Here is a 487,587-nt window from a genome sequence, read left to right as displayed (position 1 = left end):
AAATGAGCTTATGTGTTCTTGTGTATGCTTGTGCATGGGCGTGTTTATACTTGGTTTGTTGGAAACAGGATGCAAACAATCCATATATTACATTGATTGATTTATCTCGAAATCAATCTGTAGATTTTTAAATTTACAGATGCCCTTTCCTTTTTAAAAAAATTTTATGTGATCATTAAGAAAAAAAATGTAATCAAATTGATCCATTCTTGCCTTACAGCTTCTGGATTCTCTGTCATGGTTAGTGAAGATTTCCCCATTCTCAGATTAGATACATTCACACGTTTTCTTCTGCATGTTTTCATATTTAATATTTAAACCTCTGATCCATTTGAAATTTATTCTAGCATAAGTTGTGAAGTGTGGATCTAATTTTGTATGTTTCCAAATGACTATCCAAATTTCTCAGCACCATTTATAAAATGTCCATCCCCATACTTCTCTTTTAAATTTTCTCACCTGGTCAAGGGAGGATAGCAGTGTAAGAGAGATGAACAAATATTATTCAGACATTATAACAAATCAAGCAATACATGTATACTGATGCAGAAAAACATCTTTCATATGTTCAGTTCAGTCACTCAGTGTGACTCTTTGTGACCCTATGGACTGCAGCATGCCAGGTCTCCCTGTCTATCACCAACTCCTGGAGCTTACTCAAACCCATGTCCATTGAGTCGGTGATGCCACCCAACCATCTCATCCTCTGTCTTCCCCTTCTCCTCCTGCCTTCAATCTTTCCCAACATCAGAGTCTCTTCAAATGAGTCAGTTCTTCCCATCAGGTGGCCAAAGTATTGGAGTTTCAGCTTCAGCATCAGTCCTTCCAATTAATATTCAGGACTGATTTCCTTTAGGATGGACTGGTTGGATGTCCTTGCTGTCCAAGGGACTCTCAAGAGTCTTCTCCAACACCACAGTTCAGAAGCATCAATTCTTTGGTGCTCAGCTTTCTTTATAGTCCAACTCTCACATCCATAAATGATTACTGGAAAAACCATAGCTTTGATTAGATGGACCTTTGTTGGTAAAGCAATGTCTCTGCTTTTTAATAAGCTGTCTAGGTTGCTCATAACTTTTCTTCCAAGGAGCAAACATCTTTTAATTTCATGGCTGCAGCCACCATCTGCAGTGATTTTGAAGCCTCCTTTTTTTAGTTATTAAACTAAAAAAGATGTAAAGGTGAATACAGTATGAGTCAACTTTTGTTTTAAAATTATATATATACATACATACATATAATATACAAGAAAGAATATATATATACAGGGAAAAAATATGGAAAATACCTGGAAAATTTTTCTTCAAACTGTAAATAATGGTTAACAGTGGTTACCTCTAGAGGTGGGAAAAAAGGGGTTGAGTTTTAATTTTTTTCTTTGTATATTTTTGTTATTTTTTTTATAATAAGCACATACTATATTGGCTCAAAAGTGAAATCTGAAAAAAAAGATCATCAGCATACCCTGAACTGCATTCAGCAAATGTTCACTGAGCTCCACCGCGTGCTAGGTTTGCTTGTGTGCTCTGTGTCTGCGTTGCCCCACAATGCATTTTCAAATCATCCACTTTCTCTGTTTCTTGGTTTTCTACTCTGAAAAAAGGAAGTTTTGGAATGCACTCAGAATGGACAATTAGGAGACCTAGATTCTGGTCCCCACCCCTCTGGACTAGCTTGTCAGTTAGTGTATGGCTTCTCTGATCCTGTGCTTCTACACCTGTTAAAGGGGGCTTGGATCAGGTCCTCTCTGCATTGTGCTGTCCCTCTCTGGGATTCTGTGATCTGACAATATTTCCATGTACTCTGCATGCATCATGTGACCAGTCCCATTCTAGCCAGGCTGGCCAATTCCAGTCCCTGACCATCCAGCATTAGCTGGAAAGTAGAATTCAGAGAATATTTACTGTCTGATTATGCCCATTCTGCAGACCAGGATAGATTATTTAGGATAAATTATTTAATTTATATTTAAATTAAATATAGATTATTTAGGATAGATTAATTTATATTTAATTAGTATCACAGGTGGCAAATGTCAGGGAAATTTTGGGGAGGGGAATTAAAAAGGGATTACGTAAGTCTCTTAAGTAGCAAGTTTTCTTTTTGTTGGATAGTGAAGTTATTCTATTTCCTTTAATACCTTTTATTGAGTAATAAGTGTTTAATATAGCTTTTAAAAAATGAGTACAGTGTGATTATGTTATAAAAGCATTCAACTTATGCAAAATCAGCTATATATATGTGATTCTAGTGTTTTGCATACAGCATGGACTTTATATGCAAGTTGACTTTCTTACCTGGTGCTTAGCTGAAGAAACAGCTATCTGTTCCAATGCCACAGGAATTACTGGTTAGATTGATCAACCAATAACTGACCACCAGCAATTGATCAGTCTGAGCACTGTATTTAGTGTACAATTAAGAGAGTTCAATTTTAACTATATATAATTTTTCACATTGGAAGCTGCCATTGGAAGCTAATATTGACAAAAAATATATTTCTACTGTAATATCAATATAAGCTCAATGTAAAAAGTTGAAAAAATATAGCAGCAGAAGAAACTAAAAGTCATCTCTAATCTCTCTACATGGAGATAATGACTGTAATGGTTGTTCAGGTTTATGGCTCTCCAATATTTACTCTAAGCACACATGAATGTGTTAGGATACACATTTGAGATATTATTCTAGGTATTTTGCATTCCTTTGTACTTTGTATTTTATCCTGATGTCATCCCTCACTGCCCTCCACTCTATCAGTGCTTAAAAGTTCAACATTACCTTTTGAAACTTTTGTCAGAATTAAAAAGCCTTGAATATCTAGCTCTGGTATGTCAATATTTTGAAGGTCTATGTCCTGGAGAATTCAGTGCATAACATTGCAAGAGTGGGCTTCCCTGGTGGTCCAGCAGTTAAGAATTTGCTTGCCAATGCAGGGCACACAGGTTTGATCCCTGGTGCTGGAAGATTCCATATGCCTCAGCACAACTAAGCCTGTGTTCAATAACTATGTGCCACAATTACTGAAGCACTGAAGCCCTTGCACTGCAGAGTCCCTGCTCTACAGGGACACAGAGCACTTGCGAGGACAGGAGTGGATGGAGTTGAGAAAAACTATGTGGGCCTTGAGAGGACCCAGCACCGAGCTGCTGCCCAATCTTTGCTCAAGAGAGCACCATCTATGCTGGCAACTGGGAAATGTGTCAAGTCCCAAAGACTACTGTGCCCCTCCTGGAGTAAGCTTTTGTATTACCAGGGCCAAGAAACAAAGTAGGTGTTCCCTCCCTACCATCACACTAGTATCACCCACAGAGATCCGTCAGTGTGTTTCCGGCATGTTGATCACCTGGAGTGAGTGCTGTCCATCTATTCCCCGAGACACTGCTAGTCTCAATTGAATCACCTCCTGGGTCCAGTGCCCACTTTGCTGGTCAACAACACTTGTGAGCCCAGCTGGAGCCCGGGCCCTGGACACCTGGAGGGGCCGTGGTGAGGTCACACAGAAAGACCCAGCTGTGGTTCTTTGGTGAAATCAGCTCTCTGAAACACCAACCCATCCCTTAGACATTCAAAACTGGCACATACTCCATGGCCGATTCAGATAGCCTTCTTTTCCACTTTATAATCTAATCATACATTTCCTCCTGTGATTAATATTTTCCAGGAGAATGATTTTCATGGTTTCAGGGCATGTGCAGGTAGCATAATTTGTTTTTAAAAATCCCCTTTTGTTGGACATGCAGATGATTTCCAGTGTTTTGCTGCTGCAAATAGTGTTACAATGACCTGCCTTGTGAAATCTTTGTGAATGTCTCTGAATTGAAAACAGACTCATAAAAAATGTCAAGCAATCACAAAACAAGGACTATGAACATGATTGTCTGGGTTTTGCTCTTGCTTTCCAAGATTATTAGCAGCCCATAAAGCAGCTGAAGCCTCAGCTGCCTTGCAGATGGGCACAGCCCACAGGGGCTTCATGTGGACTTAACACACACTGGAGAGGGGAAGAAAGGCGGACATAGGAGTTTAAGATTGCCATGGAAACACGCTTCTTGGCTAAATATACATCTTGCTATCTAACGCGTGTCTCAGAGTCTACAATGACCCGTATATGTGGAGTGAGGTGCCACTTTGGGGTCAGCAGTTTCTGAGGAGACTCTGCAGTCCCTAGCAGCCTTTGCCCTCTCCCTTATGACTCAGAAGTCCAGCTAGAGTTGTCTTCACACATGAACAGAAAAGCCGTGAAATATTAATGCTCTGTTACTGACTCTGCTGCAAACACTTGGAGAGTATCAGCCCCTTCCAAATCAATAAGCTTTTCATTATGCATGAGTGCCCCAAACTCCTTTTGGTTACAGGGTGGGAGGACTAGGAGCACAGGCCAGAGGAAGATGCCAAACTGGGAGGGTCATAGTCCCTTTATTCAATGTTTTTACTGCAGAACCAGTTCAGTCAGTGCAGAGAATGAGAGTGTGTTACCCATCAAACAACCCATGACTTGGAGAAGCCCAGTGGGTCACTTTGAATTTTCTACTCTTTCATATTAGAAAAAGGGAAATCATGTTGTGCAGCAGAAACTAACACGACATTGTAATGCAATTATACTCTAAAAAATAAATAATTAAAAAAAAAGAGAAGTGGTAGGATTTTAACATATTTTATCTCTGTTTACACACTCATTACAGTAAATTTGGAGAGTACAGAAAGATATTAAAATTTTTAAAAATTTGCCATTTCCACTCCCTGCTGCTGCTGCTGCTAAGTCACTTCAGTCGTTGTCCGACTCTGTGCGACCCCATAGACGGCAGCCCACCAGGCTCCCCGTCCCTGGGATTCTCCAGGCAAGAACACTGGAGTGGGCTGCCATTTCCTTCTCCAATGCATGAAAGTGAAAAGTGAAAGTGAAGTTGCTCAGTCGCTAGTGGGATGGAAAGTTCGCAGTATTTGCATATTGTGGCTGCCCCTGCAATAGGCATAATTATCAACATTCTCCTTTAGAGTGGTACATTTGTTACAGTCAATAACTTATACTGACACATCACTATCACCCAAGTCTGTAGGGTTCACTGTTGGTGGTGTATAGTCTATGGATTTGGATAAATGTATGAAGACATGCATTTACCATATGACTGTCATAAAGATTAGTTTCACTGCCTTAAAAATCCTCTGTGCATTTTAGGACTTTTAGGGCAATGAATACATTGTATCAATACATGTACACTGAATATCATTGTATATGATACTATGATGAAGCATACATGTTACTGTACATTTGTGCAAACCTACAGAATGTACAACAAGAGTGAACCCTTATGTAAACTATACACTTTGGGTGACTCTGATGTGTCAATGTACTTTTATTAATCATAACACAAGTACTACTCCGGTGGGGGTTGTTGATAATGGAAGAGGACTTGATGGACATGTGTCTGAGCAAGCTCCGGGAGTTGGTGATGGACAGGGAAGCCTGGTGTGCTGCAGTCCATGGGGCAGCAAAGAGTCAGATACGACTGAGTGACTGAACTGAACTGACTGATGCATGTATGGGAGCAGAAGATATATAAGAAGCCTCTGTACCTTCTTCCTTACTTTGGCTGTGAACCTAAAACTTCCCTAAAAAAATAAAGCCTATTATTAAAAAAAAAACAGTTCATGCTTTGCCTACTTATCCCTTAATTTTAATTTATACGTGTCTTTATACTTAAAATGGGATTCTTGTAGACAACATAGAGTGGAGTCTTGCTTTCTGATCCACTCTGTCAGTCTTTTAATTGGGGTGTTTATACTCTTGACATTTAAAATGTTTGTCGATACAGTTGGATTACTATCTACACTATTTGTTTCTGTTTTCTGTTCATTGCCCTTGTTCTTTATTCCTATTTTTGTCATCCACTCTTTTTCCGTTATTTGTAGTTTTACTTGAGCAATTTATATGATTCAACTTTCTCTCCTTTCTTAGCATATCAGTTTTACTTCTTTTTCAGCTTTATTTAAGGGGTTGCCCTTGATAGAAATTGAGCTTCCTAGGTGGCACAGTGGTAAAGAATCTGCTTGCCAATGCAGGAGACTCAGGAGATACAGGTTTGATCCCGGGTCAGGAAGATCCCCTGGAGGAGGAAATGGCAATCTACTCCAGTATTCTTGCCTGGAATATTCCATGGACAGAGGAACCTGGCAGGCTACAGTCCATGGGGTCACAAAAAGTTGGACACGACCACACAACTGATTATGCACGCAGGCAGCCCTAGATAGAATTTGCAATTCATGTATTTACAGATGAATCCAAGTCCACTTTCTTTCTTTTTAATTAATTAATTAATTTGGGTGCACCCAACCAGCTTGTCCTAGTTCCCTGACCAGGGATCGAACCCACACCCACAGCAATGAAATCCAGGAGTCTTAACTATTGGATCGCTAGGGAATTCTGAAGTCCACCTTTAAATAACGCTATACTGCTTCACAAGTAGTGCAAGTACCTATGAAAACAAAATATTCCTATTTCTTCCTCCCAACCTATCACTTCATGGGAAATAGATGGGGAAACAGTGGAAACAGTGTCAGACTTTATTTTCGGGGGCTCCAAAATCACTGCAGATGGTGACTTCAGCCATGAAATTAAAAGACGCTTACTCCTTGGAAGAAAAGTTATGACCAACCTAGATAGCATATTGAAAAGCAGACACATTACTTTGCCAGCAAAGGTCTGTCTAGTCAAGGCTATGGTTTTTCCAGTGGTCATGTTATGGATGTGAGAGTTGGACTATGAAGAAAGCTGAGCGCCGAAGAATTGATGCTTTTGAACTGTGGTGTTGGAGAAGACTCTTGAGAGTCCCTTGGACTGCAAGGAGATCCAACCAGTCCATTCTGAAGGAGATCAGCCCTGGGATTTCTTTGGAAGGAATGATGCTGAAGCTGAAACTCCAGTACTTTGGCCACCTCATGCTAAGAGTTGACTCATTGGAAAAGACTCTGATGCTGGGAGGGATTGGGGGCAGGAGGAGAAGGGGACAACAGAGGATGAGATGGCTGGATGGCATCACTGACTCGATGGACGTGAGTCTGAGTGAACTCTGGGAGTTGGTGATGGACAGGAAGGCCTGGCGTGCTTCGATTTATGGGGTCATAAAGAGTCGGACACGACTGAGCGACTTAACTGAACTGAACTGAACCCTTGCTTCTACCTTGTATCACTGCAGTCATTTATTTCATTCACACAGAAGCATATGGAAGTGTGTATGCTTATATATACAATGGCATATGCTTATATTGTATATATTGGGAAAGGAACTGACAACCCACTCTGGTATTCTTGCCTGGGAGATCCCATGGTCACAGGAGCCTGGTGGGCTACAGTTCATGGGGTCACAAGGAGTCGGACATGACTAAGTGACTAAATGATGGTGATTATGTTGTATATATATAATAAACATGCAGAATCAAGTACATTGTTGCTACCGTTATCTGTAACAAACTATTATCTGTGAAATCCATTAAGAATAAGAAACATAAAAGCTTTTATTTACCTTCATAGATTTCTTCTCTCGCACTCTTCCTTTCTTTATGTGGATGTGAGCTTCTGACCCGTATCAATTTCCTTCCCTTGGAGGAGTTCATCCAGAGGATGTGACCACTTGATGACCCATGAGCTGGACCCAGGAGGTGGGAGGCTCCTCCACCCTCTGCTGTCCCTGAAGCCTGCACTCTGCCCACTGTTCCCACAGTGCGAGCCATTTTCAAAGATGCAGCTTTAAAGCCATCTGTTGTTCAGGCCATCTGGATGGTACGTGTGACTGAACTTTGTTCAGTCCTCTACATAAAGTTTAAGATTCTGGTGGGCAGGTCTGGAGATTGACTTATCTTGTGGTGCCTAAGATAAGCCTCAACCTAATTATTACTGAATTAGGTCACGTGGATGCCTACAGGAGCCCCAGCTGGCCTGGGTGGGGAAGGTTTTTCCCTATTCAACTGGGACAAAAACCGAAGCTGAGGTGGAAGCAATGTAAGCTTTATTCAATGGCCGGAGGCTGGAGAAGCAGGAACTTGGTTACAAATCAACTTCTCGCCTGGGTGAATGATTCAGGCAAGATTTTAAGGGTAAGGTTCATGATGGGGAGGCAACTGCATCGGTTTTCTAAGAGGCAGGAGTCTTCCTGGAACTGAGTTGCTACCTCTTTTCTGCCCATGCATGGTTCTTTAGCATCTGGGTTGGAAGCTGGTGGAACCATCCTGGTGCGGATGGCAGAGAGGTTAGAATTATAATGAGATGGTAACAAGCTGCAGGGTGGTCTTTGCCCCACTTGTGACGCTGAACCAGCTTGCCAGGGTGTTCTTGTGGATGGACTCTTGTTCCTGTGCCATGAACAGGACATGGTTTATTGCTGTTCGGTCGCTAAGTCGTGTCCAGCTCTTTGTGACCCCAGGGACAGCAGCACGCCAGGTTCCCCTGTCCTTCATTATCTCCCGGAGTTTGCTCAAATTCATGTCCATTGAGTTGTTGATGTTATCTAACCATCTCATCCCCTGTCACCCCCTCCTCCTTTTGCTTTCAATCTTTTTCAGCGTTAGGGTCTTTTCCAATGAGCCAGCTCTTATCATTGGGCTTGCCAGGTGGCGCTAGTGGTAAAAAAACCTGCCTGCCAGTGCAGGAGACAGGAGATGCAGGTTTGAACCCTGGGTTGGGAAGATGCCCTGGAGAAGGAAGCGGCAACCCACTCCAGTATTCTCACCTGGCAGATCCCATGGACAGAGGAACCTGGTGGGTTGTAGTTTATGGAGTCACAGAGTTAGACATGACTGAAGCAACTTAGTACGCATGCATGGTTTGGTCTCCTCACAGTCCAAGAAACTCTCAAGAGTTTTCTCCAGTACCACGACTTGAAAAGTTAGTTGTGGTTTTCTGCATTTTACCTGGAGGGAGGGGCAGGGGTATGGTCCTGGGGTCACAGCCTTGGTACCAAGTTCCCTTGTTTGTTAGACCTGCCACCTACCAGGCTGGAGTGTCTGCCTCTTCTTTGTCCTCTGTGTCTGGGAATCTCTTTCAGATTTTCCATGGGAAGCTCTAGGTAGTTTTTTTTTTTTTTTAATATTAAAAAATATATATTTATTTTAAAACATTTTTAACTTATTTTGGCAGTGCTGGGTCTTAGTTGTAGCTTACAGGATTTAATTCTCTGGCTTAGGATCAAACCAGTACCCCCTGCATTGGGAGCATAGAGTCTTAGCCACTGGACCACCAGGTTGTTGGTTTTGAACCAACACCTTCTCTCTGAAGAAACTTCTTTTAACATTTCAAGGCAAGACTATACATTCTCTCAATTTTTGTTTGCCTTAGAATGTATTTATGGTTCGCTTTTGAAGAGGACCTCAGAATACAGAATCCTGGGTTGGAGTTCATTTTTTTCCTCTCAACACTTCAAATATTTCACTCCTCGCTCTTCTTGCTTGCATGGTTTCTGAGGGACTAGGTGGATGTCATTTTTCCTTTGGTCCTTTTAGAGGGAAGGCATGTTTTCCCTCTGGCTCTTTTTAAGATTTTTATCTTTGATTTTCCTCAGCTGGAATATTATATACTTAATATTTCCCCCCATTATCCTATCTGTTCTCTGAGCTTCCTGAATCTGTGGTTTGGTGGCTGATGTTAATTTGGTGAAATTCTTAGTCATTATGATACTGAGTCCAAGCTCATTTTGCTCGCTGCTTGACAGACTAGTATACAGGGACAGGCGTTCCTAGGGCAAGGAATGACGATATTTGGAAAGGCACCAGGCTGAGGAGACGGCGGACAAACGTCTCAGAGAACCATCTTTCCCGAGTCAGAATTCGGGCTCCTTTATATAGCCAGAGTGGGGGGCGGTGGGGGGGCGGGGGGGGGCGGGGGTGGGGTGGGGGGGCGGGGAGGCGGGAGGGGAGGGGCACACTGCGAGGCGACCGGTGATGGGGATGGGAAGCTAACAGCCAATCAGGAAGGCCCACTCCAACGGCTGGGTGTCCATGCCGCGCCTATTATAATTATTGCTTTGAATATTTCTTCTGTTCCTTCTTTCCCCCTTGGTATTCCTTTTACTTGGATGTTGTACCTTCTGTAGTTGTCCTACAGTTCTTGGCTCTTCTGTTCCATTTTTAATCTTTTTCCTCGTTGCCTCTCAGTTTTAGAAGTCTCTAGTGGCGTATCAGGCTTCCCAGGGGGTGCTGCTGCTAAGTCACTTCAGTCGTGTCCGACTCTGTGTGACCCCGTAGACGGCAGCCCACCAGGCTCCCCTGTCCCTGGGATTCTCCAGGCAAGAATACTGGAGTGGGTTGCCATTTTCTTCTCCAATGCATGAAAGTGAAAAGTGACAGTGAAGTCGTTCAGTCGTGTCCGACCCTCAGCAACCCCATGGACTACAGCCTTCCAGACTCCTCCGTCCATGGGATTTTCCAGGCAAGAGTACTGGAGTGGGGTGCCATTGCCTTCTCCCCAGGGTGTGCTAGTGGTAAAGAATCCCTCTGCCAAAGAAGGAGACCCAAGAGGGAGGGTTTGATCCCTGGGGCAGGGTAGACCCCCCTGAGAAAGAAATGGGAACCTGCTCCAGTGTTCTTGCCTGGAGAAGCCCATGGACAGAGGGAGCCTAGAGGGCTACAGCCCATGGTCCCAGAGGAGTCATGTGTATACATGGACTTGTGTATACATGGTGTCTAGATGGAGAAGATATTTGGGGAGGAAAGGACAAGCACTTCACCCAGCTTGGGTGGCTTTCTTAAGTGGGAATACATGAGCTGAGTTTTTAATGGTGACAAGAATTCAGCCAGATGAAGACCAAGCTGACAAAGGGAGCTTAAATAGAGGAAACAGCTCATGCAAAGCTGGAGGCGTGGAAAATGGACAGTGTCCTGGGTGGAAGGTGAAGACTGACGGGGCACTAAGAGAGGCAAGATTAAGAACTGGGTTAGCAGGAGTTATTTTCATTTTGGTCTCCAAGAACTGTGTTTTTCCTGGAAAGAGATCAGAAACTCATAGTTACAGTTGTCTAGTGGCGTATCAGGCGTAAGCATGTCTGTAACACATGCTTGTGCTCAGTTGTGTCCCACCGTTTGTGACTCCAAGGACTGTAGCCGTGCAGGCTCCGCTGACCATGGGATTTTCCAGGCAAGAATACTGGAGAGGGTTGCATTTCCCTCTCCAGGGGATCTTCCCAACTCAGGGATCCGACACATGTCTCCTGCACTGGCAGGTGGATTCTTTACCACTGAGCCACTGCATGTCAGTGAGGCCAAGCTTTACCAAGCAGAATATGGTCCAGAAATCTTTTATTATTATTACTTTTTCCCTAAGGAATCCTCTTTTATTATTATTATTTTTTCCCCTCAGGATCCTCTTTAAGAAGATGTGGGACAAAAGTCAGGTTTGTTTGTTTGTTTTTTTTTTAATGTGGACCATTTTTTAAAAAGTATATTGAATGTGTTACAATATTGCTTCTGTTTCACATTTTGGTTTTTTGGCCTTGAGGCACGGGGAATCTTAGCTCCCCCATCAGGGATGGAACCCTTACCCCCTGCATTGGAAGGTGAAGTCTTAACCACTGGACCACCAAGAAGTCCCAAGGGTCAGTTTTTAAAGGATTTTCATCAAACATAGAATTTAAAATGAAAATTTTGTACCTAAGATAAATTTCACTTATCTAAAAAATTCACTTAACTGGCTTCCTTAGAAACAGTGCTTTTAGGCTTTTTAATTAGAAAAATGTGTAAAAGTAAATATTGAACATAACTCCAAGTATAGAAAAAGCAGGCATTTCAGCTTGAAACAAGGGTGTGTGTGTATGTGTGTGTGTGCGTGTGTCTGTACCAAAGCATCCAGAACTCAAGTGATATAAGCGTGCCCTTCACCTGGAAGACTAGAACTGTAGAACACAATTTACAAAATATTAGAGAATATGAGAGATGAAGGAACTTACAGATGATTTAATGAATTGTTAGAGTTCTAAACCCTTCATGTTAGAAATAGGAATTCTAAGAGTTGGCACGGCATTGTAACTGTTTTTTTTCCAGGAAATGAGACCAAATGATGTCTCAGGCACTCTAAAAATTCTGATGACTTAATTTCTCCACATGCTTTCTTTTCCCCAGAAAGGTAGTTGACATACTGGGACCATCTTGGGCCTCAATTCAGGAAGTTTAATAAAAATAACAAGTATAAATTTTGTTATTTTGGGAGCACTTTCTGTATTTCCTACACTGTGAAAGCATTTTCTATTTGTTATCTTAAATTTAAAAAAAATTGCAATAAAATACATAGAACAAATTTTGTCATCTTAGCCACTTTTAAGTGTACAGTGTAGCTGCTAAGTCACTTCAGTCGTGTCCGACTCTGTGCGACCCCGTAGACGGCAGCCCACCAGGCTCCCCCGTCCCTGGGATTCTCCAAGCAAGAACACTGGAGTGGGTTGCCATTTCCTTTTCCAATGGGTGAAAGTGAAAAGTGAAAGTGAAGTCGCTCAGTCGTGTCCGACTCTTATCAACCCCATGGACTGCAGCCTACCAGGCTCCTCCATCAATGGGATTTTCCAGGCAAGAGTACTGGAGTGGGGTGCCATTGCCTTCTCCGATACAGTTAAGCAGTATTAGGTAATTCACATTTTTATGCAACCATCACCACCATCCATCCCCAGAACTCTTTTTATCGTGCAAAACTGAAACTTGATACCAATTATGGAACAACTTCTACTACCCTCCTGGCAACTACCATTCCACTTTCTGTCTCTTTGAACTTGACTACTCTTGTACTTTATATAACTGGAATTATACAGTATTTGTCCTTTAGTGACTGGCTTATTTCACTTAACATAGTCCTCCATGTTCGCCCATGTTGCAACATGTATCAAAATTTCCCTCTTTTAGGACTGAATTCCATTATATCTATATACCACCATTTGCTTATCCAAACGGTTGCTTCCTTCTCTTGGCTATTGTCAATAATATTACTATAAATGTGTTTTAAAATTATCTCTTTAAATCCTTGCTTCCAATTTTTTAGGCATCCTCATCCATGGATTCTGGGTCAAATGGTAATTCTATTTTTAATTTTTTAAAGAAGAACCTTACTGTTTTTCATGACAACAGCACCATTTTACATTTTTACTAACAGTGCACAACAGTTCCAACTTCTCTATATCATTGCCAACCCTTGCTATTTTGTTTTCTTTAAATACCGATAGCCATCCTAATGGGTGTGAGGTGGTAATTCAGTGTGGTTTTGATTTGCATTTCTCTAATGATTAGTGATGTTGAGCATCTTTTTATGTGTTTACTGACATTTGTATATTTTCTTTGGAGACACACCAGTTCAAATCCTTTGTCCATTTTTTAATTGGGCTTGGTTTTTGTTTTGTTGAGTTGTAAGGGTTCTTTATGTCTGCTTGCTATTAACCCTTGATGAAATAGATCACTTGCAAATATTTTCTCCCATCCTGTGAGTTGCCTTTTCACTCTGTTGATTGTCTCCTTTGATGCACAGAAGCTTTTAATTTCATATATAGATCAATTTATCTTTTTCTTTTTTTTGCTTTTGTTGCCTGTTCTTTTGGTGACATACCCAAGAAAACAATGCCAAATCTAATATCATAAGACTTCTGTAGGGTTCACGCTTATATTTAGGTCTTTCCTCCATTTTGAGTTGATTTTTGTATAGGTTGTAAAGCAAGGATTGCATTTCATTCTTTTACATGTGGATATCTGGTTTTCCCAACATTATTTGTTGAAGCCACATGACTTTCTTAAAGCCACCCAGCTAAATGGTAGCACAGATGGGAAAAAACCTTAGTTTTCTGTTTTTAAGTTTTTAAGTCTTCCCCTCTGGAGAAGGCAATGGCACCCCACTCCAGTACTCTTGCCTGGAAAATCCCATGGACAGAGGAGCCTGGTAGGCTGCAGTCCATGGGGTCGCTAAGAGTCGGACACAACTGAGCGACTTCACTTTCACCTTTCACTTTCATGCATTGGAGAAGGAAATGGCAACCCACTCCAGTGTTCTTGCCTGGAGAATCCCAGGGATGGTGGAGCCTGGCGGGCTGCCGTCTATGGGGTCGCACAGAGTCGGTCACGACTGAAGCGACTTAGCCGCAGCAGCAGGAAGCCTTCCCCTCTATTCTTTGTTAGTGCCTCCTGGCCCACTCTTTTAGGTAACTGAGGCATTACTGTCATCACACACAGGTGTGATGGAGCTTACACTCTTGAGTACACTTGCATTTTTAAGGAAGAATTTCTTGCTCCTAATATTTTTGAATAAGTAAAGAAATCACCGCCTGCTCAAATGGTCATCCAGTGTCCCCCTCTACTCACCATTCTTCTGAGTTTGGAACAAAGGCAAAGCAAATCACAAAAATAGTCACTTGTCATTTGTACTTTATTTCATATAGTTACCCTTACTAAATCCCAGGGCCCCTTAAGTACCAAGCATCTTTCCACAGGGAAAGCAAACAGGCTTGCTCAATGAGCTGTAAAAATATTAAAATATGAATTATGAAATGATTAATGTGAGAGGTCCAAACTTCGCTAACTAAATTTCTAAACTACATTCTATCTACTGAGACTCTCTTTGATCATAATGCTAGTTTGATTCATCACTAAACTGCCTTGTGTCTAATTTTCTTTGCAGGAACTGGTACTTAATATATCTCAGAGGGAAAGATTTATGAGTAAAAATCCTAAGAGTAAAAATATTTAAAAATCACTTTCAAAATGTGTTAAACAGGACAAATTTCATTCTGTGTAAGCCTGTGTAACTCTATGTATATTGAGTCCCACAGAGTCCAGTCTTTGCCTGGTGTTGTATTTAAAGAAACACAACTCAACAATTAAAAGTAATTAGAATATTCCAGTGTTAGCAATCATATGCCTCTTGATCAACAGCAGAGTAGATTCAATTCATCACCCATGTTTATTTCAGTCTGTGAGTCTTTCACACTCTGCAACCATCCTTCCAGCTGAATCAGATGTCCTCCCTGACACGTATCCATTAGCCTGTTTTATTTTAATCCCTTCTCTCCTTCCTTCTAGAATCCATTTTGTTCCTCAGATATTTCCTTCTTCAAAGATTTTACTGCAATGCACAGTAAAGGGAATAGCCTTATCATCTTCATCCCTACCATTGTTGTCCAGGCCACCATCACTTCTAACCCAAATTGCTACATCAACATCTAAATAGTCTCCTTGCTTCCACCCCAGTCCCATATGATCCTTTAAAAATATACTCCAGTCTCACCTGTCCCCTCGTTTGAGTACTCACTTGTTTACTATCTGTTTCTCTTAGTAGATGATGCTCTTTAACGATGGGGAATCTTGTCTGTTTCTGGGTTGTATCCCCAGGGAGGAGAGCAATGATGATTGGTACATGAAAGGCACTCCCAGTTTTTGAACGAAAAACTGAGCTGTTGAACAACCTTCTTGCTTGCGTCTATGCGTTTATTTATTTATTTTTGGCGGTGCTGGATCTTCATTGCTGCGTGGGCTTTTCTCTAGTTTCAGCTTCCCTCTAGGTGTGGATGGGGGCTTCTCATTGAGGTGGCTTCTCTTGTTGTGGAGCGCAGGCTCCAGGGTGCACAGGCTTCAGTAGTTGTGTAGGCTTGGTAGTTGTGGCTCCCGGGCTCCAGAGCACAGGCTCAGCAGTTGTGGCTCGGGGCTTAGTTGCTCCGCAGCATGTGGGATCATCCCAGATCAGAGATCGAACCTGGGTCTCCTGCATTGGCAGGAAGATTCTTTACCTTTGAGCCACCAGGAAAGCCCCCATCCTTCTTTTGTAAATACTGTTTCTCCTGTAGAGGATGCCCTCTGTAAAAACTGGCAAAATTTCAGCTTCAGGTTACAGAAAAGATAGCATGCTTTATTTCACATAAACAAGTAGCTTACGCACATTTTGAGCATGGCCAGGCAATACCAATAAGGCTTCACAAATAGTGAGGTGAACAAATCCTATATTCAAGGAAAACAAATGCTATGTCTCTGCTACCTTCCTACTGCTACCCGCAATGCCACAATTCATATGAAAGTGAAAGTCGCTCAGTCCTGTCTGACTCTTTGTGACCCCATGGACTATACAGTCCATGGAATTCTCTAGGCCAGAATACTGGAGTGGGTAGCCTTTCCCTTCTCCAGGGGATCTTCCCAACCCAGGTCTCCAGCATTGCAGGTGGGTTGTTTACCAGCTGAACCACAAGGGAAGCCCAAGAATACTCGAATGGGTAGCCTGTCTCTTCTCCAGTGTATCTTCCTGACCAAAGAATCGAACTGGGGTATCCTGCATTGCAGGCAGATTCTTTACCAACTGAGCTATCAGGAAAGGCTATAAATATGCAATTTTTTTTCTTAGTGGTTTCCTCTTAATAAAGGGGAGATTAAGAAGAAAGAACTGACTTAAACAATAAGGAAGTTAATGTGTTTCCGTTATTGGAAATACAGAGGTAGCCAGATTCTAGCAACAGGATGATGTTGTTGAGTTTGAAGGTGCTCTTTATGTCTCTGTCTGACATCTGGTGCTGTGTGTGCACACCTCCTGTGCCCCGTCTCATATCCTCTCCGTCTACCTTCCATCCAGCTTTGAATGCAAGTCAGCTCTACTCAAGTGTTTTGGCACCTTGCCTCAGCTACACAGTGTATTTTTTACTTTCTGCCCCAGGGCTTTTCTGATACTAGATATGGGATTCTTCTGGGAACTTGCTTGTCCAACTTGAGGACCAATGAATGATTCAGTCGCAGAATCATCAGTTCTTTTGTGAAGCCTCTGTGAGGCAGCTAAACCAACTGGAGCACCAGCTGATGCTTCCACATAAACAAATGTGCAAATATGAAATTTACATTCAGCGCTCCAACCTTTGATCAATGAGAGATGAATGTGCCAGATAAACACCTTAGAACATCTAAGTGGCCTGGAATAGTGCTTGGCACATAGTAGGTACTCAATAATATTTGCCTATTATTAATATGGTTGAATACAGTATATATATGCATACACATATATTAATATATTTAACAACACATTTTATCTTTATACATCTATTATTGGGTTTCACTTGTAGTCATCTCTGTGTTTCTAGAGCTTGAAGTGAATAAAGATCTGTTGAATGAATGAATGAACAAATAGTACAGAGAATATATGCTATATAAATATCTGGAAGGGAGAGATTACTATGTGAAGCTAGGGGAGGAAGTAAGGTTGTCTGGGCAGGTTCATTGAAAGAAGTGGAATCTCAGCAGGTACTTGAAAGATAAATTAGGTTTTTATAGGTTTGAGGATTAGAAACAATATTAGTATGAGGAGCTGTGTGCATAATGATACAGAAGAGAAAACAAATACAAAATATTCAAGGGAGCAGACCGATTTGGGTAGAATGGGAGGTGTGGGGACAGGCATGAGGAGGAATAAGACAGGACAGCTAGATTGAAACTAAAATTATTCCTATAGGAGAGTGATTTTATGGAAGAATCCAGGCTTTGGAATTTTACCGTAATTTGACTCTTAACCATTTTGCTTATTAGTTGTGTGGCCTTCAAGGTATTACCTGACCACTCTAAGTTTTTAAAAATTTAGCACATGAAAATAAAGTGCATAACTTGCAGTGTTTGGGGAAAATTAGCAAAAATATATATAGAATGGCTTTCAAATTGTAAGTATGTGATAAAAGCAGCTGTTAAGTTGATTGTTATTCTGGCAGGTAATGTTAAAGGCTTTTTTTTTTTTAATACATGAAGATTGGCATCTTAACATCATTTGATGGTAATATAATTGAACCATCAAAATTTACAAAGTGATAAAACCCAGGAAATGAACCAGCAAGTCTGCCAGACGCGTCCAGTGCATGGAAATCACTGTCTTCTCTGGTTGACTGGGAAGCAGCAGAAGGTAATGGAAATATTTAAAATCTTGTGATGGGATTTTGTGGGTTCCTTTTTTCCTCTTTTAGATTTAGTTTTAAAATTCTGCTTTCAAGCAGACAATTGCTTTCTTTAAAATGGAATTGTTTGGTTTTTCTGCAGTATCAGGTGATACTTTCCTTCCTAAGAGCCAACAATTAAATCTTTCTCAGTAGTTCACATACTGAATTTTGCCATGGTCAAGTCTGGAATTCCTCCCTGCCTATAGAGCAAATGGAAGAGATTCTGATTCTTTGCATCTTAAGTTATTCTACTGATAAAGCTACAGCCAGAAGAGACTTTATCATTATCACATTACTCTTAGGTAAAGGCCCAGAAAGAGTAAACACTGGTTTTGTAAATAAGTTAATTCATATCACTTTTTAAAGATTCTGCATATAAGTGATATCATATGATATTCATTTGTAAGTTTACTTCACTTAGTATGGTCATCTCCAGGTCCGTCCATGTTGCTGCAAATGGCATTATTTCATTCTTTCTAATGGCTGGTTAATATTCCATTCCATTGTATACACCTACCAGAAACAGATTTATAGAAAGAATGTATGTTTAGCAGGGGAAAGGGTTGGGGAGGAAAGACATAGATTGGGAGGTTGCGATTGACATGTACACACTACTATATTTAAAGTAAATAACCAACAAGACCTACTGCATAGCACAGGGAACTCTGCTCGATATTCTGTAATAACCTAAATGGTAAAAAAGACTTGAAAAAGAAAAGGTACATGTGTGTGTGTACGGCAGCCCACTCCGGTATTTTTGCCTGCAGAACCCCATGGACAGAGGACACTGGCAGGCTACAGTCCTTGGGGTCACAAAAAGTTGGACACGACTGAGCGACTGGATGTGTGTATAACTGGATCACTTTGCTGCATACCTGAAATTAACAAAACATTATTAATCAACTGTCTTTTCAGTTTAGTTCAGTCGCTCAGTTGTGTCTGACTCTTTGGGACCCCATGGACTGCAGCACTCCAGGCCTCCCTGTCCATCACCAGCTCCTGGAGCTGCTCAAACTCATGTCCATCGAGTTGGTGATGCCATCCAACCATCTCCTCCTCTGTTGTCCCCTTCTCCTCCCGCCTTCAACCTTTCCCAGTATCAGGTCTTTTCAAATGAGTCGGTTCATCAAGTGGCCAAAGTATTGGAGCTTCAGCTTCAGCATCAGTCCTTCCAATGAACACTCAGGACTGATCTCCTTTAGGATGGACTGGTTGGATCTCCTTGCAGTCCAAGGGACTCTCTATACTCCAACATAAAATAGAAATTTAAAAAATTAAGTGAAAAAAAAGTGACTACACGCGCTTTTCAGAATGTGCTGGTTTCCATATTGTAGCTTCAGTTGTGGCTCACCCCTTGCAGTCACAAACCACTGGCAGCTCTCATTTGGTATGCATTGGCCCTTCCCAAACACAAATCGACTGTGCCCCATTTCTACTCTAATTACCTTAACCTTTGCTGTTCTAAGCAAGCAGTTTAGGAGTCCACTGTACTTACTTTCCCAAAGCGAAAACATAAAATGAAGTGTTCCCTTAGATGCATTTGTATTCCTAAAGTGAACTGTTGTAATTAACAATAGAATTCTGTGGGAGGAGGACACAGAAATCTGACAGTTGTCCCCCTGTTTCCTGAAGAAAATAGGACCCAAAATGCTTTTGATTAAGTGAGGTTTATCTCTTGAGGCTTGAGGGATAAGAAAAGGTAATTTAGTTTCTACAGAAACATTTTGGTGAGAGATGTGCCTTGAATTTAAAGTAAGTTACATATCTGACTCAAAACGAATCTCAAAAGAAAATTTTAAAAATGATCTTCCCTTCAGATTTTCAGTTAGAAGTCAGAATTAGCATTTCTTTACCTATTGAAAAAGGAGATTTCCATTTATTAGAAGCAGTATATCATCGTGGTCATTGTCACTCCTGGTTTTAGGATGAGATAGCATAGGTTCATCTCCTGGCGTCGTTACTTACTATTAAGTGATCTTTGGCAAGTTACATAACTTGTCTGAAAAATGTACCTACCTCATAAAACAGTTGTGAGAGTTAAACAGTTAGCAAATCAATTTCTGCTTTCCAGTAATATTTAATAGGTGGCATGTCATTAATCTTCTGCATCAACTAGAAAAAAAGAATTAATTATAGGAATCATATTTTATTTTTTATTATTATTTAAAAACATTTATTAATTTATTTGGTTTCATTGAGGCACGTAGCATCTCTCACTGAGGCATGCAGGCTTCCTCTATTTGTGATGCACCGGCTCCAGAATGTGTGGGGTCAGTAGTCGCAGCTTTTGGGCTTAGCTGTCCCAAGGAATGTGGGATCTTAGTTCCCAATCCCCTGCACTGGAAGATGAATTTTTAACCACTGGACCACCAAGGAAGTCCCAGAAATCATATTTTAAAAGATATCTGAGAATAGTGGAAACAAAAAGGACTAAATGAACTAACATTCCAAAAAAGAAAGAGCTCTTTCTGTTGGTGTTCAGTTGCTAAGTCTTATCTGAATATTTGTGGCTCCATGGACTGTAGCATGCCAGGCTTCCCTGACCTTCACTGTCTCCTGGAGTTTGCTCAGACTCATATCACTGAGTTGATGCCATCCAACTATCTCATCCTCTGTCACCTGGCTGCCCTCAATCTTTCCTAGCATCAGGGTCTTTTCCAGTGAATCAGCTCTTTGCATCAGGTGGCCAAAGTTTTGGAGCTTCAGCTTCAGTATCAGTCCTTCCAATGATCTCTTGCTAGGTGAGCTGATTTTACTCTTTTCTTCCTTCTGGAGATTTGCTGAGTCCAAGCATAAGCTGAGGATCAGGTGAAGGGGCTCTACTAGGGGAAGACAAACCAGCAGAGCTTTAGAACACCATATGGCTTTATGCCTGTTTAAAATGTACAGAAACCCCAAATGTACAGTTTGCCTGGCGGGATCTTTGCTGAATGCTGAGTGGGGGAGTGGTATAAGAAGCTCCGTGTTGAATTGGAAAGGCAGAGTGAGATATTTTGCAGTCGCATAGTGCTGATGAGTAAAATCCTCCCTGAGGCAATGTCCTGCAATAAACACATGACCGCTGTCATCTTTAAAACATATGAAAACATAGGTGAAATTAGTCTAAGTAGGGCTAATATCCAGTTCCTTGGAAGCTTATTTTTGAATGGATTGAGGTGAGTAACCCCTCATCTTATCTGTATAACAGAGGGCAAGGTAAATGATCTCTAAGAAGCAACAATAATTTCAGTTTTCAATACTTCCTTTACACACAATATCTGACATACAAATTTAAAAAAAGGGATACATGCAAAGAGACAAGAAAAATTGTACTAATAGTCAACAGAAAAGATAATAAACTAGACTAAATTATTCCTATATTGAAGTTAGTAGATTTTATTATAAATGTTAGAACATAGAAAGATGGAGCAAAGTCTATGTCAATTAATCAAATAGCCATTGGGAAAAATGTAATATCTAGGCTTAAAAACTCACTGGATGGGTTTAATAGCAAATTGGTCATCAGTTCAGTTCAGTCGCTCAGTTGTGTCCGACTCTTTGCGACCCCATGAATCACAGCACGCCAGGCCTCCCTGTCCATCACCAACTCCTGGAGTTCACCCAGACTCACGTCCATCGAGTTGGTGATGCCATCCAGCCATCTCATCCTCTGTCGTCCCCTTCTCCTCCTGCCCCCAATCCCTCCCAGCATCAGGATTTTTTCCAATGAGTCAACTCTTCGCATGAGGTGGCCAAAGTATTGGAGTTTCAGCTTCAGCATCAGTCCTTCCAGTGAACACCCAGGACTGATCTCCTTTAGGATGGACTGGTTGGAGCTCCTTGCAGTCCAAGGGACTCTCAAGAGTCTTCTCCAACATCACAGTTCAAAAGCATCAATTCTTCAGCGCTCAGCTTTCTGCATAGCAGAAAGCAAATTTAGTTAACCTAAAGACAGGTCAGTAGAAAACTCTCAAGCTAAAGTACAAAGAAGGTGAAAAGGGAATAGAAAGAATGGAGCATAAGACATGAGGGATAATAGCAAAACCATTTGATTATGTGTAATGTATGTGCTCTCTCAATCTAAGAGTATAGGAGAGAGAAAACAGGGCAGAAACAACATTTGAAAAGATAGTCTGAGAATTTTCTAAAACTAGTAAACAACATTAACCCACAAATTCAAGATGCTCAGTATCAGAAAAAAATAAAGAAAATCATGTTGTTGTTCAGTCACTCAGTTGTGTCCGACTCTGCGAGCCATGGACTGCAGCTTGCCAGGTTTCCCTGTCTTCACCAACTCCCGGAGCTTGCTCAAACTCATGTCCATCCAGTCGGTGATGCCATCCAACCATCTTTTCCTCTGTTGTCCGCTTCTCCTCCTGCCTTCAATCTTTCCCAGCATCAGGGTCTTTTCCAATGAGTCGGTTCTTTGCATCAGGTGACCAAAGTATTGGCCCAAGAAAATCATACGTAGGAACAGAATAAACTTATGAAAGGAAATATTAGAAGAAGCAAAATTTTAAAAGATTACTTTCAGAGAAGTGAAAATTAGACTAATAGAGTTTTAGACTGAACATACAGCACACATCAAGAAGACAATAGAATGACATCTTAAAAAGGATGAAAGAAAAAAAACTTCCATCTACAAATGCTATATATAGTGAAAAGGGACCTTCAAAAATAAAGGTCAAATAAAGACACTTTTAATTGAAAAAAATCTGAAATAATTAGTCTCTAGCAGTCTAGAAAATTAGTCTCTTCCGTAAAAAAAAATACTAAAAAGACCTATTCAGACTGAAGTAAAGGAAATTCCAATAAATACATGGGAAGGAATGAAGAACTGGGTAAATATATGATAATATATAGAAAAACATTGGCTGTAAAATAACAGTAATAACAATGTCTTGTGGGTTGTGGGGTTTGGTGTATATGTATATATATATATATATATATATATATGCATGCTAAGTTGCTTCAGTCGTGTCTGACTGTGTGACCCCATTGACTGGAGCCCACCAGCTGCTCAGTCCATGGGATTCTCCAGGCAAGAATACTAGAGTGGGCTGCCATGCCCTCCCCAGGGGCTCTTCCTAACCCAGAGCCTGAATCTGCGTCTCCTGCACTGTAGGCAGCAGGTGAATTCTTTACCCACTGAGCCATCAGGGAAACATATACATATCTATATATGAAATTTCTTCAGTCACATCTGTCATCTGTCTCCCCATGATGGGGATGGTGTATGCTAAGACCTGTCAACCCCATTTTATAGCAAGGTTTTTTTTTTTTTTTTTTTTGCCATGCCACAGCTTGTGGGATCTTAGTTCCCCAGTCTGCACCCTTGGCAGTGAACCTGCCCATTTGGCAAAGAAAGCATGCAGTGCTAACCACTGGACCATTGGGGAATTCTCTACAGCAGGTATTACAATGCATCAGACTGACATCTAAGGGTCAGGTGATACAATGAAATTCACTCATGTAATCTGAGAGGGGTTATTTGAAATATATATGAAGAGAGAGAGAGAGAGAGAGAGAGACCATTGGATCTGTTTCTGTTTCTGCCTGGGAAATGAATAGCTCAGAAAAATTTCTTGGACAAAGCAGCTGGCCTAACTGAAAAGCAAAAAAAATTTAAGTTTGTTTACTAATCTTTACACTTGAAGTTATGTCATTGTAAATTAAAAAATATTTTAAAAATTTTAAATTAAAATATATATTTTAGCACAAAGTTAAAAAAAAAATAAATGGAGTTGAGCTTGGCGTTTTGCATTTTTTGGGGGGTGATAAGTGATGTGCTTTGTTGTGCTTAGTTGCTCAGTTGTGTCTGACTCTTTGCGACCCCATGGACTGTAGCCCACCAGGCTCCTCTGTCCATGGGAATTCTCCAGGCAAGAATACTGGAATGGGTTGCCATGCCCTCCTCCAGGGGATCTTCCCAACCTAGGGATTGAACCTAGGCCTCCCGCATTGCTGGCAGATTCTTTACCATCTGAGTCACCAGGGAAGTGATGAGGTGACTGCAATTAGAGTTGCACTATAGAAATACAGCATCTAACTAAGATAAAAATACTAAAAGGGAAAACTAAAGTGAATAGAGTATATATAATAATTTAGTTAAAGACATTGATTAATGAAGAAGAAGAAAGTAGGAAGATGATAAACAGACAATGAAAAATGGGACAGAAAGCAAATTTGTCAAAGTTTGAAAATTATACTTCAAATAATCCTATGGATCAAGGAAATCACAGTCTACATTAGATAATAGTTTAAACTGAACAAAAATGTATATGGAACATATTAAAATTGGTTAAATGTAACCAAATCAGTGTTTAGAGGGAAGTTTATAGGGCAAGGAGTAGCACAAAAGAAAGGAAAACCATCAACTCACCAAAATCAGGAATGAAAAATGAGACATCACTGCAGTTAATAATTTTAAAAACTTAAATGAAATGGATAAAGTTCTTGAAAAGTAATAGTTTAACAAAGCTGAAAGAAGAAGAAATAGAAAATCTGAGTAGTCAAATGGCTAATAAAATAATTGAACTTGTAATAAAAAACCTTCTCACAGTAAAAACTTTAGGCTCTAATAGTTTCACTGATGACTTTCCCCCAACGTTTAAGAAAGAATACACAATCTACACAAACTGTTCCAGATAAAAGGAATGAGAAAAACTTTTCAGCTTGTTTATGAGGCCAGCACAACCTTACTATAAAAGCTTTGACAGGGACATTATAAAAGCAGAATTCTAAGTTAATATCCCTCATGAACATAGAATATTTTTATATAAAAATATCAAATCAAATCCATTTATATATAAAATATGATATCATGGAATTTATTTGAGGAATATAAAGGTGGTTTAACATTCAAAAGTCATTGAATGGAATTACCCATATGAGTTGAATAAAAGAGTAAAACTATGGATATCTCAATGGAAGCAAAAAACTTTTGACAAAATTCTACATATTTATTATGAAAATTTCTTTCATCTGATAGAGTTTTTAACAATGGCTAACATCATACTTAAGGGTAAAATATGCTTTTTTAAGAAATTAAGAATAAGATAAGGCTCTTCATTATCACTTTTATAATTAAAATATGTAATAGTATGAAGACTTTTCCCCTGAAAAAGATATCCAGTACCACCACTTTATTTTTTAAAAACCTTTAATTTTATATTGGAGTATAGAGAGCCACGGAGAAGGCAATGGCACCCCACTCCAGTACTCTTGCTTGGAAAATCCCATGGATGGAGGAGCCTGGTAGGCTGTAGTCCATGGGGTCGCTAAGAGTCGGACACGACTGAGCAACTTCCCTTTCACTTTTCACTTTCATGCATTGGAGAAGGAAATGGCAACCCACTCCAGTGTTCTTGCCTGGAGAATCCCTGGGACAGGGGAGCCTGGTGGGCTTCCGTCTATGGGGTCACACAGAGTCGGACACGACTGAAGCGACTTAGCAGCAGCATAGAGATCCAACCAATCCATTCTAAAGGAGATCAGCCCTGGGATTTCTTTGGAACGAATGATGCTAAAGCTGAAACTCCAGTACTTTGGCCACCTCATGTGAAGAGTTGACTCATTGGAAAAGACTTTGATGCTGGGAGGGATTGGGGGCAGGAGGAGAAGGGGACCAGAGGATGAGATGGTTGGATAGCATCACTGACTCAATGGACGTGAGTCTGAGTGAACTCCGGGAGTTGGTGATGGACAGGGAGGCCTGGTGTGCTGCGATTCATGGGGTTGCAAAGAGTTGGACACGACTGAGCTACTGAACTGAACTGAACTGATAGCCAGTTAACAATTTTGTGATAGTTTCAGGTGGACAGCAAAGGGACTCAGCCATACATAAGCATGGATCCATTCTCCTCCAAGCCCCCCTCCTATGGAGGCTGCCACATAGCATTGAGCAGAGTTCCCTGTGCTACACAGTAGGCCCTTGTTGATTATCCATTGTAAATATAGCAGCCTCAGTACCACTTTAATGCAATGTTGTCTGAGAGGTCTTAACCAGAGTCGTCAGGCAAGAAGAAGTTTAGGTACCAGATATAAACACTGACGGACTTCCATGGTGGTCCCATGGTAAAGAATCCGCCTGCCAATGCAGAAGACACAGGTTTGATCCCTGGTCGGGAAGATCCCCTGGAATAGGAAATGGCAACTCATTCCAGTATTCTTGCCTGGAAAATTCCATGCACAGCGAAACCCGGCGAGCTGTACCCATGGGGTCGCAAAGAGTCCACACGACCGAGGAGGCATGCACTATCCGAGGATTCACCTTCCCAGGAATTCAAGTCGTGCCCTCCGAAGTGTCTTAGTTTGGGGCTGGTGAAAGGGAGTGTGGAGTGCATAGCGCCCCCTGGTGCCGGGCGCGGTGGAGAGCGCGAAAGAGATGCCAGTCATCAGTAGGGGATGAAACTCGAAACTCGAGGAATAAGAAGTTTAGCGTGTATTGGTCTGCAAATCCAGAGAGCCTGGGTCCCCAGCTGGGTCCCCTGCCCATCAAGCTATCCTAAACACTCCGTCTTGAATCAGAAGGGGATTTAGAAGCGAGAAGAGGTGGCCGCCGCCAATACCTTTAATGCCCAGGCCGGGAAGAAAGCGGGTTAGGATCTGATCCCGCTGAGTAGAGGACCCAGGAGCCTCCCGCCTTGGGTGCTCGGTGTGGCGGGGGCGCGCTGCGCGCTGCGGCGGCGCGGGCGCCGTGATGCAGGTGTGACACCCGCGGACTCCTGCCTCCGCCGGGATCGCCCCAGCGCCGCGTTCTCCCGAGCAGCCGGCCGGGCCACCCGGACTGACCCCGCTCCGCCTGCACCCGGGGGCGGCCTCGTGCGGATTTCCCACCCAGGTAGGGGACGGCATTGCTCGCTCCGGTGCGTGCAGACCCGGCCGGGGGCGCGGAGCCCGCGCGACCCTGGGGGCTCCCAGGCTTGCCTGCTTGGGCTGAAACGTACACGCTGGTACCTCTGAATGTTGTTTATAGTAAATGGCACAAAAGACAGGGGAGAGTCTTGGAAAGCTGGCGCAGAAAAGCAAGCACTTGCCTGCTGCGCGGGGTTGCGCGCCTCTTTGAAGCGGGCATCCCCCAAGGGCTGTTTTTAAATCCTGTTTGAACTGTTAGCGCCATACATAGTTTTGCAACTTAGGCTATTGACGTTGATAACTCCCTTTCCATAAGCTTCCTAGTCACCCCTTTTAGTTTCGGTTCTTTGCAATTAGATGGATGTGTGTGTGTGTGTGTGTGGTGAATGATGTTGTTGTTGGTTTGTTCTTAAAGGACAGATCGAAACCAGGCTTTCACCTGGTACCTCTGGGTTGGGGTTTGTGAGTGTGTATTTGCGTGTGTGGAGGGCGCCCTCCGCGGGCGTGGGAGCCGTTTCTTAGGGACGCGGAGAGGATTTGTTTATAGATGGATTTTAGCGCAAGGAAAAGAACATGATTTGTTCTGCAGGGATGGGTGAGCGGGTGCGTTTAGCCAGGGAGGAGCGAGGCACTGCCGTTTCCTCCGCAGACGGGTGTTAGATATATCTGCTGTCCAGGTTTCAGCCCGGCTGCTGAAACACGATCCTTAAACCAGAAATCACAGATGCAGACTAGCTCCTTTTAAAGGTAACTTAACCTCGGTGTCTGGGGCTCTGGTAAGAGCAGAACGGTAGGGTGGGGTGGGGTGCGTGCTCATTTTTTAAAAAGCTTGTTCAGAAGCAAATGTGGGTGGTTTTGAGGTTCAGGGAGTGGCAGGTGAAGGATGGGAAATAGATACCTATAGGGGAGAATTAGACTTCCTAGCCAGCTCAGTGATCCTTCTGGTCTACCCTGGTCTCTTCTGTTTCTGCTTCTTGCCCTTTCCAGAAGAGGTCACTTACCCTGCTTGCTCCAGTGGGTGCAGCAAGCACAGCACAGGCTCGCTCTGCATCTTTCTTGAGTCAGCAAATACTGGTCGAGCACCTAGTTATGTGTCAGAGGCTGGATTAACCCTGAGGGGTGCAGAGAGGATGAAAACAAAGTCTATTTCCCCAGAAGCTCACATCTGGTGGAGAAGAAACACCTGTAATAATGAGGTATGATAAGTTCAGCAATGTAGATGTGGAAAGAGTGGTGGGAGCAGGAAGAGAGGAATTAATGTGGCAGTGATTTTTTTTTTTAAACGAAGCTCTCCTAGGTGAGATGTTACATGAATTTCAGTAGAAACGGGGTCCCTCTCTTGGTCCTTTGGTCTGTGAGTAACCCCCATCAGTCTCCCCATCATCAGCATCAAGGTTACTATACGTGCAGAGCTCTGTAAGTTACAGCAGGGTTGGCGTTTGCAGTATGTGACCAGATACTAGTAGACACAGACACAAGATGACAACCAAGAGAAAAGAGTGTCCAGCACAGGAGGTCAGGCTTTTTGTTTCTTTAATGGATTGTTTCCCCAAGTTCTAGAACCAGGAAGATTTGGGAGCAGTACATCACAAAGGCAAGGATTCTGGATAGTTCTGAGGGATTCTCAGAGCAGATGAACTTCTGCCTTCATCTCCTTTGGGTCCCTGACCTGTCTGTGCTTGTCCCAGCTCAGATCAAAAGGAAAGCTCTGAACCTGGATGTCTCTAAATGGATGGAATAAAGGAAATCTAAAGCTATTGCAACCAATGTGCTCTGGGAAATAAAAATCCAATCTGACGGATTTTTTTTCCTGGACAAAATCTATGGTGGGTGATAGAAAAATGGTAGAATGAAGAGCTCTTGTGCTATACATGTTGCCAGAGATGCGTCTTACGTGCGTCTTGTAACCTAAAGCATCACTGAGGTATTTAAAAAGCAGATTGGCACGCGTCAAGGACCGTGGGTTTTGATACTCAAACAGACCTAGGTAAGTGTCTTGTGCAGGTTTCTTAGCCTCGCTTTGAGCTTTGGGTTCCTGAGCTGTAACATGGAGATAACAGTGGAATTCTTATAATATAATTACATCATAAGTGCTTAAAAATATGTTTATTGGGAAATGATCATCATATATAAGTTGCTTGACACAAAGTAGGTGCTTAAGAAATGGCAGTTCATTCATTGAGTACCTACTATGTGTCAAGAATTGCTCTATGTGTAGGGATACGGAATTGAATTAAATGAAGTCCCTCAAGGAGCTTATCTTGTGTGTGTGTGTGTATATGTGTGTGTGTGTGTGTGTATGTAAGATAGCAGACAAATAAATAACAAGATAATGATGCATTATAGTGGAGAGAAATAAAGCAGAGTAAGAGGAATGGGGAGTCTTGCCAGAGGGCGCGGTGAGGATTGTTATTGTTTAATATAGCTTGGTCAGGGAACGCTTTGCTGATGAGTGACATTTGACTGGACCCCTGGGAAAGTGAGGAGCGGGCCAGGCAGATGTCTGAGGAAGAGCATTCTGGGCAGTGTAACAGCACCTGCAAAACCTGAAGCAGGAGGGAGGTGTGTTCATACGAAAACCCAGAAAGAAGTCCAGTGAGGCTGCGGGTGAGTGAGCGAGGGGAGCAGCAGTAGGATTTGAGGCCAGAGGGGTAAGCCGGCAGGGTCACTGGGGTATTGCCTCTCATGATTTCTATTTGTTGCGAAGATTAATATCCTGAGCACTTGTGGAAAGAATTGGCTGACATCTTACACTCGATGTTTAGAAGAAGGCTCGTTGGGAGACATAGGTTCCTAGGTCACTCAGCCTGAGCAAATGCAACCAGCAGAGGCATAAATCTTTCCAAGGTGATGAGAAGCTCAGTGCAAAACAGTGTTTAGCAATCTTTCATCCAGATCAAGGACTGTTTTAGGGCTTCTATTGAACATTTCCTTCGCAATGAAAGAAAGGGCCACCTTTACTGAATAGTCCTGCAGGTATTGTCCCTGCTAGTTTTTAGTCTGTATTCTTGGAGGATGAAAGTAGTTTCTATGGCTATGGAAAGATGTTAGAATCAACTGGAAATACATTGACTGTTGGTGTACCGTGGGATGCATGTACATGATATTATATGGTGCACTTATTTGAGACTTCCATCTTGTAGGCTGAATACGACGAAGATCACAATTTGCTGCTCCACCCCTCTGGGACATCGTTCCTCTACAGCAGGGGTCCCCTACCTCTGGGATCTAATGCCTGATGGTCTGAGATGGAGCTGATGTAATAGTAACAGGAATAAAGTGCGCAATGAATGTAATGCGTTTGAATCATCCTGAAACTATCTCCCCTGTCTGGTCCATACAAAAATTGTCTTCCACGAAACTGGTCCCTGGTGCCAAAAAGATTGGGGACTGCTGCTTTAAAGAGCATGGTTTTGGCAGACTTATTGTTACCAAAGAGAAGAGTGTGAGGGGAGGGAGGACAGATCAATTAGGAGTTTGGGATTAAAATACACACATTGGGCTTCCCAGGTGGCGTTAATGGTAAAGAATCCATCTGTAAGGCAGGAGGTGCAGGAGACGCGAGTTTTATCCCTGAGTTGGGAAGATCCCTTGGAGGAGGGCACAGCACCCCACTCCAGTATTCTTGCCTGGAGAATCCCATGGGCAAAGGAGCCTGGTGTGCTGCAGTCCATGGGGCTGCAAAGAGGCGGACATGACTGAGCAACTGAGCACACACACACACTATTGCATATAAAATAGATAAACAACAAGGACCTACTGCATAGCACAGGGAACTGCATTCAGTATCTTGTAATAACCTATAATGCAAAAGAATATATATACGTATTTATATATTATATGTGTCTGATAGAATCACTTTGCTGTACACTTGAAATCAACTGGACCCAATTAAAAAAAATAAAGAGCATGGTTTTGGGGATTTGAGAGCTTCCCCCTCATGGCTGACCCTAGTGCTGTGGGACTGTTGCAGTGTTTCGTGGATAGAAATGGGGTTGGATGCCTGAGAAGCTGGTCAAAGTTCCTGTGAAACAGGATTTGACAAGGTTGGGTCCTGGCTGGGTGGCTGGCTGGGTGTCCCCCAAGTCACCCCTTTAGAAGGTGACTTTCACCTCTGTGGATTTTTCTCCATCCGAGGTCTTGCTGCCTCAGAAAGCCACTTACATTGCAGTGACCTTGCTCACCCCAGACTGAATTTGCAGTGGCTGGAACCCTGTGTGGCATGGCAGGGTGTCTTCTTCTTGCTGATCCCTTTGGTGACAACCACATCACAAGGAGAAGCTTTCCTGATGAGCACATATTCAGAGCAGAGCAGCTGAGATGCCTCCCCTGGGGGCTGATCACATACATTAGGGCTGACCTTACCAAGGAACTATAGGACAAATCTCCCCGCAACTTAGCGGCTTAAGACAGCAACCATTTCTCATTTTCTCACGTGTTTACGGGCTGGCCAGGCAGTTCTTTAGGTCTGAGTGGGCTTGATTCATCTCAGCTGGGTTTGTTCATGTTTTTTTTGTCTGCTGTTGGAGTGGCTGAGAGCTGGCTGCTTGAGGGTGGCCTTACCCGGGGGAACTTGGCTCTGCTCTGGGTAGTACCACATTTTCCAACAGGCTAGCCCAACATGTTCACATAGTATCCCTGGAATCCAAGGGAGAGTGGAAACTTGCCTGACCTCTTGAGGTCTAAGCTTATACTTGGCACACCGTTGTTTCATCTTTGTCTATTGACAAAAGTAAGTCACAAGGCCAGCCAGAGTGAAGGTGTAAAGAGTCTGCCTGCAATGCAGGAGACCAGGGTTCGATCCCTGAGTCAGGAAGATCCCCTGGAGAAGGGAATGGATACTCACTCCAGTATGCTTGCTTGGAGAGTCCCATGGACAGAGGAGCCTGGTGGACTGCAGTCCATGGGGTTGCAAAGGATTGGACATGACTGAGTGACTGAAACTTTCTCTTCAACTCACAAGGCCAGCCCAGAGTGAAGGTGTAGGGACTAGAATATACTTTAAAAAATTATTTACTCATTTGGCTGTACCAGGTCTTAGATACAGCATGTGGGATCTTTGACCTTCTGTTGTGGCATGTAGGGTCTAGTTGCCTGACCAGGGATGGAACCTGGGCCCCCTGCATTGGGAGCACAGAGTCTTAGCTGCTGAACCACCAGGGAAGTCCCTGGAGTACACTGCTTGATGCGAAGAGCTACGAAGGCACACTGCAAAGAGCATGGATACGGAGGGAGGAGGGGAACTGGAATGTCTTTGCATTCAGTATACCATAGGGACATTAATATTTAAAGTCCCCTTGACTAAGGCTCCTTTTTTCCCAAGTTCTGCTTGAATGGACAATGCCTGAAACTTGCCCTTTTCTTTTTCTCTGTTGTTCTCTGTTTCCATGGCTGATCAGCTTCAGACCTATGAATCTTTAGATAGCCATTCATCCACCAAATATTTACTGAGTGTTCCTTACATGCCAGGCATGGGCTTCCCAGGTGGCACAGTGGTAAAGAATCTGCCTGCCAATGCAGGATGCACAAGAGACGCAGGTTCAATCCCTGGGTTGGGAAGATCCCCTGGAGGAGGAAATGGCAACCCATTCCAGTATTCTGTGCCTAGAAAATCCCATGGATAGAGGAGCCTGGCAGGCTACAGTCTATGGGGTCACAAAGAGACAGACATGACTGAGCGACTGAGCACACACACACAAACACGTGCACCAGTCAAGGTAGCAAGGTCCATCCTCATGATGCATTCGTCCTAGCTGGGGAGATGGCATGTAAATAAGTAAATATGTATTATGTGATGAGAGGACATCACGTAAGGAGAGCAGGATGAGGAGTGCCTGGTTGAGTGGATGAGGAGCAGGGTGAAGGAAGGGGTGGGAGTGGTCGGGGTGACATGAAGGAAGAGAGTCAGCCAGACGGATATTTGGGGAAGGACCCTTCTAGGCAGGGAAAGCGACAAGTGTGAAGGCCCCGAGGGAAGAGTGTCCTGGTGTATCCTGGGAACAGAAAGGGCATTCATGTAGAGAGGGTGAGGATGGAGAAGGTGAGATCAGACAAATGGCTGAGAGCTGGGTAATACAAGGTTATCTAGGGCATTGTGTAGACTGTGGCTTTTACTCTGAGCGTGATGGGAAGCCAGTGGAGAATTTTGAGCACTCGCTGACATTATCTGATTTAAGCTTTACAATGATTACCTGAGCTTTAGACCTTAGAATAGACTTTTGGGGTTAAGGGTGAAAACAGGGAGGTGAAGTCAGGAGGCTACTGCAATGATCCAGGCAAGAGGTGATGGTGGTTTGGACCAGGGTAGTTAGTGGTGATGGTGAACAGTTATCAAATTACGGATATATTGCTCTAGGGATTCAAGGATGACTCTACATATTTTGACCTGAGCAGCTAGAAAGAGTGGCCTTTTACTGAAATGGAGAAGGAAGAGTAGTGGGGTTTAACTGAACACCCAATGGGAGATGTTAATTTGATAGTTACACGTGTGGGTCTAGAGTTGAAGGAAGAGGTCCTACAAGGAGATATAAGCTTGAGTATCGTTAGCATTCTTAATTTGTCCCTTCCTTGAGCCCAGTCCCTGCTGTACCACCAGTGCCTTGCATATTGCTTGACACATGGTCTGTGCTCAGTGAGTATTTACTGAATGAGTGAATGGAGTCATTCAATCACTGGAGGTGACTGCAGATCTTTGTTTCAGTGGGTCTTGAAGTGTAACTCCCTGAAGTTATTCTTTTTCTTTTCAAGGTCTCATGAGAGCCTTATTGTGGATCCCACGGACTAAAAACAGACTTTAAATGTGAAGGCTCCAATTGCTTATGTCTTATAGAAAACAATGTGTGATGACAAGTAAGAAGGAGAAACAAGTGGAAACCAAAAAATAGCTCATACTTTCAAAAAAGGAGACAAAATCCTGCGGGAGAGGAGGTTGAAATTCAGAGGTGTGATGTTCTTGGGTTATTATTGTACTCCTCTTAATTTAAGATTAAGCAGAAGCAGGAAAGAATCTTGAAAAAGGAAGATGTTTATTTAAATCGATTTTGTGCCAAGTGAAAGAGTGTCACCAGCTTGCTTGAAAAATCCCACATCTACAGCATCTTGTGTAATCTGTTCCTGTTTATAAAAGGAGAGAAATCAGCAATAGTCTTATAGGAAAAGGGGAGGAACAGTTATGGGGATTAATTGGCGTGACTTTAATTGGAATGACTTCAATCTCAGACTCCAGGTGCTGACCATTTCCTCCCCGTGGTGTGACTGAATATGTGTGAATGTGAGTTTTGTTTGCAGTGATATTAGAGTGGGTGGGAGTGAGGAAAAAATGTAGTCACTGCAATGGCAAATGGCTTCCTCTGTGTGTGTGCGTGTGTGTGTGTGAGAGAGAGAGAGAGAGAGAAAGAAAGAGAAAGAGACAGAGAGAGAGAGAGCAGGAAAGGGACAACAGCGGGAAAAAAAGAACTAAAGCAGAGAAGGAAATATGAGAAAGGGATATCAAGTTGGCCTCCGTTTGTACGTGTGGATACCAAGCTTGACCATGTTGGAGACTGGATGGAGCGGTGGGATTTGGGATCAAACAAAGCTTGGTTTGGACTCAATCTTCCTTACTTTCTAGCTGTGTAAACCGTAGCAAGTTATTTAATTTCCCTGAGTCCTGGTTCCTTCAGCTGTAAAATGATGATGGTGATGATGGTGGTGGTGGTGATGACAGCGGTGATGGTAGTAGTAATAACACCCAAAGGGTCTGCAGTTTCTTTCATGCTCCTGTTCTTGGCAATAAGTTGGTCTAAATACTAATTAAAGAATTACTGAGTGCGCGCTTAGTCATCAGTTGTGTCCGACTCTTTGTGACCTCATGGACTGCAGCCCTCCAGGCTCATCTGTCCATGGGATTCTCCAGGCAAGAGTACTAGAGCGGGTTGCCATTTCCTCCTCCACAGAATCTTCCTGACCCAGGGATCAAACCCATGTCTTCTGTGGCTCCTGCATTGCAGGTGGATTCCTTACCTGCTGATCCATCGGGGCTTCCCAAAGGATCACTATATCTAATGAAAGAACTGGAAATTCTAAGTGTAGAGAGAGTTTAGAACCTGTCATTTAATGTTGCCAGTGCTGATGAGATTATTTGCATGAGGCCCATGGTGTTCAAAATGAGACAGGTGGACAATAATTAGACTTATGAGCTAGAGATTTCTGAGGTGCCTCAAAGGGAAACCAACCTTCCATCCTCTGCAACAGGCCAACCCCCCAGCTCAGCTCTGGCTTGTCTCATACTTTGTTAGAATTCCTTGATCAAAGTTTTTGAGTCATTTGGATTATGGAGGTGCAGAAACTCTCCATCAGATGCCTCTGGGTTTTGCTCCCATAAAATCTGCCCCATGATGTTTTCTACTGGAAAATCTGCTGTTTTTCCTCCTCCAGGTACATAGTAGGCACACAGTACGAGTCTATTTGATTCATGAATGAGTAAATGCTGTTGTGGTTGCTCTGTTGGCTGAGGCTCCTTGGTTTTTCTCTTTGACCTGGACAAGACGTGACGATGTGAGAGACAGTGCTGAGTTTGCAGCATCTAGTAAGTACTCAGTAGCTAAGGGTTTCCCAGGTGGCGCTCGTGGTAAGGAATCCGTCTGCCAATGTAGGAAACATGAAAGATGTGGGTTCAGCCCCCGAGTTGGGGTCGGGAGGATCCCCTGGAGGAAGACATGGTAACCCACTCCAGTATTCTTGTCTGGAGGATCCCATGGACAGAGGAGCCTGGCGGGCTACAGTCCATGGAGTTGCAAAGAGTCGGACACGACGGAGTGACTAACGTACAACCACAGTAGCAATGGTTTCTCTCTGTTCCACCTCCCTGCTTTTGCTGCCATTCTGGCCTCCTCTGGATCAAGGAGCATCAGGTTTCTCTTGGGGCTCTCAGATGCTTCTGGAGTGAAGACCAAAGCTCCCTTTCTGTCCTGCCCATGGATTACAGTTCACCCACTGTGTCTCCTGGTCCAGTGAAAACCTGCACCGTGGATTCCCTCCTTCAGCCTGTGATCCTATCACATTTCTCTGTTTCTATGGAAGCTCCTGCTCCACGCACTTCCTGTTTCCTTCAGTCTTTAGAGCTTGCTTCTGTCCAGGGCAGCAGTGGGGAGAGTAGCATTAACTTTTTTCTTTTCCCCAAAAGGCAACTGAAAATTCTCCCCTAACCAGAGACTCTGTGTGTGTGTGTATTATCGCTCAGTCGTGTCCGACTCTGCGACCCCATGGACTGTAGCCTGCTAGGCTCCTCAGTCCATGGAATTTTCCAGGCAAGAATATGGAGTGGATTGCCATTCCCTTCTCCAGGGGATCTTCCTGACACAGGGATCGAACCCCAGACTCCCATATTGCAGACAGATTCTTTACCGTCTGAGACACCAGGGAAGCCCAGTGACTCTGTAACCCCTCAGAAATACAATTAAATTGAACTTTTTTAGGAGCTAGAACATATAGGCCATGTCTTCTCTTCCATTCCCACTTTATAGATGGGAAACCTGAGGTCCAGAGCGAGGAAATCACAGATGAAGATACCCTTGGACAAGCGGTGGAACAACCTCATTTCTTTCTCTTCCCGTTCTATGTAGATGCAGGAGAAGGTAATTCGGCCCAACTTCTGGGGCCTTCTTGCATCACAGATGTCCGGGTCTAGCAGTTGGCTGTTCAAGCTAGGAGCTGGGGACCATTAACTGCTTCATACATCAAACCCAGATGATGCATGTGTTGGCAGGAACTCTGGTGCCTAAAAGTCACATAAGCTTAGGGGAGATGTGTGTACTTCACACATGTATTTTCATGGCTCCCCATTACTGAAACCTGCCAATGAACACATGTCTGTCCATCAATACCTCCAAATGTACAAATTTGTTTTAATAAGTATTTCATCGGCAGGTTCCTTTGGCTTCCCTGGTGGCTCGGACAGTAAAGAATCTACCTGCAATGCAGGAGGCCCAGGTTCGATACCTGGGTCTGGAAGATGCCCTGGTAAAGGGAATGGCAACCCACTCCGTTATTCTTGCCTGGAGAAGTCCCTGGACAGAGGAGCCCGAGGGGCTACAGTTCCATCCAGTCAGGAAGAGTCAGACACGACTGAGTGACTTTCACTTTCACGTTTCATAGGCGGTTTCCTTATTGGGCCCAGAACAAGTTCAGGACAATGGAAGGACTTACTTGGACTAGAGGATCTTAGTGTCTCAGAGCTGAAGGGACTGTAGGAATCTAAACTCCCTACTAGGCAAAGACAGGAGCTGAGTCTAGAGAAGGAAACGACTTGCTTAAGGTCCTACAGTCAGGGAACACTAGAGAGAGGACCAGAGCCCAAGTCAGGCCTGCAGAAGCTAAGTTCATCAGACAGTAGAGAGCAGAGAGACCACGATCACAGCAGCGTTATTTACAAGGTATGGAAGCAACCTAAGTGTCCATCAGCGTTGACTGCATAAAGAAGCTGTGGTACATGCATACAATGGAATACCACTCAGCCTCAGGGACAAACGCAATTTTGCCATTTGCAACTACAATGGAATACCACTCAGCCTCAGGGACAAATGCAATTTTGCCATTTGCAACAACATGGGTGGACTTGGAGGGTATTCTGCTTGGAGAAATAAGTCAGCCAGAGAGAGGCAAGTACTGCATGGTGTCATTTGTATGTGGAGTCTAAAAAAGAACCCAGCTAGTGAATGTAACAGAAAAGAACCAGACTCACAGATTCAGAGAACAAACGAGTGGTCACCAGTCGGGAGAGGGAAGTGGGAAGGGGCCAGGGAGGGGTAGGAGATTAAGAGGTACGAACTACGGGGCATAAAATAAACAAGCTAAAGGGTATGTATTGTGCAGCACAAGGAATATAGCCAATACTTTATAATAACTGTCAATGGAGCATAAGCTTTAAAAATTGTGGATCACTGTGTTGTGCTCCTGAAATTTATATAATCTTGTACACTGCCTGTACCTCAATTAGAAAAATTAAGAAAAAAAAAGAGAGCACAGGAAACGAGGCCCGGGTGCCCTTCACACTGAGAAACCCTCTGCAACATGACGGATGGTTCCCCCAGGCAGTTGAGAGCCTGGGCGGCTCCCCTGCAGCTCCCTCTGAGAAATCCTCTGGGGGTTTCCCCTGCCGGTGACCCAAGCACAGGCCCAGTGAGCGGAGCTCCTGGTCTGCCCGCGGCCCCTGCTCTCCTGCCAGGCGCAGGGTCTGACCGTGGCCTCTCGCCTGATCGGGGGCAGCAGATGGTGCGGATCGGAGCCCAGCTGGCACGTGGGCGGCTCTGAGGGAGCAGAAACGGCTTGGCGGGGAGAGGCCTGCACCAGACCAGAGTCCCGGGCGCCCCTAGGACCGGGCTAAAGAGGTCACTGCCATGTCAGGAGCTCCTGACCTTGGCCCTGGAGGGCTGAAGGGACTCAATTCCACTCCTGCGGTCCCCACCCCACCAGGATGAGTGATGAAGGCAGCCCACCCATGGTTGCTTAAATGTCTGTGGGTTACAGGCGGCTGCTTTGAGTATTTTTCAGCAAAGCATAAAAATTAAGCTTGAAGGAAAGGGAAGATCTAGGAAAGCAGAGTAAAGGTGGTAGCTTCAAAACTAAAGTGGTCGCACAGGCAACTCTCGCTCGATGTTACGTGGCAGCCTGGATGGGAGGGGAGTTTGGGGGAGGGTGGATACACGTATACCTATGGCTGGGACCCTGTGCTGTCCACCTGAAACTATTACAACACTGTCCATTGGTTATGCTCCAATATAAAACAAAAAGTTAAAAAATGAAAGCAGTAAGAGGATCAGCCCACGTGGAGTGGTAAAGAGGTCGATTAGAAAGGGTCAGAGCAGAGGCTTCCCTGGTGGTCCAGTGGCTAGGAGTCCGAGCTCCTACTGCCGGGAGCCGGGGATTTGATCCTTCGTCAGAGAACTAGATCCCACAAGCCGCAACTAAAGAAATCCTGTATGTGGCAACTAAGGCCTGGTGCAGCCAAATAAATAAAAATAGATATTAAAAAGACAAAAAAAGAGAAACGGTCAGAGCAGCATGGAAACAGGATGGGATGCTGAGCTGAGCTCTCCTCTCACTCCCCACGATGGGTGACTTTGTCTTCATTTGGGGGTCCCAGCCCATCGCTGTGCCAGGCTCCCTGCCTCACATCACGGGGTTGGGGGCCTCCTGTTTCCACAGTGACCCAGTGTGGGGGACCAGGTAGAGCTCTCACAGGCCAGGTTATTCCCATCAGTTTTCTCAGATTCATCCGTGTCACTGCCAGGTGGATGTCCTGGGACTCTCAGCCCATTTTCTCCAGGCATGTAAGTTCTCTTCTGGCTGGCTTGACCTTCCAATTATTCCTGGATTCTTGAGCTTCTTAGAGAGGGTAGAGAAAACAAAGAGTCCTAGATTCAGTCTCTCCTGGGTTCCCGGCCTGGCCTTGCTTCTTACTCAGTTGAGATCTTAGGTGAGTCATTTAGCAATGCTGGGCCTCAGTTTTCCAATCAGTAAAATGGGAATGATGATGGTTTTACCTACTCTGTAGAGTCACTGATGGCAGATACTATTAGATGCTGCATCCTCAGTCCAATGACTAGTTGAGGTCCATTTACAGCAGCAGCTGCTGCAGACTGAGCCTGTCACCTCCAGATTTCCTATGCATACCCCAAGATTCCCTACAGCCTGCTCAGGGCTCTCATTTGCTCCCTCTGCTCTCACACTGGGGAGACGAGGAAATGCTTAGGACTTGTCCATTTGGGAAATAGAGGGGAAAGTCATGCTGGTGTTATAAGAATCACCTTCAGCATTTGCTCGGCACCTCATATTCCAACAGCAGGTGTCCTCACAATAACCCTCAAATAGGCAGCTTATAAGTCTGTTTTATTTTCTTACAGATAAAGAAATAGAGACAGCAGAGGTTTCATCTTGCAGCAAAGTTAGCTTTGTACTGAGGACCCACATGGATGCATTAGACATGGTTCCTCTAGGAGCTTGTAGTTTGATCATGTGACAGTAATGATGATTATGATGTATATATGATTTCATTTTATTTCATTCTTCCAATCCCTGTGAAGTGAGAGTTTATTGTCTCCATTTTGTCATGGAGTAAACTGAGGTTCAGAGGCGTTAAATAAGTTTCCCAAAGGTTATTGTTGTTGTTCAATCTCTCAGTAGCGTCTAATTCTTTGTGACCCCATGGACTGGAGCACACTAGGCTTCCCTGTCCTTCACCATCTCCTGGAGTTTGCTCAAACTCATGTCCATTGAGTCGGCAATGCCATCCAACCATCTAATCCTTTGCTGTCCCCTTCTCCTCCTGCCTTCAATCTTTCCCAGCATTGAGGTCTTTTCCAATAAGCTGTCTCTTCACATTAGGTGGCCAAAGTATTGGAAGTTCAGTTTCAGCATCAGTCCTCCCAGTGAAAATTCAAGGTTGATTTCCATTAGGATTGATGGGTTTGATCTCCGTGCTGTCCAAGAGATTCTAAAGAGTCTTCTCCAACACCACAGTTCAAAAGCATCAATTCTTTGGCACTCAGCCTTCTTTATGGTCCAATTATCACATCCATACATGATTATTGGAAAAACCATAGCTTTGACTATACAGACCTTTGTTGGCAAAGTAATGTTAGCATTGAAAGGGAGAATGGATTCAAATGCAAGGCTGCTTAACCTCAGAACACGTTCTTTGCTGTGTGCTGTGTTCCCTCCCCACAAAGTCCATGAAGGCTGGTTAGGTGCAGCAGTGAGTCTCAATCCACGACCTTGACTCCAGCCTCTCCTGCTCCTGTTGCTACAACCCACAGGCTTCTAAAGGGAGTTTGCAAATATCTGGTTACTTCCTAATGGGCTTAAACCAGGAACTGGATCCAACTGGATTCCCAGCCTCTGAAGCTATTTTCCTACAAAGTCTTATAAGGGCTGCAGTGCCTAGGCTCTGCTGTTGGGAAGCTCATTAATTATGAGACTACAAGGTGAGATGATGATGGCACAGAGATATAAACTGAGTGAACGTTTGTGGGAGCATGGACTATAAGCAATGATTATTGCTGCATAAGGAGAGAAGACTGAGGCCCAGAAAAACTGCTGGACAGGGTGAAGGGGCATTGCTTAACTGGGCCTTGAAGGATGAGTAGGAGTTTTCCAGGAGGGCGCTGGGGAGGAGAATGGTATTCCTGATAGCAGAGATAGTTTGAGAAGAAGCTAGACCTGAGAGTGTTCAGTTGATCTGGGAACAATAAGCAAACTGGTATGGTGAGGTGGTTTTGGCTGGCAGTTGAGGACGGGCAAAGGGGCTGGTGGAAGGTGGCATGGACACACACTGGAACCTCTTGGGATTTTTCTGTTTTAACTTTTGTTGGAGTATAATTGGTTAACAATGTTTTGTTAGTTCCTCTTGGGAGTTTAAATGTTATTAGGAGTGCAGAGGAAGAAAACCCCCTCAAAATCCACTAACATACTCAGAAAAGCGGACTGTTGTCTGGGCTCCTTGAAATGGTCCTTTGAATGTTGGGATAATTACTGTCCTTTGCTTCATCCACAAGGCCTGGCCGTGTGTGAACTGTGTGGATCATAAGGCTGATATAGTCTCCATCACAGACATCCATCCAATTAGAGAAACAACAGCAGTGGAAACTGTGATTGATGTCTTGGAGATCTTCAGTGTACAGAAAGATCCAAGATAGCGTGGAAAATATTTAAGAACTATAAAGAAGTCCTAGACCATAGTTGCCCAGAACAAACAGAGCAGAAAGTTCTGTTTTCTGGCTTTAGAGTAGAGGAGAGAGCTGCAAGGGGACCAAGAGGACCAGCAATCTCTTTATTAAACCTGCTTCCTACTCTTCCTGGGCACATAGACTCCAGCTCCCAGCCTCTTTTGCAAGTGAGTGTGGCCACGTGACAGGTCTGTTGATGTGATGAGAATGGATGTGATGGGTACTGGGGTTCCCAGGGCAGGCCAGTGAACTTCCATATGCCCACTTCCAAGCTCTTTTCCCATCCACTGGCTGGCCCTGCTTGGCACTGTCTCATGCCAGAAATAAGCTCTGCCTATGTTAAACCACTGACATTTTTGGAGTTTGTTATAGCAGTTAGCCTACTTTCACCAATACAAAGCCTGAAATTTTAATTAGTAATTCCTCATAAGCTTATGGGAACACATCACAGAGGATCAAGAAGAGCATTTCTTGGTAACATAAAGATGAAAAAGCTACCTCTGGGCTGACTGCTGGGGTGCCTGTTTCATGTGAGCTTCTTTTGTTTTAATTTTAAAATTTATTGTATTCCTATTTATTAACATATATTTTAATATTTAAACTTATTGGGCCTTAGAAAGCACCCCTACGAACAAAGCTAGTGGAGATGATGGAATTCCAGTTGAGTTATTTCAAATCCTGGAAGATGATGCTGTGAAAGTGTTGCACTCAATATGCCAGCAAATTTGGAAAACTCAGCAGTGGCCACAGGACTGGAAAAGGTCAGTTTTCATTCCAATCCCAAAGAAAGGCAATGCCAAAGAATGTTCAAACTACTGCACAATTGCACTCATCTCACATGCTAGTAAAGTAATGCTCAAAATTCTCCAAGCCAGGCTTCAGCAATATATGAACCGTGAACTTCCAGATGTTCAAGCTGTTTTAGAAAAGGCAGAGGAACCAGAGATCAAATTGCCAACATCCACTGGATCATGGAAAAAGCAAGAGAGTTCCAGAAAAACATCTATTTCTGCCTTATTGACTATGCCAAAGCCTTTGACTGTGTGGATCACAATAAACTGTGGAAAATTCTGAAAGAGATGGGAATACCAGATCACCTTACCTGCCTCCTGAGAAACCTATATGCAGGTCAGGAAGCAACAGTTAGAACTGGACATGGAACAACAGACTGGTTCCAAATAGGAAAAGGAGTACGTCAAGGCTGTATATTGTCACCCTGCTTATTTAACTTCTATGCAGAATACATCATGAGAAACGCTGGGCTGGAAGAAGCACAGGCTGGAATCAAGATTGCTGGGATATCAATAATCTCAGATATGCAGATGACACCACCCTTATGGCAGAAAGTGAAGAGGAACTAAAAAGCCTCTTGATGAAAGTGAAAGAGGAGAGTGAAAAAGTTAGCTTAAAGCTCAACATTCAGAAAACAAAGATCATGGCATCTGGTCCCATCACTTCATGGGAAATAGATGGAGAAACAGTGGAAACAGTGTCAGACTTTATTTTTTGGGGCTCCAAAATCACTGCAGATGGTGATTGCAGCCATGAAATTAAAAGACACTTACTCCTTGGAAGGAAAGTTATGACCAACCTAGACAGCATATTCAAAAGTAAGAGACATTACTTTGCCAACAAAGGTCCGTCTAGTCAAGGCTATGGTTTTTCCAGTGGTCATGTATGGATGTGAGAGTTGGACTGTGAAGAAAGCTGAGCACTGAAGAATTGATGCTTTTGAACTGTGGTGCTGGAGAAGACTCTTGAGAGTCCCTTGGACTGCAAGATCCAATCAGTCCATTCTAAAGGAGATCAGTCCTGGGTGTTCTTTGGAAAGACTGATGCTGAGGCTGAAACTCCAATACTTTGGCCACCTCATGCGAAGAGTTGATTCATTGGAAAAGACTCTGATGCTGGGAGGGATTGGGAGCAGGAGGAGAAGGGGACAACAGAGGATGAGATGGCTGAATGGCATCACCGACTCAATGGATGTGAGTTTGAGTGAACTCCGGGAGTTGGTGATGGACAGGGAGGCCTGGTGTGCTGCAATTCATGGGGTCGCAAAGAGTCGGACATGACTGAGCGACTGACCTGAACTGAAAATAGTTATACTGCACAGTATTTAAAAAGTCTAATAATTTTATACAGGCAGAATCACTGTATGATTCAGCAATTCCACTCCTGGGCATATATGCAACAAAACTGCAATTCAAAAAAAATATATGCACCCCATGTTCATAGCAACACTATTCATAATAGCCAAGACATAGAAGCAACTGGACAGGGACAATTTAAATGTCCCTGGACAGATGAATGGATAGAGAAGGTGTGGTATGTATCTTATGTGTGTGTGTGTGTACACAATAGAATAGTACTCACCCATTAAAAAGAATGAAATAATGCCATTTGCAGCAACATGGATGTAACTAGAGATTATCATACTAAGTTGTTGTCATGGTTCAGTCACTAAGTTGTATCTGACTCTTTGCCACCCCATGGACTGCAGCACGCCAGGCTTCCCTGTCCTTCAGTATCTCCTGGAGTTTGCTCAAACTCATGTCCATTGAGTCAGTGATGCCATCCAATCATCTTATCCTCTGTTGCCCACCTTCTCTTTTTGCCTTCAATCTTTCCCAGCATCAAGGTCTTTTCCAGTGAGTCAACTCTTTGCATGAGGTGGCCAAAGTATTGGAGCTTCAGCTTTAGGATCAGTCCTTCCAATGAATATTCAGGGTTGAGTTCCTTTAGGATTGACTGGTTTAATCTCCTTGCTGTCCAAGGGACTCTGAAGAGTCTTTGCCAGCACCCAATTTGAAAGCATCAATTCTTTGGCACTCAGCCTTCTTTATGGTCCAGCTCTCACATCCATACATGACTACTGGAAAAACCATAGCTTTGACTATATGGACCTTTGTCGGCAAAGTGATGTCTCTGATTTTAAATACGGTCTAGGTTTGTCATAGCGTTTCTTCCAAAGAACAAGTATCTTTTAATTTCACGGCTGCAGTCACCATGTGTCATGATTTTGGAGCCCAGGAAAATAAAATCTGTCACTGTTTCTACTTTTTCCCCATCTACTTGCCACGAAGTGATGGGACTGGATGCCATGATCTTAGTTTTTTGAATGTTGAGTTTTAAGCCAGCTTTTTCACTCTCCTCTTTCATCCTCATCAAGAGGCTCTTTAGGAAGTCAGAAAAAGAAAGACAGATACCATATGATGTCAGTTATATGTGGAATCTAACTGTGACACACATGAGCCTATCTATGAAACAGAATCATGGACAGAGAACAGACTGAGGGTTCCCAAGGGGAAGGGGGTTGGGGGACAGTGGAATGGGAAATGGGGGTTGGCACATGTAAGCTTTTATATTTAGGATATAAGCAACTAGGAGGTTCTTAAATGCAGGAAAGGGCGCAGGGTTAAATAGCCAGTGTTTCCTCTGATGACTCTTCCGTGAGCCTATGCAGTCTGAAAAGACTAAAGTTCAATATTTTCCCTTTCCTCCCACATTGTTTCTGACTTCTATAAAATGATGAGGATATCTTGTAACATTTGATATCATTAAAAATAATAATTTTTTATACTGAAAACCAGGGAAGTTCTTGCCACATAAATTACATAAATAATTAAGAGTGTTGGATCTCTGTGTATTATGCAATGTGGTTGAACATCTTACTGAGAACAGTGCTGGGTGAGTGAGGAAAGCTTCTAGGAAAAAAGCTCCATCTTTGGTGACATGTGCCTGACGACCACGGAGCATATATGCCTCAGATAAGGCTGACTTCTCCAGGTATGTTGATCATCTGTGTCCTAGATTATAGCTAGGACCATCCACTGAAACTTGAAGTACTTAACCGGTAGATTTGGCCTTTTGGCCCCTGATGCTATAGTGTAGAAATCCAAAGGGCTTGATGAAAGGTGTGACCAGATGCTTACTGGCCAGTGTGTTCTCAAAGGCTGGTGTTCTGAGGTTGTAGAAGGTGGTTGGGGCCCAAATGTAGCACATTAAAAATTTGATTCTTGCTCAAAAGTACACTTCGCAGTTGTATTTCTATTTCGTAGTTTTTATCTTCTAGGATCTCACTGATCTATTATTCTAGTATGAAGTGGTGGGCTTCTAGATTGGCCACAATTCATTCACCACTTTCCCCTGGTGAATGCTATCAGAATATTACAGTGAACACTGGTGGAGCTGGGGAGCTCACATTCTACACAGAGGATTCACCTCGGGAAAAAAGTGATAACCCCATTCACTTTGCTAGTGATTGGCTCAAAAGTGTGACTCAGTTCTGGCTAATGAGAAACGAGAATAAGTTAACAAAGCAGTGTCTGGGAAAGGTTTTTTTGTTCCTAAAGTGGAAAAAAAAACCCACGGAAAACACAGTCCTTTTTCTTTCTCTGGACGTTGTCACATGTACATTTTACACCTGAAACTGTGGCAGCCATCTGGCTACCGCTTGAGGCTGAAACCAGCGTGAGAGATGGCAGAGCAGAGATGTGGAAGGAACCTGGGCTCCGGATGATACGTCATGGTTTTAGTGAATCAGCTCCTTCTGGAATCCTTCCTTCTGGATTTTCTGCTTAAGCCAGTTTCTGTTTCATTGTGACAAAATAATTTTTTATGTGGAAAATACTGTTGGCTGCCTCTTCAGTATTTTTTGTCCTTTTCTTCATTACCATGAGAACCTCACTTTTTTTTTTTTTCTTCTTTTTTCCCCCAGAGAGGAAAGGGCAATATACTCAGCCAAAAATGTTTTCTCTTCAGATTTCTTTTCAGCTAGAGATGACTCTAATTCTAGCTACTGAGATACAGATGAAAAGTTCTGAGTGGGGCCTTGGGGAAACCTTTTTAATAGGAATAGGTTTTTTCTACCTTCTAAACTGTTTATCATATTTAGAATGATAGTTAATATGTGCTGAATTATGGAGTAGTTCATCTAGATATATTATTGAGCAGATGCTCTTTAGAATTTAAATTTTACCATATGTAAAATCAATGGTGGTGGTGGTTGAGTGGACTGTAGCCCGTCAGGCTCCTCTGTCCATGGGATTTTCCAGGCAAGAATACTGGAGTGGGTTGCCATTTCCTTCTCCAGGGGATCTTCCTGACCCATGAATCGAACCCGGGTCTCCCACATTGCAGGCAGATTCTTTACAAAATTGATAAAAATTGATAAAATTGATAGCTGGTGGGAATTCGTTGTATGATGCAGGGAGCTCAAAGCCGGTGCTCTGTGACAACCTAGAGGGGTGGGAGAGGGTGGGAAGAGGGAGGGAGGTTCAAGAAGGCATACATCGTATGCATGCCTGTAGCTGATTCATGTTGGTGTATGACAGAAACCAAAACAATGGTGTAAAGAAATTATCCTCCAATTAAAAATGAGTTTAAAAAAAGTAAAAAAGTAAGAGACATGTATCGTGTACTAACACACACATATGGAACCTAGACAGATAGCGCTGCTGAGCCTGTTTGCAGGGCAGCAGTGGAGGAGACACATGCTTAGAGCAGGCTTGTGGGCAGCAGAGGGAGGAGAGGGTGGGGGGAGTTGAGAGGGCAACCCTGAGACTCATCCCAAGCCACGTGTAAAACAGACAGCCAGTGGGGGTTCGCTGTAGGATGCAGGGAGCAGGAAAAAAAAGGTGACTTCAAGCTTTGCAAAAAAACTCCAACAAATTAAAATATGGCTTTGTCGCCACTGTTTAGTTTCGATATCTGTGCCGTTTATACTCAACTTGAGGTCCTTTTTCTTTTTTGAAAGAGTTTTTAAAAATTTGTTTTTTGTTAACAAATTACCAAACAATGGTAGTCTATTTTCTGGTGTTGCTCAGTAATGCACCATATGTATTTATTTATCTATTTTTCTCTTTACCTTTTGATTCCCTTCACCCATTTCTCCAATTCCTTCTGTCCTTGGAAGGAAGGAGGACTGTTCTCTGTATTTATGAGCATATTTGTTTATTTGTTTAGTAGATTTCACGTATAAGAGAGAGCTTACAGTATTTTTCTTTTTTTGACTTACTTCACTTAGCATAATGCCCTTAAGGTTGTCACAAATGGCATAGTTTAATTCTTTTTTTATGGCGGAATAATATTCTATTCTTTATCCATTCGTCTGTTGATGGACATTAGGTTGCTTTTATATCTTGACTATTGTAAACAATGCTGCAATGAACATGGTGGGTACATATATCTTTTTGAGTTAGTGTTTTCATTTCCTTCAAATAAATCCCTAGAAGTGGAACTGCTGGATCATATGGTAATTCTATTTTTCAGATTTTGAGGAACCTATAGCACGTTTTCCATAGTGGCTGTGCCAATTTACGTTCTCACCAACAGTGTACAAAGGATCTCTTTTCTCCACAATCCTCATCAACACTTGTTCTTTCTTATCTTTTTCATAACAGCCATTCTAACAGGCATGAGGTGACAGCTCATTGTAGTTTTGATTTGCATTTCCCTCGTGATTAGTGATATTGAGCATCTTTTCATGTGACTATTGGTGGTTTTCTTTGGAAAAAAGCATGGTGTAAGGTAGTGGCCAAGTTTCTTTTCTATGTGGCTGTCCAGTTTTCCTGATGTCATTTATTAAGAGACTTTCCTTTCCGTGGTGTATATTCTTGACTCTTTTGTTGTAAATCAATGGACCATTTCTGCATAGGTTTATCTCTGGGCTCTTTATTCTGTTCCATTGATCTATGTGTCTGATGTTTTTGCCAACACCAAAAATATACTGACAATGCTATAGTTTCGTGGTATAGGAAAATGCCTTCATCTTTGTTCTTGTCTCAAGATTACTTTGGCCTTTTGAATTTTTTGGTGTGGTTTCATACAAATTTTAGGATTGTTTGTTCTATTTCTTTGAAAAATTCTGTTGGAATTTTGATAGGGATTGCATTGAAGTTACAGATTGCTTTGGTCAGTACAGACATTGAATACTGATTTTCTAATCTGTGAGCACAGCGTTTCTTTCCATTTATTTGTGTTTTCTTCAGTTTCTTTTGTTAATATCGTGTGGTTTGCAGGATACAGGTATTTCACCTTCTTGGTTAAATATATTCCTAGGTATTTATTCTTTCTGATGCAACTGTCAATGGGATTATTTTCATTTACAAATGATGCTATTATTTTGAAACATATTTCATTTTTTAGAGCAGTTATAAGTTGACAGGAAAATTGAGAGGAAGATACAGAGATTTCTCATCCCTCTTCTCCCAAACATGCACAGTCTCTACTGTTATAGGATCCCCACCAAAGTGGTACATTTGTTACCACTGATAAACCTACACTGACCCATCACGATCTCTCAAAGTCTGTACTTTACCTTAGGGTTCATTCTTGGCATTTCCCATCCTGTGTGCCATAGCAAGTTAAAGCCAAGCAGCTTGGTTTGATACTTATAGGTTATATAACCTTGGACAAATAGTTTAACTTTTCACAGCCTCAGTTTCCTCATCTGTAAAATGATCATAGTAATATCTACTTTCAGCGGTTATTGGGGTGCATTTATTGAGGAGATAGTGCTTTGCAGACCACATGGCACTCCGTAGGTGTTTTCCCTCTGTACCGAAAGCTCCCTGGGAGCCAGCACTGTTTCATCTTAAACCCCTAAAGCTCTGGTGTCTACCAGTCCCTGGCAGATGAAGTGCTCAATGGTTAGTTACTTAGCAAACTTGGAGTACCTTTAAAAAAATAATTAATTAGTTTTTGTCTGGCTGTGTCTTCATTCCTGCACGAGAGCTTGCTCTGGTTGTGGTGAGCGGGGCTCTGCTCTCTAGTTGCAGAGCTTCTCATTTCAGTGGCTTCTCTTGTCGCAGAGCATGGGCTCTAACGCTCAGGGCCTTCAGTAGTTGTGGCTCACAGGCTTCGTTGCTCCCCAGCATGTGGGATCTTCCTAGATCGGGGATTACACCTGTGTGTTCCCTCCATTGTCCGGTGGATTCTTAACCACTGGACCACCAGGGAAGTCCCAAACTTGGAATACCTTAAACCAACCTGTGCATTTCAAAGGAGAAATGCTGTAACCCTGGATTGGAGAATTGAGAAGGGTGATGGAGGAACATGGAGAGGGTCTACCACCTTGGCCTTGGGGTGCTGAAGGGTTAATAATCAGCTCACCAGAGGGCTAGAGAACAGGAATTTGCAAGAGAAGGTGGGGGTGCTTTCTGTTTCTAATGTGTGTGCATGAGATTGCTCTATATTTGGATGATGGCTCTCTCATCTGAGGGTTAATCCTCTTTGTCCGAGTCATCCAGCCTGGGGATTAACTGCTTTAAACTCCAAGCCTCACTGTCCCTGACAATGTGAGTTTTGTGTTGTCAAGAACTGGGGCTTTCAGGGGTCAGTTTTTATTGAGCCAGCACACAAGGCTCCTTTGTGATCACTAAATCCTGACCCCTTAATACTATGGAGAGACTGAGCCCCCTTTAGGGGAGGTAACATTATTTCCTGTGGCAGATTTATGATCAGAGCCCCTGTTTCCAGCCTGGAGTTCTCTCTTCTGCTCTGTGCTAGTGTTTAATGAAGGTTTCAGGAGAAGGGGCTTAGCTGAAAGAGCGAAACAATGGAATAAAGTGCTGGAGTCCTGATGTAAATTCCATGTTGTGTTCTGGGAAATCTCCAGTATGTCTGGGAAAAGTCTAGCTGGCTCCTTTGGTAATAGGTGGTCTGTTTGGAAACACTTCCAAGGGTCTTGAGTCCCCCACCACTTTTGACTTTGAGTGCCCAGCTCCTGATTCCTTTTCTGGGATCAAAAAAATCTGGCTGACCCCACTGGGGTCACATCCCTGTCCTGGAGACCACTCTTTGAGTCCCACATGGTGTGAGGGAAGAGGAGTTCCTCAAAGGCAAATTGAGGATTTGTTACCAAAAGAAGGGGAATTGGTTATTGGTCATGGAAACCCTGGTGTCTGCCACAGATAGTGAGCTGACTTCTCTTGCTTAAATAAAGATTATAAAGTATTAGTTTTGTTGAGGTGTCTCAAAGACATTAAAGTCTGGCTATGTCTTCATCTTTCCTTTTTTTCTAAGGGGTTCTGAGTCTACTCTTTGTAAAAATTATTTATTTATTTGGCTGAATTGGGTCTTAGTTGTGGTTCACAGGGTCTTCCTTGTGTCACGCGGGATCTTTCCTTTGCAGCACCCAAAACTCTAGCTGTGGCATGGGGTCTTTAGCTGTTTCATAGCATGAGGGATATTAGTTCCCTGACCAGGAATTGAACCTCTGTCCCCTGTGTTGCAAGGCAGATTCTTAACTGCTGGACCACCAGGGAAGTCCCATGCTTTCCCTATTCTTGCATTTTAAGAATTAGAATATGAAAAATTCAAAGGTAGCTTCCCCTCCATCCCTGAAATCCCCTTTACATCTATATTCAACAAATATTGATTGACTGCCCACCATGCTAGGCATCGGGGTTAGTGGTGTGCAAGGAAGACTCGATCCTTGTCCTCTGAATTACTGGCTTGTCTGTAACTTGAAGACCTGTAAGCCCCAGTGCTGGCCATCAGGGGTACTAACTTTGGTTAAAAAAGGGAGTGAGTCATTGAATCACACTGATGAGTTATTCTGCCAAAGAATGTGACTTCACATTCTCCCTGCACGCAGAACATCCTGAAAATTGGAAGAGACAAAAAAATCCATCTTGGGACCAAACGTCTTGCTACTCTGTTCCCCTGATATGGGGAGAGTGGGTGGCTTTGACTTGTGCTGCTTCTGTTTGCAGGCTGTGAACAAGAACTGGCACTCCAGCCTGATTTGTTGTTGTGTGGCGGTGTTTGAACACTGGACAGCATATTGCTTTGCTATTGTCAGGTTACTTGTATAAGCCTAGCAGCTGGCAATTGTGTAATTGTTTTTAAAAGAAAAAGCCAGCGATATTTGCTTAGAGAGAATTTCTAAAAAGGTAGAGAATGAGACGTGCAGTGCAATCCCATGCAGAACAATCCCAGCAGTTGGATGACTGCTCTTCACAAAGGCAGGATTGTTCCTTGGTTAGAATTCCCCATGGGACTTCCCCTCCTCAAAGTTCAGGGATGGGTCATGCATTCTGGAAGGGAAGCCTGTCTCATTTTCTCTGCACGCACTGACAGAGCTGGAAAAGTTGCCTTGGCTCTTGGGATCTAGTCAATCTTATTCTGAGAGCCTTGCAGCTCTGAGTCCAAAGTTAGTCCCAGAATACAGACCCTGGAGAGCATAGAGCTGCACTTTTCTCTTCCTGTTTCATGTTCCCACTGTGATCGGATGACTGGATTTGAAGCTTGTCTCCTTCACTTACTAATTGTGCTTAAATGCTCTGTGCCTCAATTTTCTTATCTATAGGATAAAGATAATATTAATAGGGTCTGTCTCATACAGTTGTGAAGAGAAAGAAATTAAATGAGGTACTACAGGGCTCAAGACTTCCCAGGTGGCTCAGTGGTAAAGAATCTGTCTGCGACTGCAGGAGACTCAGGACGGGGGTTTGATCTCTGGGTTGGGAAGATCCCCTGGACTAGGAAATGGCAGTATTCTTGCTGAGGAAATCCCGTAGACAGAGGAGCCTGGTGGTTACAGTCCGTGGGGTTGCAGAGTTGGACACAATGGAGTAGCTGAGCATGGACACACTATAGTGCTCAGCATAATGTTGGGCAGATACTAAGTGTATCAGTCAGCTATTACTGCCTGAGAATAATAATGCTGCATAACAAACATCCCCTGATCTCTCAGTGACTGACACAATGAACTTTATTTATCTCACTCATGAGTTTGTCAGTCAAATAGAAACACTCTCCTTCATGTTGCAGGTCAGGTGCAGATCTGCTCTGTGTGTCTCTCATCCAGCTCCTTGGATGTTACAGGCAGCTGCTAAGGATGTGTCCTTCTCATGGCAAATGGTAAGAGGACATGAGAGATGCCTAACTGTAAAAGTAAATTGAAGGCCCCTGTGCATATCCTGTTGCTGACATTTCACTGGCCAAAGCAAACCACATCGCCAAACCCAACATCAACGAAGTGAGAAAGTACACATCTCTCACAGTGGAAAACACTGCAACATTATTTGGCTAAGAATGTGGATTATAATTGTATTCCACTGGGGAGAAGAATTGGGAATAATAATTTGAGCCATCACAGCAAGTTATTTATATAACAGGAAGTTGAGTGGGAATTTTCTGTTGTTCAGTTGCTAAGTCATGTCTGACCCGTGGACTACAGCATGCCAGGCCTCCTTGCTCCTCACCATCTCCCAGAGGTTGCTCAAACTCCTGTCCATTGAATCAGTGGTGTCATCCAACCCTCTCATCCTTTGCTTCCCTCTTCTCCTTTTGCCTTCAATCTTTCCCAGCATCAGGGTTTTTTTTCCAATGAGTTCATATCAGGTGGCCAAAGTATTAGAGCTTCAGGATCAGTCCTTCCAATGAGTATTCCGGGTTGATTTCCCTTAAGATTGATTGGTTTAATTTCCCAGCTGTCCAAGGGATTCTCAAAAGTCTTCTCCAGCACTACAATTTGAAAGCACCAATTCTTCGGCTCTCAGCCTTCTTTATGGAAATTTTCTATCATCCTAGAATAGGCATTCAGAGGGCAAATCTGAAAATATGAAGTTTTAGGCACTCTGCTTTTTACACTGAGCCACAAATAACCTGGGGGCTTCCTGGATGGCTCAGTGGTCAAGAATCCACCTGCTAATACAGGAGACACAGGAGACACGGGTCCAGTCCCTGGGTTGGGAAGATCCCCTGCAGGAGGAAATGGCAACCTGCTCCAGTATTCTTGCCTGGGAAATCCTGTGGACAGAGGAACCTGGTGGGCTACAGTCCATTGGGTTGCAAAGAATTGGATGTGACTGAACATGCACACACAAATAACTGGGGTCCCTCATGAGTTCCCAAGAGGTATCAAATCTGGCCTTGGTGCCCTCAACTTTAAGCCTCCAGGTCTACATAGGTATAGAGATGGAAAAGAAGGCATCATTTCTGGAATCTTCACCTGTAGAAAGTACTTGCTTGAGGTGAAGGACTGTTTGCTCCCCATGAAGTCAAGTGAAGGGACCTTGAAAGAGTCCCTTATGCAGACTGGAGATGTTTGCAAAGAGGGCCATGGGCATGTTATACCTGCAGACACTCCACCCCTCTGTGGTTCTGCTGGAGTGTATTAGGGCTTGATGTGTCCCCTGGAGTTTAGACCAGTGAGGACGCCGAGTGCCTCCTTTGAGTCTGGAAATTTTGGCAGGTAGGAGGCTTAATAGAGTAGCCCATACCAGCAGGGAAACATGGATGGTGGTGCAGTGCCAAGGGAAGAAAAGGACCTTTTTCTCATCCATTCACTGGGGCTTTGGAAGGTACTGAAGGCTCCTTGGGAGGAAGCATAAAGCTTAGGGGAGGAGCAGGCGCCCCAGGCCTGCCTAAACAGTAGCTAAATCACAGCAGGGGGAAATCTCTTGGGTTGGCCAAAGAGTTCATCCGGGTCTCCCCATAAGATGCTGCAGAAAAACCCGGATGAACTTTTTGGTCAGCCCAATACTTGAAGTAGTGGCTGGATGGATGCTTGGTCAGCTGGAGGGTGTGAGCTGGGACCCAGTTGCCCCTCTCTGAGATGCTCTTCAGTGCTGCAAGAAGCTAGGGTGAGCTGAGCCTTTCCCCAAGAAAGCAGCATACCTGGGAACCGCCGGCATTAGAGGGGCCGATATAGACCAGAGCAATGCCAGAAGGGACATCTCCCTGTTACCATAATTACTGTTGTGCCTCTGAGTCACTCAACGTTCCAGTTTGAATGGACAGAATCGATCTGCTGCCTTCTTCCTCTTCTGGCCCCTCTTTCTAGCTCCTTCCTGCTTCCCTTCAACTCTGCTTGGAGCCTGGCACATTTCATGCACTGGCTAATCAGCTCTCCCCGTGTGGAGGCAGGGCACAGGGGTGTGGGCATGCTGGCTGATCTGCTTGGGGCTCCCAGCGCTTATTCCTAATCCCCAGCCTCTGTCTGGCCGGCAGCAGATGGGATCCTCTGTGGGGAGCTCACCCAGGATGCTCCACTTTTTAGGATAAGGCAGGGTCCAAAGAACAAAAATAAAATGCTGCTACTGAGTATATTTTTGCAAGGAGCAAACGGTTGGCATTTCTAGGGGAATAAGAGTTTCCCAGTGGTGAGCTATATATATATATATATTTTTAAATGATAAATCTTTTCTTAATCTCAGGGAAAGATTCAGTGGTTAAAGTGGATGAGGGAAAAGGATAAAATGTGCCTGAGGTCTAGTCTGAGTACAAAGTTCTAGTGAGCAATCCATTCGTTCTCCTGTTTAGGTCGGGGTCACTTGCTGAGTTGCCTGAATTTAGCAGATGACAAATACCCCCACTCTGGCTCTGGTTGTTGTAAACTATTATATTAATAACACACAGAATGTGACTTATTCCAAGACTCATGTTTGCAAGGGAATTTGAAATTACCAAAATCTACTGGTGAAATTAGGAACTATTCAAGTTTGTCATCCAGGTCACTGGTTTCTTTATGCTTACTAATTTTTTTCTGATCAGCTTGATAGTATTTGCTATTGAATAAGATTTGGGAAATAGTAAAACTTATATATTATAAAGTTACTCATACTGCCAAGTTACTTTTCAGAACATGGTGCTAATTTACCTTATGACCAGCAATGTATGAATGCCCCTCAATGCATCCTTGATGTTTAATTATGAAAAAAAAAAAAACATTGTCAATTTGTTCACTGAGACAAGATGTTACTTTTCTTGTATTTAATTGCTAACATGATTGAGCACTTTGCTTATTGACTAATTGTATTTCCTTTTTTTAAAGCATTGCCTTTCCATGTCCTTTGTCCATTTAAAATTGAGTGTTTCTGTTTTCCATATTTGTTAGTAAAAGCTCTGTGTGTATTGAGGTTACTAAATCAGTGACTCATAATTACTGTAATCATGTTCCCAATCTATTTGCCTTTAATTTTGTACTTACATGGTCTTCTTGCCATGGAGCAATCTAATTTTTATGTATTCATATTGCTAGTGTTTTCAGTTAAAATTCCATTCTTTTCATGCTTAAGTTTTTCCTTACCCTAAAATTTCCTTACCCTGTAAATTTGGACTGTTTTTACCATTTTAATTTTATATGTGAGCTATTAATCATTTTCACTTTATTACGATCTTATGGTGGGAGGTAGGGAATTAATCTCTATTTCGTTGTTGTTCAGTCACTCAGTCGTGTCTGACTCTTTGTGACCCCATGGACTGTAGCTTGCCAGGATCCTCTATCTGTATAATTTCCCAGGCAGGAATACTGGAGTGGGTTGCCAGTTCCTTCTCCAGAGAATCTTCCCAACCCAGGGATCAAACCTGCTGCATTGGCAGGTGGATTATTTACCACTGAGCCACCAGGGAAGCCCAAGTCTATTTTAGTTCGTTTTAATTGCTGTTGATCAGTCTTTCAGTACCACTTAGTGAACACTCCTTTCCCCACTGAGTTGAAAACCCACTTGTATATTTTGCTCTATTTGATCTCTCTGTCTCAAATTCTTGTAATTATTATACTTTTATGTTCTGCTTTAATGTCTAGAAGTACAAATCCCTCTTCAATCTTACTTTGAAAATGTTCCTTTGGTATTTGGCTCAGATGGTAAAGAATCTGCCTGCAGTGCAGGAGATCAGAGTTCGATCCCTGGGTTGGAAAGATCTCCTGGAGAAGGGAATGGCAACCCACTCCAGTATCCTTGCCTGGAGAATTCCATGGACAAAGGAGCCTGGTGAGCTACAGTCCATGGGGTCACAAAGAGCTGGCTGAGTGACTTTCACTTGGGTATTTTCACCCATTTATTTTTCCAGGTGAATTACTGAGTTATGTTGCCAAATGTGTTGAGAAGCCAGAGCTGGTGTATTGAATTAAGAATATGCAAACTCTGACCTGCTGAATGAGGGGGTACAAACCATCTGCATAGGATTGGCAAGTGGCTCCTTCAGCATCTGAGTTTCCACTTTGGGGAAGGGGAACTTCAGGGGTGGTTTTATTAAATTTTTAAAATTTTTACTTTTAATTGAAGGATAATTACAATATTGTGATGGCTCCTGCCGTACATCAACATAAGTCAGCCATAGGTATACATATGTCCCCTTCCCCTTCAACCTCACTCCCACCTCCCTCCCCACCCCACCCCTTTAGGTTGTCCCGGAACACCAGCTTTGGGTTTCAGGGGTGGGTGTTGATTGAAGGTGCAGTTTCAATACGCCTGCACCAAGGAAGCGAGTGGGCACAGTTGTGGTGGGGGAAGGGTAGTCTTCTGTCCCAGGTCATGATCCAGCGGGAGACTGAGGACAGTGTAGTAAGCACCTGTTACTTATAAGGTGGTTGGGCCAGAAGCTGCTGATTTTTCATGGGCTTAACTCTGTGTGGTTATTTTATTTTTATTAATGTTTTAAAAATTGGAGGATAATTGATTTACAGTGTTGTGTTGGCTTCCGCCATATAGGAATGTGAGTCCGTCATAGCTATGTGTATATCTCCTTCCTCTCGAGCCTTCCCTCCCCAACCCACCCCTCTAGGTCATCACAGAGCATCCGGCTGGGTTCCTTATGTTATGGAGCAGCTTCCCACTAGCTGTCTGTTTTATAGATGGTAGTGTATATACATCAGTGCCACTCTCTTCATTGGTCCCACCCTCTCCTTCCCTTGTTATGTCCATGGGTCTATCACTACATCTGCAAATAGGTTAATCAGTATCATTTTTCTAGATTCCATATATATGCGTTAATATATGTTATTTGTTTTTCTCTTTCTGACTTTCTTCACCCTGTACAGCATGCTCTAGTTCCATCCACCTTAGTTCAATTGATTCACACTTCTTCCTTTTTTATGGCCAAGTAATATTCCAGTGTGTGTGTGTGTGTGTGTGTGTGTGTGTGTGTGTGTGTGTATGGATGAAGGTCACTAATTTTCATGTACTTAACTCTAATTAGTTGTCTTAAAAGGGACCTTGGAAAAAGCAAAGCAGGAACTTACAGAGGGAATCCTAAACTCAATCCTTTTCTAATTGTCCAGACTCTGGACAGGGTTATTATATTGTAAGATGCCGGGCAAAAGCTCTGAAAAACAAAAGTTGTTTTTCTCATCATATTGAGTTAAGAAAAAAATTCTGTTGGAATTTGGATAGGAATTACAGTTTAATTCCACTACCAATTAGATTTATATTTATGTAGTTACATTACTAGTTAATTTGGTGACAGTTGGTGTTACAGAACATGGTATATTTCTTTATTTATCCAATGTTTATTTTCAGTCTCTCTATGAAGCTTTGTATTTTAAAATAACAAAGCTATTAAAATAAGAAAATAATAAGAAAAAACCTAACCCTCACTAAGGATTATATGCTAGGCTTTGGTTACTTTAAATATAATATCTCATTTAATCTTCCCAATTTACCCAAGAGGATTCAGGCAGTAAATGGCAGAGAAACCTAGTCAAGACTTTTAGATTCTGGAGCCTGAGCAGTTACACTGTAGCCCCTCCCTTAAGATTCCGGCGAATTATCTCCTGTAGTTTAAAGTGGCAGGGAAATTGTCTATGAAAATACTAAGTTTTGTTCTTATGTTAATAACTTATATTAAAATTTTCTCTTTGAAATTAAGAAAGTGTTAGGATGCGGTGCACTTTGCTTGAAATTTGGTAAACACTATGGGTTTGAAGGGGCTTCGCAGGTGGTGCTAATGGTTAAGAACCTGCCTACCAATGCAGGAGACACAAGAGACGGGGGTTTGATCCCTGGGTCAGGGAAGACCCCCTGGAGGAGGAAATGGGAACCTACTCCAGCGTTCTTGCCTGGAGAATCCCATGGACAGAGGAGCCTGGCAGGCTGCAGTCTGTAGGGTTGCACAGAGTCGGACACGACTGAAGGGACTTAGCAGAGCACATAAATTTGAAGAGTGAAGATTTTCTTTATATTTGGCAAATTTTTATCCAGTCCTTTGGTTCTCAATCCTGGCTGTGTATTAGAATCAGCTGAGGAGTTTATCTAAAAACAAAACAAAACAAGCAATATCCTAACTCTCCTTAAGGATACTTAAGCCAGACTCTAAGGGTGGCACTGGAAAACTGAATTTCTTAAAGAAACTGTCCAGTGATCCTGATGTGCAGCCAAGGTTTTACACCCTGACAGAGTAAACCTTCAGTTGTCGCTTCTGTTTCTGACATTTTTGTTTTCCTCCCAGAGTCACCCAGCGTTCTTGGCTAGAATCTCCTTTCTTTGTCTTTCGCGTCTATTGTATTCTGTGGTCACTTTTACCTTTTTATATTTTTTATTTTCTTTCTGAAGGTGGACTCAACAGCCGGGCAAACCAAACAGATCACCCACTAGCTAGAAGGAAAGAGAGTTGGCTTAAAAAGGAAAACAGATGAGATTAGAACATCAATTCGCTTAAAACTCACAAGTCCTCATACCAGTCAGGGAATTTTTTTCCTCTCTGCCATGCCCTCTCCTTCTCCATCCACCTCAAGAAAGAATCTATTTATAAACTATTTTGAAAAACATTGCTTGTTCAGGAGCCTGACTACAAGAGACTCTATTCCCAATATGTGCTAAATGGCCCCATTTGCAACCCCCCACTATGTCAGGTACACTAAGTCCTCTACCCGTGAACCTTCAAGTTTCACGCTTCAAGGTTCATGCAACGGTGCATCTGGTTCCAGCAAAGAACCAGAACCCGAGCCATCAGAATCAGTCTTGAGTGAAATCACAGCTTGCACTCCGTCTCCTATTGTTGATGACCTTTCAGCTCTGCCCTCTCCCACCTCGTCTCCCTCCTGCATCAGTAACTCTTCTGGCCCGTTCACTCCGTGCCAGCCCCTGCATGCCGGCTGTTGTACTGTACTACTGCACTTTTCAAGGTCCTGCACTATAAGATTAAAAATGTTTCTTTTTTGTGTGTGTTTATTTTTTAATGTATTATTTTTGTGAAAAGTATTATAAACCTCTTTCAGTACAGTACTATACAGCTGATTGCATTAGTTGGGTACCTAGGCTGACTTTGTTGGACTTACAAACCAATTAGACTTGCCAATGCGCTCTTGGAACAGAACTTGTTCATATGTAGGGGACTCACTATAAATATATGTCATGAGTATAAGGCCAGGGGTGTTGTGGACGCATTTAAGATGAGCACAAAGCCTGATTCAGAGTAGATTTCATCAGAGACGCTCCCCGCCACCCATCACGACTTAAGCCATGGTGCTCACAAGTGGGGTCCCCAAACATCCTCTCTGAGGACTCAGCTGGGAAAGCAGGGCTGCCCTGTCTGGAGCCTCTTTAACTGCTCAGCTTTCTTCTGATGGGTAATGATTCTGCTCCTTTTGCCTTGTGAGCCATTTGGACACCAGTTCCCTGCTTGTTCTCTGCTGCAGAGCTGGCACCCCAGGTCTGACTCCTTCTCCATCCTTTCTGCTGCTTCCAGTTGCTTCTTTTGTCTCAATGAGTGACTGAACAACACTGGATTCCCCAGTTAAGATACTGAGCACCTGGGCTTATCTTCCCCAACGTTTCATCTATTCTCAGTCCTGCACTTTCCAAGACACCTGTTTAAATAAATAAAAGCTTGAGGAAGAGACAGTGCCTGTGGGCCATCAAACCTCGAAGCCTGCATTTGTTTATCCAGGAATACCAAGAAAGCCAAGATCCATGCAATAAACACTGTGTACATTGTTCTATTTGTGGGACACAAATGGAGGGGAGTTTGTGTGTGTTCAATGCCTGCCATTTCTAAGGAGTAGACCTCCTTTGCTCTTTACCAAAAATTCCCACAAGGTAGAAAGTATTATTCCCACTTTACAGAGAAGCTGAGTCACTTATCCAGTGTCTCATGGTTGGCACGTGGTAGAGTTGTGATCCACACCTTCAGATTCCTTGTCCAGGACTCTTTACCTCGGGCAGGTCTTCACTGAGAGTCTCTAGAAATGAATAGGGAGAGATTAATTGGGAACAGGCTGGACTCACTAGATAAGCCATCTCCAGGAGAGACCCTCCTGAGCTCTGAGCACACGTGGCCTGTGTCCCCTCACTGTTCCTAGATTACTCTTTTACCTGGAAGTCACCCAGGGCCATGTAGAAGATGGCCTGTGGGGCAGCTAAGCAGACTGGGTCATGGTTCACTGCTGCCCAGAGAGATAGCCTGAAGCGGTGCATGGGGCAAATGGGGGAGCATCGCTCTGGAGGGTACCCCATCATAAGGCACTTAGCTTTGCCAGTTCAAAGCTGTGCTCAGTCACTCAGTCCCGTCTGACTCTCTGAGACGCTATGGGGTGTAGCCTGTCAGGCTCCTCTGTCCGTGGGATTCTCCAGGCAAGAATACTGAAGTGGGTTGCCATTTCCTCCTCCCGGGGATCTTCCTGACCCAGGGATCAAACCCATGTCTCCTGCATTGGCAGGTGGGTTCTTTACCACTGAGCCACCTGGGAAGCCAGTTCAGAGAGCACTCTTTAAATTCCCTGGGAAATGGTTGTCCATGTAGTCCTGTGGTGCTCTCCTCACCCTGTGGCTCCTCTTCCAGCCTCCTCTTCTCCCTGTTCTGGAGGCTGGAAGGCCAAATGGAGGTGCCTGCAGGTTCTCCTGAGGACTCTCTCCTTGACTTGTGGACAGCAGCCCAGCTGATGTCTTCTTACATGGTTTTCCTCTGTGTGGCTATCTCTGGTCAATCTCTGCATGTCCTCCTCACAGAATGGTCCTCCTGGGTAATCCTCAGGGTGGGCTAGACTGTGTCTTGCCTTGCTGATACTGGTTTGCTCTTCTCTTCTCACCACATTCATTACATTATCAGAATGCTATTAAGATTTCCATGAAACCTCCCAGCCTCGGGTCCCATCTGTTCTTGCTATTTATTCCCCCAGGGGAGTCACGAATCTGTCATCTGCGATTTTACAGTTCTCCGTATCCGAGGTGCCAGCGCCGCGTTTCCTCTGTGAGGCCACGATGCACGGCTCTCCTCTTCATGAAGGGCTCTGGGGGGGGATTGTGCAAATAATGACACCTCCTTCTTCAGGAAGTGAGACGCCTTCTCATGAGTGCCAGGCGCGGCCGCCAAGTCCTGCTGGGAAAATATGTGCCCTTGCTTCACACAAAGAGGCCCCCAGGCCCAAACAGGGATCAGAGACCTCTTTTAAGTCAGACTTAAAACAGCTTCCTGCTGTCCAGAGATACAGCCATTGCTGCTGCTGCTGCTGCTAAGTCGCTTCAGTCGTGTCTGTGCGACCCCATAGACGGCAGCCCGCTAAGCTCCTCTGTCCCTGGGATTCTCCAGGCAAGAATGCTGGAGTGGATGCAGCCATTATTTGTTCTTGAAAGGGAGTGGTATTAGTTTGCCAGAGCTGCTACAACAAAATACACAGATGGAGAGGCTTGTTGTTGTTGTTCAGTCGCTCAGCCACGTCTGACTCTTTGCAACCCCATGGACTGCAGCATGCCAGGCCTCCCTATCCATCACTAACTCCTGGAGTTTGCCCAAGTTCATGTCCATCAAATTGGTGATGCCATCTAACCGTCTCATCCTCTGCCACCCTCTTCTCCTTTTGCCTTCAGGCCTTCTCAGCATCAGGGTCTTTCCCAGGGGAGGCTTGAACAGCAGAAAGTCTCCCTGTTCTGGAGGCTGGAAGTCCAGATCGAGGTGCCCGCCGGTTCATTTCTCCTGAGGGCTCTCTCCTTGACTTGGGCACAGTAGCCCGTTGATGTCTTCTTACACGCTTTTCCTCTGTGTGTGTATCTCTGGTAAATCTCTGCATGTCCTAACCTCCTCTTCTTCCTTTAAAACACTTATTTATTTAGCATTTAAAAATGTTAGTTTTGGCTGCGTTGTCTTCGTGGCTGTGTGCAGGCATTCTCTAGCTGCAGAGCGAGGGCTGCTCTCCAGTTGTGGTTCATGGGCTTCTCTTGTTGTGGAGCACAGGCTCTGGACACTCAGGCTAAGCAATTGTGGTACCTGGGCTTAGTTGCCGCACGGTGTGTGCAATCTTCCTGGACACCAGGGATCAAGTCTGTTTCCCCTGCAGTGGCAGGTAGATTTTAAACCGCTGGACCAGCAGGGAGCCCCTCCTCTTATAAGGACACTGGTTAGATTGGGCCAGGGTCCACCCTGAGGGCCTCATTGAACTTCCTGCTCAGTCTCTCAGTTGTGTCTGACTCTTTGCGACCCCATGGACTCCTCTGTCCATGGGATTCTCCAGGCAAGAATACTGAAGTGAGTTGCCACGCCCTCCTCCAGGGCATCTTCCTGACCCAGCGATCCAACCCACGTCTCTTATGTCTCCTGCATTGACAGGCGGGTTCTTTACCATTAGTGCCGCCTGGGTCACCTCTTTAAAGGTCCTGTCTCCAAATACAGTCACATTCTGAGGCAGTGGGTGTTCAATGTATGAATTATGAGGGAACATAAGTCAACCTATAACCGAGAGTTAATAAGTGAGAATGCAGACACTGTTGAGTTTCTCTTCTGTGCCAGGCCCTGTACTTGCAGTTTCACATACATTTTCCCATTTATTGAAAAGGACCTTATAGATCATGCAATGGCGATCCCAGCTGACCTCTGTATAATGACCACTGGCAGTCAGCACAAGAGGTGAAGCTCCCCTTGGGAAGCTGGAAGTTTAACACCAGGGGATAAAGAGCGGAGAGAGAAATTTACGTTTCCTCGAAGAGAGAAAAGAACCCCCAGTCCCAGTGCACTTGAACATAACTGGATTGAATAAATTAACAATGATGATAATAATACTGATAGTAATTGAAATTTGTTTTCTTAAATATACTTATTATTTACTTGAGTGCATCTGGACATGGTTGCAGCACGTGGGATCTTCATCGCGTCATGGGGGATCTTTCGCTGCAGTGCATGGACGCTCTAGTTGTGGCACGCAGGCTCCAGAGCACGTGGGTTCAGTAGTTTAGGCTGGCAGGCTTAGCTGCTCCATGGCGTGTGGGATCTTAGTTCCCCAACCAGGGACTGAACCCATGTCCCTGCATTCCAGGGCAGATTCTTTAACCACCGGACCATCAGGGAAATCCCTGAAATGTGTTGAGTGCTTGCTGTGTTCTGAATGCTTTTAGCACTGGTTGTTGTTGCCCAGTTGCCAAGTCATGTCCGACTCTTTTCGACCTGATGGACTGCAGCACGCCAGGCCTCCCTGTCCCTCACCTTCTCCCAGAGTTTGCCCAAGTTCAGGTCCATTGAGTCGGTGATGCCATCCAACCATCTCATCCTCTGTCACCCTCTTCTCCTTCTGCCTTCCGTCTTTCCCAGCATCAGGGTCTTTTCCAATGAGTCGGTTCTTTGCCTCGGGTGGCCAGAGTATTGGAGCTCCGGCTTCAGCATCAGTCCTTCCAAGCTTCTAGTGTATGACATATTTAATTGTTGCCATTCTAAAGAAAGAACACATTTAACACTCTTACGAGGTGTTGATCAGTCAAGTATGTGCAGAAAAACGAGCTTCTCAGAAGGCGATGCTGGCAGTGCCTTCCAAATACTGCCCAAAAGAGGACATTCTAGCCAGCAGACCCAGGTATTGGCAAGGCTGTGCCTACTGTGGGGGCACAGGTGCCAGGGTCTGAGCTGGGGGCCAGAGAGGGTGACTCATCCACCTCTGCCTCCTCCAGTTCTGTTCTTCTTAGCTTCCTTCCAAATACAGATGGGTCTCCCGTGCTGGTCTGCCTAATAAGATAGGGGGTGCTAGTTATGCCAAGATGAGGATTCTGACTTACTGGTAGATGTCTCCTTGCAAACCAGTCAGGCCTTCTGGTTGCTGTCTGGAATCAATGGGGAATGGGAGAGAGACTTGTGTTGCAGGCCTGATGAAGCCTGATTTGGGGTGACAGCCAGACCTTGGGCAGGGATATTAGGTTTGTCTCTTTTGCTGCTGTAACAAATCGCCGCATAGTGGGTAAAAATGACACACATGTATTATCTTATAAGGGCTTCCTGCGTGGCTCAATGGTAAAGAATCCACCTGCAATGCAGGAGACATGGATTTGAGCCCTGGATTGGGAAGATCCCCTGGAGGAGGAAACGACAACCTACTCCAGTATTCTTGCCTGGGAAATCCCGTGGAGAGAGGAGCCTGGTGGGATACAGTCCATGAGGGCTGTAAAAGAGTAGGACACAACTTATCGGCTAAACAGTGATAAATTATCTTACAGTTCTAGAGGTCGGAGTTCGAAATGGGTCTCCCTGGGCTAAAATCAAGGTGCCTGCAGGGCTGCATTCTTCTGCAGGCTGGAGGAGAGAACCTGATCCCTCGCCTTTTCTGGTTTCTAGAAGCTGACTGCATCCCCAGGCTTGTGCCCTCTTCTCCACCTTCATATCCAGCAGCTTAGTGTTCTCTGATTTCTCTCTGACTTTCCCCCTCCTGTTTTCCTCTTCTCTATGAGGACCCTTGTCATCACAATGGGTCCACTCCCATAGCTCAGCATAGCCTCTGCATCATAAGATCCTTTACTTAATCACACCTGTCAGTCCCTTTTGCTATGTCAAGTAGCATGTCCACAGATTCCAGGGATTAGGATGTGGACAGCTTTAGGAGGTCATTCTTCTGCCTCCCACAGTTATGCTCTTTTAAAAATTTGTGTCTCTTTATTTTTTTGACCGTGCCATGTAGCATGGAAGATGTTTGTTCCCTGACCAGGGATCAAACCTGGATGGGCAGCATGGAGTCTTAACCCCTAGACTGCCAGGGAAATCCTCCCCCCACAATTATCCTTACTGAGTTAAGAGCACCCTTTTGGGAAAACTTGGATGATGGTCAGTTGTTCACTTTAGTGACACCCAGCCTCGACACTGGCTACACCCTCTAATTTTTGAAGTTGGATATCCCAACCTGGTGAGGCAGTGGGGATGTTGTCATAACCCACATGAAAGTCCAGGAAACTGAGGGTCACAGAGGCTGAGTAGTTTTCTGGGATTGGCACCCATTTCCGCCAATAGCGCCATCATTGACATTGCACCGTGTTCCTTTCCAATCCATATAACAGACAGGGACATCAAAACTTATTTCCATTAGCATTTCCATTCATAAGAAGGAATATAATTTCCTAACCAGGGGCAGGAAAGTAGAAATGGAAGCATGTTGTTGTCTAGTTGCTCAGTCCGGTCTGACTCTTTGCAACCCCGTGGACTGTAGCTCGTCAGGCTCCTCTCTGCATGCGATTTCCCAGGCAAGAATACTGGAGGGGGGCTGCCATTCCCTTTTCCAGGGGATTGGCCCAACCCAGAGATCAAACCCGAGTCTCTTGCATTGGCAGGTGGGTTCTTTACCATCCCATCCACCAGGGAACACAAGTCTATTTCTTCATGTGATGTGCCAGGGATTGCCGTGTCTGTTTCAAAAACTAACAATCCTTGCTTTCTGGGGTCTCTCTGCACTTGGCTTTATTGTAAAACTTAATCAAAAATCAGGGTACAGACCACCTTAAGAAGGAAGTAGGCAGATCTCTTATTTTGTTAAACTGTTTACGCACACGTGGATTCTTTCATTACACACAGAGTGGCTTTTCTTTGCTGAGTGTTGTGAGGAATATAGAAATGTTGAAAATGTGAATATTGTTCTCAAGCAGTTCAGTCTGGTCATTTGTACTGTAGACCACAGAGGAAATCTTGTAGACCAGGCTTTGAAGCTGAAAGATGGACTCAACTGCTAAGTTCCATCACTCACCAGCTGAGTGATATTTGGCAAGTGGCTTAACCTCTCTGAGCCTGCCTCAGTTCCTTCTTCCATACAATGGGATAATAACCGTAGCTACCTTGGAGGGTCCTTGTAAGGACCAAATGAATGTTAAACTCCCAACTCTGAGCTGAGTGCATGGCAGATGCTCATTGGATGTTCTCAACCCTTCTTTCCCCTGGCTGCTTAGCCTTATCTTCACAGAAAAGAGAAGAGTGTGCATGAGATGGGGTGGGGAGAGTGGGAGGTAAATTTAAGCATTACTGGGATGTTCTAATAATGGGCAGAGGCCAGGCTGAAAAGAGACCAGCTGCGCCTTTTGCGTGCCTGATGCAGAGCAAACTCGTTCGGCCTCGCCCTCTGTTTGAGGCTGCCAGAGAGGCATTCTGTGCTCCAAGCCCGCATGCTGGCAGCACCGTCCAGCATCATCTTCCAGCAGAAAGGCTCAGTAGGTGTTTAGAAAGCAGACTGTCCACCCTGTTCTGATTTTGGAAAAGAAAAGCTCTTTCTGTGGAACAAATAACCTTTGAATCAGAAAGAGAAGAAATACTCTAGAGGCATAACAGATGAATAGAATAGACCCAGGGACAGCCCAGAAGGGTGTTTGTGTGTCTGGAGCTGAGATGCCAGTGGGGAGGTGGGGTGCTTGAGGGGAAGGAGGAGAGAGACGTTTGGTATAAGAGTTGTGCCAGGCTCTGCGTGATGCCTTTGTAGGCAGAGTTCAGGTTTTAATCCCTGAATACTGGAGTGCAAAAATAGTCCCGGTGGTGACCAGGATTTCTTTTTACTGATTGATTGAGGTATGTTTGATGAACAATGTTGTGTTAATTTCTGCTGTACTGCAAAATGCCTCATGTATGTACATACATACCTTCTTCTTCTTTTTTTTTAAATCTTCTTTTCCATCATGGTTTATCCCAGGATATTGAATATAATTCCCTTGTGAGATATAGTCCGGATTTCTATGTTAACTCTGCCAAGCCAAGCAGATTCAGGAGTAGTTCTTTGAGCTTTTCTTGTCTTTTTCTCATTAGATGCATTAAAGTGACTTGCATTTTGTGGACTGTAAGGAGACTTGAGTGGAGGGAGGGAAGAATGACATTTGGTGCTATTTGCACAGAGAAGCATCCCCCAGGTATTCGAGCATATTCCACAGATAAAAGAAGGTGAGTGCACTTCTGAATGCTCTTATCTTTCTTAGCCTTATCCCCAGGGCTCAAATCAAACCTGAGATGGCGGAGAAAATGCCTCTCCACCCGGCGGGGACACATGCTGTCACCAGCCCCACTCTCTGTCTAGCAGAGATTGTCAGCCCCCTCCTGGGAGCTGTTTTCACCCTCTCCCACCGATGAGTCATCCTCAGAGGCCAGTTCTCAAGAAGGTGGGATGGAAGAGCAGGAGGAGGTGTCAGAATGTGAAAGCTGTTCTGTTCTTTCCTTGAAAATTAATTTGGCAGCTTGTAAGCAGTGAGCTTTCTGCATGGAGCCAGAACAAGTGAGCGGACCAGCTAGTGGGCCAGGGTCTGGAACCCACCCCCATTTTCCACTTAATTGAGTACGAGATCCCGACATTGCCTTATGCAAGCCTCATCATACTGCTTTACAAACAAGGGTGAAATAATCATGGTGACAGTTTCTATGGCAGATCCTTGGGATCAAGTCATTTCAACAAATATTTAATGTGCCCTGGGCCAGTGGTGAAGAACTCTGTCCACCAAGGCAGGAAACTCGGCTTGGATCTCTGGGTTGGGAAGATCTCCTGGAAGAGAACATGGCAACCCACTGCAGTGTTCTTGCCTGGAGAATCCCATGGACAGAGGAGCCTGGAGGGCTACAGTCCATGGGGTCACAAAAGAGTCAGACATCACTTAGCGACTGAACAACAACAATGGGTCAGGTATGTGCCACCTACAGAAATAAGTCCATTGAGGGTATCTGCCCTTGAGGCAATGGGAAAATGAACATGTACATGACCATCATGTAAGGTCAGAGAAAATGAAGGCTGTGGCCAAGGTATAAAGTGCCGGGTGTGCCAATGAAGGAGGAATCCTTGTCTGTAGGAGCTGGCACAGGGGGAGGAGGGAGCAACCAAGTGAGTTGGTGAAGCCAGCAAAGTCTGGGAAAAGCCCAGAACTGGAACATGATCTGAGGGCACAGATGTGGCCACGAGGTGGTCAGAACCCAAAGGGAGCAACACACGGAGCATCAGTGTGACGGCTATGTGTCTGCTGGGGAGCCCTGGGGGCCTCTGGTGCTGGGGAAATTGGTAGGCAGCAGGGAGCCACCCAAGGCTTCTTTTTTTTTTTTTCCCTAGATGTGGACCATTTATTTATTATTTTTTAAAATTGGAGTATAGGGCTTCCCTGATGGCAATGGTAAAGAATCTGCTGGCAATGCAGGAGACTCAGGTTCGAACCTTTGGTCAGGAAGATCCCCTGAAGGAGGGCATGGCAACCCACTCCAGTGTTCGTGCCTGAAAAATCCCATGGACAGAGGAGCCGGGGCAGCCTATGGTCCATGGGTCATGAAGAGTCGGACACAGTCAGACACAGCTGAGTGACTCACAGTAATAGTTGCTTTGCAAGGCTGTTAGTTTCCCCTGTACGGTAATGTGAATCAGCCATGCACATACGAATATCTTCTCTTTTTTAGATTTCCTTCCTGTTTACCAGGTCACCACAGAGCACTGAGTAGAATGCCCTGTGTTATACACTCGGTTCTACCAAGGTTTCTTTGGAGGGAATTGTTTTGGTCTTATTTGGTCTGCCGTTGGAGGCAGTAAGTGGTTTTAGGCTCGTTTGCTGGTTAGACTCTTCACTAATTGTGTGCCCATGAGCATGATTTCCCTTGGGCTCTACTTCATCAGCTGTAGAGTGGAGGCAGAAATGGTGCCCACGTAGGGGTCTTAGGAGAGTGGAATGACGTGGGGAGAATGCTTAGCTCACTGACTGGCACTTTGAAGGCTCTTGGAAGCAAAGGGAGTACATGTCAATAGACATTCAAGGAAGGCTCTACAGTGCGGAGCAGGGCGGGCGGGGATGGTACTTAGGAGATGAGGGGCTGCAGGCCTGAGGCCACGTGGTCGTTGCTGTGTTGGCAGGTGGGGGAGGCCAGTGCCTGAACCTGGGTGGTGGTGGGGAGCGGGAAAGAGGGACTGTGATGATGTGATGCTGAGACTGCAGGGCTAGGAGGTGTGGGGAGTGGGGCTAAGGAAGGAGGGAGCAGTCAGCTGCTGGAGTTCCAGGATTAGGGCAACTGGGAAGAGGATGGGGCACTGCTGGAGGAATCCTGAATTCCATTTGAGCATTTCAGAGGCTGGTGGATGTCTTAGTGGGCAGACTTGTGAGCTGATGGCAAATTCAGGGGGCAAGGTCAGGGCTGAGTTATGTGCTTGGCTAGGGCTGAAATGTGATGTGGGGGAAGAGGTTGTATAGTCTTCCTCGGAGACAGAGTAGAGACAGAAGGGAAAAGTGCTGTGAGAGAGCCTTAGGGAATATTCCCATATAAAAAGGAGGTGTGGTCCAGTGGCTAAGATTCCACACTCCCAAGGCAGGGGACCCAGTTCGATTCCTGGTCAGGGAACTACATCCTGCATGCCACAGCTAGAAGATCCTGCATGCTGCAGCGAAGTCCCAGTGCAGCCAAATAAATGAATATGAAAAATAAAAAGGAGGTGGAGGATAATGAACATGGAATGAGAGAGAGATGGCAGGGGGGTTGAGAGAGAGGGCATTCAGGGAGGAAGGGGAGAGAGCCAGGAGAGGGCTGGTGTCACGGACCCCAGAGTAGGAGAGGTCTGCCCAAGGGGGGATCCAGGAGGATGGGGACCCACGAGAGACCTCTGAACAGTAATTAGGACAGAATCAGTGAGTCTGGAGGAGACGCTGCCAGCGCAGTCCTGAGAACAAGAAGTGCAGCTCCAGGGCTGAAGAAACCAGTACGCAGGCGGGGATACAGGCCAGCGAACCCAGACATTTCTCAGGGTGGTGGAAGAAGGAAGGAGACGATGTAGATTGACTTAGTGAGAAAGAGCACAGGGAGAAGTGTTTTTAGGATGTGCGGGGCTTGAGCATTTTTACAGAATAAAAACTAAGTGAGAATAAGACCTTGAAGATGCAGGGGAGGAGGTGGTGGATGGAGCCAAGTCTGGGACCCCACAGGGGCAGGTGGGGCTGTGCACAGTGGGAGGCTGGTCTTCAGGCCGTGATGGTGTGCAGAGAGCCTGGATGGGAGGAGGGTGGAGACGTTTGGAGACAAGGCTGCGGGACTCAGTGAATGGGGTGAAGTAAGAGGGAAGGTTTTGGAAGTGGGTGGGGTTTATGGAAAAGCTTTGGACCAGCCCTCATGGGGGATAACTAGGCACTAACCGGGGGCTCAGCAAACTGACAAGCAGAACTGGGGCTCAGTTGATTTGAGCATCCAGACTGGAGGCTGAGCTGATGAGCCTGTATGTGTGTGTGTGCGTATATATGTGTGTATTACATATGTAATCCATGTATATATAGGTACATGTATGTATTGTGTATATATACACAAATGTTTTATTTTGATTGTTTTTGTTTTCCCATGAGCATGGTCAAGCTAAGCAATGGGAAGAAAGTGGAATTATGCAGGGCTGGAAATTGTGCCTGTCTGTGGTACCTCATGCGAACTAGCATTGTTTCATTTAAGGTCAGTGCCTGATAAGGAACAGCAGACTAAAGACAGGCTTGTGTTGTGTGCCAGACCTTGAGGAATTAGCTCGTTTAATGCTATGAAAACCCTATGAGGGAGGCCATGTTATTTAAAAAAATAATTATTTATTTATTTGGCTGTATCTTAGTTGCAGTATGTGGGATCTAGTTCCCTGACCAGGGATCGAACCAAGGCCCCCTGCATTCAGAGCTTGGAGTCTTAGCCACTGGACCACCAGGGAAGTCCTGGAGGCCGTGTTTTTCAGATGAAGAAACTGAGGGTCATGGAAGTGACCTGAATATGCCCCACATAAGACAAGTGGCAGGCTTTCCAGATGGCACAGTGGTAAAGAATCTGCCTGCCATTTCAGGAGACACAAGAGATCTGTGTTTGATCCCTGGGTTCGGAAAATCCTCTGAAGAAGGAAATGGCAACCCACTCCAGTATTCTTCCCTGGAGAGTCCCAGGGACAGAGGAGCCTGGTGGGCTATAGTCCATGGGGTCATGAAGAGACAGACACGACTGAGCGCACAGACACACACACACACACACACACACACACACACACAGAGGAAGTGGTGGTGGGGGGGAACAGACCAGTGAGGGCTTTCGTCTCTATCTGGTGGATGCAGCAGTAGACGTGCGTTTAGGGGTAAGGACACACATAAGGGAAGCAGCTCCCGGGGGGCCAGACGCACCAGTGAGCAGCGGGCTGTGACTCTAGGAAAAAGAACAACGCAGAACCCAGCCTCCTGTTCCCCTACTCTAAGGCAACATATGTGGGAACTTTCTCTTCCCTTCTCTCTCTTTTTTGAGGCTGTCTGCACAGGAATTGACAAATTCTAATGATAGTCTATTTTGGAGGGAGTGTTAAATTATTCAGATGCAGGCACAAATAGAACGTCTCCAGCAGCCTTGACACCCTGCTTGAACCCACAGATGTCAATTTCCTGGACACTGTGAGGGTCTGCAGACCATGCCTGGGTGGGAGGTGGGGGCAGGGCTTCTATGAACCATCTAAACACTGCTGTCCGGAGCCAGGACTCCAAACCCTGAAGGTGTCCAGCCACAGGCTGCAGGGACGGTGGGGCAGGGCATGGCTCCATGACGACGGGGTTTCTTCAAGTCCCCCGTCCTCCTCCTCAAGGGTGTCCTAAGCCGGCCAGGTGTGCCATCCCTTGAAAGCAGCCACTGTGACCTCCGCTTCTGCTGGGATTACACCTGCGGTTTTGCATTTCTCAGAGCTCCAAAAGGCTCATGTGTGAATCATGATGGTGTTCAGGAAAGTTCCAGAAGTCAGGCGTGTTTCGATTTCTCAATGTAGGACTCTTCTCATGTCTCTCTGCTACTTTCTTCTCATGGTTCCTTCTCTTCTCGGGAACTCCTTTGTCTTGAGGATGCTCAGGCAAGAGGCCATTGAGGATGGCTCTGATTCTAGGCCCTCCCTGTAGAAATCCCTGGAGGATTGGACAGAGCAACCATGTAGCTGCAACCTAGGGCGGTTATTTAATTTATATCCAAACCCAGACACCAGAGTGAAAAGGGGGGTGCTCTTTAATAGTGACCCCAGGATGTCAGGCATTAACAGGCACTGTCCGGAGCAATTTGCAAGGATGACCACTCTAGAAAAATGAGGACGGGGCGGGGGGTGGGGAGGGCGGGTTGCAGTTAAGTGTTTTATTTATCTTTAAACAACTTCATTTTCCTCATTGGTTGAACTGAAATCTGCTTTTCGTGATCCTGTTGGAGTAATACACATCATATGCCAGGCCCAGTTCCTAGCACAGAAGTGTTCAATATATATTGACTCCTCTTTTTTCTTAAAAAAACAAAAAAAAAACCTCAAACAAACTCAATAAAAACAATAGTGGCAACAAAAAGTGCTCTGCACCAAAAATCACTGTAGGTTCCCAGCAGGTAGCACTGACCGCTGGCCTATTTTCACCACTTCCCCCGCCCTAGCGTTGCTGCTGACCCATAGGTAGAGGATTGCTTTTCACTCAGCCGTTTTCTTTTCTTCTTGGATGCTCTCGTCTCAGGCGCTTGTCTTGCATCAGGTGCTTCTTTCCCCACAACCCCCTTCTTTTTTCACTTTTACCTTTCAGAGAGATTTTCCCTTTGACACACATTCCTCCTATCTGCCACCCTCTTGATCCTCCTCATGAAATTGAAAGCATAAATTCATGTATCTGCCTGCATCGGGTCTTAGCTGTGGTTTGCCTGATCTGTAATTGCGGCATGCGGACTCCAGCTGTGACATACGGGATCTAGCTCCCTGACCAGGGATTGAACCAGGCCCCCCTGCACTGGGAGCATGGAGTCTTCGCCACCGGACCACCAGGGAAGTCTCGTGAAATGTTTTCTAACTTTTATGTTGACGTCTAGTTGATTAACAATGTTGTGATGGTTTCAGATGTACAGCGAAGCGAGTCAGTTAAGTTATAAACATACGTGTATCTGTGCTTTTTCAACTTCTTCTCCCATTTAGGTTGTTACATAATACTGAGCAGAGTTCCCTATACTGCACAGTAGGTCCTTGTTGGTTTTCCATTTTAAATATAAGAGTGTGTACATGTCCATCCCAAACTCCCTAACTATCCCTTCCCCCATCCTTGCTCCTGGCAACCATAAGTTCATTCTCAAAGTCTGTGAGTCTGTTTCTGTCTTGTAAATAGGTTCATTTGTATCATTTCTTTTTATTTTTTTTAGCTTTTTTAAAATAAAAATTTATATATTTTAATTGGAGGCTAATTACTTTACAATATTGTGTTGGTTTTGCCATACATTGAGATGAATCCGCCACGGGTGTACATGTGTTCACCATCCTGAACCTCTTCCCCGCCCCATCCCATCCCATCTGGGTCATCCCAGTGCTCCGGTCCCAAGTATCCTGTATTATGCATCAAAACTGGACTGGTGATCATTTCTTTTTAGAATCCACACTCTGTATCATAGGACATTTCTTTTTCTCTGTCTGTCTTACTTCAATCAGTACGACAATCTCGAGGTCCGTCCATATTGCTGCAAATGTCATGATTCCATGTGCAGAAGGAAGTGCTCTGAATCTCTGCCTTGCGGGAGCATGAGAGAACCCTCATGCATTCTCCCATGGCCAGTTTTTTAGGTATTCAACTCCTCTTTCCCTACGCACAAACTTGATTTTTTTTTCCAGAGTTAGCTATGAATAGAAATACAAACTATCACGTTTTGAAAACTTTGTAAATATCCCTGAGGGGTCTGGGAGTCCCAGGGTAAATCACTGGTCTCTGATACATGAAACAGTGACCTGTGTTCTCTGGAGATAATTCAGTGGAAGGCATTCAGGCAGCTATAGGTGGACGGCGCAGCTTAGGCGTGAACCTCAGTAAGTAGGAAGAGAGTGGGCTGATCTCAGGAGGCTGTTGGGAGTTTTGATTCAGGGTTCATGCACCTGACAATTCCAGAATGCAAGGTTTCAGGTTGAGGGGCTTTACTCTCTAGGGACCTTTGGTATATTTTTGGAGAGAAAACTTTTATTTAATTTTACTTAGTTGTTTTTGGCTGTGCGGGGTCTTCATTGCTGCAAGCAGGCTTTCCCTAGTTGCAGCAAGCGGGGCTACTCTTCCTTGTGGTGCTCGGGCTTCTCATTCTGGTGGCTTCTCTTGTTGCAGAGCATGGGCTCTGAGGCGCGTGGGCCTTAGCAGTTGCGGTACCTGAGCTCTAGAGCACAGACTCAAAGTTGTGGCACCCGGGCTTAGCTGTTCTGTGGTGTGTGGAATCTTCCCGGACCAGGGATTGAACCAGTGTCCCTGCTTTGCAAGGCGGACTCTTAATCACTGGACCACCAGGGAAGCCCCTGGAGAGAAAGCTTTATCTCCATGTGTTGATCCCAGCCAGCAGAGACCAGTGAGAGGGTCCAGCCCTTTGGGGTGCTTGTTCCCAGGCAGAGAACTGTGCAGTGGAATAAGGGACCTGTGGGTAGCTGCCAGCACTCCCCTACGTCTTTCATTTCGTCACTGGCTAGATTCGCTGAGCCCTGATTGGACTGCGAAGTAGGAGCATCCATTCCTTCCACAATCTGTGAGAAGGTGCTCCAAGCTTCGGTAGGCAAATCCTTTCTAGCTGTCATCATGTCTGTCTTTCCAGGAGCAGGGATGGCTTCCTCTTTCCCTGGGGAAGGTGGGAGTGGTGACAGCCGGGGTTGGTTCTTCTCCTGGGCTGAGAGGCATCTGGAAGCTGGTTCACAGGGATCCAGGGCTGGCAGTGATGAAGTGGAGACTGGCATGTTTGGCTGGAAAGGAGAAGAGAGACGACTCTGGCAGGACTAGTCATTCCTCCTGTCCTGGTCGTGGGCCACTTCCCCTGACCAGGAAGAAACGGCTACTCCTTAAGGAAAGGTTGAATCCTATGCAGAAGTTGATCTGTATGGCAAAAACCACTATAATATTGTAAAGTAATTAGCCTCCAATTAAAAAAAAAAAGAAATCAGAAGTGCCTCTCATTTTCAGGGAATGGAAGTCCCAACTGAGATACCAGTTGTTGGGACAACTTGGGAAAATCAGATTGTTGCTGAGCCTTAGTTTCTCCAGGTGAGATGTGAGAGATTTGGGTGGGATAGCTTCTACATGTCATTGAATGTTTTTTTTTTTTCTTTCTGGTTCTGGAAAAATTTTAAATCATTTTATGGAAAACTTGAATATGATGATGGGACACCCCTCCAGGCTAATGACTAATCACCCCAATTATTAATGAGTGTTTAAGCCACTCTTATATCAGAATCCAGCCAGCTCAGTCATTTCGAAAATTGTGTGGTTCTCAATGTGAGATTGAAGAGGCGAGTGGCATTAAAACATTTACCACAAAACTGTTACTTATTTTAAACTTATAGTTGCATTTACTGTGGATAAAAGGTCAGCAAATAACTAGGAGTAGCCACATGTCAGGCATGAGATGGTGGACAGATTACGTGAACATTTATTTTTAGACTCAGAAGTCTTACTTCTAATATTTAATTCCAAAAATATGATGACAAAAATATGAAAACTTATTTATATAAGGCCAATAATTGTAGCTAAGAACATCAATTGATTCAAACATACCAAATATGTTTAGACCCACAGGTTCATAATGATTCTCAGAATAAAATGCGTCATTGGTCACTTTTAGAGGATTTAGGAAGGGACTTGCCTGGTGGTCCCATGGAAGGTAAGAGTTTACCTTCCAATGCTGGGGACACTGGTTTGATCCCTGGTTGGGGAACTAAGATTCCACATGTCGTGTGGCAGCTAAGCCAGCTTGTCTCAACTAGAGAGTCTACGCTGCAGATTACAGATTACACAATTAGAGAGAAGCCTGTGTGCTGCAACAGAAGATCCCGAATGCTGAAACTAAGACTGATATGGCCAATAAATACATAAATAAAATTTTTGAAAAATAAAAAAGGAAATTCTCTTAAAAAAAGATTAGGGAGCCAACTTGTTTTGAGAACTGGGGAAAGGATTAGATAGTTACCTTGCCTTTCCTATGCAAACTAGTTTAGGACAATTAAAGAGTAAATGAGGGGAAGCAGCTTCTTTTTATAGAGTTATTCGGGTAATAAGTAAAAAGAGTGATGGATCTGGAATTTCGTCACCCTGAATTTCTGAGTCTAGGCAGTGATCAACAATGGCTGCTAACATGATGAAAAACAGACAAGATGTTATGTGCTTCTTGGTAGAACTACCATACCATTGCCTGTGAAGACGCTTTGGAAAAAACGAATCTGAGTATGAATAAGAGCAGCAGTGTCCAATAGAACTTCCTGTGATGACAGAGATGTTTTATATCTGCGCCATCCAGTATAGTAGTCCCTGGCCTCACGTGGGCATTGAGAACTTGAAAGGACACTAATGTGATTAAGGAAATGTATTTTTAAAATTTACTGGGTTGTGATTAATTTAAATTAAAAAGTTTAAAAATTAAACTATAGTTAATTTACAAGGTTGTGTTGGTTTCTGGTCTATAGCAAAGTGATTCATACATATAATGGAAAAGAGTATGAAGAGAATATGTATATATATACATGCAAGGTATACATACATATGTATCCATATCTTTTTCATATTCTTTTCCATTTTGGTTTATTTTATGGTATTGAATATAGTTCCCTGTGTTATACAGTAAGATCTTGTTTATTTATTTTATATACTGTAAATTTTACTTTATTTTGCAGTAAATTTATTATAAAATATGGGCTTCCCTTGTGGCTCAGACCGTAAAGAATCTGCCTGCAATGCAGGAGACTTGGGTTCGATCCCTGGGTTGGGAAGTTCCCCTGGAGAAGGGAATGTCAACCCACTCCAGTATTCTTGCCTGGAGAATCCCATGGATAGACCTGGCGAGCTACAGTCCGTGGAGTTGCAAAGAGCCGGACACGACTGAGTGACTAACACTTTCACTCAGTTTATATATTTTTATATATCTGCTCATCTTAAACTCCTAATTTATCCCTCCTCCACCTCCTTCCCCTTTGGTAATCATAAATTTGTTTCCATGTCTGTGAGTCTTTCTCTGTTGTGTAAATAAATTAATTTGTGTCATATTTTGGATTTCACATGTAAGTGACATTGCATGGTATTTGTCTTTCTCTTTCTGTCTTAATTAATTTAAATCTAGGTAGCCATATGTAGCTAAGGGCTATTACATTGGACCGCACAGCTTTAGGCTTACCTGTGAGCTTATGGGAGATACACAGCACAGAAGAACATGTTAAATGACACCATAGGAATGCAAACGGCAAAACATACTGTAAAGAAAAATCTATAGAACAAACTATTTTCACCAGGAAATAAGATACAATGAATAAAAACCAGATATTCTGGGGAACATGTAAATTATTAAAGACAAGTGATAACCACCAATTACAAGATATGGAGCATCTTTGAATCATGATTTGAACAAAGAAACTAACAAAATTATAAGAAAATAGTATTACCAAGTTATTACTATTTTTTAGGTGTGATCACAGAATACTAATTACTTGAAAAAGAGTCCTATTATTTTAGAGACACTACTGATATCTTTATAAATGAAATCATATGATGTATATGATTTGATTCAAAACAATCCAGTGTATGTGTGAGGAGGGGAAGAGGATAGAGAATTGAGTGGGTGTAGATGAAACAAGATTGGAATGAGTTGATCACTGTTCAAGCTGGTTGGTGGGTACATGGGAGTTCATTATATTATCCTCTCTACTTTTGAATGTGTTTGAAAATTTTTGTGATAAAATGTGAAAAACTAAAAGAAGTAAGGGAAATTTCCAAGAAGCCTCTTCCAAGTTTAAATAATAGCAACAGCAAGAAAAGTTTCACCTTTGACTTAAAATCTGAGCTGGGAACTGGGGGCCATAAAGGATGTACGCATGGGGCCCGAAAGGAAAGGCAGGGCCCCCTGAGGGCAGATAGCGCTGTCCACCCTGCAATCAGGAAAACCTGCCGCTGGGGTTAAGACTTCTTTTTAAGCTGCTACCTCAGTTTAAAATGATTCCTGGTCTGTAGTGTCCCTGGTTCTCAGAGAAGGCAAAAACAAATTCTCTCTGGAGGAGAGCATCTTCCAGTTAGGCCTGTGGGATTTTACAGACTAAGGTCAAACAAGTATGTATGAACAAGTATTAGGGTGAATATAAAAATTATCATCCAAACTAGGACACTTTCGGTGATGAAAGAAAGTGATAAAATAATTTTTGTTGTTTAGTTGCTAAGTTGTATCTGACTATTTTGCAACCCCTTGAACTGTAGCTTGCCAGTCTCCTCTGTCCTTGGGATTTCCCCGGCAAGAATACTAGAGTGGGTTGCCATTTCTTTCTCCTCGGGATCTTCCCGACTCAGGGCTGGAACCCATGTCTCCTGAATTGGCAGGTGGGTTCTTTACCACTGAGCCACCAGGGAAGCTCTGCTAAAATAATTAGCAGATATTAGATTACTGCAAAAGAGATAAACAAGAATTTTCCTGGAGAAACCAGTGGTCCCCCTGGCAAACAAGTGTGGAAGGAAGACCCACCTCTTCTGCTTCTGGAGTTTGGTGGGAATGAGAGATTGCATTTCACTCCAGATCATTTGGAAATTGATCTCATGCTCTGGGTCAGTGGTTCTCAAAATCTGGTCCTCAGACCAGCAGCATCCTGGGAATTTGTTAGAATTATAAATTATTGGACTCTCCCCTAGACCTAATAAAGTAGAAACTCAGGGGTGAGGCCTAACAAGCTGTTTTGGAAAAAGTCCTTTTGGAACAGGTCAGTGGTCCCCAATCTTTTTGGCACAAAGACTGGTTTCATGGAAGACAATTTTTCCATGGACCTGGAGGGAGGGATGGTTTGGGGACGATTTGAGCACATAACATTTATTGTGCATTTTATTTCTATTATTATTATTACATCAGCTCCTCCTCAGAGCATCAGGCATTAGACCCTGGCGGTTGGGGACCTCCGATTTAGGTGAGTCTAATGGCCTAAGTTTGAGAACCCCTGGCCTGTGCTTAGGTTCACTCAGTCACTCAGTTGAGTCCATTTCTTTTGCGACCCCATGGACTGTAGCTCACCAAGCTCCTCTGTCCGTGGGATTTTCTGGGCAAGAATACTGGAGTGGGATGCCATTTCCTGTCTGTTCTCCTGGTTGTCTTCCAACAAAAATTGTAGCACATGGCTGACGCTAGTTTCTTTTTCTTTGCTGGGTTTCCTGTACTAACCAGACTGAGTTTGGGGTATGAATTGGATATATCTGTGGCTTAACACACTCTCTTCTCTCTAAGACATGCTTGCGCTTGTCCTGAACAAGTTTCTGGCATGTCTCAGTGGCTGTTTAGCACCTTTGTATCAAGCATAATAGGATGGGCTCTCCCCATTAATTAGAGGCTTCCTGGAAGTTTATAAACACATGGAGAGAGTCTCTCTTCCTCAATACTTTGGCCACCTGATGCAAAGAGCCGACTCATTGGAAAAGACCCTGATGCTGGGAAAGATTGAGGGCAGGAGGAGAAGGGGACGACAGAGGAGATGTTTGGATGGCATCACTGACTCAATGGACATGAGTTTGGGTGAACTCAGGGAGATAGTGCAGGACAGGGAAGCCTGGCATGCTGTGGTCCATGGGGTCGTAAAGAGATGGACCCGACTTAGCAACTGAACAGCAACAGCAGATTTATTTTTGGCTGCGCTGGGCCTTCGTGGCAGCGTGGGCTTCTCTCTAGCTGCAGTGAGTGGGGGCTGCTCTCTAGTTGCCATGCGCAGGCTTCTCGTGGTGGTGGCTTCTCCTGTTACAGAGCATGGGCTCTAGGGCGCAGGGACTTAGGTAGCTGTGGCTTGTGGCCTTAGTAGTTGCGGTTCCCAGCCTCTAGAGCGCAGGCTCAGTGGTTGGGGTGCACGGGCTTGGTTGCTCCGCGGTGTGTGAGAACTTTCCAGACCAGGCATCAAACCCATGTCTTTTGCGTTGGCAGGCAGATTCTTTACCATTGAGCAACCACTGAAGCCCCTCTCTGCTTTCTTATGGCCACAGGCAGCAAACAGAACCCCATCCGGCCTTCAATGGACATACGTTCATGCTACAATTTCCCTCACTTCCTCCAACTTCTCTTAAAAATAGACCTATTCTTGTGATGGAAGCTAGAATTCCTACAACACTAAGAGGGTAGTTCTTATACTTGAGTGGCATATAATCAGTGTTTCTTAAACCCCACTTCTGAAATTGGCTGCATTGTGGGGGGACCTTTAAAATACAGTCTTGGAGGGATTTCCCTGGTAGTCCAGTGGCTCAGACTCCACCCTCCCAGAGCAGGGGGCCCGGGTTTGATCCCTGGTCAGAGAAGTAGACCCTACATCCTGGAAATAAGAGTCTGCATGTCACATCTAAGAACTGGCACAGCCAAATAAATAAAATACAGTGTTTTTTGCACCCCTTCTTCCATAGAGTCTGCTTTAGTAGATATGCACTGAGAAACACCAATTTGGGGAGGCTTCTTAGGGGATTCTAAGGCACAGCTTGAATTTGGAGCAGTCGATGTTGAGTTAGAGCTGTTCTAGCAAAGATGATGTTTTTCCAGATCTTTTGCTGCTATCATTTTAGGGTCTGTTGCAGAGTAGCAATACACTCTTCTTCAAGAAGACCTGAGGTCTTCAGGAGCATCTTTGCAATTTACTCTTGCAACCTAGTCTCCATCCAGTGAGGGATCAGCCTGTGGCCTGGACAGGAGTGCAGGCGGGGTAAGGCTGGCAATGCCACTTGCCACCTGACTCTTTGGGTAAATTACCATTTTCCTGTGAAACTCACGTTGCTTGCCCAAACAACGGTAAGAATAATATATACTTGGGAGGGCTCTTGTGAAGATTAACTGAGAGAATAGGAATAAAATACTGAGTCTGACATCTAGTAGCTACTCACTAAATAGAATATATATAAAACTCATTTATATATAATTTATCATATGTATTTTTATATATTTTTTCTCCTTAGAGGCTCAAGCCTACAAAGTTGCAAATAGTTTTCTTCTCAACAGAGGTCACATGTTAGCAACATTTTTTTTTTTTTTTTTTGCTACAGATTACAGAGGTGAATGCTATACCTGAAAGAGAGTATGCCTATTTTATTTTATTATTATTTTTAATTGATGTATAGTTGATTTATAATGCTATTGTAGTCTGGTATATAGAAAAGCAATCCAGTTATACATATATATAATATTCTTTTTCAGATTTTTTTCCATTATAGTTTATTATATTCAGTTTAGTTCTTTATGCTATACCTTATTGTTTATCTATTAATATTTTATATATCAGTTCAGTTCAGTCGCTCAGTTGTGTCTGACTCTTTGCGACCCCATGAATCGCAGAACGCCAAGCCTCCCTGTCCATCACCAACTCCCAGAGTTCACTCAAACTCACGTCCATCGAGTCAGTGATGCCATCCAGCCATCTCATCCTCTGTCGTCCCCTTCTCCTCCTGCCCCCAATCCCTCCCAGCATCAAAGTCCTTTCCAATGAGTCAACTCTTCGCATGAGGTGGCCAAAGTACTGGAGTTTCAGCTTTAGCATCAGTCCTTCCAATGAACACCCAGGGCTGATCTCCTTTAGGATGGACTGGTTGGATCTCCTTTCAGTTCCAGGGACTCTCAAGAGTCTTCTCCAACACCACAGTTCAAAAGCATCAATTCTTCAGTGCTCAGCTTTCTTCACAGTCCAACTCTCACATCCATACATGACCACTGGAAAAACCATAACCTTGACTAGACAGACTTTTGTTGGCAAAGTAATGTGTCTGCTTTTCAATATGCTATCTAGGTTGGTCATAACTTTTCTTCCAAGGAGTAAGCGTCTTTTAATTTCATGGCTGCAGTCACCATCTGCAGTGATTTTGAAGCCCAAAAAAATAAAGTCTGACACTGTTTCCACTGTTTACCCATCTATTTCCCATGAAGTGATGGGACCAGATGCCATGATCTTCGTTTTCTGAGTGTTGAGCTTTAAGCTAACTTTTTCACTCTCCACTTGCACTTTCATCAAGAGGCCTTTAGTTCTTCTTCACTTTCTGCCATAAAGGTGGTGTCATCTGCCTATCTGAGGTTATTGATATTTCTGTCAGCAACCTTGATTCCAGCTTGTGCTTCTTCCAGCCCAGTGTTTCTCATGATGTACTCTGCATAGAAGTTACATAAGCAGGGTGACAAGATACAGCCTTGACGTACTCCTTTTCCTATTTGGAAGCAGTCTGTTGTTCCATGTCCAGTTCGAACTGTTGCTTCCTGACCTGCATATAGGTTTCTTAAGAGGCAGGTCAGGTGGTCTGGTATTCCCATCTCTTTCAGAATTTTCCACAGTTTATTGTGATCCTCGCAGTCAAAGGCTTTGGCACAGTCAATAAAGCAGAAATAGATGTTTTTCTGGAACTCTCTTGCTTTTTCGATAGTAGTGTGTATATGCCAGATTCCTAATTTATCCCTCTCCCTTCTGCTTTCCCCTTTGATAATCATGAGTTTTTTCCTACATCTGTGAGTCTGTTTCTGTTTTGAAAATAAAGTTATTTATATCATTTTTAAAATCATATGGTATTTGTCTTTCTCTTTCTGACTTAATTCATTTCATCAATCTCTAAATCCACCCATGTTGCAGCAAATGGCGTTATTTCGTTCTTTTTTATGATTGAGTAATATACCATTTGTATGTATACCACATCTTCTTTATCCACTCATCTGTTGATGGACACAGGTAGCTTCCATGTCTTGGCTGTTGTAAATAGTGCTGCTGTGAACGCTGGGGTGCCTGCATATTTTAAAATTACAGTTTTTTTTCCAGAAATATGACCAGGAGTGGGATTGTTGGATCATATGGTAACTCTATTTTTAGTTTTCTTAAGGAACTTCCATGCTTTTTCCATAGTGACTGCACCAACAGTGTAGGAAAATCCCCTTTTCTGCACATTCTCTCCAGCATTTATTATTTTTAGACATTTTGATGATGGCCATTCTGACTGGTGTGAGGTGATAACCTCACTGTAGTTTTGATTTGCTTTTTTCTAATAATTAGTGATATTGCACCTAAAGAGTATATGTTTAAAAGTTGGACACTTTCTGACAGAAATTAGTAAAAAGAATTTCTGTCTAGGGTCTTCCCAATGTCAAAATCAAGGCTCCCTCAATGCTTCTGAGCAGAGGAGTGGCATAAAGGGGGCTGAGATGAAAAGATGCAGGTCTTTTTAAAAAAAATTAGTTAATTTATTTTAATTGGAGGATAATTACTTTACAATACTGTGGTGGTTTTTGCCATACATTGACATGAATCCCCCATGGCTGCACCTGTGTCCCCCCATCCTGAATCGCCCTCAACACCTCCCTCCCCAGCCCATCCCTCCGGGTTGTCCCAGAGCACCAGCTTTGAGTGCCCTGTTTCATGCATCCAACTTGCACTGGTCATCTGTGTTTCCTATGGTAATATACACGTTTCAATGCTATTCTCTCGTATCATCCCACCCTCATCTTCTCCCACGTAGTCCAAAAGTCTGTTCTTTACATCTGTGTCTCTTTTGCAGCCTTGCATACAGGATCATCGTTACATATATAAATCCCATATATATGCATTAATATACTGTATTGGTGTTTTTCTTTCTGATTTACTTCACTCTGTATAATAGGCTCCAGTTCCATCCACCTCATTAGAGCTGACTCAAATACTTTCTCTTTTATAGCTGAGTAACATCCCATTGTGTATACGTACCATAACTTCCTTATCCATTCATCCGATGGACATCTAGGTTGCTTCCATGTCCTAGCTATTGTGAACAGTGCTGCGATGAACATGGCGGTATGTGTCTCTTTCAGTTCTGGTTTCCTCGGTGTGCATGCCTAGCCGTGGGATTGCTGGGTCGTATGGCAGTTGTTTCCAGTTTTTTAAGGAATCTCTACACTGTTCTCCATAGTGGGTGTACCAGTTTGCATTCCCACCAACAGTGTAAGAGGGTTCCCTTTTCTCCACACCCTCTCCAGCATTTATTGTTTGTAGACTTTTTGATGGCAGACATCTTTTAAAAAATATTTAAAAAGCATTTATTTTTTATTTATTTGGCTGCACCAGATCTTAGTTGTGGCACGCTGGGTCTTTGATCTTCATTATGGCATGTGAGCTCTGAGTTGCAGCATGTTGAGATTTAGTTCCCTGACCAGGGATCGAACCCAGGCCTCCTGCACTGAGAGCTCAGAGTCTTAGCCGCTGGACCACCAGGGAAGTCCCAACTTTTGCAGACCTCTTAGTGCAGCCTCAGTGTTAGCTGAGGCTTTCTGACTCTTCACAGCTGGATGTGGTTGGAAACATTCAAGATTTCCTGCTGCTCTTGGGGGCTTTCGTTGCAAGATCAACTTTGATTACTTTACTCTGCTTTACTTTACTCTGATTCTTGTTTTTTCCTCTGTCTTGTGAAGCTCCTTTCCTTGCCACAAAACTTTGCTGTGTAGCAAATTTTACCTAAGTTTGGGGACATGGACGTGAGTTTATATTATAGTCGGGACACAACTTAAACTCGAATCTGAAGCATCTCTAAGACTCCTCTTCCTTGTTTCTTAGTCTCACTGTTCTGTGTCCCCTCCTCACTCTTTTATGCCCAGTTCACTTGAAATGCAGAACAATTTACTACATCTTTTTCTGCCTTTTCTCTTGCTAACCCAAGCTCTCAGGGTTTCTGCTGCCCCAAGTGACCTTGCAAGATTTTTTCCTGAACAAAGAGAATTAGTTCCTGAATAGAATTATGGAACTTTCTTTTAAGATGCGAATTTATTTCTCACCCCCATCCAAACCTAATTATTTAAGCCGTGAGATGCTGAACAAATACGGACACAATAATGTAAGTGGTGGTGGTGGTGTTAGTAATGGAGAGAAAAACAGGATGCAAGGAGTAGAAATAAGAGCTCACAACAAATTGAGCAGAGAAAGAAAACCGAAGGGAAGGAAAGGGAAGGGAAGGGCCCATTTACTGAATGCCAGTGTCTCGTGTGATATGACAACCCTATTGATTTTGTCCCAATTTTCCAAGAAAACCGAAGTTCAGAGGGTTTAAATGGAGCTGTAAATGGAAGATCCAGGATCCAACCCAGGTATGATGGAAAGACCTGTATTCTTTGCACTGTAGTCTTTTTTAAGTTATTAGGGTATAGTTACTTTACAGTGTCGTGTTAGTTTCTACTGTACAGCAAAGTGAATCAGCCATAACTGCACATATATCCCCTCTTTTTTGTATTTCCTTCCCATGTAGGTCACCACAGAGCATCAAGTAGAGTTCCCTGTGCTATACAGCAGATTCTCATTTATCTATTTTATACATAGTATATATGTCAACCCCGATCTCCCAATTCCTCCTACCTCCCACCTTTGGTATCTGTATGTTTGTTCTCTTCATTCGTGTTTCTATTTCTGCTTTGTAAATAAGGTAGTCCATACTGATTTTTTTCAGATTCTGCATATTTGTATTGATACATGATATGACTTACCTCACTGTATGCGACACTCTCTAGGTTCATCCATGTCTCTACAAATGACCAATTTTGTTCCTTTTTATAGCTGAGTAATATTCCAGTGTATATATGCACCACATCTTCTTTATTCGTTCCTATGTTGATGGACATTTAGGTTGCATTGTATTCTTAATCACTTCCTCTTCTACCATAGAGAACTTAAGGTTGGTTCTGAAATGATATTTTGTCTTAAGTGGGCTGCCATGCTCTCCTCCAGGGGATCTTCCCAACCCAGGAATGGAACCTGCACCTCTTAGGTCTCCTGTATTGGCAGGTGGGTTCTCTACTTCTAGTACCCCCTGGGTACCCTTATGCTAAACTAATTCAGTATAAAATTATTTTTGATAATAATAAAGTTTAGGCTAGACCTGATTTTTTAGAAATTTTATTTATTTATTTGTCTTCGGCTGTGCTGGGTCTACATTGCTGTGTGGGTTTTTTTCTGGCTGTGGAGAGCAGGGGCTCCTCTCTAGTTGTGGTATGTGGGCTTCTCATTGTGGTGGCTTCTCTTCTTGCAGAGCACGGGCTCTAGGGTGCACAGGCTTCAGTAGCTGTGGCACGTGTGCTCAGTAATTGTGGCACACAGGCTCAATAGTTGTGGCCCACTCCGCAGCAGGTGGGATCCTCCCGGACTGGGGATCGAACCCATGTCTCCTGCAGTGGCAGGTGGATTGTTTACCACTGAGCCATCAGGGAACACCCACCCTTATTTTTTTGTAACCTGCAGTTTGGATCTTGGTGTAAGTCTTTATATGGTTTCTCACATGAAAGCAACAAAAATCTGCCCCTTCCCAGGTGCAGGTCTCTTTGACTTACATGATAGAGCAGGGCCAGCTCTGGTGCATTCCAGGGAGGCTGGTTTCCCAGTGGTTAGTACCATCCAGGGATAGACTGATTGGCTTACTGTCCTGGGAGGAGGCATTTAAGCAAAGACTGTAGGGCCACTTGGCTGGGATGTTGTTGTGAGGATAATGGTTTGGATGAGAAGTTCCCAAATAGGGCTGCTCATCAGAATCACTTGGAGAAGATATGTTCAAAATCCAGATGCCTGTGTCTTACTACCAATGATTCAGCATGTCTGGAATGGCTCAGTGGCATTTCAAAATATACACCTCCCTTGGGACTTTCCTGGTGGCCCAGTGGTTAAGAATCCACCTTCCAATGCAGGGGGCGTGGGTTCAATCACTGGTTGAGGAACTAAGATCCTATATGCCGTGTGGCCAGAAAAAATAAAATAAATAAATAAGGAAATAAAATAGACTCTCCAGCCAATTCTGATGCATACCAAGGTTTGGAGACTGTTGGAACAGGTTATCATTAAAATCCCCTCCGAGACAGGGTGCTCAGGGCTGGTGCACTGGGATTACCCCGGGGGATGGGATGAGGAGGGAGGTGGGAGGGGGATTCAGGATGGGGAACACATGTACAACCATGGCTAATTCATCTCAATGTATGGCAAAACCACTACAATATTGTAAAGTAATTAGCCTCCAATTAAAATACATTATTTAGTTAAAAAAAAAAAATCCCCTCCAATCAGGAGAATGGATACATGTGCATGTAAAGCTGAGTCCCTTTGCCATGTACTTGAAGCTATCACAGCATTGTTAATTGCCTACACTCCAGTATAAAATAAAAAGTTTAAAATAAAAATTTAAATCCCCTTTATCACAAGGTTCTATAAATTCTACCTTTTCTTGGGGGTAGTTGTCTTCCCTGTCTTGTAGTCTTTAAATCACAGTGTTTTATTCATGTGGGCAGGGGCAACTGGTCAAACATAGTATCTGTTTAATTATTGGAGAACACAGAACACTGAGCTGGCTTTAAAATATCTGGGATGCACCTTCTTTTTGTAATGGAAAGTGTTGTTTATTTTAGGGATACTTGTTCATGTTGCCAGAAGACCACACAGAGTTTCCTTTAAAGAAGCTCGATAATGTTTATACACCTGCAGGAACTAGCTAGAGGGATCAAGATGAGATGCTTAGTTGATATCACATTTATTTTTTAAAAAGTGGAAGGGTAAACACAGGACTGGGGTGATTTGGGGCATGTGGCATGCTTAAGTACACTTTTCCTTGGCATATGTGAAGCAGAAAAAACTTCTCAAGGGATTCAGTGGTAAATATATCGTTTTGGGGCCTTGGAGAATGCATTTCCTAGTATCTCTCCAGTTCTTTTCATTCATTAAAAAAAAAAAAAACTTTGGCTCATTCTTCCCCAAATAGATGGATGCTAGTAATAAATAATGAAAAAAATTGAATGCTGGGAAAATGACATACGATTTTTCCTTGATATAAGCCCTTCTTAATAACTGATGCACCCAGCTTTTCTAGTGACAAAGGCTCTTTCCTTAAAGGAATATGTAATGTGGACAAAGCTGAGAGAGACTTTCTGAGTTCGTGGTTAGCTCCAAGGTGTTAGATGCTAAACTTGTGCTTCTCAACAGGAGCATCTCTTGGGCAGAGACACAGTGTACAGAAGTAATGGCTTTTCCCACTTTTTTTGCGTTGTTCCATGCTACTGAGCCTTCTTTGGCAGCTGGCCTGTTCTTCATTTTTAATGTAGGGAGCCTCTATAATTAACTCAAGCCTATTTCTGCTGTGTTAATTAATGTGTGCATACAGGAGGTTGCTGTTTTCCCTTAAGGTGTGATGAACGGAACTGGTTTTCAAGGAAGTCACCTAGCGCTTTAGCAGATGGAACAGTTGGCTTTGGGAAACATTCACACTGAATAGCAAGACAAGACTAATTCTACTTGATAAAGTCTGTCTGTCAGGGTCAAGGATATAAAGAGTGGTCCCTAGGCTCCTCTAGGCTCCCTGTGGGCATTTGAGGTTGATGAGAAAAGCAGAAGGGACTTGTTCACTGAAATCAGTCAGAGCTGGGTCTGAGTCTTAATGCAACCCCCTAGCGACTATGTGGGCTTTGATAAGTCTTACTTGTTCATCTATAAATGGGGCACGAAACATGCATTTTGTCTGAATTAATTCAGGTAACATTGGGGAGGCTTCTCCGTTCTGTAACTCAGTGCCTGAGCCTACAAGTTGTCTGTGAGTGTTTATCCTGTCAGACAGTAAGCTCCCTGGAAGCAGAGACTTTGTTCTATTACTATTTGATTCATGTCTCTAATGCCTAGTAATAGTAAGAGCTCATGTTCATTGAAAAAATGAAAGATGAACTGGTCTTGTTTGATTATTGGCTTGGGCCTGAGTGCATACAAACGTTACAGCCCTGAGCTCTTAACCTGTCTGTCCCTAAAGGAGTCTGAACCCATCGCTCAGACTTCCTCAGCCTCATTGGCAAAGTATTGGTTTTGCCAGTCCAATTGCGCTGCCCCTTCCTGAACGGTCCTTCTAGTCTGGGAGTCTCCTTCCATAGCTCCCTGAGATGTGAGCCGGATGCAGAATTTTACAGAGATGCTGGCCTGCCCGGATGTGCCATGCAGTCACTCCTTTCCTGGGTCTTGCCACCAGCCAGTGACATTGCGGCAGACAAGCAGAGCATGACAGGTGGCAGGCTATACATCTCCTCCACTCTCTGGAGCCTCTCTCTTTCCCCATCCCCTGGGATTCTTTTTTTAACCAGCATGAAATCAACTCTCCCTTTCTGCTAAGACATCCAGTCCGTGCTTAGAACTCCTCTTTACTGAAGGCCTTCCGTCTTTGGGACACATGACTAAGAACACGTTCGGGCAATTTACTCTCTATTCTGCCATAAGCCTCTCCTGGGTGACCGTGTGCAAAATTCACTACTTGCTTATATGTGGCAAAGGAGAGTTAGTATGTTAAAATGTTATATACGTAGTACTTAGGAAGAAATCATTAGGTTTTATTATTATTAATAATATTAGGTCTTATTAAAGATGGCAAATGTTATAGGACTTCGTTGTCGTTCAGTCGCCCAGTTGTGTCTGACTCTTTGTGACCCAATGGACTGCAGCACACCAGACCTCCCTGTCCCTCACCATCTCCCAGAGTTTGCCCAAATTTATGTTCATTGCATCGGTGAGGCCGTCCAGCCATCTCATCCTCTGACACCCTCTATAGTCCTATGAAGTTATACGACTTTCAGTTCAGTTCAGTTCAGTTCAGTCGCTCAGTCATGTCGACTCTTTGCGACCCCGTGAATCGCAGCACGCCAGCCTCCCTGTCCATCACCAACTCCCAGAGTTCACTCAAACTCACGTCCATCGAGTCAGTGATGCCATCCAGCCATCTCATCCTCTGTCGTCCCCTTCTCCTCCTGCCCCCAATCCCTCCCAGCATCAGAGTCTTTTCCAATGAGTCAGCTCTTTGCACGAGGTGGCCAAAGTACTGGTGTTTCAGCTTTAGCATCATTCCTTCCAAAGAACACCCAGGGCTGATCTCCTTTAGAATGGACTGGTTGGATCTCCTTTAGGGGCTATTAATTCATTGTGGTTGCTGAAATGTTAATGAAACTCCAGATATGATCTCAGTATTTAGGGCAGGAAGAAGAATGGAAGAGACAAAAGTTTTCTTTCCAGATTTCTCCATTTTAATGAGAAATCAAATAGCATTTTATAGTTCTACTTCCCCCCAGTAGATGAACTCATTTGTCTCATTGACCAAGGCTGGGTCACACAGCTGCCTCTAACTGCACAGGAAGCTGGGAAAGCAAAGACTGGATTTCCCGCCTTGATTGGGGGAGACAGCCAGAGCGAAGGGGGTCAGGAATGCTATTGGGTTAGCCTTAGTCTGAGTCCCCTCAGAAGCAGATTCTGGTACAAGGATTTGAACACTAGTAGTGAGTTTGGGACTAAAAACATGACATCCAGTCCCATCACTTTATGGTAAATAGAAGGGGCAACAATGGAAGCAGTGACAGATTTTATTTTTTTGGGCTCCGAGATCACTGTGGACAGTACTGCAGCCTGAAATTAAAAGATGCTTGCTCCTTGGAGGGAAAGCTATGGCAAACCTAGACAGTGTATTAAAAAGCAAAGACATCATTTTGCTGCCAAAGGTCCATCTAGTCAAAGGTGTGGTTTTTCCAGTAGTCATGTATGAATGTGAGAGTTGGACCATAAAGAAGGCTGAGAACTGAAGAATTGATGCTTTTGAACTGTGGTGTTGGAGAAGACTCTTGAGAGTCCCTTGAACTGCAAGGAGATCAAACCAGCCAAACCTAAAGGAAATAAAATTTGAATACTCATTGGGAGGACTGATGCTGAAGCTGAAGCTGTAGCCACTGTGGCCACCTGATGCAAAGAGCTGACTTGTTGGAAAAGACCCTGAAGCTGGGACAAATTGAAGGCCAAAGGAGAGGGGAGCAGCAGAGGATGGGATGGTGAGATAGCATCATCAACTCAATGGACATGAATTTGAGTAAACTCCGGGAGACGGTGAAGGACAGGGAAGCCTGGCATGCTGCAGTCCATGGGGTGGCAAAGAGTCAGACACAACTTAGTGACTGAACATACACACACACGCAGTGTGTCTGGGCGGTGAAGTAAGGCCTGGTAGAAGTGGTAGGGAAGTGAGGCAAAGAGAATAGTATTCTAGCTTATTAGTAAGAGTTCTCCAGAGAAGAACCAATGAGACACAGATACACATCCATATCTACACACACACACACAATACGGAACTGACTCACACAGACGTTGAAAGCTGAGACAATACAAATTCTGCAGTCAGCAAACTGGAGACCCAGGACAGAAAACTGTAAGCTCCAGTCTGAGTCTGAATCCAAAGGCAGGAGAAGACTGTTTGCAACTCAAAGACATCCACGCAGAGAGAAGGAACTCGTTCTTACTCAGCCTTTCATTCTGTTTAGACCTTCAGCATAGTCGACGAAGCCCACTCTCACTTAGGAGGGTCATCTGCTTTACTTAGGCTACCAAGGCAACACTTTGTTTTGTTTTTTTGTTTCTGCTTTTTTTTGGCTGCCCTGGGTCTTTGTTGTGGCATGGGGCTTTCCCTAGTTGCGTTATGTGGGGGCTTCTCTAGTTGTGGTGGGCGGGCTCAGTAGTTGCGACTCATGGGCTTACTTGCCTTGTGGCATGTGGGATCTTAGTTCCCTGACCAGGGATTGAACCCATGTCCCCTGGATTGGAAGGTGGATCCTTAACCACTGGACCACCAGGGGAGACCCTACCTAGGCAATGTTAATATCATCCAGGAATCCCTTCACAGACACACCCAGCAATAATGTTTAACTAAATGTCTGGGTACCTCATGGCCCAGTCAAGCTGACACTTAAAGTTAACCATCACACCATGAAAGAGGGTGTTATCAAGTTGGCTATCACTTTGGACAGCTGGAGCCTCATCCTGCTGCAGCATTTCTGGGAGCCAGAGTAGCAAGTACCCGTGGGAGTTATCACACGTCCAGTAGGCCTTGGTTGAGGGATGCAGGGGGAATTTGAGTCCCAGACACTTCCATCTGCCTGTGAACTGGCAAACAGGCTTGGGCATTGGAAATAGGCGCTGGCATGGGGAGTCCGGCAGGAACTCGAGAGTAGTAAGATGAAGGGATACGGGTGGGCTCAGACAGCATCAGCTACATCAACCTATAGAGTCTGCTACACAGGGTGGGATAAAGCACTTGGATGCTTTCTTATCTTTAAAATATTTTTTAAAACTTTTAATTGGAGGATAATTACTTTACAATGTTGTGGTGATTTTTGTTGTGCTTTGTGCTCAGTTGTGTCCGACTCTTTGCAACTCTGTGGGCTGTAGCCTGCCAGGCTCCTCTGTCCATGGAATTTTTCAGTTCAAGAATACTGGAGTGGGTTGCCATTTCCTTCTCCAGGTTTTTGCTGTATAGAAATGCAGATCAGCCATAAGTATATATATATGCAGCCATGAAATTAAATGATGTTTACTCCTTGGAAAGAAAGTTATGACAAACCTAAACAACATATTAAAAAACAGAGACATCACTTTGCTGATGAAGATCCATCTAATCAAAGCTATAGTTTTTCCAGTAGTTATGTATGGATGTGAGGGTTGGACCATAAAGAAGGCTGAGAACCGAAGAATTGATGCTTTTGAACTGTGGTGCTGGAGAAGACTCTTGAGAGTCCCTTGAACTACAAGGAGATCAAAGCAGTCAGTCCTAAAGGAAACCAAACCTGAATATTCATTGGAAGGTCTGATGCTGAAACTGAAGCTCCAATATTTTGGCTGCCTGATTCAGAGAGCCAACTCACTGGAAAAGACCCCGATGGTGGGAAAGACTGAAGGCAAAAGGAGAAGTGGACAGCAAGGATGAGATGGTTAGATACCATCACTGACTCAAGGGACATGAATCTGAGCAAACTCCAGGAGATAGTGATGGACAGGGAAGCCTGGCATGCTGCAATCCATGGGGTTGCAAAGAGTCAGACACAACTTAGTGACTGAACAACAAAAACAAATATGTATAGATATATATATCCTCTCCTTCTTGAACCTCCCTCACACTTCCACCCCCACTTCTCTGGGTTGTCACAGAGCACCGGACTGGGCTCCCTGTGCTGTATGGCAGCTTCCCACTAGCTGTCTGTTTTACACGTGGTCGTGTATTTATATCAATCCTAATCTCTCGGTTCGTTCCACCCTCCCCTTTCCCCACTGTGTCCCCCATCCTCTATGTCTGCATCTCTATTCCTGCCCTGCAGATAGGTTCATCTGTACCATCCCACGTACCTTTAAAATATTTAAAGCTGGGGATTGATTCTAAGTCCCAGATGCTTTAACCTCTGGGACTCGATCTCAGAAGAAGAACTTGTGCTCTTATGACATTTTCTCTGGGAACAACCTACCAAAGAAAGATTCTTCAAACAGGATCTCCAGGGTCTGAACTGTCGATGTTACAGTCTGGACCACAGTGGGGGTTCCCCCGTCTGGGATGGGTTTGGAGCCCAAAGGGAGGGTGAATCACATTATCTTTTGTAATGTTCAACTTCAACCTTGGGCAAGGTGGTGCTGCGGACTGTCCTCAAGAGAGAAGGACTGAGGCTCAGAGACGGGGAGGAATTTGCCCTAATCAGAAAGCTGGAAAAGTCACACAGAGTGGAATCTGGGGCCACCTGATGATAAATCTGGTGCCCTTTCGGTGGTACCCAGCTGTTCCCCCCCAGGAAAATGACCTTTCAAAGCCACAGTATGAATTAATAATGGTATAATTATTCACTGCGACACTTTTTCTTGTGCTGACTCATGAGCATCCAGGGATATGGTGGAAAGTGGTTTTTCCTGTGGGGGAATGAGTTGCACTGACCCTCTGATCTCTCTCCTCTCATCTCTCCTTTCCTTTTCTCCCTTTTCCTTTTGTTAGTACTTCTCCGCCCCCACCCACACTGTTCCCCCCATTCCTTCCCTTCCTCTGCCCCCTCTGCTAGTAGGATCTGGTGTCATATTTCTGAGCCATTCAAGTCAACTTATACTGGGTAACCCATGCTCTTCACATGTTGCTATAAAGCCCTCAGGTAGCTGCATCCGTGCTAAGTCGCTTCAGTCATGTCCGACTCTTCGACCCCATGGACTGTAGCCCACCAGGCTCCTCTGTCCATGGGATTCTTCAGGCAAGAATACTGGAGTGCGTTGCCATGCCCTTCTCCAGGGGATCTTCCTAACCCAGGGATCACAGGTAGCTGCAATAGCTGAGTTAATACATAAATGTTTCCATAACATCCTTGCCTTTAGAATTACTCTTGACCCGTAGCCTCTGCTGAAGGGAGGACCAGGGCTCTGTGTTTGTGTCTGCTGTGATGAGCATAGGGGTGGAGCACGTCTGAGAGGGAAACAATCTCATCATATTTTCTGTCCTGAGACTCTAGTTCTGAGGCCATGAGAGTCTGCAATAGTCATGGGTGAGTGGCCAAGCATGCTACCAAGCCAAGTCAGTGTCTTAGGTATGGGGAGCAGAGAGCTGGGTATGAGCAGGGAAGCAGACATAGAGAACAGATGGAAGGAATCTGGACCTTGCACCCCCATCCTTCCCTGGGCTAGACTTTCTTCCCTTGCCCAAGACAGCGGAGTGATTCTGCTTAAAGAAACCTCCCTGACACATGCTGCTGGGCGGGGGAGTTGATTTCTTTCCATCCAGATGAGTCTAACAAGTGGTGGCCATGCCCCACGATGGGCATGGATGGAGCTTTGCTTCCGTGCTGACACGGAACACGGACAGCTAAGCAGGCTTATGGAAACTTAAGCCTGTGTGTATATGTGTATGCGTATGTTTGTGTGTGGTGTTTTAATTAATTAAATTATTATTAAAGTATAGTGATAAAGACTTCAGTATAAAAACTTAAAGTCCAGAGACTTCCCTGGTAGTCTAGTGGTTAAGACTTCACCTTCCAGTGCAGGAGGCATGGGTTCAATCCCTGATCAGGGAACGAAGTCCCACATGCCTTGGGGTCAAAAAACCAAAGCATAAAACAGGAGCAGTATAGTAACATATTCAATTTAGATTTGTAAAAATGGTCCATGTTAAAAAACCCCACAAAACTTAATAAAATCAATTTAAACAACTCCAAAGTTACGGCAAGAGACACAAAATAATGTGCAGAATATTCTTTAAAGGTATTTCCTGTAAGTTGCATTAGACCTCTTCTTCTAAAAAGAGCTTTTATGTAAGACAGAAATAGTCTTGAAAGATTAATAAGCTTGACAATTCATGTGCTGAAAAAGTTGCCTTACTTTGCAAAATGTTGAACTAGTACCCCCTCATATCTTAAAGACAGTACCATCTATTTACTACCCTCCTCTTTGAGATACATTTTTGGAATTAGATTAGAACCTAGAAATCTTTGCTGCCCCTGGCTTGGTCCTGCTATACTCACAGGTTAAATGACTTGCCCAGGGTAGCAGAGTTAGTGGCAGCTCAGGACTAGAAGACTAGCATCCAGAGTACTTGTTTAGAGGGACCACCACACCCCACCTCCATTTTAAAAATTAGATTCTTATACAGATAATATGGGCTTCCCTGGTGGCCCAGATGGTAAAGAATCTGCCTGCGGTGCAGGAGACCCAGGTTTGATCTCTGGGTTGGGAAGATCCTCTGGAGAAGGGAATGGCAATTCACTCCAGTATTATTACCTGGAGAATTCCATGGACAGAGAAGCCTGGCAGGCTGCAGTCCATGGGGAAGCAAAGAGTCACACACGACTTAGCAACTAACACACACACACACACAATTGATTTACAATATTGTGTTAGTTTCGGGTGTACAGCAAAATGATTCACTTACATATATATTCCATTTCAGATTCTTTTCCTATATAGGTTATTACAAACTATTGAGTAGAGCTGTCTGTGCTCTACAGTAGGTCCTTGTAGTTTAATATATATATCATAGTGGTAAAGAATCTGTCTGCAATGCAGGAGATGCAGGAGATGCAGGTTGGGAAGATCCCCTGGAGGAGGGTATGGCAACTCACTCCAGTGTTCTTACCTGGAGAATCCCTGAACAGAGGAGCCTGGAGGGCTCCAGTCTATAGGTTCGCAAAGAGTTGGACATAACTGAAGTGACTTAGCATGCCTGTAGTATGTACATGTAAATCCCAAACTCCTAATTTATCCCTCCCCCACTCTCCCCTTGGTAACCATAGGTTTGTTTTCAAAGTTTGTGAACCCGTTTCTGTTTTGTAAATAAGTTCATTTGTATTTTTTTTTAGATTCTATATATAAGTGATATCTCATGATATGTGTCTTTTTCTGACTTAGATCACTTAGTATGGTAATCTCTAGGTCTATCCATGTTGCCACAAATAAGCCTGTGTGTTTATTTGCAACACTGATCAAGGCCAGAACTCCTAACTGAAACAAAACCAAACCACACCCATCAAAGAAGACAACTGTCACAGCAGTGGATGCCCAGAAAGGTGGAGTAGTGTGGCCAGGTGGTGTGTATAGACGAGGTGCAGGTTTTAAATTTTGTTCTGGTATCCCTTAGCGGGTGGATTGTGATTTCTACGTTTATTTGAAAAGGTAAACAATAAGCAGAAAAGCCTGGAATAACAGAAGTTAAGCATCGACCCTCTTACCCCAGTCAGCCCAAGACCACCCTCTGTGGCCTGACAAAGCTCTACCAGTCCACTGCTTTTGAGGAGGCTGCACTTCAGGGGAACCATGAGTCTTCTCAGCAAATGTGGGAAAAGGTAGAATTGAGATAGGATTTTGGAGAAGGGTGAAGTTTAAGTGAAATGGAAATAAAGGTTCAAAGCTGAGCAGAGCTGTGTAAAAAGGTGTCAGGTCTGGACTGTAAATTCGCCCCAGGCTTCTGTTCCCTTGGAAACAATGAGGCTATGATACATATGAATGTTGTCTTCAGAGCCCCCTTCTCTGAAGTTCTGCACCTGGGCTGGAGATTGAGGCTCCATCTTTGTGTCAGAGTGGCTAAGATCGTCCACCAGGGGAGAGTGAAATGTTTTATTCCTACAGATCCTATTTCCAGTAGCAACATTTCTGGTAGTCTCTGCTTTTAGAGATCAAGGTTTTTCTGGATGTAAGAAAGCAGGAGTTACTCAAAGAAGGTTATAATGTCAGAGTGTCCTTGGGAGAAATATTGTTTCCTATTACTTTGCAGCTGGTTTTATCTTTATCTGTTAGCCCAGCCTGATGAATAGCAGGGGTAGATTTTTACTTTCCCAGTCTGAGCTTATTTTTACTTTCTCAAAAGTTTGGGGTTCTGGGAAGGAAAATGTGATGGTTAGGGGATCAGTGTTCTTCAGTTTTTCCAAAGCCTGTGAAAACTTGTATCTAGTCTAAATGAACACAAACCATTAACAATATTTGAGAAGCAGCTAGGTGGGAGCTGCCAGCTTGGCTGATATGGCAGCTGGGGGGCCCCAGTCTTGGGGGTGACATAACACATCCCCAATCTGGGGTCTCCTATACCCCACCTTCCTGGTTTTCCATATTGGGTATACCAGATGTTCTCTTACTGACATATATTTTTTTTTAAGAAGTAGATTCATATCTTTTTCTTAAATAAATGCATCACAAAATGAAGCCTTTAATAACTACCATAAAAGGAGAAACAGTGTCACTTGCATAAATTCAAAGTAACCATAAAAAAAGAAATAAGAGGATGACTAGTATCATTATTTTCTAGGTGATTTCTTGTCAAATTGCTGAGCTCAAGGCTTGCCTTGCCTTTAAAGAACAGGGTGGCGGTGGAGAGGCTAACAACACATGTCAGAAAGATGTTAAATCACATCCCATTCAGCACCAAACCCAGGCCTTCTCTGCGATATCATCAGAAAGATGAAAGACAGTTAATAGAGGAATCTCATTCCAGAATTCAGTATTAAGGCCGTGTTTGGCTACCACTCCTATCATCTGTGGTGTCAACAGGACTCTGTGACTCACACCCTGGGAAACTGGTTTTGTGCTCTGAGACTGCTGGCTACAGAGTCTCGGTCCCAGGATGGAATCAAATCAATGGTTTGATCGGGTGTAGGACCGTGGGGCAGGTGTCTAACCTCTCCAAGGCCATTTCCTCGTCTGTCCCACAGGAAGAGTAGTTGTTATTACCTCTCATGATTGCTCTGAGAATTTAACCAGCTGATCCATGGAAAACCACTGACTCTGTGTCAGGCACATACAGAGTTCTCCACAGATGTGAGCTAGGATGCCAAGACAAGCTTGTGTCATGTATCTGCCAAAGAGTCAGCTCGGGGGTAGGTTCTAGACATCAGATCTAGGACACAAAAGACGTCTATCTAAATTGGCCAAGGGAGAGAGACCAGCTGAGTGCTGAGGGTCAGTTCCTACTGTGTCAAGGTTGTAAGAGCAGGGCTGCTAGAGACAAAGGTCAAAGCAAAATCGGCAGGAACCTCTGGTGGGTTCTTAAAAGAGGACATCTGCCAAGAATATGGTGGAAGCAAGAGAGAGGCCCCCAGAATGTAGACAAGTAGTGCTGAAGCTGTCTTATGTGTGTGTGTGTGCACTCAGTTGTGTCCAACTCTTTGCAGCCCTGTGGACTGGTAACTCACCAGGGTTACTGCTCTGTCTATGGGATTTTTGAGGCAAGAACACTGGAGTGGGTTGCCATTTCCTTCTCAGGGGATCATCCCAACCCAGAGATCAGACCAGTGTCTTTTATGTCTCCTGCATTGGCAGGCGAGTTCTTTCCCCCTGAGCCACCTGGGAGCCCGTTCATGTCATAGGTGCCTCCAGATAACTCCAGGCTGGGCTTGGTGAAAATGTCTCATGGAGACTTTGCTGCAGTGCCCAAGGGAAAGGAGCAGCCTCAGAAAGCTTGCATGGCCTCTGCCAAATTTCAGGGAAGGTTACAAATCACCATCCTTCCCTGGAGTGGAGTGAGAGGCCAGGTATGATTACTGAGGACCTCTCAGAGACGGGTTCTCTTGTGAGATCATGTGATGAGTGTGTGCACCTAGGAATGTCTGATGAGAGACTTGCACACTGAACCTCAGGCATAGCCTTCTGGTTCCCAATGATCCTTCTTAGGGACTAGCTTGGGGTCTGAGGGGATTATAATCCCCAGGGATGTAGCTGTGGTGGAGGACATAGCACCAGACACCAGGAGCTACGTGAGCCCTGGAGTTGTAGGTGGGCAGGAGTGTCTAAACATCAGGAGAATCAAAGCTCAGAAAAAGCAGGGTTTCCACGGTGGCTCAGTGGTGAAGAATCTACCCTTCCCGTGCAGGAGACACAGGTTTGATCCCTGGTCTAGGGCTGCGAGGAACTGAACCCATGCACCACCAGTACTGCAGTGTGCTCCAGAGCCCAGGCACTGCAAGTGCAAAGCCCATGCGCCTAGAGCCCGGGCTCCACAACAGAAGAAACCACTGCAGTGAGAAGCCTGTGCACCATGGCTGGAGAGGAGCCCCCACTTGCCGTAACTACAGAAAAGCCTGCCCAGCAATGAAGACCCAGCACAATCATAAATAAATGAATATATGTGTATAAAAGTCCAGGAAAATCAAGCCGAAACCCTGAACAGGATGGCTGAAGCAGAGTAGGAACCTGTAAGCTGAAGCCAAGGGCAAGGTGATGGGGGAACATGAAGTAGAATTTGAGCCAGGTTATGGATGGGAAGATGTACAGGAGAGATTAATGCTGATGGCTCTACCCTGTCACCCTTGATGGCCATTAGCTTGGCTTAAGCATACTGGAACACATGCTCATTCCTACTTGGAAATCTCTAATCAAAGGCAAAGTCAGATAGACACTCATCATCAAGCCGGAGTGACAACCAAAATCCCCAAGAAGTTTAGCATCACCTGCCAGTAACACTGCCTGGAAAATCTCCAGGTGTAATGTCCTTTCATCCCATCGTTCTCGTATGTAACCCCGGCTCCCTTGCTTCGTGAGCCACATGGAGACACTGCCTCCCTGATGTGGGCTGCTAATGGTGAATTTTGTGTTTACCTGAAGCACCGGGACAGATGCTTTATCTGGAAATGAAAACCCCAAGTAAACAAGTGCAGGTGCAAGCCCATCGCTGGGTGCCTGGGGCTCTCTGTCGCTGAACTTGGCCCCAGCTGTAGGGCTGATCAGGCCATAGTCAGGGCGTGGTTAAGGTTTTGTGTGTATTAGACAGTGATGTCATGAGGGCCTGTTAGGGACTTCCAGGTTGAACTTGGAAATGAGACCAGGATTCAGGGAGAATTTTCTCCTTTCCCCCATTTCCATCTGTATTCTGGGGGAATTGGGTGTACAATCACTGCGTGCACAGAGATATAGGGTTTCTGCATTAGCTCATCTCCATAAAGGATCGAGAGAGGCATGACATCTGAAGAGGTATTCTGCATCGCCCTTGGGAGAGGCAGACCTCCTGCTCCCCTTTTCCTTCTCTTCTCTGCCTCCCCACATCACACATCCCTTATCGCTCCCTGGCTCCAAGATAATTTTGGCTAGAGTAATGATCTGAACACATAGCTTTCTTCAGGACTCTCCCCTGATCAAAGATAATAATAAAGCAACCACTTTTGTTGCTGACAATATGCTGGACAGAGTTCTAAGCATTTTGAACATTCTAGCTCATGTATTCCTTGCAACAACACCATGGTGTACATACTATTTTATTCTTTTTAAAATTTATTTATTTCCAGTTGAAGGATAATTGCCTTACAAGATTGTGTTGGATCCTGCCATATATCAACATGAATCAGCCATAGGTGCATGTATGTCCCTTCCCTCTTGAACTTCCTTCCCACCTCCTACCGCATCAGCCCCGTTTTAGAGAGGAGGAAACAGAGACATGAAGGACTTAATTAACTTGTCCCAGGTTAGAGAGGTGATACGTGGCAGAGCTGGGTTTTGAACCTGGGATCTGAATTGAGAGTCCATGCCCTCGCCCACTCTGCTTGAAGGATGAACAGGTTCACTAGCCTGGGCATCCAGTGTCCTCCACCATCTGGACCTCATCTACCTCCTCCCCTAGGTTTGCATCTCTGAGCACATTCAGTAGATGAGGTGCTTTCTCAACTCCACTAGGATCAATTTCTGACAAAACATCAAGTCAAGTAAGAAGAGAAGAAAACTTCATAAAGAGTACAAAGAAATTTATTAAAAATGAACAGCAAGCTCTATACCAAGTAGCATAAGACATCTTTATTCAAGTTTTGAATAAGGCAGGGATATTTGTTACTGCTATCATTCAAAAAATTTGAGGGTTCTAATTGATAGAATATAGTCATAAAAATAAATGACATATATTGAAAGAGAAGGAGCTAAAAGTTTCTGAAATCATTTTATGCCTATAAAATCTAAGAGCCTAAATGAAAACTATTATAATTAATGAGATAACTTAACTGGAAATTCAATGACTATGCAAAAATAAATTTCCCTTTTCCACCATTAAAAATGATTTTGAAAGTAAAATGGAGTAAAAATTAATGACAAGACTATAAAATATCTAATGATTAAGAATATATATTAGCAATATGAAGAAAACTCTACACTTTTACAGAATAATATAAATTTTATCAAAGGAATAAATGAAGGAATATGCCATATTCTTGGATAGACAAGTGACATCATAGAGATAAAAATGTTTCTGAAACCAGTGTAAACATTTAATGCAATTCTGGTAAGAATCATTGTGTTATCTTTTTTTTGGAGAGGTGGAAGATTGAAAAATGTATTCTAAATTTCACATCACCTACTAAATATGTGAAAATAGCTAATAAGACTTTGAAAAAGAAGAAAAATAACTAGAGGGTACCTACCATACTATATATTATAATGTGACATAAAGCTACTATAATCAAAACCATCAATGGACTGGAAGAGGGAGTGGATTGGAAGAGGGAGTCCAGAAACAGTTACAAGGATCATATGGGATGTTAATGTGTGATAAATGTAGTGATTCAAATTACTGAGGTTAATATTATTCATTAAATATTAGTGGAAGGACCGTTACCTATTTTGGAAAAAAAACAGACCCCTACCTCAAACCTTATAATCAGAATGAGTTTCATATGAAATGATCACCTAGGAGGAGCCCCACACTGGAAACAATCTAAATGGTCACCATCTGGTGAGTGGGGGAACAAAAAGCTGCCTATTCACACGGTGGAATACTATGCAGCAACAAAATGGATTAGCTACCGATACATCCAACAAGCTAGGTTAGCCTCACAAACGTTATGCTAAATGAAAGACGCTAAACACAAAATACTATGTATCGTGTGATTCCATTTATGTGAAATTTTTAGAAAAGGCAGAAGCTATAGAGACCGGTTGTTTCCTGGGGACTGGAATAGGAGCAGGGACGGACTGAACACAGGCACGGAGAGTCCTGGGGGTGAGGGCTGTGTTCTGGGACTGCAGGCGTGTACAGCTTCATACATTCCCTATACAGTTTATCAACTGTAGAACTGGGATGAATGAGTTTTTGGTGTGAAAATAATCAACTGAGAAAGCTATTAACAATATTAAGAGTGAAAAAAGGAAAAGTATAAAATAATTAAATTCTGGAGTAACATATCAGAAAATATTGTTTATAAACTTGTGATGGAGAATATTTTCTTAAACAAGTCATAGGAAAGCCACTAAGAAAAATATACATTTGGTAGCACAAAATCAACAAAATTCATGGTGAAAGACACATTTAAAATGTAAAAATGTAAATAATAGACTTGGGTAAAGTGTTTGCATCATGTGTAGCAGATGAGTGAATTTTTCTTTATAAAAACCTCATAAAAATTAAAATAGACAAACAATTTTGTTTGTAGTCTCATCAGCGAAGGATATTCACAGATGACAATACAAATAGGGATTATTTGTATTATTCCATGGCTTAGGTAGCCATGGAAATGAAACAAAAGTTATCGATTGGCAAAATTTCTAACATTTGATAATACTTAGTATTATCTGTGAGGGTTTAAGGGAATGAAATCTGTCTGGGGAGTGTAAATCAATTCAACATTTTTGGAGATTAACTGGGTAGGCCTTACAAATAGCTGTGAAAAGAAGAGAGGCGAAAAGCAAAGGAGAAAAGGAAAGATATAAGCATCTGAATGCAGAGTTCCAAAGAATAGCAAGAAGAGATAAGAAAGCCTTCTTCAGCGATCAATGCAAAAAAATAGAGGAAAACAACAGAATGGGAAAGACTAGAGATCTCTTCAAGAAAATTAGAGATACCAAGGGAACATTTCATGCAAAGATGGGCTTGATAAAGGACAGAAATGGTATGGACCTAATAGAAGCAGAAGATATTAAGAGATGGCAAGAATACACAGAACAACTGTACAAAAAAGATCTTCACAACCAAGATAATCACAATGGTGTGATCACTGACCTAGAGCCAGACATCCTGGAATGTGAAGTCAAGTGGGCCTTAGAAAACATCACTACGAACAAAGCTAGTGGAGATGATGGAATTCCAGTTGAGCTATTTCAAATTCTGAAAGATGATGCTGTGAAAGTGCTGCACTCAATATGCCAGCAAATTTGGAAAACTCAGCAGTGGCCACAGGACTGGAAAAGGTCAGTTTTCATTCCAATCCCAAAGAAAGGCAATGCCAAAGAATGCTCAAACTACTGCACAATTGCGCTCATCTCACACGCTAGTAAGGTAATGCTTAAAATTCTCCAAGCCAGGCCTCAGCAATATGTGAACCGTGAACTTCCTGATGTTCAAGCTGGTTTTAGAAAAGGCAGAGGAACCAGAGATCAAATTGCCAACATCCGCTGGATCATAGAAAAAGCAAGAGAGTTCCAGAAAAAACATCTATTTCTGCTTTATTGACTATGCCAAAGCCTTTGACTGTGTGGATCACAATAAACTGTGGACAATTCTGAAAGAGATGGGAATACCAGACCACCTGATCTGCCTCTTGAGAAATTTGTATGCAGGTCAGGAAGCAACAGTTAGAACTGGACATGGAACAACAGATTGGTTCCAAATAGGAAAAGGAGTACGTCAAGGCTGTATATTGTCACCCTGCTTATTTAACTTACATGCAGAGTACATCATGAGAAATGCTGGACTGGAAGAAACATAAGCTGGAATTAAGATTGCCGGGAGAAATATCAATAACTTCAGATATGCAGATGACACCACCCTTATGGCAGAAAGTGAAGAGGAACTAAAAAGCCTCTTGATGAAGGTGAAAGTGGAGAGTGAAAAAGTTGGCTTAAAGCTCAACATTCAGAAAACGAAGATCATGGCATCCGGTCCCATCACTTCATGGGAAATAGATGGGGAAACAGTGTCAGACTCTATTTTTCTGGGCTCCAAAATCACTGCAGATGGTGACTGCAGCCATGAAATTAAAAGACGCTTACTCCTTGGAAGGAAAGTTATGACCAACCTAGATAGCATATTCAAAAGCAGAGACATTACTTTGCCAACAAAGGTTCGTCTACTCAAGGCTATGGTTTTTCCTCTGGTCATGTATGGATGTGAGAGTTGGACTGTGAAGAAGGCTGAGCGCTGAAGAATTGATGCTTTTGAACTGTGGTGTTGGAGAAGACTCTTGAGAGTCCCTTGGACTGCAAGGAGATCCAACTAGTCCATTCTGAAGGAGATCAGCCTTGGGATTTCTTTGGAAGGAATGATGCTAAAGCTGAAACTCCAGTACTTTGGCCACCTCATGCGAAGAGCTGACTCATTGGAAAAGACTCTGATGCTGGGAGGGATTGGGGGCAAGAGGAGAAGGGGACGACAGAGGATGAGATGGCTGGATGGCATCACTGACTCGATGGATATGAGTCTGAGTGAACTCCGGTAGTTGGTGATGGACAGGGAGGCCTGGCGTGCTGCGATTCATGGGGTTGCAAAGAGTTGGACACGACTGAGCAACTGAACTGAACTGAGGTATAAAAATTTAAAAAATAGTACATGGTTTTGATAAAATAATCACTCTTCTTGCAATCTGTCTTCCAGAAAAAAAAAAAAAAATAGTACCGATATATCAAGACAAATGCATTTGTATGTTTTTTGGGTTCTTTGAAAATAACAAGAAATAGAAACCTGATGAATTTCTGTAAATAGGGATGTGTTTGAATATGTTTTGCTACATCAATATAATATCCAGGACTGAGGTCCCCTTCTCCTTGCTAGTTGTCACTTAGGGATTGCTCTCAGCTCCTAGAGGTCACTTGCATTTCTTGTCTCATGTCCCCTTCATCTTTAAGTCAAAATAGCATTGTCAAATACTTCTTATGATCTGAATCTCTGACTTTTGCTGTCTCTGAACTTAAGAGCCAGATTTAAAGAGTTCATGTGATTAGGTCAGGTGCACCTGGGAAATCTCTCTGTCCTAAGGTGAACTGATTTGCAAAAGCCCTTCATAGTAATACATGGATTTCTGTTTGAATAACTGGGAGAAGGTGTGTACTCACTAGGGCCAGAGAATACTGGGGGCTATCTTATAACAACGCTATTCTGAAATAAAAGACCGAGCATCGAAATACCATCAGACAATGTATAGTTTTTTGTTTTCAATAGTCATATGTATTTTAAAGAATTTAAGAGGAGAAAAATAGTCTATCATATTTACCTAGATATTTACCATTTCCAATTTCTTTCTGATATTATTAATATTCTTTACCATCTGAGCCACCATTTCCCTTCCACCTAATGTTTCCTTTAGTTTTTTTTTTTTTTTGATCAAATCTGCTAGCAACAAATTCTCTGTTTTTCTTCATCTGAGAATGTCTTAATTTTGCCTTTATCCTTGAAGGATATTTTAGCTGGATATGGAATTGTAGGTGAAGAACTTTTCTGGCACTTTAACAATATTGTTCCACTGTCTCCTGTCTCCATGCTTTCTAATGAGAAATCTTCTGTAACTTGAATTATTGCTCTCTTATACCAGGGTTCTGGAATTCACTGGTGACAGTTTGAGCTGCATGATTCTTTGTTTTGGGGCTGTTCTGTGTATTGTGGAGTGTTAAGCAGCCTCCTTGGCTTACTAGATGCCAAGGCATCCCACTCTCAGTGCAACAAATAAAAATGTCACCAGACATTGACAAATGTCCTTGGGGGGGTGGGGGTGAAAATCACCCCAGCTGAGAACCATTGTTATGTTCTTAATATAATGTATCATAAAAACCCTCTTTCTTCCCTTCCTCTCTCTTTCCCTCCCTCTGGTTCCTTCCTTCCTCCTTCCCTCTCTCTTTTTCCCTCTCTGCTTGGTTTTCAGCAGTTTGATTACAGAGTATCTGGTCCTGGTTTTCTTTGAGCTTAATCCTATTAGAGATCCACCGAATTCCTTGAGTCTGTAAATTTATATCCTATAAATTGGAGAAGCATTCCGGCATTACTTGTTCAAATATTTTTTTTTTTTCCTGCACCAGTTTCCTTCTCTTCTCCTTTTGAGACAAAAATGATGTAGATTTTTAGAACTTTTGGTATTATTACACTGCTCCCTGAAACCTGTTTTTTTCTTTCAATTTTTGTTCCTGTATTGTTCAGATTAGAAAATTTCTATTAATCTATCTTTTAGTTTATTAACTCTTTCTTGAATCATTATTCTTCTGTTGAACCCATCTAGGGAATTTTAAACTTCAGTTTTATTATAGTTTTCAGTTGTAAAATTTGATTTGGTTTGTTTTGGTTGTTTCTATTGTTTTCCTGAAAATGTCTCTTTTTTAATTCACTCAAAGGGTGTTTGCCTTCCCTTCATGGAACGTTGTTGCAGTAGGTATTTTAAAGTCCTTGTCTAATAATCTCCACATCTAATTTACTCAGATTTGGCATCTGTTGTATTTTCTTTGAGAGTTAATGAGATTTTTCTTTTTTGTTGTTGAGTAATTTGAAATGATGCATCCATTTCCTATTGCTGATGTAACAAATTACCACAAATTTATTGGCTTAAGACAGCACACATTTATTTTCTTCTAGTCATGGAGGTCAGAAGTCTAAGGTGTTGGCAGGGCTACACGTTCCTCCTGGAGGCTTTCAGGGAGAATGTATTTTCTTGTCTTTTTCATCTTCTGGAAGTTTCTATATTCCTTGGCCTGTGGCCTCTTTCTCCATCTTCAACCTCTGATTTTATTGTCATTGTCTGACCCTGATCTTCCTGCTCTTCTTATATAAAGACTCTTGTGAGTCCACTGAACACACCCAGAGAATCCAGGATAATCTCCCATCTCAAGATCTTAACTTTATCACATTTCTGGAATCCCTTTTATCATGTAAGGGATTTACTGTCCTTTTACTTCACTAAAAAAGAAGATTTATTTATCTTTGGCTGTGTTGGGTCTTTGTTGTTTTTCCTGGGCTTTCTCTAGTTGCTGTGAGCAGGGGCTGCTCTTCACTGCGGTACATGGGCTTCTCATTCCAGTGGCTTCTCTAGTTGCAAAAGACAGGCTGTAGGTGTGTGGGCTTCAGTAGTTGCAGTGTGGGGGCTCAGTAATTGTGGCTCACGGGCTCTGGAGCACAAGCTCAGTAGTTTTGGTGCACAGGGCTTTGTTACTCCATGGCATGTGGAATCTTCCCGGGCCAGGGATGGAACAGTGACCCCTGCTTTGGCAGGCGGATTCTCAACCACTAGACCATCAGGAAAGCCCCCCTTCTACTACATATTCACAGGTTTTGTGGATTAAGACATGGACATCTTTTGGGGCGCCATTACTGAGCCTGGTGGGCTACAGTCCATGGGGTTGCAAAAGAGTTGGACACAACTGAGTGATTACACACACACACATATATATAATAGATAATCAACAAGGACCTACTGCATAACACACGGAATTATATTCAGGATCTTGTAATAACCTATAATGGACAAGAATCTGAAAAAGACTATATGCACACACTTATCCATCCATATCTATCTGAATTTTGCTATATACCAGAATCTTGTACAACACTGTGAACCAACTATGCATGTTTACTAAGTTGCTTCAGTCATGTTCTACTCTTTGCAGTCCCATGGACTGTAACCAGCCAGGTTCCTCTGTCCATGGGATTCTCCAGGCAAGAATACTGGAGTGGGTTGCCGTTCCCTCCTCTAGGGGGTCTTCCCAACTCAGGGATCGAACCCATTATCTCTTATGTCTCCTGCACTGGCAGGAGGGTTCTTTACCACTGAGCTACCTGGGAAGCCCATAAACCAACTATACTTCAATAAAAAAAAATAATAATCCCATCCTTCTGGCCACAGAGCAGGATTCTCTCTGTTTTGGGCACCTGTGTGGTGACAGTGCTTCACCTTCTGTAGAGGGGCAGGCTCATTGTGGGGCTTGCTGGGGACAGGAGCAGAGAGGAAAAGAGGAAAAGAGACAGGGGTGTCCCCACAACGACTGTCTCCCAGCCCCCTCACCCCACATTTCCAGTCTCCTGGCCAGAAAAAGAAAGTTTCTTTTGGAGATTTTTTTTTTTTTTCCTGTTTGTGGCTGCCATTCAGCTCTGGAATTTGGTCCTCCTAAATCTAAGTCTAACCTGGAGAGTTGGGAGTTAAAAAATTAAACCAGGAAATTTGCTGCTATATTGGTTCTTTGAGTTTTCATTTTCCTCCCCAGCAAGCCCACTGTTATTTACTTTTTAGAATCCTCATATAGTTGCTTTATCTAGTTTGTCCAGAGATTTTATCAGTAATGAGTGGGAGAGATAGAGAGCAGAGTGTACGCATTCCATCTTCCCCAGAACTGGATGTCCCAGGTAGATTATTAATAATATAAATGATGATGTGGCTGCAGCTTTAGATAAGAAAGTGAAATATATCATTATAGTCTTGGCTGTGGTGATTCTTCTTATTTGCAGGAGGAACCTATACTGAGTTCTCCTAGTTAGCCTGGGGGTAGACTATTGCTATTTTTCAAGGATCCCAGTAACTAGTTATTGCTCATCTGATGTTTACAGAAGGTGCCTTTATCTTTCTGCATACAAAGCAGTAATAATCACCATCATTGCCATGGTCATCTTCTTCTTTCTCAACAGTACTTGAGTGCTTACTATTTTCCAGGATCCATGCTAAGGGCTGTACATATGCTCTGTCTCTTTGAAATAAGCCCATCAGTGTAGACTTTGCAGACGTTCCAGGTTTGAGGTTGTTCCATAATGGCTTCCTTAAGAACCTGGACTGTATTTCCCTCTCCTACCCAGCACTTAGCCCTGTGCCTGGTATATAGTAGTTTCTCAGTAAGTATCTGCTCAGTGAATGAATGGATGCAAGACCACCCCCACCCCAGCCCTGCTTTATAGGCTATTTAAGGACAATGCAGGACTTTTTTAAAATTAGTTTTTATTGGCATATAGTTGCTTTACAATGTTGTGTTCGTTTCTACTGTACAGCAAAATGAATCAGCTATACATATATCCCCTCCCTTTTGGACTTCCTTCCCATTCAGGTCCCACAGAGCATTAAGTCCAGTTCCCTGTGCTGTACAGTAGGCTCTTGTTAGTTATCTATTTTATACGTAGCGTCAATAGTGTCTATACATCAATACCAACCTCCCAATTCCTCCCACCCCCAGAATTTACGAATTTGTACATGCTTTTCTTTCCTTACTGCAGCTAAGAGGAGAGACCCTTTCAAAGGAACATGCTCACTTTGCCCTGCATCTATTCTCTGAACAAATCGCCTTCTGTCTGCTGGGGGTGCAGTGAGGGAGGCAGATGGAATCCCAGCGCCACAGAGCTTGCCGTCTAATATATGAAAGGCAGGCAAGAACCGAGGAATAGATAAACAAGTGGGGTCATTTCGGGGGTGATAAGTGATAGGTAGAAACAAAAGGGTTGTGGATAGACCCTGGGGGTGGGGCTGCGTTCGTTTGGATGATCAGGGAAGTTCTCTGTGGAAGAGGTCACGTTTCAGCTGAGTTTTGAGAAAGATGCCATCAGACGTTTATTCATCTGCAGGGTCATTCATCACATCCCAACTTGGAGTTTCCCTGTTGCTTAACCTGCTCATTCTTTTCATTGAAATGATTAAAAGTGTAAATAAAACTTTAATAGGAGAAATGTTTTAAAAAGACTAAGGAGAATAAGCTCCTTTATTCTTTTTTTTTCTTTTCAGTTTTGGAATTTTCTTTATTGTTATTATTTTATTCTTTTGGCTGCACTGTGCTGCACAGTATGTGGGGTCTTAGTTGCCTGGCCAGGGATGGAACCTATACTCTGTGCATTGGAAGCATGGAGTCTAAACCACTGGACTGCCAGAGAAATTCCTCAGTTCCTTTCAGATTATTAAAGGGGACCTAGAAAGACTACCCAGTGATTTGTTTTAGCTCAGCTTTAAAAAAATCATCAAAGATTAAAGAAATTAGTCTCCTAGGTCCATGTTTTCAGAGTTTGACCACCAAAACTAAAAACCCTTGATTAATTCAATAGATATCTCGTGTGATTGAAGTGTCCATAGACATGGTTTGTCTAATACCAGACAGAAGATAAAGATGCTTGACCCTGGTGTTTTTTTTTTAAATTGCTCTTACAGCCTTCTGAGAGGTAAACATGTTGGTTTGTTAGATTTTTTTAAGAATTAAAAAGAACATTCCGTGTGTGCGTACATGCTAAGTCACTTCAGTCGTGTCTGACTCTTTGCGACCCCATGGACTGTAGCCCCCCAGACTCCTCTGTCCATGGAATTCTCCAGGCAAGAATACTGGAGTTGGTTTCCATTTCCTCCTCTAAAAGGAACATTATAGAAACTTAATTGAAATTAAGTTAAAAAACGTAACTGTCCCTGACTGTGAGGTCTCTTATGTAAGAGACCTTGCGCTCATCATTGCATTTTCAGAAACAAGAACAGCACTTGGCTATAAATATTTGACATTTGTCAAATGAATACATGCTTCTGGGGAAGTTTTACTGATCTAATGCAATAATAAGGCTCTAATTAAAACCAGCACAATTCATTAGTGTTCAGGTTTTTTGAGGTAGGTAGTTGACAGTGAAACTTGAATAATATGCATCTTGGAATGTGGTTTGTAAATTCCTGAACTAATACTATCCCATCTAGTCTTCACTGTGGACTCGCTCTGTGTCAGCAGTTTCAGCACATTTAAATCCTCCACAACTCTGCCTTTTTTTTGCAGATGAGAAAACTGTGATGGAGAGAGGTTTAGTTCAAAGTCATGCAGCTAACTAGTAGCAGAACCAGAATTTGTATCTCAGTCCAATGTGGAGACTTGTGCTCTTAAACTGTTATGCTATGCAAAGGCGGGGAAGCTTAGGGATCAGTCTTTGGGTTCTGGAGCTGCGTTTCCTGGGTTTGGGTCCTGGCTTTGCTGTATGACATTGGATACATGGCTTGAACTTTCCGTGCCTCTGTTTAATCCCTTCTAAAATGGAAATAATTATGTGTTAAGTCTCTTCAGTCGTGTCTGACTCTTTTCAACCCTATGGACTGTAGCCCTCCAGGTTCCTCTGCCCATGGGATTCTTTAGGCAAGAATACTGGAGTGGGTTGCCATTTCCTCCTCCAGGGGATCCTCTCAACCCAGGGATCGAACTGGCATCTCTTATCTCTTGCATTGGCAGGAGATCCTCTTTAGCATTAGCGCCATAGTCCTCAGCTAATATGGTTAATTAAGTTTTTATGGAAAGCCCTGTAGTTAACTTTAGTGGTAAAGGACCTTCCTGCCAACACATATAGATATGTGCCTATATCCCTAGGTTGGGAAGATCCCCTTGAGAAGGAAATGGCAACCCCCTCCAGTATTCTTGCCTGGGAAATCCCATGGACAGAGGAGCCTGGGGGGCTACAGTCCATGAAGTCCCAAAGAGTCAGAGTGTCATGACTGAAGTGACTTAGCACGTGTATATAGTCAGCAGTCCATGCGATGAACTTCCCATCTTCAGGTCTGAGCTCAGACAGTTTGGGTGTGTTTGGTCTTTTGAGCTGGTGGGAGTACCAGGCTGGTGTCAGTGTGGTCCTGAACATCCTGGCCAGGCTGCCTTCCTGCCTCTGCAGTCACTCTGAGCGCTAGACTGCAGTTTATGTCAAATACTACCCTCGCCTGGTCTGCCGGTCGTGTGTCAAGTTGGCAGCTAATTTTCTCAGAGCAATTGGTTGGAATGGGACTCTGAGGCTGTGCCCAAAGTCATAAAACACTCAGACTCAGCTTAAATGGCCATCATCTCTCCTCGTGATGCGTACGGAATGCTGCGGCTTTATTGATCGGGCAACAATCTCTTGCTCTCAGGAAAAGCTCTGTGCTTAACCCACACAGACCACTTCTGTCGTTTGGCCCTCTCTTTTCTTTTGGCATTTTAGCAAAATCTGTGAATTAACACTTCCAGGGAGTGTTTTCAAGTAGCTGCCTATCAGTGAATCTATCTTGCTCCAAGGATCAGAAGCTAAAATGACTGGGTTTTAATGATACCATTGCCTCTTTAATCCACCTGCTGTCTGCACCCACTGTAGGATTGTCTTTTTTTTTTTTTTTTAAGTATTTAGTTATTTATTTAACAAATTTATTTGGCTTCATCCTGTCTTAGTGGCAGCATGTGGAATCTAGTTCCCCGATCTGATCAGGGATGGAACCTGGACTCCCTGCAGTGGGAGCGTGGAGTCTCAGCCATTGGACCACCAGGGAAGCCCCAGGATCGTCTTTCTGATACACTAGTCTGATTGTGTTACTCTTTTGCTTAAAAGTCTTCAGTGGTGAGAAAGCTTTGAGGGGTGGTGATAGAAATATCATATTTCTGGTGGTGGTTAAACGTCAAAATGCATCAAGCTACGTTAGTATCACAGCATTAAATTGATGCAATTGTATCATATGTCAATTACACTTCATATGACAGAAGGAGTCAGGAGCGCAAACAGCTGCATGTCCTCTTTTTTTCTTTTAGGAAATCTCTTCTCAACCCTTCCCAGTGAGGGAGTTCCCCTTCTCCGTTCCTTTCCAGATGCCCCGTGTGCCAGGCGTTACGCTGTGCACAAGAGCCACAAGGGTGGAGATGCTGCGGCCAGCCTCCCTTGGTCCCCCTGAGCGAGCCCCTCACAGAGCATTTTCATCCTCAGCGAGTCTTTCCATTTTCTTCTTCTGGCACGTGGGGTCTTCAGAATGGAGGGAAAGGATGGGAAGCATAAGCAGGTAGAAGGGCCTGGATGCTGGCAGGTGATATAAATAAGCTCTCCAGAGCCTCTCTTTCGTGCCTCCCTCCAAGATGTTTCCCATCCTTCCTGTAACACATAGAAGTCAGAGAGCAGAGCACTTAAGAGTTTAGACTCTGGAGACTGTCAGTCAAGATGGCTAACCTGTGTGACTCGGTGCAAGCTGCTCAACCTCTCTGTACCTTGGTTTTCTACCTATAAGATAAAGAGGAAAATAAGAATTTTCACCTCAAAAGATTAAGTGGATTAATATGGGCTTCCTTGGAGGCTCAGACGGTAAAGATTCTACCTGCAACGTGGGAGACCTGGGTTCGCTCCCTGGGTTGGAAAGATCTCCTGGAGAAGGGAAAGGCTACCCACTCCAATATTCTTGTCTGGGAAATCCCAAGAACAGAGGAGCCTGGCAGACTACAGTTGATGGGGTCACAAAGAGTCGGACGTGACTGAGCGACTAACACACACACACACACACACACACACTGATGACAGTATGTAGCTCATAATAAAGGTTATATATATCACTAATGTCTGGCAAATATACTGAGATGATGAGTAAGAGCTTGCCTTTGAAGGGTCATTTTTTTCCTAATGAAGTCAGATAATCAACAAGTGAACAAATCAATACCAAGATGCTGCCACATTGTAATAAGTTCTGTGAAAGGAAAAAGAAGGTAATGTGCTCGGGAGTAATTATTTTCTGGGGAAAGGAGACTTTTTGGTTGGTGTGGTGGGTTGTGGGTCTCTGTGAAGAGGGTACATTTGGACTAAAGACTGAACAATAGAAGAGTCTGTGATTAAGGAAGTTAGACTTGAGAGGTGAGAAACCTGGCTTTGAATCTCAGCTTCACTATCTTTGTGGTTTAGGCAAGTTACTTGCATTCTTCACGTTTCTTTGGGGTTAATAATTGAACTTTGCAAACACCAGTGTTATAGTTACGCAATGATGGTTGTGTTAACTGTCTGATGGCATGTAGTAGATACTCTTTATATTTTATTTCCATTCCCAGTGGGAAATTGAACGTTGAATACTGTGCTATCACTTAATTTTGGGTGAAAATGACTTAATTTTAAGCCAAAGATCACATTCTCTTAATGGCATAAGCCCCCTTCACCACCACATCCTAATTTCCTTTATCTTCTCATTAAATAATGTTGTTCAGTCATTAAGTTGGGTCTGACTCTTTGTGACCCCCATGGACTGCATCACACCAGGCTTTCCTGTCCTTCACTATATTCTGGAGTCTGCTCAACGTCATGTCCATTGAATCGGTGCAACCATCCAACCATCTCATCCTCTGTCTCCCCCTTCTCTTCTTGCCCTCCATTCTTTCCCAGCTTCAGGGTCTTTCCCAACGATTCGGTTCTTTGCATCAGGTGGTCAAAGTGTTAGAACTTCAGTTTCAGCATCAGTCCTTCTGATGAATATTCAGGGTTGATTTCCTTTAGGATTGAGTGGTTTGATCTCCTTGCTTATTAAATAATATTCAACACTAAATGGGATCCAGCATGCCTAAAAGTGCTTCCCTGATAGCTCAGTTAGTAAAGAATCCACCTGCAATGCAGGAGATTCCTGGGCTGGGAAGATCTGCTGGAGAAGGGATAGGCTACCCACCCAGTATTTTTGGGCTTCCCTTGTGGCTCAGCTGGTAAAGAATCCACCTGCAATGCAGGAGACCTGGGTTCAATCCCTGGGTTGGGAAGATCCCCTGGAGAAGGGAAAGGCTACCCACTCCAGTATTCTGGCCTGGAAAATTCCATGGTCTGTATAGTCCATGGGGTCGCAGAGTTGGATATGACTGAGCGACTTTCACTTTCACTATTCATGCCTAAGAGTGCTGGCTAGCTTAGGCAGTTTATACCTTAGGGAGCAGCCCGTGGAGAGTGTTTTCATTCAGGTGGCAAAAGGAAGCTGATTGTAGTGATAGCGGAAGAAAAGCTTCTTCTAAGATAATTCTCCAGATTTGTGACATTTCTATGTAACTCATTAGATGATTCAGGTCACTGGATGGACCAGTCTCTTAGCATTGAAACATCTGAGCCAACTGGCATCCCAAATGTAGGAGTCAGCTTGAGTCAAAGACCCTGAGCAGAGTGAGGGTGATTTCAGACCCAGTCGTCTCCCTCTGGGAGACCTTTTCCATCTGTAATTCATAGAAGAGATGCCAAGGGCAGGTGGATGACTATGGAGTTCTCTGTGTTCATTGCATCAGAGAAGGTGATAATGATGATGGGGAGGGTCTCTGAGACTATGGCTGGATCGCATCCTCTTTATCAGCCCTATATCTCTGTCACCATCTGGGGTCACTTTTCAGACATGAATATATAGTGTGCTGTTCTGGCAAGGATAAAGCAAGTCTGGAAAAAAGTAACTTGCCAAGAAATTATTTGTCCTATCAAATGGAACACAGTCTACTCCATCATATTACCTTGCCCCACTAGTAAAGATAAAAGAGAAATTCCACACCATTGACATGCTACAAGTTGATCCATTGGGTCGTTTTAGTAAAGGAAGGAGTGCACACATTTCCTTATTTCCTAGTAAGTGCTGATGTTTATGTGCCTCATCTAATTTGCTTTCTACCTTCTCCCTGTGATGTTGGAGATGCTTATCTCCACTTGATAGATGAGGAATCTAAGGTTTAAAAAATATAAGTCATTTTTTTCCAGGGCCATGTGGTTAGGAAACAGAGGTCAAGATTCAAAATCACATCTGTCTGACTCTGGAGACCACAGTTTGCCTCCTACTTTGCTTTCCTGCCCAAGGGTTTTAGTGGGCCTCTTGTTAATGGGATTTTGAGACTGCTCTGCTCTGTGTTAAGTACTGGGGCTACAGAGATAAATGAGCCATGATTTGGAGAGGGCAATGGCAACCCACTCCAGTACTCTTGCCTGGAAGGTCCCATGGACAGGGGAGCCTGGTAGGCTGCAGTCCATGGGGTCGCAAAGAGTTGGACACGACTGAGTGACTTCACTTTCACTTTTCACTTTCATGCATTGGAGAAGGAAATGGCAACCCACGCCAGTGTTCTTGCCTGGAGAATCCCAGGGATGGCGGAGCCTGGTGGGCTGCCGTCTATGGGGTCGCACAGAGTCGGACACGACTGAAGCGACTTAGCAGCAGTCTTTAGATTTCTCTTAAGCATTATGAGTTCACAATGTTGTGAATGTCAGGTGTTCTAGACTCTTCACAAAAAATGACAGTAGACACAGTAACTTCTTTACAAGACCAGCAGTTAAATAAGTCCTGATGCAATTGCAGTTTTTTTTTTTTTTGGCCCCAGGCAGTTATTTGGGGTGTGAAGCAAGTTGTGAATGTAAGACACACAGAAATGATGAGCAGATGAAAATGTCAACATTTTCAAAGGCCAGGAGGAAAATTCAATTTGCGTTCCATCCTGTCCTTGGCAAATAGTCAGTTTCCTCCCCCTCTGTTTTCCTGCTAATCACAAGTGAATGTGGATCTGGCTTGTTTACTTCTTGGATCTGTTTGCTCACTGACATCCACACAGCTTTGGGACTGGAGTATTCATTTCCTTTGTCATCTTGATGAATGCCCACGGAATTATATAGCAAACCGGCTATGAAGTACCATGGAACTGATCCAACAGTGGAGCTTAGTCTGCGGGGAAGGCTCATTGACATCCTACTAGGGAGGCAATAACCTATGATGGAATCTACCATGTCGTGCAAAGAGTTTTGAAGAAATTTACCCCCGAGTTTTGACCTAGAACAAGTCATAAATCTTACGCTGGGTCATAAAACTGGATGTAAAGGCACTAACTGAGGTGGAGAACCCAAGAGCTGTTTATGCAGTTGTTATCAGACTGCTTTTATTGAAGAGTCTATATAATTAAGGCAAAAAATGTTTTCTGGCTGATAGTTTGGTCAATTGCTCTGATTTTTCCCACTTGATGTTTCAGTAGTTCACAACAGAAAATAAAATCATGGTGTCTGGGTAATTCAAGTGAAGGCTGACTTTCTCCGACTTATCTAAGTAATCTCGATTTGTATGATCAGGATCACATGGTGATCATAGCTATTTGTTAGTCTTCAGCCTTACCCAAAGCCTACCCAAAGGCCATCTCCTCCAACTCAGTAAAGTCCTCATGTTAGATATTCCAAATGATTTGCTTTGATCTCCTTTTTTTCCTCCTTTTTGATCTCCATTTCCAAATGATTTGTAAATGATCTCCTTTGCCTTTTAAAAAAAGTCTTTATTGAATTTGTTACAATGTTGCTTCTGTTTTATGTTTTGGTTTTCGGCCCTGAGGCATGTGGAACTCCCTGATCAGGGACTGAACCCGCACCCCCTGTATTAGAAGATGAAGTCTCAACCACTGGACCACCAGGAGAAGGAAGTCCCTTCTTGCTGGGGTCCACCGCGGCTGATCCAGGGTATTCGAAGGGGAGACGGTGTTGGCAACCTATTTATTTAAATATTTATCAAAGATATAAAGAGTAATAGAATGAGGATAGCTCAGTAGGAAAATTCAGTGGAGAAAAGAGGCTGAGTAGCTTGGTTTACGTGGAAAATCAATATAACCTGTGACACCAGGTTAGCTCTGACCACGGAGGCCGCAGGCGCCCTCTCGAATAGCAGAAGGTACCCCACCTTAGACACCTTCTCGAGTGGGTCTTAGAAGCCCAGGCAAATAAATGGTCGCAGAGGACCTCCGCGCTCCAGATGGAGACTCAGCTGGAAATTAAGGAGAAAAATGACATGGGGAGACCAAGCTTTGGTGAGCAAGGCCCGGAGCTTTATTTTCAACAGGGGCTTTTATACCCTAAGTTACACATAGAGGATAATAGGGGCTTCAAAGTCAGCAGTCTTTGATCCTTATCAAAAACTAGGGTTTCTTTCCTGCAAATTTATCGTATACAAATGGTTTAGGTGATTTACATCATCTTCTGGCCAGAAGGCCTATTAACATTTTATGACTCTTGACAAAGGTTTATCAACCGTAAGACTTATTTTCTCTAAGAGTAATTATTTTAAGGTTTGGTGCCATCTTCCAAAGGTGTTAGATAAAATTGCATTCCTATAGGGCAGAGGTGTCATGAGTTTACAACAAAGGAAAGAATTATTACCTTAAGGGTCTAAAAGTTGCTAACACCAAGGCCACTACTTATTTTTTCTACATACCAACTATATTAATTAATACACATTCAAGGATACAATTCAGGGGATGTGGAAACTTGGCAGCAAGCATTGGCTCATCAATGAAATCCTTTACTACTTTATTCTGACAGTTTCTAACTCTTTGAGAGGCTCTAAGCTATTTGAATATCTTAAGCTTCCCGTGCCTCTCGAGGCTGGGAGACTGTAAACAATCGTATGCATAGCTGTAGGAGACCGGGTAAGCTTGTCAGGCGAGGTAGAGAGCTATCTGAGGTGTTTGGATTTAAACACTCCTAATTGCCCAGGAACTTTATTAATTGGAGCTGTAAGTTAACTCTTTGACAGAGAGAGCGAGATGGTGCTGGGGGACAGCCCCCAGTAAAGTCAGAGGTGAGAGCACAAAGCAATAAAGTAGGCAGACTCTGGTTTTTTGGGGGTAGATGCTCGAGAATATCCAGGGGGACTCCTGAGGCTCGATCCCGCCTTTGCGTATGCTGAGCCTCCTTCCTCATGACCTTTGTCACGAGTGGAATGCCTCACTGGCTCCCGGCACCTTCTCCTTTGCTTCTATAGGATTATATATTTGCAGTGTCTATCTCTCCCCTAGAATATGTACTTCACGAGGACAGGGTCTGCAGTCTCTTCAGCCTTGTCATCATGCCTGGCACAGAGGTGCTCCATAGAGGCTGTTCAGAGTAACTGTGAATTGATCGGACGACTCTTTGAGCCCATGGACATACATATGAATGATAATTCTCCATAGCAGTTTCCAAACTTGACATTTCTATGTGCTTTTGAGCTTGATTTGTGGTTACTAATATCTGGCAGAGTTGTGGATTTTTTTTTTTTTTTCCTTTATGAATGGGATTTCAAAAGATGGTATGGACAAGAAACTTCAAATGAAATGAGGGACCCAAAGAGGTCCTCATGACCTCTGCCACAAAAACATGCCCTTGGAATTATCTGTCCAGCTCTGACTCCACAGTGACCCATCCTGGATGCCCCTGCGGTCAGTGGCATGCATTGGCAGGATGGCTGGCTGGGCACAGGGCACAGAGTGGTGGCTCAGAATGGCCACAGCCGATTGGCCTCTGGGGCGATCGCGTTCACAACCTGGGGCTGAAGAGTATCATCATCACTGGATTGATACTTACGTTTAGGATCTCATTTCAGACTCTTGAAATCGGAGCTTCTAGTTGTTGAGGTTTTTGAGGCACGTTTTATTTGGTTAATCAGTTGTTTGTGCATTCAACAAATATTAGTTGAGCACTTACTGTGCGCCAGTGCCAAACACCACAAGCAAGCCCTTCATTCACTGCAGGCCCCCATCACAGTGGCAGGTAGAGGGACGGTCACACACCGGGCCTTGCGAGGTTTCTAAAAAGGAAAGCACTCCCTGTTGAATTGATCCTTGCTTTGAATTAATCATAGGAAAAACATTCCTATTCTGTTTCATACAAGGCCTGTTTCTCCCACTTGAATTTATTTTGCAGTGTCAGCAAGTTTTTCATTTGGATACGATTTAAATCAGAAGGCCAGTGATAATGTGGTTCTAGAAAGATAGACACAGATAGATTACCTTACATCTGAGATGTCTAAGTATTTCAAAATCAAAGAAGAAGAAGCACAGATTTCCAAGGGTCCATTTTCTCTCTTTATTTTTAGAATTAAGCTCTTAAAAATACTTACACTGAGGAATTATCTTCCTCTAGAAATTCTTTCTTCTAGTCCTTCCCCTTGTGTTGACAGTCTGTGGTGGCTCCAGTCTGCTGGATAAGTAAAAAGAAATGAAAAAAAATTTTAAAAAGCAATGGTCATGTCCTTCTAGTCTTCCAGCCAATCTCTTCCTTTATTCACCCATATCTTAAATTTCCTGATTACCACTATTTAACTGTATGGTATGTATGTATCTGGGTCTTCCCTGGTGGCTCAGTGGTCAAGAATCTGCCTCTAATGCAGGAGACATAGGAGATGTGGGTTCTGTTCCTGGATTGGGAAGATCCCCTGGAGGAGGGCATGACAACTCACTCCAATATTCTTGCAGGGAAAATCCCATGGACAGAGGAGCCTGGTGGGCTATGGTTCTTGGGGTCACAAAAAATCAGACATGATTGAAATGACTGAGCCCTTGTATGTATGTATTTATATATCTATATATATGTGTCTATCTATCATATCTAGATATAGATTGCAGAGACATACAGTCTAGCTTGAACTAAAGTGTTTCTCCTTCTAAAAGACCAAATGCTGCGAAGTTTTCTACATTAATTTACAGATAATCCACCACAGGTTCAATCATGACTCTCACATGAAAGGAGTGACATCTGACAACTCCTTTACTCAAGGAAGTGACAGCTTCATGATGGTCATCAAACTGAGTATTCCATTTGTTCACTGTTACCTAACTGGTTAATTGGGTAAGTCATTATTTAAAGACAATGAGCTGAAATAAAAAAATTTTAAAAACTTTAGTAAGAAGTAGTATTCTTTTGTATGTATAAAGAGGAACGGGAGAAAACACTACCTAGCTTAAGAAGGTTCCTGATGCTATGAAATTCTCATTTGCAAGGCTCTGAGACTCTCCTGTGATGTCCATTCTAACCAAGGTATGACTTGGTGAGAACTTGGATCAGTCATAATATAATGAGATTTTATTATTGAAGGAAGAGAGGTTGCAGGTGGAATTCTTTCTTTTAAAATTTATTATTATTTAAACATTTTAACTGGAGGATAATTGCTTAACAATGTTGTGTTGGTTTCAGCCATAAGTATACGTCTATCCTCTCCCTCTCAACCCTCTCCCATCACACTCCTGTTCTCCTTCATTTCATTAGGTTGAACTGTATGAATTTTTTAACTTTCAAGAAATGTATTCCATTGTTGATCCAGAAATATAATTTTGAAGTGAAAAGCATGGACTCTTGAGTTTCATTTCCGGGGTCATATCTGGGTACCAATGATTTGCTGCACGTCCTTAGTCAAGTCACTTAATTTCTCAGAGCTTTAGTTTTCTCATCTGAAAAATGGGAATGATATTGGTTCCTACCTCCTAGGATTAGAGAATGCTTGTAAAATGCTTAGCACACAGTACCTTTCCAATAAACGCTACCTATGAATGCCTCATTTGGGCATCACGAGTGGATGTCTGATGTTGTGAGAGTTCACGGACAGATACCAGTTACTTCTTGGCTCTGGTTATGCTCTTTAAATTGTCCCTTTTTCTTAGCATCTTTCCCAAGGTCCTGCTATTGGAAGCTATACTGCCTTCTGATTCATCACCCAGTACTTTCTATTCCACAATTTATTTCTTCTTTACCTTGTTTTTTTCCACTGCTAGTCAGCTGCTTCTTCTTTTGTGAGCTTGAAAGTGCCTACTCACGACTTATCTGTTACTTCAAAGCCATATGCTTCATTTTATCATTGGCATCCAACTTTGTATCTGACCTTCACTACTGTATTCAGAATTCAAACAGTCAGAAGCAACTGCCCTTTGTCTCCTCAAATGTTTGCTTAAGAACTCTAAGTCAAAATGTTACCACAGTGTTTTGAGATTTCTCAGACTCTTTGGCATAAATGTACATGACAGAATCTGCATATATTCTTGGTTGATTAATGTTAGTATAATAAAATTGTTATGCATCTACTTCAGTTAAGATAAGTATTTATAAATCAACTGTATTCCAATAAAAATGCTTAACAGGCAAATATCTCTAAAGGTTTCTTTCATTTTTAAAGAGGCATGATATTGGGAATCATTTTATCCTGTCACTGGAGCTTCCTTCTGAAACATATGTTCTGTCCATTAAGTTGAATATCAACTAAAAGATGTTTGAGAAAAAATTACTTTGATTTCTAATTTATAAAGATGTGCAGCACATTTGTGGATGTGTATCTGTTTGCAATCTTGAATTTTTGCAGGTAGTTCTTTTGCATCCATGATATGGATGATATTTTCCTTTCTTTCACTTAAACAGGGGGGAATGCTTAGCCTTTAAGCTATGCAACTCTCTCTAGTCCATTGACGGTAAGCATCTTGCTCTTGTTGGTCCAAAGCTCATAACTATTTGAGAAAATATTCTGATTTTCTCCAGAAAAACACACGAGAATAAGTAGAATGGAACACGGACATTTCTGCCCTTCATGCCCACAAGTCAGTGTCCTTTGAGGTTTCCTGAGGAAAATTGTACTGAGCACTTTCGAAGGTCAAACTGCTGAACCGGAAAAGAAATATGATGATTAGGGTGATGATAATGGCTAGCATTTGTTCAGCTTACCCTGGACTCAGGGACTCATTGAACTCTCAGAATACGCTGCAACATAGTTCTCATTATCTCTTTTTTTCCAGGTGAAGAAACTTAAAGCTCAGGGGTAAAGTAACTTGCCCGAGGTCACGTGGCTGTGGCCTGTCTCTGAATCACACACTCAGCACTAGTCCATCAAACATGAGGCTGACTGGTGCTTTATTATCAGTGTATCCTGACACCCCAGTGGGGTGGGACTAGACCCCTCTTTTGATGGACTGCTGCCTGTCTGAGGCTGTGTTTGGACTTCTGCTCCTTCTCTCTTTATCATCATAAACAAGAAGATTGTTTATAAGGGATTATTACACTGTGGTATTTTTCCTTCTTTGAACAAAGGTGTGGGTGTTAGTATGGAATTACCCACTTATTTTCTTCTAAAAAAATTAGGCTGTGGCCAGTCTGGCTATTTATTAGTGAGACGGGGAATGACAAAGGCAAGGACTGATTTCTTTTACATCCAAAGCTGGTAACAACAGATCCTTAGGAGACCTATTTGTCAGATCACTGTCATAAATGTGTTTTCTTTTACGTAAATAAGACTAATGATGGAATTTAAATTTATTTCTTTATGTTTGTCTGTAAGTGAGATAAGCCACAGAGCAAATAGTATATGTAAAACTTTTTAGTGGGGCAGCATTATGAACGATAGGAAAAGCATAACTGTAAACATGGAATTGGTCAAAGCTAATTTCAAAGACCAGCTCCACAATTTGCTTGTTGTGTGTCCTTTAAGGCATTTGACCTCTTTGAGGCTTGGTTTTCTGATTTTTAAGAGGAGGTAATCATACCTACCCCTGGAGTTACTGAACAAGCTGTAGAAACGTGAAAAGATTCTAGATGCTTGCTGCTGCTGCTGCTGCTAAGTCGCTTCAGTCGTGTCCGACTCTGTGCGACCCCAGAGACGGCAGCCCACCAGACTCCCCTGTCCCTGGGATTCTCCAGGCAAGAACACTGGAGTGGGTTGCCATTTCCTTCTCCAATGCGTGAAAGTGAAAAGTGAAAGTGAAGTCGCTCAGTCGTGTCTGACTCTTTTCGACCCCATGGACTGCAGCCCACCAGGCCCCTCCGTCCATGGGATTTTCCAGGCAAGAGTACTGGAGTGGGTTGCCATTGCCTTCTCCAATCTAGATGCTTAATAAACCTTAAAAAATGAGAGGAGATTCAAGTCTTTTTTAGGCAATTAACTTGGAAGCATGACATACCAGTCGAATACACAGAAGAGATTTATTTGGAGGAGCTTGTTTATCTTTTAAAACTACACTGTTTTTTTTTTTTTTTTTTTGCACTAGAAAGATGATTGCTTGAACACATTCTGTTCTTCTAATGAGTGCTGGAGAAGGCCTGAGTCATGCACACAACATGCTTTTAAGAAAAACTGACAGGCACTAACATTTCCCAAGCATCCATCCCTGGATGCATGAACACTGCATTGAAAAATCTACCAGCATTACGTTTTGTGGCATATTGTTGGAGGTTAATAATTTATCTGATGTGACTGCTTGAGGAAATATTTCTCCATATTTGCAAGTGGGTTCTTCCTTATCATTTCTCAGTAGATTTATTGCATGGGTAAAATGAATTCTATAATGCTCTTAAATGTTTCTCCATAAGAGATGAATTTCAGAGTCTCACATTTAATCAATAGTTCTTTACCTGACAGCAGAGTAGAGCATGCCCCAGGATCATCGGGAAACCGCAGGTAAAGGTCACTGTCCAAGGTGCTGAAAAAGTGCTTCGGCTTATGAAATCAGTGACCTTGGGTTTGTTTTCTAGAAGGCATCTCATTCTCATATGTAATCCAGTATTTAAAAATACCTCACAGTATTTATTTAAAGTAAATTTTCATGTGGCTTGTAGGGTACCATCTGTTAACAGACATTGGTTTGATACCTAGAAAAATAGTGATAATCCTGAAATCGTTTTTTTTTTTTTCAATTTTTTTTCTGTGGCAACAAATACAAATTTCTTCTTACCGCAAAGATAAGTGGATTTTGTGTAAGTTTTACTGAATGTAAATTATAACTAGTTCAATAATTTTCTGTTTTTATCTTCTAGGAAGTAGCACTTAGGGGCTTCCCTGATAACTCAGTTGGTAAAGAGCCCACCTGCAATGCAGGAGACCCCAGTTCAATTCCTGGGTCAGGAAGACCCACTGGAGAAGGGATAGGTTACCCACTCCAGTATTCTTGGACTTCCCTTGTGACTCAGCTGGTAAAGAATCTGCTTGCAATGTGGGAGACCTGGATTCGATCTCTGATTTGGGAAGATCCCCTGGAGAAGGGAAAGGCTACCCAGTCCAATATTCTGGCCTGGAGAATTCCATGGACTGTATAGTCCAAGGGGTTGCAAAAAGCCGGACACGACTGAGTGACTTTCACTTTCACTTTCAAGTAGCACTTGGAATTTGTGAATTTTCATTTGGCAAAACACTGACTATATTTCTTTTCAGACTGGTGTGTTAGAGCTTTTAAGAAGAACTGAACCACAGTTTTGAAAGTTAAACTCAGTTTGATTTAGTATATTTTGGTTTAATTTTAAAGCTTTAATACCATAATAAACAATAGTAATTAAGTCATTTTATACTCATAAAATATTCAAATACAAATTACTAATACATTTGGGGTTGAAAGGGGCTTCCCAAGTGGCTCAGAGAAAGCTTAACATATTTTATTAAGACTACATATTAGCTTTCATTTAGTTATTTTGTCAGTAAGTTTTCCTATACTTGCCTCATTTTAAAAGGAATAACTATAGAGACCCATCAGAGACAAATTTATTAAAGATTTACAACCTACCTTTTACAGAGGCCAAGAGAGATACCAGGAAGAAGTCTGTCAACTCAGTGTGTGCGTTAACTTCTTGAACCCAGAGAATTTGGAAGCCAAATTCCTTTGAACATGAATGTGTGGCCTGAATAGTGAAAGTTATTTAAAGACTTTTTGAAAAACTAAATTTGTTTTGAAAGCTTTTACTTCTATGAAAGTGAAAGTCACTCAGTCCTGTCTGACTCTTTGTGTCCCCACGGACTGTGGTCCACCAGGCTCTTCTGTCTGTATTCTCCAGGCATGAATATTGGAATGGATTGCCATTTCCTTCTCCAGGGGATCTTCCTGACCCAGGGATGGAACCCAGGTCTCCTGCACTGCAGGCAGGTTCTTTACCACCATCAGATCAGATCAGATCAGTCGCTCAGTCGTGTCTGACTCTTTGCGACCCCATGAATCGCAGCACGCCAGGCCTCCCTGTCCATCACCAACTCCCGGGGTTCACTGAGACTCACGTCCATCGAGTCAGTTTACCACCATAGAAGCACCTTATTTCTCTGACCCATCATATATTCCAGGTTGTCTTGCTTTTTGTTCCTATGATTTGATAGATTCTGATACTAAGCTCTGGTTTATCTGCACTGTTTTCCCTATGTTGCTGCTGCTGCTGCTAAGTCACTTTAGTCATGTCCAACTCTGTGCGACCCCATAGATGGCAGCCCACCAGGCTCCCCCGTCCCTGGGATTCTCCAGGCAAGAACACTGGAGTGGGTTGCCATTTCCTTCTCCAATGCATGAAAATGAAAAGTGAAAGGGAAGTCGCTCAGTCGTGTCCGACTCTTAGCGACCCCATGGACTGCAGCCTACCAGGCTCCTCTGTCCATGGGATTTTCCAGGCAAGAGTTACGTTAGCTTTCCTTTTTATCTGAAAATGCCTTTTTCTCACCTCTCTTCGGTTTTTGGACCATATTTAATTTATGGCACACTGTTGTGATTGGTCCTTGGAAAGGTGCTCTGTGTTTCGTGTTTATTTAGTCATTTACATTTTTTCCTAGCTCCATCCTTATTTACCTCCTCCCAGAGGGATTTACTCCAACGTGTTTAAGTCCATTTATGTATGTTTTTGAAATGTATTGTTTTATATATATATATTTATATGCACCAAACATGGATGACTTTACACCATAGTTTTGTTTTGTTTCTTGCTTTTCAGTTAGTGCTATTTTTAGGAAGTGTTGAAAGTGTTAGTGTCTCGGTTGTGCCTGACTCTTTGTGACCCAATGGAATGTAGCCCGCCAGGCTCTTCTGTCTATGGAATTCTCCAGGCAAGAATACTGGAGTGGGTAGACATTACCTTCTCCAGGGATCCACCCAGGGATCAAAGCTGAGTCTCCTGTATCACAGAGGGTTCCTTACCATCTGAGCCACCAAGGAAACCCTTGTGTGACTGTGTGTGTGTGTAGAATTGGCAGAATCTGCCTGCCAATGCAGGAGACGCAGGTTTGATCACTTGGTTGGAAAGATCCTCTGGAGGAGGAAATGGCAACCTGCTCCAGTATTCTTGCCTGGAAAATTCCATGAGCAGAGGAGCCTGGCAGACTATAGTCCTTGGGGTCGTAGAATCAGACGCAACTGAGCACATGAACACATATATCCATACATGTTTATATGCATTTCAGTGCTTCTGACTTTATAAAGAAGTCAGTTTTCTCCAAATTAACTCACCAACACATTGTGATTCTAATAAAATGCCCCATTTATATATGCTGTTGTAATGGCATTATAGGAGTATGATAAATCTCTCCATATATTCAGGACTTTTAAAATTTTGGGGGTCAAATTTTAGGTTTTCCCACACAGGCCTTATAGACTCATTTTTAGAATAACTCCTTGAGAGTTTTTTAGATTTTTATAGGAGAAGGCAATGGCACCCCACTCCAGTACTCTTGCCTGGAAAATCCCATGGACGGAAGAGCCTGGTAGGCTGCAGTCCATGAGGTCATGAAGAGTCGGACACGACTGAGCGACTTCACTTTGACTTTTCACTTTCATGCATTGGAGAAGGAAATGGCAACCCACTCCAGTGTTCTTGCCTGGAGAATCCCAGGGACGGAGGAGCCTGGTGGGCTGCCCTCTATGGGGTCGCACAGAGTCGGACACGACTGAAGCGACTTAGCTGCGGTAGCAGCAGCAGCAGCTATTGTGTAGATTATCTCATTTCATATTGTATTTTCTGGTTAGTTATTGCTAATAAAGGGAAATGCTACTTATTTTAATATGTTGATCTTTTATCCATAAACCTTGAATTGTTACATCTATATGAATAATCTACACGAACGATCTTATCATTCACGAATAATAATTGTTGTGCCCTTTCATCTCCAATGTTTTCTATTTTTTCTTTACTTCTTTTTCTTTCGTAGTTGAATTGGTGGAGACCTCCAGTACTATGTTGTACAGTTGTGGTAAAATGTGCACTTTTTCCTGTTCTCAAATGACACATGTCGGATGTTCTCAACAAGCGTGATGTTTGTTGTCGGTTTTGGCAATGAATGCTTCCTGTAGTGCTCTCTTTTTAACCAGTTCCAAGTGTCTTCAACTTTCCATTTTTATTTCTTCTTTATTAGTTTTCAGACATACGATGTTGATTTCTAATTTTATTGCTTTATAGCCAGAAACTAAATCTGTATGAAACTTCTGTTGTGGCCTGGTACATTGTAAATTTTTGCTAATATTTCATATATATCAACAAACATATACACACATATAGTTCTTCAACATGACTTTTTCTTTGCTTTATCTTTTTCTGAGAAGGAAGTATTAGAAAATCTCCAGATATAATCATTGATTTATTTACTTCTCCCTGTGGTTTATCTTTTATGCTTCATGTACATTGATACTGTGTTATTTAGAGCATTATGTTCATGATTATTATAGTTTCTTGATCTAGTGTTGCTTCTACCAGTATACATCATAGGTCTTTTTTCCTTATGATTCTTTTTACCTTACATTCTATTTAGTCTGATATTAAGGTTTTGGGGGGTTCTTATTTTTCCATTTCTTTATTTTCATCTGGCAGACTCCCACTTTGACCAAATTTTTGTTCAGATCAGATCAGATCAGTCGCTCAGTCGTGTCCAACTCTTTGCGACCCCATGAATCGCAGCACACCAGGCCTCCCTGTCCATCACCAACTTCCGGAGTTCACTGAGACTCACGTCCATCGAGTCAGTGATGCCATCCAGCCTCCTCCTAATAGTCTAGAGTTTGACCTTGGCCTTCAGAGTCCAGTTTCAGCTAAAAATCTTTATAAGTGAGTTTAGGGAGAACCTCCCCATCCTTCATGTCTGATCAAATTCTTCATCCTGCATCCTTGATATCCAAGTCCTTCACCTGCCTTTAGCAGAATCCTATTAAGCCAGTTTTGCAAAAATTTCGCCACCCTTATCATCTTGCTCGGTTCTTCCTAGTGATTTTCCATCTGTTGACTCCTTCGCTCTTCTTTCTGGCTGTAACGCTTCAGCTGTCTTTGCTGCCTTTGGAGTTGAGCTCAGTTCAGCAGTGGAGTCTCTCTCCTCTATTGCAATAGCTCAGATAAAATTTTTCTTGTCCTTTTTGCCAAGTGGTGCAAAATATTTCTTCTACGTGATTTCTCCATGAACTTTTGTTTTGAATAAATCTGTTATAGGCAACAGATATCTTATCTTTTGCTGGATAGTTTTCAAAATGCAACCTGAGGATATTTCAATCACATTGTCTAACGTCAATTGTAGTTATTATTATATTAGGATTTGTTGCTTTATCTTGTTTTCTGTTTTGGTTTTGCATACCTTTTATCTTTTTTTCCCTCCCATCCTGCTTTCTAATACATATGTTGAATTCTATTTTACAGATTTTTAAAGTTGTAGTTTTAGTTTCCTTGTGGTTACCTCTGATCATTAAAGCTGCATTTATCTTTACAAACAAAGCAATACATTGTCATAGTCTCACTTCACTCTGGTCTGGCCCTCCCTGTCCACCCCTATGATAGCATTGATCTTTAGTTCAAGGTATACACATATACATACATACATAAATATGCATGTATTTGAGTCATCAGTTATTTAGAAAATAAAATTTGTTAGTATATTCACTTTTTCTTCCTTGTATATAGCACTCTTCTAGAATTTATTTTCTCTTTTTGCCGCACTATTCCTCTTAAAAAGTATTTTCAAAGTGAGTCTTTGTGTTAGAAACCTTCTAAGGCCTTGAATGACTCAAAATACCTTTATTTCACTTTTGCATTTAATGGAAAGTTTAACTACCAAAATTCTAGACTGTCTTAATTCATTTTCTTTCTCTAAGTCTTTGTTAATTTGATATCTTGACTTCTTCTGTTGTGAGGGCCGAGGTTCATCACGGAAATGACCTTTGGCCTCTCTGAACTTTGAATACAATGGTCATTGAGTTAGCCCTCCTATGGCTTTAAAATATTTGACAAAATTCTTCCCTTTAAGAAAGGATGAGAAGAAAAGGGGAGAGTAGGTAACATTTCCTTTTGTTTCACAAGGTCACAGAATTAACTGATTTTCTTTTTCTATTTTTAAAAATCACAGAAAGTTTCTTGCTATGGACAGGAGCTGCTTTTTCTGAGATGGGCCTTAGGGACCACTGTGTGACTCCTACCTTCAAACAAAGCTGCACGGTCTTGCAGGCACCTTCTGGCAGGCTCCAGAGGCCGGGTAGGGTGGAGGCTGTTCCTGATGCAGTGAGCTGGCCTGGAATGTTCCAACCTGTCATTTTCAGGCTGTGGCTGCATTTACACAGTATGCTATTCCCCTCCCTCCCCTGCTTTTCTTCTCTAAAGTGGAAAAGCAAATCAGGTCACTGATTTGTTCTCTATCTGGTAAAACATAGTGCTCACTTTTACTCAGTGAGATATCTGTCTCTTAGGCATTTGCGTTTGCTCGGTATCGTGCCCTGTCCAGCTCTTGGAAGTGATGGGGGAGTCAGGAAAGGTGAGCCTGAGAATGCAGCAGGATGGGAAGGAGCCCCTGTAAGGGATACAGGAGGTGAACTTGCAGAGGGGTTATTTGCTGTGCCCGCCTGGCACCCCACCACGGAGCAGTACCTCATCAAACATTATTTGAGAAATGTACCCGTTGATCTTGATGCATATAGTTAACCTCTCATTTCCAAAGAAGCAGGATTGACTTTGCTTTGCCCTGACATTTTCCAAGCTGGAGACTTAAAAATTAATAATAGCAGAGCCAGGGAACCCCCATAGGAAAACCCAGACTGTCTGTACTTCCTTCTCTTTCTTGAGGCAGAGCAGACGGTGGCTTCACTTACCAGGTCAAAGCAAGAGGCAGATCTCAGAGTGGATCCACCCTACACATTCTACAAATTTTAAGACCTTTGAAGACCTCCAAATATGTGAGAAAAGCACAGGGACATTTTGCCAACACAAAATGAAAGCAACTCTCATCTTCTCAAAGCTCCTCATTCTAGGAAGCACTCAACTTTCATATCTGCCCCTTTATGTTAACCTGAGGATTAATTATCAAGTGGGGTGCTTGTAAAATCATCACAAAATAGATCACTGGAGAGGATTTAACTGCTCTGAATGTGCTTATTGCTATCTCAGAGAGAGCAAGCTAAAAAAATTTTTCTTTGTTTTCCTCCATATTCCAGCATGTTTAGGTTTATCAAACCTGAATAATAGCCATGCTGCTGCTGCTGCTGCTAAGTCGCTTCAGTCGTGTCTGACTCTGTGCGACCCCAGAGATGGCAGCCCACCAGGCTCCCCCGTCCCTGGGATTCTCCAGGCAAGAACACTGGAGTGGGTTGCCATTTCCCTCTCCAATGCATGAAAGTGAAAAGTGAAAAGTGAAAGTGAAGTCGTGTCCGACTCCTAGGGACCCCATGGACTGCAGCCTACCAGGCTCCTCCGTCCATGGGATTTGCGAGGCAAGAGTACTGGACTGGGGTGCCATTCCTTCTCCAATAAGGACCCGCAAAATTTCCCCCTACTTCTACAGTGTAAATGTGGGGTTGTAAACCTACGTTTGTGTTTGCAGTTGATCATCAGGGGGCTTGCTTTCTTACAGGACCCTGGCTGAGGCACTGAGATGCTGGAGTGGGTGGCCAGCACAGGAGAGAATCGAACTGAGGCAAAGTCAGCTGGGGTCAGTCAAGGGCAGTTTCAATTAGGGTCTTGTACTAGGGGAGGTGGGGAGAGAAGACATTTCCTGGTGAAGCGGGAACGGTAGGATGGGGAGGCAGGATGGGGAGGCAGGAGGCCCTGGTTCATGACGTGTTGGGCGAGGGACAGAGCAGGGCACGTGTCGCTCTGCCTTAACTCTGCCTCGCAAAGGCACGACCTTGGGCTGGCAACCTGCATCTCTGGGTCTCATGAGCTTCATTTCCTGTTTAGATAAGTAGGAACAACGTCTTTGGGTAGAATATATATATTCCTTGGATATGTAGGGCCCTCTGGAGTGGAGGGTGGTCCAGTGTGTGTGTGTGTGTGTGCACTCGAGCACATATGTGTGCTCAGTCACTCAGTTGTATCTGACTCTTTGTGACCCTATGGACTGCAGTCCACCAGGTTCCTCTGTCCACGGGTTTTCCAAGCAAGAATACTAGAGTGGGTTGCCATGCCCTGTATATATATATATATATATATATTTGCCAGTATTATATATATATAATATATATTTTCCAGTATTCTCAATATTATATACATCTATATATGCTCTCTTTATATGTATGCAAACAGGTGGATGCTATATTGTCTCTACCTCATCTGTATTTATCTATGTGCTGTGGCTTAGTCCGTGTCCAACTCTTTGCACCCCCATGGACTGTAGCCCACCAGGCTCCTCTGTCCATGGGGATTCTCCAGCAAGAATACTGGAGTGGGTTGCCATGCTCTCCTCTGGGTGATCTTCCCAAGCCAGGGATCAAACCCAGGTATCCCACATTGCAGGCAGAATGTTTACCAGCTGAGCCACCAGGGAAGTCCAAAATTACTGGAGTGGGTAATGTATCCCTTCTCCAGGGGATCTTCCCGACCCAGGAATCAAACCGGGGTCTCCTGCATTGCAGGAGGATTCTTTACCAGCTCAGCTATCAGGGAAGCCATATTTATCTATAGCTATCTGTCTATCTATCTATCTGGGCTTCCCAGGTGGTGCTAGTGGTAAAGAACCCACCTGCCAATGCAGGAGACATAAGAGACGTGAGTTCGATCCCTGGGTCAGGAAGATTCCCTGGAGGAGGGCATGGAAACCTGCTCCGATATTCTTGCCTGGAGAATCCTGTTGGGTAGAGGAGCCTGGTGGGTTCCAGTCCAGGGGATCACAAAGAGTCGGACACGACTGAGTGACTAACACATAGACATCTATCTATCTATCTATCTATCTCTCCTATTTATCATGTATCTGCCCATCTTACCTATCTATCTATCAATGGAGAGAGAAGATTTACTATGAGGAACTGGCTCACATAACTGCAGAGGTTGAGAAGTCCTGTGATCTGCCACTGTCTTCAGGCTGGAGACCCAGGAAAGTGGGTGGTGTAATTCCAGCCCGAGTTTGAAGTCCTGTGAACCGGGAGAGCCGATGGCGTAAATCCTAGTCCAAGGTCAGAAGTCTGATGTCCCAGCTCAAGTAGGCAGGCAGGAAATGAATGTCTTCCCTGTTCCTCCATCTTTCGTTCCAGCCAGGCTCTCAGTGGACTGGACTGGATGGTGCCCACCCATTCTGAGGAGGACAGTTCTATTGAGTCCACTGATTCAAATACTCACCTGCTGTGGAAACACCGTCATACACACAGCCGGTTTAATGTGAGCACCCTGTAGTGAGCCATTACGAGCTGTAAGGCAGTGGGCTGGTTAAATGCTGAAGTGCAGATAAAGCACCACTCAGGGCCTGACATGCAAGTCCTTGAAATTTGCTTGCTGTTGTTGCTGTAGTTGTTTTATGGATGCTGGCACTCTTATATAGGTACACCTTCTGTCGGCATCGGGATTGAAGGGCCTGGGGATCAGTGGACCTGGGGGAGGGCTTCGTCTCTGTTGTTGTTGTTCAGTTGCTAAATCGTGTCTGACTCTTTGCAACCCCGTGTACATTAGCCTGCCAGACTCCTCTGTCCTCCAATATCTTCCAGAGTTTGCTCAAATTCATGTCCATTGAACTGGTAATGCTATCTAACCATCTCACTCTCTGCTACCCTCTTCTCCTTTGGCCTTCAATCTTTCCCATCATCAGGGTCTTTCCCAATGAATCGGCTCTTTGCATGAGGCGGCCAAAGTATATTAGGGTTCTGTTCTATTCTGTTACATCTAGAACAAAATGTGTATACCTCTTTAAAAAAGTCTGCAGGCAAGGAAAACATCCATACAAGGGAAACTGTTTAAGTGCTTTAGACTTTATGTTCATAATAATTTATTAAAGATCTGCTGCTGAGAGTCTTTTTTTTTTTTTTTTTCAAAAATAAATCAATAGTTCACACACAGGCCAAGATACTAAAATTCTTCTCTTCCTGCTAGAAATGAATCATGGAAAAAAATCACATTTGATGTGTTTGTGAAACATTTACTCACTCTATGTTCAGGGCCAGGCATGAGTATAAAATGAAGCATAACATAAATTAGGACCCCTGTGATGCGGTGCTCACGGTCTAGAGGAGATGAACGCTGTGTACAAAGCATCTTAAAATAACATGCTGTAACACGGATGGACCTAGAGATAGTCATATTAAGTGAGGTGAGACAGGGGACGACAAGTGTCACATGATATCGCTTCCGTGTGGAATCTAGTAAAATAAAGCAAATGAAGTTATTTACAAAACAGAAATAGACTCACAGACATAGAAAACAAGCTTGTGGTTATCAAAGGGGATAGCAGCCGTTGGGGAGAGGGGGAGTAGATAAATTAGGAGTTTGGGATGAATTAATACACACTATATATATATGCATATGTACATATGCATATATATATATATATAAAATAGATAACCAACAAAGACTTACCGTATAGCACAGGGAACTATATTCAATACCTGTAATAACTTAAAATGGAAAGAATCTGAAAAAGAATACATGCATGGCAGATAGCTTCTTTACCATCTGAGCCACCAGGGAAGCCCATGTGTGTGTGAATATATATATATATATATATATATATAAACTCTCTCTCTATATATATAATCTTACATATATATGTAAAACCTATCTATAAATCACTTTGTATACACCTGAAACTAACACAACATTGTAAATTAACTTCAATTAAAAAATGGTTATAAAAATAGAGTAGGAAAATGAAAAGTACATTTCATGAATTTTAACAAGATACTGGCATGACAAAAAAAAAAAAAAAAAAAGATGTTGTTAAGTGCTATTGCATTACAGAGTTCCATAGGTTCCAAAGATGATGGGAACACAGATGTGGGAGTGATCTGCTATGTCTGGATGGGCTTCCCCAAAGCCTTGGAGAGGAAGTGATGCTTGGATTGGGGTTGCTAGGCTAATTGGACACCCCTTGGGTGTGTAGGCGGAGAAGGCAATGGCACCCCATTCCAGTACTTTTGCTTGGAAAATCCCATGGATGGAGGAGCCTGTTGGGCTGCAATCCATGGGGTCGCTAAGAGTCGGACACGACTGAGCGACTTCACTTTCACTTTTCACTTTCATGCATTGGAGAAGGAAATGGCAATCCACTCCAGTGTTCTTGCCTGGAGAATCCCAGCGACTGGGGAGCCTGGTGGGCTGCCGTCTATGGGATCGCACAGAGTCGGACACGACTGAAGTGACTTAGCATAGCATAGCATGGGTGTGTAGGGCCCTGTTGGCTGGGGGGAGGCACAGACTGAGGGGCAGGATGTGGGATGTGGCTAAAGATGAGATGAGGGGCTGACGTTGACTGCAAGGCCTTTGATGCTATGTTGGAGAATTTGGATTTGATCCTGCAGTCAGAGGGTGGAGAGGACTCTGTAGGGAAATATGCATTTGATGCACATGCCCTGGATAAACATCAGAGATAGGGAGGAAGAACATTCAGCAACAGTGTGAATTGTCCTCTGCTTATATATCCAAGGAAGTTTTCTGCCTGTTGAGCAAGATGGGCCCATGCAACTTGCTGCTGGAATGAAATTGCGCTAAAATGAGCGTTGTGCCATTCAGGACTGGCACTGTGGGGTGACAGCTGGGAGTGTCTAGCTAGGCACACGTCCGGGTAGATGGAAATAACAATGATGACCGATGTTTACACAGCATGTCACCTGCTGGGGGGAAGTTGACACCCAACCCCGGGGCTGTGGGACTTTGCCCCTCTTCTTCTCAGCCTGTCAGCCATGCAACCTTCAGCCCACAGATGCTGGTCTTAGATGAAAGCAAACTGGAAAGGCCATATGCCCTGCCTCTGATCCATGACAGAGCAAGAATGGCCATATCAAAGTATCACACTTCTTCCCAGAGAGTCAGTATCAGTTAATGCAAAGGAATGCTGTGATCATTTTTTTTTTTAAGATTCTTTTTGACGTGGACGATTTTTGAAGTTTTTGTTGAATTCATTACAAAATTTTATGTTTTGGTTTTTTGACCACATAGTATGTGGGCTCCTGGAGAAGGTGATGGTACCCCACTCCAGTACTCTTGCCTGGAAAATCCCATGGACGGAGGAGCCTGGTAGGCTGAAGTCCATGGGGTCACTAAGAGTCGGACATGACTGAGCGACTTCACTTTCACTTTTCACTTTCATGCATTGGAGAAGGGAATGGCAACTCACTCCAGTCCTCTTGCCTGGAGATTCCCAGGGACAGGGGAGCCTGGTGGGCTGCCATCTATGGGGTCACACAGAGTCGGACACGACTGAAGTGACTTAGCAATAGCAATAGCAATATGTGGGGTCCTAGCTTCAAAAGTAGAGACATTACTTTGCCAACAAAGGTCCGTCTAGTCAAGGCTATGTTTTTTTCTGTGGTCATGTATGGATGAGAGAGTTGGACTGTGAAGAAGGCTGAGCGCCGAAGAATTGATGCTTTTGAACTGTGGTGTTGGAGAAGACTCTTGAGAGTCCCTTGGACTGCAAGGAGAACCAACCAGTCCATTCTGAAGGAGATCAGCCCTGGGATTTCTTTGGAAGGAATGATGCTAAAGCTGAAGCTCCAGTACTTTGGCCACCTCATGCGAAGAGTTGACTCATTGGAAAAGACTCTGATGCTGGGAGGGATTGAGGAGAAGGGGATGACAGAGGATGAGATGGCTGGATGGCATCACTGACTCGATGGACATGAGTCTGAGTGAACTCCGGGAGTTGGTGATGGACAGGGAGGCCTGGCATGCTGCGATTCATGGGGTCACAAAGAGTTGGACACGACTGAGTGACTGAACTGATCTGATTTGATCTGATCTGAGCTCCCTGACTACTAGGGATCAAACATGTAACTCCCAACACTGGAAGGCACAGTCTTAACCACTGGACCACCAGGGAAGTTCCATGATCATTGTGTTTTTTGTTTTTTTTTTTTAATAAACTTTTATTTTGTACTGGGGTATAGCGGACTGGAGAAGGAAACAGCAACCCACTCCAGCATTCTTGTCTGGAAAATCCCATGGACAGAGAAGCCTGAAGGGCTACAGTACATGGGGTCTCAAAGAGTCAGACGCGACTTAGCAACTAAACAGCAACATAGCCAATTAACAATGTTGTGATAGTTTCCAGTGGACTGTGAAGGGACTCAGCCATGCAGGCACGTGCATCCATTCTCCCCCAGACTCCCCTCCCATCCAGGCTGCCCATAACACTGAGCAGAGTTCCATGTGCTGTACAGTAGGTCCTTATTGCTTATCCATTTTAAATACAGTAGTGTGTGCCATGATCATTGTTTTTAATAACAAAAAACCTAAATCACCTTAAAGAGATGGATCATTACAGAGAAAGGTATGAAGGAATACTATACCTCAGTTAAATTAATTAGAATTACATATATGTTATGGCTAACTCTCTAAAATATAATGTTGGGCTAAAAAACCAGGATATTTACCATAGGACACCACTTATATAAAGTTTAAAAATCATGCAAAACATATCGAACAGATACATTGTTATGTAGGAAGATACATTGTTACATTGTTATATGAACAGATACATTGTCATTTGTGTCTAAATACTTTGGCCTCCTAATGTGAAGAGTTGACTCTTTGGAAAAGACCCTGATGCTGGTAAAGATTGAGGGCAGGAGGAGAAGGGGGCACAGAGAATGGGGTGGTTGGATGGAATCACCAACTCAATGGATGTGAGTTTGAGCAAACTCAGGGAGATAGTGAAGGACAGGGAAGCCTGGCGTGCTGCAGCCCATGAGGTTGCAAGAGTCTGACTTTTGCAGAGCCATGACTTAGTGACTGAACAATAATAAAAACCTGTGAATCTCTGGGAGGAAGAGAGAGAGATGTTACAGTATGGGAAAGGTCTACATGGGGGAGCTTCAGTTTATCCAAACAACTTTCTTTGTTTTGAAAGCAAGAAGTCCACAAGGTCAAAGTTAAGATTAGATGTGTCTGGGCCATGAATTCATGTTTTTTCATTATGGTATATTATTTTCTCTTTGCATTTCTGTATTTGAAGAGAAATTTCATTAACACAATAAAATCTTAAAAGGCGATGCTTTAATCAAGGCACCCAGGTCTACTCAAAGAAAACATTACTTTTGGCATTAAAATGTTCCTAATTGCTTTGTCTTCCCTATTGACAGATTTTGGTCTTTATCCAGGAGGCATGTGTGTGCGTAGGGGGTGTGTTTGGAGATCTGTTAGGGGAAGCGAACATATTTGTCAAAATGGAGTATGGTGTTTGTATCAGAAACCTAAAAAACGATTTTCTTAAGTGAAATGCAGAACATATGACCTTAATGATTAGAAGGGCTTGTGCTGTCGGTGAGTGGACCTAGACCTCAGGAGCTGAGTACCCCATAAGGGGTGAGTGGGGACGCTGGTGGGGAAGCAGTAACCTGGTTGAGGTGATATTGCCCAAGGAGGGTGGCTGGAGATCTTAGTTATAATTTTTATTTAAAAAAATATTAATTTCTTTGGCCGCATTGGGTCTTAGTTGCCACACGCGGGGTCTTTATCATGTGAGATCTTCCATTGCAGTGTGTGGACTATGAAATTGCGTCTCCTGAGCTGTGGACTCAGGAGTTGTGGCTTGTGGGCTAAGCCACAAGCTTCTTGGCCTGTGGGACCTTAGTTCCCCGAACATGGATCGAAGCTGGGTCCTCTCCACTGCAACTCGGAATCTTAACCAAGGGACCACCAGGGAAGTCCCTTAATTATAAATATTAAAGCTACGTGGCCAACTTTGGTTTGACCCAGGTTAGTCTTGCTGTGTGCTTGGGGCCTGATCTGGTGGAGGGGACATAAGCCATAGTGATTCTAAAGACGTGAAATGGCCCTTTAGGACTGGCTGAACCTCCTGTGCTTTTGCATTTATATTTACAGTTTGAAACAGAATATTTGGTATCAGCAGATATATTTTCTCGACTTCCCTGGTGGTTCAGTGGTTGAGAGTCCACTGCCAAAGCAGGGGACATGGGTTTGATCCCTAGTCAGGGAAGGTCCACATGCCATGGAGCAAATAAGCACATGAGCCACGACTACTGAAGCTGGTGGGCCTAGAGCCCGTGCTCCGCAACAAGGGAAGCCACAGCAATGGGAAGCCTGTTCACTGCAGCTAGAGAGGCGCGCCTGCTCCCCGCGGCTAGAGAAAGCCTGTAGGCAGCAGCAAAGACCCAGCACAGCCCAAAATAAATGAATAAGTAAAATTTAAAAAATAAAACCAAGAAACTTAAAAATTTTTTTTCTATATTGAATATAATACTTTTTTCTTTTTCTCCCCCCACGTATATTACAGAGCTAAACTCAACATATCTCAGGGGAAAATTTTTCAGAAAATAATGTGACTCTTAATGGAGCCATCACACCCACGGGGGAAGAATGAGGGCTAGGAAATGAATGGCTGTGGAATTTGTTGAAGGTGGGGGAAGTGAAAGTGAAAGTGCTCCTAACACACTCAGTCATGTCCGACCCTTTGTGACCCCCTTGGACTGTAGCCTGCCAGGCTCCTCTGTCCGTGGGATTTGCTAGGCAAGAATACTGGAGTGGGTTGCAATGTCCTCCTCCAGGGGATCTTCCTGACCTAGGAATCGAACCCACATCTCCTGTGTCTCCTGCATTGGCAGGCAGATTCTTTATCCATTAAGCCACTGGGGAAGCCTATGAAGGAGGGGGAGCATAGGTAAAAAAAGGTTGATAACAATGCTCTAGGCCAGAATGCTCAGGGGACCAGAATATTGGTGGTGATGATGAGGATACGGGCGATTGATAGCAAAGCATATTCTTCTGTCTCCTAGAGATCTCCCTGCATGGAGTGGGAGCAAGTAGTGCTTCTGAACAGGTGTTAGGTGCTCAGGTTCTGGGAGCAGAGTAAATACTTTGCAGGCTGTGATAGTCCTTGTTTGTTTTCAAGCCTGTTAGTGTTGAATCAGTACCACAAGCAGTAAGAGGTGAGAAGAACCATTGAGGGACCTGCGTTTCAGTGCCCAGGTGGGGCTGTAGATAAGCCAGGTAATGAAGCAGAGGCCCAGTAGAAGTTTCTGGACATTCACCATGGGGATGAGGGCTTGGCATGTTACTCTGGGCTAAAGGCTATTAATTTTAAGCCCGCTTGCTGATGAGGAAGCAAGTGTACAGTTAAATATGGTTAAAATAGTATGTTTTTTATGGGACTTCCCAGGTGGCGCTAGTGGTAAAGAACCCACCAGCCAATGAAGGAGACATAAGAGTTGCAGGTTCGATCCCTGAGTTGGGAAGATCCCCTGGAGGAGGGCATGGCAACCTACTCCAGTATTCTTGCCTGGAGAATCCCATGGACAGAGGAGCCGGGCGGGCTACAGTCCATGGGGTTGCATAACATCAGATATGACTGAAGCGATTTAGCACACATGCATGCAAGACAAATTAACAGGAGAAAAACAAATTTAATTTTGTATGTACATGGAAACCATTAAAAAATAAACAAGGACTCAAAGAAATGACCCAAACAGGCAGCTTTCATGCCTTTTAGACAGAGACACTAAATTTGTGAAGAATTGACAAGACAAAGGGATTTGGGATTGGGTAGTAAATTAGTGAAGAAGTAACAAGGTTTGTTGGCACAGCCTTCTCAGCCTTGAACTCCCCATCTCTGGTGATAAGCATGTCTCTCTTCCTTCTGGTATAAGCAGGGTGCCTTTCATGTGGGAGGTCTATTTCCTGCTTTCAGGGGAACTAAAGAGGGTCAGAGTGTCCTTTTCACAGCAGTTGTTTCTTAAGTACATCAATTCAAAATAATCAGTATGCCAAAGTGGCATCTTTCAGGACAGTCTGCCCCTGAACCCCATCACCAGCATGCCATATTGCCTCCCTGTAATCTCCTGGTCCTGTTCCATCTTCAGTCAAAGCTGCTCCTCCCGGAGATTTTTTCATCTCAGTTCATGGCTACTCTATCCTTCCCACTGCTTGGGTGCCAAGTCTCGGAGTCATCTGACTCCTCTCTTGTGGTCACCCCCAGCATCTAATCCATCTACAAATCCATATGGCTGTACCTCCAACACAGAGCCAGGTCTGACAGTTCCTACCACTTCCGTCATAACCATCTCAGCCTAAACTACTGCTCTTGCTGGTTTGGGTTATGGCAAGACCAGCCTTTCCCTGTGGCTTCCCTGCTCCCTTCCCTCCCTTCCTGCACCCCACACAGTGGGGTGTCTGCCCACCCCCTGTCTACACCCCCAGTCTATTTTCAACACAGCACTGACCAGAGTGATCCTGTTAAAATTTGTCAAATCGCATCACACCTCTGCTCTGTATCTCTCATGGCTCCTGACTTTGCACTTGCCCTCTTTACTTGAACTACTTTCTGCAACTACAGTTGTTCCTCAGTATCTTCAGGGGATTGGTTCCAGGATCCTCCCTGGATACCAAATTCTGAGGATGCTCAAGTCCCTTGTTCTATAAAATGGTGTAGTACAGCCAACCGTCCCATATCTGTGGATTCTGCATCCGTGGGTGTGGACCCTGCAGATAGGAGAGTGCTGACTGTATCTACACGGCTCGTGGCTTTACTTCCTTCAATTCTTTACTCACATGTCAATTTATCATGAGGTCTTCCTTTATTTCTCTGTCTGAAACAGCCCATTCTCACTGCTCCAGGATCCTGTTGCCCTTAATCTGCTTTGTTTCTATACAGGGCACTGTTAAATAACAAAAATTCAACTTGAATAAATTTGAAGACCTAACTGGCTTTATAAAAAGCAATTCAATTTTTTTTTTAAACTGGTTATTTTTTAAATGGTTCTATCAGTGAGCAGCACTTCCTAGTCTTATCCCTACAAAGCTACATTCTTGGCAGCTCCATCAGGTGGGATTGCAAGATGCTTCTTGATTACGTTCTGTGCAGCATGGATGTCAGTTGGGCACACGGATGGTCAGGAAGTCTGCGCCTGTCCAGTGTCTTGAAACAGATATTGCAGATGCTGTACCAGTTAGTTCTGACAGCTTCAATATCACTCAGCAGATCCTGAGCCAGGCACATCCCCCAGATCGGTAGCAATGCAATGCCTATGAAAATAACAGCCATGATGGTTAAGTTGCCCTGCAACCACCTCTCAATTTGGGATACACAGCATTTCGTATAGATTACAGTCTGCTGATTGCCTTTTGGTTTTTTGCCTGGCATCATAGCCACACCTAGCGTCTGTTCATTTATTTGGCTAGGTCTTCATTGCTACGTGCGGCCTGTCCCTGGTTGCGGTGAATGGGGCTGCTCTTTGTTGCAGATGCGTGGGCTTTGCGCTGCCGTGGCTGCTCTTGTTGTGGAGCACAGGCTCAAGGATGTGTGGGCTTCAGTCGTTGCTGCACGTAGGCTTCCGCAGTTGTGGCTTGTGGGCTTACTGCCCTGCGGTGTGTGTGATCTTCCCGGATCAGGGATGGAACCCGTGTTCCCTGTATTGGCAGGTGGATTCTTAACCATTGGACCACCAGGGAAGTCCCTGCACTGAGTGTTAAGGATACCTTCTGAAGGTTCTTTAGTACAGCAGGAGAATGTCACACTGCATTGTTCTTGACTTGCATTGGAGTCTGTGCAACTGCAGTAAATATTAAATATTTAGATTCCAACCATCAGCTCTAAAAGCCACACAGCAGCATCTCATCTAGCAATAGAATGCAGCTCTGCTGAGCTGCAAGAAAGAAAAGGTGTACAAAGGCAGAGGGGCTTCCCTGGTGGCCCAGTGGTAAAGAGTCTGCCTGCCTATGCAGGAAATGTGGTTCAACCCCAGGGTTGGGAAGGTCCCCTAGAGAAGGGCACGGCAACCCACTCCAGTATTCTTGCCTAGCAAATCCCACAGACAGAGGAGCCTGGTGGGCTACAGTCCATAGGACCACAAAGAGTCAGACAAGTCTGAGTGACTGCATGCAAGCACAGTCACCCTAACCACATCTCCTGTTCTCAATAGTCAGAGGTGGCCGGTGGCTACTGTAACAGGCAGCCCAGAAAGTTCTACCGGACAGAAGGTTTTGCCTTTGTGTCTTTTAAATTTCTAACATTTTTTAGTTTTGAGTAGGGATGTTTGTTTAAAGGAAAAGCTAACTCACATTTGTGATGTGTTGAGAGTTACGATAGTAGATCATGTAATATTTATGGAGATTTACACACATCAGCTGTGTTTATCTATCCACTCACCTTTCTTCTGTGCTGTGCTAAGTTGCTTCAGTTGTGTCTGACTCTTGACGACCCCATGGACTGTAGCCCATCAGACAGTCTCCTCTGTCCATGGAGTTTTCTAGGCAAGAATACTGGAGTGGGTTGCCATGCCTTCCTCCAGGGAATCTTCTTGACCCAGGGATTGAACCCATGTCTCTTATGTCTCCTACAGTTTTGTTTTTTTTTTTTTTTACCACTAGTGCCACCTGGGAAGCCCTAAGTTCTTCTTCTCCTCACCATCACCCTGTAAGGTGGGAAACACTGAGGTTGAGAGGAGTTAAATACACTTGCCAAACATCTGCCAACCAAGTTGACCTAAGGCTGAAGTATGGACCCGAATTTTCGTGTTCTGGAGTAATTCACATGCTTCAGAAAGAAGCTCACAGGTTCCCTGTTGCTGCTGCCCCCTTATCTCCTCTTCTTCCAGAAAGCCTTATTGTCTGGATACAGTGCCCATGATCCCCTTTCCCAGAGGTCACTACTGTTAATATTTGGTTAATATTTCCCAAAGGTTCTCCATGCATATAGCCATATTTTGCACCAAGGGGGACCCTTTCCAGGGCTGGAGAGAGGATTCTTGTTTAACACTCAGAAATGAATTGTTTGAGGAGGCACATGTGCTGACAAAGCAAGAGACATTATTGGGAAGAGGCTCCTGGCTGGAGAGCATCAGGGTGAGGGAACCCAGGAGAACTGCTCTGCCACGTGGCTGGCAGTCTCGGGTTTTATGGTGATGAAATTTTTCCAGGTTGTCTCTTGCCAATCATCTCATTTAACCCATATTCGGTCTGACTCAGGGCTCTTCCTGATGGTCAAGCTTGTCTGGGTTCTTCCCAGTCAAGCCAGGGTCCCTGAGCCCTGATGAAGCAATGGCAACATTTCTGAAGTAGTTGAAACTGACTGGTGTCTATGCAGCTGGTTTCAAATTCCCCAGCAGAGACCTCTCCCATTTTGAAAAAATATTCTTATCTACACTTCTATAAATATGGACATGCACGCATGCAAGCATGCTCAGTCAATCAGTTGTGTCCAACTCTCTGTGACCTTGTGGACTGTTGCCTTCCTGGCTCCTCTGTCCATGGGATTTTCCAGGCAAGAATACCGGAGTAGGTTGCCATTTCCTCCTCCCAGGCATCGAACCCACGTCTCCTGTTCCTCCTGAACTGGCAGGCGGGTTCTTTACCGTGGCACCACCTGGGAAGCCTGTACATACGTGCACACCAGCTTGCAGATTACCTTTCTCCCCCTTAGATCTCTAGGGTGAATCATGACTGTGTGGTTTATGATGAAGAGGAAAGTATTTTTTTTTCCCTTCTGAAAAGAAAACAACACTGGGTTAGTTGATTTCAGAGGTGAAAGTTTCCAAAGATCAATGTGCTAAAGACAGTAGCACATTCAGGGAACACAGAAAGACGTGGCATCTTTAGCTTCACGGCTCCCAGTGGTAGCAGCCGGCAGCTCTGGGGGTGGATCCCGGATGATGCTGGAGCAGGAGTTGTCCTTCACACGGCATGTTGCCATGATGTGCCATCTGTTTCTGGGATGATTCTAGTAGCTGTTGAGGAGCCCATGAAAATATCCCTGCCAGGTCTTCTTAAAATTCATCTTTCCCCATAGAGGGTGTATGACAACCCTCTAAATAATAAGGCAGTTTAGGAACAGGAGGACAAGGAAGACGCATCTTTTAAGAAAAAGCACTACCTGCCAGCCAGTATGGCTCCCTCCTCCCTTCCTCCTCCCTTCTGTCTCACTCAGGAGTTCAGGACATAGCCCTCCTAGTTCATTTTGGTGTCCACAGGCAGATGAAAGGATGCTGTGATGAATCATTTATTTGGGTTTTGACCGATGCTCAGGGGCATCAGTGGAAACCCCAGTCTTCTCTTTGTTTTTCTTTTGCAACACAGTATTTATTAAGTGGGGTTTCCCTGGTGGCTCAGACAGTAAAGAATCTGCCTGCAGTGCAGGAGACCCGGGTTTGATCCCTCGGTCGGGAAGATCCCCTGGTGAAGGAAATGGCAAACCACGCCAGTTTCCTTGCCTGGAGAATCCCATGGTCAGAGGAGCCTAGCGGGCTACACTGCCTTGCGTGCAGTGTTCTGCAGCCTGGCACTGGGAGACAAATACAAGGTGGACCCTGCCTTCAAGGTGCTGACAATCCAGGCAGTCAGCTCCAAGGGTGAGTGAGGGCAGGGATGCTGCGTGGGGTGGCTTAAACAGAGTTCTTTAAGGTGTTGACATCATTTGAAATCTCTCCTTACCAAATAGGTCAAATAGGTTGGAGTCATTTCAGCAGGAGAGTCAAACAGCGGAAAGAGCCATGTCAAGGAATTCTATCACCCAAGTAGCCAGGCTTGTCGGGTGTCAGACTGAGATAATCTGTGACATTCTGTAAAAATGTAGAGAAGCCCAAAGACCACAGCCGCGGCTGCCAAGTATAGCCCTGGGTGTGAATCTGACTGTCTCTCTCTGGGTTTGTGACCTTGGGCAATCCTCTTGGCCTCTCTAAACTCTTGTTACCCAGATCCACCCCTTAGGTCCTCAAGAGGATGAAATGAACTTGTGTGTGAGAAAGCTCCTGACATGTATTACAAGCTCATTACAGGGTCCCTTCCTCTCCCCTTTTCTTTCGCTGTTACTCTAGGGTCTGGAGTGGAGCCCAGAACTGCATAAAACTCTAGACTCTAGCACTAAATCTGTTTGCATTCCTGGCAACATCTGAGCCCTTTCTAATTACAAAGTGTATACATTGCCAAAGCTGAATCAGAGGCGAGGACGGAGAGAAGGAGGAGACTAATTACAGAGATGTCATACCCTGGAGTGGGGTGCAGAGGAGGACCATGGGGCCAGTCACACCGAAGACTGAGTCATCCCAGGATAATTAGGAGCCGGAGGCAAGAATTAGAAGGTCCTGGGGTAGGGACTTCCCTGGTGGTCCAGTGGTTGAGAATATGCTTTCCAATGTAGGGGATGTGAGTTCTATCCCTGGTTGGGAAGCTAAGATCCCACATGCTGTGGAGCAGCTAAGTCCACGTGCTGAAGCTAAGCCTGTGTGCCACAACTAGAGAGCTCATGGGCTGTGACTAGAGAGCCCAAGCAACCACTGAGCCCTCATGCTCCAGGGCCCGTGGATCCCGACAAGAGGAGGCTGTGTGCGCTGCAACTGGAGAAAGTCTGTGTGCTGTGGCAAAGACCAGCGGCTAGGCCATGGAAGCTACCTAGATGTCCAGTGACAGACAAATGGATAAGAAAGCTGTGGTACCTATGCACAATGGAATATTACTCAGTTGTTAAAAAGAATGCATTTGAATCAGTTCTAATGAGATGGATGAAACTGAAGCCTATTATACAGAGTTAAGTAAGTCAGAAAGAAAAACAGAATATTAATGCATATATATGGAATTTAGAAAGATGGTAGTAATGACCCCATATGCGAGACAGCCAAAGAGACATAGATGTAAAGAACAGACTTTTGGACTCTGTGGGAGAAGGCGAGGGTGGGATGATTTGAGAGAATAGCATTGAAACATGTATATTACCATATGTGAAATAGATCACCAGTCCAGGTTCGATGCTTGAGACAGGGTGCTCAGGGCCAGTGCACTGGGATGACCCTGAGGGATGGGATGGGGAGGGAAGAGGGGGGAGGGTTCAGGATGGGGGACACATGTACACCCATGGCTGATTCATGTCAATCTATGGCAAAAACCACTACAATATTATAAAGTAATTAACCTTCAATTAAAGTGATTTTAAAAAGTGTAAAAAGAAAAAAAGTGTACTGGGGTAAATTAAAAAATGTATATTATTTTTGGGAAACATAGGGGACTAACAAAAGCAAGATAAGCCAGGAAGTGTTTCTTCAAAGTGAGAAGTGTGGGGGAGGTTTCCAGCAGTGGGGAGAGCAGCAGGATGATGGGACCCAGGGTGCAGCCATAACCGGGCAGCAGACATCAGGGGCCCCTGGTCACGCGGTGTGTGATAAGTCCATTGGCCTGAGCTGCGGAATCAGCTACTTGCAGGCAACCCTGGAGGAGGGGCCGTGTCCATGATTGGGCTTCCCAGGTGGCGCTAGTGGTAAAGAACCTGCCAGTGCTGGAAACAGAAGAGATGTGGGTTCGATCCCTGGGTCAGGAAGATCCCCTGGAGTAGAAAATGGCAACCCTCTCCAGTATTGTCTGGAGACTCCCATGGACAGAGCAGCCTGGTGGGCTACAGTCCGTGGCGTCGCAAAGAGTCGGACACAACTGAAGCAACTTAGCTCAGCATAAGGCTGGAATGTGGTGAAGAGCAGGTTTTTTTTTTAAAATAACTTTTTATTTTAAACTGGAGTATCCGTGGTCGGAGGAGCCTGATAGGTTACAGTCCATGGGTCGCAAAGAGTCAGACATGATTAAGCGGCTTCACTTTCACTTTTCACTTTCATAGTTGATTAGCAATGTGTTAGTTTTAGGCATACAGCAAAGTGATTTAGTTATACATATACATGTATCTATTCTTTTTTCAAATTCTTTTCCCATTTACGTTGTTATATAATAAGGAGCCCATTTCCCTGTGCTATACGGTAGGCCCTTGGTTATCTATTTTATTTTTTGTATTTTTTTTCATTTTAGAAAGTTTTTTTTTTTTAATTTTTGTTAACACTGAAAACATTTTGTGTTGGGGTTAGCTGTATGTGAAACGAATCACCAGTCCAGGTTCGATGCATGATACAGGGTGCTCGGGGCTAGTGCACTGGGATGACCCAGAGGGATGGGATGGGGAGGGAGGTGGAGGGGTTCAGGACAGGGAACACATGTACACTCATGGCGGATTCATGTCAATGTATGGCAAAACCAATACAATGTTGTGAAGTAAAAAAATAAAATATTAAAAAAATAAAATAAAATCAAGAATGTTAAGAAAACAAAACAAAACAATGTTGTGGTAGTTTCAGTTATACAGCAGAGTGACTCAGTTATACATGTGTCTGTGCTGTGCTGTCCTTAGCTGTTCAGTCGTGTCTGACTTTTTGTGACCTGGTGGACTATAGCCCCGTCAGGTTCCTCTGTCCCTGGGATTCTCCAGGCAAGAATACTGGAGTGGGCTGCCATCCCCTCCTCCAAAGGATCCACCCAACCCAGGGATCGAACCCATGTTTCCCACATTGCAGATGGATTCTTGACCTTCTGAGCCACCAGGGAAGCCCATACATGTATCTATTCTTTGTCAAAATCTTTTCCCATTTAGGTTGTTACATGATAAGGAGCAGAGTTCCCTGTGCTATACAGTAGGTCCTTCTTGGTTATCCATTTTAAGGCAATGGCACCCCACTCCAGTACTCTTGCCTGGAAAATCCCATGGACGGAGGAGCCTGGTAGGCTGTAGTCTGTGGGGTTGCTAAGAGTCGGACACAACTGAGTGACTTCACATTCACTTTTCACTTTCATGCATTGGAGAAGGAAATGGCAACCCACTCCAGTGTTCTTGTCTGGAGAGTCCCAGGGACAGGGGAGCCTGTTGGGCTGCCGTCTATGGGGTTGCACAGAGTTGGACACGACTGAAGCGACTTAGCAGCAGCAGCAGCAGCAGCAGCAGTGTGAACCTATCGATCCCAAAGTCCCTAACGATCCCTTCCCCCACCCTTCCCCTCCTGGCAACCACAATTTTATTCTCTAAGTCCATGAGTCTGTTTCTGTTTTGTAAATAAGATCATTTGTATCTTTTTTTAGATTACCATAAAAGCACTATAATATGATATTTGTTTTATTTTGTCTGACTTCCTTTGTTTAGTACAAGAATCTCCAGGTCATCCATGTTGCTGCAAATGGCACTATTTCATTATTTTTTTTGTGACTGAGTAATGTTCCATTTATATATGTACCACATCTTCTTTATCCATTTCTCTGTCAATAGACATATAGGTTGCTTCCATGTCTTGGCTATTGTAAGCAGTGCTGCGATGAACATTTGGGTGCATGTATCCCTTTGGACCACGTTTTTCTCCAGTTATATGTCCAGAAGTGGGATTGTGAGATCATATGGTAGAAGAGCAGGCTAGTTTTTAGGAAAAAAAATGGACAGAGGCTAAGACAAGAGAAGAGGTAAAGCAAGACATGAAGGAAACTCCTTCAGCCCGGCTCGTTTTCCTCTGATTTGCCTTTGGGGCACGTTGGGGCGGTCTTGGTTCCTCCTCGTTATCACCTTTGTTCATTTTTCCCTCTGCCACACTTCATTTTCCTCACCAATCTGTATCCACAAAGTTTTTAGTCTTTTAGGAAGAGATCCAGTTTTTCCACCAATGGCCCTGTACTAGAGTATCAAATCATTTAAGTTTAATGCCTGTTCTATATTTTTACTTTTTGGGATCTACTTCTAAAGACTGTAACTCACCAGAAGATGGAGATGATCTTATGTGTGAAGAAACCTGTCCTTACAGAAATCTGTTGTTCTGGGGTTCAGTAAAATATCTGTGAACTAGACTATAAGGGGTATGAGGGCAGGAGCTTGTTATATTCCTCTCAACATCCCCAGTGGGCTTCCCAGGTGGCACCATGGGTAGAGAACTCTACTGCCAATGTAGAAGACAAGACACGCAGGTTTGATCCCTGGGTTGGGAAGATCCCCTGGAGGAAGGCATAACAACCCACTCCAGTATTCTTGCCTGGAAAATTCCATGGACAGAGGAGTCTGGTGGGCTACAGTCCATGGGGTTGCAAAGAGTCATACACGACTGAAGTGACTAAGCATGCACGCATGCGCGCACACACACACACAGCATCCCCAGCTCTGGGCACAGACCAACCAAGCAGGAGGTACCCCACCCCCACCCCCGCAAGGTGAGCGACTGTGATGATGAGAGTTCAGTGAGACTAATCCCCTTAGGAAGGAGTTATGAGAAAAGAAAATATAGCTGGGGAGGTGGAGTGGGTGTTGCTTAGCACTGGTCCTTCAAGGCCAAATTTGAGGGCAGTGGTTTGAAGGTCTTGAGAAACCACTTAAGAGATGTTACTCAGGCCATAGGGAGGTGAGCCGACTCCGTTGGGGTAACTCAGGTGAGAGATGTTCTGAGGCGGTGTCAGTGGGTTGGAGGCTTGTCTCCAGACCTTATTTCTCTGGCACAGTGTCAAGTTGTAAAAGCTAATGGGCTCAGTGGGCAAAACCCATAAACTACACAAGAAGGACACCCTGGGGGTTTGGCTTTCTTGATGATGGACACAAAAGTCTTCAAGCTGATATTCAATTCTGCTATTGGTCTGACACTCTAAACTATTTGTTCCTTATCTTTAAGCTGTGTTTTCAACCAGCAGAATGATTTTTGAATCAAATCTATTTTGGGGAAGGAAAAAAGGTATATTTGAAATGCCCAGCAGGTTCTAATCTCTCTTCTTGCTCTGGGCAATGGAAGCCCACCGGCAGTGAGACGCACCATTCAGTGCTCCCTAAGATAAAAGCTCGTGCCGCGTTCTGTGAGTGTCCGGGTAGATGTGAGCAGCACAGAGGGTGTCAATTTAATAGCTCTTACTTTCCTTTCCAAAGGAAATATTGCTTCTCAGGAAAAACAAAGCAAACACTTATTTTTCAAAAGGCTAGTTTAAAATGTACCTCAGTGTCAGGTGGCAGCCTGGATGGGAGGGGAGATTGGGGGGGAAATGGACACATGTGTATATGTATGGCTGAGTTGCTCTGCTGTACACCTGAAACTATCATGGCGTTGTTAATTAGTTATACTCCAATATAAAATAAAATGTTTAAAAAAGAAATTGAAATCAGCAACAAAATAATTAAAGAGAGCTGATGGGGGGGATATGCAGATATAGATATTTCACATCATTCTGTGGTGGAATAGTAAAAAATTAAAAAATGTGAAATATTTAAAAAAATAGAAATTAAAGTAAAATGAAATGCACCTGCGCTGCGTCACGCCTCAGCTTTGAGGGGTCAGTGAGTCCAGCACCCTCTGTCGTCACTCAAGGCCCTTCTTGAGCTTGCCTTACGTTCATTTCCACATCTATCTCCAGCCATCCTCCCCAAGGCCTTCCAAGCTCCCTCTGGGCTCACTGGCCCATTATTAAAAAACCTGATGATACCAAAAGGAAGCAGAAAATGCCACTTTGGCATATTGATTATTTTGAATCAATGTTACTTAAGAAACTGCCAGTATAAGAAGAACACTTGATTTTCCTTTGTTCCCCTGAAAGCAGGAAATAAATCTCTTGCATGAAAAGCAACTCCCCTGCACCAGGAGGGTAGTGGGCATCCTTTGCACAAGAAATAGGAAATTTAGCTCCAAGAAGGCTGTCTAAGCAAACCTTCTTACTTCTTAACTAATTTACCTCCCAAAGTCCAAACCCCCTTGTCACGCCGGTTCTTCACGTATTTGTTGTTTCTTTGCCTACAAGGCATAAACACTGCCTGCATTAGTCGTCTCTTTGAGTCTCATATTTTTATGAGGCACCTGTACATATCAAGTTAAATTTATTTTTCTCCTGTTAACTTGTCCTACGGCAATTTAATCATTATGCCCGCCAAAGATCTGAGCCCCTCTGTTACCCAAATTTGCTACGTAGTTTTGTCAGCCTCTGAGTTTACTTAGGGCACGTATGTTCCTAAGTGAACATACACGGACGTTTTCAGTTGTTGCTTAGAGTATACAGTCTTTGTTGAGTGTGTCTGATTATAAAGTAAAATGGGATGGAGACTTCCAAGTGGTCCAGTGATTAAGACTCCACCTTCCAATGCAGGGGGCACAGATTCCATCCCTGATCAGGGAACTGAGGCCCTACATGCTGTGGGGTGTGACCAAAAATAAAACACAGCAGCAGGAAAGTGGAATTGTGAAGGAGTGTTCTGTTACAGAATAGAAGAAGCCTGGATTCCAGGGGCCTGAGACAGGGTGTCTGTGTTACCAGGCAGGCAGGCCCTCCTAGCAGTAGGTAGTCAGTAGACTTCCATATACATTTAATTTTTCATCAAACCAGCATTGGTGTCCAAGAGGTACTCATCTGGCAGCAGAAAAAGCACTAAGGGGTGGGGGAGGAAGCTTGGTCCAGGTGGAAACTTTGAATCTTGACTCTCAAGTTAGCTCTGTGACCTTGGCAAGTGACTTGGACTCTCTGAGTCTGTTTTCTCATCTGTGGAATAGAAAAACAAGCCTAACTATCTCCTAGTGTGGTGAAGTTGAAACAGAGATGATAGACTTGAAGTACTCAGGTAACAAAATGTTGCGTTCATTCTGCTTTGATGGCAGTGTTTTCTGTCTCAGTGGTATTTGCCAATCTTGCATTCTTCATGCATGACCCTCAACATAAGGGCAGCCATGGAGACGCACACAGAGGAACAGACTTGTGAATACTTCTGGGTGAAGGAGAGAGGAGCCTGGGAACGCATACGTTACCATATGTAAAAGAGACACAAGTGAGAATTCGTTGCGTGACACAGGGGGTTCGAGCCAGTGCTCTGTGACAACCTAGAGGGGTGGGATGGGGTGGGAGGTAGAAGGGGGGTTCATGGGGGAGGGGACATACGTATTCCTGTGGCTGATTTGTGTTGACATATGGCAGAAACCAGCACAGTATTGTAGAGCAGTTGTCCTTTGATAACTGTATTTTGTTCTATATTTGTCAATATTGTACAATTAAAACCTTTGATAATTATTACTCAAGGACAGTTATGTTTTATAAGTACTGTTCAGTTGTCCTATCCAATAGAATGATAACTCAGATGCATTCTTTCTATAAAACTTTATAAGTAATAGAAAAACAAAAACAGTGAAGATAATACAATATTAGGTTATTGATGTTTAACCCTTGCTAAAAGCTCTGAATCTAAGGCTTGTTTCACTTTGGTTAAAAAGGCAGTTTAACAAGTTAGCAAGCAGGTGACAGAGGTGTGCTGGGCCCCAAAGGAGACTTTTTCTCTGACAATCAAAAGGGATAGAAAGAACATTAAAAATGCACTTTTTCTTCATGCAATTAATGTTATTTAATGGTATGGTTGAACATCTATCTTTTAAAAATTTTTTTATTTTATATTGGAGCATAGTTGATTAGCAATATTGTGTTAGTTTTATGTATACAGCAAAGCGGTCCAGTTATATGTATACTTGTATCTATTCTTTTTCAAATTATTTTCCCATTTAGGTTGTTATGTAATATCGAACAGAGTTCCCTGTGCTGTACAGTAGGTATATATGTTGGTTATCCATTTTAAATATAGCAGTGTTGTACATGTCCATCCCAAACCCCTATTTATCCTTCTCCTTCCTTACCCTCTGCTGCTGCTGCTGCTAAGTCACTTCAGTCGTGTCCGACTCTGTGCGACCCCATAGATGGCAGCCCACCAGGCTCCCCCGTCCCTGGGATTCTCCAGTCAAGAACACTGGAGTGGGTTGCCATTTCCTTCTCCATCCTTACCCTCTGGTAACCATAAATTCATTCTCTAAGCCTGTGAGTCTGCTTTTGTTTTATAAATGAGTTCATTCATATAATTTTTTAAAAAGTACTCCCCATATAAGCAATATCATGTGAGATTTGTTTTTCTCTGTCTGTCTTACTTCGCTTAGTATAATAATCTCCAGGTCCATCCATGGTGCTGCAAATGGAATTACTTTATTCTTTTTAATGGTTGAGTAATATTCTATTGTATTTATATAGTTGCCACATCTTCTTTATCCATTCATCTGGGATGTTTTGAAATCATATCAGATACCAGCAAAGGTAGCATCACCCGCTCTGGGAGCCTGGCCTTGGGAAACAGTCCTTTGGGAGTATCAGGAAGGGGGAAATTTGCCCTCAATTCCTCTTGAGTTCTTGCGGCTGGACTAGTAATAAAATTGACACAAGACAGATGAAGAGGAGAAAAAGAATCAAGTTTTAATTCAAGCATATAGAGGTCTGGTAGAAATGAGACCTAAGAAGTGGCCCAAAGCAGGCAGCTTTTATACGTTTTAGACAAGGTAACAGTACATCCGGGAAGAATTGGCACAACATAGAGACTTAGGTTTTAGGTGCTTAATCAGTGAAGAATCTAGAATTTAGGCCTGGCGTCGTCAATTAAAGAAGTGACAGGGTTTATTCACGAATTCTCTGCCCGAATTCCCTGTCTCTGGCGATAAGGGTGTTTTTCTAAATTCAGATGTACTTTTCACATGAGAGATTTATTTCTTGCTTTCAACGGGACCGCAGATGATCAAAGTGTCCCTCCTGCACTGGCTGTTTCTTAAGTAACTGCAATTCAAAGTAATCGATACGGTGTATTTTGAGGGAGCCACTCTGAACCACAGCAGGTGCAAAATACCATCTGGTGACTGCAGGGATGGGGGTCGGGGGGGGGGTCCCGGGGGGGAGAGCAAGTGGTACAGAGTGATGGGGGGAGGTGGTCAGGACTCTAGCCAGGGACTCAGGGTGGGGCTGCTGCCGAGTGCGGTGCTAAAAACCGAGAGAATATCACTTCACAGTCTGCGGGTTTGCTGTTTGTGGGATGCGCTGAAGGCTCTCACCGTCCTTCTAGTTCTGTTATGCAGTGCTGCAGAGGTTAGTGGGTATGTAGAAATGCACAGTCTGCGCTGGCTCTCACCGTCCTTCTAGCTCTGTTATGCAGTGCTGCAGAGGTTAGTGGGTATGTAGAAATGCACAGTGGGCGTGCTCAGTCGCGTCCGACTCTGCGACCCCATGGACTGTAGCCGGCCAGGCTCCTCCGTCTGTGGAATTTTCCAGGCAAGAATACTGGAGTGGGTTGCCATTTCCTATTTCAGTAGAAATGCCTATCTCTATGTTATTCATTTATATAATAATAGCTATTTTTATTGAGCTCTTTCTTGGTGGTAGACACTGTACTGAGCTTTTTGAATCTATCAACTCATTTAATTCTCATAAAGGCCCGATGAATAGGAACTTACTTTCTCTTCATTTCACACATGAGGAAACCAAAGCTTAAAGGTTAAATGGCTTGCTCAGATTCTCAGAGCTTGTGAGGAGCAGAACTAGAATCTGCAGGTGTACGGCCAAGAATTTGCTTTACGATATCACAGCAAGGCACGAAATACCTTTAAAACTGTTTTTCTTACTCATATAACAGTAGGGTTGGTAAGATTGCGGTGATCAGTCTTTGTTAGGGCTCCCTTCCCCACGCCATTGAACTATTTAAATCTGTGTGTGTTAGTTGCTCAGTCATGTCCAATTCTTTGCCACCCCATGGACTATATGTAGCCCGCCAGGCTCCTCTGTCCTGAAATTATCGAGGCAAGAATACTGGAGTGGATAGCCATTCCCTTCTCCAGGGCATCTTCTCGACCCAGGGATGGGACCCAGTCTCCTGCACTGCAGGCAGATTCTTTACCATCTGAGTCACCAGGGACTACTTAAGGCCCCTCTCAAATTGTGAGGATGCCTGGTTCTTGGTCCGTGGCTACAGCCACAGAGATTCTCCTGGTCCTTTCTGCTACTCAGTGCTGCCTGTGAGATCAGGTTTTCTGCCATCTGCTGGGCGGTTCTGGTTTGGATGGATACAGTGGCACCATCCAGCAATTCTTGATTTTTTTTTTTTTTTTTACTGCAAGAGACTATTTTTGCTGATCCTGGGGTGCAGGATTAATAGCCTCCTTGGGCACCCACAGCCTATACTTCATTCACAGTGCTGCCTGCTGGACAGACAGGGCTCTGTCTTCTCTTAGGAAACTCACAGGCTCCTTCTGTGAGTGCCCCTCTCTCAGGGCTTGGGTACGTCCCCTACAAGTCAAAGCACCAGCTCCTATTGCCCGCTCCTTCTTCCAGGAGCTTTTAGTTTAGCTCCTGGAAGGAACTAATTGTCTGAAGACTTGGCTGAGGCTGGCTTTGGATTTGCTCTTGAATCTCAAACAAACTGTTAACCACTTCGAGGGGTAAGAAGAGCATCAGCCAGAGGTTCTTGACTTTGAGTGATCACAAGGACTACCTGGAGAGCTTGCTAATGAAATAGATTTCTGTCCCCCTTCTGTGTCGAAAGTTTGAAATAGGATCGAAGAGTGTATTTACTTGGCACCAAGTGATTCTCCTGGAGGTGGTTTGAGGGGTATCCTTTGAAAAACCCTGATTTGGCCTTAGAACACAGAGGAGTCGTTCAGTTCAGTTGCTCAGTTCAGTTCAGTCACTAAGTTGTGTCCGACTCTTTGCGACCCCATGAATTGCAGCATGCCAGGCCTCCCTGTCTATTACCAGCTCCCGGAGTGCACTCAAACTCATGTCCATCGAGTCGGTGATGACATCCAGCCCTCTCGTCCTCCTCCTGCCCTCAATCTCTCCCAGCATCAGAGTCTTTTCCAATGAGTCAACTCTTAGCATCAGGTGGCCAAAGTATTGGAGTTTCAGCTTTAGCATCACTCCTTCCAAAGAACACCCAGGGCTGATCTCCTTTAGGATGGACTGGTTGGATCTCCTTGCAGTCCAAGGGACTCTCAAGAGTCTTCTCCAACACCACAGTTCAAAAACATTAACTCTTCAGTGCTCAGCTTTCTTCACAGTCCAACTCTCACATCCACACATGACCCCTGGAAAAACCATAGCCTTGCTAGACAGACCTTTGTTGGCAAAGTAATGTCTCTGCTTTTCAATATGACATCTAGGTTGGTCATAACTTTCCTTCCAAGGAGTAAGTGTCTTTTAATTTCATGGCTGCGGTCACCATATGCAGTGATTTTGGAGCCCCCCCAAATAACGTCTGACACTGTTTCCACTGTTTCCCCATCTACCTGCCATGAAGTGATGGGACCAGATGCCATGATCTTTGTTTCTTGAATGTTGAGCTTTAAGCCAACTTTTTCACTCCACTTTCACTTTCATCAAGAGGCTTTTTAGTTTCTCTTCACTTTCTGCTATAAGGGTGGTGACATCTGCATATCTGAGGTTATTGATATTTCTCCTGGCAATCTTGATTCCAGCTTGTGCTTCTTCCAGCCCAGCGTTTCTCATGATGTACTCTGCATAGAAGTTAAATAAGCAGGGTGACAATATACAGCCTTGATGTACTCCTTTTCCTCTTTGGAACCAGTCTGTTGTTCCATGTCTAGTTCTAACTGTTGCTTCCTGACCTGCATATAGGTTTCTCAAGAGGCAGGTCAGGTGGTCTGGTATTCCAATCTCTTTCAGAATTTTCCACAATTTATTGTGATCCACACAGTCAAAGGCTTTGACATAGTCAAGAAAGCAAAAATAAATGTTTTCTTGGAACTCTCGATGATCCAGCAGATGTTGGCTATTTGATCTCTGGTTCCTCTGCCTTTTCTAAAACCAGCTTGAACATCTGAAAGTTCACGGTTCACGTATTGCTGAAGCCTGGCTTGGAGAATTTTGAGCATTACTTTACTAGCATGTGCTGCTGCTGCTCCTGCTGCTAAGTCACTTCAGTCGTGTCCAACTCTGTGCGACCCCATAGACGGCAGCCCACCAGGCTCCCCCGTCCCTGGGATTCTCCAGGCAAGAACACTGGAGTGAGTTGCCATTTCCTTCTCCAATGCATGAAAGTGAAAAGTGAAAGTGAAGTCGCTCAGTCGTGTCCGACTCTTCACGATCCCATGGACTGAAGCCTACCAGGCTCCTCCGTCCATGGGATTTTCCAAGCAAGAGTACTGGAGTGGGGTGCCATTGCCTTCTCTGTACTAGCATGTGAGATGAGTGCAATTGTGCGGTAGTTTGAGCATTCTTTGGCATTGCCTTTCTTTGGGATTGGAACGAAAACTAACCTTTTCCTGTCCTGTGGCCACTGCTGAGTTTTCCAAGTGTGCTGGCATATTGAGTACAGCACTTTCACAGCATCATCTTTCAGGATTTGAAATAGCTCAACTGGAATTCCATCACCTCCACTAGCTTTGTTCGTAGTGATGTTTTCTAAGGCCCACTTGACTTTGCATTCCAGGATGTCTGGCTCTAGGTCAGTGATCACACCATCGTGATTATCTGGGTCGTGAAGCTCTTTTTTGTACAGTTCTTCTGTGTATTCTTGCCATCTCTTCTTAATATCTTCTGCTTCTGTTAGGTCCATACCATTTCTGTCCTTTATCGAGCCCATCTTTGCATGAAATGTTCCCTTGGTATCTCTAATTTTCCTGAAGAGATCTCTAGTCTTTCCCATTCTGTTGTTTTCCTCTATTTCTTTGCATTGATCGCTGAGGAAGGCTTTTTTATCTCTTCTCGCTATTCTTTGGAACTCTGCATTCAGATGCTTATATCTTTCCTTTTCTCCTTTGCTTTTCACTTCTCTTCTTTTCACAGCTAATTGTAAGGCCTCCCTAGACAGCCAGTTTGCTTTTTTGCATTTCTTTTCCATGGGGATGGTCTTGATCCCTGTCTCCTGGACAATGTCATGAACCAGGGGCTTCTCTGGTGGCTCAGGGGTTAGAGTCTGCCTGCAATGGGAGAGACCTGGGTTCGATCCCTGGGTTGGGAAGATCCCCTGGAGAAGGAAGTGGCAACCCACTACAGTATTCTTACCTGGAGAATCCCATGGATGGAGGAGCCTGGTGGGCTACAGTCCACAAGGTTTCTAAGAGTTGGACACGACTGAGTGACTCCACTTTCACTTTGCTGAGATAGGTTTTTTTTTTTTGGGGGGGGGGTGGCTGCCTGGGTGCAGGAGGGCCAAGAGGAGCTACTCCATTTGCTCAGTCATGTCCAACTCTTTGAGACCCCATGGACTGCAGCACGCCAGGCTTCCTGGTCCATCACCAACTCCCGGAACTTCCTCAAACTCATGTCCATTGAGTTGGTGATGCCATCCAACCATCTCATTTTCTGCCGACTCTTTTTCCTCCTGCCCTCAATCTTTCCCAACATCAGGGGCTTTTCCAATGAGTCAGTTCTTCGAATCAGGTGGCCAAAGTATTGGAGCTTCAGCTTCAATATTAGTCCTTCCAATGATTATTCAGGACTGATTTTCTTTAGCATGGACTGGTTGGATCCCCTTGCTGTCCAAGGGACTCTCAAGAGTCTTCTCCAACACCACAGTTCAAAAGCATCAATTCTTCAGTGCTCAGCTTTCTTTATAGTCCAACTCTCAACATCCATACATGAATACTGGAAAAACCATAGCTTTGACTAGATGGACCTTTGTTGGCAAAGTAATGTCTCTGTTTTTTAATATGCTATCTAGGTTGATCATAACTTTTCTTCCAATAAGCAGCATCTTTTAATTTCATAGCTGCGGTCACCGTATGCAGTGATTTTGGAGCCTCCAAAAATAAAGTCTGTCATTGTTTCCATTGCTTCCCCATCTATTTGCCATGAAATGATGGGACCAGATGCCATGATCATAGTTTTCTGAATGTTGAGTTTTAAGCCAACTTTTTAACTCTCCTCTTTTACTTTCATTAAGGGGCTCTTTAGTTTTTGTTCACTTTCTACCATAAGTGTGGTGTTATCTGCATATCTGAGGTTATTGATATTTCTCCTGGCAATCTTGATTCCAGCTTGGCTTCATCCAGTCCAGCATTTCACATGATGTACTCTGCATATAAGTTAAATAAAAGGATGACAGTCTTGACATACTCCTTTCCTGATTTGGAGCCAGTCTCCTCTTCCATGTCCAATTCTAAGTGTTGCTTCTTGACCTGCATACAGATTTCTCAGGAGGCAGGTTAGGTGGTCAAGTATTCCCATCTCTTTAAGAATTTTCCACATTTTGTTGTGATCCACACAGTCAAAGGCTTTGGCATAGTCAATAAAGCAGAAGTAGATGTTTTTCTGGAACTTTCTTGCTTTTTTGATGATCCAAGGGATGTTGGCAATTTGATCTCTGGTTCCTCTGCCTTTTCTAAATCCAGCTTGACCATCTGGAAGTTCACGGTTTACGTACTGTTGAAGCCTGGCTTGGAGAATTTTGAGCATTACTTTGCTAGCGTGTGAGATGAGTGCAATTGTGCAGTAGTTTGAACATTCTTTGGCATTGCCTTTCTTTGGGATTGGAACGAAAACTGACCTTATCCAGTCCTGTGGCCACTGCTAAGTTTTCCAAATTTGCTGACATATTGAGTGCAGCACTTTCACAGTATCATCTTTCAGGATTTGAGACAGCTCCACTGGAATTCCATCACCTCCACTAGCTTTGTTCGTAGTGATGCTTTCTAAGGCCCACTTGACTTCACATTCCAGGATGTCTGGCTCTAGGTGAGTAATCACACCATCATGGTTATCTGGGTCATGAAGATCTTTTTTGTATAGTTCTGTGTATTCTTGCCACCTCTTCTTAATATCTTCTGCTTCTGTTAGGTCCATACCATTTCTGTCCTTTATCGAGCCCATCTTTGCATGAAATGTTCCCTTGGTATCTCTAATTTTCTTGAAGAGATCTCTAGTCTTTCCCATTCTGTTGTTTCCCTCTATTTCTTTACACTGATCAATGAGGAAGGCTTTCTTATCTGAGAGAGAGAAAATTAACAGTTCAGGGATCACTAGGTCCACATTGATTGAGCTTCCCAGGTTGCTCAGTGGTAAAGAACTCACCTGCCAATGCAGGAGACACAGGAGACATGGGTTCAATCCCTGGGTGGGAAGATCCCCTGGAGGAGGAAATGGCAACCTACTCTGGTATTATTGCCTGGAAAATCCCATGGACAGAGGAGCCTGGCGGGCTACAGTCCATAAGGTCACTATGACTTGGACACTACCTGGGGATTGAGCACAAGCAGGCAGGTCAACATTAACATCTTAGTGGAGCATCCCACCAGATAGGAACACATTTGTATAATATAAACACATATTTACAACATAGAATGTTATAGGGACTATTGGCATGGTGATTTAAATATATGATTTACCGTATTCAACTACTATTACAGTGTGATCATCTATTAGTATAGGGTGATCATTTTTTCCTAATAAATTCTTCAAAGCCTATAATTTTTATATCACCATAATATTTAACGGTATAAGTATGCCAACATTTATTTTGTTGTTGTTTAATTGCTAAGTCACTTCCAACTCTTTGCAAATCCTTGGATTGTGGCCTGGCAGACTCCTCTGTCCATGGGATTTCCCAGGCAAGAGTACTGGAATTGATTGCCATTTCCTCCTCCAGGAGATCTTCCCAACCCAGGGACAGAACCCATGTCTCCTGCATTCACAGGTGTATTCTTTGCCACTGAACCGTGTAGCCCTTGTTGTTTAATATACAGGGATTGTTTTCCAGGCTTGATGTTCTAAATAATGCTTGGATTAGCACTCTTCTCCATAAATTTTTATTTTGCTTTTGTATTTAAAATGAAGAACCTCTCAATAGTCAAATTAAGGCTGACATTACTCTAAAGGATTTGATAGTACTTTAAAATATTTGTTATTTCCCTCTAACTAAAAAGATCATGTGGTTTGATTCTTAATAATCATTTCTCACACCTTGGAAACTCACTTTCTGTTTTAACACAGTAGAATAGCAGGATGATTCAGCTAAGAGGAGAGAAGTACTTTTAATATCACACTAATGAGCTCATTCTGTTTTAAGTGGGACAGTGATTGTTGGAAACCTCAGAGAAAACATCTTCCAATACCAGCCAGATTAAGTCTTGGTATTTTCTGCTCATAGAAGATATAACCTCCTACAGAAACATCAAGCAGTGTATTTCAGGGAGCATAGCAGGTGGTTAAAACATGTTTTATCTTCTATAGTTCATAACAAATAACTCAAGTTGTCCTTAGAATCATTGCATCCTGGGCCATATCAACTGAGACCTCGGTGTCAATAAAAAGCCAGTAGGGAAGTAAAAGAGTAAATGACTCCTTATAAAAGGTGGCATCTTCAGGATGTCAACTGATCAGACTTTTCTTTGATAAAGGTAAGCCAGCTGGTCTGTTTATAGCAAAGGCAGGGGAATTGTGGCCCGTGGGTCATTTTTGATTTGCTTTCAGGCAGGCACTGAGTTAGGGCTTCCCAGGCGGTGCTAGTGGTAAAGAACCTGCCTGCCAGTGCAGGGGATGTGAGAGATGCAGGTTTGATCCCTGGGTTGGGAAGATCCCCTGGAGTAGGAAATGGCAACAACTCTAGTATTCTTGCCTGGAAGATTCCACAGACAGAGGAGCCTGGTGGGCTACAGTCCATGGAGTCACAAAGAGTCGGATCTGATTGAGCACATGAGCAGGTATATAACTTGTGATCTCTCTAACCCTCTAAGGCACTGAACAACTGTTAACCTCCTTTATTGAGCAAATATTTTCAAGGATCTTCTGCAGACTCTGTAACTGGTGCTGGAGATGAAGAAGTTAGTAAAATCCAGAGTTTATCTATCCTAGAATTGCTCACAATCTCTTGGATGAAATACACAATTACAGTATAATATATATATATATATATATATATTTTATATTTAAGTCACTTCAGTCATGTCCGACTCTGTGCAACCCCATAGACGACAGCCCACCAGGCTCCCCCATCCCTGGGATTCTCCAGGCAAGAACTCTGGAGTGGGTTGCCATTTCCTTCTCCAATGCATGAAAGTGAAAAATGAAAGTGAAGTCGCTCAGTCGTGTCTGACCCTCAGCGACTCCATGGACTGCAGCCTTCCAGGCTCCTCCGTCCATGGGATTTTCCAGGCAAGAGTACTGGAGTTGGATGCCATTGCTTTCTCCAATAATATATGTATATATATATATACATATATATTATGTAGATATGACAAGGCAGCCTGTCATTTAGACACATGGATCCGAATGCCTCACCCAGGTTCCCACCATGACTTGACGGCAGGCATAAGACTATATAGTTCACATCCTGTATCCTGGGGTCCAGTAGTCTTTCTCTTAAACTACTGACAATATTTTGTACGGAATCCCCTGCCTTCTCTTTGGACTCATTATTGGCATGACCTGTACAATTAGGATGGGAAGTGAAGTAAGAGGTGTATGCAAAGCTAATTGACACATTGGCTATCTCATTAGTGCTCATCCGTGTACAACTGAGTGAACTCAACTGAGTTCGCTGACCTTCCTATCCTTGTTCATGTAAGACAGAATTACACCAAGGTTCTAAATAACATTTTTCTCAGGCTTTACCCCTCTTTGCCTCAGTCCCCCATTAATTCCCGCCAAATAGTTTCAGGAGTCCCCAGCCATCTCCTGTGTTGGTGCACTCGTTTTCCTTAGCGTGGGTTATCTGTCATGTTCTTCTGCTCTGCGTCTTTGGGGTGAAGGCCAATATCAGCTGAAGGGCACTGCTACTGACTCCTGCTAAAGAGGCCAAGGAGTGTGCTCAGTTTCCCAGGGGTGGTCTGAGTCTACTGGTATCTTTGCTAAGGGGACATCGTCTATTATTGTTTGCATCCAGGGAGCTACAGTCTGGGCTTTTAATGTACCACATTTGATTTGATTGAAGCTGGTGGAAAATCTTGGAAGGTTGTGGTTGTGGCCCACTGGGCTACAACCAGGCTATTTCTTTTTAGCTAATTCTTACTTCTAATGGGTCCTGCATGCAGATAGATTCTGGGATACCTGCCAAGTGGTCTTTCAATGCATGACAAAATCCTAAGATGAATAAAACTTAGGTTCTAAACACAAAATTAGTGCTTCACTATGTAGAAGAGTCTGCAGGAATGCTCAGTTGCTCCGTTGTGTCCAACTCTTTGAGACCCCATGGACTGTAGTTTGCCAGGCTTCTCTAACTATAGGATTTTCCAGGCAAGAAAACTGGCACAGGTTGCCATTTCCTACTCCAGGGAATCTTCCCAACCCAGGGATTGAATCTGCCTCTTCTGCATTGGCAAGTGGATTCTTTATGACCAAGCCACCTGAGAAGCCCCCTTAGAAGAGCCGATATTCCATAAATGTTAATACAGGTTCCAAGAAAAAAGAGGTCCATAATCATGGGAAACACTGGTTTCAATCAATTAAATCCTGTTAAATAGATTTTGGAAGGAAGTAAAAGGGAGAGAATAGGAGCTTTATTACATAATATATGTTATAAAATTATTTAACATAATAGGGCTTCCCTACTGGCTCAGACGGTAAAGAATTCACCTGTAATGCAGGATACCTGGATTTGATCTCTATGTCAGGAAGATCCCCTGGAGAAGGGAATGGCTACCCACTCAATATTCTTGCCTAGAGAATTTCATGGACAGAGGAGCCTGGCAGGCTACAGTACATGGGGTTGCAAAGAGTCAGACATGACTGAACAATTAATTTATTATATTTAATATATAATTTATTATTAAAATACACATGATGTAAAATCCACTCATTAGAGTAAATGACTTTATTAAATTTATAGTTTTGCAACAACCATCACTATAATCCAGTTTTAGAATATTCCCAACACTCAACTTTCCTCAAATTTACTTACAGTCACTCCCCTCTCCCACCTCTTGCCCCAGGCAACCACTTATCTGCTTTCTGTCTTGATAAATTTGCCAGTATGCTACTGGAGATCAGTGGAAAAATAACTCCAGAAAGAATGAAGAGATGGAGCCAAAGCAAAAACAACACCCAGTTGTGGATATGACTGGTGATGGAAGTCAAGTACAATACTGTAAGGAGCAATATTGCATAGGAACCAGGAATGTTAGGTCCATGAATCAAGACAAATTGAAAGGAGATGGCAAGAGTGAATATCAGTATTTCAGGAATCAGTGAACTAAAATGGACTGGAATGGGTGAATATTACTCAGATGACCATTATATCTACTATTATGGGCAAGAATCCCTTAGAAGACATGGAGTACCCATCATAGTCAACAAGAGTCTGAAATGTAGAACTTGGATGCAATCTCAAAAATGACAGAATGATCTCTGTTCATTTCCAAGGCAAACCATTCAATATCATAGTCTATGCCCTGACCAATAACGCTGAACAAGCTGAAGTTGAATGGTTCTATGAAGACCTACAAGACCTTCTAGAACTAACACCCAAAAAAGATGTCCTTTTCATTATAGGGGACTGGAATGCAAAAGTAGGAAGTCAAGAAACACCTGGAGTAAAAGGCAAATTTGGCCTTGGAGTACGAGACGAAGCAGGACAAAGGCTGACAGAGTTTTGCCAAGAGAACGCACTGGTCATAGCAAACACCCTCTTCCAACAACACAAGAGAAGACTCTACACATGGACATCACCAGATGGTCAATACTGAAATCAGATAATTATATTCTTTGCAGCCAAAGATGGAGAAGCTCTATACAGTCAGCAAAGACAAGATGGGGAGCTGACTGTGGCTCATATCATGAACTCCTTATTTCCAAATTCAGACTTAAATTGAAGAAAGTAGGGAAAACCACTAGACCATTCAGGTGTGACCTAAATTAATCCCTTATGATTATACAGTATAAGTGAGAAATAGATTCAAGGGATTAGATCTGATAGAGTGTCTGAAGAACTATGGATAGAGGTTCATGGCATTGTACAGGGGGCAGTGATCAAGACCATCCTCAAGAAAAAGAAATGCAAAAAGGGTAAATGGTTGTCTGAAGAGGCCTTACAAATAGCTGTGAAAAGAAGAAAAGTGAAAGGCAAAGGAGAAGAGGAAAGATATACCTACCCATTTGAATGCAGAGTTCCAAAGAATAGCAAGGAGAGATAAGAAAGCCCTCCTCAGTGATCAATGCAAAGAAATAGAGGAAAACAATGGAATGGGAAAGTCTAGAGATCTCTTCAAGAAAATTAGAGATACCAAAGGAACATTTCATGCAAAGATGGGCACAATAAAGAACAGAAACAGTATGGACCTAACAGAAGCAGAAGATATTAAGACGAGGTGGCAAGAATACACAGAAGAACTATACAAAAAAGATCTTCATGACCCAGATAACCATGATGGTGTGATCACTCACCTAGAGCCAGACATCCTGGAATGCAAAGTCAAGTGGGCCTTAGGAAGCATCACTACAAACAAAGCAAGTGGAGGTGATGGAATTCCAGTTGAGCTCTTTCAAATCCTAAAAGATGATGCTGTGAAAGTGCTGCACTCAATATGCCAGCAAATTTAGAAAACTCAGCAGTGGCCACAGGACAGGAAAAGGTTTTCTTATCCATTCCAATCCCAAAGAAAGGCAATGTCAAAGAATGCTCAAACTACCGCACAATTGCACTCATCTCACACCTTAGCAAAGAAATGCTCAAAATTTTCCAGGCCAGACTTCAACAGTACACGAACTGTAAACTTCCAGATGTTCAAGCTGGATTTAGAAAAGGCAGAGGAACCAGAGATCAAATTACCAACATCTGTTGGATCATTGAAAAAGCAAGAGAGTTCCAGAAAAACATCTACTTCTGCTTTATTGACTATGCCAAAGCCTTTGACTGTGTGGATCACAATAAAGTGTGGAAAATTCTTAGAGATGGGCATACCAGACCACCTGACCTGCCTCCTGAGAAATCTGTATGCAGGTCAAGAAGCAACAGTTATGGAACAACAGACTGGTTCCAAATCGAGAAAGGAGTACGTCAAGGCTGTATATTGTCACCTTGCTTATTTAACATATATGCAGAGTACATCATGTGAAATGCCAGACTGGATGAAGCACAAGCTGGAATCAAGATTGCCAGGAGAAATATCAATAACCTCAGATGCAAATGACACCACCCTATGGCAGAAAGTGAAGAAGAACTAAAGAGCCTCTTGATGAAAGTGAAAGAGGAGAGTGAAAAATTGGCTTAAAATTCATCATTCAGAAAACTAAGATCATGGAATTCAGTCCCATCACTTCATGGCAAATAGATGGGGAAACAATGGAAACAGTGACAGACTTTATTTTTGGGGGGCTCCAAAATCACTGCATATGGTGACTGCAGCCATGAAATTAAAAGATGCTTGTTCCTTGGAAGAAAAGCTATGACCAACCTAGATAGCATATTAAAAAGCAGAGACTTAGTTTGCCAACAAAGGTCCATCTAGTCAAAGCTATGGTTTTTCCAGTAGTCATGTATGGATGTGGGAGTTGGACTATAAAGAAAGCTGAGCGCTGTAGAATTGATGCTTTTGAACTGTGGTGTTGGAGAAGACTTGAGAGTCCCTTGGACTGCAGGGATATCCAACCAGTCAATCCTGAAGAAAATCAGTGCTAAATATTCATTGGAAGGACTGATGCTGAAGCTGAAACTCCAATACTTTGGCCACCTGATTCGAAGAACTGACTCATTGGAAAAGACCCTGATGCTGGGAAAGATTGAAGGTGGGAGAAGAAGGGGATGACAGAGGATGAATTGGTTGGATGGCATCACCGACTCAATGGACATGAGTTTGATCAAGCTCCGGGAGTTGGTGATGGACAGGGAAGCCTGGCGTGCTGCAGTCCAGGGGGTCTCAAAGAGTTGGACACGACTGAGCAACTGAACTGAACTGAAATTTGCCTATTCTGGAGATTTCATATAACGGAATCTATATCAGATTTGCTCTGATACACACACATGTACACAGTACATGGCCCTCTGTGTTTGCTTTCTTTTAATTGACGTAATGTTTCTGAGGTTCCTCCGTGTTGTAATATGTGCCAGTAGAGTTTTTCTTTTTTTCTTTCTGGTTGTTATTCCCTTGCATCGATAGACTGCCTTTTGTTCATCCCTCATTAGTTGATGGACATTTGTATTGTTCCCAATTTGGGGTTATTGTAAATTATTTTGTTTTTAACATTCAAGTATTAGTCTTTTTGTGGGCATTATGTCTTAACTTCTCTTTGGTAGATTCTTAGGATGGAATCAACAGGTTGTTTGGTAAGCATATGTTGAACGTTTTAAGAAACTGCCAAACTGTTTTCCAAAGTGGGAGAATTATTTTTCATTCCTACCAGCAATGTATGAGGGTTCTAGTTCTAGTTCATCACATACAAGCTAATGCTTGCTGTCGTTTGTCTGTTGATTGGAGCAAATCTGATGTGTGTGTTGTGGTAGCTCACTGTGGTATGAAATGGATCTTTATGCAGGTCTTCTCACAGCTTTTAACATAGCCATGTGAATTACTAGTCTCTGAAAGAAAATGGTGAATAGAGTATACACAACGTTTCCTAAACTCATTTTCTCTTGAAATTCTTTTTTCCCTTAAATGAGCATATTAAAAGGCCTAATGTTCTGCAGAACACATTTTGGGAAGCATTACATCATTTGATTGTAATATTTTTAGCTTTGTTCTCTGTGATATTTAATTACGAACAAGTGTTTACCACACAGTGATTTTGAATCAGGTGGCACAGATGCAGAGGGTAATAGAATGTAAGAGTTAAAGGAGGTGCTTAAGAGATTTGTGCTGGGCCGTTTTTGAGAAGCAGTGGTTTTCCTGAATAACTAAATGTCTGTTTTTCTCTGTACTTGGTTCCCCAGCCCAGTCCAGATGGGCCTCAGATCTCAAGTGGAGTTCAGCAAAGCTCAAGCTGAGATCCTGGCTACATTTTCCTTATCAATGCTCAGATAATAATCATAACAACAACAATGATAATAATTCAAATTTATGTTGGTCACACCTGTGCCAGGCACTGTGCTAAGCAGTCTTCATGTATCATCTTCTCACATCCCCAGTGTGGGCACTCGTATTGCGGCCACTTTACAGATGAGTAAACTGAGGCACAGAGTGACCAGTAGCTTGCACACAGGTAGCAGGAAGTGGCAGAGTCAGGATCTGAACCTGGTGCCTTGACACTCGGGCTGTGTTCTTGAACCACTCTGCTATATACCCTGCATGCATGCCTGCTAAGTTGGTTCAGTTGTGTTTGACTCTGTGAGACCCTAGGGATTGTAGCCCCCCAGGTTCCTCTGTCCATGGGATTTCCCAGGCAAGAATACTGGAGTGGGTTGCCATTTTCTTTTCCAGGGGATCTTCCCAACCCAGGGATCGAACCTGTATCTTTTATGTCTCCTACATTGATAGGTGGGTTCTTTACCAGTAGTGCCGCCTGGGAAGCCTGGTATATATCCTGCCACCTTCCTGGTGGCTCAGCTGGTAAAAACTGCAGTGTGGGAGACCTGAGTTTGATCCCTGGGTTAGGAAGATCCCCTGGAAAAGAAAATGGCTATTCACTCCAGCATTCTGGGCTGCAGAATTCCGTGGACTGTATAGTTCATGGGGTCACAAAGAGTCGGACACGACTGAGTGAATAACTTTCACTTCACCTTCCAAAAAGGCGGATTGGCCTGAAAGAAGATTTTTGCTTGTCTTAACTGCATAGCAGTTGTAGGATTTCCAGTCCAGAATTTGCCTCCCTAGAGTCATCATCATCCCAGTTGTCCTTGCTGTTTCTTCTCACCTGCCAGGAAATACATCACTCATTCTCCTGTGAACCTCTCCTTGTGTTTATCCTTCTCTTCTTGTCTGAAGGCCACCTCCTTTGTCCAGGCCTAACCTGACCTCTGGGCTATTCATACACACACACACACACACACACACACACACAGATGAAAACTTCTACCTGGTTTCATTGTCTCTGGGTTTTCACTTAAAAATCAGGATTTGCATCCCCACTAGCAACATCTTTCCAGATTCCCACTCTACACGACACACCACTCTTACTCACTTCAACAACCATCTTCAGGGCTCCTTTTGCTCAAAGGATAATTCCCAGTCCCTGAGCAGGGCATTCAGACTGATTGCTATTTACCTCCCCAGTCTATCTTCTGTGATTGCCCCCTTTTGGATCCTCTGCTGTGGGCGGATGCTTCACTGCTGCCACAACAAGTGAAGCCATCCCTGACTCTGTGCCTTTGCTTCTCCCTGTCCTCCAGCCCGCAGTGCCCCCTTCTCTGTTGTTTGCTTCTCTGAGTGCTTGCCTGCCCTTGGAAGGCCCCTAACCTCTAGGATGCTATTTCGGCAGAACTCAGCCTATGGTGATCTCTCCCTTCTCTGAATCCTCTGAGAGAACTACAACCCGGGACACTGGCATCTGTCCAACCTCTTCAGCCTCAGTCTTATTTGTTGAAAAACTGAGTGTAATTTTTTAATTTTTTATTTATTTTTTAAACTATGGACTTTATTTTTTTTTTAATTTTTTATTCCTTTATTAAAAAATAAATAAAAATAAATAAATAAATAAATAAAGTCCATAGTTTAAAAAAAAAAAAGAAAAACTGAGTGTAAAAACAGCCCCTGCTTCATAGGGTTCTTGCCTGGTTGGAAGATGCTACAAAACTCAGCACTGTACCTGGGTCAAAGCCACAAAGCATCCAATAAATGAAAGATAATGTTATTGACAATCAAGATTGTCATTTTTATGATGCGTGATGCTTTGTGTTGTTTGACTGTCTCATGAGGGGTAGACCTCTTGAGAGTGGGGATCAAGTCATGTCATACCTAATACACTGCCTTAAGCACCAAGGATCTTGGGGAATGTTTGTTGAGAATGGGCAAACAATCTTGAACCTGGGAATCAGAAGCTCATCCCTAACATGCTTTTTGAGGCTGGCTTCAAATCCAAGCCCTGATATTGATTCTCTGTGTGACATTCTTGAATCCTCTTGGCCCCCAGTGTCTCCATCTGTGAGATGGAGAGAATAGTACTGCTTCTTTATTGGCTGTGAGGGTAATGAGATAATGCTGGTAACATGCTCATCTTAGTAGCTGCTCTTCTGGTTGTTTTATTATTGCTGTTTAGCTGATAAACACTAGACTTGCTAATGTTTTCGAATGTATGTATTTCCTAATGTTGCCATAACGAAGCAATATGAATTGAATGGCTTAAACAAAGAAGTTGATGGTTTCAAAGTGCCACAGTCTAGAAATCCAAAATCAAGGTGTTGGTTTTGATCAGTCCTGATGAGGGGGGTTGGTTCCTTCTGAGGGGGGTTGGCTCCTTCTGAGGGCTGTGAGCCATGTCTTTCTCCTACCTTCTGGTGGCCTCAGGCCTCCCTTGTCTTGTCAGTGGTACCCTTCCACTGACATAGAGAAGGCAGCATCTTCTCTATGCGTGTCTGTCTCCACATCTAGATTTCCCCCTTTTATAAGGTCACCAGTCATCTTGGATTAGCGGCCACCCTAATGACCTGATTTTAACTTGATTACCTCTGTAACAATGTAGTTCCTAAAAAGGTCATATTATGAGGTTCTGGAAGTTAGGGTTTCAGTATACCATTTTTTCCCAACTCAATCTGTAACAGAGAAAATGATTAATTATTGTATTCTCTAGAAAATACTTTGCTGAGAAAATGAGTTGGCATTTCTCAATGAAAGAGGAGAAAACCCACAACGCTTGATAGTCTTCCCGACTCCATGACATCTGACATTCACAGCGGTCCATTTAACTGGGTACGATGAGAGGAATTCGTTTTGACAAAGATCTGCTTCTTTCCACAAAGTGAGTCCCAGGACCTTTGCCCCGAGTGGTATTTCCCACACGTGCTTTTGGAATTGCATATCTATCATTTTTGGTTCATGACATTTTTGCAGAACCCCCAGGATGAAAATAGCACACCAGATCTCAGGCAGTTGGCATCCTCTCTCCATTTTTTATAGCACTCTGCTAAGCTCTCATGCTGTTTACATGTGATTTATATTCCTCCTGTGGTCCTAAACAGATATAATAAAAACAGATTTAGAATATTAATTTGACATGGTTCAGTCTGGCATGGTCTAATACAAATTTATTTATCTGTAAGATAAAGATACAGGCACAGTTTTCTTCTCCTTCTGATCATTGTAGGAATTAGGGATAGAGGATGTGGTACATTTAGCACAGTTTCTGGTGCCCAGGGCACATCGTTAAATGGTGGTTGTAGACCTTGTGAGCACTAGGGTTATAGGGACGTGATTAGGACAGGGTCTGCTGGGCTTCCCCAGTAGCTCAAATGGTAAAGAATCTACCTGCACCGTGGGAGACCTGGTTCTGTCCCCGGGTTGAGAAGATACCCTGGAGAAGGGAATGGTTACCCACTCCAGTATTGTTGTCTTGAGAATTCCATGGATGGAGGAGCCTGGCAGGCTACAGTCCATGGGGTTGCAAAGAGTCAGGCATAACTGAGCAATGGAGCATGCGTACATGCACGCAATAATATTTCACTGCTGGGCATGGAAATCAACAGATGGACCCAGTGATTGGAATTGGGATACAAGGTAAGGTCTTGGGTCTGACAATACTGGGTCCTGGTTCCTAGAATTGGAGCTAGGAAGAAAAAAGAGCAAAAGAACATCAATGTTTAAATAGGGTTGCTCTATTAGAAATGGATAACCAACAAAGTCCTGCTGTATAGCACAGGGAAACCTGCTCAGTGTTATGTGGCAGCCTGGATGGGAGAGGAGTTTGGGGGAGAATGGAGGCACTTGTGTATATGGATGAGTCCCTTTCCTGTCCACCTGAAACTGTCATAATATTGTTAATCAGCTCTACTCCAGTGTAAAATAAAAAGTTTGAAAAAAGCTTAAAAAGTGCTTACCAAGCGAGTCTGACACTATCCTGAGCACTTTATGCACAACCTCACGAGTTAAGTGCTATTGATTATCTCCAGTTTACAGATGAGAGCATCGAGGCTCAGAAACATGCGCATGATCACACTGCCACTGCGTGGCAGGATCGAATTTCAGACACAAGCTCTCTGACTCTAGGTCTTCAGGAACTATTCTCACCTATTTAAGGCAAGTGCAAGGACATCAGAGTAGCCCTGGAACCACAACGCTGAGTATCAAAAGTAAGCTGAGCCTTGGGAAAAATGGTCCTAGATATTTCTTAGCCATACATTTCTAGGTATAAAATTGCACAGACACTTCTTGACAGTTAGAGAAGCTGGTCTTCTCATAACAGAAGCTGAACTGTAATAAACCTGCCCTGTTGCCAAAAGCTTGATTAATTCTAACAGAAAATCCATAACACAAAATCATCTTGCATTGAAAAAGTCTTGCCCACTTTACATTTCATTCTTGTATTAATATAAGACTTGACCCCTTTCATGGGTTAATCAGTGCTTCCAAGGGCTCTCTGACCACTGTTCTTTCTCACTGATTTGAGGCTCATTCATTTGATATAAATCTGATGTCTAATCAAGATGCCCTCCACCTTACACATGAAACCTTGGCACTAATAAATATATTTGTTCAATTCTGAGAGTAATTTGCCAGAATTTCTACATTTCATAACAGTCTTTTCTTTCTTTCACTCCAGAGCATAACCTTCAGTGGCAGAACAAATCAGGCCAGTCAGCAAGCTGCCAAGTCCTGTGGGCTCCTTGTCAAGGAGAACAGCTGGACCCATTTCTAATCAACGTTCAACACAACGCCTTTGGACTGCTGAAGACCAGGCCAGACTTTGCAACTTTTCAAAGACTTCCAATAGCCACTGAATGCAAAAGACAAAGGGTGTCACATTCACCCAAGAAGTCTACATTTAAACGTCTGTACCTGGCATGGATGATGGTTATTGAAACAGCCCAAACCTCTATCATAGTGAAGGGAATATAGCTCAAGAGGCAAGCAGGCAGCCCCAGAGCCGAGGAATGGATGACTACAAATACCAGGACAACTACGAGGGCTACGCCCCCAGCGATGGCTACTATCGTGGCAATGAGTCCAATCCAGAAGAGGATGCGCAGAGTGACGTTACGGAAGGCCACGATGAGGAAGACGAGATCTACGAAGGCGAGTACCAGGGCATCCCTCACCCGGATGACGTCAAGGCCAAGCAGGCCAAGATGGCGTCCTCCAGGGCCGACGGCCTTCGGGGCCAGGCAGACCTGCTGGCCGAGCGGATGGAAGACGAGGAGCAGCTGGCGCACCAGTACGAGACCATCATTGATGAGTGTGGCCACGGACGCTTCCAGTGGACCCTCTTTTTTGTTTTGGGTTTGGCCCTGATGGCTGATGGGGTGGAAGTGTTCGTGGTGAGTTTTGCCCTGCCCAGTGCCGAGAAGGACATGTGTCTCTCTAGTTCCAAGAAAGGAATGCTTGGTAAGTAGAACTTTTCAGAGCTCATTCTCCCTGTGGCGTGAAAATCTGAAGCGGGAAAGAGCGGTATAATTTGTATAGCACCTGTCACTCTTAGGCGTCTTAAATCTACCATGATGTCCTTGCAGCACCATCATTTTATATCCATTTTGTCATGAAGGTGTTTTTATCTCAGAGAATTTAATAGGCACAGGTTTACAAAGCTGATAGATATTGGAGCTTAGGTTCCTACTGAGAACTGACTCTCAAGATTTTAGTTCTTTTTTCCAAGTCTTTTTTTTTAAAAATTGAAGTATGGCTGATGTACAATATTATATAAGTTACAGGCATACAATATAGGGATTCACAGATTTTAAAGGTTATACTTCCTTTTCCTCCGCCCTGAGAGTCTGATTACTCTCTTCTTTATATTAAATCATCTTCCATATCCAAATAACAAATTCGTTTTGTGTGTGTGCATGTCTCTTCCACTCAGTCCTCTCTGTGACTTTCCAGAATCCATTAACATCCGCTCCTGGTTTCTCTTGTATATAAGTGTTAGTGGGCTGAACGCCCGTGTGTCTTGGCGATAAATGCTGGGCTGAGCCACCCGCAGAGCCCCTGCAGGCTGTTGGGAGCCACACTGTGAAGCACAGATGGAGTCCGTGGGATGGAGGACGGGAGCTTGGCAAATCCTTGATGAGACTAGCACCATCAGAGCCAGACTTCAGATATCAGGGCTTGAGGCACAGAGAATTTTGTGAAGTTAGAGAGAGTGTGGGCATAAATAGTGTGGCATAGAAGAGATTCATCAGAATATAGACAAGGGCTTGTCTTGGTCATTAAATGTCCTACAAAACATATTCATTCTCTAAATTCACAGTCCATACAATTGATTGTTTAGCAAAAGTACAGTGTCAGAGAACTTACCGTGAGTCAGGTTCTTACTCAAGACTGAGACATTTTAACCGTTATGACCCTCAAGAACTCAAAATCCACCCAGAAATTTAGTTCATTCATTCAACAGATATTTCTTGTTTGTATACCATGTTTTAGTCTTTCTGCTCCAGCCCTGGAGAAAAAATATTGAACAAGGTAAATGTTGTCCTTGCCTCTCAAAGAACTTATATAAAGTAGGACAAACAGGTATTAACAAACAGAAAATTATTTGATTATGGTAAGGATGCGTGCTTTCAAACATTTTGTGCCATTCTGGCCCCACTGCCTGCTTTAGAGCAGGGATTGACAAACATTTTCTCTACAGGTCTAGATGGTCTCTGTCGCCACTACTCAACTCTGCCTCTAGCAAAAAAGAGGCCATAGACAATATGCAAATGGACACAACTGTGTTCCAATAAAACTTTATTTAGAAACAATGTAGCAAGCTGAATTTAGCCTGTGGGTTATAGTTCATTGGCCCCTGATTTACAGCCACAATAAATAGGACTAGGGTATAAAATGGAGAAAACATCTGCATAAAAAACTGTCCCTGGAGGCTTTTAAAAATGGTTTCATAGACTCACAGATGTAGTAAATAGATTTGTGTTTGCCAAAGGGAAGTGGAGGTAGGGGAGGGAAGGAATGGGAGCCTGGGATTAGCAGAGGCAAACTGTTATATATAGGATGGATACATTGTAAGGTCATACAGGGAACTATATTCAATATTCTGTGATAAGCTGTAATGGAAAATAATATGAAAAGATACCTGTCTGTATATAGAGAGACCTATATATCTGAATCACTTTGCTGAATAGAAATTTACACAACATTGTGAATCAGTTATACTTCAATAAAATTTTTAAAAAAGAAGCATACAGGCCACTATCTCTAATGAATATAAATGTAAAAAAAATAATCAATCTTAAAGAAGTTAATTCTAACACAAGCTACAACATGGATGAAACAAGTTACACTAAGTGTAATAAACCAAACACACCCACGTTTTTTATTTATTCCTGTTTAATTAAAGTTAAAGGGACCTTTAAAATTATGAGATCTCTGTCAGGTATGGCTATCAGGGAACCAAAAGAGACCAAGTATATACAAACAAAAGAAATGACTCAAGAAGCAAGATGTCACCCAGAGTTTTTTTTTATTATTTTAAAATAATAAAAAAATTATTATTATTTTTGTCAGCAAAATTCTGCTGTCTCTTCAAGTTTCAATAGACTTTTTTAAAAGGACAAAATCAAAATGAATCCCAACTCCCTGACAAAACGAAACTGTTGCCTGTTGATCTAAACATTTCCAAGACCATTATTTTGTTTTGTGGTATTCTCAACTGAAACCCTAGATTTGTATTAGTCCAAATTGGCATGTCGGTAATGATTTCATGCCCTCTTGGTCTCTCCACTACCCTGGTACCCAACAACCTCATTAAGAGCTGGCTCCCAGGGCAAATGCTGGGAATTGAGGAAACATGGTCCCAATCTGGAGAACCCACGTTGTAAAGTTTTGCTTTCAGTGTTTACGATGAAGATGCTATGACTCAGCCCAAAAGGGGCAGGCAGACCCCTGACAGAGATGGGCTCCCATATGCACTTGTGGGGCCCCTTAATGGATCCAGGGAGGTGGGTGACTGGAGAGTCTCATCAGGCTGGCTTCTCTATGCATTTTCTCATGTCAGCTTCATAGTCACCATGGTGCTTATAGGAATTTTCATCCCATTTTTACATATCAGGAAGCAGACTCAGTGAGCTGTATTCAACGGCACATAGTAATTGCTGGAGCTGGACTTTCAACCCAGGTCTTTCTGATTTTAGGATCTGTGCTCATTCTGCTACACCATACAGCCTTTCTTTCATGCATGGACTTTAGGAAGGAGGTCATGCCATGGGGAAGACTTCTCTCCAGTTGTCAGGCACCCTATAGGGTACCTGAACACCACAAATTTCTTCCAACAGAGAGGTAGCATGGTGTGGGGAACGTTGCCAGTGTGGACACTGGTGTCTGTCAACAAGGTTTTGGCAAATGGCTTTGTCATTTATCTTTCTTGGCAAGTGGTCTTGGGCAAGTCGTCACTTCTTTAATGATCAATTTTCCTATATATGGAATAGGGTAATGATACATCTGGTGCGAGGATTGTATGAGATAAAGCTGGTAAGCTCCATGGCCACTAAACCACTGTTGGTTCTTGTTACTTTGTATTATTATCGTCTCCCTGCAGCATTTATAGAGAGTTGCAGTTCCCTGGTGGCTCAGTGGTAAAGAACCTGCCTGCCAAACCAGGAGATGCAGGAGACATAGGTTTGATCCCCGGGCTGGAAATATCCCCTGGAGAAGGAAACAGCAACCCACACCAGTACTCTTGACCGGGAAATCCCATGGACAGAGGAGCCTGGTGGACTACAATCCATGGGGTTGAGAAGAGTCAGACATGACTGAAGCAACTTGGCACAGTTGCACTGAGATCACGGAACAGCCTGGACCCTGCAGCCAAGTGGACCCTGCCTCCTCCAGTTCTTAGGAGAGTGACTTTGGGAATTACTTAGCTTCTCTGTGCTCAGTTTCCTTCTCTGCAAAATGGAGCCACTAAGGATATCTTACTTCATAGGATTTTTGAGGACTAAATGAGTTTAATGCATTTAACTTGCCTGAAATGGTGGCTGCCCATCATTGGTGCTCAAGATGTTTTAATTATTATTGCTAAGGTTGTTTCTTTACTTTTTTTTAAAATCAATTTTCCAATTTCTGGAAACCACTGATTTTTTTTTTTTTTTTTACTGTCTTCATAAGGTTTTGCCTTTTCCAGAATTTCATACAATTGGACTCATATAGTATGTAGCTGTTTCAAATTGGCTTCTTTTGCTCAATAATATGCATTTAAGTTTCCTCCCTGTCTTTGCATGGGTTGATAGCACATGCCTTTCTAGGGTTGAATAATATTCCATTATTTGTATGGACCACAGTTTTATTTATCCATTTGCCTACCAAAGGGCATCTTGGTTGCTTCCAAGTTTTGACAGCTGTGAATAAAGCTGCTATAAATGTCCATGTGCAAGTTTTTGTATGGATAGTTAGTTTTCAGCTCCTTTGGGTATCAGGGTGTATGATTGTTGGATTGTATGGGAAGAATAAGTTTGGTTTTGTAAGAGACTGCCAACTTGTCTCCTAAAGGGGCTGTACCATTTTGCATTCCCAGCAGCGTGTATAAGAGTTTCTGTTGCTCCACATCCTCATCAGTATATGATGTCTTCAGTGTTCTGGATTTGGTCATTCTAATAGGTGTGATATGGTATCTTGCTGTTTTAACTTGCATTACTCTGATGACCTATGATGTGGAGCATCATTCCATATACTTATTTGCTATCTGTATACCTTCTGTATAGCTTCCCTGGTGGCTCAGTGGTAAAGAACCCACCTACCAATGAAGGAGACATGGGTTCAGTCCTTGGGTTGAGAAGATCCCCTGGAAGAGGAAATGGCAACCCTCTCCAGTATTCTTGTCTGGGAAATCCCATGGTACAGAGGAGCCTGGTGGGCTACACGGTCCATGGGGTCACAGAAGTGTCAGACATGTCTTAGTGATTAACAAGCATCCTTCTTTGGTGAAGTGTCTATTAACGTCTTCGAAAGTGAAAGTGAAAGTCGCTTAGTCGTGTCTGACTCTGTGTGACCCCATGGACTATAGCCCACCACGCTCCTCTGTCCATGGAATTCTCCAAGCAAGAATACTGGAGTTGTTAAATTAGCTTTTTAACTTTCTTATTGAGTTTTAAGAGTTCTTTGTAGTTTTTGGATAACCGTCTTTTATCAGATGTCTTTTGCAAATATTTTCTATCAGTCTGTAAGCTGTCTTCTCATTCTCTTAACTCTCTTGTTATTAAAAAAGAAAAAAAACTGGAGGAGTTGCTTGTGGTTTAGTGGTTAGGATTGAGTACTTTCAGTGCCCTGGCCCGAGTTCAATTCCTGGTGGGGGAACTGAAATCTCTCAAGCCATGTAGTTCCGCCAAAAAAGAAAAAGGAAAAAAGACACTGAAAGTGATGCCTCTAGACTTGACCCTAGTTAATGTTCCAGGGAAAGAATTCAGAGGGAGAACTCCTCCCACTCCCAAATTCAGACCTCAAATCATGAACTATTTTGTTATTTTTCTTCCTGGAAATGGATGAATCCATTCAGAAGATAAAAGAAGCATCCCCAGGCCAGGTAACAAAAATATCTAGGTGCCGCTGTGCCACTTCGCTGAGCTTTTAGAAAGATGAAAGTTTGCTTCCTTCAAGGGTTGTGTTTTAGTGGGTCACATCTAAAACTGTCTCATTTGGGGAAGAAAAAGCCCCATGAAAAATGTTAGCATTCAAGGCTCAACTCTGTTTCTTTTTCTTTTCTTTTTTATTTTTTTACAGTTTCAGCAGTTATTTCTTTTCTTAAATTTATTTTTAATTGAAGGATAATTACAATATTGTGTTGGTTTCAGCCATACAACAACATGGATCAGCCATAGGTGTACAAGGGTCCCCTCCCTCTTGAACCTCCGTCCCACCCCACGCCACCCTTCTAGGTTGTCGCAGAGCCCCAGTTTGAGTTCCCTGAGTCACACAGCAAATTCGTGCTGGCTGTCTGTTTTACATATGGCAGTGTGTATGTTTCCATGGCAGTCTCCCCGTTCCTCCCACCCTCTCCTTCCTCCCCCTACCCGCCGTGTGAAGTCTCTTCTCTGTGGCTGCGTCTCCATGGCTGCCCTGCAAATCGGTTCATCAGCACCATCTTTCTAGGTTCCATGCTACTGCTGCTAAGTCACTTCAGTCATGTCCGACTCTGTGCGACCCCAGAGACGGCAGCCCACCAGGCTCCCCCGTCCCTGGGATTCTCCAGGCAAGAACACTGGTGTGGGTTGCCATTTCCTTCTCCAATGCATGAAAGTGAAAAGTGAAAGGGAAGTTGCTCAGTCATGTCCGACTCCTAGGGACCCCATAGACTGCAGCCTACCAGGCTCCTCCATCCATGGGATTTTCCAGGCAAGAGTATTGGAGTGGGGTGCCATCGCCTTCTCCGTTCTAGGTTCCATATATTCTAGGTTCCATATATGTGTGTTAATATACTATATTTGTTTTTCTTCAGCCCTTTCTCTTATGAAGCGGGTAGTTCCCTTTAAGACAAGAAGAAGGCACTCATCTGTTAATTAAATTCGTTATTCTTATTTTTAGAAGGATCACTGAACATTTCCGTGTAGTATTCTCTCGTGGCAATGCAAGGCAGGCAGGTCCCAGCCCTCAGTGAGTTTTGCTCTAATGGTGAAAATAAAGTTCACACGAGAAACATAGAATACCAAACTATGCAGTTGTGCAATGCAGTGTTCAGTGTTATCCCTTTTACTCAGATGTGAAGGAAACAGAGACAGCGTAAGGGACAGAACCTGAGGTTGGCAGGTTGTGGAGTTGAGCGGCCTGCTTTTACATCTGCTCTTCTGTGCAGTGGCTGTGTGTCCTTGTGCTGATTTTGGAGTCTTCCTCTTGAAGACTTCCATGATTTTAGGTGGTTGATGAATGAATCTACGCTTCTTTTTAATCCCTTTTAGTTACTATTTATGTATTTTCTGGTTATATACAGGAAAAAATCATTTAATATGACTTGAAGATAGGAAGTTAAGGACTATCTGGCGTGACATTTTCCTTTTCAAATGACATCAAATTGTTGGCATCTCTAATCCTTATTTCCTTATAGCTAGGACAGTACTTCGGAGAAGGCAATGGCACCCCACTCCAGTACTCTTGCCTGGAAAATCCCATGGATGGAGGAGCCTGGTAGGCTGCAGTTTATGGGGTCGCTAAGAGTTGGACACGACTGAGTGACTTCACTTTCACTTTTCACTTTCATGCATTGGAGAAGGAAATGGCAACCCACTTCAGTGTTCTTGCCTGGAGAATCCCAGGGATGGGGGAGCCTGGTGGGCTGCTGTCTCTGGGGTCGCACAGAGTCGTTCACGACTGAAGCAACTTAGCAGCAGCAGGACAGTACTTATTCATGACACACGAAACAAACCAACAGTGTCCTTCTCTGCCTGAATTTGGTAAATTACCACCAAGGTTTTCCTATAATTGTAAAAAATACTCCTTAAGCTGGAACTGTGGGTGATTCCCACCTTCATGCTGATGAGAAGAAAGAGATCTGTTTTTAGGCCACAGTTCCACTTTTGCCTTCAGAATTTGGATTTCCTGAAAGGGTCTAGTTGCTCTGTGGGTATTTTATTGGCTGTTAGTTTTTCTTGCCATCAGCAGTGGGAAGGCTCAGGGAGTCCTACAGCTTCAGACAGTGATTTAGAACCTAATAGGGGACCCCTGGGGCGTGATGTCTGTATGAGCTAAGGGAGGACGTGGAGCAATGTCAGATGGAGTGGATTCATTAGAATAAAGTGTGCACTGAATTTCCATAGGGGCTCAGAGATGGATGTATTACTCTACTGTCATGAAAGATTATCCTTTAATTGTTTTATATGCAAATTCATAGTGAGCATCAGGGCAGAACACTTGATTTATGAGCCGCTTTATCTTTAGCCCTGAATTCAGAGTGTCAGTTCCTAAAACGAGGGGCCGCCTATACCCCAGAGCCTGGCACACAACATGTGCTCAATAAGTACTTACTTAGTATCATGGAAACAAATACTCACTATGGTGAAATCCACCACTAGGAATTTTCATATAATCTCTTTGTGTTTGATTGTATCAGTTGTTTTTATGATTTTTTAGATCATGGGATTCTTTAGAATAGACCCTTAACAGAGTCCACACTGATTGCCATGTTTTGGAGTTAGGGCTTGATTGCACAATCAATGGAAGAGCTTTCAATGGAGAGCTATTAAATGACTTTGAGGAAGAGAGTGAAAAGCTGATTCAAGATGACAACTCTACTCCAGTGATTTTGGTACTGGACGTGGTTCTAAGGGAACAGAATCTGAAGGATATGTTTACTGAGTTGATTCTGGAGCTTCTGGAATTGGTCCTGTGACCCAGTTAGATTTAAAGGCAGCATTGACTCTATTTCCTATGGCAAAGAGAGCACTTCTGTGTTCACAGCATGATGTGGCCACAGGGATATACAACATTTCATTGGATACTCATGTTCAGATACTTAAGAGACAAGGATCTGGGACATCATTTTTGTTAGACTAACATTTTTGTCAAATTAATGAGTATGAGATTGGCTGGTTGCTCCTAATGTCATTGACAAAGTGGCAAAAGAAATGAATGAACTTAGGGCTCAAATTCCCAGCACCAAGCACTACATAAGTGACTCCGAATCTTCTGTGTCTGCCCTGAAGGAGACGTTTATCTCCTGAGACTGCTGACAACCAAACCCAGAATCCCATCCTCTAAGTGACTGAATTACAAGTGCAGAGTTGAATTCCCAGCCTCACAGAATGTCTACTGTTGATAGGCAAGAAATGAGATCCTGGAGGTTGGCATGGGGATGTATGGGAAGACCCTGATGAAGCCGAGGGCACTGAACTTCTAAATTTTGGTGCGTCTTCTTCACCAGTAGATGCAGCCTCTCCACCTGTGTAACCCTGCTTTGATGAGGAAGCTATAATTGCCTCCCTTGTGGCAGTTGCCTTGCAAGACATTGTTGATTCTCCTGAGGACCTCAACCCCCTCTTTTCCTCTGGACTTGTATAACTAGACTCAAGTTACTGCAGGTCCTTAAAAGTGAGGGTCAAAGTGAGACCCATGAAGAAGTCTTTGCATTGCATGCATGCTCAGTTGTGTCCTGACCCTTTGTGACTCCATGGACTGTACCCCGCCACGGTCCTCTGCCCATGGGATTTCCCAGGCAAGAATACTGGAGTGGCTTGCCATTTCCTTCTCCAGGGGACCTTCCTGAGCCAGGGATTGAACCTGTGTCTCCTGCATTGGCAGGCAAATTCTTTACAACTGAGCCACCTGGGAAGCCTGTGAGGAGGTCTGTTACACTGCAAAAGAACTACTTGGTTTTCTAATTTACACAGAAGTTCAGGAAACATGTGTGGGAATGGATATTAAGGGTGTGGGGTAATGGGGAAGGAAAATAAAATTGAATCGGGCTGCATTAATTGATATGGACTTGCTAAACAGAAATCAGCATTTAATATTGAAGATTGAGGAGTTAAAAAGGGCTCTACCAGTTTGGTTAGTTGGGTAGCTAAAACATGGACCAGACGCTGGCTCACAGTGTATAAACTTGAGTGCCAGACCTGTCTAGGCTTTATGTAGAGGAAGAGATTCAGAGGCTTAGGGAGATTGGAATGTTAGAATGGATTTGTCATTTAAAACCTATGCACCCATCTTGGGAGGGTCCACAGCATATATCTTTCACTGTGTCTATGAGAAATAAATTTGTGAGGCCACCTCCTAACATCCTTGAAGAGCTCTATGATCACTCTTGGAGAAGGAAATGGCAACCCACTCCAGTGTTCTTGCCTGGAGAATCCCAGGGACGGGGGAGCCTGGTGGGCTGCCGTCTGTGGGGTCGCATAGAGTCGGACATGACTGAAGCGACTTAGCAGCAGCAGCATATCACTCTTATTTTTTTTACATAAGATAAGCAACCTTTTTTTAAACTTTAGTGTTTAGTTTGTTGGTTGTGCTGGGCCTTTGTTGCTGTGTGTTGGCTTTCTCTGGCTGCGGTGAGTGGGGGCCGCTCTTCCTTGTGGTATGTGGGCTCCTCACTGTGGGGGGTTCCCTTGTTGATGAGCACGGGCTCTGGCAGCGGGGGCTACGGTACTTGCAGCATGCACACTCAGCAGTTGTGGCACATGGACTGAGTTGTTCCCTGGCATGTGGAATCTTTCCCGACCAGGGGTCAAACCTGTGTCCCCTGCATTGCCAGGTGGATTCTTATCCATGGGACCATCAGGGAAGTCCTCTGTGATCACTCTTAAATGCAAGCCAGACCTCACAGTGGGGACTTCCGCCACTGCAGTGAGGAGCCTGAGTGCAGGAGGAGTCATGGGACCCTGGGTGGCAGGGCTCAAGCGGCAGCACCTAACCACCAAAGTCAAGGAGGGTGTGTTGCTGTAATGGACCACAGAGCCAGACAGGGACCGGGACAGCCCGGCTCCTGGAGACTGAGGGATTCCCAGATGAAATACATAGAAGCTTACTAAATTCTTGTTTGAGCTGTATAAACAGAAAGATTCCAGGTCAAGGGAGCAAAAGTCTAACCTGTCTCAAAAAACAGTCACAGTTCCTCAATCATTTCCCAGGTTTGAGCCAGTTGATAAGCCCCAAATCCATGAATGAAGGGGAGGCTGGGTCTCCTTAAGGAAAGGATCACAGTACCCTTGCCCAAAATTTATTCTGGTTAATCTTTCTCCCAGTTTCTCCCAGGGGACTTTTGGCTTTCTACCAGGCATTGGGGAAAAGGAAACAATCAGACCTTTTGAGGATTATGGGATCTGGACTGACACTAATTCCAGGAGATTCAGAACGTCACGGTGGTCTATCAGTCAGACTAGGAACAATGGAAGTCAGGTGGTCAATGCAGTTTTGGCTCAGGTCCATCTCACAGTGGGCCTGGTAGGTCCCTAAATCCACTCTGTGGCTATTTCCCCAGTTCTGGAATGTCTAATGGGAGGTGATATATTTAGCAACTAGCAAAATCCCCACATTGATGAAGAATGAATTGTCAGATGGGAGAGCTGGCTGAAGGTTATTGGAATAGTCCAAGGGGAAATATGCAATTCCTGGACCATTATGTAGAGGAAATAGTAGAGGCTGTTTGAGTGTTTTGAAAAATTGAGATTTTTATGTGGAGCTTTAAAATATTTCTGCTATAAGCATCAGTTTTTCTTATTTAATTTATTCAAGGAAGAAAACAGATGACTTATGCAAAGAAGACAAGCTCTCTTAACTTCAAGAGGTTTACATTTGTACACAGCTGGTTGTGTTTATTATAATAAGATCAGTGAATTCATAGTCAGAGGGTTGACTATTACAAAGCTAGTGAGTAAGTTCAATTTTCTGTAACAAACATACAATGAAGAAAAACAATTTCCTCTAAAACCAACGAACCCGCCAGCTAATCAACCAATCCCCAAATCAGCATCATAATTTCAAGATGAAAAGTAATTTCACAGTTAACCATTGGGGGTTAAGAAATCCTTGCAAAGAGAAGGTCTTGAAACAAAATCATCATCTTTATGATGTCGGCTACATGTTAAATATGGATTTAGCTTTGAGTGAGGCACTTTTTCCACTTGTCTCTGCTATTGTGTGTGTGTGTGTGTGTGTGTGTGTGCCTTTCAACTAAGTCCTACATCAAAGGATAGAGCTTACCTCAGTCTGAAAACACTTGTGTCAACAACTGCTAATTATTAACCACTTGTTCAAATTTACAGATCCTGGATTTCTACTCTGATTTTAATCAAGATTGAATCAAAGCTGTTTGGAGTTCTGTGTGTATGGAGTAAATAGCATTGTGTAAAGAAAGAGGGAGAATAAATAGGAGGAGAGAAAGGGAAAGAGGGAAAGGGGAAGGAGGGGAGGGGACGGAGGGAGACTAGGAGGAATCCTTAGCTCTCAGGGCTGTTGGGAGAATTGACTGAGAGTGGTAAAGAACCTGCCTACTAGTGCAGGGGACGTAAGAGACACAGGTTTGATCCCTGGGTCAGGAAGATCCCCTGGAGGAGGGTGTGACAACTCACTCCAGTATTCTTGCCTGGAGAATCCCATGGGCAGAGGAGCCTGGGGGCTACAGTCCATAAGGTCACAAAGAATTGGACATGACTGAAGCCACTTACCATGCCACTGTGCTAACTGTCCAGCTCAGGGTCTGCACACAGTATGTAATCAGTTAATACTCATTCTGTCCTTGTGATCCATCTCCAACAGATGAGGTTCCACTTCTAACTGGTTTGAACTCTTGTTGTAGCAAAGATGTCTCAGTACATTCTGTCTACACTGCTTGCAGAACATCTTTGGCTATGATTCCTGCAAAGATTTGAAGGACTTTTTTTTCCCTCCACTGTTGTAAGCACACTCCTCAAGATCTAAATAAAAGATGTTTGCTAACTAATGGTTTACCAATTTTTGGAATAAAAATATGATATTTATTAATTTATATGGATTCCTCTATATTTGCCCCTACCATGGAAAACTTTAATGAACTAGAAAAAGTCCACTGAGCTCTAAATCCACATTTGTCATTGTTGTTCAGTCGCTGACTGATGCCAGCTCTTCGTGATCCCACGGACTGCAGAACTCCAGGCTCCCCTGTCCTTCACTGGCTCCTGGAGTTTGCTTAAATTCATGTCCGCTCCGTCAGTGATGCTCCCATACCATCTCATCCTCTGCTGCCCCTTCTCCTTTTGCCTTCAGTCTTTCCCAGCATCAGGATCTTTTCCGATGAGTCCGCTCTTCACATGAGCTGGCCAAAGTATTGGAGCTTCAGCTTAACTCACATACTTGAAAATATAATCTTCAGATCGTGGAAAATACAGCAGGAATGTGTGGGAGAAATCCCTAAGTAGACTGTTATATCTACTAGGAATGGAGGGCAAGTTGCAGGGTCAGGCATGTGCTGGATATATATACATAAATACATACATATACATATACCTAGCGCACTCTCTGTACAAGTGTGTGTATTGTTGTTTAGTTGCTAAGTCGTGTCCATCTCTTTTCGTCCCCCTGGACTGTAGCCCACTAGGCTCCTCTGTCTATGGCATTTCCTGGACAAGAATACTAGATTGGGATGCCATTTCCTTCTCCAGGGGATCTTTCCAACCCAGGGATCAAACCTGCGCCTCCTGTATGGCAAGCAGATTCTCTACCACTGACCCACCAGGGAAGCTCCAAGTATGTGTGTATATATATATATATATATATAAAAAACCAAAAATGACTCCAGATATTGCAAAATGTCCCCTGGGGGCATGAAATCACCTCCAGTTGAGAACCAGTGCTCCAGGTGAGTGGTTCTCTCCTCTGTCCGCCCTTTTGAGTCACCTGAAGAGCTGTTAAAAAAAGGAAAAAGCAACCAAGCCCTGTCCTAGAATAATGGTGTCAGAGTCTCTGCGAGTGAGGTGTGGTGGAGCGTTTTGGGATCACCAGCAGCAATTTGGTGACTGTGTTGTGCAGCCAGCATAGAGAATTAGGCGGCTGACACAGAGACTCGGGGTCAGCAGGAGCTGCTGAGTTGTCAGGCTTTGTGCTTACTGTGCTGTGTAGGACTTCTCCCCAGATGGCTTCCTTCTTGTGTCCGTGGGGATGGATGGGATGTTTGCACACACCTTGACCAGCAGGAAAAAAATGGGGCTGTACCCAAAGACCTTGCTTACATTTGCACAGTGCTTCAGGGGTTATCAGTGATTTTCACAGATACTCACATCTGATCTTTAAATGACGCTGTGAGGCGATCAGAGTGGTAAATCCCCAGTTTACAGGGTGAGGGAAGTGCTGCTTGGAGGCCTTAAGTGACACATGTGGTTGCTAAGGCAGGCCTCTTGTCCTGTGTCATCGCTCACTGCTGCTCGTGTTCACTGTGGGGGACTTTCTAGCAATGAGGTTGGAAGGCTTATTTTCTCACATATGGATTTCTTCATAGAAAACAAAGAACTGATGAAAAAGGGTTCATTATTTCCCAGTGTTGATGCAAACTCTGTTACCTTTCTTTTAAATTAAAAGCAAACTGTAATAATCATGCTACTACCAGCAGCAATGGTTACAATCTGATAAACTCTTGTGTACTGGAATGCGTGGGTGCTCAGTCATGTCCAGCTCTTCACAACCTCATGGACTGCAGCCTGCCAGGCTCCTCTGTCCATGGAATTTCCCAGGCAAGAATACCGGAGTGGTTGCCATTTCCTCCTCCAGGGATCTTCCCTGCCCAGGGATTGAACCCGTGTCTCTCATGTCTCCTACATTGGCAGGTGAGTTCTTTACCACCATCGCCACCTCTTTTATACTAAGTATTTTAAATATGACATTACTGATGCTTGGAACAACCTACAAAGGAAGCATTCTTTGCATCCTTTTAAAGAAAACTTTTTTTTTGGAAAAAACTTAGTCTCTAAGAAGTTAATGTAACTTGTCAAAACTAGTCTGGAGAAGGCAATGGCACCCCACTCCAGTACTCCTGCCTGGAAAATCCATGGACGGAGGAGCCTGGTGGGCTGCAGTCTATGGGGTCGCTAAGAGTCGGACACGACTGAGCAACTTCCCTTTCACTTTTCACTTTCCTGCATTGGAGAAGGAAATGGCAACCCACTCCAGTGTTCTTGCCTGGAGAATCCCAGGGACGGGGGAGCCTGGTGGGCTGCTGTCTATGGGGTCGCACAGAGTTGGACACGACTGAAATGACTTAGCAGCAGCAGCAGCAAAACTAGTTAGTGACGGCTCTAGGAGTTGAAACCAGCTACGTCTGCCTTGAAAGTCCATTGCTTCTCCTCTACCTTGCCGTTCCCTCTGTGGGACATGTTCCTATGTGCCCACTTCGTACGTAACCTTGAGCTACCTTTATGCAAAACACATCACTCTGTTAAGATGCAGTTGCCAGTTAGGCACTGGTCCTCCATCAGCATGCTGGAGTCAGTTACAGCGTATTTCTGTAGGTGGAGGGTGATGTAGTCCACATCCCAGCCAGGATCAGGAAGGCAAGGGGCCTGCAGTGATCTGATACTTAGGCACTTGTGTCAGCCCAGAAGAGGCCGCTGTATTGCTGAAGCACCTCACTGCCATCCTCCTATGAAAGGGGTCCCAAGAAATGCTCCAGAGCAAGGGAGCTCTGGAGGCACCAAGGACCTCTCCACCCTCCCCCTGCCAGGAATCACATCAGATAGCGTGGAACATCAGAACTCGTAGAACATTTTTAAAAGGCACCCATGTTTTGCAAGTGAACAAGGAGAGATATTATATCTTACGAAGCATTTATCATGACACTGCTGGCCAGAAGTGACTGCCATACAATTGTAATTCATCATGTAATTGAAGACAGAAAATGTCAGTCCAGTCATGCTTGATTGAAAATTTCTGTTTCTAGCTCTATATAAGAATTGACTATAATACATAAGTATTTTTATTATAACTCAACCCATACATATACCACATATGCCAAGCATCTGCATGGAACATTTCCTAATCCTTGGTGTTCTGTTTTATTCTAATATTAAGGTTTTATATTTTGAAAAAATCATGCACATCAGAAGTCTTTATACGAAAGAATTTCTTTATTGCCTTTCCTTTGTTTTCTTGTAAGGGCACCTCCTTAGTTACTTCTGCAATGGATTCTCTTCATATAAAATTATTATGTCGATTGTATCAACATGTGGTATATGCTAAAATAAACTTCTTAGAGAGATGTTAATCTTCTCTGTGACTGAATAGCAATAATAAAGAGAAAATTAGAAATTAAAAAAAAACAAAACATTGACATCCAATGTGGAGCTCATGACTGTACAGCTGTAATACCCTTTTGCAGGCCAGTGGCTGTAAAATCGCTCTGTATTTTTAATTCTTCCACAGCACAAGCCCAGATGAGTTGGTTTTTTTCTTTGCAACTAATTGAAATTTAATTTCCAGAGTGTCTCAGATATTAGCAGGGCAAGGGAGAGAGATGGGAGAGTCAGATAGATGGTCTTGGAAATGTAACACCTTTTGACATGTCCTCTGGGGTCCATGAGCAGACTGAATGTAAATGCCTTTCTCTCCATGGGGACTGACTGGCCCAGACTGCTCAAATACGCAGAGTGAGCATCTTTTGTTTCAACACTGGAGATTTTGCTGACTCAGAGGCATACATCAATCTCCATTGGTGATGTGCAGCAATTAGCCCAAAGAAGTCCCATCCTTTCCTTGACCTCTCTTCCTCACCTCTCGTTGGGTCCTAAAAAGGGAAATCTTATAATCTGTAACACAGGGTAAAAGGCAAAAGCCATTACTTACAACCTTATAGTATTTAGAAGGAGAATGGATAAAGGAGAACTCTGGACATGCCCTTTCTTTCTTTTTAAAAGATTTATTATTTATTTATTTGGCTGTGCTGTGTCTTAGCTGAGGCAGGTGGGATATTTTATTGGTATTGTGTGAACTCTTAGTGGCAGCGTGTGAGATCTAGTTCCCTAATCAGGGATGGAACCTGGGTCCCCTGGATCGAGAGCGAAGGGTCTCAGCCCCTGGACCAGCAGGAAAGTCCCCCTGGAGGGTTTTAGTTGCAGCTTTACTGTCGCTCTTTTCATTGTAATTCTTGGTGATTTCCATAAGCATTTTCCAATGTCCACGTTTCTTTATTCCTTAAGGTCTTCTGCAGTGATAGCCCCCTCTCAACCACTTACTGTCCTGGTCTTACCCTAGGTCGTCTTATTATCAATAACCCCAACCCCTCCAAAAATCCCAACGTCGAGTACCCGCTTCTGTCTTTGTAACTCACCTTATCCAGTCTTCCAACTCTCAGAATTGTTCAGCCTCAGGACAGCAACACCCTGTTAGTCTCTCACCACACTCTTGTCCTCACCACATTCTTCCCTGGATTTTAATTCTGCGGACAGAACCATAACCATTCCCTGCACAGACCATCAGTTTCTTGTGCTTCTCTAGTTTGTCGCATTCACCAGCTCTGCTTGCACCTCACTCTTCATGAGTCTGCATCCCGCAGCTGAACGCGGCTGGTGAGCTACACAGCACGTCGTCCACTGGCCTCACTTTAAATTCATTGTCAAGAACCTCAAGGGGGCCATTTGCCACCAGCATCATCCTTCATTTCCCAGAACCACTCACTTGCCCATGCTCCTTGATGCCTGTTTCGTGCCTCACCCTCTGCTCTCCAACTCCCAGCACCTCCTAAGCATAATGACCTCAGTGCCTCTTTCACTGAGAAAGCAGGGGAGCGTCCAGAAAGGGCTCCCACATTGCCCACCGCCACACCAGCTTCCTAGCTGCCTCGGGTCTTCCCCCTTCCTCCTGTGGCTGTGGACGAGCCATGGGGCTCACCTGTCCATTCTCAGGCTTCAGGCCTGTCCCCTTCCACTTCTCCAGGCAACCACTTTCATAATTTTCACCCTCCTCTCCCTCACTGACTTTTCTCTCTGGAGTCATTCCCATCAGTGCGCAAACATGCTACTGTTTCTCTGATTCCGACTTCACACACATCTCTTCTGTTTTTAAACCCACTAAATCCAAGTCCTTCCGTTTTAGTAAAACCCTCTAAATCCAAGTCCTCACTTCCCATTCTCACTTGACTTTGAGCAGAAGTTAGTCCCCAACGCTTCAGAAGACTGTTCTCATCTAGATTACCCCCATGTGGTACAATCTCAGTCCTCCGTGTTCCTGACCTGCCGGCAGCCACTGTAAGAGGTGATCCCTCCTGCCTCCTTGATACACTTTCTTTGTTGGACATTTGGGATATCCCTGCCTCCAGTTTTCCTGCTGTTCCACTGGCCACTCCTTCTCATTCTCCACTGCTGGTTTCTCTTTATCTTCCGGACCCTTTAACACTGGAACATGTCAGTACTCAGCCAGAGAAAGTCCTCTCTCTCCTCACTCTTTTGGAGATCTGAAATGCTGGGCTGGATGAAGCACAAGCTGGAATCAAGATTGCCAGGGGAAATATCAGTAACCTCAGATAAGCAGATGACACCACCCTTATGGCAGAAAGCAAAGAGGAACTGAAGAGCCTCTTGATGAAAGTCAAAGAGGAAAGTGAAAAAGCTGGCTTAAAACTCAACATTCAAAAAATGAAGATCATGGCATCTGGTCCCATCCCTTCATGGCAAATAGATGGGGAAACAATGGAAACAGTGACAGACTTTATTTTCTTGGGCTCTAAAATCACTGCAGATGGTGATTGCAGTCATAAAATTAAAAGACACTTGCTCTTTGGAAGAAAAGCTATGACCAGCCTAGACAGAATATTAAAAAGTAGAGACATTAATTTGCTGACAAAGGTCTGTCTAGTCAAAGCTATGGTTTTTCCAGTAGTCATGTACGGATGTGAGAATTGGACCATAAAGAAGGCTGATTATCGAAGAAATGATGCTTTTGAACTGTGGTGTTGGAGAAGACTCTTGAGAGTTCCTTGGACTGCAAGGAGATCCAACCAGTCAATCCTAAAGGAAATCAATCCTGAATATTCATTGGAAGGACTGATGCTGAAGCTGAAGCTCCAATACTTTGGCCACCTGATGCGAAGAGCTGACTCATTGGAAAAGACCCTGATGCTGGGAAAGATTGAAGGCAGAAGGAGAAGGGGATGACAGAGGACGAGATGGTTGGATGGTATTACCGACTCGATGGACATGAGTTTGAGCAAGCTCCGGGAGTTGGTGATGGACAGACCATGGGGTTGCAAAGAGTCAGACACGACTCAGCGACTGAACTGGACTGAACTGGCCTAATCTCTGCTTCATAAGCCATCCATTCTCTTGACTTTATTTAAAATTTTAAAATATTTATTTATGTATTTAGCTGAGTTGGGGTTTAGCTGCAGTAAGTGGGATCTTTTGTTGCAGTTCGCAGAGTCTCTAGTTGTGGCATGTGGGGTCTTAGTTCCCTGACGAGGGATTGAACTCACATCCCCTGCATTGCAAGGCAAATTCTTACCCATGGGACCAGGGAAGTTACTTGACCCAACCTTTAAAATACATCCAGAATCCAGCTCCACTGATCACCCTGCCCCAAGTGGTCACTGTCACCCACTTAGGTTTATAGTGGCCTTCTAACTGGCCTTTGTGATTCCGTCTATTGGAGGGAGAGACCCCTGTGGATGGGCGGCCAGGGAAGCTTTGGCTTGGACTATGGGAAGGAGCCAGCCATGCAAAGATCTGAACATGCCAGGTGGAGAAACAAGCAGTGTGAAGACTCAGATGGGAAAGAGCATCATTTGTGTGTGTGTGCTAAGTTGCTCAGTCGTGTCTAACTCTTTGCAACCCCATGGACTGTAGCCCTCCAGGCTCCCCTGTCCATGGAATCTCCCAGGTAAGAATACTGGAGTGGGTTGCCATTTCCTCCTCCAGGGGATCTTCTCAACCCAGGGATCGAACCCAGATCTCTTGCATTGCAGGCATTGCAGGCAGATTCTTTACCCTCTGAGCCACCAAAGGTAAAGAGAAAAGAGTAATTGTCATAAGAATAAAAAAATTAAGAGGTCTATCCATGAGATACATTTTATTTCAACAAAAGCATGAATACTCACTTTCCTAACATACTAATATTAAAACCTGCCCAGATCTCTGTCACATAGGATTCTCAAACAGTGGATGAAAATAATTGTTTGGTTAGCTCAGTTCAGTTCACTTTCTCAGTCGTGTCTGACTTTTTGTGACCCCATGCACTGTAGCCCACCAGTCTCCTCTGTCCATGAGATTCCCCAGGCAAGAATCCTGGGAGTGGGTTGCTGTGCCCTCCTCCAGGGCATCTTCCTGACCCAGGGATCAAAGCTGTGTCTCATGTCTCCTGCATCGTCAGGTGGGTTCTTTATCATTAGCGCCACCTGGGAAGCCCATAGTCACACAGGCTCTTATTCAAAGTGAGAAAAAGCGTGTAGGCAAGCACTGGACGTTCAAAAGATATACAGGCATAGTCACTAGGGTCCTATTCTTGTATGAACCTGTCTCCAGGTAAAACCACCAAGATCTGTGCAAGAAGTCTTCCCTTTGGGAAGACTTCAAGGCAGAAGTTCTCAGTGGGATTTGCCCATCCCTCTGGCTTTTGCTCTGCCATTTTGAATAACCAGTTATGCCACTGAAACCATGAGTAAACAAACCAGCTGTAGGGATCACCATGGGAGTTTCAGACTTTACAGCACATCATAAATCTCATTGCCCTTATCTTGGCCATGAGTCAGAGCCAGACCTCTAGGTGTCCCAGACAGAAAGACAGATCTTTTCCAGTCCCGGTTGTAAATCAACTTGAAGACAAGGTGGCCTGTTCAGAGTCATTATATCAAAAAGACATCCACGTTTTGGAAGGTCATGAGTTTGACCTCTGCCAATAACCAGCCTCATCCCCTTCTGATTCTTTGTGTGATGCTCGGCCCGCTGCTCCCCCTCCAACCATCTTCCATCACCCCAACCGTCTGCTTATTCTAGGGCAGCCAAGTTTGCCCCCCACCCTCTTTCTTGCCATCACCTTGCCAGAGTTCTTGCTGTGGCCTTTCTCTGGCCCCTGCCTTATTCTACCACTTAACTTGTGTCCACCTATTTATTTCAGCTATATTTGAGTGTTTTTGAAACAGAGGACTGGGCTGGGCTTATTTAATCTCTATGCCCTCTTCCCATACTCACTGACATGTAGGTAATGAGGTTGAGCAAATTTCTGCATGAAGATTGTGGTTTCTTTTCTTGATTTTATGTCAGCTACTCCCATCTCAGCTTCTAATTCTCAGCCATGTGCTCAGTCACTCAGTTGTGTCCAACTCCTTGAAACCTCATGGACCGTAGCCCGCCAGGCTCCTCTGTCCATGGGATTTCCCAGGCAAGAATACTGGAGTGGGTTGCCATTTCCTCCTCCAGGGAATCTTCCCAGCCTAGGGATTGAACCTGAGTCTCCTGCTTCTCCTGAATTGGTGGATTCTTTACCATGGAGCCAAAATACTCCACAGTTAATAAGCCCTACGGTGATTCTCCTGGACCGGTCCTGGTGTCATCAGGCACATTGTTCCACCCTCCGGACATGAACACAGTGGCCGCCACACTGGGCTGTGGTGGAGTGGAGGAGGGGTGGCGAGTCTCATGGGTAGTGGTCACGGCTGAGATGCTCATGGTCCTCAGGAGAGCTGTCCAAGGTGTCACACCTCTACAGCTTTAGCCCAGGTGACACGTCTTCTCACCTGCACTGAGAGGTACAAAAGGAAATCTCTGCTTTTCTAAGATGGCTCTAGTGTCAGGGGATGTGAACAAGGCAATGTTAGGATTCTCACAGCATCCTCAAGGAGTATTTCTTAAAGCCTCTTGCTATCAGCCTGAGAGGCGATTAAGGGACACGCCAGGTACCCCTTTGCCCCAGGGCTAGTCTGAGCCCTGGGCAGAAACCTCACTGGTATCCTGAATGTTTTCTGTTACCATTGCTTCCACCATGACTGTACACCTGTCTTCTACTCACCAAAGACATGACCAGGGATCTGGGGCCTGGGTATCCTTACCGGCTCAGAATATTGCCTTGTGGCTTGAGCTTGGTTTTGCATCACCACCTGGGATGATGGAGTCTCTGGGCTTCCTTTCAGGGTCTTTAATTTTCCATAAGTATAGCTGGAGAAAGAACCTCTTCCTGGGATTAGACCTTATCTATGTGCTTCCCCGGTGGCTCAGTGGTAAAGAATCCACTTGCCAGTGCGGGAGACCTGGGTTCAATTCCTGATCTGGGAAGATCCCGCATGCCGTGGAGTAACTGAGCTCATGCCCCACAACTATTGAGCCTGTGCTCTAGAGCCTGGAAGCCACAACTACAGAAGCCTGCACGCCCTAGAGCCTGCACTCCACAACCAAAGAAGCCACTGTAATGAGACGTCTGTGCACCACAGCTGGAGAGTAGCCCCCACTCGCCACAGCTAGAGAAAAGCCTGCATAGCAATGAAGACCCAACACAGACCCCCAAAAAGATTGTGAATGACTATTAAAATATCTATTAAAAAGACCTTATCCTTATGCTACGCTACTGTAACAAGTGTCCCTGTCCCTCTAACTCTCCAATCCACCTGCAGACCCTACCTCTGGGTCTGTTGGCCACATCCTGATCCTAGACCTTCCAAGACAGATGATTCTGCTCTTCCATGGGGTTGTGGCTTCTCTATAGCCGAAGGACCGAGCATGAGTGATTGCATCACATCCTTAGGCGGAGCGACACGTGCCTCCAGCCCTGGTGCCCTTGTGTAGTATTGATGCATCTTTTCTCATGGACGGCTCCATCACTGGGTTTCCCTGGTGTCTCAGACAGTAAAGGATCCGCCTGCATGTGCGAGACCTGGGTTCGACCCCTGGTTTAGGAAGATCCCTGGAGGATGGCATGACAACCCACTCCAGTATTCTTGCCTGGGAGAATCCCCATGGACAGAGGAGCCTGGCAGGCTATAGTCCATGGGCTCACAGAGAGTTGGACACGACTGAGCGGCTAAGCACACTCCATCATTTGGGGCACACAATTCATCATTTGATGAATCACCAAACTATAAACCTGGATTTCTTCCATCAGATATTGGAACAGTTTACTTAGATATAAAATTGTGGGACCTCCCTGGTGGTCCAATGGTTAAGGGTCTGCCTGCCAATGCAGGGCACATGGGTTTGATTCCTGGTCTGGTCAGATTCCCATATGCTGTGGGGCAAGTAGGCCTGTGCACAACTATTGAAGCCTGTGCCCCACCCCCCAGGTTGTGCTCTGCAACAAGAGAAGCCATTGCAGTGAGAGGCCCGCCCACTGCACCTAGACAGTGACCCCTAGACCTTCAACTCCTTGCAACTAGAGAAAAACATTGTTTCCAAATGTCTTAGTGACCTTTTGGAGAGTTCCAATTTTCAGCAGACTGTTAACCTACTTCCCTTCAGTAGGGCAAGTTAACCTACTTCCAAAGATTCATTCACTTGAGTTTATCTGACACATAAAGTACTGGGGCTTCCCAGGCGGCACTAGTGGTAAAGAACCCCGCCTGCCAATTCAGGAGACGTAAGAGATGTGGGTTTGATCCCTGGGTGGGGAAGATCCCCTGGAGGAGGAAATGGCAACCCATGCCAGTATTCTTGCCCGGAAAGTTATGTGGACTGAAGGAGCCTGGTGGGGGTTGTAGAGTTCTATGGACTGAAGGAGCTGTAGCCCAGGGGGTTGCAGAGTTGGACAGGACTGAGCACTTGCACACAAAGTAGCGGGAGAGTTCACTACAGTGACTGCCAGGTTGGTTTCCACTAGACCAATCGTTAAAGCCAAACTTTTTCCGTGCTAAGCACTTCGACTCAAGAGAAAGGATTTACTCATCCCAGAAGTTTCCAAGCATTCAGATGTCATATAAACAAAACACTTGGCCAACTTACCCAAGGCATCTGGTTTAATAGGGGTATGCGCATAGATATCTTGATGTTCTTCCATGCCTTAGTAGCAAAGTGAGACTTCTCCTGGGGATTCCCTTATATATTCAATCTTTATCACAGCTACCACTGACTTCCAGACCCTCGTCCAAGAGAACATTACCCTTCAGGCAAGTATATTGGTTGAATAATAAAGTGGAATGGCAATGGTTCCATTTGGAGAGGCTGATTTTTATTCCTTCAAAGCATATGCACGCAGTCAAATAAATATTGGAGTGGTTTCAGAAAAAGGGAACTCAGAATTTTCCTTGGATATTAATGCATTTAATTTCAATGCATTCAAGCAAAAAAAAAAAAAAAAAAAGAGAGAGAGAGAGAGAGAAATGCCTTCGCTGTTCTTGGTTAATTGCTAAATAAAGAAGATTATTCTGCAGGGGGCTCTTCTTTCCCATCACATTTAAGCCAGCTCAATCTGATTGTTTGTTTCCTCAGCCTGCTGCCTCTGGGGCTGAGGGTATATTCTGTCGGTGTGAAGAGCACCTCTAGAGACAAACACTGAACCAATAAATACATCGGAGCAAATGGACATAAGTTCTATAAAGGAATGGTGGTAGGATGTGGAAGGACCGGCAGAGATGACAGAATTTCCTTTGGAACAGGACAGGAGCCAGCAAGCTGTGACTTGTGGGCTACACTCAATCCCCTACACATGACCCTTCAAACTGTGAACTTTCAGAGATGTGAATGTGCTTTCCATCGTCATCAGGCACGAGTGACATGGCAGCTTGCCCTCCGTCTCCTGTTGCTGACCACCCTTCGGCTCTGCCCTCTCCCACCTCCTCTCCCTCCTCCATCACTAACTCTTCGGGCCTGGTCACCTGATGCCAGCCCGCAGGCGCCAGCTGTTGTGCTGCGCTACTTTACTTTTCAAGTACTGTGCTGTAAGAGCGCAAACGTTTTCTTTATCTCTGTGTTTGTTTCTTATGTGTTACTAGTGTGAGAAGCATTATAAACCTATTACAGTACAGATTATATAGCTGACTGTGTTAGTTGATACCTAGGCTAACTTGGTTGAACTTGTGAACAAATTGGATTTATGAACATGCTTGCGAAACAGTACTTTTTTGAATATAGAGGACTTGTATTTTTTGTTTTTACATTTTAAAAGGATTATAAAGAAAGAAAAGAAGAAGCATATGTCACAGAGACCACAAGACATCTGTAAAGTAAATTATTTGCAAGTAAAATATTTATTCTTTGACCCTTTAGAGAGAAAGTTTGATGAGTCCCAGTTTGGAACATCAGGCTTGCCTCTCTTAGGACATAATGTTTAATCTGGGAACTTTAGAAAGAGAATTGGGGCAGAGGAGAAGTCCCCTGCCAAAGTCTTGTTAGAATAAACTTGAAAAAACTTTTGTCCTAAAAAACATTTTATTGGAATCTGGCTTCCTTTCCAGGTGAGGAGACAGGGAGGTACAGTTAAAGGGCATGCTACTATAAATAAGTTTCTTCTGCTTGTCTTGATCCTTTCTGCAAATTCTGATATATGGTTGGTTTGATTTTAAAATATCACCGACCTGTTGTCATTTTTCCAATCCCATGGCTCTCTCAGTTCCCAGCCCCATTCTAAGCTGGACTGCTCATAGCAACAACAGCAATTTTGATCACTTATGCATTTATTTTTTTAAGTTTGTGTTTGAATAGTTTTGGGGAGGGAGTATAATTGCCTTACAATGATGTGTTAGTCTCTGCTGTACAGTAAAGTGAGTTGGCTATAGGTATGTGTCTGTATATATCCCCTTCCTCTTGGACCGCCCTCCCACCACCTGCCTCTCACCCCACCCCTCTAGGTCATCACAGCGCATGGGGCTGAGGCGCCCTGTGCTTTGTAGCAGCTCCCCACTAGTTGGCTATTTGGCACATGGTAGTGTATATATGCAAGGAGATCCAACCAGTCCATTCTGAAGGAGATCAGCCCTGGGATTTCTTTGGAAGGAATGATGCTAAAGCTGAAACTCCAGTACTTTGGCCACCTCATGCGAAGAGTTGACTCATTGGAAAAGACCCTGATGCTGGGAGGGATTGGAGGCAGGAGGAGAAGGGGACGACAGAGGATGAGATGGCTGGATGGCATCACTGACTCGATGGACGTGAGTCTGAGTGAACTCCAGGAGTTGGTGATGGACAGGGAGGCCTGGCATGCTGCGATTCATGGGGTCGCAAAGAGTTGGACACGACTGAGCAACTGATCTGATCTGATCTGAGTGTATATATGTCAATGCTACTCTCCCCTCCCCCCACCCCATGTCATCTGGACAGAAAAGAAATAAAACACAAGCTTTAAATGACACAATAGACCACATATATTTAACTGGTGTTTACAGGTAATGCATCACTTTTGAGTCAGGCATCCTGTTACATATTTGCAACCCACTGTCTTACAAAATCCTCATAACTCTGCGAGATAACTCTGTGTCTGAATTTTACAAAGAAGGCGCAGTGGTCAGAGAAGCTGAGTGCAGTGCCTGTGGTTATGCTGCTGGTCGTCCATGGAGCCAGGACTACGACATGACCAGCTGAAGTGTCATGTGTGAAGACTGGGCTCTTCCTTTTATGGGAACTTACCAGCATGGGCTCCTCCCTCTTCCAAGGAAGCCTAGTCCATTTTATTTGCCAGTTGCAAGCCCTTCTTACTCACCGCACCCCTCTCCTTTCACTTCCATCCCCCCTACTCTGAAAGTAGCAATCTTTTTTGTTTGTTTTAATATTTATTTATTTGGCTGTGGCATGTGGGTTCTTTAGTTGCAGCACATGGGATCTAGTCCCCAGACCAGGGATCAAACCGGGACCCACTGCTGTGGGATCATGGAGTCTTAGCCACTGGACCACCAGGGAAGTCTTTGCAATCATGGTTTTTAATTATCTCAAAAGCTCAGTGTTATTAGGGGTGACATTGCCTTAAAATGCCACTGAGCTTGTTGAAGGAGGGTAGACTTCTTATTAACAGCTTTTTAACTAGTCCCTTATCAGCTTCATGCTAAAGTAATTTTTGATAACTCCAATGCACTCTAATTTTCCAGATTTATTGTCTTAACTTCTTCTGTGGAAGACAGATTTTTAAATGAATTTAACAGCAGAGCCATTTCAGAGGCATTGTGAATTTTCTATTTTTCTTCTCCTTGGATAAGTTCATCTTTTTTCCTTTCTTCCTTTTCATGGCCTCCCAAGACAGCGCAGGGAAGAACTTCTACCTTCCTAGGTTCGGTGACAGGGAGCCCTTGATTTAAAATAACAAAAGACAGATTAGCAAGAGAAATACAAACAGACTTCATTACCATGCACAATGCCTATACTTGTGAGTACCTCTAGGGATGGTTACAATTTAGATAGCGTCTTCACAGAGAACAATACATTGTAGAGAAGGGACAAGACACAGAAAAAGGGTCTTAGGCTTCCAAGAGTGGTAAACTGTGGTAAGGTAAACATATGGAGCAAACCATTAATAATACAGAATTGTTTCAAGTGATATTTTTCCTCTTTGTCGTGTCTTGGGGTTGATAAGAGTCTCCGATGATTTAGAGTCTAAGCCTGCTGCTGCTGCTGCTGCTAAGTCGCTTCAGTCGTGTCTGCCTCTGTGCGACCCCATAGATGGCCTGCCTGCTTTTAGGCAAATGTAGGGGAGGTCAGGGGCTTCTCTAGTGGCTCAGTGGTAGAGAATCTGCATGCAGTTCAGGAGACCCAGATTGGATCCCTGGGCCGGGAAGATCCCCTGGAGGAGGGCATGGCAACCCATTCCAGTATTCTTGCCTGGAGCATCCCATGGATAGAAGAGCCTGGCAGGCTACAGTCCATGCGGTTGCAGAGTTGGACACGACTGAAGAGACTAAGCAACAGTGGAGAAGAGGGAGCTTTTTCTTTTTTTTCGAGTCTGCTCTTTCTCAGCTGTCTTCTGCTTGAAACACTCCTTGTATCAAAATGGCACATTTGGAGGCCACATATCTTGATTCCCTGCGACAGCATTCTGAGAAGCTCTTCTTGTTCTTTCGAGTTCCTTCTTTGGCTTGGACAGTGAGGTTTAGTAGCAAAAGTACCAGGCTCGGGTCCAGGAGACCAGAGTGTATGCAGGGCCAGCAGAGAGCCTCCGTGAGCCCCTAGCTTTCTCTGGCACTCAGCCCCCTCACCCGGTATAGCATAGGCGTTGAACTCAATGTCTAATTTCTAAGATTCATCAATTTGCCTATGTGTCTGAATCTGTCAGGGTATAGTCAGGAGACAGAAAGTATGCCAGTTATTGGAACAGAGAGAATTTAATGTAAAAAAAAACTATTAATTAAGTACATATAAGTGAACTGTTTATAGAACGTATACTGAGGTAGGGATGGCAAGAAGGAGTAAATTGGAATTATGATAACTTAGAAACTGAGAGGCAGGATGTGGCTGGTTCTGCTTTTAATAAATTTAATAATTAATTTTATGACACATTTTAAACTTTATTTTGTCTTGGAGCCTAACCGATTAACAATGCTGTGACAGTCTCCGATGGATAGCAAATGGACTCAGCCTTACATATTGTTTACTTCCTTAGTTTAGTCCCTCAGTCAAGCCCATGGCCTGTAGCCCGCCAGGCTCCTCTGTGCATGGGATTTCCTAGGCAAGGATACTGGAGTGGGGTGCCAGGGTTGCCATGCCCTTCTCAAGGGGATCTTTCCGACCCAGGGGTCGAACCTGCATTTCGGGCTTGACAGGTAGATTCTTTACTGCTGAGCCACCTGGGAAGCCCAGACATTCATATACATGTGTCCATTCTCCCCCAAGAACCATTCTCCAATGGTTCTTCTTATTGGATTCCGCTGCTGTGGAGGCGGAAGGGAACTGCTGCAGCCAGCGTGAAAAAGTGTTGCTCAGGTGAAACTTGCAGGAGCAGAAAGCATAGGTCCTTGCCCCTTCACCAGCCTTTAAGCCTCCCTCTAGTGCCCCCTACTGGCAGGGCTTGCAAAGCACATGTCGTTTGTGGACAATGGAGGGGCTGGAAGGGTGGCTTTGGAGCTAAGAGGGAATAGCTTAATACCTGGCTCAATGTTTATTGCTGAGATTGCAAACTGGTGGCCCAGAAGCGACATAGGGCCACATCTGACCCATCTGTCCTGTGTGACAATCACAAACGTTTAATCATCCATTCATGTTTGTTTTTTTTGTTTGTTTTTTGCTTTTTTCACTATTCCCCCAATATTTATTATGAAAAATTTCAAACATATAGAAAGATAGAAATAATTTTACAATATACACTTATATACCTACTAATTAGATTCTACAATTAATATTTTACTATATTTGCTTCATTTTCTACCTCTCCACAAAACTGCCTTTTTAAAAATTTTTTATTTTTAAAAAGATTTTTGATCACTCTGTTTAGCACAGGGGAATGTTAGTTCCCTGGCCAGGGATGAAACTCACACCCCCTGCATTGGAAGCATGGGGTCTTAACCTCTGGACTTCCAGGGAAGTCCCAGCACAAACCTAGCTTTTAAAAATTCCAGTTATAAGATGCTTACAAAAGACATATCTAACGAGATGCCAGTCCAGGTTCAATGCACGATACTGGATGCTTGGGGCTAGTGCACTGGGACGACCTAAAGGGATGGTATGGGGAGGGAGGAGGGAGGAGGGTTCAGGATGGGGAGCACATGTATACCTGTGATGGATTCATTTTGATATTTGGCAAAACTAATACAATTATGTAAAGTTTAAAAATAAAAAAAAAAATAATAAAAAAAATAAAGCAAACAGCATAGAAAAGTTAAGAGAATTCAAAAGCCATTTGGCTTTACCCAAATAATTTTAAAATGTATGTCCACACAGAAACCCACCCACTGAAGCTTATAGCAACTTTATTCATAATTGCTCATACTTGGAAGCAACAAAGATCTCCTTCAGTAGGTGAATGGACAGACCAACAGTGGTATAGCCATACAGTGGGATATTATTCTTTGCGTTGGGTTTGTTTTTATAATCTGACAATCTTCTTCCTGAGAAATCCACAGAATTTCATATTTCTCTTTTTATATTTTTTACAAACGAATGGGAAGGCAGCTTGGAAGTTGCATGCTCAGTTGACTGTTAGTAATCCTGTGGACTGTAGCCCGCCAGGCTCCTCTGTCCATGGGTTTTCCCAGGCAAGAATACTGGAGTGGGTTGCCATTTACTTTTCCAGGGGATCTTCCTGATCCAGGGATCGAACCTGTGACTCCCGCATCTCCCGCATTTACAGGAGGTTCTTTACCACGGTCTCACCTGGGAAGCCCAGTTTGGAGGTTAGCTACTTCAGTAATCAGTTTGCAGATGTGGTGGTCAAGCCCTTGGAGGGTGAGAGGATGTCTCTCAAATTATGCAACCAGTGAACAAGATCTTTGGGTTCCTGGGACCAGGATTCTCATCACTACCCCTCCCTGTGTTTCCCTGAGGGTGGGTGTACACTAGCCTCTCACTACTCAGAGTGTGGTCCATGGATCAGCAGCACCAGTCTTGCTAGAAAGGCAAAATCTTAAGCCCCAACTCAGACCTATTGAACTGAGAATCAGAATCTGATATTAAGATCCCTCCGTGATTTGTGTGCATAGTGAAACTGGAGAAGTGCTGAAGATAGCTTTACTGAAGTAAGAGAAAAAAAGAACTTCTTTTGGACTCTGGTGTTTTTCTCTGGGGTGGGGCCAGGGTATGGGGTGTATGCATGCATGCTAAGTCACTTCAGTCGTGTCTGACTCTGTGTGACCCTATGGACAGCAGCCCACCAGGCTCCTCTGTTCATGGAATTCTCTAGGCAGGAATACTGGAGTGGGTTGCCAGTTCCTTCTCCAGGGGTGTATAGATGGGTTCTTACCAAATGTCCTGACCATTTGTCTGATTCTTGTCTCCCCTTCTCCTACACTTGTAGGCCCACAGGCATGTAGACAGCACATGTGCATGCAATCATACATGTGTACGCATGTTCTCTCTCGCACACACACACCCTCTGCGCCATTTATGAGCGGGCCTCGGTCTCACCAGCCCCGTTCCCGCCGCGTGTCCCACACATGCTGCACGCTGTTCACACGGAACTCCTCGCAGGTGGTTGCCCTCACACATCAGCTGCTGTTTCTGCTTCCCTGTCTCTGCACCTGCTGTCTGCTCCCGCCTGTGATATATCCCATCACCAAGGTGGAACCCTGACTAACTCTTTTTAAAATCTGAAATTCAATTTTATTTTATTTTTTAAATTGTTATTGCAGTATAGTTACTTTTACAATGTGTGAGTTTCTGCTGTACAGCAATTATATATATATATATATATATATATATATATATATATATATATATACATATACACACACACACACACACACACACACACATACATGTGTGTGTGTGCTTGGTTGCTCAGTCATGTCTGACTTTTCGTGCACCCATGGACTGTAGCCCGCCAGGCTCCTCTGTCCATGGGATTCTCCAGACAAGAATACTGGAGTGGGTTGCTATTCCCTTCTCGAAGGGATCTTCATGACCCAGGGATCAAATCCGGGTCTCCTGTCTAGTGGCCAGTGCTGAGTCCGTGTTTGCTGTTTTGCTGCTGTTATAGGATGCATTAGGCTTTTTAAGTGTGTTGATTACTTCAGATTGGTTCAGTTCAGTCACTCAGTCATGTCCGACTCTTTGCGACCCCATGGACTGTAGCACACCAGGCTTCCCTGTCCATCATCAACTCCCGGAGCTTGCTCAAACTTATGTCCACTGAGTCAGTTATGCCATCCAACCATCTCATCCTCTGTCGTTCCCTTCTCCTCCCGCCTTCAATCTTTCCCAGCAATAGGGTCTTTTCCAGTGAGTTGGTTCTTCGCATCAGGTGGCCAAAGTATTGGAGCTTCAGCTTCAGCATCAGTCCTTCCAATGAATATTCAGGATTGATTTCCTTTAGGATGGACTGGTTAGATCTCCTTGCTGTCCAAGGGACTCTCAAGAGTCTTCTCCAACACCACAGATCAAAAGCATCAATTCTTCGGTGCTTAGCTTTCTTTATAGTCCAACTCTCACATTCATTCATACATGGCTACTGGAAAAACCATAGTTTTGACTAGATGGACCTTTTAATGTCTCTGCTTTTTAATATGCTATCGAGGTTTGTCATAGCTTTTCTTCCAAGGAGCAAGCATTTTTTAATTTCATGGCTGCAGTCACCATCTGCAGTGATTTTGGAGCCCAAAACAATAAAGTTTGTCACTGTTTTCATTGTTTCCCCATCTGTTTGCCATGAAGTGATGGGACCAGATTCCATGATCTTATTTTTCTGAATGTTGAGCTTTAAGCCAACTTTTTCACTCTACTCTTTTACTTTCATCAAGAGGCTCTTTAGATCTTCTGTACTTTACTTTCTGCTATAAGGGTGGTGTCATCTGCATATCTGAGGTTATTGATATTTCTCCTGGCAATCTTGATTCCAGCTTGTGCTTCATCCAGTCTGGCATTTCTCAAGATGTGCTCTGCATATAAGTTAAATAAGCAGGGAGACAATATACAGCCTTGACGTGCTTCTTTCCCGATTTGGAACCAGTCTGTTATTCCATGTCCAGTTCCAGTTCTAACTGTTGCTTCTTGACTTGGTACAGATTTCTCAGGAGGCAGGTTAGGTGGTCCGGTATTCCTGTCTCTTTTAGAATTTTCCACAGTTTGTTGTGATACACACAGTCAAAGGCTTTGCCATAATCAATAAAGCAGATGTACATGTTTTTCTGGAACTCTCTTGCTTTTTTGGTGATCCAGTGGATGTTGGCATGGTCTCTGGTTCCTCTGCCTTTTCTAAAACCAGCTTGAGCATCTGGAAGTTCACAATTTACGTACTGCTGAAGCCTGGCTTGGAGAATTTTGAGCATTACTTTGCTAGCGTGTGAGATGAGTGCATTTTTGCAGTAGTTTGAACATTCTTTGGCATTGCCTTTCTTTGGGACTGGAATGAAAACTGACCTTTTCCAGTCCTATGGCAACTGCTGAGTTTTCCAAATTTGCTGACATATTGAGTGCAGCACTTTCACAGCATCATCTTATAGGATTCGAAAGAGCTCAGCTGGAATTCCATCATCTCTACTAGCTTTGTTTGTAGTAATGTTTCCTGAAGCCCACTTGACTTCACACTCTAGGATGTCTGGCTCTAGGTGAGTGATCACACCATCGTGGTTATCTGGGTCATGAAGATCTTTTTTGTACAGTTCTTCTGTGTATTCTTGTCACCTCTTCTTAATATCTTCTGCTTCTGTTAGGTCCATACCGTTTCTGTCCTTTATTGTGCTCATCTGTGCATGAAATGTTCCCTTGGTATCTCTAATTTTCTTGAAGAGATCTCTAGTCTTTCCCATTCTATTGTTTCCCTCTATTTCTTTGCATAGATCACTGAGGAAAACTTTCTTATCTCTCTTTGCTATTCTTTGGAACTCTGCATTCAAATGGGTATATCTTTCCTTTTCTCCTTTGCCTTTAGCTTCTCGTCTTTTCTCAGCTATTTGTAAAGCCTCCTCAGACAACCATTTTGCCTTGTTGCATTTCTTTTTCTTGGGGATGGCCTTGATCACTGCCTCTTGTACAATGTCACGAACCTCTGTCCATAGTTCTTCAGGCACTCTAACTATCGATCTAGTCCCTTAAATCTATTTGTCACTTCTGCTGTATAATCATAAGGGATTTGATTTAGGTCATATCTGAATGGTCTAGTGGTTTTCCCTACTTTCTTTAATCTAAGTCTGAATTTGGCAATAAGGAGTTCATGATCTGAGCCACAGTCAGCTCCTGGTCTTATTTTTGCTGACTGTATAGAGCTTCTCCATCTTTGGCTGCAAAGAATATAATCAGTCTGGTTTCAGTGTTGACCGTCTGATGATGTCCATGTGTAGAGTCTTCTCTTATGTTGTTGGAAGAGGGTCTTTGCTATGGCCAATGTGTTCTCTTGGCAAAACTATGTTACCCTTTGACCTACTTTGTTTTGTACTCCAAGGCCAAATTTGCGTGGTACTCCAGGTAGCTCTTGACTTTCTACTTTTGTATTCCAGTCCCCTATAAGGAAGAGGACATCTTTTTGGGTGTTAGTTCTAGAAGGTCTTGTAGGTCTTCATAGAACCATTCAACTTCATCTTCTTCAGCATTACTGGTCGAAGTATATACTTGCTACCCCATTATCTATTCCTGTATAACTCAGTGGCTTAAAGCCATTGTATCATTGGCTGTGCTCATGGAGCTGTATTTTGGGTGGGAATTCCCTCCTCCTCCCTTCCTTTATTCCCCTAAATATCTATTTATTTATTTGACTGTGTCTGGTCTTACTTGCAGCACGTGGGATCTTCACTGAGGCTCATGGACCTTCTAGCCCGACTCACAGGCTTAATTGCTTGGGCCATGTGAGATCTGAGTTCCCTGACTAGGGATCAAACCTGTGTCTCCTGCATTGCAAGGTAGATTCTTAACAACTGGACAATCAGGGATTCTAAATCATTGACTCCCTTCCTCCCTTTCAATATCTCTTTCTTTATTCCAAATGTTTACTAACCAGGTATCACAAGACCAACACAAGTCATTTGTTGGCTGAATGGGATGCTGGAAAGTCTAGGCAGTTGTTGTTCAGTCGCTTAGTCATGTCCTCTTTGCAACCCCATGGACTGCAGCACACCAGGCTCCCCTGTCCTTCACTACCTCCCAGAGTTTGCTCAAACTCATCATGCCCACTTGAATAGGTGATGCCATCCAGCCATCTCCTCCTTTGCCACCCCCATCTCCTCCTGCCCACAGTCTTTCCCAGCATCTAGGCAGGGAGTTGTACTAAAATGAGGCCAACCAAACTTGGAAGCTTAGCACATACCTACCTGGGGAAAATAGTTCCCTCTCTGCTCTGGTCTAGAAGCCTGAATTACCAAGCATAAGGAATGATGTAAAACTCCCTTGTGAACTGGGCTGGTGGTGACCTCCCAGGGGTCTATCCGGGAGGGGAGAAGAAGGGCAGGGCATCTCATAAGTGGGGCTCTGGCCATGGGTGTCGTGTTAGGTAGGTTGTCTCAATCTGAGGAAGTAGAACCTGGTTCTTTCCTGGGGAAGGCCTGGTCGGGCAGGGGCAGAGTTTGTAACTTTTCTGATTGGTTGGGGCATCAGATGCTGGTAGGAAACCAGCATGGACCAGACACAAAGCCAGTCGTGCAGACTAGTGCGCCTGGTGAGAGTAACAGGAAAGCTACAGCCCGACCCAGGCACAGAATCCAATTCATTCTTTTAAAAAATATTTACTTTTATTTTGCTTATTTTTGGCTGCGCTGGGTCTTTATTGCTGTGCACGGGCTTTGTCTAGTTAGCAAGTGAGGGCTACTCTCTAGTTGAGGTATATGGGCTTCTCACCGCGGTGGCTTCTCTTGTTGGGGAGCACAGGCTTTAGGGAGGCAGGTCAGTAGTTGCTGCACGCAGGCTTAATTGCCCCGAATCATGTGGGATCTTCCCAGACCAGAGATCCAACCAGTGTCCCCTGCATTGCATGGTGGATTCTTAACCACTGGACCACCAGAGAAGCCCCCAATTCATTCTTGATAGAAATGGGTCATGGCCACAGAAGATTGTTTTAAGACACTCTCATCAATGAGTCGGAGAAGGCAATGGCACCGCACTCCAGCACTCTTGCCTGGAAAATTCCATGGACAGAGGAGCCTGGTAGGCTGCAGTTCATGGGGTCGCTAGGAGTCGGACACGACTGAGTGACTTCACTTTGACTTTTCACTTTCATGCATTGGAGAAGGAAATGGCAACCCACTCCAGTGTTCTTGCCTGGAGAATCCCAGGAACGGGGGAGCCTGGTGGGCTGCCATCTCTGGGGTCACACAGAGTTGGACACGCCTGAAGCGACTTAGCAGCAGCAGCAGCAGCAGCATCAATGAGTAAGGCATTGAGACATAACACTCAATGGCTAAGAACTGGGAAAGATTAAGTCTGCCAGGAGCCAGATGCTGAAAGCCCTTGGCTGTTCAGGGCTGAATCAGGCAGATAAACTCGGAGTCTAGTGGGAACACTAACCGACATCATTACAATACAGCATGACCCAGGCCTGAGCTGGGTTTGCAAGTCTTGGCTTATTTTCTCAAACACAAATGTCAATGACCTAATAAAGTGGGAGATTGCTCACTATATTTTCTAAGCTGTGGGCTGAGAAACTGGTAAAATAGTAGTGGAGAAAAACCCTGAGCCCAGGAGCATAGGCGCAGCAGTTTCCCCTAGACGTCCCCACATCTGACTCACTGCAGGTCTTTGCCCAAGTGTCCCGGTTCCCGAGGGACCTCCGAACCGTCTTGTTTGGAAGCGTCACCTCCCACTCTGATTCTCCCTGTCTCTGCCTCCATGTTATTTTTCTCTGTATCACTTTCAGTAACCCACTTACTGTATATTTCATTCACTCACTTATCATCTCTTTTCCCAACTAGAATGTAAGGGCCACAAAGGCAGGGATTTTCATACATTTGTCTCCTGCTGTATTCCCAGTAATGAAAACATGGGCTAAGTCACTTCAGTCATGTCCGACTCTTTGTGACCCCATGAACTGTAGCCTGCCAGGCTCCTCTGTCCATGGGATTTCCCAGGCAAGAGTACTGGAGTGGGTTGCCATGCCCTCCTCCAGGGGATCTTCCTGACCAGGGATCGAACCTGAGTTTCTTATTTTTTTGCATTGACAGGTGGGTTCTTTACCACTAGCACCACCAAATAGCACTTAACTAATAACAGGCATTGAATGAATGCTTGTAGACTCATAGGCATGGTTCCTTGATTAATGTCATATATGGAAGGGAAAAAGGAAATGGCTTATTTCATGGCTTTGAGTTGTGTGGAGGTGAAAAGTGACGAGGTGTGTGAGTGAAGGAAATCCTAGTTAGTGAAAACCACTGACAGCATCAAAGTTATCTTCTTTTCATCTCATAAATAAAATAATAAAAGAAGGAAACCTGCCACCGGGAAGGTAACGCAGAGCGTACTTCCATTGCTGCTTTTGGGGACCTCCCTTCAAGTTGGTTAAACAGCTAATGAAGATTTTGGCTGTACGGGGGCCCTTCCCAGCACACATCTGCCTAAATAAAGCATCCACGGGTCAGGAGAAGCTTCCTTTCCGTGAAAGATAAATGATCTTCTTCATCTGATTTACAGTCAAGGTTGAGCAAAAGGACACTTACCTAATTTGTATTCAGGATTTCCACTGTATGAAAGACGTTCTCCAGAATTTCCTTCTTGGGTTTAGTATATAATGTATCAATATATTCTTAGCAACAGTCGTTGATAAATAGTAAGTATTCAGTTTTTAGTTGGAAAGAATTATCTGTGTGCTTCTAGAGATCTGCCACCTCTCTGAGGATGCTGGGTTCATTGGAATTCCATAAATGTGTCTACAACAGTGTATTTATATTACTATATCTTAAGGTAACCGATGGGGCTTCCCCGGTGGCTCAGTGGTAAAGAATCCGCCTGCCAATGCAGGAGACCTGGGTTGGATTCCTGGGTGGGGAAAATCCCCTGGAGGAGGAAATGGCAAACCACTCCAGTATGCTTGCCTGGAGAATCCCATGGACAGAGGAGCCTGGCGGGCTACAGTTCATGGGGTCACAAAGAGTCGGACACGACTGAGCGACTAAACCACCACCAGGCAACTGATTGTATTACAAAGCACGTAGTAGTTACGCCTGTTGGAGAAAGGCTAGCTCATGGCTGCTCTCTTCTACATTCTCCTGAGAAATCTCAACATTTAAAGTAATTACAGTCCAATTTAAAAAAATCTGAACATTGGCTGTGGCTTGGAAAAGGCCCTTCTTGGGTGTTTACTAAAATAAACTGTCTTGTTGGTAGTTGCTCTTATCAGTCTCGTCTTTGCCCTCCCAATGGTCCCCATACCTGCCTCACCACACTTTTTCCTGGGAAATTTGTCTTTAAGCATAACCCCGCAGGTAAGGACATTTGAGGCGCTGCCACTTTTTTGTTTAAAAATAAAAATGACAGAATTTCCTTCAGCTGCACATTACGCATTTCAAAGAAAGGTACGTCAAACCCAGTTCTGGTTGATCTATTTTAGCACGTGTACATATGTGTCAACCTGGTGAGGCTGTTATTTTCTGAATAGCGTTCCTCAGAAGTCGCATTTGTCCAACATGTCTAATTTGCCGCCGACATCTGTCACACTCCACCTTTTATGTCTGTGACACAGAATTTCTAGGATGCATTAAGATGGGCATCAGGTTTTCTAAAACACCGCACAGTCTCTAATCTCTTGTCTCCTCTCTCCACCCTCCCCTCTCTCTTTCTCTTCCTCACAGGGCTGATAGTCTACCTAGGAATGATGGGGGGAGCCTTCGTCCTGGGGGGCCTGGCTGATAAGCTGGGGAGGAAGCGAGTCCTCAGCATCTCCCTGGCCATCAACGCTTCCTTTGCCTCCCTCTCCTCCTTCGTACAGGGATATGGAGCTTTCCTCTTCTGCAGACTCATCTCAGGCATAGGGTACGTAATCACAGAGATTCAGCCGGCCCCTCCTGCCATCCATCCATCCTGGTACCTTGCCTCTGAGTGGTCCTCCAGAAAACCTTGAACTGAATTCTGCTTTTTAATTTCTGGCTGTACCTCACGGCATGTGGTGCCTTATTCCCCAACCAGGAGTTGAATCCATGCCTCCTGCAATGGAAGGCAGAGTCTTAACCACTGGACCACCAGGGAAGTTCTTGGATTCTTGTGTGACTTCCACGATACTGTGTTAAGGTTGAATCTTAGAAAGGGGTTAGGTTGCAAAGTCAGTGTATAAGGTCAAAAGAACCTAACGCTGCCTTAGGCTGGTCTTTGGAATTTACTGGGCTGTTTCACCACTTGGCCCAAGGGCGGGACGCGGCAATTGGGTTCCTGGTCTGACTGTTTTTAGTGTCTGACTTGGTTCTTCCTTTCTGGCATTTTCTCTCTGCAGTATTGGGGGTGCTCTGCCCATTGTGTTTGCCTATTTTTCTGAATTCTTGTCCCGGGAGAAGCGAGGAGAGCATCTCAGTTGGCTGGGCATCTTCTGGATGACTGGTGGCATCTATGCATCTGCCATGGCCTGGAGCATCATCCCGCACTACGGTGAGTGCAGAAAGCTTCAAAGGGCCGAGGGGCCTTTGTTCCGAGACACCTGCATCCGAACAGCATTTCCTGTCCTCAGCCTTAATCCCACATTCTCATACACAGTTCCTGAGTACAACCTTGATCTTTCTAAAGAACTTCCAGCACTGGAGACACATTGCTAATCTCAGTACACGTCTGTCTGGAAATAATACAGTCTACCCTCCCTCTTCTCCCCCCTCCTTCTCTCCTTTCCTCTCTTTTATTTGAAGGGATTTTGACTTTCATCTCCAGCCCTCCTCCTCACAGCAAATTAGGCTCTATTCCCTTCTCCAGGGGATCTTCCTGACCTAGAGATCGAACCTGGGTCTCCTGCATTGCAGGTGGATTCTTTATCATCTGAGCCACCCAGGAAGCCCTTTAAGGCAAACTTCATCTCCAGTTCTCCTCCTCACAATGAATTCGGCTCAGTAACTCCTTTTTATAGATGGTGTAGCAGAGGTCAAGAAGTTGGTGACTCGGCCAGATTGATGACTTGGCCTTGGCATGACCTTGAATCCTGACGCCCCCTCCCTTGCAGCGCAGTGCTCTCATGCATTTTCCATTTTACTTCCTGCTGTCCCTCTTTTGGTTGCAGACATGGAGCAGCCCTTACAGACAAGGTCTTGGTTTCAGCTGAGACAATTTTATTATCTTGGTTAATTGTGAAAACTGGATTTTCTGGACAGAGACTTGGCAACATTAACTTTCACTATTGGATTTTATTAAGAGTAAAGTAGGGAGAAGGCAGCAGTTTTGAATTTGATTATGCCTTTGGAGTATTCTGGGTAATGCCATTAACATCCTTCAAAATTATTTTTGGCAAACTACAGATTATGGGTGTAGGCTTTGCCATCATCTAGAATCCTGCAGACCATAGGGAAGAGCAGACAACTGCCCCTGAAGTTAGCCAACACTTCTCCACCCATTCCCCTCCTTGGGGCGTGTGTGTGCGTGTGTGCGTGCGTGTATGTGTGTGCGTTTATTAAAGTACAGTTTGTTTGCAATGTTGTGTTACTTTCAGGTGTACAGGATTGTGTCAGTTACTCTTTTTCAGATTCTTTCCCCATATAGTTTATTACAAAATATAGAGAATGGTTCCTATGCTATATAGTAGGTTCTTGCTGCTGCTGTTGCTGCTGCTGCTGCTGCTGCTGCTAAGTTGCTTCAGTCGTGTTCGACTCTGGGTGACCCCATAGATGGCAGCCCATAAGGCTCTGCCATCCCTGGGGTTCTCCAGGCAAGAACACTGGAGTGGGTTGCCATTTCCTTCTCCAATGCATGAAAGTGAAAGTGAAAGTGAAAGTGAAGTCCCTCAGTTGTGTCTGACTCTTCGAGACCCCATGGAGATGATGTGGGTTTGATCCCTGGGTGGGGAAAATAGCCTGGAGGAGGGCATAACAACCCACTCCAGTATGCTTGCCTGGAGAATCCTATGGACAGAGGAGCCCGGTGGGCTACAGTCCATAGGGTTGCAAAGAGTCAGACACAACTGAAGCAATTTAGCATGCATGCATGCGGTATTCCATAATATATGTCACGTGTTCTTCATCCGTTCATCTGTCCCATGGACATTTAGGTCCATGTCTTGGCTACTGTAAATGGTGCTGCTATGAACACTGGGGTGCATGTAGCTTTTTGAATTAGAATTTTCTCCAGATAATGCCCAGGAGTGGGATTGCAGGATCATATGGTAATTCTATCTTTAGTTTTTTAGGGAACCTCTATACTGTTCTCCATAGGAGGATGTACCAATTTGCATCTCCAGCAATAGCATAGGAGGGTTCTTTTGTCTCTTGGCATGCTTGTTTTAAATCTAAACCTCTCTGTTGTCTGTTCTGGACTAATGGAGGCTTCAGCATTATCTTTTTAAGAAGAAGCAATCTTCTTGGATTGGTGTAGTTAAGGAGATGCTGGGTATATTACCCTGAGAACCTGATCAACCCTGAAATCTTGGTTTGACACCAAAGATATTTTCCCCTCCTTCAAAGCTGGCTGGTCTTTCTGATCTATGGGCAGCTCTGCTCCTCAGTAATCTTAGGGCTCAGGTTCCTCCCAGCCTGTGCTCTCCCCTCTTCAGCATGTAACCTACATGCTGGTTCAGGAAAACAGCATGGGCAGTTGCATGTGGGTGCTTTTGAAGGGCAGGGTAGGAAGTGGATCACATCCTCTTTGCTCACATCCCCTTGGCCCCACATCTGTAACGCGACCACACTCCACGGCAAAGGACGCCGGGCAGTGTAACCTAGCTGTGTGCCCCGAAGCTGGAGGAAATGGGTTTGAGACCATATCCCACTGGATTTTGTATTAGAAACAGAGAAAGAAATATGAACAGAAACAATGAAATAAAGAGTTGACGTTTTCCAGGTAATTCTGTTACCATAGGCAGTTCTCCCTGGAGAAGGGCATGGCAACCCACACCAGTATTCTTGCCTGCAGAATCTCATGGACAAAGGAGCCTGGCAGGCTACAGTCCATCAGGTCACAGGTGGATACGACTGAAGCGCCTAAACGTGCACACAGGCAGTTTTTCATAATTTTAGATACAAACCTGTATTATTCCCCATGTTAGGCTCTTCATTCTTCCCTTCCCCTAACGGCACACTTTAATTATCCAGGCTGTTGGTTACATGGCTCCAAGGAATTGCTTTTGTCCTTGCTATTAATATAATATCATTTCCCCTGGTCATTGGTCCAAATGTGTTAACAGTAAGAAACTATTTCTACATATAAATTAAATTAGAAAAATTTGCTGGGAGGGGAACAAATAGATTCTGGATAAAAGCTAAGTCAAAATAGCAGGGCTCTGTAATTTGGGACAAGTCACTCTAGCTTGTCCAGGCTTGGTTCCTTCATCTATAAAATGAAGGGAGAAAGAAGCAAAGGGAATTGACTCTAGAGATCTGATCTGTGCCAGCCTTTACAGCCAGCAGTTCTTAGGATGCAAAGAATGTCGAGAAAATTTTGGAGATGATTCTAGTACTTGGGCTGGCTTCCCTCCAAGCTGTATTAGCAATTCTGGCCCTGTTTGCAGACTGCTTGTTCTGTAAGGGGATGGCCCGCACAACCAACCAATGAGCAAAGGTTCTTGGCTTCACTCTGATTGGATCAGCTTAGGTCATATGCTCACCTCAGCCAATCACTAAACTCCAGAGGATGCCAGATACTGAGGGTTCATATACTTCATTCCTCGTCCCTGGCGTTGTGGGTGGGGTCAGTCCCACCCAAACCACAAGTCTGCAACCCAGTGGAGAAGGACTGGAAAGATTTTGTGAGGTGGGTAGCAGCCTTCAGTAGTCACTACAAACTGTGTCATTTTTTCACTTCACTTTACCCACTAACACGTGCCAATGTCTGGGTGTCTGGTTTTTAAAGAAGCAATAAGTTAATTCGGGTTGGGAACTTGTTGATCAGGACTAAATGGGATGCCCATGGCAGAGGGGCCATAAGGCTGCTGGCTGATAACAGGGCTTGTGCTTAAATATCCTACTCCAAATGGACGGGATATTTTCCTATTTGTATGCTTTTGTGAACTGCAAGGAGATCCAACCAGTCAACCCCAAAGGAAATCAGTCCTGAATATTCATTGGAAGGACTGATGCTGAAGCTGAAACTTAAATACTTTGGCTATCTGATGCGAAGAACTGACTCACTGGAAAAGACCCCGATGCTGGGAAGGATTGAAGACAGGAGGAGAAGTGGGTGACAGAGGATGAGATGGTTGGATGGCATCATGGACTCGATGAACATGAGTTTGGGTAAACTCCAGGAGTTGGTGATGGACAGGGAAGCCTGGCATGCTGCAGTCCATGGGGTCACAAAGAGTCAGACATGACTGAGTGACTGAACTGAACTGAACTGATGCTTGTATGAAATCTGTGGCTTTTACATGCCATTTAAAAATGGCTTCTTGGATGATTAGGCTTGAAGGCTTGAAATGCACATTTACTTCAGGGCAAACCATCCTAGAAATATGGTAGACTAGAATCACAGTGTAACAGGAGTGACTATTTATTTTAAGCCTCATTTTTACCAGGACCAGATGTTTTGTCCACAGTGAACCAGTTATTTGATGATATTTTTTTAATAGGCCTAAGACATTAATCTGCTCACATCACCCCCACTCAGCAGGGACAAATGCAAGGGTGATCCAGAAAGGAGACGGAATGTTTGTACGTAGCTTGTACAAACCATTTAATTGCTTTTGCCGGAATGAAATGATGTGAGGTCTTGGCACCAGGAATTTGGGTGACGGAGTCATTAAGAAAGAAAATTACAAAGCTCAGAATGTTTTTCTGGGAAGTCATGGGCACAGCCCTGAAAAATGTGGCTATATTATGGAAGATTAATTCCCACTGTAGTCAGCAGCACCAGCTGTTTGTGAGATCCTGATGGAGAAAAAGTAGGGCAAGCTAAAAGATCAGTGAACAAGACAATCCATGTCTCCATATTAGCGGTTGTTCCATATATTTGGAAGTAGTTCGCTATTTAATTTTATTTAATTTAAGGCCCCAAAGATGTGCCTAATGAAGTGCAGTTTACTAAGTCACTGTAAAAACCAGAGAGGCATGAGGGAATAATGGATTTTGGATAATTTGCACATATTATCATTAAGAAAAAAATGTCTCTCTGAGGCAGAGTACTCTCTAAACATACCTGTTTCTGTTCTTCTCTTGTTACCCACCTGAGTTGGATGGCTATGTGGTTATTTCTAATTACGCCAGAATGGTTTTTGAACATGAGCTGAGAATGTGTAAATCTTTCTATGGTTTTGTCTTCCTCTTCCAGTTGTCACTCCCAGGAGAAAGGAAAGGCTTTTTAATTAAAATTAAAATAAACAAGCAAACCCCAGTGATATGGGAAGGAGGATGGGCAGTGCATAAAGAGGTTTGATTCTGATTGAGAAGGCTGGATGTATTCTGTGTATTATGTTCTGTGGCCATTGTGTAAAAGTGGCCACAGTCCCGTGTTTTTCCACCTGGGATTCTCTCTGGCCAGTCCTTCACTCTGAAAATAGAGTTAGAAATATCTGCAGAAACAAGAGATATTAGTTAGGAGTCTCTGGCAAGTACAACAAATTGAACTGCAATGGTAAGTAATAGACTTAAGGACATAAACCTCCCACCTCTGGAGTTAGCCATTTAGTGTATTTTTCAAGTAAATGGAATAGAGATTTTACAGCAGAATAATGTTTACCCTTTGAACTTTATTTTTTTTTTTTCTTTTTTTTTTTTTTTCTTTTTTATTTTTTTTTATTCTTCCAATTTTATTTTATTTTTAAACTTTACATAATTGTATTAGTTTTGCCAAATATCAAAATGAATCCACCACAGGTATACATGTGTTCCCCATCCCGAACCCTCCTCCCTCCTCCCTCCCCATACCATCCCTCTGGGCCGTCCCAGTGCACCAGCCCCAAGCATCCAGCATCGTGCATCGAACCTGGACTGGCAACTCGTTTCCTACATGATATTTTACATGTTTCATTGCCATTCTCCCAAATCTTCCCACCCTCTCCCTCTCCCACCGAGTCCATAAGACTGTTCTATACATCAGTGTCTCTTTTGCTGTCTCGTACACCGGGTTATTGTTACCATCTTTCTAAATTCCATATATATGCGTTAGTATACTGTATTTATGTTTTTCCTTCTGGCTTACTTCACTCTGTATAATAGGCTCCAGTTTCATCCACCTCATTAGAACTGATTCAAATGTATTCTTTTTAATGGCTGAGTAATACTCCATTGTGTATATGTACCACAGCTTTCTTATCCATTCATCTGCTGATGGACATCTAGGTTGCTTCCATGTCTTGGCTATTATAAACAGTGCTGCGACGAACTTTAGAAATCACTATATTTATTTATAAAGTTAGGTCTTTTTAAGAAATGCTAGTTGGGGGACTTCCCCGGCCGTCTAGTGGTTAAGACTGCCTTCCAATACACGGGGTGCAGGTTTAATTCTTGGTTGGGTAGCGAAGATCCCACATGCCTTGAGGCCAAAAAATCCAAAACATAAACAACAAAATTCTGATAAAGAATCCACGGACAGTGCATGAGACCCCAATTTGATTCCTGGGTTGGGAAGGTCCCCTGGAGAAGGAATAGCCTTCTCCCTGCAGTATTCATGGGCTTCCCTGGTGGCTCAAATGGTAAAGAATCCGCCTGCAATGGGGGAGCCCTGGGTTTGATCCCTGGGTTGGGAAGATCCCCTGGAGGAGCACATGGCAATCCACTGCAGTGGATTCTTGCCTGGGGAATCCCATGGACAGAAGAACCTGGCAGGCTAAGTTCACGGGGTCGCAGAGTTGGACACAACAGAGTGACTAAGCACAGCACAAACAACAGAAGAAATGTTGTAACAAGTTCAATAAAGACTTTAAGAATGGTCCCCATAAAACCCATAAAAAAAAAAAAAGAGCCTTAAAAACAAGACCAAAACCAGAAATGCTGTTGGAACTGTCTTCAGAGGTTGTTTTGAATGGCATGAAAGAAAAAGAAAACAGTTCTTTTGCTGATCTTTGCTGATATTCACCCGTTTTACTCACCATCTTTGGCACTAAATGTCATGTAACTATTTCTAAACAAATCAAAGCTACCCTCAAAGCAGGTGAGTTATTATTGATTGCTGGGGAGTTTTCACACACAGTGACTCTGTGGAGGTAACATTAGCTGCATTCTACAGCTGTGAAAACTCACCAACATAACAATAAGGATGTGAGAAAGCCAGGATTTGAACTCTGACCTATGTGACTGCAGAAATCCAGGCACTTTCCACTGTGTCATTGTTCCCTGAAAGAGGGAAATTTGCTACTTATAAAGATGTTTGAAATAACGTTTTGTAGATTCTAAAGGCAATTTCCAAAAATGAGTTTTAGGAATACGTTGAATATAATGAAAGCTGAGTTGGAGCTAGTCACCTCTCTGTTTCAATGATTATGAATTCATTTGAATATAGAAGCTCAGTTTCTTAAAAAAAAAAAATTAGCGTTATGACTGACAGTGGTTTTCAAACTGTTGTCCTAAGCCCCGTGCTTTGGAATCACCCAGAGCTGGCATTGCTCTTTGACGTGGGTGAGAGTAATCCCCCATCAAAACCCTAGGTCACATAAGGCCCTGCTCTGGCTTTCCTTTGTCTTCCTTGATGGCTCAGATGGTGAAGAATCTGCATGCAATGCAGGAGATGCAGGTTTGATCCCTGGGTTGGGAGGATACCCTGGAGAGGGGCATGGCAACCCACCTCAGTATTCTTACCTGGAGAATCCCACGGACAGAGGAGCCTGGCAGGCTACAGTCCATAGGGTTGCAAAGAGTCAGACAGGACCAAGGGACTAACACTTTCACTTTCTTGAAGGTCGCTCTAAGACCAAGTGTCAGAGACACTCTGACTGCTTGATTTTCAATTGGAGTAGAGTTGCTTTACAATGTTGTGTTAGTTTCTGCTGTGCAATGAAGTGAATCAGCCGTACGTATACACATGTCCCCTCCTTCTTGAGCCTCCCTCCCACCACCACCCCATCCCACCCCTCTAGGTCATCACAGGGCACTGAGCTGAGCTCCCTGTGCTATACAGAAGCTTCCCACTAGTTATCTATTTCTGCAGATGGTGACTGCAGCCATGAAACTAAAAGACGCTTACTCCTTGGAAGGAAAGTTATGACCAACATAGATAGATAGCATATTATGTTGTCATAGTTATGTCATATTATGTCATAGCTATGACCAACATAGACAGCATATTAAAAAGCAGAGACATTACTTTGCCAACAAAGGTCCGTCTAGTCAAGGCTATGGTTTTTCTAGTGGTCATGTATGGATGTGAGAGTTGGACTATGAAGAAAGCTGAGCGCCAAAGAATTGATGCTTTTGAACTGTGGTGTTGGAGAAGACTCTTGAGAGTCCCTTGGACTGCAAGGAGATGCAACCAGTCCATTCTAAAGGAAATCAGACCTGAATGTTCATTGGAAGGACTGATATTGAAGCTGAAATTCTGATAATTTGGCCACCTGATGGGAAGAGCTGACTCATTTGAAAAGAGCCAAATTCTGGGAAAGATTGAAGGCAAGAGGAGAAGGGGATGACAGAGGATGAGACGGTTGGATGGCATCACCGACTCGATGGACATGAGTTTAGGTGAATTCTGGGAGTTGTTGATGGACAGGGAGGACAGGTGCTGTGGTCCATGGGGTTGCAGAGAGTTGGCCACGACTGAGCAACTGAACTGAACTGAGCGTATATATGTCAGTGCTCCTCTCCCAGTTCATCCACCCTCCCCTTCCCCTCTGTGCCACATGTCTGTCTTCTGTGTCTGTGTCTCTTTCAGCCCTGTGAACAGGCTCATTTGTACCATATTTCTAGATTGCACAAATAGGCATTAATATATGATATCTGCTTTTCTCTTTTCTGACTTACTTCACTTGGTATGATGGACTCTAGGCCCATCAATATCAATACAAATGACCCAGCTTCGTCCCTTTTTACGGCTGAGTAGTGTTCCACTATGAACAGATAGTACATCTTTATGCATTCATTCGTCTACAGACATTGCACTGCCTCCATGTCCTGGCTGTTGTAACTAGTGCTGTGTGTCTGTCTGCTTCTTCACAGGCTGGGGCTTCAGCATGGGCAGCAACTACCACTTCCACAGCTGGAGAGTGTTTGTCATCGTCTGCGCTCTGCCCTGCACCGTGTCCATGGTGGCCCTGAAGTTCCTGCCAGAGAGCCCGAGGTTTCTGCTGGAGGTGAGTCAGTGCCCCACCCCGTGTGAGGCCTGCTCTCCTAGCCCCTTGGTCCCAGGTCGGCTTTGACCTGGCCTGTCATTAAACCCGTCATGATGGTGGCCTGCCCAGGGTGCAAGGACTGCCAGAGCTGGAGGGAGCCGAGCTCACAGAGTGCAGATCAGCGGCACTGCTTCCCGAGTCTGGGTGGAGCTGGAGGGCACCCTCTTGAAGATGCTTCTGGTACCCATGCTCCCCAGAGGTCCTGTTGACCTTTGGAGCTGCATGAGCAGGACTTCCCTGGCAGTCCAGTGGTCCTCCCCAATGTGCTGCCACTGCAGGAGGCACTGGTTCAATCCCTGGGCAGGGAACTAACATCCACGTGCTGAGAGGCAGAAAACAAAACAAAAAGTGCCCAAAACAAAAAGCTGCATGGAGTTTTTTCCATGTTACAGCAGTGAACTGGGTTGTCGATCTTTCTCTGCTCCCCAGCCCTGCAGGACTCTTGCCTCTGCAGTTCCTCTCTCCTCCAGAAGGCTGCTCCCACAGTCCTGTGAGGTTTCCAGCTGGATGGTGGTGGTGGTGGTGGGGGCTCTCCTGCTTGCAGTGGTCAGACGGGTCGGGCTGGTGGAGGGGCGATAGGACTCCAAGGCTCTTACAGCCCGAGTTCTCAGAGTCCACTCACAAGCTTCCTTCTAACTTTCTGCAGACTTTCTTGTTGAATGTTTTCTTTCATCCCATTGGTGAGGGGCAGATGCAGCAAAAAGTTTTTTTTTTTTTTTTTTAATCCAAGCTTATTTCAGAAGCTTTGATGTGTATTAGCTCTCTAGGACTGCTGTAACAAAGGAACACAAACTGAGTGTCTCAGAGTTACAGAAATTTGTTGTCTCCCAGATGTGTTGGCTAAAAGTGCCAAAAGGTGTTTGCAGGGCCACACTCCCTCAGAAGTCCTTGGGCAGAGGGCCCCAACCTCTGGAACCTAGTGCCTGATGATCCGAGGTGGAGCTGATGTAGTGATCATAGAAATAAAGTGCGTAATAAATGAAGTGCACTTGAATCCTCCCAAAACCATCCTCTGCATCCTGGTCCATGTAGAAATTGTTTTCCATGACGCAGGTGCCTGGTGCCAAAATGGTTGGGGGCCACTGCCGTAGGGCAACCTTCACTTTGCCTCCTCCAGCTTCTGGGTGGGTTGCTTACATTTGGGGTGGTCCTTGGCTTGCAGCTCTTTCACTCCAGTCTGTCTTTGTCACCACAAAGTACTCTCTCTGAGTGCCTCTAGGTCTTCACTTGGGCTACTTCTTATAAGGGCACCAATCATGTTGGATTAGGGGCCCATCCTACCCCAGGATGACCTCATCTTAATTACATCTGCAGCAACCCTACTTCCAAATAAAGTCACCTTCTGGGGGCACTGAGGGCTAGAACTTCAACATATCAAAGTGGCGTGGGGGACACAATTGAACCTGTTATGTGTTGGGTCTTGGCTTTAATCGTCCAGAGAGGATCATGGCTCCCACCTGCAGTCTATTCAACCTTAAAACTACAAGTAGTTACTCACAGCCTATGACGATAATAATACCCAGTATTTACACCTTGAAGGCACAGCCTGGTTAGCCTCCCAGGATGGGCTGCAACAGAAGCTTGTGTTGGTTTTTCACAAGCCGCAGATTGTAACGCATCCATGGCCAGTGGCCTAAGACGCAGGCATCAGCACCCTGTTGTCTCTGTTGGGTTTTCCACCTCTAATTAGCAAAGGATTGTTCATGTCTCTCTTCTTGGTTTTACCAGATGGGCAAACACGACGAAGCCTGGATGATTCTCAAGCACGTGCACGACACCAACATGAGGGCCAAGGGGGCCCCAGAGAAGGTGTTCACGGTGAGTGCGTGGTCACCTGTGCCAGCCGGAGGGGGCCTCTCCTCTTCACTGTTTTGGTTTGCTAAAAAATAATTTTACTGCATAAGCACATCATGGAAAATTTGTCAAAAAGGAAAAAAAAACCCTGATATTCTGCATCATATTACTGCATCATAATTATTTTTTGTATTTTGATGGACTCCTTCTTGGTACCACTAATTACTCAAAAATAGCAAAGGAAAAAACTAGCTGTATTCATACAGAGATAGCCAGATGTACCCATATTTACATATAAATATATATTATTTAAGAGCACTCATAGACATTCTACATGTGTCTAATAGTATTCAGAATCATCCTTTTTTAAAAAAAAATACTTATTTTAATTGGAGGCTAAGTACAATATTGTGGTGGTTTTGCCATACACGGACATGAATCCGTCATGGGTGTACATGTGTCCCCCATCCTGAACCCCCCTCCCACCTCCCTCCCCACCCCATCCCTCTGGGTTGTCCCAGTGTACTGGCTTTGAGGGCTCTGTTTCATGCATTGAACTTGAACTGGTCATCTATTTCACATACACATGTTTCAGTGCTATTCTCTCAAATCATCCCACCCTTGCTTTCTCCCACAGAGTCCAAAAGTCTGTTCTTTACATCTGTGACCCTTTCCCTGTCTTGCATATAGGGTCATTGTTACCATCTTTCTAAATTCCATGCATTAACATACTGTATTGGTGTTTTTCTTTCTGATTTACTTCACTCTGTATAATAGGCTCCAATTTCATCTGCCTCATCAGAACTGACTCAAATACATTCTTTCTTATAGCTGAGTAATACTCCATTGTGTATATGTACCACAACTTTCTTATCTATTTGTCTGCTGATGGACATCTAGGTTGCTTCCATGTCTTGGCTATTGTAAATGGTGCTGCAATGAACTTTGGGGTACATGTGTCTCTTTCAATTCTGGTTTCTTCAGTGTGTATGCCCAGCAGTGGGATTGCTGGGTCATATGGCAGTTCTGTCTCCAGTTTTTTAAGGAATCTCCATACTGTTCCCTATAGGCCTGTACCAGTTTGCATTCCCACCAACACTGTAAGAGGGTTCCCTTTTCTCCACACCCTCTCCAGCATTTATTGTTTGTAGACTTTTTGATGGCAGCCATTCTGACCAGCATGAGGTGGTATCTCATCGTGGTTTTGATTTGCATTTCTCTGATAATGAGTGATGTTGAGCATCTTTTCATGTGTTTATTAACCATCTGTATGTCTTCTTTGGAGAAATGTCTGTAGTTCTTTGGCCCATTTTTTGATTGGGTTGTTTATTTTTCTGGTATGGAGCTGCATGAGATGCTAGTATATTTTGGAGGTTAATTCTTTATCAGTTGTTTCATATGCTATTATTTTCTCCCATTCTGAACGCTACCTTTTCACCTTGCTTATAGTTTCCTTCATTGTGCAAAAGCTTTTAAGTTTAATTAGGCCCTGTTTATTTTTGCTTTTATTTCCATTACTCTGGGAGGTGGGTCATAGAGGATCTTGCTGTGATTTATGTCAGAGAGTGTTCTGCCTGTGCTTTCCTGTAGGAGTTTTACAGTATAACATTTAGCTTAAAATTTTCCTATACATGTGTATGTGTTAATCATTCAGTTGTGCCCAACTCTGTGAGACTTCATGGACTGAAGGGTCACAGAGGATCGACCTCTCAGAGTACAGGGTCTCCTCCTTCCTTCTCCCCACCCCCGTCGTCTTTTCTCCTTCTTTAGTCCCCTCCCCTCCCCTGTCCTCTCTGTGGAATAAAACACATCTTTCTCCTTTACTCATGCAAAGAAGCTTATGTCTTTTGAGTTTGAGCCCATTTCCCAAGGATTTTCCCACATGTGAAGCAGTTTATTAGCATGCGGTATCTGTCCCACAATAGCCCTGAACCCTCCTGAGAGGAGTCTTTGCGTAGATCACCGTCCACTTCATTTGTACATCTGTCCCTGTAACTATGAATCTCCCTGACCTTCCACCTCTGTCTTGCCCTGCTTATCCCACGCAGGACCTTACACAGGGTGGTTTTCCCCAGGTTGCCTCTGGAAGCATCACTTCTAAACTAACCACAGATTGACACTTTGTATAAAATAGATAACTAATGAACACCTGCTGTAGAGCACAGGGACAGCTACCTAATGCACTGTGGAGACTTGAATGGGAAGGAAGTCCAAAAAAGGGGGGATATATGTGTATGTGTGGCTTCCCAGGAGGTGCTAGTGGTGAAGAATCCGCCTGCAGTGCTGGAGCTGCAGAAGGCTTGGGTTTGATCCCTGGCTCTGGAAGATCCCCTGGTGGAGGGCATGGGAAACCACTCTACTATTCTTGCCCAGAGAATCCCATGGGCAGAGCCTGGTGGGCTACAGTCCATAGGGTTGCAGCGTCAGACATGACTGAAGGGACTTTGCATGCACGTGACTGATTCATTTTGTTTTATAGTAGAAACTAATACAACATTATAAATAAACTATTCTCCAATAAAAATTAAATAAAGAAAATAAACCAACCACAAGGTTGCCTGCCTGGGACCCCTTTTTAGACAAGTGGTCTGACTTTCTCTTTTAACAACCCATTCTAACATAAACAGCTTACTTTTAAGAAATGAGATCTTTCTTGGCCTGAAAATCAATCAAAACTCCAAATTCCAAAGGTGAAACTGAGCCCTTACTTCAGGACCAGAATTCCTCACTTCAGGAAGGGTGTGCATGCCCCAGAAGAAAGCTCAGGCGGGAATCAGTGAGCAGAGGGCTCTGAGACCTGGAATTTTGTCTTTCTCCAACATGCATGCCAGTCACCAAGTCCTTGGGCATAAACTCCGTTTTTAGTAGTTTTCACCCCTCCACAGGAAAAGGGAATTAGAAAGGTTATGGACTCAGTATTTCCATAACTGATGCCAAAAGCTCAGCCTCTCTGTACACAGGTGCCGAATTGAATCTCAGAGACAGTTTTGGGTGAAGTAGAAATGAATAGCTTTATTGCTTTGTCAGGAAAGGGGGGCCACAGCACGCCAATGCCCTCAGAAATGTGTGTCCCAACTTGGGGAAGATAGTAAGAAGTTTCATAGTAATTGCTCAAAGAGGGTGTGATCAGCTCATGGACGTTCTTCTGATGGGTGATGGGTTGGTCAGCATCATCAGCCTTCAGGTCCAACTAGTCTGGGGTCTACATGCTGTGGGCAGCATATCATCATTAATAGTTAACTTCTCTTACCTGGAGGAGATTTCAGGATCTGTAAAACAGCTCAAAGACATTACGTGTATCCACTGATGTGGAAACAGGACCTTGCTCCAAGGCCGTACTATTGTTTCTCCCTGATCTCTCATCCCTGCCCTAATTAACGACTGCTTGGAACTGCCCATTGGAAGTCAGGGAAGCTCATGGAGGCTGAATGAAGGCTCTTTCCTGTAACCAAAGAAATGGGGGACACAGAAAGGCCTTATGCCCAGGAGCCCCACAGGGTCCTGCATGGTATCATGCTGACTTGATGATCATATTAATTATGTAGAAATGGATAACTGGATGGGGCAGGGAAAAAAGGAAAAAACAAATGACTGGAAAGTGTTACTAACCTCAGACCGCTGGGCTGTGGCTGGAGTCGGAAGTGAATACTCAGCCCCACTGGCTGGGGTCGCCTGCTCTGCTCCTGTGTGCTCCGCTCCGTGGATGTATCACAGTGAATGTACTCAGTGGCCTTGAGGAAGAGCGTCGGGCAGGCTGGATTCAGTGCCCATGGGAAGCCCTGGGTGTGGCCCTCCTCAGTGCCTTTGAGCTGATGGGGTTCAGGATATAACAGCCCCAGATTATGGCACCTCAGCGTATTGTATCTCATAAGCTGAAGGAGCTAGAGAGAACAGCAGAAGCAGAAAGGTTACTCTGACCTCCCCTTGCTCCCCCTTCTTCCCTGAAACAGGCCATAAATCTCCCACATGTAAGATGCTTTCCCTGAACCAGGAGGGAAGAAGACGTTGTTCTCAAGAGCTATGGCTGTTCTTCCTCAGACTAAGAAGGCTATATAAACAAACCCTGTTAAACAAACCCTTATCATCCTAATTACTTCTTCAGCATTATTAACCCAAATCCCTTTGTTTTGTCTGTTCTTCACAAATTTATTGTTTCTAAGGCTTCCCTGGTGGCTCAGATAGTAAAGAATCCGCCTGCAATGCAGGAGACCTGGGTTCCATCCCTGAGTCAGGAAGATCTCCTGGAGAAGAGAATGGCAACCCACTCCAGTATTCTTGCCTGGAGAATTCCATGGACAGAGGAGCCTAGTGGCTTATTGTCCATAGGGTCACAAAGAGCTGGACATGACTGAGCAAGTAACACACACACACACACACAGTATAAAAGCTTCCTGCACTGGTCACTTCTTTGGGACTTCATTCTCTTGTGAAGGCTCCCACAGATACGTAAAAATTTAGTAAAATGTGGGTGCTTTACTTCTGTTAATCTTTATCAGCTGTGTTGTCTCAGTTGCAGCACTCTGAATCTTTTAGGTGAGGAATTTAGATCCATGACTGGGGATTGAATCCAGGCCCCCTGCATTGTGAGCACAGAGTCTTAGCCACTGAACCACCAGGGAAGTCCTTACTCCTGTTAAATCTGTCTTTGCCAGTTTAGCTTCCAGACCCAGTCAGGGAGTCTAGGACAGTAGAGGAGAACTTATTCCTCCCCTACAGGGCCCTGGCTTTACCTCTGTCTCCAGCCCTGTTTGCTGCCTCACAAGCTTCTGAAATGTCCCCCTAGCAGGTGTCCGTAGGATACCTTTGCGAAGGAGAGGTGTTGAAATATTCCCTTGAGAACTGCTGTTCTGCAGGGCTGGGGCAAACACAGATCATATTATAGTTTAGACCAAAGCAAAGCCAAACATCCTAGTTAATTGTAAATTAGAGTAATTGTGCTTGCAGCTGTCAACACATCCACTCCCAGATCCCTAAGGAATAGGGTGTTATTTTCCCCAAGAGGAAAGCAAAGACAAAATTTGCATTTTTTTGATAGTACCACAAGGCATGTGGGATATTAGTTCCTCGACCAGGGATGGAATCCAACAGAACCCACTGCAGTAGAAGCATGGAGTATTAACTACCGGACCGCCAGGGAGGTCCCACTGAATGTGAATCGTAACATGTTTCCTGATTTGGGGTCAGCTTTCCCCTGGTGGCTCAGATGGTAAAGAATCCACCTGCAATGCAGGAGACCTGGGTTCAGTCCCTGCATGGGGAAGATCCCCTAGAGAAGGGAACGGCAACCCACTTAAGTAGTCTTGCCTGGAGAATTCCAGGGACAGAAGAGTCTGGTGATTACAGTCCATGGGGTCGCAAAGAGTCAGACATGACCGAGCAACTGACACTTTTTTAACACTTCCACTCAGCCCCTTTTGGCTTCAGCTGTGTTCTTGGCCCTCCTGGGTTATCTAATAACAGGAAGATCAGCTCTAGCCAAGAGTCCCATGATGCGGGCCATCTGGGTTCCCCCTCCTGTGTCCCTGTCTGGACCAGGCAGTAGTGCGACTGCCAAGGCCACACACCCGGGAGTGGCAGGGCCAGCTCAGGAGGCTCTGCTGTGCTTATATACCTGCAGTTTTAGGAAGAGCACCTGTGCTTTTACTAGGTTCTCAAAGGGGTATCCAGCCCAGGCAAGAGTTAAGAACCACTGTGTTCAAGCTTTAGAAAAATGAAGCCGCGCCATCCGGGGCTTGGTGCTGGGGAACTAAAGAACCACTTGTTTCTATTTCAGTGACTGTATTTTCCTGTGTAGTATTAAGCCTCACTTCTCTCTCTCTTCCTTTGTCTCTTTACATCCTTAGTCCCTTGGTTGAAGTAAGAATGGGAGATGCTCTTATGACTAAAGCCTTTTCTCCCCAGAAGATAGATTTGTTGGAAGAGGTGCTAGAAACTGTTTTTGAATTTTTTGAGTAGGCTCTTCCATTTTCTTCTGATTTGGTCTGCGAGCACAGACCTTGATAACTTGGCTAAGAGTCTGTATGGTCAGAAATCTCCTTAACGTGATTGTTAGTCACAGAATTCAGTGGTTGTCTTAAACACTGATTAAACGGAAAATCACTGTCTTAATGAGTCAGGACTGCTCCTTGGAGCTACCTGCTGACATTGGACAAATGGACACTTTTCCAGGGTACTTGTGTTGCTGAGTCAAAGCTTGGTCTGTTCACCACACAACAGGCCGATAAATTGGGAGAGGAGGTGTTGAGACAAGGAAGAGAGACTTTATTTGGAAAGTTGGGTGTCCAAGAAGGTGGTGGACTACCATCTTATAGGGTTCTGGGTGCTAGTTTCTTTTATAGAATAGAGACAGGGAGGAGATGAGGAAGTAAAGTAAAAAGACCATAAATCTTGCAAAATATCTCCTGGCTTGGCCAGCCTTGGGGAGGGGATGTGTTCATTTCTTCTTCCCTGCAGCCATTCACAGGTGGGCAGGGTTGGCGTGTTTCCCTGTGAGCTAAACAAAGACACTTTAGTTTAAAGTCAGTAGAGGGGTGGGCTTTCCAGCTGGCTCTTGGTGAAGAATCCACCTACCAATGCAGGAGGTGAAAGAGGCGAAGTTTCCATCCCTAGGTCATGAAGATCCCCTGCAACCACTCCGGTATTCTTGTCTGGAGAATTCCATGGACAGAGGAGCCTGGTCAGCTACAGTCCATAGGGTCACAAAGAGTTGGACATGACTGAAGCAACTTAGTATGCGCGTAGAGGGGCAGAGTTCCCCAGGCAGGGAAAGCTTACAGCTGTAGACAGCATCCTTTTAGAAACAAAAGCCACAGAAAGCAAAGGTTAAAGAAACATATCCAACATGAAGTCAGATTCTGTTCTTCCCTGTTACACACAGCCTTATTCCCATTCCCTATCTCTTTGATTTCCAACAGGAAAACCAGGGGTAGCAAGGAAGACCTAATGTCTCTTTTTTAAAAGTGAAGTAAAAAGTTGCTCAGTCGTGTCCGACTTTTGTGACCCCATGCATGTAGCCTAGCAGGTTCCTGTGTCCATGGGATTTTCCAGACAAGAGGACTGGAGTGGGTTGCCATTTTCTTCTCCATCTTCCTGATCCAGGGATGGAACCCAGGCCTCCCACATTGTAGGCACGCTTTACCATCTGAGCCACCAGAGAAGTCCCTTTAAAAAAAAATTGAGGTATAATTGGCATGTAACATTGTATTAGTTTCAGGAGTTCTGTATAATGATTCAATATTTGTATACATTGCAAAATGATCACCACAATAAGTCTCCTTACCATCTGTCACCACACAGTTACAAAATGTTTTTTCTTGTGTTGAGGACTCAAGATTTACTTTCTTAGCAACTTTCAAGTAATGAATATAGAGTATTATTAACTATTATCAAACCAGTCCATCCTAAAGGAAATCAGTCCTGAATATTCACTGGAGAAGGCGATGGCACCCCATTCCAGTACTCTTGCCTGGAAAATCCCATGGACGGTGGAGCCTGGTAGGCTGCAGTCCATGGGGTCGCTCAGAGTCAGATACGACTGAGCGACTTCACTTTCACTTTCATGCATTGGAGAAGGAAATGGCAACCCATTCCAGTGTTCTTGCCTGGAGAATCCCAGGGACGGGGGAGCCTGGTGGGCTGCTGTCTGTGGGGTCGCACAGAGTCAGACACGACTGAAGCGACTTAGCAGTAGCAGCAGCAGCATTCATTGGAAGGACTGATGCTGAAGCTAAAACTCCTATACTTTGGCCACCTGATGCAAAGAACTGACTCATTGGAAAAGACCCTGATGCTGGGAAAGATTGAGATGGGGAGGAGAAGGGGGCAACAGAGGATGAGATGGTTGGATGGCATCACTGACTTAATGGACATGAGTTTGAATAAACTCCAGGAGTTGGTGATGGACAGGGAGGCCTGGCGTGCTGCAGTCCCTGGGGTCGCAGAGTCGGACACGACTGAGCGACTGAACTGAACTGAACTGAACTGTTTTCACCATGCTCTACATTACATCCCAGGACTTATTTTATAGCTGCAAGTTTGTACCTTTCGATCCCTTTCTCCTGTTTTGTCCAACCCTCCCACACCCCTCCCCTCTGGAAACCACCGATCTGTTCTTGTATCTATGAGCTTGGTTTTCTGTTTTTGTTTGGTTTGGTTGATTCCCCAAATATAAGTGGGATCATGCAGTACTTGTCTTTCTCCATCTGATTTATTTCACTTGCCATGATGTCCTCAAGGCCCACCCACGTTGTTGCAAATGGCAAGATTTCCTATTTTATGGTTGGTTAGTATTCCTGTGTGTGTGTGTATCACATCTTTATCCTTTCACTTATCAATGGCCACTTGGGTTGTTTCCATATCTTCACCTTTATAATAATACTGCAGTGAAGATGGGAGTACTGATATCTTTTTGATTTAGTGTTTCCATTTCCTTCAGATAAACATCCAGAAGTGGAATTCATAGATCATATGGTCGTTCTATTTTTAATTTTGGAGGGAACCTCCATACTATTTCGCATAGTAGCCTCAGCAGTTTACATCCCCACCAACAATGCAGAAGGGTATCCTTTTCCCCACGTCTTAATGGACACATGTTATTTTTTGTCTTTTTGGTAATAACTATTTTAGCAGGTATGAGGTGATATCTCAGTGTGGTTTTAGTTTGCATTTCCCTGATGATTAGTGATGCTTAGCATTTTTTTCACCTGCCTATTGGCCATCTCTATGTCTTCTTTGGAGAACTGTCTATTCAGATCCTCTGTCCATTTTCAAATTGGATTTTTTTTTTTTTGCTGGGAGTTGCATGGGTTCTTGATATATTTTGAATATTAGTCCCTTGTCAAATTTATGATTTTCAAATATTTTCTCCCATTCAGTAGGTTGTCTTTTCATTTTGTTGGTGATTTCTTTTGCTGTGCAGAAGGAGGACTTAATGTCTTTTATTCTGCTGTGTTTAAAAAATGTCTTACATAGGGCTTCCCTGGTGGCTCAGTGGCAAAGAATCCACCTGCCAATGCAGGAGACATGGGTTTGATCCCTGATCCAAGAAGATCCCACATATTGTGGAGCAGCTAAGGCCATGTGCCACACTATTGAGCCTGCGCTTTAGAGTCCAGAAGCTGCAACTACCGAAGCCTCATGCTCTAGAGTCTGTGCTCCACAACAATAGAAGCCACCACAATGAGAGACCCACAGACCGCAACCAGGGAGTAGCCCCGACCTGCCACAGCTAGAGAAAGCCCGTGCAGCAACAAAGACCCAGCACAGCCAAAAAAAAAAAAATAATTAAAAAAGTCTTCCAGAGCAAGCTTTCTCTCCTAACACACACACACACACACACACACACACACACACACACACACACAGTTGTCTATGCAGGCTCTAGACTTCTCTGATGTTAATGCCCATTAAGGATAGACTTGTGAATTTTAAGGTGCAGTCAACTCTATTATGGGCAAGTAATATATAGACAGGACCTCAGTGTATTTCCCAAAGCCATAACTGAGTGAAAAAAACTCTGAATCATTTGTCTGCAGTGGGACATATCTACCTGAGAAAGATCACTAAGAGATGCTGTGTATAATTTTGGTTAAGAATTACTGAACTAGAGGGTCACCAAAAGCTCCTCTAGCCCTAAGGAAGTTAATAAAGTCAGTTACAGTCAACTAAAAATGGAAAAGTCAAAGTAAGGTTGAGATTCTCTAGCCCGTCTTTGCTTCACAGGTTTCCAACATTAAAACTCCCAAGCAAATGGATGAGTTCATTGAGATCCAGAGTTCAACAGGAACTTGGTATCAACGCTGGTTGGTCAGATTCAAGACCACTTTCAAGCAGGTATGTTTGGAGACCTGGGGTGGGTGAGAGGGAGGCTCTGTGGTGAGTTGTAATGACAGTGGATGAGGAATAGCGATTCTGAACACGCCTGTCAACCCAGGGCACAGTGATGGGCAGGAAGCAACAGCTGGGTCCTAGCCCACACCGACCTCCAACTTCTGTGAGCTCTGAACCACAAAGTGTCTAATCCTTAGTTTCTTTTCTTTGCTCTTCTTTCCAAAGGCAGAGATTTTGAATGTAGACACAATGTCTAGTCTGAGAAAGCATCGTTTTTTCTAGCACCTTCTTCTTCTTCTTTTGGTCTGAGAGTTATGTTTTATTCAGTGGGAATTTTTAGGACTTCAAGCCCAGGAGGTAGCAGCTCAAGTAACTCTGAGAGAACTATCCAAGGAGGCGAGGATGGTGGAAGCCAGATATATAGGAGTTTTGCAACAAAGGGCAGGTAGTCTGACCATCAAAAGTTTATTGTTAATGAAAGGAAACTAGATATGTCACGTTAAAGAATTTAGTGTTTTTCCATGCCTGGGAAGATGCAAAAGTCTGGGCTCACTGAAATTATTCCTTTTATATGCACCTCAGCTATCTGGGGAATGTCCTTCCTGTGTTTTCATATCCTGAGTTTCCTCAGGGCTCACCATGGGGAGAGGCTGCAGTCTGGTGGCTGCTAAAAGGCAGGTATTGTTTTCCCTTCTGAGTTCCCTCAGGGTTCACCAGCTCGCCTTCTGGTGATGGCTGAAGTCACTGATGAAGGTGACATCCTCTGTTTACCAGTATGACAGGCAGCAATCCACTTATCAGTTCCTCCTGTTGGCCCAAAATTCAATCCATATTTGGGAGACATTTCAGGATCAATTTTTGTCCCACAGTGCTGGGAGTCTTAGACCAGGTGAAAATTCTTGCTGATATGCCACTCCAATGGCACTTTCTCTTTAAATAAACTGTAGGAAGGAGGGACGGAGTGAAAGAAAGGACCCCTTTAAGTGATCTCTGAGAAAATATTTATGAAGGGCAAGGCCATTTCTCCAGAGAAGTGGTCCTGTGAGACAAGCCAACTGTCAAACACTCAGGTAGTCAACGGCCAGAGTCAGCTGAGCCTGGATAACCTTCTTGGTGGAGGGTGGTTCAGTGTTTGAAATAGCATCCATTCCCATTGGCGGGGAGAAGAGCTCAAGGCTATTCAGCACCCTGACATCCCCACTCACTGTGCTTTTGGTCACATGCATCATTGTGTTCGTGGATGCTGCAGGACTGTTAGAGCATGACACCAGCTAATAAGAACAGAAGAGGGTTTCTTGTTCCTTGAGCAGAATTGCTGCCTCTGGAAGACATTGCTGCCTGTTCTCTCCATGGGTTCCTAGGCAATTTAGTAGAGAATCTTAAAAAGGAGTTCTTCCAAGTCACAAGTTTCTGCCTCTAACCACCCATCTCTGCTGTGGGTTATAGGTCTGGGAAAACGCTCTGTACTGTGTGATGGGGCCCTACAGGATGAACACGCTGATTCTGGCCGTGGTCTGGTTTACCATGGCTTTAAGGTAAGTTCTGTCTTCCTTAAGTTCATTAATTAATAAAAAGCTATGACAAACGTAGACAGTGTAGTGCTGGAGAAGACTCTTGAGAATCCCTTGGACAGCAGGGAGATCAAACCAGTCAGTCCTAAAGGAAATCAACCCTGAATATTCATTAGAAGGACAGATGCTGAAGCTCCAACACTTTGGCCACCTGATGCGAAGAGCTGACTCATTGGAAAAGACCCTGATGCTGGGAAAGATTGAAGGCAGGAGGAGAAGGGGATGACAGAGGACGAGATGGTTGGATGGCATTACCGACTCGATGGACACGAGTTTGAGCAAGCTCCGGGAGTTGGTGATGGACAGGGAGGCCTGGTGTGCTGCAGTCCATGGGGCTGCAAAGAGTCAGACCCAACTTAGCAATTGAACAAAAAGTTCATTAATTTTCTTGTGCTTCCCATGCCTCATCTGTACATTGAGGGTTACCATTGGTTCTAACTCATATAGAGTCTGTGTCAGATTGGATGCTTTTGGCTATGACAGGCAACCCACTCTAGTGGCTTCTACAACAAGGAAATTTCTGATCCTTTGTAATAAGAATTCCATGGAGAGGCAGCCTCCAGGTGGGGATTCAGCCTCAGGCTAGTTCTCATCTGCCAGCAAGATGTCTGCAACTGCTCTTGGCATTCTCGGACATGGAAAAGTGTCCCAACAAGGAAGAGGCTGCCTTTCTCTGAGATTGACTTTTTAAAAATAATTTTCTTTTTACTTGGTTCTGCTGGGTCTTGGTTACTGCATGTGGAATCTTTGATCTTCATTATAGCATGCAGAATCTTTAGTTGCTGCATGGGGGATTATTATTATTATTATTATTATTTTAGATGAGGCTTGGAAAGTCTTAGTTATGATGTGTGGTATCTAGTTACCTGACCTGGACCCCTGCCTTGGGAGGATGTGGAGTCTTAGCCACTAGACCAACAGGGAAGTCCCTGAGCTCCACTTTTTAACATCAAGGAAACCTTTCTCATCTTCTCTGGTGGCTCATATGTTAAAGAATTTGTCTGCAATGCAAGAGACCTGGGGTTTGATCCCCAGGTCGGGAAGGTCCCCTGGAGAAGGAAATGGCAACCCACTCCGGTATTCTTGCCTGGAGAATCCCATGGAGAGAGTAGCCTGGCAGGCTACAGTCCATGGGGTCATAAAGAGTCCGACATGACTGAGCGACTAACACTTTCACTTCAAACCTTTCTCTGAAGCTGCCAGCAGACTCTCCCCACCCCGACATTATATTAGCCAAATGTGTGTGTCACATGCTTTAGGGCTAAACTAGCCACTGGTGATCGGGATGTGATTTCCCGATGACTTCAGACTAATCAAGATTTGCCTCTCAGCTGATGATACCGTTAGCTTTCCTGAGCACTGACACCCAAACAAAATCAACTTCCTGTTCCCAAGGAAGAAGCAGGGAATGATGGGTCAGCAGCTGTCTGTGTCCTTGTGAATATTAAATACAGAAAACAGAGAACCTTTGCAATAATATCCACAGCAATAAAGTAAATGAAATATAATGTGATCGATGATTAGCTGGCTCCTCTCTTAAATAGTAGTCTCTCACCCTAGTCATTTTATTCACCTCCAGATAACATGACCCTTCTTTCTGTGCCAGTTTTGGGGCCCATTTATAGTGTTAAGAGGCTGTTTCATTGTATGGATAAAGTGCAGTTGTTTCTGGCACATCAGTAAGTGCTCAATAAATTGCTATTATCAACTAAAATCTTTTGGTGAGATTTTAAACTTTCATCTATGAAGTTATTTTGTTCACCACCGCCCATGGCCAAAGACTCATTCCCCTCAACCCAGGGAATTCAATTGGCTTTAATGACCTCTTGGATTATGGGAGGAATGTGTGAAGACCTGCCTTTTCCAATATCTAACCAAGTGTCTTCCAATAGATATTGATGGAGCCCAAACAGTCTCTTTACCAAACAGATAAATGTAGAAGCAGACTGCTCACATCCACCTGTCCCATCTAAGCTAGACGAGAACACAGAACATTTCAGAAGCTAAAATGGTAGACCCTTGGATCCAATTCACTGAAAGTTTTAAGAGATTTCCTTATGTCTAATTTAATTTTGTCAAGTAGGTAATGGCTTTCCAGTGTTGGAACCTCAGAGAGATCTGGTCTCGCTTCCTTCCCCCTCTATTTACTCTCTTCTGCGTCCTCTATGTAATTATCTTTTATTTTTCTATTTATCATTCTAGTATTTCTTTTTGTAAATTTAAGCAAATGTATGTATATTTACAAATTTCTTTATTGTTTTCTTATGAGAAGGAACTGCAAGAAAGCAGTTTTGCATTTCCTTTTTGCATTCAACAATATATTCTGGAGCTCTCTCATACCGCTAGATAGAGATTTACATTCTTTTTTTACAGTAGCATAGAATGTATGCATAGCTCTCCACAGTACAACTCTACACTTTATTCAACCAGGACCCTGTTCCCAGATTGTTAGGAAGTTTTCAGACATTTGTTGTTGCAAACAGGGCCACAGTGAGTCACTCTTTGTGGGCTCCTTTGTATTGGACAAGTTAATCAGTGGAATAGATTCCTAGAAATAGAATTATGGAGTCAAAAGGCGATAAATCCATCAGTAATTATTGCAGGTACTGACCAATTCACCTGAAGATGGTATTGCAAAATGCCGTCCTCTTCCCAGCAATGCATAAGAGCACCTGCTTACCTGCAGCCTCACCAGCAGAGTTTTTGCAAACTTCAAGGTTTTGAGTCTGGTGGGCGAGAATGATAACATAGCGTGGTTTTAATTTTCACTTTTCAGGTTATGAGTGGGATGGAGCATGATTTTTGTGTTTCATGGCCATCTTTTAGAGTTGGTGATCTTGAGATTTTAGGTATAAAATGCCATCTGCAAATATAGTTTTACTGCTTGCTTTGTAATTTTATATTCCTATGTTTTTTCCTTATGTAGCTGAGTTAGTTAAGACTAACTTAATTAACTGAGTTAGCTAACACTACAACATAGTGTTAAATAGTAGTGAGGATATGGGTATCCTGGTTTTATTTCTTATGTTTGTGGGAGTGACCACAGTGTTCTCCCCATCAGAAGATCCTTCCTTTTGAGTTGAGATATATTTATATATATTTTGGGCTTCCCTGGTGGCTCAGTCAGTAAAGAATCTGCCTGCAAGGCTGGAGACCTGGGTTTGATCCCTGGGTCAGGAAGATCCCCTGGAGGAGGGTATGGCAATCCACTCCAGTATTCTTGCCTGGGCAATCCCAGGACAGAGGAGCCTGGTGGGCTAAGTCCACGGAGTCGCAAGAGTCAGACACAACTTAGCAACTAAACCACCAGCACTATATGTATTTTTACATGCTAAGGAAGCACACATGAATTTCTAATCTATTGCTGTTTTAATCAAGAATGCATGTTGTTTTTTTTATCAAGTGCCTTTTTGGCATCTGTAGAGACTATTGTGACTTTTTTCCATTAGGTCTACTTATATAAGGTTGTATTTTCTAATGAACCATATGGACTCATTTAAAATGGGCTTGATTTACATCATATCAGAAATGCAGACTCTGATGGTGTTGCCGCTCCAATATTCTTTCTTCTCCATTACAGTTACTATGGACTGACAGTTTGGTTCCCTGACATGATCCGGTATTTTCAAGATGAAGCGTACAAGTCCAAAATGAAGGTGTTTCACGACGAGCACGTGTACGGTGTCACAATCAACTTCACAATGGAAAATCAGATTCACCAACACGGGAAACTTGTGAATGACAAGTAAGTGCAGGACCATGGACTTTCCTTAGATCAAGAGGAGTGTGTGTGGGTCTTGGGGAGGGAGGCATTGGCCAGATAAGAATTCAATATGGTGGGGATTGAGCTCTGAGACTGATAGAATATCACACTTTGCCTAGGCTGCCAGAGACTCGACAGTGCCCCCTGGTGGCCCTGTCTATACTGTGCGGTCCCCCATCATCCTGGCTAGGGTTGATTGATCAAGGAGGGTCAACCAGGCTGTCTTGTCTGAGACCTCACACGTTTATTGGTGATGCACAGAGAGCCCCTCAATGATGCCTGCCGGGAGGGAGGGCCCAGAGGTCTGGCACCAACTCACAGCCTGACTGGTGAGCTTTTTCTTTGATTCTGGATGCTTCTTCAGCAGCAAGCCCAAGGCTAATATAACTCTATTTTATGATATTCTTTCACCTATTATTGGCTTCCCCGACGGCTCAGTGGGTAAAGAATCCTCCTGGAATGCAGGAGATGTGGGTTTGATCCCTGGGTCAGGAAGATCCTACCTCCAAGTGTCTATTGGCATGGCCCTTTGCCATCAAGAGTGTTGTTGTCCTTTGGGGAAAAAAAATTAGAGCAGTGTTAAAAAAGTCTTGCCCATATCCTCTTCAGGGGTTCCCTGGTGGCTCAGTGGTAAAGAATCCATCTGCAGTGCAGGAGACACAGGAGAGACAGGTGATCCCTGGGTCGGGAAGATCCCCTGGAGAAGGAAATGGCAACCCACTCCAGTATTCTTGCCTGGAGAATCCCATAGACAGAGGAGCCTGGCAGGCTACATAGTCCATAGGGTTGCAAAGAGTTGGACACAACAGCAAGCTCGCAGACAGACCTTGTCTTCAGTCTGTTTGACCCCTCCTCTTTCTACTCCTGGAACACTGAGATGGATAGTCCAGACCGCTGGGCTTTAAGAATGCCTCCTTGAGGTTGCCTCCAATGGCCCCAGATGGGTCAGGACAGCACAAAGTTCCCTCCAAGCCACGTGATCTGCTAAGCTGAACATCTCCACCTCTGCTGTTAGCCGTCTTGAATTATCCTTAGCAAGCTCACTGGGTCAGGGGAGGGCTACACCAGAAACCCCACAGCCCAGGCAATTCAGTGTCAGTGATAGATGCTGCCCCTCATTCATGCACCTGTGCAAGAATTTTCGCCAGGGATTCTCTCCTCCAATGCCAGTTCTACTTTTCCAGCCCGCACCCAGCTATGTGTCCAAGTGGCTGTGCCCATTGACTCTTAGCTGCTGTGGGAAAGAGGTACGAGTCTGGATGAAGTCCAAGGCGGGGGCCTTGGGCCGTCTAGTCCGTATGTTACTGGCCAGACCTTAGCAAATGTTCTCTGTTATTTAGAATGAGAAAGAAAGTGTGACTTGAAAAGAGGAATGTTATTTCTATAAATATAAGGCCTTTGAGGAAGGAAAGTTAGGCGTGACTATCAGTAGACATGGAATTCAGATTTTCAGATGATGTTTTAAAATGCCGAGGCTCAGTCACAAACATCTACACGTTTACACGCCCACGTGTGCACATGCCTTCGCTGGGGACACTTGGGTCACTGGAATCTGCTGAGAGTGGCCACTCCAAGGATGGCAGTTCCCAGGCTGATGGTTGGTGGTGGATGGTGATCCCCGCTGGGATTTCTCACTGTCAGGGCTCTTCAGTGTAAACACAGAGATCTTGCATTGGCATTACCAAGGAAGAGATGTTGCCCTTCTTGGGACTTCCCTGGTGATCCAGCAGTTAAGAATCCTCCTTCCAATGCAGGGGACTCAGGTTTGATCCCTGCTCCAGGAAGTAAGATCCCACACGTCCTGAGGCAATTAAGCACTAGAGGAAAAAAAAAAAAAAGCCTGTGATTTGCAGGAAGACCCAGCACAGCGACACCCCCCACACCACCAAAAAAAAGAAGAAATGTTGCCCTTCTTTATTAGAATGCTTTGGAAGTGTTGAAAAGTAAGGGATGTTATAGATGGCTAGATGTCCCTCTGATATGATGTTATTCCATGCAGAGACAAATTCATTAAAAGAGACTTCATCTGTGAAATTGCCTCTGTTCAGTGACACTCTATTGTGGTGTTACTATAATGGCGATGGTGATGACCATGATAACAAGGCTGATTATTTCGTAGATAATATCATATGTTGTTGTTCAGTCACTAAGTCGTGTCTGACTCTTTGTGACCCTGTGAACTGCAGCACACCAGGCTTCTCTGTCCTTCACGATCTCTCGGAGTTGGCTCAAACTCATGTCCATCGAGTCCGTGAGACCATTTAACCATCTTATCCTCTACCATCCCCTTCTCCTCCCACCTTCAATCTTTCCCAGCATCAGGGTCTTTTCCAGTGAGTCAGCTCTTTGCATCAGGTGGCCAAGGAGCTTCAGTTTCAGCATCAGTCCTTCCAATGAATATTCAGGATTGATTTCCTTTAAGGATTGACTGGTTTGATTTCCTTGCTGTTCAAGGGACTCTCAAGAGTCTTCTCCAGCACCACAATTCAAAAAAGATTAGGAACCTTTGAAACTAAGGAATTGAACGTGGGTTTGTTTGTTTTTCTTGAGTTATGCTGCCATCTGCTGGTCACAAACCAGAAAACACCTCACCTGTGGGAATCGAGTCTGTTTTGACAAGTTAAATTCTTCACATTTGTTAGCATTGTCCCCACTCTTACCAGTAGTCCCCGTTTGACTTTAGCCACACTTTGCTGATTAAAATTCTAGGTAAAATTATTTACTTTATTAGCTACCACACATGAGGAAGATTACTTTCAGCAGGGAGAGCAAAGAGAAAGAAAGTCAATCTAGAAGAGAGAAGGTTGATTTCATGCATCATAGTGACATGCTACCCACACAGTTAAAAGCTCTTTTTAGTGAGGCATCAGTAAAAATTTTCTTCATCTGCAGTGGGTGTGTTTCAGGGCAATAACGCCCCATGAAGCTGCCAAGGGTGGGAAATGTGTTAAACGTACCTTCTGGCTTCAGGTCTGAGGAAGTAGCCAAGACTTGGGGATCTAGGTTCCAAGCCTTGGTGGGTCAGTGACTAACTGAACCCTCTATGACCTGTGTAAGCCTCTGATTGCACATCAGAAAGTCATAATATTGAGATAAAATGTCCATCATGCTTCAGGGTTGCTGAAATTATTGTTGTTGTTTAGTTGCTAAGTCGTGTCTGACTCTTTTGCAACCCCATGAACTGTAGCCCGCCAGGCTCCTCTGTCCATGGCATTTCCCCCACAGCAATACTGGGTGTGTTGCGATTTCCTTCTCCAAGGCATCTTCCTGACCCAGGGATCAAACCCATGTCTTCTTTACCACAGAGCCAACAGGGAAGCCCAATACTAAAATACCCCAGCATAATTTAGAAATTTAATCTAGGTTGTGCATAGTTCTTATAGAGCTTCTTCCTGAATATTTTACAACTGTGCATGCATGCATAGTCCATTGCTTCAGTCATGTCCAATTCTGTGTGACCCCATGGACTGTAGCCCTCCAGGCTTTTCTGTCCAATGGGATTCCCCAGGCAAGGATACTGGAGTGGGTTGCCATGGCCTCCTCCAGGGGATCTTCCCTCTCCAGGAATCAAACCTGCATCTCCTGCATTGCATGCGGATTTTTACCCACTGAACTGCGTGGGAAGCCCATTTACAACTAAATAGCTACTAAAAATGGGGTGGCTGTTTTTCCATCAGACCTTTACCCAGGTTATTATTGCAGATCAACAGAAATCCTATTGATCTGGGGATGTTTGAGCTGAGCTCTTTTATTAGCTCTAACAGCCCTGTCATCTGCCAATAACAATTGTTTTGTCTCCTTTCTTTTCTTTTTTATTACATCATGAAATATATCAAATATACAAAGAGTAGAGAATAACACAACAACCCTATTCAGAGCAACCCTATTTATTAGCTTTGTAAAATCATAAACTGTGATGCACTGACTTCGGGCTTCCCTGGTGGCTCATCTGGTAAAGAATCCGCCTGCAATGCGGAAGACCTGGGTTCAATCCCTGGGTTGGGAAGATGCCCTAGAGAAGGGATAGGCTACCCACTCCAGTGGGCTTCCCTTGTGGCTCAGCTGGTAAAGATTCCATCTGTAATGTGGGAGACCTGGGTTCAATCCCTGGGTTGGGAAGATCTCCTGGAGAAGGGAAAAGCTACCTTCTCCTGTATTCTGGTCTGGAGAATTCTGTGTACTGTATAGTCCATGGATTCACAAAGAGTTAGACACGACTGAGCGACTTTCACACTGACTTCAGATTTTAATATAGATTAAACATCACTCACTTGGTTGCTCTTTTTAATGTTGTTTTTCTTCCTCCCAAGGAGTAATGATCACCACGGTCATAAATTCGGTGTTTTACACGCATGTGTGTTTTTATACTTTCAAATATATTTATGTATCTGTAAACACTGTACAGCATTATTTTGTGTGCTTTAAATTTTAGGTAAATATCACGCTTTGTTATAGATCAGATCAGATCAGATCAGTCGCTCCGTCGTGTCTGACTCTTTGCCACCCCACGAATCGCAGCACGCCAGGCCTCCCTGTCCATCACCAACTCCCAGAGTTCACTCAAACTCACATCCATCAAGTCAGTGATGCCATCCAGCCATCTCATCCTCTGTCGTCCCCTTCTCCTCCTGCCCCCAATCCCTCCCAGCATCAGAGTCTTTTCCAATGAGTCAACTCTTCGCATGAGGTGGCCAAAGTACTGGAGTTTCAGCTTTAGCATCATTCCTTCCAAAGAAATCCCAGGGCTGATCTCCTTCAGAATGGACTGGTTGCATCTCCTTGCAGTCCAAGGGGCTCTCAAGAGTCTTCTCCAACACCACAGTTCAAACACATCAATTCTTCGGCGCTCAGCCTTCTTCACAGTCCAACTCTCACATCCATACATGACCACTGGAAAAAACATAGCCTTGACTAGACGAACCTTTGTTGGCAAACTAATGTCTCTGCTTTTGAATATGCCATCTAGGTTGGTCATAACTTTCCTTCCAAGCAATAAGCGTCTTTTAATTTCATGGCTGCAGTCACCATCTGCAGTGATTTTGGAGCCCAGACAAATAAAGTCTGACACTGTTTCCACTGTTTCCCCATCTATTTCCCATGAAGTGCTGGGACTGGATGCCATGATCTTCGTTTTCTGAATGTTGAGCTTTAAGCCAACTTTTTCACTCTCCACTTTCACTTTCATCAAGAGGCTTTTTAGTTCCTCTTCACTTTCTGCCATAAGGGTGGTGTCATCTGCATATCTGAGGTTATTGATATTTCTCCCGGAAATCTTGATTCCAGCTTGTGTTTCTTCCAGTCCAGCGTTTCTCATGATGTACTCTGCATATAAGTTAAATAAACAATATACAGCCTTGACGAACTCCTTTTCCTATTTGGAACCAGCCTGTTGTTCCATGTCCAGTTCTAACTGTTGCTTCCTGATCTGCATACAGATTTCTCAAGAGGCAGGTCAGGTGGTCTGGTATTCCCATCTCTTTCAGAATTTTCCACAGTTTATTGTGATCCACACAGTCAAAGGCTTTGGCATAGTCAATAAAGCAGAAATAGATGTTTTTCTGGAACTCTCTCGCTTTTTTGATGATCCAGCGGATGTTGGCAATTTGATCTCTGGTTCCTCTGCCTTTTCTAAAACCAGCTTGAACATCAGGAAGTTCACAGTTCACATATTGCTGAAGCCTGGCTTGGAGAATTTTGAGCATGACTTTACTAGCGTGTGAGATGAGTGCAATTGTGTGGTAGTTTGAGCATTCTTTGGCATTGCCTTTCTTTGGGATTGGAATGAAAACGGACCTTTTCCAGTCCTGTGGCCACTGCTGAGTTTTCCAAATTTGCTGGCATATTGAGTGCAGCACTTTCACAGCATCATCTTTCAGGATTTGGAATAGCTCAACTGGAATTCCATCATCTCCACTAGCTTTGTTTGTAGTGATGCTTTCTAAGGCCCACTTGACTTCACATTCCAGGATGTCTGGCTCTAGTTCAGTGATCACACCATTGTGATTATCTGGGTCGTGAAGATCTTTTTTGTACAGTTCTTCTGTGTATTCTTGCCATCTCTTCTTAATATCTTCTGCTTCTGTTAGGTCCATACCATTTCTGTCCTTTATCGAGCTCATCTTTGCATGCAATGTTCCTTTGGTATCTCTGATTTTCTTGAAGAGATCCCTAGTCTTTCCCATTCTGTTGTTTTCCTCTACTTCTTTGCATTGATTGCTGAAGAAGGCTTTCTTATCTCTTCTTGCTATTCTTTGGAACTCTGTATTCAGATGTTTATATCTTTCCTTTTCTCCTTTACTTTTCACTTCTCTTCTTTTCACAGCTATTTGTAAGGCCTCCCCAGACAGCCATTTTGCTTTTTTGCATTTCTTTTCCATGGGGATGGTCTTGATCCCTGTCTCCTGTACAATGTCACGAACCTCATTCCATAGTTCATCAGGCACTCTATCTATCAGATCTAGGCCCTTAAATCTATTTCTCACTTCCACTGTATAATCATAAGGGATTTGATTTAGGTCATATCTGAATGGTCTAGTGGTTTTCCCTACTTTCTTCAATTTAAGTCTGAATTTGGCAATAAGGAGTTCATGGTCTGAGCCACAGTCAGCTCCTGGTCTTGTTTTTGCTCACTGTATAGAGCTTCTCCATCTTTGGCTGCAAAGAATATATTCGATCTGATTTCAGTGTTGAGCATCTGGTGATGTCCATGTGTAGAGTCTTCTCTTGTGTTAGTCTTCTCTTTGTTATAGATGTGAATGTATAATTTTCATACTATAAATTTTGCAATTAGTTTTTTTTGTTGTTATTTTTAGGCCATTTACTTCTTTTATTGTAAATATTTTTAATTGAGGTGTAGTTGATGTACAGTATTGTGTTGATTATAATGTCAGTGCTAATGGGTATCCTGACTTCAGTGGGCGTAATTTGGGTGTCTTCCTTTGAAGTATGATACTTGCTATGTTTTTGATTGGTCTTCTTTATAAAGTTGAGGAAATTCTCTTTTAGGTATGCTGAGGGTGTTTATTATGAAAGCATATTGAATCTGTCACATGCTTTTCTGCATCTATTATGACAATCATATGGCTTTCTCCTTGGACTTATTAATATGATAGATTAAAGTAATATTGTTTCTGGATATTCAACTGTACTTAATTCCTGGGATATATCTTGATCATTCCATGTGATTTTTTTAAAGTAGCAATACATCGACAAATTTGATTTACTAATATTCTTTTTTGTGTTGTTTAGATGTTTATAGCTGTTTTATTCATAACTGTCAAAATGTGGAGGCAACACACATGTCCTTTATTTTTTATTTTCTACAAAAAATTGTGCAAATATTTCAGATTGGGTTTCAACTTATTATTCTGTTAAGATTATTTTCAGAGCTGTTTAGGTTCACAGTGAAATTGAGAGGAAGCCACAGGGATGTCCCATATACCATCTGCCAGAACTACCCTATTATCTAGCAATGATCCAAGATGTCCTTGAGCAGGTGAATGGATAAATCAACTGTGGTACATACTGGCCCTGGAATATTATTTAGTGCCAAAGAAGTAAGGGATCAAGTCATACAAAGGCCTTGAGAACCTAAATGCATGTTCCTAAGTGAAAGAAACCTCGCTAAAAAGGCTGCATCCTTATGATTTCAGCTGTATGTCATTCCGAAAAAGGCAAAACTATGCAAATCAGTGGTTGCCAGAGGTTAGGGGAGAGGGAAGTATGGATAAATAAGCAGAGCACAGTGGAAATAGTCTGCATGGTGCCTAACGTCCCAATGGCACTAGTTGTAAAGGCTCTGCCTGCCAGCACAGGGGATGAAAGAGACGTGGGTTTGATCCCTGGGTCTGGGAGATCCCCTGGAGTAAGAATGGCAATCCACCCCAGAATTCTTGCCTGGAAAATCTCACGGACAGAGGAGCCCTGGCGGGCTACAGTCCCTGGGGTCGCAGAGTTGGACACGACTGAGCATGCATGTGTGCACACACACACGTGCACACACACACACACAGAACCACTTATGTTCTATTTAGGATTTTTGCATGTAAATGGGATTGGTGTATATTTTCCTTGTACTGTTCTTATTGATCTTTGGTATCAAGGTTATGTGGTGTTATGTAGCTGAGCCATGGTGGCTCAGACCATAAAGAATCTGCCCCCAATGCAGGAGACCTGGGTTCGATCCCTGGGTCTGAAAGATCCCCTGGAGTAGGGAATGGCTACCCACTCCAGTATTCTTGCCTGGAGAATTCCATGGACAGAGGAGCCTGGTGGGCTACAGTCCATGAGATCGCAAAGAGTGGGACACGTCTGAGCAACTAACACACACACACACACACACACACACACACACACACCAAGGTTATGTAACCAAAAGTGGGGTCTGGCTGCTCACTGCTCAAAAGCCAATACAGAGGCCAGGTTGGCGGAAAGCAAAGTTTGCTTTCTTTTGGATGCCGGCAACTCAGTGTTGGGGCAAGGGGAGGAGGTGGACATCTGTCTGAAGGCCAAGCTGCCCCCACTGACAATCAGAGGGCAAGAGCTTTTACAGACGGAGGAAGGGGGCTATATGCAGAAACAGTACAGTCGGCTGACAGTCACCTTGAAATTGGTCATCAGGGATCTGACCAGTGGTACCTTGACCGTTTTAAGTGCAGTTAATCTTCAGTTCCAGGATTGGTTTGTTTCCATTTCTTTGAGGCTGGTTCTTAGAATTGTGACAGCTGATATCACGGCTATAGTCTGGTCTTCATGCCGTCAACTTCTCCACCTGGTGGGGGTGTCAGACACTATTCTGAGCCGTGTCCTGTCAGCTCACAGGACACGGCTCAGAATATTATGAATAGTCCTTGAGAAGGAGCTAAGGGTCCCTGACTATGCGTAATGGCTAAACTATTATTACTTGTTCTCCTTTAACTGTTTTCCTTTGTTTCTGCATGTTTTCACTTCTCTGATGGAACTTATTCTTTGTCTAAAGTTTTTCCACAGACAAAAGGGAGGCTGAGGACATGGGAGGCAAGGACCATAGTATCCTGCTCCTTTTCAGTTGTACCCTTTTTTAAAAAATGTTCTAGGATCCGTGTAAATAGGCAGGGTGAGATATGGTGATTTCAGCACTTAGGTGGCCGTAAGCTTAAGAGAAGATGGAGAAAGTAAGTTGGATTTACTGGCAGATCCCCTGAGGCACAAGGACGTGTCCTTAGAGAGTCTGTTTGGCAGATGAAGAGCCAGTATTTCCCATCATATATGTCTGCTTCTCCATGAAATAGTATTTCAACCATTTGATGGCCATTTCCACTCCACTCTTCTTTCCCAGGCTACTTATAGTAAAGATACCTCTCATTTATAAAACCAAATACTAGAGCTGGAAAAAGTCATCTCCTCAATAATGTTATTTTAATGATTTTAAAATACAAGCCTGCAGAGAAGAGACTTGCCTGAAATCTTTTAATAACAGTGCTAAAAGTTGAACTCTATTCTTCATTTTTTGAAAGGTGGTGTCAGAGGTGAAGTTAAAGCCTGATGCCTATGTGTGGAGAATTTAAGAAGTTATTTAGAGTTATACAGAGAATTTAAGAAGTTGCAAAGAAGTTATAAACAAAAGACCCACTGTTTCCTTCATTCTTTAAGCAAAATGAGCCCAAGCATGTATTTTCTGAAGTGATTTTCTTTTTTTTTAAAGATTTTTTTTAATGTGGACCATCTTAAAAGTCTTTATTAATTTATTACAATATTGCTTCTGTTTTATGTTTTGGGTTTTTGGCCATGGCCTCATGATCCTCATGTGGGTTCGATCCCTGACCAGGGAAGGCAAAGCCTTAGCCTGCCAAGGAAGTCCCCTGACGTGGACAGTTTTCTCATTCCTGCTTTGCTTCATCTCAGATTAGGACCTGATATGAGATAATGTGTGAGAAATTAGAGTTCCAGGTCTTTCCTGAAAAAGTTTCTCTTTTATTTCACTGTATGTGGAAGGCTTACTGTAGGACCGTCCGTGTGTGTGAGCTTTGGGAAAATAGACCCTTTGTTTATTTTCTCTCTGAAAGGTGATATAAATGATGTGAAAGAGAATTTTACACTTAACGAAAAAGTCAGTTGAAGGGTATACATTATATATCATGCCTCTGTGCCTTAGCATATGCTATTCCCTTTGCCTGGAATTCACTTGCACTGCGTCTTGGCTTGGATAGCTTTTATTTATCCTTAAGGAAAAGCGAATATCATGCTGTACCTGACTGTATCATAAGTACCCTTTTGCAATGATCTTGTAGCTTATCTCTAATCTTTTTAAAAAAACAATTTACATCTGGTCGCGCTGTCTTCATTGTTTTTCTTCATAGCATTTCTCTAGTTGCGGCGAGTGGGGGCTGCCCTTCACTGTGCATGAACTTCTGACTGCGTGGCCTCTCTTGTGTGAAGCACAGGCTGCAGGCACACGGGCTCAGTAGCAGCCTGAGGGCTTGGTGGCTCCGCGGCAGGTGGAATCTTCCCCGACCAGGGCCTGAACCCGTGTCCCCTGTGTTGGCAGATGGACTCTTATTCACTGCACCACCAGGGGAGTCCTACGTATGTCTGAGCTTGATAGTTATCACGCCAGATTTTAATTGTCAGTTTTCTTGTTCCCTCTTTAGTTTTGAGTTTCTTGAGCGTGAGCCCATTCAAGTCGAAATCATGGTGACTGCATAGATGCGACTTCTGGCGTAGTTTAGATCACCTGGTGGATGAAGCACTGGGCTTGAGGGTAACTGAAATAAAGTGCTTGTAATAATAATTCCACCACAGGCTCTGGATCACCAATGGCTTCTGTTTCCTTAAAGGAAGCGTTCCACAAGCTACTTCTGTTAACTTTTCTTTCAGCCTTTGAGACCTCCTGAGTGAAGCATCTTGGACCAGTTCAGTATATAAATTAGGGATCGGAGGAGATGATTTATATAAAAGACTCATAAAATATGCCTTGGCCTTTTCTCCTTTTAACTCTCCTTTTATAACTTTGGCTTTTTATAACTCACTTGGAGATACATTTTAAGGTCTGCCCGTGTCAGACCTGTTATGATTTATGGCCCTTCTTTCTCACCCACCTTCGGCAGAACATTAAAATATCACCGGAGGCCACATCACCAGCCCATTACTGTATTAAAGAGAAGGATATATTAAGAAGGGCAAAGACCTGAGGCAGGCTCCAGGAATAGCTTTCCTGAGTAAATACAGTCAGCATACAAATTACATTAATTTTGAAATCAGAGCCATCTTCCTGTAACAAAAGGCTTAGTGATCAGTTTTTCCATAGAAATAGGAAGAGTTCAGCGGTAGCTTTTGGAGGCCGATTCAAATTTAACCCTAAGAAAAACTGTTGAAAACAATTTGGCTTTCTTGATCAGGGATTCTCACATTTCCTGAAGTGTAATAATCTGGCATCTTCCTCTGGTGGTTATAGTTCAAGAGGTGCAGGTTGGAATGAAGAGAACTCCCATCTTTCGTAATAACCTCCTATTTTATTCTTTTTTTTTTTTCTACCTAAGTTACGTCAGTTTATTTTAACTTTTAAAAATTGGAGTATAATTGGGCTTTACAATGTTGTGTTGGTTTCTGCTGTGTAACCTTATGTATACATAAATCCCCTGCCTCTTGAGCCTCCCTCCCACCGCCCCCCCAGCATCCCACCCCTCAAGGTCATCACAGAACACCAGCCGAGCTCCTGTGCTTCATAGCAGCTTCCTGCTAGCTATCTGTTTTACACATGAAAAGTGAAAGCATTAGTTGCTCAGTTGTCTGACTCTTTGTGACCCCATGGAATGTAGCCCACCAGGCTCTTCTGTCCATGGGATTCTCCAGGCATGAATACTGGAGTGGGCTGCCATTCCCTTCTCCAGGGGATCTTCCCAACCCAGGGATTGAACCCGTGTCTCCTGCACTGCAGGCAGATTCTTCACCATCTGAGCCCCCACACGGTAGTGTATATAGGCCAATGCTACTCTCCCAGTTTGTCTCCCTATTTTATTCTGATGCAAGTGTTCTGGGGACTTCTCTTAAGAAGCACTGGCCCAGGCCTTCTTACTGCTGAGAGGTCTTTTTGTCAAAGCTAATAAGATGTAGTTCTAGGTTAGGGTTCTCAGCAGAACATAGCTGAGAGTGAAGAGTAAGGGCTGCTGGCCATCGTGTGGATGGAATGGCCTGGCGGCCCTGAGGAGCAGCAGCGGGTCCTCAGTGCCCTGTGCCGCGTCGGTCACTGGGTCCCCACTGAACTGGAACTGTCTGTTGGCTCCATTTCTTTTTCCCATTAGGCTTGAGGGCAGGGACCATGTCTTTTCTGTCTGTACTCAAAGCACCTAATACCATGCTCGGTAAAACTTTTGTTTGAGACTGAATCAGTGAACGAATTGACAGATGAATGAATGAATAGGGTTGAGATTCTTCACAAATAAAGACACAGCCAAAGGTTTCTCACTTAATAGCTTAACCAGCCTTGGGAAATATAACCAGTAGAGGCTGATGTCCCTGTGTGTGAGTCTATGTTTTTAAGCGTCCTGTTGCTTTTTCCTTTTAAGTTTATGTAGGAGTTGAAGTGCTGTCCATGGGGTCGCTAAGAGTCGGACATGACTGAGCGACTTCACTTTGACTTTTCACTTTCGTGCATTGGAGAAGGAAATGGCAACCCACTCCAGTGTTCTTGCCTGGAGAATCCCAGCGACGGGGGAGCCTGGTGGGCTGCAGTCCATGGGGTTGCTGAGGTCGGACACGACTGAGCAACTTCACTTTCACTTTTCACTTTCATGCATTGGAGAAGGAAATGGCAACCCACTCCAGTGTTCTTGCCTGGAGAATCCCAGCGACGGGGGAGCCTGGTGGGCTGCCGTCTATGGGGTCGCACAGAGTTGGGTATGACTGAAGTGACTTAGCAGCAGCAGCAGGAGTTGAAGACGTGCAACAGCTCCAGATGTGGGCTGTGCCTCACAATCATCCAGGGGTTTTACCTCTTATTGGCTGTTTCGGTTTTAAGTGAAAAAGTATTATATACACTTGGTATAAAGAAAATTTGTCTGATCCCAGTGGGCTACAGTCTGTGGGGTCACAAAAAGTCGGATACAGCTGAGTGACTAACACTTTCCCTTTCAGCCCCCCGTGTACCTCCCCAGGGCCGCACACACCTGCCCGTGTCTGCGGCACTCTCTCCAGGTGTGTGCTATGTACTTGCAGGTGTGTGGGCCTTATCCTTTCTCACAGGAAAGAAAGTCACATGCTATAAATATCACGCTGCATTTCTTTTTTTTTTTCAGTTAACAATACATCTTAAACATGGTTCCAGATTAAGACGCACAGATCTGCCTGATTATTACAATGGCTATGGGTGCTCAGTTGCTCGGCCGTGTCTGACTCTTTCCGACCTCATGGACTGTAACCCATCAGGCTCCTCTGTCCATGGGGTTTCCCAAAGAATACTGGAGTGGGATGTCATTTCTTTCTCCAGGGGCTCTTCCTGACCTAGGGATTGAACCTGGGTCTCCTGCATCTCCTGCATTGGCATGCGGTTTCTTTACCACTGCGCCACCCCATGGGTTATGGTCCACGGGATCGCAAAGAGTTGGATGCAACTGAGCAACTGAGCACCTGTAGGCATTATAATAATTAGGTGGATGGCTATGTGTGGTACCTGTCTATCTATCCATTCTCTCTATCATCTGTCTCCCCTGTCTGTAATCTATTATCTGTTTCTCCTGTCATTTACCTGTCCCCTGTCTATTATCTATTGTTTGTCTATCTCTCCATCTATCTTTCTAGTAAGCCATTGCTGTTATCAGCAATGTTGCAGTGAAGATCAATGAATGGATTTCTTTGAATGCATGAGCAAGTATGTGCATGACAGATTGGTAGAGGTGGTATTCCTAGGTCAAAGGGATAGTGCATTTCAAATTTTGCAAAGCTGCTCTCCACAGAGCCTGCACCAATTATGTTCACCAGTGTGGACGACATTGCCTGTATTCCCCCACATTTTTGTTGGTTCAATTTTAAAAACAAAAATTCTGAGGCCCTCATACATCTATTGCCTTTAAACCTTTCAAGACCAGCTAAGGGATATTCCTGTTTTTAAAGCTCCTAAACTGAGATATTATGAATATTTTCATGTCATGCTATTTCATGGTTCCATGATTCTGATGCAGAACGTCCATGAATCTGCTTTTGGGAATCATAGATTGATGCCTAGAATCCTGTGTGTACCTGGACTAAAAGTCAGCTCCCACGGTCCTGAGGCTCCTCTCTGTTTATAAATACACGGTGAAGAAAAGGGGAACTAGTTTGGGTTGAAAATAATGTGCTAGAACCTTTTAGTTTGCACTTCTCCTTCTTCTGCCTTTCTGTGTTTTGTGTTTGAGTCTCAAGTCTCCTTTTTTTTCCTGGATGAATCATTTGGGGGCTATTTCTTTTCCCCATAGGTTCACAAAGATGTACTTTAAACATGTACTCTTTGAGGACACGTTATTTGACGAGTGCTATTTTGAGGATGTTACATCGACTGATACCTATTTCAAAAACTGCACCATTGAATCGACCATCTTTTATAACACAGGTAAGAGCGTGAACAGGGTAAGCTTGGTGTCTAGAAATTGTCCGACTGCTCAGCCATAAGCTTTAGGAATAGTGAAGTATTCACTGGTGTGTGTGCTGAGTCTTGGGTTCTTGCCCCAGGCAGGGCACAAAGAAGTTGCCGTGCCAAAGATCTCATGTAAAATGGAAATAGAAGCACTGGGCAAGTGTTCTGATCTCAACAAGTGTATGCTCAGGGTCTTTGGTAGGAACAAATTATGACCCAGATTAAAAAAAAATAGCATTCCAAGAGGGTTACATTCTATGCCTGAAGTGCATTCTTGAAGACTTAGCATAATTTGAAACTTATAAAATTCTCACGATAATACATGAAAAGGAAAAACTGCATCTTTTCAAGCTTCATGCATGAAATAAGATAAGAATATTTTAAAATTACACCATTTCAGACTTCCATGATTTAAAAAAAAATCACAAAATTCCACCTCTCTCTCACTCCTCATTATTTTTACTGCTCTCGTTATGAATTAATACCAAGTGGAGCTGGGTTACAAGGAAACTAACTAAGCTTTACCAGGGACTTCACAGATACTGTCTCAAGTAAGAAATGTAGCAACATCCACATCTTACAACTAAGGAAACAGAGGCTTAAGCAACTTACATTAAGGCCACAGATAACAAGTGGGGGAAGCTTGGCTTCATCCCTTAATTGTTAAGCTGTAAAGTCTGTGAGGCTTCCTCTGAAATACTTGCATTGTGTCCGGATCAATGCTTTCTCCCTGGCATTGGCACCATGGCACAGTTTAATGCGAGAACATCTTTTTCCCCTTCATGACGCCAATCTCAAGCAATTCAATATCTGGTCTCTAAATATCCCTTGGTCTTTAAATAGTCCATTATGGAACTTAAAAAAATATTGGGGAGTTTTGTACATTTCATCTTTGGCATATCTTTTATTTTTTTCTTCTTTCAATGTCAGCAAGTACATTTTATTTATGTAAAATATTTTAGGAGTTTCCAAGATAAAATCTGCTATTTCATTAAGGTTATATGTATATATATATAATTCTATGAATATATATATTCAGAGAATTTAGTGACACTTAAGCCCAAGTAACTTTATGTGTCTGTATACTTCGTATGTATGAACTATATATACATATATAGGCTTCCCAGGCGGTGCTAGTGGTAAAAAACCCTCCTGCCAGTGCAGGAGACATAAGAGCCACAGGTTCAATCCCTGGGTCAGGAGGAGGGCGTGGCAACCCACTCCAGTATTCTTTCCTGGAGAATCCCTTTGGACAGAGGAGCCTGGAGGGCTATAGTCCATAGGGTCGCAAAGAGTTGGATAACACTGGAGCAACTTAGCACGTACACACGCACTATATATGTTTATATCTTCCCACACACCACAATATTACACAGATGTTCATACACACTACACACAATTCACGAACATACATACGGGCACACATTATATATACACAGGTGCAATCAAGTCTGCATGTTCACACTTACACGTGTGTGTATAGACATGGGCAACATATCAGTTCATTTAGTAGGGTCTGTGCTTACTACTCTTCCTAGCATTTAAGAAAGCTATAACACTTATATATGATTATTGCAAAAATTCAAACATTAGGAAGGACGCAGAGTTGAAATAAAACTTTGTTTCCATCTGGCACTTGATTTCTGATAGTGTTTCCTCTTTTTCCAGAGGGAGCTGCTATACAACAGTGTCCTTGCAAACCTTTTGTTTATTTACATAGGTAATATACATGTTTGTTTAAAAGTAAATTGATTATATAGCTCATATTGTTGTGACATTTGCTTTTTTAAACTTAATATGCCATAGATATGCAACATCTAACGTGGTAGGTGAGTGAGTGAGAGCTCAGTTGGGTCCGACTGTTTGCGACCCCATGAACTGTAGTCCGCCAGGCTCCTCTGTCAATGGGATTTCCCAGACAGGAATGCATGCCCTCCTCCAGGGGATCTTCGTGACTCAGGGGCTGAACCCAGGTCTCCTGCATCTCCTGTATTGGCAGGTGGATTCTCTACCACTGTGCCATGTGGGGAGATTAGGATTTTGCAAACACTTGTAGTCATGAAATATCAGAGCTGGGAAGCAGTGGACATCATTAGGTGTTTCCTCTGACTTTCTAGGCAGAAGCTCAGGGGGGTTAACGAGGGCCAACCACTGAGCCAGTTCCCAAACCCAGGTTGGCGGAGAGCCTATATAGTGATCTTTCTTCTAGAACAGCTGATGTTAGAAGGTACCAGAGAACATGAAACTGGTTCCAAAGCAAGTGCTTATTATTACTTTTTAAGACTTTATTTTTTTTAAGAGAAGTTTTGGGTTTACAACAAAATTAGAAGAAAGATACAGGAATTTCCATATGCTGCCTAGTCACACACCATAGCCTCCGCCATTATCAACATCCCCCACCAGGGTGGTACCTTTGTTATGATGAATGAACCTACACATCATCACCCAAAGTCCATAGTTCACGGTAAGGTTTATTCTTTTTTTGCTTAGTAAGGCTTTTGTTTTTAAATTTTAAAGTTTTGAATCTGAGGATAACTGCTTTACGAAGCTGTGCTGGTTTCTGCTGCACAACAGCCTGAGTCAGCTCCACGCGTGCATACATCCCTTCTCTCCCGAGCCTCCCTCCCACCACCCCGCCCTCTAGGTCAGCCCCGAGCCCTGAGCTGAGCTTCCCGTGCTGTCCAGCGCTTCCCACAGCTCCTGTCTCACACGTGGCGACGTGTGTATGTCAGTGCTACCGTCCAGTTTGTCCCCTTCCCCCACCCTGGTCCACACGCCCATTCTCTGCATCTGTGTCTCTGTTCCCGCCCTGTGAATAGGTTCATCTGTAGCATTTTTCTAGATTCCACATACATAACGGTGCATTTATTTATGAAACACCTGTCACAAAAGAGTAAATCAGAATTTAAAATTCCACACTCCACATTTTCCCTCTTTCCTCACACATTTCTGCCAAAGCTTCTAAATCTCAAAGTTTAGTTAGAGATAGGAACAGACTTCCAGAGCAATAGGTGGAGAGAAAGGTCTTTATTCTTGGTGTTGTCCATTCAATGGGCTTGGATACATGGATAATATGCATCACTGTAACATCATGCAGAATATTTTTACTCTACCAAGTCATATATTTCCTGCCTAACCCCCACAACCGCTGAGCCAAAGGTGTTTATTTAGAAGCATGCTCAAAAAAAAAAAAAAAAAAATAGAAGCATGCTCAGGTTTCTGCAGGGGCGTTGGAGTGACTGGCTCAATCTGGACCCAGTTCTCTGGTCATTTGCCTCGTGTAAGCTGGGAATCCTTGAAGGAGTACCCCAGGCAGGGTGGGCCTCAGCGTCATATTGTTGATCCAAACAGGGCTGTTACCTGGCTTGAAAGATGTTCTACTTGCACATGTCCCTCAGTGAATGTTCATTTCATTTCCCCTTGCTTAGAGAAACTTACACAAGTTGTTACATTTTTAAAGAGTTCTTGCTACATCCCCACCTTGCCCCCTGTTGGTACTGTTGTCCTTCAGTTCCTAAGTCACGTCTGACTCTGACTCTACGATCCCGTGGACTACAGCACGCCAGGCTTTCCTGTACTTCACTATCTCCCAGAGTTTGCTCAAATTCACGTCCATTGAGTTGGTGATGCCATCCAACCATCTCCTCCTCTGTCGCTCCCCTCTCCTCCTGCCCTCAGTCTTTCCCAGCATCAGGATCTTTTCCAGTGAGTAGGCTCTCCACATCAGGTGGCCAAAGTATTGGAGTTTCAGCTCCAGCATCAGTCCTTCCAATGAATATTCAGGACTGATTTCCTTTTGAATCAACTGGTTTGATCTCCTTGAAGTCCAAGGGACCCTCAAGAGTCTTCTCCAGTACCATAACTTGGAAGAATCTGTTCTTTAGCGCTCAGCTTTCTTAACGGTCCAACTCTCATATCTGAACAGGACTACTGGAAAGACCATAGCTCTGACTATACAGACCTTCGTCCACAAAGTGACTTCTCTGCTTTTAAATATGCTGTCTAGGTTTGTCATCACCACGTGTTTCCTTGACTTTGTCTGATGGCCAGGGGGTGGTGCTGCCTGCCCAAGGAAGGGGAGTAACTCCAATCCCTGCCTCCGCCCCCAGTCTCCCCAGCACTCTCCCCCCTCCATCCCTGTTTCACATGAGCCACATGTTTCCTTCTCTCCGCAGACCTCTATCAACATAAGTTCATCAACTGTCATTTTATCAACGTCACCTTTCTGGAGCAGAAGGAGGGCTGCCACATGGACTTAGAGCAAGACAACGACTTCCTGATTTACCTCGTCAGCTTCCTTGGCAGTCTGTCTGTCTTGCCTGGGAACATCATTTCTGCCCTGCTCATGGACAGAGTCGGAAGACTCAAGATGATTGGTGAGTTGTCAGGGATGTCACGTCTGTATTCTACTGGGCTAGGGCAGAGGCTTAAAGTGGAGGAAAAGCAGTGGGATTTCCCTTTTTCTTTTTCAAGAAAACTTGCACAGGAAACCACGGAGGTAAGATGGATTCTGCTGGTATAGAACCAAGTCTGCAAAACCCCAGGGCACCTTGGAGATCTCTGAGATCCGTAGTCCAGGTCAGGCACAAGCCTTCGTTTCCTGATTCAGCAATTCTATTAGCACTTTAGTAGGATGTTAAATGGCAACACTCCAGTGTTCTTGCCTGGAGAATCCCAGGGACGGGGGAGCCTTGTGGGCTGTCTCTGGGGTCGCACAGAGTCGGACACGACTGAAGCGACTGAGCAGCAGCAGCAGGATGTTAAATACGTCTGCTGTACCCACTTTGTATTCCTCTTGGTGGAAAAATACACTAAAATGCTTTTAAATGAGCATCAGTTTCATTTGATCATCTTAGATGAATCTCGTTACTTTTTATTATTTAATAGTAATAACATTCTGGCTTTGGAGTTGGACAGGCTCATGTTGGAATCCAGTCTTTGACTTTGGACATGTTGCTTTACCTCCCTGGGCCTCATTTTATAGATAAGTAGACTTATGATGAGCTGGCAGGGGTTCGTGAGAATTTAACACAGTGCACCCAAAGCATCTCCTAGCGCTCGGTGCATTGCAGGTTCTCATGTCTGCCTTGCTTCATTCTGCCGGATTTGCAGCAGTTTGTTACCAAAACACAAGCCAGGCATGGTGAACAAGAAACAAAATATATATACACCCAGAGCCAGGGTAAACGTGGGGCTTCCCAGGTGGCACTAGTGGTGAAGAGTCCATCTGCCATTGCGAGATATGCAAACAATACGAGTTCAATCCTTGGATCGGGGGTGGGAGGAGGAATGGCAACCCAATCCAGTATTCTTGCCTGGAGAATCCCGTGAACAGAGGAGCCTGGCAGGCTACAGTCCATGGGGTCACGAAAGAGTTGGACACGACTGAGCGACTGAGCACAGCACAGGGAAAATGTACACAGGAGAATATGGTCAAGGGGCTTCCCTGGTGGCTCAGTGGTAAAGAATCCGCCTGCCGATGCCGGAGACGTGGGTTCAATCCTTGGTCCAGGAAGATCCCACATGCCCTGAGGCAACTAAGTCCATGCACCACAACTGTTGCGCTTGTGGTCTAGAGCCTGGGAGCCACAAGTACTGAAGCCTGTGTGCCTAGAGCCTGTGCTCTGAAACAGAGAAGCCTCCGCAGTGCAAAGCCCTCACACTGCAATGAAGAGTAGCTCCCGCTGTCGCAGCTAGAGAAAAGCCCACGCAGCACCGAAGACTCAGCACAGCCAAAAATAAATTAATAAAATTATTAAAGAAAGAATATGAGTCAAGGCCAGGGGAGGGGGAGCAGACAGTATGCTGATACACATGCCATGAGTTCGGCCCCAGGGATGTAGTTGTCAGGGAAAATTAATTCCAAGATCCTAGCAGCAAGGCTCAAAGGACACAAAAGAAATTGCAGTCTCTTTGTCAATAAGTAGTTGCATGGATATTTAGAATGGTGAGCCCAAGACATGCCTGTGGTTTCTGCTTTTTAATCTCGTTGAGATGATGGTGATGTCTCAGGCATAGCAGATTGAGCTGTGTCCTCTTCAGCCACAGTGTTCTGGTTAGACCCGAAACCTGATGCAGGAAGATGGTGGCTTATCAACTTCTGTGATGTCTGTGCCCAGCTCGGTGTCTGCCACTGAGTCATGGCTGAGTCATGCTGTGGGACCGACAGAATCAGCGAAGATGACCTCTTTCCTGCATGAGTTGGAGGCACCAAGTTTTTCAGCAGAAGGTCCTGCAGGGTGGCGTGGTGTCAGAGACTGGCGGCTGGGAGTCAGCTGGCCGTCTTGGCCCTGGCTTTGTGAGTCCACATGACTTCCTCGACTGCTCTGAGGTTCTCTTCCACAAAGGTTAAAATAATACCTGTTTGCTCCAGTGAGAGTAAGTGTGTGACACGTCTGCCACTGGCCCTTTTTTTAAACTTTGGAAATATTAGTATGTAATGAGCTAGACAAATAGCGTGTTTCAAGCAGTCTCTGTCGGTCTGTGTAATAACAACATAGAGAAGAAAAACAGGCGACGGAAGCCATACATTTTTACTTGGCACTTGAGCTAAATCACTTGGAGTGGCTCTGACAGGTCTATTTTTATGGGAAAAAAACCCCATGGTTTTGGAGAAGAAAAGAGCAATCTTTGTACAAGAAAGTGAATTTCTTGTTCTTTTTTTAAAAAAATGATTTATTTATTTATTTATTTTTGGCGGTGCTGGGTCTTTGTTGCTGCACACAGAGCAACAGGGCCTGGGGGCTGCTCTCTAGTTGCGGGGCGCAGGCTTCTCATTGCAGCGGCTTCTCTTGCTGCAGAGCGTGGGCCCTAGGATGCCTGGGCTTCAGGAGCTGTGGCTTGTGGGCTCGGTAGTTGCCTCTCCTGGGGTCTAGAGCACAGGCTCAGTAGTTGTGGCACATGGGCTTAGATGCTCCATGGTTTGGGGGATCTTTCTGGACCAAGGATCGATTCTGAGTCTCCTGCATTGGCAGGCAGACTGTTTACCACTGAGCCACCAAGGAAGCTCTCTCATAAGGTACTGAATGTATTTCCCTGTCCTATACAGTAGGACCTTGTTTATCCATTCCGTATATAATAGCTTCAGGTAAGTAATATTTTTCTTAATTAAAAAATTTCTTTGTTTATTTTATTTTCTGCTATGCTGGGTCTTTGTTGCTGCCTGCAGGTTTGCTCTGGTTCTGGCGCGCAAGGGCTGCTCTCTAGCTGTGTGCGTGGGCTTCTCATTGCAGTGGCTTCTCTTGTGGCAGAGCATGGTCTCTAGGGCCCAAAGACTCCGTAGTTGTGATGCAAAAGTTTAGTTGCCCTGAGGCATGTGGGGTCTTCCTGCACCGAGGACCGATCCCGTGTCCCCAGCCTTGGCAGGTGGATTCTTAGCCACTGCACCACCAGGGAAGTCCCCGGGAAGTGGATTTCTATCACAGGTCTTTTAAGACCTAGGGTTGAATAGTGAATTCTGTGTCAGCTCCGAAAGAGTTCCTGGGAGATGAGGGTGGATGAAGGGTTGGGGGTAGGGGGGTGCCCCTGTGAACAAGAATGGACCGCCCCCCTCAACCAAGGGTGCAGGGAGGGCTGAGCACAGGGAGCAGGCGGGGCAGGGAGACAGCACATATTCTTTCCTTCTCCATGGAGTCTCTTCTTGTCATCATGAATGTATCCCAGCTGAAAATAGAGTTCTCCAATGCTAACTAGTCATACTCCCCAAACTGGATATCTGCAGCTAATACTTACCATTCATCATTCTTTATATGTTGTTCAGTCACTCAGTCGTGTTCAGCTCTTTGAGATCCCATGGATTGCAGCATTCCAGGCTTCCCCGTCCTTCACTATCTCCTGGGATTGGCTCAAACTCGTATCCATTGAATCAGTGATACCATCCAACCATCTTGTCCTCTGTCGTCCCCTTCTCCTCCTGCCTTCAAGCTTTCCCAGCATCAGAGTCTTTTCTAATGAGTCAGTTCTTTGCATCAGGTGGCCAAAGTATTGGATCTTCAGCTTCAGCATCAGTCTTTCCAATGAATATTCAGGGTTGATTTCCTTTAGGATTGACTGGTTTGATCCCCTCACTGTCCAAGGGACTCTCAAGAGTCTTCTCCAGCACCACAGTCCAGAAGCATCAATTCTTTGGCACTCAGCCTTCCTTATGGTCCAACTCTCACATCCATACATAACTACGGGAAAAACCATAGCTTTGACTATATAGACCTTTGTCTTCATATTTTCATCTTTTACTAATGTCTGTTTCATTTCTGAGCAAGACTGTTAAAAGCTCATACAGTGTTCTTTCTGTATCTTTAGAAAAAGGTCTGGTGTACAGAGTATCAACTGCTATATTCTCAGGGCCCAGTACCTACCCGGTACTCAGTTAATGTCTCGATGTGATGTGGAGTGATCTGTTGTGAAATTGCCTTTCCCAAGACCCTCAGACAACCCCCAGTCAAGTCTGCTGGAGCATCATTTGTCCTGCTTACTCTGCCACTGTGCCCTCTTTGGGCCAGAATTGTGCCTTGTTAACAGCAGAGAAGAAACTTTTCCTGATGAGCCTGTTATTCCTCATTTATTCAGTTTAATAAACATTAATTTGTCCAGGACAGTTCTCTACCAGGCTGTGTGGTCAGCAATGGGAATACAATGCTAATTGAGACAGACAGCATCCTTGTGCTTAAGAAACAAATGATCTGTTGGAGAGATAGACATAAACTAGAAATTTCATTGAACTAACACTTAGGAAGTGCTTATTAGAAGTCAGATTTTGTTCCAGGCATTTTGTAAATATTAATATATTTAACCTTCACTGTAACCCTGTGATGGGGAAAGTGAGACAGCTCAGGGAGGTTAAGTGTCTGACTCAAGATCACACAGGGGCAGCTGGGGTTGACCTCAGGCCTCTCCAAAACAAGGAGAATAAGGACTAATGATGAGAGTGGAAGAACTGGGGACCAGGGGGATTATAGTGGGAAGACTCAACGTAGTCAATCCTAAAGGAAATTAACCTTGAATATTCATTGGAAGGACTGTTGCTGAAGCTGAAACTTTAGTACTTTGGCCACCTAATGTGAAGAGCCAGCTTACTGGAAAAGACCCTGATGCTGGGAAAGATTGAGGGCAGGAGGAGAAGAGGGGGACAGAGGATGAGATGGTTGGATGGCATCACTGACTCAATGGACATGAGTTTGAGCAAACTCCAGGACATACTGGAGGACAGAAGAGCCTGATGGGCTACAATCCAGCGAGCGGGGGGAGGGGGGTCTCAAAGAGTCGGATATGACTTAGCAACTGAACAACAGCAATGGTTCCCTATGATTTCTTTGATGATAATATTTTGTGTTCAATAAACATTGTACACCAAAGCCCACAGCTGGCCACTTTGAGCAATGCATGCATGTTGACGATACAGTTCTCAGGACACTTGTGGTCCAGTAGATAGCAGTCTCCTCCCACTCTAGTTCTCTCCTCACTGTTGGAAAGAGGTTAGCATGCTACCCAGCCACAGCCCTATCCTTCCTCAGAATCAGCAGAATGCAGGTGGACAGTTACCGTCCCCCAGCTCGTCAGCAGGGTTTGGCATGAGTCTCAGTGGCTCCAGGTCTGATGGCGAGGTTCCAGGCACAGGCACCCCCCCTACCCCACCCAGGGAGGCACTTGCAGGGGAGGCCAGACCAGCATTCTGGTTCCTTCGCAACCTGAAGAACTCCCTCCTCCAGGCTCCTGATCCCTGGTGGGGACTCCTCTCTGTTTCCCAGCTGGTTGGTTGGGACCTGCTTATTTTCTTCCTTTCTGCCAACTATTCCCACCATATTTCCTGACATACTCTTGATCCCTGCCTTGCACCCACTCAAGACTTCCCCAGCTCTTCTGGGCTGGATGTATTGAATTTGGGTAGGGTGCGACTTAGCCTTCTTTCAAGGGGATCTCTTGTTATTGACTGTATCACCCAGAGTCCTGGTGGGAAAAGGAATTCACCCAAGATAGTTCTGGTGAAGACTGTACGATGGAGCAGCATTTAAATGTGTGGGCAGGGTTATGGGGATAGATGAGGTTGATGAGACCCCCAGATACTAGTGACAGTGGGCAGCAGGCTCTATCTCCAGGGACAGAGGGAGAAAACAGCAGTAACTGAACCCAGAGAGAGCTAGAACCAAGGAGGAGGAGGCATCCGGGAGAAACTATAGTCCTGGAGGGATGGAACATTTGCCCCAGAAAGGGCTTATAAAGCAGGCTGGGAACTGGCATGAAATACCCCGAGCCCTTTCTCCCTGCAACTGACAAGGGAGCCAGCCGCAGGCATGCCGTCCGCAGGGGTTAGCTTCCTGGGGCACAGGGCAGGGCTGAGGAGGGTAGCTTAGATATCCGGGATGCAGGTGGCATACATAAGAGTGTGCAGCGGGGCTCTTGATCAGGTGTTCTTCTGTAACCGGTGTCCAGTTGAACTTGAGCTCCATGAGAATGGAGTCTTAAAAAAAAGATGATTGCCTATGCTCTGTGACAGCCTGGAGGTGTGGGATGGGGAGGGAAGTCGGGGGAGGTTTAAGAGGGAGAGGACATACGTATGCCTGTGGCTGATTCGTGTTGATGTGTGGCAGAAACTGTCACTATATTGTAAAGTAATTATCCTTCAATTAAAAATTAAGGGGCTTCCCTGGTGGCTGGGTTGGAAAAATCCCTGGGAGAAGGCAAAGGCTACCCACTCCAGTATTCTGGCCTGGAGAATTCCATGGACAGTCCATGGGGTTGCAAAGAGTCGGACAAGACTGAGCGACTTTCACTTACACTGCTGGCTCAGCTGGTAAAGAATCTGCCTGCAATGTGGGAGTCCTGGGTTTAAAAAATTTTTCATTTATTTATTTATTTTTGGCTGTACTGGGTCTTCGTTGCCATGCCGGCTTGTCTCTAGGTGCGGCGAGGGGGAGCTCCCCTCTTGTTGTGGAACACGGGCTCTAGGGCAACAGGCTTCAGTATTTGTGGCTCCCAGGGGCTCTGGAGCAGGGCCTCAGTTGCCCTGTGGCCTGTGGGAGCTTCCTGGGATCAGGGACTGAATCCGTGCCTCCTGCATTGGCAGGCAGATTTGTTACCACTGAGCCATCGAGGAAGTCCCAAGAATGGAGTCTTCTGACATTGATGAATTTCAGGCACCTTAGGAAATCTGGCATATAATAGTTTCTGAACTAATATCCACCCTCTCTGCCTTGTCTTCAGTTACTCTGGTCTGGACAGTACTCAGTTCAGTTCAGTTCAGTCGCTCAGTCGTGTCCGACTCTTCGTGACCCCATGAACCGCAGCACGCCAGGCCTCCCTGTCCGTCACCAACTCCTGGAGTCCACCCAAACCCATGTCCATAGAGTCGGTGATGCCATCCAACCATCTCATCCTCTGTTGTCCCCTTCTCCTTCTGCCCTCAATCTTTCCCAGCATCAGGGTCTTTTCAAATGAGTCAGCCCTTTGCATCAGGTGGCCAAAGTATCAGAGTTTCAGCTTCAACATCAGTCCTTCCAATAAACACCCAGGACTGATCTCCTTTAGGGTGGACTGGTTGGATCTCCTTGCAGTCCAAGGGACTCTCAAGAGTCTTCTCCAACACCACAGTTCAAAAGCATCAATTCTTTGGTGCTCAGCTTTCTTCACAGTCCAACTCTCACATCCATACATGACCACTGGACAGTACTAGGGAGGGAGAATCTCGAAATCCTTCCTGGGGGCTCATTCTGGTGACATGACCCATGCAGAAGGCTGTAATTCCATGGCTGGGGTGCCATGTGGGGGTCCAAGCTGTGCTCTCTGTGTGTGGAGATGAACCTGCTTTTGCAGGTGTTGTCTGACTTGGGTTTCATGTTTCTTTCTCCTCTGATCTCCCTGGGCAGGTGGCTCCATGCTCATCTCGGCCGTCTGCTGCTTCTTCCTGTTTTTCGGCAACAGTGAGTCTGCGATGATCGGCTGGCAGTGCCTGTTCTGCGGGACCAGCATTGCTGCCTGGAACGCGCTGGATGTGATCACAGTGGAGCTGTATCCCACCAACCAGAGGTCAGCTCCTCTCTGTGCTTCCCTTGGGACTTGCTTGGGCTTCTTTAGCCAGGAGTCAGCCTGCCCCGAGATCCTCCACCGCGGCCGTCTTGGTCTTCTTGGAGTTCGATGGACCAAATGTCTCTTGGGTTGTTGAGTTTCTCTTGCCCAGAGGCTGGCATAGGCCTGGGCTTGGGAAGGCTAAGGCTTGATAGAGTGGGTTGGATGGCAAGATGTAAAGGACCAGGGCAAACCTTGTCCAGGAGAGAGGAGCCAGGGCCAAACCTATGTATGTGCCACCCAAAGGGAGATGAGAACAGGCCTGCCAGTGGGATATGAAGGAGACAGGGGAAGAGCTGGACAGACAAAGCGTGGAGCAGAAATAAAGGTGGCATGAGGCACGATGGTTAGGATTTGCAGAGAATGTGGCAGGAACGCGCAGCGTTTATTTTCTTTCATGCACACTCTTTAGGAAGAGGTCTGATTTAAAGGCATAGAATCAAGGCCCATCGCTTAGCAGGTAATTTCTTCTCATGGAGGGGGAATTTTTTTCTTCTGTGGATTTTTTCTTTATTTAATAGATAAGTTACACAGACAGTTTAAAATCAGACAGTGGAAAAACAAGATTTACAATGAAAAGTTCAATCTTTTTTCCACCATAGGCTGCTAGTTCCGCTCTCAGAAGCAGCAGTTGCTACCAGTTTCTCGTGTACTCGTTAGAAATATTCTTTGCATGAATGGGAATGCATGTGTGTATGTGTTTGTGTGTGTATGTGTTTGTGTGTTTTGCTACCATCTCTGTGTGTATGTTACCATCCCGCCCTTTAAAACCAAGATGAGAACATGCTAACATTCTATGCCATGCTTTATTCTCACAGGCATATATTTTGGAGATTGTTCCATGTCACTTTCTCAGTATTTTAAATGGATTCATAGTATGTGGAGGGGGGATTTTTCAGGACTGCATGTGAGTGGCTCTTGGGCCAGAAATAAGTGTGAAGTGGTGTGGAAGGCAAGTAAATGCAATTCTGCAGAAAATAATGATATTCCCGCGATTGACGACAGAGGTATTGGATTACAGATAGCTATGGAAAAGCACAGAATACTGTATTTGAAACCTCTTCTGTTAATCAAAGAACTTCTATTACAAAAAATAAGAGGTGGAAAGTTACTGTTTCAGTGATATGTGGTTTTAAATCCAGGGAACCTAAGGGAATTAAACAAAGAAGAGAGTAATAGAAACAATAAAATAATTTGGTAAAATGGTCAATAGTAAAACTGACATAAGAATCTATAGATCTTCAAAAAGATCAAATATTAAAAATAAAATGAAATTCATTAATAATGGAAGAAATCATAGAATATTTTAGAATCCATTTGATGAGAAAACTGAAAAGCTTATGTGAAGAAATCATAAAACTTTACTGAGAGATATAAAATGAAACTTAAATATATGTCAATATGTATCTAAGAAGATTTAACCTCACAAAAATGTTAAGTATTTTTCAGCTTTTGAAGCATTCATTCACAACTCGATGAGATTTTTTTTTTCCCACCCTGGGAAACTCGAAAAAAATGACTGTAAAGTTTATTTGGAGAAATACACATATGAAAATATCCAAAAAATTCTGAAAACAAAAAGACTGGGGTTGGAGTTGGAAAAAATGGATAAAGATAAAGTGTGGCATGGTTATAGAAAAAATGTAAAAGAATTTAAAGTAAAAATATATATATTCTTTATAAACTTGTGGTATGAAATACAGACAGTTTACTTAATTTGGGGCGGACTAGTGCTCAGAACATGGGCTTCTAAGGTGGCTTAGTGACTTGTAAAGAAAGCTATGACAAACCTAGATAGCATATTAAAAATCAGAGACATTGCTTTGGTGACGAAGGTCTGTATAGTCAAAGCTATAGTTTTTCCAGTAGTCACATATGGATGTGAGAATTGGACCATAATGAAGGCTGAGCGCTGAAGCATCAATTGATGCTTTTGAACTGTGGTGTTGGATAAGACTCTTGAGAGTCCCTTGGACTGCAAGGACATACGACCGATTGATCCTGAAGGAAATTAACCCTGAATATTCATTGGAAGGACTGATGCTGAAACAGAAGCTCCAGTACTTTGGCCACCTGATGTAGAGAGCCAACTTATTGGAAAAGACCCTGATGCTGGGAAAGAGTGAAGGCAGGAGGAGAGGGGACAACAGAGGATGAGATGGTTGGATGGCATCACTGACTCAATCGACATGAATTTGAGCAAACTCCAGGAGGTGGTGAAGGACAGGAAAGCCTGGGGTACTGCAGTTCATGAGGTCGCAAAGAGTCAGACACGACTGAACGACTGAAAGACAGCCAATTCAGGAGACGCACAAGTCAAGGGTTCAATCCCTGGGTTGGGGAGATCCCCTGGAGAAAGAAATGGTAACCCACACCAGTATTCTTACCTGGAAAATTCCAATAGTGCTTAGAGTATTGCCTGTATACATAAATGGAGTCAGAAGACAATTGATGGTTAACAGTAGTTATCACTGGGAAGTGTGGTTAATACCATTTAGGATTAGGTTCTGCCATGAGTGAGAGACTCCAGATATTAATAAGACAGACGTAGGCAGATAGGAACTGAGGGCTCTTTTTATCTTGTTTCTTCCTCTTTCATGACCTCAGTCATGGTCTGCAGTGAGACCGTCTACACTCCAGGAAGCAAGATGGAAGGAAAAAGGACTCTTTAAAAATAAAACAAAACAAAACTTTTTATTTTATATTGGAGTGGTTTTTCCTATGGTCATGTATGGATGTGAGAGTTGGACTGTGAAGAAGGCTGAGCACCGAAGAATTGATGCTTTTGAACTGTGGTGTTGGAGAAGACTCTTGAGAGTCCTTTGGACTGCAAGGAGATCCAACCAGTCCATTCTGAAGGAGATCAGCCCTGGGATTTCTTTGGAGGGAATGATGCTGAAGCTGAAACTCCAGTACTTTGGCCACCCATGTGAAGAGTTGACTCATTGGAAAAGACTGATGCTGGGAGGGATTGGGGGCAGGAGGAGAAGGGGACGACAGAGGATGAGATGGCTGGATGGCATCACTGACTCGATGGACGTGAGTCTCAGTGAACTCCGGGAGTTTGTGATGGACAGGGAGGCCTGGCGTGCTGCGATTCATGGGGTCGCAAAGAGTCGGACACGACTGAGCGACTGATCTGATCTGATACCCACTCCAGTATTATTGGGCTTCCCTGATAGCTCAGTCAGTAAAGGGCCTGCATGCAATGTGGGAGATCTGGGTTTGATCCCTGGGTTGGGAAGATCCCCTGGAGGATCCCTGGAGAAGGGCATGGCAACCTACTCCAGTATTCTTGCCTGGAGAATCCCATGGACAGAGGAGCCTGGCCGGCTACATTCCATGGGGTCACAAAGAGTTGGACACGACTGAGCGACTAAGCACACAGCACATAGCCAATTAGCAATGCTGAGATAGTTTCAAGTGAATAGCAGAGGGACTCAGCTATTCATTTACATGTATCCATTCTCCCCCAAATGCCCCTCCCATCGAGATGGCCACATAACATTGACCAGAGTTCCCTGTGCTATGCAGTTGGAAAAGACCACTCTTGACATCTCTTAAGGAAGTTTCTCAGGAACTGCCATTTGTACTTATATCCCATTGGCTTCAACTTACTCACATGGCTAGGCTCGGAAGCACAGGAGTCTGGGAAATATAGTCTTATATCTGGAGATCTGCTATTTAGGCAGAACTGTTTTTGCCTCAAGAAGGTAGAGGAGTTATTAATGGGGAACACTTACACTTTCTGCTTCATCCTTTTTCATTCTTGCAATATGTCACAATACTCAGGTACTTGTGTGCATGCTAAGTTGCTTCAGTCGTGTCTGACTCTTTGTGACCCCCATGGAAGCGGCCCGCCAGGCTCCTCTGTCCATGGGATTCTCCAGGCAAGGACGCTGGAGTGGGTTTCTATGCCCTCCTCCAGGGGATCTTCCTGATCCAGAGATCAAACCTGCCTCTCTTATGTCTCCTGCATTGACAGGTGGGTTCTTTACCACTAGCGCCACCTGGGAAGCCTGTGAACAACTCAAGTTGGAAGGAAATACTCCAAAATGTTAATAATGGTGCTGGGAAATCTGGTCAACCACTTGTAAAAGAATGAAACTGGACCACTTTCTAACACCATACACAAAAATAAACTCAAAATGGATTAAAGATCTAAACGTAAGACCAGAAACTATAAAACTCCTAGAGGAGAACATAGGCAAAACACTCTCTGACATACATCACAGCAGGATCCTCTATGACCCACCTCCCAGAATATTGGAAATAAAAGCAAAAATAAACAAATGGGACCTAATTAACCTTAAAAGCTTCTGCACAACAAAGGAAACTATTAGCAAGGTGAAAAGACAGCCTTCAGAATGGGAGAAAATAATAGCAAATGAAGCAACCGACAAACAACTAATCTCAAAAATATACAAGCAACTCCTACAGCTCAACTCCAGAAAAATAAACGACCCAATCAAAAAATGGGCCAAAGAACTAAATAGACATTTCTCCAAAGAAGACATACAGATGGCTAACAAACACATGAAAAGATGCTCAACATCACTCATTATCAGAGAAATGCAAATCAAAACCACTATGAGGTACCATTTCACACCAGTCAGAATGGCTGCGATCCAAAAGTCTACAAATAATAAATGCTGGAGAGGGTGTGGAGAAAAGGGAACCCTCTTACACTGTTGGTGGGAATGCAAACTAGTACAGCCACTATGGAGAACAGTGTGGAGATTCCTTAAAAAACTGGAAATAGAACTGCCTTATGATCCAGCAATCTCACTGCTGGGCATACACACTGAGGAAACCAGAAGGGAAAGAGACACGTGTACCCCAATGTTCATCGCAGCACTGTTTATAATAGCCAAGACATGGAAGCAACCTAGATGTCCATCAGCAGATGAATGGATAAGAAAGCTGTGGTACATATACACAATGGAGTATTACTCAGCCATTAAAAAGAATACATTTGAATCAGTTCTAATGAGGTGGATGAAACTGGAGCCTATTATACAGAGTGAAGTAAGCCAGAAGGAAAAACATAAATACAGTATACTAACGCATATATATGGTATTTAGAAAGATGGTAACAATAACCCGGTGTACGAGACAGCAAAAGAGACACTGATGTATAGAACAGTCTTATGGACTCTGTGGGAGAGGGAGAGGGTGGGAAGATTTGGGAGAATGGCAATGAAACATGTAAAATATCATGTAGGAAACGAGTTGCCAATCCAGGTTCGATGCACGATGCTGGATGCTTGGGGCTGGTGCACTAGGACGGCCCAGAGGGATGGTATGGGGAGGGAGGAGGGAGGAGGGTTCGGGATGGGGAACACATGTATACCTGTGGTGGATTCATTTTGATATTTGGCAAAACTAATACAATTATGTAAAGTTTAAAAATAAAATAAAATTAGAAAAAAAATCATAAAATTGGGAGACTATCAGAATAAGCAAGGTATTTAAAAAATCATCTAATATTTCAACTTCTTAGTGAATGAAAATAAAAAGAGCTCTCTCATTAAATATGTTTTGGAAATCATGCATGCCATATCATCTTCTGAAAGTCTCAGAAGTATTTTGCTATGTTAGAAGTTTTATGAGAATCTCCAATAAAAAAAGCTTTCTCACTTTGTGTAACCTAAAAAAAAATAAATAAATAAAATAAAATGAAATAAAAGCTTTGGGGGAAGATATCTTCTTAAGTAAACTGTCTTACTGGAATGTTTCTCTGGACCATATATTAGAGCCTGAGGCCCAAGGAAATCAGTCACACCTATGCTATCTGATACTGTTAAAAATTTGTATTTTGTTCATTATGAACTTTTTGGTGTTAATTTTTATTTTTAAATAATATTCCATTAAAATAATGTTTATCTTGGTTAAAAAAAAATAATGGTGATTCCTTGCAGTTAATGCAGGTGATTTCTTGAATCTTTATGTTATTCTGTATTGCCAAATTAGGCTAAAATAAGAATGTGTTACTTTGATATTTAGGGGAAAAAATTCCCTCCCACACCTTCACTATACTTCTTTATTATTATTATTATTATTTTTTGCTTGAGGGATTCACTCCGACAGGATTGTTATTTTTTTATTTTTTTTTTGAAAAAGCTTTTTATTTCATGTTGTGGTAGAACAGAATGTGTTGATTAGAAAGCAATGTTGTAGTTGCAGGTGAACAGCAAGGGGACTCAGCGGTACCTACACATGCATCCATTCTCCCCCAGACTTCCTCCCGTCCAGGCTGCACTCTACTTCTTTAGCAAGGGAAAGAAAGAACCCAGTCCTACACATCTAAGGCGGTCTAGTTTGTATCCTTCAGAATGGTTTACTTTCTCCTTCTTTTACAGGGCAACAGCCTTTGGCATCCTCAACGGATTATGCAAATTTGGCGCCATCCTGGGAAACACCATCTTCGCTTCTTTCGTTGGGATCACCAAAGTGGTCCCCATCCTTCTGGCGGCCACTTCTCTTGTTGGGGGTGGCCTGATTGCTCTTCGACTGCCAGAGACTCGAGAACAGGTCCTGATGTGAACCACCTACCCGGGAAAGGAAATGTTGGAAGAACCCCGTCTGGGAACCTCAGCGGTGCCCTCAATTCCTGTCTGTCACTGTCTGGTGGACACCTGGATAGCGCAGGAGGAAAAGTTGAGCTTGTGACCCCTAGCTTAGCACCCATTTCTGCTGTCTGTATGTTTGTAACTCAGGTGACTGATTTGGGGGTTTCCTGAGCTGTCCTCCCGTAGAATCTCAGAACTCCATGCTTGGCTTCTAGTGTCCCCAGCCCAAGGAGGAGAGCACCCCCCAGTGGGAGCACACACTAAGCAAGGGGTGTGTATTTCTGCAAGTAAGGTACAAGGACTTTCTTGCATTTCAAAATGAACTTGAGAAACACTCACGTTCCTCCGTAAAGTTCCTCGGAGCCCAAGGACTTAACAAATGGACTTGGTGGGGAAGTTGAGTCATCATCTGAATTCTGAAGTACATATGATACATATATTTTTGCAGTTAAAGTGTTACTTCTCATAGTTTCCATTTGAAAATTGGCACAATAGCATTGAAGATACTCTGATATAGGAAACCAAATATTTGAGCAATATCTGTAGAAATCTATGTCACCCCCTCCAAGAGTCCTAAGTTTTCCTGATGATTAGGGGGTAAATTGAAGAATAATATTTATTCCTATTTTGATCTAGTCAAAAACACTTAAGGGGATAGGCATTCTGTAAACTAACTTTGTACATAATTGTCTTTGGGTTTCATTTGCAGAAATGGTGTCTGCAAATATTTGCCAGCATTTAGCCATATTTGGAGAGGAGTTGGTGTTTGAGGTCCCAGGAAATTGGGGCTGATGGAGTGAAGTGCAAGCACAATTTCTTATAGCCATTTAACTTGCTGGCGGGAGGATGCACTTCATGAACTCACATTGCACTGTTCATCTCGTTCTGGCTCTTTTCTTCTCATGGGGGAGGAATTATTTCCTCTCTTACATAGACTGCTGGTGAAACGCAAGCTCACCATCGTCCATCCTAGCATTTGACGTGCCTGCTCCCCCAGAGGCAAAACGGGAAGTGTTCCGTGGCTCCTGCCATCGTCTTTGTAGGCAGGAATGAGATGTGGTGGGCATGGGGGATGGAGGGCGGGATGGGGAAAGGCAGCCGCAGGCCTTCAAAGTATAGACTTGGCAGTGAGACACGACCGTGTTTATTATAATGGTCAGACCCATGGAAATCTACTCTGTGTGTCTCAGTTCTGCTTCTTTTTGAAGCAGACATTGGCATGGGAGTTGGGGAGCGCAGGGGTTGTCATATCTGTTTTTCTTCAGTCCTCACAAGGAACACTTTCCTGAGGTCTAGCATGAAACGTGAATGGGAGTGGGGTGGGGGTGGGGTGAGGAACTCAGGACAAACTGCTTCGGCAAAGGTCAGTAATAGATTGAAGTCTTGAATCCATGGAAAAAGAACAACTGTTTCACCCATCAGAACTGTCTTTCGTGGAAGGGACTGTGAGCTATAAGCCCTGGGTCCTGGAGGTGAACCCTGAGGCCAGATGGATGTCAGTCTGCAAGAACTAGCCCTTTGATCTGTGATGCTTTCAATTCTATAAAGTGCCAGGCTTTTGCTACCAGAAACCTCAAAAATTTAAAGAAGAATAAAGATGGCAGCATTGAGTGTATTTTCTGTTTTGGAGACACACTTAGGCCCCGTGATAGCTTCCAGCCATCCTTTGGTTATACTCTGGGATAGAAGGTGGAGAGGAGAAAGAGTAAATTCCTGGCACCTCTCTATCCTGGATCTGCGATCAGTTTTAATGATTAAAAGGTTTTCTTTGCTTCTCTCGTCCACTGATAATTGGATCACCATTTTTTTTTTCTGTGCAGGGAAGGAAGACTCATCGACTCTGGTTTGATATCCTGACTCCCCCAGATGTGTAAATGTATCATTGTGTATTAGTGTTTCTCTCAGTTTGTTACAGGAGTTACCTAACATCAGTGCTACATCAATAATGAGAGGATCAATGTAACATAGCTGTAATATACTTGCTTGTGATACAAAATACACTGGCTAGGTTCATAAAAGAGAACGGTGTAAATTGGGATTACTACCTCCCTTATAACATGATTTTTCAGTGGGATAGTACAATTTGATGAACAGTTAGTTACTGCTTAAGAAATTTTTAAGGCAGCAAAAGCCTGCATTTCTAGTTAGGATGGATCTTGTAAATCTAAAGCCTGATTCTTTTTTGAGTGTTGGGATGGCTGTAACAATTTGGGGTAAACTCTGTTTGATTCCCAAGTTTTCACTTCTGCATTATCCTTATGGCTCCATACACCAACCATCTAGCCAACCAAGGGCAATTCGCATCCCATCCATCACCCAGGCCTTTGTAGAGGTACAGTCATGCTCTGCAGACTTTTCCCACGCAAGATTGTCTGGCACTGGGACCTGGCCACTTCTTAAATGCTGTCACTCCTGCTAAGATAAATGCATCTTTAAAAATAGTCCCTTTGGCAGGTCATTGGGGGATAATGTACAGCATTCCTGGCCAGGCGCTTCTTTTTCATTTCACATTCTACCCTGAGAAACTCCCTATGGCATTCATGGAGAATCAGAAGGATGAGCTGTCCCTCATTGAGCAAATCTGTTCGCAGTTCATGATGTACTTTTATGATGCCCAGTTTGGGAGGAGTTGCTTTTAATGGTCTCAGCTGTACTGTGTCATCTCTTGATGCTGATTTCTCGATCTTTTGTTTTACTGGAAATAAATAGTGAAAGGGGTGTGCCTACTTGTGACGTTTATAGCGCACGACCCTGAGGTCATGTAATAAATAATCTCTTTCCCAGGGTTTCCTGGCCCCTTGTATTAGTTCATTAAAAATAATAATAAAAGTAATTGTAATCAAGCCTTAAAGAACTGAGACTAAAGATTATTTCTAGACTCTGAAGTCTCTTCTGGAATCTTTGACTGGATGTGCTGACGGGATGCTGACAATCATTTCCTTCTTATGCTGCATGTGGGGACCTTGAGAGCTTAAATGATGTGACCAAGGTGACACGTAGTGCTTGCAGTGGGTTACAAGTGGGTTGCAAGTTGGTCTAATTCTGGACCAGTTGCTCACTGATATTACTACAGAGTCTCCCATAGTCTTCGAGGAATGGGAAAATATGACCAACACTTACCTGGGAACTATTCACTGAAAGTCCACTTGATTACTTTACCTAGAAAAAGTGGAAGGACCAGTATAAACATGAAAGGGTTTAGTGTAGAGTCATGGACACACAGGCTCCAACCCTGGGTCCATAAGATCCGTAAGATCGCCGGGAGAAGGAAATGGCAACCCGAGCCAGTATTCTTGCCTGGAAAATTCCATGGAAAGAGGAGCCTGGCGGGCTACAGTCCATGGGGTTGCAAAGAGTTGGACATAACTGAGTGACTGAGCAAGCATGCATTCAGTCATTCATTTTGTTTATTCAACAAATCCTTACTGAGCCCCTACTGTGTGCCAGTCTCCACACTCAATTCTGGGGATGCAGAACTGAAAGCCATGGCCAGTGTGGCTGCTTTGTAATCTGATTATTAGGAACAGACTTCTGCCTTTCAGCTGCTCAGTTTTCAGTGCTGTTTCCATCATCAAAGCTGCCTCATTGAGATAGCTGTTGGAGCACCGGCCCTCACATCCACAATTCGGTGGGAAGCACAAGGAAAGGCAATAGGCGAAGGGGCCACACTTCCCAGCTGAGGCAGCCTTTCTTGGACCTGCTGTCCTGGATGCCCCTTCTGGTGGTTTCCACAAGTATGTCATGGACTTCCCTTTGCTGCAGGGGAGGCTGGGAAATGCCACCTTTACCTGGAAACATTGCCACGTGTCCTCCAAATTGAAGATCTTGGCACTAAGGGAGAAAAAGAGAAGGGAGAGGTGGACAATGCTTCTTAAACCTTAGCATGTGTCAGAATCACCTGGGGGCAGTGGGGGGAAGGGGCGGGTGGCAGTTAAAACTCACACTGCTGGGCCCCACCCCATCTGGGGTGGGATCTGAGAATTTGCATTTTTGACCAACTCCCAGGTGGTCAAAAGTCCTTGGATGGCCTCAGTCCTTGGATCATATTTAGAGCAGCATCAACAATTTGCCAATTTGATTTGTTGGAGAAGTTCTATTGTACTGATCATTTAAAATTTGCCCAAATCAGAAAGAAACTCTCAAAACTAGAAGCCATGAAAAAATGATTACCATCATCCTCAAGTTCAGGGACAATCAACTGGGGGCACTGCATTAGTAACTGATGGCTGTCCATGAAGCGATGGCTAGATATGAACTTGATCAGCGACAGTCAACCTGAACTTGGCATGGAAATATCTCTAGAAAAAGGCGAAGAGATTTCTTTCAAAAAGAGAAAGACTGATATGAAGAATTCCTCCACTTAGACTTCATCCAACACGTATTTGCAGAATGGGTACGTGTGTCCCACGCTCTACAAGGCCCCCGCCTCTAAGTGACTGTCCCCATGTTCAAAGTCTGGGCTTTTGTGGGTAGCTGAGTCATGCTTCGGCACAGCCCTAAGAACTGTGTGGAAATAAATCACATGAAGCCTTTGCATTTGAGGCAAGCTTAAAACACATTTTATTTAATTTGCAGAAGCACGGTGGGGAGATTTATATGCATAGCTTTTGTGACAGCACTGAAGTTTCTGAAAAGATTGATGATGAGCTGAAACAAAGACTAGAGCTATCCACAAAAGTAAATGGAGAAGTAAATGGTGCTATATAGTGCTATATAGTTGTTAATTACAGGATGAGCAGGGGATGTGCTCAGCAGGATGGTAGTAACACACTCCAGGAGATTCGAGCCATGAGCTGGGCAGTGAGGACTCTTCACCATGTCCCCTGAAAGGACATGCTTGGCTATCCATTCACTTCTGGCCCTGCTGGCTTCAAATGTCTTCGAATTTCAGGGACCATAAATACGTACTCCTCTGCTAATTAAAGTTCTTTCAGGAGATACCCCCTACACCACATTTGGTCATTTGGCTAGATAGGGAGGTCTGTTTAATTCCATGACTGTCACTCAGGAAAGCAGGCTATTCGAAACCAGCTATCCTGTTCACCTCTCACCTACACCCAGTCGTGTCCGACTCTTTACGACCCCAGGGACGGCAGCACATCAGGCTTCCCTGTCCTTCACTCTCTCCTGGAGTTTGCTCAAATTCATGTCCGTTGAGTCAGTGATGCCATCCAACCATCTCATTCTCTGTCACCCTCTTCTCTCCCGCCTTCAGTCATTCCCAGCATCAGGGTCTTTTCCAATGACTTGGCTCTTTGCATCAGGTGGACAAAGTATTGGAGCTTTGGCTTCAGTATCAGTCCTTCCAATGAATATTACACCTACAATATATAATCTCAGCAATACAGATTTCTCTAAATCTAAATCAGAGTGTGTGAATTCAATAGGATATGTGCAAAAGGCCAAAAAAAATAACCTTTCAGGAAAATTTGACTTTGAACTATCTCACAAAGCCTTTTTGTTCGGTATTGGGTTACAGCCGATTAGCAATGTTGTGATAATTTTGGGTGAACAGCAAACGGACTCATATATGCATATATGTGTATCCATTCTTCCCCAGACTCCCCTCCCACCCAGGCTGCACATAGCATATAAATAACCCTTATTTACAAAAGCGTTTCTTCCAAAGGATCACAAAGCTAATTCTCTCAACCTCAAAAGTATTTGGAAGTGGCAAAACTCTACTTATTTAAAATTTGTTTTGTGGTAACAGCTTTCTTTCCGATTTGGAGTTGGTCTGGATGAATCAAGAAAACTCAACTTTAACAAATATTGTTAAAATATAACAACTTTAACAAATAGCTATTGCTAATAGCGAATTTGCCCATATTCTTGCTAATGATTTTTAATAAGGATACCATCAGAAACCTGCATTCTACATACTTTATGGTTGAAATATCAAACCATAAGCTGAAGATTTTCGATCAGAATATAAATGGTATGTTGCTGAGATGTATGTTAGAATATGTGGTGTAACAAGTGAGGCAGGAAAAGAACATTATATAAGTAGTCCTGAAGAGACAAATATGTAACCAATAGGTTTAATTGATGATTTTGAAAGGTAGCTCAACTTTTAAAAATTAAATTTTGGAGAAGTAAGATGGAAGTATTTGTGACATATATACATAAAAATATCCATATATACATTAAAAATATCCCTCCACAACGTAGGGGCTTCCCTGATGGATCAGTGGTCAAGAATTCACCTGCAATGCAGGAGGCCCAGGAGACATGTGTTCGATCCCTGGTCAAGAATCCCTTAAGGAGGAAATGGCAACTCACTCCAGTACTCTTGCCTAGAGAATCTCATAGACAGAGGAGCCTGGCGGGTTGCAGTTCATGGGGTCACAGGGAGTCAGACACAGCTGAGCACACACATGCTCACAATGTGTACAGAGGAAATCGATTATTGTTTAGTACACATGCCACCAATTAGTCAGTTTTGATTCAGGCTATTTTTACTTTATATGATAAGATCTAAAGGCTATTTTAAAGTTTAAAAGTGTGAAATATTCATCAACTGGTTAGACACAGACTTGTCAATTCTGCTACATTTCATATAGGCCAGACTTAAAGATAGCTGATCTGTGCATTTCCATTTGGTCCCAGGTTTTTGGTCAGTCTGAATTCTGGAGGTCCCCAACCCTAACAGTCTGAGTACAGTATCTTTATCTTTCTTATTACTTCTTTGTTCTTGATGCGATAGGTACGTACATAAAGCAGGTTGAGTCATTAGGAAAAGAAGTTCAAGTTTTTTGCTCCATCTTCCCGTACTGACTTATGCTTAAGAACCTTTTTTAAAAAATTCCGGAGTAGTAGGTTAAATTTAGAAAGTCCCAACTAAGCCTCTGGGCTGCAATAAGCAATGCTGGGGGATTAAGAGGTTTTATTCCCTCTGGTGGGAGGGGAGCTAGAGAGGGGCCATTTTTGGGGGAAGGTCACAGGATCCAGACGTGTGACTCGTCACGATCTTCCTTGAATGTTTGACCAGTAGTTTTGAATATGTTTTATAGTCACTGCTATAAACATGGCTATTTCAGTCCTTTGACTGAGTGGGGCACTTCTAACTTTTCAAATGTGAGAAGTTGAGTAGTTACGTCCACTATGGCTCTTGGTTGGGTGTCTGGAACAAAGTTAATAGAGACAATCTTGCCAAGTATCCAGTGTAGTCCTGCACAGTGCTCTAAGATTTGTAAAGAATGCATTGTAGATATAGAAGGAATTTATAGAAAGGCATATACAAGAAAGCAATATTACTGCATAAAACAATACTAATACATACATAGAAAGCAATATTATTGCTGTTGATGAAATGTGCTGAAACACGGCCCGCGGAGGAAGGACCTCTTTCTTCAGAAGCCTGCCATCTCTCTTTGGAAGCAGCTTCAAGCAGAGATGACGAAGAGGGGGTTTGTTTCACAGTTGCGTGAGACACTGACCAATCCCATGGCCACAAGGAGGACACAGGGCCACAAGCTGTGAGCCAAGAAAAGGAATTCTGCACGTGATGGGCCAAGAGACTCATTATCTGGTTTACAATGACTCAACAGCTGGCTGGATAAAGCTTTGCTGTATGTGCATTTAGAGCTGTCTGGAGAAGTCTGTAAATAATACCATACATCATGAATGCACCTACTGAATGATTAAAGCGAGGCTGTGAAATGACCAAAGTCAGTTTTGTTTTCTCTTCACATTTTTCATGCTCCAGTTTCCTTCTCCCTTTAAGTGTTTTTCCATCTGAATGTCTCTGGAAAGTGGAATTGCTCTGATGACCTAAGCGTTTTTGTTCTTTAGTGTGTTAATGTAGTAGAAAGATTTGATTTGGTGAATACATTAAACTATTAATACCTCATGATCCTAATATTAGCAAATATGTATGGAAAGCTTTCTGTATGACATGAGATATGATATATCTCCTTATAAAAAATTAAGGTCTGAATGTTATTTTCTTCCTTTTAGAGATGGGGAGAGCTTCCCAGGTGGTGGTTGTAAAGAATCTGCTTGCCAATGCAGGAGACCCAGGATGGGCGTGTTTGATCCCTGGGTTGGGAAGATCCCCTGCAGTAGGAAACAGCAACCCACTCCAGTATTCTTGCCTGAAATATTCCATGGACAGAGGAGCCTGGAGGGCTACAGTCCGTGGGGTCGCAGAGTGGGACATGATTGAGCACACCCACGAAGTATACTTTTTGCTGTTTTCACAGGACACTAGAGGGCGGTAGCTACCTTGAAGATGTATGACATTTATACTCTCAGGGTGGTTAGCTTTCGGTCCTGGTCACCTCAAGTGCAATGTGACAGCTTTTGTAAAATGACAAACATTCCCCTCTATTCTTTAGGATGCATGTGAAAGTGGAGATGTTTCCAGAATAATTTCTCAAGGGATCAGAGTGTTCTTCAGTCATTTGTAACATTCTCAGGTCTGAAACAGGACTTACTTGTTGGGGGCAACTGTCTAGATTCAGACTGAGCAAACATTTATTAAATGTTCATGTGGAATGAGGACAGAGGATGAGATGATTGGATGACGTCCTCGACTCAACGAACATAGGTTTGAGCAAACTCTGGGAGACAGTGAAGGACAGGGAGGCCTGGCGTGCTGCAGTCCATGGGGTTGCATAGAGTAACTGAACAACATAACTTAGTGGCTGAACAACAACAACAACAACATGTGGAAACACTTAGCAACACCCTAGCAGATGACTGACGTTGTTGTTTAGTTGCTAAGTCATGTCCGACTCTTTATGACCCCATTAACTGTAGCCTAGCAGGCTCTTCTGTCCATGGGATTCTCCAGGCAAGAATACTGGAGTGGGGTGCCATTTCCAGGGGATCTTCCCGACCCAGGGATCAAACCCAGGTCTCCTGCATTGCAGAAGGATTCTTTGCCTTCTGAGTCACGAGGGGAGCCCATATTTATAATGTATCTGTTCAAAAGTTGAGCTTTTCCACATATGGGAGTGCTAAAGATGGAGAAGGCAATGGCATCCAACTCCAGTACTCTTGCCTGGAAAATCCCATGGACAGAGGAGCCTGGTAGGCTGCAGTCCATGGGGTCGCTAAGAGTCAGACACGACTGAGCGACTTCACTTTCACTTTTCACTTTCATGCATTGGCGAAGGAAATGGCAACCCACTCCAGTGTTCTTGCCTGGAGAGTCCCAGGGACGAGGGGGCCTGGTGGGTTGCCGTCTATGGGGTCGCACAGAGTCGGACACGACTGAAGCGACTTGGCAGCAGCAGCAGTGGTAAAGAACCCACCTGTCAATGCAGGAGATGTTAGAGATACGGGTTTGATCTCTGGGTTGGGAAGATTCCCCTGGAGGAGGGCATGGTAACCCACTCCAGTATTCTTGCCTGGAGAATCGCATGGACAGAGGAGACTGGTGGGCTACAGCCATAGGGTCGCGCAGAGTTGAACATGACTGAAGCAACTTAGCACGCATGCATGTATGGGAAGCAGCTCCTGACATTAACCATGTTTAAGCACATGCAGTCACCATCCCAGCAGAGCTCGCAGGAGCAAGTCTATTCAGCATATCTGATCCACATAAAGGAAGTTGGATACACTCAGAGAAGCTCCATTTGGGTGCCCAGTTTCTTGGCTCCACTCTTAACTTGTGTGATTTAGGGAAGGGCTGGGAGGTCTTGGACTGGTTTCTTAGCTCCAGTTTCATCATCTTCAAAATAGAAGAGGCAGACCAATGGTTGTAAGGTCCCTCCAAGTTCTGATTTCCTACAGTGAGAACCAAAGTAAAACACGGAAATGGAATCTTCCACATGTGAATCTGGGTAGGATGCAAAGAAGAGGGTGCATGCGAGGTTCAATAAACTTACTTGGAGACACTTGACGGGATGTCCTCTGCTTATTCCCCCCACGGCTGGCTTCTTCCAAAGGAAAAAAGCAGCGGGTGGTCTGTAAACATAATGTGGAGGGAAATCTGGACTCAGGGATAATTTAAAGGAAAAAGAAAAGGGAAGTAGTCATAGAGAAAGTGGAGTCTAGTTTTATAGTCAGATATTAACTAAGATGCCCACGAAGTGGTGACAGGAAACTTCAGTCAGGCCGATGAAAACTACGAAGGAAAGTAATCAGGGAGAAAAAGAGATGGAGTGATCCAAATCCTGGTTCTTTACTTTATTATTTATTTAATTTTAATTTTATTCTTAGCTCCCTGACCAGGGACTGAAACTGCACCCCCTGCAATGGAAGCGTGGAGTCTTAACCACTGGACCACAGTGAAGCCCCTTTGTCATTTGCTAGATGGTTAGCTTAGGCAAGCGGGGCATCTCTCTGGACCTCCCTTTTTTCTCATCTGATGTTTGCAAATGTTAGTTGTCTCCCTCCCTTTGCCTCTACTTGAATCTTTAGTTCTAAGGGAAAAGAAATTTCACCTTTTTTTTAATGCAAAATAGTTGCATGTTTCATCTATTCAGTGCATATCACTCTCCCTGGAGCCAAGTGGAGAGAGAGGAGACCAGAAAGGAGAGTGCCACAGGGAAATCGGGGTGCAGTAAGTCTGGCCTGAACGAACCGTGCTTTTCCAGAACACTCCCCACCTAAAGATGAGCAGGCGTTGAAAGAAGACCAGCGAGGACAGGTGGGTGAAGGACGTGAAGATGTGTCTGAGTGTGAGTCCTGGTGTGTTTCACGAGACGGACCTTTCCGGCATTGGTTGGCGTGGTAAGAGTTCGTTTTGGCAGGGGGAGAACAGAGGTCAGCTGTGTGCACCAGGTTCCGGGGAAGGAAGGGCAGGAAGACAATGTCGTCTTGGAGACTGGTCACTGGCCACCTCCCCGGACTTGGGTGGGAGCCCTGGGCGAGCAGGCTGCAGGACTGTGCATAGAGGCTCGGCGATGGTGACAGTGAGGAGAGGCTTTGTATTAACAGGACGTGCTAAACATCAAAAGTGGGAACCAGAGTGTGCAGAAGAGCATGAGGGCAACACTTGTGTCCCGACAAGTGGCACCCCTGTGCGCTTTCTGAAAAAACCAGGAGAAATTATTTCTTTTTCTTTTTCATTATGATTTGTTAAAGGATAGTGAATATAGCTCCTTGTGCTACACAATAGGACCTTGTTTATCCATTCTACATAGAACAGTTTGCATCTGCTAATCCCAGACACCCCAGTGCTCCCTCCGCCACCTCCCCTTTGCCTTTGCAGCCACAAGTCTGGTCTTGAGGGCTGTGCGTCTGTCTCTGGTTTGTAAAGAAGTCCATTTCTGTCGTAGTTTAGATTCCACATGTAAGTGATATCATAATGGTATTTGTATTTCCCTTTCCGATGACTTCGTGTAGTGTGATAATCTCTAGGTCCATCTGTGTAGCTGAAAATGACATCATTTCATTCTTTTCTAAGGCTGAGTAAACTCCATTGTGTGTGTGTGTATAACACACACATCCACACATTCAGCTGTGTATGTGTGTACAGTGTTCATCCATCCGTCTGTTAATGGACGTTTAGTCTGTTTCCATGTCTTATCCATCCTAAGTGTTGTTCATGTATCTTTTTGAATTACAGTTTTCCAGGAGAAGCTCTTAATGTGACTTGAAATCCTATATTAACAGCCTGGAGAAAATCCTAAGAAACGTAAGTGGTTACTGCAAATGAGATCCAGTTTATAAGAAGCTTAGAAACATACAGGAAACGTGCCGCTGTAAGCCATGCACCCCAGAAAGAATGGTTGAGGGAGTTTCAGGTTTCTTATGTGGAAAAGCGATGTAAGAGGCCTGGGTGAAGTTCAGCAGAAAGTATGTCTCTTCCAAAATTCGGATGTTAGGGTTTCCTAGAATCAGGATGCAGGGTCTGTGATACCAACAGACTGCTTTGGTATCACATGTTTTCATGATTTGATCATTTTACGTATTTACCTATTTGAGCCTGCCTCATATTAAAGAACTTCATAATTTTGTTAAAGATATTTCAGTAAGCATACGAATGGACTACCCACAATTTACATAATCTTGTTTAAAAATCAATGTTGCATTTGCATCGAGCTCGCAATTGTAATTTGCACTGTATATAGGATTTTGCCTGGGGAAACCTACCCTGAGTAAAAAAGGATGGATAAAGAGGAGAGAGAGAGAATGAATCAGATGAAGGTAAGAGAAGAGCACAGACGGTGAGGAGGAGGGCAGGAGGTGGAATGAATCCAGGTCAGAAGGGGACAGCAGGTGGTGACCACAGAAGCAAGAATGAGGTCATCATGAGAAATTCTAGGAACACGGAAGGAGAGTGTGTTCTGTGATCCTGAGTCCTTCAATGGAGGAAACTGAAAACGTGCCCAATTATAGATTCCTTTTTAGATGGGGGACTTCCCTGGTGGCTCAGACAGTAAAGCGTCTTGCTTACAATGCAGGAGACCTGGGTTCGATCCCTGGGTCGGGAAGATACTCTGGAGAAGGAAATGGCAACCCACTCCAGTACTCTTGCCTGGAAAATCCCATGGACGGATGAGCCTGGTAGGCTGCAGTCCAAGGGGTCTCAAAGAGTCGGACCCGACTGAGCGACTTCACTTTCACTTTTAGATGGGGGACATTCTGGAAAAGTGCAGTTCCTTCAGGCCAGACAAGGTATCCTGCTTCTCCTGTTGTACTGTACCTGCTGGAATCCTCTCTGTCCATTTGTCTTTCAGGACAGTTATTTGAACTGAATAGACGAAACATGAAACAATTTTTTTCCCCTTCAAACCAAGGAATCATAGATTATAGGCTTGGGTCAGCTCTGTGCATTCTAACAGGTCAGAGGGAGACAGGATTCATGTCTGAGGACACAGGCAATTTCAGACAGATAGAAGTCAGATCAGATCAGATCAGTCGCTCAGTCATGTCCGACTCTTTGAGACCCCATGAATCGCAGCAGGCCAGGCCTCCCTGTCCATCACCAACTCCCGGAGTTCATTCAGACTCACGTCCATCGGGTCAGTGATGCCATCCAGCCATGTTATCCTCTGTCATGCCCTTCTCCTCTTGCCCCCAATCCCTCCCAGCATCAGAGTCTTTTCCAATGAGTCAACTCTTCGCATCAGGTGGCCAAAGTACTGGAGTTTCAGCTTTAGCATCATTCCTTCCAAAGAAATCCCAGGGCTGATCTCCTTCAGAATGGACTGGTTGGATCTCCTTGCAGTCCAAGGGACTCTCAAGAGTCTTCTCCAACACCACAGTTCAAAAGCATCAATTCTTCGGTGCTCAGCCTTCTTCACAGTCCAACTCTCACATCCATACATGACTACAGGAAAAACCATAGCCTTGACTAGACGAACTTTGTTGGCAAAGTAATGTCTCTGCTTTTGAATATGCTATCTAGATTGGTCATAACTTTCCTTCCAAGGAGTAAGTGTCTTTTAATTTCATGGCTGCAGTCACCATCTGCAGTGATTTTGGAGCCCAGACAAATAAAGTCTGACACTGTTTCCACTGTTTCCCCATCTATTTCCCATGAAGTGATGGGATCGGATGCCATGATCTTAGTTTTCTGAATGTTGAGCTTTCACTTTCATCAAGAGGCTTTTGAGTTCCTCTTCACTTTCCGCCATAAGGGTGGTGTCATCTGCATATCTGAGGTTATTGATATTTCTCCCGGCAATCTTGATTCCAGCTTGTGTTTCTTCCAGTCCAGAGTTTCTCATGATGTACTCTGCATATAAGTTAAATAAACAGGGTGACAATATACAGCCTTGACGAACTCTTTTTCCTATTTGGAACCAGCCTGTTGTTCCATGTCCAGTTCTAACTGTTGCTTCCTGACCTGCATACAAATTTCTCAAGAGGCAGATCAGGTGGTCTGGTATTCCCATCTCTTTCAGAATTTTCCACAGTTTATTGTGATCCACACAGTCAAAGGCTTTGGCATAGTCAATAAAGCAGAAATAGATGCTTTTCTGGAACTCTCTCGCTTTTTTGATGATCCAGCGGATGCTGGCAATTTGATCTCTGGTTCCTCTGCCTTTTCTAAAACCAGCTTGAACATCAGGAAGTTCACGGTTCACATATTGCTGACGCCTGGCTTGGAGAATTTTGAGCATGACTTTACTAGCATGTGAGATGAGTGCAATTGTGCGGTAGTTTGAGCATTCTTCGGCATTGCCTTTCTTTGGGATTGGAATGAAAACTGACCTTTTCCAGTCCTGTAGCCACTACTGAGTTTTCCAAATTTGCTGGCATATTGAGTGCAGCACTTTTATAGCATCATCTTTCAGGATTTGGAATAGCTCAACTGGAATTCCATCATCTCCACTAGCTTTGTTTGTAGTGATGTTTTCTAAGGCCCACTTGACTTCACATTCCAGGATGTCTGGCTCTAGGTCAGTGAACACACCATTGTGATTATCTGAGTCGTGAAGATCTTTTTTGTACAGTTCTTCTGTGTATTCTTGCTATCTCTTTTTAATATCTTCTGCTTCTGTTAGGTCCATACCATTTCTGTCCTTTATTGAGTCCATCTTTGCATGAAATGTTCCTTTGGTATCTCTGATTTTCTTGAAGAGATCCCTAGTCTTTCCCATTCTGTTGTTTTCCTCTATTTCTTTGCATTGATCGCTGAAGAAGGCTTTCTTTTCTCTTCTTGCTATTCTTTGGAACTCTGCATTCAGATGTTTATATCTTTCCTTTTCTCCTTTGCTTTTCACAGTATAATCTTCTCTCCATCTTGTTAGAGAAGATGTTAGAGAAGGAAAGGGGAAACTTCATCCCTGGGTCAGAAATGGATAGTCGAGAGGTTCCCCTGGTGGCCCAGTGGTTAGGAATCCACCTTGCAATGCAGGGAACATAGGTTCCATCCCTGGTTGGGAAACTAAGATCTCACATGCCTTGGAGCAATTAAGCCCACAAATTCCAGCAAAGATTCTACATGCTGCAACTAAGACCAGACACAGCCAAATAAATAAGTAAATATTTTTTTAAAAAACAAATAGACAGTCACATCTTTACCATGTCACACCCGATGAGTAACCAAGGAGTCTGGGACTTGGCCCAGCTGCTCTACGCCCTGACTGTTCCTCTTTTAAAGAGTGAACTGAATACCTTGAGGCATCACCGTGAGTCTTCTTGGCCCGACCTCTTATTTCAATCATGGCTGCTGGGCATCAATCCACACAGGCTTTGAAAGCTTTCCTCAGCCCTCACTAGCTGCCTTGCTTCCCCGGCGGCTCAGTGGTAAAGAATCTACCTGCCATCCAGGGGACGAAATAGATGTGGGTTTGATCCCTGGGTTGGGAAGATCCCCTAGAGGAGGAAATGGCAACCAGTATTCTTGCCTGGAGAATCCCATGGACAGAGGAGGTTGGCGGGCTACAGTCCATGGGGTTGCAAAGAGTTGGACGTGCCTGAAGCACTTGGGCACACACTTGCTGCCTGAGGGAGTTTTGGAGTCCGTGGCAGGGCACACCCAAAGCATGTCCCAGGACCCACCAGTGCTGACCTCTGGTATGGAGGGAGTCGGTCCCCTATGGGGACGCCCTGGAGCCATTTGGGACGGAGCCCAGGGTAGATGCCTTCTCCCTCTTACCCAGATGACGTGGAAACACGTTCCCTGTTTTCTCAGGGGACTCCCTGCAATCAAGTGGCTCAAGAGCAAGGACCAGTTAGACAGCACAAGTGCACCGCTTTCCTCTTTCTTTATTTCCTTTTTACTCTTCTTGTCATTCAGTCTTGCTCCCTTGGAATCACCCTCCCAAATAAACTACTCTCACATATGCCTTTATCTCAGGCTCTACTGTGGGGTAACCCAGGCTAGGGAAATAGCAGACTGAGGGTGAGAAGGGGATGGGGATCGTTCCTCCGGGAGAATGTCTTGCATGTAACACATCTCCACAGGGAGCCGGGGCACGAGTGAGACCCAGCGCAGAGTGAGGACACGTCCCTCGTCTTCTGCTTTGGAGAGGCGGTGAGCGCATGGGAGTATCACCACTAGTATATTATTATTATTATTACCAACTCTCTGGTTAATGATATTCTTTTTTCAGGAGCAGTTCCTCTGCTCTTCAGATTTCACCCGAAACACAGACTCTGCAATCTCCATCTCCACACACTTCTCTAGGCCAGACTCTCAGTGTCCCCAGGGCTTAATTTTAAGACACAGTTGATGGATCTGTTCACTGACTCGGTCTCCTGCACCTGAATGCAGACCTATCCATCAAAGCTCTTCTGAAACTGGTCTCAAGAGCTCTGGACCTCCCAGTAGGTATGACCTGACCAGGTTTCCCCTGAGCAGAAGCGGGGAAATTCTTGCCTCTTATCACTGAGGTGCAGTTCATGGTCAACTACTGGAGTCCTGGATTGTAGCATGCAGGTCTTCGCTTTCAGGAAATTCAATTACAGTGCTGGAAGCACTAATTACCTGCTTTAAAAACCAACATTATTAGCCGAGAATAATTATTACTGCAAGGAAAGCGAAAATAACTGGGAAGGAACATGCCTTAAAGCCATCTCCCATTTCAGCTTTTCTCCTAGCGGAGAGGGGAGAGCACAAACTCCCACTCTCCTCTCCATTAAGGAGGAAGTCCTCAACTGCCAGCAACCTGTTCCTGAATCCCATTTATATATATATATATGTATTTTTACCTATGGTGTGAATAGTAATTAGGCAGAGCCACAAAAATACAACATGTGGTGCTCCATACAACTTTGTGATTTGTTATTTTAAACTCATTTTGGCGTTATAAATGATTTTCGGAGTTTGAGAAAGTGATGGTCAGTGGGTAAGAGTGTGTGAAGTGTGTGCCTGTGTGTAGGGTGGGTGGGCAGCATAATGAGGCTTCTTGGTTACCATGACTACCTCACAAACCTCCCCTGGCAACTTGAACTGTATATGGGCAAAAAAGACCGGGGGAGGTTTGGAAAATCATACAAATGAAATCAGAGAGGGTTACGTGTTCTCATATTGGAAAACTGTATTTCCTTAAATACTGCTACCATCTGGGCATATTCTCTTTTAAGAGTCTGTACTCCAGATGCATTTTTGTCAAACAAAGTAGAGTTATCTTTAGTAATAAAAGATTAAAGGAGCAGTGACTCCATGTAATAATTTCAAGGAAGCCTGGGAATTGACTATACAGCGATGTTTGATCTGGCTGGCATCGTCGGGGTCTCGGGGCCAGAGGAGTAAAATCTCCCCTTCCTTTGTTGAACTAGGGAGGTTGAGCTGGATGTCATGACGATTTTCACCCTCCTGCCTTCGTCTTCCTCCAGGACTTCAGTTGCCACATCTCTTGTGGATCTGCCTCAGCTCCCAAGCTCATCCCCGCTGTGGGGAGAGAGAATGAAAGGAAGGATGAGCAGGATGAACCATTGACTTTGGGCCTCAGCTTCCGCACCAGTAAATGGTCAGGTTTGGAGTTCAGCACCTCCCAGACCTTCTGCTTTCTTTGCACTTAACATCTTCATGAACTATGAATGCTATCTCAGGTTCATTGACTGAACAGAGACTTTTGGTACAATCGTGCCAGAAGCTCCACTGATCTGTTCACCAGTGAAACTTGTGAGAATTACTTAAAAAATGCCAATCATGTAAAACTTCTGTAAATGGTCCTTTGAGCAAACAGCAAGAGAAAAAGCAGGGTTGCAAGATAATCTATGAAAATTTGATAAAAAAGAGAGTTTGTAGTATTTGAACTCCCTTTCTCATGACTTCTGCTCAGCCAAATGGAGACTCCATTCCAGATGCTGCAGCCAGGAACACAAAACTCCCTCTCTCCCTTGCTTCCAGTCAGGGGGCTTTCTTCCCAGGAAGAGACAGTCTCCAGCATTTCTGTATTCAGTATTTGCTTCCCAAATATCGGATGCTGAGGCTAAGTCCCGGCATGAGGTTGGAGGCGGGGCTTCCTTCCTCTGCCCAGTCCCCAGTTGTTATACAGTGGCCTATCTTTGTGTGCTATGCCATGAATAAATAGGTAAGTGTTAGTCACTCAGTCGTCTTCGACTCTTTGGGACCCCAGGGACTGTAGCCCGCCAGGCTCCTCCGTCCATGGAATTCTCCAGGGAAGAATACTGGAGTGGGTAGCCTTTCTCTTCTCCAGGGAATCTTCCCAACCCAGGCATCAAACCTGGGTCTCCTGCATCACAGGTGGATGTTTTACCATTTGAGCCACCAGGGAAGCCCAGGGCCTTGTTGCCTGCCAGGGCTTATGAGATCGTGGTCCCATGCCAGAAGAGGCAAATCGAGAGGACTTCAGATTGTACCTTTCTTTCAACCCCCAACCGAGTGGTCAGCAAATAGAGCAGGTTGTCACTCAGAGCAAAGCTTGCTATTTTCCTCACCTCTAGTTCTAGAGAGGTGGCTCCGAGATTTTACCTGGGAGAGAAGCTGGTCACAAGACAGACAGCTCCTAATCTCTTCCTCAAAGAACTGACTCCAGTTGCAGTGGAGTGTAGAGAAGTTCAAACCTAAGCACACTCTCAAGACCAGTGGTGTGTGCATTCTGTTGTGTTCAACTCTGTGCGACCCCAGGGACCATAGCCTACCAGGCTCTTCTGTCCATAGGGTTCTCCAGGCAAGAATACTGGATTGGATTGCCATTTCCTTCTCTGGGAGATCTTCCCAACCCAGGGATTGAACCCACATCTCCTGTGGCTCCTTGCATTGCAGGTGGATTCTTCATCACTGAGCCATTGAGGAAACCCCAAGAATAGTGAAGGTCGTGATAAATGGTAACTAGGTGGATACTCATGGATTTAATGAAGACACAGTTTAGGTTGTAGTCAGGCTACATTGCAGGAGAGAACTGGGGAATAAGACAGCTGGGAAGAACCTTCCCAGGGTCAGAATAAATGTCAAACTTGAACATCAGAAATGATTCCTCCAAAGGAGTCTTGATTTGATTGGATTAGTTCACAGAGCAATTTAAGGCCTAGAGCATTGTTGAAAGCAATAAAGTAATCAATAGGCAGTTAATAGAGTTTAACAGCAGGGTGAGGTCAGGGAAAGAGAAAGTAAGCCCTGGCAACACCATAGTCATCTTAGGGTGACTGTGGGTCTCCCCAAATCTGCACCTCCCTTAGAACAACACCAGAGGTTTAGCATTCTCTGTTTATGGGAAGAATGTGCATGTATGATGTCAGTCGTATCTGACTCTGGGACCCCATGGATTGCAGCCCACCAGGCTCCTCTGTCCATGGGATTCTGCAGGCAAGAATACTGGAGTGGGTTGCCATGCCCTCCTCCAGGGGATCTTCCGGACCCAGGGATCGAACCTGTGTCTCTTATATCTCCTGCATTGGCAGGTGAGTTCTTTACTAAGAGCACCACCTGGGAAGCTGGCCTTCACTAAAGTTTAATTAGTTACTAAAAAATAAATGTGTCAATGAAACATTAATCAATTGATCTAATAAAGAAATGGAAAATCTTATTTGAGCCAAATTTGAACATTATAACCCAGGAAGAGCATCTAGAAAGATCTGAGAAACTCTTCCACCTGTTAGAAGTCAAGGCACAGTTACATAAGTTTTTTTGAGATGGGGGCTGTACATCAAAGGACGTATTTTAGACAGTTTACACAATCCAGAGCTAAACTGCCCCGTACAAGATCAAGAAGGAATGCTGTCTTTTAAGGAGTTGCCTTGTGGGTGCTAGGAAATGTAGCTTTTTATGTTGGAGCAGGTATTTCTGCCAACGGGGGAGGTTTGGTCATGCATAATGTAGACACATAATGCACTGTTGGGGGAAGATAGGAGACCAAAGGGAAGGGACAATTTTTTTTTTGTTTGAATTCTTCTTGTCTTGACATAAAATATGAATTTTATTTCACATAAGTGAATAATGAAAACAAGCATTGGAGGGGGATACCAGCACCCAGAGATTATTGCTACAATATATAATCTGAAATGTCTACTTACCAACAAAAATTATAAAGCATATAAAGGAATAGGAAGGTATGACCCATTCACCAGGAAAAAAAAAGAAGACAGATAGAAACTGCTTGTGAGAGTGACCAGAAGTCAGCTTCGACAGCAACCAAGTCAAAATGGCCATTGTAAACATTAATATGATTACAGAAGTAAATGAAACTATGAGTTAAGAAGTAAAGGAAGGCAGGATCATATTACAAATAGAGAATATTAAAAAAATAGAAATTGTAACATCATCAAGTTCTGGGGCAATTCTGGGGTTGAAAAGTAAACATAGCTGAAATAAAAATTTTTCCAGAGGGCCCCTAAACTTGTTTTGAAGTGGCAGAAAGAAGAATCAATGAACTTGGAGAAAGCTCAGTGGAGACTATGCAAGGTGAAGAATAGAGAGAAAAAAGAATGAATAAAAATGTATGGAACTTGGGACTTGCCTGGTGGTCCAGTGGTTAAGAATCAACCTTACGATGCAGGGGACAGGGGTTTGATCCTGGTCCGGGGAACCAAGATCCACATGCAGAGGGCAACGAAACCCTCGTACCACAACTAGAGAAGCCAGTTCGCTGCCGTGAAGTCCCAGCACAGCATCTCCCCCCACCACCGGCAAATGAATGGACCCTCCAAGAAATGTGGGGGGCGGGGGGGGTGACCATCAAACACAGCATCATATGTATAATGGAAGTACCGGCGGGTAGGGGAGGAAGAGAAACATTGCCAAATAATGGCTTAGAAGTTATGTAAGATTATGGTAATAAGCAAAGCAATATAAAGCTGCATAAACTGATCATCTTTCACTCACACCCGTGCTCCCCATCTACCCCGAGGTAACCTATGTAACAGTGTGTATCCTTCTCATGTTTTTCTCTATGCTGATGCAAAAATGAGCAAATATGCATATGCATATTTAGCTTTTTAATGTATAAAACAGAGGGGGTAATATTCCATTGTTTGGATGTAGCACCATTTATCTAGCTATTTCTCAATATAACTCCCTCTCTGTAAAATCTTTAATGACCATGATTCTGTTTACCTAACTGCAGACATTACAATGTAAAATTTCTACCCAGCCAAATCTGGCCCCGCTTTAGGAGTCCAGAGCAATGCTTGCACTGAATATGTTTGATAGAATTCATTGTCATTTGTAGGCTGTTTACCAGCCCAATTTGAATATTAGGCATGAAAGGTCATAGTGGGAAAAGAAAAAGGATGATAAAGATAAGCTTGTTCAAATCTCATTTGGTTCAGCCCAATTTCCCATGTATCAAGTATAGTTTTAGTAAAAGTTTCAGACTACATGGTAATATGTGCTTGCTAGGTCATGCAGTTGTGTCCGACTGTTTGTGACTCCATGGACTGTAACCGGCCAGACTTCTCTGTTCCATGGAGTTTTCCAGCCAAGAGTACTGGAGTGGGTTCCATCTCCTATTCCAGGGGACCTTCCTGACCCAGGGATTGAACACAAGTCTCTTGTGTTTCCTGCATTGGCAAGCAGGCTCTTTACCACTGCACCACCCGGGAAACCAACACAGCACCAAAAAGGCAATGGATGTGGAATGAGAGGTCTGAGCCTGAGCTCTGACTTAGTCACGGATTCAGTCAGCCATGGCCACGATAATGTTAAGTGACACTGATCGCAAAATCTCAGTAGCGTACCCAAATAAGCATTGATTTAGCTCCAGTGTCTGCAGGACAGTGTGGGAGTTGGGTGGATAGGGGGTAGCCTGGGCTTGCTTCAGCCAGGGTGGCTCTTCTTCACGTGCCTCCTTGGAACCAGGGCACTAGTGGTAGCAGAGGTGGAAGAGAGCATGTCCAACTGCAAAAGCTTTCAGTCTCTGTGGATCCCATGGACTAACATCTCATCAGCCGAAACAAGTCGTGGAGGCTGAACTCAGAGTCCAGGGCCCCTGTCAGCTTACGTGGCCAAGGATCCGGACGTGTGACCCTGTTACTGGAGATGGAGTAAAGATTCAGGGTCATAATTCTGTCTGTTGCAGTCATTCATCAGCAAGGTACTTTGTGCTCTCTGAAAGGAGATAACACTACCCACCTTGCAATTTTGTTTCAAGGGTTGCTTGCAATATTGTATGTACTTCCCTAGGCATATAGTCCATAGTGAATGGCTGTTAACTTCCTCGAAAAGCTCTCATGGAATATGTGATTCCTTTATGTTCAGAATCTTACGCAGTGTTGGTCAAACTGATCAAATAAAAAAAGGATATGCAGGACTTCCCTGGTGGTCCAGTGGCTAAGACTCCATGCTCCCAAATCAGGGGGCCCAGGTTTGATCCCTGGCCAGGGAACTAGAGCCTGCATGCCGCAACTAAAAGATACTGCGTGCTGCAACGCAGCCTGGAGGTCCCACGTGCTGCAATGAAGACGCAGCACAGCTGAACAATAGAAATAAATCAATAAATATTAAGAAAAAAGCATATGCAGTAATTAAAATTTTCTTTTTCTACACAAGAGTATAAGGATTGCATATCACTTGCATAAATACTTTTGCACATGGGGTCCAGAGTACACGGGCCATTCTGAATTTTGCCATTTAGAATTTTCTTACATCAAAGCATTGTTTTATACTTCTACACTATTTTTCTAGTAATCTTGTGTGTGTGTGTGTGTAACTGTGTGATAGTTCATCATTTGACTGAACCATAGGAGGTAAACTATTTCATGGACAGGTTTTGGAGCCTCCAGCCTGACATCATTTACCTGGGCTGGTGTCCCGTTGGTTTCAGAGCGTTGGCACCTGCTGAGTGATGGTGCGGTGGATCTCAGGGCCTGGAGGCCCCAGAGAACCCATAAATCCTCTCTTCCCTGAGAAGACAAGCAAGCATGCTGGAAAAGTAATAGAGTCCCCCATGTTCTATTAGTGTGACTGTGCTTGTGGGAGGAAGACAAAGCCATCCGCAGATGCTGTCAATGACAATGACACGGGGTGCCTGGCTTCAGTCTCACTGAGTTGATTTTGTGCTCTAAAGTATTTTAGCCAATGTAGGACTGAGTCTGTGGCTTTGTCAATTCAACAGAGGAGCCATATCAGCTCAATTGTTAAATTGAAAAGCAGTAAGCGAAGGGGACCTAGAATTGATTTAATGAGAATGTGTTAAACTGCAACAGGGAGCAGCAGGTAGACTCCACCACCTGGGCAGGTTTTCTCCAATTAGGGTAGATTTGGGGCTTCTCTGGTGGCTCAGACAGTAAAGAATCTGCCTGTGATGCAGGAGACCCCGGTTTGATTCCTGGGACAGGAAGATCCCCTGGAGAAGGGATAGGTTACCCACTCGAGTATTCATGGGTTTCCCTGGTGGCTCAGATGGTAAAGAATCTGCCTGCAATGCGGGAGACCTGGATTGGATCCCTGGATTGGGAAGATACCCTGGAGAAAGGCATGGCAGCCTACTCCAGTATTCAGCCTGGAGAATTCCATGGACAGAAGCGCCTGGCGGACTACAGTCCATGGGGTTGCAAAGAGTCAGATATGACGGAATGACGAACACTTTCACTTTTATTCAGGCAGCGAGCCACTGGTCTCTTTGGGGTGCGTGCATCAAGCCACATTGCTGAGAATAGTACCATGACTAGATTCCAGAAGACTCATGGCAAACCAGGGGTTTGGCCAGGGCTCTGCGACAACCTAGAGGGGTGGGATGGGGAGGGAGGTGGGAGGGAGGTTCAAGAGGGAGGGATCATAGGTATACCTATACCTGATTCATGTTGATTTTGGCAGAAACCAACACAATATTGTAAAGCAATGGCAACTCACTCCAGTATTCTTGCCTAAAAAATTCCATGGACAGAGGAGCCTGGTGGGCTGCAGTCCATGGGGTCACAAAGAGTTGGAGATGACTGAGTGACTTCACACTTAATTATCCTTCAATTAAAAAGAAATAAATTTAATATATATTTAAAAAAAACTAGGGGTTTGGTCCAGTCAGGAAAAGAGACTTCTTTTGTTGAGGGTTTTCTGTTAAACACTTTTTGTGAATTGTAATCCATGGCCCAGTGGAAGAGAGACTGGCTCCTTATGTGTACTGAACTCCCTATTGCATCATAACCCACTCTGCAGAAGTAATTACTTCTCCTTTTAGCTTTGCCCAGAAACTTCAGAGCATGCCCTGAGTATTCATCATGGTTCTCACGAGCTTCTTTTGATTTCCTAGGGAAGTGTGTGTGTGCACGCTCAGTTGCTTAGTCGTGTCCGACTCTTTGTGATCCCATGGACCCGCCAGGTACCTCTGTCCATTGAATTTTCTAGGCAAGAATACTCAAGCGGTTGCCATTTCCTATCCCAGGGGATCTTCCTGACCCAGGAATTGAATCTGCATCTCCTGTATTGGCTGGTAGATTCTTTATGGCTGAGCCACCTGAGAAGAGTCTCTTCTATTGCTGTGCCTCAGTTTACACATCCAACAATGGATCCCTGGATTGATGGATATGTGATGCAACAGTTACGAGCATGGATTCTGGAGCCAGGCTGCCTGGGTTTGATTCCTGATTCAGCACTTCAGAAGTAGTCACCTTGGGCAAATCACTTAATCTCACTGTTCATTAGTTATCCCACTTGTGAAACAGAGATACTAATGACTCTCTCCTCATAGGATTATTTCAAGAATTGAACAATTATTAAAATGCTTGGAGTTCTTGGCACATAGTGTTGGGTAGATGTGGCTATTACTAAGACTGTAATGAACATTAATTAAATGAGGCAATGCATGCAATATTCTAAGCATATATAGACAGTGAATTATGGATATTATCACTACTGCTACTGTCAGCTGTTCAAGTTTTATCTCCTTTTGGATAAGACATCTGAATGCAGATCAAGTCCTGATTTGCCTTTTCTCCAACTGAGTCCAGCTCTACAGATGCTTGTGTTCTGTGGTCACAGAAGTTTGAGAACTGCAGCATGGCTGTTTGTGAGTGTATGTGTTTCTAATACTTTCCAGGTGGCTCAGTGGTAAAGAATCCACCTGCAATGCAGGAAAGCAGAAGACAGACACGGGTTTGATCCCTGGGTCAGGAAGATTGCCTGGAGAAGGGAATGGCTACCCACTCCTGTATTCTTACCTGGAGAATTCCATGGACAGAGGAGCCTGGCAGGCTATAGTCCATGGCTTTGCAAAGAGTCAGACACAACTCAACATGCATGAGAATGAATGTTTCTAACACGTATTCAGACCACAGAACTATTTTGCTTGAAAACACACTTTGGAAAAGTTTTTCCATGACTCATGGAAGGATTGAGAGTGGAAATTTTCAGATGAGGAGAATTGCTGGGGAAAGTGGAATTCTGACCCCTTTACAAATAAGGCTAATTAAAAAAACTGCCCTTCCCACCTCTGAGAATAATGAAGGGGATTTATTAACACCTCTTCTGAGCCAGACATTGATCTTGGCAGTTCAGATACGTCATTGCCAATAAAAATATGCTAATGGCTATCACTTAATGACCACCTGGGATGTGCCAGGCATTTTATATAAATGATTCCTACCATCCAAAACATCTTTGCAAAGTGGGTGTTATCAACCCCAGCTTATCGATGAGGAAATTGAGGTTCACCATGGCTAATATGTGGGCTTCCCTGGTGGCTCAGATGAATCCGCCTGCAATGTGGGAGACCTCAGTTTGATCCCTGGATTGGGAAGATCCCCTGGAGGAGGAAATGCAACCCACTCCAGTATTATTGCCTGGGACATGCCATGGACAGAGGAGCCTGGCAGACTACAGTCTGTGGGGTCACAAAGAGTTGGACACAACTGAGTGGCTGAGCACGTCACATGTTCATTTTTCCATTTAGAAAGTGTTTTCCACAATGAAGTTTGTCATTTGACTCCCAGGATGCATAATCTGGGCCCGACCTCCCTTTCCAGCCTCTGCTCCCTCAATTTCCCCTCATGAGAGGCTCCATTGATGAGGTCCTGGCCTTATTCTCTCAACCCACACGGCTCTTTTGACTTCCTCTCTTTGCTCACATGGACCCTAGGCATGGTTGACGTGATGACTCTTCCAAGTTCCAGTTTGCCTTTCCTGAGCACCCTGTCCCAATGGCTCTGGATGCAATCGATTGCTTCTTCTTTGTGCCCCAGGATTGTATACAAACCCATCAAATGCTGTTATCACATTGGATTACAATTACTGGTTGAAGGAATGAATGGATGAGTTCGTAGCAGCTCACCTTGCAGGAAGGCATTGGTTCTTTCTGTGTGTGTGTGTGTGTGTGTGTGTGTGTTTGAATGATGATAGTGAAGTTTAGAAAAATTTGGTGACTTCTTCAAGGTCATATAAGTTGTTACTGGTGGAGTTGGGGCTTTAGCCTTGATTTTAGGAACCAGGGATAAGAGTTAAGTTTTCGTAGACGTCTTCCCCGGTGTCTTTCCTGAAGGAGCATCACTTTTAAGGATTGATTAGTTTAGGAAGAGAACTCTTATGAAAAGAATAGCTATCACCTCCTTCATATATGCACCTTAGGGTTTACGAGGGCTTCCCCAGTGGTTCAGTGGTAAAGAATCCACCTGCAATATAGGAGCCACAGGAGACGTGGGTTTGATTCATGGGTTGGGAAGATCCCCTGGAGGAGGGCATGGCAACCCGCTCCAGTATTCTTGCCTGGAGAATCCCATGGACAGAGGAGCCTGGTGGGCTACCAGCCATAGGGTTGCCAAGATTCAGTCACGACTGAAGCATTTTAGCACGCACATGTACAAGGTTTACAAACCACCTAATATTCTAGACACTTCAACACTTATATTAAGAGGGTCATACCATGATGATTATTTTCCCCCTAACTAACTGATAGAAGAAAGTATATTTTATGGAGGTATTAAAATTTAAGGAAACCTCCAACTACAGCCCTGTCATGATCTCGGTCTCCCCCACTCCATTCTAATGCTTTTCTGGGACAGACTACACTCTCTTTTAATCTGTGGGAAAGTTTGCACTTTCACATCCTACAGAGACCAATTAAAAGTATCAATTAAAGTCAAACTTGTGAAGGCAGCGATCCAACAAAGTGGGAATAAATGAATGATGGATGTTTATCATAAAGTGAAGCTGAAAGGTTAATACTGCCTAAATACTCATTTACAGGCCTCGGGACTGACAGCAAGATCCTAGCCTAGGAGGTCTGCATTTTCTTGAAATCCTCCCTGTGCAACTTGTTCTGGGGTTCAGGTCTTCAGTCAGCTGGGGCAGTGAGACAGAGTATATCAATCAGAGCAAATGGGTAGCCCTGTTTTCCCTTTGAAAATTGGAGTCTAAAGCCATATTAGCTACAGTCTAACACTAATTATAGCGTGACTTGCATGGCAAGACTTCCTGATTATTTTTGGTAAATTTTCTTTGAAGATAAGAAAGAAACCATTATACCCAGATTATGGTTTGTCAGTTGCAGGAAGTGCCTGTTAGGGCAGCTTCAAACAGAATTCTAGACAATGAGAACTGTAGCACAAGCACAGCCTCGGGTCTGTTAAGGGGAGAGGCACTGCCTTCTTGGGAGCAGCTCCAAGCCTGGCCCTCAGCTCCTCATCCATCCCCGTCTCACCCTGCAAGCTTGTCTTCTGATTGCTTTGTCAAGAGAGTGAAAATGACTTTTCAAGAAGATCCAAAAAGAAGCTTTGTCTTTTATATGCTTTTTTTTTTTTTTGGTCTTAGAATTTGTTTTCCCTCTTCTTTCAGATCAAGGTTGTCTGTTACGGAATTCCTTCCTCATTTGATAGGACAGACCTTGAATTTACAAAACTCATTGAAAGCTGAATGTATTTTTTATCCCGAAGCCAGAATCTCAGGGCTGAACTGAAGTGTGAGCCTGGTTACGCCTAGGCTAAGCCTGTTTCTTTCATTAATTCTTCTGCTAACTGAGGCCTTACGTAGAGTCAAACTTTGACCCTCTGCAACTTCACAAAATCTTTTTTTTTTTGCTTTTGAGAAGTGAATGTCTTGGGTATTACATCTCAGTCAAGTACCTTTATGCCTATACTTTTTATGTCTTTTGACTATTTGGACCATAACGAAGGCTAAGGACTGAAGAACTGATGCTTTCAAACTGTGGTACTGGAGAAGACTCTTGAGAGTCCCTTGGACTTCAAGGAGATCAAACCAGTTAATCCTAAAGGAAATCAATCCTGACTATTAATTGGAAAGACTGTTGCTGAAGTCAAAGCTCCAATACTTTGTCCACCTGATTCGAACAGCCAACGCGTTGGAAAAGACCTTGATGTTGGGAAAGATCAAAGGCAAAAGCAGAAGCGGGCACCAGAGGATGAGATGGTTAGATAGCATCACTGATTCAATGGACGAGTCTGAGCAAACTCTAGAAGATAGTGGAGGACAGAAAAACCCCAAGTGCTGCAGTCCATGGGGTCGCAAACAGCCAGACACAACTTAGCGACTGACCAACAACAAAGTGCAAAGTTCACTGGAGAGTTCTGGGTACAGCGTCAATTACACCTAAATGAATGGTGACCTCCAGAGCAGTTGCCTTGTGTGGACATATTATTGTTTAGGATCATTTAGGTGCTAGTGGAAGAAAATCACACTAGCTGAATTAAGAAGAAATGAGATTTATTGAAAAGATATTGGGAGTCTCACAGAACCTAAGAACATAAGTGTTATCAGTTCTCATCAAACCTGGAATCAGAAACACAGATGCTCTTAGAATTGGCTATTTCTTTTATGTATGATTTTCTCTATGTACCACATTCTTTCTTCCTCCTTTTTAGGTACAAATGTTTCCTTCACTTCTCTAGGGTATGTCATAGGAAATTAGAATACAAATCCAGTCCTAGCCTCCCACCCTATGGTAAACCACCACTCAAGGACTGACTGACTTTCTCTGTTCTAGTTTTTAGATTTCCATGCCAGCACTCTGGTTGACTTACTTTGGGACAGGGGGCTCACCTGCCAGCCATCTGAATGGAGCAATCGGATGCATTAGGTGGTGTCGGAAGAAGGGCGAGGGTGTTGGGAAAATGAAAAATACCCATGGAAATCAGCAGCTTGTCCTCTTTATGAGCAAACACTGAGCTCATTAGATCTGTTAAATCAATCCATTTTCCTAGGAAGTGAGCGATTGTAGATTTTTAAGTCTGTGAGCTATTAGCCCCTATTATTAATTGAATGTATTTAAATCAATTCCTTTACAAGAAACCATTTATTTAAATGTATCTATTTATGTTGTTCTTTTCCTTATGCAATGTATAATAAGAACAAACACATATTTATTACATATAAGTAAACATATGTAAGTGCTTACTCTGTGCAAAACACTGTTCTGTGTTGTGTGTGTGTGTGTGTGTGTGTGTGTGTGCAGACACACATGTATGCTCATTCTGGTCCTCAAAACAGTTGTATGAGGAAACTGAGGCACGGGAAGTTTAAAAAATTTGCCCAGGAGTAAGCGATAGTTGGGTCTTCCCTGGTGGCACAGACAGTCAAGAATCTGCCTGCAATGCAGGTGACGTAGGTTCAATCCCTGGGTCAGGAAGATCCCCTGGAGAAGGGACTGGCTACCCACTCCAGTATTCTTGCTTGGGAAGTCCCATGGACAGAGGAGCCTGGTGGGCTACAGTCCATGGGGTCGCAGGCAGTTGGACAGGTCAGAACGACAAGCAATAATTAGTGGTGGAATCCACCTGCAGAGAGATGATATGCTCGAATTAACAGCTAATAACGCAATGTACAGTGTAGCATACTGACAGTTTTTCAAACATATGTCCTAGAATTTGGAGAAATTTAAGAACCATAGGAAACAGCCTCACTACTTGCGTTTATTTTTTAATGACATTGCTATTATTGACATACTCAACCACTGCTGTTCCACAACACTAGAGAAAAATAAATTTTACCAGGCATCTTTTTATGATAACCTGCTTGAAAATGACCATAAGAGTGTGGGTCTGGGCAGAAAAATAATCTTCAAATATTTTAAGCACAGTCAAGTGGAACAAGGGCAGATTTCTTTAATGGATAAAAAGTGAAGGGAGCCAGGTCACATTCAGTAAGAAAAACTTGCTGACTATTACGTCTACCTACTCTTGTAGCAGCACCCAAAGATCAGTACAGTGATCTGTGAGATCAGTGAGCATCCCAAAGTGTGGTCCCTGGGCCAACAGCATCGACATCACCAAGGACCTGGTAGAAATGCAATTTCTAGGGTCCCACCCCAGGCCTGATGAATCAGGAAGTCTGAATCTGGGGTCCAGCCCTCTGTTTTTAACAGTCCTTGTAGATGGTTCTGATGCCCCTTGAAGTCTGAGACCTACTGTCACAAAGGCCGGGGCCACAGAATAAAAAAACCGCCAGAATCACGATTTCTTGAAAGACAGTTAAGGCAGGGATACAGAGTCCAGTGCCTGAGAGGGGCAGTGTAGTCTATTAATAGTTCATGTAAATGCTGGAAACTTTCAGGTGGTCAGAGCTGAGCCCTATATCACACCAAGAAAGACCTATCTGGTCTTATTGTCTTGTAAAACATGGGGCAGGCATCACATTACTGTCAAACAAAACTTCTGTGGTCTGTGTGGTGTTTTCAAGCCCTTAAGTTTATAGATCACAAAACTGAGGTCCCAGCGATCACGAGTTGGAATCAGAACATGGGTCTCTGTTGACTCAATTCAGTGACAGAGAAGAGAGCCGTGTGCACAATATTGGGTTCTTAGGGGCCATGAAGCATTTCCAAATAAGTGACTTCTAGTCCATTTCCACACACGTTACAGTTTTCTGAGCTATATAAGATGACCATTCATAATCAAGACCTTGTCTGTTTACTGGAAATGTGAATTTGCTTTAGTCATAAAATAAGAGAATCATAGAGATCATCTAACCTGGTTCAACCTTATTTTACAGGTGAGAATAAAAAAGAAACACAGTCCCCAAACCTTGAGAACCAGAATGCGTAAGAGTCTACAGATATATATTGTTAGATCCTACATTTTCAGAAGCCGTTGAAACTTTGTGCTGTCTGTTGCATGATGTCAATATTTATTTCATTTTTTTCTCATTTCTAAATAGGTGTAATGTTATTTCTATTCCTACTTAAAATATCAATAGAAGTTGTTGAGGAGGAACATGGGTTGAAATGAAACATAGGCTGAAAAGTATGGTATTAAAATAGTAGGAAAGTATTTAAAAAGTGTCATATTAAAATGAACATAGATTGGAAGATATAGACTAAAATGTTACAGAATAGTCAAATCTATTATCTTCAGCATTGATTTTCCTGTAAGATCTGTCCTCCTGTATGTTGGGTAGATTCAGTCATAACATTTTAATACTAGGAGCGTCCGTAGCAATCATTACTTCCTAGCCTTCATTTTACAGACAAGGACACCGAGGTCCAGGGAGGCTAACATGACTTGTAAAGGTCACATACAATCAGAAAGTTCTCCACGTTGGACTTCTCTAAGGAGATATGTCTTGTGAATGGCTCCCTTGAAATGCCTGCACAAAATCAAGCAGGGGCTGTTGTCTATTTCATCTATTATTTTCCCTCTGGTATTTAACACTGCAAATGAAAGTACCAGGCCAGATGCTTAATTGCTTCTGAAAAAGCTGTGAAATGATAAGAATTTTTTTGGCTATCTTTTCTGTGGGTCATTATGTCTTCTCCAAAGTCATTGTATTTTTGTTGTTTGTGAGCTCATTTCTGAACTGGGAATTATGAAAACAATCTTTTGAAGCATTGAAATGATTTATAGAAAACTTTATTATAGCAGTTCTAGATTTTTCCTGCATTATATGCTACCTTACATTTCCATTTGACATGCAATTAGATGACCTTAACTGGTATATTTCTAGTCAACTTTTAGCACAACATAAAGCCGTAGATTGTCTTCCCTGATGGTTCATCGGGTAAAGAATCTGCCTGCAATTCAGGAGATACAGGAGATGTGGGTTCAAGCCCTGGATTGGGAAGATTCCCTGGAAGAGGAAAATGGCACCCCACTCCAGTATTCTTGCCTGAAAAATCCCATGGACAGAGGAGTCTGGCGGGCTATGGTCCAAAGGGTCACAAAGAGTTGGACACAACTGAGTGACTTAGCACACACAAAGCTCTAAATGGAAAGAAACAGGATATTTCTGGCCAGATGCACTTTGATAGTCTGTTTTTCTTTCCTTCTTTAATAGGCAGAGTTTACTCTTCTCAGGTAATACATAGCATTCACATGCATGGTAAAAAAAAATTAGAACATGTTTTAAAGCATAGGAAAAAGAAAAATATCCATAATCTCATCTTGCAGAGAAAATCTCCCTTGTTATTGCAGTGCATTACATTCCACTTGAAAAATAATTTTATGGTTATAAATGTACATAAAATAGATATGTATATATTAATATGTAGTAATAAAGTTCCTCCATGGATTTCCCAGGCTAGAATACTGGAGTGGATTGCCATTTCCTCCTCCAGAGGATCTTCCTAACCCAGGGATCAAACCCAAGTTCCTTGCATCTCATCATTGCAGGTGAATTCTTTACCTGCTGAGTCACCAGGGAAGCCCAAAAAACTTAATGAAAATTACTAAGCCAAACATCTGTTTTAACCCACACTTACCCCTTATTCCGGAGAAGGCAATGGCACCCCACTCCAGTACTGTTGCCCAGAAAATTCCATGGATGGAGGAGCCTGGTAGGCTGCAGTCCATGGGACTTTCTAAGCGTCGGACACGACTGAGCGACTTCACTTTCACTTTCCACTTTCATGCATTGGAGAAGGAAATGGCAACCCACTCCAGTGTTCTTGCCTGGAGAATCCCATGGATGGAGAAGCCTGGTAGGCTGCAGTCCAAGGGGTCGCACAGAGTCAGACATGACTGAAGCGACTTAGTAGTAGTAGTACCCCTTATTCAGGTAAGGAAAGAGCATTATAGGCATCCCAGAATATACCTACATGGCCCTTGTGATCACATCCTCTAACCTTCCCTTTAAATAATCACTATATATTTTTAGTTTCTCTGTATAGTTTTACATGTTGTAAAACTACCTATTAATTCCCAAAACTATCCATTAATTGTAATGTCCATTACAGTGAATAAACTAATATTGGTACAGTTTTATTAACTAAACTGTATATGTTAGACTTTATAAATTATATGAGTGTTAAGATCTGCCTATGGCAGAAGCTGATCTTTGGTTTCTGGACCACTGTTTTCTGTCTCAACTCAGGGCTTATACTTACTTTCTCTTGCAGGCTGAAAGCTAGCCACCATCAGGGAAGGATTCCTACTCTAATAGGAAACATTAAAGTCCCCTAAAAAAGAGTACCCTTCTTCACTTCTGGAAGGAATGTAAATTGCTATAGCTATTCTGAAGGCCAATGCAACCATATTTAGTGCAATTAAGTATGCATATGCCTTGCAACCCAGAAATTTCACTTCTGAGTAGCATGTGCACAGAAACTTTCACACAGGCAGATAATGAGATGTCTCCAAGGATGTGTGTGGAGTAAAAAATTGGAGGAAGCTCAACTGTTACTCCGTGGAAGAATGGATATGTAAAATATGACATGTGCATATGACAGAATGCCGCATTGCAGCCAGAGAAGGAGTGAAACAGATCTACAAATAGCAACATCTCAACTACATAATGTTAAATGAGAGAAAAAAGAAAGGAACAGAATGAGATGCATAGCTGCCATGAGGTCTGCTGCTAACAGGCCATCTCAAACTCACTGCCTTCTAACTACTATTTATTAGCTCTGGAGGCTGAGAGTCAGCATTTGGGGCTGGGATGAACAGAGCAGCTCTGCTGGTCTCTCCTGGGTTCACTCATTCCCCTGCTGTCGGTAGGGGATTGGAACAGTTGTTACCAGGTTGCCTGCAACGGGTTTACCTGTCCGTCTAGTCACTGATGTTGGCTTCTTATGTCTGAGGGCCTCATGTCAGCACCAGCTTGTGGCCTGGCTTGGGCTTTCTCGCAGGGTAGCAGAGAAGGCAAACCCCTAGTGCAGTTACCAAGCCTTTGCTTGATCATACTGGCTAATGTCACATTAGCCAGGGTAAGTTATGTGCCAAGTCTGGAATCACTGACAAAGAGGGTACAAGAAAGCATGGTCCCAGGGTGGTGGGTGGCTCGCTGGGTGCCGGGGTGACTGAGCAGGACACTACGAGGCCTTCCTGGGATGGTCCCCCACCCCGCCCCAGATCCCCTAATTGAGCTCCTCTCTGAAGAACCTAGAAAACTATCTGCTGCTCACTTCCTGAGTTGCTCTGCAGATGCGAAAACTCTCCACCAAATGGAAGATTTAATTACTTGATAAACAGGAACATGGAGTTTCCCTGGTGGCTCAGACGGTAAAGCATCTGCCTGCAATGCGAGAGATGCGGGTTGGATTCCTGGATCGGGAAGATCCCCTGGAGAAGGGAACGGCAACCCACTCCAATATTCTTGCCTGAGGAATCCCATGGACAGGGGAGCCTGGTGGGCTACAGTCCATGGTGTCGCAAAGAGTTGGACACGCTGAGCAGCTAAGCACGCATGCAGGCAACCAGGAGCACATAGCCCCAGGCCTCTGGGAGCCTAAGGACTGATCCAGTTCAATCCTGCGACACCGCCCCGTTTCCTCATCAGCAGCCAATCAGAGCATTGTGAATGAACTGATTACCCACTCTGTGACCCCGCCTCCCTTACCTGGTTTTCAAAAATGTCTTGCTGAAACTGGAAACCCTTTACGGACTTCAGGGCATTTTAGGGTACAAATCACCCGTTTCTTTGCATGACCTCGCAGGAAACCTTTCTCTCCTCCAAAATCCGACGTTTTGGTGTGTTTCGCCTCACTGCCCATGGGGCACACAAACCTGCGCTAATACCAGGAGTACAAAAGTGAAGTCGCTCAGTTGTGTCCAACTCTTTGTGACCCCATGGACCTGCCAGGACCTGCCAGTCTCCTCTGTCCATGGGATTTTCCAGCCAAGAGTACTGGAGTGGGTTTCCAATTCCTTCTCCAGGGGATCTTCCTGACCCAGGGATTGAACCTGGGTCCACTCACCTTGTAGGCAGACGCTTTACCATCTGAGCCACCAGGAAAGATCAGGACTACAAAAATTGACTATAGTTAAACAGTAATGCTTATGGGCTGAATTGCCTCCACTCAAATTCATATGGAGAAGGCAATGGCACCTTACTCCAGTACTCTTGCCTGGAAAATCCCACGGACAGAGGAGCCTGGAAGGCTGCAGTCCACGGGGTCACAAAGAGTCAGACACGACTGAGCGACTTCTTTCCCTTTTCACTTTCATGCATTGAAGAAGGAAATGGCAACCCACTCCAGTGTTCTTGCCTGGAGAATCCCAGGGACAAGGGAGCCTGGTTGGCTGCCGTCTACGGGGTCACACAGAGTCGGACATGACTGAAGTGACTTAGCAGCTTAACAGCAGATTCATATGCTGAAACCCTAACCTCCAGGACTGAAGAAGGTAACCAGATGTAAAGATAAGGTCTGAAAAGAGGTTACTAAGTTAAAAAGAAGTTTTTAGATTGGGCCCCAGTACAACCTGACTGATGTCCTTTTGTGAAGAGGAAATGTAGTTGCCAGATACGTACCCACGCAAAGGAAAGACCATGTGATGCACACAGAGAAGCAGCCCCTTGTAAACCCAGGAGAGAGACTTCAGAAGAAGCCAGCCCTGCTGGCTTAGATCTGGATCTCAGACTTCTAGCCTCCAGAAGTGTGAGAAACGTCTGTTGCTTAAGCCACTACATCTGGGTGGTATTTTGATATGTCACACCAAATAAACTAATAGGATGCTCTTTGTGTAAATTTAAAGGATGCTCTTTGCATAAATTTAAAGGATTCTCCCACAAGCCATAACTTCCATAGATAGGAAGAGAAAAGAATAAACACATGTAGGTTAGAAGTATGTATACTAGATACAGGCAGGACGGTGCTTATGAGGGAAAGAGAATGGGATTAGAACAAGAAATAAAGTGAGAAATGATTTAGAAAGAGACCCACAGAACCTGCTGTATGGCACAGGGAGCTCAGCCCAACCACTTCATGCTACAGCAGAACCTAACACAATATTGTAAAGCAACTATACACTGATAAAAAAAATAAATAAAAAGAGACCCACAGATGGATGGATGAGAAAAGTGTGCCATGTATTTAAGCGGACAATCAAATCTGTGCACTTGAGCTTAAAAAATGGAATGAAGTAAAATTTAAAAAGCCTTTCCTGATTGAGGCAGAGTTGCCTTTCAGACCAGTAATTAGACCAGCTTTTAAAACTAACACTGCTATATGAAAACTGTGCTACCCTTACATCATTAAATCCTTTATGTGAAGATCCTGTTGCTCCCATTCATAGGAGAAGAAATGGAGGCAAATAGATTTTAAATGAGCTGCCCATGGGTGCCCTGTGAGTAGTGGCTAGGCAGAAGGCTGAACCAATCGGTACAATCCCCACCCCAAGGCTTAGCCACTCCCATCTGATTGTCTGTTACTTAGCGTCTGTGTCCCTTCAGTTCCTTGGCCCATCTTCTGTGTCTGAAATCGGGCTTGTCTCTTGCTCTTGGCTGCCTGTCCTTTTTCTGAGTCACTGCTCTAGCTTCCCTGCCTTGTTCTCCGATGTTTCCTGGCTCTGCTTTATAGGCTGGCTCTGCCCTGGTTTGGGTTTGGCCCCTCTAACACACTTCACCTCTCTAAGGCGGGTTCCAAGGCTGTACCCACAAGATCTGAGACAGCCAGGGAGCCATGCTCTCAGCAAAGGATCATGGCCAGCAACAGGCAAGCTTTAACTTCCCTCAGTCATGGGCACTTTAAAATATGGGATGACTGAGTCTGATCTTCAGAGGTTTTGAGGGAACTAGTCTGGGGCTCAGCATAGGCCAACAGGGCATTGAAAAAGTGTGCCAGTGGCCATAATGTGGAGTCAAGTTTGAGAACCACTGGTCTAAAGTTTGACTTTAGTGCTAACCAGATATGGATATATACACACAGAAATTTAATAATATTTAATTATTAACCCACTTTTCAGCTTTATTGAGGTATAGTTTTTTAAAATATTGCTTATTTATTTGGCTGCACTGCTTCTTAGGAGTAGCACTTAGGATCTTTGATCTTTGTGGCTTCATGGAGGATCTAGTTCTCCCACCAGGGATTGAACCCAGGCCCTCTGAACTGGGAGTGCAGACTCTTAGCCACCAGACCCTCAGGGAAGTCCTGAGATACAGCTTCTTTTCTAATTTTTGCTGGAGCATAGTTGATTTGCAGTGCTGTGTCTCAGGTGTACAGTGACGTGAACCAGTTATACATCCATGTGCTTGTGTGCTTAATTGCTTCAGTCGTATAAGTCTCTTTCCAGCCCTATGGACTGCTGCCCACCAGGCTCCTCTGTCCATGGCATTTCTCAGGCAAGAATACTGGAGTGGGTTGCTGTGCCCTTCTCCAGAGGATCTTCCTGACCCAGGGTTCAAACCCACGTCTCTTGGGGCTCCTGCATTTCAGGCAGATTCTTTACCTCTGAGCCACCGGGGACCCATATATCCACTCTTTTTTAGATTCTTTTCCCATATAAGTCATTACAGAGTCTTGAATAGAGTTCCCTGTGCTACACAATTGGTCCTTATGAAGTATAGTTGACAATTAAAATTGTAAGATATCCAAAGTGTACACCATGATGATTTGATATATGTATACATTGCCAGAGGATTCCCTCCATTGAGTTAATTAACTCATTCATCACTTCACATATTTATCCCCCCTTTTCTGGTAGGAATATTTAAATCCTTCTCTCTTAGCAAATTTCAATCCTACGATACAGTGTTAACAACTGTAGTCAACTGTGTTATATATTAGATTTTTCAGATCTTACTTGTCATATAACTGAAAGCTTTACCAATCTCTCCCCATTCCTGTCTATTCCTCTCTTCCCAGCCCCTGGAAACCACTTTTCCACTCCCTGTTTCTGTGAGTTTTATATAAAAGAAAAAGGTCAGAGGTGGGCTGGAGCTGGCTTATAATGACTAGTTAGAGCAGACTGTTAAGTACCAAAGAATTTTCCAAGCTGGTTGTTGAAATTGGCCACAGTGGGAATATGCATACCGCAGAAACCGGCAAATGTGATGAAACAGGGCTTGGTGTTGGGAGAACTGGCTTATCAGAACACGCATAGATCTGGACTGTAAAAATTCATGTGTGTAAAAAGTCATTCCACTGTAATGTAGAATATAGTACAAGAGTCTGCGCTGTGGAGTCAGAAGACGTGAGCTCAAATCAAACAACTTTATAGTCAAATGATGAACAGCAATTCTTTTGTCTTTCCTGAACTTTGATTTTCTTGGCTTTTAAGAAGGAATAATAATATCTACTTCAGTGAAGTATATATGAAAGCATTGTATACAAAATAGGTGGTTGAAAATAATTAGCTGATTTTGCACAAGGAACAAAGTCTAGCTAATAAACCCATCCAGGCTGCTTTCAAAAAAATGCAAATAATAATGATATTTACAAATGTCCCCCATATGCCAGGTATTATATTTTTCATGCTTTAGTCTCTCCCACCCACAACAACCTTTTGAAGAAGGTGCTATTTTTAGTTGCTTTTTAAAGATGATTAAACTCACAGAGCTATGCTTTTGTTTTTTTTTCAATAGGGGTTGAGTCTATCAGGTTTTAGAACTAGCCCTCTTAGCTGTTACAGGCTACTGGGAAAGGGTGATAAATGCTAAATGATGATAATGCATGCAATAAACATGTGATATGTGGTAAATGTGTCCTCCTAATTCAATTAGGTGTGAGGTCATCTGGCAAACAGCACCCTTTGTGTCAATTAACGTGGAATTACAGATGTATCAATTCCTCAGGGGCTGCCTGAGATCTTTGCAAGAAAGTGTGCCATAAACTGCGGTCATGTTTTATGCAGTGAAGTCACTTTCTTCAATTCTGTGGGGATTATCGTCTTACTGGAAGAGGTTCTTAACGGTCTTCAACTAAACCAACTCGCAGCCCAATTCTCTTCCCAAGATCCCATTAACAGACCTTTGATATGGTACTGATAACTGCCCATCACTCTGCGACTGGTCTCTCAGCCTTCTTCTGAGTCTGGGCAGTTCCTTTAAAGAACGTAAGGTGAAGTGGTCATTTAATTCCAGGATCCTTGCTTAATCACTTAGGCTGTCTCTGGACCATTAGAAGATCTCGATTTCTTCATCTATCCACGCTGCATTTCAAATAAGAGCAAAGATGTTTTTTTCCTCCTCTGGAATTTCCCTTCCTGTCTGACGTTCTGCAGAACAGAGGCAATGTAAGAAGTTTCCCGTTTTCTTTTAATGGAAAAGAAACCTGGAAATTGGAATTTTTCCCCTCCCATTTATTTTTCTTTATTCAGCAGCTTCGCTTACTCCCATTAGAAGAAAAGTAGCTTCTTTTCCTCTCCTTCCCTTCCCTATTCCTCCTCCCCCTTCTCTCTCTTTCTCTTCCTGTCTTCTTCCTTCCTTCTTTCTTTCTTTCCCACTTGTATGACTTCTGTAATAGGTCATAATAAGCATATTTCACCTGTAGGAAGTCCACAAAATAGTACTATGATTCTACTGAGAATGAAACAGCTGAAACGATTTGTTTCTGCAGCAGAGTTGATCAGATTTTGAGAGGAAATTTGAAGACTTGAACATTTAGCCTTAAAATATTTTGCATTATCTCCTAATTACTGAGTAATGTCCCCAAAGTATCACATATATATAATTCAGGTGATCGTTGGTGAGCTTTCTTTGGCACATGTGTGTGTCTGTAGTGTCACACACACAGCCAGAAACGGAGAGACAGAGACAGTCCTCAGAACCTCTTAAAATGTGCATCTATGCACACCTCTCTCTCTCTCTCTGTTTCTGACTGTGTGTGTGACACCACACACACACGTGCCAAAGAAAGACCACCAACGATCACCTGAATTATATATATAAGGGATACTTTGGGGACATTACTCATTTGAAAAGACCCTGATGCTGGGAAAGATTGAAGGTGGGAGGAGAAGTGGACAACAGAGGATGAGATGGCTGGATGGCATCACCGACTCAATGGACATGAGTCTGAGTAAACTCCGGGAGTTGGTGATGGACAGGGAAGGCTGGTGTGCTGCAGTCCATGGGGTCACAAAGAGTTGGACATGACTGAGCGACTGAACTCAACTGACTGAGGACTTTTAAAATAATTGAGAAATGCTCGAAGAATTAAGAATGACTCCAAGTAGAATCATCTATGCCTGTGTATATATTTTTGTTTTTCAGGAAAAGTCAAATCAAAGAATGGGTGATATACACAGGAGGGAATATTACTCAGCCATAGAAAGGAATGGAATTGGGTCATTTGTAGAGATGTGAATGGATCTAGAGACTGTTGTACCTTGTAAAGTAAGTCAGAAAGAGAAAAACAAATATTGTGTATTAACACATATATGTGGAAGCTAAAGAAATGTACAAATGAACATATTTCCAGGGTAAGAATAAAGACACAGATGTAGAGAACATGTGGACACAGCAAGGGAAAGGGAGGATGGGATGAACTAAGAAAGTGGCATTGACATATATACACCACCGTGTGTAAAGTTGACAGCTAGCTGGAAGCTGCTCGATAGCACAGGGAGCTCAGCTCGGGTGCTCTGTGATGACCTAGGGGGAGGGGCGGGGGTGGGTGGGAGAGAGGTCCAGAGGGAGGGGATATATGTGTACGGATAGCTGATTCACTGCATTGTACGGCAGAAACTAGCATAACATTGCGTGGCAATTATACTCCAATAAAAAAAGGGAAGAAAAAGAGGCCTAGAATTTAAAAGAAGAAAAAAAATGGTATCCTCTGGATGGAGCAAGGCAGAAGGACAGGAAGATAGATGGTGCCTGATGGGAAAATACAAAAGAGAATGAGAGAGAGAAAAAATCTTAAAGTTAAGAAAAAAGTTTCTCCCCAGCTGGAACAAGGCAGAGAGAGAGCACATAGAGATGACACCTGTCTGGAGAGCATGCCCCTTCCAGGTCCAAGCTCTGAGACAAGCCAGTGAGCCTCTTCCACACAAATTTGGGTGCCCTGGACCAGCCTTTTCTGTGACGGGCCCTAGCTGTGTGAGTTTGACCATGAGTCTTTTAAGAACTCTTTGTTGGACTGCAGTAGCCTTGGGGTTCATCCCATCTTCCCGTTCCCTTGCCCTGGACTTATGGATATAAGTCCTGTAAGTTTCCAAAGCTTGATTTTTTTGGCTCATCTCTGAGATGCAGGTCTTAAATGTTGATGATGCCTTATGTGGGGTTCAAAGTCCTTGTTGCATCAAAGAGAAGCTCCAGGTTTGGGGTTCCCTCCCAAATGTAGGTGGCAGTGCTGGGGTTGGGGTTTGAGACAAGATTGTGTCCCAGCCTCTCCGACCTGCTTCACTGTGAGTCTTGTCTCATTCACCCGATGTGTAGGAGTTGTGATCCTCTTGTATCAACATCTTGAACTGTAACCTCTAGAGTAGCAAGTTTTGTTATGATAAATGTGCTCAGTCGCTCAGTCGTGTCTGACTCTTTGTGGCCCCGCGGACTGTAGCCCGCCAGGCTCTTCTGCCCATAGGATTTTCCAGGCAAGTACTGGAGTGGATTGCCATTTCCTTCTTCAGGGCATCTTCCTGACCCAGGGATCGAACCTGTGTCTCTTGTGTCTCTTGTATTGGCAGGTGTATGCTTTACCACTAGCGCCATCTGGGATGATGGTTATGATAAATGCTGGACATTAAATAAACATTAATAACATTAAATAAACATGGAATCCTGGCTTTACCTTTTGCTACCTGTGCAAATTGAGACAAATTCTCAACCTTACCAGCCTCAATCTCTTTAACTGGAAAACGGAACTGTTCAATATCTGTCTATGGAAGCTAAATGAGATGATACCAGAAAAGTTCTTTGCATGAGGAACCTCAACAAATGTGAGCTATTTTTAAAAATTATTTTTATCGATTAATTTCATAAAGATACACCAAGTTTCTTCAAGTCCTTGCTCAAATATCTTTCCTGAGAGCCTTGTCCTACTCTTTCAAGATAGAGCTTAAGCAATGCTTTTTTCATATCTCCACTGGAAAGCAAAACTTGTAGCTTTGCAACTTATCTGTTTTCATATCTGTCACTTCCAGTGTGCTGAATCCTCTTGACCAAAGGGAATGTTGAATGTTGTCATCTTGGTATATGCCTCTTAAGTTCTTAGCCCAGTGCCTAGACATTATTGTCTCTGTTTTTCATCAGGTATTTATTGTCTACTATGTGCCCGATATTGTGCTAAGTACTAAGCATGCAATGGTATATGGTCTCTATCTTTAGGAAGCTCACTATCTAGTTAGAAATATATTAAAAAAATGAATAACCAATAAAAACATGATGTGATAAAAGTTCAACTACACCTTTTTTATACTTAGAAGAAACCAAGGAAGTTTTCCTGGAGGAGGAGGTTATATCTAAAGTGATACATAGATAAGTGTGAAACTTTGGGGGTTTTGCTTCAGGTAGTCTCAAAAGCAGAACCTGAGAAAAGGACTTGAGTGTAAGTAATTTATTAGGGAGGTGCTTCCAGGAGCAGGGTATTGAGACAATAGGGAGAATGAGAAAGGGAAGGAAGAAAATCCAAGAAAGGGTGCATTCCTTGTTGAATAGAGTAGCACTATGGGTAAACAGGATGTAGAATACTTGAAGGGCCAGAGATGGGACATTTACTTATTGACTTAATCTCCTATTGGGTGGGGGTTGCCTCCGGAGTTATTAACTGTCTTGAATTTCTGGCTTTGTACAAAGGCTGAACAAGCTTCCTTGACTTCAGAAAGGATCTAAAGGCAAAAAGTCCACATTTGAATCAGTTCTAATGAGGTGGATGAAACTGGAGCCTATTATACAGAGTGAAGTAAGCCAGAAAGAAAAACACCAATACAGTATACTAACACATATATATGGAATTTAGAAAGATGGTAATGATAACCCTATATGTGAGACAGCAAAAGAGACAAAGATATATAGAACAGACTTTTAGACTCTGTGGGAGAAGACAAGGGTGGGATGATCTGAGAGAATAGCATTGAAACATGTACATTATCATATGTGAAATAGATCACCAGCCCAGGTTCGATGCATGAGACAGGGTGCTCAGGGCTGGTGCACTGGGATGACTCAGAGGGACGGGATGGCGAGGGAGGTGGGAGGGGGGTTCAGGATGGGGAACACATGTATACCCATGGTTGATTCATGTCAATGTATGACAAAAGCACTACAATATTGTAAAGTAATTAGCCTCCAATTAAAATAAACAAATTAAAAAAAAAAAGATCTAAAGGCAGAAAGTGGAAAAAGGCTTGTGGGGTGGGGGATGGGAAGATGCAGTGGGAACTGTCCAACAGAGCTTTGGCTGAAATCATATCCAGGTGATGATACATTAATACAACACAGAGGGGGCCTTGCTTTGTCCTAAAACTCTTGGGAAGTCTGTCAGAGTTCAAAGAATCTTAAGAGCTATTAAACCTACTTCAGAAATTCCTGTAAGGTTCTCTTAATTGCATACTGTCAAGGCTCAACTTGGTTTCCCTCTGTAATCATCCAACAATTGTAGTTGGGAAAGAGAGTATTGGTTAAAAAATATGTAATATGTTCAATGAGTATGTGCTTAATTACATTTTTTCAGGATAAATTCTACTGCTCTTTGAAACAAAACTAAGGAGGAGAAGAGATTCATCTCTCCTCCTTAGAATGCCTTGTCACGTCATCAAGCCCGTGAGGAAGCAGCTGGTATTGCTTCCTGAAAAACTAGCCACTCCTTTCCTAGCAGGAGGACAAGAGGTGGAAAGGAAGGAGACGAGAATGCATACCAACTCCCCACAGAGGGTACAATGTTTGAACAATAACATGATGGCTGCAGTTTCCATTCAGGGAAAGAGTGGTGGGGTAAGGGTGCCTCTGAAGATTCTTAATGGTTAGATTCAGAAAAATTGGGACATCATCTTTAGCTCCCTAAATAATCATTCCTGGAAGAATGGCTATCATTCCAAATGCCAACCCTCTCTTCAAACTAGAGTATCCATAATGATTATGACTCTCTTGTAGGGTAGCAAGCGCATGTGGTTTGGAGGCAGACAAACCTGGGTTTGAATACTGGCTTTGCTAATTACAAGGTTCATGAAAGTGAAAGTGAAGTTGCTCAGTCATGTCCGACTCTTTGCAACCTCGTGGACTGTAGCCCACCAGGCTCCTCCATCCATGGGATTCTTCAGGCAAGAATACTGGAGTGGGTTGCCATTTCCTTCTCCAGGGAATCTTCCCAACCCAGGGATCGAACCCAGGTCTCCTGCATTGCTCAGGATAAAAATTTAATCTCTCTAAGTCTATTTCTTCATCCTAAAAGGGGAAAATAGTACTTCCTTCACAGTTCTGCTTGTAAAATTGTAAGTCTTCTCATGCATTTATTACATGAGATGATTTATTAAATGAGATGATATCCATTGAGATCTGTGTACAGAGTCAATATTTGATAATGCTAGTTTTTCCCCCAATTCCCTTAGAAAAGGGAACATGAGCAATGTTGGATTTCTACTCACATGCATCTGAGTAGATATCTCTTACTTATAGAACAGCCACCATGGTCAAGTTTCCAAAGCTTGGAGAAGCACATCTGTGTTAATTTTATTTACTTATTAGAGGACTTTCCTGGTGATCCAGTGGTTAAGAATCAATGATTCCACTGTAGGTGGCATGGGCTTGATCCCTGGTTGGATCAACTCACATGCTGCACAGTATGGCCAAAACAATCAAGGCATTGAAAATAATTCATTTACTTACTACATGTTAGAATTATTTTACTTATTAGTCATTTATTTGTTATGCACTTAGACTTTCTCAACCAAGCTTTCAATGGATTATCCTCTTCTAAAGTAAATAGATACAGGGATTATTGGAAACAGACTTTTATGGTGGTTGCCCAAGAAGTAGAAAGGATGAAGCATATGGATCCACAGTCAGGGGAAGATGGAAACCAAATGGTCAATAAATGCGTGAGAAGAAGTTCAATTTTACAAGTAATCATGCAAATGAAATTAGATATTATGGGATGTCATTTCAAATCCATCAAGTTGCAGAAACGTGTAAGACTGCCAGTACTAGGAGATGGTGAGGTGGAGCAGTGGCTATCCCCTTGCACTGCTGGCGCGAGTGAGTGAAGCTCTTTTGGAGAGTAATTTGGCAGTAGGTGGCAAAATTGAAAGCCTACGCACACTTTTTTGGGGAGAGTGGGGTTGGGAGCGGGAATGGGGGGTAGCAGGCTTTTAAAATGATTTATTCGTTACTTTTGGCTGCAGCAGGTCTCCGTTGCTGTGTGCAGTCTTCTCACTGTGGTGGCTTCCTTTGTTGCAGAACATGGGGTCTGGAGCACGGGCTCAGGAGTTGTAGTGCATGGTCTCAGTTGCGCCTCGGCACCTGGGATCTCCCTGGACCAGGGATGTCCCCGCATTAGCAGGCAGATTCTTCATCACTAGACCACCAGGGAAGTCCCCCCACACACTTTTTGACCAAGTAATTGCAATTATAGGTCCACAGAGTAGTGAAACTGTCATGTGAGCTCATAGAGACATGTAGCGTTGTTACATCTTAAAGAGAGAAGCAATCTAAAGGTCCAGCAATCCACGTTTCAATACATTTTAGTGATTTGTATTTTCTAGGATGCTGTTTAGACATTAAAAAGATGAGTTATAGCAGCATGTACAGGCACAGAAAGTTCTCCAAGATGTATTGTTTTATTAAAAACATGTCACAGCCATTTCACATGTGCACAGACAAGTACAAAGATGTTCATTGATGTTTATTGTAGCAGTTTTGTAATAGTGAAAAGTTGGAAACAAATATACACCAGCAGGAGAAGGGATAAATAATTGTGGCAGATTCATAAAATGTATTATTAAATGGTGCCAGATTAAATTGGAGCAGTCATACCAATATGGGTAAATACCAAATGCAGAATGAAAAACACATACTTTTTAAAAGCTAAAAGCACAGGAAATAGTACTGTGTGTTGTTCAGTAGTACATACATACACATATGTATGAGAAATATGCAGGAAAAATATGGAGACATAAGCGGGAAAAATAAACATCAAATTGGGAGTAATTGTCATGGGGGACATGGAAAGGGAAGGAAATATAATGGGTGGGGATGGGGCATTTTATTTACCTGAAATATTCTTTTAATGAAAAATGGAAAATAAGGGTCCTAATGGGAGAAAAATTTGCCTCTACTAATTTAAACAGTATTTTATTTATAAAACAAAAATTTAAAAAACCCTTCTTTTGCATCTCCCCATGCATTAACTACGAAATCTAGGCAGCAAATTACTAACCCGTGTTTCTACACTTTGGACTTTCCAGAGTTCATGATGTGAGCTTAGCATCCCTGTTTCAGTTATGGGCAAGGTTCAAACCAGTCAGTCCAAAAGGAAATCAACCGTAAATATTCATTGGAAGGACTGACGCCTAAGCTGAAGCTCCAATACTTTGGCCACATGATGGGGAGAGCTGACTCATCGGAAAAGACTGATGCTGGGAAAGATTGAAGGCAGGAAGAGAAGGGGATGACGGAGGATGAGATGGTTGGATAGTATCACTGACTCAGTGGACATGATTTGAGCAAACTCTGGGAGATGGTAGAGAACAGGGGAGCCTGGCATGCTGCAGTCCATGGGGTCACAAAGAGTCGGCCATGACTTAGCGACTGAGCAGCAGCAACAGCGACAAGACAGGGAAATAGGACAAGCCTGTCTGGATGCTCCAAAGAGATGCCAACACACACATCTGTCCTGTTTGCTCTGAACCTTACTTCCCCACAAGCCCCTTTGCTTCTTCCTTAAGCCCCGGAACTCCCCATGGCCCCTTTGTCTCCATATCCCTAGTGAAGAGTCGGGAATCAACAAGTTTTATCATCACATTCAGCCTTTTGAACAGAACTGAATGGCGTCAAACTCCTTGAAATTTTACTGTAGTCCTTGTCATTGTGATGAACCTTCTCACTGTGGGCTTTGTTTTAAGCTACCATGGATCCAAACTCTAATCTCCACGGCTGGAAAACAGAGGGGCAAGTGCCTTTGTGTTATGGAATTATTCACAGTCCTTAATAAAATGTCCAGCTGCAGAAGAATGTTTTTAATGGACACAGACATAACTCCTACACTGTTGCTGAATCCTTACCGCTCCTGGAATTAACCCTGATATGGGAGGTTTCCTTTTTACCTCTAGGGATTTCTCCAGACTGGGAAAGAAAGCAGAATGCCAGACAGAACTCTGGGTAGGGACTGCTTTTTGCTTCCTTGTCAGTCTAAACTATAATGGTTGTTTTGGGTACATTCTACTGTGTTTATATCCTACACTTGGCTGAACACGTACTGAGGCCGAAAAGGGAACGGCTCATGAGTAGGTGCTGGAGAGACCCTATAGGGATAACCAACTGCCTACAGGACTAGGATTCAATCTAGGACCAGAATTGCTTTTTTTTTCACTTTGGATTTAAACCATGATTGTAGGCATGGGATCCTAGGTGAATCCCTTCTGAGATTTAAAAAGCTTGGCGTGGACATGTACATACTGCTATCTTTATAGTGGATAACCAACAAGAACCTACTGTCTAGCACAGGGAACTCTGATCGATGTTATGTGGCAGCCTGGGTGGGAGGGAGTTTGGGGGAGAATGGATACAGGTATATGTGTGGCTGAGTCCCTTTGCTGGCCACCTGAAACTCTCACAACATTGTTATTCGGCTATACTTCAATACAAAATAAAAAGTTTAAAATAAAATAAATGAATAAAAAGCATGGTGTGGTTTTGGTTGGTGAGTTTTGTCTGCCTTTAAAGACAGAGAATGAAGGAGACCAGATGGGGAGGTTTGTTTCACAGGGATCTGGACATAGTTCTCCAGGATCTTGGTTTCCATGGGGAAGTCCAAGTAGGAGTCCAGGTTCCCAACGCTTTTTCTTAAGGCTGAAACAATTTGTTTGCAGATTAAAGTTGAGAAGAAAGCTATCAGGAAGAAGAAAAAAATCCCACTGAGTGTGATTTATCAGTCTTCTTGATGATGTGATCCTGCTGAGAAATTAGTTTAACTCTGTGAAGTCTGGTTGTTCACACGCAGGACTCTGGCTTTTAATTCGATCAACTGCTTAGACATCTAGAATAAAATGGAGACTGGGACAGGAGGAAAACAAACCCTACTAATAACTGCATAATATGCCTAATATATTAAATATATCCTCCCATTCACCCTTCAGATAAGCAACAACACATTCTGTGCTACCGAAGCCTGCTGTTCTCAAGGCAAACAATTTAGCAAAGGGAACTGAGGGCATGATGCTTGAACTTTCAGCTTGAGCTTCTCCCTTTAAAAAAATTTTTTTATTAATTTCTGGCTGTGTTGGGTCTTAGTTATGGCACTTGGGATCTTTCATTGGGATGTGCGGTCTTCTCTCTAGTTGCGGCAGGTGGGCTCCAGAAAGCACGGAACTCTAGTTGGGACACGTGGGCTCTCTGGTTGAGGTGCCCTGGCCCAGTGGTTGCAGTGCATGGGCATAGTTACCTTGAAGCATGTGGGATCTTGGTATCTTTGTTCCGCTACCAGGGATCGAATCCAGGTCCCCTGCATTGGAAGGTGGATTCCTAACTGCTGAACCACCAGCGAAGTCCCTCTGCTTGAACTTCCTAACAGAACAATACCTGAAGGAGGAGTATCACTGGGACTGCAGGGAGGTTTCATTTTTTAACCTGCTACTTGGTTTGCCGTTCCTGACTGACAGTCTGTGCATCAGTACAGGCACGTCAGTGGGCTTCTCCTCTTCTTTATTGAGTGTCCATTCTGATTTGTTAGTGACAGTTTCATGCAGCTTGTTGAATACAATTAATTATCACCCTGATTCCACAGTTCCATGGACATATCATTATTTATTTGATCAGTCCCATATAGATTAACACTAAGGTTTTTCCTCCCAATTGTTTGCCATCACAAATAATGCTTCCGTGAGCATCATTGTACATATGGCGTCTCACACATGAGCAAGAATGAATAATCGTAGGGCAAACCCTTAGAATTGGAACTTCCTGATCAAGTGTGTATATTCTTTATTTGAAAAGATGTAACTAACTTGCTCTCCATAGAGTTTGCATAGGAGTCATGAGGTCGAAGGAGCACACAGGGGTTATGATATGCATCTACGTGTTGCAGACTCTTTTGCATTACTGGTCACATCCTGGCCATCCACGTCTGACTTCTGCTGCGGCTCAGTTGAGTAGGTATGTATCCAGTTCCGTCGGCGGGGTCTACATCCCACTTCCAATGTGCTGAGCCTCTTTCCACTTTTTGCCGCAAGTGAGCTGGCTCAGTCTGCATAATAGCAGCAAGAAGTGGGGCTGGGAGCAGTTACATCCCTTGGGGCAGCCCTGTGCAAGGGACAAGGGGAGGCAGAGGGTCAGTGTGCAAGCGCACAGCTGTGGCGTGTTTCATACACCCTCCAGAGCTCGCTTTGAGTCCGGCCTTGCTGCTTTGCAGTGACTGAAAACGCAGCCTCTCTGTGCCCCTCCCTGTCTCACTGTCTCCATTCCCTCACTTACGTATTCAGACATCATGTTCTGAACTCCTCACTCAGGCTCTGATTATAGGAAAATCCCCAGTAAGGCACAATGTAAGGTGCTACTCAGTTGGCTGCGTGCAAAAAACGATAGACCTAACTTACTGTGTTTAAAAATTATGCTGGACATATAACCAAAGCCACTGGCAAATCCATTCTGTTGATCTGTTTTCCAAACTCTGCTTCATAGGCCCCTACAATCCAAGGTCTTGCCTATCATTAACTAGGATTCATAATTTCAGGTCAAGAATTTGAATTTCAGGGATTAAAAAACAGAGACATTCTTGAGACCTTCCTGGTGGTCCAGTGGTTAAGACTTCTCCTTCCAGTGCCAAGTGTTCAGATTTGATCCCTGGTTGGGAGCTAAGACCCACATGCCTCAGGGTGAAAAAAAACTAAATATAAAACAGAACCAATGCTGTAAAAAAACTCAATAAAGACTTAAAAAATGGTTCACATTAAAAAAAAAAAAAAGCTTTTTTTAAAAACAGACATTCTTCTCCCTGTACAGACATCTTCTTTGATTGAGGATGGCTTGCAGGGGAGCTGGGAGCGGGCAGAAAGACTTCATGTGGGACCACTCAGAAGAGAGAATTAATCCTTTATGTAATGGCTCTCCTTGGTTAATCCTTTACTTCCATTTTTTCCCCTAAGGGATTTCTAACTATATTCACATATTTTTAAGCCCTAGAGTTGATCCTTGTATTTCAACATGGTGGTAGACAAAATAAAAAGGCAACTGGGGCTTTTGAATCTCTGAAAAAGTCTGGGAAGAGTCAAACTGTACATTTCCTTCTGAATATTGTGCTTTTGGAAGGTGTGGAGCTAGAGGCTGTCCAATCCATGGCAGAATCCTAGGATATGTAAGGTTAATGTATTCGAGACACCCTCATAATTCCTTGGCAAGGAAATGAGTGGTAGGTTAATGCATGGCTTCAAATCAAAATTATTGGCAGAAGACGACAAGAGCTTTGGCATGTTCTTCAAAGAAGCTCCCGGGATAAGGATTTAGCATTCCAAAGTCTGTGTCTTTGAGGTTTTTCAAAATATTGAACTTCTTTTTTTTCAGATTATTAGCACAACTCAGTTCCCCCCCACTAAAAAGTATAAGAATTGAGACGAACAGAAAGAAAAAATAAAATCAGAAACTAGAAGAGGAAATAGGAATAAGGCAAGACATTTTAAAAATTACTAACAGAAGAGAACACAAACCAGGTGGATATACACGTATCCATTCTCCCCCAAACTCCTCTCCCTTCCAGGCTGCCACATGACATTGAGCAGAATTCCCTGTGCAGTTCAGTATGTCCTTGTTGGTTACCCGTTTTAAATACAGCAGTGTGTACATGTCCTTCCCAAACTCCTAACTATCCCTTCCCGCAACCGTCCCCTGGCAGCCGTAGGTTCATTCTCTGTCTGTGAGTCTCTTCCTGTTTTGTAAGTAAGTCCATTTGTATAATTTCTATTTAGATTTCACATATAAGGGGTATTGTATGATATCCTGTTCCTCCTTCCTAAGTCTTCTGTGGAAATAAGACAGATGTTGGAAGGTATTGGAGAAGTCATCCAGGAAGTGAAGCTTCCTATCCTTACAGACTTTGCCTGAGCATGTCCAGGAATGCTGATATTGGGTCAGTCCTCTGAGAGGCAAGACCTCGTGAGCACTGGGGGCAGCGTCACAGTTTAGGAAGTCCTGCTCTTATACTGAGAAGACTTCAGCCTGTTCCTAACCTTGCTTTGGCTTTGTCAATGAGGCTTTGGTTCCATGACTATTGGTTAATGACCTCACCTGGGCTTCTGTCCCAGCCTTGGTCCTCCCGCTATCACTGACAGTTGCTGGAGACCTTGCTTTGACAGGGGGTGTGAGATGGGATGGGGGTGCATCCTTTCACACTGAGGATGCCTAGCCTGTGTGCACGTGCTCAGGCGTGCTGTGTTTGCCCCTCAGATTTTGGAGGGCATGTACATGACCTAAGGTCAGATATAACTGGACAGTTTGCCTCTGATTTTTTAAAAAAATTCTTTAAAAAATGCTCGTGTATTTTTGGCTGCTCTGGGTCTTCATTGCGGCGTGCAGGCTTTCTCTAGTTGTGGTGAGTGGGGGAAACTCTAGTTGCAGTGCCCGGGCTCACTGTGACGGCTTCTCTTATTGTGGAGCACGGGGTCTAGGCAGACAGGCTTCAGTAGCTGCTGCACACGGGCTCAGTAGCTGCCGCTCATGGGCTCCAGAGCAGGCAGGCTCAGTAGTTGTGGCACACAGGATGAGTTGCTCCAGGGCATGTGGAATCTTCCTGGACCAGGGATCGAACCCATATGCCTTGCATTGGCAGGTGGATTCTTAATCCCTGGACCACCACCGGGGAAGTCCTGCCTGTGATTTTTTTTTTTTTTCTATTATCTTTGTGCCCAAGTTCTCTCCTTCAGTGTGGATCTTGGAAGGAGGCATGTTTCCATTTCTGAAAGAGTACTTCCGGCTGGTCATGAAGAAGTGAGCCAATCACTCAGCATCACTGTCAGTCTTTAGAAGCCCATATTGCCAGTAGAAAGAGGAGAAGAAGGAAAGATGACTATGAGGAAAGCAAAGGCAGTGCTGTATTGCCTGATGATTCATGTATCCTTTGCCATTCCCTTTGAGAGAGAACTAGGAACTAGGAATACACCTGCTTAAGGCCGGGCATTTCACGGGGGAAGAGAGGAGAGTGGTTTTCCTCCAGGGATAATAACTAACACTCATGCAGGATGCTCATGTAATTTTCATGAATCTTATTTTGTTTGCTTTTCCAACTGTATTGTAGAGTACCCTCTACACGCCGATGCAGAGGACATGGATTTGATCCCGAGCCCATGTGCCACAACTACTGAAGCCCACCTGCCCATTTTACAGATGAGGATACAGGGTCAGAAAGGTTTAATTGCTAACCCTGAGTTCCCAGACCACACTAGTGCAAATATCAATGATTGTAGGCTTTGTGATGCCAAGCCTAGCAAGAATTCATTCAGATCATCATTCCCTTCTTCAAATGAGTGCTGCTGTAGCTGGAGGCAGGAGAGACACATTATTAAGAAACTATAGTGTTAGTTGCTCAGTCATGTTGACTCTGCAACCCTATTGACCATAACCTGCCAGGCTCCTCTGTCTATGGAATTCTCTAGGCAAGAATGCTGGAGTGGATAGCCATTCCCTTCTCCAGGGGATCTTCCCAACCCAGGGATTAAACCCGGGTCTCTTGCCTTGCATGTGGATTCTTTATCTTCTGAGCCACCAGGGAAGCCCCTATGACAAACCTGAACTTCCAACACGCTTCCCACAAATAAAGCTCACAAGTGTTCTATAGAATGCGCTGCATAACTACAAAGGTTGGATGATCCTGCCTCTATCTTGGTCAGTAATGACACGATCCTTCCATTCTCTTTTCTTTCCATGCTCTCTCAAATGCTGTATTCTGATTCATGCTCAATCTCTTGTCTCCATCAAAAGATTCAATTGCTTTAAAGAGATAAATATGTTTGTAGCATTGCCCTTGTTTTTTTATTCAGTTGCTAAGTCGTGTCTGACTCTTTGTGACCCCATGGATTGCAGCACTTCAGGCTTCCCTGTCCTTCACTGTCTCCCAGAGTTTGCTCAAACTCATGTCCTTTGAGTTGGTGGTACCAACCATCTCATCCTCTGTTGCCTGCTTCTCCTCCTTCCCTCAATCTTTCCCAGCATCAGGGTCTTTGGAAGCCGGCAAGTAACTTCATTCCAGTTCTTGGTAAAATAGGGGTCACAGATCCATCCTCCATAAGACTGCAGGAAAGGTTGATTGTGATAATGCACTTATCAGCAAACTCTGAGACAGTGGAGTAGCTATTATTAGCCTTATTAGTCAAATTTTTAACTCGCTGTGATTAAGTTTGTCGCTAGTGCTTGACATTCCATAACTAGTTGTTGGTGCATCTGTAACTAACTCCCAGGGTTTGATGCCATCATATTAGAATGTGAGGACTGCCCTCTTCTTCCTTTCTCAGAATTTAATCCTGCTTCCTTTCCCCATGACTACTGGCATATTTAAGATAAAACAATATAAAAATGCCAGGCAAGCCAAGTTTGTCTCAGGAGCCTCGTCACACCCCCGTAAATCCAAATATCTGCTTATTCAGGCTCAACCTCCACTGAGAAATCATAAGAGTGAAGATCTGTGTGCCTGTCTCTGGGCTAATTCAGGCCTGGGAGAGAGATTTCTCTTCCTGATTCCTGGGGAGGACAGTGCTTAATTGATTCTAATGAACATAGAACAGTCAGCCCCTGCTTACCCCTGAGCTATAGCCCAGGGGGTTAATCTCCCATCTTCTGTTTAATCAGTTTCCTCCCCAGGCTGAATTAAGCCTCAATTTTCATTTTTGATAGAATCTGTCTTTGCTGACAGATGTTTTCTGGGCAACCCAGAAAGTCTTCAGCATGAGATAATGTGATGGAAGCGCTAATGAATTCCTAGCTCCTCTGCTGGAATTATTCTCTGGAGTCTTTAAGATATCAGGGCTGAATTGTCCCAAGGAAAGCTGCCGGCTTGGTAGACCACTGGCATAATTATCGTATGAAACTGTCGCCTAGCACTGTTCCAAGCATATCCTACTCCTTTTCAGAGGATATGGGGGTTGATTTACATCTCAACTCTGCCACTCACCAACACTGCTACTCTTGCTACGGAGAGAATATGAATAACTACAATCATAATTGCTAAGAGTTACAATGCATTTCTATCCTCATTACTCAAAAGATGGTCCTTACACCAGAAGCTGGCAGCTTGCTGAAATGTAGAACCTTGGTCCACTCTCCAGCCTCTTGATTTACAATCTGAAAGTGAAAGTGTTAGTTGCTCAGTCGTGTTCTACTCTTTGCAACCCCATGGACTGAAGCCTGTCAGGCTCCTCTGTCTGTGGGATTTCCCAGGCAAAGAATACTGGAGTGGGTAGCCCAATCTATTTTTTACCAAAATCCCTAGGTAATTTATATACCCTTGAAAATCTGGGAAGCACTTGCAATTAACTACTTTATTCCTCGTTATAATATTAAACACTACTGGAAGGTGTTGCTGGCTCTGCTTCACTCTCACCCCCACTGTGAGGACCTGATGGCATTTGCTCCTAGCTGTATAGCAAGGATGAGGAAAAACCAATCTCCTTCTAGGCCAGCATCTTGCTCCCTTTGTCTTGACAAGTATCTTAGGTTTTGCTAGGGCAGAGATGGGATGAGGTCAGGATTCTCACTTCTTACTTCCTTTTCTCAAGAAAGCTGCATAAACACTCAAGTCTTTGATGGAGGGTGGGAGTGGGGGCTAGAGATTTCAGTTTACTGGCTTTGGAAAAAGAAGGGGCTCTGATTTGTAAATATATATATATATATTTTTTTTTTTTTAAAAGGATGAACATGCTTATTGTTGACAGCTAGTTTCTATGGTTTTGGTTTCTCAGTAATAAGGCTGATCAATCATAAAGGACAGGAGGATGGTAGAAGTATTTAAAGAAGAGAGAAACATGGTATCCGGACCAAAGAAATGAGCATGTATTTAAGGGCCATGATCTTATCATTTCAGGATCCAATTTTCAACCAGATGCATCTCAGATGTTATCATGCTTTCCTCAGAGACCAGAGGAGATATAGAGTATGTGACATTCACACTGCCTCCTCAACCTTATCTCGGGCTTCAGAGGCGAGTATACTGTGAGGAAATTGCTTGGGGACAAGACAGAAAACCTCTGGGGCAGCCGGGTAAAGGCCACGGAGAAATCAGATTATCCAAGGAACTTTTCTCACATGATTGATGTCTCTGAAAGTGAGTGTCGGGGAACTACTGAAAAGTGGATTTATGACTACATTTTAGAAAGAGAAGCTTGTAATGCAGGAGGAGAGAAGTGAATGCGCACAAACCTTGAAGTGACTGCTCACAATGGGAAGTATATTAGTTATTTATTGTTGCATGACAAATTACCTTAAGGCCAAGTGATTTAAATAGCAATAAACGTTTATTGTTTACACAGCTTCTGTATGCCAGGAATTCAGCAGCAATGTGGCCAGGGGGTCGTAACTCTGGGTCTTTCGTGAGGTTTTAGTCAGGATATTGGCAGGGGCTGCAGTCATCTAAGGGAGCTTCTCTGGTGCTGCTAGTGGTTAGGAACCTGCCGGTCAATGCAGGAGATATAGGAGATGAGGGTTCGATCCCTGGGTCGGGAAGACCCTCTGGAGGAGGTATTTAAAGGCTTGAAGGGGCTGGAGGATCCATTTCTAAACTCAAGCAGCATGTTTCTGTTTGCTTGTGTGTGGACCTCTCCAAAGGGCCCGTGGCTATCCTCACAACACTGTGGCTGGCTCTCCCCAGAGCAAATGGTTCACGAGAGCAAGAAAGAAGCCACAGAGGCCTTTATGACCCAGTCTCACATTGTCGTTTTCACAATATCCCATTGGTTATACAAGTCGGCCTTCTTCAGTCTGGGAGAAGATGATACAAGAGTGTGATTACCAGGAGACAGGGGTCACCGGAGGTCATTTCTGAGACTGGTTACCACAGAAGATAAAATATAACTATGAAGTGGTAAAAAATCCGCTTGCCAAGTAGGAGACTTGGGTTTGATCCCTGGGTCGGGAAGATCCCCTGGAGTAGGAAATGGCAACCCACTCCAGTATTCTTGCCTGGAGAATCCCATAGACAGAGGAGCCTGACAGGCTATGGTCCATAGGGTCACAAAGAGTTGGACACGACTGAGTGACTGAGCACGTGTGCACACATTCAGGGACTGGGGGGTAAGTGTCCTGGCTGGATTCCTGAATTTCTCCCTAATAATATGATCTTAGATCATTTGTAATCTCTTAGTCTCAGTTTCTTAAACTCTAAAGCTGTTAGCATAGATGATCTCATGTGCTCTAACGTGATAAGCTTTTGGCATGATGGCAGGATGAAAGACTCACAGTCTGAGGACCATGGTTCGAATTCCAGCTCTCTGTCACTTGCTGAAAGGTCTAAGGTTAGTCACTTCGGCCCTGAAGAATGGATTTCTGATTTGCAAAGTTTTGATTTGTAAAGTGAAGGCAGTCTCGAGGATTAAAAGAGAAAATGGATGTCAAGCTTCTTGTGACTCTAACTTCCATGCACTTGTAAGGTGTTCTATTTCCTCACGAGGAAGCTGAAGTGGAGGAAGCCAGAAGGCATATCATTACCGTGAAAAATAAAATTACCTACTCCTCTGCATTGTACGATGAGACCTCCAAACAGCCTCCTGATCTGCCAGGCTAGGCTGTGATCTTTTGAGCTATGCCAGGTGGTTATTATCATAGAAACTAAAAGCCATATTATTTCACATGTGTACTTCACAATTTATAAAGAGCTTTTACTGACATTATGTTAGTTGGGCTTCATTTTTGTTTTTTTAAACCAGAATAAAAGATCTCCATTTATGAGAGTACTTTTTGAACTAGCAGTTTTTTAAGAAATGTGAATTCATGCTGGTTGTTATTTTTATGATTGATTATCATCCTCTCGCATGAGGTAGATAAAGTCAACCAGTTAGGTCTCATCTTTATCTTCTCTCACGTGAGAAATTTGCATCTCAGAAAATTTAAGTGGCTTATCTCATGTCACAGAGCTACTTAGGATAAGCCTGTAGAGACCTCTTAAGTCTCTGGCTATTTTTACCATTTAAAGATTAAAAAAAAATTTTTTTTAAATTTTGTATTGAGGTGTAGCAATTAACAATGTTATGATGGTTTCATGTGGACAGCAAAGCAACTCAGCCATACATATACATGCATCCATTCTCCCCATGACAATGTTTATTTATAAGAATTGTGTTTTAAATTACTGAAATAAAAGAAGAAAATAAAAGGAATCAACTACTATTCTTTTTATTAAATTCTATAAACATTATGTTCTTTCTGTATGCCATGTGCTGCAGTCATAAAGATGAAGAAAATGTGGTTTGTAGCTCACTGTCTGGTAGATATGGTGGGTCAGGCTATCAGATTAGATCAGATCAGTCGCTCAGTCATGTCCGACTCTTTGCGACCCCATGAATCACAGCACGCCAGGCCTCCCTGCCCATCACCAACTCCTGGAGTTCACTCAGACTCATGTCCATCGAGTCAGTGATGCCATCCAGCCATCTCATCCTCTGTCGTCCTCTTCTCCTCCTGCCCCCAATCCCTCCCAGCATCAGAGTCTTTTCCAATGAGTCAACTCTTCGCATGAGGGGGCCAAAGTACTGGAGTCTCAGCTTTAGCATCATTCCTTCCAAAGAAATCCCAGGGCTGATCTCCTTCAGAATGGACTGGTTGGATCTCCTTGCAGTCCAAGGGACTCTCAAGAGTCTTCTCCAACACTACAGTTCAAAAGCATCAATTCTTCGGCACTCAGCCTTCTTCACAGTCCAACTCTCACATCCATACATGACCACAGGAAAAACCATAGCGTTGACTAGACGAACCTTTGTTGGCAAAGTAATGTCTCTGCTTTTGAATATACTATCTAGGTTGGTCATAACTTTCCTTCCAAGGAGTAAGCATCTTTTAATTTCATGGCTGCAGTCACCATCTGCAGTGATTTTGGAGCCCATGGGACCGGATGCCATGATCTTTGTTTTCTGAATGTTGAGCTTTAAGCCAACTTTTTCACTCTCCACTTTCACCTTCATCAAGAGGCTTTTTAGTTCCTCTTCACTTTCTGCCATAAGGGTGGTATCATCTGCATATCTCAGGTTATTGATATTTCTCCCAGCAATCTTGATTCCAGCTTGTGTTTCTTCCAGTCCAGCGTTTCTCATGATGTACTCTGCATATAAGTTAAACAAACAGGGTGACAATATACATCCTTGACGTACTCCTTTTCCTATTTGGAACCAGTCTGTTGTTCCATGTCCAGTTCTAACTGTTGCTTCCTGACCTGCATACAGATTTCTCAAGAGGCAGATCAGGTGGTCTGGTATTCCCATCTCTTTCAGAATTTTCCACAGTTTATTGTGATCCACACAGTCAAAGGCTTTGGCATAGTCAATAAAGCAGAAATAGATGTTTTTCTGGAACTCTCTTGCTTTTTCCATGATCCAGCGGATGTTGGCAATTTGATCTCTGGTTCCTCTGCCTTTTCTAAAACCAGCTTGAACATCAGGAAGTTCACGGTTCACATATTGTTGACTCCTGGCTTGGAGAATTTTGAGCATGACTTTACTAGCGTGTGAGATGAGTGCAATTGTGCGGTAGTTTGAGTATTCTTTGGCATTGCCTTTCTTTGGGATTGGAATGAAAACTGACCTTTTCCAGTCCTGTGGCCACCTCTGAGTTTTCCAAATTTGCTGGCATATTGAGTGCAGCACTTTCATAGCATCATCTTTCAGGATTTGGAATAGCTCAACTGGAATTCTGTCACCTCCACTAGCTTTGTTCGTAGTGATGCTTTCTAAGGCCAACTTGACTTCACATTCCAGGATGTCTGGCTCTAGGTCAGTGATCACACCATCGTGATTATCTGGGTCAGGAAGATCTTTTTTATACAGTTCTTCTGTGTATTCTTGCCATCTCTTCTTAATATCTTCTGCTTCTGTTAGGTCCATACCATTTCTGTCCTTTATTGAGCCCATCTTTGCATGAAATGTTCCTTTGGTATCTCTGATTTTCTTGAAGAGATCTCTAGTCTTTCCCATTCTGCTGTTTTCTTCTATTTCTTTGCATTGATCGCTGAAGAAGTCTTTCTTATCTCTTCTTGCTATTCTTTGGAACTCTGCATTCAGATGTTTATATCTTTCCTTTTCTCCTTTGCTTTTCGCTTCTTTTCTTTTCACAGCTATTTGTAAGGCCTTCCCAGACAGCCATTTTGCTTTTTTGCATTTCTTTTCCATGGGGATGGTCTTGATCCCTGTGTCCTGTACAGTGTCACGAACCTCATTCCACAGTTCATCAGGCACTCTGTCTATCAGATCTAGGCCCTTAAATCTATTTCTCACTTCCACTGTATAATCATAAAGGATTTGATTTAGGTCATACCTGAATGGTCTAGTGGTTTTCCCTACTTTCTTCAATTTAAGTCTGAATTTGGCAACAAGGAGTTCATGGTCTGAGCCACAGTCAGCTCCTGGTCTTGTTTCTGCTGACTGTATAGAGCTTCTCCATCTTTGGCTGCAAAGAATATAATCAATCTGATTTCAGTGTTGACCATCTGGTGATGTCCATGTATAGAGTCTTCTCCTGTGTTGTTGGAAGAGGGTGTTTGTTATGACCAGTGCATTTTCTTGGCAAAACTCTATTAGTCTTTGCCCTGCTTCATTGTGTATTCCAAGGCCAGATTTGCCTGTTACTCCAGGTGTTTCTTGACTTCCTACTTTTGCATTCTAGTCCCCTATAATGAAAAGGACATCTTTTTTGGGGTGTTAGTTCTAAAAGGTCTTCTAGGTTTTCATAGAACCGTTCAACTTCAGCTTCTTCAGCGTTACTGGTTGGGGCATAGACTTGGATTACTGTGATATTGAATGGTTTGCCTTGGAAACGAACAGAGATCATTCTGTCGTTTTTGAGATTACATCCAAGTACTGCATTTTGGACTCTTTTGTTGACCATGATGGCTATTCCATTTCTTCTGAGGGATTCCTGCCCGCAGTAGTAGATATAATGGTCATCCGAGTTAAATTCACCCATTCCAGTCCATTTCAGTTCGCTGATTCCTAGAATGTCGACATTCACTCTTGCCATCTCTGGTTTGACCACTTCCAATTTGCCTTGATTCATGGACCTGACCATGGTCCATGTTCCTATGGTCCAGGTTCCTATGCAATATTGCTCTTTACAGCATCGGACCTTGCTTCTATCACCAGTCACATCCAAAGCTGGGTATTCTTTTTGCTTTGGCTCCATCCCTTCATTCTTTCTGGAGTTATTTCTCCACTGATCTCCAGTAACATATTGGGCACCTACTGACCTGGGGAGTTTCTCTTTCAGTATCCTATTATTTTGCCTTTTCATACTGTTCATGGGGTTCTCAAGGCAAGAATACTGAAGTGGTTTGCCATTCCTTTCTCCAGTGGACCACATTCTGTCATATCTCTCCACCATGACCCGCCCATCTTGGGTTGCCCCACGGGCATGGCTTAGTTTCACTGAGTTAGACAAGGCTGTGGTCCTAGTGTGATTAGATTGACTAGTTTTCTGTGAGTATGGTTTCAGTGTGTCTGCCCTCTGATGCCCTCTTGCAACACCTACCATCTTACTTGGGTTTCTCTTACCTTGGGCGTGGGGTATCTCTTCACGGCTGCTCCAGCAAAGCACAGCCAATGCTCCTTACCTTGGACCGAAGGTATCTCCTCACCGCTGCCCTTCCTGACCTTCAACATGGGATAGCTCTTCTAGGCCCTCCTTTGCCCGCACAGCCATGGCATGGGGTTGGTCCTCCTGGCCACTACCCCTGGCCTCGGGTGTGGGGTTGCTCCTCATGTGGGTCAGGCTATACATATATATATATAGACAGACAGACACACATTTATCATTTCAAGGTACTATGGTATGTTTCAGCTTCCCTGGTGGCTCAAATGGTAAAGAATCTGCCTGCAATGCAGGAGCCCCGAGTTTGATTCCTGGTTTAGGAAGATCCCCTGGAGAAGGAAATGGCTACCCACTCCAGTATTCTTGCCTGGAGAATCCCATGGACAGAGGAGCCTGGTGGGCTACAGTCCCTGGGGTCGCAAAGAGTTGGACATGACTGGGCAAGTAACACACACATGGTATGTTTCACTACAGAAGTTGATAAAAAGTGTGTGTTTTGGGAGAACAACTGTTGAATAAATCAGCCTTCTGGTTGAGGATCTGAGGAAAAAGGGAGTGGTGATTAAGAACTGAGTCTGAAGGCAATATAGGTTAGGTAGATGAAAGTGAAAGGCATTAAGGCGGAGAGGGAAATTTGGATGCTTATTTCAGAAGTGATGGGGAGACTGAGGCTAGATTGAAATGGCTTTAAATGTGCATGACAACCCTTGGAATTTGTCCTTTAAATGGTAGAGAACCATTGGCATAGAGGAAGATTCTTTCTCCTGATTGTAAAAATATAAAGATGGCTTTTGTTTTGCTTTGCTTTCTTTAAAGAGTTTTTTTTTTTTTTTTTGATGTGGACCATTGGTAAAGCCCTCATTGAATTTGTTACAATATTGTTTTCTGTTTTATTTATTTATTTATTTTGGCTATGAGGCATGTTGAGCTTAGCTCCCCGGCCAGGGAATGAACCCAAACCCTCTGCATTGGAAGGTGAGGTTCCAACAACTGGACCACCAGGAAAGCCCCTATAGATGGCTTTCAAACTGGGAGATGGCATGGGGAAAGTGATGAAAAGTGTGTTTTAAAAAAGGGCAAGAATGAAAGCAATAAGTTCATAGCCAGTGGAATAGGTCAGGGTGGAATGAAAGGGAGTTTAGAGGTGACCTGCATTGTGGGGATCAATGGATCTGTACCCTTTGAGCAGTAACGTCCTGGAGCTCAGGGGTCAACAAACGCTTTCTATAATGGGGTAGACCATAAATATTTTGGGCTTTGCTGGCCATATGGTCTCTGTTGCAAATACTCTAGTCTGCTGTTGTAGTGGGAAAGCAGCCACAGCCAATATGAAAATAATGGCACGTGGATATGCTCCAATCAAACTTTACTTAGGGATGATAAATTTGCATTTTATATAATTTTCACATAATTTCATGTAATTTTCTCATATCATAAAATGCTATTCTTTTGAGTTTTTTCAGTCATTTAAAAGTGTAAAATCCCTTCTTGGTTCGCAGGACTTCCAAAAACAGGCAGTGGGAATCAGTTCACCCATGGACCACAGTTTGCTCACACTGCTGTGCGTGCTCAGTTGCTTCAGCTGTGTCCTACTCTTTTTGGCTCCTTGGGCTGTAGCCCGCCAGGCTCCTCCATCCATGGGGTTTTCCAGGCAAGAATACCAGAGTGAGTTGCCATTTCCTTCTCTAGGAGATCTTCCCGACACAGGGATTGTGCCGGCGTCTCTTGCATTGGCAGACAGATTCTTTACCACTGAGCCAGCTGGGAAGCCCTCACCACTGTGTAGTCTATTGAAATTCCACCATCATATTTACCTGTGTGTTCTTGGCAAATACATGCATATCAACCAGAGTAAATGCAAACTTCACCAAGAAACCTTCTGCTTCATAGCAGTATTCTCCAGGTCCTATTTGGAGGTGTGTGCATGCATGCTAATTCGCGTCAGTCATGAGGAGGTGAAACACTCACAAAGAGTAAAACTTAAGCATGAGCGAGGAGGGACATGCATGCCTATTCAGACCATCTTTCCAACAAGCCGCTGAGATCTGTGGGCAGATGGGGGCCTCCCTGAATTCCTGACTCAGACTTTTCTCACTTGCCTCTGCACTAGCCATCACAGGCTGGCTAGGCTTGTGAGTGCAGTCAGGTCAGTGGGTGGAACGGCTTAACTCAGAAGACAGACAGACACGTGAGTGTCGAGTGGTGATGGAGGAGCTGGGCGAAAGGGAAAATGGTAACCTGATGCATTTAGTTGAGCGATTTAAAGTCAGGTCTTTTTAAGGAGGAATGTCTATTCAAGTCTCTCGTCCCCCTTTCAAATCAGATTATTTGTTTTTATATTACCGAGTTAATAATTTTTGATAGTAATTCTTGATCAGATATAATATGTGCTTTGAAAATCTTTTTTTTTTTTGATTCCATCAATTGGCTTTTCACTCTGTTGATGGATTCCTTTTCTTTTATCTTGATGTCCCAAATTATTTGTCTAATTTTGCTTTTGTTGTCTGTACTTTCGGTGTCATGTCCAAGGAATCATTGCCAAGTCCAATGTCATGAAGCTTTCCCTCTATGTTTTCTTCTAGGAGTTTCATAGTTTTAGGTATTATATTAAAGTCTTCAATTAATTTTTGGCCATTAAATTTTAATAAGTATTCATAGAAATGTACTGAGTACTTGCTTTATCTCCTTGACAAAGCCTTGTTTCACACATGAGAAGAAACAAAGCCAAAAGGGATATGTCATTCCATTTAGAATCGCACAGCCAATCAATGCTGGAAGTTGGGACTCACACTTGGATTGTTTGATACCAAATGCCATTATCTTTCTCCCATCCCACTGGTCTCTTATTTAGTTCACTTTGAATGGGGGTGAGGGAGGCATGAAGAGGGAAGGGGGGTGAATGGAGCACCCAGGAGACTGCCTTCTTCCAAATGAAACAAGATAGTGATGTATTTGTTCAGTCCTTAAGGAGAGATCAGCTTTCTCAGCCTACTTTTATTCCCTGACTCCCTCTGCCTTCCTCCATGCTCTTGTGTCTATTTTCCAGCTCTCTTGATACCTACTATCAAGAGATGTAATTATTACAGCAATTATTATTATATCCAGGTCAAGAGATATAAAAACAAATATGATTTTAAACCATAACAGTCTGAGTATTTGAACTTCAGTGAATATGTGGCCAATACAGATTCTGTTCTTTATCAATCACATCTTTTTTTGGCAGAGACGAAGGGCAGAGTTCAGGGGATTTCATGATTTTTCAGAGTGCTCTAAGGAAATTCCTGGTGGTGGTTTAGTCACTAAGTTATGTCCGACTCTTGTGTCCCCATGGACTGCAGCCCACCAGGCTCCTCTCTCCATGAAATTCTCCAGGTAAGAATGCTGGAGTGGGTTGCCATTTCCTTCTCCAGGGGATCTTCCTGACCCAGGGATTGAAGCCAGGTCTACTGCATTGCAGGCAGTTTCTTTACTGACTGAGCTACTAGGGAAGCCCAAACTCCTGGTATGTCTGTATTTATCATGGTGAAAAAGCAAAATTCGAGCAATAATGACATTTCTCCAGTTTCACTCCCTCTCTTTCCTAAATCAATCATATTCCTTCAGGGATGTTGGAGAGTATTCACATGTTAAGAGCCTCCCACAGGCTTTGTGGCAGGATGGGTGGCTTTCTGAATGAATGATCTGGGCCCCCACTGGCTAGACTAAGAGTGGGGTGGTAGAAGCTAAAGCTTTGGTTATGTTTTCTCAGACTGTGCAGAACTGGGTTGTTTCCTCCTGCTTCTTCCCTGTTTTTGCCTTCACCTGATAAATACCATCTGATTTCACACCTTTCGTTTTCTTACACAACACATAGCCTGGGCCCATTGCTTGTCCATGAGAATGCCTTGGCGGGGGCTGTCCTTCTGTGCATTTGCTACCACTCTTTACCACCTTTAGATGGGGATAAGCTCCTCTGTACATCTCTAGACTCAAACAAGACCTTGTATTCAATTAATTAATTAATTTTTTGAACACACTGTACGGCTTGTGGGCTCTTAGTTCCCCAACCAGGGATTGAACCCAGGCCCTGTGAATGAAAGCACTGAGTGGAACCACTAGACCACCAGGGAATCCCATGCTTGCTGAGTTGCTTGTCACATTTGACTCTTTGCAACCCTATGGACTGTAGCCTGCCAGGCTTCTCTATCCATGGGGATTCTCCAGGCAAGAATACTGGAGTGGGCTGCCAGGCCCTCCTCCAGAGGATCTTCCTGACCCAGGGATTGAACCTGCATCTGTCTCCTGCATTGGCAAGGGGGTTCTTTACCACTAGTGGCCCCTAGTGGTAGTCTAGATTTTCATGATGATTTTGAAGATGGAAGAGAAGTTTACTTTGTACGCACTGGAGCAAATTCCGCGAAACCTTTTGAACATATTCTTTTCCCCTCAGTCCTTCAGTCTTATGACTTCTCCCTTTTCTCTGACCCTCCCTTCCACACCTTTGTTCCTTGTCTTTTCTTCCCACTTCTGAATCATCCACCTCTCTTAATCTCGAAACCGTTCATGATAAGTGCAATCTGGCTCAGTCCTGCTTCTACTTTCAAAATCTTTCAGACACCAAGGCCCACCCTTCTTAGAGAGCTATAGGGGATTTTAATAAGAAAGATTTGTTAGTAGTATTTAGAAAACTTGGTTTCTTATCTTTGTTTTACCATTTGTAAGATGAGTGAGATTATACAAAATACATCATGCCTTGGAATCAGTTTCCTTTCTATAAAATGAAACTAACATCTGTTCTGCTAGCCAGAGGATCATCAAAATATAAGATAACCATAACTGATAAGTGTGGAGCACCAGCCATGTTCCAGGCACCATGCTAAATGCTTTATGCATAAGATTCCACTTACCTTTTGATGTGGGAACTAAGTATTATCATCTCCACTTCACAGACTATTAAATTGAGTATCTGAGCTACTAAGTAACTTGCCCAAGCTTTTCCAGCTGGTAAGGAGAAGATCCAGGATTAGAATTTGAGATATAAACCTCTGTATATAAAACCCAGAGAACCCAGAGCTGTAGCTGGCCCAGGTAAGGGCTCATGTATGTTTATTCATTGAGGGGCTGGAACTAGAGTAAATGCCTTTCTGCTAGGATGACAGAAGACATTGCGCGAGCTTCCAAATGACCCAGGATAACATGAAATCACTTGGGATGTTGGCTTTAGTAGTATTTGAGACTGGTATGCACTAAATAGGGGTTCCCAAGTAGCTCAGTGGTAAAGAATCCCCCTGCCAATGCAGGAGATGTGGGTTCTATTCCTGGGTTGGAAAGATCCCCTGGAAGAGGAAATGGCAACCCACTTCAGTATTCTTGCCTGGGAAACCCCATGGACAGAAGAGCCTGGGGGACTATGGAGTAGCAAAGTCTGTAGTCTAAGGGGTCACAAAGAGTTGGACATGACTTAGTGACTAAACAACAGCAATATAATAATAGGTCCCACAGAAGCATGTTAGCCTAGTACAGTGGCTTTGGAAAGAGATCAGAGTTTAAAAACTAGGCAAGAACTTACACTTTCTAAGTTTCCCTTCTCATCTATACTTTTTCAAATTCTGATTTTCAAAACTGCTCATGAATTGCTATGAGATTCAATGAGACCATGAACTTTTAGCAGAATGTGATCTGGCATAGACTAATAATTCACCACTAGTTGTCTTTCAATGGCAACCACAACTATAATGAACAAATAACTGACAGGAGAACAAGAGGGCGGAGGAGGAGGAGGAGCACACCTCTCTCCACGGATGCATCAGGAAAGCACCTTCAGACACAGAAGTGCATGCAGGACACCAGCTGAGAGCGGACAGGAGTCCCTGACCAGTGGAAAAGAATATACAGACCCACGAAAAACTGGGTAGGATGAAGGAACTAGGGGGAAAACCAGGAGTGTTAGTGGGACTGGACCTGCCCTCGGTGGGTGGGGGAATTGAAGCAGGAGTCTGATCCCCACATCGGGGCAACTGTCTGAGTCAGAGGAGAAACATTTAAGGCTGAAAGTGAAGCAGCCGATCTGTGGCAGCCTAAATGGAATGAGAAATCAGACAGTCCTTGCCTCAGTGATGCATTCCTTGGAAAGGACTCAGGTCCCTTGGAAGGTGCAGCAGCTGGGAGCTGGAGTTTAGGCATTGTGGAGCAATCCCAGTGTGAGGGCTGCTGTTGACTTCGGAGAGATGGGTCGAGGAGATGGGAGGGAGGAGATCATGGGAAATGCCTATGGAGGAAATCCGGGCAGCCATGGAAGCAAGGCGATACTGCTGAGTCACGCATGGGGACGGAGCCATCACCACAGCCTCTCTCTCTCCCCACGCCAGCATCAGCAGCTGAACAGTAGAGAGGCTGACCCATCAAACGCCTGATGCACTGAACTACAGAGTAGGACCCCAGCCAGGGTGCTCCTATAAGTGCCTGACATGCCGATTTACAGAGTAGGACCCCTCTATGTGCCTGACAAGTTGAACAACAGAGAAGGACCCCAGGCAAGGGAGTCCTGTAAGTGCCTGAACAGGTGGAGCTACAGAGAAAGACTGACCAAAAAGGCCTTCTGATTGCCAGCTACAGGAGGCTCGAAAAAAGACTCTGATAGGGCCATAACTCCTGCTGCAGAGGCAGTCTGTGTCCCCGAACACTTGGCACCGCCAGGGTCCCCGCAAGCCAAGCAGCTGCACCACCTTCATGCTCAATTCTCACTGGGGCAGAGCTGCCACAGGCAAAAAAAAAAAAAAAATCTTGCATCTTTGTGTGCAGGACTTCGGTCCTGTCCAATGCTTTGTGACCCTGTAGACTGTGGCCTGCCAGGCCTCTCTGTCAGGGGGCTTCTCCGGGCAAGAACACTGGAGCATATTGGCCAGTACTGGTTGCCATACCCTTCTAGAGCACTATATTTCCTGCTACCCTAGCCACCAGCTGAGTACCTGGTGCTGCCAGAACCCCTGTGACCCAAGCAGCTGCCTCCAGGCCTGGCCTTTCCAGGGGCAAGCTCAAGCCCTCCAGGGCAGCCTCAGAAGCAATCCCCAGTGGACGACCCACATGTAGAGGTAGAAATAAAACCACAATTGAAACCCAGGGGCAATGTGGCTAAGGAAGAAGACCCAAACCCTTCCCACCAGCTGTACAAGATGCAGATTAAATCCATACGATCAACTAGGCAGACTCTGTGTCTGTGGACTATATAAAAGGCCCTTGAGAGCTCCCACAAAAGAAGACACACTAGCTCTGGTAGCTATGGACATTGGAGGCAAGAACACACAGGAGTAGGACCAGATTAGAATCTGAGCTGCCCCCACAGCAGGTCCAGAGATCAGCACAGTGTTGGGGGGCATCCTATGGAGGTGAGGCAGACTGTGACTCCTAGCCAGGGAAGGGACTCTGAAAGCAGTGACATTTATTATTTATTATTCTTATGTTTTGACTTGTTCTATAGATTCCTTTGGATTTTTTCTTTTTTTCCTTTCCACCCCCTTCTGTTGTAGTTGTCAATTTTATTGGCATTATGAAATCTAATTAAGCTTTTGAGCTTTTTTAATTCTCAGTCACATTTTTTATTGTTGTTATACACCTCTGCCTCTACATTGGGCTTTTGCCATTCTGTGGAGTTTTCCTTTCTTTTCTCTCTTTTTTTTAACTTCAGTTTTTGATTTTTAAACCTATTATTATTTTTTCTACATTTATTCCCTTGTTTGCTTTTCCTACTGTTCTTTTCCCCTTGCAGTTAATCTTTAATGTATACAAATCATCTTTATCTATCTCTATTTAACTTTGCATATCTATTCTTTCTTTTCTTTCCTCTCAACATATTTGTTTAGTTTATTTTCATTGGTTTGTTCCCCAATTGGCATCTTGCTTTAGTTTTGTTTTCCCATTTGTGCTTTAGTTAGTTTTGTTCTTAACTGGTAGATATAATTTTTGGTTTCCTTTGTTTGCCAGGTGAATCTATTGTAATTTATTTTTGTTGGACTCTTTTGATTTAGCTTATGGGTGTATATGTATATGTGTATATTCAGTCACACTTTTTATTGTTGCTTTAAACCTCTGCCTCCACATTGGATTTTTCAGTTCTGTGGAGCTTTCATTTTCTTTCTTCCTTCTTCCTTTTTTTTTCTTTTATCTTTTTTATAATTTTAACTAAAAAAAATTTAAACCTGTTATATCTTTTCTACATTTATTCCTTTGTTTGCCTTTCCTACTGTTCCTTTCCCCTTGCAGTTAATCTTGAATGTATATAAATCTTCTTTATTTACCTCTACTTAACTTTGCATATTTATTCTTTCTTTCTTTTCTTTATTTCCTTTCCTCTCAACATACTTGGCAGTTGTGTTTTCATTGGTTTATTCCCCACTTGGCACCTTGCTTTAGTTTTGTTTTCCAGTTTTTGCTTTCACTAGTTTTGTTCTTAGCTTGTAAATATAATTTTTGATTTCCTTTGTTCACCAGGTCAATCTACTGTACTTTATTTTATTGGACTGTTTTGACTTTGCTTATGAGGGTATATGTATATGTGTACATTCCATTATTTTAATTATTATTTGCCTGATTTTGTAACTGCCCTTTGTCTGGGGTTCATCTTTGGTTTCTCATTTTTGGGTATTTGTTTTAATCTCACTTAATGCCATAACAAATCACTTGTGGCATCCTCATTCCTGACCAGAGATCAAGCCCTGAGACTTTGGAGTGGGAGCACTGACTCCAAGACCCTAGACTTTCGGAGAACTAACCCTAGGGAGTATCAAGCAGGGAGAAGTCACCCAAAGGAAACCACTTGAACACAAGACCTGGCATCAACCAACCACCAGTAGCACCCTGTGCAGGATGTCTCATCTAAACAACAAACAAACCAAAAACACAAGCCAATCATCAGCAGACAGGATTACCACCTCACTCAGCTTTGCCCATCAGAGGAAAAACAAATAAGCAAAAAAAACTCAGCACAAATCTCAGCCTGTACAACCTTACACAAACCACTGGACCAACCTTAGCAGGGCAGAAACAAAAGAAGAAAGAATTCAACCCTGAAGCTTGGGAAAAGGAGACCTCATTATTTTAAAATTAAAAAAAAAAAAAAGAAAGAAAAGGCAGAGAAATACTACACAAATGAAGGAACAAATTAGAAGCACAGAAGTCCAAATAAATGATGAGGAAATAGGCAAATTACCTGAAAAAGAATTCAGCATAATGATAGTAAAGATGATCAAAAACCTTGAATGCAAAATGAAGAAAATGCAAGAATCAATTAACAAAGACCTAGAAAAATTAAAGAATAAATCTAAAGAGGCAAACAACACAATTACTGAAATTAGAAATACTTTGGAAGGAATCAATAGCAGAATATCTGAAGCAGAAGAATGAGCTGGAAGATAAATGGTGGAAATAACTTCTGAAGAGCAGAATAAAGTAAAAAGAATGAAAAGAACTGAGGATAGTCTCAGGGACCTTTGGGACAATATCAAATGCACCAGCATTTGAATTATAGGGGTCCCAGAAAAAGAAGAGAAAAAGAAAGGGCATGAGAAAATTTTTGGAGAGATTATACTTGAAATTTTCCCCAACATGAAAAAGGAAATAGTCAATCAATCCAAGAGACACAGAGTCCCATACAGGATAAGCTTAAGGAGAAACATGCCAAAACACATAGTAATCAAACTAACAAAGACTAAACACAAGGAAAGAATATTAAAAGCAGCAAGGGAAAAACAACAAATAACATACAAGGGAAACCCTATACGTTTAACAGCTGATCTTTCAGCAGAAACTTGCAGGCCAGAAGGGAATGGGAAGGTATATTTAAAGTACTGAAAGGGAAAAATCTACAACCAAGATTACTGTACCTGGCAAGGATCTCATTCAAAACTGATGGAGAAATAAAAAGTTTTTCAGACAAGCAAAAGTTAGGAGAATTCAGTACCACCAAACCAGCTTTACAACAAATGTTAAAGGGACTTATATAGTCAAGAAATACAAGAGAAGGAAAAAGATCTACAAAATCAACCCCAAACAATTAAGAAAATGTCAATAGAAACATATATATCACTAATTACTTTAAATGTAAATGGATTAAATGCTCCAACCAAAAGACACAGATTGGCTTAATGGATACAAAAACAAGACCCATATATATGCTGTCTACAAGAAACCCACTTCAGACCTAAAGACACATGTAGACTGAAAGTAAGAGGATGGAAAAATATATTCCATACAAATGGGAGGCAAAAGAAAGCTGGAGTAGCAATCATATCAGACAAAATAGACCTTAAAATAAAGAAGATTACAAGAGATAAGGAAGGACACTATATAAAGATCAAGGGATCAATCCAAGAGGAAGACATTACTATTGTAAATATCTATGCACCCATCATAGGAGCACCTCAATACATAAGACAAACACTAACAGACATAAAAGGAGAAATTGACAGTAACACAATAATAGTAGGAGGCTTTAATACCCCACTCACACCAATGGACAGATCATCAAAAGAGAAAATTAATAAGGAAACACAAGTCTTAAATGATACATTAGATGAGATGGATCTCATTGGTATCTTCAGGATATTCCATCCAAATACAGAAGAATACACCTTCTTCTGAAGTGTGCATAAAGCATTCTCCAGTTTAACTGACAAATGACACCACGAAAGTTCAGTGGTCTTGCCTGGCCTCTCTGTTTAGTGGGTGCATGATTTTTTTACTGTTTCCACTGAATGGCTTAACATTGGCCATTGGGGGATTTCGATAGATATATTTAGAATGGGGAGCCACAGGACTTGTGTTTTAGTCTCTTCTGCTACTTTCTTGTTTTGTGGGCTACAGCAAGGCACTTTTCCAAGTTAATCCCACTTGTAAAAATAACCATTAAAGCACTCACTGTCCTCCTCACCAACACACCCCCAAACAGTGTGAGTTTTCATTAATACAGTGTGGGTGATGGCACTATATGAACTCTGAAGTGCTGAGTACGTGTTATTTTTTTCTCCCTTGAATTTGGGAGCAGTGTTTTTTGGCTTCCCTTAAATGACCCATTATCACATCCCTGGTTACTGAATACATTTGCATGGGAACATTTGGCCGATATTGGGAATGGCATTTGCAATCAATATTTTCCCTTGAAGAGCAAAGTAAGTTATTATGAACTAAACTGTAGCAGTGCCATTTACAATATTAAGTTTTTGAGAGCAATTGCTACTTTGCCTATTTTGCTAGGATGGCATAATAGAGATTATTTAAGGTGATTAGATCAGTAAAGCACCAATTTGATAGAATGATCAAAGAAGAGAGTGAAAATAAATAGACATCTGATACCCTGAATTTACAATCAGATCAAGGAATAACAGCCAATGAGAATAAGTACTGTTCATGTGGGAGAGGGCTGCACACCAGTCACTTTCTGGGAACTTTTTCTAATGCTTCTAGCAACATCATGATATAGATATTGCTATCCCCATTTTGGGCTTCCCAAGTGGTGCTAGTGATGAAGAACTCACTTGCCAATGCAGGAGATGTAAGAGGTGCAAGTTTGATCCCTGGGTCAGGAAGATCCCTTGGAGGAGGGCATGGCAACCCACTCCAGTATTCTTGCCTGGAGAATCTCATGGACAGAGGAGCCTGGTGGATGACAGTCCATAGGGTTGCAAAGAGTCAGACATGACTGAAGAGACTTAGCATCTGTGCATCCCCATTTTACAGATGAGGAAACTGAGGCTCAGAAGTTTAGGTCACCACTCTGGTCCTCCTTGAATTCTGTTTTTCAGAGAATAATACCACCACCTACTCAGTTACATAAGCCAAATGAGTTAGCTTATGAGTACAAGTTAGCTCTGATTAACCCCTTTCTCTCATTTCCCACATCCAATTTGTTATTAAGGCTTATTGATTTTAGCTTTGAAAAATCCCCTAGATTCTGTTTACTCTTTCCATCTGCAGCATTACTAGCTCTTGTTTGGATTATGCACTCGCCTCCCACACGTACACCTGTGTCCATGCTGTCCCCCCGTCTGCTCTCCCTGCTTAGATCTGATCATGCCCCACAACCCCCATGCCACCTAGAATGAGGACAAACCTCCTTACCATGGCCACAGGCCGCTGTCTGTTTCTTTGACCTCAGCATGTGCCCCACTTCTCAGCTCACTCTGCCCAGACTCAGCCTCCCGGGCGGGATGTGTTCCCTCTCAGCACTGCACCTTGCCTGGCTCCTGCGATGAGGCTCCTCCTCATCGCAGCAACTTACTGTGCACTTAAGGGCTTCCTAGGTACCCTCTTGACAATGCAGCAGACCTAAGAGACACGGGTTCAATCACTGGGTTGGGAAGATCCCCTGGAGGAGGCATGGCACCCCACTCCACTATTCTTGCCTGGAGAATTCCATGGACAGAGGAGCCTGGCAGGTTACAGTCCATGGGGTTACAAAGAGTCAGACACAACTGAAGCGACTTAGCACATACACATGCACTGTCCTGATCTCAGCTCCAGCCGCCCTTCCTAGGGGAAGTCTGGAGTTCCCATAGCCTAGTGTGCTCAGTAAGATGTATGTGTGTGCACTGCGTGCTGCCAGGCTCCTCTGGAAAACTGAAATTTCCAGGCAAGAATATTGGAGCAGGTTGCCATTTCCTCCTCCAGCGGATCTTCCCCACCCGAGGACTGAACCTGTGTCTCCTGTGTCTCCTGCATTGTCAGGTGGATTCTTTACCACCGCTGAGAAGCCTCTGCGAAGGTATTGATAAACAAATAAATGACTCAGGCAGGGCATTGCAGCTAGGAAGTGGTAGATTTTGGATTTAAACTCCTTTCTTTCTGGTTCTAAGGCTTTTAAAGACCACTCTTAACACCATTCACTTTGGGGCAGGGTCATTTTAGCAGTGGGACCGATAGATGTACTTTATTCTAAGAACAAACATATGTTGGTTCCATCAAGTACAGTTTGATAAAAATTGGTTATTAAGAGCAGATTTGATAAGCAGAGCTTTTTATCCAATGTGTCTGGATTTTTAAATGAAAAGGCATAGGCCTGGGCTGATGGGAGGGATGGGGACTGGAGAGCAGAGGAGAGCAGCTCCATCTGTATTGCTCTTGACTCTTGCCCCTCTTCTTCATTCTGCCTGGAACTGCCCACCCTGAGTGGTGTAAGATAATGATGAATTACCTCCCTTGGACTGTGTGGGCGCTGGGCTATGTGTGAGTGGGGCAGCTTCTGTGATTGCATGAAGCTGTGTAATTAAGGAATTTGTAGAAAATTGCAAGTGTGCTTTGTTGCTCTGTTCTAGTGCCTCTCCCCAAGCTACATTTTCTTTCATTTATTTTTAATTGAAGAATAATTGGTTTACAAAATTGTGCTGGTTTCTGCTATACATCAACATGAATCAGCCATAGGTATACACATGTCCTCGTTCTCTTTAACGTCCCTGCCACCTCACACTCCATCCCACCCCTCTAGGTTGTCACAGAGGGCTGGTTTGATGTTCTGAGTCATCGAATTTCCTTTTATTTACCACAGACACTGGACTTCCCAGGTGTTGCAGTGGTAAAGAATTTGCCTCCCAATGCAAGAAATGCAAGAGACTGGGGTTCGATCCTTGGGTTGGGGAGATCCACTGGAGGAGGAAATGGCAACCCACTCCAGTATTCTTGCCTGGTAAGCTACAGTCTATGGGCTCACAAAGAGTCAGACGTGACCGAGTAACCACCACAGGTATCAGGAACACTGGTAGCAGCAGGATGCAAGGGAGGGAGAGGAGGTCAAGTGTTAAAACTGTTAGTTCCTAGTTTCAGCTCTGATTTTGATCAACCCCGTTCGGTCTCCTCATCTGAAAAATCAGTGATGACCTAAATTCCTTTTAACTCTCACACTACCTCTCCCCATGGTTGCAACAATTATGGAAGCCATTGTTCTCTTAGTTTTTCCAGTGAACGATGTGGCTTCTGTATTACAAAGATGTGGTCTCCAACCTAAATGACCCTTCAAGGAAATTAAATTTCTAACCATTTCCATCTGGTAAGTGAAATGGCTCAAGGAAAGAGCTAGCTGTCAATAGCTCTGTGGATGGCAAATTAATTCAGTGGAACAGAATCTGAGCAAGCACGTGCTTACACAGCCATAATTTGCCTTTCATTTTCTTTTGCAACTTAGAAGAAACTGAATAATTTCCAAAGAGCCTCTCATTTGAACATATTGAAAAAACATGTCATTAGCGAAAGGAGCATTTAGTTGCTTGATTACCATATATCTCCAAGTATGTAGAACAGTCATTTTTCGGTTGGGGGTAATTAATTAAGCAGAAAGATGCAAAATCTTGGAGGGGGGCAGCAAAATCCTTGTATATTTTAAATCGGTATTGAGAAAGCAAAATGAGATCAGGAGAGCGCAGGAGGAGGGAAGGGGTCAGCTGCATTTCCTACGGCTATTCAAATCCAAGTCCCTAAAGCAATGAGGATAAAAGTGTATATGGAAATGTGTTTGTAGGGTTTCATTAACCCAAGAAAAGGGCAAAAGAGAAAGAGTTAAAAGAGATGAAATTTTAAAAATTCATTATTTAATTTGCTTATCTGCCTTTGTAGCTTTCCAACTATCACTCTCACATTTTTTTTTTTTTTTTCCTTTTGTCTAAAGCCAATCCGGACCATCAGCTAGCTACAAGAGCAATCCTGGCAAATTGTTTAAATTCTCTAAGATTCTTTTTTTTTTTTGGTACACTTTGGGGCAATAATCCTTGATTTTCCTACCTTGAGTCCTCTCTGTTCAAGTCTAATATAACAGATTGCATATGTGCTTTATAAAACTGATCTCCCAACACATAGTATGGGCAAATTCAGATGACCTGACAAGCAGCAGGGCAGCCGCTTCTTGGGGTTTGGCTGTTACTGATGGGATGGAGTGCAGAGGAGTGGCAGAGGAGAGGATTGTAGAATTTTTCTAGACTCTTTTTTTTCATCCAGAAAATAACAATGCTCTTATATTTGAAGACACCCACCTGTATGTGCTTTGGTTTTTCTAGTGGTCATGTATGGATGTGAGAGTTGGACCATAAAGAAAGCTGATCACCAAAGAATTGAAGCTTTTGCACTGTGGTGCTGGAGAAGACCCTTGAGAGTCCCTTGGACTGCAAGGAGATCCAACCAGTCAATCCTAAAGGAAATCGACCCTGAATATTCACTGGAAGGATTGATGCTTAAGCTGAAGCTCCAATACTTTGGCCAGCTGATGCAAAGAGCCAACTCGTTGGAAAAGACCCTGATGCTGGGAAAGATTGAAGGCAGGAGGAGAAGGGGATGACAGAGGATGAAATGGTTGGGTAGCATCACCAATTCAATGGACAGGAGTTTGAGCAACTTCTGGAAGATAGTGAAGGGCAGGGAAGCCTGGCGTGCTGCAGTCCATGGGATTGCAAAGAGTCAGACACGAGTGAGCAACTGAATGACAACGTATATGTGTATGCAAAAATTCTAAGATTGTCAGAGGTTTGCACTGATTTTGGAGCAGAGTTTCAGGACTGCTGGAGCAGTGCCATCATTTCACATTAAGGATTGTAGTCAACAGGCTGCTCTCGGCCTCACTGATGTGTGAGAATCTTGTTGAGGATGGGGAGTCTGGAGGCTAGTATCACATTGTTCTTCTTTCAGGCTGGGAAGTCCCATGAGGGCAATACTAAAAATTTAATTGGAACATTTATCAGCAGTGATATGGAATCCATCGCTTAAAGTCTTCCTGGGAGAGTTCCTGAAGATTTATAGGAGACACTGTGTTGATTAAATGGCTCTGTTGCTTCTTTCTTAGTAGAAACAACACACGCCACCAGGCCGCTTAGAACCTTATGTTCCCTCTTTCCTAATAAACCATCCCCTCTTACAATTTATTTAGGGAATAGCTCATGCTATTTAACTCAATATTTTGATTAGCAGAATGAGACTCACAGAATATCAAGATAAATTGAAATGTCATAACTAACTTCATTTAAAAATAATCTAACTATAGATAACTAATGAAAACCTACTGTATAGCAAAGGGAACTCAACTTAATGCTCTGTGGTGACCTGAATGGGAAGGAAATCCAAAAGGGAGGACAATGTATGAAAAAGTATATCTGATTCATTTTGTTGTACAATAGGAACTAACACAACATTGTAAAGCAACTATATATACTCCAATCAGATTATTGAAAAAATAAATTTCTTAAAAGCAAATTTTTTGGTAACCTTTAGTTCATTATTAGAAACATGAATATTTTACAATGCAGAACAAAATTTGAATTTCTTTTCATTTAAAACATATAGCTTTTGATTTAGCCCAACTTTTACAAATGTATAATTTTTCCACTATGGAACAATTAACATTTAGAGAAAAATATGAAGAAAAAAGTCACCTTTCCCAACTTCAAGGGTTAACAACTGTTTAAAAAAATTTTTTTAATATAAATTTATTTATTTTAATTGGAGGCTAATTACTTTACAATATTGTATTGGTTTTGCCATACATGAATCAACATGGATCCACCACGGGTGTACACATGTTCCCAATTCTGAACCCCCCTCCCACCTCCCTCCCCGTACCATCCCTCTGGGTCATCCCAGTGCACCAGCCCCAAGCACCCTGTATCCTGCATCGAACCTGGACTGGCGACTCGTTTCATATATGATATTATACATGTTTCAATGCCATTCTCCCAAATCATCCCACCCTCTCCCTCTTCCACAGAGTCCAAAGACTGTTCTAGATCTGTGTCTCTTTTGCTGTCTCACATACAGGGTTATCATTACCATCTTTCTAAATTCCATATACATGCATTAGTGTACTGTATTGGTGTTTTTCTTTTTGGCTTACTTCACTCTGTATAATCGTCTCCAGTTTCATCCACCTCATTAGAACTGATTCAAATGTATTCTTTTTAATGGCTGAGTAATACTCCATTGTGTATATGTACCACTGCTTTCTTATCCATTCATCTGCTGATGGACATCTAGGTTGCTTCCATGTCCTGGCTATTATAAACAGTGCTGTGATGAACATTGGGGTACACGTGTCTCTTTCAATTCTGGGTTTCTTGGTGTGTATGCCCAGCAGTGGGATTGCTAGGTCATAAGGCAGTTTTATGTCCAGCTTTTAAAGGAATCTCCACACTGTTCTCCATAGTCGCTGTACTAGTTTGCATTCCCACCAACAGGGTAAGAGGGTTCCCTTTTCTCCACACCTTCTCCAGCATTTATTGCTTGTAGACTTTTGGATAGCAGCCATTCTGACTGGCATGAAATGGTACCTCATTGTGGTTTTGATTTACATTTCTTTGATAATGAGTGATGTTGAGCATCTTTTCATGTGTTTGTTAGCCATCTGTATGTCTTCTTTGGAGAAATGTCTATTTAGTTCCTTGGCCCATTTTTTGATTGGGTCATTTATTTTTCTGGAACTGAGCTGCAGGAGTTGCTTGTATATTTTTGAGATTAGTTGTTTGTCAGTTGCTTAATTTGCTATTATTTTCTCCCATCCTGAAGGCTGTCTTTTCACCTTGCTTATAGTTTCCTTTGTTGTGCAGAAGCTTTTAAGTTTAATTAGGTCCCATTTGCTTATTTTTGCTTTTATTTCCAATATTCTGGGAGGTGGGTCATAGACGATCCTGCTGTGATTTATGTTGGAGAGTGTTTTGCTTATGTTCTCCTCTAGGAGTTTTATAGTTTCTGGTCTTACATTTAGATCTTTAATCCACTTTGAGTTTATTTTTGTGTATGATGCTAGAAAATGTTCTAATTTCATTCTTTTACAAGTGGTTGACCAGTTTTCCCAGCACCACTTGCTAAAGAGATTGTCTTTTCTCCATTGTATATTCTTGCCTCCTTTGTCAAAGGTGTCCATAGGTGTGTGGATTTATCTCTGGGCTTTCTATTTTGTTCCATTGATCAATATTTCTGTCTTTCTGCCAGTACCATACTGTCTTAATGACTGTGGCTTTGTAGTAAAGCCTGAAGTCAGGCAGGTTGATTCCTCCAGTTCCATTCTTCTTTCTCAAGATAGCTTTGGCTAGTCGAGGTTTTTTGTATTTCCATACAAATTGTGAAATTATTTGTTCTAGCTCTGTGAAGAATACCGTTGGTAGCTTGATAGGGATTGCATTGAATCTATAAATTGCTCTGGGTAGTATACTCATTTTCACTATATTGATTCTTCCAGTCCATGAACATGGTATATTTTTCCATCTATTAGTGTCCTCTTTGATTTCTTTCACCAGTGTTTTATAGTTTTCTATATATAGGTCTTTAGTTTCTTTAGGTAGATATATTCCTAAGTATTTTATTCTTTCCGTTGCAATGGTGAATGGAATTGTTTCCTTAATTTCTCTTTCTGTTTTCTCATTATTAGTGTATAGGAATGCAAGGGATTTCTGTGTGTTGATTTTATATCCTGCAACTTTACTATATTCATTGATTAGTTCTAGTAATTTTCTGGTGGAGTCTTTAGGGTTTTTTATGTAGAGGATCATGTCATCTGCAAACAGTGAGAGTTTTACTTCTTCTTTTCCAATTTGGATTCCTTTATTTCTTTTTCTGCTCTGATTGCTGTGGCCACAACTTCCAAAACTATTTTGAATAGTAGTGGTGAAAGTGGGCACCCTTGTCTTGTTCCTGACTTTAGGGGAAATGCTTTCAATTTTTCACCATTGGGGATAATGTTTGCTGTGGGTTTGTCATATATAGCTTTTATTATGTTGAGGCATGTTCCTTCTATTCCTGCTTTCTGGGGAGTTTTTATCATAAATGGATGTTGAATTTTGTCAAAGGCTTTCTCTGCATCTATTGAGATAATCATATGGCTTTTATTTTTCAATTTGTTAATGTGGTATATTACATTGATTGATTTGCGGATATTGAAGAATCCTTGCATCCCTGGGATAAAGCCCACTTAGTCAAGGTGTATGGTCTTTTTAATGTGTTGTTGGATTCTGATTGCTAGAATTTTGTTAAGGATTTTTGCATCTATATTCATCAGTGATATTGGCCTGTAGTTTTCTTCTTTTGTGGCATCTTTGTCAGGTTTTGGTATTAGGGTGATGGTGGCCTCATAGAATGAGTTTGGAAGTTTACCTTCCTCTGCAATTTTCTGGAAGAGTTTGAGTAGGATAGGTGTTAGCTCTTCTCTAAATTTTTGATAGAATTCAGCTGTGAAGCCGTCTGGACCTGGGCTTTTGTTTGCTGGAAGATTTCTGATTACAGTTTCAATTTCCATGCTTGTGATGGGTCTGTTAAGATTTTCTATTTCTTCCTGGTTCAGTTTTGGAAAGTTGTGCTTTTCTAAGAATTTGTCCATTTCTTCCAAGTTGTCCATTTTATTGGCATATAATTGCTGATAGCAGTCTCTTATGATCCTTTGTATTTCTGTGTTGTCTGTTGTGATCTCTCCATTTTCATTTCTAATTTTATTGATTAGATTTTTCTCTCTTTTTTTCTTGATGAGTCTGGCTAATGGTTTGTCAATTTTATTTATCCTTTCAAAGAACCAGCTTTTGGCTTTGTTGATTTTTGCTATGGTCTCTTTTGTTTCTTTTGCATTTATTTCTGCCCTAATTTTTAGGATTTCTTTCCTTCTACTGACCCTGGGGTTCTTCATTTCTTCCTTTTCTAGTTGCTTTAGGTATAGAGTTAGGTTATTTAACTTTTTGTTTGTTTTCTGAGGTATGCCTGTATTGCTATGAACCTTCCCCTTAGCACTGCTTTTACCATGTCCCACAGGTTTTGGGTTGTTGTGTTTTCATTTTCATTCGTTTCTATGCATATTTTTATTTCTTTTTTGATTTCTTCTGTGATTTGTTGGTTATTCAGCAATGTGTTGTTCAGCCTCCATATGTTGGAATTTTTAATAACTTTTCTCGTGTAATTGAGATCTAATCTTACTGCATTGTGGTCAGAAAAGATGCTTGGAATGATTTCAATTTTTTTTTTTGAATTTACCAAGGCTAAATTTATGGCCCAGAATGTGATCTATCTTGGAGAAGGTTCCATGTACACTTGAGAAAAAGGTGAAATTCATTGTTTTGGGGTGAAATGTCCTATAGATATCAATTAGGTCTAACTGGTCTATTGTATCATTTAAAGTTTGTGTTTCCTTGTTAATTTTCTGTTTAGTTGATCTATCCATAGGTGTGAGTGGGGTATTAAAGTCTCCCACTATTATTGTGTTATTGTTAATTTCCCCTTTCATACTTGTTAGCATTTGTCTTACATATTGTGGTGCTCCTATGTTGGGTGCATATATATTTATAATTGTTACATCTTCTTCTTGGATTGATACTTTGATCATTATATAGTGTCCTTCTTTGTCTCTTTTCACAGCCTTTGTTTTAAAGTCTATTTTATCTGATATGAGTATTGCTACTCCTGCTTTCTTTTGGTCTCTGTTTGCGTGGAATATCTTTTTCCAGCCCTTCACTTTCAGTCTGTATGTGTCCCCTGTTTTGAGGTGGGTCTCTTGTAGACAACATATGTAGGGGTCTTGTTTTTGTATCCATTCAGCCAGTCTTTGTCTTTTTGTTGGGGCATTCAACCCATTTACGTTTAAGGTAATTATTGATAAGTATGACCCCATTGCGATTTACTTTATTGTTTTGGGTTTGAGTTTATACACCCTTTCTGTGTTTCCTGTCTAGAGAAGATCCTTTAGCATTTGTTGGAGAGCTGGTTTGGTGGTGCTGAATTCTCTCAGCTTTTGCTTGTCTGTAAAGCTTTTGATTTCTCCTTCAGATTTGAATGAGATCCTTGCTGGATACAGTAATCTGGGCTGTAGGTTATTTGTTTCATCCCTTTAAGTATGTCCTGCCATTCCCTCCTGGCCTGAAGAGTTTCTATTGAAAGATCAGCTGTTATCCTAATGGGAATTCCCTTGTGTGTTATTTGTTGTTTTCCCCTTGCTGCTTTTAATATTTGTTCTTTGTGTTTGATCTTTGTTAATTTGATTAATATGTGTCTTGGGGTTTTTCGCCTTGGGTTTATCCTGTTTGGGACTCTCTGAGTTTCTTGGACTTGGGTGATTATTTCCTTCCCCATTTTAGGGAAGTTTTCAACTATTATCTCCTCAAGTATTTTCTCATGGTCTTTCTTTTTGTCTTCTTCTTCTGGGACTCCTATGATTTGAATGTTTTAGCGTTTAACATTGTTCTGGAGGTCTCTGAGATTGTCCTCATTTCTTTTAATTCATTTTTCTTTTTTCCTCTCTGATTCATTTATTTCCACTATTTTATCTTCTACTTCACTAATCCTATCTTCTGCCTCCATTATTCTACTATTTGTTCCCTCCAGCGTGTTTTTGATCTCATTTATTGGATTATTCATTATATACTGACTCTTTTTTATTTCTTCTAGGTCCTTGTTAAACCTTTCTTGCATCTTCTCAATCCTTGTCTCCAGGCTATTTATCTGTGATTCCATTTTGATTTCAAGATTTTGGATCATTTTCACTATCATTATTCAGAATGCGTTGTCAGGTAGATTCCCCATCTCTTCCTCTTTTGTTTGGTTTGGTGGGCATTTATCCTGTTCCTTTACCTGCTGGGTATTCCTCTGTCTCTTCATCTTGTTTATATTGCTGTGTTTGGGGTGGCCTTTCTATATTCTGGCAGTTTGTGGAGTTCTCTTTATTGTGGAGCTTCCTCGCTGTCGGTGGGGTTGTACGGGTGGCTTGTCAAGGTTTCCTGGTTAGGGAAGCTTGTGTCGGTGTTCTGGTGGGTGGAGCTGGATTTCTTCTCTCTGGAGTGCAATAAAGTGTCCAGTAATGTGTTATAAGATGTCAATGGGTTTGGAGTGACTTTGGGCAGCCTGTGTATTGAAGCTCAGGGCTGTGTTCCTGTGTTGTTGGAGAAATTGCATGGTATGTCTTGCTCTGGAACTTGTTGGCCCTTGGGTGGTGCTTGGTTTCAGTGTAGGTATGGAGGCGTTTGATGAGCTCCTATCACTTAATGTTTCCTGGAATCAGGTGTTCTATGATGTTCTCAGGATTTGGACTTAAGCTTCCTGCTTCTGGTTTTCAGTCTTATTTTTACAATAGTCTCAAGACTTCTCCTTCTATACAGCACCACTGATAAAACATCTAGGTTAAAGATGAAAAGTTTCTCCACAGTGAGGGACACCCTGAGAGGTTCACAGAGTTACATGGAGAAGAGAAGAGGGAGGAGGGAGTTAGAGGTGACACGAATGAGATGAGGTGGAATCAAAAGAGGAGAGAGCAAGCTAGCCAGTAATTACTTCCTTGTGTGTGCTCCACAGTCTGGACCGCTCAGAGATGTTCACGGAGCTATACAGAGAAGAGGGAGGAAGGAGACAGATGGGGCCAGCAGGATAAAGCGGGGTTTGGGCGGGGAATCAAAAGGAGAGAGACAGATCCAGCCAGTAATCAGTTCCCTAAGTGTTCTCCACCGTCTGGAACACACAAAGAGACTCACAGAGTTGGGTAGAGAAGAGAAGGGGGAGGGAGGAGATAGAGGCGACCTGGTGGAGAAAAAGGAGAGTCCAAAGGGAGAGAGAGCAGTCAAGCCAGTAATCTTGTTCCCAAGTAAAAATGGGTACTGAAGATTGGGTTCTTAAAGGTTCAAAATTGATAACAAATACCAAAAAGCAAAGATTAAAAATCTAGAGTGGAGGTTGGATTTCAAAAATACAATATTATAAAAAAGAAAAAAAAGAAAAAAACTCACAAAAATTATTAAAAAATATGTATATGAAGTTTGCTTTAAAAAATAGGGTCTCTTTTTTTTTTTGCAAAGTAATAGTAGGTTATAAAAATGAAAATTAAAGGAGTAATAGAGGACTTAAAATTTATTTAAAATTTAAAAAAATGATAGTAAAAATAGTAAAAATATATCTAGGACTTTCTCTGGTGTTGCTGTGGGCAGTGTGGGGTCAGTTCATTTTCGGATAGTTCCTTGGTCCAGCTTATATTTCTCAAGATCTATAGGCCCCTTCTTTTGTAGTCGGTACTAACTACAGGGTTTTAATCTATTGCACCTGTCACTTCCAAAATGGTTCCCTCTGTTTTAGCTTCTTCTGTTTGCTGGTCTCTTCAGTGTCTGATTTCTGCCCTGACACAAGGGGGCGGTGGTGGACACTTTTTTAGGCTCACTTGTTCAGTCGTGCTGTGGGGAGGGAGGGACGCTGCAAACAAATAACACTGGTGTATGCTCGCAGTGTCTCAGCCACACTGGGCCTGCCCCCGCTCACGGCATGTGTGCCCTCCCTGCCCACACTGCTCAGGTTCTAGGTTCCTCCACTGGGAACCGCCTGAGGCTGGCCCTGGGCTGCATGCACCTCCCAGGTCTAAGCTGCTCAGGTTCAGGCACTTGGGTAGTCCTCAGAGGAGCAGGCTGGGTTGGGCCTGCGTTTTGGGCCCTTCTCAGATCCGAGCAGCTCGGGTGACCAGGTGTTTGGAGAGTGCGGTTGCTGCGACTTATCACCTCCCTCATCCCTGCTGCTCGGTTTTCTGGGTGTACAGCCAGCGCGCCTTCTCAAGTGGATGTTGACCGTCCAGAACCCCAAGAAGTCTTAGCAAAGAAGCCTGCTTGCAGTTTGGTAGATAATGTCTCTCTGGGGCTTCGATTGCCCCCTTCCGGCTCTGGCTGCCTGTCACCGGAGGGGGATGGTCTGCAGCCGGCTATCTCTGTTCAGTCCTTTGTTCTGTGAGCGGGCCTGACGGTGAACAACTGTTAATATCTTAGTTTAGTTCTGGTTCTTCAAGCTGTGTCTATACTTCATGTAGTTTCATTATATGTCATAAGTGAAGTGAAGTGAAATGAAGTGAAAGTTGCTCAGCCGTGTCTGACTCTTTGTGACCCCATGGATTATACAGTCCATGGAATTCTCTAGGCTAGAATTACTGGAATGGGTAGCCTTTCCCTTCTCCAGGGCATCTTCTCAACCCGGAAATCGAACCCAGGTCTCCCTCATTGCAGGAGGATTCTTTATCAGCTGAGCCACAAGGGAAGCCCAAGACTACTGGAGTGGGTAGCCTATCCCTTCTCCAGTGGATCTTCCCAACCCAGCATTTGAACCGGGGTCTCCTGCATTGCTGGCAAATTCTTTACCAACTGAGCTATCAGGGAAGCCCATTATGTCATGAAGTTGTATATATTAGCTTTAAAATAAAGCATTTTTATTGTTATAAATAAAATGCTTTGTATACAACTATAACATAGAGGAAAATGTAAGAAAGAAATCAAAGTCATTTAGAATCTTGCATTTTAGAGATAATCATGATTAAAATATTGGTGTCTGTTCTCAGAATATTCTTTCCTATGTATTTTCTTTTTTCCTCCTTATTAAATACTTCAAAAAATGTAGAAAAGACAGAATAGTATAACAAACACTTATGTACACATCATCAAAATTTTAAAAATATAGATATTTTCTTCATATACTTTAGAATCTTTAGGTTTTTTCCTCTTTTTTGTCAAAACAAAATACTGTAGATAGTGTTGAAACTCCTGTATCAACTGGGATCAACTGATACAGGATTGATCTGTTTTATCAATTGATCAATTGGGTTTCCCTTGTGGCTCAGCTGATAAAGAATCCATCAGCAATGTGGGAGTTGGAAAGATCCACTGGAGAAGGAAAAGGCTACCCACTCCAGTATTCTGGCCTGGAGAATTCCATGGACTCTATTGTCTATGGGGCTGCAAAGAGTCAGGCATGACTGAGCACTTTTCACTTCCATCTTGATAAAATATTAATAAAAGATATTTTTATCAGGAAATACAATATCTTGATAAAAGATATGCACAATTTTATCTTGTGAAGATTTATGTTTATTAAAATGTATAACTCTAGTCTACTTAATTTTCCTGCTAAGTAATCTACCATATGGACAGCCCACAATGTGAGCATTAAACTCTTGCCATGTGCATTCTTGTGTAGATCTCTTGAGAAGAATATCTCTTAAGTATTTGGCATTGCTAACTTGTTGGGTAGACTTGTCTCCAGTTTTTCTAGGAATTGACCATTTGTTTAAAGTGTTTATAACAATATGTATTCCCACAAGTGACACTGGATAGCTTGGTTTGTTTTTAGCTTAACTTGGTATTGTGAAGCTTTAAAATTTTTGCCAATCGTAACAGTGTCAATCGGAGAAGGCAATGGCACCCCACTGCAGTACTCCTGCCTGGAAAATCCCATGGATGGAGGAGCCTGGAGGGCTGCAGTCCATGGGGTCACTGAGGGTCGGACACGACTGAGTGACTTCACTTTCACTTTTCACTTTCATGCATTGGAGGAGGAAATGGCAACCCACTCCAGTGTTCTTGCCTGGAGAATCCCAGGGACGGGGGAGCCTGGTGGGCTGCCATCTATGGGGTCACACAGAGTTGGACACGACTGAAGTAACTTAGCAGCAGCAGCAACAGTGTAAATGGCATTTTTAAATTTAATGTTTCTGGAGAATACTCTTGAGAGTCCCTTGGACAGCAAGAAGATCAAACAAGTCATTTCTTAAGGAAATCAACCCTGAATAATCATTGGAAGAACTGATGCTGAAGCTGAAGCTCCAATACTTTGGCAACCTGAAGTGAAGAACTGATTTATTAGAATAGACCCTGATGCTGGACAAGTTTGAGGGCAGGAGAAGAGGGCAACAGAGAATGAGATGGTTGGATGGCATCACTGACTCAATGGACATGAGTTTGAGCAAATTCTGGGAGATGGTGAAGGACAGGGAAGCCTGGTGTGCTGCAGTCTATCGGGTGGCAAAGAGTTGGACATGACTTAGCAACTGAACAACAACAACAAATAGCTTATTATTGATGATAAATGTAACCTTTGTTTCTAACTCACAACCGGCATGGCTTTTCTTAACTCATTTAGGAGCACTTGTCAAGTGTGAGATTTCCTGAGGCGTCTACTCAGGGCTACTGTTGGGTCTGGTTGCTCAGATCCACCTTCTCCAGGCCTATACCACCAGCATTAATATTCCTGCCTTCCAGTTCTAGTGTTCTTCAGGGACTTGGAAGGTCCTTGCTATAGAAAACAGTTGCAGTAATAGGGAAGATTGTATTAAAGCAACTTTAGGGTCTTCTCACCTAGTAATCATGCAGATATTAAAATATTATATTTAGAAAAGTTACACAAGTTGTACGTGAAAACATGCAATACCAAAGTATATTAAAAATACAAGCCCCCCTTGGAAGAGGGGAACAGGATGAATTGGGAGATTGGTATTGACATATGTATACTACTATTTATAAAATAGATTATAATGAGAACCTACTGTATAGCACAGGGAACTCTACTCAGTACTCTGTGGTGACCTAAATGGGAAGGAAATCTAAAAAAGAGGGGCTGTATAGCTGACTCACTTTGCTGTTCAGCAGAAACTAACACAACATTGTAAAGCAACTATACGCCAATAAAAACTAATTTAAAAAGTACAAGCCCCTCCATTAATTCTCCTCTTCCAATAAAGAACTGCTTGTAGTAGATAAACTCTACTTGTTCCTTCATATTTGTGAATATTCTTGAACGTGTCTCCTTGGGGGCCCATGAGTAGAAGCTGAATGTGATTTTTTAACTTAACATTATTTGTCAACATCTGCACAGTATTCATTTTGTGAAAGCATCAGAACTAACCTAGTTCTTCTGATTATGGCATTTAGGTTGCTTTCAGTTTTCCATTATTGTCAACAATGTTATGGAAAACATTCTTGTAAATGTCTTTGGGCATCAGCGTGAGAATTGCCTTCTGAGAAATTCCTAGAAGTGCTATTTACATGCTAATATTTTTTTTTTTACATTTTTAAAACTTTATTTTATATTGGAGTATGGTTGATTAGAAACATTATGTTAGCATCAGGTGTACAGCAAAGTGAGTCAGTTATATATATATCCATGTATTTATTCTTTTTCAAACTCCTTTCTCATTTAGGTTGTTACAAAATATTGAGCAGAGTTCCCTGTGCTGTACAGTTGGTTCTTGTCCATTTTCTATTTTAAATATAACCATGTGTACCTGTCAGTTCCACAGTCTCTCTCTGTCCCTCCCACACCACCCTTTCCCCCTGGTAACTGTAAGTTTGTTCTCTTAAGTCTGTGAGTCTGTTTCTGTTTGTTAGTAAGTTCAGATGTCCATCGACAGAAGAATGGATAAGGAAGACATGGTATACACATACAATGAATATTGATGAAATATTGCTCAGCCATAAAAAGAATGAAATAATGTCCTTTGCAGCAGCATGGATGGATTTAGGAATTTTCATACTGAATGAAGTTAGAGGAAGAGAAATATCGTATGATATGGCTTATGTGCTGTGCTAAGTCACTTCAGTCATGTCCGACTTTTTGCGACCCCATGGACTATAGCCTGCCAGGATCCTCTGCCCATGGAATTTTCCAGGCAAGCACACTGGAGTGGGTTGCCATTCCCTTCTCCAGGGGAACTCCCCAACCCAGGGATCGAACCCATGTCTTTTATGTCACCTGCATTGGCAGGCGGGTTCTTTTACCACTAGCGCCATCTGGGAAGAAACCATGTGAGGAACCTTAGGAAAAAAAAAAAAAAAAAAAGGATACATGTTAATTTTTAAGTTTCTGAGGAATTTGTGACTTCTAAGTAGGTTTGGAGGCTTACTAAGTGGCACAGTGGTAAAGAATCCACCTGCCAGTGCAGGAGATAGCAGAGATGTGGGTTCAATCCGTGGGTCTGGAGGATCCCCTGCAGGAGGAAATGGCAATCTGCTTCAGTATTCTTGCCTGAAAAATTCCATGGACAGAGAAGCCTGGTGGGAATATCATCCATGGGTCATGGGGTCACAGTGACTGGGAACACACACACAAGAAGGTTTTGGACATGGTAGCTAGATTCTTTGAGCTTTATAGTCTGTATAATATGGCAGAAGCAATACTAAGTGTTTCGTATGGTAGTTTTGGCAATAAAAAGAGATAATGTGTAGATAGTCCATACACAGAGTTTGGACCACAGTAAGGATTCAACCCTGTTGGTTCTTTCACCTCCTTCTTATACATCACTTCCTAGTAAAAGGAAAGAGTGAAAAATAGGGAAATAAAACACATTCCCATTTTTATCAGACTTTGGTCTTGAACTGGCATTCTTCTCAAATATCTTTAACAGGCACCCAGGGAGAAAAAAAGTCTATTTCCTATCCAGAATGTGACAGAAAACATAACAGATGGAAAAACCCTTCAACCCTCTGTGTGAAAGATCATTGTGGTGATTATATTTCTTAAATGGTAACGTGAGGCATAAAAGCAATTCTCAATCATTCATATTTTCTGTCAGCTTCACATTGCTCTTATTTTCCCATCTGGGAATAATTGTAATAACAAGAAAAAAACAGTAATGTAACACTATAAAATGTTTATTGAATACACTAGATCTAGTAAGAAACAATTAGAAATGGTTTATTTTTTCCCCCTACCTTTTAAATTTGCTCTGTGGACTCATTCTTAGAGATTCATTGAATAAAGTCTTTGGCACCCAATATTTTCATGAGCAATTCTAGGTTTAAATAATTCTGTCCAGTTTAATTTCAAAATTCAAAAATATGATCTAATTTCAAAATTCAAATTTAATTTCCAAATTCAAAAAACTTTACGTTTTCTTGCATATTTTAATACAAAGAATAATCAATGAGAAATTGTGGAAGGAGGTATATCAACCTCCTTCAATGTGTTACTAAAAATTCAATGGGTTATTTTAAACGGAATCATAAAAAAATTAAATAATCCAAAAGAAGTCAGGGAAAAAATGAACAGGGACAAAAACAGGGAGGACAAAAAGTAAAGAAGACAAATAATAAAATGGTGGACATAATCTAATTACATTATTGAGCTATCAATAAACCAGTATTTAGTAACATTAAATGTTAATGAACTACACACTCTAATTAAAGTTTAGAGATTGCCAGACTGATTAAAAAACAAAACAAAAACACAAGACTCAATTATGTACTGTCTATAAGAGAGAGAGTCACTTTAATTATAAATAGATTCAGTTCAGTTCAGTTCAGTTCAGTCACTCAGTCGTGTCCGACTCTTTGCGACCCCATGAATCGCAGCAAGCCAGGCCTCCCTGTCCATCACCAACTCCTGGAGTTCACTCAGACTCACGTCCATCAAGTCAGTGATGCCACAATCCAGCCATCTCATCCTCTGTCGTCCCCTTCTCCTCTTGCCCCCAATCCCTCCCAGCATCAGAGTCTTTTCCAATGAGTCAACTCTTCGCATCAGGTGGCCAAAGTACTGGAGTTTCAGCTTCAGCATCATTCCCTCCAAAGAAATCCCAGGGCTGATCTCCTTCAGAATGGACTGGTTGGATCTTCTTGCAGTCCAAGGGACTCTCAAGAGTCTTCTCCAACACCACAGTTCAAAAGCATCAATTCTTTGGCGCTCAGCCTTCTTCACAGTCCAACTCTCACATCCATACATGACCACAGGAAAGACCACAGCCTTGACTAGATGAACCTTTGTTGGCAAAGTAATGTCTCTGCTTTTCAATATGCTATCTAGGTTGGTCATAACTTTCCTTCCAAGGAGTAAGCGTCTTTTAATTTCATGGCTGCAGTCACCATCTGCAGTGATTTTGGAGCCCAGAAAAATAAAGTCTGACACTGTTTCCACTGTTTCCCCATCTATTTCCCATGAAGTGATGGGACCGGATGCCATGATCTTCGTTTTCTGAATGTTGAGCTTTAAGCCAACTTTTTCACTCTCCACTTTCACCTTCATCAAGATGCTTTTTAGTTCCTCTTCACTTTCTGCCATAAGGGTGGTGTCATCTGCATATCTGAGATTATTGATATTTCTCCTGGCAATCTTGATTCCAGCTTGTGTTTCTTCCAGTCCAGAGTTTCTCATGATGTACTCTGCATATAAGTTAAATAAGCAGGGTGACAACATACAGCCTTGACGTACTCCTTTTCCTATTTGGAACCAGCCTGTTGTTCCATGTCCAGTTCTAACTGTTGCTTCCTGACCTGCATACAGATTTCTCAAGAGGCAGATCAGGTGGTCTGGTATTCCCATCTCTTTCAGAATTTTCCACAGTTTATTGTGATCCACACAGTCAAAGGCTTTGGCATAGTCAATAAAACAGAAATAGATGTTTTTCTGGAACTCTCTTGCTTTTTCCATGATCCAGCGGATGTTGGCAATTTGATCTCAGGTTCCTCTGCCTTTTCTAAAACCAGCTTGAACATCAGGAAGTTCACGGTTCACATATTGCTGAAGCCTGGCTTGGACAATTTTGAGCATTACTTTACTAGCATGTGAGATGAGTGCAATTGTGCGGTAGTTTAAGCATTCTTTGGCATTGCCTTTCTTTGGGATTGGAATGAAAACTGACCTTTTTCAGTCCTGTGGCCACTGCTGAGTTTTCCAAATTTGCTGGCATATTGAGTGCAGCACTTTCACAGCATCATCTTTCAGGATTTGAAATAGCTCAACTGGAATTTCATCATCTCTACTAGCTTTGTTCATAGTGATGCTTTCTAAGGCCACTTGACTTCACATTCCAGGATGTCTGGCTCTAGGTCAGTGATCACACCATCGTGATTATCTGGGTCATGAAGATCTTTTTTGTACAGTTCTTCTATGTATTCTTGCCACCTCTTCTTAATATCTTCTGCTTCTGTTAGGTCCATACCATTTCTGTCCTTTATTGAGCCCATCTTTGCATGAAATGTTCCCTTGGTATCTCTAATTTTCTTGAAGAGATCTCTAGTCTTTCCCATTCTGTTGTTTTCCTCTATTTCTTTGCATTGATTGCTAAGGAAGGCTTTCTTATCTCTTCTTGCTATTCTTTGGGACTCTGCATTCAGATGCTTATATCTTTCCTTTTTTCCTAAAACACATACTATGAAAATAGAAAATGATAAAAATCTGGAGTAGCAATATTCAGTTCAGTTCAGTCACTCAGTCATGTCCAACTCTTTGTGACCCCAAGAATCACAGCACGCCAGGCCTCCCTGTCCATCACCAACTCCTGGAGGTCACTCAAACTCATGTCCATCGAGTGGATGATGCCATCCAGCCATCTCATCCTCTGTCATCCCCTTCTCCTCCTGCCTTCAATCCCTCCCAGCATCAGAGTCTTTTCCAATGAGTCAACTCTCTGCATGAGGTGGCCAAAGTATTGGAATTTCAGCTTTAGTATCAGTCCTTCCAAAGAACACCCAGGACTGATCTCCAAAATATGCTCCAAGTCAAAGAGATAAAGAGAATTGTTTTATGATAGTAAAAGGGTCAATTCATTGGGAAAATGTCAAAAATTTTTAAAAAGTACCTAATAACAGCTTCAATCTACATGAAACAGAAATAGAATTAAAGGGATAAATAGACAATCTACAATTTTTGTTGGTGACTTCAACATCCATCTCTCATGCAATTGGTAGATCAACTACCAAATATTAGTAAAGACATGGATGAGTAGGACATTAAACATCTTGAGTTAACCTATAGAAGACCACAAAATATCTGTATCCATCTGTGGGTGTGCTGCATGTGCTAAGCCACTATTTGCGACCTTATGGACCGTATCCTCCCAGGCTCCTCCATCCGTGGGATTCTCCAGGCAAGAATATTGAAGTGGCTTGCCCATGTCATTTTCCAGGGGATCTTCCCAACCCAGGGATCAAACCCGAGTATCTTATGTCTACCTGCATTGACAGGCTGGATCTTTACCACTAGTGCCATTGGGGAAGCCCCATCTGTCTATCTATCTATCTGTCCATTTATCTATAATTTTTCCAATGTGTAAGATCTTTGCCAGGAGAGATTACTGTCTAAGTCATGAAAAAAGACTCAGTAGATTAAATCAAATCAAAATCATAATGAGAGTATTCCCTGACCATAATAAAATTAAAATAAAAATCATCAATAAGATATCTAGGAAAGTCTCAAATATTTGGAGATTAGATATAATCTATGAGTCAAAAAAATCATAAGAGGAAAACAGAAAGCTGCAATCTGAATGGTAATAAAAATACAACATATCAACATTTGCAGCTATAGTGGTGATTAGAGGGAAATTTATAGCTACACATGCTTATATTAGAAAAAAATGAAAGGTCTAAAATCAATGGCCTAATGAAAATAGGAAGAAAATAAAAGAAACCATGCAGGAGGTGATATGAAGGGAATGCTATAGATAAAACTTTAGAAACCAGCTAAATTGAAAAAGAATATAGAGAAAACAAAGGAAATGCTGGCTTTATGAAAAGGTTAAAATTAATAAACCATTAGCTACACTGATCATGAAAAAAAAGAAAACATGCATTCTCAATATCAGAAGTGGAGTTATCACTACAGATCCCACAGACATGAAAAAGATGATAAGGGAACGTTATCAATAGTTTTATGGTGACAAATTTAACAACTTGGATAAAACAAACAAATCCTTTGAAAAATGCAACTTACAAAAACTGACACAGGGTCTTTCTGAAAAAAATATTGGCTAATCAAAAAATACTTTAAGAATATAAATATGCAAGCCATAGTCTGGGAGGAAATATTTATAAATCCATTGGCTGACAAAAGAACTGATTTCCAGGATATATGAAGAATTTTTATAGTCTAACAATAAAAGATAAAAAAAAAATCCTCCACAAGGGGATATGATTTCAGGAGACACCTCACAAAGATAATATAAAAATGGGGAAAAAAATGGTTGATATCATTAGTCATCAAGGAAATACAAATTAAAGCCTCAGTCAGTCACTACACACCTAACAAAATGGCTACTTGAAATACTTAACACCAGTATTGGCAAGAATGTGGAGCAACTGGAGGTCTTGCTATTTTGCTGGTGAGAATATAAAATAGTACAACCACTTTGGAAAATTTCTGAAATTTCTTTATAAAACTAACCATATAGTTACCGTATAAGTTCAATTATTTCACTGTTAGGTATATACTCAAGACTAATGAAAATGCATACTGAAAAAAAAAAGACTTGTAGAAGAACATAACAGTCTTATTCATAATAATCAAGAAGTGGTAACAGTGCTGGTGTCCATAAACAGGAGAGTGGATAATCAGGCTATAGTCATTTATACCATGGAATATTGCAATAAACTAAAAGCACTCTTGATATGTGCAACAATATGGGTAAATATCAAAACCATTTTATTGGCTTGAAAGAAGGCTTATACCAGAGTGATCACTATATGATTCAGTTTGCATGAAATTCTAAAATTTGGCAAACTTAACCCATTCTTGTTGTTCAGTAGCCCAGTTGTGTCTGACTCATTATGACTCTTTGCAGTCCCATGGACTGCAGCACACCAGGCTTCCCTGTCCTTCACTATCTCCTGGGGCTTGCTCAAACTAATGGCCCTTGAGTTTGATGCAATCCAACCACTTTATCCTCTGTCATCCCCTTATCCCCCTGCCTTCAGTCTTTCCCAGCATCAAGGTCTTATCCAATAAGTTGACTCTTCACATCAGGTGGCCAAAGTATTAGAGATTCAGCATCAGACATTCCAATGAATATTCAGGGTTGATTTCCTTCAGGATTGACTGGTTTGATCTTCCTTGAAGACCAAGGGAAAGGGGTCTTACAGACTCTAATCCCACCCCTCTTCACAAAGGAGACTCAGTGATGTGATGTGTTTGCCTGGGAAAACACAACAAAGTAACAGGAGAAATTAGCTGATTTCTGGTTCACTGCTCAGAAGTCAGCTTTTCACAACCTCCCCTCTGCCAGGGAGAGAAGAATTAAGGCAGAAAATTTCCTATTTCTGAGCCTATGTGCCACTGCTCTGGTGTTGAGCCTTTGACCTATGAGTGACTGAGAGCAGAGCACCATCCCCAGAGAGCTCTAATAGGACCCTCAGGTCACCTGAAACACTGCCCATCATTTGAGTAGTTGCTTCTTTAAAAGAGAAATTAGCCTGAAAGCTTTGTCTAGCTTTGTGAGTCAGCTGGAAAAAGACCAAGTGACTCTGGACTAGGGTTGCAGAGAAAAAGAACCATGTTTGTCTGACCTAGGGGCTGAGGGGGAGGGCCGAGTGATGGGACTTCTTGATTACCAGCTGAAAAACTGTGCTTGGGCTCCTGTGAACTCTGCCTCCATTTTACTGTGTGTATTTCAGGGCTGGTCTCTAATTCTTGTTCTTCTTCTGAAGGGTGGGGCAGAAATTGCATTTGAAGTCCTTGCTGTGAGGGGTGGGAGTTGGTAGACTCAGGCGGCCATGAGTAACCACAAGTTAGAGGTGCCACTGGGCAAAAACCTTAACAGTGTGGTCTGGAGCCCCATGTTGGTCCCACTGACCAGAGCTGTATTTGTCTGAGGGTCCTCATATGATGTGATCTCAGAGGGGAGGGAACTATGCTATTCAGCACTCCACGAATACGGACCCTAGGCTAGGAACTTTATGTTGCTTGCTTTGTTTCAGACTCACAATGGCCTTGATACTATATTTACCTTTTATAGAAGAGACATTAAATAACTTGCCCAGAATCACATAAGTCACAGATAAGGAGGCCAAGTTCTTTAAGTCAGCAGTCCCCAACCTTCTTGACACTAGGGATGGGTTTCATGGAAGACAACTTTTCCATGGACCAGGATGGAGGTGTGGTTTCTGAATGATTCAAATGCATTACATTTAATGTGCACTTTATTTCTGTCTTGATTACATCAGCTTCACCTAGTTCATCAGGCATTAAGTCTCTCAAAGGATAGGGACCCCCTCCTTAAGCAATCCATGAGACTTCTCTCCCAAGAACCTGGAGATAAAGGCAATAACTTTGAGGTCAAACTAATCAGTTAAACTAATCAACTTGACATTTAACAAAAAGCAGTCGATTACCTCCTAGTGGCCCTAAGAAGAGCCACTTGACTATATAGCTAATCAGTAATAAAAATGCTTCTACCAAAGAAATATGTGATCAGAGTTCATGAGCAGCAGTGGGACACAGCAATACAGGAAAGAGAGCTGTAAGCCCTGGGACGTGTTGGAGGGGACTTCTCCCAGTTCACCTTGACCCTGGCATGAGGTGGTGATGGTGGGAGAATTGGGGAGATGTGGGTTCAAGGATACAATTTTTCTATTAGGAGATCAATAAGTTCTGGAGGTCTAATGCACAACATAGTGTATATAGTCAATGGTACTGTAATGTATTTGTCAAACTTGCTAAGAGACTAGATCTTAAATTTTCTCCACAAAAAGAAATGGTAAATTTATACTCTGGCCACTTGATGTGAAGAGTTGACTCATTGGAAAAGATCCTGATGCAGGGAATAATTGAGGGCAGGAGGAGAAGGGGTGACAGAGGATGAGGTGGTTGGAGGACATCATTGACTCAATGAACATGAGTTTGAGTGAACTCCAGGAGACAGTGAAGGACAGGGAAGCCTGGTGTGCTGCAGTCCATGAGGTTGCAAAGTGTTGGATATGATTTAGCGACTGAACAACAATTATATGACTGAAAGAAGTGTTAACTGACGCCAGGGAAGTAATCATATTGCGTTGTGGTCATGATTTAGTAGCTAAGTCATGTCCAACTCTTGGGACCCCATGGACTATATAACCCACCAGGCTCCTCTGTCCATGGGATTTCCCGGGTAAGAGTACTGGAGTGGGTTGCCATTTCCTTCTCCAAGGGATCTTCCCAACGCAGGGATTGAACCCACATCTCCTGCACTGCATGTGGTCTCCAGTCTCCTACATTGAAGGCAGATTCTTTATTGACTGAGCCATCAGGGGAGTGATATTGCACTATATAAGTGTATCACATCAGCAACTACACCTTAAATCTACACAATATTATTCATCAATCATGTCTTAATTTAAAAAATCATCAGAAAAATTAAAATAAAAATCTCTTCTATTTTTGGAAAAAATATGGATATAAATCCATTCTGTTGGCTTGTATTACTTTGCCCTAGGGAAGGCCATGACATACTGTTTGAAATACATTCATCAATGTTGAAAACTTTCATTTTGGTGAGCAGAACTGATTTTAAATTGTCTTCTCATCACAAGTTTGTTTCACTGGAGAGAAAAATCCAGTTTTGGAGTTCTTGATATAAGAAGGCAATTGCTGGGGCTTTGAGGGAACTTTTGAAACACTTTGGATTAAGTTCTTGTTTTGTGAAAATATTATCTGCTTTTATCTCTTTGAGGAGTCTCATGATGGGTTTCTGAAGATTTTATCTCTTTTAAAAAATATTATTTATTTATATATTTGGCTGCACCAGGGTCTTTATTGTGGCATGAGGGATCTAGTTCCCTGACAGGGGATTGAACCCAGGCCCCTTGCATTTGGAGTGCAGAGAGTTAGCCACTGGACCACCAGGGAAGTCCCCGCAGATACCTCTTTATACAGTCCTTTTTCATCCAGATGGTTTTATTCGTTTTTTTCCTATGGTCTCTGCCTTTGTTGTTGTTATTGTTAGAAACTTTTCTCAGATATCTGGTGACACTTAGCTGTCTATTTCTGTTAAAAAATAGAGCTTCTAAAAGTAGTTAGAGTTCTTTTTTGGGGGGGGGGGACGCTTCCTTGGAAGGTGGTCTGGTTGGGCCAGTTTTCTGGGAGCTGTACCCCACCAGCCCTATCTTTCAATATTTTCAGCTGGGCAGGTAAGATTCTCTCCAGAGAGGAATCTTCTTGCTTCCTGCCTGAGTGTCTGCTATCCTGCTTGCAACCAGTTGGGAGGAAAAGCTGGAGGATATCAGTGTTCATTGTATAACCGGTCACTTATTTCTAGTGTTTTCAGCACTGTGTGTATGGAGAGCTCCTACTGAGAGACCCTATAGAAAAGACACTTCTGGGTGGTGCCACTTTGAGGGAGGAACAGTCATTTCAGAGCAGGGAGAAAATCTGGGCTGTACTGGTACTTAATTAGAATTCAACCTTGTTTAAGAATTAAGAATTCATCTTAATTTTACCTATGCCTCTGGAGGTAAATTATGTTGCCAACTCAAGCTTTTAGGGGAATCTGGTTGCTTTCCTGTTGCTGGCTTAGGGTTCAGCAGTCCTGGATCTGCTGTCAGGTACCACTTACACTTTCTGCTTCCCAGCTTCCTAAATGCTGGGTAGGTACTCAGCTTCCTAGGTACTGTCTTTGCTCTTTTTCTTATCTTAGAGGGTTTACTTTTTAAGATCCTCTCACTGTGACTTTAATGTAATGTGAAGAAGGAATGAAAGCACATGCGTTTATTTTATGGCCTCTCTTAGCCAAAGTCGATATATTTTTCTTGGGGCATCCTTGGTGGCTCAGCGGAAAAGAATCTACCTACCAATGCAGGAGATGTGGGTTCTACCCTTGGGTCAGGAAGTTGCTCTGGAGAAGGAAAAGGCAACCCACTCTAGTATTCTTGCCTGGGAAATCCCACGAACAAAGGAACCTGGTGGGCTACCGTTCATGGGGTCATAAAGAGTCGGACTCAACTGAGCAACTAAACAACAATAATTGTATTTCTCTTAGAGTAAAATCTTGATCATTCCATGTTTCAGTTAATCAGAATTTTATATGTGTGTTGTTCTTTGATGAAGGAGAAAGAGAGTAAGAGAGAGTGAGAGACAGTGAGAGAGACTGAGAAGGAAGGAAGGGAAACATGGTGTTATAATAGACAAACCCACTGGTCTGTTTTTGGAGTCAATAAAGATTTAGCCCTGTTTTCTGTTTAAAAAGAAGTGATATTCAGACAATGATCTTGAATCAGTACTGGGGCAAGGGGGAAGATTTATTTGTGTTCAGTTTATAATCCTTAGGACAAAAGAATAAATATTGTAAAACACATTTTAAAAAAGAGTTTCTGATTAACCCACAAATAATTGGGCGTGGAAGGTAGCCCAAGCATCTCTGGCTAAGTCAGGGTCTGTGGAGATTTTCTGTGCATCAGTGACTTGCCCTTTATATTATTGTACTTTTTCTTTAGCTTAACATTCAAAAGAGTAAAGGGAGATGCAGAACATAGAAGGAAGAGGTCACCCATAACCTGCCTCTTTTCCCTCCTACCCAAAGACAACTGCTGTTAACATCTTGCTATATTCTCTTCCTATACTTTTTCAGACACCTTTTTAGAAGATATTTTTATTCATGAAATTGTCTGAGGCAATGAGTAAGTTGTCAGAGAGGACCACCCACTCTCCTCTCCTCTTCTCCTCCTTGAAGGTGATTGACTTAGGAACCCCATATCCTAACCTTACAGTGTTGACGTTAAGTGTTCCGTCTGGTTACTCTGCGGTGCCCTCTCCCTGTCACCCTCCCCTTCATTCTTTCCCTTCCTGCTTCACACCCCTCCCACACATACACACACACGGCCAGAGAAGGCCATGCAGAAAAATAATGCTATCACTCTCCGAAAGAAGGGGCTTTTTTTGTACTTTTACAAAGGACAAAAGGCAGTTTTGTCTATAAAAAGGATTTTCTATTAGTGTTGGCGAGAGGCTGAGAGGGATTTCTCCCTCTATCCAGTTGGAGAGAGAGAGAGTGTGTGTGCGTGTGTGTGTGTGAGACACACACAGAGAGAGGGAAGTGGACAAGTGCATTGTGGGAAGAGCAGCCTGACAGAACGGGGGGCAGGCAGCTGCAGAGCCGAGATAGGAACTTTGAGTGCTTCACGGTGCCAAGTCTGTCAGAAACTGCTCCTGGGGTCTGAAAAACAACAGCAGGATCCCGCATTCCTCTGACAACCACTCAGAAAATAGAGTGTAAAGAAGTGGGAGGAAAGAAAGATGTAGGGCGAGCAATCGAAATGCTTCCTCCTTCTCCATGGAAGCCTGTGAAACACTGGCTGGTTGAGCGGCTCAGGTGAGGGGAGATTTTGGACAAAGAATAGCCGTGGTGCTGCCAAGGCACATAACCTGCTCTTCTTTGAATACTGAATTTTCTTAAAGTGCTTGGGAGAATTGTCCCTTAATTTACACAACCCCACTTATCCTAGACTGCTGCTTCAGTTTTCTGAAGTGACTGCTTGGTTGATTATGTCAGGGGTCAGCAAACATTTTCCAGGAAAGAGCCAGATAGTTAATATTTTAGGCTTGGTGGCCCATATGGTCTCTTGTTGCAATTATTCAACTCCACTGTTGTAGTGTGAAAGCTGCCATTGAAATACGCACAGGAGCAAGCGTGGCTGAGTTCCAATGTAATTTTTTTTATGGACACTGAAAATAGAATCGTACTTAATTTTTTTACATTCTGTGAAATATTATTATTCTTTTGAATTCTTTCAACCATTTAAAAATGTAAAAAGCACTCTTAGACCTTAGGCTGGATTTGGCCCGTTGGCTGTGATTGGCCAAACCCTGGTCTTTATCCAAATCACAGTGGTGTAGACACAGGCAGGAGAGTGCACTAACCTTCCCGCCATCTCTTCCCTACTCCTCCCTCCCCTTCCTTTAACTGCCCTTTCCCTCTCTTCTCTTCTCAGCTTCACATTGTGCTGATTTCAGAATTAACAGGGACTCCTCTGGTGCTCCAGTGGCTAAGAATCTGCCTGCCAGTGCAGGGGGCATGGGTTTGATCCCTAATCTGGGAAGATTCCACAGGCCAAGCTGCAATAAAACCCGTGGGCACAACCGTGGAGAGTGTGCTCTACAGCCCAGGAGCTGCAGCCACTGAGCCCTTGTGCCCCAACTACTGAAGTCCGCAGGCCCTGGAGTCCGTGCTCCACAACAAGAAAAGTCACTGCAATGAGAAGCCTTGCAATAGAGAAAGTCTGCGCACTCAGCAACGAAGATCCAGCACAGCCAAAAATAAAAAATAAATTGAAAAAAATAATAAAAGAAGATTAATGAAAGGAAACTAAGGGAAATGAAGGATTTTCTATTTAACCCATTAGTGGCAGTGTCAGAATAAAAAGCCAGAACTCAAGGAGCAGTCTTTATAGACCAGAGCAACATGATGGGATTCTTTTTTGTGATTCCAAAGGGCAAGCTATCAAAAAGCACACAAGCTCCTTAAGGTTGTGCTGGGTCTGAAACTGACTTCTTTGTTAACTGCCTGTTCTAAGATTCTTGAATGCATAATTAATTAAGTTGTAGTAGTTAATGTGCTTCACACAACTGGGCTGGTAAACAAGGTTGGACCTGCCTTCTAGGAGCTCACTTCTTCAGGGTATTCTTTTGAATGATTCCTATAAACCTACCAATGTGTTGTTTTACCCTTAAAGAATTAAATTCAGCTATACTTTCATAAATTGTGATTAGAATTAAAATTTGGAAGGATATCCATCCTTGGAGCATGCAGGTAAAGGGAATAAAAAGCTAATATATAACTCATACTTCCTACCTGTGCATTAGGGTTTAAAATAACAAGACTGTTAATTTATTTTTTTACTATTATTTTAAAATGAAACCAACAAACTGAAACTAGTTTTTATTTACTAAAATCATCCTAAATCATGTGAGCTTGAAAAATACCTAGGTTAGTTTCTGTTGTATTTAGATACATATAAGCACTTTTTGCTTTAAGTTAATAAAATAGAGTTTTTACATATTAATTTTGGCAATGCCATCCAAAGGTAGAAAAATAACATTTATAATGTACATAAATAGACACATATACAAACACAGACAGATACTTCTTAGCTTTCATTTGAAAATTTTAGCCATGAATCAGGTACAAACAAAGTTCACTAGTCTATAAATAACAGTTGGAATAAATTAAGTTTATTACTTAGATGACTAAGATCTTTTTACTATTTGTGGTGACATTATCATTTGTATTTGCCCTTGACAAGCAATTTTAAGACAGCTGTGGTTTAAAGTTTAGGCAAAAACCCTTTAGCAGTTTGTATTTAAAAAGGCCTTTTCCCCCTGCTCCCTTTTTCCTTTTAGTCTCAAGCAAGTTTTAGTTATCTCCTAGATGATCCCATTTTAAAGGGATAGCAAAAGAAAATATGTTTTTTCCTTAGAGTTTTGAAGTATATTTGTCTGTTACCAGAAATCTTACGATAATTATTTTTCTTTTTTTGAACAATTTTGGCTCCAATTACCTTGATCTTATGCAATACCTAGGGCTTCCCTGGTGGCTCAGATGGTAAAGAATCGGCCTGCAATGCAGGAGACCTGGGTTCAATCTCTGGATTGGGAGATCCCTGGAGAAGGGAATGGCAACCTACTCCAGTATTCTTGCCTAGAGAATCCTATGGACAGAGGAGCCTGGCTGGCTACCTACTGTCCATTGAGTCGAAAAGAGTTGGACATGACTGAGTGACTTTCACTTCGCTTATGCAATATCTATTACATTTTGAGAGGGACAGGTGAGGTTTGGGGATTGTTAAAGTTATGTGGTCTTTGACTTGCTTCTACGTTTACATTTCTACTTTTGTAGCGATTGCAACACAAGGACAGTTGCTTCTACTGTTTCTCATATATTAGCTCCAAGTGGATCCATTTCCTGATCATTTGTAGGAGGGCCTTTGAAAATTCTGAGGGCAACAGGTGAATTTTTAAGAGAGAATTTTTATTGAAAAAAAATTGCAGTCTAATTGCTGTGCTTTCATCTTGTTAGGGAGTCCCTAAGGCCAGCTGTTTTGTGTGTATATATATATAAAACTTCAATTATTTAAAATGAAGTATAATTGACTTATAATGTTATATTAATTTTAGTTGTACAGCAAAGTGATTTGATATTTTTATATATTACAAAATAATCACCAGAATAAGTCTAGTTACCATCAGCCACCATATAAATTTATTGCAAGATTATTGACTATATCCCCATGCTTATATTACATCCTTGTGACTTATTTATTTTGTAACTAGTATTTTGTACTTCTCAACCTCTCTCATCCATTTCACTCCTCATCCCACCCTTTTCCTCTTTGGCAAACATCAATAACAAGACTGTTATTTTAAATGAGAACAAAAAATCTTACTTTCAAATAAATATAGTTCCTAGCAAGTAAAACATTGATTCCTCTGGTTCTAGACATTTCTGGAAGTGTCCTTACTGCCTAGGCTACTTCCTTCTGTACAAACTACTGCTCATGTCTTTATCCTTTGTGGCTCGATGTGCTTCAGAAATGACAACTTTTTCTTTTGAAGTCATGTTTTGCAGATAACCTGAGCCGTCTTGCCTGATGGTAATGTTTGGGTGAAAAACTTCACGTAAAGCACATTGTGAAGAAATGGGTTGTTATGGCAAAGGCTCCAAGTGTTGGGTTGAGGTGGAGGGGTGGAGAGAATGCAGACTTCAGAGTCAGACAGTTTGGGGCCTACCTCCGTTGTGAATTGCCTGTGTGATGTCAGAAAAGATACTTTTTTGAGACTCAGTTTTCCTATCTGTAAAGTGAGACTAAGAATCCTTTCCTTACACTGTTGTTCTAAGGATTAGAAATGATGTAGCTACGCTGGTGGTTCAGCAGTAAAGAAAATGAGTGCAATATGGGAGACCAGGGTTTGATCCCTGGGTTGGGAAGAACCTCTGGAGAAGGGCAAGGCAACACACTCCAGTATTCTTGCCTGTGAAATCCCATGGACAGAGGAGCCTGGCAGACTACAGTCTATGAGGTAGCAAAAAGTCAGACACACTGAGCATGCATGTACACACACACACACACACACACACACACACTATTCTTATTTAGCCAATTCACTACAAAGGATAAGGTGACATGAGATAGAATCTCTCCAAAATAGGATTTTGGGAATAAACTCTAAGGCAGTGTTAAATAAATGAATCAAGATATTTTTCACTCCTGTTTTTGAAGTATGTGACTTCTTGGGTTTTGGTGGTGTTGAAATCTTCCACGGAAGAATTTGACACCTCACTTCTGAGTCATACTAGAAACATCATGTTTCATTGCTAGTTACTATTTTCCTTTTTTTTAAAAAAAGTTATTCGTCCAGCTTGTCTTGAAAGATCAGTTAAATGTCATATTACCCCTACTTCTGTTAATCTTTCAGAATGCTCACCACAACAGTCACAACAATTTCCTCATGCTCCAGTTTATTTAAGAAGTGTTTCTCTAAATATAGTGTTACTGAATTTTTATTTCATACATCCAAGTTTATTTTTCCACATAAAAATAGAGATTCACTATAAAACATCTGGAAAACACAAAGAAGTAGATTTTAAAATATTCTTTTAGTCTTATAACACAAAGCTGAAAGTAAAAGTTGCTGAGTCGCATCTGACTCTTTGTGACCCCATGGCCTGTACAGTCCATGGAGTGGGTGGACATTCCCTTCTCCAGGGGATCTTCCCAACCCAGGGATCCAACCCAGGTCTCTCGCATTTCAGAAGGGTTCTTTACCAGCTGAGCCACAAGGGAAGCCCAAGAATATTGGAGTGGGTAGCCTATCTCTTCTCTAGCAGATCTTCCCGACAGGAATCAAACTGGGGTCTCCTGCATCGCAGACAGATTCTTTACCAGCTGAGATACCATGGAAGCCCCACAACACAAAACTAGCCACAGTTAAATCATCACTTCTCTTTTGGTATATTTCACTCTGATGCAATTACTATTTTTACTGTCTCTTCCCCAATCAATAACAGTGATGATATGATGTGTATATGAATGTCTATATATAAGCAGTTCACAAATATGTATCTTTCAAATAATGTATGTTTATTGTTGTTCATGCTAATATACCTATTCATCATAGGGAAGTTGAAAAATACTGAAAACTGTAAAAGAATTGTTAAAGACATCTCATAATCCTATCATACAGAAGTAATTTCCTTAACATTTTTTTCTGTTGCGATTTTAGACTATTGAGATATTGCTACATATTGTGATCTTTAAGTATAGTTAATGAACATCTACCAAAATAAGGGATTCAGTAAAGGATTCAGTGAAGATATTGCTTTGGAGCAGAGAGTAGTATGCTTTTCAATTATAGACATGAGTGCCAAAGACAAAGTGAAAGTTGCTCAGTCATGTCTGACTCTGCGACCCCATGGACTATACAGTCCATGGAATTCTCCAGGCCAGAATACTGGAGTGGGTAGCTGTTCCCTTCTCCGGGGAATCTTCCCAACCCAGGGATTGAACCCAGGTCTCCTGCACTTCAGGTGGATTCTTTACCAACTGAACCACCAGGGAAGGCCATTCAATATGGGTTTTGAAGACTTCAACCTAGGTATGAAAATAGACATTGTACTTCTATCAACAAGGGCTTCCCAGGTGGTGTGGTGGTAAAGAATCCACCTGCCAATGCAGGAGATGTAAGAGATTTGAGTTCCATCCCTGGGTTGGAAAGATCCCCTGGAGGGGGAAATGGCACCCCCCTCCAGTATTCTTGCCTGGAGAATCCCATGGACAGAGAAGCCTGGCAGGCTACAGTCCATGGGACTGCAAATGGTTAGTCATGACTGAACACACACACATACATTCTATCGATAGCGCAGTTTGAAAAAATAGACTTTATTTTTTAGAGACGTTTCAGGTTCACAGCAAAACTGAAAGAAAGGTACAGAGATTTCCCATATGTCTCCTGTCCTACACGTATAAAATCTCCTCATTACCTGTTACCTGGGGAATGATATGCTCCATTTAGTCCTTTTGGTCATGGTGTGCTGGTGTCTGCTGTTGAAGTGCCGGTCCTTTTCTCTTGAGTTTGATGTACCTACAGAATGATTTCTTTGTCCTGGCTGAAGACTCTGCTGATCACTACCCCCGTGGGTACCTCCCTTTTTCCTCCCCGTGGCACATGGATACTTTTGCATCCCTGCACCACCATGGAGAATGTAGCCTTTGGTCAACTCTAATCATCTCCCTTTGTAGGTCTAACCTCTTCTTGAGGTGCCATGTTGCTCAGGGAACCAGCTGAATGTCAGTCTTCCAAGTGAAGGTGAAATCTTCCAGTTTGTATCTGCGAAAGGGAGAAAAGGCTGGCTACATTCTCTAGAATTTCCAGTTTAGTTGGTTGTTATCAATACAGCCTCCTCCTGGATTTTGCCCTAGCCAGTGAACCAGATCAATACATCTGCTCAAGTGCTTACCCTTCTCTTTTCTCCTCAAAGCTCTACATCCTCCTGTCCCAGAACTTCTCCATTTTCTCCCCAGGCAGCTTAAAATTCTCTTTATTATATGCAGAGCTTTCTAGCTTCGTATTATAGCAAAATCCCATGAGTTCAATCTCAAAACTTGAATGTACCTTGCATTTGCTTTGATTAGTAAATAGTTTTTTTCCCCCATTGTCTGTTTTTTTACTTTAGAAATGCCTTTCACTCCTGACAAAGGCTGACTTTCAATAAAAGCCTAGCTTTTTCTCAGTTATTTTTGGCCTTTCTTTCCTACCAGAATATGCTATGGATGAGGAAACATGTGGTAACAAGGCTTTTGGCATTTAAGAATACACCTGGCAATACTGACACATATTTCTCCTCTTTCTCCATTCCCAAGTATATTTGGTGTTGGATGTTTGTTGACACGCTGAGGGATGCCGATGTTCTGTGGAAAACAGACAATTCTGGCTCTCCTAAAGTTTGAGGTCTTTGGTTTGACAAAAGTGGAGAGAGGAGATGGCTGGGGATCCCTATGGCTGATGGGTTTTGTACATTGCAAAGTTACACAGTCAAATCAGAATCTAAAAATATTTTTTAAATTTTATTTTTATTATTATTTTTAATTGAAGTATAATTGACTTATTGTATCAGGACCATAGGGCTTCCCCGGTGGCTCAGCGGTAAAGAATCTGTCTGAAATGCAGGAGACACAGAAGACATGTGTTCAATCCGTAGATCAGGAAGATTCCCTGGAGGAGGACGTGGCAACCCACTACAGTGTTCCTACCTGGAGAATCCCGTGGACAGAGGAGTCTGGCGGGCAGTGGTTCACAGGGTTGCAAAGAGTGGGACACGACTGAGTGACTAAGTACAGCACAGCACATCAGAAGTGTAAGTGAGATAATTCACATTTTTTCCCCTTTTTTTCCCCCAAAATATGTGCTTAGTACTCATTACCCCAGTGGCTCAGCTGTCTTAGGAGCAAGCAGCTAGGACAGAGAAGGATCTGAAAGAGAGGGAAGAATATACTTGCCTAATTTCTGGATTTCTGCCAAAGAAGGCAGTTCATTAGCAAGACCTTGGCTTGATTTCTATGAAAGGGACATGGCCTTTATTTCACTCAAGCACCAAATTTATCGCACTGTCTCTAACTGGCTTTTGTTTCTTAATGATAAGATTATGTTCCATCTTCCAGCATCTCTTCCACCTCCAGCTTCCCAGTATCTCCTAGCAATGATTTCACCATCTATTTGACAGAGACAATTGAGTTGATCAAGAATGGACTTATCTTAAAGCCCTACCCTGACAAGTCTATCCTCCAAATCCACTTTTGTCTGTTCCATAACCTCAAGGAGGGCCTACCAATTCCAAGATGCTGTCTGATTTCTATGGAATAACTGACTTGTCTGAAAATAACGTACAAATGTGTCATTAGTGTATTAACACTACACAGAATTCTATTTTCTTTCAGGAGTAGAAAAAACCTGGTAATAAGTAGCCCATTGTTTGACAGCTTTGCACCCAAGTCCTCAGGGACCCAAACTCATGTAGCTCACCACTTAACTCTTTCTGTAATCTGCAGTTTTAGCAGTTTCTTCACCTGAAATAAGAAGGAAAAGATGAATAAGGTGAGTGTCCAGAGCATGTCCCAACTGTACCTTAAGGAAAGATCCCAGAAACAGCCACATGACTTTCCTCCTACCATTCCAAAGGCCAGAACTTAGTCACATGGCCACACCAAGCCGGGATGAGGTAGTGTGTCCAGGAAAAACTCTTTTTATGGAAGAGGGGAGAACTGGCTTGGAGGGGTATTCAGGAGCTTCTGCTATAATGAAGTAACTCATTTTCCTTTGTATTCTTTTTTAGCTTTTTATCTTATACTGGAGTAAAACCTATGAACAATGTTGTGATAGGTTCAGGTCACAGCAGAGCGACTCAGCCATACGTATACAGATCCATTCTCCTCCCAATTCCCCTCTCTCCAGGCTGCCATATTACATTGAGCAGACTTCCACGTGCTATACAGTACGTCTTTGTTGGTTACCCATGTTAAATATAGCAGTGTGTACATGTGCATCCCAAACCCCCTAACTATCCCTCCCCTTCTCCCTTCCCCCTTGGCAGATATAAGTTCATTTTCTAAGTCTATGAGCCTGTTTTTGTTTTGTAAATAAGTTCATTTATATCATTTATTTTTTAGATTTCACATATAAGGAATATCATACAATATCCCTTATGTTTTATATTCTACTCTAAAACTATCTCAAAGAATATTTTCGATAAGGACAGCCTCTCTGAAACAGATTTCTGGTCTGCCTGGTTGGAAAATGAGCTTCTTAGTTGAGTATGAGTTTTATTTATTTGTTATTAAAACCTATATTATTATGAAAGTTATAGTAATATTGCTATCTTAATTACCTTCTTTGCTGTTTTATCATTATGCATGTGGCATTATTCTATATTTTGAAGAAAGAAAAATTTTCATGGAAGCTTTTCACAGAATAGTGGTAACAGTTCTCCAGTGGAAAATACACTCTTGAAATAACTTAGACATGAAATAAAACCCTTGTACTGTGTCTGAGTACAGAGCCAAGAATGATTGAAATTAGGGAGGATTAGGATACGGATGTTCTGGTTTGTGGCTGAAGCTGTCCTCCCTCCACGCTCTGCTAGGAAGCTCTTTCACAAGTAGCAGCCTCAGCTTGTCCACAGTGGGCAACGGAGCTCAAAACCATAACATGGCATTTGTCTCTAAACTCCTTGATTGCTTTGAAACCGCCGACAGTAAAACAAAGTTCGCCCAAGGCAAAAATTCCCCTGTTTTTCTTCTGTCCGTTGTAGATCAACGAGAATAAGTGGATTTTTAGTCACACAGTAAAATTTTATTGATGCTCTATGATGTCCCAGACACTGTCCTGGAATTTGGAAAACAACAGTGAAGAAGTGTGCAGCTATTTGGCATTTGGATTACTGACCCATTCTCTGACATTCCCCTGCTCTGTTGCGAACAGCATTTCTCAGGCTCTTTTGCCAACTGGCCCCTGGTTATGCTTCAACAAGGGGAGGAAATCAATTGTGAGAGGCGTGGAGAAGCCTGAGCTTTTCTCATCCATCACTTCCATCCCCATCCCAGGCTTTAGGTGATACCTCCAACCGTGGCTGTATCTCTTCAGTGGTTTCAGGTCTACCAGACCCCATGACTCCATGGTCCAAGCTCCTACAGGCAGCCCCACTGTGGTTTCACTTTCCACCAAGTGGCTAGGCTTCTGGCCTCTGGTGACACCACTTTTTCTCTCCACTCCGAGGGACAGAAGATTCTTGCTCATCGTATCTTTTAACACCTTTGTTACTAGTTCCCATTATTAAATGTTACATGAAGCCTCTGGCAAAACTCAATATGAAAGTTACAGCTAGGACCCTAGGGTTTTACAGCTCTCTTACATTGGTAATTATTCTTACTCTGAGATACAGTTACAGGTAGACACAGTTGTTTAATCCTTAAAATCCAAACGACCATATGGCTTGACCCATCAGTTGTGAACTGGGTGCTATCTGATCTTTTAATACCAAGGCAGAAGCTTGCCTGTGTGCAGCAACACTACATCATCAAGTGGAAATGGCAAACATGAGATCAGGCTGTACAAGTCTAAGAGGACATAAGTATAGCATTGTTGCTAAGTCGTGTCTGACTGCAGCATGCCAGGCTTCCCTGTCCTTCACTATCTCCTGGAGTTTGCTCAGACTCATATCCATTGAGTTGATGATGCTCTCTAACCATCTCATCCTTTGCCACTCCCTTCTCCCCTGCCCTCAGTCTTTTCCAACATCAGAATCTTTTCCAATGAGTTGGCTCTTCACATCAAGTGGCCAAAATATTGGAGCTTCAGATTCAGTATATGTCCTTCCAATGATTATTCAAAGTTGATTTCCTTTGGGATTGACTAGTTTGATCTCCTTGCAATCTAAGGAACTCTCAAGAGTCTTCTCCAACACCACAATTCGAAAGCATCAATTCTTCAGCACTCAACCTTCTTTATGGTCCAGCTCTCACATCCATACATAGACTACTGGAAAAACCATAGCTTTGGCTAGATGGACCTTTATTGACAAAGTGATGTTTCTTCTTTGTCTGGGTTTGTCCCAGTGTATAGTGTATGAGCAGGTAACTCAGATCCCCAGGCATTGGCTTCTGCAGCTTTGCCATCCTTACTTCCAGCTACTCCTCATGGAGTGTCTCCTATGACTAGCTGATGGAGGAAGAAAAAAAAAAAAAAAAACTTGGACCTGGTGAACAGATGTGTCTGCATGATAGGCTGACAACAATTGGAAGTGATTTACAGGCTTCTGATTTACAGCTTCATTTGGGAGGAATGAAGGGAAGCCTCTGAGTGGACAGAACCTTTGGCAATGTATCTGGTTCCCTACTTTGCAAGGAAGGAGATATAAGTATATTCCTACACTGATTCATAAAAGTGGCATAGACTGGTTAGTCATGGAGTGAGGATGAATCAGACTGGAAGATTTGTCACAAGGAAGTCTGGAGAAGAGGAATGTGGCTGGACTTCACAAAAAGGCACAGAGTGTGAAAATATACTCTGAATACAGTCCCCATAGGGAACCCATGGAAGTGGAGGCCCTCAGTAACTAGGAGAACAAGGTAACCCACTCTGTGGACATCACTTGATCTCTTCCCTCAAAGCTTGCTCATGTACAAAGTGGCCATAGCAGCAGTGATAAAGGTCATTCATAAGCTCAACTAAATGGACTTCCCTTCACCAAGACTGATTTGGCTCAGCCACTGCTGAGCGCCCAAAGTGTGGCTATAGGATCAGTGCTGTGCAATATGATATCAGGTTGATTATGCTGACCTCCTTCCAAATGAAGGGGGTCTATCCTGAAAATCACTTTGCCTTTTCTGCCTCCAGACTTTCTATCAAAGGCCACATTCACCATTATGGTATCCCATTTAATTGTGTTCCTGACCAAGGAATTCATTTTATTGTGAGAGAAATTGACCCCAAGCTCAGCACAGCATCTTACTACATAAACCCTCTGCCTGCAGGATAAGGCACGCACTTTGGACAGTAATAGAAATACAATATTCTTTTCTCCTGAGTCAAATATACGGATCTGGGAATTACAAGTGAAAATGGGAGAAATTCTCAGTATTACACTTAATGGCCCACATACAACATGTTTTCTTCCTGTATTGGCAACTGTGGTTCAGAGGTCCTAATTCCCAAAGGAGAGATGCTTCTATCACAAAGGACGTTTATGGTTCTGTTGAACTGGAAGTTGAACATCACTCTTGCATACAGCATTTTTGGCTTCTCATGTCACTCTGAAACAGCAGGCAGAGAAGAGACTCCAGATTTCTTAACTATATCCCCCCCACCTGCAACTTACCTGTCTCATGTGGTTCCTTCTTTATATCTTTAGTTGTGGAAAATCTTCTCCTAGTTTTCAAGTCATTCTCATAGATAGTGGCTCCATATATGTGTGCTAAGTCGCTTCTGTCGTGTCTGACTCTTTGCGACCCTATGGAGTCCACCAGGCTCCTCTGTCCATGGGATTCTCCAGGCAAGAATACGAGAGTGGGTTGCCATGCCCTCCTCCAAGGGGATCTTCCTGAGCCAGGGATCGAACCTGCATCTCTTACGTCTCCTGCATTGGCAAATGCATTCTTTACCACTGGTACCACCAGTGCTCCATATATAGTTGTAGTTTTGCTGTGCCCATGGAAGGAGTGAGTTCATAGTCTTTCTACTCTGCCATCCTGGCCACTTCTCCTTCCCACACACTGTTTAGTGGGCACTGTTTATTCTATTGACTTAGAGAAGGGAGAGGGACCAAGGTAATTTACAAGAAACAGGGTTGAGAAGAATTAAGTGAAAATGTGTAGTTCAATGATACCATGTGGAGAAAGGAAAATAAAGAGGAGAAAATGGCAGAATGGTTACTTTCTTGGAACAAGAAGAGTGAGGGAAGCCAAGAACACAGTTGGAGCTGGACCAGGTGGAGCAGAAGTTCCAACTGAGGCTGCACTGAGAGCACTCCCTGCTTATCTTGATAACAGTCTCACCTTCTGCTGATGATGCCCAAATGAGAAAAATCTGGCAAAAAGAGCCAGGGGAGGCAGAGTCATTTATGATCCAATGTACCTTACCTTGGGAGAAATCTGAGAAGGAATTTGGGAAGGATTGTGTTGCAGACAACAGGTGAGATAATAGTGGGAACATTTCTGGCTTGGTATAAAGTAACCAGGACCTCTGTTTGTGAATTTCTATTTGAATGCTACACCATGTGCTGTGTGTTAGTCACTCAGTCATGTCCGACTCTTTGCAACCCTATGGACTGTAGCCAGCCAGGCTCCTCTGTCCATGAGGATTCTCCAGGCAAGAATACTGGTGTGGGTAGCCATTCCCTTCTGCTGGGAATCTTCCTGACCTGGGGATGCAACCTGGGTCTCCTGCATTGCAGGCAAATTCTTTACCAGCTGAGCCACCAGGGCCTGCTAAATTTTATCCCATCAGTGTAAAGAATGAGCTCTGATTATTATGGTTGTCACTGGCTGGATGTCTATTATTTTCTAGAAACTGTGGTGGAAACTTTATATAAGTCATTTAATTACATTTTTTTCAATCTGCATATGAATTAGATATTACAATTATTTTATAAATGAAGAAAATGAGCCTGAAAGCAATTAATAAATTGCCCAAGGTCAGATTGCAAGTAAGTACCAGACATAAAACCCACATCAACTAATTCCCAAGCTTCTGCTCTTTCAATTATGTTACAAACTTGATCACAAAAAGAATTACTTTATTTGTTTGGGCTCTTTCACCAACTATTAGGTTTATCTGTCAGATAATCTAATCAAATGAGTGGGAATATGTCATTTAGAAATACTTTGAGGAAAAAAGATTAAATTAAAATGTTAATGCATGGCCAATGATCAGAATATTCTATCTTTTTAAAAATGTATGTGAGAAATTGGACCAGCTGTATGTTCAGTTCAGTTTCATGAACGTTTATTGACAATGTGCTATTCTTGGGGAAGAGTGGAGATGAAGTGTCGATGCTCACCTAGGACAGCAGAAGATCACTTTTTCTGCAACTTACATATTGGTAGGGCTTCCCCAGTGACTCAGATGGTAAAGAATCTGCCTGCTATGCAGGAGACCCAGGTTCAATCCCTGGGTTGGGAAGATTCCCTGGAGAAGGGAATGGCCACCCACTCCAGCATTCTTGCCTGGAAAATTCCATTGACAGAGGAGCCTGGTGGGCTACATATTGGTAACAATTGCAAAAAAAATCACACCCAAGCCTCACATTAGACATCTAAATCTTGCCAAAACACACATACTACAAACAATGCATAGCAAGTGCAAGCAGAACTAAATCAATGCTTTAGTTTATTGGAATGCCTCCAAAGTATCCTTCTCTTGGCATTACAACCAAATGAAAGAGATTTTATCTCAAATGAAAACCAGTGTGTGTTGTTATGTTTATTGAGCTAATGTGTAAGTAAATAGAACTCATGTTCAAAGTTTTTCCTCAGTGTTAACATTAACTTGTTCCTCTATATGATTCTCAAAAAAAACAATGTATGTGAGAGCAAATTAATGCTGACAAAATATCACTGTAGAAAAAATGCTCCCATTCTTCATTTACAGTCTTGGAAATAGGTACTAATAATGAATATATTTGCCTAGAAAAATTTGGGGGTGGTGACCCATTTCACGACCATTCCTGAGGTGAATGTCCATTTGATTCTAGGCCTCTGGCCACAGGCAACTGATATAACAGATAAAGATCTCTAACCTCAAAATATTTTTTCACAAGGATCCAAAACATGTGAGGGAAGATACAGAGATCAAGGCTACACGAGCTGAGTTATACAGATGACAGTCCTCTAGAGAGAAAAAATCATCTTGGCTGCTGTGCTCAATAGCAAAGGTTAATAGAAGTTCTTGCAACATCGTGCTAGCTGAAACATTAAGGGACCAGACCATTCAAGAGTGAAATACCAGACAATTTCCTGGGCAAAGAATTCTGATTAGCTGAGTTCCTGCCTAAAAGCAAGAGTCAAGAGGAGTCAAGAGTCTGCAAGGAAGTCAGAAATACCAGCAATGAAGGAATGTCAGTTTCAGTAAGAAAGGAAAAAACCTCTACTTGCATTTCTTTGTTTATAATATGTCTCTATCTTTTCCTAAAAATATTTTTTATTGGAGTCTAGCTGCTTTAAAATGTTGTGTGAGCGTCTACTGTTCAGCAAAATTAATCAGCCATATATATATATATATATATATCCCTTCTGTTTTGAATTTTCTTCCCATTCAGGTCATCACAGAGCTTTGAGCAGAGTTCCCTGTGCTGCGCAGTAGGTTCTCATTAGTTATTTTATTCATAGTATCATTAGTGTCTATGTGTCAGTCCCAAATATATCTATATCTATATTAACATTTAACATATAATAATGTTTAACATATAATAACCTTTTCTTTCCTTTCATAGTCTGTGCATTTGCAGAATATAAAGATAGAATTACTACAAATCATAATAAATGGCTATTACCTGGAGACCCTGGAATCACTAAAATGTGGTCTCATGACATTGTTCCTTTCTTCATAGTGGGATAAACATTTGGGATGTTTCCTATTGGAGAAGCGAGTGAGACTGTTATTATATATAGAATAATTACTTCTAGTTGTATGAAGAATATGGAAATGTGGGAAAAAAGATTCGTGTGCTGGGTGTAGGGATGTGTATATATAAGTGCACGAGTGCATGCACGCACGCACACACACACACACACCCCAGACAGCCGGGGACAGAATGTCAGAGACACAAAGCGGGATGGTGGCCCAGCTCCTGATGCTTTCCCCAGTGCCATAGCTGCAAGATAGAGTTTGTCCCCTGGGCATGGCTATTTGGTCCAAGAATAGAGACACCTGACTCAAGTTGAGTCTGTTAGATTTACTCTCCTAACAATTTGAAAACCTGAGTTGAGACACATGGAAATGGAGTTGGAGTTGCATAACCCTGAGCCCTGCTGTAGAAAGTATGTCTTCAACCCCCAGCTGCTGGAGGTCCTGGAACTTCTTTGTTTTAGTCTTTGCAAAACAACCACTCAGTTCTTCCTTTATTCTGTAATCACTCCCAAGCCTTTGAAATATATCCTTTGCTTGAAATTTAGAAAAATAGAAAAAAACAGGGCAGAGAGTCTAATCTTAAAATTAAGCTGAACTGAGAGGGCTGGTGAAAATGCATATATTTGTTTGAAGGGCTGTGTTTATTTATTTTTAAATTTATTTATTTAATTGGAGGATAATTACAACATTGTGAAGGTTTTTGCCATACATCAATATGAATCAGCCATAAGCATCCTTGTCTCCCCACCCTGAAGCCCCCTCCACCTCCCTCCCCACCCCATCCCTCCAGTTTGTCCCAGAGCACCGGCTTTGGGTGCCCTGCTTCATACATCGAACTTGCACTGGTCATCTGTTTTACGTGTGGTAATAAACATGTTTCAGTGCTATTCTCTCAAACCATACCACACTCACCCTCTCCTAATTAGTCCAAAAGTCTGTTTTTTTATGTCTGTGTCTCCTTTGCTTTAGAGGGCTGTGTTTATATATCACAAAAATAAGAGAGGGAGATAGATTCTATATATTTCCAAATATATCGATATCTTTCTATCTGTATACATATAAATACATATTTTTGTTTTTTTTTGTTAAATTTAAAGTATTTGTTATTAGGGTATAGTTGCGTTACAATGTTGTGTTAGCAAAGTGAACCAGTTATATGTACACATTTTTGCTGCTGTTGAGTCACTAAATCTTGTCCGACTCTTTGGAGATCCCATAGACTGTAGCCCACCAGGCTCATCTGTCCACAGGATTTCCCAGCATCCCCTCTTTTTTTGGCTTTCCTTCCCATTTAGGTCACCACAGAGCATTGAGTAGAGCTCCCTGTACTATACAGTACATTCTCATTAGTTATCTGTTTTATCCTCAGCAGTGTATATATGTCAATCCCAATCTCTCAGTTCATCCCAACCCCCCTTCCTTCCATATGTTTGTTCTCTTACATCTGTGTCTCTATTTCTGCTTTGCAAGTAAGTTCATCTGCACCGTTTTTCTAGATTTCATATATAAGCGATATTATATGATATTTGTTTTTCTCTTTCTGATTTACTTCACTCTGTATGATAATCTCTAGATCTATCCATGCCTCTGCAAATGGCACTATTTCATTCATATATGAATAGTTGCATTTGAAATATATATGTGAATATATATGTGATATATATATATATTTGAAATATACATATATATTTCAAATGCAGCTATTCTGATATTATCCTTCTGAAATGGATTTTCTTTATCATCCACATTTCTCATGGATCTCTTTCTTCTCTGAAGAAGAGAAGAAAGTTCTTTGAACTTGGCTCCTTTTCTTTATATATTAAGAGCTGATTTTAATTGTAACTAATACAAAGTAGCCTAAGTAAGTAAGGAATTTATTTTTTTATGGAAGAAGAGCAAAGGTGGTGCTCAGTGGCAGGTCACCAATGCTGCTGTAGCCCAGGCCCTTCCTGACTTTCTGCTTCATGCCCTCAGCATGTGGCTCTCACCCTCATGGTTACAAAATGACTGCAGGATCTCTAGGCATCAAGCCAGCATAACAGACAGAAGACTGAAAGGGAAGATGCAGCACTAGTAACTTGATGCTTGTGTTTCAATGACCAGAACTCTGTTATACAGCGCCCTCTAGCTCTAAGAGAGGCTGGAAAATCAATTTTTTTTTTCATTTCTTTCTTTTTTATTTATTTATTTTAATTGGAGGCTAAAAACCAATACAATATTGGAAAATCAATTTTTTTAAAGCAAAAAAGTTAAGGAAGAATAGGGTTGGAACCCATGCCGAGTGAACCAAAGAACTGTATCTTCCATAGCCTTCCGGAAAAGTTTTAATGAATTTTCTTGGTTATGATAATGTTTAGAAATAAAAGGCAAAGTAGGCTCCTGGGTATAGTTTTCTGATTTCCTGGACAGAAATTCAATCACACACTGAAGACTGTCCTCACTCAAACCTATTGTCAATAGACTTCATTCACAAATGTGTATTGTTGATCAACTCAGAGGGTCAGTGTGTGTGTGTGTGTGTGAGAGAGAGAGAAAGAGAGATATTCCATTTTTTATACATATATTCTCTTTTTAAAATATTCTTTTCCATATTGTTTATCGTAGGATACTGAGTACAGTTCTCTGTGCTATAAAGAAGGACCTTGTTGTTTATCTATTCTTTTTATATAAGAGTTTACATCTGGTAGCCCCAATCTCCCACTCCAATACTCCTCCAAGCCCCTCTCCCTTAGCAACCACGAGACTGTTCTTTATAGGATACCTTTTACTCCCCAAAATGACAGTCCCAAAGAGCTTTGTAATGTGGGTGATATCTATTGATGCTTACAGCATTAGCAATGAAAATTTGAATTTTTTACATTTACTTATAAATCTATTCAAAGTAACATTAATAAGTCCATTCTATAATGGTCCATTCTATGAAAACATTCTATAAATAAGATTTTTATGGAATACTTAGCTATATTTTCCCCAAACAAAATACTTGTTAAAAAAAGGTTGCAGTTTTACCTTTTTGCAAATCTCTTTAATATCTGATTAAATTAAAGACAGCTGGAGTGTCATAGCCCTTGTGTGTTCAGTGTTTGTGATAAGTTGTTTCAGTTTATTTGAAAAAATTTAGACTCATAGAGGCTACATAGTGGGAAAAGGGAGAACTATATAATAGTTTTTCCTTTTCAGATAATTGTGACTATTCTGAGATACATCATTAAATCTAGGCAAGTGGTAGTTTCTTAAGCATTGGTTGTAATTCTGTACTTCTGTTGATAAAATTTTCCTTCTCTGTTACATGTAAATCCATGTGGACTATCTCACAACGTAAGTGGGTTTTTTTTACCCATGCATGATTTTATAGATCATGTATTGATCATTGGGAGATTCCTTTCTTTAAATGAGCAATACACGTACATGGAACAGAGTCTGGATGTATAGTACAAAATCTTACCTCTTGTCCGTGTCCCTCACCTTTGTCCCTATCCCAGATGCCATCAGTTATCAACTTATTAAAGATCCTTCCAGAGAGAGTTCATAAATTCATAAATATAAAAAAGCATGACTTGCAATCCTCTCTTAAAATCCCTGGTCCCATCTTTGCATGTCTCACAACAGGTGACCACGCCATCATCTTTACCAGGGGAAGAGAAGGGCTTCACTCAGCAGGTCTGTGCCAGGTGCCTCCGTATACACGGTCTCACTTAATTGTCACAACGACTGCGTTATCAGGTTGGATATCTGAGGCTCAGAGTCATAAGCTGACACACATTAGACCCCAGAGTTAAGGGTTGAACTGGAGTTTGAAGCCCTGTGTCGTTGGCCCACCTCTGAAGCATCTGCATTTGAGTTCATCTGGCTTCGTTTATTCCAACCTTTGATCCATCCTATTTCTGCCAGACTGTTGACGCTTTCTGCCACAACCGATTACCTAAGTCTTTGGGTAATCTCTGCTGCATTATCCTCCAGCTGACTTTTTGACAATGTACACTGATGACTGCATAAGCTAGACCTCTTCCGTTTGCAGTGCTTAGAGCAGTGATTTGCAATGAGTTGACAATAAATATGTTAATTAAATTATTTCTACTCCCTCTGACTTGAGCCTGGAGCCCTCTCCATTGCTTCCTTGGTTCTTAACTACAATTTTTTTCCATCCTGGTCTCTCTAGGAGAATTGCTAATCAAAGTGCAGTCTGCAGACCAGCAGCATCAGCAGAGCATCTTAGAAATTCAGATCCTTAGGAACCACCCCTAGACCTGGTGGATCAGAATCTTGTGTTCTCACAAGTATCTCTGGTACTTACTATACACACTGATGTTTGAAAAGCTCTGTTCTGGATATGCCTTTAGACCAAATCTACTCAGCTGCTTGTGACCAGGTTTTACAAGGTTTTATAAGTACCTATAAAATATACTCAACTTCTCCTCTTGGTCCAGAAAGCTTAACAGTGTTTCCTACCTTGTTCTATAAGACAAGGGCTTCCGTTGGCTCAGATGGTAAAGAACTCACCTGCCAATGCAGGGGACACAGAAGTGGGTTCGATCCCTGGGTCAGGAAGATCCCCTGGAGAAGGGAATAGCTACCCACTCCAGCATTCTTGCCTAGAGAATTCCATGGGCGGAGGAGACTGGTGAGCTACAGCTCATGGGTTGTAAAGACACGACTGAGCGACTATCACTTTCTTTAAGAAAAAGCTTGTTGATCTTGTTCTAGAGCATATGCCTTAGTGTACTTGAATTCTGGGCGAATTTTATCTTGCTTTCACCCAAATACCATCTGGATGAAGATGAGCAAGGATTCTGTCAAGCTTCTTTATCTTTGTGCACCGGCAGTTTTTGGTACATTTGCATTTGTGACTGTATGTTAAGATTTATTTTCAGTTTGAATGTTTATAGGTATGTTTCTCTTCTAGGCAAAAAGCTCCCTGAGGGCAGGATGAGACAAGGCTCCCTGGAATCAGAGCCTGGGATGGAGATTCTATTCAAGGGAGTTATTAAAGGAATGCTCCTGGGAAGAACCTGAGAGCCAGGGAAGGATGTGGGACAGGGAGAAACTAAGCAAAGGTGATGTGACTGCCCTGCTGTCTTGCCTCACCCTGATCCGTGCAGAGCCCTGGAGCGTGAATAGCATCACAGAGTTGCCCTGCCTTAAGGCACAGGGCTGGGATTCTTGTACCCACATATCAGTCATTGGTGGAGGCTGCCCTGGGGAGAGGCTTCTTGGTGCTAGAGTTAATGAACCCACCTGCCAATGAAGGAGACATAAGAGATACGGGTTCCACCCCTGGGTTGAGAAGATTCTCTGGAGGAGGAAATGGCAACTCACTCCTTTATTCTTGCCTGGAGAATCCCACGGACAGAGGAGCTTGGTGGGATGCAATCCGCAGGGTCACACAAAGTCAGACATGACTGAAATGATTTCGCAAGCATGCACACCCTGGGGAGAGGTGGATCCTCTGTGGCTTTTCTGCATGAGGCTGCTCCATTTTTTTTTTTTTTTTACCCTGGCCATTCAGCTGGGCTTGTGGAATTTTATTTCCCTGACCAAGGACCGAACCCAGGATCTCGGCAGTGAGAGCCTGACACCCTAACCCCTGGGCCACCTGGGAATTCCCAAAACTGCTCCTTTTGACTGAGGCTGTGTGCTCTTGGCAGTCCCTACTCAAGCAACTGGGAGTGGGGGGTAGTTTCCAGTGTGTTTATTTTAAATTCCATTTCTTAGTTTCTAATACAGTTCCTGGTACTCAGCAGGTGTGCAATAAATCTTGGTTACAGAAATAAGTCTCTTCCTAATGTGATATATACTCACCTGTTAATTAAGACAGATGATATTCATTGTCTTTGTTTATGTTCATCCAATTAATAAGGTAAATCATCTTCTACTTAGTTAATTTAACGAGGCTAAATGAGAGAATCCAGATAAATGCACCTAACAAACTGTCTGTTGTTTAATAGGCAACAGGAAATGTTAGTTTATTTCTTTTTAGGATTAAGTAGGTTATGTAAATATATTTTACTGGGAAGAGTGTCAGCTTTCCTGTTTATGGCTTGTAACACATTCTGGAGAATCAAGAGAGATTTCAATTTTTATTATCTATGCAGTCTCTATTTGAGGCTTCCTGAGATCACCAATCTTAGCTGTGTGGAGGCATAATGAGGATATAATCTGAGATATAATAATAGTAATGATATTAGAAGGTACAGGAGGTATTAAGAAGATATGGTTGTTGTTAAAATGGTTGCAATGCAAAAAATCATAGCTGCCATGTATTTAGCTTACAGGCCAGGCACTGTGCTATGTGTTTCATATACCTTACTGCTGATCATCAAAATTACCCTAAAAGATAGAAATTTTAAGTGCTAGATACACAATAAGTGACAAGCTATGCAATTGTTTTTGTCGTCCAGTCGTTTATCATGTCTGATTCTTTGAGACCCCACGCCAGGATCCTCTGTCCTCCACTATCTCCTGGAGTTTGCTCAAATTGATGTCCACTGAGTCGGTGATGCTATTTAATCATCTCAACCTCTGCCACTCCCTTCTTTTGTTATCTATCTTCAACCAGAAGCGCAGGGGTACCCATATTTTTATATTAAAAATGTTATTAATGTCCTATGCTAGAAATCAGAATTTTTATGAATTTCTTCACACTTCTTTGTTTATAATTACTTAAAAAATTCAATTACACAAAGAAAGTCTCTATTATCTTTTTAGAGCCTAGGATTTCTAAAAGTCTTAATTTCTCACCCTCTTCTCCAGCAAATATTATTAGCTCAATTTTAGAAGGGAGGAAATTAAAACTCACAGAGGTTGGATAGCCTGAATCAGTCAGGGGACATAGAATGAGTAAAAAGGAAAAGGAGATAATACCCAAATGAGGATTTGCATTCACCTTTCAGTGGAGAGGAGCTGCTGAAAACGCTACAGAAGTCAGTTTTGAACCCACTGAAGATGCCCCAGAGACTGGGTCTGGAATCAGCTGGGGCTGCCAGATTCTGGAATAATCTGGAAATAATCTGGAATAATCTGGAAAACACCTAGCCATCTCTAGCAACTGCCACTCTGTTGGAATCAGAGCAGAAGACCTCTCTGGTTCTGTTGCCTTCTGATCTCTTGTCAGTGCCCACTATGAGAAGAACCGAACAGGATACCAGCAGGTGAGAGAGTCTGAGAAGTGGAGCCTGCAGACTTCCAGCCCTGCAGAGCAGAATGGGGAAGGGTGGGCACAGGTTGGAGAAATGACAGGAAAGTATTCAGGATACCCAGACCATATGAAGGTGGTATGGCAAGAACCCCCTCTGTATAATGTGTATGTTTAATGGCAAAGCTATCCTGTTGAGTTCATATTTATTTCACTTGAAAATTCATGTTGGAGTGAATCTAATTTACTTGATTTGAGAATTTATACTTCTGAGGTCTGAAAACTAGTTCATCTGTCTTCTAATTAAGTTCTTAAACTTTGAACATGATCTTTCAAAAGAGCAGAGAAATGTTCCATATTGGAGAGCTTATGAGTTTCGGCATTTGTGCACATGGGTTGAAATCTCAGCACTCTGGAACCCTGCTGGGGTCTTCTGTTGCTACTCATTATGGCATTTTCTCACTTCGCGGAGAACGTGTTTGAAACTGAAATGGCAATTTATATTCTTACTTGCAATATCTCAGCTACTTGGTAGAAATTCTCAAAATGTGACTAGGGCCAAATGGCATTGAATTTTCCCATTGCTGTTGCGCTTTCAATAATGATCGCTTATCAGACACCCTGAATTAGGTACTGAGTTACTAGATAAGATAAACATTCCTATTAGTGAGGTACTCCTACCCTGATATTTGACCCACATGGAGAGATTTTTCTATTAGTCCCCATCTAACACTTTTCTCTGAAACACTTCAACTTAGGTTGTATATCTTATTTTCTTTTTAAATACACCAATTTTCCACTTCAACACAAGGAATCAAAGGCAAAAGAGGAACATTAAGGAGGGTAAACTTTTTATCATAATGTGATCCTGGGATGGTCCTAGTTTAGCCAGATATTCTTCCTAACTTGTAACATTGGTCCTCCATTTCTATGCTGGAACAATGACTGAGAAGTGACCTTACCTTGAGAGTGTGTGTCTTTGACAGTGGAAGGACAGGTGGAAATACTCTGGCCTGATTTCATTCTTATGTTGCTGCCACACAAGAATCATGGTGGTGAAAGGTAGAAGATAGTAATAGAGTGATTCTATAACTCAAAACTATCAGAATACTCTCTAAGAATAACGTATGGGATAGAGCCAACTGTGAAACATTTTTCTCAGTTTTACATTCTCACTAAAAAAAAAATACTCCCCACCACCTACTAAATTAACCTAGAATTCACGGCATGGAGTTGATCCATTGGACAACTGATTCTGTTCTTCTTTTCCAATCTTGTCTACCATTACACTCAACCCCAATCTTCCCCAGCTTCAAGTTTTTGTTAAGCAAAGCAATCCTTTTTAATAAAATAAAACATTATAAAGATCTGCAAGATATGGCAAAGATAAAGGCAGAACTGTTTGGTTAGAAATTGCGAGGGATCTCGAGCCCGACTGCCTTATCTTTGTGCCTTGGCCACCAGGGAAGGTGGCGCTAGTGGTAAAGAACCTGCCTGCCAATGCAAGAGACATAAGACATGCAGGTTTGATCCCTGGGTGGGGAAGATCCCCTGGAGGAGGACATGGCAACCCATTCTAGTATTCTTGCCTGGGAAATCCCATGGACAGAGGAGCCTGGCAGACTATGGCCCACAGGGTCACCAAGAGTCGGATATGACTGCAGCAACTTAGCATGCATGCATGCCGTGGCCACAGAGGCAGCTCTTCCAATTCCCAGACTATAGTAGCATTCTAAATGTTTCATCTTTCTTATATCTTTTACTCTCTCCTGTTGTTCAGTTGGAATTTTTGCTTGGCATGCCCTTCTTCTCTAGCACTTCTTGTTCAAATATATCTCCAAACTAAATTCTACCTCTTCCAGGAAGCTCTTCACTTGAAACCAATCTAGACCTCTTCTGCTTTCCACAGCTATTTCCAATGGTTGTATTCAGGGAACTTTTCCTTACTATGTAGTAAACTGTCCTGAAGTCACTTTTGTCCACTTTAACATCATCATCATGTCCTGCACTTGGTACGTACTCAGAGGTTTAATTAATTACTTTATTTTTTTTTAACAATAGCTAGGACATGAAAGAGATGGGAATACCATACCATCTGACCTGCCTCTTGAGAAACCTATATGCAGGTCAGGAAGCAACAGTTAGAACTGGACATGGAACAACAGACTGGTTCCAAATAGGAAAAGGAGTACGTCAAGGCTGTATATTGCCACCCTGCTTATTTAACTTATATGCAGAGTACATCATGAAAAATGCTGGGCTGGAAGAAACACAAGCTGGAATCAAGATTGCCGGGAGAAATATCAATAACCTCAGATATGCAGATGACACCACCCTTATGGCAGAAAGTGAAGAGGAACTAAAAAGCCTCTTGATGAAAGTGAAAGAGGAGAGTGAAAAAGTTGGCTTAAAGCTCAACATTCAGAAAACTAAGATCATGGCATCTGGTCCCATCACTTCATGGGCATTAGACAGGGAAACAGTGGAAACAGTGTCAGACTTTATTTTTCTGGGCTCCAAAATCACTGCAGATGGTGATTGCAGCCATGAAATTAAAAGATGCTTGCTCCTTGGAAGGAAAGTTATGACCAACCTAAATAGCATATTCAAAAGCAGAGACATTACTTTGCCAAAAAAGGTCCATCTAGTCAAGGCTATGGTTTTTCCAGTAGTCATGTATGGATGTGAGAGTTGGACTATAAAGAAAGCTGAGTTCCAAAGAATTGATGGCACTCAGCTTTGAACTGTGGTGTTGGAGAAGACTCTTGAGAGTCCCTTGGACTGCAAGGAGATCCAACCAGTCCATCCTAAAGGAGATCAGTTATGGGTGTTCATTGGAAGGACTGATGTTGAAGCTGAAACTCCAATAATTTGGCCACCTGATATGGAGAGCTGACTCATTTGAAAAGACCCTAATGCTGGGAAAGATTGAGGGCTGGTGGAGCAGGGGATGACAGAGGATGAGATGGTTGGATGGCATCACTGACTCAATGGACATGGGTTTGGGTGGGCTCCAGGAGTGGGTGATGGACAGGGAGGCCTGGCATGTTGCGATTCATGGGGTGGCCAACAGTTGGACACGACTGAGTGACTGAACTGAACTGAATAGAACTGTAAGAGTCTCAAGCCTGCAGTGATAGGAACATGGCTTCAAATGCAGACAGATATCTCAGATATCCTAAATTAAGGAAGTTAGTGCTTTTCTATGTGTAGGAGGATGCAGGAGTCTGGGCTCAGTGGAATAATTTCTTTGATATGCACCTCAGCTCTCTGGGGCCAGCATCCCTTGTTTTCATATCCTGAGTTTCCTCAGGGCTCACCATGGGGAGTTGCTGCAGTCTGATGGCTGCTAGAAGGCATGAATTCTTTCCTCCCTGAGTTTGCTCAGGGTTCACTGGTTCACCATTGGTGATGGCTACAATTATTGATGACTGTGACATCCTTTGTTTGTCAATATGACAGGAAATATTCCATTTCTTACCCAGAACCTGGACAGTTCTTTGTGTGAAGTATGTACTCAATTTTTGTTTCCTTGTTGAATTGAGTGGAGCCAGTGGAATTACTATTATAGAAAATTAATGAGAATTATGTGGAAAAATAATGGGCTCCCTTGATGGGAAGATTGGGAAACATCAAGTTGTATCTAAATACATTTTTTGAAAACAGGATTTAAAAAACCCTTTGATTTTCTAATGTGCATGATTTGGCTATATATCTCTTCACAGAGAATCTCACAGGACTAATGTTCATTGCACAGAAGTTGAGAAACAGAAATAGGCTACAGGTCCTGGAGAGAGTGGGAAGAAACTCTGTCTGCCCCCAGGGTGTCTTTCTTGCCCAAGGCTGGCTGGCAGTCTCTGCAGAGACCTTGTGTGCTGTGTGCTAAGTCACTTCAGTTGTGTTTGACTCTGTGACGCTATGGACTGTAGCCTGTCATACTCCTCTGTCCATGGGATTCTCCAGGCAAGAATACCAGAGTGGTTTGCTGTTTTCTTCTCCAGGGAATCTACCTGACCCAGGGATCGACCCCATGTCTCTTACATCTCCTGCATTGGCAGGTGGGTATTTTACCACTAGCATCACCTGGGGAAGACCCTACAGGTTGGCATTTCCTAGGAAGATTCACCAGTAGCCCATGGTCTGATATGCAGGCTCTTAAAAGTGGTTGGTCAGCCTAAGGATATGGACTATCTCTCAAGTATCGACTCACATTAACCAAGTTTAGATACTGCCGGATAAACATCGTTCAGAATTTGTTCATTTGTCATAAGCATTCTCATTTCAGGTGGAATTTACCATATGAATTGTTTCAGTTACATAAGCTTTTGCTTCTTTGTTTGATCTACAGACAAAGTCAAATTATAATGATAAGGCTGTTGAGAAGCCTGAATCAGAAACAGTGGGGAATTCTTGAATTGATTTAAAGAGACGTCCGCGGTTAGACTTTCTCCTTCCTCCTTCCCTTTCCCCTTCTCATTCATTCATCAACAATACTTTTGGGAAACCAACAATGTGAGGCAGAGAGTACTGAGGAGAACCTTCCTAATTTTCAGTCACTAATAGTCTGCTTCTGGTCACGTGATCTTAAAAAAAAATGTATTTATTTATCTTTGGCTGTGCCGGATCTTCATCGCTGCTCTCCAGCTGTCTCTACACAGCGAGTGGGGGCTCCTCTCTAGTTGTGGCGTGAGGGCTTCTCATGGTGGTGGCTTCCTGTGAGCAGGGGCACTAGGCATGTGGGCTTCCGTAGTTTCAGCACACAGGCTCAGTAGTTGTGGTGCTTACTGGCCGCACAGCGTGTGGCTTTCCTGGACCAGGGCTTGAACCCTTGTACCCTGCTCTGGCAGACGGAGTCTTAACCACTTGACCCTCAGGGAAGTCTTAGCCGTGTGATCTTGGTGAGGTGATTTAACTTCTTAGTGCTTGCCACGTCCTCCTGCATAAGAGCACCCACTCTAACCAGGTTAAAGAAATTATTATATGCAGATGACTCAGACTATCGCCTGGCACCCATGGTTTGCATACCTCTTTAATGTGCACATAGATTAGCTAGCCTGCACCTTTTAAATTTTATTTTTTATGCACATCAGGAAATTGAGTTCCAAACGATTAATTGCTCTGCCCTAGGTCACACCCAGTTAATAAGTAGCAGAGTTTGTTCAGGACCGTGTTGTAAAATCTACTGTTTATTTTAGAAAGTCATGGATTTTGGCATCCTGGGGGAAGAAATAAAGCATAATAGTTATATGGTCTCTCATTTCCCTTTAACAAATTCTGTACAAATGAAGAATGGACTCTAATTTCTTTGTTTATCATCAACTTTTGATGGATTTTGTCATTTTCCATATTTATCTCCTATAATTTGGATCTCCCTCAAAAGACATCTTAACAAATGAGATCAATTTTGTTCTCAAATGTTTTTTTTTTAATTTTTTAAAAAGAAATTACAGTCATCTCAGACTCACGTTCGTAGGGAGGAAGCAGCACATTTGGCAATTTCCATTGCTTCTGGTTGTGATCAGATTGAATCTCAGGCAGTCATCTTCAAGCTATGCCCTAATTAAGATGAACAGATATTGTCAGCTGGCCTGTTTAATCAGTTTCCCATCTGGCATAATCATGTTTATGAGCAGGATCTGCTTTTTCTTGGCTTTGGAAGTAGCTGAAATTAGACAGAACAAAGCAATCACAATTCCTATGGTAAGAATCAGGGTCCACTCTTCACCTATAGTCCTAGATGGGAAAGCAGAATTTCAAGCTACAGAATTAAGTGTATGTGATATTTGCATTGCTGGACTCCCCAAAGGCTTATGGCATCCATCCATCCATCCATCCTCTACCCATAATCCATCTATATTTCTGTTTACATTCTCTTCCAATAAATAGCTCTTGAGCCCCTCATATATACTGGACTCTCTATGACCCAGGGCATACTGTAATGAAAAAGAGAGTATTCCTGCTCTCAAGAAGCTCTTGGTGTAATGAAAAAAGTATCAAAAACATATATATAGATCTGAAAAGTAAAGTGTACTGCTATTTAGAGGAGGGTAGCATATGAAAAATTCTTGAATTGAAAATAACTGTCTGTACAGTTTTGTATTCTGTCTCTAAGAATGGTAATTGTGCCAAAGGAGAGTATAGAAGTTCACCTTTGTTGCACTACTTCTTCAAAGTAGCAGGCCTTTGATAAATTATTTGTATCTCTATGATGGATGGTGTTGTATTGATTGCCTGACTAAACAAAAAACCAGAAACACTGGGAGAGAGATTTCAAGTTAACACAGGTATGAATGAGCTAATACTATTGCTTTCTATCAAGAGAACAATTTGGGCATCAGAAAAAACAAATCTATGGGAATGTTTCTGCATATCTCCTATAAGCTATTTGTATCTCAGCTGCCAATGTGGTAGCTCCTGTAATGTAAACAAAGGCAGGAAACATACTAAAATGCTCTTTGGTTCAATCATGCCCTCAATGTTATATTTCACAAGGGAGTTAGTAAATTTCTAATAGGAGACTTAGGCAACTAGATCATGTTGTTTTAGGAAGAAAATGAATAGTTAGTTGCTAAGGCATGGTGTGTTGCTCAGTGGACTTAAAAAATATGCATAACCTGAAAAGTTGAGAGTTTTGTTTTGTTCTTTGGGAATTTTTAGGACTTAGAATTCAGGAGACAGCATCTCAAGTAACCCTGAGAGAACTGCTCTGAGGAGGTAAGGGGAAGAGTCAAGTTATGTAGAAGTTTTGCCACAAAGGGCAGATTGTCTGAACATCAAATGATTATCATTAATTAAAGAAAATCAGATATCCCAATTTAAGAAATTTATCAGTTTTCTATGTATGGGAAGATGTAAGAGTCTGGGCTCACTGAAATCATTCCTTTGATATGCACCTCAGCTACCTGGGGCCAGTGTCCTGTGTTTTCACATCCTGAGTCTCCTTGGGGCTCTTGGAGGGAATGGCTGCAGTCTGATGGCTGCTAAATGGCAGGCATCCTTTTCTTCCTGAGATCCCTCAGGGTTCACCAGCTCACCAACTCCCCTGTGGTGGTTGCAGTTGCTGATGACTGTGACCTCCTTTGTTTACTGATATGGCGGGAAATATTCCATTTCTCAGTTTTTAGGAGATTTCAATTGACACTGGCTACCACCTTTACTGGAGGAGAGAATGAAATGGAATAGGAGTTCCCATCTTCTTTCTCCCATCCTCAGTGTCCACACCTTCTCTTCTCTCTGTGAGCTTGGGCAAAAGGAAGCCTCCGTTATGATACGAGGAAAGCCCTATGAGACTAGAATTCCTTCCCTAAGTAAAAAGGGTTGGAGTTTCACACAAGAATGGGGTGGTGACACCTCCATATGGCGAGACTTGAGTTGTGAGTATAGGAAGAAGACAAGAACAGGGAGCAGTAAGAGGGTCACTGAGAAGAAGGGTGATGAGGAGCTAGAACATATTTATAAGAACAACTAACAAAGGTCCCAACTGTAAGCCCTTGGACACCTGCTTGGGAAAGTATAAGTAATTCTGACCAAGTCATCACCTTTTGTCTCTATTGCCTGGGTGGTTGGCTGAATCATTAGTAAAAGAACTGCTTCTACATCTGTTAGCGTTCTGTCTCTCTTTCTTCAAGGAGGAGAGTGTGGGATTATCCACAAATGAAGCTGTTGCAGATAGCATGTAGGATCACTTGGTGGTGCTCTGGCGGGGCGAGGCATGGCAAGTGAAAGGGGGAACACAGACCTTCCTCTTGGGGTCACCTGTTTGGAGAAGACTGCCAATCATCATGTGTGCTCCTGGGCAATGCAGACTGCTGGGTGGATTTCCTGGATTCCCCTGATAAACTCTTCCCTATCCAGGGACAGAAATGGGACCCTGCCATCTGGTTACATGAAAAAGCACTTTATAATGGTTTAAGTTATTTAAATAAGTGGACTACAGAGGGAGGAAATGAAGTCCTTCGAAGTTGCAGATGTTGCTCAGCAAATTGAAAGGGGTGTTTGGGATAGAATTCAAACACTGTAAAGGTGACCGGAAGCTGCCAAAAGTAAGTGCACATCAAAATTGGCCATTGAGCTGTTGAAAATACAACTACCTGGGTACTACCGCAAGACTGGCCAAATCAGAGCATCTGGAAGTAGAGGCAAGGAATCTATATATTTTTTACATAGTGATGCTAAAACACAGCCATGTTAGAAACCCTGTGGACTAGATGAGTTTTAGGATAGAAATTCAACTGTGAGATTTTGTGTTTCACAGTTAAAAGTGTTAACATTTTTTTGCACAAGATGAGAGTTGGGAGGTAAGCTTTATTTGAGGCAAAATGATAATTGCAGTCCAGGAGACAGTGTTTCAGAGCTCCAAGAGAGTTCTCTGAGGAAGTGAGGGCAGAAGCCAGGATATATAGAACTTTTATAACAAAGTGGGTTTCCCTTGTGGTTCAGCTGGTAAAGAATCCACCTGCAATGCTGGAGACCTGGGTTTGATCCTGACCTGGGAAGATCCCCTGGAGAAGGGAAAGGCTATCCACTCCAGTATTTTGGCCTGGAGAATTCCATGGACTATACAGTCCATGGAGTCACAAAGAGTCGGACATGACTGGGTGACTTTCACTTGGGACATCAAAAGATTACTGTTAATTAAAGAAACTAGGTATGTCAAGTTAAGGAATTTCGTGCTTTTCTATATATGGGAAGATCTAATAGATTGAACTCACTGAAATCATTCCTTTGATATGCACCTCACCTATCTGGGGCCAGTATCCTGTGTTTTCACATCCTGAGTTTCCTCGGGGCTCAGGGCTACAGTCTGATGGCTGCCAGGTGGCACGTATTCTTTTCTTCCCACCTTGCCTCAGGGCTCACCAGCCCACCAGCCATGGTGACTGCAATTGCTGATGACTCCGACATCCTTTGTTTACTGATATGGCAGGAAATATTCCATTTTTTAAAAAACCACTGTAATCGTGGAAGTTTGATAAACTTTAACTGCCACTCTATATGTTGGATCACTTTTTACGGCCTGGTCCTTCAATATCTCATAGACATTGGGTGTTTTACCGCATGTTGAAGGATGGTCACAGCAAGGGCGGTTGTGTTTCAGTTATTACCTGCCGATGCTGGCTGGTAGACCTGTTGAGTGACCTCGTGCATGGGTTCCCAAAGACCTACAAACAAGCTGAAAAAGAGTTCTGGAATCCTTTCCGGGACACTGAGAGCTGTGTATATAACAGCACCATCTGGTATCAATTATCTTTCTTCTTTGTGTGGGCTGAGGTCAGCAGTGAGGGAAAAATATGATGAGGAAGACAAAGGTGTATAAGATAAGTGATGTAATACAAGCATTTTCAACATTGACACTCCTGTGTTGGTGCCAGGCACGCATGGGGCAGAGAGCCTTAGTAACCGGCCATTTTATAAAGGGTCCTGGCAAAACTCTTCTTTCTCTCTGAGGCCATTTTATGCTTGTCACCAGATGACCAAGGGAGGCTCTTAAAGGACAGACCTAGTGTGAACCCCAAAGTGATGGGATGCAGAACAGGAGAACAAGCTGTACAGTTTAGCACATGGGCTTAAGGATTTGGTTTTGGACACCTCCCCACATTTGCATCAATCTTAGTTACAATCCAACTTGCTTCTCATACTCTTGCCTCCAATGAACATTCTACAAAAGCTGCCTTCAGTTGATCAGGCATCAACCCATCACATCACTTCTTTCCTTCCTAAAATATTTCAAAGGTTCTTCATTGCTAAAAGGACAAAGCTCAGCTCCTTAGCCTGAATACCCTCTGCCTACTTCCCTAGATTGGTCTTCAACTCTGCATTTTTCATGCCCCATACTTAAGCTATAAGTCCTTACTATCCCTGGACAAACTTTCTTGGGCTTTGCCTGCTTGATTTTGCCCATGGAACTTATTCACATCTCCTGACTATCTAGCGATTCTCTAGACTTCTGCTGAAGTTCTTCACAATTTTCCCTCTGATTCTCCACCCACAAACAGAGTTGATCTCCAGGCTTGGGCTACTGTTCTATCTAGAACATAAATTTGTATGTAATTGACTATACTTTGCAATTATTGCTTTTTATAATCAGTAATTGTTTTATTAAAAAAATCTTTTTATTCAAATGACAACCCTCAGAATGGGAGTTCAGTTCAGTTTAGTCGCTCAGTTGTGTCTGACTCTTTGCCACCCCATGGACTGCAGCATACTAGGCCTCCCTGTCCAACACCAACTCCCAGAGTCTACCCAAACTCATGTCCATTGATTCGGTGATGCCATCCAACCATTTCATCCTCTGTCATCCCCTTCTCTGTCTGCCCTCAATCTTTCCCAGCATCAGGGTCTTTTCAAATGAATCAGCTCTTCACATCAGGTGGCCTAAGTACTGGAGTTTCAGCTTCAACATCAGTCCTTCCAATGAACACCCAGGACTGATCTCCTTTAGGATGGACTGGTTGGATCTCCTTGCAGTCCAAGGGACTCTCAAGAGTCTTCTCCAACACCACAGTTCAAAAGCATCAATTCTTCGGTGCTCAGCTTTCTTCACAGTCCAACTCTCACATCCATACATGACCACTGGAAAAACCATATCCTTGACTAGATGGACTTTGTTGGCAAAATAAAGTCTCTGCTTTTTAATATGCTGTCTAGGTTGCTCAGAATGGGAGAGAATATTGGCAAATGAAAAAACTGACAAAGCTCATGCAGCTCACTACCAGAAAAACAAACAATCCAATCAAAAAATGGGCAGAAAATCTAAACAGATATTTCTCCAAAGACAAACAGATGGCTAATAAACACATGAAAAGCTGCTCAACATCATTCATTATTAGAGAAATGCAAATCAAAACTACAATGAAGTATTACCTCACACTGGTTAGAATGACCATTATCTACAAGCAATAAATGCTGGAGAGGGTGTGGAGAAAAGGGAATCCTCTTGGACTATTTGTTGGAATGTAAATTGATACAGTCACTATGAAGAACAGCATGGAGATCCTTCAAAAAAACTAGGATTAAAACAACCATATGATCCAACAATCTTACTATTGGGCATATATCCTGCTGCTGCTGCTAAGTCACTTCAGTCGTGTCCGACTCTGTGTGACCCCAGAGACGGCAGCCCACCAGGCTCCCCTGTCCCTGGGATTCTCCAGGCAAGAACACTGGAGTGGGTTGCCATTTCCTTCTCGAATGCATGAAAGTGAAAAGTCAAAGTGAAGTCGCTCAGTTGTGTCTGACTCTAGTGACCCCATGGACTGCAGCCTACCAGGCTCCTCCATCCATGGGATTTCCCAGGCAAGAATACTGGAGTGGGGTGTCATTGCCTTCTCCGCACATATCCTGAGGAAACCATAACTGAAAATGACACAGGTACCCCGATGTTCATTGCAGCACTATTTACAGTATCTGGGACATGGAAACAATCTAGATATCCACAGACAGTTAAAAGGAGTTGTGGTACATATATACAATGGAATATTGTGAAAGTGTTATTCACTCAGTTGTGCCCAACTCTTTACAGCCCCATGGACTATAACCCTCCAGGCTCCTCTGTCCATAGAATTCTCCAGGCAAGAATACTGAAGTGGGTTGCCAGGGGATCCTCCTGACCCAGGGATCAAACCTGTGTCTCCTGCATTGCAGGCAGATTCTTTACTGTCTGAGTAACCAGGAAATACTCAGCCATAAAACAGAATGCATTTGAGTCAGTTCTAATGAGGTGAATGAACCTAGAGCCTATTATACAGAGTGAAATAAGTCAGAAAGAGAAAAACAAATGTTGTATATTAACACACATATATGGAATCTATTCCCATCAAAACCAAATCCTATAAAACTACTAGAGGAAAACATGGGCAGTACACTTTTTGACATAAATCGCAGCAATAATTTTTTTGGATCTGTGTCTTAGAGTATTGAAAATAAAAACAAAACTAAACAAATGGGACCTATTTAAATCTAAAATTTTTCTTACAGCAAAGGATACACTAAACAAAACAAAAAGGCAAGCTTCAGAATGAGAGAAAATATTTGCAAGTGATACAGCCAACAAGGGGTTAATCTCCAAAGTTTACAAACAGCTTGTACAGCTCAACATAAAAAAAACCCCAAACAACCCATCAAAAAATGGGCAGAAGATCTAAATAGACATTTCTTCAAAGAAGACATACAAATTGCCAAAAGGCACATGAAAAGAAGTGCAACATCACTAATTATTAGAAAAGCGTAAATCAAAACTACAATGAGGTATCACTTCACACTAGTCAGAATGGCCATCACCAAAACATCTACAAAAAGGAAACCTCCTGAACTCACTTGTTTATAAATCTGGACTGTCTCTTCTAATAGAGTGTAATTGTCTAGTAAAGGCCTGGTTTATTGTCTTGTTCAGTATCTGACACCTCGAAAATACTTTCTATACATAAGAATCCCTAATATTTACCCTTAAATACTAGGGATTTTTATGTTATTTATGAAACAATAGATTCCAGGAATTTTGAGAAATAGTTATGTACCAGGGGTATTGATCTGTCAACCTGAGTTTGCTGTGTTCATCCTAAGATGCAGACCAACCTGAGTGCGTCTCGAATAGCAGATAAATAGACACTAGGTATTTCTGGAAAAGACACTAGATATTTCAAAGAAGAATTGCAAATTTATTCTGAGGAAAACCAGGCAAGTTAGAGGGGAAGAGTGATTTTGAGTGTAGTATAATACTTATTATTCTGAGAATTGCTTGACCCATCCTTCATGAGTTGACTAGAGGAAAGTCCTTGGAGAAAAGAGTGTAATAATTATGGAGTGAGTAAATAGAGATAGCTTAGTAGAATCAATGTGAGACATTCAGAATCATTTTCTAGCTAAAAGAAACCCTAGTAGAGGTGGTAATATAACCGTACTACTATGAATGATACTGTTAAAATACATGTTGATATAGAATAGAGATATGGACCTAGAAAGGAAGCCAGAGAACCCAAAGGCTGAAGAGAGGGAGAAAGAGACATAGATGCAGGAAATGACAGCTGACTCATTGGAAAAGACCCTGATGCTGGGAAAGATTGAAGGCAAAAGAAGGGGGTGGCAGAGGGTGAGATGGTTGGATAGCATCACTGACTCAATGCACATGAATTTGAGCAAACTCTGGGAGACAGTGGAGGACAGGGGAGCCTGGCATGCTGCAGTCCATGGGGTTGCAGAGTTGGACAAGACTTAGGACTGAACAACATCAACAACAATGAGCAGAGAAGAGACGAGAAGCCTAATGGACACAGATGGACCCATGGTGAGAGCTCAAGCAAGACAGCCTCCAGTAGTCCCTGAAATATTTGAAAGAAAGTTTTGTTTCTTCTAAATGAAAGGCAGAAGCAGAGAAATGCTGTTTTATTTTACTTGTAGATACAATCTCACTTTTTTTTAAACGCCCCCTTTTCTTCCCTTCTTTTAGTGTGGCCTTGGAAAACCGTTACAAAAAGGCATGCACAACGCTGTTCCTGTCAGCTGATGGACCGAGACATGCATAAGTATAAAGAAAACCACGCAGAAGTACTTCAGGAGTCTCCTCCTGGAGTAGTGTCCAAGAGAAGTGTCCTCTCCTTTCTAGATTAAATTTCCTGGCAGATGAGTATTGGGATTTAATATAGCCAAAGCTTTTAGCTGCTATTTTGTCCCAAAGGAAAGCTGAAGAAGGGGGAAAATGATTCCCTCCCTCCAGGCTCAACTTCGCATCAGTGTACACCATTGTTGACATCTGAAAGGTGACTCATTTGCAAGATGGGGTCTAAAAATTAGGTACTTTAATTTTCTTTCCATCGTAAAGTTCATGTGGATGAGAAATAAACCACTGGCTGTTATAAATGTTTGGGTCAAAGACAAGCTCTCAGTAATACAGAAGTGAAACTCCAGTGTTAGGCTGTTCACTGAGAAAATGTCTCAGGAGATGAAATCAAGGGACTTCCCTGGTGGTCCAGTGGTTAAGGTTTCACCTTTCAGTGGAGGGGCTGTGGGTTCAATTCCTAGTCAGGGACCTAAGATCCCACATGTCTTGAGACCAAAAAACAAAATATAAAACAGAGACGATATTGTAACAAATTCAATAAAAACTTTAAAAATGGCCCACATTAAAAAAAAGTATAAAAAAAAAAGGTTGATTTGGGAGCTGTTTGTCTAATATTGACAGTGAAGTGAAAGTCACTCAGTCGTGTCTGACTCTTTGCAACCTCGTGGACTATATAGTCCGTGGAATTCTCCAGGCCAGAATACTGGAGTGGGTAGCCATTCCCTTCTCCAGGGGATCTCTCCAACCCAGGGATTGAATTCATGTCTCCCGCATTGCAGGCAGATTCTTTACCAGCTGAGCCACAAGGGAAGCCCAAGAATTCTGGAGTGGGTAGCCTATCCCTTCTCCAGTGGATCTTCCCGACCCAGCAATCGAGCCAGGGTCTCCTGCATTGCAGGCAGATTCTTTACCAAGAATCTACTTCTTGTGGCTTCCCAGATGGCTCCGTGGTAAAGAATCTTCCTGCCAATGCAGGAGACACAGTTTCAATCCCTGGGCTGGAAAGATCCCCTGGAGCAGGAAATAGAAAATGACTCCAGTTTTCTTGCCTGGGAAATCCCAAGGATGGAGGAGCCTGGCAGGCTACAGTCCATGTGGTCACGAGGAGTCAGACATGCCTTAGCAAGTACATAGCATCAGCAGCACTTTACCACTGGGCTATCAGGGAAGCCCATAACAGTGACAAAATGCTGGCCTTTGTGTTTTAACTGGGAATTAAAAACTGGGAGTTTATCTTAAGATTTTTTTTTTTTCATTTAATTATTGTGGCTAAAGCATTCCCTGCTCTGCTAGAAGGTGAAAAGTCTATAAGAAATTCCTGGCATCTTCATATATGAAATATAAAAAGAAAAATCAAGCAATTCATTTGCTATTAATTAAAAAAAAATGAAACAACACAAGAAACTATCACCTAAGACCTAAGGACATGCCTGTAAAATGTAGAGCCAACTACATAGTCAGGAATCATGGTGTCATAGACTTAGGAGTTGAGAGGACCTGGAAGATCACCCAATCCAATGCCCTCATTTCACAAATGAGAAAACCAGAGGAAATGATAGATTGTTGGCTGAAAAAATTGTACAGTGTGTCTACTACTTCTTGTGGCTTCCCAGATGGCTCCGTGGTAAAGAATCTTCCTGCCAATGCAGGAGACACAGTTTCAATCCCTGGGCTGGAAAGATCCCCTGGAGCAGGAAATAGAAAATGACTCCAGTTTTCTTGCCTGGGAAATCCCAAGGATGGAGGAGCCTGGCAGGCTACAGTCCATGTGGTCACGAGGAGTCAGACATGCCTTAGCAAGTACATAGCAGCAGCAGCAGCAGCAGCAGCAGCTACTACTTCCTGGCTAGAGTAAAGAAGCTATCAGGAAAACAGGACTTGAGCTAGAGCTATGTAGGAAAAATTACATAACAACTTAGTTTCCCCAGAGTACAAAAAGTTAACTAGAACAGTAACATCATACTTCAAACATTTGATTTTAAACTACTTAGGGTAATGGGTGACATATAAAAAGCTTTACATATTTGATGTAAACAACTTGATGAATTAGGGGTTAAGTATACGCTCATGAAATCATCACCACCATCAACATCATAAGCATATCCATCACCTCTCCAAATATCTTCCCACCCCTAAGACGACAAAGAGGAGGATAATGTGTGGAAAGAACCCATAAGATCTACTCTCTTAGCAAATTTTAAATACAATATAGCACTGGTAGCTATACATACCACACTGTACAGTGCATCTTACTTATTTTGCATAATTGAAACTTTGTACCCTTTACATCTCCTCTCCATTTTCCTCTCCATCCAACCTGGGTAACCACCATTTTACTCTCTGCTTCCTTGAGTCTATTTTAGATTCCACGTGTAAGTGAGATATTACAGTACTTGTCTTTCTGTGCCTGGCTTGCTTATTTATCTATCCCATTTTAGTGATGCTTTTTATTTTATTAAAAAAATTTAATTTAATTTTTATTGGAATATAGTTGATTTACAATGTATTAATTTCAGGTGTACAGCAAAGAGAATCTGTTATATGTGTCCTCCGGGTCCATCCACATTGTCGAAAATGGCAGGATTTTTTTTTAAAGATGAGTAATATTCAATTACATCCATATACCTTATTTTCTTTACCCATTTATCTCTAAGTGGATGTTTAGATTGTTTCCATATCTTGGTTACTGTGAATGATGCTACAATGAACACGGGGATGCAAATGTCTCTTTAAAATTCTGATTTCAATTCTTTGGTATATATACCCCAAAGTTAGATTGCTTGATCATATGATGGTTCTTTTTTTAACTTGAGAAATCTCCATTCTGTTTTCAATAACATCTGTACCAATTGACAATTAACAGGAGACACTGAGATCACACACTGGGATCCATTGCCCAGTTGTGGGGAGAGGAAGATGGTCTGAAAAGGAGCAGACAGGTTCTTTATCTTAAGGTGAAGAAAGTCCACAAAAAAAAAAAAAAAAAAAAAGAAGAAGAAGAAGAAGAAAGAAAGAAAAAAGCCCACCATTTAAAAAAAAAATATTATTTATATATTTATCTGGCTGCACTGAGTCTTTGCTGTGGCATGTGGGATCTTCAGTCTTCCTTGCAGCATGTGGGATCTTTAGTTGAAGCATGTGGGATCGAGTTCCTCCAACCAGGATTTGAACCCAGATCCCTTGCATTGGGAGCTTGGAGTCTTAGCCACTGGACAAGCAGGAAAGTCCAAAACCCACCATTCTGAAAATTCAATAGGAACAAATTGTTAGGATTATTCACACCTTCTGTAGGGCAGCAACTCCAAATTATAGAATGTTAGCCCTGAGATAGACCCAGGAGGTTGTATGGTATGGCCCTTTTCTGTTTTAAATCAGTCTCTCTCAAAGATTTCTCTTAAACCACCAGTTTCAGAATCATTAAAATAGAAAATCTGTAGTCTTTAATCAAGTGTTCTAAATTAGACTCTGAAGGTACAGGGGTGGGGATTTGCATTTTAATCACCTTTCAGGTGAAAAGAAACCACTGGTTTTGAGGTTCTTGAGCTGTGTGCTAAGTACTAAGTCACTTAGGTTGTCTTCGATGCCTTGTGATCACATGGACTATAGCCCGCAGTCTCCTGTGTCCATGGAATTCTCCAGGGAAGAATACGGGAGTGGGCTGCCATGCCCTCCTCCAGGGGATCTTCCAAACCCAGCCATCAAACCTGTAAGAACCCAGACTTTTATGTCTCTTGCATTGGCAGGTGGGTTCTTTACCACTGAGCTACCAGGGAAGACCTGGACTGCCCATTATATTCACCCACAGACGATATCCTGACTGTGGGCTGATTGAATTGGAATTTCTGAGAGAGGGTCAAGGCACTGGTATTCTAAGATGCAGACTGTGTTGAGAACTACTGGCATAGAAGGTGGTAAAGTGACTTTCAAAAGGACACTCAAGCGAATAGTGGTAGAATTGGAACCAATTCCATCTTCCCTAAAAGAGTCAGAATCTGAATGGCCTCCAAGACAGAACAAAAGTATCAAAGTTAGAAAAATGGAACTGGTGATTGAGGAAGAGGGCTATAGCAGTCTAGCATAAGCAGGGACTGATGGGGGATGTTGATTGCCTTTTTGGACTAGCCATAACTGAGCATGCCGTGGGCTGACTGTATTTAATCAGAAGTGTATGAACAGAAATCCAGCCCCTGAGCACTCAATTTATGATGAAACTGCTGCAAAAAAGCCACAGCTAAAACAATCCTTAACCATTATCCAATTAGTGGCCAACACACTGTCTTCTTGTTAACAAATCTTATAGCCCCAGGTACCTGTCCAAATCGATGAGCAGGTGCATGCAAAGCTGGTTGTGGAGCTGAGATAAGAATGGAAAAGAACAGGTTTCACGTGATATCAAAGAAGAGGGAAGGAACTAGGTGTGCATTGTATCCCCCTCATTTTTCTAGATGCATGATTCTGCGTTAGGAAGGTGGATCCATCTCAGCTTCGACTTCACAAATCTCTCGATGCCTTAGCTCCAGGTGCTAATTAAATTCCCAGCTGGCAACGGTTGTGATCTGTTGCACACTTTGGGTGTGATATGTATTATACTTGCCTTGGTCTTTGAGTTTGTGTTTTTGGGTAAGTGAAACTGGTCCAGTGGGGACTATTCAGTTCAGTTCAGTTCAGTTCAGTCACTCAGTCGCGTCTGACTCTACGCGACCCCATGAACTGCAGCATGCCAGGCCTCCCTGTCCATCACCAACTCCTGGAGTTCACCCAAACCCTTGTCCATTGAGTCGGTGATGCCGTCCAACCATCTCATCCTCTGTCATCCCCTTCTCTGCCTGCGCTCAATCTTTCCAAGCATCAGGGTCTTTTCCAATGAGTCAGCTGTTCACATCAGGTGGCCAAAGTACTGGAGTTTCAGCTTCAACATCAGTCTTTCCAATGAACACCCAGGACTGATCTCCTTTAGGATGGACTGGTTGGATCTCCTTGCAGTCCAAGGGACTCTCAAGAGTCTTCTCCAACACCACAGTTCAAAAGCATCAATTCTTCAGCACTCAGCCATCTTCACAGTCCAACTCTCACATCCATACATGACCACTGGAAAAACCATAACCTTGACTAGACGGACCTTTGTTGGCAAAGTATTGTCTCTGCTTTTGAATATGCTATCTAGGTTGGTCATAACTTTCCTTCCAAGGAGTAAGCATCTTTTAATTTCATGGCTGCAATCACCATCTGCAGTGATTTTGGAGCCCAGAAAAACAAAGTCAGCCACATTTCCCCATCTATTTGCCATGAAATGATGGGACCGGATGCCTTGATCTTAGTTTTCTGAATGTTGAGCTTTAAGCCAACTTTTTCACTCTCCTCTGTCACTTTCATCAAGAGGCTCTTTAGTTCTTCTTCACTTTCTGCCATAAGGGTGGTGTCATCTGCATATCTGAGGTTATTGATATTTCTTCCGGCAATCTTGATTCCAGCTTGTGCTTCTTCCAGCCCAGCATTTCTCATGATATACTCTGCATATAAGTAAAATAAGCAGTACTTGGATGCAATCTCAAAAACAACAGAATGATCTCTGTTCATTTCCAAGGCAAAGCATTCAATATCACAATAATCCATGTCTATGCCCCGACCAGTAATGCTGAAGAAGCTGAACAGTTCTATGAAGACATACAAGACCTTCTAGAACTAACACCCAAAAAAAGATGTCCTTTTCATTATAGGGGACTGGAATGCAAAAGTAGGAAGTCAAGAAACACCTGGAGTAACAGGCCAATTTGGCCTTGGAGTACGGAATGAAGGAGGGCAAAGGCTAATACAGTTCTGCCAAGAGAACACACTGGTCAAGGCAAACATTCTCTTCCAACAACACAGGAGAAGACTCTACACATGGACATCACCAGATGGTCAATACCAAAATCAGATTGATTATATTCTTTGCAGCCAAAGATGGAGAAGCTCTATACAGTCAGCAAAAACAAGACCAGGAGCTGACTGTGGCTCAGATCATGACCTCCTTATTGCCAAATTCAGACTTAGATTGAATAAAGTAGGGAAAACCACTAGACCATTCAGGTATGACCTAAATCAAATCCCTTATGACTATACAGCAGAAGTGAGAAATAGATTTAAGGGACTAGATCTGATAGACAGAGTGCCTGATGAACTATGGATCGAGGTTCATGACATTATACAGGAGAAAGGGATACAGACCATCCCCAAGAAAAATAAATGCAAAAAAGCAAAATGGTTGTTAAGGAAGCCTTACAAATAGCTGTGAAAAGAAGAGAAATGAAAAGCAAAGGGGAAAAGGAAAGATATACCCATTTGAATGGAGAGTTCCAAAGAATAGCAAGGAGAGATAAGAAAGCCTTCCTCAGCAATCAATGCAAAGAAATAGAGGAAAACAATAGAATGGGAAAGACTAGAGATCTCTTCAAGAAAATTAGAGATACCAAGGGAACATTTAAGAACATTTAAGATATTAAAAACAGGTGGCAAGAATACAGAGAAGAACTGTACAAAAAAGATCTTCACGACCAAGATAATCACTATGGTGTGATCTCTGACCCAGAGCCAGACATCTGGAATGTGAAGTCAAGTGGGCCTTAGGAAGCATCACTACAAACAAAGCTAGTGGAGGTGATGGAATTCCAGTGGAGCTGTTTCAAATCCTGAAAGATGATGCTGTGAAAGTGCTACACTCAATATGCCAGCAAATTTGGAAACTCAGCAGTGGCCACAGGACTGGAAAAGGTCAGTTTTCATTCTGATCCCAAAGAAAGGCAATGCCAAAGAATGCTCAAACTACCACACAATTGTACTCATCTCACATGCTAGTAAAGTAATGCTCAAAATTCTCCAAGCCAGGTTTCAGCAATATGTGAACCGTGAACTTCCTGATGTTCAAGCTGGTTTTAGAAAAGGCAGAGGAACCAGAGATCAAATTGCCAACATCTGCTGGATCGTGGAAAAAGCAAGAGAGTTCCAGAAAAACATCTATTTCTGCTTTATTGACTATGCCAAAGCCTTTGACTGTGTGGAGCACAATAAACTGTGGACAATTCTGAAAGAGATGGGTATACCAGACCACCTGACCCGACTCTTGAGAAATCCGTTTGAAGGTCAGGAAGCAACAGTAAGAACTGAACATGGAACAACAGACTGGTTCCAAATAGGAAAAGGAGTACGTCAAGGCTGTATATTGTCACCCTGCTTATTTAACTTATAGGCAGAGTACATCATGAGAAACGCTGGACTGGAAGAAACACAAGCTGGAATCAAGATTGCCGGGAGAAATATCAATAACCTCAGATATGCAGATGACACCACCCTTATGGCAGAAAGTGAAGAGGAACTCAAAAGCCTCTTGAGAGTGAAAGTGGAGAGTGAAAAAGTTGGCTTAAAGCTCAACATTCAGAAAACGAAGATCATGGCATCTGGTCTCATCACTTCCTGGGAAATAGATGGGGAAACAGTGGAAACAGTGTCAGACTTTATTTTTTGGGGCTCCAAAATCACTGCAGATGGTGACTGCAGCCATGAAATTAAAAGACACTTGCTCCTTGGAAGGAAAGTTATGACCAACCTATGTAGTATATTCAAAAGCTGAGACATTACTTTGCCAAGTCCGTCTAGTCAAGGCTTTGATTTTTCCTGTGGTCATGTATGGATGTGAGAGTTGGACTGTGAAGAAGGCTGAGCACCGAAGAATTGATGCTTTTGAACTGTGGTGTTGGAGAAGTTTCTTGAGAATCCCTTGGACTGCAAGGAGATCCAACCAGTCCATTCTGAAGGAGATCAGCCCTGGGATTTCTTTGGAAGGAATGATGCTAAAGCTGAAACTCCAATACTTTGGCCACCTCATGCGAAGAGTTGACTCATTGGAAAAGACTCTGATGCTGGGAGGGGTTGGGGGCAGGAGGAGAAGAGGACGACAGAGGATGAGATGGCTGGATAGCATCACTGACTCGATGGACGTGAGTCTGGGTGAACTCCATGAGTTGGTGATGGACAGGGAGGCCTGGTGTGCTGTGATTCATGGGGTCTCAAAGAGTCGGACACGACTGAGCGACTGGACTGAACTGACCTGAACAGAAGGGAACGTTTTATGCAAAGATGTGCTCAATAAAGGACAGAAATGGTATGGACCTAGCAGAAGGTATTAAGAAGAGATGCAAGAATACACAGAAGAACTGTACAAAAAAGATCTTCATGACCAAGATAATCACTATGGTGTGATCACTCACACTCACCTAGAGCCAAACATCCTGGAATGTGAAGTCAAGTGGGCCTTAGGAAGCATCACTACAAACAAAGCTAGTGGAGGTGATGGAATTCCAGTGGAGCTGTTTCAAATCCTGAAAGATGATGCTGTGGAAGTGCTGCATTCATTATGCCAGCAAATTTGGAAAACTCAGCAGTGGCCACAGGACTGGAAATGGTCAGTTTTCCTGCCAATCCCAAAGAAAGGCAATGCTAAAGAATGCTCAAACTACCGCACAATTGCACTCATCTCACATGCTAGTAAAGTAATGCTCAAAATTCTCCAAGCCAGGCGTCAGCAATACATGAACCGTGAACTTCCAGATGTTCAAGCTGGTTTTAGAAAAGGCAGAGGAACCAGAGATCAAATTGCCAACATCCACTGGATCATGGAAAAAGCAAGAGAGTTCCAGAAAAACATCTATTTCTGCTTTATTGACTATGCCAAAGCCTTTGACTGTGTGGATCACAATAAACTGTGGAAAACTCTGAAAGAGATAGGAATACCAGGCCACCTGACCTGCCTCCTGAGAAATCTGTATGCAGGTCAGGAAGCAACCTAACCTGGTTAGAACTGGACATGGAACAACAGACTGGTTCCAAACAGGAAAAGGAGTACGTTAAGGCTATATATTGTCACCCTGCTTATTTAACTTATACGCAGAGTACATCATGAGTGGGGACTATTAGTGGATCTGAAACTGAGAGGACCCCTCCCTGGAGAATGGCTCCCCTTGTCTTTATTTTTGTCACTGGCTTTGGTGTGAGCATCCCTGATGCTGCAAGTTTAAACTGGTAAGAGCAAAACAGCAATGGGTATAATTTAGAAATGTAATGCAATCCAATACTGCCTGTGATAGGATGACTCCCTGAGGACTTCACATCTTCTTAGCTCTGTAGAGAAAGAGACTAGGAAACCCCCTGGATGGGCCTTCAAAGGGTAAATCACTTACTTACAGTGATTCTTGTAAGACCCTGATCCTTCCTAAGAGGAGCTGGGAAGGGAGGATATAAAACTGTCTCCAGGCAGATCATCATCATGATCGTGGGCATGTTCAGGCAATCAGAATATTTCTATTCACTTAAGGAGGGGAGCTGAGGGCCCCACAAACAACCCACGGAAGTATCTTGAAGGTATGGATAAGTTTTCTTATGGGCAGGAAGATCTGTGTGCCTCAGGTGTTAAGCAGGACAGGGACTAGAGTGAGGTGAGTGAGGGCCCCATGCTGGGTGCCAAACTTAAGTCTGCTCCGTAAACTCAGCAATTAAGATAAATACTTCATTTAGAAAATATTTTATTTTGCTATTATTTTTAAAAATATTTTATTTATCTAAAAAACCTTGCATTCCTAGGATATATATCCTCCTCTTAAATTATGTTGTGTTATCCTCTTCTTATTCTGTAGAATTTGATTTGTTGGTGTTTTATTAAGAATTGGTATGCATATGTTCATGAAGGACGTTGGTTTGTAATTTTCTTTCATTCTTTTTTTTTTTTGCAATGTGAGCTTTTCTGTACTTGCCGCGAGTGTGGGGCTACTCTATTTGCAGTGCACCGGCTTCTCCCTGGGGTGGCTTCTCTTGTGGCACAGCATGGGCTTTAGGACACGTGGGCTTCAGTAGCTGTGGTGCAGAGGCTTAGTCGCCCTGTGGCATGAGGGATCTTTCCAGATCAAGGATTCAATCTGTGTCTCCTGCACTGGCAGGCGAATTTTTATCCACTGGACCATCAGGAAAGCCCAGGCACTATCTTCTAAAGCTGATCTGGTATGTCACTCGTTGGCCCAGCAATTCCAACAGAGATGCCCACATAAGTTCACCAAAAGCTATGTGCAAGAATGCTCAACATCATTAATCATTAGGGAAATGCTGATTAAAACCACAATAAGATACTACTAAATATCTATTAGAATGTCTAATAGGTGTCTATAAGAATTGAATGCACAAGTGTTAATGAGGATTAGAAGCAACTGAAACTCTTATATATTCACTTCTATTGGAAATGTAAAAGATACAATCAGTTTGAAAAATAATTATAAATTTTCTAAAAAAGTTAAACATGTCTCTATCACATGACTCACTAATAGATATTTACTCAAGAAAAATGAAAGCAGGTGTCTGCACAAAGGCTTATACAGGAATATTCATAGCAGCTTTAGTTTTAATAGCCACAAATTGGAAACAACCCCAGTGCCCATCAACAATTGAATCTGTGGTAATAGGTAAGCAAATTTTGTGGTGTATACATACAATCAAACTCCGGGAGGTGAAATACAGGGAAGCCTGCATGCTGCAGTCCAAGGAGTGGCAGAGTCAGACATGACTTAGTGACTGAACTGAACTGATATGTATATATATATATATATATATATATATATATACACACACATATGTATGTATATATAATGAAACACCTTCAATAACAATTAAAAAGGAATACACTGTTGATACACACAACAACATGGATAAACTCCAGAATAATTCAGCTGAGTGAAGAAAAATAGTATACATTGTACGATATCCAATCATAGATAATTCTAGAAAATGCTAACTAATTTATAGTGATAGCAGATCACTGATTGTGTGGGGATTAGGGGCAGAAGGAAGAGGGGGGAGGAAGGGCTTACAAAGGGAGAGGAGGAAACTTTTGTGGATGTTGAACTTATTTTTTGAAGAGTAAGTTCTATAATTTTATTGTGAATCTTTGAAGTAGACATTTTTCAAAAATTAAATGCATGTGCTTGATTTACTGCAGTATGACAAGTTTCATATATATTTTCCCCGTTGTAATTAGTATCATAGGGTTTATTGAGAGATTCTCATATTATTTATAGATTAAATGATTTTAGTGACAGTTTCATATGTGCGCATTGAAATTTGTCAGATTGTACACTTTAAATATGTGCAAGTTATTGCATGTTAAGTATAAAATATAAAATCATTAAAAATAAGTACATGAAACCTTTGCTCTTAAGTTGCTCATTGCATAGCAGTGGACAAACATATCATTATTATGCACATGTGTAATTATAGAGGGCTTTGGCAGTATACAGTAGCAAGCCAATCCAGGAGTGTCTTCTTTTTGGGGATATCACAGAAGCCTCTAGAGGGGGATGGCTGGTGAAGTGCAGGGGCTCTAAAATGATCCATTCAAGACAGGGTCGGAGACATACTTAGAAGCCAGATGGTTAGGCTAAAGAGCTTGTTTGCAACATTGGGAAGATGTGTGGTGAGAAGAGAAGTCAGATCCATGAACACATTAACAATATTAGTCACGAATTTTGGTGGAGGCCTGATTTTCTTGGTAAGATTTATGATTCACAAATCTAGTTGTTTAAAGATCAATGGACCTAGACTGAACAAATTGTCCTTTACTCTCATTATCTACTGCATGTCCTAGAAAAATGGGTGCTAACACAAGTGTGTTGGTTCCATTTCTAATGGGATTGGAGCATTCATTCCAGTCAGGAAAAACAATTTGTCTTTGTCCTTTTGTGTTATCTTTCTTTGAATGTAGTAAAAATCCATTTTTTCCTGCTTATTTTTTAATGTATTTTAAGGATACATTAATCTTCCCTGGTGGCTCAGAGGGTAAAGCATCTGCCTGCAATGCAGGAGACCCAGGTTCTATCCCTGGGTCGGGAAGATCCCCTGGAAAAGGAAATGGCAATCCGCTCCAGTACTCTTGCCTGGAAAATCCCATGGATGGAGAAGCCTAGTGGGTTACAGTCCATGGGGTCACAAAGAGTCGGACATGACTGAGCGACGTCACTCACTCACTCATTCAAAGGATACATTAAATATTTCTGTTAAACTTTGTCTAAATAATGTAGTGTAACAGGTTAATTTGTTTAAAGATTTAGGGAAGGGATGTTTCTGGTAACCTACCCAAACTATTATGGTAACTACCCCAAGACTAATTTGCCTTCAGCTAACTTTTGGGTGGGATGAGTAGAAGAAGGAGAGAGAATAGCAGGAGAAAAAACAGAAGAGGAGACAGAATGTGAATAATGTGAAACTCTGCCAGTCACTGCTTAGTAAAGACTGTAATAAAATTGCTATTAAAGCCCTTTCTTATTTATTGAAATCTATATTTTGATGATTTTGGCCCAGTTTTATATTTGCAAAAAAGCCAGAAGGCGATATACACTTCTTAGTTTTCATTCTTTATTATTCTCTCCAAAGTGCAAATAGATCAAATCTACGGATTGTATTTTTTCAACCCTTGGAATGGAAAAAAATTTGTTGCCATTGTATAAAAAAACAGGCTCTGACTTTCAGTGACTTAAAATAGCTAATGTTTTCCGGTACCTCTATAGTTTTATTTATTTCCTTTTACTTAGGCCCCACAGAAACCTACTAATTGTTTTTGTTAGACCTATTTAGAGATGAAGGAAATGGAGAGATAGAGATTGCTAGATTGCTCAGTCAAATAGTTAATACTACTACTATTAATTATTTCCTTTGCTATCTGAAGATAGAACATTTCTAAGAAAACTTTTTTTTTCCAGTTGTAACTGAAATGGTATAAAGTGAAGAAGCAATTACCTTAAGACACATCTTGCTAATGGATGCACAAAATAAATTGAGATAAGTCACAGTTGCTCACAGACACAGTTCAAAGTTGTAGCAGCTTGGTGGTTACAGTTAATAATGCTGTATTGTACACTTAAAAGTTGTCAAGAGAGCAAATCTTCAATGCTTTTATCACACGCACAAAATGTAATGATATAAGGTGATGGATGTGTTAACTAACCTTATTGTGATAATAATTTTGCAATATATCCATGTATCAAATCATTACATTGTACCCCTTAACTTATACCATGTTATATGTCAATTATATCTCAGTAAAGCTGGGGAAAAAATGTGCCAGTTGGGTTGAAGAATATATAGGTAGGAACTGGAGTAGGAAATGGCAACCCTTTCAAGTATTCTTGCCTGGAAAATTACATAAATGGAGGACACTGGTGGGCTACAGTCCATAAGGTCGCAAAGAGTTGGACACTACTGAGCAGCTGAGCATGCATGCAAGCAGAAATTGGCAGGTGAATGGGCAGTGGACTCGAAGAAAGGTCAATATAAATTTTCTAACGTGAATCTCAGAGGGAGAATACAATATTTTTAAACATAGAGCTTCAGTGGCTTGTGGGACTACATCAAAGAGTATAAAACATATGTCCCTGGAATCCCAGAAATAGAAGAGAAGATATGGCACAAAAAATAACAGCCAAATATTTCCTAAATTTTGTGGAAAACATGATCTTATATATCCAAAAGATTAAAAAAAAAAACCCAATTAGGATAAGTACAAAGAAAATAGTACCTAGGCATATCAGAGTCAAACTGTTGAAGACTAAAGATAAAGAGAAAATCTTGAAAGCACCTGGTGGGGGGGCGGGCAGAAAGACCTTATATACAAGATACCACTGTCTAGATCTTTATCTGGGAAAGAAATGAACGTCAAAAGATGAAGGAATGACATTTCTAAAGCACTAAAAGAAAAAAAAGCTGTCAACATAGGGTTTTATGTCATCAGAAATATCCTCAAAAATGAAGGTGCATAAAAGACATTTTCAGATACATGAAAGCTGAGAGATTTTATTGCTAGCAGACCTATAACACAAGAAATGGGAATGTGGATTATGGTAGGCATATAGAATTCTAAAGATGCTCTTGTCTTAAGCCCTGAAAACTGAATATGTTATATTACATGACAAAGGGGAATTAAATAAGCAGATGGAACTAATGTTGCTAATCAGCTGACCGTCAGGGCAGGACTGGGGAGAGAAGGGACAGGCAATGTAATCAGAGTCCTTAAATATGGAAGAGGGAGGCCGAAGAGGCCATTTCAAAGTGATGTGATGTGGGAAAGATTCCACTGGCTGTTACTGGCTTTGAAGATAAAAGGAGGCCAGGAACCCAAATATATATGCAGCTACTAGAAGCTGGAAAATGCAACAAAATGACTTGTCTCCTGGAATCTCCAGATAGGAATACAGTCCTGCTGCTACATTGATTTTAGCCTGGCGAGATTCATTTCAAATTTCCGACCTACAGAATTAAAAGGCAGTACATTTGTGTTCTTTCAAGCTACCAATTTCGGGGTAGTTTGTTAAAAGTAATACATAAATGATACATCCTGAAGGAATGAACACGAGATAGAAACTTGGATCTAGGAGAAGGAATGAAGAGTATGCTGCTGCCAAGTCGCTTCAGTCGTGTCTGACTCTGTGCGACCCCATGGACTGCAGCCTACCAGGCTTCTCTGTCCATGGGATTCTCCAGGCAAGAACACTGGAGTGGGTTGCCATTTCCTTCTCCAATGCATGAAAGTGGAAAGTGAAAGTGAGGTCACTCAATCATGTCTGACTCATAGCGACCCCATGGACTGCAGCCTACCAGGCTCCTCCATCCATGGGATTTCCCAGGCAACAGTACTGGAGTGGGATGCCATTGCCTTCTCCCATGAAGGGTATAGGAAATGGTAAATAACAGTAGATGTAAAAGAGCATCTTTTAATTCTACCCTTAAACTCTTTAAAAGACCAGTGATAATTCAGTGCAAACATTATAGTGTTTCATATGGAATTATAAATGTATGTGGTGGTAAAATAGAACAGCACATAGAATGGGGGGCGGAAATGAAATTATATTGTTGCATGTGTTTTAAACTTTTGTGTGATGTGGTACAGTACGAACTATGTAGACTATGATATCTTAAGGACATCTATTATAAGATTAAGGCAATCAGTAAAAACTATTAAAAGCTACAGCTAAAAGAAAGCATTAATCACTGAAGAAGGCTTTCTTATCTCTCCTTGCTATTCTTTGGAACTCTGCATGCAAATGGGTATATCTTTCTTTTTCTCCTTTGCCTTTCAATTCTCTTCTTTTCATAGCTATTTGTAAGGCCTCCTCAGACAACCATTTGCTTTTTTGCATTTCTTTTTTGTGGGGATGGTCTTGATTACTGCCTCCTGTACAATGTCACGAACCTCCATCTGTAGTTCTTCAGGCACTCTGTCTATCAGATCTAATCCCTTGAATCTATTTGTCACTTCCAGTGTATAATTGTAAGGGATTTGATTTAGGTCATACCTGAATGGTCTAGTGGTTTTCCCTATTTTCTTCAATTTAAGTCGAATTTGGCAATAAGGAGTTCATGACCTGAGCCACAGGCAGCTCCCAGTCTTGTTTTTCCTGACTGTGTAGAGCTTTTCCATCTTATATTCCATGCAAAGAATATAATCAATCTGATTTTGGTATTGACATCTGGTGATGTCCATGTGTGGGGTCTTCTCTTGTGTTGTTGGAAGAGGGTGTTTGCTATGACCAGTGCATTCTCTTGGTAAAACTCTATTAGTGTTTGCCCTGCTTCATTCTGTGCTCCAAGGCCAAATTTGCCTGTTACTCCAGGTATTTCTTGACCTGGTTAATGTTTAATAAGTTAAATAATTTAATAAGTTAAATTGCTTGTTTAACTTATATGCAGAGTACATCATGAGAAATGTTGGACTGGATGAAGCACAAGCTGGAATCAAGATTGCAGGGAGAAATATCAATAACCTCAGATATGCAGATGACACCACACTTACGGCAGAAAGTGAAGAAGAACTAAAGAGCCTCTTGGTGAAAGTGAAAGAGGAGAGTAAAAATGTTGGCTTAAAATCCAACATTCAGAGACCTAAGATCATGGCATCTGGTCCCATCACTTCATGGCAAATAGATGAGGAAACAATGAAAACAGTGACAGACTTTATTTTTTTTTAGCTCCAAAATCATGGCAGATGTTGATTGCAGCCATGAAATTAAAAGATACTTGCTCCTTGGAAGAAAAGTTATAACTAACCTAGATAGCATATTGAAAAGCAGAGATATTACTTTGCCAACAGCGTCTGTCAAGTCAAAGCTATGGTTTTTCCAGTAGTCATGTATGGATGTGAGTGTTAGACTATAAATAAAGCTGAGCACCAAAGAATTGATGCTTTTGAACTGCGGTGTCGGAGAAGACTCTTGAGAGTCCCTTGGACAGCAAGGAGATCCAACCAGTCCATCCTAAAGGAAATCAGTCCTGAATATTCATTGGGAGGACTGATGCTGAAGCTGAAACTCCAATACTTTGGCCACCTAATGGGAAGAACTGACGCATTGGAAAAGAATCTGATGCTGGGAAAGATTGAAGGCAGGAAGAGAAGGGGATGACAGAGGATGAGATGGCTGGATAGCATCACTGACTCAATGGATACAAGTTTGAGTAAACTCCAGGAGTTGGTGTTGGACAGGGAGGCCTGGCATGCTGCAGTCCGTGGATTTGCAAAGAGTTGGATACGACCGGGCAACTGAACTGAAAATAAAGCATTAGAAGAATCAAAATGAAGTATTACAAAAACTTTAAAGAATTCATGTAATACAAAAACTGGCAAATAAATCAATAAGAAAAAAGAAAATAGCAAAAAGTTATATTTAATCCCCAATATATTATCATTTACCATAAACATAAACACATTTAGCTTTCTAATTAAAAATTACATGTTTGGAAACATGTATAATATAAGAAATGAATCGCCAGTCCAGGTTCGATATAGGATCCTTGGGGCTGGTGCACTGGGATGACCCGGAGGGATGGTACAGGGAGGGAGGTGGGAGGGGGGGTTCAGGATGGGGAACACATGTAGGCCCGTGGTGGATTCATGTTGATGTGTGGCAGAACCAGTACAATATTGTAAAGTAATTAGCCTCCAATTAACATAAATAAATTTAAATAAAATAAATAAATAAATAAAATTACATGTTATCAAGCTGAATAAAAATCCAACCACTTTTTTGTGTTTGTAAACTACTAAAATTGTATTTTAATCTGAAAAGTGTTGAAAGTAAAAATATTGAAAAAAATATACCTTGCAAATAGTATAAGAAGGCTATATTAATATCAGAAAAAACAGACATAAGTACAAGGGATATACCAAATATTAAGAGAAAGAATGAAAAAATGTTAATTCATCAAGGAAGGCATAGGAATTGCAAATTTGTGCTCAGTTCAGTTCAGTTCAGTGTGCTGCTGCTGCTGCTGCTAAGTCGCTTTAGTCGTGTCCGACTCTGTGCGACCCCATAGACGGCAGCCCACCAGGCTCCCCCATCCCTGGGATTCTCCAGGCAAGAATACTGGAGTGGGTTGCCATTTCCTTTTCCAATGCATGAAAGTGAAAAGGGAAAGTGAAGTCGCTCAGTCGTGTCCGACTCTTAGTGACCCCATGGACTGCAGCCCACCAGGCTCCTCTGTCCATGGGATTTTCCAGGCAAGAGTACTGGAGTGGGGTGCCATGGCCTTCTCCGAGTTCAGTGTGCTAATAACAACCAAATTTTAAAACATGTGAAACTCAAACCGACAGAACTAAAAGGAGAAATAGATACACCCATAATTATTCTTGGAGATTTTTAACACAACTCTCTCAGTAATTGATAAAATACTCTGGGAAACTTTCAGTAAGGTATAGAATATTTGAATAATGGTATCAACCATGCCACACACATTGTTATTATAAAACAATTACCCATCGGAATAATCATATCTTTTATTTTCAGGTATATATCTTACAAACACCCAAGTAGATCATGTCCTGGAAATAAAATGTCGGAATAAAATGTTGAAATCATACAGAACAAGTTCTCAGATCAAAAGGAAAATAATTCAGAAATCAATTACAACAAGACATCTGGAAATCTTCCAATATTTATAAATTAAGCAATAAACTTATAAAAATCCTAGAGATCAAAGAAGAAGGAACATTGGAAGCTGTTTTGAACTGAATGAAAAGGAAAATTAAAAAAAATAAATAATAAAACAAAAAACTGTGGGATACAAAGTAGCACTTAGAAGGAAGTTTATACTTTTAAATGCTTATATTAGAAAATAAGAAAATTTTAAAATGAAGAGTCTAACTTCCCATTTAAAGAACTCTAAAGATGAGTAGCGGAGAAGGCAATGGCACCCCACTCCAGTACTCTTGCCTGGAAGATCCCATGGACAGAGGAGCCCGTGCAGTCCATGGGTCGCTAAGAGTCGGACATGACTGAGCAACTTCACTTTCACTTTTCACTTTCATGCATTGGAGAAGGAAATGGCAACCCACTCCAGCGTTCTTGCCTGGAGAATCCCAGGGACGGGGGAGCCTGGTGGGTTGCTGTCTATGGGGTCGCACAGGGTCGGACACGACTGAAGCAACTTAGCAGCAGTAGCAGCAAAGATGAGTAGATCAACTCAAAGAAAGTAGGAGGAACTAAAAAAAGATAAAAATTAAACTAAAAAGATAAACAGAAATAAATGAAATAAGAAATATCTGTAACCATTTCTGTTTTGTAGATAAGTTCTTTTACAGCTTTTTTTTTTTAAGATTCCACAAGTAAATGATACCATATATTTGCCTTTGTCTGTCTGACTTACTTCACTCTGTATGTACCAGGAGGTGAGGGGAGGGAGGAGGGATAAATTGAAGGCTGAGATTGATGCATACACATTACTGTATATAAAATAGATAAGTAATGAGAACCTACCACCCATTACAGGGAACTCTACTCAGTACTCTGTAATGGTCTATGTGGGAAAAGACTTTAGCAAGTAATGGATATATGTATATGCATAACAGATTTACTTTGCTGTACACCTGAAACTAATACAACATTGTAAATCAGCTATAAGCCAATAAAAATTAAGGAAAAAAGAAATAGGGAACAAATAATAGAAAAAACTAACAAAGACATGCCTTTGTTATTTCATTAAAAAGATTGATAAAACCCTAGAGAAAAATAGAGAAAAAACATAAGTGTCAACAATGAAAGAGAGGCTATAACCACAGATTTTACAGGTATTCAGAATATTAAGAAGAGAATATATATAACAAGTTGATTAACACCAGTAAATTAAACTTAGGTGAAATTGGGGGATTCTTTGAAAAGCTAAAATAACCAAAAAATTGTTGTATGTTAACAGAAAACCTGAGTATCTCCATAAACATTATAGAAATTGCTTTAAATTAAACAAAACTTCCAACAATGAAAAATCCAAGTAGTGTCTTCACTGATGCGTTATCAGTTCAGTTCAGTTGCTCAGTCATGTCCGGCTCTTTGTGACCCCATGGACTACAGCACGTCAGTCATCCCTGTCCATTCCCAACTCCCGGAGTTTACTCAAATTCATGTCCATTGAGTCCGTGATGCCATCCAACCATCTCATCCTCTGTCATCCCCTTCTCCTGCCGCCTTCAATCTATCCCAGCATCAGGATCTTTGACAATGAGTCAGTTCTTCCCATCAGATGGCCAAAGTATTGGAGTTTCAGGTTCAGCATCAGTCCTTTCAATGAATATACAGGACAGATTTCCCTTAGGATGGACTGGTTGGATCTCCTTGCAGTCCAAGGGACTCTCAAGAGTCTTCTCCAACACCGCAGTTCAAAAACATCAATTCTTTGGCACTCAGCTTTCTTTATAGTCCGACTCTCACATCCATACATGACTACTGGAAAAACCATAACTTTGACTAGACAAACCTTTGTTGGCAAAGTAATGTCTCTGCTTTTTAATATGCTGTCTAGGTTGGTCATAACTTTTCTTCCAAGGAGCAAGTATCTTTTAATGTCATGGCTGCAGTAAACATCTGCTGTGATTTTGGAGCCCCCCAAAATAAAGTCTGTCACTGTTTTCATTGTTTCCCCATCTATTTGCCATGAAGTGATGGGACCAGATGCCATGATCTTAGTTTTCTGAATGTTGAGTTTTAAGCCAACATTTTCACTCTCCTCTTTCACTTTCACCAAGAGGCTTTTTAGTTCTTTTTTGCTTTCTGCCATAAGGGTGGTGTTATCTGCATATCTGAGGTTATTGATATTTCTCCCGGCAATCTTGATTCCAGCTTGTGCTTCATCCAGTCCAGCGTTTCTCATGATGTACTCTGCATATAAGTTAAACAAACAGGGTGACAATATACAGCCTTGCTGTACTCCTTTTCCTATTTGGAACCAGTCTGTTGTTCCATGTCCAGTTCTAACTGTTGCTTCCTGACCTGCATACAGATTTCAGGAAGCAGGGCAGGTGATCTGGTATTTCCGTCTCTTGAAGAATTTTCCACACTTTGTTATGATCCAACAGTCAAAGGCTTTGGCATAGTCAATAAAGCAGAAATAGATGTTTTTCTGGAACTCTTTTGCTTTTTCCATGATCCAGCGGAAGTTGACAATTTGATCTCTGATTCCTCTGCCTTTTCTAAATCCAGCTTGAACATCTGGAAGTTCATGGTTCACGTACTGTTGAAGCCTGGCTTGGAGAATTTTGAGCATTACTTTACTAGCGTGTGAGATGAGTGCAACTGTGGTGTAGTTTGAGCATTCTTTGGCATTGCCTTTCTTTGGGATTGGAATGAAAACTGACCTTTTCCAGTCCTGTGGCCACTGCTGAATTTTCCAAATTTGCTGACATACTGAGTGCAGCACTTACACAGCATCATCTTTTAGGACTTGAAATAGCTCCACTGGAATTCCATTACCTCCACTAGCTTTGTCCATGGTGATGCTTCCTAAGGCCCACTTGACTTCACATTTCATAATGTCTGGTTCTAAGGGAGTGATCACACCATTGTAGATCTGGGTCATGAAGATCTTTTTTGTATAGTTCTTCGTGTATTCTTGCCACTTCTTCTTAATATCTTCTGCTTCTGTTAGGTCCATACCACTTCTGTCCTTTATCGTGCCCATCTTTGCATGAAATGTTCTCTTGGTATCTCTAATTTTCTTGAAGAGATCTCTAGTCTTTCCCATTCTATTATTTTCCTCTATTTCTTTGCATTAATTGCTGAGGAGGGCTTTCTTATCTCTCCTTGCTGTTCTTTGGAACTCTGCATGCACATGGGTATATCTTTCCTTTTCTCCTTTGCCTTTCAATTCTCTTCCTTTCACAGCTATTTGTAAGGCCTCCTCAGACAGCCATTTTGCCTTTTTGCATTTCTTTTTCTTGGGGATGGTCTTGATCACTGCCTCTTCTACAATGTCACGAACCTCTGTCCACAGTTCATCAGGCACTCTGTCAGATCTAATCCCTTGAATCTATTTGTCACTTCCACTGTATAATCGTAAGGCATTTAATTTATATCATACCTGAATGGTCTAGTGGTTTTCCCTACTTTCTTCAATTTAAGTCTGAATTTGGCAATAAGGAGTTCATGATCTGAGCCACAGTCAGCTTCCAGTCTTGTTTTTGCTGACTGTATAGAACTTCTCCATCTTTGGCTGCAAAGAATATAATCAATCTGATCTTGGTATTGACCATCTGGTGATGTCCATAGGTAGAATCTTCTCTTGTGTTGTTGGAAGAAGGTGTTTTCTGTGACCAGTGTGTTCTTTTGCCAAAACTTTGTTAGCCATTGATCTTTTTCATTCTAGACTCCAATGCCAAATTTGCCTGTTACTCCAGGTATTTCCTGATTTCCTACTTTTGCATTCTAGTCCCCTATAATGAAAAGGACATCTTTTTTGGGTGTTAGTCCTAGAAGGGCTTGTAGGTCTTCATAGAACCATTTAACTTCAGCTTCTTCAGCATTACTGGTCAGGGCATAGACTTGGATTACTGTGATATTGAATGGTTTACCTTTGAAACGAACAGAGATCATTCTGTCATTTTTTGAGATTGCATCCAAGTACTGCATTTCGGACTCTTTTCTTGACTATGATGGTTATTCCATTTCTTCTAAGGGATTCTTGCCCACAGTAGTAGATACAATGTTCAACTGAGTTAAATTCACCCCTTCCAGTCTATTTTAGTTCACTGATTCCTAAAATGTCGATATTAACTCTTGCCATCTCTTGTTTGCTTCCAATTTGACTTGATTTATGGACTTAACATTCCAGGTTCCTATGCAATATTGCTCTTTACAGCATCAGGCTTTACTTCCATCACCAGTCACATCCACAACTGGGTGTTGTTTTTGCTTTGGTTCCATCTCTTCATTCTTTCTGGAGTTATTTCTCCACTGATCTCCAGAAGCATATTGGGCACCTACCGACCTGGGGAGTTCATCTTTCAGTGTCCTATCTTTTTGCCTTTTCATATTGCTCATGGGGTTCTCAAGGCAAGAATACTGAAGTGGTTTCCCAAACATTTAAAAAAGACATGATACCACACTCTCACAGACTTTAAAATGCAATCAGAAGAGGATAGACAGAACATTTCCCAATGCATTTGATGAAGTCTACAAAATACTGACATCAAAATTAGACAAAGACATCACAAGAGAAGAAAATTGCAGACTGGGCTTCCCTGGCGGCTCAGTTGTAGAGAGTCTACCTGTGAGAGCAGGAGGCATGGGTTCGATCCCTGACCTGGGAAGATCCCACATGCCACAGAGTAACTAAACCCATGTGCCACAGCTATTGAGCCTGTGCTCCCGAGCTCACGGGCCACAACCATGGAAGCCTGTGCACCTGGAGTCTGTGTTTTATGACAAGAGAAGCCACTGCAATGAGAAGCCCACACAACATACCAGAGAGTAGGCCCTCCTCTCCACAACTAGAGGAAAGCCTTAGCAAAGAAAAAAGAAAAAAAATATATAGACCAATGTCTTTCATGAACATATACATAAAAATTCTTGAGGATACCAGCAAATCAAATTCTGTAGGATAAGAACAGGATAACACATCATAATTAGAGAGGAGGATATATATTCTAGGAATGTAAGTTTTTTATAAATTCAAAAATAAAACAATATAATTCACCGTATTAGCCTAATTAAGAAAAAGAATTGCCTCAATAGAATCAGCCATATTTCTTGAGAAAATATAATATCAATTCATGATAGTCACTGTCAGAAAATTAGGATTAAAGGGACTTCCTTAATTTGGTAAAGAGCATTTACTAAAAACTTACAGCTACCATTATGCTTAATGGTGAGTTTTTTGGATGCTTTTCACCAGAAGATCAGGAACAAGACAATGATGTTCAGTCTCATCGCTCCTATTAAACATTTTCCTGAAGCTCCGAGCTGGTGCAGTAAGGCAAGAAAAATACACAAAAGGCATAACAATAGAAAGAAGGAAGTAAACACATGATCACACGTTCAGAAAATCCTAAGGAATGTATGAAAAAATTACCAGTGATTTTAATCAGAGTTATGGGATGTAAATTTAATGCACAAAATTAGTTTTTTTATGTACCAGCAACAAAAACTTGAAAAATAAATTAATAATAAACCACATTCATAAATTGAAACAGTGTTAAGATTTTTTACTAAAACATTTTTTCTAAAATGATTTTTTGATTTAGAGATTCAGCATAATCCCATTCAAAATACCAACATGATTCTTATTTTGTAGAATTGACAAATTCTAAAATTTGTATGGCATTGCAAACAACCCAGAATAACCAAAACAAATTTTGAAGGAAGAAGATGGGAAGACTTAGACTTCCTGGTTTGAAGACTTTTTTGATATAGTCAAGGCAAAAATGAGTGATGATTTCTTTTCTTTTTCAAAGTACGGATGTTGGACAGAACAATTTTAAAGACTTTGATGATTTTTGTCTCTATAGGAAATTATAGGTAAAAGGGGACTCTAAAGTGAAATTAGATCATGGGCAAAATTGTGCAACTCAGCTGGCGATGTCTGACACTTTTGGTCTCATTTCAGGGAAACCATCTATCCTTTGTTGAGAGGTTATATATCTTCTTCACAGGCCTGAAACTATAGCTGTGAAAAATGACAAGACTTCAAGCAGTACTAATTACAGTATATATTCTTGTTACCATTGCTACTATCGTGCCGTTCAAGAGATTTGTTTAACACCTACTATACATAACAGTCATTATCTTGGGATCAGAGAATGCAGAAATAAATGTCCCAGCTATCACCTGGTTAGGAAGATAGGGGAAAAAAATAGACAAATATGGGACATCCTTGGTGGTTTAGTAGTAAAGAATCTACCTGTCAATGCTGGAGACACTGGTTCAGTCTCTGCTCCAGGAAAATCCCACATGCCACGGCGCAACTGAGCCCGTGCACCACAACTATTGAGCCTGTGCTCTAGAGCCTGTGAACTTCAATTACTGAAGCCCACAGGCCCTAGAGCCCATGCTCTGCAAAGAGAGAAGCCATCACAATGAGAAGCCCAGGTACTGCAGCTAGAGAGCAGCCCCTGCTCGCTGCAGCTAGCAAAAAGCCCACACAGCATCAAAGACCCAGCACAGCCAAAAATAAATAAAAATTAAAAAAAAATAGACAAATGTGGTCGAGTGTCATAAGTACTAGTATAGAGATATTATATTAGTCACGGAGGTTAGGATATGATGCAGTGATAAACAGCCCCAGGGTTTCAGTGCATAATCAAGAAAAAGTCTTATTTCTTGCTTACACAAATTCCTTTGTGGATCTAGCTGTTTTTCCATGACAACTATTCTTCATATGGCACCCTGGCAAGCCAGGATACTGGAACTTCCACTATGTTAGAGCTTTACCATCTGCAACATGTGACCCCAGTTGAAGGAGGAAGGAAAAAGAAGGTTGGAGAACCACGAGACAGTCCTTAAATGCTTATGCCTGGAAGTAACACTAATTATTTCTATTCACTAGCTAAAACAAGTTGTGTAGCCATGTATAACATCAAAGCCTGGAAAAGTAGTCTTCTATATGCATGGAAGGGAGGATTTGGATATAATAATGAGTATTAATAATGTCTACCATATGCATAGTGTTATACTTGGGAGGCATTTAGGAAGTGAAGCCTAATACAGTATAGCCGTCTTCTAAAGAAAGGAAAAAAATAAATTCCAGGAAGAAGGAACCATATGTGCAAAGGTATGATGATGCTGGGATAATTGTTCTATAGAAAAAGTGGTGGGTAGAAAAAGACTTAAATTGTAGTCAGGTCACCGGCCACAAACTGCCCCTTCAAATGGTGCAAATAGTTGCTGGGTTTGCAGTTATCACCATTTGTTGCTGTCGAGTGGCCAAGTAGTGTCTGACTCTTTGCAACTTCATGGACTGCAGCATACGAGGCTTCCCTGTCCTTCACTATTTCTGGGAGTTTGCTCAAGTTCATGTCCATGGAGTCTAGGATGCCATCCAGCCACCTCATCCTCTGTCACCCCCTTCACCTCCTGCCCTCCATCTTTCCCAGCATCAGCATCTTTTCCAGCGAGTCAGCTCTTTGCATCATGTGGCCAAACTATTGCAGCTTCAGCATCAGTCTTTTCAATGAATATTCAGTTACCACCATTCAAGAATATAAAGGATTTTGACACCAAATTATTGGTTAGTATGCTAACCAAGAACTTCTTGAAGCAAATTAGAACCAGAGAAAGAGTTTCCCAACTTGCAGAAACTGTGCAGAAGTTTAAGGAGCAGTTGGAAAAAAGGGATCATCTCTAACCTAGCTCTCAGACCTCAGAGTGCACACTCCACTCAGATAAGAAAAAAATCGTTCTTGCTTTTTTCCAGGGAAAAATACATTTAATATTCTTTTACCCCAACTAACACTGAATATCGGAGAAGGCAATGGCATCCCACTCCAGTACTCTTGCTTGGAAAATTCCATGGACAGAGGAGCCTGGTAGGCTGCAGTCCATGGGGTCGCTAGGAGTCGGACACGACTGAGTGACTTCACTTTCACTTTTCACTTTCATGCATTGGAGAAGGAAATGGCAACCCACTCCAGTGTTCTTGCCTGGAGAATCCCAGGGACCGGGGAGCCTGGTGGGCTGCCGTCTATGGCGTCGCACAGAGTTGGACACGACTGAAGTGACTTAGCAGCAACACTGAATATGTAGGGTTACTAGACTATATTTCCAACTTCTTTTTCCCTTTTGAAGATTTTCTAGGCATGGTAGGAGACATCTCTGGTTCCTGCCAGGCTTCATGAGGGTTTCACGCCAGGACTGATTGGCATAATATGCACAGTGACTGGAGGGCAGGTTGTATTCTACCTGCCTGCTGCAAGTGCTCATTAAAGGTTCAACACAAACAACATCAAAAGGGTGTTCTCCCTGTCACACCATTGGTACAAATCTGGTGGATCAGATTGGACATTTCAAGAGCATTTGTCTAAACTGCGTGTTTTTTGGTAAGCGACAAATACACATGTAGCTTGATAGGTCAGGCATTTGAGCCAAAAAGGCATGTTTCATTGTAGTTATTACATAGATTCTTGTATTCTTTATTTGAGTGGGAAGCTGGTCAGCAGGTAGTATAATAAGATCATAGAATATTAGATTTTCAAAGAAACTTAATTTTCATCTGATCTGAATATCATTTTATAAATGGGAGCAACGATTTGTTTAAAGTCATGTAGCTGGAAAAACTAGTACTAGAAGCAAGGTCTGTTCTCTTTCTTATGATCTTTCTTATGTTTTAGTGAAACTTTATTTTTACGAATACCTTATTCAAATTAGTCACATAGTGATTATTATTGTCATACTACTTTGATTTACTCATTTATTTACCTTTTTTTCAGTTTTTATTATTTCTTACATACCACTTCTAACTTCTCATTTTAATTCCTAGTGACCCAAGTATGATCCTTACCTTGGAGCTCTGTTAGTGAGGATACATTGATGATAAACTTTATCAAAATGTGTCTGAAAGTATCTTTATTTCACCTTAATTATTAAAAGATTGCTTAGCTGAGTGTGGGATTTTGAATAAAGAATTTTATCTTGAGCCTAAGAGATTGATCTTTTACTTTCAGCATTTAAGAAGCATTATTTCACTGCTATCTTGCCTTTATTGTCACTATTGAGAAGCCTGCTGTTATTCTAACTACAATTCTTTCATACAGAACTGTCTCTTCTCTTTGGTTATTTTTAAGATTTTATCTTCATCTTGGGGCTCTGTAGTTTCACTCTGATGCATTTAGATGAAGATTTTGATTTTGTTTATCCTGCTTGCTAGTCTGTGTGCTTTATCAAACTAAGCATGCACATCTTTCATCAATTATGGAAAACGATGGAAGATATTCTTTCAATTTACTTTTATGTCTTCTATCGACTCTTACTTTCTACTACTATTATTAGATCTATATGTTAAATTTTCTGTTCTGTCTTTCACGTTTCTCTAAAACTTTCACATGTTGTGATTCGTTAGTTTCTTCCAAATTCTAGCTCCCAGTTTCATAATCTTCTCTTCATCTATGTCTAACACCCTGTTTCAGTCCTCTACTGAGCTTAATTCTAGTTAACTATGGTTTCATTTTTAGAAAATTTGTTTCATTTCCTAATTTTCCTGATGATTTTTATTCTGTCTTATTCTTTCCTTGTGATTTTTTCCTACTTTTATCTTTTTAATAATTTTAAAATATATATTTTGATAGAGCCCTATTGTTCTATAAATTTGGGTTCTAGGGTGCTAAATTTTGTGATATCATACCTATTTCTTTCTGATTTCTTTATTTCATGTTATTTCTTTATTTTCTTTATTGTAATCTTTCACTGAGAGTTCACTTTCAGTGGGGATTATTAATTTTGTTGGAATTGAATGCAATCTTATTTGAGAAAATGTTGCAAAAAGGTAATTCTACATTTGCTTGTGCCAGATACACTGGGAGTTTTCCTGTTACATAATCAGTTTAATGTGGAGCTCTCAGCATTGGTATTCCTACCCTACAGAAACTAAAATCTTTTGAAATGCAGAAAAATCCATTTAAACTCTGTTCTAGAAGAGAATTAGAGTGAGGGAGGAAGGGTAAATGGGTCATTTCAAAAAATATGGAGATCTACCAGATGCCATTTCTAATTTTTTTTGCGTAGAGAACTGAGCTCATTAGTATCCAGCATGTTAAATTCTGAAAAATCTGAAGGGAAGACAGACTCATCCTTGCCAAAATGAGTCTTCATTCCAACACTGACAACAAGTAGCAGCTTGTATTCCAAAGCACACAGAGCTGGAAAAGCCATGTTCTGTACTTAACTCTCCCCAAATGTTCAAGCTGCTCTTCCCTTTATTGAAACTGAGTGCACAAGGCGTCCTTAAATGTGGCTAGCATCTCAGAATTGTAAGTTCCAATTTCCTACTACAACTCTTGTTGGCCTCCTGAAGGTACACTTGGTTTCCTGGCAATACCTCTCAGATTGGATTAGAGCTAGGTATCTGTGGCTCCCATCAGTTCAGTTCAGTTCAGTTCAGTTCAGTTGCTCAGTCATGTCCGACTCTTTGCGACCCCATGAATTGCAGCACGCCAGGCCTCCCTGTCCATCACCAACTCCCAGAGTTCACTCAGACTCATGTCCATCGAATCAGTGATGCCATCCAGCCATCTCATCCTCTGTCATCCCCTTCTCCTCCTACCCCCAATCCTTCCCAGCATCAGAGTCTTTTCATAGCGAGGAACTGATTTAAAAGTTTAAGGCTATGTTCTATTGGTTTTTGTTTGACATTAAGAATGACAGTAATAATTAACATTTACTAAGACTTTACGTAAATGCTTTATATTATGTCATTTAATCATTCCAAATCTCCTAGTTACTCTACAAACCAGAAAAATGTGACTTGGAGGGTTTAATAACTTGCATGTGGTCATAGACTTTTGGAATCTGGATTTACACTCAGGCAATCTGATTCCTGCATCTTACTCTTAAGCTCAATGTGTGTTGCTGCTACTGCTATTGATACCTCTTATTCTAGCAAGTAATAGAGACAAACGTTTTAAGGCAATAAAGAGCTATCTTCAGAGTCATATCAGCATTTTTAAACATGCTAATGTTCTGTAACCATTTCAATTTCAACATTTGTTCTATTTTCCCAAATGTCACTGAGTGAATATATACAGTTTCCAGAAAGCACTTGTTCCCAGAGGCTGCTGAGAAGTATTTTGTTGGTTAGGTTCTTCTGGATTTCAGTTTGAAAGATGGTTTTCCTAATGCTTCTCAATCATTGCAGAATTTTAAAATAATACTTAAAGGAGATGAGCTCCATGTTGGCAGGTGTTAGCTCTCCCAGTATTTTCTGGGAAGGGCAACTGAACGACAAAGAATTAACTGATATTGAGTCATTCAGCTTCCCCCAAATCTAAACATCACCGCACAAACTTCCTCATGTTTTCTTCATCCGTTTAACCTTGTGCACTGGCTTGTGTGACGGAAAATGGTGTGCCACAAACAGCAGTTGAGGCAGTTTATAGCAAAAATAGTGTACTTTTCAGAGAAAGAAAAAAATGAAGCAAATTCCATTTTATAAAAATGAGTGTTTTTTTCTATTGTAAAAGCCCATGGTTATTCAAGAAAATTTGGAAAATGTAGAAAATGATTCCAGTTCTTCCAGAAAGACAATCGCTGTTAATAGATTCATATATTTCCACCTTGTCTCTTTTGTTTGGTTTCGTGTTTTTATCTTTGATAGTTAAAAACATACCATAGAATCAGAGCTGTTTAGAGTTTTGTTTTGCCTAATATTAAAACAGGGTTTTTCCAATTATTGCCTATATGGACACACACATGCTGCTGTTTAGCATGGGGGTGCAGCGGTAAACACGGGCTTCCCAGGGGGCGCTAGTGGTGAAGAGCCCACCTGCCAATGCAGGAGGTGGAAGAGACGTGGGTTTGGTCCCTGGATTGGGAAGATCCCCTGGAGGAAGGCATGGCAACCCACTCTAGTATTCTTGCCTGGAGAATCCCATGGACAGAGGAGCCTCATGGAGGCTACAGTCCATAGAGCCACAGAGTCAGACATGACTGGAGCGATTTACTATGCACAGCGGTAAATAAGATAAAAATGTGGGCAAGACAGACATTAGACAAATACATGTGAACTATGGTTTCAGGTCGTGATATGCATCCCTGCATTAAAACAACTGAAATGAGGTAAGGATGTGAGGTGGCGCTGGGTCCGCTGGACGTGATCTCAGAGAAACAGCAATGAGTGATCCTGAAGAAAGATATTAGTGCCCTGCCCAGGTATTGAACCTAGGTAACCTGGATGGACATGAACTTGGGCAAACTTTGGGAGATGGTGAGGAATAGGCCTTATGACCCAGTCCATAGGGTTGCTGAGTCAGACATGACTTAGCCACTCAACAACAATCTGGATGAAAACCCAGGAAACCTAGCCATCAGACCTCCACGGCCTGGCATGTTGCAGTACCTTTGGCCAATTATCTTGTTTCTTTTTTCACACCAGACTAGTCCCTAAGACCCTTCGCTAGGTGTGTGGGCAAAGTTTTGCTAAGATGGATCCCACTTCAGAGGCCTGTGGGAACATGTCCACACTTATTATGGGGTGGAGCCTCCTCCCTTTGTGACCCCCAGGGAGCCTTCCTGTGCATGTGCACAGGGAAGTTTTCCTTGACCTCAGGAGTGGTCATTTATCTCTTTGCTTCAGCAGAACTCAGCTTCTGTCGTTAGTTTTGTCCTTGGAGTGTCTGGGTGAGGACAAAGCTTCAGCTCTGCTCCACTTGACAATACCTGACATCTGACCCAGGGGGCCATTTTTCTCCTACCTCAGAAGGGCCAGGGAGGTGGTAATGAGTGGAGGTTTGAGTGGATGCAGGAAGTGAGAAGGGAAGAGTCTTTCAGAAAGACTGAGGGAAAGTGCCCTGGTCCAGGGCAGGGACAGGCTTGTCATTTGCAGGTGTGGGAGGCCCAGCTGGGAGAGTGCGGGGAGGTGCGTTTGGAAGGTGAGCAAAGTCTAGTGACACAGGCCCTGGGAGGTGAACATAGTGTTGGTTAGTGTTAGTCGCTCAGTCGTGTCCGACTCTTTGCGACCCCATGGACTGCAGCCCACCAGGCTCCTCTGTCCATGAGATTTTCCAGGCAACGATACTGGAGTGGGTTTCCATTTCCTTCTCCGTTGGTCATCTAATCCAAACCCAAACACTTCCCTCCCCGGTGTGCAGTAGAGTCCAGAGAAATGGCCTGAGTGCTGTTTGTCTGACCCATGTGGCCCAACACACCGTTGCATAACAGGCGTTATTACAAAGGAAAGGACCACACTCCTCTCTCCCAGCTCATAGCAGCAACTGTAAATTTCTGTTAATAAAACCGTATAACACCAGATACCGATCCTCTCCACACGTAAAAGCATATACAGTTAAAATTTTCCAGGGTACTATCACAGGAAAAATCCGCACGCAGCTAGCGGTTTACGAAGAACGCCCGAATGACACACAGATTGACACCACATCACCCCCTGGTCCCATGAGTTTAAACGGGGTAACGTTCAAATTCCTGAACAAAGGGCTAAAAAAAGTCCTATAATCTCATCAAGTGGAAGGATTCTGGCTCCCAAGTTAATAAGTCTTCGAAAACCAGCAGTCCACATTCCCTTTTCGATGACCGAAACATCCCGCGTGTCACTGACAACATCCCCAAGTCGGGCCAGTTTCTGGGATGCCCCTTCGACTTCTTGCCCCAGAAACACAGTTCGCTCTGGGAAAAACGGGAATCCCCGCCCGCCTGAGTAGCAGCCTGCAACAGAAAGCGCCCTCTCGGACCTTGCGGGGCCGGCACAGCCCGCCCTTCCCTAGCTGCTAGCTCGCTCGCTTCCCGCCAGGCCCTTAGGCTGGAACAGAAGCCAAACTCCCTTCTCCCCTGGAAAAGGCCTTAAAAAGTGTCCCGCACCTCGACGCAGCCCGCAGCGCCTGGGAGCTAGCAGAGATCTCAGGTCTCGGAAAGCCACCCCAGAACCGATGGTAACGGATGGACTTACTATGGTGAGGAGAGTAGGTGAACATAAGGAGTTTGAATTTTATTTTGAGTGTAAGGGAGTATCTTGGAGGGTTTTGAGCACAGCAGTGATTTGATCTGACCAATGGTTTCAGAAGGTCATTCTGGTTGCTCTGTGGGTGGGCAAGAATGGAAGCATTTAGACCAGTTTCTCTTAGCTTTATGAAGCTGCTAGGGACTGAACTGTGTTCCTCACAGATTCATATGTTGAAGTTCTAACTCCCAATGTGATTGTATTTGGAGATGGGGCCTTTAAGGAGGTGCATGCATGGATGGAAGCTAGATTGCTTCAGTCGTGTCTGACTCTTTTGCAACCCAATGGACTGTAGGCCGGCAGGTTCCTTTGTCCACAGATATTCTCCAGGTAAGAATTCTGGAATGGGTTGCCATTTCTTCCTCCAGGGCATCATTCTGGCCCAGGGATTGAAACCGCATTTCTTGTGTGGAGTGGGACCCTAATCTAACAGAATGAGTGTCCTGATAAGACATTGATAAGAGATATGTGTCCTGATAAGAGAAGGAGACTAGAACACTCACTTTCTTCCCCCACACACAGAAAAACAGCCATGTGAAGACACAGAAGAAAGGTGGCATCTGAAAGACAGGAAGAGAGTCCTCACCAGAAATTGAATTGACTGGTACCTTGATCTTGGACTTTCAGCCTTCAGAATTGTGAGAAAATAAATTTCTACTGTTTAAGCCATGTAATCTGTGGTATTTTGCTATGGCAGCCAGAGAAGACTAATGCAAAAACCTCGTATGAAGAGCCCTTGGGGAGATTTTTTTTTTTTTTTTTAATTTGTTTTGTAGATCCCCCCTCAGTGCATGAGTCAGTGGATGAGGCAGCTGCTAGAACAGCTAAAGCCACTTGACCTGAACTGTTGGTATTTGTCCCTACCCACGGCGTGGAGAGAGCTCCTGCGCTCTGCACAGGTCAAACCACATCTGAAGACTGTGTGCCTCTCTGGTGCCACATTTCCAGACAATGGATACAGGGCAATATAAACCATACCCATAGGGGAGGGAACTCCAGAAATCACATTGCGTGTGAAACAGTTCAAGGAACTAAGAATGTCCAAAATGGAGAAAAGGAAGATGGGAGTAGATAGAAATGCTCACCTCCAGGACTGCAAGTATAGTAACAACATCAAGGAGAGGAATATTTTTAAAATTTAATTTTATTTTGTAGAGTCTTTATTTATCTGGGGCTGTACCGTGTAGGATCTTTTTGGCCCTCTGCATCCGGAATATGGATTCTTAACCACTGGACCACCAGGGAATTCCCAAGGAGAGGAAATTTTTGGCAATCAGATTTTACCTGAACATGAAAGATCCTTCTTGAACAACTATTTAAAATAGAAAAACATTACCTAGGAAAGAAATAATCTCACTATCTCTTGAATCGACCACCTCAGGACAGATGAATATATAAACGGTTTGTGTTTTATATGAATATTACATAAATATATGAAAAAACATTTGTAAAATGCCAAGCACACTGGATTTCTTCTTCCTTTGAGAGGACAGCCATCCTTCGCTACCTGTGCATCGTAAGACGTGAACCAGAAAACAGACTGTTCCTGAGACCAGGCACTGAGGTCTTATCACAGAGATAACTCCACATATTGTGCATGAAATCAAAGAACATTGCCAGGCTCTGAATCTGCTGCACCCTTTATTCAGTTGAGCAGTTCTTGATTTGGAAAGTTTGCCCCCTGGCAAGCAAATATTCACATTATGGATTTTGATATTGCTCTTCATATTTGTGAAGTAATGAGTTTATTCCATTTTCAATATTGAAATCATTTTAGGAAGAGAATACAAACAAACGAACTTCTGTAAACAAAACGGCATTCTTTTTATGATTATAAATGTAATGCTTGTTCATGGTAGAAAATATAGAAAATAATCACCCAGATTCCATCTCCAACAGACAATCATGGTTAATATTTTAGTATATTTAATGTCAGTCATTTTTACTGTGTATTACATACATACACATTTCCCTATTAAAATTAAAATCGTACCATGTACTTTTCACAATATGTGATACATTATGAGCAATGCCTTTTGTCATCAAAAAATTTGAAAATGCAATTTTTTGACAGCTGTGCCTTATTCAGTGCATGAATTTACCACAATCACAATAAAATTTCAACATCTGTCCCTTAATGTTTAGTGTTGCCAACATTTCACTGTTATAACTACCACTCTGCTCAACATTTTTGTACAAATATGTTTGCATACACCTTTTATTATATTGAGCTAATTATAAAGCACAGGTTTAATGGGTCAATGCATCTATTTGTTAACTGCTTTTTTCAAATCAGATGACAATTGCTTTACAATGTTGTGTTGGTTTCTGCCATACAGCAATGTGAGTTCTTCATAGAAATTATGTCAAATTGCTCTACAGAAAGATTGTAGCAGTTTATACTCCCACTGTTGGTACATAAGGCTGCCAATCTGCCTTACTTCCATCAATTCTAACATTGCTTTTAAGGATTAATTTTACCACTTTTATAAGCCAAAGTGGACTTTCAGTTTCACGATAATTTCTCTGACTAGCAGAATTTACTTTTTTCCTTCTATATGGTTATGTGATTTAAATTTTTTCTAAGTTTTTCCATGTTCTTTGATAGTTTTTCTTTTGACATTTGTCTTGTTAATTTGTAAGGGCACTTCACAAATAAATAAACTCTTTTTAAAGTTTTTTTTTTTTTTTTTAGTTTAGCATTTTTATCTCAATTTCGCACTATTATTGACTTGAAGAAGTTGTGACTCTTTTGCTAAAACCATCCATCTTTTTTTTTTTTTGCATTTTTTCTATTTAACTTATGCTTAAAAAGTTCTTTCCAACTTTAAAATTAGCTAAATATTCAGATATATTTTATTTTTTATAGCATTTAAAGTCTCTCCCCTCCTTTCCCCTCATTATGTCTTTTAAGTATACAATGACGTATGTTAGCATGTGTGTGCTCAGTCAGATCTGACTCTCTGCAACCCCATGAACTGTAGCCTTCCAGGCTTCTGTGTTCATGGAATCCTCCAGGCAAGAATACTGGAGTGGGTAGCCATTCCCTTCTCCAGGGGATTGTCCCAACCCAAGAATTAAACCCATGTCTCCTGCATTGGCAAGTGGATTCTTTACCACTGAGCCACCTCTGAAGCCCTAATCAGGTATGACTCTAACTTAAGTATTTCCCAAATGTTTAACTAGTTGCCCCACACTATTTCCTAAATACTCCTTTCCCTTCAGCTATCTGAGATACTACCCAAAATGTATCAATTCACACATTATTACTATACTTTTTATAATCATTTGAGTTTTATTATAAGTTTTATCAATTAATCTTTTGAGTGGTATTTATACAAGATTGGTAAAATGTCATTATTGAAACTGGGTAATGGGTACAAGGGAATTTTTCATGGGGGTTCTCTTACATTTCCTTTGTATTTAAAAGTGTTTCTAATAACATGAGCTTATAAACTTATAGACACAGGAAGTCCAAGCCTTCATAATTGAACTCCTCTATCCCCCTGAAATCCAATATTCAGTTGGAAGAAAGTGAAAGTTGCTCAGTCGTGTTCGACTCTTTTCGACCCCATGGATTGTAGCCCGCCAGGCTCCTGTGTCCGCAGAATTCTCCAGACAAGAATACTGGAGTGGGTAGGTGTTCCCTTCTCCAGGGGATCTTCCCAACCCAAGGATCGAACCTGAGTCTTCTGCAGTGCAGGCAGATTCTTTACCATCTGAGCCACCGGGGAATTATCACCAAAGCCTGTCAGGGCCCTTTAAGCATCATTCCTGCCCCTTCAGCTTAGGCAGCTCTCATTTCTTTCCTAGACCTCTCACCCATGTACTCACTGCTCCAATAGTCCTCACATCAGATCTTTTTGCCAGGCCCTCCTTTCTGCACTGGGTCCCTTTCCTGCCAACCCCAACCATGCACCTTGGAATGTGGCCTTAGCACACTAACTACTCTCCTCTGAACTCACTCTGTTGCATCTCACCTTGGTTTATTTGCACTCAGCTCTCTCCATCCAAAATGCATCTGCCCTCCTTGTTCACTTGGCAAACTCGTGTGGCCCCTTCAATATTCAAAGGCACACCAGCCTTAGGAGGTCTTTCTGGGGACTACACGGGACTCCCAGCCCTAGGTAGCTGAGTGCTCTCTCCTTGGGATTCCCTGCTCTGAATAGACTATAGTGTATACTTGTTTATGCAGCTAGTATTCAAGCGGAGAAGGCAATGGCACCCCACTCCAGTACTCTTGCCTGGAAAATCCCATGGGGGGAGGAGCCTGGTAGGCTGCAGTCCATGGGGTCATGAAGAGTAGGACACAACTGAGTGACTTCACTTTCACTTTTCACTTTCATGCATTGGAGAAGGAAATGGCAACCCACTCCAGTGTTCTTGCCTGGAGAATCCCAGGGATGGGAGAGCCTGGTGGGCTGCCGTCTATGGGGTCACACAGAGTCGGACACGACTGAAGCAACTTGGCAGCAGCAGCAGTATTCAAGAGATCCAAGAGTTACATTTATTTGTTAAAACTTAGTGCCTAGCAAGGATCAGTGAACAATTGATATGTAAATAAAAAGAAAATCTGCTTTCTAAACCCACATGAAAAAATAATTATCCTAATTTGGAATTTAATTGGGGTTATTTTTCTGCTCATTTCCCAGATGTGGTTGCCCTTCCAGGTTCTATCCTAACAAGATGTTGATTTACCATGAAAGAGAATGGAATTTAAGTTTCAGTTCCCCTCATAATACACTCGCCTTCTCAGACCCTAGGAGCAGCCTGAACATGCTCACTTTGGTCATGTTGTTGTGGTTTAGCCGCTAAGTCGTGTCTGACTCTTTGAGACCCCTCCAGGCTCCTCTGTCCATGCAATTTCCTAGGCAAGAATACTGGAGTGGGTTGCCATGCCCACACTGGGTGTATGATATGGTAATACTTGCAAAATATAGGTCTCTTCCCTTCCTTTTCCCTTTCTTGTTGGATGGTGGTAGGATGAGCATGGGCAGTTGTGGGAGTCAACTAAGGGAAGGTTGCATTAGAAATATAGCAAGGTAGGTGTGATCCAGTCTGCTTGCCGATATGGTTTACAGTCATTTCTGTGCACAGTTAAGCTGTGATGAGCCCACCTGGTGTAGGAAAGGCACTTCCTTCTGCTTACTCAGCCTCATCTGATCTCATGACACAAAATTTGCAGGACCACATGTTCTATAATGATGTGACTGTGTCCTGAGTCACCTGGTATCAATATGTGAATACTTGAGAAGGAGCATGGTTTCATATCACGTGGTCACCTGTGAAAAATCCTTCTAATCATTAGATATGTGCAGTATTAGTCAAACAGATATTCTTGCCTCTCAGGGATATGCTTAAAATACAATGTTAAAATACAAAAAAATTAAGAATTTTTTTGATGGACATTGAACCGGAGAGAATTTCTCAGAATTCCTATGCTTGCAGGGCATACCCACCAGTGATGACCTCTGTAGGAAAAGTCCAATATCTGGACTTGACCTTTCTGAAACAGTGATGAGTGATGAAGCTGAGGGAAATCTTTTAAAAATATCAATAGCTAAACAAATATTCATCCTCCATGCCCCCAAATTGAATTATTCTATCAACAGAAAATTATTACAAAAATTTTTTTTGCAAATACATACGTGTATTAAATCAACATGCTATACACCTGAAACTTACACCATGTTACGCATCAAGAAAGCTGGAAGGAAAGGTGCTGAGAGATTTTAAAAAGAGAGGTGCTCTTACTCCTCCCTTTGGCTTATGGCGTTTAATGTCAGACCTCGCCTGGAGCAGAGACTATGACACCGGCTCTGTTTTTAAAGGGTTGTAGCTCTTTGGCTCATTGCACTCTCCTGTTCATAGTCCTTCCGTGGCTCCCCACTGCTCATCCTGATCCTCTCTGTGATCCCACCAGCACTGTCTTGTGTTCTATTATTTCCCTTCCCTGTTCTTTGACCAGAAATCTGGGATTTAGGTTTCCCCACTGTTCCATGAACTTCCTGTACCTGTGAGTGTGTCCAGGGTTGAGTAGTGGGAGGAGAAAGGGACAAAGAATTTATAGCTGTGTGTGTTCATTGCACACTCTTGGGACACAGATCCTTTCATCAGAAAGAAGGCTCAAGGGCCATCCACCGCCATGTATGTCACTGTGCCACCACCAGTACACTCACGGAATCGCTTGGGGGTCATCATGGGAGAGAAGAGAAAAAAAGAAAAGCAAAAGCCTAGGGTATCATTCGCAATTGCTGTGGCCCTTTTCTGATCCACAGGCGAGAAAGGAAGGTCTTTACCTGACGCTCTTTCTGTCCACGTCTGGCGTGTATTCCAGGGATTTAGGCTATCTTTCACTCTTGGCTGGTTGATATTGGAGGGAAAAATGATAAACTCACCACTGGTTCAGGAGGAGTTCAAAGTCTGGTCTCCTTCCCGAATCTGCCTGTTACTGTCCATGGTGAGAGTCCTCAGAAACCCCCTCCTCCCATTCTATCCAAGCCTGATCGTTGCATTCAGTGAGAGAGACAGAATGGAGTGTTTCACTCAACTTGTCTATAACCAGATCATAGCTTACATTTGATTATTTATTTTATCTTGGCCATGCTGTGTGGCTTGTGAAATCTTCCTTCCCTGACCAGGGATTGAAACCATGGCCTTGGGAGTGAAAGTGCAGAGTCCTGACCAGTGTACCAACAGGGAATTCCCCATCTCTTACATTTTAAAAATCTTTGTTTGTTTGTTTAAATTATAAAACACTGTAGATACTATGAGGAATATACAGGTGAGGAAAAAGAAGAAAGCAAAAATGACCTCTAACACTCACACTGTGGTGTAACTTCTATTTATTTGCATTGTAAGCAAAATTAGATCATGCTGTACATGTGGCTTTTTTTTTTCTTTTTACATAATGCGCTGTTGCCATGGAACAATACGCTGTAGACCTATTTCCATGGTAATATACACATTCTTCTCCAAAATCATTTCTCAAAATTGCATGGCAAGCATTTCTTCTTTTGAGTGTGTACCCTAATATTTTCAACCAGCTTCTTATCATTCAGCCTTCAAGTTGCACAGCTTTTATATTGGTGGCAGCCAACGGGGAAGCAGCTGGAGAAATCACAACAGAAGCTAAATGCTCTTAAATCCGCTTTAGTTCCCATTTGAATTTTTGAAACTAAAATATGCTATTTTACAACTCCACCTCCAATTAGCAAAATGTATGCTCTAGAAAGAGGACCACACTTTAAATGCAACAAGCAGGATTCTTAAAGAATGGACTAAGAGGGAACCATGCTATAAAAATAGCAGCTCACATCTAAGCACAGAGGGAACTTCATCTGGGGTTAGATGCCTGAAAGAGCAGCCAGCGGTGTAGTGTCCTTAAAAATAAGCGCGTCAGCATTGTTTTCACGGGTCTCTACAGCTCAGCCTTTGCCACACGTGACAAAGATGAGCCTGTGTCTGCACGACGGTGATAAGACGCCATGAGGAAGTGCTTGCAGATGGCTGTGCTTAAAAAAGAAACAAAACCCAAAGAACTTTTTAATTACGTCTTCTTTTCACCCTTAGTAAAGTTTGGGGAAGAGTACCATGGAATCGGTACTTTATCTCAGACACAAATCATAATCACTTCATAAGGCTGCCCTAGGGTGCCAGAAGTATAGCTTATTATTTCACAGTGGCCTGATAAATGGGAACATGTATATGAAAACCTTCAACACACAGTTAGAAAACCGTAAACCAAGCCTGCCTCTGACTCTGTTAGAGAATTGGCTGGTCGCTGGCCGCTTACAGTAGTCATGCAAGCTAAGTTTAAAAAGGCCACGCCTGCACTTATGCTTACGCATATACAAGGATCTTTGTGTGTGTATGTGTGTGTTCATGTAAGAGCAGTTCTGTCTATGATATTTCATCATCCCTGCAACTTGAAATTCTCTAGGATGTTTTAAGGCTTACTAAAACCCCATGGATACACTGTAGAATAATGTATCTAAGCACAAAATAATGGGGGAAATAAAGAATTTTATAATAAGAACTGAGGGTCTCACAAAAAGTAAGAAACCCTCTATGAGGTTAATCCCTACAAAGTCTGCTATCCTGAAAATAAACAAGCCTGGAGATAAAGTTTGACAGGAATAAAAATAGTCATCATAATGCCTGAAATTTAAGGAGCATTTACTTTGTACTTTGTGCTAACCACTTTCTCTTTCGTGATTTCAACAGTTTTAAATCACTGTTCTTATTTTTTCCAGCAAGAAAACAGAGCTTTGGAAAAGATCAGTAATCTACTCCAACTCCCACAGTTGTTAAATTCTGAGAACTGGATTTGAATCTGGGTGTCCCTGACCCCAGGATCTTGTTTTTAACCACTTGCAATGCAGGAGACCCAGGTTTAATCCCTGGGTTGGGAGGATTTCCTGAAGAAGGGAATGGTACCCACTCCCGTATTCTTGCCTGGAGAACCCCATGGATGGAGAAGCCTGGCGGGCTACAGTCCATGGGGTCACAAAAAGTCGGACACGGCAGAGTGACTAACACTTTCCAAGTATGACTTTTATGTATACGTATAACTGATTCACTTTGCTGTACAGTAGAAACTAACACAACACTGTAAAACAACTGTACTCCAATAAAAAGTTAAAGACGGAAAGTGGGAGCAAACCGAGGAAACATGTGGGCTGGGAGGAGGGGTCTTCAGGGAACTTGGGGAAAGGAATGGAGAAACTCTGGAGCAAACGGCAGAAGAGACAAAGATGGGAAGGAGGAGGCAGGGGCAGCAGACAACAGAGCGCACTGCTATTCTTGCTGGCTGGGTCTCCTTTCAGATTCTCTCAAAATGAAAGAACTGTCTGGCAGCGTTTCCATCATTTGTCATGATTGCTCCCTGTATTTCTGCAAAACTGACCTCAGCTTAACGCTGTGAGCTTTCCTGGCCCCCCGTTTCAAGTATGCAGTACAAACTTCTTCCTAAACGTGTGCTTTAGTTTGTATAGTTGTTTAGTTGGTACTCTTTGAGATTCCGTTTTATCTATTTTTTACTGGCTTCTAAAATCTCGGCTGTCAGCATACAGTATCTCGCTGGAATCTCTGTTCTTTAATGGACAGGTCTCTGTGTAAACCAAGGAGAGAAGGCCTGTGTAAAATGACTGAAGCCTGCAGTGATCAGAAGTTTTTGTTTTTCTGTAATGCTTTTGAAAATAGAATGGTTGTCTTAAAGGATTTATGGAACTCCTTTGGTATATCAGTATCTTTAGAATGAATACAATTAAGCAGTTATATTGACTTGAACAGTTATCGCTTCCAACAGAAATGTCAAACTTCGTAGTATGACATGTGCTAGGCATCAGGACCCATGCCTGGAATACAATGATACGTTGATGATACAGTCTCTGCTCTCAGGCTCACTGTCCAGCAAGGAAATGAGGATGTAAGGGCAGGCAGGCAGCTTAGCTGACAGTCCTTAATAAATCAGTTAACGTACACATACAGTTTATCCTCTTTATCCAACAGCAATGATTCCTAATGAGCTCCACAGCTCTAACATTTCTAACAAGGGTTTTGGTGGAGAAAAAAAAAAAAAGGGAGTTGGCAGAGAGTTTCAGAATTGCAAATACAAATTAGTTTTCCAGAAGGAATTTCAATATGAAAAGAGTTCTTGTAGCCATAACTAAAGAGTTTTAAACCTAAACATTATTTGGCAAGTCCGACTTTTGCATATTTATAGTCAAGAGAAGAAACAGAATGGGCTTGAAGACTTTCTCAGACTGGCCCCTCCTGGCTCTAGTGTCTGGTTTCTCAGTATCCCCCTCTGATGTTTGCTGCTCCAGGAGACCAGAGGCATCTCACTCCCAGCATAACTGAATAGATTATGCCTTCATTCTCCATAAATATGGAAGCAATACATATTCAAAAAATACATGAGTTCAAGCCTCATTTTAATAGCGCTTCCTCAGTGATGCTACCTGCGACCTCCCCCAGGAAGGCAAGCTGTTCCTTCCCATTGCACTTGGATATATCTGTGGTTTAGCACTGAAGCCATAATACACAGGATTTTTTTTATGAACTAAAAATGGTCACATTTATTTTGTTCAATTATTGGTGCATTCTTCCTGCTATATGTATTGTGTGTGTGTGTATGTGTGAAATAAAAATATCCATGTTTCCTTTGCTTCCATTTAACATCATGGCTCAGACAGTAAAGAATCTGCCTGCAATGCAAGAGACCCAGGTTCAATTTCTGGGTTGGAAAGATCCCCTGGAGAAGGAAATGGCAACCCTGTCCAGTATTCTTGCCTGGGAAATCCCATGGACAGATGAGTCTGGTGGGCTACTGTCCATGGGTTTACAGAGTGGGACATGATTGAGTGACTAACACTTTCACATTTTTTTACTCGAAATATCATAGTGTCTTAGTCTTGCTTTAAAATGTGTTGGTTTTTGCCACACTAACAGTGTGAATCAGCCGTAAGTAACAAAGGATTTTATATAGCTGAGTATTAGTCTACTTGAGCTGCTAGAACAAAATGTCATAGACTTGGTAGCTTAATCAATAGACATTTATTTCTCATAGTTTTGAAGGCTAGAAGTCCAAGATCACGATACATGGTTGGATTCTGGTGAGGACAACCTTCCTGGCTTACACAGACGGTGTCTCTTTGCTGTGTCCTCACATGGTAGAGAAAAAGAGAGTGCTGGTGTCCATTCCTTTTCTTATAAAGACACTAATCCCTTCATGGGACCCTCTCTTCATGACCTCATCTCAACCTAATCATTCCTAAAGTCCTTGCCTACAAACACCATCACCTGGGGGGTTTGGGCTTCCATTTACTCCATAGTGACTTATTTCCACTGCTATCTGGCCAATCCTTCATATGGCATGGGTGTTTCCCATTCATCTCTGAACCTTGGGTAGCTGTGCTGAGATACTGCCCGGGTAATATTGCAGTGTTCACATGCACATGACCTCAGTGCTCCTTACACATTTTCAAATAAATATAATCTCACTTTTATAAATGTCAAATAAATATAGTATCCTGGACATGAGTTTGAGCAAACTCTGGGAGATAGTGAAAGGACAGGGAAGCCTGGCGTGGTGCAGCCCATAGGGTCTCAGAGAACTGGATATGACTTAGCAACTGAACAACAGCAACAAACTTACAAATCAAATGCTGTGAAAAAATTTAAAGAAAGAAATATTAAGATTTTGATCCAATTAAGATTGAGAACTTTTAGTATTTTTGCACAAACCTACTTTCTGCTTAAGCTGACGTTCCAATACTTTGACCACTTGATGTTAAGAGCTGACTCACTGGAAAAGACCCTGATGCTGGGAAAGATTGAAGGCAAAAAGGAGAAGAGACATCAGAGGATGACATGGTTAGACAGCATCACAAACTCAATGGATGTGAATTTGAGCAAACTCTGGGAGACAGAGGAGGACTAGGAGCCTGGTGTGTTGCAGTCCATGGGGTCGCAAAGAGTCAGACACGACTTAGTGACTGAACAACAACTTATGCAACCTCCTAGATCTTTGACATCTGAAAAATACTTTACATTTTATGAGCTCAGTTTTCTTTTTTTTTTTTCCCCAAGTCTCCAGTGGTGACATCACCTTTGAATTACATATTTGGAGACTGAAGTATAGAGAGGCTAAGTCAGTGGCCTAGGAGTCACAGAGGGATTTAACGGATGGGTGGAGCTTAGAAGGTATAATTCTGCTTATTTTATCCTATCTTCTCTTCCCTGGTTTTCTATAGGCTTCAGGTATTCAGGAACAAGTTAGAGAAGGCGATAGAGGTAGAAAAGCAAGGAGAGTCAGTTTAAACTGCTCTGCTTATCTTCTTCTAGTTGATAAACTGTCATCAGAGAAGCATGACGGGAAGCAGGTAATGGACCAGTAGCTCTGCTCCAGCTCCTTGTAAAATACTGACTGGTGCAGGGCTGATGGCCGATGCCCTAGTACATGGAGGATGTGAGTATCTGGGACAGAGGCAGGGAAATAACTGGTTAAAGAGGACACTGTTAGGAGTCCTGGGCTGCAGGTACAATGAAAATAAATATGCTTTAGCTAAGCGACTGAGATGAGTCAGGTGACTGCAATCAATTCTGAAGTAAGCATCAGTGGACCAATTTTAACACAGATATTTTGAACAAGAGCAGCAGCCTCCCAGAAGGCCAGATCGTAAGAGGGTCTCCAATGGATGTGAGGTTTGGAGCCTCAATCAATGAGACTCTGGGCAAGACAGGACCTAACCAGCATGCTTCTTGCTCTCCAAAGAATTATAATCAATTCTTACATCTGTGTAGTCTCACTGCTCCCAAGAGGCATCCTGATACATTATTTATTTATCCTTCCTAACAGCCTGGCCAAGTAGGTATCACCACTCTTGTTTAACAAGGAAGACAGAGTGAGAGAGACCGAGTGATTTGAGTAAAGGAACCCACACGGATGAGCTCAGCATTGAATGCAGACTTTCTGGCTTGCTGTCCTCTGGACTGAACTTCACATAGGGATACGCTGTCTTCATGGGCTGGGCTGTGCAAGATGCTATTGCATTTGGCTCCCTTCAAAGAGGAGAGGGGGCTGAGGCTCACTGAGTCATCCATCCAAATTATAATCTGAAGTGTGCTGGTCACCATGCTAGATGCTGGGGATTCAACAATGAACCACACAGATGTGATCCCTGCCCTGGAGGATCAGTGTGGCATTCACCAGTCAAAGACAGACAGTGAGCTGGGATGCTGTTGGCACAGGACTGCCCTCCTCTTTGAAATTCCAGGATAGAGGACTTCGGGGCTTCCCAGAGGTAAAGAAGGTTGAGTGCTGAAAAATTGATGCTTTTGAACTGTGGTACTGGAGAAGACTCTTGAGAGTCCCTTGGACAACAAGGAGATCAAACCAGTCAACCCTAAAGGAAATCAACCCTGAGTATTCATTGGAAGGGCAGATGCTGAAGCTGAAACCCTAATACTTTGGCCACCTGATGAGAAGAGCCAACTCATTGTAAAAGACCCAGAGGCTGGGAAAGATTGAGGGCAGGAGAAAAAGGAGGCAACAGAGGATTTGACAGCATCACCCACTTAATGGACATGAATTTGAGCACAGTCTGGAAGATAGCGGAGGACAGCGGGGCGTGGTGTGCTGCAGGGGGTCATAAAGAGTCAGACACAATTTAGTGACCGAACAACAAGAGGAATTTGGTCTGAAGCTGCTGAGGAAGGGCTGCAGTTCTAAAGAAGCAAGAAGGCAGGCTCTAGGGAGCTGGCCAGGGAACCCCCTGAAAGGACTGTTCCCCTTCTGTTCCCATTCCTCACCCACCATCCCCTTTAATACATTCAATATACCAAGAACATGAGGTGCGGGCAAGGCTCCTTGTAGCCTTTTGCCTCAAAAAGCTGAGGACACCTGCTGTGCGCATCGCTTTGCCTTGACTGCCCAGTGATGGGTGAATGGTAAGCAGTGGCCCTGCAGTTTGCGCAGCCCATCTGGCGTCATGATGGGAGTTGCACTTTCATTTCAGAATTTCAGTATGAAACCAGAAAGATGTCTCCCTGTTGCACCTTCTCAAACATCCCCAGGGAACGACATTTTAGTGGCCAGAAATCCATGCCAAACTTCTTACTGACATTTTCCTAAGTTGTAAGAAAAAAAGTTTAAAAATAAACATCAGTATCAGATTGACATGTACATGCTGCTATATTTAAAACAGATAACCAACAAGGACCTACTATATAGCACAGTGAACTCTGCTCAGTATTCTGTAATAACCTAAATGGGAAAAGAATTTGAAAAAGAATGGTGGTGAGGTGGTCGTTTAGTCGCTAAGTCGTGTCCAAGTCTTGTTACCCCATGGACTGTAGACCAGCGGGCTCCTGTCCATGGAATTTTTCAGGCAAGAATACTGGTGTAGTTTGCTATTTCCTTCTTCAGGGGATCTTCCTGACCCAGGAATTGAACTCAGGTCTTCTGCATTGCAGGAGGATATATATATATGAAAAAAAATCCCCATAGAATGAACATCAGGAGTGAACCCTTATGTAAATTATGGCCTCTAGTTATTAATAATCTATCAATATTGGCTCATCAATTGTCACAAATGGATCACTAGCCACTATGGAGAACAGTGTGGAGATTCCTTAAAAAACTGGAAATAGAACTGCCTTATGATCCAGCAATCCCACTGCTGGGCATACACACTGAGAAAACCAGAATTGAAAGAGACACGTGTACCCCAGTGTTCATTGCAGCACTGTTTATAATAGCCAGGACATGGAAGCAACCTAGATGTCCATCAGCAGAAGAATGGATAAGAAAGCTATGGTACATATACACAATAGAGTATTATTCAGCCATTAAAAAGAATACATTTGAATCAGTTCTAATGAGGTGGATGAAACTGGAGCCTATTATACAGAGTGAAGTAAGCCAGAAAGAAAAACACCAATACAGTATACTAACGCATATATATGGAATTTAGAAAGATGGTAATAATAACCCTGTATATGAGACAGCAAAAGAGACACTGATGTATACAACAGTCTTTTGGACGCTGTGGGAGAGGGAGAGGGTGGGATGATTTGGGAGAATGGCATTGAAACATGTATAATATCATATAAGAAACAAATTGCCAGTTCAGGTTCGATGCATGATACTGGATGCTTGGGGCTGGTGCACTGGGATGACCCAGAGGGATGGTACAGGGAGGGAGGAGGGAGGAGGGTTCAGGATGGGGAACACATGTATACCTGTGGTGGATTCATTTTGATATATGGCAAAACTAATACAATATTGTAGAGTTAAAAAATAAAATAAAAAAAATTAAAAATAAATTAATTAATAAAAAAAATAGAGGAAACTGTTTTTAGCAGGTAAAGTATATTAGAACACTCTGGTCATTCTGCTCAATTTTTCTGTAAACCTAAAACTACTTTCTTAAAAAAGGCCTTTAATGAAAAACCAAAAACTAACAACAAAAACAATCAGATAACAGGTACTATCCATTTTCTCAAAGATTTTTATTAATTCTTTGATATTCAAATTAATCTTTTCTGAAGCTTTATTTTGTGAATTCTTCAGTCTTTCATTTGTGTAACTCTGGTAAATCACCATTTATCTATTGCTTTCAGTTGTGTTTTCCAATAATAACAAAAACTATATGCAAACGAGAATTTTCAGTCTAGATGTCTCTTGTCTAGGAGTGAAGATCACAGGGGGCCTTGGGACTTAGGGGGGACTACTCACCCTTACCTGGTCACCTACATGATGATACTGAGAGAGAATGGGAGTTCTAGGCAGAGCCTGTAGATTTTTAAAAAATAATTTTATGTATCTATTGGCTGTGCTGGGTCTTCATTGCTTCCAGGGCTTTTCTCTGGTTATGGTGAGCAGGGGCCACTCTTTAGTGGCGATGTGCAGACTTCTCATTGTGGTGGCTGCCCTTGTTGCAGAGCATGGGCTCCAGGGCGCGAGGGCTTCAGGAGCCCTGGCCCATGGGCTCAAAAGTTGCAGCTCGAGGGCTGTAGAGCACAGGCTCAATAGTTGTGCAAGGGCTTGGCTGCTCCACGGCATGTGGGATCTTCCCGGATCGGGGATTGAACCTGTGTCTCCTGCATTGGCAGGTGGATTCTTTATCACTGAGCCACACAGGAAAGCCCACTGCCTGTGTTTTGTTATGTTTTTTTATTTTAAAAAATTATTTGGCTGTACCAGGTCTTAGTTGCAGCATGTGAACTCATAGTTGCAGCCCGTGGGATCTAGTTCCTTGACCAGGCAGGGATCGAATCCAGGCCCCCTGCATTGGGAACTTGGGAGTCTTAGTCACTGGACTACCAGGGAAATCCCACGGTCTGTGTTTTAAAATGAAATACCCTCTGGATCATCTTACCCTGGCTCATGGACATTCTTTAGGGGGAAATAACTGTGTGTGTGTGTGTCTAACCAAAGAGCCATTCAATGGCAAGTGTAAATCTCCTATGACATGGAGATACCATAGTTGAACTTGATTTTGAAGGAGAGTGTGGTTTTCTGTTTATCCCCACAGCCAGTGAATGCAGTGACGGACAAGCCATGTGGGGGGTGGGCGGTGAGGGGGAGGCCTGGTCACTGAAGACCTTTTCTTCAATAACCAAGGGTTGCACTACCCCTGCCTTCCAGGCCCTTGACATTCTGGGTGTGCCTGAGGCCAAGAGATGACTTTAGCAAGGAGTGCATCAGCATCACCTGGAGGACTGGATGAAATACAGATGGATGGGCTCCATGGGGGAGATTCTGATTCATTAGGCCGAGGGACTAACCGACTTGTTGGAAAAGACCTTGCTGCCGGGAAAGATTGAAGGCCAAAGGAGAAGAGGGCGGCAGAAGATGAAACAGTTGGATGGCATCACTGATTCAATGTACATGAACCTGGGCAAACTCTGGGAGATAGTGAGGGACAAGGAGGCCTGGCGTGCTGCAGTCCACGGGGTCACAAAGAGTTGGATATGACTTAGCGACTGAACAAGAACAAAGTCCAGGGTGGGGCCTGGGAGTTTGTGTTCTGAGTGAGATTCCAGGAAGCGGTGATGCTGGTTACGGACCGCCTGCACTCTGAGAGCTGCCAACTTAGACTACTAACCAGGGAACAAGAGTGACCTGGGAGTGGTGAGATTGCCTGTCTCCAGCAGGACGCCGATTGACAGTAACCAGAGCTGAAAATCAAGCAACTCTTGCTCTGTAGCCACAGGGTATTGGGTTATTTCTTCTTCTCTTCCTTCTCTTTGACTTTTAGTAAGAATGTATTGTGCATATTATAACATAAATAAAATAAACTGTATGAAAAAGGTAGTAACATTGCTGGATGGGGAGAAATGGAAATATACTGTTGTAAGCTTGGAATAGGGTGTATCAAGTGATATAATATTATTTAAGGTACATTGTAGATTAATTTTCTTTCTGTGAACACCAAAGCAGCCACTAAAACAACACAGCAAATAATTATAGCTAATAATCTATCAGTGGAGATAAATGAATCGTAAAAATATTCAACTGAAAATAGAACAAGAGGGAGAAAGGGTAAAAAGAACAGATGGAACCAATAAAACAAAATACTAATACGACAGGTATGTATTTAGTTTATGAATGTTGTTATTCATATCAAATATAGGTGGCCTAAGCCCTCCAATTAAAAGGCAGAGATTGTCATTTTGAATAAAAAAGCAAGACCTAGCTATAAGCTGCTTCTGAGAAACTCAATTTACATAAAGAGAGATGGTGCTTAAAAAATAAAAGGATGGGAAAAGATTTATGCTGACATATACTACGGCTATACTAGGTAGACAAAGAAGGCATCAAAACAATGCTATCAACAAAAAGTACATTACATAATGATCAGAAGAATGAGTTTATTGAGAGTACATAGCAATACTAAACCTTTAAGCAGCCAGTAACAGAATCTCAAAATAAAGTCAAGCCTGATAGTACTTGGGACTTCCCTGGTAGTCCAGTGGAATGTCTCTGCATTCCCAGTGCAGGGGCATGAGTTTCATCTCTAGTCAGGCAGGGCTTCCCAGGTGGTGCTAGTGGTAAAGAACCTACCTGGCCAATGCAGGAGACATAGGAGATGTGGTTTTGATCCTTTGGTTGGGTTGGGAAGATCCCCTGGAGAAGGAAATGGCTACCTATTCCAGTGGTCTTGCCTGGAGAGTCCTATGGACAGAGGAGCCTGGCGGGCTATAGCCCATGGGGTCACAAGGAGTTAGACATGACTGAAGCAACTTAATGACCTAGACATGCATAGGGAACTAAGATCCTGGATGCCCCGAGATGCAGAAAAAAAAAAAAATCTACCAGTACTTCAGGGAGATGTAGACAATTCCTACAGTTAAAGAAACTGAGAAGTTCCATGTTATGGATCTATGATTGCAATCATAGATTACAGAGTGAGTACCTGGTTTTCAAATGTGTTCACCCCAGATTTTGAACAGGAACCTAGCTGGTGGTACACACAACCTGTGACAGCAGAGAACCCGCGGTGGCAATGACAGAGGTGCCACGGGGCCGATGCCCATCGTGCAGGGTCGGGGGATGCAGAGGACAGGCTTTGCCATCCCAAGTTCAGTGACTGGTGAGCTCATAGGTGGGTCCTGCCTGCTGCAGAGCCTTCCTTGCCATGAACTGCATTCCAAACCTGGTTCTCTTGCCTTCCTGTCAGCTTGTGAGCTTTACCTAGTGCAGAGAGAAGTCACTTTCCTCAGAAGGGAGTGTGTCTGGGGAGAATCCCTCCATCACAAGCAATTCTGGGCACATCTCCAGACTAAGTCTAAGACGTAAGCCAAAGGGAAGCACCTTCCTCTTCCCCCTTCCTCTCCATCACCTTTCCTTTCAGCAGACCTCCAGTCTGGAGACCAGTGTCCTTGTTCAGCTCCTCCCACCAGGCTGCATTTCCCTTTGTTGGTTGAGCCACAAGATCCTTTTCAGATGATGTTTGGAATTTATATAGGTGGCACGGGGGCAAAGGAATCCACCTGCCAATATAGGAGACTCAGGAGATGGATTTAATCCCTCAGTTGGGTAGATTCCCTGGAGAAGGGAATGGCAACCCAGTCCAGTATTCTTACCTGAGAACCCCATGGCAGAGGAGCCTGCTGGCCTACAGTCCATGGAGTCGCAAAGAGTCAGACACAACTGAGCACACACACATGCACACACACACACAATATGGCCTAAGGAGCCCAGAGATGTTGGCTGAAAAGCAAGTATTTTGAGTATTGAGAATTTCTCTGGTTATTCTCAGGTGGATGCCAATGCAGTGACTATGTTTTCCTGTTTTAAAAGAAAAGTTGCTCTGAAAGTCTTCTCTGGTTGAAAGCGTCTGCCTGTCTTTTCTCTAGCAATTTGGACCAGTTCACTCAAAGTTGGTGAGCAGTATATAAAACTCTTCAACAATCCTCCTGCCTCCCCCATTCAAATAAATAAACAGAATATATGGCATTTCTACCAAAGGCAGCAGGAGAAGACATCCCATTTCATGCTTCAGCGATCTGACTAAGGAAACAAATATAGATTTTTCTTCCAAATGCCTTCAGGTTATAAGGCAAGTTGATTAAGGCCTCCCTTTAAGCCTCACCAGAGAAATAAATGGATGATCAAGTGGGCCTACTCTTAAGAGAAAGAGGTTATGTCTAATATTGACTCTCCTAATCAGTTTGACATAAAGCATATTTCCCACAGACATGGCCCTCCAACCCATCTCGTGTGCAGGAGAGATGAAAGCCATGTGGATTTCAGTTTCCTGTTAGCTGAGAATAAATTAGATTATGTTCTTTTCTCCTCCTTACCACTCCTTGGTGGATTCAATTTCCATGTAGATATGTCCGATATTATTTTTTAGGGAGGAGTTAATAAATTGCTTTTTTCCTTTTATCATACTGATATGATTCTTGCCTTTCCTTTCCCCTGGCTCTCCCTGCTGCCAATGAAATAATACAAAGCATAAAAAAAAAAAGAGAGAGGGAAGAGCTTCATGGGTAGTGATATTAGTTTGACCTTTCTGAGGCTGCAGAAGAGCTGATCATAAATCCTGATCATAACTCACAGATCAAAACTGTTCCTAGAAATTCCTCAAGTGTAGTGATGTTCTTGACAAAGAGAATTATTTTCCCAGATTTTATTTTATTTTATTTTTTATCTTTCGACTGCACTGCATGGCATGGGGGATCTTAGTTCCCCAACGAGGGATCAAACTTGTGCCCCTTGCCCTGGCAGCCCAAAGTCTTAACCACTGGACCACCAGAGAAATCCCCAGGTTTTAAATAGCATATTATATTAGCTGAGGTAAAGCTACTTGCTGTAGTAAATAAAATTTAGTGTCTGAGTGACTTAGCACAGAAGTTTTTGTTTCTCTCATAAATTTCATCTGGCAATGGGGAAAGGAGATGGAAAGGGGTGAGGCTTGGTGAAGCAGATTTTGTTTCATGAAGTCTCTTATTAATCTAAACTAATACAAATGCTATTGCTTTCAAGTTTAATTTTTCAAACTGCCTGGGTATTCGCTTCCACCCTGGGGATGGGAGGAGAGAGAAGGAGAAAGAGAGAGGGACAGACAGGCAGTTGGGATCATTGCTTATTGAATACCATAAGGGTATTCCTTATGAGCTAGGCCTGGAAGTGGGGTACTACATTTGTTCACATTTTATTGACTGAACACTGTTGTGTGGCTTGAAGAGCTGGGAAATATCTTGAAGTTGTGGGCCCAGGAGTAGAGAGCTAGCTTCTAGTTTCTTAGGAGGGAGTAGAATTTTAGCTCAAACGGTAAAGCGTCTGTCTACAATGCAGGAGACCTGGGTTCAGTCCCTGGGTCAGGAAAATCCCCTGGAGAAGGAAATGGCAACCCACTCCAGTATTCATGCCTGGAAAATCCCATGGACCAAAGAGCTTGGTGGGCTACAGTCCATGGGGTCGCAAAGAGTCGGACACGACTGAGTGACTTCACTTCACTAGAATTTTCATGAGGCCATTTTTGAATTTGGGACCCAGATAATCAATATTAAATCATAATGTTTGTATTATATGCTTTATCTTTCATTAATATTTTTGTTGACTTTCTCTTGTAGGCATATTTTTAATTATATGATTTAAAGGTATTTTAACCTGATACTGTACTACCAATCCTTTTTCACTAGATTGCCCTATTTTTATGTTCATAATTTTGATTAAAGCTTCTCAGATGGTAAAGAATCAGCCTGCCAATGTAGGAGTTGCAGGACACGTGGGTTTTGATCTCTGGGTGGGGAAGATCCCCTGGAGAAGGGAATGGCAACCCATTCTAGCATTCTTGCCTGGAGAATCCCATGGACAGAGGAGCCTGGTGGACTGCAGTCCGTGGGGTCACAAGGAATCAGACACGACTGAGCATACACACATATACAGTTTTGGTTAATCTTCCAACCAGATGGACTATGCCCTCAAGGAAGTTTTTTTCCCCAGGCCAAGTGTATGTGTGTTTCCTAAGCTCTTACATTCCCGAGATTTTTCTTCTGTTTTCTTGACAACTTTACTACGTCAAGGGTTGTAAAACAGGGATGACAACTGATTCTCATATGTGGAGAATCAAAAGCATCCATCAATTGTATTTTTCTTGAATTGACAAAAAATAAATTTCCATACTTCCTCCTCTAAGTGTTTGCTAGCATAGTTTTTTCTTTCAGAATAATAACTGAGAAAGAAAAGAAATTCACTAGGGAAAGAATATTTACAGAAAGCAATCCTGATACGTTACTAAGAATATTACAGAAAATCCTGCATCTTATAGTAATGTTAAAAGCTTGACACTGTGTATTAAGAAATTGTTATTCACTATTCTAACATTCACTCAATTGCCAATATACCTTATAGGAAATTCTGATCAAAAGCTCTGTTAGTTGCTAAAAATATTCAGCCATAGAGAGCTTTACTCTCATTAAAGAGAGAGAAAAAATTCCTATTAAGCTCCAATACTTTGGCTAGCTGATGCAAAGAACTGATTCACCAGAAAAGACCCTGATGCTGGGAAAAACTGAGGGCAGGAAGAGAAGGGGACGATAGAGGATGAGAAGGTTGGATGACAGCATCGACTTAATGGACATTAATTTGATCAAATTCCAGGAGATAGTGAAGTCTAGGTAAGCCTGGTCTGCTGCTGTCTGTGGGATCACAAAGAGTTGGACACGACTGAGCGACAGAACAACAATGAAGTTGTTTAAATCTCCTCATGGTGTATTTACATTACTCATGCTAGTCTACATTATATATTTTTAAAAAGAAGCTTTATTTTGTTCTAGGGGCTGTGACGGTTAATTAGTGGTACCTTCCAAGTCTCAGATTTTTTGAAGAAGAGTGAAGAAATCCAGACCCAGCTGATTCTCTTTTTTCCCACCTAAGCAAATGTCTCACACCAGAAACTGAAAAGTAATATAACTAAAGAATGAGGAGATAATAGTTGAAAACTTCCCTAAAATGGGGAAGGAAATAATCACCCAAGTCCAAGAAACCCAGAGAGTCCCAAACAGGATAAACCCAAGGAGAAACACCCCAAGACACATATTAATCAAATTAACAAAGATCAAACACAAAGAACAAATATTAAAAGCAGCAAGGGAAAAACAACAAATAACACACAAGGGAATTCCCATAAGGATAACAGCTGATCTTTCAATAGAAACTCTTCAAGCCAGGAGGGAATGGCAAGACATACTTAAAATGATGAAAGAAAATAACCTACAGCCCAGATTATTGTACCCAGCAAGGATCTCATTCAAGTATGAAGGAGAAATCAAAAGCTTTTCAGACAAGCAAAAGCTGAGAGAATTCTGCACCACCAAACCAGCTCTTCAACAAATACTAAAGGATATTCTCTAGACAGGAAACACAAAAATGGTGTATAAACTCGAACCCAAAACAATAAAGTAAATGGCAACGGGATCATACTTATTAGTAATTACCTTAAACGTAAATGGGTTGAATGCCCCAACCAAAAGACAAAGACTGGCTGAATGGATACAAAAACAAGACCCCTACATATGTTGTCTACAAGAGACCCACCTCAAAACAGGGGACACATACAGACTGAAAGTGAAAGGCTGGAAAAAGATTTTCCATGCAAATTGGGACCAAAAGAAAGCAGGAGTCACAATACTCGTATCAGATAAATTAGACTTTAAAACAAAGGCTGTGAAAAGAGACAAAGAAGGTCACTACATAATGATCAAAGGATCAATCCAAGAAGAAGATATAACAATTATAAATATATATCCACCCAACATGGGAGCACCGCAGTATGTAAGACAAATCCTAACAAGTAGGAAAGGAGAAATTAACAATAACACAATAATAATGGGAGACTTTAATACCCCACTCACACTTATGGATAGATCAACTAAACAGAAAATTAACAAGGAAAAAAAAAAATGTATCTATAAAGTTCACTAAAGCAAAGCACAGTAAAATGAGGTATGGCAATAAAAGGCATTAAATTTATCAAATAAAAAAAAAATAAAGTGCTGAAAAATTAAAGCTGTCAAAAAAAAAAGGTAGTAAATAAAAATAAAAAATTAAAAAAAAAAAACTAAAGAATGATTCTTTATGTATTTTGAAGTTACTTTTTGTGTTTTTTGATCATATATTCCTCTACAAAATCTATAACATCTTTGCATTTTTAGTCGTACTTTAAAAGAATAAGTTTGACTTTTTATTTTACAATGCGACTTTTTAAATTTTATAATGTTTAACCCTGGAGTTTAAAATCTCTTGTTATCTGGAACCAGTATTAGGAATTCTACAAAATTTAGAGTGCTTTGGGCTACATAACTTAAAACATAAATGAATATTCTAGCTTCTCTGAAAATGTCGAGAGTATAGAATTAATTACTTTCTATGGCCCTACCTAACCTTAGCTAATGAGGCCAGAAAAGTTATTAGAGGAATCCTTGACTTGAATTTGACCCTGGGGTCAGAGATGGTGACCCATGGAAGACACGGGCCCCTTGGCTTAAACAGAGAGCTTGCTTCCATGACTCTTGCTGACTCTCCTCTAATTAATTTCTCCTAATTTGTCTCATATTGAAAAGCAGAGATATTAATTTGCCAAAAAAGGTCCATCTAGTCAAGGCTATGGTTTTTCCAATAGTCATATATGGATGTGAAAGTTGGACTGTAAAGAAAGCTGAGCACTGAAGAATTGATGCTTTTGAACTGTAGTGTTGGAGAAGACTCTTGAGAGTCTCTTAGACTGCAAGGAGATCCAACCAGTCCATTCTAAAGGAGATCAGTGCTGGGTGCTCTTTGGAAGGAATAATGCTAAAGATGAAGCCCCAGTACTTTGGCCACCTCATGCGAAGAGTTGACTCATTGGAAAAGACTCTGATGCTGGGAGGGATTGGGGGCAGGAGGAAGAGGGGACGACAGAGGATGAGATGGCTGGATGGCATCACCGACTTGATGGACGTGAGTCTGAGTGAACTCCGGGAGATGGGGATGGACAGGGAGTCCTGGTGTGCTGCCATTCATGGGGTCGCAAAGAGTTGGACACGACTGAGCGACTGAACTGAACTGAATTGAACTGAATTTGTCTCATTAATGCCTCTTCCTTCACCAACTTCAGTGATTAGGGTTTCTCAGAGGTCAGTCCTAGGGTCACTTTCCTTCACATTTCACAAATTCTCTCTGAACAGTCTTGACCATCTCCATGGCTTCTCTTACCACCTGCAAGGCAAAGGCTCCCAAATCTTCATCCACATCTAGATGTCTCTCCTGACTTACAAGTCTCTGTGAGATCAGTACTTTCCTCTCCTTGTCTTTGTTTTGTTTTTCCCACAAACTGATGTTTCAAAGCTAGTATTGAGGAAGATGGAGGATTGAACATGAGGATGGCATTCTTGCACAATTGTTTTGGGGCAGATGAATTCTTGTTGAAGGAAATGTAGCCTGTCTATACAATTTAAAACAGGCATTTCCTTTAGCTCAGAAATTTCACTTCTAGGAATTTACCTTAGGAAATTATCCTAAGGAAATAATTGGACATGTGAATCAAAACATATTTACAAGGATATGGCTATGTTGTTTGTAATATCAAAAAAGTGGAGACCCCCTGAATTACAGGACCGTGTGCACAATGATATACAAGGCAGCCACTGATAGTCATGTGTGTTTATTTACAGAGACATAGACAGTTGCCTTTGATAAGATGTAATAGGAAAGGGCAGGTATAAAACACTATAGACATTATGATTCAAATTTTATTAAAATATTTTGTGTATATTTTATCATAAAAATATGAGAAGTTATGCAATAGAATATTAACAGTTATCTCTGGATGATGGAATGCGATTACTGGTGATTTTCTCATTGTTCTCTATAACTTACTATCTGAATACATATACAGCAGGGAAGTACTGCTTTTATAAAACCATAAAGATATTTTTATTTTGAGAAATAAGTGAGTTATTGTTTTAAAGAATTAGGAGTTTTGGATTAATAGACATGTACTACTAAAATAGATAAACAATAAGGACCAACTGTACAGCACAGGGAACTATATTTCAATTAAATCAATTGTATTTCAAAGACAAGCTGAAAATAAAAAAATGCCCATAGATAATTATGGATAAAAGAAAAATCATCTGTCCATGCATTAAAATTGCTCAGATAAAGTGTCTCCCAAACCCAGAGCTTTCTCTCGCGTGCTCTGATTTATTCAGCTCAATGAATGTTGACTGAGCCTAGGGTGTCCTCTCCTTCCACTTTATCCAGTGGTTTAATGGCTATTTCCACCTGGATGTTCCACATGCTCCTGATGTCAATATGTCTAAAACAGAATTTACCATAATGTCTTGAAGTCTATCTCCTCCTATATTCCCAGTCTGAGCTCACAGGATCTTAATCCACCCAAGGAGAAAGTCAGGGAGTCGTCATGGAGTCCCCAGTTACCTCCCCTACCACATTTAGTAACATGCAAGTCCTATGGCTCTACTATTCTTTACAATCTACCCTCTCTTCTCCATTTCCTGTTCAATGGTCCTAGCTAAGCCCCTAATCCTTGCTTCCTTAGATTGTTGCAATCGTCCCCAAACTATTAGATCATTTAGTTCATAAAATCTTAAATGTTTTTGCTTAAACAGCTTCATTTTTCCACTCCTCTTCTTTCCCCAACCCTGTCCACTGGGAGAATGACTGGTCAATTCTCAAGACTAGGTTCAAATGTCACTTCTAACTTTTCTATTGAAATTGGCAGGTCTTCTCCTTGGGATCCTTACTGGGAACTGCAATAGGTCTCCTATAGTGATGATAATGGCTAATATTGATTGAGCTTTCATTGAGTTCAACCATCATTTAAAAGCTTCACATGTTTTAACTCATTAAATACTTTCAACCACTCTGTGAGGTAGGTACTATTATGATCAACAGTTTATAGATAAAGAAGTGGGTTTAGTGAACTTATTTTGCCAAACATCACACAATCAGGAACTGGAAGAGCTAGGATTTGAATCCAATGTTGGCTTGAGAGCTTTCATCCTTAGTTCTAAGATGTTCACACATCTGTGTACCTTTAATCTATACAGTATTACAGCATAGCATCTTATTGTACCTCTTTTCCTACCAATATGTATGGCTGTGTGCAGAGGTCACATACAGTTCAGTTGTTCAGTCATGTACGACTCTTTGCGACCCCATGGACTGCAGCATGCCAGGCCTCCCTGTCCATCACCAACTCTTGGAGCTTGCTCAAACTCATGCCCATTGAGTCAATGATGCCAACCAAACATTTCATCCTCTGTCATCCCCTTCTCCTCCTGCCCCCAATCCCTCCCAGCATCGGGGTCTTTTCCAATGAGTCAGTTCTTCACATCAGATGGCCAAAGTATTGGAGTTTCAGCTTCTGCATCAGTCCTTCCAATGAATATTCAGGACTGATTTCCTTTAGGATTTACTTGTTTAACCTCCATGCAGTCCAAGGGACTCTCAAGAGTCTTCTCCAACACCATAGTCCAAAAGCATCAGTTCTTCGGTGCTCAGCTTTCTTTATGGTCCAACTCTCACATCCATACATGACTACTGGAAAAACCATAGCTTTGACTAGATGGACCTTTGTTGGCAAAGTAATGTCTCTGCTTTTTAATATGCTGTCTAGGTTGCTCATAAATTTTCTTCCAAGGAGCAAGCATCTTTTTTAATTTCATGGCTGCAGTCACCATCTGCAGTGATTTTGGAGCTGCAAGAAAATAAAGTCTGTCACTGTTTCCATTGTTCCCCATCTATTTGCTGTGAAGTGATGGGACCAGATGCCATGATCTTAGTTTTCTGAATGTTCAGCTTTAAGCCAACTTATTCACTCTCCTCTTTCACTTTCATCAAGAGACTCTTTAGTTCTTCTTCACTTTCTGCCATAAGGATAGTGTCATCTGCATATCTGAGGTTACTGATACTTCTCCCAGCAATCTTGGTTACAGCTTGTGCTTCATCCAGCCTGGCATTTCACATGATATACACTGCATATAAGTTAAATAAGCAGGGTGACAATATACAGCCTTGACATACTCCTTTTCCTGTTTGGAACTAATCTGTTGTTCCATGTCCAGGTCTAACTGTTGCTTCTTGACCTGCATACAGATTTCTCAGGAGGCAGGTAAAGTGGTCTGGTATTCCCATCTCTTGAAGAATTTTCCATAGTTTGTTGATATCCATACAGTTAAAGGCTTTGGCATAGTCAATAAAGCAGAAATAGATGTTTTTCTGCAACTTTCTTGCTTTTCCAATGATCCAAAGGATGTTGGCAATTTGATGTCTGGTTCCTCCGCCTTTACTAAATCCAGCTTGAGCATCTGGAAGTTCACAGTTCACATACTGTTGAAGCCTGGCTTGGAGAATTGTGAGCATTACTTTGCTAGCGTGTGAGATGAGTGCAATTGTGTGTAGTTTGAACATTCTTTGGCATTGACTTTCTTTGAGATTGGAGTGAAAACTGACCTTTTCCAGTCCTGTGGCCACTGCTGAGTTTTCCAAATTTGCTGGCATATTGAGTGCAGCACTTTCAAAGCATCATCTTTTAGGATTTGAAACAGCTCACCTGGAATTCCATCACCTCCACTAGCTTTGTTCATAGTGATGCTTCCTAAGGGCCACTTGACTTCACATTCCAGGATGTCTGGCTCTAGGTGAGTGATCACACCATTGTGGTTATCTGAGTCATGAAGATCTTTTTTGTATCCTTCTCATCCTATATAAATGTGTGCAGTGATTGATCAATTGGGCTTCCCAGGTGGCACTAGTAGTAAAGAATTTTCCTGCCAATACAGGAGACGCAAGAGATCTGGGTTCAATCCCTGGGACAGGAAGATCCCCTGGAGTAGGAAATGGCAACCTTCTCCAGTATTCTTGCCTGGAAAGTTTCATTGACAGAGGAATCTTGCAGGCTACAGTCCATGGGGCTGTAGAGTCAGACATGACTGAGCAACTAAGGACATAAGGATGGAATGTCTAAGCCAAATGGAATTAACATTGTTTAGAATTTTTTGTTGCTTATTTTGTTTAACCTGAATGGACTCTGAGGTCCCTTTTATTGGAAAACAGTAGAGTACTGTTCCCTCTTGCTTAGTGGACTGTATCTTGCCTAGTGATGAGATGGTGATTGCAGCCATGAAATTAAAAGACGCTTACTCCTTGGAAGGAAAGTTATGACCAACCTAGATAGTATATTCAAAAGCAGAGACATTACTTTGCCAACAAAGGTCCGTCTAGTCAAGGTTATGGTTTTTCCTGTGGTCATGTATGGATGTGAGAGTTGGACTGTGAAGAAAGCTGAGCGCCAAAGAATTGATGCTTTTGAACTGTGGTGTTGGAGAAGACTCTTGAGAGTCCCTTGGACTGCAAGGAGATCCAACCAGTCCATTCTAAAGGAGATCAGTCCTGGGTGTTCTTTGGAAGGACTGATGCTAAAGCTGAAACTCCAGTACTTTGGCCACCTCATGTGACGAGTTGACTCATTGGAAAAGACTCTGATGGTGGGAGGGATTGGGGGCAGGACGAAAAGGGGACTACAGAGAATGAGATGGCTGGATGGCATCACTGACTCAATGGATGTGAGTTTGAGTGAACTCCGGGAGTTGCTAATGGACAGGGAGGCCTGGCGTGCTGCGATTCATGGGGTCGCAAAGAGTCAGACATGACTGAGCGACTGAACTGAACTGAACTGAGTGATGAGATTGTAGAGGAGAATCAACTCAATCAGTTCTTGCATATTGAATGCAACGATACTTGCCTGAGAAATGGTGGAGATGATCTTTGTGGAAAATATAATCAACAGTAAAATGTGACTCTCAATTTACTGGAGAAAGACAAATCTCATTCAAGCCATGGCAAAAGTAAATCTCTTTGTAGGTATTTGGAAGAAGACAATAAAACTATTTAGTGAATGTTTATCATTTCAGAGTTCTATACGTATTAAAGATACCTGGGTTAAACGGACCTCATGGGTGAAATTGGGCTTCCCCAGTGGCTCAGAAATATGCAATGCAGGAGACTCATGAGACCTGAGTTTGATCCCTGGGTCAGGAAGATCACCTGGAGGAGTCAATGACAACCCACTCCAGTATTCCTACCTGGAGAATCCCAGGGACAGAGGAGCCTGGTGGATTATAGTCCATGGGGTCACAAAGAATTGGACATAACTTAAGCAACTGAGCATTCACAGAGAGGTCAGATATACACACTATACATTCCTATCATCTAGATATCTTTTATTTTTATATCTTTTTGTTTATTTATTTTTTAGTTGAAGTATAGCTATTGTACAATATTACATAAGTTACAGGTGAACAACATAGTGATTTTTTAAAGGCTATATTCCTTTTATAATTACTATCAAATACTGGCTATACTCTCTGTGCTGTACACTACAACCTTGTAGATTATTTATTTCATACGTGATAGTTTGTACCTATTAATCCCCTAACCCTAGCTTGCTCCTCCCCTCTAGGTGTCTTTTAAATATCCTTTGAGCTCCTACCTCCTGAATGCAGACCTTTCATAGCCTGCTCACTAGTCTGTTCCTCTTGTGCTGCCTGTACACTGCTCACAATCTTTTTGAAACACAATTGGGATCAAGTCACAACCCTTGTTCAAACCTCTGATGACTACTCATTGTCCCAGGGTAACGTTCACACTCTGTTGCCAGGTCCCCACAATGGTTGTCATCATGTCTTACTAGCCCTTGCTTCTGTCTCTTGATTCAAGGAGTCACAAGTCCACCTTATGAAAACACTGTACTTCCCTAAACATGCTATGTTTTCTCTGCCCAGAATATCTTTCCTTCTCATTAGTTTCAAGATCCATCTCCTCTACTCTGTTTATGGCTTCAAGGAATTGCCTTTGCTAAGTGATATTCTTTCTCTTCCACATCTGACAAGGGTAACTCTGACATACCCTTTAATAGATGTATCGTAATTACCTGTTCACGCAATCTATTTCCCTATTTGTCCTAGAACTTGAGGTTGGGGACAATTTTTTATTTTGTGTATTAGTGCTTCTCAAACTTTAGTGTACATATAAATAATCTGGAAGAGCTTGTAAAATGTAGAATCTGAATCACCAGGTCATAAGTGAAGGCTGAGTAAGTATTTTCAAGAACTTCCCAAAAGAATGTCAATGTTGTTAGCCTGTAGATCACACCAGGGAGATGCATTTTGGGCAGTTAATTTTGAATAAATGAATCAAAATGGAAAAAACAACCCAAATAAAATATATTGTCAGACTGTGTTCTACTTTATTTTTACTCTCTTTTTTTAAACAAGTGATTAATATTTTCATTCAGTTTATGTGTCAGCCTAGTGATCATTGTATTTTTATAGCTTTAACATTTCCTCACATTGTAATATTGTTAAATTTTTTCTTCTTTACATTTTTCCTTTTTTAGAATTAAAGTTTGCTTTAACCAGGGCTAATATTGCAAGAATCTATTACTACAATGAGGTAGAACTTAAATCTTGAAACAAAATTCTTTAAAAAAATTTTTCTATGTCCATATACACTATTTTAATCATAACTAATACTACATAAAATTGCATTGGGTTAAAATATATATTCAGAAGTTAATCAATGTATACTGCTGATTCACTCAGAATGTTCTCCATCATGTTTTTGAACAAGTGTTTTTTTTTTTTTTTTTTAAGAAATCAGCTAAACTTTAAAGAGGATGCTTGATTTTCATAGTCACTTCCCATTCTGATTAATATTCATTTACATGTGTGCCACACAAACCAATTAGCTTACTACATCTGGGCTAATTTGTGCTCAAACTTAGATTTTCCACATTCTTTTCCTCTATGATTAAAAAAAAGATGAAATTCAGTTCTTTACAGCTGGAAAGAATCCATGGACATGTTCCACAAATTTTGAATATTTTACTCACTCTCAACATCTCTACATTGGAGACCAAATTCAAAGGCTCAGATATATCAATTACAGCCTAAGAAATTCAGATCAGTTACCAAGAAGTTAATGAGAACATTGATTATTTTGATGATGATAATGAATAAATCAGCGAAGACTGACACAACTCAATTAGAATCACAAAACCGATTCAATAGAAACAGCAACAAAAGACTGATTCAAGATAACTGGTTGATAACACCGGGTGAGATCAAGTTTGCTTCCATTATACTGCTTAAGACATTGATCAACAAACTTTCTAGGTTTCGTCGGAAAACCTGCAGCAATAAGGACCCTTTAAACTCCAAACCCCTGTGCTCAATAAATAATGTTATTTTCTCTCCTGTAAGGTCTCAGTTTCCTACTTACTTGTTATGCCCTGCTTTTGCTGCGATTTATAGGTACTTTTAACTCCAAACATGTGAAATCGTTCATCTTAAGGAGACACGTGTTACGTATTTGTTTTAGTGTACCTCGGGGAGCAAAGCCAATGTGCATTGACGATTCTATCAGCAGTAGTAAGAACGGTGATTAAAGAGCTAGACATGTCTGGCTGATTCATTTGGTCTCTTTTCATTTCATTTTGTAGGGACTAAATGTAGCCTGAAGTAAAGTTTTATTTTAAATTAGCATTCAATGCTATCCAGCCAAGAAAGACTGTTTGTTTATTTTTTCTCCCAAATGTGTTCCCTTGTACACAGAGAAATTCACGATCAGCTTTCCACTATGTGTGAACTTCTCAAGTCATATTGAAAGAACTGCTAATCTGGAATGTAGAGAGAAGGTCCACTGTATGACTAGAAGATCACCTTGTCACTTTAAAATCACAAACGTGTGATGTGTGGATTGATCAGCGTTTAGAAACTTCTCAATTACTTGATAACATCAAGGGAACTCCCAGGCGATCCAGTGGTTAGAACTTCCAGCAGCAGGGGTGGGTTTGAACCCTAGTTGGGAAATTAAGATTCCACATGCTGCAGTGGCATGGCCAAAAACAAAGAAACAAACAAACAAACAAACAAACCAAAGGACTCGAACTGGAGAGGCATCAGGTAATCTATACTTCTGGCTTCAAGTGCAAAGGTTGAGTTATGTTCGGCCTTCTCCCGCTGGTCACGTGTTCTCCAGTTTGCATGGTTCCCACTTGATAAATGTCATGCATTTATGTGGCCTGCTTGATTCCTAGATGCATCTTCCTGCTTTGAAGTTTTTGGTTGTATAAAACTTCATGATCGCACACAGAGACGTGGAGGCGAGGGGCAGAGAATAGAGTGGGACTTACCTATCTGGATTTAGACAGAGGCCAGGGAATACACCTCACTCAAAGCTTATTGTAAATATACTTGAATTAAGCTTGGATAAGGACACACATTTATAAATTTGAAGACCCTGATGCTGGGAAAACTTGAGGGCAAGAGGAGAAGGGAGTGATGGTTGGAAGAAGAGGATGAGATGGTTGGATGGCATTACTGACTCAATGGACATGAGTTTGAGTAAACTCAGGGAGATAGAGATTGACAGAGAAGCCTGGCCTACTGCTGCTCATGGGGTCACAAAGAGTCGGACATGACTTAGTGACTGAACAACGACAACAGGGGAACTTTCTCTGAGAGGGAGCAATCCTAGGTAAGACTGAGGTCAAAGACATCAAGAGTCATCTTCAAGAGAAGGGGCAGCAAATATAATGTGGCAGGACTCTGGCAGGTACGGAGGGGGACTGTGGTGGGGAGTCATCTTCTGAGAGGGCCTTTAAGGACTAGCAAGGAACTATCCTGCAAGAATGGGGCACAGGGCCTCATTCCCTGGAAGGGGAGACAGAGTGAAGCAGAGACCCCCTTTGCTGAGAACTGGGGCTCATGACAACCAAAATGTAGGACTCTGGGTCTCTGGGGAAAGCGATGTGGCAGCTCAATTGTTAACTCTAGGACAACCAGATATGCTGAGTTTTGGTAATTGGCAGGCTGAAGTTGTCGGTGCCTTCTCTAATTCAAGAATAGGGTCAAGAACCAGAGCTGCAAGCAGCCAAAAGATGGGAGATGTCCTTATATCTGACCTTGAGAACCTGGGGAAATGAATGCAGAGCAATTACAGTAGCTCTGGGATGCCTGAGTGGGTGAAAGGAGTATGGGAGAACTCTTGATTTCATACGTCCATTTAGACATAAGACTAAACTCTTACATTTAGTTAGCATAGAGTCTGAAGTCTATTTAAAAAAAAAAAAAAAAAACAAAAATCAGGGTAGAAATCTGTGCAAACACATTATAACAAAGGAGAGAATATATCGAATATCTCCCTTTGTCCTTCAGTGTCTGTTCAGCTAAACTCACATTGAGCAACCACTCATATATATAAATGAGAATTAGGATTTGCAGGGATTTCCCTGATGGTCCAGTGGTTGGAACTTCGTCTTGCTCTGCAGGGGCATGTGGGTTCCATCACTGGTCAGGGAGCTAAGACCCCACATGCCTTGCAGCCAAAAGACCAGAATATAAACAATGGACGCAGTATTGTAACATGTTCAATAAAGACTTTAAAAAATGATTCACATTAAAAAAAAATCTTTAAAATATAAAAGAATCTGAAGCTCACAGTTCTTGCCTTAATCCCCAACTTGGTCCTCCCCATGAGAGAAATAGCCCTTTGCCTCTTGAGCATCTGAGGGTTAACTAGCCAGGAAATGGATTACTACTTAAGCAGAGGGAGAGATTAGATGAGGGATAATAACATGCAGCCCTGGGCTGTTGTACCTCTGATAGGCATCTCTAATTGATTACAGCACTTGTTTCCTGCTCATCTTGGATAAGGCCTCAGAATCTCTCCCAATACCATGCTCCAGGAGCCAATCAATTAGGGTTGACACTGGAAATGAAATGCATCTGCCCTTCTTTTATTACGGTTTTACTGCCAAGTTGCTGTGGATGAAGCCACTGATCGGGGAAGAGCATCCATGTCCAGGCTGAAAGCAGGCAAATTGCCAGTCAGGGAAGTTTACACCAGAATAAGAAAAGGTATATTAATTTGTGTTTATCCCTCCTTCTCTCCCCACCTCTTCTATGTAGGTAAGCAAATCCCTTATAATTCCTTGCCTGTGGCATTATTGCTGGGCAGAAAGTATAAGATGTAATAGCGCATCCGTATATGCTCAGTCATGTTCGACTCTTTGTGACCCCATGGACAGTAGCCTGCCAGGCTCTTCTGTCCATGGGATTTCCCAGGCAAGAATACTGGAGTTGCTTGCCATTTTCTCCTCCAGAGGGTCTTCCCGACACAGGGATTGAACCTGCATCTCCTGCATCGCTGGTGGATTCTCTACCACTGAGCCCCCAGGGAAGCCTTACTGGAACACTTACAGTGACTAAAGTTGTAGGTTTCAGGTAGAAGTACAGCTGAACTTACAGCATCCCTTGATGAAAGGGTGGTTGACAAGACTTCACTTTGCCTTTGTGATCAGCACAAAGTCTTTTCATGCAAGTTCAGACAGGAGTGAAGGTTGAAAGGAAATGGTTTGAATAGTGACAGACATATTCCATTTGATCTTTGGATTCCCGCCTCATCCTTTTCCACCTTGCAACCTGTGCAACAACAGACTCCCTTGCCCTTTGGTTTCTGATCTGTTTTGGCCATAGGAATCCTGGCAGGAGAGAGAAAGGAGATGAGGGAGTGATACAGTACTATTTACCTCCCTGGCTCTGTCCTCATGTGGCTTCCTGGAGCTAGTTTGTCCCTGCACCAATGATCACTGCTGCTGTCTACATCAGCCTGCTACACTGTCCTCTCCTTCCCACTCTGGAGACTGCTCCTCCCGTCATTCCTCTGGGCAAATTGGCTATAAATGCCCTGTTGTCCGACACGACTGAGCAACTGATCTGATCTGATCTGATCTGACCCTATTGTTATTGGACTCATGATACTTCCCTCTTCCTGTGGCTTCCCCTCTCCTTATTTGAAGACATCATCTCTTTCCTGTTGGAACCCTGATTGGTACAGGTTGTTTATTTATAGTCTCCTTCAAAACGAAGATCATGGCATCTAGCCCCATCACTTCATGGGAAATAGATGGGGAAACAGTGTCAGACTTTATTTTTCTGGGCTCCAAAATCACTGCAGATGGTGACTGCAGCCATGAAATTAAAAGACGCTTACTCCTTGGAAGGAAAGTTATGACCAACCTAGATAGTATATTCAAAAGCAGAGACATTACTTTGCCAAAAAAGGTCCGTCTAGTCAAGGTTATGGTTTTTCCAGTGGTCATGTATGGATGTGAGAGTTGGACTGTGAAGAAGGCTGAGTGCCGAAGAATTGATGCTTTTGAACTGTGGTGTTGGAGAAGACTCTTGAGAGTTCCTTGGACTGCAAGGAGATCCAACCAGTCCATTCTGAAGGAGATCAGCCCTGGGATTTCTTTGGAAGGACTGATGCTAAAGCTGAAACTCCAGTACTTTGGCCACCTCATGCAAAGAGTTGACTCATTGAAAAAGACTCTGATGCTGGGAGGGATTGGGGGCAAGAGGAGAAGGGGACGACAGAGGATGAGATGGCTTGATGGCATCACTGACTTGATGGACGTGAGTCTGAGTGAACTCTGGGAGTTGGTGATGGACAGGGAGGCCTGGCGTGCTGCGATTCATGGGGTCACAAAGAGTCAGACACGACTGAGCGACTGATCTGATCTGATCTATGGCTTAGACGGTAGAGTGTCTGTCTACAATGCGGGAGACCTGGGTTTGATCCCTGGGTCGGAAAGATCCCCTGGAGAAGGAAATGGCAATCCACTCCAGTACTATTGCCTGGAAAATCCCATGGACAGAGGAACCTGGTAGGCTACAGTCCATGGGGTTGCAAAGAGTCAGACACAACTGAGCGACTTCACTTTCCTTTCCTTTTCCTTTCTAGCCACATCCCTGTAGGATTATCACTGAAATGAGCCTAAATAGCTCCTTCTTCCCTTCTGTCTTTTTGGAACACACAGAAAAGAATCTTTTCCTTCAGTTTTAGCTTTTACAAAAGACAGGTGGTACTGTTACACTGGGGGCTTCCCAGGTGGCTCAGTGGTAAAAAAAAGAAAAAAAAAAAAAATCCACCTGCAATGCAGGAGACCCAGGAGACATGAATTTGATCCCCGGTCCAGGAAGACCCCCTGGAGGAGGAAGCAGCATATCACTCACTCCAGCATTCTCGCCTGGGGAATCCCATGGACAGAGGGACTGAGCAACTGAGCACAAGACTTCATCTATCCCTGGATGTCCAGGATTCCTTACTCTGAATGGTAGACCACCATGTCATTCACATCTCTGAGAAAAAGAGTAAGTTCAGAACCAGTTGCTAATCTGTGGAAGGTCTTTATATTTCCCTTTCTCAGTTCACAGTAATTCTGTTAAATGGCCATGGGTTCCTCTGGGAAGGAACTGGTGACTCATTTTAGGTTTCTTTCAACCAGCCCTCAAATTTGTTCACCTACTAAAAAGCCTCTTGATGAAAGTGAAAGAGGAGAGTGAAAAAGTTGGCTTAAAGCTCAACATTCAGAAAACGAAGATCATGGCATCCGGTCCCATCACTTCATGGGAAATAGATGGAGAAACAGTGGAAACAGTGTCAGATTTTATTTTGGGGGGCTCCAAAATCACTGCAGATGGTGACTGCAGCCATGAAATTAAAAGACGCTTACTCCTTGGAAGGAAAGTTATGACCAACCTAGATAGCATATTCAAAAGCAGAGACATTACTTTGCCAACAAAGGTCCGTCCAGTCAAGGCTATGGTTTTTCCAGTGATCATGTATGGATGTGAGAGTTGGACTGTGAAGAAAGCTGAGTGCTGAAGAATTGATGCTTTTGAACTGTGGTGTTGGAGAAGACTCTTGAGAGTCCCTTGGACTGCAAGGAGATCCAACCAGTCCATTCTGAAGGAGATCAGCCCTGGGATTTCTTTGGAGGGAATGATGCTACAGCTGAAACTCCAGTACTTTGGCCACCTCATGCGAAGAGTTGACTCATTGGAAAAGACTCTGATGCTGGGAGGGATTGGGGGCAGGAGGAGAAGGGGATGACAGAGGATGAGATGGCTGGATGGTATCACTGACTCAATGGATGTGACTCTGAGTGAACTCCAGTAGTTGGTGATGGACAGGGAGGCCTGGCGTGCTGCGATTCATGGGGTCACAAAGAGTCAGACATGACTGAGTGACTGAACTGAACTGAACTGATATATGTCAAGCATCACGTCTTTCATTTCTTGAGAGTCCATAATCAGTACACTACTATTGCATATTCTTGACAATCAAAACACTCTAAGACAATGTCATCGATAAGTTATACTAAGATGTTTAAGGAATTCATAGTGTCAATCATATATATCATACTAGAGAACTGAGAAAAAGTTTGCGTGTGTGTGTGCTCAATCGCTTCAGTTTGTCCACCTCTTTGTGACAGACCCTATGGACTGTAGTCCGCCAGGCTCCTCTGTCCATGGGATCTCCAGGCAAGAATACTAGAGTAGGTTGCCACTCCCTTCTCCAGGGGATCTCACCAACCCAGGGATGGTACTCGCAGCTGCATTGCAGGCAGAGTCTCTACTGTTGAGCTACCAGAGAAGCCCAAGAAAGAGTATAGATGCTCCAATTCATGTCATAAAGCTAGAATAACTTTAATTCTAAAACCCCAAAAACAGTATTATAAAGGAATAGACAGGCCAATATTATCATGGATATATTTGCAAAGTTTCTAAACAAATTATCAGTAACCCAAATCTAGCAATGTACAACTGGATTAATGGCTAAGTTGAAATTATTCTAAGACTTGCTTGAATATTTGAAAATCAATGAATGCATTTCACTACAACTGAATAAAAAGAAAACCATATGATTAATAGACAGAAAAAATACTTTATAAAATTCAAAATCTGTTCATAATAAAGAATAGATATATGAAACTAAAGAGACAAGACTGAGCGACTGAGCATACACATACACGTGAAAATAAAACTAAAAATTATTTTGAGCTAAATGGCTCATCATAATGAACTTAGTGATAAATGGATGATCTGTTCAATGATTTGTGTCAGGTCAATTGGATATCTGTGTTCAAAAAGTGAAGCTTGACCTCTACCTTTCACCTTAAAGAGCAATTCTTTGTGATGAAGAAAAGGTCATGACCTAAATCAATTAAACTTGTAGAAGTTAATAGAGGGAAACATTTTCATAATATTGAGATAGGCAAGAATTTTTAAACAGGATACCAAATGTCCCAATTTGGTATAAAAGATAAGATTTATAAACTAGATCTTATTTTTAAAAAGACCCTGTTAAGAAAGTGAAATGACCACTCCTAAGAGGAGACATTTGCGATGCAGAAATCCAAAGTAGGCCCCATGCTTTGGAGTCAGATGGTTTAGGTTTAAACTACCATACACTGTCTGTGTGAACTCTGGATAAATTATTTAAACTCTTCGGGCTTCATTTATTTCATATAAAATGGAGATGATAATGGATACACTGTAAAGATTATATGTGATAATATATAGTGTTTGTCTATAGTTTTCAACTATATGAGCTAACAAATTTCCTTTATTGTTAAAAAGACAAAAACAAAGTAGGACCCATATCCAGAATATATGTATATTTAAATGTCTACAAATAAATTATAAAAAGTTAGACTCTGAAAATGGGTAAAAGACTTGAACCTCATTTCACAAAAAAAGTGAAAGTGAAGTCGCTCAGTCGGGTCCGACTCTTTGTGACGCCATGGACTGTAGCCTACCAAGCTCTTCCGTCCATGGAATTTTCCAGGCAAGAGTACCTGAGTGGGTTGCCATTTCCTTCTCCAGAGGATCTTCCTGACCCAGGGATTAAACCCAGGTCTCCAGCATTGTAGGCAGACTCTTTACCATCTGAGCTTCCAGGGAAGCCCTATGTCACAAAATAGGATACCCAAACGCTCCCCTAAATATACAGACACATCACTGATATAATATTATCAATGATTATATTAATAAAAGGTGTAAACTGAAATCACACTATGATATTGCCACACTCCCATCAGATAGGCTAATACTAAAAAGCTGATGATGCCCAGTTTGGTGAGAATGTAGACAACTAGAACTCTTGTATTCTACAGAGGAAGTGATCAGTTGGTGCAACCAGTTTACAAAACTGTCTTTTGGCGTTTAGCAAAGCTCAGCACATACCTACTTTATTAGCCAGCAACCCTATCCCTGAGTACATATCAGATGAATACTTACATTCACCAAAAGGTATGTTCAAGAATCACCAGAGGAGCTTTTCTCACAACTGCCTCAAATTAGATACAACCCAATTAGCCATCAAATCTAGAATGAAACAAATTGTACTGTATTCATACAATGCAGTTACACAGAAATGGAGAACAAACATCCCAAACTACTCTATACATACAGTAACATGAATGAACTGGAAGAGAAACTGGCAACCCACTCCAATAGCCTTGCCTGAAAATCCCATGAACAGAGGAACCTGGTAGGCTATATAGTCCTGCTACTGCTGCTAAGTCACTTCAGTCATGTCCGACTCTGTGCGACCCCATAGACGGCAGCCCAGCAGGCTCCCCCATCCCTGGGATTCTCCAGGCAAGAACACTGGAGTGGGTTGCCATTTACTTCTCCAATGCATGAAAGTGAAAAGCGAAAGTGAAGTCACTCAGTCGTGTCCGACTCTTAGTGACCCCATGGACTGCAGCCTGCCAGGCTCCTCCGTCCATGGGATTTTCCAGGCAAGAGTACTGGAGTGGGGTGCCATTGCCTTCTCCGCTATATAGTCCATGGGGTCACAAAAGAGTCAGACATGACTTAGTGAGTAAACAACAACAAATAGACAAAGAAAAATCAATGGTTTTTATTTTCAATCACCTAAACTCTCCAGGAGAATTTGACCATACCATCAAATAGCAACTAAGTAAAGGTACATCTGTTCTGTAGGGTTTCCCAACATGTGGGTTCATTAGATCTGTCCACTGTCTTCCTCCCTTTCAATGCTTCTGTATTTGGTCCTCTCTCTTGGCTTGGGAAGCAGATGGTCTTTGTCAGTTGAATTCTATCAGACCTTTGAATTTTCCCCACAAGCGTACCTATACTCCAACCGCTTTTTTCTATAGGCCAGAATAATATACCCATCATCTTTATGCTTGCGAACGGTACACCAGATGAATGCTGAAGCAGAAATGATATATAGATACCTAATGAATACACAAATGACTCAGAAAATTCAGAGTCAACTGAAATTGTCTCCTGTGATTTTGGTAAATTTAACAAAGAAAGAGGGTTAGCTTATTGCTTTGTCTATGACTCTCTTTTTTATTTCATTTGATCATGATTTGGCGAGTTTGAGGAAAATGCATTTTAGACTGCTTGAGTTTTGGTCTGCACACATTAAGTCATTCATGAGTGAATACCTACTATTGCTGGGAACCAGGGACATAAAATTAATGATGTATGGTTTTTCCATGGGCTCAAGTAGGTAATTTAAAAACTGTAATTTGTTAAAAAGTATGGGTAAACAGTTTTATGAAAACACAGGAAAGGAAGAATTTAACTCTCCCCTGAAAGGTCAGGAAATATATATTTAGTTAAAACTATTCATCTGGGTCAGGAAGATCCCCTGGAGAAGGAATAGGCAACCCATTCCAGTATTCTTGGGCTTCCCTGGTGGCTTAGGCAATAAAAAATCCACCTGTAATGCAGGAGATCTAGATTTGGGCATGAAAACCCACTTCAGTAATTGGGAGACTCCCAATGGACAGAGGAACCTGTCCATATCTATGTGGACAGGAAAGGCAATGGGTGCTAAGAAGAGGACATGCCCCAACAAATGACGGTTCAATTCTCAGTCAACTGAGATCCTTTTCCAGCGCGCGCGCGCACACACACACACACACACACACACACTACTGTAAATATGTTGACTATTATTGATGAAATGGAATTACAGAAAGAACCACCTAAAGTAAATCATAGTCTCTAATTTACTAAGATCAAAAATTCAGTGTCTTACTTAAGAGAATCAGAATTGTGCTTTGGGGAAAGTTTAGAAAGCAAAATGAAGAAGAGAAGTAGGTCAAGTGAGTGATTGCTCAAGACTGAAAAGCCTCCAAGAGACAGTAAACCTGAAGACATTTGCCCTTTAGTCTGGCAGGAAAGTCACCCCTCGTGTATTTCTTAGACCTATGATAAACAGTCCCTTTACCCACAGTTAGTTAAAGCTGGGGTGCTGAACAGATAACTCCATGCATGCCAAAGTCCTTCCAGGATCAGGAATTGGTTTTATTAACCTTGTTTAAGGGGATGCAAGTTTTAGCATACCTTTGGCTCAGTGATAAAGACTCTGTCTGCCAAGGCAGGAGATGTGGGTTCAATCCCTGGGTTGGGAAGATCCCTTGGAGATGGAAATGGCAACCCACTCCAGTATTCTTTCCTGGGAAATCCCAGGGACAGAGGAGGCTGGTGGGCTACAGTCCATGGAGTCGCAGAGTCAGATACAACTTAAGGACTAAACAACAATAACAATGTCATACTGCATCAATAACTTTTTCTGAATTTGTGTGGATCTCAAAGTTCTTCCCAGGCCCTGGATCACTAGATTCTTTACTTTTCTCCATGGGTCTGACACCTAAAAGGAATCTCCTATAATATTTCCAGTAGTAGGAATCTCTGCTTTATTCTTGCCACACCCACTAACTCCAAGGCTGCGTCCTCTCATGTACCAAAATGGTACTCAGTGTATTGGATGGGCAACATTTTGTCCCTCCTGCTTGATGCTGCACAAATGTATTAGGTCTTCAAACTGATCTCCATAACACTGAGCTAGCTCTGCATAGAAGCCACCAGTAACTTATCCCCCTGCCCTGACACCCTGGCTTTGTTCTTAGCTCCAGGACTAATTTGCTGACCTTGAACTCTTTGAAACACGCTTTTCGTTTGCTCTCATTCCTCCTGGCTTCCTGCTCACTGAGCCTGATCCCTGTGTCTATACGCTGGGTGTAGACCACTGTAGTGGGATCCTTAACTGGATTTGCTTTGATTCTGATTGCAAAGACCTGCTACATATTAGATGATGATAATAATAAGGTCTTGTGAGAGAGGCTTTCTGTACATTATCACATTTAATATTCACAACGTTTTAAGGTTATCCATCACCTTCCTGACTTTTTACATGAAGAAACTGCAGGTCAGAGAGTAAGACACTCTGCTGGAGGTCACATAGTGAATACACAGAAGCTCAGGTTGTCTCCTTCCATAGAAGGAGACAAATTCCTACAGATCATTACATACCCTGCATCCCTGTATATAGAGACAGATGAGATTCTGAATTATAACCCTCCCCCCACCAGTCCTAAGGCCATAACTCTACCCATCACTTTGCTAGCATTTCTCTTAGTTCTCATCAGTCAATTGTCTCTTTGTATGGGGAGATCTTCAGCCTGCCCCAGAGCATTGTCCAGATGCATGCTGGTGTTGTGTACAAACCCCTCCAGGGACTAATTTTGCAAGAAACATCTCAAGGCAACAAAGAGTGAGATACTTAGTGGAAGGGTGCTCTAGGAGGGAAAGGAGCAAATAAAGAAACAGCTGGATTCTCAAGAGGAAATCCTTTGATTCCTATTATGAAGGTACCTTGTTAAATGAAAAATTCCAGGTGTAACACAAGTGTACTTTTGCTGCCTCTTATGTATGAAACACATACAAACACTGACTTTTTAAAGTAGTGGGACGATAAACTAAAAACTAACAAAAATCATCATTCATGATGAAGGTAAAAAAAAATGAAGAGGACTATTCTTTGTTTAATGGTCTCGACTTTGGAACCATGGAAATGTTCTGCTGCTGCTGATAAGTCACTTAATCATGTCCAACTCTGTGCGACCCCATAGACGGCAGCCCACCAGGCTCCCCCATCCCTCGGATTCTCCAGGCAATAACACTGGAGTGGGTTGCCATTTCCTTCTCCAATGCATGAAAGTGAAATGTGAAAGTGAAGCCACTCAGTTGTGTCCCGACTCTTAGCAACCCCATGGACCACAGCCTACTAGGCTCCTCCGTCCATGGGATTTTCCAGGCAAGAGTACTGGAGTGGGGTGCCATTGCCTTCTCCGTGGAAATGTTCTACATTACTATAAGTAAAAAAGGGAACATAGTCACAACCTCTGGAATTATAAAGCAAAGTTAAAGCATGAGCATAGTCGTGTGTGAAGTTGGCAACATAATGACACAGAAAAATTAGGACCAATTACTTCTAACCACAATAATTTGAATAATTCTACTATACATATCTAATAAAAGAATCCCAAAATACAAGAAACTGCTAAGAAACTGCTTTAGACTATTTTAGTTATAATGTTGGTATTAGTGTTTTGGAAATATTAGATAAATGAAAGTGAAAGTGTTAGTTGCTCAGTCATGTCCAATTCTTTGTGACCCCATGGACTGTAGCCTGCAAGGCTCCTCTGTCCATGGAATTCTCCAGGCATGGATACTGGAGTGGGTAGCCATTCCCTTCTCCAGGGGGATCTTCCTGACCCAGGGCTTGAAACTGGGTCTCCTGCATTGTACACATTCTTTACCACCTGAGCCACCAAGAAAGTCCATTAGATACATATTTATGAATAAAATTAAATAGGTAATTAGTGCAATTAAGGGGAAAGAGTCTCAGAGTACGACAAAAAGCACATAAAATCAAGAAAGAAAGGTAAAATACTATAATCTTTCTTTTGAATTGGAAGTATCAACATGAATTTAGAATTTTTTCTCTTTCTATAAAAACATGTATTTCCTGGCCTTGTTTTTGGGAAAAAAAAAAAAAAAAAAGTCTAGAAGTAATAACAACCCAGGGGCAATTGCAACGTTGGCATCCAGATTGTTGCTTTATATACTATTTCTCACCAAAAGGAGTCAGGATCCCTCAGAAAAATGGCTCATTTCTGTCTGGGGCAGAATTTCTATAAGAAGAGCCAGAAATACCTTGGTGTGCAAGACAAACTGGTGAGATTATTGTAGAAAGCCATAGGAGCCAACTTGAATGGGGTCCCAGTGGCCAAAACAATTGGCACAAATTAAGCATCAAAAAGAAAAATGAATTCAATGGATTAAAATATATCAATTACATTATAATTCATAGAAATACTCCTTTAATATGTTAACTCTGGGTGTTGCTAGGATACCAAGTCATTGTTTGAGAAGTAAGCAAGTAAAAGTAAGACATCAAGTATTTATCTTGTCTTTTTATACAAATTATGTTTCAGAGTAGCCAAATAGTTGGTAAAAGATGATTCTTTATACATGAATTCCAGTTCATAAATGCAGAAGGAATAATAGAATTAGAATTAATTACTTTGCAACTCATAATGAAACAGTATTTGTAGTTAACACTAATTATTGGCTGCTTAAGCCACTGGATGAAAAGTTGATGGTGAATTTTATAATGGATGGATTAGGCTGGTGCAACGAGATCCAGACATTTGGGCCTCCTGATCTAAGGTAATATGAAGTACAGACTCCCAATCATGAGTCAATTTTGCAAAGAAAAAGAAAAAGTTGAATTTAATCAAGATTCTAACTACCAATTTATAGGAATGATAAAGGATAAGCAGTGTATTAAGTCACAAAGATGCAATTGGTCCAAATCATAAAATAGGGAACTCTTTAAGATGAATTAGATGATTTCCTTCAATAAATACTTAGCACTAAAAAGAGGAATCTTAAAAGATTCTTATCAACCGCATGTAATGTGTGCAGTGTATGGACTCTGATTTTTAGGAATCTAAGCATGAAAAGAATTTGCTGAGACTCTATTATATACATTTAGGGATTTATAATTAATTTTTATGTGTAATAATAATATAGTCCTAATACTTTAAAAAGGGCTTCACTAGTGGTAAGGAACCCTCCTGCCAATGCTGGAGACATAAGAGATTCAGCTCTGATCCCTGGGTCTGGAAGATCTTTTGGAGGAGGCCAGTCAACCCACTCCTGTATTCTTGCCTGAGGAATCCCATTGGTGGAGGAGCCTGGCCAGTCATGGTCCATAGGGTTGCAAAGAGTCAGGCACAACTGAAGCAATTTAGCACACAATACTTAGAAAAGAAAAAAAATCTTTGATAATTATACACACTGAACAAAAAGAAGGGTGAAATATGATGCTCAGGCTTTTCCTGATAATAACCTGTACCTTGGTCCCAGAAGCAGAGCCTGATGAGGATTTCATGCAAGAAATACAGCACGGAATCGCTGCTAGGAGAGGTGGGTAGTGGGAGTGGTCAGGGATGCCGCACAGGGAGCAGAAGTCAACAAGGGTGTGCAGTGCTCAGTCGCTTCAGTCTTATCTGCCTCTTTGCGACCCTATGGATGAAGCCTGCCAGGCTCCTCTGTCCATGGGATCATCTAGGCAAGAATACTGGAATGGGTTGCCCTGGCCTCCTCCAGAGGATCTTCCGAACCCAGGGATCAAACCTATGTCTCAGGTCGACTGCATTGGCAAGTGGGTCCTTTACCACTAGTGCCAACTGGGAAAACCCAACACGGTGTAATTTCAGGCAAACTGTCGTGAAAGGTAGCTTCAGCTCTGATTATTAGGCGAACTCTGAAGTTACACCACGGAGCTGCTCTGTCCTGAAGCAGGGAGCTTGTTCTCACGTGTCCTACCCATCCATCATTGGCTAAGGATCACTTCAGTTCAGTTCAGTTCAGTCGCTCAGTCGTGTCTGACTCTTTGCGACCCCATGAATTGCAGCACGCCAGTCTCCCTGTCCATCACTAACTCCCGGAGTTCACTCAGACTCACATCCATTGAGTCAGTGATGCCATCCAGCCATCTCATCCTCTGTCGTCCCCTTCTCCTCCTGCCCCCAATCCCACCCAGCATCAGGGTCTTTTCCAATGAGTCAACTCTTCCCATGAGGTGGCCAAAGTATTGGAGATTCATCTTCAGCATCAGTCCTTCCAATGAATATTTAGGACTGATCTTCTTTAGGATGGATTGGTTGGACCTCCTTGCAGTCCAAGGAATTCTCAAGAGTCTTCTCCAACACCACAGTTCAAAACCATCAATTCTTCGGCGCTCAGCTTTCTTCACAGTCCAACTCTCAAACCCATACATGATCACTGAAAAAACTATAACCTTGACTAGACGGACCTTTGTTGGCAAAGTAATGTCTCTGCTTTTGAATATGCTATCTAGGTTGGTCATAACTTTCCGTCCAAGTGGTAAGCGTCTTTTAATTTTATGGCTGCAATCACCATCTGCAGTGACTTTGGAGCCCCCAAAATAAAGTCTGACTCTGTTTTCACTGTTTCCCCATTTATTTCCCATGAAATGATGGGACCGGATGCCATGATCTTTGTTTTCTGAATGTTGAGCTTTAAGCCAATTTTTTCACTCTCCTCTTTCACTTTCATCAAGAGGTTTTTTAGTTCTTCTTCACTTTCTGCCATAAGGGTGGTATCATCTGTATATCTGAGGTTATTGATATTTCTCCCGGCAATCTTGATTCCAGCTTGTGCTTCTTCCAGCCCAGCATTTCTCATGATGTACTCTGCATATAAGTTAAATAAGCAGAGTGATAATATACAGCCTTGACGTACTCCTTTTCCTATTTGGAAGCAGTCTGTTGTTCCATGTCCAGTTCTAACTATTGCTTCCTGACCTGCATACAGGTTTCTTAAGAGGCAGGTCAGGTCATCTGGTATTCCCATCTCTTTCAGAATTTTCCACAGTTTATTGTGATCCACACAGTCAGAAGCTTTGGCATAGTCAATAAAACAGAAATAAATGTTTTTCTGGAACTCTCTTGCTTTTTCCACAATCCAGCAGATGTTGGCAATTTGATCCCTGGTTCCTCTGCCTTTTCTAAAACCAGCTTGAACATCAGGAAGTTCACGGTTCACATATTGCTGAAGCCTGGCTTGGAGAATTTTGAGCATTACTTTACTAGCGTGTGAGATGAGTGCAAATTGTGTGGTAGTTTGAGCATTCTTTGGCACTGCCTTTCTTTGGGATTGGAATGAAAACTGACCTTTTCCAGTCCTGTGGCCACTGCTGAGTTTTCCAAATTTCCTGGCATATTGAGTGTAGCACTTTGACAGCATCATCTTTCAGGATTTGAAATAGCTTAACTGGAATTTCATCACCTGCACTAGGTTTGTTCATAGTGATGCTTTCTAAGGCCACTTGACTTCACATTCCAGGATGTCTGGCTCTTCGTGAGTGTGAGTGATCACACCATGGTGATTATCTGGGTCATGAAGATCTTTTTTTTACATTTCTTCTGTGTATTCTTGCCACCTCTTCTTAATATCTTCTGCTTCTGTTAGGTCCATACCATTTCTGTCCTTTATCGAGCCCATCTTTGCATGAAATGTTCCCTTGGTATCTCTACTTTTCTTGAAGAGATCTCTAGTCTTTCCCATTCTGTTGTTTTCCTCTGTTTCTTTGCATTGATCACTGAGGAAGGTTTTCTTATCTCTCCTTGCTATTCTTTGGAACTCTGCATCCAGATGCTTACATCTTTCCTTTTCTCCTTTGCTTTTTACTTCTCTTCTTTTCACAGCTATTTGTAAGGCCTCCTCAGACAGCCATTTTGCTTTTTTGTATTTCTTTTCCATGGGGATGGTCTTGATCCCTGTCTCCTGTACAATGTCACAAACCTCATTCCATAGTTCATCAGGCACTCTGTCTATCAGATCTAGTCCCTTAAATCTATTTCTCACTTCCACTGTATAATGACAAGGGATTTGATTTAGGTCATACCCAAATGGTCTAGTGGTTTTCCCCACTTTCTTCAATTTAAGTCTGAATTTGGCAATAAGGAGTTCATGATCGGGGCCACAGTCAGCTCCCAGTCTTGTTTTTGCTGACTGTATAGAGCTTCTCCATCTTTGGCTGCAAAGAATATAATCAATCTGATTTTGGTGTTGACCATCTGGTGATGTCCATGTGTAGAGTCTTCTCTTGTGTTGTTGGAAGAGGGTGTTTGCTATGACCAGTGTGTTCTCTTACCAAAACTCTGTTAGCCTTTGCCCTGCTTCATTCCGTACTCCAAGGCCAAATTTGCCTGTTACTCCAGGTGTTTCTTGACTTCCTACTTTTGCATTCTAGTCCCCTATAATGAAAAGGACATCTTTTTTGAGTGTTAGTTATAAAAGATCCTGTAGGTCTTCATAGAACCATTCAACTTCAGCTTCTTCAGAGTTACTGGTTGGGGCATAGGCTCGGATTACCGTAATATTGAATGGTTTGCTTTGGAAATGAACAGAGATCATTCTGTCATTTTTGAGATTGCATCCAAGTAGTGCATTTCAGACTCTTTTTTTGATCATGATGGCTACTCCATTTCCTCTATGGGATTCCTGCCCACAGTAGTAGATATAATGGTCATCTGAGTTAAATTCACCCATTCCAGTCCATTTTAGTTTGCTGATTCCTAGAATGTCGATGTTCACTCTTGCCATCTCCTGTTTGACCACTTCCAATTTGCCTTGATTCATGGACCTGATATTCCAGGTTCCTATGCAATACTGCTCTAGACAGCATTGGGCCTTGCTTCTATCACCAGTCACATCCACAACTGGGTATTGTTTTTGCTTTGGCTCCATCCCTTCATTCTTTATGGAGTTATTTCTCCACTGGTTTCCCATAGCATATTGGGCACCTACTGACCTGGGGAGTTTTTCTTTCAGTATCCTATCATTTTGCCTTTTCATACTGTTCATGGGGTTCTCAAGGCAAGAATACTGAAATGGTTTACCATTCCCTTCTCCAGTGGACCACATTCTGGAAGATGTAAACCCCTGGGTGCTCCTGAGCAAAGGAGTTCCAGAACCCAAGGACAGGCATTGGAAGAGGAATCTCATGCGTGGGTCTTCGGATATAAAAGCACACTGAAGCTTGGACAGGGACACAATGATGGTAAAGGGATCTGAGAGCATCTGAGTTGGGCATCTACAGTGTCTATATTAAGGACCCTCCAGTAGAGAGAGGGAATGTGGGTGGGGATTGAGGAAGAAACAAGATGCAAATAATATCAAGACATGTTGGAGCAAGATGCACATGCTGGAAAATTTCCATAAAAACTTGGAAAAAGTAATCAGTCATGACTGTCTCACCTGTTAAATATACTGCGTGATACAAGCAATTCTAATCTTAGAAAAGATTCATTGGCTGTGAAAGTTTGTTCCCATTCAGTTGTTGAGAACTTGGAAAGGATTTACCTGTGGAAACAAGGTCATATGGTGGTTAGTTCCTAGGGTAACCCACAGAAGACACTTCTGCCCATAATTGGAAGGAGGTCCATATGCTCACAATGAAACATAGTGGAAAACACTGCGGAGGCAACACAAGTAATTAAATCACACCATACTTCTGAGAAGGAAACTGCTTTTGCTTCGCCACTGATGCTCTTAGGGAAAGCAGCTGTTCTTGTTTTTTTTAAGCTTTTTATTTTATATTGGAGTATAGCCAATTAACAATATTGTGATTCTTTCAGGTGAACAGCAAAGCAACTCAGCCATACATATACATGTATCCATTCTCCCCCCAAACCTCTCTCCCATCCAGCCTGCCACTTAACGGAGCAGAGTTCCCTGTGCTATATACAGTAGGCCATTCATGGCTATCCATTTCATCTTTTTGGTTATCCACTTTAATTACAGCAGTGGGTACATGGCCATCCCAAACTCCCTATCTTCCCTCTGTCCTTCCCCCTGATGAGCATGTTCTCTATGAGTCTGTTTCTGTTTTGTAAATAAGCACATTCCTTTTCAGATCCCACATATAAGGGACGTCATA

General features: G+C 42.8%; 1 protein-coding gene across 5 annotated transcripts; it reads left to right on the top strand.

The window, feature by feature from the left end:
• Positions 1-17,724: 17,724 nt before the first annotated feature.
• On the top strand, positions 17,725-273,775 carry SV2B (synaptic vesicle glycoprotein 2B). Of its 5 annotated transcripts, none has more exons than XM_070775062.1 (13): positions 17,725-17,872; positions 173,167-173,948; positions 211,180-211,360; positions 211,815-211,966; positions 220,591-220,724; positions 222,492-222,581; positions 232,278-232,388; positions 233,832-233,920; positions 237,537-237,701; positions 252,146-252,279; positions 256,479-256,679; positions 264,162-264,321; positions 270,723-273,775. In XM_070775062.1, exons 2-13 carry the CDS (start codon positions 173,498-173,500, stop codon positions 270,904-270,906), a joined length of 2,052 nt encoding a protein of 683 aa, XP_070631163.1. In that variant the 5' UTR covers positions 17,725-17,872; positions 173,167-173,497; the 3' UTR covers positions 270,907-273,775. The 5 variants fall into 5 exon arrangements, with proteins under 5 accessions (XP_070631163.1, XP_019839526.1, XP_019839528.1 ...); XM_019983967.2 differs by lacking the exon at positions 17,725-17,872 and adding an exon at positions 26,255-26,727; XM_019983969.2 differs by lacking the exon at positions 17,725-17,872 and adding an exon at positions 27,140-27,488.
• The last annotated feature ends 213,812 nt before the right edge of the window (positions 273,776-487,587 follow it).

The sequence above is a fragment of the Bos indicus genome, chromosome 21 (assembly GCF_029378745.1).
Source record: "Bos indicus isolate NIAB-ARS_2022 breed Sahiwal x Tharparkar chromosome 21, NIAB-ARS_B.indTharparkar_mat_pri_1.0, whole genome shotgun sequence".
Classification (NCBI taxonomy): Eukaryota; Metazoa; Chordata; class Mammalia; order Artiodactyla; family Bovidae; genus Bos; species Bos indicus.
This window is presented reverse-complemented; position numbering and strand designations above follow the sequence as displayed.

Excerpts from the sequence above, each read along its gene's own strand:
- SV2B (XM_070775062.1), top strand. The coding sequence starts at position 173,498 with ATGGATGACTACAAATACCAGGACAACTACGAGGGCTACGCCCCCAGC. Across the intron at positions 222,582-232,277 it reads CCCCAGAGAAGGTGTTCACG|GTTTCCAACATTAAAACTCC; the intron begins GTGAGTGCGTGG and ends TTTGCTTCACAG. Across the intron at positions 264,322-270,722 it reads CTGTATCCCACCAACCAGAG|GGCAACAGCCTTTGGCATCC; the intron begins GTCAGCTCCTCT and ends CTTCTTTTACAG.